At 45.2% G+C, this 540,708-nt stretch overlaps 3 protein-coding genes across 7 annotated transcripts; all 3 read right to left on the bottom strand.

The window, feature by feature from the left end:
- Positions 1–32,840: 32,840 nt before the first annotated feature.
- On the bottom strand, positions 32,841–62,161 carry FAM107A (family with sequence similarity 107 member A). Its single transcript, XM_075550747.1, has 4 exons — positions 62,083–62,161; positions 38,996–39,170; positions 35,522–35,678; positions 32,841–35,071 (listed from the first exon to the last, which is right to left on the bottom strand). Exons 1-4 carry the CDS (start codon positions 62,159–62,161, stop codon positions 34,964–34,966), a joined length of 519 nt encoding a protein of 172 aa, XP_075406862.1. The 3' UTR covers positions 32,841–34,963.
- Positions 62,162–108,153: 45,992 nt separating this feature from the next.
- FAM3D (FAM3 metabolism regulating signaling molecule D) lies at positions 108,154–145,899 on the bottom strand. The gene is made up of 10 exons (XM_075550746.1): positions 145,549–145,899; positions 125,521–125,614; positions 125,058–125,165; positions 123,010–123,033; positions 118,279–118,396; positions 116,823–116,881; positions 114,267–114,317; positions 112,299–112,383; positions 111,093–111,219; positions 108,154–108,545 (listed from the first exon to the last, which is right to left on the bottom strand). Exons 2-10 carry the CDS (start codon positions 125,531–125,533, stop codon positions 108,456–108,458), a joined length of 675 nt encoding a protein of 224 aa, XP_075406861.1. The 5' UTR covers positions 125,534–125,614; positions 145,549–145,899; the 3' UTR covers positions 108,154–108,455.
- Positions 145,900–239,793: 93,894 nt separating this feature from the next.
- CFAP20DC (CFAP20 domain containing) lies at positions 239,794–516,733 on the bottom strand. 5 transcript variants are annotated; one of them, XM_075549963.1, is made up of 17 exons: positions 516,399–516,733; positions 512,144–512,233; positions 511,339–511,432; positions 503,170–503,242; positions 409,591–409,705; positions 390,736–390,892; positions 373,428–373,592; positions 352,602–352,738; positions 351,759–351,921; positions 350,406–350,525; positions 344,977–345,099; positions 342,392–342,723; positions 329,066–329,416; positions 308,822–309,025; positions 298,009–298,070; positions 253,994–254,088; positions 239,794–240,865 (listed from the first exon to the last, which is right to left on the bottom strand). In XM_075549963.1, the coding sequence occupies exons 1-17, from the start codon at positions 516,417–516,419 to the stop codon at positions 240,753–240,755; spliced, it is 2,415 nt and encodes an 804-aa protein (XP_075406078.1). In that variant the 5' UTR covers positions 516,420–516,733; the 3' UTR covers positions 239,794–240,752. The 5 variants fall into 5 exon arrangements, with proteins under 5 accessions (XP_075406078.1, XP_075406079.1, XP_075406080.1 ...); XM_075549964.1 differs by having other exon boundaries at positions 350,406–350,522; XM_075549965.1 differs by having other exon boundaries at positions 350,406–350,486.
- Between the last annotated feature and the right edge of the window lie 23,975 nt (positions 516,734–540,708).

Here is a 540,708-nt window from a genome sequence, read left to right as displayed (position 1 = left end):
AGTCTTTGCCCTATTCATTTTTTTCTCTTTTCTTCTTTTACATTTTATTAGGGACTCATACAACTCTTACCACAATCCATACATATACATACATCAATTGTATAAAGCACATCCATACATTCCCTGCCCCAATCATTCTCAAGGCATTTGCTCTCCACTTAAGCCCCTTGCATCAGGTCCTCTTTTTTTCCCCCTCCTCCCTCCCCCTTCCCCCCTCCCTCATATGCCCTTGGTAATTTATACATCGTTGTTTTGTCATATCTTGCCCTATCCGGAGTCTCCCTTCCCCCCTTCTCTGCTGTCCCTCTCCCAGGGAAGAGGTCACATGTGGATCCTTGTAATCAGTTCCCCCTTTCCAACCCACTCACCCTCCACTCTCCCAGCATCGTCCCTCACACCCTTGGTCCTGAAGGTATCATCCACCATGGATTCCCTGTACCTCCAACCCTCATATGCACCAGTGTACAGCCTCTGTCCTATCCAGCCCTGTAAGGTAGAATTCGGATCATGGTAGTTGGGGGGAGGAAGCATCCAGGATCCGGGAGAAAGCTGTGTTCTTCATCGATACTACCTCACACCCTAATTAACCCATCTCCTCTCCTAAACCCCTCTATGAGGGGATCTCCATTGGTCGACACTTGGGCCTTGGGTCTCCACTCTGCACTTCCCCCTTCATTTAATATGATATATATATACATATATATACATACATATATACATACACATATATACACATACATACACACACTTATATCTTTTTTTTTTTGCATGATGCCTTATACCTGGTCCCTTGGGCACCTCGTGATCGCACTGGCCGGTGTGCTTCTTCCATGTGGGCTTATTTGCTTCTGAGCTAGATGGCCGCTTGTTCACCTTCAAGCCATTAAGACCCCAGACACTATCTCTTTTGATAGCCGGGCACCATCAGCTTTCTTCACCACATTTGCTTATGCACCCATTTGTCTTCAGCGATCCTATCATGGAGGTGTGCAGTCAATGATATGATTTTTTGTTCTTTGATGCCTGGTAACTGATCCCTTTGGGACCACTCGCTCACTCAGGCTGGTGTGTTCTTCCATGTGGACTTTGTTGCTTCTGAGCTAGATGGCCACTTGTTTATCTTCAAGCCTTTAAGACCCCAGTCACTATCTCTTTTGATAGCCGGGCACCATCAGCTTTCTTCACCACATTTACTTGTTCACCCACTTTGGCTCCAGCCGTTGTGTCGGGAGAGTGAGCATCATAGAGTTCCAATTTAATAAAAGAAGGTATTCATGCATTGAGGGAGTGTTTGAGTAGAGGCCCAAGGTCCTTCCGCCACCTTAATACTTGACCTATAAATATAGACACATAGATCTATTTCCCCATCCTCCTATATATATTTGCATGTACATGTCTTTGTCTAGACCTCCATGAATGCCGTTTGACTGCTAGCTCTTTCCTCCATCTCCCTTGACTTTCCTCCTGCCCTACTACCATGCTTCATCGCCACCTGGGCTAGAGTATACCTCTTCTCTAAGCAACCTTACCCTTGATCATTTCCCACCAGGCCTGCCACTCCCACTTCTCTACCATTTGGGGTCCCATGTTTTTCCCTTGTCCCTGGGTTTGTTAACACCACTTCCTTACCCCCCCTACCCCCCCACCCCAAGTCCCCCCAAAACTGTCGGTCCCGTTGTTTTTCCTCCAGATAGTTCATCCAGCCTGTCCTATTCAGACAGACCTGTGGAGTCACTAACATGCACGAAAACTAGACAGAGGAAAACAAAGCAACAGTATACAACCAGACAACAAAACAACAAAAACAAACCACTGACAAAGAACAGAATAAAACAGTTCACAAGAGAAAAGCTTGTAGTTAGTTCAGGGATCGTTTGCTGGCCCTTAGGAGCGTTTTCCAGTCCAGTCTGTTGGGGCACCACGCCCTGGCCCCGAAGTCCACTTTCAGCATTTCCTGGGGACCTTGCCACTCCATTCCCTTGCTGTTCCGCTGCACTCCCCCCAGTGATTTGCCTCGGTGTGGTGGGATCAGGTCAGGTGCAATTCCCACACTATGTCTCCGGTGCTGTCCCCTGTATCGCCCTTAGTCACTGAGGGGCATCATGTCTCATAGTGGGGCCAGCCATGTTGTTCTCTCTGTGGACTGGCTGCTCTACTCAGGAACATCATCATCACAGCCTGGTGGGCCAGGCTGTGCTCCACTCTCTCCTCCTGCCCCTTCATCTGCTCCCGTGTGCTCTGATCAAATATGTCCATCTCCCAGAGCTGCAGAGTCAATGTCGTCCTTTGGAAAAAATTCTTTTCGGGGGAGGGGCAGGAATCCACTTAATTTATGGTGCTGGGGCCAGCCTCCCAGACCTCTCCACCGGTTCCCTCCTCCACACCGGGATATTGCGTTCACACCTTGCGACACTGGGTTGAAGTCTGGTCCCACTTGCCGCAGTGCATTTTCACTGGTCTCTAAGCATGCCAAGGTTCAGATGTAAATTGAGACATACTCAGATCTCTTCCAGTCATCTTCAGGGGATGTGCAGAAGTTAAGAGAAGATTTTGAAAACAACAAAATAAGTACCACAAATTCCAAACGACTGCTGATCAGCAGGTTCACCTACCATGGTAGAAGCATTCCCAAGAAGGCAAGCACGTGATAGAAGTTCCATCCAGAGCTGTCCTTGGGTGCAGAGTGATTCTTTCTGCACAACGCCCCAAGGCAGCATCATTGGCACTTCTGAATCTAGCACACAGTTCCTCATGTGGTGCTGATCCCCAACCACACAATTCTTTTCGTTGTTACTTTATCACTGTTATTTTGCTACTGTAATGAATCACAATGTAAATATGTGATAAATAGGATGTATTTTCATTGTTATAAATTCAATAATGAAAGCATAAAGCATAGTGATTAATCACAAAAACAATATATCATTATATATTGTGACATATTTATTTCTAATTACAAATCAATGAAATTTTGTCTTGAAGCATGGTGCAGCATGGGTAACAGTCTTAATATAACAACAGTAAACTACATTGCTACATTTTGCAACAGTGCGTGTAAAATGCCAACTTCTGTGTGAAGGTTGAGATGACTTCTTTCTCACCAGATCAGAAATTCTTGGGGCAATATTTGCAAGAGCACAACAAAGATCATCTTCCACAGCAAGTCTACTTCTGTATTTAGACTTGATAACCACAAACTGGAAAATACTGTTTCACAAAGATATGGTATTGGTCTCAGACAGAACAGGATGTGACTACAAACACTTGATCCAGAATTTTGTAATTGGCCTTGTGGAAAAATCAGTTCTGACTGCATTGCTGTTAATAAGCTCAATGAACTCCTCAGTGCTGGCTCAGGAACATCTTCAACTTTGACTGTGAATGGGCTTCTGGCAAGTGCAAATGGGGTGTCAGGTAGATTTGGAAAGTACGATGAAATTTGGTCTGCAAGCATGTGCAAGTGTTCTTTCACAGAAATTATCATCGTAATCCTTTTGTCTGGTTCAATGTCATGTTCCTCAAAGAAAGCAGATAAGGTAGGCAACATGTAAATTTTATTTTCATCCTTTTTTTTGTTTTGTTTTTTGCCAAAGCTGAAGTTTCATTTGGAATGATCGAATCTTTTCAGACAAATCGAGGCATGTTGCATTTGGTCCTTGCAGTGATAAATTTTAACTCATTCCAGATGGTAAAGATGTCAACCAAGTAAGCTTTTTTTGGCAGTTCACTTTTATTGCTGAGAAGTGCTTCGAACTGCGGTCTTGCTTTCTGATTAAAAAATGTTTTGAGTTCATCAAGAAGTTCAAAATTACATTTTAAAACTTTTCCTCTCGCCAGCCATCTCACTTCAGTGTGAAATAGCAGAGCATTGCTAGGCAAACCCAACTCATTGCACAGTTGCCAAAACAGTCAGCTGTTTAAAGTGCTCGCCTTTACAAAATTGACAGAACTTAGGATGCTTTTCATTGCTTCTTGTAACTCTTGTGGCAGCGTCTTTGTTGCTAAGTATTTGCCAAAGAATCATACAGTGAGTTCTGAGGACATTTGGTGACTCATTCAGTACTAAATGTTGAAATCCAGATTGACACCCGAGCATGGCCGGAGCACCATCTGTGCAAACACCACAAATCTTTTCCCAAGAGATCTGATGCTCTTTCAGAAATGAACCAACTGTGTCAAATGCATCACATGCAGTAGTTGTCATTTCAAGAGGTTTGCAAAAAAGAAACTCACCTTTAAAGTTGCCATCATTAATATACCTCATGTAAACCAGTCACTGTGAACAGTTTGCAACGCCTGTAGATTCATCAAGCTGGATGCTAAATATTGGAAGTGGAGCAGATTTAATTTCCTGGATTACCTGATCAAGAATATCAGCAGACATGTCCTCTATTCTGTGGACAGTGTCATTAGATAAGGAAATGTCACTCAATTTTGTAACAAATTTGTCTCTGATCATAACTCCAACAATATCTTTGGCCACTGGCAACAGTAAATTCTCAGCAATGGTGTGAAGTTTCATAGCTCTGGCGATTCTGAGTGCCACCCAATATGAAGCTTCAATGGCTGCTATGTTTTGTTTGTGGTGTGCCAGGGGAAGCCAGCCCCTAACACATCATTACGGGTCCAGTAGGCGCAATTGTACAGTGATAATAAGCAAGGATTATAGTAAAGTTATAGAGAGCATGAGAGATATAAGAGAAGTATTGAAATAAATAGTCAGACCCAATTCATGGTAGCATGCTCACCTCAGCCCCGCTTGGTGGTCCACATGGAGGGAGAGAGATTAGATACCGCGGCGGGAAGAAATAGAGCCAAGTAGGAATGTCTGCTTCTATAGGGAGAATGAATCAACCATATTCTCACTTTGCAGCACACCTTAAGAGGGTGAAACTGGACTCTCTCACTCACGTACTCTCTCACTCACTCACTGTCTTACTCTCACTCTCACTCACTCTCTCACTCACTTTCTCACTCTCTCACTCACTGTCTTTCTCACTCACTTACTCTCTCACTCACTCAGTCTCTCACTCACACTCACTCACTGTCTTACTCTCTCACTCACTCTCACTCACTCACTCACTCACTCACTGACTCACTCTCATTCACTCACTCACTCTCATTCACTCAAAAAAAAAAAAGAAAGAAAAGAGGGTGAAACTGTGGAAATGATAGACTACCGCAGGAACATGAACTTGGACTATATCCCCAACTACCAGAGTGGCGGTCTTCCAGCCATGGAATACTAGTCTTCCAGATTTCCTCCATACCAGTCAGGGAATAAGTCCCAGTATTATTTCCCTTGGTGCTAGCACCTAGTATCCCACAGTGGTGCTTGCCACCAGTGTCAAGTCTGGCTTTCTTGAGTCCGTCAGCTTTGCTTCTGAAATAGTTGGTATCCTTGCGGGCAAAGCTCGGATGCTTGCTATCAAAATGGCATTTTAGTTTGTTCGGCTTCATTGATTTGGCTAATAGAACTTCACAACAAATAACATATTGCGTCTTCTCAATTCCTGCTGTAATTATTGAGGTAAAATCATATTGTAAAAATTCCTCACTATATTTTATTTTCTTAACATTCTTCTCAACACGATCCATTGTCATGGGATGGTTTGCTAATGAAAATAATAAATAACAATAGCTTTAATAATACAAAAATGATACGTGATCTAGTTCAGTCAATATAGTCCATTAAAGTTTCCTATGATTTACCATTCTGTGTTGTTGTTTTTACATACCTGTTACTATTCCAAGGGGGCAGTATGCACATCAACCACAGCTGACTATAAAAAGACTGAGCAGCATCCAGATTAAGTTCCCATGGTACAGATTTTTTTTTGCAGTAGTTGATGATTTTACAGTACATGATTTCACATTTACCCAGTAATTATAATTCATGAAGTGTCGTTTTACCTCCAATACTGCTGCTTTCAACACAGCAGCTGCTTTCTACACATGTGTGACTGGTCTGCATAAGTACATTATGGTGCCAACCCTGTCACATACACCTGTATTTGTACGGGCTGTATGTGATGGGGTTGACGCGATGATGTCATCACGCTGGGTACTCGTATGTGGGCGTATCTGCATGTGGGCGGACTCACCTGGAGACGGATAGAGGAGCAGTGTCTCGGTTCCTGAGCCCATCAGAAATATATTTTTCAGATGGTTTTAGGGGACCCCTGTGAAAGGGTCATTCGAGCCCCAAAAGTGTTGTGACCCACAGGTTGGGAACCGCTGCTCTAGCAGGAAAAGAAAAGTGAAAGTATCTGAATTCCTTCAAATAGGCTTTCCTTTGAAACAACGTGGTGACATGGCTACACCTGGTGAAGAACACATGACAGCACCAAGGAAAGTTGTTGTTAGCGGCCATTGAGCCAGCTCTTACCCCTTAGCAACCCTGTGCACAACGTAAGGAAACACTGCACAGTCCTGCGCTGTCAGGGGAAGCCAGCCCCTAACACATCATTACGAGTCCAGTAGGTGCAATTGTACAGTGATAATAAGTAAAGATCATAGTAAAGTTATAGAGAGCATGAGAGATAGAACAGAAGTATTGAAATAAATGGAGTCAGACACAATTCATGGTAGCATGCTCACCTCAGCCCCGCTTGGTGGTCCACGTGGAGGCTTTTTATATAATCTCAGGACATGCAAGCCCTCTCATTACATGTGAGGATATACATCACAGAAAGGGGTTGTGCTATAGGTAATACAGTAATGAGAGGGGGTGGTCTACGGAAATACACGCAATAGGAAGAGGAGGGATTGGGGGTATACATGTGACAAGATGGGTGGATCCTAGATTTAGCATGGCGGCCTAACCTTGGTCATCCTTGGACGGGTTTGACCTCCCTGGGGTCTCCTACAAGGAACCAGACAACTACTATCCTTACCAGAAGGGAGTGGGCCCTATTTGCTGTGAGATAAACAGTGGCGACTGTTTGCTCTAGATGGCTGATAGCTCTTAGGGAGAATGACCCCTGACCTACTCCTGATGACCTTCAAGTGTATATCATTTGCAAGCAGCTAAGTTTGGCATATCTTTGGAGAAGACAGGTTGGGAGAAATCCTTGTTCCCCACACTGGGCCATCTTCACCATTGTTCCCATGCCGGAGCCCATCGATGCAGGTACTGTGTCAGTCCATCTCATCGAGGGACTTTATCTTTTTTGCTGCGCCCTTTCGCTTTACCAAACATGAAGTCCTTCTCCAGGAACTGGTTTCTCCTGACGATATGTCCAAAGTTTGTAAGATGAAGTCTTCCCAAGGAGCATTCTTCCAATACGGATTGGTTTGTTCTGCTACCAGCCGTCAATGGTACTTTCAATATTCTTCTCCAGCCCCCAAATTCAGATGCATCGATTCATCTGTGGTCTTCCTTAGTCAATGTCCAATCTTCACACGCTTATGATGCCATGGAGAATGCCATGGCATGGCTCAGGAGCACCTTAGTCCCCAAAGTGACATCCTTGTTTTCAATACTCCAAGGAGGTCATGTGTAACACCTTGACCTAATGCAATATGTCGTTTGGTCTCTTGACTGCTGCTTCCATGAGCATTGATTGTGGATCCAAGGAAGACAAAATCCTTGACATTTTCAACCTTTTCTCCATGTGTCATGATGCTACTGATTGGTCCAGTTGTGAGAATGCTGGTCTTCCTTACAGTGAGTTGTAATCCACACTGAAGGCTACAATCCTTGATCTTCATCAGCAAATACTTCAATTCCTTCTCGAGCAAGGTAGTGTCCTCTGCACACCACAATCCTGACGTCACACTTTTCTTTAGGTAAGCCAGCTTCTCCGATGATCTGCTCAACTTACAGATTGAACAAAGTCGGTGAGAGGATACAACCCCGATGCACACCTTTCCTGAGTGTATTTGTCTATTTTTAAAAATCATTTTGTTGGGGGCTCATACAACTCCTTTCCTGATTTTGAATAATGCATGGTTGCCTTGTTTGGTTCGCACAACTGCCTCTTGGTCCACATACAAGTTCTGAATGGAGTATTCTGGAATTCCATTCTCCTCATGATTATCCTCACTTTATTATGACCCACACCGTTGAACACCTTGGCAAAGTCAATGAAACACAAGTAAATACCTTTCTGCTTTGAGCCATGGTCCATCTGATATCAGCAATCATAGCCTGGTTCTACTTCCTCTTCTGAATTTGGCCCAAACGTTTGGCAGATCCCTGCCATTGTACTGCTACAACTGCTATTGAACGATCTTAAGCAAAAACTTACCTGTGTGCAATATCAATGATACAGTTTGAGAATTCTGGTTCACCTTTCTTTGTGATGGGCATAGCTCCGGAGTTCAGAGATGCTGGTAAGACTGGCCTGCTGGTCTTTTTTGTTTTGGGACTGCTGATCTTGCAGTTAGCAATCTAATACTTATTCCACAAAGGAACAACAACAAAGGTGGAGGCAATGCTAAAACAGAGCTGGAATTCGAACCTAGTCATCTGTTGACAAAGACTGGCTTTCAACCTGCTTGTGCAAGAGTAACCTGTTAGGAGATGTAAGCATGTGCCCTTGACTCCTTACCCTCATCTGTGTTTGCTCAGTAAACTCTCGATTATACCCCTCCCCCAGCCAGCCCATTCTCCCCCCCCCCCCGCAGTTTGTGTATCCAGGTAGAGAAGGGCCTGTGACTCCTCTCCTGGCAGGCTCCTTGCTGTTTGTTGCTGGTGCCTCCATACTGGGGGAAGTGGTGACGGCCCCTGCTGTCTGTGTCTGGGTTCCACTAGGACTTCTGCCTAGGACTTGCGTTATCGTTGGCCTGGACAATTGTTAAATTCTCCTTTGCCACAGCTTCCACGTGTTTCCTGGTTTAACGTTTGTCGATGGGTTGCGTCATCAACCTGGAGCTGCCTGCTCTAGAAGTTTTGGATGTAGTGAGCGTGACGAGTCAGGTCGTTTATGTCATTTTTCTTCATGTCAAAAAACAGAAGAAAGGAAGACAAACGAAGGCCCTGACTGCGTATTGTAAGTCTGGTTGCTCCGGTTTGTCGCATCAGACACCTGATTTCTTCAGCTTAAAAGACAAGCACAAACGAACAAAACCACTCTCTTACAAAAAATTCCAAACCTCCAAGTGGAAAGAGCAAGGTAATGAACCCAGAGCTTGGTCCATGGTTGCAACCGCGGTGTCCATCCATCTGTTGAGGTCTTTGTAATCCTCACTGTCCCTCCCTCCACTTGACGGAGCATGATGTCTTTCTTCAGAGACTGAGCCCTCCTAACAAAATATCCGAAGTTTGAAAGACAAAGTCTCACCATCTTTGCCTCTAAGGAGTGTTCTGGCTGTACTTCTTCCCAAACAGATTGGTCTGTCCTTGTAGCAGTGTGGTGGTTACATAATCTCCTGTCAACTTCAGAAGGGGTGGAGTCTGATGCCCTCATTTGGAGGCATGAAGGAGATAAATAGATCACTGGAATCCAGATACATTTTCTGCTTTGTCTTTCTGCTGACAAGGCACTAGAAGCCAAGCTGATGGAGCCAGAGGCTTGGAGTTGGAGGAGCCACGTGGAGACCCACGGCAGGGCTGCGATGCTTCAACAGTCACTGGATCCACAAGACATTCCACCCACTGACCTGTGATCTTCCAGCATTTGGTGTCAATTGCATGTGTTTTGTGAGTCTGAAGAGGCATTTATAGACCTATCAGATATATGGGCTAATATCAGACTTATGGACTTGATCTGGGCTGGGCTGGGATGTTTTCTTAATATACAATTACTCTTTTATATAAGGCTCTCTCTTACACACATTTAAGGGTCTATGAATTTGTTTCTCTAGTCTACCCAGGCTAGCACAAGCAGTCCATGGTATTATCATGACTCTGTACCAGCACACAATTCAAATGCACTGTTCCTTCTTAGGTCTCCCTCTTGCAATGTCCACCTTTCACATGCATATGAGGTCATTGAAAAGACCATGGCGTGGGTCAGGCTCACTGTAGGCCTCAAAGTAACATCTTTGTTTTCCAGTATTCTAAAGAGGTCTTGAGCAACAGATGTACCTAATGCAACATGTTTTGGATCTCTTGATGGCTGCTTTCATGAGCATTGATTGTGAAACCAAGCAATTTTCAAACGTTGGAAACTTCAACCTTTCCTCCATTGATCATGATGTTAACTATTGGTCCAGTTGTGAGAATGTGGGTCTTCTTTACACCGAGTTGTAATCCATTGAAGGCTGCAGTCCTGATCTTCGTCAGCATGTGCTTCAAGTCCTCCTCACTTTCGGTAAGCGAGACTGTCCTCTGCATAGTACAGGTTGTTAGTAAGCCTTCTTCCAGTCCTCTCTCTCCAAACCAAACTCACTGCCATCGAGTAGAGCCTGACTCATGTGGGATCCAGCCCCACATAGGGATGGCAGCTGTGTAAATTATGTTGAATTGGCACTCATGCCATTTATTTACTTTTTGAAAACTCTGTTGGCTCTTATCTTTTTTTTGTTTGTTTAGCAGTAGCTCCTGTATTGGGCAGGACGGGGTAGGTTGTGCTCCTGTAATAAACCACCCCTCAAACCTCAGTGGCTAACACAAAAGTGCATTTCTCCCTCCTGATCTCCGGCTAGTCCCTTGAGGTGCCACACTGCTTTGAGTTTTAACTCCCTGCAAGGCACTGTCCACAAGGGTTGGGGGTGGGCTTCTCGTTGTCTCAGCCCAGATGGGACCCACATTACACTTCTGCTCCCAGTTCACTGGCCAGAAGCAACCTCAGGAGCCTGGGACTTTGAAGTGGAGTCTTCCACCAGCACCAGGGGGAGAGGAGAATCATCTAGTGGCAAGAAGAGGTAATGCCTGCCATTCACAATGCCTGCCTGACACCTTCTTCCTGTGTCAGGACATTGTTAGTAGATTAAAACAGAAGGATATTTTTCTTCTTTTGAAAAGTGTCGTCAACCCACTGTGTTACGCTAGATTGACTAGAGAAACAAACCCAGCCACACTCATATATGTATGAGAAAGAGCTTTTATATCAAGACGTAATTGTATATCAGGAAAGTACCCCCTCCCAGTCCAACTCAAGTCCATAAGTCCAATACTCCTCCACAGGGCCCTCTTCAGTCTCACACAACCACAGGCAATGCTGCAGAATGCAGGAAGATCACAGGCCAGTGGGTGCAGGGTCGTGTGGATCCCAGGGGTAGCATGGCGGGGCTCTGGCAGCGATCAGCCACCAGGCAGGTGAGGGCAGAGAGAGAGGGAGGGGTTCCCAGAGCCTGCCTTAGGAGAAGGCCCATACATCAGGAGGCACCATCAGACTGGGACCTGATTGACAGTCTAACCTCCACTCATACTTTTTTTAAAAGATAATTTTATTAGGGGTTCTTATAGCTCTTATAATAATCCATACATAGATTGTATCAAGCATGTTTTGCCATCATCATTTTCTAATCATTTACTTTCCATTTGAGCCCTTGTATCAGATACTCTTTTTCCCCTCCCACCCCTGTGACCCCTTGATAAATGATAAACTATTATTTTCATATCTTACACCAGCGGTTCTCAACCTGTGGACCAAGACCCCTTTGGGGTCAAATGACCCTTTCACAGGGGTTGCCTGATTCATAACAGTAGTAAAATTACAGTGATGAAGTAACAACGATAATAATTTTATGTTTGGGGGTCACCACAACATGAGGAGCTGTATGAAAGGGTCGCAGCATTAGGAAGCTTGAGAACCACTGTCTTACACCCACTGTGTGGTTGGCCCCACTGTGTGTGGGGGGGTGGGCCTGGGTGGGTGGTGGTGTCGGACTGGGCTTACTCCCTGCCATGTGTCCTCAGTATTGTCCTCTGTCACAGTATGCTCCAGCAAGGGGACATCATGTCTCGAGGTGTTGTCGGCCCTACAACCCTCTCTGTGCCTTAGCACCTCCGTGCAGGGACATTGTCCTCAGGGCTTGGTGTGCCAGTATGGGGTCTAGTCCCTCACTCCCTCTGTTTCCTTCTTGGTTTGCTTCTGTGTGCACGTGTCAGGCTGACCCCTCTGCCCCCCTGCAGGTTTTGTTTTCTCTTCTGTATCACATACTTCTAGGGAGGGGGTCAGTTGGGTCCTGATTGGGGCTGGCCCTGTAGCCCTCTCTATTCATGAGTTGCTCCATATGATTATGTCGCCCTCAGCTTTGGTGCACCGTGGTGGGGTCTGTGTGCACACTCCCACTTGGTGGAGACATAAGCAACACCCTCTCCCTGGTGGACTAGTACCCTGTTCCTCCGGTGCTACCGTCTCCCTCTTTCTTTTTCTCCCCCCTTTCTCCCTCCCCCCACCCCCACCCCTTTCCCCTTCTTTGTGTTGGAACGACATGTACATCCTTGGGTTTGGTCTAAGTATTTGTCCATGTCTTCCACGTTGTTGAATTCATTAGCATACAGACTTTCATAGTAATTTGTGATTGTCCTTTTAATCTCGTTGGGGTACATTGTGATTTCCCCGGTTTCATCCCTCATCCTGGCTCTTGATGTTTGCTCCTTCCTTTCCTTGGTTAGGCTTGCCAGTGGTCTGTTGATTCTTTCAAAGAACCAGCTTTCTGCTGCATTGATTTATTTCATTGTTCTCTTGTCTTCCCACTCGTTTAATTCTGCCCTGATTTGTATTATTTCTTTTGCTGCGGAAGGGGTTGTTCTGTTGACTCTGTTCTAGTGATCTCATCTAATGGTATCTGTTTTGTGATATCAGACCTAAGTCTCTCTTCCTTTTTTCACATATGCATTAATCGCTATCAAACTTTCTCTGATAACTGCCTTTGCTGTGTCCCATAGGTATGGGTTCATGGTATTCTCATTTTCATTTTTTTTCTTTTTTTACATTTTATTAGGGACTCATACAACTCTTATCACAATCCATACATACATCAATTTTGTAAAGCACATCTGTACATTCTTTGCCCTCATTATCATTTTCATTAGTTTCTAGACACTTCCTAATTTACTCTCTAATCAGGGCCAGTACCCTTTCCTGTCACAGAAGATCATTATTCACCCACCAATTGTCCTTGCGTTTCTGGTCGTCATTTTGTTGATCTCCAGCTCTATGGTGTCATGGTTCTAGAGGGATGTCTGATTATCTCTATTTGTCTTAATTTACTCAGGCTTGACTTGTGTTGCAGCCTTTTGTGTTGGATGTTTTCATGTCTCCCTTCAGATCAGTGTGCAGTGCTTATGTGGGGGCTTCATTCTTTTCCCTCGGAGGCAATGCTACGTTGGTAGTATTTTTGGGGCTTCATTGATTTCTGGATGTAGTTGCACTGTATAGTGTTCTCCTGCTTGTGCTTAGTGGATATTGATTTTCTGACCACAGTAAGCTGGCAAGTATTTTCTGCAAGGTGGGGTGTCTTGTGGCACATTCTTTGAGTTTTTCCTTGTCCAGGAAGACACTTACCTCACCGTCTATCTTAATAGAATAGTTTGGCATGGTAGAGGATTCCTGGGTTAACGGCTTTTTGGAAGATGTTACTCCACTCTCTCCTCCTCTTTATGGTATCTGCTGACAGATCTGAGCATATTCTCATGGTATGTGACAGCCTTTTTTTTTCTTGCTGCTTTAAATATATTCTTTTTTTCTTCAAAGTTGGATAATTTAAGTATTATGTGCCTTTGTGAGTTCTTCCTGGGGTTTAGTCTAATTGGTGTCCTCTCTGCTTCCTATATGAAGGTCTGATTCCCATCTGTTAAGGTGGGGAAGTTTGCTTCCAGGAATCCCCTCACTAATTCAACTGTTGGCTTCTTTGTTGTGTCTTGTTCTGGAGGACTAATTGTTCAAATATTATACCTCTTCATAGCATCTGTCATTGTTCTCAGGATTTTTTTTTCCTGTCTCACAGATTGACAGTCTTTCCTGTTTGTTGACGTCTGCTTGATTGTCCGCAAGATTGCTGGAACTATTCTCCACCTCTTCTAGTCTATTTGTGAGGTCTGTTATCTTGTGTTTTGCTTCTGTTCCGTCTCCCATTACTTCTTGTATTTCCTATTGGTGCGTGGACTTCATTCCTCCATTGTGGACTTCATCTCCTCTATAATTTTGTTCTTATTCTGTGTTGCTTCCCTCATAACTTGTATTACTCCAAGCAGCATTCTGAAGATTTCTTTTTGTGACAGATCAATGTCTGATTCTTCTATGAGTGTAGTTAGGTTTAGGACTTCCTCTGCTGTAGTGTTTTTGTTGAGGGTGTTGAGATATGTTGCTGTCTGCATGTTGTTTTGGAAGAACTATGTGCCACGTTCCTGGGAGACCGAGGGGCCCTGAGCTCTTGCTCTGTGTGACTCGTAAGAGTGGTTTTGAGGACTCTCTGTGGCCTATGATGGTGGTGGATCAGACTGCTGTGTAGGCCAGGTACCTCGGTGCCTCAGCAGTCAGCAGTGGTGGGGCACCTCAGAGGGTGTGCTGTGGTCGATGACTGTAGGTATGCCACTGGGCTGGGTTGGGGTGGGCCTGCAGTGTCAGCACTGGCCTCTTCTGGACAGTCTGCATACAACTTGAAGTCTTTTAAAGACTCTCTGTGGAGCCCAAAACAGGTACAGCCCATTTTTGGCTTTGTGGTTATCACAACCTGTTGGCTTTTTCTGTTTTGTTATGTTGAAATTATAGCTTGTGCCCTGGGGATTAGACTTCTGCCTGTATTGTTATGTTAATTCTATGCTAATGGACAGATTTCTGACAACTTTCATTCAAAATTACAGAAAGCAACACAACCTGGAACTGAAAGTGTTTTGTTTTTTTTAAACCAGACTTTAACCCAGTGCTCCAAAACATGAATTCAACATAACGGCATGAAGCAGGGAACCAGTGGAGAGGTCTGAGGGGCCAGCCCCAATGCCAACTACATGGAAAGCTGCTCCCCTCCCCACAGAAGAATTAACTTCAGAGGACAGCACTGAAGCTACAGCTCAGGGAGAGGGACATGTCTGATCAGAGCACACGGGAGCAAATGAAGGGGGAGGAAGAGAGGGTAGAGCACATCCTGGCCCACCAAACCCTGAGCACAATATTCCCACTCAGAGCAGGTCAAAGCACAGAGAGGACCATAGGGCCGGACCCACTATGAGACACAGCATCCCTCACTGACCCATAGCGCTACAGGGAAAAACACTGGAAACACAGTATGGGAATTGCGTCTGATCTGACCCCACCACACCGAGGCAAAACACTAAGGGGGTGCAACAGACCAGCAAGGCGAACAGAGCAACGAAGTCCCTAGGGAATACCAACACCAGACTTTGGGGCCAGGACATGTCACCCCATCAGACTCGACCTGAAAACACTCCTAAAGGTCAACAAACAGACCTTGAACTACTGACAGGCTTTTCTTATTTTTGTCAGTTTTTTTTTGTGGTTGTTTTGTTTTGTTACTTTGTTTTTCTCTGTCTTGTTTTTTGTGTGTGTGGGAAATGGGAGAGCAGGAGGCGGGGAAAAGGAAGTGGGTGCTAACAACCCCAGGGACAAGAGATCAACAAATAATCCAAAATTGATGGCGAGGAGGGTGTAGGAAGCCTTGTAGGGCTTGATCAAGGGCAATGTAACCGAGAGGAATTACTGAAACCCAAATGAAGGCTGAGCATGAGAATGGGACAAGAGGAAAGTAGAAGGAAATCAAGGAAAGCACTAGGAGGCAAAGGACATTTATAGAGGTCTAAATACAGGCAGGTACATATGTAAATATATTTATATATGACAATGGGGAACTGGATCTTTGTGCATATATTTACAGCTTTAGTGTTAAGGTAGCAGATGGACATTGGGCCTCTACTCAAGTACTCCCTCAATGCAAGAACACTTTGTTCTATTAAACTAGCATTCTATGATGCTCACCTTCCTGACAGGATCGCTGAAGACAAAGCAAGTACATAAGCAAGTGTGGTGAAGAAAGCTGATGGTGCCCAGCTATCAAAAGATATAGCATCTCAGGTCTTTAAGGCTTGAAGATAAGCAAGTGGCCATCTAGCTGAGAAACAACAATGCCCACATGGAAGAAGCACTCCAGCCTGTGTAATCATGAGGTGTCGATAGGATCAGGTATCAGGCATCAAAGAATAAAAAATCATATCATTGTGAATGAGGGGGAGTGTGGAGTGGAGACCCAAAGTCCATCTGTAGGCAACTGAACATCACATTACAGAACAGTCTCAGGGAGAAGACAAGCCAGTCAGGGTGCAGTATAGCACCGATTAAACATACAACTTTCCCCTAGTTCTTTAATGTTTCTTCCCCCCCACCATTATGATCCCAATTCTACCTTTCAAATCTGGCTAGACCAGAGGATGTACACTGATAAAGATAGGAACTGGAAACAGCGAATCCAGGACAGATAAACCCCTCAGGACCAATAACGAGAGTAGAGATACCAGGAGGGGAAGGGGAAGGTGGGGGATAAAGTGGGGAACCGATCACAATGATCTACATATAACCCCCTCCCAGGGCGATGGAAAATAGAAAAGTGGGTGAAGGGAGATGTCAGACAGTGTAAGACATGACAAAATAATAATAACAAATTATCAAGGGTTTGTGAGGGAGGGAGGGTGGGGAAAATGAGGAGCTTATACCAAGGGCTTGAGTAGATAAAAAATGTTTTGAGAATAATCATGGCAACAATTGTACAAATGTGCTTGACACAGTGGATGGATGAATGGATTGTGATAAGAGGTGTACAAGCCCCCAATACAATGATTCATTAAAAAATTTTTTTCTTTTCATAATGGGCTTGTGGGGTGCCCTGGTATTGGGTCTGTGCCATGCTGTCCCCCAGAGAATGGGGAACCGGATTAGCAGAGTAGGTTTGGGGATGACTGGAACTGGATTCTCCCTTGACTGCACTTTAAAAAAAACAAAAAACATTTTATTAGGGGCTCATACAACTCTTATCACAATCCATACATATACATACATCAATTATATAAAGCACATCTGTACATTCTTTGCCCTTATCATTTTCAAAGCATTTGCTCTCCACTTAAGCACTTTGCATCAAGTCCTCTTTTTCCCCCCTCCCTCCCAGCTCCCCCCTCCCTCATGAGCCCTTGATAATTTATAATTATTATTTTGTCATATCTTGTCCTATCCACCGTCTCCCTTCACCCCCTTCTCTGTTGTCCGTCCCCCAGGGAGGAGGTCACATGTAGATCCTTGTAATTGGTTCCCCCTTTCCAACCCACTCACCCTCTACTCTCCCAGTATCACCCCTCACACCCCTGGTCCTGAAGGTATCATCCAGCCTGGATTCCCTGTGCCTCCAGCTCCTATATGCACCAGTGTACAACCTCTGCCCTATCTAGTCCTGCAAGGTAGAATTCGGATCATGGTAGTTGATGGGGAGGGACCATCCAGGATCTGGGGGAAAGCTGTATTCTTCATCGGTGCTACATTGCACCCTGACTGACTCATCTCCTGCCCTGGACCCCTCTGTGAGGGGATCTCCAGTGACCCTGGCTGCACTCTTGAGCCACTCTGGGCCCTCTCCTGCACAGCTCGGCTGGTTTTGCCCTGGGGCTCTGCATTGTGTCACAGGTAAATATCCCAAGGACTCTTCAGTTGCTGCAAATTTATGTCTAGTCATCTATTTTTACTCACGCTGGCAGGTGCAAAGCTGGGGAGAGGGGGAGAGGGGATGGCCTATGCAGTCACTTTATTTCTGGCTGGGGAGGTTAAGAGACTGTAGGAGCAGGGAGGATAGCAGGGAGGGGAATTCTGGTATGAAGTCTTAGGGCTAATTCTCGGAGTACACCTGAGAGCCTGGGATTATGAGTACCTTTACACAACAGCCCGGGGAAATTACTGCACAGGAAGCGATGGTGGATGCCATCTTGGTGGACCTGGTGAGGGATTAGCAGAGCCTGAGGGCAGACCAAGTGAACTTGGAATTGCTCATTTATCGAAAATTGCAGGAGGAGGTCTGAACCAGAGCCTATTATGCCGAATCTATTTTCAGCGCCCAGCCTACCAACATTGGCCTCCTTACCTCTTAATTTTCTGGTGTAACAACTGGAGCACCGGTGGGTGATTCTGCCTGGAATCCATCTTGAGTCCTCCTCCCTCCTCAATTCTTTGTTTTCACCCCTACACTTTTATATATTTTCAGGTTGACTTGAAATTATGTAAGCCCTACATCAACCTACTGCCAAAGAATAGATTCTGACTCTTAGCAACTCCATAGGACAGGGTAGAACTGCCCTGGTGGGATTCCAAGACCAGGACCCTTTACAGGAGTAGAAAGCCTTGTTTTTCTCCCAAGGAGCAGCGGGCGATTTCAAGTTACCGACCTTACAGTTAGCAGTCCAATGTGTAAACACGATGCCCCCAGGGTTCAGAGGACTAGAGAATCTAGATACACAGAGCTCTAAAGATGAGGTGACATTGGCCCCAGAAAAATGAGGACCGGCAGACAGACGGGAACACTGTAGCAGGAGGGCCAAGGGAAAGGATGGATGCTGGACAAACCTAGGGACTAAGAGAAAGAAATGAGCAGAGTTTGGATGGGAAGTCGGGGATTGAGGAGGGGGGCCAACGAGAAGGAGAATCTGCCACGGGAAGAGGCAGCCCCCGCCCCGCCCCGTGTTCACGTTCATGGAGCAAACGACCAACGCTGTACTCCTGCCAACTCATTCCTTGCATGGGTCTGGTGCTACAGGGACCCCTTTAACCGGCGAAGGCCCACAGTTTTGATGAAGTTTGTCCAAGGCCACCAAGCTGGGGAGTGGCAGAGCTGCTTCAACCCCAACCCCACTCACCAAAGTCCGAAGTCCATCTGGGCTCTTGACAACATGCTGTGCTAGGCACAGTGTGTGAGTGGGAGACGAAACAGCCACCTTGGGGAAAGGTGTGTCCTGTCCTTCCCCTCACACCCATCAGGCTCACAGGTCTCTCCTTCCTGCCTGAGTCCTGAGCTCTCTGGGCACAGGGCAGGGATATGGAGCCGTGGGCCACTGTCTGGACGCTACCCGGACAGGCCAGCGTGGAGCAGGGAGGAGGACGGAAGGAGGTGTTTGCTTGGCTTCAGCATGAGTACATTTTGTCCCTGGCTGGGAGCTGGCTGTGGTGCAGGGCAGCCACCTCCAGAAGTCTCGCCCAGCCAGTGCTGCCAGCACAATGTCAGCTCTCGCCTCTGCCACCGCCTGTACATGAGATGTGCCCTTGGATAGTGACTCGCCTCTGAACTTGGGACTCTTCCTTGTTGGTTTGTTTTTTACTTATTTTATTGGGGGGCTCTTATAACATTCCATACATCCAGTGTATCAAGCATATTTCCACATATGTTGCCATCATCATTTTCTAAACGATTACTTTCTGTTTGTGCCCTTGGGACAAGCTCTTCTTTCTCCCAACCCCTCCCTCCCACTTGCACCCTCACTTTGACCTCTTGATAAATTACAAATTATTATTGTTTTTATATCTTACATCAACTGCTGTCACCCTTCACCCACGTTTCTGTTGTTCAGCCCCCTGGGGGTGGGGTGGTGCAGTTGGTATCGATCATTGCAATCAGTTCCCCCTTCATCCCCCCCATCTTCCTCCTACCCTTCTGATGTCGATACTGCTACTCCCATTTCTATTCCTGAGGGGTTTCTCTGACCTCAATTCCATGTGACATGAGCTCTTATCTGTACCAGTGTACATGCTCCGGTCTAGCCAGAACTGAAAGTCAGGACTGGGTCAGGCTAGTGAGGGTGGTGGTGAGGAAACATCAAAGAACCAGAGGAATATTGTGTATTTCATCAGTGCTTACTGTGCCCTGTTGATTCATCCCTTCCTAGTGACCCTTCTGTGAAAGGATGTCCTATGGTCTACAGATGGGTTTTAGGTCTCTGCTGTGACCCCTCTCATTCTCAACAATATGTTTTTTTTTTCATTTGTTTGTTTTGGGTCATCTGAAGCCTGTTACCTGATCCTGTGGACACCTTATTATCTCACAGGCTGGTGTGCTTCTTCCATGTGGGTTTTATTGCTTCTCTGCTAGATGGCCACTTGTTTAACTTCAAGCCTCTAAGGCCCCAGACCCTATATCTTTTGATACCTGGACACCATCAGCTTTCTTTACCACATTGGCTGATGCACCCATTTTGTCTTCAGAGTTTGTGCTGGGAGGGTGAACATCGCAGAACGCCAGGTTGTTAGAACATAGTGTTCTTGCATTGAGGGATGACTTGAGCAGAGGCCCAAAGTCCACCCACTTCCTCAATGTATTGCCATATAAATATATGTAGATAGGCCAATACCTCTATTTTTGTGAATTAATATATTTACATAAGTGTACACCTATGTTTATACCTCTATCCATAACTTTGTTTTTTAAGATCTTTCCTCCGTTTCCTTTTACCTTCCTCCTGCCCCATCACACTTCTTCTACTTCTGCCTCTTAGTAATTCCTTTCAGCTAGATTGCTGTTGCTCCAACCCCAGTGAGGCCACTACATTCTTCTTGTTGTAGCTTTTAATTCCCTAGTTCAGTGGTTCTCAACCTTCCTAATGGTGCGACCCCAAACCACAAAATTATTTTCGTTGCTACTTCATCACTATAATTTTGCTGCTGTTATGAATTGGGAGACTCCTGTGAAAGGCTCGTTGGACCCCCAAAGGGGTGGCAACCCACAAGGTGAGAACCGCTGCCCTAGTTGTTCCCCTGTCTGTGATGTCTGCTCACTGACCCCCACCCAAGTCCCTCTGTTGCTTTCTCTTCTGGCTTGCTTCCCATGCCTATCTCATATACGTAGGCAAAACAACAATAATGGAGACAAAACAAAAAGAAAACAAAAGACTGAATAAAAAGAGACTGAACAAAAAACAACAAACAAAAACAAAAAAACATACACATTTCCAGATCTGTCTGCTGACCTTTATGACTATGTCCTCACTGGTCCTGGGGGCTTCTTGGAACTGCCCCTCCCAGCCTGAAGTCTATTTCTGGGGCTCCTCACGGGGGGTTGTATTTTTGCAGCTTTGGTTTTTCTCCCATTGCTGATCTGTTATGTTCCCTTCTGGGTTCGCCCCACTATGTGTGTGTGTGAAGGGGGGAGTGTGGTGTCAGACCAGAATCCCTCCCAGCGTCCCCAGTGTTGTCCACTGCTGCTGTATGCTCCAGCGAAAGGGACATCAGGCCTTGACCTGTTGGCCCTACAGTCCTCTCTGTGCCTTAGCAGCTCTGCACAGGGACGTCATCCCCAGCGCTTGGTGTGCCAGTGTGGGGTTGAATCCCTCCATCTCTCTTTTTCCTTCTTGGTTTGCTTCTGTATGGGCGTGGCCAGCTGGCCCCACCCCCCACGCCCCAACCTGTAGGTTTAGTTGTATCTGCTGCAGCACATACTTCAAGGAGGGAGAGTGGGGGAAGGTGCTGTGCAGGAGTGTCAGTTTGACTCTGATTTGGGCCGGCCCTGTTGACCTCTCTGTTCACTAGCTGCTCCCTGCAGTTATTTTGTCCTCAAGGTTTGGCGGGCCGTGGTAAGGTCTGCACTTACACTCCCATATTGGTGAAGACATAAACAGTACCCTCCCCCTGGGTGGAGTAATGCCCTACTCCCCAGTGCCATTATCTCCTTAATATGAAATTGGTGATAAATTTTTCCAACCTTGAAGAAGGTTGTTGGTATTTGAATTAGGATAGTGTTAAAGTTATAGTACCTTGGAATATCTTTACTATATTGAGTCTTCTGAGCCACGAGCATGGGACAGTCTTCCATCTGTGGAGGTTGCTTTTGATTTCCTGTAGTATGGTCCTGTAGTTTTCCTTGTATAAGTCTTTTTTGTTTTGTTTTTGTTAAATGTATCCCTAAATATTCCAATTTGTCCTTGGTTACTGGGAAGGGTACTGCCTTGTAGATCTCCTCTTCTGTGGTCTTGTCCAATGTATATAGCAAACCAATAGACTTCTGTTTGTTGATCTTGTATCCTGGTGACACTCTTTATTTGTTTTCTTTAAAAAAAATCATTTTATTAGAGGCTCATACAAGCCTTATCACAATCCATGCATACATCAATTGTGTAAAGCACATTTGTACATTCATTGCCCTAATCATTCTCAAAGCATTTGCTCTCCACTTAAGCCCTCTGCATCAGGTCCTCTTTTTTTCCCCCTCCCTCCCTGCTTCCCCCTCCCTCATGAGCCCTTGATAATTTATAGATTGTTATTTTGTCATATCTTGCCCTATCCGGAGTCTCCCCTCCCCACCTTCCCTGCTGTACATCTCCCAGGGAGGAAGTCACATGCGGATCCCTGCAATCAGATCCCCCTTTCCAACCCACTCACCCTCCACTCTCCCAGCACCGCCCCTCACACTCCTAGTCCTGAAGGTATCATCCACCCTGGATTCCCTGTGCCTCCAGCTCCCACATGCACCTGGTGACACTCTTCTGTATTCTTCTGTCACTGCCAGTACTCTGTTGTGGAGCTTTTGGCGCTTTCAATGTATAGAATTATGTCGTTTGCAAATAGTGATAGTTTCACCGCCTCCTCTCCCAGTTAGATATCTTTAATGTCCTTCTGCTGCCTTATGTTATTATCTAGGACCACCAGTACTATATTGAATAGAAGTGGGGACAAGGGGTATCTTTGTCTGGTCCCCTCTTGCAGTGGGATTGTTTTCTTCTTTTATCTGTTGACTATGATGTTGGCTACTGGCTTTTCGTAAATAACTTGTATTAACTTGAGGAATTTCCCTTCCATTCCTATCTTCTTGACTGTCTTAATTAGGAATGGGTGTTGGGTATTGTCAAATGCTTTTTCAGACACGTCTATCAATATTATCATGTGATTCTTATCCCTATTCTTATCAATGTGGTGGATAATATTGATGGACTTTAGGATGTTAAACCATCCCTGCATCCCTGGAATGAAAGCCCCCTGATCATGGTGGGTGATATAGTTTATATACTTTTGTATTCTGTTGGCCAATATTTTGTTAAGGATTTATGCATCTACGTTCATTAGAGATATCAGTTTGTAGTTCTCTATTCCTGTGGGAACCTTACCCTATTAGCGTATCAAAGTTATAATGGCTTCGTAGAATGAGTTTGGGAACTTGCCGTCTTTCTCTATGCTCTGGAATAATTTGTGGAGGATCAGTGTCAGCTCTTCTCTGAATGCTTGGGAGAATTCTCCTGTGAAGCTGTCTGGTCAGGGAGCTTTTTTTGTTGGTAGTTTCTTGATAACCATATCTATTTCCTCTTTTGCAATGGGTCTGTTGAGGTTTTTGACTTCTATTTGGGATAAACTAGGGAGGGGCTGTTTTTCTAAATATTTATCCTAGGCTCCCATGTTGAATTCACTAGAATACAGACTTTCGTAGTATTTTGTGATTATCCTTTTAATCTTGTTGGGGTACATTGTGATTTCCCCGGTTTCATCCCTCATCCTGGCTGTTGATGTTTGCTCCTTCCTTTGCTTGGTTAGATTTGCCAGTGGTCTGTTGATTCTCTCAAAGAACCAGGTTTCTGCTGCATTGATTTATTTCATTATTCTCTTGTCTTCCCACTCGTGTAATTCTTCCCTGATTTGTATTATTTCTTTTCTTTTGCTGCTGAAGGGGTTGTTCTGTTGACTCTGTTCTAGTTGTTGGAGGTTTTGTGACAGTGGATCAGTCATAAGTCTCTTCATTTTCCACATATGCATTAATCACTATCAAACTTTCTCTGATAACTGCTTTTGCTGTGTCCCATAGGTTTTGGTACGTCATAGTCTCATTCTCATTAGTTTCTGGAAACTTTCTAATTTCCTCTCTACTCTGGGCCAGTCCTATTTGTGTCCTAGAAAATCGTTATTCATCCTCCAATTGTTTGCCCTTGTTTTTCTGGTTGTCCTTTTGTTGACCTCCAGCTTCATGGCCTGGTGTTCTGAGAGGAATGCCTGCGTGATCTCTAAGTGTTTGAATTTACTCAAGCTAGACTTGTGTCCCAGCATGAGGTCTATTTTCAAAAATGAGCCATGTGCTCTTGAAAATAATTTTATTTTTTTAAATGTTTGCAATCAGATGGATAGCTTAAAAATGTCTATCGGGTCCTGTTGCCCAGTTGTAGTGTTTAGCTCTGTAGCCTTCTTGCTGAGCTTCTTTCCCAGGGATCTTGCTTTCTCTAATGCAGTGTATTAAAGTAGCTGCTATGATTGTTGAGTCTGAGATTTCTTTTTCCCCTTTTGAATAATTTGTTTGATAAATGCCATGGGTCTCCCGTTAAGCATGTATATGTTTATTATGCTCGTTGGTTACTGGGCTAATGATCCTTTGAGCTTTATTTAGTGCCTCTCTTTGTCTCTTTGGTATGGTTTGCCCTTTGAGGTCAATTTTGTTGGAGATTAGGATCATGATCCCCGCTTTTTTTAAAGATACATTTGCCTGGTATGTTTTCCACCAGTCTTTTATTCTTAGTTTATTTTGGTCTGTGAGCGTAAGTTGTGCTTCTTTCAGGCAAGTGATTGATAGATTATGTTTTCTGAGCCAGTCTGCTAAACTTTGTCTAGAAGGAGTGAGTTCAGGCCATTGACATTCAGAGTTATTACCACCATCTGTGGGTTCATTGCTGTCATCTCCTACCTTTTATGGTGTGTGCTTACCTACTTATCTCCCTTCATGTGGTAGTTACATAATCTGGTGTCAATTTGGGACTTGAGAGGATTAAGAGTGAAGGGGTGGAGTCTAGTCTGTCAATTGGGTCATAGCCAGTGATACCTCTGTGTGGGCATGGCCTTCTCCTGAGAATTTTTGGAATTCTAGTATTTCCTCCATGGAGGTTGAAGACACACTCTCTCTCTGCTCCCTCCCTGAGAGACGCTCTACTGACAAGACACATGGTGCTACATTGATAGACCCCATGACCTTCGAGCTGAAGGAACCACATGGAGAACCCTGCCAACACGGAGATGCTTAACACATCACTGGATTCACAAGACTTCCCACACACTGGCCTGTTTTTGGCATCATTGCATGTGCTTTGTGAGTCTGAAGAGAACTTTACACATTGCTTTTGACATGTGGGCTAATATTGGACTTAGGGATTTGATCTGGACTCAGCTTGGACATTTCCTCAATATTCAATTGTTCTTGCATATAAACATCTTTCTTACACACATATGAGTCTCCCTGGATTTGTTTCTCTAGTTTACCCAGACTAACACACTTCATATCAGTGTGCTGTGTTTAAAGGGGGAATGGGGGATGGGGGAGGAGCTTCATTCTTGTCTTCTTTTCCTTCTGAGGTCATGTTATTTTGGTAGTTGTTTTCGGCTTCATTGACTTCTGGATGGAGTTGTGCTATATAGTGTTCTCCTACTTGTAGTTGGTGGATGTTGGTCTGACAACAGTGAGTTTGCAAGTATTTTCTGCAGGGTTAGGTGTCTTATGAAACATTCTTTGAGCTTTTCCTTGTCTGGGAAGATTCTTACCTCACCGTCTATCTTAATAGAATAGTTTGGCATGGTAGAGGATTCCTGGGTTGATGTTTTTTTTCTTTCACCTTTCGGAAGATGTTACTCCACTCTCTCCTCCTCTTTATGCTATCTGCTGATAGGTCTGAGCATATTCTTATGGTATGTGACAGCCTTTTTTTTCCTCTTGCTGCCCTTAAAATTTTCTCTTTTTCCTCAAAGTTGGGTAATTTAACCTCCCTGGCAGTAATCCCGAGTGTGGCTCAGGGTAAATGTTAACTGTGTATTAAAGTTTATCATACCTGGAATGTCTACTAGAGAGATTAAAATGAGTAATTTATTAAGAATTACAGGCCTTCAATATAAAACAACAAATTCTATGCAAAACAATATGCCACTTTGGATACAAAATTACTGATATAATTAGACCACCTGGGAGGGTAAGTATTATGTGCCTTTGTGAGTTCTTCCTGGGGTTTAGTCTAATTGGTATCCTCTCTGATTCCTGTATGAAGGTCTGATTCCTATCTGTTAAGGTGGGGAAATTTGCTTCCAGGAATTCCCTCACTAATTCAACGGTTGGCTTCTTTGTTGCATCTTGTTCTGGAAGACCAATTATTTGAATATTATACCTCTTCATAGCATCTGTCATTGTTCTCAGGATTTTTTCTGCCTCATAGATCGACAGTCTTTGCTGTTGGTTGGAGTCTGCCTGATTGTCTTCGAGATCGCTGGAACTATCCTCCGCCTCTTCTAGTCTGTTGGAAAGGTCCATTATCTTGTATTTTGCTTTTGTTACCTGATCCATTAGTTCTTGTATTTCCTTTTGCTGCATGGACTTCATCCCCTCTATTGTGACTGCATCTCCTCTATCATTATATCCTATTCTGCATTGCTTCCCTCATATCCTGTATTACTTCAAGCAAGGAAAATTCTGAAGATTTCTTTTTGTGGCAGATCAACATCTGTTTCTTCTATGAATGTCATTAGATTTAGGGCTTCTTCCACTGGTTTGTTATGCTTTAAGATGGTTGGTAAGTAGGTACATTGTCATGGTGGCAAAACCAGTCCCCCTGTCTGCCACAAATCAGGCCTTTTTTGTCACACACTGTTTCTCAATCTTTTCAGAACCTCTAAATAGAAAGCTTGGTTAACAGTCTGACTTGGTGGAACGAACTCCAGATGTACTACAGTCAATATTTTCATCCATTCTGGGAGTTGATGCATGTCCAGAACAACGTCATCAATTGACATCTTACCTTTTTTATACGAGAAAACCACTCAAACTGTAGCGCTGTCCTTGTAAGCTGTGTTCAGCATCACAACAGCTTCTGTGGGATTTTTCCTGAGCAGGAAACAAAATTTCACAGCCATATGCTGCTCTCTTAAATTGGCCATTACAAAAAAACAAGGTTCAAATGAAACTGTTTTTATGAAAAAATTCACTGCGACCACAGAGAACCTTCACAGGTGATGCCACTGGGTGCACTAACTCAGAGCGAGTTGCTTAATACTCACCCAGTGGGGAAAAATGTGTAGTATGAAAGCAATACCCAGTGCAATGGTTTTTGTTATGTATCTCCTTGTTTATCAGACCAAGTGCAAATCACTTTACAACAACAACAACAACAATAATAATACATACTCTGACACCTATTTTACAGGTTGGGAAACTGAGGCAGAGTTCTCTTCAAATTATAACGAGGAGGTGGTGGTAGCAGGATTTGAAACCAGATTTTCAATTAAAAAGAAAACCTTTTGTGTTCCATCTAAAGTGAAGCTAATGTAGAGATATAAAACTTGTGCAGCTGTGGGGAAAGCTGGGGATTGGAGACAGGGCCCAAGAGACTAGACACCCTTTGTCTCACCCTTGGTCCCATGAGGCACAGCTCGGAAGTCAATGAATCATTCCAGTTGGCTTTCCAAGATTTCTGTCTTCAGATACTCAAACCCAAATCACTGCCATCAAGTTGATTTTGACTTATAGCCACTCTAGGGTGGGGTGACATGGACCCTGTAGGCTTCAAAAACTGTTAACTGTTGGTTTATGGGATTTGAAAGCCTCATCTTTCACCCTCAGAGCAGCAAGAGGTTTCAAACTGCTTACCTTGTGGTTGGCCACCCAACTCGTAATCCCTATGCCAACAAGGCTCCTATTTCCAGTTAAGGATTGGCTTTTCCTTTGTGCCTCAGCTTTTGGGAGGTCCTAAACTTCCTTAGTAAGCTCGATTGTGGTGATTCTCTAGCTCTGGGCTCTGGAGTAATTCTCTCTTTCCCCTCTTCCCAATCACTAGTTGTGCTCCATGGGGGTCTTTAAAAAATAAAAATTCACTGTATTTAAGTTTGTTGTTAAAAATAAACACACCAACTCAACACTATTTCCATGTACAGTTCAGTGACATTAATCACATCCTTCAAGGGGGCAGCCATCCCTACCCTCCTTTTCCGACCGTTCCTTCTTTAGTAACAGAACCGCACTGGCCCTGAAGCGAGTATTCTTTTGCTGTTGCCAGCTTCATCCCATATGGACATTGTTTTTAAAGAGAGCAAAGCTCCATTGTTTGCTTTTTTGAAAATCAGATTACATGATTTATTCTATTCATTTTTAAACTATGAATTTGGGTCCATAGGTTTTCCACTGTTTCTTTCTTTCTTTCTTTCTTTCTTTCTTTCTTTCTTTCTTTCTTTTTCTTAAATGGACAACAATTCCAGAGACATGTCATCTGAATGAGGGAGGCCATTAGTACGAGGTGATAATGGTGTGTCCAGGGGTTTGCTGAAATACATAGCTTCAAAAAGGACATGGGAGATCAAAGAAGACTGTCCGATAAACATGGCAGGCAGTAGATCAGTCAGTGGGACTTCTGGAGAAGGACCAGGGTACCATGTGCTTTATATAAGATAGAGGAGCTTACACTATTCATCCAGGGGCCGCCCTGAGGTCATGATTCATGATCATGGGACTCCTAGTATCGTGATCTTCACCAAGGACCTAACACAGGTAAGTCTCTGAGGGACACTGGCCTTCCCTGCGTTGGCCGGGGGGTGGAAGTAATCCACTTTCCAATGCACTCTGTCGGAGGGCAAGACTACGCTCATTCTTGGTCTACAACCACTGGGAATTCAACAAAGATTTAATCCATGTGGGGACCATGCAAATGGATTTGGGGACTTCACTGTCATCCATAGCCTTCTGCGAACTGGGTACTCAGAATTTAATGTGTAATACAATTTCCCTCCTCTGATCCTGGATTTTCTTATTAGCCATCCTTAGATCACACGGTGTGTTCCTCCCATGTGGACTTAGCTGACACCTCACTTGGATGGCTGCTTGCCTTAAGTCTTTACAACCCCACATGCTATTCTTTTGATAGCTGGCACCATCTGATTTCTTCACGCTTTGGTATAGCACCCATGTCATAGTCAAATTTTATGTCAACTGGAACTTCCTGGCTAGGGGTGGAGTCAAACCTGCCAATCAGGTCACAGTTTGATGCAGTGTCATCAGGGGTGTGGCCTTCTCATAAGGAGGAACTGGGACCCTCCCTGACACCCCTCCTCCCTCACCCCCTTTCTCTGCTGCCGGAGCCTTACTATGTTCCTACCAACCTTGGATCCACAGTACTCTGCACCCACCAGCCAGCGATCTGCCTGCATCCTGCATCATTGCACGTGGCTACGTGCGTCTGAAGAGGGACTAATGGACTTAGGAACTTGTGTCGGACTGGGCTGGAGTGCTTTTTTGATTTAAAGCTCTTTCTTACACATATGGGTGTGTTACTACATTTGTTTCTCTCCTCAAGCTGGCCTAACACAACTTGTGTCTCCAGTGATCACGTCATGACGGCAAGTATCAAGCAGGGTCGCATCATAAGAATGGATTGTTCTTAGAGCAAGGCTGATGATTAAGAGTGAGCTCGGCATCCATTCATTTATCTAAGGCTTGTACATGTTCCTGGTTAACTTTAGAGGCAGCATATAAATAATGTGAATAAACTACCGGGGACATTTGGTAATTCTAATAAGAGCATCAATCTAGCCAATGGTATGAAACTTGAGATCCCAATGGGAAAAGGAAACTACACATATGTGGGGAAATCAGGTGCTGGGGGGTTGGGTGGTTGCATGTTCAGCGGCAGATCAGCAGGCTTTTGTCCTGAGACATCTCTGGATGAACTAGCGCACCCAACTTTTCAGTTGCCTGTTCCACCCAGGGTGTCCCTTCCCACTACCCAGCTCACCGCCCGGAGTCCAGTCTGACTCATACTGACCTTCGAGACCAGCGGTTCTCAACCTGTGGGTCGCGACTCCTTTGGGGATTGAACAGCCCTTTCACGGGGCCACCCGATTCATAACAGTAGTAAAATGACAGTGATGAAGTAGCAACGAAAATCATTTTCTGGTTGGGGGATCACCACCACATGAGGAACTGTATGAAAGGGACGCGGCATGAGGAAGGTTGGGAATCACTGCTGTAGATCATAGACCTTCCCCGTGGGATGGGCAAAGCGCTCATCTTTCTGGAAGCAGGTGGCCACATCAGTTTCCTTTGGAGCACCTGGTGGATTCAGACAGTTGATCTTTCACTGGCGGGGCATGTTCTCTCAGCAAGGATGTGCGGGGTGAGCTGAGCCCCAGGATGGCTCTGAGGTTTACCCAATAGGCTAGGTAAGCCCAGACTTCTGCATGTGTAACGTGTAGCAGGAATCTGTCGTGAACACTCATATTTGGCCCACCATATCAAAAAGTCTGCTTTAAGTCTGTCTGGCATTGGTCTGTCTCAACCCCACACCACCATTCGATGGAATCCAAGCCTCTTTTCAAGTTGACAATCCCTGGCAAAGATAAGTACCCAGGAAGCAAGATAAGCACAGGTCTGCTTGTGCTTGCTTACTAGTCTGTCGTGAGCAGCTTCCTGTGGCTGTGCTCACCTAGCTCATTGGCAGTCTGCTGGGGATTGCTAGAAGAGGCGTAGGGCAGCCTTGTGTAGACACATGAACATTTCAGGTCACGCACCAAGACGGGTGAGCACATCGTGGGGTCCTAGCCTCAAGCCTCACTGCGTGAGGAGGGCCCAGTCACCTAACTGTTGCCAAGCGATGAACTTGAAGGATTTGCCGGGTTCCCTGTGGGCAAAAACAGTCTTTTTTGGAGAAGTAAACTTGCACATTGACTAGAGGGGAAACTTTGCAAAACAAGCCAAGCTCCCTGCCCAGGGTGGTGGGCATCTGTTCAGCGTGAGGTCCTTGAGAGGCCTTGCATGAGTGGACGCTGAGGGGCGATGGCACCCTGGTGAGCGTGAGGTGCTGGTGTGTCAGTGGATCTTTGGGGCAGTGAAAAAATCAACTCCTACAAACCCGTGTTGTAGGTCAGGTGCTGTCAAGGGAGAGATCTGATTTTGATGGCTGACTCGGATCTGATCTCTGAGACGGGTAGCATTGGGGACAGCGATGTGGCATCCAGGGCAGTGCTACCTCGGGGTGTGAACTGTCCTCATCCCAGGACTCATGGATGTCTCCTGATACCCAACTCTGTTTTTATTGATGGCAACCCAGCTCCCCAACTTCAGAAGGGCAAGTAGATGGCCAGGTCCCCACGGAAGGGCATGAAGGTGTAGGGGCCTCCTGGGCCCTCCCCCTGAGCAAAGCCTGCTCAGCAGCAAGAACACGCTCTTTGCAGACAGACAGCTCTGGATGGTGGGCATGAAGCTCATCTCTTTGCGGGCTTTGTGACATTCGACAAACATCTTAACCTACCTGAGCTTCGCCTTCTTCATCTGCATGATGCAGAGAATGACACTGGATTGCCATGGTGAGTGACATTGTTGGTATTCCACAAGTACAGCAACTTTATCATCAGTGACATTGGTTTCTGAACACCCACTATGCGCAGGACCCTGGGCTGGGGCTGGAGGGAGTGCTGAGCAGAATAAGAATGGTGTTTGCCCTCCCAGTTCAGAGTCAGCATCATCTGGAGCAATGGGAGGTGGGGACTGGGGGGGTTTCCTTGAACCTGCACGGGGTCTTTAGAGCCCCCCTGGAGCCCACACCGCAGCACCAGGGAGGAGAGGCCCTGGACCTCTTCTAGGCTGCCCTCCCTCCCTGGCTTTGTGTTTAGCACTGGGTCCGCCAGCAAAGAAAGCGTTCTCCAAACCCAGACCAGGAGGTTTGGCCAGGTGGGTGTGAAAGTGTGGCCTCAGCCAGACCACGTGGGGCCGGGTCTGAGCTGAGGCAGAGACTTTTCAGAGGGGGGGCAGGACCACGCTGCTCCACTGTGGGTCCTGCAGGCACAAGTGCATTGTTGAGTACCACCAGGCCAGAGGAGACCTTCTAACGGGCTTCCCTGGGTCTATACCAAGTTGCAGAGGCAGGTGAGTACCTTAATTGCTATGGGAATGGGAGGGGGCTGGCTGCACTGCCATTGAATAAGGGGGAGCAAGAAGGTTTCTCATTTATTCATTCAACAGATATCAAACACCAGCTAAAAAATGACTGAGACCTAGCCCAGTGCCAGAATACCTGGTGGCATAGTGGTTGTGCATTGGGCTGCTAACTTCAAGGTCAGCAGTTCGAAACCCCAGCTGCTCCATGGGAGAAAGATGAGGCTTTCTATTCTCATAGGACTTACAGTCTCGGAAACGATAGGGGGCAGTTCTACCCTGTCCTTTTAGGGTGACTGAGTCAGAATCGACTCATGGCAGGGAGTTTGAACTTTTTGTAGACAGCGCCTGGCGTGGTTGTTGATGCTTAATCAGTATTTGTTGAGTGTATTTTACTTTATAGCTCTTTTTATCTCTGCCCTCATGTGGTTGCAATTCAAGCTGAGCGAGAGAGATGGGAAGCGTATCAGCTTTTGCCTGTTGCTTTGTGCGCTGCTGTGAGACAGCCCTCAGCTTGGAACCACTCCAGGCCCCACCCCTGTGATCCAGAGGATTTTCCTTGGCTGAACTCTGGAAGCAGAGAGCCAGGCTTTCCCTCCTGATGGCGCTCTGGAACTCAGCTGTGAGCTGACGCATCCTCTGCTCGGTCCCTCTTGTTCTGGTCTTGCGATTTTGTTAGCGTGTGTACAGAACAACCAAACTATGCGTGGTTCCCTTTAGAAGTGAAGGTGCCCACCAGCAAGGCGTCCACCAGCAAGGCGTCCACCAGCAAGGCGTCCACCAGCAAGGCAGGTCTCAGAGGACCATACCTGCAGCTGGAATTTGAGCTCCACCCTCCAAGCAAAGAACGATCTGACAACCAGGTTCACAGCCTCAGCTGAGTGCAAATCTCTGGGGAATGATGAATTCGTGATGTCCAAATACAACTCGGCACCACTGCTGGAGGTCCTGATCCAGCAGCTGGGGAAGAAGAAAGTGGGCCTTTGGCACAGGCCTCAGCTCATTCTGATGGGCAGGCAGGGCTGGCCACCTGTGTCAGGAATACGTTTGGTTGCAAGTAACAGAGACCTAACCAACAATGACTTAAACAAAGGAGGGTTTATTCTTGTTTATCAGAACGTGGAGGGTAATTGCTGGCACTGGTTTGGCAGCTCCTGGGACTCTCTAGGCCTTTTTCTCCTGGTTGCCGTGGCTGCTGTGCATCCAGGCATCATCTCAAGGCAGCAAGGAGGGATGGGCAGAAAGGTGTTGGCTTTCCAGGTCCATTTGATCAGAAAAGCATCAGCTTTCCCGGAAGCCTGTACAGACGTCCTCTTACATTTCATTGGCCCCATGTGCTCACATGGTCCTCCTTGGTGCAAAGACTGCTGGGAAGTAATCTCCATTCCCAGGCTCTATGGAAGGTGATTAGAGGGGAGCAGTTGGGATTGACTGGGACTGAACGAAGGCTGTCTACCACTGCTTCCCTGAATGACCCGGAGCTCAAGGTCCTTTCTACTCGAGGGGTTCATCTCCATCAGTGCCTCTTGGGACCCTGGTGAGATTCCACGAAATGTCTGGAGGGTCCTGTCCCATCCTCTCTCTCCTCCCCATCACCACCCCCGCTCGGGGCTGACTTTGTTAGGGCAGTGGTGCTCTTTATTTAGGGTATTGCACCTCTAGCCTTACCTCACCCGGGCAACATTTAAAAGTTACCACATTCTCACCAAGATAGTCACATGCAGGTGCCCTTTGGAGCGCCCCTCCCCACCCCACCCCCACTATGCTGGCACCGTCCATAGTCAGAGGATGACTCCTTATATCAGCCTCAGCTGGGAATCAGGTCAGGGTGTACCCTTTCCACCCTCCTGCCCACTGCTGGTTCCCAGGAGTGAGGCAGCAGTCTAGGGCTCCTTCAGGCAGTTTCAGGAGTTGAAACAAAATGCTTTTCCAGCACAGGCCCTCCCCGTCTTAGGGACGGCATTACAAAGCCAGGAGCAGGGATTTGGTTCTTTGGGGGGTGGGGGGGAGGGCAAAAACAGGCCCGGTTTATTCTCCAAGGCTTTTAAAAAGGTTAAGATAGCCAGTTTCCCAAAGGTACTGAACTAGGGCCCCCTATCAGACATGAAACAAGGCTCAGCCCTTTCCTTGCAACTCCAACTGTTTGTGCTGCAACTCACCATCCAGGCTAAAGTGGAGGCATCTGCGTTTGCAGCCCCTGTGGTTGTGCCAGCGCCCTCACCCCAAGGGGCAGTACAGTCCTCCTTGGCAAACACTATCTCACCAGAGAGGGAATTTTGAGGGAGAAGACTAGGTGAATTCACTGGAGCTGGTCTAGGAGCGAGGAACCAATGGGAAAGTGGGTCTTGTTTTTTGGCTAGAGTTGCATCCTAACTGTGGTCACTCCAATAGGAAAGACAGGTTGGCAACCATGCACACACGTGTGGGGAAAGCATAATCACAGGACAGCCCCCTGCCCCCAACTTGTGGGGCCAAGTCTACTCAAGCCTGGAGTCCCTGGGGCTACGGAGGCAGGGCCGAGGCTGGGTGTATGAACTCCAGGGCAGAGGCGATTGGGTTTTGTGGGGACAGAGTTGGCTTCAGGGGTGCTATTTCTAACAGTCATCTCTGGGGGCTCCTGGGGCAGTCTACCAGCCAGCAGTCACCCTGCCACCTGGGAGCTGCTTAGACAAGCAGGAGCTGGTCCTCCTGCCCCCACCAGAGCCACTGAGTCAGAGCTGCAGGATCCTCAGGAGGTTTGCACAGTGCAGTCTGAGATGTGCTGGCCCAGACTTGTGGAACGTGCAGGCCTGACCAGGTTGGGACAGGAGGCAACGGAGCAACCCTAGCCAGCGCCTGTGTAAGTGCCCATGGCCGGCCACCACCCCACGGGGCCCACTTCCAGGCCCTCCCTCTCTGTGTGGCTCTCAAGCACAGGGAGCTGCCCTGCACCTGGCTGCGGGGGTGGGGATATGGGGGTGGGGTAGGGAACCCTCCATGACCTCAGGGGAGCAGAGCCCCGCTTCCACCCGGAAGGCCCCGGTAGCGGGACTACTTGGCCAGAAAGCAAACTGCAGGGCTCAGAAGTCCTTTCAGGGGAGAGGGCCTTGGTCAACCTTCACCTGGCAGGCACTTCCTGTAGGGGCAGGAGGGGTGGGCTGTCTGGGGTGACACACTTCTACGGGTGGGCGGAGGCAGGAGCATCACGGGCTGCCCAGGCCGGGGCCGGGGGACCCTGCAGCCGGCTCTACAGCACCCTCTCCTCGCTGGCCAGCGTGGCGATCCTCCGCAGGTTCTCCCGCACTTTCATGAACTCGGGGGCGTGGTCCTCTTCTTTTTCCGGGGGCTTTTCCAGCTGAAGGAGAGCGAACCGAGGGTGAGGGTGGGCGGGACCAGGGGGCTTCCTATTCTCAAGAGCCACCGGGTTTGGGGAAAAGCTTCTTGGAGACAGAACCAAGGGCTGGCTTTGCTCCCAGCTGGGCAGTTGACCGCCAGTGGGCGACCAAGCCCTTCTTAAGAGTCTTGGTCCAATCGCTCACCTCACCAAGGCCCAGCATTGCTGCCTCTGGAAAAGGAATCCCGTGGGGTTCTCAGGAAGGATGGAATCGGAATCAGTGTACACTCCACTGGGCCAGAGAGATTCAGGGATTCAGAGAGGGAGAGGCCCTTGCCCAAAGCCACAGAGCAAAGGGAGGGGGCGAGGGAAGATTCAGGGCTCTTTTTGTTCGACCTCTTCCCTCTCTCCAGCAGGAGCCAGCCAACTGGGCGCAGCTGGGGGCTGGGTGGGGGCAGGGGCTGCACCCACCTGGCTCAGCCTCTGCTGCCGTCTGAGCAGCTCCTGCTCGAAGGGGCACTGCAGCCGCTTGGCCTCCAGCTCCTCCTTCTTCTTCTTGACCAGCTGGTTCCGCCGGCGGTGCTCCAGGACGCGCTGCAGCTCCGGCTTGCTGTCCACACCGAGGCCCCTGGGGTGGGGGCAGCCGTCAGGAGAGCCCTGCACCTCTCCCTCCACCCCCTACCCTCAGGGCTGCCTGCGGTGACACCAGCCCACACCAGAATCTCCCGCTGCCCTGCCGCTGACAGCAGGGCAAAGAGGCTTTGAAGGGTCTAAGATACTGGTCCAAGTCATAGCTGCTGAAGGTGCTGAAGGAGGATTTGAACCCTGGCCAGACTACCTGCAGAGACCGGGTTTTAGGTTATTTCTGCCCTGGTGGTGTAACAGTTACGAGTTGGGCTGCTAACTGCAAGGTCAGCAGTTTGAAACCACCAGCTGCTCCTGGGAGAAAGAAGGGGCTTTCCGGCAGTCTGACCCTCTTCTGCAGGGCTGCTACGAGTCAGAAAAACTCGATGGCAGTGAGTCTGGTTGTGGTTTTGGACCTTGCAGGCAGAGGTGGAATTGCTCCGTTGGGCTCTTTAAAGATGTTGGCTGCATATTTCCACCTGCTCCTACAGAGTACTTCTGCCCCAGGGCACAAGAGCAATCCTTTGTCCTTATGCCTAGCAGCCTTCTTTGTCTCTGAGGATCTGGTAGGTAAGGGATCAGATCTGATTTCATTTGATTCTTAGATTGTCAGCCTCAGACATAGTATTTACCAGCCATGTGAGTTTCTTCCTTTGTACTCTGCTTATCTTCCCCTGTGGGGTGAGGCCACATGTTGACAGATATCCCTGAAGGCAATCACTGCCAGACTTCTAGCTCACCCCACCACAGGCCTGAACCTGCTTCCTGCTGCTGGAGACAATGGATTAATGGTCTCTATCAGTTGAGCCAGGGAACAGCCCAAAGTGGCTCTGTGACATCCAAAGTTAGGCTGCCATCCTCTATCTAGGATCCGCCCATCTTACCACATGTATACCCCCAATCTCTCCTCTTCTATTATGTGGATACCCCTAGATCACCCGCTCCCATTACTGTATTAACTATAGCACAACACCTTCCTGTGATGTATGTCTTCACCTGCGATTAGGGGACTTGCATGTCCCCAGAGAATATAAAAGCCTGGGCTAGCATTAAACTCTCTCTCCCTCCACGTGGACCACCAAGCGGGGCTAAGGTGAGCATGCTACCATGACTTGTATCTGACTCCATTTATTTCTATATCTCTTCTATCTCTCATGCTCTCTGTAACTTTAATCTTTACTTATTATCGCTGTACAATAGTGCCTACCGGACCCATGATGATGTATTAGGGGCTGGCTTCCCCCTCTCCCATAATTTTCCTTATGGATTGGTGAGGGAGCTGTGGATAGTAATTTCTATCTGTTTTTGACAATGCGAGTATTTTTCCTGGTGTGTCTTGATTTTCTTTGATGGTGGTGATATGTTTGGAGGGAAGTGACTAAAGTGTAGGCAGAGAAAATGCTCAGGATACAAGGGAGTAGCCCCCAAACCCCGATGCTCTTTTTTTTTTTAATGTGAGGGGGTAGTGTATTTGGAGTTTGTGCCACCAGGTCAGACTGTTAATCAAACTTTCTATTTAAAGGTTCTGAGAAGATTGCGTAACCGTGTGCGGCAAACGAGGCCTTATTTGTGGTAGACGGGGACTAGTTTTGCCAGCATGACAATGCACCTGCTCACGCAGCCATCTCAGTGCACCAGTTTTTGGCAAATAGCAGCATGCCTCTCTTGCCCCACCTGACCTCACTCCCTGCGACTCCTTTTAGTTCCAGGGATGCAGAGGGACATGAAAGGACAGCTATTTGACGACTTAGGAGAGGAAACAGATGACAGAGGTGCTGTCGGCCATTCACACAAATGAGTTTGAAACGCGTTTTCCAAGAATGGAATCGCAGATTTGACAAGTGTATTAAGTGTCCTGGAGAGTCCTTTGAAGGTGATAAGGTTGTTTGGTAAAAATAATTTAGATACATAGCTTGGAAAAAAAATTCCATTTTGGGGGGGAATTTATATATAATGCTATATATAATGCTAAGTGGAAAGAAAAATCAAAGACAGAAACAGCGCGCAAGAACATATCTGCTGGGGAGAGAGGGGCATACTCATGCCCTGTGGGTGGTCTGTAGCTATGGACATGCAGGGCTCCCCTAGACACACAGCAAGAAGTTGGAAATGGCCCAGATGTCCCCAGCCACGAATGGGTGAAGAAAGTATGGTTCACACACACACACTGGAATATCAAAAGCCGACGATGAAACCACTAAGCGTCTCATCGTGACACGGATGGGTTTGGAGTCCTTTATATAAGCTGAGTGACCTGAGTCCATCACCAAAGGAGAAATATCGCTAGAAGGATAGCCACCCAGACAAGGACATGCGTGTCAGGAAACAGACTGGAGTTCCCAAGGTGAAGATGAAGCCACAGTACCGACTGGTACCAAAAGGAGCCTGGAGTCGGGTAAAGAGACAGAGAAATTGGGGGTGTGGGAAGAGGGGGATCGAATACAGATGAGGTGGGTGTTGATGAGTGCTGCTGAGCGCAGAGCTGGTGGTCTGAAATGTAACACCTCCCACACCTAACTCACAATACAAAATGATGGCTTTTTAAAAGTCCTGTTGGAAGGTCCCTCAGAGACGTTATAACCAGTGCTGATACCGGAACTGGCCAGCAGAGAGAGGCATTGAGGCACCAGTGTCTGGCTAGCACTGGGGACCCAAGCAGGGCCTGGATCCTCAAGCAGTACCATGCACTTGCCCCCGCGGGTCCAATCTCAGTGCACCCCCGGCATTGCGCTGCAGGTCCCGCCACTGTCTCGAGTACTTCTCTGCTCCACTCATACCCTCCAGCACGGCATCAGAAGGGCCTTTCTGCAGCCCTGGCCAGACCAGCTGCCCTCTGGGCCCACACCTGGCTGCCCTGCACTACCTGTGTGTCCTCTCGCTTCTTCTGGAGCCTGCTTTCCTCTGCCATCCCCGCCCACCCCCACCTGGCTGACTCCTGCCCACCCTGTGGGCATTATCTCCGACCTCACCTAGGGGCTTCTGCCGAGGCCATGGGCCTCTATCAAACAGACATCTATCAAAGCTCTAGCCATAGTATGCATCTGCTTGCCCCCCCGACTCCCCAATGGAGGCAGAAGCTGTGTCTCATTCTTTTTTGCACGGTCAGGTCTGAGCACAGTGTCCAGCACATAGTAGGTGCTCAGGAAATGCATGTGGAGGGCTGGTACAAGGTAGGTGGCTGTGTGGGAGAGTGGGGCTTTAGGGACCTTCCAGTTCCAAGGGCTCTGGGGACTGATGGGACCATCAGTCTGCTGGTGACAGCCAGGCCTGCCTTCCAGGAAGGGTGCTCTGCAGGCCTAGGCAGTTGTATCTGTCCCCCACCTCCTGTGGTTCATGAGTAGCTCCCGGTGCAGCTCCTGGTGGCTCCGAGAGGCCTTCACGGGGTTCAGCAGCTTCTTGGGTTTGATGAGCTCCGGGTTCCACTCCCGGTACTCCGGCCGTGCCATCAGGCCACCGATGTCTGCACGTTCCCTCTGGATCTCTGAGTACATGGAGGCTGTGGAGAGGCAGAGGAGCTGGTCAGGGCTGGGCCCCACCTCCCACCCCACCCCCCATGCCTGTGGGGCTCTGGGAAAGCGACCTGACTTTCCTCATCTGTAAAATGGGAATGATGATTGAATGTGTACACTGGGTAGTTGTAATGATTACAGATCAACTGTAAGATGCCTCAGGTCCAGAGGCAAAGAGATACTGGCTACATGGGTGGACACATGGATACGTTTTGAGTCTGACTTTGCAAGTCACCCCCCAACCCCGCCCCTGTAGAAAGAATCAGGAGGCCTGCTGGAACAGCGACTCAGCACTGGGTGGCTCAGCACTGGGTGGCTAACGGGAAGGTCAGCCGTTTGAACCCACCAGCCGTTTTGTGGGGGAAAGATGAGATACTCTACTTCTGTGAAGGTACCCGAACCCCTCTGGGGCGGTTCCACTCTGCCCCCGAAGACCGCCAGGTGCCAGAATGGGCTCAACAGCAGGGAGCCTGGTTTGGTTTTGGATCAAAGGAATCACACGTGAGGTGCTGCCCTCCCCTCCACCATTGGGTTTGTACAGAAAGGGAAGACCTCTTAGAAAGAGGAAGACGGACTTGTGCAGGCAAACTTGGACACGTGCAGGGGTGAAAGGAAGGCTTCCCGTTGATTGTTACAATTCCTTCTCAAGATTGCCCAGTGGTTCTTGGAAGGGGTTGCTCCCTGCCCCCTTTCTCTGGACTCAAGAGGACAGTAAGCCACCCTGGAACGGCTGTGGTCTTAGTGACAAAGGGTGGTTGTCATCTTTCGCGCAGATGGCCTGCTCCTTCTCAGCAAGCTCACTTGCACCATGGCAGCTTGGATCTGCCAGTTTTCTAGAAATGCCGGCCGCAGGACTCCTTCCATTGCAAGCTCTCTCTGTATAGTCTTGAAGTGCCCCAAGAACAAATATGTGGTGTGTTTGTGTGTGTGTGTGAGAGAGAGAGAGAGAGAGATAGAGAGAGAGAGAGAGAGAGAGAGAGAGAGAGAGAGAGAGAGAGAGAGAGAGAGAGAGAGAGAGAGAAGGGGGGGGAGAGAAACAGAAACACTGACTTAGTAACGTGAAAATGTCTTCAGGGGTGGACACACTGGCTGTGTCTAGGAGGTGCAGTGAGATGGAGGCGTGGCTTGGCCCTGTCCAGCGTTTCTAGGGTTGAGTCTCCATGCTGAGCCAGCAACATAATTCAAATGCATCGGTTCCTTTTCTGTTTTCCTTATTTAATACGTAATTTTCACATGCATATGATGCAATGGAGAATACCACGGCTTGGGTCGCCTGCACCTTAGTGCTCACAGTGACATCTTTGCTCTTCAACACTTTAAAGAGGTCTGTGAGGCAGATTTACCCAGTGCCACGCATCATTTGATCTCTTGGCTGCTGCTTCCGTAAGCGCCGAGTGTGGATCACAGCAAGATGAAATCCTTGACAACTTCAGCCTTTTCTCCCCTTATCCTGATGTCACCTATCGGTCCACTTGTAAGGATGTGGTCTTCTTTACATTGAATTGTCAGGCATATTGAAAACTTCAATCCTTGATTGTTATCGGCAAATGCTTCAAGTACTCTTCACTCTGAGCAAGGTTGCGTCACCTGCACGCCGCACATTGTGTATAAGCCTTCCTCCCATCCCGATGCCACACTCTTCTTCAGATAATGCAGCTTCTCCGATGACTTGCGCAGCACAGAGATTGAACACATATGGTGAAAGGCTACAGCCCCGACACACACCTTTCCCGACTTTACACCCCGCTCTGTTCTCTTGTTCCGTTAGCACAACTAACTGCCTCTGGACCCGTGGACTAATTCCTCAGGAGCACAATGAAGTATTCTGGAACTCCCATTCTCCTCCAGGTTATCCACAGTGTATTATGGTCCTCAAAGTTGACTGCCTTTGTGTAGTCAGTAAAACACAGGTAAACATATACAGATGGCAGATAAGCATATGGGAAACATTCAACATCATGTCATCATCACTTGTTGCTGGTACCACTGAGTCAGTTCTGACTCACTGTGGCTCTATGTTCAACGAAGTCCTGTCGAGAATTTCGAGTCACACCAATATTGAGCTTGCACTGTCCTCTATTAGAGTGGCTGAAATCCAGACCACTGCACGACCAAATGCTGTTGAGACTGTGCAGCCACAGGAATGCCCCTTCCCTGCCAGGGGGGATGCCAAGCACATCGTCACTCTTCAGACAATCAGACAGAGGATTCCCATTCAACCCAGCACCCAGGCTCCTAGGTATTTCCCCGAGTGAGCCAAAAATGTATGCCCACATGCCCACCAACATTTACAGCAATTTTTGTCATGCCCTTCAATCGATGGATGGATGGAAAAACTGTGGTACATCCATGCACTGGAGTATTATTTAGGGATGAAATGAGTTACACAAAGATGTGGGGGAACCTTATGTGCACACTGCTAAGTGAAAGAAACCAGTCAGTTTGATTCCAACCCTGTGACATTCTGGAAAAAGTAAAACCAGAGAGTGACAAGAGGTGGTTGCCAGGTGACCAGGAAGGTCATTTGATGGGGCTTCAAAAGTTCATGGAAAAACGGAAAGAGAAGATGATGGAAATTTTCCATGAACGTCTTAAAGGCTTCACATAGGAGAAGCACAGCACATTTTTAGGGCCAGGAAATGATTTTGTGTGCTATGATAATGATAAACACATGGCTTTATGCATTTGTCAAAACCCATAGGACTGAACAACACAAACAGTGAGCCTGAGTAGAAACGGTGGCCCTCGGTTAATAGTAACGCATCCATATAGGTTCATCAATGATAATAAATACACCACAGACATGCTAGATGCTAGTAGAAGAAACGCTATAATATCGTGGTTATGTGTTGAGCTGCTAACCCCAAGGTCAGCAGTTCAAAGCCACCAGCTGTGCCTTGGGAAAAAGATGGGGCTTTCTACTCCCCTAAGGAGTTACAGTCTTAGAGACTCACAGGGGCAGTTCTACCCTGTCCTATATGGTCATACTAGATTAGAACTGACTAGATGGCAGTGAGTTTTGGTTTTTGTTTAATCTACATATAGTAAAAAAAAAAAAAAAAACCAACATCACTCATTCTATAAATGGCTGTGCTATAATTTACCAGGTTCTTGGTTAGTGTGGTGGATACTACATCCTTGGTGAAGTAGCGGGCTGCTAGCCACAAGGTCAGTGGTTTGAACCCCCTAGTTCATTCAGAGGAGTAGGACGTGGCCATCATCTTCCGTAGAGACTTACAGTCCCAGAAATCCTAGGGTGCCATTCTACTTTGCCCTCTAGGGTCGCTAAAAGTTAGAACTGCCTCAGTGGCAGTGAGTTTGGTTTGGTGATAGATATCCTGGTGACAGACAAATAGTTAAACACTTGGCTGTAAAGCAAAAGGTCAGTAGTTCGAACCCACCCACCAGCTATTCTTGGCAGAAAGACAATTCCACCCTACATGAGTCGGAACTCCGCTATGAATCAGAACTGACTTGTAGCAAAGGGTTCAGGGTTGGCTTAGATTGATTACATTGAGCACACCTGGATAAGCCAGGGGACTCTGCTTATTTGAAGGTCAGCCATGGAGCCTTGGTGGCGAAGTAGGTCAAGCAATGAGCTGCCAGCTGAAGGGCCAGTAGTTCAAACCCATCAGCTGCTCCAAGGAGGAAGGAGGAGGCAGTGTGCTTCCAGAGATGGCAGCTCGGAAACCTTGTGGGGCAGCTGCGCTCCATCCCAGAGTGTGACTGAGACTGCTCCAGGGCAGCGGGCAGTCGACAAGACACCTTGGTGGTGCGGTGGTTAAGTGCTTGGCCACTGAGTTAGTCTAGGTAGACTATTTCATAACCACTCATATTATATAAGAGTTTTATATAAACACTAATTGTACATTTAAGCATCCCAACTCAGTCTAGTCCAAGCCCATTAGCCTGACATCGATCTATAAAGTCCTTCTCCATATCACAAAACACACGCAATGATGCTGACTGCAGGAGGAAAGCCGAATTAGTGAGCGTGTAAGCATCTCTGCACTGACAGGCATCTCCACACGGCTGCTCCAGCACCCAGGGCTGCGTCAGGGTAGGTCCATGCGACTTCTCCTTCGGAATGTCTTGCAGGAAGTGAATTTTGCCAGCTGAGGCAGAGAACTAGCTAAGGCAGCCATACCCTGGTCTGACCATCAGAGAACAAGAGACAAGAAAGGTGAGGCTGGCTTAGCCCTTTATCTCTCCGCCCTTCAATGAATCCCACTTGTGTTCATCAGCCAGGTTGGCACAATAAACCTTAACTATCACAGCTACTAACTAAAACACCAGTGGTTTCAGCCGACTAGCTGCTCCGGGGGAGAAAGGCGAGGCTGTCTGCTCTGTAAAGATTCAGTGTCGGAAACCTTGCAGGTGCTTCTACTCTATTGGCCACGGGGGCTAAGTGAGAACCGACTGAGTGGGAACTGGTTGTGAGGCTGGTGTCGACCCGGGGAACGCAGAGGTGAGCGGAATGGGCTGGATCCGGCTCTCCAGAGCTGGTATTCTGCCAGAGAGGTGGACGGGGAAGAAGTGCACCAACTACAGAGGGGACGTATCACGTAAGGCCTGATGGCTGGGCATGAGCCGGAGGGGGGCTGCTTGGGGCCGAGGAGCAGCGGGTGTGACGCATGTACCTTGAACAAGCTTGGTCTCTTGGGGAACACAAAAGCTCCGTGCGGCTGGGGTAGTGGGAGCTGTCCCCGGAAGGGTGTTTGGAGCAGGAGGGGGAGGCGCGGGTCCACGGCCAGTAGAGATGTGCCGTGATTGGGTTTTAAAAAGGTCACTTTAGCAGTAGGGTGGAGAAAACTGTCAGCAACAGGTTTCTAAACCAAACTCATTGCCAACGAGTCGATTGCAGCTCACAGCGACCCTTTAGGACAGGGCTTCTGAAATTAATTATTCAAGGACGTAGACAAAATCAAAACACCAAACTCATTGCCACCGAGCTGATTCCTATACATGGTGACCCGCCAGGACAGGGTAGAGCAATGATTCTCAACCTGTAGGTCTCGACCCTTTTGGGGGTGGAACGACTCTTTCATAGGGGTCACCTGATTCATAACAGTAGCGAAATGACAGTGATGGAGTAGCAACAAAAATAATGTTATGGTTGGGGGTCACCACCACATGAGGAACTGTATGAAAGGGTCATGGCATGAGGAAGGTGGAGAACCACTGGGGTAGAGGGTTTCTGACACTAGTTCTTTAGCCTCCTCTCTCTCCCACAGAGCCCCTGGTGGCTTTGAACTGCAAACCTCTCAGTTAGCAGCCCCACCCATCACCACTATGCCACCAGGGCTCCTTTGCAGCATGTTTGGGGACTTGTTTGCGTGACTTTGGTCTCCTTGACTTCCAGTGGTGCTTGTTGGTCTCTTCTCCATAAAAACCCCGGGGAAAAATATCAGTCTGGCCTGGCAGAAAACTTGCACCCCTGCTGCCAGCCAACAGATTGGCTCCCCTGACCAGGCCCCAAGGTATCAGGGCCACTCACAGGGTAAAGCAGGTTGCGGCTAACTGCGATGTCGGTGCTTGGAACCCAGCACCTGCTTGGTGGGGGAAAGATGTGGCGGCCGCCTAGTGAAGACAGCAGCCTTAGAAGTGCCGAGGGGCAGATCTACCCTGCCCTGACACATCACTGCGAGCCCCAGTCCACTGGGTTTGGTTCTTGGTTCCATGCTCTTCTGTCAAAGGCTTGACATTCTTAACACGTTTTGAATGCGTTATGTTCATATTTTGCACTCAGCCCTGCAGATTATGGTGGGCCAGGTACTTAAAAAAAGTTACTAGGTAGCTATGGGTGATGTGTTTTTAAGGTCTTGGTGGTGGAGTGGGTAAGGCAGACAAGGTAAGGGACCTGGCGATTTCTTGGTCCCTGGGCTACCGTCTGGAACCCCCTAACTTGACCCGGTCAAGATGCTTAACTCTGGCAAGCAACAGGTCTGTGAGCCACGTGACCCCGTTGGGGTGGGGCACCGTGGGGAGGGCTGTAGGACCCCAGCCTTCCAGCTGATTCAACGCATGGGGTTCTGAGAGTTGGAATCAACCCATAGCAACTGCTTAACCAAAGGCTGCGCCGCAAAGCATGGGTCCCAAACCAAGAAAGCTCGGGGTCTCCCGGGGTCAGCTGGGTCTCTGGGGCAGAGGTCAGGGGTTGCTTGCCATTGATGTTCCTTCCTGCTAGGGCTCTGGGGTTTCCTGAGAGCTCTGTGCTTGGAGATAAAGATGTGACAAAGACAGGGCATCTTAACACCCATAGGAAGAGCTGAGGGACAAGGGGGAAAGGAGGAGCGCAAAAAAGTTCCCTGGTCTTTACTGGTTGCCATGGAAGCGCAACCAGTGCCAATCCGATCTGGATTTAATACCACCAACACACACCTCTCTCTCTCTCTCCTCTCTCCTCTCTCTCTCTCTCTCTCTCTGTCTCTGTCTCTGTCTCTGTCTCTGTCTCTGTCTCACCACTGCAAGCGGGAGTCCGCCAATTACAGCCCTCGGTTGGGAATAGGGCCACTCCCAGCATCACTGATTGGCTGAGGGTTGGGCGAGCCCTCGGGCCCGAGACAAAGTTGGCAGAGCGCTGCGCCTGAGCGGTCTCCCTTCTGCACAAGGCGGTGACAGCAGCAGCCTGCCTCATAAGGTTGTGGTAAAGATGACGACTAGGGGACACTTGCAAGGTGCTTGGCGGAGGACCGGGCACGGGGCACGGGGCAAAGGGCACAGTCAGCGCTGCCCCATTCAGCGCGGCCAGTGGTGGGCTGCGCAAACCCCAGCCTCCACTTCAGCAGCTGTCCTGGAACCGCCCCGCGGGCCACCCGCTGGCTGTTATTCTGAGTTCTACAGAGAAACCATTCCTACTCCTCAACTTGGCCTTCGCTTCTTCCTCCTTGGAAAATGCATCGGTCACACCGGAGCACCTTGGCGTTGGTTGCGCAATGAAATCAATGGAGGAAGCTTCACGAATGCTGGTGCTTGGCCGTCCCCGGGGGACTCCCCAGGGGTGGGCAGTCTGGCCTACAGGTGTCCGTTTCTCTGTGTTTTAAATCAAGATTCCCTTCTCCGAATGCACCCTGGTGGCACAGTGGGTTATTCAGCCTTGGGCTGCTAACCACAAGGTCATCGGCGCAAACCCAGGCTAAACCACTGGAGGAGGATTGCGCCTCGGAAACCCACAGGGCAATTCTAGACCGTCTTAGGCAGAGTCCTTATGAGTCGGAATTGATTTAACCGCAATGGGTTTGGCTATTTTTGGTCTTTGTTGGGCCTGAGTGATTTCAGCTGAGGGTGGGGGTGGGATGGTTATTGCAGAGGGCGAGGCTCGACAAATGATATCCGAGACAGCAAAGCAATCAAAGCAGAGGCTTGGGAGGAGACTGGTTGGAATCATGGCGGAACCTCCTCCCAGCTGGGTGACCTAGGGCATGTAGCACAGCCTCTCTGAGCCTTGTACCCATGAAACCCTTCTGAAGGGGGGAATGAGAGAATGGCATGGCGTGCATTGCCCAGTGCCATTCAGAGTGATGGGACCTCACATTGAGCACTCCGCGTTGACAGAGGGCTTGTGCTCCCCCTGACCCAAGCTCACAGTGACCCTGGAAGGCAGCCGCAGGACTATTTTACTATCGATCCCATTTGGTAGATAAGAAGACTGAGGCGGAGAGGTAAAGCTATTGTCTCAAGACACACAGACATGAACAGCAAAGCCAGGACCCAGATTCAGTGCTCTTTGGACCACGCCGCTGGCTGCCAGGTGCAGCGGTTCTTCCAGTTAACAAAGCAGGTTCACAGAGAACGTGTCCTCTCCCTGGACACTGCAGGAAGCGTAATAAGCACATGGGAGTTGTAAGCAGGGGCCAGTAAGACAGCCAGCTCCGATGGGCAGTCCCAGCCTGACCCAGCGGCTTTGGGTTTAAGGCAGTACCCACGGGCTGCCTGTCTGTCCATCCACGGCTCCCCTCCTCGGGGGTAGTGACTAGTGTCCCCACCATCCTAGCCCTTGCTCTCTCTGTTTCTTTTGCCTGTCAGGCTGATGAGTTCTATATCCAGAGGGTCCCCAGTACAGTAAGTCATGGGGTGGAGGGTCAGAGAAGAAGACAGACATCTAGAAACCACCATTCTCAAAGGAAAATGAGGCCCTTTGCTACAGTGACAAGCATGACCTTGATTTCCTGGCCCGCCTGGCCTTTCCTTCCAGCGAGGAGCATGTCTATTTGTATTTCACTGGCCAGAGACCAGAATGCTGCCTCCCAGCAGCCTTTGGCCCACCCATACCCGGAAGGGCCCCCTCAGAGCTGCTCTTTCCTTGGGGTGAAACCTCCCTGCTTTCCGTGAGAAACAGAGCTCAAGAGAAATGTCCTGAAAGTTCTGTTTTGGGTCCACAGTGACCACCTGCTTTGTAACCCCTAAGTGGAGTCCAGGGTTGGCAGTGGGGCCTGACCTGGGAGATTTCTCTGTCAGGTTAATGGAAGGCATTGTGCAGTTGTGCAGGGAACAAGGGACAGCAGCCCAGACATTCCTGCTGCGCCCCAGCATCATGATGTCCACCATTTCACGTGGCAGATGCCTTCACAGGGAAGGTCCAGGCAGGCCCTTACCCCGGACAGACCTAACAGAGTCACTGGAGTCCACAGCACCTGCAGACATGGGTGCTAGGGCTGGTCTGGGGCCAGGACAAGAACACTCTCACTCACCCCTTGCTTGGGGCCCATCCCTAAAGACATACACACATACATACACATCCAATGCTATAACCCCCAATGTCCTGTCTAGTCCCAGACTGACCCTGTCCTGCAAAGCACTGAAGTCAGATTCTCTAAGAAGGCTGGCAGCTGGCAGGTGCTGGGCACGCACTGTGTGCCCCACACCGTGTCTCGCCCCTGCAGCCACATCGTAGGGAGTCCTGACAGCAGACGAAGGAGAGGGCTCCTAGCCAGGAGACAGAGACCAGCCAGGAAGCAAGGGTGGGCTGTGGATGCTCCCTGCTTCATCGCTTACCCGTTTCCCAAACCTAGGGTGCCAAGAGGCACCCCCATGCCATTTCACAGCTGTTGAGACAAAGCCCAAGTGCCTAAAACTCAAAGGGCCAGGTACTCAAAGACTGTCTCCCGCACCCCTCCCTCCACCACCTCCTTCCAGCTCCCGAAAGTGTGCCCAGCCCAGCGGTGAAGCAGAATGGATAAGGTCTTACTTCTCTGGCAGCTGAGTCGCGGTGAGGGCAGAGAGCTTGGGACTGGTACTGCCGGGTAGGCACCTCCGGAGGCAAGTCTGAGACAGGCTGGCAAAAGGGCTGCCTCCGAAGGGTGGGCTTTAAACCCCCCGGAGATCGGCGGCAGCTGCCAGGTACCCACCAGAGAGGCAGCTTTGAATTCCTGGTTACTCTGGCATCCAGAAAAAGGAACTGTTACTATAGTAACCAGCATTTCACTTGGTGCGTGGCCACTTCCACTCTGCAGAACTCTGTGTCCAAGCCACACGCTCGAAAGACACAAGTAACCAACCCCCCCATGTTGTTAGGCTGTTGAGGAGGTGGAGACCCTGGTCTGCTTTGGCTTCCCTAGGGGAATTTCCCCGCGCAACACCAGTCCCAGGGGATCCTGACCTTTCTGGAGGGAAGGGGAAGCCCAGGCTCCTGGGTAGTGCTGACTTAGCCAGGAGGAGAAGGCTCTTGGGATACAAGGTGGCGGCAGCTGGATAGGCAGTGGGGAAGTTCTCAGAACTAGATGGCTTCTTAAGAAAACAAAACAAAAACAAACACAGTTGCTGTCGAGTTGATTCTGACTCATGAGACCCAAGTGTGTCAGAGAACTGTACTCTGTGTATGTCAGTGGCTGGTCTTTGGAAAGTGGGTCACCAGGCCTTTCTTCTGAGGTGCTTCTGGGTGGGTCCAAACCACCGATTCTTTAGTCAGCAGGGGAGTGTCTACACCACCCAGGAGCTCCAGCTTGGTCCTCAGCCATCCACTAATGGGCGGGAAATCCCACTGCATTTTACTCAGCATCCTTCCCTTCCCTTGAACTTCACAGGGGTGCCCCTAGGGTCCTGTCCATAGGACAGGGTGGAAGGTGACCTTGTGAGGGGTCGGGCAGCCAGTGTGTCGGCCATGGCCTTGCCACTGACTCCCCAGATGACTTCTCTCAGGTACTGGGGGCCCATGATCAGTGGTTTCTGTGTCCATGGAGTGCGGAGAATTGCAGGGTGTCTGGGAGATGATACTGGTGAAAACAGGTGACAAATGTGCTGGGTTTGCCCTGTGGTAGTTCCATAATCTCGTGGTCACTTGAGGGTATTAAGAGGGAAGGGTGGAGTCTGGCCTGTCAATCAGGCCATACGAGGTGTCTCCTTGCGGCGTGACCTTCTGGTAAGGATTCTGGGAACGTCCTCTCTCTTGATTCTGCCATCAGAAGAGGTGGGTCTCCCTCCCTTGTCTTCCTGTGGAGCAGCCATGTGGAGCTAAGCTGAGACCTGAGCAAGCCAGGCAGAGGAGACCTGCGGAGGGAGCCCTGAGATGCTTCCACTGCCATTGGACCCACCAGAGTTTTCACCCGCCGGCCTGTGATCTTCCTGCATTCAGCATCATTGCGAGTGGCACTGTGAGTCTGAAGAGGAACGTATGGACTAGCATCAGACATATGGGCTAATATTGGACTTATGGACATGACCTGGGATGTTTTCTTAATATACAATTACTCTTTGATATAAAGACATTTCTTACACATAAATGCGTGCCCTCAGATTTGTTTCTCTAGTCAACCTGGATTAACATACCCTCCCAGAGAGCACCAGACTCTGCATGAGGTGGGCAGCTAAATCTTGTCTTGGCAGAACTTATCTTCCATTGATGCGGCTCCAGGACTGGCCTTCGGTCTAGAAATCCATGGCTTACAGGATGCATGTAGATGCCTCAGGCTGTCCGGGTGCTTGCAGATAATGGGGGCGTTCTCCTGATCTCGGGGCCCAGCTTGTGCTTGAAAACATGGACGTGTTTTCTAGCTATTTTTTTTTAATTCTCCTTACAACCCTGGCAGGGAAGCTGGCATCTGCCAGACGACCCCCCCCCCCCCATCCCCTTAGGTTCTGAAGAACAGTCTTGGTTGGCTGGAAGGCAGTAAGGCTCAGGACACACGTCAGATGTGGCCGGAGCCAATGGCTTACCTCAGGCCCAGCTCCTCTCAGTCCCCTTCTCAGCCCCGGCCAAGACTCCCACCCCCACCTCTCTCAGCCTGAGGCTGGGCGGTGAGCTGTCCTACAGCCACTGCCTCAGTTTACACGGCAGTGAGGGAAGTTTCACCAAGGCACGTCCTGTCGACTCTGTCGAACGCAGTGAGAACCAAAAACCCATGTTGACTGGGCATGCCGACGGCCAAGGCCAAGGCCAAGGCCAAACCAAAACTAGGAGCAGAAGCAGAAGTAAAACTAGCAGGAGTAGAAGACGAAGCAGTACTGGCACTTGTAGTTCCAGTGGCAGTCGGGCCACCACCAGAAGCAGCACCAGTGGCAGTCGGGCCACCACCAGCAGCAGCACCAGTGGCAGTCGGGCCACCACCAGCAGCAGCACCAGTGGCAGTCGGGCCACCACCAGCAGCAGCACCAGTGGCAGTCGGGCCACCACCAGCAGCAGCGGGCGCAGTTCTGGGAGTGGAGGCAGCAGCTGCATGGCTACCCAGTGAGAGTCGAAGTCGGAGGAGGGGCAGGGACAGACGACATAGAAAGCACAGGAGGAGCGTGGTTTGGAAGCGAAGGGACACTTGGGGACTAGAAAGAAGTGACTAATCTTCCAAAGGTGGGAGTCGTAGCTACACGAGGCTCAGAGGACAAAGGTTCTCTGTCTGGAAGACATCAGGCAAAAGCTCTTCAAGAAGTGCTCCCCACGGGGATCCGGAAGCCTCTGGAGAACCCCCTCTGACCATAGGCCGGCATGTGACCAGCCTTGCTGTCGCGTGGACAGCATTATAAAGTCGATTGTGGCAGCGGTCCACGACAACTGTGACCTTCCAGGACAGGGGAGCATGACCCGGGAGAGTTTCTGAGACTGTAACAATGGGAGTAGAAAGCCAGGTCTCTCTCCCGCATGGGGGATGTGGTTAGGTTAAAATGTAACACCTTTCCAAGGACTCCAGTAAATAGCAACTGTTTTGAGAATTCTGATGGCAACAAATGTGCGAAGGAATATATTCTCTCTGCCTGCCGGGACCTGGCTGCCCCCAGAAAGGAAAAAAGTAACACCTTAGTATTTCATCTCCCCTTTGACTCCTTTTAAATTAGTTCCAGTTTTTAATTTCTGCTTTCTTCTCTCTTGAGTTTTTTCTGTTTTGGTTTGTTTTCATCCCTGTGGTTTGTTTCTTTGTTTATGAAATCCAGGACAAACAGTCCCTGGATTAAGACAGACAGTTGCTGGATTAAGAATTACCTACGGGCAAACTAATAATTTATAAACTATCAGGGGTTCCTGAGGGAGGGAGGGTGGAAGGGGAGGAAATATGAGGAGCTGATACCAAGGGCTCAAGTAGAAAGCAGATGTTTTGAGAATGATGATGGCAGCAAATGTACAAATGTGCCTGACACGATGGATGGATGGATTGTGATAAGAGTTGTATGAGACCCCAATAAAATGATTGAAAAAAACAACAGAAGAACTACTTAGGGGCATGGCAGGGGAAATGGGTTGGAGGGAAATGGGGAGTGAACAACAGTGACTAAGAAAGAAGAAAGGGGTTTACAATGGATGATTGTGGTGATCGTACAACTCTGCTCAGTATGATCCTACCCTTGAACTGTGTGATATGAGACTTATATGCCAACAAAACGATTTAAAAAAAAAATCGAGACTGGAAATCAGGCGTGAATGGAAGAAGCCAGGCTCCACAGCGAACCCTTCCCTGCTGCAGTTTTCTTCATAAGCAAAAAGATTGCCTTTCCTTCCAAGAAGGGTGCTGCCTTAAGAATTGCAGGCTATAGAAAAAAAAAAAACTTGGGGGAAAATACAGACTTCATTTATCATACTTTTGAAAGTTATTTAGTCACATTACATGAGGTTCCAAAATATGTAAAAGATCATGACAATCAACAAGACTAACACCCTTTGCCATCTTGTAAAAATATCTTACACTCATAAGTGAGGATATTTTATTGTGCGTATTTTAATAGGTGAATCTTTGAAGTCTGTTCTAATTCTGTAGCAGACAACCCTGTTGTGGAAATAAACGTGCATCTCTTTCACTATTTTGGGGATGTTCTCCCTGACGGGTGTAGTAGCCTCTTGATGTGAAAAATTCAGACGGAGCATTCGAAGCAATTGTTGTAACTTGGGCCTATCTTATCTAGTTATTCATTCAATATTTACTGAATACGTACTGTTTTCTTGCATTGTTCTAAGTACCGAGGCTACAGCGCAAGTTCCCTTTTCAGTTCGAATAATTTCTCAGCACCCGTCCACCCAGCAGTGAGAAACTCTGGTACAACAACCCAGCATCATCCAAAGTGGCCAGGTGTCATAGTGGTTATGCAGTGGGCTTCTCAGTGCAAGACCAGCAGTTTGAAACCACTCACCGCTCCCTCCGAGGGAGAGAGAGCAGCTTTCTACTCCCACCCAGAGACACAGTCTTGGAGAAACAGGAACACTCCGAGGGGCAGTTCTACCCTGTCCGAAGGGGTCGCTTTGACCGGTGCGGACTCGATGGCAGTGGAGTTGCATGTGTGGGATTGTTCTAGTGGCCAGTGGTCGTGGGCAGTATGACCCACTGCGGACAGCCCTGGGCTACAGTACGGATGAGATCGATACTGTCCCTGCCTTCAAGAAACCTATATTCTAGGGAGAATCAGGCAGGTAACTCGGGGACAGGCCAGGGCAGGTCAACGTGTGGTGACCGCTAGGCTGCGTGAGCACGGTGGAAGGGAGTGAGTAGTGCTTTGGAAGGTGGACACTGAGGAGATGGTGTTTTGGGCTGGGAGACCTCATGCACATGGGCAGCGTCCTAAGGAGAGGGAGCAGCAAGCAGGGAGGACCCGGGATGGGAATGTGCTTCCCAGCAGCCAAACCCCAGATGCCAGTGCAGTGTGTCTGAGTAATTACAGGGGGGGGGGGCGGTGAGGGATAGTATAAGGGCTGAGTTGGTGAGCAGGGGGCAGGTCATGAGTGGTCTTGGGAGGCTGGACTAAGCAGACGACTGTGGAGGTAAGCTGTGGATGGTAGCTTGCCCCAGCTTCCCACATTCCCAAGGTTTCACCTACCTCACCGAGTTCTGCTGGTAGAAGACTCCAGTTAAGCTCATGCCAACCATCTCCCTGCGGCCCCCGGTCCTGCCCATGTTTCCCTGCTCCTCAGACCCATATTCTGGCAACTGTCTGGCCCTAGGAGTCCTAAAAAGCTGGAGATTCAAATTTACACTGAGGTGCCTGGTGATCTACTTCAGGAGGATCACAGTCATCAAACTCCCACCTGACACACTGGGGTCACCTTGAGTTGGAATAGACCCAACTACCCACCCACCCCACCCCCAATGGCTTATCTGATCCACATCCTATTGCCCTCTGGCCATTGGAATACAAAAAGGAAATGGGCAGGGGAACTTCCAAAGACCTCTATTCACTGTGTGGAGAAGACAGACTCCCACAGTCCAACCTGCTTCAGAGGAGTTCCTGGATATTGCAGAGGGTCAAGTGTTCAATTAGCCAAAAAAGGCTGTCAGGCCAATTTCCTCCCCTTGTACTCCCCCACCCCACAAAGGGACCTCCGAAGACAGGCCTGGCAATCTGCTCCCCCAAGGAGACCCGCGGAACAGCTGTGTTCTGCACATGTGTCATGAGTCTGGGTCTATGCAATACCAACCACCATTACCACCACCCTGCCGCCCACAGCCACAGCCACAGCCACCACCACAGCCACCACCACCACCACCACCACCTCCACCACCACCACCACCTCCACCCACAGCCACTACTACCATCACTCAAAGCCACAACCACAACCAAAGGGGAAGAGACTTTGAGAGTCCTCCCGAGCGTTATTGGAGGACTCTGATGACAGCCAAGGAGAGCCAGGCAGGAATCCCTCAAGGCTGGGCACCCTTCCCCTCAGGCTGCTGGGACTTTCTGAACTTGTTCCACTCAAGTTCTTCTCACCCTGCACGGGCTCACGTAACGGACTGCCAGGCCAAGGGCAGGACTTCCTGGTACAGTCCTCTCCTCAGTAGGCCCTGTCCCCAGATGGAGTGGTCAGTAGGAGTGGTGACTTGAAGACACTGACACACAGATGTCCCTCAGTGTGCCTCCCGCCTGATGCCTGTCACAGTCAGTGGGTGTGTGATCCAGCCATGCCCCATCAGTAAGAGATGATGCTACACCCTGTAATGGAATTGAGTCAGTTAACACATCTATTGAGCTGAACGTTGTCTACTGCATCTTTAGGGGAAAAGCAAACTGTACAATCATATGTTCTGTGATCTGTTCTCAAAGTACATGCATACAGAATGGATATAGAGCCACACACATGAAATTATTCCCAGATGTCAGCTTGAGATCAATGTGTCCTGAATATCATTCCTAGACAGTATGTGGAATACGTAGTAAATGCCATTAGGCATTTAATGCATATTGCATGTAGATAAAAACCCACTTAAGGGGCCATGTCTTGGACTGTCATATCAGAACTTTTTAGGGAGAGCATGGGAATCTGGAAGTTTAAAAAAGATTCATTTATCTTTCAGGAATTTGAGAAGCACCATTGACGGGGTGAGCCCTGGGGGTGCTGTGGTTCTGCGTTGGACTGTGATCTGCATGGTTGGCAGTTCGAAACCACTAGCAGCTTGGAGGGAGAAAGATTGAGCTTTTGACTCCTGTCACCAGTTACCATCTCAGAAGCCCACGGGGATCGCTGTGAGTCAGCGCTGACTCAGTGGCGGTGAGTGCAAGAGCGAGCGGGAAGTAAGGGTGTCCAGGAGAGGTGCCCTTAGCCTGAGCAGGGCTTCAGCTTTTCCGGTGCTTTTAGTGCGCCCGCCCGCCGCCCGGTGGTGAAGTGGTTATGATCAGCAGTTTGAATTCACCAGCCTGGGGGGCTGGGTAGTCTGCTGCCCTGGAGCTCCAGCCATGGGGTCCTGTGGGCAGTTCTCCTCGGTCCTGCGGAGTCTGAGTCGCTGTCGCTGTCCATCAGAAGCCATCTAATGACTATGAACTGGGGCTTTTGCTTTGGGGGCTGCATACAAAACCAACAACAACAACACCCCCACACCACAGGACCTTTGTCCTTTCTTCCTGCCTCCTTTTCTTCCAGCCACAGGGGCCTTGGGCATCTTATCTGGGCCCACAAACAGCAGACAAGAAGTTTCCATGGCAACTCAAAACTTCCTCCTTGGCTCTGGAGGCAGGCCAACCTCCAAGGTCCCCTTTCAAAGCCTCAGTGAGGTTTCTGAGAAGCCGCCCACAAAACAGCCCCGGGGTCACCCCCTCCACAAGCCACCCTGGGCTGCCAGAAAACAGGGTGGGGGAGCTGCCCTGGCAGAGACACTTGTCATGGGATCTGGAAGGGGATTATGAAAGGAATGCGAGTCGCCTTTACAGCGAGTTTCAGTTACTCAGTGGAGGGATCTCAAGGGTGAAAGCAGGGAAGTGTGAGGGGCAAGAAGAAGGGAGAGTCTTATTTCAGAGAGCTGGCTCTCAACCCAGCTGCAATGAGGAATGGTTGATTTTCCTCCTAGCTGCAGAAGGACCTGTTGGGCTTGCATCGCACCCCATCCCCAATATATATATGTATTTATATATAAATCCTTTTACTGGGGGGGGGGGCTGTTACAGCTCTTACAACAATCCATACATCCATGTGTCTAGCACATCTGTACATACATTGCCATCATCATTTCCCAAACATTTTCTTTCTACTTGAGCCCTTGGTATCAGCTCCTCTTTCTTCCCTCCCTCCCCCAATCCTCCCACTCTTGTGAACCCCTTGATAATTTATAAATTACTTTTATTTCCTTATTTTACACCGTCCACTGTCTCTCTTCACCCACATTTCTGTTGTTTGTTCCCCTGGGGGTGGGGGAGAGGGAGATGTACATCAATCATTGTGATCGGTTCCCCCTTTCTCCCCTCACCTTCCATTTCCCCTCCTGGTATTACTACTCTCATTATTGGTCCTGAGGGGTTTATCCATCCTGGATTCCGTGTGTCGAGACCTCTTGTCGGTACCAGTGTACATGCTCTGGTTCAGCCAGAACTGAAATGCAGGGCCGGAGTCATCATAGTGGGAGTGAGGAAGCATTAAAAAAACTAGAGGAGTGTTGTGTGTTTTGTCAGTGCTATTCTGCACCCTGGCTGTCTTGTCCCTTTCCCTGTGACCCTGCTGTGTGGGGATGTCTGGTTGTCTACAGATGGGTTTTGGGTTTCCATTCCGACTCCCCTCATTCACATAAAAATGGTTGTTTGTTTTGGGTCTTCTGATGCCTGTTACCCGGTCCTGAGAACACCTCATGATCACACTGGTCTCAATGACAACTCATGATCGCCCTGGCCGGTGTGCTTCCTCCATGTGGGCTTGTTGCTTCCCTGCTAGATGGCCGCTGGTTTAACGTCAAGCCTTTAAGACCCCAGACACTATATCTTATAATAGCCGGGCACCATCAGCTTTCTTCACCACATTAGCTTATGCCCACATTGTCTTCAGCGATCGTGTCGGGAAAGTGAGTATCACCAATGCCTGGGTATTAGAACAAAGTGTTCTTTCGGTGAGGGAGAACTTGAGTAGAGGCCCGAAGTCCATCTGCTACCTTAATATTTAACCTATAAATATATGTACATAGACCTATATCCCTATTGTTATATATTAATATATTTACATATGTGCATGCCTATATTTATACCTGTCTAAATGTCTTTTGCTTCCTAGTTCTTTCCTCTACTCCCTTTTACTTTCTCCCTGTTCCACTATCATGTTTGACCTTCATCCAGCTCTCTGTAGTTCCTCTCAGCTACATTGCACTTGATCAAACCCCACCAGGCATTCTATGTCCTCTTGGACATAGATTTTAGATCACTTGTGACCTTGCCCCTGCATTTCCAGAATATTCCAACCCCTCCATGACCCATGGAACACATATCACCCACCAACTTCTTCATAGCTCATAGTTTTCTTGGGAACGTGTGTAACTGTGAATCTGAAGAATGAGTCTCCCTGCGCAATCCTACCACTTGAGCCCACTTGATCGTATCACAAGCCATACTACACTAAAAAAAAAAATACTGCTCCTTCCCTGCCTGCCATCCCTTCCACCCCTCGAACCCCATGATTGCAGCATGCCTTATGAATCAGAATCTTCTTGACGGCAGTGGGCTTGGTTTTGGGGTTTCCATTACTAAAAGCACAGGGTGTCAACAAAAAAATTTCCAAGCAGAAAACAATATGGTCATGAAAGTATAACAGCTAAACATGAGCTGGCCAATAGATCTAGGGATGGGAAGGGGAATGTACAGGGGAACCTGGTAGGCTTCAGTTTGTCAAGCCAAGTAAACATCCATGATTCCTGGCAGAGCCATTGACTGATAGAGCCAATAAAAATGGAGCATGCCCAGTAAAATGTGAATTTCAGATTAACAATAGGAAATGTTTCAGGAGTTCTACGTTCCATGCACTACTTAGAGTTTAAGAAACAAAACAAAGCCAATCCCAACTTAGAGTGACCCTACAGGACAGGGGAGAACAGCTTCCCAAGGGTTTCCCAAACTCTTTATTGGAGGAGAAAGCCCTGTCTTTCTCCCTTGGAGTGGCTGGTGGTTTTGAACTGCTGACCTTGCAGTTAACAGCCCAGTGCATAGCCACTATGCCACCAGGGCTCCTGGGGATTTAGGGTATACTTATACTAAAAAAACAAGCAAAATTTGATCTATTATCTGAAATTCATACTTCACTGGATGCCCTGTGTTTCATCTGGAAACCCTAAAAATCACCCAGCATACCCAAGAGGCTTTGCTTCACGGACTGACTAATCTGTAGTGGACACTGGCACATGGGACAAAACCCACGGGATATTGCTCACTACAGATTTGCAGGTAAACTTTGCAAACGAAGCCCATGTGTACCTTGCCTGCTGTGAGCTGGTGCGTGCTGTGCTTCCTGGTTCCTCTGCCCCTGGACAGAGGCTCTGGCCCTTCCTTCCTTGGCTGATGCCCAGAGAAAACGAAGGGAGCCTTTCAGGCAGGAACCTGGCTGTGCAGCGCATCCCCTGGGTCTTTACTACAGCCCCGCGCAGTCAGGCACGGCTGAGCAGTCACACACAATGTTACCTTCCAGGCCAGTGGTTAGGGGCATGCCTCTGATGCCAGTCCTGGCTCCACCGCTGGATGGCTAGGTGGTTTGAAACTCCTCATTTAATCAATCTCATTTCTCTCCAATGCTGCAGTGGGCACACCTACCACAGGCTTTCTTTTGAGAATAACTGGGAAACAGTATGAAAAACCCTTGGCCGAGTACGTGCCACCGGGTGGTGGCTGTTGTCTTGCCAGTCCATTTATGAGCATGGAAGAGATTTCATCCAAGTGAAAAGATGTAGGGTGAAAGACTAGATTCAGGACAATCTCTACAACATAAAGCGAATAGTCAACTTTACACACACTCTGGGCATAGCAGAACCTGGAAGGAGAAATTCTGAAATGGTACCAGCGGCTGCTTGTGGTTAGTGCAAGGCTGCCCCTGCTATATGTTTCTAAAAAGCTAGAGGATTACAAGTTGAGTTGCTATCCACAAGGTCATCCACCAGCCACTCCTTGGGAGAAAGATGAGGCTTTCTACTCCTGTACAGATTTATAGTCTTAGAAACCCAAAAGGACAGTTCTACTCTCTCCTAGAGGGTTGCTATGAGTTGGCATTGGCTCGATGGACTTGAGTTTGGTTTTAAGTATTACTTTAACATGAAGAATCTATTTTACATAATTTAGGGTGACATTTTTCTAAACACCTTTTAGTACGTGGTGCATAACTGGAGGCTTTTGTGAATAAAGAGATGACCAACACGCTGGGCTAGGCTCTAGAATGCCCTCCTGGGGGCAGCAGAGGGAGGAGCTGCTCACCCATTCACCAAATGGCCTCCCAAGCCCCACATCTCCCCTCTTGCCCTTCCTTGACTCCCAGGAATGGCGTGCTGGGTTTGAAGCTCAGCTCCACCCCTGGTGAGCTGCTTGAGCTTACTAAAGGCACGTTACCTTTCAGCCTCAGTTTTCCTGTGCTTAAAACAAACAAACAAACAAACAAACAAAAAACCTCCCTGCCATTGAGTTGATTCGGACTCATAGTAACCTCATAGGACAACTTAGAACTGCCCCTGTGGGTTTCTGAGACGGCAACTCTTTATGGGAGTAGAAAGTCTCATCTTTTCCCTGAGGAGCAGCCGGTGGTTTTGAACTGTTAACTGACAAGTAAGAGGAGGGACATGTCTGTGATCACTACATTCCCATGCCTCACAGAAGGCCTAAGTCATATTAAAAAACAAAACAACAATTGCTATTGATCCTGACTCCTGGTGACCCCGTGCATGGCAGAGTGGAAGGGTACTCCATAATACGTCAATAGTGGTGGTCATTCGGAAGAAGTAGTGTCAGGCCCTTCTTCTGAGACACCCAAGAGGCCTTGAACAACCATTCAGTTCGTAGTCCCCGGCCTCACCATCTGCTCCAGCCAGGGACTCGTAGGGCATAACTAAACCAACACCTGCTGCTGACTCAGAGAGACCTAGAGGGGTCTCTGAAGCTGTAAGTCCTTCAGACAGCCTTAGAGTTCATCCTCAGGGCAGCTGTTGGATTCGAACCACTGACTCATAGCCCAACACTTGCTACCAGGGCTCCTTCCAGAGCTCTCTGGGCCTGTTCTCTCCTCTGGTAAATGGGGATGGCCACTAGAAGTGACCTGGTAGGGCTGTGAGGGCTGCCCCAGAGCATGTGCTGGGCCAGTGGAGCACCCTGTCTGAGGCCCTCTCCCTCCCTGGCTTGTACTGCGAAGGAAGCAGCTGCCAGAGGATCTGGTGGGAGACTGGGGTGTGGCGTTCTGAACAGGCTGGAAGCAGGACTTTGAAGAGGTTCTCTCTGGTGCTACCCTCTGCTGGTGCACAGCTCTGCATTTCCACCCCAGGTGGGCTGAGCCGCAGTCTCTACATTCTGTGCCCCGCCCCCCACAGCATTTATATGTATGCATGTGTCCTTGTTGGCAGTATACTTGGAAGCTCACAAGGCCCCCATCTGAGTGAAGCTCAAATCTGCGACCTCCACACCAGGGGCTTCCTTCGGGTCCCTCCACAGCTGTGTGACAAACAAGCCCTGCACAGCGACCCACAACCCTCCTACAGAGGGCTTTCGGGGGGGTGGGGGGCGGGCATTTCTGGAGTTGGATTGTGGAACAAGATCCAGCTGATTATGCAACTCCACGTGCCCTTTTCCGCCTGCGTCATCTCTGCCAGACTTAAGACTCTCCCCCAGGGAGGCTCCTCCACTCCCCAAGTCTTGGCCAGTTCTCATTTTCACACTTAGAGAACCCCATTCCAGAAGTTCCCCACCAGTAACTCAGAGGGCATCAGAGCTCCACTGGGCAGGGCTCCCCTAAGAATGTTGCGCCACGAGTCTGGGCGCCCACAGCGGCGGGCGTGCAGGGGACTGCACAGCTGACAGCGACGGCAGACAGGCGCAGACAGGCGTTTGGCTGGTCCTGCGCTCTGGGTCCCACCACGGGCCCAGGTGACCTGGTGGGTGGGCTCCTGCTCCCAGCAGAAGGGCAGCTGGTCCAGGATCCAAGGCTGTGAACACTTTCTAATTACCCCCCTCAACGTCACCAACTAGCAGGGACTCAGGCACCAACTCGATTGTCACCTACCCGAAACCTTCACGGGGGGCGGGGGGCATTCTTCCTAATCATTTCCAATTCATTTTCTAAACGGACTGCACATGGCTTCTGTTTTAGTTCCCTAAATGAAAATCTCTTCCTGTGCCCTGCTGTGGAGAATAGTATTTGTTCTCTGCAAATGAGAGATTATCCAGTCCTACCCTCAAAAATAGCCAGTGTGTTTTCTTTTTACCCTACACATACAGAAAACGGCGGCCCATCTTCCGGTAACTTGCCCCCCTCCCCCCATACAAGAATTTGATATATCTCCTCGCCCCAGGTTAGTGCTCCGTGGACTTCAGAAAGTCCGTCATAAGATTTCTGCCACAGGCTTTCTCCTTTCCCACTGCTTGCTACTCGTGGCGTGCCAGTTTTCAATCTCCTGCCCCAAACCCACAGCCAGCAGTGCCGTGGTGCCATTGTAAGCCTCTGCTTAGGAGACCTGCCCGGGGGAGAGACTTGCATAACTTTTTATCTCTCTCTCTCTCTCTCTCTCCCCTCTCCGCCCCTACCAGATCCACGCCCCCGTCAGTCGATTCTGAGTCATAACGACCGCATACAGGATTCTTGAGAGACAGTAGATCTTTACCAGTGCAGACAGCCTCCTCTTTCTCCCTGAGGATCGCTGGTGGGTGTGAACCCCTGACTTTTAGGTTAGCAGCCAAAGGCTTACCCGGCAGCGCCACTAGGGTTTCTTTCTTTCCTTTTCATAGAGTCTAACCGCTCTGTGGGTTTCGGTGACTAACACTTTTAAAAGAGCGGAGACTTGTCTTTCTCCAGCGGAGTGGTTTCGATGTGCAGCCCAACGCGTAACCACTAGCCCACCCGCAACCTCCTCCAAGAGCTAGGGACCTATGAAAGAAAGATGTCAGGGCGGGAAGAGAGGAAAGAGGGAAGGACCGAAGGGAGGAAAGAGGGATAGGAGGAACGAAGAAGCGCAGAGAAGGGACCAAGGCTCCAGCAGCCCACTAGCCAAGGTGTGCGCCCTCTGCGCGCTCCTGGCGCTCTCCCTGAAGTCGGGGAGGCGGGGGCCCGGTCGCCGCACTTACCTGACCGGAGCAGCACCGCCCTGTAGAGCCCGGTGGCCTCGGCGGGCCCCCGAGCCCGCTCGCTCAGTCTCTGCGCCATGGACCGCGCGTCTGCGGAGCAGGCACTGCGGGAGCGGAGCACACGGCCGAGCGTAGCCTGAGCCCCAGCGCCTCCGCGGCCGTGACGCGCCCCGCGGCCCAAATCCCGCCGGGGATCGGGTTACCGCGGCGGCCGGAGGGGAGGGCACCGAGGCGCCGCAGCAGGAAGAAGAGGGCCAGGGGAAGCGGCAGGTATTCCCGCCCAGGCTGCAGACTTGGCTCTTGTGGCTCTCAAGACAACCCAAAGCCCGGGGCGGGGCCCCAGGGCAAGACTAGGACCCTGGGGTCTCGATGGTTTCCCACGCATTCTCCGTTCCCCTGGTCCCGGGTCTCCTTGAACGCTACAAGCAGGCGTGGGGTTCTGTGCCAGACCAGGAGGCAGAGCCCAGCGCCACTGCACGCTACTGTGCGACCCCACCGACGGGTTTAGCTAACCTCGCAGACTCCCGTGTGTAAGATGGGGAGAAGGAGAGAACTCACAGCAATGTGACGCGGATGGGTTCCGCAAATATAGGACGGGCTGGCAGAGAACACCAGAAAATGGTACTTAAAAAACGGTCCCAGAACGTCCTGGGGTGGGTGGCACTGAGAGGCAACCTGCTTTCCTGAGGGAAAGAGGCGGTGGTGACCTGTTGGGCTCCACACGATTGGTTTTCTGGTTTTGTGGGGTCCCTTGAGCAGCCAGTTAGCAGGGAACCCACCCAAAGAGTCTAAAGGCAGAAAGGACAAAGTCTCTTTGGGCCTGATGCTATGCTGGCTTCCTTCTCAAACAGCAGCGAATGTTTGCGGCACACTCCCTGTCCTAAGAATTCTAAGAAGCAGGGACTGTTAGCATTGCCCCCAGGCTAGGAGGGGCTAAGGGCAACTTCTTTCTCTGAGGGCACACACTCCTGTGGCCTGGTGCCAGGCAGATTAGAGCCACTCCGCTCCGCTGCCCTTCGGGTTAGCTCCTGCACGCTCTCCAACAGCCCTGAGCAGGGTCAGCTCTAGCACCAGCTCAGAAGCTATAGTTCACATACTTGAGACTCCAGGAGGCGAGGGGACTTGTCCATACTTACCCAGCTCGTTGGAGGAGCCAAAGCCCACCCTCATTTCCCTCCCACAAAGTTTGTGCCCCTAAAAGCAGCAGGCCCCTAGAGAGCTGCCCACAGTCTTGGTGGCGTCTGCTCAAGGCAGTGGGCCAGTGAACCAGAGACTGCTGTTCCGATTCTCTGGGGCCCTGGTCTCCGCAGAAACAAGCCCTTTGCTTTGAAACTGTTTATGGTGACTGACGACCCTCTTAGCCTCAGCCTGCTCTCCAGCCTCAGCACCTCTTGTTTGTGGGACAGGCCCTCTCTGACTGCCCCTGGACCACTGGGCAGGACCAGCTTCTGCGCCAACTCAGAGGCCTCTCTCTTTTCCTGCTTCTCAGACGTCATCCCAGGTCCCGAGGACCCATCATTGCTTCCATCTTCAGGGACCTCACTGGTTGGCCAGACTGATCTCCACTCTCTTTCAAGGCCTCAGGCCTCGCTGGCACTTCATCTCGTTTAACCCCCGGCAGCTATTTGAGCGAACTCTGGGTATACCCTGTTTTTCGAAGACAAGGAAAGGAAGGCTCCAGTGACTTGGCCCACGACCACAGAAGCAGTTGGGCTGGAATTTGAACCAGGTGGTGTCAAGACTTTTGCTGCCCGGGGAAACCCAGCCAGCTGCCAAGGTAGGTGGGCGTCAGGAACATCGTGGCTCGGGCTGTGCGGTGTTGGTGGCGCATGCTCCAGGGACCGCCCCTGGCTGCGCCCCTGGGGTCTGACTTACCGGAGCCGGTCAGCCTCTGCTTCTCATTTTCTCTGTGGAATCTGGCCGGAGGGGAGCACTCTTTCTGTGGACAGAGAGGAGGAGGAGGAGGTCAGTGGCAGCAGGCAGTCCCTTGGCAGTGGGATGAGGACGAGCTATTCTCTCGGGCTCGGAAGGAATGACTCAGGGCCAGAGTCTTCTCCAGAGAAAGGAATTATAACTGTCCTTGGAACTTGTGTGTGTGTGCGCACGCGCACGTGCAATCGAGATGATGAGACCCATGATCTTTTTATTTTAAAATAGGTTTATTTTTAGGAGGAGCCCTGGTGGTGCCGTAGGGACAGTTTTAGATTTACAGAAAATGAGCAGACAGTCTAGAGGGGCCCCGTATATTCTACACACTCACTCACGGCCATCCAGTCATTGCTGACTCTCAGGACCCTGCCGAGCAGAGGAGAACTGCCCCGGTGCAGTTCCAAGACTGTAACTGTTTATGGGAGTCGAAAGCCTCTTTCCCCCATGGAGCTGCTGGTGGTTTCAAACTGCTGGCCTTGTGGTTAGCAGCCCACTGCAGAGCCCAGTATGTCAGCAGGACTCTGTCTTGCACAGCTTCCCTTACTGTTATCGTTGGGCACAGTTTGGTACGCTTGTTGTAAATAACGGGCCCACATCAATGCACCTTATTAACCACAGCTCGTACTTTACTCAGTTTCCTTTCTTTTTACCTTTAGTCCCTCTCTTATTCTGGAACCAACTGAGGCTGGCACGCTGCATGTGGTTGTCCTGTCTCCTCGACTCCTCTGGGCGGTGACAGTTTCTCAGATGGGCTTTGTCTTAATGACCTTGTGCCTTTGGATGATTAGGTGCTGGACCAGATGCTGTTGAGCTCTTGACTCCTTCGTCGCCTTCTCCCCACCCTCTGGGCAAACTCCTCGCTCTCCAGGGCTTGATCCTCAGGGCCAGTCCTTGGCCATCTTGTCTTATTATTTCCATGTGGCTTTAACAACTCTAACCCAGACCCTCCCCACTGAACATCAGCTTTGCCCAACTGGTGACCTGAGCCCCTGCTTGAGAGTCTGATGGTGGCTGTGGTTGTTCGCTGCCGTCGAATTGATTCCGACTCACGATGGCCCCACATGGTACAAGTAGAACTGCCCCGTCGGGTTTTCTCTGCTGTAAACTGCACAGTCAGAGACCGCCAGACCTTTTCTTCTGTGATATCATTGGGTGGGTTTGAACTGCCCACCCTTAGCTTACTCAAAAACTCACTGCCATTGAGTCAGTGCCAAGTTATAGTGATTCTTTAGGACAAGGGAGAACTGTCCTTGTGTGCTTCTGAGATGGTAACTCTTTATGGGAGTAGAAAGCCCTGTCTGTCTACCATGGGTAGCTGGTAGTTTTGAACTGATGACCTTGTGGATTGCAGTCCAACTCGTAACCTCTATGCCACCAGGGCTCCACCCTTAGGTTACTGTGGAGTATAAGCCGTCTGTACCACTTGTCAGCATTGCTAAGTCTAATAAAATAAAACAAACAAAAAAACCCCAGAAAAACCTAGCCCCATTGCCATCAAATCAATTTCAACTCATAGTCATCCTTTATAGGGTTTCTGAGTCTGCCAACATTTACGGTAGCCAATAGCCTCTTCTTTTTTCCCTCAGAAAGGCTGGTGGGTTTGAAACATGGACCTTGAGGCTAGAAGTCCAATGCGTAGCCCACAGTATCACCTCAAACTCAGCATGGCTTCAAGAGAGCTCTTGACTACCCCAGCCCCTGGCCTGCTCTTCTCTTGCTGTCTCTGGCTGTGGCTCCGCTTTCCCCGTGGCTCAGACAGAGCCTGGAGTCAGCCTGGTTCTGCAGTCCCTCATTCCCCGCCCCCCCCCCCAGACCTCGGCTCCCACCTCCTCCCCCATGCCACCACCCTGGTCCAGACCCAGGCACTGTAGAACCCCTCCCAGCCACTGTCCACCCAGCACCCAGAGTAGTTTTTAAAGATGTAGCCCAACCCTGCCCTACCCTACTCCCGACCCGTCCAGGTCTTGCTTTGTACTTGAAATGAAACCCACACACCTTCTCCTGGTCTACAACAATACCAACAACAGCAGTGAACAATAACAATAACCACCGAGCAGCAGCATCAGGATCAAATTGGTTCAGGGGAGTTTTTTCTGACTCAGAGCAACTGAAGGACAGAGTAGAGTGGCCTCAGTTTCCCAAACCATCACTCTTTACAGAAGCCAACGGCCATGTCTTCCTCTCCCTCTGCCAGCTCCCCCACCCACCGAGTGATCGGTGGGTTCTAAACACTCCTTTTGGTCACAAACTGAGTGCTTAAGCATGGTGCCACCTGGACTGCTGTTCCTGGCCCACAGGGCTCTGCTGCCTGGTCCCTGTCTGCCACCTTCTCATCTATTTGTTCCTTCCAGTTCTCAGTGATCCGAACCAGACCAAGGTCCTTGGCATCCTAGCAGGAAGGATAGGCAGTACTGGCATGGTGGGTGAGTGACGAACAGTAGGGACTGTGGCAGGCAGGAAGGAAGGAAGGGCAGTGGGGGAGGGCGGCATGCAGCAAACAGGCTGCCTCCCGGGTGTCACGGACCAGGGGAGGTGACAGCACAAGCCGGAAGGAAGTGGGAGCATTGGCCCCACAGAGCTCTTGCGTTAGCGGTGTCCCTGGGGAGAGGGAACAGTTCGAGGCAAAGGTCCTGAGGCTGGTGCATGCCTGGCCTGGCATGTCCAGGGCACAGCAAGGAGGCTGCGTGGCCTAAGGGGAGGTCCCCAGGGGGCAGCCACGGGAAGGAAGGTCAACACAAAAAGGGGACCACTTTCTGTCCCCCCCCATGGTGAACGGAAGCCAGGCTTTCTCTTACTTCCTGGGTGTTTGCACATGGTGTGCCCTCTGTCTAGGATGTCCTCCACACGCTGCCTGACCCCTCATCCTCAGGTGTCGGTCAGTGCCCCTTCCCCAGGGCCTGTGTGTGTGTGCATGCGTGCGGGTGTGTGTGACTTGATGACATGCTCCCACAGTGCCCCAGGCTCCTCCATTTAACACCCACCTCCCAAGCAGGGCTCATTTAGACCTTGTGCACGACTGGACTCACCCTGAGAGGGCTGCGTCCTGTTCTGAGGTGTCTCCCCAGGACCTAGTCCAGGGCAGGGCATGGAGTGGGTGGGTATCCCACAAAGATGGGTGAAGGAAAGAGTGGATGCACCCACCGGGGAGCGTGGGCCCATGTGGGAAGCTGGAGGCTCCTCAGGGAGGAAGCCAGGTCGGAACCAGTGGCAGCCCAGCGCAGGGTGGGCAGAAGCCTCTCCTTCAGTGTCCTGCCACCAAGAAGGGCACCGAAGAGGCACAGTGTCTGGGGCTTGGCCAAGTCTCCTGTGTTTCTCACAAAGGGACTCGGACGAGTGACCTCGTCTGTGGAAGCACATTCTGGGTCAGAGAGCAAGGACTTGCCCCAGAGGTTCTGAAGGGCTTTGAGCTTCTTCCCTCCTCTCTCCACCCAAACCGGGGAGTGAGACCAGGTCTCCAGGGTGGACATGACAACTCCACAAACGAGCATGGCAGAGTACTAAGGGCAGAGACCTTTCCCTTGCATCCCTGCCAACCCTCCTTGTGCGAAAGACTTGTTGAAAACTATGGTCCGTGCTGTGTCCAATCAAACCTCAATGACCACGTTAGAGGCCCCCCTCCCTCCAACAGCAGGGGCTTGGTGAGAGAAGGCTCCCTGTACCCAACCGCTGGTGAAGGTGAAGCCGATTCGGAAGGCCGTCAGTATCTTTGCTGACGTCATGTTGGTAACTGATAGCATTTTTGTTTTTCTTTTCTCTCTCCCAAAGGCTGCTTCCAAACACAGCCAGGTCTTATTTATTCTCACCCCGGGGATTGGGGATTGCTTGGTTATAATTTTACTGGTGAAAGTTAGCACATGTAATATCCAAAGGAAATGCCATTGTATGTTGATCCACACCGGGGGTCTTCCAAAAGCTCGTGGGGGGAAAATAGAATAGAGAGATGATAGACTATTCCCACAAACCTCGTGTACCTCAGTACGCCTGACTACAACGGAGCCTTTCCCGAAACCAAAGATCATTGTGCGCCTTCTGTGCCGGCAATGGCCATTACCTGCTTCTTCACTGTTGAGATAAATCTCTCCGTGTCGGGTCTCAATGACCCTTCGTGAGCCCACCCCCAAAGTCTCTACTTCTCCGCTTTGTTCCACTGCTTCCTCTGGAGGCAGATGCCCCTGTTTGAAAATCGCCGTGGGGGCCCCGGGCATAACACACACCTGTCACACTCCTCCCCACAGGATGCGGGATGCACCACCAGGTAACAGGAAGGGTCGTCCGAGTTTGCCTACGAACATTTGTTAGTCAAGGATAGCATATGTCCATGAAGTACCCTAATCTGGAGTGTGTAGCTCAATCCTATGTGTCCACCCACAGAACAAATCGCAAGATCTAGGTATGAAACATTCCATATACCATATAAACTTGTGTATAAGCTGAGTTTTTCCAGCATGTTTTTAATGCAGTTTTTATGGTAAAATTAGGTGCCTCGGCGGATATTCGGGTTGACTTATAGAAGGTCTCCTTGTGGTACTTTCTAGTCAAGACCCACTTTTGCCCAGAATTAGCATTTTTCTCTGTCCCCGTAGATTCTTTTGTTCTAGAAACTTGTGTAGGTGAACTCATATTTGGCTTCTGTCACTCAGCAGTGAACGTGTGCTTCATCAGCACCGCCCCCTGTGTCCTGAGTTATGGTATGTGTCCCTGTCCCCTGGGGGATCAGCGGGAGTTATGTTCCTGGGTCTTTAGTCCAGACACTCCCTGCATACAGGGCCTGTGATCTATTCAGAAAGCATCTTCAACGCCTGCCATAGACCTTAGTACGCGGGGGCTTGTTGTGGTTAGGGGCCATTGACTTCGTTCCGACGCCTCGCGACCTGATGCTCAACAGACAAAGCACTGCCTGGTCCTACACTGGGACCCAGTGCGGCAGCCACTGGGTCAGCCCGTCCCCTGAGGACCTTCCTCTGTTGTTGCTACTCCTCTTCGTTCCCAAGCACGATGTCCTCCTCCAGGCACGGGTCTCTCCGGACAGCAAAGTATGTGAGACAGTGTCGCCATCCTTTCCTCTCAGGAGCACTCTGGCTGTACTCCTGCCAAGAGAGATTTGTTTGTCCTTTTGGCTGTCCACAGTACTTCCAATGCTCCTCACTAGCGCCGCTGTTCAACGGCAGCTGCTCTTTATTCGATAGATGCTTAGTAAACAGAGGGAACTCCATTATTGAAGCATACAGTTGCCCTTACCCTGTGCTTTCCTGTGAAGTCTCACTGACTCAGCTGCTTGAGGGAAGGCTGGCCACCCACCAGCTCCCCCTCGAGAGATGGGTGTGGAGGTGCCAGTTTGCAGGTGTTTCACTCTGTCCTGTGATGCATCGGAATCGACTTGATGGCAGCGGTTTGGTTTCCAGGCTGCTAGGAGTTGGGGTGACTCCACAGCCCCCACAACAACAGTGCCTGCCGGCTAGGGACTCACGGGGCTTGTGTTTTACTGAAGAGGAAGCCCAGGGAATGAGATCAAAGGTGCCCAGGTTCCTGGGCCCCACTGTCTCGATCACAATAACAAATTGGAGTGTGCACCTCTGAATGTGGTTGAAAGAGCCTGGACCCATTTAGCAGAGGCGAAGAACCCTTTTCCATTGAGGCAGCTAGGCTGGCCTCCCTGCCAAGCTAATTCTTAAAGGCTGAACATGTTGAAGGTGAGTCTTGTTGGTTGCCGCTCCTAAACCCCACCCCCACCCCCTGCTCACCGGGAAGTCACCAGGCCCACCTGAGCTCTGCTCCAGCACCTCACTCTGACAATGCCAGTCTGACGTGCAAGGTGACACCTGCCATCTCTTGCTTGGTTGTCCCCAAGGATGGAGAGAAGCAAGCTCGCAAGCCTTCCTTCAAAGCCCTGGGCACGGTATGGAGCAAGTGGGCCGCTCTGGGAATAATTCCTTTCTAGGGGTCCCCTTACAGCACCGGTGCTGGGTTTTCAGCTGAGAGACAGTACCGAGGGCACCTCTCGCATCACAGGAGGCGCCACAATTGCCGTCTCCAGGGCCTTGCCACTACTCCATTCACTTCTGCTCGGGCGCCTCAGAGGCCTAGAAAACGACTCTCCCGGAACCAGACTGCAGCACGGGGCCAGGGACCTCCACCCCACCACTCTGCCCTGCCCGCCCTGCCGTTAGGCTGTTCACGCTCCCTAAACCTTGCAAAATAGTGGACACATGCGGTTCTTTGGAACCTGTTGAACAACTCAGGGGTATATAGATTAAAAAAGCAAAATTGCTCCCTAATGGCCCCTCTTAACGGAGCCCTGGGGGCGTAGTGGATTACGAGTTGGGCTGCTAATGTAAGGTCAGTAGTTTAAACCCACCAGCTGCTCTGCAGGAGAAAGACGAGGCTTTCAGGTCCTGTAAAGAGGGGCCGGTCTACTCAGTCCTCGAGGCTTGCTGTGAGCTGGAACTGACTGGGATGGGGTGGGGTTGGGTTGGAGGAGGGGTTTGTTTTGGTTTGGCTTGCTCACCTTCTGCTCCTCATCCGGGTCCTCCCCCAACCCCACTCCCAGCCATCCCTGTGGGCGGTGCTGATGTGGTGTGTGCATTCTAGCACTGTCCTGCAACTTGCTTTGCTTTTTAAGCCTGCCTTTGGAACTGTTTTTATGTCAGTATCAAACTCAAACCCCAACCAAAATCCATGCCATCGAATCAGTGCCGACTCACAGTGACCCTACAGAACAGGGTAGAACTGCCCCTGTGGGTTTCCGAGACGGCAACTCTTCACATGAGTAGCAAGGCTCGCCTTTCTCCCAATGTGTCCGTGCACAGAGGCCTACTTCACTCTTCTGATCTGATGCAGTCGATGTAACACAGGGAGCCTATGCGTTGGGCTGCTAACTGCAAAGCCAGCAGTTCGAAATCAGTAGCTGCTCCCTGGGAGGGCGATGAAGCGTTTCAGAAACCCACAGGGGCAGTTCTGCTCTGTCCAACAGGGTCACTGTGAGTCAGAATGGACTCATTGGAAGTTAGTTTGCAGACTATATATAACACAGTGCCATAGCACATAGAGTTCATTTTTTTTGGGGGGGGTAACTAATTCCCTTTTGTTGGATATTTAGATTGCTTCCTATTTTTCACTATCAGAAATAATTCTGTTAAAATATTCTTGTGTTTGCCTCTCTCGCACATGGGTGGACAGGAATTCCTGGACTGAGGGATACATTGTGCATATCTTAAGATTGAACAGATCCGGCCAAGTTACCTTCCCGAATGGCTTTACCTGTTCCCACACCCACCATCAGGGCCTGAGGTCACTGCGTCACCCACGCTTGCATTAACTCTGGGTGCTGTCAGTCCTTTCCTTTGTCTGTTGAGGCTGGTCCACAGACCCTGTAGACTGAAAGCCAGGAGAGTGGTTGCTCTGGGGGGCGGGGGGCAGAGTAGATAGGGGAGGCACAGTGGATCTGGGTGGTGGTTACCCCAGTATTTTTAGTTTCTTAAAATTCTTGGAGCAAGAGGCAGTTGAAATAAATATATATGCTATTCTTCAACCAAATGGTCTACCTTGTCACACCCCACGCCTCACACCTGCTGTGGGGGGAAATGGAATCTCAGGATCATTTTGTTTCGGAGGTTGAGCCTTCTTACATTTGGTCACTGGGTCTCTGAAGCCCTTCTGGAATGTTTTATTTCTGGGTCTTGGGAGACCATGTCTGAGAAACACCCTTTCTGGAAGGGAAAGCCGGGCTTAGCCTCTCCTGAGCATATGCTATGGACTCTCGCCCGCACAAGAGCCGTGTAATGGTTGGCACTACCCATCCAATGTGTTAGACAAGGCAGTGGGGGACTCAGAGCAGAGAGGTGACCTGGAGACGGTCACAAGATGGTCTGATGGCCAAGACCTCCCCTCCTCCTTTCCCTTGGCGTGAGAGCATCTCTTGTGATGGGCACTGGGCTCAGCAGGCCTGATCCCAGTGAATCCCTGCACCCGCAGTGAGGTAGCTTCTATTGTCCCGTTTTTCAGATGAGACCGCCGAGGCTCGGAAAGGTTAAATAACTCCCTCAGATCACCTGACTAGTAAGTGGTGCTGCGGGGCTTGAGCGCTACCTAGTTCCAAAGCTGTGAAAAGGTCATGCTGGCCAAGAGACTGTTCTTTGAGCATGGGCACACTGTACCTTGTGCAGACAGGATGGTGGCCACAAGCCCCAACGTGGCTATTAGTTGTCGAAGTGTGCCTCGTCACTCACATCATGTAACTCAAGTAGACCGTATCAGAGAGCCCAACTCTAAGGAGTCAGGTCACCAGAAGGAAAAAGGCCACAGGGCACAGGCACAGATGACGGAGCAGCCACGCAGGTGAGAAGTCACCCAGCCTTTCCAGGAGGGATCCAGTTGTCAAGGTCCCAACAAGGTACGAATCATACCCCTAGAAAGATCCAGGACTGAAATCGCATGCGCCTTAACCAGTCTCAACCGAAAACTCAGTTTCCGCCTGTTAAAATGGAGATTCCCTGAAGGTCTAGTTGCTTTGTTTTTGTCTTTTATAAATCGTTTTATTGGGGGGCTCTGACCCAAAGGTCTAGTCTTAAGTTTCAATGAGAAGCTGCATGGCACTTAATTGGCACTCAATAATCGATGTAATGAAAATGCCATTACCCCTTTGTTTCCTTTTTTGTTGTCATCGCTGTGTTCTCACTCATCGCCTATCTTGCTATGGCTTGATTTTTGGTGCATATTATTATCTCTACAGATCTATTTAGATAAGATAGACTGGATGAATAGTCTGGAGGAGAAAACAATGGGACTAATGATTCCGGGGGGGGGGGCACGGGAGATAGGAGGCGGGAGTAAGGAGGTGGTGCTGACCAACCCAGGGACAGGGGAGCAACAAGTGATCCAAAATCAGTGGCAAGAGGGTGTGAGAGGCCTGGTAAGGATTCAGCAAGGGCAATGTAACCAAGAGAAATTACTGAAACCCAAATGAAGGCTGAGCATGATAGTGGGACAAGAGGAAAGTAAAAGGAAATAGAGGAAAGAACTAGGTGACAAAGGGTATTTATAGAGGTCTAAAGACCGGAGTGTACATATGTAAATATATTTATATAAGACTGTGGGGAAACAGATCTATGTGCATATATTTATAGGTTTAGTATTAAGGCAACAGATGGACATTGGGCCTCCACTCAAGCACTTACTCAATGCAAGAACACATTGTTCTATTAAATTGGCATTCCAGGATGCACACCTTCCTGCCATGATTGCTGAAGAAAAATGTGTGCATAAGCAAATGTGGTGAAGAAAGCTGATGGTGCCTGGCTATCAAAAGATATAGTGTCTGGGGGTCTTAAAGGCTTGAAGATAAATAAGCAACCATCTAGCTGAGAAGCATCAAAGCCCACATGGAAGAATCACACCAGCCTGTCTGACCATGAGGTGTAGAAGGGACCAGTTATCAGACATCAAAGAATTAAAAATCATATCAGTGAGTGCCTACTTTCCTGATACGATCACTGGAGACAAATGTGTGCATAAACAAATGTGGTGAAGAAATGATGGTGCTCAGCTATCAAAAGATATAGTGTCTGGGGTCTTAAAGGATTGAAGATAAACAAGTGGCCATCTAGTTCAGAAACAACAAAGTCCACATGGAAAAAGCACACCAACCTGTGCAACCACGAGGTGTCGAAGGGATCAGGTATCAAGCATCAAAGAACAAAAAATCATATCATTGAAAATGTGGGTGAGTGCAGAGTGGAGACTCAAAGCCCTTCAGTAGGCAGCTGGACACCCCTTACTGAAGGGTTGTGGGGAGGAGATGAGCCAGTCAGGGTGCAGGGTAGCAACGATGAAACATATAACTTTTCCTCTAGTTCTTAAATACTTTCTCTCCACCACTATCATGATCCCAATTCTACCATACAAATTTGGCTAGACCAGAGGATGTACACTGGTACAGATAGGTACTGGAAAAACAGGGAATCCAGGACAGATGACTCCTTCAGGACCAGTGGTGAGAGTGGCGATGCCTGGAGGGTAGAGGGAATGTGGGGTAGAAAGGGAGAACCGATTACAAGAATCTACGTATAGCCTCCTCCTTGGGGGATGGACAGCAGAGAAGAGAGCGGGGGGGGGGGACGTTAGACAGCGTAAAATATGACAAAATAAAAATTATTTTTGAATTATGAAGGGTTCATGAGGTAGGGGGTAGTAGGAAGGGAGGGGGGAAATGAGCAGCCCATATTAAGGGCTCAAGTAGAAGGCAAATGTTTTGAGAATGATGATGGCGGCAACAAATGTACATATGTGCTTGACACAATGGATGTATGTGTGGATAGTGATAAGAATTGTACGAGCCCCCGATAAAATGATTTTTTTAAAAAAGAAAATGCTATTACCCTAAGAATTATTAACCATGGTCAACTTTGAAACTTTTAATTAAGCCCCGTCCCCCTCATTACATGCAGTGGTAATGCACACTCATGGCAGTGGTTTAAACGCGGTGGACTGATGCCACGGACAAACGAAACGCCAAGTGCTTCAGCCCCAAGCGTCCGCCCAGGAGAAGTCATGGTGAGTCTTTCTCATGTGTGCGCCCAGGATGCCCTCTGCCCTCATAAACATGCAGAACATTTCCGGTTCTTCTTCGGGAAGACTGTAGACAGATGACCTTGTGGTGTTGTCACTTGACGAGCTACATGTCCATCCGGACACCTTCAGATTCGTTAAATGATTCTAGTGTTTGCACAATGTTCCCTGGGATGGGGACTTTATCTGGTCTGTCCTCGCTGATGACTACTAGGTGACTACCATTTACTTGACTGCTGTGAACATGGTTGGGTGAGCATCTTACACGTGTCCTTCCGTACATATGCATGTACACCTACACGCGAGGGGGTGGGGGTGGTGGATGGCTAGGCGTGCAACCAAATGAGATAGCCCTCCTGGCATGGCGGCAATCTTCTGCTAAGCCTCTCAGAAGCACTGGACTTTAAAAGAATGTTCTGGTGGTTTGGGTTTTACAAGACTCCTGGAGTCATGCCAGTAATCCCCCTGGAATGTATTAGCTGGGTGGGATTGGAAGTCTGGAGAAAGCAGATGTCTTTTTTATGCAGATCTGGTTTCTAAAGTCCCCTCCATGTCATGGTTGGTGGAGAAGGTCAAGAGTGGGGTGGTGTGTGTGTGTGTGTGTGTGTGTGTGAGAGAGAGAGAGAGAGAGAGAGAGAGAGAGAGAGAGAGATGACAGGATTCCCAGAAGGCGATGTGCTGACTCTCCCCGAATCCACGCTCAGGCTGATTGCTGTTGACTGAGGGTGGAAGCTTGGCTTCTGGGAGGCTGAGGCTGTAGGAAGCAGGGTTTGGGAAATTATGCAATGACACACCAGGGAGCCACTGGAGCTGCAGTGCAGGCGGGATGGGCGCTGGTGGGGAGCGGAGACACCCGGAGGGCCTTGCCAAGACCAGACAAGAGCAGCTCTCAGCGGGTGAAATCCAAACGGCCCACAAACGTAAGAAAAGATGTGCGGCCTCCCCTGAAACCTAAGAATGCACTCTCAAGCAACAATGGGGCATTCTTTCCCACCTATCAGTGGATGCAACAAAGGAAACAGAACGATGGTCCCCAGGGGTGGAGAGGCCTGGGGGAAATGGACACTGTGGCAGGAGGGAGTGGGGACAGGACAGCTTCTCTTGGAGGGTCTCATGTGGCCAGCCGAGAGTCCTGCACGCTGGGCATGTTGCTCTGCACGCTAGTCTATTTCTAGGCCGGCGTTGAAGGAAAGAGTGGAACACCTGCCCATAGGCATGGGGCCCAGGATGCGCATGCCAGCCCTGCTCACAGCAGTGGAAGAAAGGGGACCCACAGGTGAACCGAGAAGCAGGTCCAGCGGCAGGGCAGGACTGGTTCAGAAGCTGAGCTGTGGCAGTACGCCCTACAGTGCAGGCTGGAGTTCTGGTGGCTGACAAAGTGAGGCTGGCTCTCTGTGTCCCACAACCAGTAGGGAAAACAGCGCATGTTATACACAGCTGCCTGGGCATGATTTTTGCTCGATCACAAAATTGGTTATATGTCTTATTGTGCATATAAACCCCTAACCAAACTCACCACCACAAAGTCAAGTTCAACGCCTAGTAGGACAGTGGTTACACATTGGGCTGCTAACCACAAGTTCGAACCCCCTAGCTGCTCCTCCAGAAAAAGACAAGGCTTTCTACTCCCATAAAGAATTACAGTTTCTGAAACTATAAAGTCTCTATGATTGTGTACATGAATTATACCATATATGCAGTGTCATATATGCATACGCACTCTACTGTGGGAGGAGCCGTGGTGGGATAGTGGTTATGCATTGGGCTGTGATCTCCATGCTTGGCAGTTTGAAACCACCTGCAGCTCCAAGGGAGAATGACAGAACTTTCTACTCCCTTAAACAGTTAGAGTCTAGGGAACCCACAGGGGGTTTCTGTGAGTCAGCATTGACTCAGTGGCAGTGAGTTTGGTTTTTGGACTCTGCTCTGGTGTCATAAACACACACACACACACACACACACACAAACATGCACACACTATTGGGAGCCCTGGTAATGCTGTTGGGTGAGCATTGGACTACTAGACACAAGGTCCACTGTTCAAACCTACCAGCTGCTCCTCAGAAACAAGACCAGGCTATCTGTTCCCCTAAAAGGTATATTGCCCCATAAAGGTCCTTATGAATTGGAATTCAGCATGTGGCAGTGGTTTGGGGTCCTATACAAGTTGACTTCAAAAGGTTTGTGGAAGAATACAATAAAAATAATAATCTGATTTCCCCACAAATATTTTGAAGCCCTCTGATGTGTATAACATGTGAACTTACGTGGGAAATGTTTGGGAGGATCTGAATGGAAAAGTCCTCAGGGATGACAGAGTCCAGAGGGATGAAGGGTCAAACCAGGAAGGATTGGGCAACGAGGCTAAGCAAAGCTGTGGGTTCACCTCTGCACTGCTGGTGGGATTGCAAAACCGCGCGAGCACTGGGGAAAGCCACCTGGCTCTTCTTCAGACAAAATATGACGTCCCTCACTGACCCATGGCCCTGCAGGGGACAGCACCGGAGACACAGGGTGGGAATTGCACCTGACCTGATCCCACCACACCGAGGCAAAGCACTGGGGGAGTGCAGTGGAACAGCAAGGGAATGGAGCGGCAAGGTCCCCAGGGAATCCTGAAAGTGGACTTTGGGGCCAGGGCGTGGGGCCCCAACAGACTGAACTGGAAAACACTCCTAAAGGGCAACAAATGATCCTTGAACTAAAAAAAAGTAAAAGAAAGACCACGTGATCCAGCAGCCCCCTCTCTACTACCAACCGATACCCGCACACCCACGCTGATCACAGCACTACTGACAATAGCAAAGCGACAGAAAGCGCCCAGCTGCCAGTTGAGAGGGCCTGGAGAAATAACCTTTGGTACAGATACGCACTTGAATACACTTCATCCCTAAAGAATGATGTCAAACACCTCAGCCAAGGAGGCTGGATTTTGATTCCTTCATATCAGTTGGCCACTGGCTACAGGACAATGGGAAGGGGGTAACCTGAGAGATAGGGTGCCCCTCCAAGTATCTCTGGGGTGAGGCACCTTCTGGCAGTTGAGAGCGATTGTTCTGAGAAGGGTGTAGGGAAGGGTGGAGCTGCACACAGCCAGCACTCACAGTGGAGTGGGAGTGGGTGCTGTGGGCTAGTAAAGTTACTCACCTCTTACACATGAATACGGCCACGTAACAGAGGGGGAAACTGGCTCAGGCAGGGTAAGTAAGTAACCTTTCCTAAATTAGCTAGCTCGAATGGAAGGAGGCTGGGGCGAGGGGGCAAGACCTTCCCCCACCACTTCTGCTCCACCAACAGCCCCCCTCCACCTGCTCTCGGTGCTTCTCCTGAGCGTCTTGGTGGAGGAATAGTTTCAAGTGGAACTTTGAAGGTCAAGGGAGCCACAAAAAAGCCTTTGTGTTTCTGCAGAGGTCCCAGAAGGTTGTGCAGTGGGTGGGGCTAGTTGCTAGGAGACATTTCTCCAGAAAGGTTTCTCTGGACAATGAATGCAGGCTGTGCCCACAGTCCACTCTTCTTACTCCTGGGGGAGGGATGGCCCAGCACGTTTCCCCCCCTCTACACCCCACCCCCAGGTGTTAGAGGGAGATCCATTCCTTCTCCAACTGGTTCTTCCAGACTCCAGCTTTGAGCACACTCTGGGCTGAAAACAGTTTCTGGCCAGACAGACGCAGAATCCTGGAGAGAAAGGGCCCTTTGAGATGGCCGTCTCCCTTACCCAGATGGGGAAACCAAAAGATGGGGAGCCAGGGATGCGCACAGTGAGGCAGCGACAGGTGGTCATTTGTCTTTCCCATCACGGCTCAGCCAGCCTCCCCAGTCTCATTCCTGGGTCAGAGAGCCGGAATCCTTCGACTAATCACGAGCTCACTCCAAGGGAGACCAGCGCCTGCCATTTACTGAGCAGCTACTATGTGCTTCCTGGGTTAGGTGGTTTCCTGGTTAAAACTTTCACTGTCCAGTTGGCTCCTGGAGACCCCACATGTGTCAGAGGAGAACGGTGCTCCCCGTTTTTGTTTGTTTTACTTCTCCAGAATTTTATTTATTTTGTTGTTGTCGGAAGTGGACACCACAAAGCACCCACGGGTTCACAGGTTCGACATGCCCCGGGCAGGGGCTCTGGCGCCATTCTTTGACCTGCGTGACCAGTCTCGCCCTCCTCTGAGAGGTTCTTCCGCAGAAACTCACTGTCCCCCCAGCTTCCAATCTAAGTCCCGGAGTTGCTGCTGTCAGTTTGAGCCCAGGTAGCGCGCTCTTAGAAGAGCACCGTTTTTCAGGTAGGCCTTTTTTATTTTTTAAACTAGGTAAGTGAAACTTTATTGGTTTTGAAACGACTTCAGTGGATCTGTTTGGTTCAAGGTGAAGGACAGCCTCCAGTCGATGGTTAGATGCTTTCAGGTCTTCGCCAAATCAGACGTCTGGCCCGTGTGCCGTGCCGTTGGCTTCGACTGAATTTTTCCTGATGAGGCCTCTCATTTTCCTGTTTCTCTACACTTGTAGTAATTTTTGATTGTGTCCCGGATGTTGTGCGTCTAGTGTTACCTTTCTCTAACTGGTCTGCAGCAAGGAGCACAGCGCCTGGCTGGCCTCTTAGAAACCCAGGGTGTTAGTTTCATGCTAGTTAACGGAGGGTCCGTGCAAGCTCTAAGCCGGTTCACAAACCTCTCTAATGTCGCGAAACTTTACCTCCAAGCTCTTTCCTTTGAGGATCTTGGAGGGCTTGGTTGTAGGCATCCTTAGGGCACATATAGAGGAGCCCAGAGGAGCCTGGTGGCATAGTGGTTATGTCTTGGGCTGCTAATCACAAGGTCAGTAGTTTGAAACCCACCAGCCAGTTCTGTGGGAGAAAGACAGGGCTTTCTACTCCTGTAAAGAGTTAAAGGGAGATATCGGTCAGTGTAAGACATGAAAAAACAATAATTTTTAAATTATCCAGGGTTCATGAAGGAGGGAGAGAGGGGGAAAAATGAGGAGCTGATACCAAGGGCTCAAGTAGAAAGAAAATGATGATGGCAACAAATGTACAAATGTGCTTGACACAATGGATGGATGGATTGTGATAAGAGTTGTGTGAGTCCGCAATAAAGTGATTTAAAAAACCAACCAACCAAACAAACTGAAAAAGAATTATAGCCTTGGACTTTCAGCAGGGCATTTCTACTTTGGCTACAGGGTCACTTTGCACTTTGAATCGGAACTGACTGATGGCAGAGACTTTGGTTTGGGGCTTGGAAAGCAGTCCTTGCTCTGGGGTGTGGTCCTCACGCCCTAAGGGTGGGCTTTCTGGCGTCTCACCCTGACGCCAGGACTGGACGTCTGTTCAGTGTTCCCAGCACTCAATCTAGAGCTGCTCAGCTCACTCTGAGCCTCCTATCAGCTGCTGTCTGGCCCGCCTTTGGCGGCCAGGTTCACTCGGTGCGTGCACCGTCCAGCTTAGTCCTTGGCGAAGGGTACGAGTCATGGGGGACCCCTACCCAGATTCTAGGGGTCTCAATCTATACAAGGGGGCTTTCCATGTCAGTGCTAGATCTGACCAATTCTTTATCTCTATTTTCCCCAAACCTGGTCCCTGCCCTCTCCGCTCAGAGAGACTGATGCTCTGGTTGCACTCTGTCACTGGGCCGGGCTCAGGAAATGGTCACAGGACGAGGGGCCAGGCAACGAGGGACTCAGCTTACGAGTCCCCTGCTCTCAGGGATCACAATCCTGGACCACCTCTGGCACAATGCTCTTCACAGTTGCCTTTTATTTTGTTAAGTGAAATATGGCTTTGCTGGGAGGGCAAGTGTCCTCCATCAAAGCAGGACCACGAAGCCCAGCTCACAGTCAGCCACTCTCTCTTTATTATCCCCGAATGCCCATAGGATCCCGGGAAATAGGGCTTGATAACCTTGCTCAGCCAATGAGGAAACTGAGGTTAGTGACGCAGTGATGGAGTACCGAGCCCAGGGTTGCTGGGCTCCAGAGTCATGCTTCCCCCTCATACTGCCCTGCTTTCAGTGGACAAGGGAAATTCAAGCCAAACTTCAGTCACCATCCCCCAAAGAGCAGCATTTGCGTAGTCAATTCATCTTCGTCCTTGCATCCAATCCCATCATGTCTCTAAAGAGGTCTTGTGCAGCAGATTTACCCAAATGCATCACACCTTGTGATCTCTTGACTGCTGCTTCCATGAGCCTTGATTGTGCATCCAAGTAAGACAAAATCTTTGACGACTCTAACCTTCATGATGTTACCTACTGGTCCAGTTGTGAGGATTTGGGTCTTGACACGGAGTCATAATCCACAGTGAAGGCTGCACTCCTTCGTCTTCATGAGCAAGTGCTCCAGGTCCTCCCCCCCTTTCTGCAAGCATGATGTGTTGAAGGTTGTTAAGACGCCTTTGCACTCTCTTCACCATATGAGCCAGATTCTCTGACGATTTGCTCAACATACAGATCGAATAAGTATGGTGAGAGGATACAACTCTGCCACACACTTTTTCTGATTTTAAACCATGCCGAATACTTTTTTGCATGACTGCCTCTTGATCCATGTAAAAGTTCTTCATGAGCACAAGGAAATATTCTGGAATTCCCATATTGAAAAGCAAGGATGTTACTCTGAGGTCTAAGGTGCATCTGACCCAAACCATGTATTCTCCATTGCCTCATAAGCATGTGGAAGTTGGACATTGAATAAAGAAGATCGAAGAAGAACCGGTGCATTTGCATTGTGGTGCTGGAGAAGAATATGGGAAGTGGCTAAAAGGAGACACTGGGAGGGTGGGGTGGATAGGGGGGAACTGATTACAAGGATCTACATATAACTCCTCCCTGGGGGATGGACAACAGAAAAATGGGTGAAGGGAGTGGGTAAGATATGACAAAATAATAATAAGTTATAATTTATCAAGGGTTCATGAGGGAGGGAAGTACAGGGAGGGAGGGGAAAATGAGCTGATACCAAGGGCTCAAGTAGAAAGTGAATATTTTGAGAATGATGAGGGCAACAAATGTACAAATGCCCTTGACACAATGGATGTATGTATGGATTGTGATAAGAGTTATAGGAGCCCCTAATAAGATGATTAAAAAAAAAAGTACCAAAAGAACAAACAAATCCGTCTTGGCAGAAGTACAGCCCGAGTGCTCCTTAGCAGCATGATGACAAGACTTCATCTCACACACTTTGGACGTGTTGTCAGGAGAGACCAGTGCCTGGAGAAGGACATCTTGTTTGGTGAAGTAGAGAGGCTGCAAAAAGGAGGAAGACCTTGAAGGAGATGGATCGACAGCAGGCTGCAACCATGGACTCAAGCATAGGACCACTTGTGAGGGTGGTGCAGGACCAGGTAGTGTTCTGTTCTGTGGTGCATAAGGTTGCGATGGGTCAGAACCGACCCGGTGGCACCTCACAACAGCATCCTGTCTCACCATGGACCTTTATTTAGGTCTCTGCCATGGTCGCGCTTCAGAGGGAGCCGGTCCCCTCCCATTCCACTCTTCCTGGATCACTTTCTTCATCTTCCTCTCTTGCTCCACCACATCCGGTGCCACTGTGGCACTTCCCAGGGTGCAAAGCGGAGAGCTGCACCTCAGGGAAGCCTACTCTCCTCTTGGAGCTGCCCAGCTGGAAGTGCGAGCGCGTTGTTGAAGTTCTTCATGAAGACGCCAGTGGGACCGAGCTTCATCTAGCTGGCTGGTCCTGGTCTCTATGGCTTATCCAGCCGATTAAAGCCCCGCGGGAGACACCGGGCAAGGATGGGCCACAGAGCAGGGAGCGGAACTCCTCTCTCTCTCTTCTAGCACTTCACATTGCAACATCCTTTTAAACTTTTGTTTCCTGGGATGTCTTATTACAAGCACCGCCCATCCTTTTCTTCCCGCCAGACTCCATCCTCCCTAACTGTAAGAATGATATTTGAGAGGGCTGCAGGATGTTTGTGGAAAAATGAGAAGAAAAGGTAATGGAATCTTCCGTTTCTGGAAGCCCCTCTGTAAGACCAACTCGAGCAGCCCCCAGGGACTTCTATGAAGAGGGGCTGGGCCAGAAATGGGGCCGTCAAGAGACAGGAGAGCCATGAAGAGTGGGATTAGAAGACATCATTTGAGACCCTGGATCTAACCTTGCCTGAAGCCGTTCCTCCTAGACTTTTTGCTACACATGCCAATAAATCGACCTCTCTCCCCACTTCCCATCCCTTCAATCCTGAACCCTTGCAACCAACATCATCCTGATGGCATATCCAGATATACGAGAGGGGACCCCCATGTGAGTCTAGGTAGACTAGAGAAACAAAATTCACAAACACTCAGATTTTATAAGGGAGAGTTTTATATTATACATTGTTTATATTATAATTGTACAGTAAGCACCCGAACCCAGCCCAGTCCAAACCCATAAGTCTGACGCTTACCCAACATCGATCTACAAAGTCTTCCTCAAACTCACAAAACACATGCAATGACGCCGAATGCAGCAGGAAAGTCAAATTATTGAGTGTATAGGCATCTCAACATTGGCAGGGGCCTCACGTGGCTTCTCCAGCACCCAGGGCTGTGTCAGGGTAGGTCCATGTAGCTTCTCCTCAGGGATGTCTCGTAGGAAGTGAACCTGGACAGCTGAGGCAGAGAACTAGCTAAGGCAGCCATGCACTGGTCTGACCATCAGAGAGCAAGAGACAAGAAAGGCGAGGCTTGCTGAGCCATTTATTTCCCAGTCCCTTCAATTAATCCCACATATGTTCATTGGCCAGGTTGGCGCAACAATACCCCTTAACTATCACACCCCCCAAAACAGAATCTCACTGGGTGGAGTGGAGCTTTCATAGGTTACCTTTTTCCTGAGAGCATGAGCAACTTGTTCTGAGTCAGTGCACCTAGTGGCATCCCCTGGGAAGTTTCTTTCAGGTCACAGTGAATTTTTCATAAAAGCATTTTTTCTTGAACTTTGTTGTTTTGAGATGGCTGGTTTAAGAGGACAGTGTGTGGCTGTGGAATTTTGTTTCCTGCTTGGGAAAAATGTCACAGAAACTGTTGAGATGCTGAACACAGCTTACAAAGACAGTGCAATGGGAAAACTGAAGTGTACGAGTGGTTTTCTTGTTTCAAAAAGGTGAAATGTCGACAAACCTTGTTCTGAGATTTGTCAATGAAATTGCTGACTCGTGGTGCACTTGGAGTTTGTTCCACTAGGTTACACTGTTAATCAAGCTTTCTGTTTATGTTCTGAAAAGATTGTGTCACAATGTGGGACAAAAAAGGCCTGATTTGGGGCAGACGGGACTGGTTTTGCCACATGACAACGCACCTGCGCACACAGCCAGCTCAGCGCACCAGATTTGGGCAACAAATAACATGCCTCGCTTGCCCCACCCACCTGACTCACCTGACCTCAGTGAATACTCACAGTGAGGCATTATCATGATTTTTTTATTTGCTTCCTTCATATTTCAAAATGTTCACTGAAGATCATGGGTAACTTGGGATGAACAGAAAAAATATATCTTTTTTTTCCCTCTAATTGAAATAATACAGAGGGGAATTGACTTGTCTAAGGTCAGAGTTCATCTTACTTACTCTGGACATGTCAGGAGAGACCAGCCGCTGGAGGTCATCGCGGCTGGTAAAGTAGAGGGGCAGCTAAAGAGAGGAGGCCCCAGGAGATGGGCTGATATAGTGGTTGGGACAATAGGCTCAGGTACAGGAGGGATGGTACAGGACTGGGCAGTGTTTCGTCCTGTTGTGTGTAGGGTGGCTATGGGTCAGAACTAACTTGGGGGCACCTAACAACAACACCAACAACAAGGCCACCCAGCTAGTCAGCAGCAGGGCCAGGAAGAGCCTGTGAGGGTCCTAGGTCCGGTTCATCCCAGATCCTTTTACGTTTACTCAGCATCACAATTACGGCAGCCTGGTACCTCACCTGTACCAACCTGCAGGGTGGTGTGATGATCCCCATTTCACAAATGAAGAGACTGGCCTTCAGAGAGGTGGAGCCACCTCCTCAAGGTCCCACAGCTGGCCCGTGGGAGAAGCTAGGATTTGCCCCCAGCACCTGCAAGGCTGCAGCTCCTCCCAACATCCCAGCCTGGCCTGGCGTCTCAGACGGCCTTGGGGATGGCCTAGGGGACACCGAGGGACCTTTCTGGAATGGGGCAAAGGCAAGGAACCAGCAGTGAGGCCCGGCCCAGATCCATTACTCCAGGGAAGATCGTGTTTCCCCCATTCTGGCGCCATGGGCTGGGCAGAGGAGCGGGCAGGCAGCCACTTCCTTGGTTATTCAAGTAGAAAATTACAGGTGCCCGAAATAGCCTGGGTGCTCTTTTATTAATGAACATGCGCCCGTCTGAGGACCTGGAGCAGGGGGTTGCATACATCTCTTTCCATTGGCCACGCACTTCCCCAAACCTGCACGACTGTGGCTCGAAGGGGGGACCCTCTCAAAGTGGGGGAGCTGGCAAGATTGGGTGGTGTTTTTAGGGCTTGGTGGTGGGAAAAGGGGATCAGGGCCACACCATGCAGGAGCTTGAAATGTCCCCAGTTCTTGGAGAAGTCCAAGAGATGGGATGGCATATGTGGGTCCCTCCCATCTATCCTCTTCTAGCTGTGTGACCTTGGACAAATGGCTTAACCTCTCTGGTCCTTCCCTTTGTCTTCTGTGAAACAGGATAAGTCCTAACTCACAGCAAAATTTATGTGCTCCTGACCTTGGAAGTGATATTGCTCTCTGTAGACAATGTCAAAAAAAGCCAAACAAACACAGCTGTCGAGTCAATGCTGATTCATAGCGACCCTATAGGACAGGTTAGAACAGTCCCTATGGGTCCTTTCTCCTATGGAGTGGGTGGTGGGGTTTGAACCGCTGATCTATGGTTAGCAGCCCAACACGTAGCCACTACCCCACCAGGGCTTCTAGCAAGTACAAAAAAAGAATAAAAAATGATCATTAAGTTCTCCCTTTCCCTCGTTGCCTTCTCCCCTGTCAAGCTAATCAGTGTGAATGTTTTGAACTTCCATGACGATTTATTTGAATTTTAAGTAGGTCACTTTCTTCTACTCAGAGATTGTTCTAGAGCAGCAGTTTTCAACCTGTGGGCTGCGACTCCTTTGGGGGTCGAATGACTCTCTCACAGGGGTCACTTGATTCAACACAGTAGCAAAATTACAGCTATGAAGTAGCCACGAAAATTTCATGATGGGGGTCACCACCATATGAGGAACTGTATTAAAGGGTCTCGGCATGAGGAAGGTGGGGACCCACTGCTCTAGAGCATCTCCCGAGAAATGTCTCACGTCCATCAGGGGACCCAGCTCTCCTTGTTATTAGGGGAGGAGTCAAAAGATACAAAACACAGAGGGAGAGTCTCAACAAGAGGAGGATTGCAATGTCAAGGTGAAGAGGTAAAAAAAGTCCCCTTTAGGAAACAGCAACAACACTTTCCCCTCCCTTTCCCCTCATTTTTCTCTGTGCCTCTAAAGAGATGGCTGACACAGCCTGATGCCCGAGCTGCCTGCGCCGAGCACAGAGGCATCGCTTAGAGTGGCAAATATGAGTCGGTCTGCACCTCCTTGCTGAGCAGTGATGTAGTGCCCAGCAGCCCTGGAGGCTCGGTGGTAAGCACACAGCTGTGAATCTAATGGTTGGCGGTTTGAACCCGCCAGCTGCTTGCTGGGAGGATGACTCAAAGATCTCCTCCTTAGATTACCCCCCCCCCCCCCAGGGCAGTACTACTCCGGCCCTCTGTAGGGTGGCTGAGAGTCAGAATGGGCCTGAAGGCTGGCCCTGGGAAGGCCCACATCACCCCTCCCCTGGATCTTCTTGCTGTTTCTTGAACTCTGGCAATAACCCTGAGGCTGAGTTCTCACTCTGGGGCTGAAGAGGGGATGAAAGGTCAGAATCAGGTGGAGAACTTCCTAGTGAGGACAGCTGTGGCCTTACCCTCCAGTGGACATAGTCTGGCGGGGCCAGCCCCGCTCTGCTTGTTAAACTTTCCCCTCCATCCCCCACTGTCCCCAGCTCTTCCTCCTAGAGGGTCAGGCCAGGAAACAGCTACTACCTCTGAAGCTGTTATTTCTCAACTGGGTAATGTGTGAGGTGCTTAAGAACCCAGTCTGGCACGCAGGCTGCCATCCAGACACATTTACTGCCCAAGGACTGTCCCGGTCCTGCCATTATTACTTGATGGGGCAGACAGACAGACAGTGAGGCCCGTCCTTTTGGGAGCTGATCTGCAATGAAGCAGAAGAGAGAGGCGATCACTTGTGGGGTAGAAAGCACAAGCAGTCAGAGTGACAGCCACTCCCATCATCTCGTTTGCTGTCAGTGGCTATCATTAATCTGTCTCACAGGGAGGACGCAGAAGCTCAGAGATGCTAAGTCACGCTCCCACGGTCACGCGGCAGCAGTTGGCAAGTAGGGATTTCATCCCAGGATCCCCCAGGCCCATCCACAAGGCCCTGCCTGATGGGATGAGGAAACCTTGGTCCTCCTCCCACATCTGAACCCCTACTCTGAACCCTGATTTCCCTAGGTATCCTCAGAGCCAGAGGGAGCTCGCTCTCTCTCTCTCTCTCTCTCTCTCTCTCTCTCTCTCTCTCTCTCTCTCTCTCTCTCTCTCTCTCTCTCTCTCTCTCGTTGGGAGGATAACAAGCAGAGAGGGTGTTGAGCTCCTGGCCAGCATGAGGCTGCTATTGGTGGAGTTGTAGAACTAATACACCCAGAGGAAGCATGTGTCTAAGGCTCCCACTGGAGAGGGTGGGCAGAGATAAGGCTGGCTCACTGCAAGGACGCTGGCACCCGGAGCTCTGAAGATGCCTCCAGTCTGGGCTGTTGTAGAACGAGCCCAGTGGGAATAAAGGTGGCAGGACAAAGGGCGCCTTGTCCCGGGGCTTCGCCATCTGCTATCTCCCCTCTGCTCCCAGTCTGGGGTCAGCTGGAGTTTGCACTTCCAGAGAGGAGTCCTTTCTGGGCTGGGGGTGGGGTGGGGGCATGCCTGGACATACAACCGGTATTGCCACCCCAGGCAGCTCCCTGTTCACTCAGGCCTTTCCGCACCATCTGAGCATAGACAGGTCCCGGATGAAAACTCAGCCCAGAGAGCCTTGAGAGTCGGGGTGGGAGGCATGTGGGAGGAAGAAGGCATGAGGGGGGTGTAGGGGCAGCCACCTGGGCCTGATTGCTGGATTCACCACCAACCAAGACACCTGGAGTCTGTGGTTGTGGCCTCCCCATGTGTAAAGCAGGGTGGCAGTCGTGCCAGGGTCCTGGCTGTCCGGTGGCGCAGGTGAGGTCCACGGACGGTGCTGGCACAGAGTGATTACCCATTAGGCGGTAAACCCTGTGCACTTATTGTGCTTCGAGGAGCGGAGGGCCTCCTCTCTGGAACCGCCGACAAAGCCGAGTTTCCACTCCACACACAGGGCGTCCCGCACCCGGCTGCACAGAAACCCACCCCTTTGGCTGAAAGTGGAATTTCCCCAGGGAAATCATGATGGATGTGCGCCAACATAAACCCACCCTGCCTTCAGTTGTTGCCTTTCTGGAAGGCACCCTCCGCTCACGGTTATAAATCCGTATGGCCAGTGTGACTCCCCCCGGAAACACCAGCCCCTGGAGCCGGCTGCCACGGCCACTGATAAAAATCACAGACACAGGGCGCTCTCGCTTTGTGGAGCTCTGTGCTCAGTCGGGTCTGTTGTGAGCCCATTTTGTAGACGAGGAAGCTGGGGCTAAGTGGGGCCAAGGAAGTGGCCAAAATGAGTAAGGGGAGCCAGGGCCTGGCTTCCCCAGGCAGGTTCTTAATGCTATACCAGGACTGCCTCCCACCAGCCGACCACAGAGCTCCCAAAGCCCAGTGACCAAGCCAATCCCCTTGGCCTGGGTCCCAAGCCACCTCTACCCAGAAGTACCCGGCATTGCTTCCTCCCCATTCCGGCCTTTGCCTCCTACCCAGGCCTGGCCCGGCTTGGCATCAGTCAGAGTAGAGGGAGCCTGGGGCCAGTCAAAGCACAAGCCCTTTGGCTGTGCTGGCCCAGCCCAGCCCCACCGAGGCTGTGTCTAGTACAAACCAATAGCACAAACGTCCGAAGGAAGGGACTCCTATTGACCCTATAGGACAGAGAACTGCCCCAGAGGGTTTCCAAGTGGCTGGTGGGTTGGAACCGCCAACCTTTTGGTCAGCAGGCAAGAGCTTTAACCACTGCACTACCCGGTCTCTGGTCTCCAGCACCCACCCTCTGCCATAAGGTGAATTCTGACTCATAGTGACCTACAGGACAGGGTAGAACTGCCCCTGTGGGTTTCCCAGAGGGTCACTCTTTATGGGAGCAGAAAGCCTCATCTTTCTCCAACGGAGTGGCTGGTGGTTTCCCACTGCTGACCTTGCGGTTAGCACCCCCACTCATAATCCACAGCATCATCAGTTAACATGGTTAAAATGATTCTAGCTCCACTATGAGTCCTGCTTAAGATTTTAATTATTATTTTTTAAAATCTGTGTTCATGAAGCGAGGGTGCAGTTTTCTGATGGCTGGTGATGAAGCCTCTGAGAAAGTGTTTTTCCCCTAATCCCCATGCAGTCAGTCAGTCAGTGTGACCTGTTCCCTGTCCCCTGAGCTGCTCGTGACCACCCAGGGACCCGGGGCTGGGCCCTTCCTGCACCCTGGTGGGCAGAGGCAGTGCTGGCTCACAGTGGATGCTCAGGGGCCACCTGTGCCCCCTGGGCTTAAGCTCCGTGGGCAGTAGGTGTGGATGCTCTTGCTCACTCACTCACTCACTCACTCACCCACCCACCCACTCACTCACTCACCCCCCTCACCCCCTCACCCCCTCACCCCCTCACCCCCTCACCCCCTCACCCCTCTTACGAGTCAGACCAGCGAGTGCTGTCTGCAGGAGCTGCCCACTGGTTGGGATAAGCCAATATGAAGCCATCAAATGCACAGAGAAGTCCCTTTCAGACTGGGAAGGAGCTTCAGGACTAGGGGCCATGGTGGGACCCTCTCGCTGGCTGGAGGGACCAGGGCAGGCTTACTTTGGACTGGGGGCTGGGTAGCAGAAGGAGTCCTCACATAAGCAGATGGGATGGAGTGCAGGGGAAGGGGGCTGGGGGTGCTGTTCACAGGAGGTGAGGCTGGGAGCTAGTTCCCACTGGCCTGTGGTCACATAGATTTTGCTGGAATTGCTGTTGGAGATTTTTGCCCCCTCAGGAAAATAGGGGATCCGATTCCATATCAAAATAGCTCTTTCTGGCTCAGCCATGTGGGGACCACCCACAGGCTGATAGTAGCTAAATGATCTCCAGGCCTAGGGGGTGTGGGGATAGGTTTCTGCCAGCAGCATCACTTGGAGGTGCCACAGAAGAGAGTCCAGGGGTCCAGTGGGGGCAGAGTCACCCCACCCCCAGCACCTGCTGGTGAACACAGTCCCTTGGTTTATCCCATCCTGGTGACAGACTCTCCACAAGCCCCTGCCACCTGTACAAACAGGTACCATGCCGGTAGGTTGAAGGTTAATCCCAAGGTGCCATGGAAGAAAGGCTTGGCTGTTGTGCTTTGGAAACCCTCTGGATCGCAGCCTTCTGTGGGGTTGGAGCAGGGGAGCAGTTCTGTGCTTACCGGTGGCTTTCAGTCAGGGGCTGGGGTGACCACAGTGGAGGGCAACACCCCCAAAGCACCCCAGAGCTCGAGCCCAAGCAAAACAGCCAGCCCTGGATAGCCTCTCACAGCAGCAAAGGCCGGTTTCTGGCCGGCTCTGGGTTGACATCCCCCGGGGACACCCCAGGCCCCATCGTGAGCTTCCTCGGGATCAAGATGCCACCAAGAGCAGGCCAGGCTTCTCCGGCGGCGTCAGTGGCAGGGCTGGGTGTTTGTCTTGGCTTTCTCTTAGATTTCAGATGACAAAGGACCGCTCCAGTGCCCAGTCCTCTTCCCTCCTCCCAGAGCCTGTTCTGAAAGCAGATCTGGGCCCCTGGGAGGGGGTGGGGGTTGGGGTTTCCGCCTGCAAGAAAGCAGCCTTTTGATTCGGTCCTCCCTGCCCCACCTCTAAACCCTTTCAAGATGGAAATTAAATTCTTCTGAACTTCAGGTCTTGGTCCCAGCGGGACTGAAACCATCAGGGGCACAGATGGAGATGGACTGGGCTGGGAGGCACAGTTTCAACCCTGACACTCAAAAAGCAAGTCAAGGAGCACTGGGATGGTGAGGCCAGATGTGCACAGGTTCAAGCCCCGGCCCTGGCACTCCTGGCTGCCTGCGTGCTCATGAGCAGCTCACTCAGCTTCTCTGAGGGTGGGTGACACGGGCATACATATCTCCTTGGTAGGGCTTATGGGGAGGATTTGAGGGCAAAGAGTGGGAGTTCAGATTTTAAAAGTTTTTTTTCTCCTAGGAGAAGCCCTTTTATGGAGCCCTGGGGAGTAGGAGGTGGTGGGAGTGGGAGGGGAGTCTTGGCTCCCGAGCCTTCTGCAGCAATGTGGGCAGATGCAGTCCTGCTCAATGGTGCAGGGCCAAGGCTGTGCTGGGCCAGGTGTCTGTAAGACCAGGGCTTCCTGTGCACATGGCAGGGATTGAAAACGCCTCCTTGCATTCCATTGTGACCTCCGCTGGCCCCTTGGCAGCTCTGAAGTGGGACCAGGCACCTGGCGGGTTGTGGGTGCCCGGCCTGGCTCTGCACCTGGGTAGGGAGCCCCGCAGGGGATGGTTGCTCCCAGCCGGCCTTCCTCTCCGTGGCTGCATTTTACCCTGCTTTGCCCGAGGAGGAACCTAGACCCAGAGAGGAAACCGGTCTTGTCCAAGGTCACTTGGGACCTCTGAGACAGAGATATTTTGTTTTTTCATATTAGTGAACAGGAAAGACTGGCCTGAGAGGAGGCGATGAAATCAAGAAAAGGATTTAGAATACTTTGAAAGGAGGTTTGTCCCCACAGTGGCTGGGGGAAGGATAAGGGCGACCATCTTCCTCCTTCTCCTCCTCCTCCTCCTCCTTTCTGGAGGCATTGAAATATCAAGGGATGAGGGGTGGGGGTGTCGCAAAAAGAGGCCCAACGGGGACTGGGGAATGGTAAGGGTTCTAAAATCGATGGCGAGGAGGGTGTAGTTTTTCTGGTCATTGTTTCATCAATCGAATTGTATCTGAGAGGAATTACTGAGAGGGGAACAATGGGTAAATATGATAGTTGGAGCAGGAGGAAAGAAAAGAAAGAAAAACTGTATCTATAGATATGTATATAGGTCACTATATAAATATAGGTGTATTTGTTTATATATGTATACATATGTAAATACAATAAGGAAGCAGATAGACTTTAGGCCTCTACTTAGATCTTACCTCAGCACAATACCTTTTGTTCTAATAGTGTGGCATTGTATGAGACTTACCTTCCCGACACTATTGCTGAAGACAAAATGGGTGGGTAAGTAAATGTGGTGAAGAAAGGTGATGGTGCCATGAGGTAGGTAGTTGATTGTGCCAACCTGGCCGATAAACACATGTGGGGTTAATTGAAGGGCGGAGTGATAAATAGCTCGGTGAGCCTTGCTTTTCAAGTTCTCGGGTCTCTTGTTTTGTGATGGTCAGACCAGGGTGCAGCTGCCTTAGCCAATTCCCTGCTTCAGCTTGCAAGGCTCACTTCCTGAAAGACATCCCCAAGGAGAAGCCACATGGTCCTACCCCAATGCAGCTCTGGGTGCTGGAGTAGCCGTGTGGAGACCTCTGCCAGTGCTGAGATGCTTACACGTCCACTAATTCGGCTTTCCTCCTGCAGTCAGCATCATTGCATTTGTTTTGTGAGATGGAGGAGGACTTTGTGGATTGGTGTCAGATATATGGGTTAATGTTGGACTTGTGGGCTTGGGCAGTGCTGGGTGGGGATGTTTTCTTGATGCGCACTTAACCTTTATATAAAACTCTGTCTTATTCATGATTTTCTGTGGATTTTTTTTCTCTAAAGTACCCAGATTATCACATGCCTGCTATTAAAAGATAGCATATCCTGAGTACTGAAAAAAAAAAAAAGAAAGAAAGATAGCATCTGGGGTCTTAAAGACTAGTAGCTAAACAAGCTGCCATCTAACTGAGAAGCAACAAAGTGCACATGGAAGAAGCACACCAGCCTGTGCGATCATGAGGGGTTGATGGGAGTAGGTATCAGACGTTCAAATACAAGCAACCAAATCAATGGAGTGGAGACCCCAAACCTACCTGTAGGATAATCGGACAGTCCCTCTCAGAAGGGCCACACGGAAGGGATGATAAATCCAAGGTACGGTATAGCACTGATGAAACACATAACTATCCTCTAGTTCTTTAATATTTCCTCCCCTTACTATTATGGTTTTTATTTGTATTACCTCATTAATATTGTTAGACTTACTTGTGTTCATTTGTATATTTAAGATCATTTGCTACATGAAAGCCAAGATAAATAACCCTTCAGGCACAGTAACAGGTGTAATGATTCCCTGGGAGTACGGGAAGGGGGCGTGGGGTGAGGGAGCTGATAGCATTGATGCCCATATAACCCTACTCAAGGGGATGGAACAATAGAATTGTATGTGAATGGATATATTGGATGGTATAAGATATGGCCAAAAACAAAAACAAAAACCCGGGAAAAAAAAGGCTCCTGGTGGGTAGGGTGGGGGAGGGAGGGGATAAAGGGGAGCTGATATCAAGGAGTTCAAGAAGAAAGAAAATGAAACATTGTGGTAGCAATTGTACAATACTGCTTGATGTGATTTAACTAGGGAGTGTTATGATATCTGTAAGCGCTCCCCATAAAATGATTTAAATAATTAAAAAGAGGCCCAGGTGGGCCCTGTGGGTCAGGAGGGAGGGAGGGAGGCCCCAGGTTGGGGGAGGATGGCCTGGGAGTTGACCAGCCTGCTTCCAGGGAGTTTTCTTCCATCTGCAGTGTCTGTCTGTCTCCCTCTTGGTCTCTTCCTGAGCCATGGTTTGAATGATGGAGCAAAGACAAGGGGAATAAAGAATGCTCCCTTGGCTGAAGAATCTGAAGCAGACACGGATTTGGGGGGAAGCAAGGCATGGGGTCGGTAGGTAGCAGGGCAGGGGGAGCTAAGGTGGCACTGGAACCAAATCCCATGGCAGCCCCAGACCCCAGAACTGGGAGCTGGGAGGCCCACCTAAGCTATTGAGAAAGATCTGGAAAACCAAGTGATTCATTCATTTCTGGACACTGGGCACCCCTCTCATGCCTCCAGGCTTTTGTTAGATGCTGGTGGTCTGTGTGGAGCCCCTCCTCTCCTGCTCAACCCTAGCATGCTTCAGTCCCAGCTCCAGCTTTCTGGTGAGCTAGCATGCTTCAGTCCTGGGCGCAGGCATCTGGGGAGCCCGACACGCTTGTTCTAGGTGCTGGCCCCTTCAGCACAGTACTCAGTGCCTGCCCTGCCCTGTGCTTTTTGGTGACTCATGTCTTTCCCTCTGGGCTGGGCATCCAAGCACAGGGCCCAAGTCCTATTCACCAGTCTGTCTCCAGTGCCCCGGACCCCAGGCCCCTAAGGGGGTGCAGTCAGCATTAGACTGGATACTGAGCAAGCAGCAAGGAGGGTTATGTTCTGCTAGGAAGGTGTGCAGGTGGGAGTGTGTGTGTGTGTGTGTGTGTGTGTGTGAGAGAGAGAGAGAGAGAGACAGAATGAATTAGGGCATCAGAGGCTTAGAGCCACTGGAAGAAGTGGGGGGCCATGTGTGGGCTCCTAGCTGATGGGGGTGGGCCTCTGGGTGATGGCAGCCCCTCCCAAACCTGGAAAGCTCTCTAGATCCTACATGGCAGTAAACCTACACCTCAGCCATGAGCTTGGCCTTCAAACCCTACCCTTCAGTCAGTTCAATGGGAAATCAGCCTCCCCCCTCTCCTTCCACTGCATCCTCTCTCGATTTACTGAGCACCCGCTATGCGCCAAACATAGTGAGCAAAATCTAATTTCTCCTATCCCTCCTGGATGAATTGGAAGAACAAATATGAGAAAGAGCAGTGGGCGGTGCTGTGGAGAGATGGAGGGCTTTGGGAACACAGTGGGGTCTGCCCCAGGCTGGGGCAGTCAGGAGAGTGGTACGCTATGGGGGTCCTTGGGGAGATTTTGTGTTCTTCCTAATTGCCAGTGGGTTGGACCCTGACTCATGGGGACCGCATGCACAATGGAACCAACACTACCCCTCCCTTCACCATCCTATGACCCGGGGCAGATCAGCCTGTGGTTTTCATGGCTGTTTCAGATCACCAGGCCTTTCTTCCTAGCCCGTCTGTGAGTCTGGAAGCGCTGTCCGGCCCCCTCTCTTTCCCACCCCTCCCCAGTTACTCCCGATAATCCTACAGGTGTGTGGGACCTGTGAGCCCAGTTACACAAATGCAGCTCTGAGATAAGCTGGCTGAATGGGGGTGGGGTGATAAGGGTCCACCCCATATTTCAGGCATTGACCCTGGATAGACATCTGGGGTCTACTCCGGGAAGGCTTATGGAAGACATGTCCGCTGAGCTAAGTTGGGTTTTCCTTCCTTCCTCCTCCTCCTCTTCCTCCTCCCCCCTTCCCTCCCTCCCCCCTTCCCTCCCTCCCCCCTTCCCTCCCTCCGCTTCTCCTCCTCAGCCCCTGTCCTCCACCTGCCCTCCTTGTCCTGAGCTAGGCTGTGAGCCACAGGGTGGCAGGGGGGGGGGTTCCTGCAGGGTTGTGAGGGACAACACTGAGCGCACACAGTAGCCTTCCTTCCTCAGGCAGTTCTTGCCAGCAGCTGCACCTGAGATCCACTGCCAGGGCCAGGCTGGGTCTCCAGCTGCCTCACCCATCTCCTGGGGAGCCCCGGTGATGCTCTCAGGTAAACTGGATTGCTGACCACAGGGTGGGCACTTCAAACCCACTGGCCCCCCTGAAGGAGGAAGATGAGGCCATCCCATATAGATTTACAGCCTCTGAAAGCCTACCCAGAGGGGCGCAGTGGGCAGCACAGGCTCTGTGGCAGTGGGTGGTTTCCATCCATCTATGGATGGCCTTTGTGCAGTGCCCAAACTGCACATCTTCCTGTGAGCGAGCGAGGGTCTCCTTCTGAGCCAGCGTAGAGAAGGCCCAGGGCAGCGGAGAGTGAAAGCCCCACCGGGAGACTCCGAAAGACAGACAAATTGTCCACCAAATGCCCCTTCAGCTGTCACCAGCCCCTCCTCACTTCTCACCCTTCTATCCCTGGGCCTTCCCAAGGAAGAAATTTGGCCTCTAGCCTTTCCAAGCATGTTAGACCAGGCTATTCTGAGGGTAGTGGGGGTGGGTGGGTGGGGGCACTGGGGCAGGGAGGACGGTTCACAATGAACCTGTTTACCACTCTGTCCAGGCTGAGAGGACCCCCTTTCTGGGGTTTTCTATCCAGGGGTGAACAGACAGAAAGAAACGGGCACTGGCATGGAACGACCATGTCCAGGGCTTGAAACACTGAGCTCACCATCCCAGCGTGTGCCCTGCAGGCAAACCGGGGCCCTTCGAGACCCAAATGTCTCTTTGGTTGGCACAAGGGGCAGGGCTGGCATCCCAGCCGCACAGGACTTGGCTCCATGCTCTCTTGTTACCACCTTGAGCTTCTGTGTCTTTGGGCAAGGGGCCTGTCTTTTCTTTCTGCAGGCAGTGGATCTTCAAAGGACAAAGTGCCTGAACTTCACTGCTGGGCGTAAGCAGAAAGGAGTAGGAAGCTCCCTCCCCAATTTGAGAATTGGAGTGTGTCTTTTTTTAACTGTAGTTGGAGGGAATCAGGGGTCCCTGAATGGTGCAAAGGACTAAGAAGGTCGCCCACCAACTGAAAGAAAGATCGCCAGTTCAAATCCACGGAGACTCGAAAGTAAGACCTGGTGACCTAGGCCTGAACAGTCCGCCACTGAGAAGCCTCCGTGGTCTAGTTTGACTTCAACTCACGGGGTAGCCTGGGGTCAGGATCCACTTAACGGTGACATTTTGGGGAGGGGCAGAGAAAGAGTGAATGAATGACAGCCTTTTTCTTTCTAGGCACTCTCCAAGAAACCCCCATGTGACAGAATGGCCCTCGATTTCTTTAGCTGCATAATGGGAAGGCAGGCGATTTGAAATAAGGAGACAGTGGGCCTGACCCATGACTGGGCAGGTTTCAGTGTGACCCCTGACCCTGTCCTTCCTTGCCAATGGGGCTGTAAAGCCCTGCCCACGGGGCACTGGTGAGGATTATAGAGAAAGGTGGAATGTTGAATTCAACCTCAGGCAGGTCTGTAGGCATTTGTGGGTGGGACAGACCGGGAAGACAGATCGCTGGGGGGTTGTCAGTCGCTCTGTGTGAGTGTGTGAGTATGTGGGTGTGGTGATGGCAGCCTCTTCCCTGCAGGGCTGAGATAGAGGCAGAAGGACCTAGCCCAGTGGGGGGATGAGGACACTGCTCTATACTGGACCTTGCTCCCGGCCCCCTTCTTCTCCGGCATGCCTGGTGGGGCACCATGTGCCCAGGTCAGAGGACACTTAAAAGGTCAGTGGCTGCAACTGTGTGTGGAATTCAAAGACACCTGGTGTAGAGAGGGGTCGGGTCAGCTGACTCCCCTTCTATGGCCTCCTCTGCTCAGTGAGGTTGAGAGTGGGGTGGGGGTCTCTCCCGTCCTTCCCTTGAGTGCCCCACAAACTTCGCTTACCCTCCTGGGAGCCTTGAGCCCTGAGGAATGGGTGCTGGGCCCCAGAACCCGCCCCCGGCCCAGCCCTGGGATGGCAGACAGTGAGGGGTGCTGGCGGGTGGGTGGCAGGGAGAGCCTCCTGACATGATGCCCACGTGCACACTGTGAGCTGGGCCCTGGTGAGGTAGCACCCTCCACATGCAGGCTTAGAGCTCGGGGTTCCTGGGAGCCTCCTCCATCACGGGGGGTGGGGGTGGGGTGGGGGGATACTTGTTCCGAAGCCACAGGGCCCAGCCAGATGCATGCCTTTTCAGCGTCAACGCCTCCTCTCAGGCCATTTATCAAACTTAGCTCCAGCTACGTTTTGCCGTAGTTTGCCCCCCTTTAATTTCACTCAAGGACACTTTCTTCTAATGAAGATGAACGCAAATCTCCGAGTGCCTTGGCAAACACCAGCAGGGGTAGCCTTCAGGACCCCTTCCGGAGTGAAAAGAGTTGGGTGCCCAGGGCCATCGAGTTTTCGTGTGGATGACTGTCCCCCTAAAATTCGCTTACTGCCCCTCCCCCACAGTTGTACACTCTGTTTCTAGCTGCCATTCTTTGCCTTGCCTGTCACTCTCTGCAAGCCTGGGGGACCTCCATGAGGGCGGGGACCATGTCTCCCAGGCCCCAGGGTACCCAGCACAGGCCTGGCACGGGGCAGAAGACACACAGTTTGTGTTTGCTCAGGGAACAGGAGTGGAGGCAGACCTTGCCTTAGCCAAGAGGCATGCCCTTGGCGGTTCTGTGCCCTTGAATACTTTGAGGGGTGGGTTTGGCCCCACCCTTCACGAGGTTGTGGAAGGGGACCCACAGCTGTCCTCGGAGCTTCTGGCTCCCTCTGTGGGAGTCACCAGGCTTTGTGGAACTGCCCCTGGGAAATTTCCTTCCTCTCAGTGCCTCAGCCTCTCCAGCTGTCGAGTGGGGAGAAGGCTGGATCACATCCTGGAAGGCGTTCCAGTTAACATCTTGTGGTGGTTAGGTGCCATTGAGTTGGTTCCGGCCCATAGCAACCCTGTGCACACAGAACAAAACCCTGCCTGGCCCTGCGCCTCCTTCACAAGTGTTCCCATGCCCGAGCCCATTGATGAGGCCACCGGTCATGCCATCTATTGAGGGCCTTCCTGTTTTCCACCGCCACCCACCCCCTTCAGCAAACACGATGTCCTCTAGGCACCAGTTTCTCCTGACAATGTGGCCAAAGCATCTACGTCAGGGGTTCTCCACCTGCCTCATGCCACAAACCTTTCATACAGTTCCTCATGTGGTGGTGACCCCCCCCAACCATAAAATGATTTTCGTTGCTACTTCATCACTGTCATTTTGCTACTGTTATGAATCAGGCAACCCCTGTGAAAGGGTCGTTAGATCCCCAGAGGGGTCGCGATCCACAGGTTGAGAACCACTGATCTAAGTTAATATTTTAGAGTTGTGATGAACCCGATACTGGGAAGCTCCAGAGGGCAGCGGAGGAGGCCTGGTGGTGTCCTGGCTATTCATTGGGCGGCTAACTGCAAGATCAGCAGTTCAAAACCACCAGCTGCTCTCTGGAGAAAGAGGTGGCTTTCTATCCCTGTAAAGAGCTACAGTCTCCGAAGCCCGCGGGGCTAGTTCTACCCTGTCCTATCGGGTCCCTCTGAATCAGCATCGACTTGGTGGCAGTGAGTTGGTTTTGGTTTTTTTGAGAGAGCAGTAGGGCGAACTTCATAGGATGTGCTAGTGGGAGATTCAGTGCTGGGCCCTGGTATTATGTTCCCCAAAGCCTGGCCTCTCATGGACATTGCACAGGGGACACCCGGACCCTGGCCTCAGGAGAGAGGGAGGCCATGCCGCTGGGCGTCCAAGGGTCAGTCTGGGTTGCTCACAGCCCTTGTTCCAAGCTCCGCCACTGATTGGCCAGTGGAAGTCACACGCACTGGACCTCAGTCTTCTTACCTGCCCCCCGAGTTGCCAATGATGCCCTCGCTGTCACCAGGCTGCCCTACTGGTGAGGCGCAGAGGGGTTGCAGATGCACGAGAGGATAAAACCCAGGGAGAAGGGACACGGAGAGACCACTGTGCCTACTGAGGGGCGTCCATGGCTTCAGGTAAGCTTTGCACCGACAGCCCGAGGAGCATCCTGTCTTCAGTTTCTGGAAGCACACTGCCTTGTCCAAGGCCACAGGCAGTATGTGGAGATGCTGCACAGACTAGTAGGCATCTAAAGTCCACAGTTCCAACCCTTATGGACTTCCACAAAGGCGGGAGAAGGGATGGCACGCGACTTCCATCCTAAGCGCTAATCTGGTGGATGGGGAAGGGGCTTGGATTGCTGTGTTGAGGATTCTACAGTGGTGTCTGGGTTTAGTGGGGACAAGTGCGGGAATTGATTTATAATGTCTGTCATGGGCGAGGGAACAGGACAGGTAGCACATGTGCCACTTAAGGGAGCTGCCATTCCTGGCAGATATGAGTTAGTGTTTTCCAGGCCTGGGAAATCCGTTTCCAAGGTGGCCCTCCTCCCATGGCCACATGCAATATATACGAGGGAGTTTCAAAACGCTTGTGGAAGAAAGGAAAGTAAAAGAGAATGGGAAACTTTCCACAACGTTTATGAAGCTCCCTCATATAGCATCTAAAGGCTAGGCTCATTCTCTCCAGAAGTAGGAGGAACAGGGAGAATGTCTAAAAGTCGGGGCTATGGGTGGTGGGGGTGCCAGAGCTCAAGGATTGGCTGGGGAAGGCGGCAGCTCTGGGTCTCCTGGGTCTGGGTCTGATCCTCCACCTGTCCTGGCTGCTGATCCTAGAGCCCAGTGACCCACACTGACTCCTGCAGGAAGGAGTGAGAATTGCGGGGAAAACAATAGCTCTGGAATACCAAGCTTGGGATAATGCTGTGGAAGACACTGAGGGGAGGCAGATGCTACAGGAACTGACTGTGAGCCTATAACTAAGCTGGAGTGGGAAGCAGAGGCCAGCACTGGAAGACCCTTAGGGATTACCTAGGCGACACCTTCATTTCACAGACGACCAGAGAATGTCCCTTTTAAGGGTCCACAATCCATTTTACTTTACATTTGAAAAATATGGGGTGACTGGGTTGGTAGAAAGTTTGGAACAAAAATCCCACCCTTTCCTCCACTAGCTATATTATCATGGTGATGAAATCACATTTTGCCTCAGAGCCTTATTCGCTCATCTTTAAAATGGGCTCAGAGGATTACCGTCTCCTGGTGGTGGAGAGTGCGTGGGGGGTGGGAGGGCAGGCATCAGGCTGAGTCCTTTGTGAGCATCGTCTCACTGAGCCTCCTATGAGGTGGGTACCAGCTCCAGGCTATGGGTGAGCATATGAGCTCCAGAAGAGGTAGGGCGTCTAGCCAAGACGCAGGCCGCCCAACAACCCCTCTGGTGGGTTCACTGAGCCCTGAGTGGGAGTGGGGAAGGGGTGGGTTGGGGTGGATAAATGCAGATTCCAAGGCATTGCCTGGAGTCTCCGATCCAGGAAGTCTGGAATGTTTCACAAGGCCCCCTCCCATCATTCCCCATGGTATAAAGTTGAGGTCGGGGCCCACAGTTATCTTCTGGCTTGGTGGGACTGTCTACTGAGAGCTTGGCTTACAAGGTGACGGATGATCATTTGGATGCCAGACTAGTAATAAGAGGGCAAGCTCTCTATGTGCTTGGCATGGCTTTAAACACACGGGTGACAAGTCAGGCTGCTGCCCACCATGAGGATGGCAGTCTGAACCCACCAGCTGTCTCTCAGGAGAAAGAGGCAGCTTTCTACTCCTATAAAGAGTTACAGTCTCAGAAGCTCACAGAGGAATGTCCTACCCTGTCCCGTAGGGTCCCCTTGAGTCATTCTTGACTAATCAGCAGTCAGCTTGAGCTTAAGCAATGCAAAAGATGTTGCCCTTGGTATTTTAACGTGTCAGTCCTCACACTAATCTGAGGTTGGTACCTCACTGTCCCCATTTTACAGATGCGGACAATGAGTTACATAACTTGTAAACAACTTCCCTGAGGTGTGGGATGTGTGTGTGTGTGTGTGTGTGTGTGTGCTGTGTGTGGGTGCCTAGGGAACCATACACTGGATGTAGGGAAGTAGGGAGTGCGTGTGTGTGTGTGTGTGTGTGTGTGTGTGTGTGTGAGAGAGAGAGAGAGAGAGAGAGAGAGAGAGAGGAGCTTGCCATTGGGCAGGCCCAGATCTGTTCCACACATCAGCAGATCCACATCCGACTTTGCCCTGATTTCTGACCCAATTTCCAGGTGCAAGTCTTGGCTGTGAGCTGGGGAGAGATGTAGGTAGGGAGTGCCTGGCTGATGGTCCATGAAGCTAGTAGGTGAGTGGGTGCTCCCAGCTGGCAAACCCAGTCCCAGTTCCCCCCACCCCATGTCTAAAATCTCCAGTTGGGCCCCAGGGGCTCCTACCTTCTTCCCTTGGGCTGCTCCCATGGCACGAGGTGGGCACCAGGCCTGGGCAGAGGCCCAGATGGGATCCTCCCTCGGGGTGGATCTCAGGCTCCAAGGCCTGAGGGGTCCCCCGAGCCAGGGCCCCCGGTCTTCTTGCAGCTCATTCTCCCCGGCACAAAGGCGGCTTTCACAGCTGCTCCTAAGCCCGGACGCCTCGCCTCACGCAGGCTTAGGGTGATTGATCCCGATAGAGGAACCCAGTTCCCCAGGTGGCTTGTAAGCAAGCTTCCCCAGGGTCCTGAGTCTACTCACTTCTCAGCACCCTGCCACATTCAGGAAGGGAAGCTGAGGCAGGGATGGGGGACGAGGGCAGCAGAGCGCCCTTTCCCTGAGCAGCTGGCAGCTCGGGTGCGGCTGTGACCTCCGACTGTCCTGAAGGCAGGACTTGGCGCAGGGCTGGCTGCTCAGCCAACAGCCCAGACAACAGTGGCTGCGGGCAGGGCGGCCGGGGTGTGCGCTCGGGTGGGCTGGCTTGGAGATGTATGCCTCAATCCGGATAGCCTCGTTCATAGCAGAGTCATGAAGGCCCTCAGGGTCTGCGACACTCCCGGGCAGAGTCGGAGAGCAGAGCCTTCGCTCACTGGGGCAGCAGTGGTGCAGTGGGAGGAGGGGGAATTGGAGGGAGGCTGGCCTGGTGGCAGGCCAGGAAAATATCTGGAGGCCGGATTCCAGGCCCCAGACCAAGTTCTCAAAGTCCCCCCGCGCCCCTCCCCCCAGGCGTCCATCCTCCCCCTCACTGGGCACCTCCTTCCTGTGACTGATGCCAGGCAGCGTTGGGACAGAGATTGGGGCTGGAGTCCCTCACGGGCTTGAATTGTGGCTCTGCCTCTGACAACGGTGTGACCTTGGGGACAGGACGAGACCTTTCTGAGCCCCACTTCCGTCATCTGTGTGTAGTCAGGCAGCCATGTATATGACACAGGGTTGCTCCCAGTGGGGCTGCAAACAAGGGGTTGGCGGTGTGTCGCCAGAGCCATTGCCGGTCAAGGCTGCAATCGGACCAGACCACTCGCTGTCTAAGTCTTTCTGCCGCTTCCTTTCATCCAAGGGAAGAAAGTCCTGGTTTCCTTCGCAGGGCCTCACCTTGTGGGCCTCTTGCATCTCCACTCCCTGTCTGCTCCCAGACCATACCACTCTCCCCCACCCCAGGGCCTTTGCCCTTGCTCGTCGCAGGGTCAGGGATGCTTCCTCTGCTTTGATTTTTTTGAGGGATTCCTTCCCTTCCATCCTCCAGGATGCTTTGACACGTCCTCGGAGAAGCCCGGCTCCTGCAGGCGCTGGATGATGATTTCCCCCAGCACTGATCTGCAATGGAAATGGCACTGCTTCTGTGTTGGTGGTCTGCCGCCTCTGCTCCGATGCCGGGCTCATGGAGGCTCGGGCCTGATCTGTCTTTGCTCATCAGTCTACCTGCTGGGTCCAGAACAAGGCTTAGCACGTTGCAGGTGCTCAGTCAGTACCTGCGGGCTGACTAAGTGAACGATGGAAGGCTAGATGAAACAGGCTGAGCCCGGCATCGGAGCCTGTACGTGGGCATGTACCCTAAGTTCTCCATGCACGGGCACTGCCAAGACTGCGGTTACTCTCTCTGGTGCCTTTCCTCAATGTCTGCGGCCATGCCAGCCAAGCAACTGTGTGACCCCCAGTCCCAGCCCCTGTCTGGGATGTCCCCACGCTCCTTTTGTTCTGTCTTAATGCCGCCACCAGTCAGCCCTGAAGACTCAGCCTTTTTGGCAGCTCTCCCATGACTTTCCCACCGCCTTGACTCTGGAAGGAGGAAGAAGAATTTTACACATTTGTTCATTTCCCTCCATCTGCTCAGAGTCCTGCTAACGCGTGACTCATGAGCTGCACTGGTGTCTCGTCGGTGGATCCCGGATGGGACGAATGTCAGAGGCCGGCTCCCAGCAGGTGTGGGTCCGCTGCGTGGGGTTCGGGGTTCATGGGCCGGAAGAAGGGGTGGGGCAGTAGCTGAGCCTCGTGCAGTCCCCAGCAGCACGAAGTGCCTGAAATACCTGTAGTGATGGTTTGAGCAAAGGCAGTTATGCTGAAGGGCCAGAGGAAGCAAGGCTTACAAAACTTGGGAGGGTTTTACCATGAGGAATTCCCACCCCTTCCACCCCCAGGCTGGTTCTTCCTCGTTCCTCCAGCGATGGCAGTGGTTGTGAGAACAGTGGTTCAGGGGCTCTGAGAAGCCCGGGGAGAAGAACGCTAAGAACCCAGCCTCCCTGCCATCGAGTCCGGCCCATTCCTGGCGACCCTACAGGACAGGGTGGCACTGCCCCTGTGGGTTTCTGAGACTAACTCTTCACGGGACTAGAAAGCCTCGTCTTTCTCCTTCGGAGCGAGGGGTGGCTTCTAACTGCTGACCTTGTAGTTAGCAGCCCAGCGTGTAACTACCACGCCACCAGGGAGGAAGTGGAACCAGGGCTCAGCTCAGTGCCGTCTTTTGGGTGACAAACACCTGAAGAGTTTCTTTCGCTGTAATGGACAGAGAATTGCTATGGTAACATTTGTCAATGGGGTTTACTTCCAGATTATCCACTTTGCACTCCATAGTCCAAAGCCGAGACTCGAACCTCCAGAAGCCCCTCACCGATCCCCACTTCTCAGACGGTCCCCTTTGCACACTCACTTGACCTCCTACAGTATCATTTTCCTGACGTGTAAGAGGGATTCACAATGGCGGTTCTACTGGGCGGTGAAGGAAATTCATGGATCGCTCCGGGCAGAGGGTCTGCAAAACGTCAATTCTCCCGGAAGGTCAAGCCAACATTCCTGCCACGCAGACCCTGCTGACTCTCAGCAACCCTGCAGGACGAAGTCGCACCGCGCAAGTGTCCGAGGCTTACGAAAACCTGCTCTTTCTCCCAAGGAGCTGCTGGTGGTTTTGAACAGCTGCCCTGTCACATTGCAGCCTGAGCTCACAAGAGCTCCTCTCCGCAGAAGTTAGGCACTCTTACTGTGTTATAATTTCGATGACAAGCACACTGCCAGAAGGCAGCCCCGGGACACCAGCTCAGTGAAGCACATCATTTCTCAAGAGGTAGGTGAGGGGAAATGTTGGCGTCCTGGGTGTGTGTGGGGCTGCTCACCCCCAGGTCAGTAGTTAGAAACCACTAACCGCTACACAGGGGAAAGAAGAGACCATCTTCTCCAATACAGAGTTATAGCAGTGGTTTTCAACCTGTGGATCGTGATCCCTTTGGGGGTCGAATGGTCCTTTCACAGGGTCACCCAATTCCTAACAGTAGTAAAATTACAGTGATGAAGTAGCAATGAAAATAATCTTATGGTTGAGAGCTCACCACAACATGAGGGGCTGTGTTAAAGGGTGACGGCTTGAGGACGGTTGAGGACCACTGAATTATAGGCTCAGAAACCCACTGGGCCGTCCTACCCTGTCCTCTGGGGTCCCATCAGTCGGCTGGGTCCCACCGGGCGCGAGTTTAGGTTTGGTTTCCCCTTTCAATATTAGGCTGCCACCTACTGTTGAGAATGGGAATTGCAGCCGCTGACAAGCTCAGGTGTGATTCAACTGCTGCGGATAGATCTCTCCTCTCTTCACTGCCGGACCTTCACTGGGGGTAAGAGGCGGGAGTGGCATATTGCAGGGGAAATGAAGGGGGGAAGGGAGAGAAATGCAAGCCCCAATTCTGGGGCCAGGACTACCTTGCAGAGATCTCCGAAGGCCTGTCCACTTCAATGAGGGGAAAAGCAGCCCCTGAGTTGTGCTCAGTTTACTTCCTGAATATCCATGGGATACATGCCCCTTCCCGCCCATGTCACCTTCTGGACTGGGCCACATGCTCTCTCCTTTGGAGGATGCAGCTGCCTCCTCATTGGCCCCCGGCTCCCTGCCCTTCATCCTTGTCACTCCCCAGCTTAACACCCCCCCACTGCCGCTCGGTCAAAGCCCAGGCCCCACTGACCAGCTCACCAGGACAGTCAGGTGTTGCCCCCAGCCCCCACACGCCCACCACCTGCCTGCCAGGCACCTGCAGCTTCCCTGCCAGGCACTCTGCCCTCTCCTCTCCTTGGACCAAATCCAGGTCTCAGAGTGGACACTGCTTCCCCCAGGCGCCGTCCCTGATGTCCCCAGGCTGAAGTAGGAGCCCTGGATATACCCTCTTGGCACCCCACCCCCCAGACCCCAGCTGGGGGCAGGTCATATGAAGGGGCGTCAAACCTGATGAACTGAAAAGATAAAGGGTATTTCCCAGAGATGTTTTAAAGCACCTGCTATTGCCTTTATGCATGTCCCCTTCCTGCCCTCCTCCCCCAGGTGACAAGCAGGGACAGTGTCTAGGTTTCTTCACCACAGTGCCCCCGGACTACCCATTTCCCCGAACACAGCTGGTAACCAGCTGCGTGGAGTGGAGCCCAAGGGCATTGGGGTTGGCACTGAGCTCCCCACAGGGTGCTCGGGCTGGGTTTCTGGATTTGATTGCCAGGACATTTCCCTCCCCAGGACTCAAACCTGGGGACTCAAACCTCCAGCCTGTGAGCTGGCAGCCCAGTCTGCTGACTGTGAGAACCACCCAGCAAGACACCCGTAACGGTGTCGAGAGGTGCGGGGCCCAGACGTGGGATTCAGACTCCTCAGGCCTCTTCTTGGACCTGCCCTGATCTGAGGTGACCTGGGCTCCCGAGTGGCCGCCGGCAAGGCCCTGTGTGGCTGGCTCAAGAATGGCATCTTTGGGACGGGATCTGGAGGTTCCAGTGGAGGCAAAGTTGGGCTGACCTTGGTAGCTACACTGCTGGAGGATGTACCAGGTGAGCTCTGTTACCTTGTCAGAGGTGGAGGGGAAGCGGGTGGGGTATGATGGGCTGTCTGTGTGGCTCTTGGGAGCAGCTCTGTCAGACCTGCAGACCCTTCATCCTCATGGGGGACTGACCCAATCGCCGCTGACCAGCAGGCTCTGCCCTGGGAATGGGCCCCAAGAAGCCCACTTTGAGGCGAGGATCCTCATACTACTAGTTTATTACGGCCTGAGAGGTTGGTGGTTCAAACCCACTAGCTGCTTTGTGGGAAGAAGGCGAGGCTCTCTGATCCTGGAAAGACGTGCAGCCTTGGAAACCTGGACATCTAGGCTTGTGGTGAGTCAGGATCCATTCGATGGCGTTGTTATTTTTGATTTGGGGTCCTGCGGGCAGCAGGCTGCCAAGCAAAGGGGCAACTTCAGGTGGAAGTCCCAGCCTCAGCTTCATCCACAGGGACCCTGGGGTGGGAGGCATGCCTCACAGTTGTCCCCCCCTCACATTGGAGGGGCTGGGTCATTTTCTCCATCACCAATCAGCCAGTCACTCGGCACTATTCTAGGGTGACGTACGCCCCCTGCATTTCAGGGTCTCTCTTCTTTCCCATAGGCCTCCCAGGGCTGTTCTCTGAAGAAGGGTGCGGGCCTGACCAGCAGAAGCAGGAGCTAGGTGAAGGCCCCCCACAGAGGCCTTTTTGAGCTCCCCGGCCTCCAGGTGAGCCTCCCCCCAGCTCACTGACTCATCCTGTCAGTGTTGAGAGCATAGTACAATGCAGCTTCTAGAAGCGTCATCTGCCAGGTCGCCCCTCTATGTCCTTGAAGATAGTGGCCACCGCCCAGAGTCCTCTGCCTAGCCCAGCCTCAGAGGGCCCCAGTTCACGCTGAACGGCTGCTTTGTTCAATGATTGTTGGTCTGGTCAGTTCCTGAGCGGGTCTCTGAATGCAGCCAGGAGCTACGGAGGCTGTACTTTGACGCGTGGGGACTTCTTTTGTTGTTGTTTGCAGCTTCAACGTCAGCTTACACACGAGCAAGCAGAGCGGATGCCTGTGGATGGCAGTGTTGGCGAAGGCCATCGAGTGGGCCACGGACCGAGGGAGGCAGAACGAGGAAGCCAAACCTGATGCTCCTTAGCAGTGCCGACAGCAAGACTTTGTCTCACTCACTCTGACCAGGTCATCAGGGGGACCCGTCCCTGGAGTGGGACTGCATGCTTAATAGAGGGACAGGTATTAAAAAACAAGAACAGAAACACCCGCCACGAATGGATCCACACGTGGTTGCTGCGATGGCCTCCAACAACGCTACCAACGGGCCGGACAACAATGGTCCTCACCCACCGGCTCCCCACCTGCCCTTGAAGCCCATCTCAGGGTCTGTTCCTGGGGAGTCCACCCTTCGCTGCCCACCATGCTTCCCCGAAAAGCTGCCTCCTGGACTGGTTTGTACCAGCTCTCTGACTCCCCTCCCGCTGTGATCAGTTTTCTCTCTTTGCCAACTTGTCTTTACTACAGTGTTCTCCACACCTGCCCCTGACTCTGCTCCTGGACGGCTGACACCAAATGATGGCCTCACCCGTGAACTGAATTTCCCTGCCACCATGTGTCCTGCAGGCTGCCGGACCAGAACCACAGCCCGGAGCTGCTGGGAGCTCGTCCAGTTCAGCCCCAGGGAGACACATTGCGCCTCGAGGTGGCAGAACAAGTTCCTCCAGAAATCAGCAACAATAACATTTAATTTTGCTTCCGTGGGGCCAGTCTTTTCCCTGATGGAAAGCCCACCTCTTCTCACAGCTGCAGGCGGTCCCGAAGGACCCTGGGAGGCTGGTATCCCTCCAGGCAGGATGTCCCAGGCCAGTGTGTGTGTGTTAGGGCTTAGCTTCGGAAACGGTGCGATGCTTTGTCAGAGCGAGCACGGACATCAACAGCCACGCTCACCTCCTCTCCCCAGGTCTGCTTGGCTTGTCCAGCCGGCCACCCTCTGGGCCTTGGCTCCTCGGTCAGGCAGGAGCTTCTTCCATAAGACCCGGCCCTAAAGCACCTTCTTGGGCACGCAGCCCTGCAGTTCTAGCAGCTCAGGCCACCCTTCGTACTTGTTTTGCTGTGGGACGTTCTTTAACCACTGGAGAGAAAGGAGAGAGAGAGAGAGAGATGAGGGAGCCAAACAGAGAGGGGGAGAGATTACTCGGCTTGGTACTGTGCTTTGAGATGCAAATGCCGCCGCCCACTGCATTTTCACCAAAACTCTATTTGGGAAGAAGGTGTTGGATGTTATATCCGGTTCCACAAGTGGGGGACTGGGCTCAGATCCAGAGGCAACTTGTCCAGTGTCTCAGAGGTGAGATGGCGGCCCATGCGTGGAGACTGCGGATTGGAGAGATTTAGGACTGTTTTCCCCCCCCCGCCACCAATCTCCACCAGCCCCTCTGGGGCACCTCAAATACCAACAGTCGAGAGAAGAACCCAGCCATCTTCACAGATGTGCCGGACACCGTTCTAAATGACTCATCAATGTCATCTTCGCAGTGGCCCTGGAAAGTGCACACAGTGATCATTCCGTCCCGTAACGGGGAAACCGAGGCACAGTCACCGCCGCCAGCCATCCAGTCAGGGTGCAGTGCCAGTTCACAACAGCAGGAGGGGGCAGGTCACATCCCCAAGGTGGTAAATGTGGCGTGCGCGGTGCTTAGACTGACGGCAGCACAATCTCGTCAGTAGGAGCAGAAAGTAAATACATCGACCACTGGCACCAGAGCGGCTGATTCTCAGGAAGACGAAGAAGATGGTTCTCTGAGCCCCAGCTTCCGTGTGTGGGACACGGCACACACTGGCTTTCCCAGTCCGGTGGTCATCAGCACCAGGTCGGAGGTGGTGCCAAGTGTCCTTAGTGATTTACTTACAGTCTTGGCCCAGGCTTTTTGGGTCTGGTACCATCACTTCCAGGAAGGGCAGGGCTCGGCTCGCTGTCCCAGCATGGCCTTGAGCTTCGCTTCCCACGAGGGTCTCACCTGCTGACCGGCCCCTCCAGATCGCCTGGAGGCCACCAGTCCTGCATCCTCCCCAGACCGTGCCGCCGAGTCCACCCACTTTCTCGTCTAGCCAGGCCATGCTGTAGCATGTTACTGTCATTTCCTATGAACATAGGTTTTTATTTCTCTGGGGTAAAATATCGGGAGAAAGACGAGGCTTTCTGCTCCCGTAAACGGCCAGTCTCAGAAAGCCATAGGCACAGTTCTACCCGGCCCAGCTGGAATCGGCTCAATGGCCGTGAGTGAGAGGGCAGGACATCCAGGAGGGGGATGGTGGGAGCACACGGTATGTGCGTGTTAAGCTTTTTCTTAGAAAAAAAAATTTTAAGCATTAGTTTTTTGCAGGGGTAGGGCTAGAAAATTGGCTGAAGGTTTACCAAGCAGACCATCAAGTTTACGTCCAACAATTCTTACACATTTTGTTTCCTGAGGAGTCTGGGGAAGCCAGGTCGGTGGCAGATGTTGCTAGGATCGGAGGATTCTGTCGTGAGGGATTGTGAGCAGGACCACTCTGGTGTTTCAGAAGACTTGGTAAGAGGGAGGGGAGGACTCAGAGGCTGGGGGTGGGGCGGGGCTAGCTAACGGGAGATTTGAGAAGCCGTTAAGGTTGTTGGTTACAAAATACATGATCAGAAGTGTAAGCCCCCACCTAGCTCACCATAGAAAGTTAAACCAACAACAACCAACCAAGAAGTCATTGTAGACGATGTCATTATGAAAGGGGAGGGACTGGGGGAGGGTACTCGAGTGAGCTGTAGAGGATTCTGGGGTGGGGATTGCTCGGCTTCACCATTGCTCTGGGTATAAAGTGAGCCATCTCAGAAACAGGAAGAAGAGGAATCCCACCAACAGCACGAAGGAGGCACCAAGGCCGATATAGGTCCCAGAGCCTACCTGGGAGAGGCAGTGCCGAGCCCCTGAGACAGAGTGGTGAGCTTTGGGGCCCCCGAAGCAAGGAAAACGGAGTGCCTTGGGGAGTGGGGGAGGCTGCCTTGGAGCCTCATCAGCACTGAAGGAGCTTAGTGACATCCATCAGAACACAGACTGGGGGCTGAGGGGCTAAGGACAGAGAGAGACAGGCCTGGTGGCACGGCAGAGAAGAGGTGCCGAGGACAGGACTGTGTGTCCTTAGCATTTTGTAGCCTGTGAGCCTCCCCAGTAGACCCCAGAACCGTACCTCCTGCCCGTGAGTTTTGTATGGCTGCAGCCAGGGAGGATGGAGCCAGCAGAGAAGCCGATTATGTGGGAGGGAGTGTCAGAATGAGGAGAGGAGGTCAGAGGTCAGAGGGCGGAGGGCGGAGGCGTGTCTGTCCACTCTGCCTCACCGGACTCATCCTTGGGCAGTATGCAGTGGGAGCCCCCTTCTCCCTTGCATAGCCCGAGGAGGCCAGGCATGGCTTTGACCCCATTTGCACTCAGCTGCTAACCGAAAGGTTGGTGATTAGAACCCACCCCAGGCACTGCGGGAGAAAGACCTGGCAACCTGCTTCCCAAAGATCACAGGATCCCCCAGGGGGCAGCTCTGCTCTGAGTCACCTGCCGTCACCATCCAGCCCACAGCTCCAGGTTGACTCTGAGTGTCCCCCACGCCCCGGTCCATACCTCGTCCTTCTCCAGCTGGGAAGAGGCCAGGAACCCACCTGCTCGAAGGGGCTTTTATTCTTGAGGTTTTTGGCGCCGAGGAAGACCCAGCTGTCCCGGAACCCAAGCTCCTTTGCATGGGTACTCCCCAAGTCGGAGAAGAGCTTCCTGATGGCATCATTCAGCCTGCAGGGGGCAGAGAGGGTGGTGAGGGTGCAGCGGCAGGTCCGAAGGGCACCAGGAATGGGGGCTTAGATGAAAGCACCAGGGTGGGAAGTTTGCAAACTTTTTTTCTCCAAAAGGGGGTCCCGGGTGAGGGTGGGGAGGTGTGGGGACATTGGATCTTCCGGTAACAAGCATGTGCTGGTTGGGAGGATGACAAAGAAGTAACAAGATGATAGCTTGTTTCCCTGTGTCTCCTTGTGCCCCTGGATGGGGGGTGGGGGGAGGGGAGGGGAGACGAGACCTGGTGGCGATTTGTGACTGCCTTGTTTTCACCAGGCACTCAAGGAGGAGCATTTTCCCCCATGCCCTTCCGGGCGGTCTACACCATCACTTCGCTGCAGCAGACCGTAACTCATGTCCGGGTCATAGGTGTATGATAACACAGCAGGCCAATTCTGACCCACAGGGACCACCTGAAACCTCTTTAGGGAAGGAGCCCTAGTGGCGCAGTGATGAAGCACTTGGCTGCTAACGAAAGGTCAGGGGTGCCGGTGCACCTGCTGCTCTGAGATGTGGCAGATGACACCCCGGAAACCCGTGGGGGCAGTTCTACTCTGTCCTGTGTGGTTGCTGTGAGTCGGAATTGCCTCGATGCCGGAACACCCCTGACAGGAGTGGATCACCTGATCCTTCTCCCACGGAGCTGCCGGCGGATTCCAACCAGTGACCTTTAGGTTTGTGGCCGAGTGCTTAATCCCCGCAACACCAGGGCTCCCAACATACCCTCGCATTGTCATGAGTTAAGTCCCACTCAGACATTCTATAGGAGGGCTCCCAGGGAGCAGCGAGTGGGTTCGAACGGCTGGCTTTTTGGTTAGCAGCCAAGTGCTTACCCACTGTGCCGTTAGGGCTCGTCACAGATCACAGCATCTGCATAGGGCAGTGGGCCATCATCTATATAAGCAGCGGGCTGTCCCTGGACGGGGAGGCGGTTTCTAGTTGCCCATGTGGCAACCAGGCTGTGAGGGACACAGGGTAGTGTCCGGTCACTTCCTGAGGACAAAGGGCCAGAGGGTGCCGGGCCAGAGCCCTCCTCTTACTTGGTCCCCGGGTCATCGTAGGAGGCCACCAGCACCAGCGTGTCCTCGGGAATCTCCTTCAGGAACTTCACCAGGTGGTTGGGATCTGGCAGAGGGAGGAGAGAGGTCTTGGCCATTTTGCAGAAGCCACTGCTGCCCGGTCTCTCCCACTCCCCTGGGGGGAGGGCCCGATGGCCCAGGTGACCTACTGTAATATTCACTGGTTTTGAACCACTGGTCTAGGGGTTACCAGCCAGGCAGCTCTTGGGAGGCCATGGCTGTCTGTGCCCCCCCCCCCCCCCCACCATTCGTCCTCACTGCTCAGGGCCCACACCCACATGCCCTCCTCAGCCGGCTGATCTCACCGCAAACACAGGGCCGCTTGTTGGTGGTGCCAAGTCAATTCCAACTAAGGGGACCCTGCGTGATGGGGTCGCACAGCCCTGTAGGGCTTCCTGGGCTATGGGACTAGACGGCTGAGTCTCTCTCTGGGAGTCACTGGGCTGATCTGAACAGCCGAGTGAGCACGTCCCTTCACTGTGTTGTCACCAGACTCCTCCAGCAGCTCTTTGGATGACACGGCTCCGGAGCTTTTAAAGGCAGAGCCGCAGGAGCAGCCTGTTAAAGTCTCGGTTCTTTTTGGGGTGGGCTGTGTGCATATTTGGTAAGCACAGAGCACCCCTTCCCGCAGTGGCCATCCCCTGAGAGGGCACCTTGTCCTCACAGCTCTTCTGTGACTTGCTGCCCAGCGCTGAGACCTGCAGCTTCTTCACCTTTTTCATTTCTGACATTTCCCACCCCCTGGAGAGCAGAGCACCTAGCTTTGGAAACACCCCCATGGGAGAGGGAGACGCCCCCGCCAGTGGCCAAGAGGGGCGCCCTTGCACCATGCACAGGTGGCTTGCTCCTCACGTCATCTCGTCAATCCGACTTGAGGACACCATCCTTCCCTCTGTTTTGCAGACTCAGTCTGCAGATTTCACCGAAACCCCCTCCAGGCAGGCCCCTCTAAACCCCACCCCCCACTGCCTTAGCCCTGTCCTGCCCCAGGCTGCCTGTGCACCACCTCGCTGCGGGAGGAGAGAGAGAGAGAGAGAGAGAGAGAGAGAGAGAGAGAAAGTAAAAGCTCCACCCACAGCCCCCATTCTGCACCAGCACCCATCCTGGCGGGGATTTCAGAAGGCAACCTGGTGGGGGATGTGTGGGTCCTGGATGTGGGCTCCCTTGGGCACATCCCTCAGCCTTGTAGACCTCTCCCCCACCAGGTAGCCTAGGCAGGAGCCCAGCTGCCTGCCTGTAGGGTGGTGGGCAGCCCCCCTTGGGAAACCATCCCCAGGTGTGTCTTCTGGGCAGTAGACCCCGTTTCCCACTGGCCTGCTGCTTCCCTTCCCCTTCACAGGGTAAGGAGCTCTCTGGGGTCAGAGGTCACATGTGCTCTGCACTCTCCAGGCCGAGCTCAGAGATGGGAAGGAACACAGGTCATCTGTCCTGAGGGCAATCAATCCTCAGTCCGCTCACTGCCTGCTAGCAAAGAGCATGGAGCCCCCAGGGCCCCGATTCTTGTTGAGGCCTCTGGGGCCGGAAGTGGGGTGACATCTGGGCTGGATCCCACCACCTTTAGAAGATGTCAAGAGTGTTGGGTGAGAGTCCCTCTCTTGTCCACAGCCTTGCCTGGCAGATGGATGCCCAGGATCCATGCCGCTCAGGCTGCAGTGATGTCTAGGGCCTGCGGCTGGGCTGCCAGAGAGACGCTCCAGTATGTCTGTGCTGAGAATGAAGGAAGGAGGTCTGCCGATGCACAGAGTGCAGAGCTGACCCCCTGGCCTGGGGAAGCCTTGTGCTGGCCCTGGGATCTTAAGATAAGCACCTAGTGCCAGTCTGCGTGAGCCTGAGCAGATGGCGTCCCTGCCATCGGCACTTCAGTGCCCCACTCCTGACCTGCGATGGCCTCAGCCAGCCTGGGACTTCAGGGCCCCAAGGAGCACCTACCTCCAGAATACATGTCAAAGGAGCTGTATTTCAGCGTCACCCCAGAAGTGCCTAAGGGTTTAAGCAAACAGAAACATCACTTCCTGTAACATAGTCATCCCACTGAGCACGGCTGCTCCTGGGCTTGCACGGCTAAGGACGAAAGCTGTAATGTAAGGATGTAATAAGGATAAACACTAATAACAGCACCATCAAGCAAGGCTCTGTGGCAGGTGTGCAGCTGCCCAGGGGCCTCGGTTGGGCTCCTGGGCCCAGCTGAGAGGCACAAGCATATGAGAGCGGGATTCCGGGCTCAAACAAGACCTAACCAGTCTGGGCCTCTGCTCTGCCTTGCATTTCCCAACACATAGCACCTCCATTTTTGAATCTGCACAGATTCAATGAGAAGCATGCAAAATAGACACCAAGCAGGCAAGATAAAAATTAGCTGTGAAATAATAATAATCATGTCATCATTTCAAAAGTCACCTGCTGCTGCAGATTCTGAACCACAGTGGCCCCGTGAGCAACAGGGCAGAGCTAGCTGCTCCAGAGGTTTTCCTCAGCTGTGATCTTTGGAAAAGCACACCGCCAGGCCTTTCTTCCATGGCTATGCCAGATGGGCTCAAACTGCCAACCTGTTGATCAAGTGCACGCCTTTTGCCCCACCCAGAGGCTTCTAATTGACCATCATTAAGCCAAAACCCCAATGTCATTGGGTCAATTCCGGCTCCTAGCTGCCCTTCACAGGGTTTCCAAGGCAGTAAATCTTTACAGGAGCAGACAGCCTCATCTTTCTTTTGTAGTGTGCATAGTGCGTTTGAACCGCCAACCTTGCGGCTAGCACCCCAACCCTTACCCGAGACAGTGCATGAGACATCAGTAAAAAACCTCACTGCCATTGCATACACTTCAACTCTAATCGACCCTACAGGATAGAGACCTGCCCCAAGATTGCAAATCTTTCCCCAAGATTTGGTAGTTTCAAACTGAGGTTAGCAGTATTACTTGGCCAGACATTACACTCACTGCTATCAAGTCGATTCCGACTCACAGAAACCCTACAGGATAGGTTCAAACATTCCCTGTGTGTTCTAGACACTATAATTCTTTATGGAAGTGGAAAAGCCTCTTCTAGCTTCTGTGGAACAGCTGGTTTTGAACCAACGACCTTACAGCCTGAAGTGTAACCCACTATGCTACCAGGGCTCCTGCGCCAGGACACCAGATATTAATCCCATCTAAATTGAAAGTCTGGGATTTCTCAAACTTTTGAGGACAAAGTATTTTTGGGGGGCTGAACCTTATTCAGGGTCTCCAAGCTCAGTAATCTTAAATTGCATTCGCAGGCGTTACCAAGGGAGGAGTCAAGAGGTGTTCGGTAGGAAAGTGGCAGTTCTCAATTATGACCACTAGATGGGAGTATTGCAGAGGCGATCGCCGCCCTACACCGCCCCTAAGGTTTGCAGAATCCAGAGAAGGGGTTGGGGACTGCGAGGGGGTGGGGGAGGAGAACAGGTCCCTCCAGGGCCTCTCTGTTTCCCAGCTTGGTCTAGGACGGGGTGGGGAAGCGGGGTGGGGGGCTCACTTTGCAGCCTGTCCAAGATACTCGCTCTCACTGGTGTTCAAGTTCTAAGTTCTGGTCACGTAAAGGTTAAGAACTTCAGATCTGGTTAATCATTCCCAGACGAAGGTCCTGAGGGGGAGAAAGTATTCTCCCCCCCTCCTTACCCCCAGCCTCCGGTTATTATCAGGCTGCTTGTAACACCGCAGGGCACACACACGACCATCTCTCCTCTTTGCAATCCCGTGTGCTCCCAACTCACACGTGGGACTCGTCCCGGAGAGGGCGTGGCCGGACTTCCCACAGCTGGCGAGTGTGGGTGGATACTGTAAACACTTGGCGTCACCCATCTGAACTCCAGCCTAAGTCATTCCGTGCACTGGCTGTGTGACCTTGGGCAAGTGGCTTGACTTCTCTGAGCGTCCCTTCCCCAGCTGGAAAATGGGGACACGGAGCACAGCTTAGCATCGTGCTGAGCTTTGAAATAAAAAGCCACACTACGGAGTCAATTCTGACCCGAAGCCAGCTGGACCGGAATCAAAGTTCGCGCTTGCTGATGGTTATTTTACCTGGGGGCTGGGCAAAGGGATGACCACTTGCCCTCAGTACCGGCCCCACGTTTGTGGGTGGCTTGGGCTGGGTTCAGGGGTGAGCACGAGGGCCGCCATGCTCCCTAGGAGATGTGGTTCCTCCCGGGACAGGGAGAGGCCTCGCTAGGGTTGTGGGTCCCCAATAGGAGGTGACGAGTCGCTTCTGACTTGTGACCTCATGTCAGGGCAGACCTGTGCTCCACGGGGTTTCCCAGGGCTGATTTCTCCAGAAAGACCGCCAGGCCTTTCTTCCAAGGAGCTTTTGGGTCTTTTAGCACCTCCACCGTTTGTCTAGCAGCCGAGCACATGGGGTGGACTAGTGTCCTGTATCCTTTGCTCCTGGCCCAGGCATGGTGGCGCTAGGCTTCGATCCACAAGGTCAGCACTTCAAAACCACCAGCAAGCCCAGCCACTTTGACTCACCATTGATTAGAGCGATATTCAGGCCTCGGTCCACGTTGTTTTTCACAGGGCTCATGATCCTGAAGGAGAACAAGTAAAAACAAAACACACCAGTTGGTCCCCGAGCGGGGAAGACGCTCTCCACTCTCACCCAGAGCGCCCACATGGCGCGGTGCGGGGAGCATCCGGAAACACACGGAATAATTGGGGCCATCTGCTTTCTCCTGACTCGGCAGCCTGGCGCTGCTGGAGAGGAGGGATGGTCCCCGCCTGGCGTTCCGTGGGCTGCACGTGGTGCCACCCCCTCACCCACGCTGAGAGGCAGAACTCAGAGTGCTGTCTGGGTCTGGTCACCAGCGGGGAGCCTGGCAGCCGCACCCCAACTTCGGGAAGTTCCCGGGAGACGCTGGTAGTGGTCTTCAGTCTCAGCTTGGGCGGTTCTCTGAACTGACTCCTCCCTCCTCCGCCGTGACGTATCCCTGTGATTGGGCCGGGCATGGTCATGTGACCCTGGCCAGCCAGTAAGATCCCGTCTTGGGACTTTAGCAGGGATAATTCTGAAGCCAAGCGCTCAGTTTCCAGTGGGGGTGCTATGCCAATCCAGCTGGGGGAGGTCTCCCTTTTGGTCCCGTGCAGAAGCCCGTTTGCTGCAGGATAAACCAAAGAAAGCTCAGCGACAGGGTGCAGCAGAGCTGAGGCTGGTGAGAGCGGACCCGCCGAAGATATGGGTTGACTCCCTGGATCAAGCTAGACCTGAAGCCCGCTGCGTCTGTTTTGTGGACACAGGAACCAATGAAATGCTCCCCCTCCCCACTTTTTAAAAAAACCCCTTAAAAAAAAAGTTGAAGTTCATTTCAGAATTCTAACAAAAACGTCCGTTCTCCGGCTTCTTTTGCAGGGAAAACTTGTTGCCCCGGGGCTTTTCTTATATGGGCTGTATTCTAGGTCCATTCCTGTGGCCTCCAGGCTGGGGTGCCCTTCGTGAGCCCTCCCTCTAGCGGTTCTCCTTCTGAGGAGCCTAGGCGTTTGGCTGCCACACAGTCTCGAGTTCAAATCACTGGCCAGCTTTACAGTTGGGACCAAACAGCGTGATGGAGTGTACGGGACAATGCTGTGAAGCGCAGATGCTGTTAGGCTCATTGCCTATTATTCGTGACTCATTCAATCCAAACTCAAACAAAACACTCAGCGTTTCCGAGTCAGTTCTGACTCACGTGACTCTATAGGACAGGGAAGAACTGCCCCTGTGAATTTCTGAGGCGGTAACTCTTCAGGGGAGCAGGCAGCCTCATCCTTCTCCTGCTGAGAGGCTGGTGTTCATCCTGCTGGCCTGGCAGTTAGTGGCCCATAGCCCCACCTGGGTTCCTCGGCGATCACAGGTCTGACCAAGGTGTGGGCCTGCCAATTTGCCCCCTCAGAGACTGCCCAACAAATGAATGGGTGAGTGGACGAATGAAAGGACTTCTCAAGCACTTACATTTGGTTTTCAAAACACATGGAAGGTCCCACGACGTTGGCTGCTCCGCTGTTGATTTTAAATGCAAAGTAGTCGGAGGGGCAGGACTTTCTGAGGCCGCACTTGAACTTTGGGACTCCTGGGGAGGAAACAGACCAGCCTGGGTGGGCAGCCACTGGTAAAGGGGACTGAGGATAGCAGGAGAGGGCCAGAGAGCAGGCTCAGGCTTCACTGACGATCTGACTTGGGATCCCTGCTCTTCTGTGTCCCTGCAGTGTCTTTAGCCACCCCAGGAAAGCACCCAGGGTGCTGGGTCCCACTGCCTGGCTGCTGGCCTCATCACCCAGTACAGAGCTGGGTGGGCTTCCCATCTGGGCACAGTCCCGGTTCCACTTGGGGCCTCAGTGCATGTGCTTGGTTAGTGACAGAGTGAGTAAAGGGTTCTCCTGGGAGCCTTGCTCTGGGGTCACCTTTTGAACTTTCCAAGGGCCCCCACTAAAAAACACCCTGGGGCCCTGGCATGGTGGTTAGGGGCATCTCTAGCCATCCCGTGACCCTAGGCTAGTCCTTTGCCCTCTTTGTCCCTCTTCTTGCGTATCTATCAAGTGGGGCAATCGCAGGTCTCCCGTGCTGGGCTCTCGTGAGGGAGAGAGAGACCCCGGCAATTCCCAGATGCACTGGTGCCCATTCTTCATTCGCACATGGAGGAGCACGTGCCATGTGCTGTGCCTAGCAGGCATTGGTACCCAGCTCCTCTGTTTTGTCTGGGGGCTGCCTGAAGGACCCACCAGGGTGCCTTGCAGGGGCACACGGTCTGCATGGAGCCCAGAGGCCTCAAAGACAGCCTGGAGGCACTGAGCTCTCTGCAGGCTTTGTGAGCTGGGATGTCACCTGTGCTTCTGCCTGGCAGCTTATAATTTATATTAATGCGTGTTTTTCACACCACCTGACAGCTCAGAAGGCACCATTAGGGAAGGTTGGATAAACGTGGAATTAGGGAATGTTCACCTGCAAAAGGGAAACAGACACTGACAGCTTTTCTCTCTCTCAGCCCCTGCTGTGACCCCGGGGGGCTGAGGCCCTGCCAGGCTGGCATGGAAGCAAACCAATCGGCTTCTCAACAGAGCTCACACAGCCACATTTGTGCCGGGTGCTGGGCACTTGCTGTTACCTTGTTAAACCATCCCACATGGCAGGCACATGCAAAACCACTTGGCATCCAGTCGGTTTTGACTCACCAGGCCTTCCTTTCTTCTGTGGGACCTCTGGGTGAGCTCAGACATGGGCATCAGGGGGTGTCTTAACTGTTGGCACACCCAGGGACTCAGCCATCGGTAGGGGGCACCCAATCAACATGCACGGAACGACTTGGGACCAGGCTGAGTCTGAGGCCGGGGATGCACAGGGCAAGTTTAGTGACACAGGAAGCACGCCTCTCTAGGTGGGCACAGTCCACTGGGCAAGATTTGCGGAGCCCAGGAGTTAGGGCCACCTGGACACCCCACTGGGCTTTTGCTCCCTTGGTTGAGTGGACAGTCCTGGTGGTCTGTGGGGAACTGTCCAATTCCTCCCCCAACTCATTAGCTACCCATGTGATGGGGGTAAGGAGAAGTCAGAGCAGGCCCTCTCACAGAAAGGGGGGCAGAGTGTGGAGACAGCCCCGAGGGAGGGTGGGGAGAGAGTGGGCCTCAGGTCAGCAGTTCAGAACACATCTTGGGTTGGAGTCATGGCTCTGGTTCCCCTCCCTGGCCCTTTGTGGCAAAGGGTGAGCTGAACCAAGGCAGGGTCTTGTTGTGGATTGAATTTTGTGTCAAATTGGCCAGGCTATGCTGCTTCGTGTAACGCAGTTACGCGCCCTTTTGTGAGCTGATGGAATTGTCCCGTGAGTTGTCAACCTTCACCTTCACGAGGCTAGTGAGGCAGGATTAGAAGCAGTTAGATGAATGGATTAGGTTGTACCCTAAGTCATTCACATTTGAGATGTAAAAGATATTAAACAAGGAGCAGAGAGGAAAGGGACCTACGATCACCAAGAGAGAAGAGCCGGGAGCAGAGCACTTCCTTGCACCATAGATTGCCGAACTTATTTGGTATATCGCCCCTTTAAAAACAAACAAACAAGCAAACAAACAAATAAACCAACCTCAGCACCCCCTGGCCAAAAAAACAACAAAACCCCCCACTTTAGTACTGTAACCCATCGCCTAGGACAATGTATAGGCATCTGCCTTTACAGCCTTGCTGGCTCATACCTGTACCCGCCCCCAGAGGGTGTATTGTCCACTTTAGGAAACAGTTTTGGATCCAGGGACTTTGCACTGAGAACCTCCTAAACCCAGGGGAGACTGATGCCAAGATACAGGGCAATCTCCAAGGAATGCTGGGCTCACCAACTCTGAAAGGAGACAAGGACCTTTCCTAGAGCCTGCCCATAGAGAAAGCCTTCCCTGAGTGTGGGTGCCCCCAAGTCAGACTTCTAGTCTCCTGTCCGTGAAAGCCATCCGCTGTGGTGTTCCTGTAACACCTAGCAACACTAGGGAACGGGGACAACTCTCACGGCTTCTCTTCTCCTAGAAGCGCAGGCCCCACACCCTGCCCTGGCCCCTTCGTGGAGAGGCTTGCTTCCTTTGGAGGCCAAAGGCTCTCTCACCTATGTGGGAGGCTATTGCAAGCCTCAGGGAGCACACCTGGGTTTGTCTGGAGTATAATCAACTGCACTAAGCCTGGTAAACCCTGTGTCAACAGGCTGGCTTATGCAGGCTTTCCTGGAATTGATTTTCTGACCATCCAGCTTTCCCGGCTAGCTGCTGGCGGAAGGGGGAGATGCCCCGGGGTCTCAGCCACTGGGAGGCAGGGTGTTTATTTGCTGGGCTCTGGTTTAGGGCTCGCTCCACCTGCAGCCTTAAATCCAGAGGTCCGGCCTCTCAGAATCCCTTAACTCTGCTGCACAGAGCATGGGGCTGGTATGCTAGGAAGAACATGACACTTGGGGGTTCGCATTGGGGATGCTAACAGTTAACTCCTTGACTGCTGACTCAAAGGTTGGAGCTTCAGGTTGACCTCAGAAGAAAGGCCAGGTGATCTACTCTAGAGAAACCAGGCATTGGACCGTCCCCTGACACGCATGGGGTCTCCATGAATGAAGTCAACTTGACATCAGTGAGTCTGGTTTGGGAGTGGGCCATGGGAGAAGTGTCAGGAAACCTGGGCTCTCGTCCCAGCTCATCCACTGGCCTGTTGGGTGACATGCCAGAAACATCTCTCTTTACTTTGGCCAATGACAAAATGCAGGAACTGATTTGTATCAAGATGACCAAACCGGTTTCTTTTTAAATGTTCATCCGTCTCTACTGTTAGGAGCTTAAAGAAAAGCTCCTGAGACTGCCCATAGGCTTGGAGGGATGCATTCTGGAATTGATTGGTGATGCCTACCCTGGAAACTGGAAAGGGGGGAAAGCAGCGTTCTGTTTGGATTTGCCATCTCCTCAGCAGATGATGTCTATGTGTTTGTTCTGCACCAGGCTGCTGTGGATTCTGTGTCTGTGAGAATACGACTTAGGGGGCATCAAGAAGATGAAGTTGAGGGCTTGGGGTAACTCATGTGGCTTCTGCTCTCTGTAATCCCACAGTGCACTGGGGCTCCATCAGGTGCAAGCCTAGTCTTTGAACTTCTTCCCTATTTACAGTCACCACCCCGTGGAGAGGAGAAAGAGGGCACTCAGGTGCTGAGAGGGTTGACGCTGGAGCAGCCGGCAAGGCTGACCACCACCACTCAGAGCTGCTCTACCGTCTGAGCCTCAGTTTCTCCCCTATAAAGTAGGAATGATTATAGCACCCACAGGGGGTTGTTGAGGCCAACATGAGAGGCCTGGAAGTTCTGCACAGTGGCTGGCACATAGAGGAACGATCACTTCATCCTCCTTCTCATCACTGATATCCTTCCTTCTAGCTCCTCAGCGCTATGCGCTCCTCACTAAAGTCTTGCTCAGGCATCCATGAGGCTCCAGGGTGCTCGGCATTCCTGCCCCTCTGGGGTTCTGGTCTACTCCCCACCACTAACCATGTCTGGCTCCCAGCCGTTCCTGCCTCCTGGCTTTGCACAGGCTGTTCCCTCTTCCACGAGCTTCTAACTGCCTCATTCTCTAAGACACAGTGGACCCCCACCTCCTGAAGCCATCCCTGACCCAGCCCAGTCCAGAGGGTGCCCTCTCTGGAGCGTGATTCCCCACCCCTCTTGGGGCACTCGGCACTTCTACTCCAACTGAGAACCAACATCCTCTCTGTGTGTCTTGGGCTTCCTGTGGTTGCAGGCATGGGGGGCTCCTAGCCAGGTGGGGGGCCTCAGAGAGAGGAGGGGCAGGGGCTGTGAGGGATGGGGGAAGCAGGGGTTGGGGCCAGTACGGACAGTAGGGGTAGGGAACGGGTGGACTGGTAAAGGGGCTGGAAGACCTGGGTGGATCCTGGAGAAGAGATGGTACGATATCTCACCCTAGAGCAGCGGTTCACAACCTGTGAATAGCGACCCCTTTGGGGGTGGAATGACCCTTTCACAGGGGTGGCCCGATTCATAACAGTAGCAAAATGACAGTGATGAAGTAGCAACAAAAATAATTTTATGGTCGGGGGGGTCACCACAACATGAAGAACTGTATTAAAGGGTCACGGCATGAGGAAGGTTGAGAACCACTGATCTAGAGCAATTGGGGTGTGTGTGGGGAGAGTAGTGGCGGTGGGTAGGGAGTGTATACTCACTGGTCTCCTCCTTGGGGGCCAATCCTGGAAGAGAAGACAGACCTAGTTAGCAAGCAAGGTATTGGGCTTTCCTGTGGGAGGACGGTTGTGGGCTGGGGACCTATGTCAGGTCTCTAGAGGACAGGTTCCTAGTGGGAACAGAAATAGCAGGACCACAGGGAGATTATAAGAGAGGAATAATGAAAAATAAGGGAATTGGCTCACTATACCAACTATTTCTTGTTCCTGGAGAGTTTCCTTTCCTGGCATTTCCCTGTGGTCTTCAGGGGGCTGTGCACGCGTGATCCCTCCCTCCATCGGTGTCCTTCGTGGCATAAGACCTCATCCGGGCCAATGATAATATTTCGTTCCTCTGGCAGCAGTGATTGGCCCAGAGTTGGGCATGTGAAACTAACAGAGCCAATTAGAGCTTTTCCATGGGTTGTTTTCGGGTCCTCCCCATTCACTGGCATCTAGGGCAGCGGTTTTCAACCTGTGGGTCACGACCCCTTTGGGGGTCGAACGACCCTTTCACAGAGGTTGTCCACTTATTAACAGTAGCAAAATTACAGTGATGAAATAGCAACAAAAATAATTTTATGGTTGGGGGTCAGCATAACATGTGGAACTGTATGAAAGGGTTGCAGCACTAGGAAGGTTAAGAACCACTGACCTAGGGGATTCTGACTCACAGTGAAGCTATAGGGCAGAGAAGAACTTCCCCTGTGGGATTCCAAAACTGTTACTCTATATGGGAGTAGAAAGTCTCACCTGTCTCCTGAGGAGTGGTGGGTGGTTTCAAACTACTGACCTTGCAGTTAGCAGTCAACCACATTATCCTTTACACCACCAGAGCTCCTATGATAGGTGGCCCTAGGAGAGGGAAGTACCTCTTTCAGGTAAGCTGCGAGAGGAGCCTCTGGAGATCTGGTCCCTGTCATACTCAACTTGGAGAGGAAGCTGTTCACGGCATGAGGTTCGTAACAGCAAGCAGAACCCAAAGATGCGGAGAGAATGGCTTTCTGGGCCTCTGGACCCAGTCAGGCCAAATGCCAGATGGTCACGCACTCTCTCATTATGTGACTCAAGATATCTTGTTTTGTTCAAAGCAGTTCGAATTGGGTTAGGTGGCCCCTCCTACCTGAACAAATCCTGCTGAACATACCAGGTAAGTATGATCTCTGATTTTGGTACCCAGGGCCCTAATTAGTGGTTTATTTCTTACATTTTATCTATCTATCTATCTATCTATCTATCTATCTATCTATCTATCTATCTATCTATCTAAATATATATAACATCATAAGTGTCCTGATTTTTTCTCTCTAGAGAACCCTTTCTAACATGATCATCTCCCTGAGCCCTGTTTTACAAAATCACCCATAAAACTATAGAGTGAGATCACACATAATCCATTCCACAACCTTGCCTGGACCACTCCATAGGACAACTATGCAGATTCAATGGGACCGGGCATGTAAAATCGCATCTATCCATTCCACCCTCCCTCTCTTCATTTTCATCCTTAAATCACACTTTGCCCAGCACCTGTTCTGGAGGGGTGGCAAAATCCCTGCCCGCAGGAAGTTCACATTCTAGGGGTGGAGGCAGGTGACAACGAAGTCAACAGAGAAGTCAGCATCAAGATGGCAGATGATGATGCTCTGAGGGACACTGGCTGACCAGGGAGGGGCGCGTTGGAGGGGGTGGGTGTGGAGTTGCAGCGGGTGGTCAGTGAGACCTGCCTGGGGGTGGGGGTGAGGGGTGGGACCACGGGGAGCTCTGCGGCCCAGAAGGTGCTGTGTGAAGAGGGCTGCAGGCAGAGGAATGGCCGACAAAGGGGAGGCCGCTTTACCCACGGACAGGGTTTCTCGCCTGCCTTTGCTGGGGGGGGGCCCTGTCCAACAGGTCCCAACACAGACACACTCGGGGCTCCGGAGCACTTTTCTGTGCTAACAGGCTCCAGCCTTCCCCACAGGCCTCAATAGGCACTTCGTTCCCGGCCGGGGTGGAAGGAGGGCTCTCTCCTGTGTCTCGGTTCTAGTCCCAGGCCCTGTGGGCCCACTCACCCAGCCACCGGGGCACGCGGATGGTTCTCATGCTGAAGCCGACATAGGTGCTGATGAACACGCAGGTGGCCACCAGGGCGAAGGCGAGAGGCACCAAGCGAAGCAAAACTGCAGAGCAAGGGGCGGTGATGAGACCCGACTGCATTGGAGACCGCCTTTTCCAGAAACAAACGTTTTATGGACTGGAAGGATTTGGGGACGTAACCGACAGTGCTCCCGGTTCCGCACCTGCGGATGGCGTCTCTTAAGTGGTGCCCCCCGCCTCTCCCGCCTGATCCTTTAGGCTGGAGGCAGCTGGCCGCTTCTCCTGTTCGCCCCGGGCCCCGGGCGAGGCCTCTGCCTGCGATTCTGGCCGGGAGATTCGAGAGCAGTGAAAGGATGCAGTGGGACCACCTCTGAGCCCAGGGATGACAGAAAAGAACTCCCAGAACAAAGCCTCAAGCTCCGCGGAGCCGGGCCCTACCTGACGCTCTCATCCCCTCCACGTGCAGAGCAAGTTGGGGTTCGCAGCTTGCTTGTGGAGAAGAACCTTGACAGTGGGAGTTGGAATCCGGGGTCTGTAAAGGAACACAGTGTAAGGTTAGGGACAGGTGTCCCGGTCCTGTTCCTCACTGTAGGCCACCTGAAATGGGCTACTTCCCTCTGCCCCTCCCTGCCCCGACAGGCTCTGCATTCCTGCCCCTGACATTTCATAGTCACTTCAAGGTGTCTTTCATGAATGCAGACATGGGAAAGCAGAGGAATGTGTAGTCCAGGAATCAATATCTTCTGGAGGATTTGATCGATTCACTCACATCCCTCCCTCCCACCATCCATCCATCCATCCATCCATCCATCCATCCATCCATCCATCCATCCATCCATCCATCCGTATACCCTTCCTCTCCCCCTGCTTCCGTTCATCTATTCTCTGCATCCAAGTATCCATTTCCTCCTGCCTCCCTCTCATCTACCGTCTTCCTTCATTTCTTTCCACTTTCCTTCCATGCATCCTTTTAACCTCCCTTCCTCCTTCCTCTCCATAATTATGGACACACTTCTCTGGTGAGCACATCTTTGGAGTCTTCAGAAACAGAGAACAGGGCTCATGATCACTGACTGAGCCTGGACCTCATGTGGCCAGCCACAAATGACTCCTTCCAGCCCCCAGAACCCCCTTTATCCACACAATCCATTTCAACAGACATGGACTCCAGAGATCATCCTGCAAGGATGCAGACCCAACAGGAGACCCCGGCAGCTTTCCTGACACGCTCTCTGGTCTGGACAAGTCCCAAGGGCAACGTGGGCCTTACCACCTGGGCTGTGCTGATCTGCCACACTGCACAGCTGGGAGGAACAGCAGCAGCAACATAAAGCCATGTCTCCTTCGGAGACTATAAAACTTCCTCTCCCTGCCCTGTCCCTGCGGCTTCAGGGCCTTATGGGTTAGATATCTGAGCTGTTGTCCAAATCCACCCACAGAGACTTTGTAGAAGTGTAATTTCCTGAAATTTAACTTGCCAGCTCCCCCACCCTAATGCCAAAGTGTATTATGACCAGGAATGTTCTCAGAATGGGACCAACCATCCAAGAGCTGAGGCCCTTGGATGAGACTTGAAGGACACTCGGTAGGGCCATCCACATGTGGAGTAACAGAAAAGCGGGCCGCTGGACAGGAGGCAAGGAGGAGGCTAGGATCCAACACGCAGGGTGGACGGCCAAACAGACCGATGCGGACATTGACAGAGCATGCACAGAGGTGGGTGGGAGACTGGGCAGAGACCGACAAGGAGCGGGTAGTGGCAGTGACACAGGCAGAGTGAGAGGGGTGGCCCAAGCTGGACGTGGAGAGAGGGCTCGTGGGGGATAAGGATAGGGACATGGAGGGAAGCCGACCATGGCAAGACAGAGGCAGACCCTGGAAGCCTGCTGCCACAGCCAACCCAAGCCTTGGGCCACCAGACACTGGAAGACTCCAGGAAGCCTTCTCTTTGCACCCCCCTCCGCCTCCCCACCCCCCAAAGCCTTCAGCTTTGTAGACTCAGCTCTGCAGACATGTTGATGTCAGGCGGCTAGCCTTCAGAATGGAGAGAGGATGGATTCTGTTGTTTTAAGTCATCCCACTGGTGGTACTTAGTCACAGTAAGCAGGTTCAGAGGTGGCGGGGTGCCAGGGCAGGGCAGGTATGGCATGTGCCCTGGGCACAGCTCGAGGTGGGGGCCTGAAGAGCAGTTTCTAGTCACCACTGCAGTAGCGCTTGCCAGCTGAGAGAGATTCTTTGGCAATTTCAAATCAGTCACTGCAGGGACTCTTATCCATGGATACACCTCTGACTGGGGGCCCTGGTGGCACAGTGGACGACGGACTGGGCAGCTAAATCCATGCTGGCAGTTCAGACATGTCAGCCACCCTGTGGGAGCAAGATGAGACTTCCTCTCCCATCAAGGCTTACAGTCTCAGAAACCCACAAGGCAGTTCTACTGGGTCCTGGAGGGATGTGGGAGTAAGATTTGACTCAATGGCAGTGAGTTGTGCTTTGGTTTATACCCCTGAACAGAAGACAGAACCAAGTCAGAGGAGGAGGGTGGAGACATAATCACATGCCCAGAGATTCTGGCTTCAGGGCAGGGCTTGGGCCAGGCAGGCTCTCCCAGCCGGATAGCCCTTCCTGAGTGCCACTACCCACTGAGCATGTGCAGACTCCCGAGTCTCTGGAGTCCCAGCCCACTTACTGGCCCCTGAACCCAAGGGCTCGCTCGAGCTGGAGCCCAGGACGGGCCCACTGTGGGAGGAGCTGTGGACTGCCTCTTGGGGCACGACCCAGCATTCCCTCTGTAGCCACTCCAACCCCAAACAGGAGTCTGTTTAATTTTTCCTTCCTGGTTCCAAGTGGAGATTGCCATAACGTTTTCTTCAGCTAGGGAAGTCTCAGGGTAACGTTCCCTGGACAAAGGTCCTACCAGTCAAGATATGGCATAGTGGTCACACATTGGGCTGTAATTCACAAGGTCGGCAGTTTGAAACCACGAGCCAGTCCGAGGCGAGAAAGATGAGGCTTTCACTCCTGTAAAGAGTTACAGTCTCATGAACTCAAAAGAAGCAGTTCTACCTTGTCCTATAGAGTCATTATGAACCAGCATTGACTCAGCAATGAGTTCCCCACCCCTATCCCCACCCCCACTCCCAACCCCATGGTCTAGATGTTGACTCAGACACAGATAAAGTGACCCAGGTTTTGCGTTTCTTGCCTGCTGTTTCCATGGGTCTTGATTGTGGATCCAAGTAAACTGAAGTCCTTGTCAAGTTCGACCTTTTCTACTTGTTGTGATGTTGCTTGTTGGCCCGGTTGTGTGGGTATTTGTTGGCCCGGTTGTGTGGGTGTTTGTTGGCCCGGTTGTGTGGGTATTTGTTGGCCCGGTTGTGTGGGTGTTTGTTGGCCCGGTTGTGTGGGTGTTTGTTGGCCCGGTTGTGTGGGTGTTTGTTGGCCCGGTTGTGTGGGTGTTTGTTGGCCCGGTTGTGTGGGTGGTTGTTGGCCCGGTTGTGTGGGTATTTGTTGGCCCGGTTGTGTGGGTGTTTGTTGGCCCGGTTGTGTGGGTGTTTGTTGGCCCGGTTGTGTGGGTGTTTGTTGGCCCGGTTGTGTGGGTGGTTGTTGGCCCGGTTGTGTGGGTATTTGTTGGCCCGGTTGTGTGGGTGTTTGTTGGCCCGGTTGTGTGGGTGTTTGTTGGCCCGGTTGTGTGGGTGTTTGTTGGCCCGGTTGTGTGGGCGTTTGTTGGCCCGGTTGTGTGGGTGTTTGTTGGCCTGGTTGTGTGGGTGTTTGTTGGCCCGGTTGTGTGGGTGTTTGTTGGCCCGGTTGTGTGGGTGTTTGTTGGCCCGGTTGTGTGGGTGTTTGTTGGCCCGGTTGTGTGGGCGTTTGTTGGCCCGGTTGTGTGGGTGGTTGTTGGCCCGGTTGTGTGGGCGTTTGTTGGCCCGGTTGTGTGGGTGTTTGTTGGCCTGGTTGTGTGGGTGGTTGTTTTCTGTCCGCTGAGCTGTAGTCCACACTGAAGGCTGTGGTCTTTCATCTCTATCGGTTATGACTTCCGGTCCTTTTCACGCTGAGCAAGCATAATGCAGACTGTAAACGAGTCCTCCTCCAATCCTGCTGTTTGCCTCTTCTTCATACCGCCAGCTTCTGGAATGATTGCTCAGCCTACAGCTCGGACCAGCATGGTGGAAGGATCCTACCCTCCCTGATTTACACCGGGCAGGGCGCCTTCATTCTGTTTGACTGCCTCTGCCTCTTGGTCCATGTAAAGCATCCGTGGAAGAGGGACAGTTAAGAAACCAAATGGCCTATCTTGTTGGGCAAATCTGCTGCCAAAGACATCTTTATACTGTTCAAAAGCCTCAAGTTTGCCTAACCCAAGCTTTGCCCAGGTCAGTCACCTCATATACATGGGAGAGCTGGCAATGAATGCTGAACAAAGAAGAATGGATGCCTTCGAATGAGTGTGCTAGCAAAGCATATTGAATAGACCACGGGCTGCCAGAAGAACGAGCAAGTCTGTCTTGGGAGAAAAACAGCTGGAATACTCCTTAGAAGCAAGAATGGAAAGGCTGACTCATGTACTTTGGACATGCTTTTAGGGAGGACCAGCCCCTGGAGAAGGACCTCATGCATGGTGTGGTAGTGACATAATCTGTTGTCAATTTGAGACTTAAGAGTGAAGGGGTGGAGGTTAGCCTGTCAATCAGGTCGCAACTTGATGAACTCCTTTGGCGCCACTAAGGAGTTAAATAGCTCGCTGGAGGTGGGACAGACACTCACTCCCTGGGAGGCATTACTGACAAGCCACATGGAGTTGTACCGATGCAGCCAGAGCCCTGGAAGCTGGAGGAGCCACATGGAGTCCCCTGCCAGCACTGAGATGCTTCCACCACTACTGGATCTGAGACTTTCCACTCACAGGCCTGTGATCTTCCTTCAGGTAGTGTCATTGCATGTGCTGCGTGAATTCCTGAGAGGACTTTATAGCTTGGTATCGGACATATGAGCTAATATCAGACTTAGGAACTTTGAACTGGACTGGGCTGGGATGTTTTTTCAATATTCAATTGCTCTTGTATATAAAGCTCTTTCTTATACACATGGGTGTCTATGAATTTGTTCCTCTAGTCTACCCAGATTAACACACTCGGTAAAGTATAAGGTCGGCACAAACGAGGAAGATCCAGAACGAGATGGATTGACAGAGTGGCTACAAAAATGGGCGCAAACGCAGCAATGATTGTGAGGATGGAACAGGGCCAGGTACTGTTTGTTTCTGCTGTACCTAGGGTTGCTGCCAGTATGAACAGACTCAACAACAGGGGCAGTGCGTGGTCATGTTGGGGAGGGGCAGAGTGAGTAGGTGGGTATGGTTATTCATGACTGTCCTTGGTCTCTTTGTCTGTCTTGCTCTCACCCAGACTCTGGATTTCTGGCTGAAGCTCCTCCATTTCCTTAAGTCTTGTCTTCCCATAGTCGGGGGCTCCTGCAGACCGAGTAAGAAGTTGAGCACGGAGGAAGTGCTCACGGAATATTTGGAGATGGAATGAATTAGATTCTTGTGCAACCTTGGACGGGGCAGACGCTTGAACCACCAGGTGGAGAAGGAGGCTGGGATCCTGAGAGGGCAAGCAAATTGGCTAAGGCTACACAGACAAATGCAGATTCCCTCCCCAAGTTCTCTCTGAGGGCTTCTGGGAAAGCAGGCTGTAGCCTAGGCTTAGGGCTGTGACTCTGAGATGGATGTGCTCTGGAGCATCCCTGGGCTTTGTGTCTGCTTAAACTGTAAGCCATGCCGACATGTCTTTGTCGGTCTAGGCCCACATGTATTGATGTAGGATATCATCCCTGACCCTCCAGCTCAAGACGAAACCACTGGATGTGGTGGAAGGGAGAAATCCATCATGATACCCCACTCCTGTCATAAGGGGCTGGCCAATCAGCACTGTGATTCTCTTGGGATTGGTTCAAGAGTGAGCATGTGACTCAAGCAAAGCCAATCGAAATTTTTCTTGGGGATGCCTAGGGGAGAGAGAAGCTCTCCTTCTCCTGGGTGTTGTTAGGCTGGAAGTCTGTGGGTCTGGACCTCTTGGGGCTCCTTTCGCTACCACTGCAAACAGCACCTCCGGCCGTGGACCTATGCTTCCAGTAGATGCAAGCACCAGGCTTGGAAGTTGCATGTATGGTCTTGGCCTTGAAAGAACCAGGCTGAGAAATGCCCTGGATGCTGGAGAAAGAAGTCAGACTTTGGCATCAGGTTGACCAGACATTTACTACTTGTTTGGGGGGGGGGGGGAGAGGGCAAGTTCTGCCACCCCTCTGGGCTGGTGCTCTCTGCCTGTCTGGAAAAGTATGTCAGAGAGTGAGGGACCTTGTCCAGGAGGGGTTGGCTGGCTTGACCCTTCCCCGTTGGTGGGCCCCAGGAGTCCTTGTGTGGGTGTCTGCTCTTTCTGCAGGGCCCAGCAAGCACAGCGCCCCTCAGCCTGTCTGCTAACAGCACTTCTTAGTGGCCCTACTGGAGCGGAGTCAGCTCGTTCATGGATACGGGCTTCTTTTGGCTCCACCATGGTCTGTTGCCCAGCCAAGCTGGGAGGAGAAAGAGTTACTCTTTTCCTTGAGGCTGTGGTGGTTAAGAGAGCACTTTGATGGTGAAGGAAGTGGCATTTCCCAGACTTGAACTTGGTTCTGGCTTCCCCAGAAATTTCAGGATAAGGTACCAGGTCTTTAATGTGACTTAGAAGGCCTTGCATGATGCTCCCAAATGAAGCTGGCCACACTGACCTCATCATATGCCCATCCTGACTTTACTTCCTGTTCTAGGTGCTCAGAACGTCACTGAATGCACCCAGCTTTGCATGGAGTGGTGCTCCCTCTCCTGGATTGCCCATCCCTGCTGCCTTCACTCGGCTAACTTGGCTTTGTCCTCCATGTTTTTACTACCACTTGCCTCCTTTGTGGTTGGAAAGACAGACCCCAGGAGCTGTGTCTTAGCTTATCACTGGGACCCAGGATCAGCCACAATCACATCTGCATCAGTCCTAAGTCAAGTAAGATGTGAGCTGAACCCTGACCTTTGTGGACACCCTCTGCCTCTCCCTTGACTGACATGCATGCCAGGCAGAGGTTGAACTTTGCTGTCTGTTGACGTCTAAGGTGTGTGTGTGTGTGTGTCTTGACCTCGGGGTCAGATATGGAGAGATAACCTTATACCAGGTTATAATTAGAACCAGTTGCAGCTTTTCCAGTGGGAAGGGCTGAACAAACTTTTATTAGTTTCAGTGCTTTAGCTTTTCTAGAACCTGCTGGCTGGAAATCAGGAGCCCTGTTGGCATAGTGGGTTGGCATTAGACTGGTAAACACAAGGTCAACAGTTCCAACCCACCAGCCGCTCAGAGGGAGAAAGTTGAGGCTTTGTACTCTCCTAAAGAGTTAGTCTCAGAAACCCACAGGCGTAGTTCTATTCTGTGCATAGGGTTGATATGAGTCAGAATTGAGGGGAGGGAAATGAGTTTGGTTTTTGGTTCTCTTTCTGCAAAGATACCCCACTAACTGCTCCCTAAATTCTGGAAATGGAGAGTCCACAGAGTGGAAAACCTTGCCCAGACACACCTGGAGAAGACCCAGCGAACACACGGCAGATTCCTGATCCTGTGCCATGGCAGATACCAACCATGTCCAAATGACTCTCTTCCCCCCTCACTGAACCTGGAGTTGACCTCAGACACCTCTTCATTCTAGGCAAACAGAAAACTCGGAGGGTTTCCAAGGCTGTCAAACTCACAAGGGCAGCCTGCCCTGTCTCTCTCCCCCAGAGTAGCTGGTGCGTGTGACCTGCTGACCTTCAGGTCAGCAGCCCAGTGCTTCACCAGGGCTCCTTCCCTGTAGGCAGACAGAATGCATGTCCGTGGCTACCTCAGACATCTATTGAGCAAGCTTACATTCCGAGCACTAGGATTGCGGAAGGCTGCAGTTTACAGTGGGAGCCCTAAATCCATATTAGGGTGTGTGCTTCTGACTCCCCTGGCCAGCCCTGGGAGTGAGGTGAGAATGCTGGATTCTGTTTTCCAGGGCTTCCTTTGGGGGAACCCCCACAAGAAAGCTACAGGGGTCCCCTCCTACCCCCGAGGTCCGAGTCCCCAGGTCTTCCCGTATCTGCTCTCAGAGCACCAGCCTTCTGATCGCCTCTGGCTCAGAGTGCTCCCACTCCCTAACTGGCCCCTCCTCTCTGCTTTACTCTACCTGGAACACCCACAACCAACCACTCCACCGGAGGAGCGCTGTCCTGCCTGAGCACCCTTCCCTGGTTTCTCATTAATTCACCCCAGTCCCTGGGACCCCCCCATCCCCCTTGTCTGGAGAGAGGGACCAGGCCATTGTGATTTGCTGTCAGTTGCCTTGAGGGTGTTTTTCAATGCCATGTGACCCTGAACCCAACAGATCCAAACACTGCCCAGGCCGGCGCCATCCCCACCTTTGGTTGCTGACCAGGCCATTGGGAGCCACGGGATTTGCAGAGGAAAATTTTGGGAGAGAGAATACTGAGGCTTCCTCTCTCCTCCAGTCTATCTCAGTCTGGGAACTCTGCCAAAATCAGTTTCCCATCATAGCAACAGGCGCAGGAGCTGCCCAGGGGCCAGGAATCCAAGGCTGGTCTTCGCCATGGAAGGCGAGGATTCAACCCCTGAGCCCCGCTGCCCCTTCCAGGAGAAAGTAGTTCCTGTTGGGCCAGAAAGGGTGCACACACATGCCACCAAATCGCTAGAGCAACCCTACGATGTGGAGACTATTGTTACCTGCTTTTCTCTGGAAAGAAAGCAAGGCGGAGGCTCCCAGAGGGTGAGTGACATGTCCAGGGTCTCCATTGTCGGTGCAGAGTTCTCTTTGACGAGATCAGGGCACAAGGACCAGAGGCTGAGAACGAGGGGCACTAAGCTGGCTGCCCTGAGCCTGGCCCAAGCTGGCCACGTGCCCGCAGCGCCAGGGAATGGGTGTGGGAGGTCCTGTCCAGCTGGCCCTTAAGGCCTCAGAGAAGATGGTTAAATTGCACAGCGGGCTCATCCAGTTTTCCTTTGTTTGAGGAGGGATGACATATATGAGTGCCCCCCCCCCTGCCTTAACATTCCCCCCCCTCCAGGCCTCACTAATCAATCACCACGCTTATTCTGGCTGAGAAAGATTGGGTCTCAGACTTTGTGACAGGGGCCAGTGGCCTCTGGGGGTTAGAAGAGACCCATTGTTCTCAGAGTGGGGACTCCTCAGCATGGAGTGGCTCCTTGGCCAGGTGGAGGTGGGCCCTCCTCACAGCACCCCCTTCAGCGGCTCACATCCCTCTTCTAACCGAAACGAGGAACCATCACTGGCCAGGGCCATGAGCTGAGCAGATTGGAATTCTGCCAGGCAGCCTACTCAGCAGCTAGGTGGGGACCTCAGTGACGTCTTTCTCAGCCAATCCATCATGCACCTGACATTTCCTGGGTGCCAGCACTGGGGGCAGAGGACAGCAGCAAAGGGTGTCTCATCTTCTAGACGTGCACCGTGTGAAGGGGGAGCGGTGACATGCAGGCAGGTGAAGACGTCCTGGGAGCCTGCCGCATGCACGAAGACTCCGAAGAGAGATGGACCCTGGCGCGTGTTGGGGACTCGATGCTTCCAAGGAGAAGACTTGGTTGATGTCCAGCCCTTTCAGGAGGGTCCCTGTGATCCAGACCTGATGGTGCTGACGTTTCCCCCGAGAATGGAAGCACTCACTCCTCTAGGCCAAGACATTGCAATGACAGCCCCCTTCCCACCCCGCCTTACTGACCGAAAGAGATCCGTATTTGTGTCCACTCCAAGCAACATAAGGCCATCTAACAGAGTGCGCGAATTGCCCAATAACACCATGAATGTCACACTAGCAAAACGAGCTGGACTAGTTGAAGGACGTGGCACCAGGGTCGAGGGAGCCTGGTAACCACCTGCAATCCACAAATGACGCGTCACCTTTGCGGCAGGTGAAGAGGACTTACTAATCAAGGACGCCAGCAGGGCTCATACCTCAACACAAAAGCCAACAAAATCCTCACGTCTGACCCCCAAGCAGCATGGTGACCCACAAGGAGCAGAGTGAAGCTGCGAAGCATTGCGTTGTCCTGGGCCCACAACCAAAGCCATTGGGGAGTTCATCCTATTTGGATCCACCATCAATGCCCGGAAGCAGCGGTCAAAACACTCATCTGACAAATCACACTGGGCACCCTGGCTGCCCAAGAGCTCTTTAAAGTGTTCCAAAACCCAGAGGTCGCGTCCAGAGCTCTGGTACAGCCTGCTTTTCCCGAGTCCTCGCCTGCAGCTGTGAGCTGGACAAAGAATAGGGAAGCTGCAGGAATTGGCGTCCTGGGATGCCAGTGTTGGCAGAAGATAGGGAATACATCCTGGACTGCCCGGAGAACACACAACTCTGTCCTGGAGGGGGACAGCTAGAGTTCTTCTCAGAAGTGAGCACGGAGAGACTTATCTTACACGTCAGGAGGGACTGCCATCGAGTCTAGTCTCATAGTGACCCTCTAGGACAGAGTAGAATTTCCCCATGGGGGTTTCTGAGACTGTAACTCCTTTTCATTTAAAAATTTTAAATCATTTTATTGGGGAGACTAGATTAGAAGCCCTCATCTTTCTCTCAAGGAGCAGATGATGGTTTTGAACTGCTGACCTTGTGATTAGTGGACCAACAAGCATCCTACTATCCCAAAGGGTTTGCTATGCATCAAAATTGACTCTTTGGCAGCAAGCCATCTTTTATTAACCAGGGGGGGACTATGCCTTATATAGGGACATCGCTCTTGGTAAAGTCGGTGGTTAGTCAGAGTCAGGTTGTCCACGAGCTGGATTAATCCAGGGGCTGCTCCCCACTAACTCACACAGGAGTGATTGCCATTCTGACCCAGGACTGGGCAGTGTTTCATTCTGCCCTGCATGGGGTTGCCTAGAGTTGGCACAAACTCCTGAAAACAACAACAGTACACATGCACAGTGTAAAGGGAGAGATGGTTCTCTGCAGGGGGCCAGGGGCACAGGCAAAGGTGAATCCAGCTGCTCTCCTTGTCTGGGAGGCTTTCTGGAGAAGTGACATGTAGGCAGGTGAAGCAAGTCTCCTGGGGAGTGTTCCAGGCAGAGGGAACAGCATGTGCTAAAGCTTGGAGGAGAGTCGGAACCCAATACATTTTGAGGACTCATAGGGTAGAGACCAAGTAATGGCCCGAATCATGAGACCCTTAAGAATGGAACAAATGACCTTGAGTTTTGCTTTGAACGTGAGAGGAGAGGAGAAGACCGAGTAGAAATGAAAGGGATTAATGATGAAGCCTCAGCTCAGGCCTTACTTACTCCGGGAAGCCTTCCCTGACCCCTGGCTCACGGTAACTTCCTGGCCCCCTCCGATTATTTCCATGAAGGCTCCTTCGAGTCTCTAGGTAGAACAAACAGTTCATAGGATTCACTGCTAGCCAAAAGGTTAGCGGTTCGAACCACTCAGAGGGGCCTTGGCAGAAAGGTCTGCTGATCTACTTCTGAATCTGTTCTGACCCACACAGGGCTGCTGTGGGCTGGAGTCATCTCACAGCCAACTCTTCTCTTGGTTGTGCTTCACAATCAGCCCGTACTTGGAGCTGGCACCTCCCTGGGTAGTGACTCTTAAAGGCCAGCTTCATCCCTGTGTCCCTGGCACACAGCATAGGGTACTTCAAAGAATCAACAGCTTTCTGTCTTTGAAACAAAACAAGAGGCAAACCCCAGCAGCTGCCCCTCCCCCCACATGGTTGCTTCCTCTTTGTCCCCCAGCCAATAGTGTTTTCTCCACTGCTTAGAGGACATGATCTGACCTTAGAATCCCACCAGCCTCCTCCTCTGGGAATTACCATTTGGGTCAACTCCCTGGGAATTCTTCAAACTGAATTCCACCACCTAAGGCAGGGAGCCCCTCATTGCCTGCTCTCCCGAGGCTTCTTTCTGTCCACCCCTACCTCCCCACAACATGTCATGGGCAGGTGTTTTATTTCAAGGGGCAGATTTCTCTCTCTCTCTCTCTCTCTGATAGAAGTGTCACAGAGGTCTCAGCAGTGTTCAAGGGAGACAGCCTTAGGAAGAAAGAGACGAGACTGAGACAGACACCAGACCCACAGCCATTAAGTCTATTCCAACTTATAGTCACACTGTCAGACAGAACAGAACTGCCTCTGTGGGTTTCTGAGACTATCAGTTTTTATGGGACAGCTTCACCTCCTGAGGAGGGCTGGTGGATTTGAACTGCTGACCTTGAGATTAGCAGCCCAACTCTTAACCACTATACCACCAGAGAGACTTCAAGAAAATAAGGGACAGACAGATGTACATATTGACAAACACAATGCGCACTCATACACAATTCTTTATATCAGCAGGGACACCCCACCCCATACACATGTTGGGGGACTCCAGGAGTCCTTCTTGGATGGTAGAGGTGGTGTAATCCTGCTCAGATGTGTTGCCCCTTGTCACCAGTTTCCCATCACCCCTGAATCCAGCATTTGTGGCCCAGGCCTGTGTGAGGTAATCAAAGTAACCAGAGGCCACCTTTCATGTTCTAAATGGCCTTCCTTGTAAACCCTAGGTATTTATGGCCAATTATTGATCATGTCACCAATACAGAGGGAGATAAACAGAATAAATCCATAAGCAATAAGGCTGGTGGTGGAAACAATTTGTTCCCATGGCATTTATTTCAGAAGGAAATAAGCCCATTATTTCCATTATGCCCTGTTTTAATTTTATTTATTGGTTTTAATGGTTTGCTCCAGCTCTGGCCAATGGGAGAATTATTGGGCCATGCAGAGCGGCACAGTAAGTGGTGTGTAAGAAGACAGGAGAAAGATGCACGACTTGGGGGGTTTTCTCTCAAGTTTTTTGGATAGCTTCCAGAATAAGACAATGAACCTGGAGCATGTACCACATACAAGACCCTGCTCTGGAAGTGTTCCTTATTTTAATGATTTCAATCATGCAACTACTCATTGAGGAAGGTGGGGAAACTGAGGCAATCAGAGGTCAAATCACAGAGCTGCTGTGTTAAGCAGGGTTATCTAGAGAAACAAAACCAGGACATGTCTGAATATATTCAGACATGTCCTGGTTTTATTTATATAGATATTATACAGCAAGAAGAATTATATATATATTTTACACAGCAAGAAGGAGTATAACAGCTAATTACTCCACACAGCAGTACAGAGGGCTCAGTTCAACTCACTTTTGTGGCACAGTTAATGTTCTAGAAGTCCTTCCACTCATTTAAACTGCTGGGTCCAAGGTCAAGGAAGCAGACAGCAGAATCTTCCCTCAGGCAAGGCAGGCAGAGTCTGCCCACAGGCAGCAGGTAGTAGGGTGGGTCAGCAACAGTCAGAAGCACAGGAGCTTAGTGAGGCAGGCACTGACGGATCTGGAACTCAAGCAAGGCCAGGATCTACCAGCCTCAAGTTCAAGCAATGTACAACCCAGCAGTGTAAAGCAGGTGTGGAAGGAGCCTCAAGCTCTAGCAACACAATACATGTGTTGGCTTGGTCCACAGGTACTATAGCACACAGAGAGGCAGAGAACTAGCTAAAGTAGCAGCACGCTGATCTGATCACCAGGGAGCAAGAGAGAGATGGGATGCCAGCTGTCTTATGTATTTCAGTCATCCTCCAATCAAGCTGCAACCTGACCAAACTTCACTCACATGTTCCCATTGGCCTCGTTGGCACCATAAAGCCAACTGTCACAGCTGCTAAGAGTCAGATTCCACACCCAAGGCAGTCAGTCTCTGGCCACTTCATTGTCCCATAACAGGGATCAGCAAACGTTTCTGTCAAGGACCAGATAGTAAATATTTTAGGTGTTGCAGGCCGTGTGCTTTGGGTCACTACCCAACTCTATGGTGGTAACAGGAAGATGCTGCAGACAAGAGAAAAATTAATGGATGCGGCCATGTTCCAATAAAACTTTGTTTACAAAACCAGGAGGCAGGCTGGATTTGGCTTGGGGGCTATAATTTGCTGTTCCCTGCTCAAGAGACAACCCCTCTTCTTTCAAGGTGGCCCTGAACTCTGGGCACTCCCTTCGGCCTGTTGGAGTTTGGCTCAGGAAGGCAGCTCTGCACCAAGACAGAGTGGCCAAGAGACCGTTCTTCCCCAAGGCAGCTTCCTCTTCAGGGGCAGATCCGTGAGTTCCTGCTTGGTTTGCGGAGGTCAGCTGTGGAGGGGACTTCCTCCAGGCACACCTGACTGGCCCATCACCTGCAATGTCCCCCTCAGTGCCTAAGTGCCAGGAGGCCCTCAGTGATGGCAGCTCCAAGCATCGTCACACCTGCAGGCTGGCAGGTGCCTCACCTGGCCAGGGAACTGAATCTGTGTTGCAGGGGCTTTGGACACCCACCTGGGTTTTCCCATAACCCTGTGGGATGCAGCCCTCTCTCCCTGTCTGAACCTGTCCAGCCCCATCCCTAATTGGGCGAAGAAGAACTGCAAGATTACACCTGAAGCACCGTGCCCGGGAGCTGTGGGGGCCTTGGTTCCAGACACCCTTGATAGAGCGGGTGTCTGCATTTAAGTCCTGTGTCCACCGCACTGTCATCCACGAGGTGTGCAATAGGGGTGGTCTATTGGGAGAATCGTTCTGACGTGATAGAGAGACATGAAGAGAGCACATACTGTTGGTAAAAGGACACCGACAGGCTTGGTCAAGGAAAGGTTGCTCTCAAAGTTCGGTGTGGAAACAACATAGTTCTCTCCACAGCGCCATAAAGTGAGTGTGCCCGCGCTGCGGCAGTCCACTTCGGGCATTGTGTTAAGCACTTCACGTGGATTAGCTTGTGTCAATGTCACAACTTGGTGTGGCAGGTCTGGTTGCTGTTAGCTGCCGTGAAGCCGACCCCAGACTGACCCCCTAACCAGTAGAGGTAACACTGCCCAACCCCGTACCACCCTGTGATTGCTTTAAACCAGACCATTTCCATTCACAGTTTTCTTTGCCTGGTTTTCAGAAGCCGATCTCCTGGCCTTTTCTCCCTAGTCCCTCTGAGTCTGGAAGCCCCTCGGAGATTTGTTCAGCACCCTCGTTGTTGGTGTGAGATGCCATCGAGTCCGTTCTGACCCATTGCAACCCTGTGCACAACAGAACCAAACACCGCCCTGTCCTGCTCCATGCTCACAATCACTGCTATGGTTGAACCCATTGTTGCAGCCACGGTGCTAATCCACCTCCCTGGGGGGCTTCCTATCTTTCGTTGCCCTTCTACTTTACCAAGGACTCATGTCCCAGGCAACAGGCAAGCCTGCACGGACAGATGGATGGAGGCACATTGGCCAGGGGTTAAACCCAAGACTGAGTTTCCAATGGGGCTGTGATCTGAAAGGTCAGCCGTTGGGAGACACGGCTTGCTCCTCCTTCAGAGAGTCACCGTTTGGGGAGACCCAAAGGGGCCGTTCTGCCCTGGGAAGTGGCGATGCATCAGAACAGACTTGATGGCAGTGAGCTGGCTTTGAGTTTTGTGGATTCCACGTGGGAGCCATCTTGGTGGAGCAGTGAGGGACAAATTGGTGGCAAACCATGGAGCCAACACTTCATGTTGACTTCCCCAGAGAGAGCTGGCGTTGTCTGCTCTGGTGAATAGTTACCGCCTCAGAAACCTAACGAGCAGTCACGCTCTGTCATGGAGGGTCGCTATGAGTCCGAATCCACTCTCATATGGAAGATGCAACTTCTCCTTCAGTTGGCTGCTTTCAAGAAGGACTCTGGAGGCCCCTCTCTCCCTCTAGGAGCCCCCCATCTCTCATCCAGGTAGGATTTCTGTCTCCTTGTGGGACAAGGTGGGGAGTAGAAGGAGCTGTTTGATCAACAACTCTCACCAAGCTGAACACGATGCTCAAATTGTGGGTCACCGAATATTCTGACTGCTGTTTGGATCACAGGGGACTTGCCAGGAGCTCTCTCCGATGAACCTTCGTCCTCTGCAGCCACGAGCTTGCAGATATGGCCCCAAGCTGTGCTGGTGGCTCTAACGTGCAATCCTGGTTGTGCACAGTAGGTTCTCATCTTTTGTTTTGTACAAGAGCTTTATATAAAAAAGTAATTGTTTAATTAAGAGAACATCCAGCCCAGTCCAGATCAAGTCCATAAGACTGATATTAGCCCCTAAGACTGATGCCAGTTTATAAATTCCTCTTCAGACTCATGCAGCACATGCAATGGGAGATCACAGGCCAGTGGGTGGAAAGTCCTGTGGATCCAGTGGCGGTGGAAACATCTCAGCCCTGGCAGGGTCTCTACATGGCTCCTCAGTTCCAGGGCTCTGGCTCCATCAACATAGCTCCATGAGGCTTGTCAACAGGAATGTCTTGCAGGCAGAGGGTGTCTCTTCCAGCTGAGCTATTTATCCAGGTCATCAGGCTGTGACCTGATTGACAGGCTAGACTCCGCCCCTTCCACTTAATAGTCTCAAGTTGACACCAGATTATATAACTACCTCAGTATTTATTTCAGCACTGTTCACAATAAAGAGAACTGTGACTGTACTTCTTGCCACACAGGTGGCTTCTTCTTCTGGAAATCTATAGAACTCAATATTCCTCATTCAATCATAATCCAAAGGCACCAGTTTTTCTTGTGTCTTCCTTATTCATTATCCTGCTTTTACACACATAGGAAGTGATTTAAAATGTCACGGTGTGGGTCAGGTTGACATTCTTCCGCAAAGGACCATTCTTGCTTTTTTCACACTTGAAAGCGACCTTTGGCAGCAGATATGCTTAATGAAATATATTGTTTGGGTTCTTGACCGCTGCTTTCATGGCAGTCGATTGTGGATCCAAGGAAAACACAATTCTTGACAACTTACATTTTCTCTCTACTTATCTGGATGCTGCTATTGAGCTAGTTATGAAGTTGTTTATTTTATTTATCTTGAGTAAACCTTACTGAAGGCTGTAGGCTTCATTTTTGTCAGTAAGTGCTTGAAGCCCCTTGGCTTTCAGCATGCATGTTCTCTTACTTGTTGATCTGCACATCATAGGCTGTCAGTGATGTAGCATTCCTCCAATCCTGATGTCCCTTTCTTCTTTACGGAATCCAGTTTCTCAGATTACTTGCACAGCATATAGATTCAATCAGTATTGTGAAAGGATATAACCCAGACACACACCTCTCTTGATTTTCTAAAGACTGTCTCTTGGTCTACGTACAGGTCCTGCATGAGCACAATGGAACTGTTACAGAACTTCTATTCTTTAAACTGTTATCTGTAGTTTTGTTTTTTTAATGATCTACATAAAAATGCCTTTGTCAAATGCCTTTGTATAGTCAATAAAGTACAAGTAAACATCTTTCTGATATTCTTTGCTTGCAGTGGGTGCTCATCTTTGACAAGTGAGCTGTCCTGCGTTCTGCCCCTACCGGGTGCCGGACACCGTGGTGGGTGCTCTACACACACCCTCTTTTTAAAAATGCACACCAGTCAGACCCCAACGAAATGATTGTCATTCCAATTTTCCAGAGAGGAGGAAACTCTGAGGCCCCCATACCCAAGGGCTCGCTGCTGGAAAAGGCAGAGGTGTGATTCTAAATGTGAAGTGCTCCCTGACTTCTGTATATTTGCCTCCTCGGGGAGCAGACCCTGGGGTCCCCATTCCTGCTTCACAGAACATCTCAAATTAAGGGATCAGGACCAACTGCAGTGAGTATCCCCACTCCCGGGTATCCTAAAGTTCCCAGTGGGATTCAAGCTGGACTGGCTTACTGATGCGGCACCAACCCAGACCAAATCACCAAGCCTATGGCCACAATTGGTTTGGACTCACAGGGACCCCATAGAGGGTGTCCAAGCCTATCAGTCTTGATGAGAGCAGGCTGCCTCACCTTTCTCCCTGGGCATGGTCGGTGGGCTTGAACCGTCAACCCAGTGCCAGTCTAACACTTACCAAAGAGCACCACAGGGGCTCCTTAGAAGCTGCACCCAGCCTGCCAGCACGTGACAGGCTGGGCTCTCCCACAGAGGCAACTGCCCCTGGGCAGGGAAGAAAACTATGGCCCTGAGCAACCCCCCGGGCCAGGGGCATGCCAATGAGAAAGTCAGGCCCCTCCACGCCATGGCCTTCTGTTGTAGGGGTGTTGCCGGGTATGTAACATGGACTAGGGACATGGAGGTCAGCCCAGAACCAGGACCAGCTGCCACACAGTCAACACCCATTCCTAGGCCCCTGTTATGTGCTGGGTCCCGTGCCCCGCAGGCTTTTCCGAGATTGAATTCTCAGAAGTAGATCGCCAGGCCTTTCTTCCAAGGCACCTCTGGGTGGAGTTGAACCTTCAGCCTTTTGATTAGCAGCCGAGTACATTATTCCAGCAGACCGAAGTCCCTAAGCCTCTAGGCAGACAGACAGACAGACTGGGGCAAACCCTGAGCAAAGCCAAACTCTGAGCCTGGGAACCGTCTCCTCTCTGTCTTCACCAACTAGGAGCCACGCAGCCCCTTCTGTCTCTCTGTCTGAACTTCAGACTCCTCCCTCCTCCACTTCCCAACCTCCTGGATTCTTCACTGGGGCCAAACACTTACTCACCACAGCACTGCCCCCATCCCGTCCCTGCACCACCACCCCCCACCCAGCATTCCTGGGCAAATACCATCTCCTCAGAGGACCTGCCCTGGTGCTCAGGCTAGCTTCTTCACAGAACCTGCCGAAAGTGGTGTTTAAAGATGACAATGACGTGGCAAGGTTTCTCTCCCTTTCTGACCCTCTGTCTGGTTAATCATCATGTCACTGTTTACCGGAGTCCAGGAACCATCTGGTAGGACCGTCCTGCACAAAGTCCACTCTGTTCAATCACAAACGTTGCACAGTGTGGGCAGGGGTGGGGGGCAAATGGAGCAACCAGGCTGCCAAGGCCAGTCATTTAATCTCTCAGCGCCTCAGGCCTCCAGCTCTTCCCCAGACGCACTGCCATCGAGTCGACGGCGGCTCCTCGCCGCCCTGCAGGACAGAAGAGAGCTGTCCCTGTGGGAGTGTGTCTGAGGCTGCACCTCTTCATGGCAGCAGAAAGCCTCAGCTTTGTCCCTGACGACAGCACTGGCCTCGTGGTGAGCCACCCCACACACAACCCAGCCCACCATCTCATCGTGGGACTCACGGTGCTACCCTCCTTGTAGAGGTTCATAGAAAGCCTATTCAAGATAATACATATACTGTATATGCAAGGGAGCTTCAAAAAGTTCATGGAAAAATTCCATCATTAGCACCATGATGACCTTTAATCATCTATTGGGGGCTTGTACAACTCTTACCACGATCCAGACATCCACCCATTGTATCAGGCACATTTGTACGTTTGTTGCCCTCATTGTTCTCAAAACATTTGCTTTCTACTTGAGCCCTTGGTATCAGCGGCTCATTTCCCCCCTCCCTACCCCACTCCTTTACAAACCCTTGATAATTTATAAATTACTATTATTTGGTCATGTCTTCCACTGTCTGACGTCTCCCTTCACCCACTTTTCTGTTGTCCGTCCCCCAGGGAGGGGGTCACATGTAGATCCTTGTACTCGGTTCCCCCGATCCCATTTGTCTATGAACTTTGAGTGGCCTCCTCCTCTCTCAAGGGACCGGTTTGCGAGGCTTAGTCCCTGTTAGCGCAGATGCCTGGGCAGCGCGAGGAGGACAGGGACTCACAGGGGCCACTCAGGCGATCACTCCGATTTTACAGAGGAGCAAACCCAGGCTTTTCAAATACTGATTTTTTTTCCGAGAAAAATGAGACTCCAGGACCAGAGAGCAACACCTGTGTCTTTTCACCCGTTCTTCCAACCCCTTGTTCACCGCCGGTGCTCAGCACGTGTGCATGGACTAGACAGAGATAAATGCATAACTGAGTGCATGTCAAGGGGTCTCTGTGGTCGAGGAAGGAAAAGAGCTACACATGTAGGTTGGACAACTCCTGGCTCTTTCACCTGCACCTTTCCCTTGAGCTGGAGCTCAGTAAAACTCTCCAAACCCCGCTACCATTGAGTCCATTCGGGCTCAGAGTGAGGCGTTAGGACAGGGTAGACCTGCCCTTGTGGGTTTCTGAGATTATAATTCTTTAAGGGAGTAAAGAGCCTTCTTTATCTTCTCCTGTGGAAGAGGCTGTTGGTTTCAAACTGCTGACCTTGTGGTTAGCAGCCAAAGCCTAATGCCTGCATCACCAGAGCCTGTGGCACACACTACTCATTAACCATCACCCTAAACCCACGCTCACAGTCCTTCCCATTACAGTCCCCTGTCAATCCATGGGCCTGGCCTGCAGAGGAGCGGTTTGCCTTCTGCCCTAGGGTCTCAGAACCCTCTGTGGTTTCCTTCCTCCTTCCCCTTTCTCCTTTTCTCCAGGATCTTTTGTTCCTATCTTCAATCCACGGTCCTATCTCCCAGTAATCTGAGCCACAGGTCCCTTTGCTTTCCGGTGGAGACATACCTGTGGGGTCCAGGCGTCCAAGTCTTGTCTCAGTAGAGAAGGCGAGGCAGCCCAGCTGGAGTCCTGGGTCCCGGATACAGCCAATCCGCCCCTCAAACCAGCTGTGGGGCGCCCACCTCCTTGTTCCGCAGGGACTGGGACCTCACGCCGGCCTCTCTTCTGGATCCAGTAAAAACAGATTGAGAGGCAGGAACACACACAGGTGGCGCCCAGCCCCGCCCTCTTTCAAAGATGCCTGTCATAAAATTCCCCTGCCCAGTTCGACAATCTTATGAGGAAGAAGGAAGTTTAATCTAACACTCACTTGGGAGGACATGCGTCTGAACTTAGGCCAGAAGAATAGGGTTGTGTGTGTTCTTTCCAGGCTTGGCAGGGAAGGTTCTGGGTGGGGATTCCAGCAACAAATAATTGCCTTAGAAAAGAAAACAAAATAGCCCCTAACTGGCCAATCTCCTCTAGTGCAAGGGAATGAGGCAGGGCTGGTAGAGAAAGCTGGTGAAGATCCTGAGCAGCAGCTCCAGAAGCTTCAGAGGGGGTGAACCTGGGGGAAGAAACAGGTGGACTGAGGCTGAGGTGAGGAGCAGCTGCAAGCAAAACCCAGCAAAACAACACAACTCAACTCAACTCAACTCAACTCAGCTCCCTGCCGTTGAGTCAATTCTGACTCATGGCAACCTTATAGGGCAGGGTAGGACTGCCCTGTGGGCCTCTGAGACACTACCTCTTGACAGGAGTAGAAAGCCCCATCTTTCTCCCGAAGGACAACCAAGACAGCACAATAGGCTAGAGACCAAGGCTGACAGCAGAAAAACAAGAGTGAGGCAACTGGGGAGAGGATGTGGTTGAAGCGTCTCTGGAGGACATTGTCCTGCCCACGTCGGTGCTTCCTGCTCTTTATGCTACTGACAGCAGCCTGGCGGACGTTCCTGTCTCTTGGCTTATGTGCTGCCCGACTCCAAGAACAGGGAAGTGAGCCCCACGAAGGCAGGGTCCCCTCTGCCTACTCCTGTCCCAGAGTGAAGACTCACACGTGGGTAAAGTACAAGTGACAGATTTATTCGACGCCCGGGGACCGTCGGGACCAGGGAGATATGCAAATTCTCTGAGATGATGGCGGCTCCCATGGTCCGTACAAAAGACGGCACTTGATTGACAGGAGAGTTGAAAGTGGGGGTTGGTGAATGGCATACATACATGTGCATGATCAGTTACATCTGAAAACCAAACCTGCTGCTATTGCATAGCTTTTTTTTAACCTTCTTATTAGGACATAATCCAGATCGCATACAATTCAATATCAGTCATATATCAAGAAGTGTTGTACAACCGCTAACATAACCAGGTTTAAAACATGTTCTTCCTTCTTGTATTCCTTGTTAATAGCTCCCCAACCTTCCCTGCCCCCGAAGGAACCCTTAATCTAGTTATTGTCTCAATAGATTCACCCACTCTGGGTTTCAATATACCTAAAAACATGGGAAAGCAGGTGCAGAGAGTGGAGCAGGCCACCAACAAAAACGAAACAGCAGAGATCCAAAGCGCCAGTTTGAAAGAAAACGGAAAAGACTAAAAACCGGAACAAATTCAAAAAGTGTCAAAAGGAAGACGGAATGACAAAGTTTTAGCCATTCAAGCCTGCCTCTTCATTTCATCTGTTAGAATGGCTTCTATAATGCTCTGTCTGATACTCAGGTTATCCCCATCCCTGGATTATGCCAGAGGGAAACCACCAGAGACTGGAGATCCTGCAACTGTATTTTGGGCTTCCACTGTTGTCCATTGCCTTCTCAAATGAGAATGTCACAATTTAAGCTCTGATATCATTCCCCTCCCCCCAGATTTAGATTATATTATTTGAAATCATTGAATCACGCAGGCTGGTGTGCTTCTTTCATGTGGGCTTAGTTGACATCTCACTTAGATGACTGCTTGTTTTTAAACCAGCCTTTAAGACCCCAGATGTTATTCTTTCGGATAGCCAGGCACCATCTAGTTTCCTCATCACACCTTGCGGGAGCATCCATATCTTCCATGTTTCCTTCATGAGGGCGAGCATAGAACAGAGCTGTGTTGTAAGAACTAATTGCTCTTAGATTGGAGCTAGGATTAAGTGTGAACCCCAAATCTATTCCCATATCTATGTTTGATATATGCCTATGGTTCACCTTAGAGACATCCCTGTTAATTTAATTTGAGAACACTATCAGCCAACTCCCTGGAGCATAAAGTCCGTCTTTTCAGGCTGTCATTGATTTAGCTCAAGATAATGGAGTTCAAATACAACTGAGAAAAGGAGATTCAACAAGTCAAGTGTAGACTGGCTACCAATGCTAATACACAGATTACTGATGTATACAGATTAAATCCTTACATGACTGGATACTATTTACACAAACAATGGGAGTTGGTGGTCAGGTGAATCTGCAGTAATGTTCAGTGACAATGGCGGACCCAGGTCTGCCAGATTAAACATATCTTAATAAAGAAAGTGGGACAGTGAAGTAGTAAGTAGATGATAATCCACCTAACGATAGTTCAGTCCTCTTGGTATAGCTGCCTGCTGCTGCTTCACACACCACTTAGTCACCCCCGTAAGCCCTTGAGTTACAGGTGCGTTAGAGGTAGAGTCCAGTTCACCTAGTGGGGTTCTCACATCACATCCCTCTGGAATGGCTTTTGGAGTATGTAATGTGCCTTGGAAACCTCGGCCCAATGTCCTAGTATTCTATGGGCCCTGGCCTGGGTCCCCAGGGGCTATACAGACACGCAGTCTAATGTGCCCCATTAGAACATCACGCCAGGTATACTCTCCCCTTGTATTGTTCATCATTTTCCCCACTGGGAGGTCGGTCCTCCCCATTTTTCTACCAAAAGAAATGCGCTTGTCTTCTCTTGACTTCATTTTCCCAACAGTATGTGTGGTTTATCACTCTGGTAGGAGTGCCTGTGGGCGTGAGGGGACCTTAGCGCGGTTCGTATGCTATTGAGTAGATTCTGACTTCTCTCTCCCGCCCTGCCAGGAATCCTCTCTGACTCTTAACCCTAAGAGTTTTGGAGGCTGTAAATCGTCACACGAGAAGACTGCACCAACATTCTCCTGAGGAGTGACTGGGGGTTTGAACTGCCAGCTTTGAGGTTGCTTACCCAACAGAATGATTAGCTAAGGGTGCACAACAAGCCCGAGAGCTCTTCTGCTAATCAGAGGATGGTCACGGAATGGTGGCAGGACAGCTTTTTCTGGACATCTGCTATTAAAATTCCCTTCTCAAGCAGGCCTGTTCCCGGGGGTTCATTGTAAAGATTTAGGGATTATGCTGTGCATCAAGGTCCTTTGGGCATTGGTTATTGCATTCTGCATGTTTGGCCACAGAGAAAAGATTCCCTGGGAATAGGCTGTGAATCCAGCGTCTGCCAGGCCGCTGAGAGAAAGTGTTTCCTTCGGGGTCTAGGGCTTGGTCAGCACGCTGCGAGATGGCTGGTTCTAAGCACTTGGTTTGTGGAGGGCTACCAGTTTGTCCTGTTGTCCGCACAGTCATTATGAGCTAGAGCTGACTCGAAGGCACCTAACAATCACAGTGGTTTGCAGTGGGAGGCCTAACTCCATTTGAGTCTTGGCATCAATTCACTCTCCATTTAAATTCTTTCTGACCATGAACCACCAATGCCAAAAGCTATACTCCCAGGCAGAGTGTGTTTGCAAGTAGATGACAACTCCCTGACCAGCCCAGAGAGAGCAGCCTTACCCTCAGGGCACTTGCCCAGGGTGCCCTTACTGGAAATTGGAGTACCAGGGCCTTCATGGTCAAGAGTCATACTACACCACCCTTCACTCGTCAAGTAGCCAGGGAACCCAACATCTCTAACACTGAGGTAGTTTATTGTGCCAACCTGGCCGATAAACACATGTGGGATTAATTGAAGGGCGGAGACATAAATGGCTTGATGAGCCTTGCCTTTCTAGTTCTTGGGTCTCTTGCTTTCTGATGGTCAGACCAAGGTGCAGCTGCCTTAGCCAGTTCCCTGCTTCAGCTGACAAGGCTCACGTTCTGCAAGGTACCCCTGAGGAGAAGCCACATGGACCTACCCCGATGCAGCCCTGGGTGCTGGAGCAGCCTTGTGGAGACCCCTGCCAGTGCTGAGATGCTTACATGTTCACTGACTCGGCTTTCCTCCTGAAGTCGGCATCATTGTGTCTGTTTTGTGAGAAGGAGGAGGACTTTGTGGACTGGTGTTGGACATGTGGGTTAATGGGTTAATGTTGGACTTGTGGGCTTGGGCAGCACTGGGTTGGGATGTTTTCTTGATGTGCACTTAACCTTTATATAAAATTCTCTCTTATACATGAGTTTCTGTGGATTTGTTTCTCCAACGTACCCAGACTAGCAAATTATGGTACCAGGAGTGGGGCAGATCTTTTCAAAGCTTTGTTTGCAGGCGTGTCCTAAACCCATCTAAAGATCAAATTTTAATGGCGGAAATCAAGTGGGCTTACAAACTCTATTTTCATACTTCCCATATTTCCCCCAGAAAACAACTGAGTAAACAGTGTGGCTTTATCTGACCTCTGGCTAGACAAAGAAAAACCACCCTGAGGGAGAGGGCAAGCAAACATCAACTCTCCATCTTATGATTTGTTTCTCCAGTACCCCACCCCTTCCTCAGCGTCTATAGTCCTGCCTTGACAGTGCTGAGTAGATGTGCCTATTATGATTTTCTTTGTTTTCTAAGGTCGAAAATTAACCAAGTGGCTTTGACTCTTTTGGACACCATATAGCCTCATGCTGATGGTCTCGCTCCTCTGGTGGTTCTGTGGACTAGGCATTAGACTGCTAGCTACAAGGTAGGTTGTTCAAATCCACTAGCCACTCAGAAGGAGAAAGAGGAGGCCCGCTGCCCCTGTAGAGATTTATGAAATGTTATGTAGGGTCACGAGGAGCCCTGGTGGTATAGGAGGTTCTACGTTGGACAGTTAACTGAGAAGTCAGCAGTTCGAATCTACTGGCTACTCCCCAGGAAAAAGACGAAGCTTTCTACTCCTATAAAGGTTTACAGCCTCAGAAACCCACAGGGGGCATTCTACTCTGTCCTATAAACCAAGAAACAAACAAACAAAAAAACCCCAAACTCACTGACTCATAGTGACCCTCTGGGTAGGACTGTTCCCTTTGGGTTTCTGAGATTTTGAATCGTTACAGTAGCAGACAGCCTCATCTTTCTCCCTTGTAGTGGCTAGTGGGTTTGAACCCCTGACCTGGTTAGCAGCTCTGTGATAATATACCATGCTACCAGTAGAATTTGGAATTAACTCAAAAGCAGTGAATTGGTCTTGTTTTTGGATCTAGGGTCACTTCTTGAGTTTTGAGAGGTCACTGTGATTGAAATTCACTGAAGGGCTGTGAATTTTAGTCCGTGTTTAAAGACTTAATAATTATATAATGATATTTCCAAAACATATATTTGAATTTGGTGTCTTTTTTTTGGGGGCGGGGGGGGGGGGGCGGGCGGGCGGACTAGAACAGCACAAAGGCCAGAGGAGCTGTTGTTAGAATAGTGCATTCAAAAATTCAACGTGCATCCAAAGTCACTCTGGACGCATGCCAAGACTTTGAGATGGAGCTAAGAGTCCATTTTCAGTCTGCTCAATTCCCCCACAGTGAGTGAGTGCCTCAGAATTAGGCGCTCACACAGTGGCCAGCCGTGCTCAGCGAAGGCTTGCTGAATGAATGAGTGAATGGGGGCTGGCTCGCTCCTGCTCTGTTGTTGATACAAGTGGGTGCTAGAGGTGTGGTCCTGTGAGCTTAGCCTGACCCTCCATTGCAGTTATTCTTCCTAACAGGCCTGGCCATCCCGCGGGGGCCTTTCCCCTACTCCCTTCCCCGCTCCAGAAGGCTTGGACTGTGGATCTGACATTTTCTGGTGAAGGGACAGGATCTTGTTCCTCCTCCCAGATGACAACATAGAAAGAGTGGCATCTATGTCAAGTTTGGGTAAAGGGCTTGGCAGGTAGTCTTGAAAGCAAGATGGCGAGGGCTGTAGGCTGACTTCTCATTTCCCTGGGCAGTGTGTGGTGCCAAAGGCTGACCCTGAGTGAGGAGAGAGGTGGGGAAGGGGGAGGGCCTTCCGTTGCTGGGAGGACTTGAGGCCATCAGCCAGTAGACTAATTGTAATGTAAACACCTAGTTCCCTAATTTAATTCTAAAAATGAAATAGCCCCATCATAGAAAATTTGCAAAACACCAAATTGTTTGAAGGGGAAAAAATAGCAAAACCAAATCAGGCAAGGATAATCTCCCTTGAGGATGACTTTTGGTCTATTTCCTTGTCCTGGTTTTGATGCCAGTCTTGTATCCTTTGCTCTGCGCTCGCCATCACAGCCGAGGTGATTTCCTCATGCCATTACCATTTGTGAGTGTGATTTTGTAACACCTGCACCTCCCCTGGTGGCTCTGCTGGGTAAGCCCTGGATTTCTAAGCGTAAGGCCGGCAGTTCAAACTCACCAGCTACACACAGGGAGAAAGAGGGGGCTGTCTGCTTTTGGAAAGACTTACAGCCTTGAGAATCCTATATAAGGTTGCCACGAGTCAAAACTGACTCGAAGGAGCCCTGATGGGGCAATGGGTAAAGTGCTTGGCCGTAGATCCAACTCACCAGGAGAAAGGTGTGATCGGAGACTTCTGTGAAGATTTATTCGTCGCAGAAATCTCAGGCCTTTGGAGGAAGAGCCCTCAGTGCAGCTTGTTCAGGATCTCTGTCTGAAGTGGTGGAGGCTGAGACCAGAGACACCAGTGGCCGAGCCAGGAGACTGTGGGACACAGCAGAGGGGCCACACGGAGATGATGGGACGGTGTGGCAGAGCAGCAGGTTGACTCCCTGGCCCACAGAAGCAGAGGCCGAGGAGCCAGTGGGCCGAGAGGCTGAGGACCAGAGAGACAGTTGGCTGCTGGCTGAGGAGAGGTGGTGCTGCAAACCAGTAACCGTATCCTTCATCTTTACTAATCCTGGCTATGGTAACCTGTTAACTCCCTAGTATGTTCACTTAGTCATGGGGGGAAAGAAAAAGCAAAACACACAAAAAAGATTTATGCCTGGTGGGCAAAATTCTATCTGTTCCACATGGTTGCCGAGAGTCGGAACTGATTCCACGAAAATGGATCTGACGGGTTTGGGTTGCACAGATCTGTGTTAGAACGCTCTGTATTATTTACTCCTCCCCACTGCGGGGTGTTCGCGTGGAAACCTGTGTGCGCGCGCGTGCGCGCGCGCGCGTGCGCGCGTGCGTGCGTGTGTGTGTGTGTTTATACACAACCTGGGATGAGTCTTCGCCAGCGTGTCTGCGAACTTCTCTGGGCCCTAATTTCTTCCTTCATTGACATCAGCTCGTCTTCCCACTCCACAAGTTTGTACGAGGCTCCACGGAGCAAGGATTAAGGTCCTCTGAGAATCATGGAGAAAAGAGCTGTTGAGATGCGTGGCTGGGTTTTGAGCAGTTCTCCTTTGAGGGCCCCATGTGTTTGTGCCTAAACGGTTGGGAGGTGCATGAACGTGAGAAGCAGGAATAGCGGTAATAACATCGGCACGAGGGAGCACCCCCTTGGGAGAAAGAGGAGGCTTAACACTCCCATACGGAGTCACAGTCTTGGAAATCCATGGGCAGTTCTCCTCTGTCCTCTCGTTTTGCTGCCAGTGAGAATCAACACAATGACTGTTGGGTTCTCTGGATGGCACACAGGTTCAAGCATCGGCTACTAACCGAGAGGTTTGGGTTTGAGTCTACCCAGAGGAGCCTTTGAAGAGAGGTCTGCGGATCTTCCGCAAAACAACCATCCACTGGAACATCGTGCTGTACAGTTTGACTCTGGCACACAGGGTCGCCACGAGAAGGGTGAAACACAAGTCATTGTGAGCCATCTAGAGAGACTGAGGGGAAGCTTAATTTAATATTTGATTTGAAAATTGGGCAATACTTCTGAGGAGAAAGTCAAAGTAATCAGAGGATGGAAAAAACTCCCAGGGAGTCTTATACTCTGCAGTATGCACACTGCAGGAACGCTGGTGGTGTAGTGAATTTCAACGTGGGCTGCTACCTGCTATGTCAGCAGTCCCCAACCACAAGCCATCGTATGGGAAAACATGCAGCTTTTCACTCCTGTAAAGATTTACATCCTTGGGAACCCACTGGTGCAGCTCTGCTCTGTCTTATCAAGTCCGATGGTCACACTGAGTTTGTGCGTTTGTGTTTGGGATAGACATTCATTTTAAGCAAATCCCATGAAATATTCGGAGACATCGAATTATCCTTGCAATCTTCAGGTTTTAGTCACTGGAATTCGCAGTTATACATGCGTGTATATGGGGATGAAAGTTATAACACCAACCTTTCATTCCTCCCAAAGCAAACATCACAGCTTCAAATCTCATAAGCAGTAAAACAAATATTAAGCAAAAGACTCAATGTTAGCAGTCTGGAATAGACGCAGTGCCAGCTTCTTGCAAGGACGATCAGTTGTAAGGGCAGTTGTTGGTTCTGGCTGCTGTGGCCAGTGGCACTTCCTTCAGCAAGGGGATACTGCTATTATGCGGTCCTCTTGGTCCTGGAAACTCAACAGCCACCAAGTTCAGGGAGAAGCAAATGTTGACCCCCCACCTTCACTGTCCCCATGCCCATGCCATACACCTCCTCTGAGAGTCAGGAGTCAGCGGGGTGGGGTAGAGTGGTGTTGGTGTTTGAGTAGGATACTGCGGTGGGAAATTCCCTAAGCCTTCACAATGCATAGGGACCCCAGCATTTCCAGAAGTGGGATAGGCGCCCTTTGTATTAGTTTAAATACTAAGCACCAGGTTTGCAGAAAGCTGAGGTTGACAGTGAAAGCCCAAAATCTGTTTGGGGAGTCCTCACCTGGATTAAGCCTCCACTGAGTTCCTTCTGACCGTTCATCAGGGATGTGAGCAATCGTGCCCTCAGGTAGAGTACAATTGGACCTCTATTCAAGTCCTCCCTCAAAGCAAGAACATTCTGTTCTAAAAACCTGACATTCTGTAATGCTCACTTCCCCTGTATGATCCGATCGCTGAAGACAAAATGTGTGCATAAGCAAATGTGGTGAAGAAAGCTTAAGGTGCCAGGTTATTAAACGATATAGCATCTGGGGTCTTAAAGGCTTGAAGGTAAACAAGTGGCCATCTAGCTGGGAAGCAACAAAGCCCACATGGAAGAAGCACAGCAGCCTGTGTGATCACAGGTACGGACGGGATCAGGTATCAGGTATCAGGCATCAGAAGACCCAAAACAAACAATCATTTTGGTGGGCGGGGAGGGCAGAGTGGAGATGCAAAACCCATCTGTAGACAATTGGACATCCCCCCAAAGAGGGGTCACAAGGAAGGGACAAGTCAACAGGGTGCAGGATAGCACTGACAAAACATATACCAATCTTCAGTTCTTTAATGATTCCTCTTCCCCACTATCATGAGCCCAGTTCTACTTTACAAATCCAGCTAGACCAGAGCATGTACACTGGTACAGGTAAGAGCTCTGAACACACGGAATTGAGGACAGATAACTGCCCCGCTCACCCCGGAACAATATTGAGAGTAGTGATACCATGAGGGTAGAGGGAAGGTGGGGGGGAGGGAACTCATAGCAATGATTGACATAGAACCCCCCTCCCCCCAGGGTGACGAACAGCAGAAGCATGGGTGAAGGGAGACAGTGGATGGCGTAAGATATGAAAATAATTATAATTTTTCAAGGGTTCATGAGGGTGGGAGAGGGGAGGGGAAATGAGGAGCTGATACCAAGGGCAGCTCAAGTAGAAGGAATATGTTTTGAAAGGATGATGGTAGCATATGTACAAATGTGCTTGACACAATGTATATATGTATTGCTATAAGGGCTATAAGCCCCCAATAAAATGATTTATTAAAAATTTGTAAGGGGATTAACCCCATCACCCTCCAGTTAGCACAAGGGAATTCCGTCTCCCTGAGGGGCTTGTCTCGGTGTCCTTATGGAGATTAGAGACCTGGGGTCACAGTCATGAGCCATGCTCTATCCATATTGTCCCAGTTGTCTTGGTGGAAGGCCCTGGACCAGTCTCGCAAGCTCTTCTGTCTAACACAATGTACAAATCCTAATCCCAGTCCCGTTTCCACGTCTGTTCCCCACCCGTAACTGTCACGCATCACTTTGCTTCCAGTCATGCTTCTGTGAGAGTGTCCTTTCCCCTCCCATGTCCTTTTAAAAGCTCTGTAGCTCAGCAAACCTTTGGACACCTCATGACCTCATGCTAATGGTCTTCCTCCTCAGGATGTTGAGTCTGTTTTGCCTTTTCCTGTTTAAGGCTTAATAAATGCCCCCCTTAAACTATATTTGATATTTGGGGTTTCCTTTGTACTCTCAAATATTTTTTCTTTAAAATTGAGCTGAGTCCTTTGTTCCTGGCCTTCAGACCAGCTCATCTGAAGATACTTCCCCAGAGTGGCAGTGGTAGGGCAGTTTATGAATGCTCTGTTCAAAGGGAAACCCAGAGGGACAGAACCCACTCCTGGTATCTCTGAAGCAGAAGGACAGAGCAGAGTCTGTGTATAGCTGATGTGGGTCTCCAGGAGCATGTGTTTCTAACTGTCGGTGCCTGCTGTTCCAGGGGACCAAAGTGACCCCAAATCTCAAGGAGAACTTTTAAGAAGTCTTAAACAGGACAAAGACAATGACACATCATCCAGATGAGGGAGACCATTAGCCTGAGGTCATTGTTTATCGAACGGTTGACCGAGCTGCAGAGCTTTGAAAAGGACACGAGAAAGCAAAGGAGACTTGCCCCCCACCCCCAAGCATGGTTGGCAGCAGATCAAGACACCATAGTTACAAGTGTGGCCATAGAAATGGGACTAGGACCCACGGACTTGGGACGCACAAATTATGCTAGACAGGAGAGCTTACAAGGTTGCCCCAGGACCTCCTGACCAATGCCATCAGAACTCTACTGACAGGGGACAAGTCTTGGCGATTCAACCCCCAGAACTGGTCAAGAACACACTCAGGCAAGGCCCTAATGTTCCTCCTGAACCAGCTGGAGAGGAGGAACGGAGGCGGTCCACTTTCCAATGTGTCTCCTTGAGGTGGTCCACGACTATTCGCATCCCTGGTCCATCGGTCAGAGGGAGTTCAAAGGAGGCTTAATCCATGTGGGGACCCGGCAAGGGGACTTTGGGCTTTCGCCATTATCCACAGCCTTCTGCAAACAGGGTGCTCAGAATCGAAGCTCTAATATGCTGCGAGTCTGTGAAGGAATCTGAATGCGGACGGACACCTGTGAGTGGGTGTGCACACACAGGGGGGCACCGAGATGCACATTTGCACAGGCCGAATTTCACGGGAGCAGAAAGCCTCATCTTTCTCTCGAGGAGCAGCTGGTGGTTTTGAACTAGCAGCCCACCAGGGCTCCTTGCAGACACCAGACGTGTTGATAATAAAAGGAGGTTGGGTGCACTCGGAGACCGAGGGAGAAGGGCATCAAGGCCTTACTATGTTAGGTGACACCAACCATAAACTACTAACAATTTACAGTTCTTCTCAAACCCAGAGTGTCTGTGTGCGTGTCGTGCCGATTTGTTCTGACAGGACACTAGCAGAGTTTGGAATTTCTCTTGCAAGCATTACTAACTGAGTCCTCCATTTAGTTCATTGAGTCCCACTGCTGTTCCTTAGGACAACCAACAGTAGGAACCAGGGCCCCCTCATCGGTCAGGACTGAACCTGGCCACTGCTCAGAAGTCCTGGATGCAGAGGGCTGTCCCCAGCGGTTGTCTCCTGCCCTTAGCCTGGGCAGAATAGAGGGGCACACTGCTCTGTGGGGGATACATATTCTTTTGTTTGGGAAAAATCACTTCAAATAGGCTATGGATGATAAAAGTCATATACTTGTTCATGGTAAAATATCCAGAACAGGGCTGAGCGATGCAAAACAAGCATTTAAATACCCATCTTTAGCCACTCCCTAAGACCGAACCATGATTTACCCCATTTCTAAGTGCCCTTCTAGAATGTTCTCTCCACATACACGCAAGTGCGAGTTAAGTCAAAAAGTATTGCTGCTGGAGGTCCAGTTAATGCATCCAAACCAACAACTTCAAATTCACCGCCATTGAATCAATTTTGACTCAGTGAATCTATGGGGCAGACTAGAACTGCCCTTGTGGGTTTCTGAGGCTGCAAATCTTTATAGATACAGAAAGCTTCATATTTGTTCCACAAACAGCTGGTGGCTTTTAATTGCCGGCCTCGTACATAATCCACTATGCATAACCCACTATGCCACGTGGGTTTATTCCAAACAAAACATGTTAAACCAAGTCTCAGATCAATGGATGACAGCAGGAAAGTTCTCTCAGTAATATACTTGTCTTAGCTTCTTTAAGGTGCATTCAAAATACATACATACATACATACATACATACATACATACATACATATATACATACATAAGCCAAAACCATTGCATGAAGATCAGTTAGTTCAAAGAGATTCTTTCCACCAGTCTTTTAAGCAAGATTGAGGCTGATAGAGACACTTTATGCAGCAGATTATAACTGTGGACACATCTTGAATTTATCAAGATGGTCTAGAGACCCAGGTCCAATGAAAATTATGACTTCCGAGCCAGTCAGGGTGCAGTGTAGCAACAATGAAACATACAACTTTCCTCTAGTTCCTAAATTCTCCCTTCCCCCACTATCATGATCTCAATTCTACCTTACAAATCTGGCTAGACCAGAGGAGGTACACTGGTACAGATAGGAACTGGAAACACAGGAAATCCAGGACAGATAATCCCTTCAGGACCAGTGGTGTGAGTGGCGATACCTGGAGGGTGGAGGGAAGGTGGGGTAGAAAGGGGGAACCGATTATAAGGACCAACATATAACTTCCTCCCTGGGGGATGGACAACAGAAAAGTGGGTGAAGGGAGACATCGGGCAATGTAAGATATGACTAAATAATAATAATTTATCAATTATCAAGGGTTCACAGGGGAAGGGGAGGGGAAGGGGAGAAATAAAACTCTGATACCAAGGGCTCAAGTAGAAAGCAAATGTTTTGAGAATGATGATGACAACAGATGTACAAATGTGCTTGAAACTATGGATGTATGTATGGATTGTGGTAAGAATTGTGCAAGCCCCCAATAAAATGATATAAAAAATGGAAACCAATGGCTTCCCAGGGAGGTCTGCCGGGCCAGTTGCATTTAAAGCAGAGACGTCAGCTCAGGACGTTATGATGACTGTTTTTTAGGCTTTCAAAGGGGGGTCATCTTGATAGGTTTCTCAAAGGACACAGACACCCATGAAGGCTAATTAAGAAATAGCTCTAAGAAAACATCCTCACAATCATCGCATGTTGGAGGCCATTGCCACAGCCGTTGTGTGATGTCACTTTAGATGCTGCTGCTCAAGGACTTTCTCTGGTCGAGGGTCTTCCTCTGCCTGCCTCCCCGGGCCTCCGTTTTACTAACCATGCTGTTCTTTTCCGGCACTAGTCTCTCCTGATGACATGTCTAAAACTCGTGACATGAAGTCTGGAGAGGAGGGGGCAGTGGTCTGGGGAGTCATAGCACGGGGCCCTGTCAAAGCCAGGACCTGGGTGGGTGGGTCAGTAGGGAGTGGGCTGGTGGGGTGTCCCCAGGCTGCCTGAGGGGTTGGAGGAGGTCATCCAGGGAAGGCCAGCACTGAGCATATGCAGAGTGTGGGGAGCCATGGGGGACTGTTGTTCTGGTTCTCTCCATGCCCCGCCAGAGCACAGCTCTGGGCGGCCTGTAACCAGATGGGAGAGGACGATGTGGGGAGATGATGTCTTAGCTGGGCCCGAAGCATCACAAACTCTCATGCTAGATTCGAGAGCTGTGTCCTGGGACTCTTTCTTCTCTTTCGTAAGTGCCCAGAGCAGAAAACACCCTCACAGATCCCTTCAGCTGGAGACAGACACACGACTTCCTGCCTGCTTCTGAAGGACGTTAGACATACTTGTGAGCATGCTCTTTTCTTAGATGATCGATGTTCTTCATCCACAGCTTCAGAGATGTGTGAGCATGTGCATGTAACATACATGTAACACACCTGTGGCAGGGGACACACAGATGACACATGATGTATGTGTTTATAGATAGAGCATGTTGAGCTGTTAGTTGTCACTGAGTCGATCTTGACTCAAGCTGTGTGTGTGTGTGTGTGTGTGTGTGTGTGTGTGTGTATAGTGGAACTGCCCCATAGGGTTTTCAAGGACATAATCTTCTGGAAGCAGATCGCCTGGCAAGCAGACCTCAGAGGTATCTCTGGGTGAGTTTGAACTACTACATTTTGGCTAGTCCTTGGCATAACCATATGCCCCCCACAAAGTTTGTATCATTACCCGGTTGGTGTGGTGGTTCAGTGTTCGGTGGTTCAGTGTTAACAGCAAGGTCAGCAATTTGAAACAACCAGCAGCTTCTGAGGAGAAGGCTGGGGCTCTCCGCTCCCATAAAGAATTCCAGTCTTGGAAACCCACAGGGAGCTCCACCCTGTCCTATAGGCTCACTATGCATCGGTGTTGACTCGATGGCCGGGAAGTTTTTGTTAGTGTATATATAGATATGGCTATATACATACACATATATGAATGCACATATATTTAAGATATACTGATACATTCAATATATAATTTATTTATATTTCTCACTTAGAAATTTTAAATATAAATAAATTATATTTATTTCAAACAGAAATTATGCTATACAAGTCATATGTATTTAGTGTAATACATGTATGCATATATTTTAGAGTATATATGCATACATCTATGCATACATATATACAGACATACAGGTATTTATTATGCATATACACATACATTGATTATATTTTATTGGTATAAAGAATGTATTACAAACAACTTATAACTGATAATAAAATATCTATTCGTTATTGTAATTTTTAAATAGCTAATTGACTCTCACAAAATGCTTTTACTTGTTCTTACCGAATTTTTACCAGGTAACTTATGGATGCAACTCAGCCATGAGTTGGCGGATTTTGACTGCCAATCCTCACGGAGTGCTTCCTGACTCAGCAAAGGTTTGGCTCCGGCCATTCAACGAGGCAGCGTTGCTCTCACCTCAAGGTTGGTCGATGTTTGCAGTTACGCTAGTGAGGAAGAGGAGAGTGGGACGATGAAGGTGGACACTAAAACATGCACGGCTTCTTTGTGGACTCAGATGACAGTTTCTGGGTTTGGGAGAATGGTTCCTTTGTGGAATCAGATGACAGTTTCCCGGTTTGGGAGAATGGTTCCTTAGCATTTTGCTATATTCACAATATCATGGCCCCAGACGTGAACTCTTAAATTTAATCTGCGTGACTAACGTTTCCTCATCACGTTTCAAAGTCAAGTCTAGAGTTTTCCTCGGTCCCTCTCCGCCTTTGCTTCCCTTGTTTCCCTGCAGCCGCCTCAGGGGGCCACCGCAAAGGGGTCCCCACCATCTCCGCCCACTGCCCCTCTCCGAGAACTGCTTCAGAGCTTTAAGGACACTTCCCTAATCTTGCCTTCAAAGCACATTCCATAGAAAGCTGAGCAACTAGTGCAATTAATTGGTCTTTAAAAACCATTTAGGAAAGGCCAGTTTGTCGGCAGAAGCCCTGTCCTAGAAAGCTTGTTTAATTGAGCCCTTCATGAATGGAGAGAAGCAGGAGGAAAGGGCAGCGGACAGAAAGAAGCAGACGAGTGCTCACTCGAATCGCACGATGATGCTCCTGTAGACTTTCAGGCTAACGTGTCCCAAGTAAATCCTGTCAGCATCCCGCCCGAGCCACGTTCTCCTGGCTTTGCCCACTTCTGTGAAGACGTGCTTATTATCTAAGTTCTAAACTTGGATGGAGTCTTCTCTCTGGCTTTCCACATTCAAATGAGGCTAGTTCTATTGAGTCCACATTGCAATGTTTCTCCGATGGACTATTTTCACGGTCACTGCCACTCTCCAGCATCTATTATCTGGTCCTGTTTCCCTTCTCATCTGTTCTCCAAGGTAGAGCGGCTTGAACTCCCCACTCAACCTCTGAGGCCTTCCCAGCCACCCTCCAGCCTCATCCACGTCACTGGATCCGGCGCGTCTTCTCCAAGCACAGCAAGCACTTGGTCTCTCCACGTGGCCGTGTTCTCGCTTGCCTTTGTGGATTTTATTTTGTTTCCTGCCCTACCCCGACTTCTTTTTTTAACCCGTGTGGAAGACTCTTTCCTCGTGAATGTTTGCTGCCCAGTTACATTGCACGATGCATCTGTGGTCTCCATGGGAACCATTGCAGACGAAGAAAGGATAGAAGAGGGGGTCTGGCTCTTAACGGACTCAACCTGGAAGTAACTTATCCTATCATTTCCTCTCACCATACATTGGCCAGTGCTGGTCACATGGCTTCTGACCTAGCAACAAGGGAGGCTGGGTAATGTAGAGGAGCATGCGGGATGCTTGGTGCTTCTCCGATGCATTCTTGAGAAGTCGCTTCCTCTGGAAAGCCCTCCCTGCTTCCCCTCTGTATGGGCCCTCCACCATGGCGTTTCACACACAACCACATTCTAGAGGGCAGGAGGCCTCAGGATAGATGGTCTGGGTAGCTGCTGATCTCACTCTTGGCTTTGAGGTCTGCTCTCTCGTCTCAGGGTCAGCAGAGCACCTGCCACCCAGCGGAGCTCAGGACACGTTTCTGGAATGGACGGCCATCTCTGAACTCTGGACCTGGCCTACAGTTCTTCTCACCCTTCTTCACCCAACTGCTCTGGGGCTTAAGCATTTTGGTCACAATTCCTTGGAACTTTTCATCAGGTAGTTCTGGATCTGACTGCCTGCTGCCATATTTACTTGCTGTAGGAGCCTACGTAAGTGATTTATAGCTTTGTGCTTCAGTTTCCTCATCTGTCAAATGAACGTCATCATATCTATTTAATTATGGGAATTCGATAAAGTATTTTAAAGTATATTATCATTACAGATCATGATGAATGCTGTAGTTTCTTTATTCTCAGTTGTACACCGCCCCCCCCACTCACATTTTAAGGCCTCTGAAATGGAGAGGCAGCTTACATATGGCTGTTGAGAAATCACCAATTAGCGGTGTTTATTCTTTCTTAGACGTTGGTCTTTATTACTATCATTTTCGACCCCACCTCTCATAAAGTTTCACCTGTTGACATTTCATTCATACTTGCATGCTTGTTGAGTAAAGCAGATATGAAGAGGCCGTGCCTTGTAATGGAACTGATGTCGTAAATCTTGTCTTGGTCTTTCTTCTCTGCTCCTCTCTGCACAGCCAAACCAAGCCCGGAGCACAACAGCATGAGCACGGTCCAGTCCCGAGGGTGGGGGCTGTTTCGTGCTGTTGTGGAGGGGGCTGCTTTGGGTCCGAAGCAAATCCACGGCACCGAACAACCACCTTTTGCTGCACTCTCTTTTTTTTTTTTTTTTGTAGTGTTGATACAATTTCTTTTTTTTTTCTCGCTTCATCGGGAGCTCTTGCAGATTTTATAACACTCCATAGTCCAGTTAGAATATTAGATCAAGCGTGATTGTACAATTGCTGCCGCCATTATTTTCAAAACGCTTTTGTTCTTCTTGCACTCCTTGATAGCAGATTCCCTTTATCCCCACCTCCCCCCACCTGATGCCCCAGGAACCCTTGTTGTTATAGGAAATATTCTCTTCTCTTTTTTCCCCATGTCTTCCACCATCCAACGTTTCCATTCACCTACCAGTCTGTTATTCGTTCCCCTGGAGTGGGGTTATCATCATCATTACTATCAGGTCCCTCTTCCTCCCCTCACCCCCACTCTTTCTGTACCTGCAGGGAATCATTACCCCTGTTACTATTTCTGAAAGGTTTAATCTATTTTGGGTTTCATGCTTCGAAAGATCAAAATCATCCACAGGAACGTCTGCAGGTTTAACAGGATTAATGAATTAAAACGAAGACCATAATAGTTGGGGGAGGAAATATTAAAGAGCTAGAGGAGAGTTTCGTGTTTCATCCGTGCTGTACTACACAGAGGATGTACCCTCCCTCCCATGTGGCCCTTCTGTGAGGACTGCACCATCCTCACAGGTGGTTTTGGGGACTCCACTTTGTCTATGCTCCTTCACGTCAATTTGGTTGCTTGTTTTTGAACTAATACCTATGCCTATCGACACCTCATGATCACATAGGCTAGTGTGATTCTTCCTTGTAGACTTTGTTGTTTCCCTGATAGATAGCCAATTGTTTAACTTCAAGCCTTTAAGACCAGATGCTATATTTTTTAACATTTGCTTGTGCACCCATTTTGTCTTAAGTGATCCTGTCAGGAAGGTGAGTATCATGCATTGGCACATTATCAGAACAAACCATTCTTGTACTGAGGTAAGATTAAAGTGGAGACCCAAAGTCCACCTGCTTCCATATTTCTATATATAGACAAATACACCTATCTTTATATATATATAAATATATGCATCTTTATATACCTATATGTATAATTTTTATTTTTGTTCTTTCCTCTATTTCTTTTTTACTTTTCCCCCACCCAACTATGTTTACCCATAATTCCCCTCTCAGTAATTCCTCCCACAGACATTTCTCTTGATCAAACACAACCAGGAATGCTACACACCCCCTCACCATCACGTTTAGATCCCTTGCTGTCTTCCCCTTGTTCCTGTCATTATTGGCTCATCACTCCCCTCCGCTTGCACTCTCTTTTTGAGTCCTCCCCATTAGAAGCACGAACCAGTCTACTTTGGGTTTATTTATTAAAATTTATCTTACTAAAAATTAATAGTATCTCCTTTGGAGATTATTTTGACAGTTATGGTAAAGTCCACGGGGTCCTGCTGTTTCAATGATTAAGTGCATGGCAGAAACCAGAAGACCTGTGGTTGAAACCCACTAGCCACTCCACATGAGAGCGACAGCAGTCGGCTTCCATAAGGAGGTCAGCCTTGTAAACCCCTTGGGCAGTTCTCTGTCCTGTAGAGGTGCTGTCAGTCAGAATGAACAGCAAGAGGCTTTTTATTTATGTAAAGCCTGTTAGATGCCATATCTCATGGAATTCTTTATGCTACCTATAAGGACGTGATGATCTCTAATATGAGGAAACAGCAGCACAAAGAGGTTTGGTAACATAGAGAGCAACACAGCCAGTGAGTGGAGTAACTGGGGCTTACCCAGGCTCTGTCTGATGGGAAATTGCACCAAACAGCCTAAATATTTGCCTGGCATATCTCTTATTTGCCTATGGCGCTTAACACAATGGCCATGACATAGCAGGGGGTAAAGCATTTGATTTGCTGGTGAAGGGAAAGGAGCCCTGGTGGCCTAGTGGGTTACGTGTTGGGCTGTTAATCAATCATGAGATCAGCAGTTTGAAACCACCAGCTGCTCCATGGGAGCAGTGAGGTAGGTAGTTGATTGTGTCAACCTGGCTGATAAACACGTGGGGTTAATTGAAGGGCGGAGGGTTTAACTGAAGGGCGGAGGGTTTAATTGAAGGGCGGAGGGATAAATGGCTGGGTGAACCTTGCTTTTGAGTTCTCGGCTCTCTTGTTTTTTGATGGTCGCACCAGGGTGCAGCTTAGCAGCTCCCTGCTTCTCCTTGCAATGGTTAATGTTGGACTTGTGGGTTTGGGCAGCACTGGGTTGAGATGTTTTCTTGATGCACACTTAACCTTTATATAAACTTTCTTATACATGAGTTTCTGTGGGTTTGTTTCTTTAAAGTACCCAGACTAAAATGAGGCTTTCTACACCCGTCAAGATTCAGTCTCAGAAACCCACAGAGGCGGTTCCCCTCGGTCCTATAGGGTGGCCGTGAGTTGGGATAAACTAAAAGGCAGTACACGAGTGAAGGACAGATGTCAGACTGGATGGGCACTGAGCACCTAGAGCAGTAGTTCTTATCCTCATATCAAATGCCATGTTAGAGCTTTCTAACCTTTGCTCCAAAGGAAAGAAAGTCCCTATTGTTTCATTCACAGCACCTGCCCTTCCCTAATCCATCGTGTCTGCAAGGTCTCCCCACTGATACCTTTTGAATAAATCCCCACACGTGGCTCAGGGACAGTGCATCACATCAGAGCCCAAGTGCTCCCATTCCGGCAGCCCCTCCAGCTGTTCCACATGTCTCCAAGACAGCCGCGCGGGCTCTTGGACGGCTGCCCAATGGCACCGCAAGGAAGAGAACCGCGGAAACCCATAAACGCACCATCCGTCCTCTCCCCCCACAGCTGCCAGGTGCTGCCTCTCAAGGCTGCGGGGAAGGAGCGTGTTCTTTCTTTTAAAGTTCCTAATGATTTTTAAATAGTTTTATTGGCATGTGATTCACACGTCGGTCATTCCAACAGTTCAGTCATATTGAGAAGAGTTGTACAGTCATCACCACAGTCAATTTCAGAGCATTTCCTTCTTTTTGGTGCTCACTGTTATTCGCTCCCGGTTTCCCGTCCTTCCTTTACGAAATGATTAATCCAGTTAATGTCTCTATGGATTTCTCTATCCTGATTTCATATACAATCATGCCAAACAAAAACAAGAAGCAACAACATACACTAACAACAACGTCAAAATAGACAATCAAAAAGCAGAGAACATTAAACACTGAAACAATTAAAACATAGGTCAAAAGACAGATGAGATAAGATGTTACACTTTGACCTAACTGCATCTTCCCTATTAGACAGAACAATACTCTCTGCCTGATATAGCAAGGCTATGGACACTCCTGGTCAATGGCCAGAGGGAACTGGGTGGCGCTTAATCCACATGGGGAGCCGACAAATGGATTTGGGGCTTTCGTTGTTCTTCATATCTTCCTGCAAACCAGGAGCTCAGCTCAGATTTTAAGCTCTGATACTGTTCCCTCCTTTGGATTTGGATTTCACTTTTCACTATTTTGGGGTGACACATGTTGGTGCGCTTCTTTCTTTCCTCAGTTTTATTGGCATATAATTTGCATACATTAATTCAATAGTCCAATCGTATTAAGAAGAGATGTACAATCATCACTACAATAAGGTTTAGAACATCTTCTTTCTTGGACTCATTGCTATTAGCTCCCCATTTTCCCCCAACCTCCCCTGCCACACCACCAAGAAACCATTATCTAATGACTGTCTCTATAGATTTACTTATCTTGGATCTCATAGACAGAAAAGCATACAAAACAAAATAAAAACAAACCCTAACAATAATAACAAGATAAAACAGGGAAAAACCTGAGTTCAAAAGAAACCAGAAAATATTACAAACTAGAACAAATTTAAAATGGGTCAAAAGGGAGATTGTGTATTACTACCTTTTATCCTAGTTACGTCTGCCATAATCGACCCACGATGCTTTCTGTCTGATAGTCTACTCATACCCATTGACCATGGTCAGAGGGGAGTCAGTCAAGGGTTAATCCATGTGTGGACCCAAAAGTGGATTTTGGGTTTCCAGTGTCATCCATAGCTTTCTGCAAACAGGTGCTCACAATTTAAGCTCTGATACCATTCCCCTCTTCAGATTTGGATTTATCCTCTACAACCCTTGGGTCCCACAGGCTGGTGTGCTTTTTCCATGTGGATGCAGGCGATGCCTCACTTGGATGGCTACCTGTTTGAAGACAAGACCGGAAGGCCCCAGATGCTACTCTTTCTGGGGGCGGGGCACTACCATTTGTTGTTGTTTGTTTGCCACACTTTGCTATCGCACCTGTATATTCAGTGATCTCTTCATGAGGGCAAATGTCAAGCAGGGCCCTGTCATAAGAATGAATTGTTTTTAGATTGTGGCTAGAATTAGGTGCATGTCTCCAATCTGTTTAGATATCTATGGTTTATATTTTACTTAGAGACATCATTGTCATTTTATGTTAGAGAACATTTATCCATAATTCCTTTGGAGCAGAAGATAATTCTATTGATAGTGTCATTAATTTAGCCAATGATTTGGGTTTAAAACACTGTTGTGAAAAATACATTATTTTAATGCCCTTCTTGCTTTATTAAGACATGTACTAATCTGGCAGGTGTGGTTCTGCTGTTGTGAATGAACATTATTTAAAGTTTTACTCCATCATTACACCCCACTGTTTGTGTAAATAGTGTCCAGTCACTTAAGAGTTTCATCTGTACATATCAACAGTTTATGCAATGGAGTGCTTCTTTCATGTAGACTTAGCCGGCACCTCACTTGGATGGCTGCTTGTTTTGAGGGAAACTTAAAGCACCCCAGTCATTATTCTTTCTAATAATTGGGGTATCATCTGATTTATTCACCACACTTTTCTAGAGCACCTTCAGTAATCTCCTCATGTGGACTAGTATGGAGTAGGGCCATGTCATAAGAACTGTTTGTTCTGAGATTACAGCTACAATTGAGCGTAAGCCCTAAATCTAGTCAGATATCTTTTACGTGTGTTGGATAGTTTATATGTGTCTCTGTTTCACTTTAGAAACATCATTATAATTTTATTGGAGAGTATGCCCCTGAGGCATAAAGTAATTCTATTGATAATATCATTAATTTAGCCAAAGGAGTAGAGCTTAAAGCATTGTTGAGAGAAGGAATTATGTATGTAGAGCCTGGCTTTTCAGGACAAAATACAAAAATTGTGGACTTATACAGATTAGAAGCTTAAGTGACCGGACACTATTTGCATGAACAATGAGGGTTGGCAGAACCATGTCTCTTATATTAATACATGTCAGAAAAAAGAAAATGGAGCATGAAAATATGAATTATATGTAACCCTCAAAGTAAGCGTTTCAAACTAAAGTTCAGTGATCACCAGTTCAATAACCTTGTGACAATGGTCATCTATTTGTTTTCACTCTAAGGTTTTTCAGCCCTAAGTCCAAGGGACTATGAGGGGGTACCCCCCAAAGAACTGGAGAAAAGCTCCACTGGGCAGAGCTTTTGTAATACACATTTTCCATGCATCCAGCAACTTGCTCTGAGTTAGCACCCAGTGGTGTCACCTGGGAAGGTTCTCTCTGGTCACAGTGAATTTTTTTCATAAAAGCTGTTTTGTGTGAAACTCAGTGTGTGTGTGTGTGTGTGTGTGTGTGTGATGAATAATTTAAGAGAATCACATGTGGCTGTGAAGTTTTGTTTCCTGTTCAGAAAAAATGCTGCCGAAACTGTTGTGATGCTGAACACAGCTTATCAGGACAGTGATACGGGAAAACTCATGTGTACGAGTGGTTTACTCATTTTAAAAAAGGTGACACGTCAATTGATGGCATACCTCGTTCTGGACATCCTTCAACTTCCCAAACAGATAAAAATGTCAACGTGGAGTGCATTTGGAGTTCATTCTACCAGGTCAGACTGTTAATCAAGCTTTTTATTTAGAGGTTCTGAAAAGATGGTGCAATAGTGTGCAACACCAATGGCCTGGTTTGTGGCAGATGGGGGGCTGGTTTTGCCACCCCGACAATGCACCTGTTCATGCAGCCGTCTGTGTGCCAGTTTTTGGCATAAAACAGCATGCCTCTCTTGGCCCACACACCAGGCTCACCTGGCCTCACCCTGTCTGACTTCTTTTTGTTTCCAAGAATGAAGAGGGACATGAAAGGACAGTGGTTTAACGACTTAGAAAAGGTGAAGGAAAAAAATGAGGGAGGTTCTGTCAATTATCCAAACAGATGAGTTTGAAAAATGTTTCCAAGAATGGAATTGCAGATTTGACAACTATATTAAGTGTAATGGAGAGTCCTTTGCCCTATTTGCCTGTCTGCTGAGGTTGCAGCCACTTTTGCTGGTCCCTAGGTAGCACAGTGGGTTTCACATTGGGCTGCTCACCTCCAGGTCAGTAGTTATACTCTATCAGTGGCTCCAAGGGAGAAAGATGAGGCTCTCTGCTCCTGTAAATACTTACTGCCTCAGAAACCCAAAAGGGCAGTTCTACTCTGTCCTATAGACTCGATATAAGTTGGAATTGACTCAACATTTTAAAGACATAAACAAGCGGCCATCTAGCTGAGAAGCATCAAAGCCCACATGGAAGAAGCAAACCAGCCTGTCTGGCCACAAGGTGCAGAAGGGACCAGTTTTCTGACATCAAAGAGCTAAACACCATATCAGTGGGTGCCCACCTTCTTGATACGATCAATGAAGACAAACGTGTGCATAGAAAATGTGGTGAAGAAAGCTGATGGTGCCCAGCTATCAAAAGATATAGCGTCCAGGGTCTTAAAGGTTCGAAGATAAACACGTGGCTATCTAGCTCAGAAGAAACAAAGCCCACATGGAAGAAACACTTCAGCCTGTGTGACCACAAGCTGTCGAAGGGATCAGGTATCAAGCATCATGGAACAAAAAAGCATATCATTGAAAATGTGGGTGAGTGCAGAGTAGAGACTCAAAGCCCAATGGTAGCCAACCGGACACCCCTTACTGAAGGGTTGTGGGGAGGAGATGAAGAAGGCAGGGTGCAGGGTAGCAACGATGAAACGTATAACTTTCCTCTAGTTCTTAAATATTTCCTGCCCACCCCCAGCCACACTATCATGATCCCAATTCTACCTTACAAATCTGGCTAGACCAGAGGATGTACATTGGTACAGATAGCAACTGGAAACACAGGGAATCCAGGACAGATGACTCCTCCAGGACCATGGCGAAAGTGGCGATGCCTGGAAGGTGGAGAGAATGTGGGGTAGAAAGGGGGAACTGATTACAAGATTCTATATATTGCCTCCTCCCTGGGGGAGGGACAGCAGAGAAGAAGGCGGGGGGGGGGCATCGGACAGTGTAATATATGACAAAATAATAATTTATGAATGATGAAGGGTTCATGAGGTAGGGGGAGTGGGGAGGGAGGGGGAAAATGAGCAGCAGATATTAAGGGCTCAAGTAGAAGGCAAATGTTTTGAGAATGATGATGGCAACAAATGTACATATGTTCTTGACACAATGGATGTATATATGGATTGTGATAAGAATTGTATGAGCCCCCAATAAAATGATTTTTAAAAAAGACTCATAAGTGAGTATGAGCAAATTCCATACATAGAAACCTTTTCATAGGAACAGGACCTCAATCAATATTTTCTCTGAATATTCTTTATCAAGATTCTGGGCCTTTGTTAAACTAGCAAGCAATCATCCTTCAACAGAGACTCTAACAGATCTTAGTCCACAAATTGACTTAGCTTTCTCCAAGGATTTAGACCAAGGTTGGCCACCATAACAGTCTTCAGTATTATTTCAGTGGCCGAGTGCAGATGGAGAGAAGGCTGCTCTGGGGGAGGCTAGAGCTGGAACAGTGACCAGAGATGGTAGATTAATTGCTCTACCAGAGTGAGGTTTTTGTTCTGGAAGATATTATCCTCTCGGCAAATAGGGATATTCCCAGAGGCAAATAAGACCCAATATTTGGTTAATATTAACTCTACTTCTCTTTAACTTTCATTCATCTGTCAGCATTTTGTCCTCTGCTGTATGTATTACAAACATGTGCATCCCAAATTGATTTGCTTTGGACTATAATCAGCTAAATGTTTTGGCTTTTAGCACACACCCCCCCCCCCGCCCCCTTCACCCTCATTAAAAACTCAGATAGGGGCAATGAATGTATAGATGTGCTTTACACAGTTGATGTATGTATGGATTGTGATAAGAGTTGTATGAGCCCCAATAAAAAGATTTATTAAATTAACAAAAAGAGTTGTATGAGCCCCTAATAAAATGTTTTAAAAAACTCAGATAGAATGTACTGCCACCAAACCAAGCTGACTCATAGGGACCCTATAGGACAGTTAGAACTAACCCCATAGATTTCTAAGGCTGTAAATCTTTATGAGCATACGAGAGCTTCATCTTTCTCCCTGGAAGTGGCTGGTGGTTTCAAACTGCTGACCTTGAGGTTAGCATCCCAATACATAATCCACTATATCACTAGGGCTCCCCCCAGGAAATGTAATGAATAACAACGGCCACCCCTCGTATTGGGTTAGCATTTTATGATTGTGGTAGTGGTTTCACTTGCATTAATTACTTAACTTGATTCCTGTGAGGCGGGAGGTGGTTGGGAGCCTAAGTTTTGGCAGGCAACGACCTGGGAACACATCCTGGTTCAACCATTTGCTGGCGGTGGGATTCAGGGCGAGTTGTTCAACTTCCTTATCAACTTCTAGTGGTAAGGGATTAAATAGACTATGTTTATTCTGCTTCATGGTACATGGTTGATGCCCAGTAAACAGGAACTTAATAGGATCACTATTCCCATGATAAGGTATGTAAAGGGAGGTTAAAAGCACTTGCCTGGAGTCATATAATCCCAGTCCTGATTTCTGTCCTCTACTTGAGGCTGCCTGACATTTGTCCGTGAGAAATCAAGCTTGATACTGGAAATCTATCTCAAATGATCAAGTCAGTGCTCACTCACTCATTGGGGATCATCTTCTCATATTTCTCCCTGCCCCACCCTCCAAATGGAATGAGATCCAATATTCTGTGATGTCTAGACGTTGCCTCTCCAAACTCCTGGTCATCTTCAACTACCCCAGCTGACCAAGGCTCTCCAGTTCTTGGTGGGGATCCTGGCCTTTCTACCACAACGACGATCAAGTTCCCTGACTCCCACTCTGCTCCTCCCATGTCTGCACACACCCACAAATCATAAACATTACAAGCCTGTTCATAGGGCTGGAGGGTTTCAGGTTATGGGAATAATCATCATCAAACTACTTGACCGGACATGCTTTATTGCTGGGTGTGTTTTCTGCCCATGCGAGCTACCTTTCTATGGCGTTAGCCAGGTTCTCACAAGGGCTTAGCTTTCCACCCTGGACGGCAAAGCACGCATTTGTTCATGAGACTACTGTAGCAGAACTGGCACCAGGGAAGTTTGGGCAAGAGCAGGGTTTCAGTGTAGCTATATAGATATTTAAGATCGGGCTGTTATTGAGAGACAGGCTCTCAAATGTAGTTGTGGTAAAAAATTGTTGATTAGGGCTATAATTTTCTGATTTGATTGTTCTAGATCAGCAGTTTCTCAACCTGTGGGTCATGACCCCTTTGGGGCTAGCACCACCCTTTTACAGGGGTTACCTAAGACCATCAGAAAACACATTACAATTCATAGCAGTAGCAAAATTGCAGTTATGAAGTAGCAACAAAAATAACTTTATGGTTGGGGTCACCCCAACATGAGGAGCTGTATGAAAGGGTCGCGGCATTAGGAAGGTTGAGACCCACTGTTCTAGATGGTTCTGTTCTAAGATAGTTCAACACAGGCCTGGCAAATTCATACCATGAATGATCTTGTGAAGAAGATGAAAAGACCAGCTAAAGACTGCTAGGGGCTGGGGAGGAGGGTGTAGGGGGATTTTATTAAGTCACAAACATGACAAAACACTGTCACCCAGAATGTTAATAGAGAATTACTTGAGACTTCTCTTTAGCAATGTGTTAGTCTGGGTACTTTAGAGAAACAAATCTCCAGAAACTCATGTATGAGAGAGAGTTAGTGCTGCCCAAGCCCACAAGTCCAACATTAACCCATATGTCTGACACCAATCCACAAAGTCCTCCTCCCTCCCACAAAACACACACAATGATGCCTACTGCAGAAGGAAAGCCAAATCAGTGAGTGTGTCAGCATCTCGGCATTGGCAGGGGTCTCCACACGGCTGCTCCAGCACCCAGGGCTGCATCGAGGTGGGTCCATGCGGCTTCTCCTTGGGGATGTTTTGCCGGAAGTGAGCCTTGCCAGCTGAAACAGGGTACTGGCTAAGGCAGCTGCATCCTGGTCTGACCATCACAGGCAAGAGGCCCAAGAACTAGAAAGGCGAGGCTCACTGAGCTATTTATCTCTCCTTCCTTCAATTAACCCCACATGTGTTTATCCACCAGGTTGACACAATAAACTGACTACCTCGAGCAATAATAAGGAAAGAAACAATCCCGCTGGAAAATGGGCAAAAGACTTGAATAGATAAGGCACCAAGGGGCTATAGACACATAAGTACATGATATATTCAACCCCTTTAGCCATTAGTCTCAAGCAAATGAAAGCCACAATGAGATAACTATGACACGCCTATCAGACTGGCTTAAAACAGAAACTGACAACTGCAAGTGTTGTTGAGGGCTCGGAAGTTGGATCTCGTCTACATTCCTAGTGGAAGGAAACATGGTACAGCCCCTCTGAAAGATGGTTTGGCAGTTTCTGATAAAGTTTGACATACAAAAACCATATAACTCAGAAACTGCTCTTCTGGGCATTTATTCCAGAGAAATATTTACACAAAACCCTGTTCATGAATATTTGTAGCAACTAAATTTATAATTTCCCCAAACAGGAAACAAAGCAAATGTTCTTCAACAGGTGAATGATTAAATGAATTGGTAAATCCGCATTGCCGAATGCTTCTCAGAAATACAACATAATGAGCTATTAATACAGAAAACAAGTTGGATGAATTTCAAGGGTATTGTGCTGAGTAGAAAAGAAAAAAAAAAAGAAGCTATTCTCCATCTTCAGGTGACCAAATCATAGTAATGGAGAACCAGTCTGCCGTGCAGGGAAGGTGGGGCTCTCAGGGTTTACCGAAACCAGTTGCTATGGAGACTGCACACACTCTGGATGACCCCATGTGTGCCAGGGGAGAATCGTGCTCAGTAGGATGTTCAATGGCTGGAATTTGGAAGCAGATCCCAGGCCAGCTGGTTTGTTTTGTTTTTTGAGGCACCTTTGGGTGAACTCAAATCTTGACGCCACTGAGGTGTGAACTACGTGCATCTTGCCGGGACTTGTAAAGGGGCAGCTTGAGGACATTTATAGCGATGTTGAAACAGTTCTGAACATGTGATAATGTTTCATAAACTCACACACACAGACGCATGTAAAACGGGTAGAATCTAAACAGCCTAAATGCCCATCAGTAAAGTATAAAGTACTCCAGTACATAGGTACATACATGCGAGGGGCTACTTAACGCATTGCTGAGAAACAAAGAAGAGACTGTGAAGCTCCTCATGACATGGGTGGGCCTGGAGAGCATCAATAAAGCATGGTGGACGAGGTTTTCTACGCCCGTAAAGAGTTGCACACTCAGAAACCCACAGGGGCCATTCCACCCTGTCCTATAGACTCAGAAACCCACAGGGGCCGTTCCACCCTGTCCTATAGACTCGGAAACCCACAGGGGCCGTTCCACCCTGTCCTATAGACTCAGAAACCCACAGGGGCCATTCCACCCTGTCCTATAGACTCAGAAACCCACAGGGGCCGTTCTACCCTGTCCCATAGACTCGGAAACCCACAGGGGCCGTTCCACCCTGTCCTATAGACTCGGAAACTCACAGGGGCCGTTCCCCGCTGTCCTATAGACTCAGAAACCCACAGGGGCCGTTCTACCCTGTCCCATAGACTCAGAAACCCACAGGGGCCGTTCCACCCTGTCCTATAGACTCGGAAACTCACAGGGGCCGTTCCCCGCTGTCCCATAGACTCAGAAACCCACAGGGGCCGTTCCACCCTGTCCTATAGACTCGGAAACCCACAGGGGCCGTTCCACCCTGTCCTATAGACTCAGAAACCCACAGGGGCCGTTCCACCCTGTCCTATAGACTCAGAAATCCACAGGGGCCATTCCACCCTGTCCTATAGACTCAGAAACCCACAGGGGCCGTTCCACCCTGTCCTATAGACTCGGAAACCCACAGGGGCCGTTCCACCCTGTCCTATAGACTCGGAAACTCACAGGGGCCGTTCCCCGCTGTCCCATAGACTCAGAAACCCACAGGGGCCGTTCCACCCTGTCCTATAGACTCGGAAACCCACAGGGGCCGTTCCACCCTGTCCTATAGAGTCAGAAACCCACAGGGGCCGTTCCACCCTGTCCCATAGGTTTCCAGGAGTCAGAATCGTTGTGCCCATGTCAAGTCTGGCTCTGTTCTATGTTAGACGTGGAGACACCTGGGACCCACTCTGTAGTCACATTTGTGTTCACTGACTTCAAACTAGAAAGTAAAAACCAGACAGAGAAACCTCGGGCCCGAACTCCAAACACTACGGGTGTGTCAGCGCTTCACGCCTGAGCACCAGGTCTGGGGACGGCGCTGGTGTACAGCGGGGCCCTCCGTCCATTTGAGTCTCTGCCGTGAGTCAGCCCCCCTTAATTTCTTCCTGACTATTCAGCCCGTGCCAACAGTGTGCCCCCCCCCCCCAGTCACCGTCCCTTTCTTGTCCACTAGTCCCGCCCCAGGCTGTGAGGAAGTGATCCCCGCCTGCCGTGGTTTGGGGACATTTCCTGTGTTTACACATCCTGTTTAAATAACTCTGTGCCCGAGAATCCTTTGGGCACCATTACGCCCGCATGCTAGCGGTCTCCCTCACCCAGGGGTTTTTATTGTCTCTTGTCTTGGCTTTGCCCTGTTGAAGACTTGAAAAGGGCGTCTCTGTAAAATGGATTTGAATTTGAGGTCTTTTTCTTTCCTGACCTGAGTTCCGCTTTGCCTTGACACACCCCACACGATGCTTCAGTCATTGTCTTTGCCACGAAACCGAAATGGACAAGCAGAGCAAGCCAACATTTGACTAAAAGAGTAAACCGAAAGGATGGCTACGGACCCCAATTATGCCACACCCAACCCACTGCTGTGAAGGTAAGCCTTAGTCATAACCACCCAATCGGGCTGGATGCAACTGCGCCGAGATTTCCCACCCGGTAAACCTTTACCGAAGCCAACCGCCTCAGTTTTCTCCCAAGGAGTGACTAGGATGGTTGAACCTCTGACCTTTAGGATAGATGTCAAGCCCTAAGGCTTGCTATGAAACCTATTAGACAGGCTAGCGTGTTGTCATTGTTGTTGGACGCTGTTGGCTCATTTCCCTGATGGCCAACAGAACGAAGCACGGCCCAGCCTTGCACCTTCCTCTCAGTTCTTCCTTCGTGTGAGCCCAGGTTGTAGTCACCAGCATCCATTCAGGTCGTTGGGGTCTTCCTTTTTTATATTGCCTCTCTGTTTTAGCGAGCAAGGTGCCCTTTTACAGGAACTAGACTCTCCGGATCACATGCCCTTCGTTTCACGCCCTTTGTTTCTAAGGAACATTCTGGCTGTACTTTTGTGTTTAGGCCCATTTGGGAAATTCTGGGACAATCAGGTTTCCTCACTGAAAGACTGTGTGTGTGTGTGTGTGTGTGTGTGTGTGTGTGTGTACAATATGAATGAAAGGTATGAGTATCTGAGAGAGAACTAAGAAATAAACTATTTCCCCATCTTCCTCCTTTTTACCTCTCAGGACAATAGAGATCCCTGTACTTAAGAAACAACTGAACTAAATGCATCGAACAGGAGAAAAGCAAGTGCCAGGGGATCTTTTCCACGTTGGATCCAGGTGTTTGGCTTTACAAACTGTATCCTCCCAGCCTTCCTTAATGCAGTTCACGGTTGGAGGACACAGACACTGCTGTAGGTTAGCGACGAAAGAGGCATGCTGGAAAGAAAGGGTCAATGAATGGAAGTTCTGTTTCTTATTTTATTATTTGGATTCTGCCCTTTGCACGGAAACCTTGGAGAGTGTTCTTTGCCCTCCATCTGCCCCTCCTCATCATTGGAAAGTCCCCACTCCTCGTTGGACTGTGCAACCGGATAGAGTAGAGCAGAGAAGAGCTGACAATACACCGGGGAAGCTGAAGGAGAGGAGAGTGGCCACTGGGGCGATGGAGGGAGGGGCATGAGGAGGAGGCACCTCCAGGAGGGATATCCTCTGATGACGTCAAGGCTGGTCATGTGGGGACCCCTGCATTTCCACAGACCCCCACTAATCAAGAGTGAAACTTGGGATGGAGGAGATCATTTCAGAAGATGGAAGAAGCCATATGATAAGCCTGGAAATATCACCCCCAATCCTTACTTTTCTGTGGACATTTTAATGGATTATACCCTACCTGTGTGATAGGGCACAGTGATGAAGTGCTTGGCTATTAATGGAAAGGTGGGCAGTTCTTTCTGTTGGAAAACAGTTTCTTTTGTAAATATTTCAGCTTTGGAAACCCTTTGAGATGTTCTGCTCTGTGTTTGCTACAATTCTGAGTCAACTCAGTGAACTTTTTTTTTTGCATGTGTGGTATTTATACCATATTTGTAGTGCATTCGTTATCTATTACTGTCGTGTGCTGTTGAGTAGATTCTGACTAATCACTACTGTCTTAGTTATCTAGTGCCGCTGTAACAGAAGCCTAACAAATAGAATTTATTTTCTCACAGTTTAGAAAGATAGAAGTTCAAATTCAGGGTCTCATGTCTAGGGGAGGGTTTTCTCTCTCTCTGTAGGCTCTGGAAGATGATCCTTGTCTCCTTTGACCATCTCTGGGCATGGTGTCCCTTGGTGGTCTCTTGGCATCAATCTCCTGGGTCTAGGATGTTTTCTGAGCAGGGACCTGGTGGTCCAAAAGACAGGCTTCACTCCCAGATTTTCTCTCTTTGAGGCAGGAAGTTCCTTTGATCTCTTCTTGCTTGTTTAATCTCTTTTATACCTCAGAAGAGATTGACTCAAATTACAACATAATCCTGCAAATTTAACCCTGCCTCATTCACATACATGCCTCTAGGCTTGCCTAATTAATCACAGAGATTAAGATAACTACATCACATCACAAATGGAAGGGACTACCTAATACTGAGAATCATGGTCTGACCAAGTGGACACATGTTTTGGAGAGCACAGTTCAATCCACAACAGTAGCCCCATGTGATAGAATAGAACTGTGTCATAGGATTTCTGAGGCTATAATTTAAAAAAAATCATTTTACTGGGGACTCATACAATTTTTGTCTTTCTTTTCTTTTTAAATCATTTTATTGGGGGCTTGTACAGTTCTTATCACAATCCATACATACAGTCATTGTGTCAAGCACATTTATGCATTTGTTGCCATCATCATTTTTGAGACAGTTAAAGTTTATTGTGCCAACCTGGCCGATAAATCTATGTGGAGTTAATTGAAAGGTGGTGAGACAAATGGTTCCGTGAGCCTCGCCTCTCTAGTTCTTGGGTCTCTTGTTTTGTGATGGTCAGACCAGGGTGCAGCTGCCTTAGCCAGTACTCTGCTTCAGCTGGCAAGGCTCACTTCCTACAAGACATCCTCAAGGAGAAGCCACATGGACCTACCCCGATGCAGCCCTGGGTGCTGGAGCAGCTGTGTGGACACCCCTGCCAGTGCTGAGATGCTTACATGTTCACTGATCCAGCTTTCCTCCTGCAGTCAGCGTCATTGCATGTGTTTTGTGAGATTGAGGAGGACTTAATAGATTGGTGTCGGACATATGGGCTAATGTTGGACTTGTGGGCTTGGGCAGCACTGGGTTGGGATGCTTTCTTAATGTACACTTACTTTTTATATAAAACTCTCTCTAATACATTTGAGTTTCTGTGGATTTTTTTTCAGTTATGTACCCAGACTAACACAATTTTCAAATAATTTTCTTTCATTTTTTTTCTCCTTCCTCCTCTATCTTCCCTCCCTCATGAACCCTTGATAATTTATAAATTATTATTATTTCATGTCTTACACTGACCAATGTTTCCCTTTACCTCCTTTTCTGTTGGCATCTCCCTGGGAGGGGGCTATATGTAGATCATTGTGATCGGTTCCCTCTTTTTCCCCCCACCTTCCCCTTACCCTCCTGGTATGGTTACTCTCAATATTGGTCCTGAGGGGTTTATCTGTCCTGGATTCCCTGTGTTACCAGCTCTTATCTGTACCCATGTATATACTCTGGTCTAGCCAGATTTATAAGGTAGAATTGGGGTCATGGTAGTGGGTGGGGGTAGGAAGCATTAAAGAACTAGAGGAAAGTTGCATGTTTCATCAGTGCTATACTGTAGCCTGACTGATTAGTCATCTCCCTGTGACCCTTCTGTAAGGGGATGTTCAATTGTCTACAGATGGGCTTTGGGTCTCCACTCCTCACTCCCCCTCATTCACAATGATATGATTTTTGTTCTGGATCTTTGATGCCTGATACCTGATCCTTTCGACAACTCATGATCACACAGGCTGGTGTGCTTCTTCCACGTGGGCTTTGTTGCTTGTCAACTAGATGGCTGCTTGCTTATCTTTAAGTCTTTAAGACCCCAGATGCTATATCTTTTGATAGCCTGGCACCATCAGCTTTCTTCACCACATTTGCTTATGTTCCCACGTTGTCTTTAGCAATCATGCCAGGAAGGTGAGCATCATGGAATGCCAGGTTAATAGAACAAAGTGTTCTTGCATTGAGGGAGTACTTGCGTAGAGGCCCAATGTCCATCTGCTACCTTAATAGTAAACCTATAAATATATGCACACGATCTATTTCCCCATCCTCATATATAAATATATTTACATATGTACATGCCTGTATTTAGACCTCTATAAATGCCCTATGTTTCCTAGTTCTTTCCTCTATTTTATTTTACTTTTCTCTTGTCCCACTATCATGTTCAGTCTTCATTTGGGTTTCAGTAATTCCTCTTGGTTACATTGCCCTTAATCAGCCCTACCAGGCCTCCTACACCCTCCTCACCATCAATTTTGGATCACTTGTTGTTTCCTTTTCCCTGGGTTGGTTAACACCCACTTCCTTTCACCCACCCACCCCTCTCTCATGTCCCCCTCTGGAACTGTTGGTCTGCTGTTACCTCCTCTAGATTGTTGTCCTCAAGGCTTGGTGGGCCAGGATGTGCTCCACTCTCTCTTCCTCCCCTTTCATTTGCTCCCATGTGCTCTGATCAGACATGTCCCTCTCCCTGAGCTATAGCTTCAGTGTTGTCCTTTGAAGTGAATTCTTCTGCAGGGAGGGGTGCTGTCCTCATAGTTGGGATTGGGGCTAGCCACTCAGACCTCTCTATTGGTTTCCAGCTTCATGCTGGTATGGTGCATTCACGTCTTGGAGCACCGGGTTGAAGTCTGGTCCCTCTTTCCCTGTGGAGATATACACAACACCCTCCCTTGGGTGGGTTAGTGCCCTGTGCCCCACTACCCATGAGGCTGTAATCTTTAAAGAAGCAGATCACCAGATCTGCCTGCGGAGAAGCTTGAGATCTCTTCTGTTAGTAGCTGAGCATCCAACCACTGCCCTACCAGCACTCCTTTCATTGCCTACCATTGCATGACAGATGTTATTGGCTTAAAACCACCATAACACGTATCAACCCCCATGGTCTCTGGATGAGGAGCTCAGGAGCGACTCAGCTGCGTGGCGCTGGCACTCTCCTGCGAGTACTGTCTTTGAAGGTTTGTTTGGGGCTGAAAGAGCTGATCCTGTGGTGGCTCAATCAGATGACTGGAGGTAGTTGTTGGTAAGAAGCCTAGTTTCTGGTTACGTGGATGGATGGATTTCTCATAAGTTTGCTTGAATGTCTTCACAGCATGGCAGCTGTTTTCTTTCTGAGTGCATCCTCCAAGAGAGGGCAAGCGTCTTTTATGATGTAACTTTACGAGCCACTGTTTATTATTTCTGCAATATTCTACTGGTTACTTGGTAGCATTTTTTTCACCTTGTTCCTTGTGGTAGGAGACTACACAGTGGCATGGGCTCCAGGATGAAAGAATCACTGGGGTCATCTTGGAGACTGGTTACTGTAATTAACGTATAAAGGAAAGAAATGACTCAACTAGCAACCTGACTCGGTTGGTAGATGTTCTTAAACGGCTAAGAGAATGACCATGTTCTAGAGCCTGTATCACTTGCCTTTTCCATAAGAAGGTGCAGGATATTGAGGTCGCACATTGGTTAATTCTTTCAACAAATGTTTCTTGAGCACCTACTGTGTGCCATCCCTTTGCTTAGGATCTGTGCAATGGGAGCCCTCACAGAGAACTATATTTCAGAACCACAGTCAGGGAGCATACAGCTAAGAGCAGGAGAAATGACTGCCTTGATTCATCACCAGACCCACATGTTGTCATTCACCTGAATCCTTCGTCTAAGTGGGGCCTAGGGTAATTGCACCCTCCTCGAGAGTACCTCTGCTGTTTGTGTGCTTGCTTGTTGGATAATGGCTTCATTTCACGTGCTCTGGTTCAAGGGATCGCCTCCCTCTTGTCCTGCCCCTCACTGGCCTTAGGGCTTTCCCTTCTCATTTCAGTCAGAGACAGGTGCCCTTCAAACCACCCTGCCTACAATTATCAACACTAAATAGCATTCTGCAGCCTTTCTTCATATTTCTGAAAGCAAGCTCCTCTGACCTTACCCAGAGCCCAGCCTGAACAGCAAACTTGATTAATGCACAATTTACCTCTTCCCTTAGGTTATTTATGTCTCAGGCAAAATTCTTGGTGGCTAGCAAGAAACCAGCCCTGGCCATCTTAAGCATAAGGGGATTTATTGGAAGGACATTGCATTCTCAGAATTGATAAATGACTTGAAAGCCAAGCTAAAGAAATGGGTGAGGACCCAGGGCTTTCTGGAGGTCTTTGTGCCCCTGCAGTCACTGTGGTAATTACAGCCTTCAACTGCTTCTCCGGTCCCTACTTCAAATCCTAAAGAGTCAATGTCCTGGGAAATCATAGGCATTTGGCTTGGCCAAGGTCAACAGTGGCCCTAGCTTCCAGGAGTGAGAAAAAGCAAGACCTGCTATATCTATTCAAAAACATAATTGTAAATATTACTAATCCCCTAAATGTCTCCAAAAGGAGTCCCGTTGGTGTGATAGTTCAAGCACTCAGCTGTCAACTGAAAGGTTGTTGATTCAAAGCCCCTTGGTTCACAGGCAGAGAAAGAAATGGCAGCCCACATTCCTAAACATTACAGCTTCAGAACCTTAGAGGACAGTTCTCCGTGGTTCTATAGAGTGTCTGTGAGCCCGAATCAACTTGATGGCAGCGGGTTTAAACGTCGCTGGTTGGATTGCCACCATGCCATTCAAACCAGACCTTTCCATTACTCAACAATTTCATGGGTCAACTATTTCATCATCCTCAAGATCCAGCCCGACCACAGGTTTTCCATAAACAAGTCCCTCAAAGTGGCAGACACTCACAAGAAGTGCTTCAATCAGATCTTTGGCTAATGTACCAGTAATCATCATCTAATGCCATTTATTACAGAAAATTAGATGAATTTAGTATGAGCAGAAAAATATTGATTGCTACCCTCTGAATTTTTAATATGAACATTTGATTTATAAATGAATCCTTTTCATTAATTCGAGTTGTGAGACAATCTTCTTCTTTTTAAAATCATTTTATTAGGGGCTCATACAACTCTTTATACCATCCGTACATACATCATTTGTGTCCAGCACATTCGTACATATGTTGCCATCATCATTCTCAAAACACCTGCTTTCTACTTGAGCCCTTGGCATCAGCTCCTCATTTTTCCTCTCCCTCCCTGTCCCCCCTCCCCCTGAACCCTGGATAATTTATACACCATCGACGTCTCCTTCACCCAGTTTTCCACTGGCCGTCCTCCAGGGAGGAGGTTACATGTAGACCTTGTAATCGGTTGCCCCTTTCTCCCTCACCCTCCCTCCACCCTCCCGATATCGCCACTCTCACCACTGTTCCTGAGGGGTTCATCTATCCTGGATTCCCTGTATTTCCAGTTCCTATCTGCACCAGTGTATATCCTCTGGTCCAGCAAGATATGTAAGGTAGAATTGGGATCATGATAGTGGGGGCGGGGGGGGGGAGAGGAGGAAGCATTTAAGAACTAGAGGAAAATTGTATGTTTCATCATTGGTACACTACACTCTGACTGGTTCGTCACCTCCCCACAGCCCTTCTGCAAGGGGATGTCCAATTTCCCCCAGATGGACCCTGGGTCCCCACTCTGCACTCCCCCTCATTCACAATGCTATGATATATATATTTTTTGTCTTTGATGCCTGATACCTGATCCCTTCGATGCCTTGTCATCTCATAGGCTGGTGTGCATTTTCCATGTGGTCTTTGTTGTTTCTCAGTTAGATGGCCCCTTGTTTATCTTCCAGCCTTTCAGACCCCAGATTCTCTATATTTTGACCATTGGGCACCATCAGCTTTCTTTACCACATTTGCCTATGCACCCGCTTTGTCTTCAGCGTTCGCTTCAGGGTAGGCTGGTGTGCTTCTTCCGTGTGGGCTTTGTTGTTTCTTAGCTAGATGGCCGTCTTATTGTCTTCAAGCCTTGAAGACCCCAGATGCTATATCATTTGATAGCCGGGCACCATCAGCTTTCTTCACAACTTTTGCTTATGCATCCACTTTGTCCTCAGAGATCGAGTCAGGACAGGCTGGTGTGCTTCTTCCATGTGGGTTTTGTTGTCTCTCAGCTAGATGGCTGCTTGTTTATCTTCAGGTCTTTAAGACTTCAGGTACTACACCTTTTGGTAGCTGGACACCATCAGCTTTCTTCACCACATTTGCCTGTGCACCCATTGTCATCAGCGGTCGTGCAGGGCAGGTGAGCATCTCAGACTGCTGAATTGTTAGAACAAAGTGTTCTTGTGTGGAGGGAGTACTTGAGCAGGGGCCCACTGTCCATCTGTTTCCTTAATACTAAACCTATAAATATATGTACATAGATATATTTCCCCCTCATCATATATAAATATATTTGCATTTTTTATATGCCTGTATTTAAATCTCTATTACTATCCTTTGCCTCCTAGTTCTTTCCTCTGTTTCTTTGTACTTTCCTCTTGTCCCACTATCATGTTGTGCCTTCATTTGGGTTTTAGGAATTCCTCTCAGTTACATTACCCTTGATCTAGCCCTGCCAGCCCTCCCACAGCCTCCTTGATACTGATTTTGGATCACTTGTTATTAACTTGTCCCTGGGCTTGTTAACACTCTCTTCCTTTCCCCCACTACCCCTACCCCCATGTCCCCCTGGAACTGTCATCCCCTTGTTCTCTCTTCTGGCTTGTTTATCCCACCTATCCCTTCCAGGTAGACATACTATGTACTATCACAAGACTGAGTATCACAAAGCAACAACAGAAAGTAAAACAATAGCAACAACAACAACACACACATAAACATATGAATAGTTCAGGGCCTGTTTGTTTTCCTTCATGGGTGCTTTCCAGTCAAGTCTGATGGGGTGCCATGCCCTGGCACCACCTCTATCACTGGGAACTTCATTGCTCTGCTTCCCCTGCTGCTCTCTGCATGCCCCAGAGGCTGGCTTAGGCATGGTGAGCTCATGGCGGGCACAATTCCCACTGTATAGTGACATAATCTTCTAATGCAAGCTCTGGTGCTGAGTTTTATTGTAACTTTCTTGTCAGTGATTTTAGGTAATAATACTTCATGAAAGTAATTTTTCCCCTGGTGTAGGTTTTGTCTTCTGTAGCAAACAGTTGCATGCTTGCTGGGGTTCTGGCTGTCTATCTGATGATCCATCTTTTGTTCCCAATCAACCTACCCATTTTGGCCATCTTCTTTCTGGAACTTTTTCTCAAGGCTTTGGCTTCGTTGACCTCTACTTTGCCCCACGAGTCTATAACTTCTTTCAGAACAACAATTGCTTCTAGTTGACGCCAGTGGCCTCTGATGGCTTAAATGTCTGTCCTTACGTCCCAGCATGGTATGTAGCAGGAGCTCAACTTACCATTTGAGGAAGGAATGAAAGAATCATTAAGTAAATACAGACTTTCAGTCTTTCAAGCACCTCCTTCCATTAGTATCCCAGCTCCTCTTTAAAACATTCTCAGGATGTAAAAGTCACCTGAAAGATAATATAACTCGCGTGCGCAGAGCTCAGATCCTGAGATAACCCTATCCTGGTCACTTACTTGTTGAGTGATGGGGAACAAGTTACTCTGCCTTCCTGGTCTTCCATTTCTTCATCAATAAAACGGAGGTGGCCAGAGCTCTGATCACATAGCATTTACGTTGTGGTTGCCTTGCACAGAAGGCAGGCTCAGCCTCAGATCGGGTCAGCGGTGGAGCCTGATGCTGCTGCAGATGCACACAAGGGAACAAGATTGATTGCTCACATCCTCAGACTTTCTGAGGAGGACAGGACTGGCATCCCGGTTGGTCTGGAAGTGGCTTGAGTGAAGGTCGTGGCTTTGGTTTTTATCTTGGTTCCGGGGATAGGTCCTGGTGAGTGCTTCCAAGTACAGGCAGAAGGTTTGCAGTTTTGAATTTCCCTGCTGGTGCCAAGGAAAGGAGTGTGTGGGATTTCTTATCAGCTTTTATAGATGTGGGGCAAGGGGAAGTGGAAATGTCAGGGAGTGACAACAGCCACTAATCAAACACAAAAAACAGGGCCCTGTTCTTTATTGCAGAATTACTGTGAGACAATATTTGCTTCCCGCACTTTTCACAGTATCAGGCTATTACTAAAATCAAAACCAAACACACCACAATCGCGTCAATTCTGACTTACAGTGACCCCACTGGACTGAGTAGAGTTGCCTCTTTGGGTTTCTGGGTCTATAAATCTTTATGGGATCATAAAGCCTCATTTCTCTCCCGTGGAGCAGCTGGTGGGTTCACACTGCTGACCTCACAGTGATCACCCCAACATGTAACCCACCTAGCTCCCAGGGCCCCTATGTAAGGGCTCTCATAAATATTTAACAAGTAGATTATTAACACAATGATTGATTTCATCCTTTTATGAAAAAAGGGAAAGATTCAAACCCAATAACAGTTCAAACCCACAGAAAAAGATGTGACCATTTTATTTCAGTAAAGATTACATCCTTGGAAATCCCATGAGCTCTATCCTATACAGGCTCTATGAGTCAGAATAGACTAAGCAGCAGTGGATACAGGTAAGAGACAGATTTGGAAGCATTCAAAAATAAAAATAAAAAAGATTGGTACTGACATCACTATCACCCTTACCATCTTTATCGGTTTCATCAACTTGGCCGTCACGGACACCACCATCAGCACTATTACCGGTATCACAATCAACATCATCACCGCTGCTAGTGGGTTCGAGCCTTTGGTTGTTTGACGAGCAGCCAAGCTCCTGCTGTATCACCAGGGCTTCTCCACATGTCTCAATGTCTTGGGTTAATCTAAAGAGGAAATGAAATACCAGATTGGGGGGAAAAAGCTTCTTAAAAGGATTAAACTGATCATTGCATTAATAATCTACACACACTTCCGCATGTCAACCCTCCGAGATCCAGAGGGCAGCATTTACCCAAGGACCACATTTGGAAGGGTTAGGAAAGACGCAGGGATGGAAACACCAGGGGGAAGTGGTATAAGTGATGTTACATTGGGGGGATTTAAATGAATGACATTAAGCAAGATGGGTACACATTTTAAAATGTAAAACCGATGATCTGGTCTGTTAACCCCCACCCAATGCACAATAAAAAGTTAAAAAATTTAATGAGACCCATCCTCTGCACCCCCTTCCAAAAGACAGTGGCCGATGAAAACCTTATGAATAGCAGCTGAACATTGTCTAATGAGCTCATCACGGCAGAAGGCACTCAAAATATGACTGAGGAAAAGCTGTCTTCTCAAAGTCGTGCTGACTTCCATGACGTGGATGGTGTAAAGCTTGCATTTGCTGGTGTGGCACGGCTCAAAACGAGGAGAAACAGCCACACAGATCCATTAGCAATTGGAACTGGGAAAGTACAAAGTATGAATGAAGGAAAACTAGAAGTTGTCAAAAATGTAATCATATACTTGGAGATTGATATCCTGGGCATTAATGAGCCGGAATGCACTGGTATTGGCCATTTGACACCAGATGACCATATGGTTTATGGCACATGGAGCTGCACATCAAGGAGGGATGATCTTTCATTTATATCCAAAAGGACAATCCAAGATCTGTCCTGAAGTACAATATTATGGGTGATAGGGTAGTAGTTCACACACGTAGAAGGCAGGCCACTTAGTATGGCTGGATTCAAATTTATGCACCAATGCCAAATATAAAGAAATGCAAGATTTTGACTTCTGCAGTCTGAACTTGGTCAAACATTCAATCAAGAATGTGCTGATAGTTACTATGAATGGAATGCAAAAGTTGGAAACAAGAAAGGCTTGCAGCTGGAAACTATGGCCTTGGTGCTGTAGAATTTTGCTAGACCAATGCCTAACTCAGCGGAAATACATCCTTTTCAACAACATAAGTGTTCTTTCCAGCAACATGGATGGAATACAGCAAACAAACCCCGGCTCTATTGCTGTGGGGTTGATTCCGACTCAGCGACCCCCAGGAAGCAAATTGACTACATTTGTGGAAAGAGACACTAGATTAGCTCTCTGCCATCCTTTCGAACAAAGAACCAGGGCCAACTGTGGAATAGATCATCATCACGAATGTGAAAATTCAAGTCAAAGCTGAAGAAAATTAAAGCAAGTCCATGAGCCCTGGTAGTGTAGTGTTGGTTTGCTAGCCCTGGGTCAGCAGTTTGAAGCTACCAGACACTTTGTGGGAGAAAGGGGATGCTTTCTGCTCCTGTAAAGAGTGTAACTCTTGGAACCCCACAGGGGCGGTTCTATCCTGTCCTATAGGGTCGCTACGAATCAGAATGGACTAACAAAATCCTCACAACTGGACAAGATAACATCATGATAAATGGAGAAAAAAAATCAAAGTTGTCAAGGATTTTGTCTTACTTTGCTCCACAATCAATGTTCATGGAAGCAGCAGTCAAGAAATCAAACAAAGCAAGATATTGCCGCACAAGATCTCTCTAAAATATCAAAAAAGGAGAGCAGTTATGTTGAGGGCTAAGGTGGGCCTGGCCATGCCATGATATTTCCAGTTGACTCATATGCATGGGAAAGTTGGATGTCAAATAAGGAAGACCTAGGGGGGAAAAATCAATGCACTTGAACGGTGATGTTGGCAAAGAATATTGAAAAAAAACCATGGACTGCTAAAAGAACAAACAAATCTGTCTTGGAAGAAGTACAACCAGAATGTTCCTCGGAGGATGATAAGGTAGATAAGACTTCATCTCACATGTTTTGGACATATTATCAGAAGAGACCAGTTCCTGGAGAAGGACCTCATGCTTAGTAAAGTAGAAGGACAGCAAAACAGAAGAAAGTCCTCAACTAGATGGATTGACACAGTCGTTGCAACAATGAGCTCAGGCAGAGGAACAGTTGTGAGGGGCGTACAGGACAGGTAGAGATGCTAGGAGTCGGAACTGAAGGCATGGCATCTAACTACAACAAAAAGCATTCATCAAGTGCATTGCGGTTGTTTCTTCCTGTTGCTCTTGTTAGGTGCTGTTGACGCATGGCAACCCCATGCACAATCTAATTGGATTGTTATGATCCGCAGTATTTTCTTTAGTTGCGGGTTAGTCTGCGTAGACTAACAGGGGTCCTCAAACTTTTTAAGCAGGGGGCCAGTTCACTGTCCCTCAGACCCGTTGGAGGACTGAACTGTAGTTAAAAAAAAAACCAAAAACAACAACTATGACATACTGCACATATCTTATTTTAAAGTAAAAAAACAAATGGGGAAAAAACACCTAGAGGACTGGATAAATGTCCTTGTGGGCCATAGTTTGAGGACACCTGGACTGGAGAAACAAATCCAGAGACACTCATATGTGCATAAGAAAGAACTTTATATATAAGAGCAATTGCATATTGAGAAAACATCCCATCCCTGTCCATATCAAGTTCATAAGTCTGAGATTAGTCCATATGTCCAATACCAATCTGCAAACTCCTCTTCAGACTCATGCAACACATGCAATGATGCCGAATGCAGGGAGATCACAGGCCAGTGGGTGGAAAGTCTTGAGGATCCAGTGGCAGTGGCAGCATTTTAGCATTGGTGTGGGTCTCCACACAGTTCCTTCAGCTCCAGGGCTCCAGCATAGTTCCATGTGTCTTCTCTACAGGAAGGGAGCTATTTATCTCCTTAGTGGCTCCAAATGAGGTCATCAAGCTGCGACCTGATTGACAGGCTAAACTCCACCCCTTCACTCTTAAGTCTCAAATTGGCAACAGATTATGTAACTACCACAGGTTGAGTTTAGGAAGTAGCTCTCTGGGCTTTTATTCCTAGTCCTTCTTAGTCTGGGAGCTCCACTGAAACCTGTTCAGCATGCCAGCAACATGCTCACCTCCACTGACTGACCCGTGGTGGCTGTCCCTCCTTTGTTTCTTTCCAATAATTTATTGTCGGACCCTGATTACTCAACCAAAGACTCCAGTGATTATGCTTAAGACAGAAGAGGCAGGAGGAAAAAGTGGGTGAGTGGAGAGAAGTCATGATAAAGGTTGTGTTTCTTCAATCCCATGTAGAAAACTTTGAGCTGCTACCCAAATGCTGATGCTAATATGATCGATCTGTCCAGGGCTAGTTGTCTTTCTGTACTCCCCGCCACCATTGTTAAAAGCAATCCGTGGATTAATGATGGTTTATATTGGTGACCAAATTGGTTTCAGTCCATCAGCCTGGACTTGAGAATTTTGTGAAAGTAGCTCCTTTCCCCCGCCCCACCCCCCCGGGGCCTCGCCCCCAACGCCCTGCTTTGCCCAAGGGGGTAAGAATGCATAGTAGCTCCTTTTTTATACATAGCAGCCCCACAGAGATAAGTTTCTTCAGAGCTCATCACACTTCTATTGAAGAAGCTACAGAATAAACCCCTCCCCCCACCAAACCTAATAATTAACACAGACTATTTGGAAGAGAGAGAGACAGTAACGGAAGCAGCCATTTTTGTCAGCCCATTTACCTTGAACCTGCACATCATTGAAGAAAACACCGAGCAGGTGGTAAAGAGAGAATGTCCGAAAGAATGAAATCCAACATTTATTGGAAAACAATAGGACCCACAGCCCCAGAACAAACCCAAAGTCCGTGGTTCCTAACAGTATGCAGCAATGTCTCACATTTCCTGACACAAACAAAGCCATCATGAAACATTTCTTTTCATTTTTGGCAAAAACAGAAAAGGAAAGGCCCAGGGGTGTGCTTCAGCTCAGGGCCTGGGTGGCACCACGCACCTATCTTTACAGGAAAAGAGCTGAGAGACTGCCTGAAGATTTTGTGTGGAATAGGGCATTGGGAAAGGACCTTGTCAGACTGTATTCTGTGTGTTTTACAAGGCACCATATAGTATGCGTTTAAATCTCAAAGGGACTTTATGCGGGGGCACAGAGGCCCGGGCCTGTGAACACTGGAATGTTGAGGACAGAGATACAGAGAATAATAAAATAAAATGCTGTCTCTTCTGTTTCTGTCATAATTCTCTCTGCTTATAAAGGGAAGCTGGGAAAAGAGACCGAGAGAAATCATTTCTACGAAGGGAGGCTTGAACAGAAGACCTGTTTATGTTAATTAGCTAGACCTTCCCTACCTTGGCCTCTGGACAGTTTGGGCCAGATACATTTTTGTTGGGGGGTGAAGTTGGAGGATTCTGTGTATCACAGGATGTCCAGCAGCAGCCCTGACCTCCACCACCAGATGCCAGTAACCCTGTCCCCATTCCCAGTCGTGATGGTCACAAATGGGTCCAGGCATTGCCACATGCTTCCCTTGTTGAGATCCACTGAGCCAGGGCTGGAGTCCGACTCTGGGGAATTATCACAAAGCGTCGAAAGACCAGTGTGTCTCCGGTGTCCTGTGCAGCCAGCTGAGCACAGTGTCTGGGCAGACAGAAATCTATTCGGTTAGGAAGTCTGACAAGCCACTACAGAAACAAGATGGCGGTTTCCAGAATCTTCCACATGTGACGCCATTAAAATTAACTGTATTCACAGCCTCCTCTTGACCCTGGCCCACAGAAGAGTCTTCTGGCTTGGCCCATGTCCCAACCTCGCCATCCAAGAAGGGCACTGTTCGGCCAGGCAGGATCTTCTGGAAGTTTCTGCGAGAGAACGTGAGGAAAGGGAGTGAAGTGGAGTCACATGAAACAGGCAGGGCACGACTTGAAGGAGGCGTTTGGCTTTGTGAGTGTGGAAGGCAAGCTGGTCTAAGGAACAATGGTGGCCTAAGTGGGGCTAGGTGACAGAAGTGTGTACCATATGACCTCAAGTTGAGTATTCAAAAATAATTCAACTAGCAGAACTAGGCTATTTTTAAAGCATCCTCAATGGGTTTGACTGTTCTTTTCATTGCACTACTTGGGGAGTGATTCACAAGGTCCTGTTTTAGAAGCGGTGTGTAGACAGGGAACCATCACAGTGCCAACAGGTTCCCGAGGTGAGTCTAGAGTCTAGTGCATTTCTAGAGCCATGGATAACAATCATCAAACAAACAAGCACACAAAACAGACCAGTGCTACCCAGCCGGCTGCACCTTACAGAAACCCCGTTTGTTACGGAGTGCAACTACCCTGCAGGGTTTTCACGACTAGAATCTTGTTTTTCTTTTAAAAATCATTTTATTGGGGGCTCATACAACTCTTATCACAATCCATCCATCCATCCATCCATCCATCCATCCATCCATCCATCCATCCATCCACCCATCCATTGTGTCAAGCACATTTGTACCTTTGTTGCCATCATCATTCTCAAACATTTGCTTTCTACTTGAGCCCTTGGTATCAGCTCCTCATTTTCCTCCTCCCTCCCCGCTCCCCCTTTCCTCACGAACTCTTGTGAGATATTTAGTTTATTGTTCCAGCCTGGCCAATAAACATAAGTGGGATTAATTGAAGGGTGGAGACGAGACATAAATGGCTCGGTGAGCCTCGCCTTTCTTGCCTCTCACTCTTTGATCATCAGACCAGTGTGCTGCTGCCTTGCTTGTCTGTGCCTCAATTTACAGGGCACACTACCTGTGAGACGCCTAGCCTGTGGACTGTGTCACTGTAAGTTGAGGTCCCTTTAAGACTACACGATTGGAATTTACATCTCTGGAGCTGGGGACTGACAGTTGGTGACTTGGCTGACAGTTGGTGACCTGCCTTGCTGTTTGCTGCCTGTGCTGGCATAGCCTAGCTCTCTCTCTACAGTGGACTATCTGACGGCCCTCAAGACTTGAAGGACTTCCAGTGTCTCACAACTCTCTCACAGGAGTGAGTTGCACTGAGCCATTTGTACTGTTTCATAATTTAACTGTTCATTTCTTGTATTATCTATCTATCTATCTATCTATCTATCTATCTATCTATCTATCTATCTATCTATCTATCTATCTATCTATCTTTATAGATAAATATATAAAATTATCAGCCATCTGGTTTTATCTCTCTAGAGAACCCTGTCTAACATACTTTGATAATTTATAAATTATTATTTTGTCATGTCTTATACACTGTCCGACCTCTCTCTTCACCCACTTTTCTGTTGTGGGTGGGGGGGTTATATGTAGATCCTTGTAATTGATTTCCCCTTTCTACCCCACCTTCCCCTTACCGTCCTGCTATCGCTACTCTCATTATCGGTCCTGAGGGGTTCATCTGTCCTGGGTTCCCTGTGTTTCCAGTTCTTAGCTGTACCAGTGTACATCCTCTGGTCTAGCCGGCTTTGTAGGGTGTAATTGGGATCATGATAGAAGGGGGAGGAAACATTAAAGAACTAGAGGAAAGTTGTATGTTTTATTGTTGCGATACTGCACCCTGACTGGTTCGTCTTTTCCCTGAGACCCTTCTGAAAGGGGATGTCCAGTTGTCTACAGATGGGCTTTGGGTTTCCACTCTGCACTCCCCCTAATTCACAATTTTATGATTTTTGTTCTTCGATGCCTGATATCTGAACCCATCGGCAGCTCGTGATCACAAAGGCTGGTGTATTTCTTCCACATGTCATCTTTGTTGCTTCTCAGTTAGATGGCTGCTTGCTTATCTTCAAGCCTTTAAGACCTCAGATGCTATATCTTTTGATAACCAGATGCCATCAACTTTCTTCACCACATTTGCTTATGCACCTGCTTTGTCTTCATCGATTGTGTTGGGAAGGTGAGCATCATGGAATGCTGTGGCTATAATCTTTATGAAAAACAGATGACCAAGACTTCCATGTGAGGCTGTGAAGGTTTGAACTGCCAACTTTTAGGTTAATTCTGGAGCACAATCTGGTTGTGTCACAGGGGCCTTTTGGCAATTGTTGCTGACGGTGGGTTCAGTCTAGTCATTATGACTCATAGCCATCCTATGTCCAACAGAGTGAAGCACTGCCCAGTCCTGTACCATCCTCCTAAAAATGCTTAAGTACATTTCAGCACCACGGAGTTTGATAACCCTTTTGACTGGTTCTTCCCAATGTACATGAAACAAAGTCTCACAATCTTCACTCTAAGCAGCGTTCTGGCTGTACGTCTCTCAAGCAGATTTGTTTGTTCAACTGGTAGTCTGTGCTTCTTTCCGTATTCTTCACCAACCCCATAATTCAAAGTTCTATTTTCCACCTTTTATTTGAAATCTATTTTATTTTTTTTATCATTTTAGCACAAACACACATATATTAAAGGTAAAATACAGTGAAAAGCATTAGAATCTAGTTGTTAGTAAAAGCATTAGTTCTTCTTCGGTCCCCTTTATCCATCGTCCAGCTTTTGCATGCCTGTCAGGTCAGAGAATGCCATGACTTGGGTTAGGCACACGTTCATCCTCAACGCGAAGTCATTGCTTCCGAACACTCTGCAGAGGTTCTTGCAGCAGATTTTTGCCCATCGCTGATCTTTTGACTACTGCTTCCATGGCTTGGATTGTGGATCCAAATAAAACGCAGCCCTGGACAACTTCAACATTTTCTCCCTTTACAATAACGGTGCCTGTTGATGCGGTTGTGAGGGGTGCTGTTCTTTTAGGTTGAGACGTAATCCATCCTGAAGGACAAAGTCTTTGATCTTCAGCAGTGCTTCCAGTTCTCCTCACTTGCAGCAAGCAAGGTGTTGATGGGTCCAGCAACAGGAGGCTGTTGATGGGTCTTCCTGCAGAGTTCCCCTTCATGTAGTCCAGCTCCTCGTATCATTTGCTCCGCACGCAGACTGAGTAAGTGCAGTGAAAAGATACAATCTCGACACACACCTTTCCTAATTTTCAATCGTGCAGCATTATGTTGTTTGGTTCAAACAACTGCCTCTTGGTGTGTGTGCGCCCAGGCTCTGCTTGAGCATAATGAGATGTTCTGCAACTCCCATTCTTCATCATTTTAGCCATGATGTATGATGTACACAGTCAATGCCTTTGCATAGGCAATAACATAGAGGTCAGTATCTTTTTGGTAGTCTCTACTTTCAGCCAAGAGCCATCTGACTTCAGCAGTGATATCTCTCATTCCATGTCCTCTTGTGAATCTGGTTTGAATTTCTGGCAGTTCTCTGTTAAATGTGCTACTGCAACGGGTTTTAAATTGTCTTCAGAAACATTTTACTTTTGTTGACCCCCCTCCCCAGAAGACGGCAATACAGAGGACAGCACTGAAGATATAGCCTGGGGAGAGAGGCGGGTCTGTCCAGACCACATGGGAGCAAACTAAGAGGGAGAGAGAGAGAGTGGGCTTCATCATGGCCCATCAAGCCCCCTGGACAACAGCCCTGCTCAGAGCAGCCAATGCACGGAGAGGACCATAGGGCTGGCCCTACCATGAGATACAACATTCCCTCACTGACCCATAGCACTACAGGGGACAGTACTGGAGAGACTGTGCGGAAAGTGGGCCTGGTCTGCCCCATGCACAGTGGGGTGAAACACATAGGGAGTGAAACAGGGCAACAAGGGGAGTAAAGTAACCAAGTCCCCAAGAAATCCTGAAAATAGATTTCTGACTTGGGGGACAGGGCTTGTCACCTCATCAGACTTGATCAGAAAACATACATAAGGGTCAGCAGATAGACCTGGAACTATCTGTTGTTTTTTTGTTTTGGTTGTTTTATTTGCCCTATGTCTACCTATATAAGATAGGCAGGACGAACAAGGGAGAAAACAATGGGACTAGTGGTTTTGGGGGGACATGGAAAAGGAGGGTACAGGGAGGGACAGTGGGGAGTCAACAAACTCAGGGATAAGGGAACAACAAGAGATCTAAAACTGATGGTGAGGAGGGTGTATAATGCTTGGGGGCGTTAATTAGGTGCATTGTATCTGAGAAGAATTACTGAGAGCCAAATGGAGGGTGAGCATGATAGTGGGACAGGAGGAAGGTGAAAAGAAATAGAGGAAAGAAATAGTAGGCAAAAACTATTTACAGAGGTATAGCTACAGGCATGTATACATGTAAATATACTAATTTATAATGAAAGGGATAAAGACCAATGTATTTATATTTATATGTTAAGTATTAAGATAGCAGACAAACCTTGGGCCTCTACTCAAGGCATCCCTTAACACAATGATACTTTGTTCTAATAACCTGGCACTCTTTGATACTCACTTTCCTGACACGATCAATGAAGACAAAATGGGTGCATAAGCAAATGTAAAGGGAATGGATGGTGCCTGGCTATCAAAAGATATAGTATCTGGGGTCTTAAAGGCTTGAAGTTAAACAAGCAGCCATCCATCAGGGAAGCAAATAAGCCCATATTGAAGAAGCACACCAGTCTATGTGATCATGAGGTACTGACAGGATCAGGTATCAAAAGATACAAAACAAACAACTATATTGATGCGAATGAGGAGGTTTGGAGTGGAGACCCAAAGCCCATCTGTAGACAATTGGACATACCTCCACAGGAGGGTTATAAGGAAGGGATGATTTAACCAAGGTGCAGTATAGGATTGGTGAATCACACATAATTTCTCTAGTTTCTGAATGCTCCCCTCTCCCTGCTCCCCGCCCACTACCATGACCCAGTTCTACCTTACAAATCTCGCTAGACCAGAGAACACACACTGGTACAGATAAGAGCTCTCAACACATGGAATTCAGGACAGCTAAACCCCTCAGGAACAGTACTGAGAGTAGCAATACCATAGGCGGAGGGGAATGGTCGGGGAGGGGAAAGGGGGAGGAAGGGGGAACCCATCACATGGTTGGATATATATCCCGCCACTCCCCAAAGGGGACGAATAGCAGAAATGTGGGTGAAGGGAGACAACAGTGTAAGATTCGAAATAATATAATGTATTGTTGATCAAAGATTCATGTGTGAGGGGGAGATTACGGGAGAGAGGGGCAAAAAGAGGAGCTTATATCAAGGGGTCAAGTAGAAAATGTTTTGGAAATGATGGCAACATATGCACAATATGCTTGATACAATTGATGTATGGAATGTTCTAAGAGCCTGAATAAAATGATTTAAATAAAATTGCTTTATTAATATGTCATAGTAAAATGTTGTTCAATAATTTCTGTATTCTGGTAAATCAATTCTGAGATCAAAGCTGAGGTTCTTACTAAACATTGTTCTAATCCTAATATAGCATCTTTTTCACATTAGTTTCTCTACTTATTTGCTTAGCATACAGATTGAATAAGTATGAAGAGAGGACACAACCCTGACGCACACCTTTCCTGATTTTGAACCATGCAGTGTTCCCTTGTTCCGTTCCCACAAACAGAACATGTACAGGTTCCTCGCGAGCACAATGAAGCGTTCTGAAATTCCAATCCTTCTCAAGATTATCTACAGTTTATTATGGTCCACACAACTGAATGCCCTTTCAGAGCCAATGAAACATAAATAAACATCTTTCTGGTTTTCTCCGATTTCAGCCAAGATCCACTTCACATCGGTAAGATCCACTTCATGTCCTCTACTGAATCCAGCTTGAACCTATGGAAGCTCATTGTTACTGCACTGCTGCAACTGTTGTTGGACGATCTTCAGCAGAGTTTTACTACCATGGGGTCCTCGTGATATTGTTTTATAATGTGAGCATTCTGTTGGGCACAGAATTACCTTTCTTTGTAATGGATACAAATACAGTCAGTGGGACAGATCGCTCTTTTCCAAACATCCTGGCATAGGTAAGTTAGTGCATCCAGTGCTTGTTGAAACATTCAATTGGTATTCCATCAATTCCTAGAATCGTGCTTTTGGTTAATGCTTTCAGCGCAGCTTGACTGTCTTTCTTCAGTACCGTTGGTACTGCTTGCTCGTATGCTACCTCTTGAAATGATTGAATGTCAACAATTCTATTTTAAATTTTTTGTTACAGAGATTTTTTTGCATTCTGTTTTCTTTAGAATACAAAGAAAATTGCATTTTCAGTATTTTGCCCATAGAATCTTTCAATAATGAAACTCAAGGCTTGATTTTTTTTTCTTGAATTCTTTCCATTTAATATATATGTGTTCTTCAGTTTTTCATTTCTAACTTTAGAAATAGAAATTTAAATTATATTTTGCATATTTAATGATATTTTATTTTGTCTTCTGGAGCTTCCCTTTGAAATTATCTATTCAACATTTTTAGTTCATGCTTTTTTTCTGTACTCTATGATTAAGAGCAAATTTCAGAGTCTCTTCTGACATCCACTTAGATCTTCTCTGTCTTGTTAATGACCTTGTGCTCTCTTCATGTGTGATGTTCTTGATGTTCTCCCACAGCTCAGCAGGTCTTCTGTCATTAATGTTCAACTTATCAAATCTGTTCTTGAGATGTTATCGAAATGCAGGTGGGCTATAATCAAGGTGGTCTTTTGGCTCCTATGGACTTATTTTCATTTTCGTCAACTTCAGAAGAGCAATTGATGATCTGTTGTATTGTCAGCGCCTGGCCTGATTTATTGAGCTTAGCTGCTGATATTGAGCTTCTCATTGGTCTCTTCCCATAGATGTACGTAATATGATTTCTTTGTATTCCATCTTGGAAGCCCACAAGTATAGTCAACTTTTGTGTTTGTGATGAACAAAGTTGGTCTTGCAAACTCCGTCATGAGATCCCCAGCTTCATCTGTGTCACTAAGACTGTATTTTCCAACTACTCTTCCTTTCTCTCTGTTCTCAACTTTTGCATTCCAATTGTCAGCGACTGAATTTCCCTACGTGGGAGTAGACTTTATCTTATCACCGACAGTGCTGCACTTCAGGCTACCTCTCCAACTGTCCTTTCTGATGAGGAATGCAACGCCATTCCTCTTGATTGTGTCCTTCCTGGGAGAGAAAGCCACACTGTTTGTGATTCAAAATGCCAATACCAATTCCTCTCAGCTCACTGACACCTAGAATATCGATCTTTATGTGTTCCATTTGTTTAAAGAACCATTTCCAATTTCCTAGACTTATACTTCATATATTCCAAGTGCTAATGATTAGTTCATGTTTGCGACTGTTTCTTCTCATTTTGAGTCATGCCTACCAACAAACGAAGGTTCCCATAGGCTTCCCTGCTGCAGGCTTTCCTCCATCCACGCCTTTACGGCCAACTTTATTTGAGAAGCAGCTCTTCCTCAGTTATATTTTGAGTGCCTTCTGACCGGAGGGGCTTTTCTCTTGGCGCTATGTCTGATAAGGGTCTCCTCCGACTCATGAGGTTTTCAGTAATTGCCAATGGTTTGATGCTCTCCATAGGGTTTTCAGGGACTAATCCTACTGAAGCAGACAGCCTATTCCTTCATAGGCTGTTCTTAGTCTGGAAGCTCTGCTGAAACCTGTTCACTTTGGGTGACTCGGCTGGCATTCGAAAGACCAGCGGCACAGCTGTCAGCATCATAGCAACACACAAGCCACCGCCGTAGAACAGACTGAAAGGCTAGTGAAGGCAATGGATGCGCATGAGACAACTATTACGGGTCAGGTTCAGTGTGTGGAGCTATGGTTCCAGAAATAAGACATGGGGCCTGATCCCCAGAAGGTCACCATTTTTATTCTCACAGGGGCTTTAGAGCTCACACTTGCTTTGGCTGTATGAGCCAAGATAACACAAGGGATGGATTACCAGACAAGACTTGTAACAATCAGAACTCTTACCAGTGCCAAACTTTTCTAATAATTTGAGAGAGAGAGAGAGAGATGTAATTAAGAGGCATAGAATCAGGGAGCGATCAGACTACACATGAAGCTTCCCAGGATGCTCTTGTCACATTAGAACCATATTTAACACATGAGATGTGCAAGCAGTGCCTATGGGAACAATCACCAGCATTAAAAGAGTGATTTTAATTATAAAATGATACTCCAGGGATTATAAGAATTACAGGACCTCTTCCAAGGAATCATACACCATAAATTCATGTATTTTAGGTTTCTTTACCGTAACTCTAGCATCCTGAACCTACGTGGATAAAGATTCTCTTCCATACCTACAATCAGTGTGCCTGCCAGAAGATCCTGTGAGGGTTGGATTGGGCCACTTCTCCTTCCCCAAAGCATTGCCTTGTAGGGGGAGTGAACAGATTGCAGGCCAGCCATCCGTGCTCCTTTCCAGGACAGGGACTGACTAGCATTATCTGCCACAGTGGGGGGTGGGGGGGCAGGAAATGTGTGGTCCTGAGCATCTCTGAGCAAACCTGACCTCCCCGTTGAGGTCTTGAGGCAAGACTAGAGGTTGAGGTGAGTTGCTGAAGTCCCATCGTACTGTGATTAAAGAAGAGACCCAAACCAGGCCTGCAGAGTCCAAGGCTTGTCACGGATCCTCCTGAATATCCGAGTGATGGGAAGCTCAGACTCTGGAGTGAGAAGGAAAACAAACACACAACACCCCTCCTGGGCTCTCAAATCTTCTGTGCACTTGCTTTGGTTCCTTTTCCTGGAGAAATTCCAAGATGGAAAGGACACTACCATCCTGTTTTCCCAGACTTACTCTATGCCAGGTGCTGGGTGAGTGCTTCAGACACAGTCTTTACTATTTCCTGCAACCCTGGGGAGTGGGGCGGGGCCTACTCTTATTCCCGTTTTACAGATGGAGAGACTGAAAACCAAAGAGGTGGAGGGGCCCACCAAGGTTGGTTGGGCGAAGGAGTGGGGAGTCAAAGCGAGGTTACTTTCACTGAAGACACATTGGGCATTTTGAGCATGCACTTGGCTTGGCTGAGTGCCTGCCTTTACAGTGGCCTCGCTGAGGGCATCAATAAACAGTATGTATTTCCCAAGTGGCTGCTGGCCACTTCTTGCCCTATGGTCAGAGAGCGCTTGTTGTAAGTAGAAAAATCAGGCTTTCCAAGAACGCTGAAGGAAAAAAAATATGAAAGGTGACAGCCAGCAGCTAAGCATTGATTTTTATGTGTCAAAACACTGGGCTGAAGAAGCACAGATATTGATTTGGGAGCCAAGATCCATATAGGTGGGATGGCCATGCAAACACACACTGTCGCGCACTCTTGTTGAGATTCCCTAGTGAATGAAAGGAGCAAGGTGGAAAGAAGACCAGCCGCCAACCCTGTCAGGACAGTGGGGCCCCTGGGGCATTCTCTGCAGCCTGCTGCTTCTCTAGCTGTTGGATGAAATGGACAACGAATCATGCTAGTTTTGACTTGCCAGGTGGTTGGCATTTCCTGAGTAAATTTTCTAGCCCCTGATCGAATCTGATAGGCTGCTAATTGCAAAATCAGCCATTCAACACCACCAGCCAATCTTCAGGCGAAAGATGAGGCTTTCTAATCCTGTAAGGATGGGCAGACTTGGAAACCCACAGGGGCAGTTCTACCATGCCCGACAGGGTTGCTATTGGTTGGAAACAAGTTCACAGCAGTGAGATTGGAATATGGATAGAACCGGACCGTTTTCTAGGAACACAAGTATTTTCCAAACATGATGGACAACCAAACAGCACAGAGCAGGGGGTGGGGGGCTTAAACTTTTTGAGTTCTAGGCCTACTTGGGAATCTAATTAAATACAGACTCCCTACCTTGAGATTTATGCCTATGCAATATCTGACCCACACCTGTAGGCGACCCGAGAGCCATACTTCACTGCCCAGAGATTCCAGATCGAGAACAATTAGTGCCGTGCAATGATAGCCATGGAATTTGGAGACACTGGATTCAGAAATGTGATTCGTGAACAGAATTTCAAAAACACGACTTGTGGTAGGACGTCCAGGATGTCTCTCAGCGATCCCTGCAACCTGCTCTTCATACTCAGGGGCAATGGCTCCCTGTGAGTATGAGCTGGAGTCAGTGGCTTGCTTCTTCCACAGAGATCATGCCAACAGTGCTGGGAGGTCACGTCTGAGCCTAGGTTACTAAAAGATCACCTTCCGTCTTGCTTGAGTCTCTTGCTACCTCTCTGCCTCAGTCTGTGGGAAGTCAGCTGCCATGTTGGGGCTGCCTTATGATGAGAAGCCTCTGGTCCAGAACTAGGGGAAGCTTCTGGCCAATAGCGAGCAATGAACGGAGGCCCTCAGTCTGAGGCTTCCCTCCCTCCAGCCCAAACAAAACCCAAACAAGTCTAATTCTTTGCCGTTGTCATAAAGCAATATCCCGGAGTCTGCTTAAAGTAAAAGCAACAGAGGTCGTTGAAGGATGGAGAAGGTCCGTATTGGGGAGACATCTAAATTCACAGAGCAAAAAGGGCCACTCTGTCAGACACAGAGGACAAATACATTTTTGTATCAGTCAGGGCAGAACCTAAAAGTTACTAGATTGGCTCAAAATTGATCAACAGGTAAGGGCGGGATATCTAGAAGCCGGGATTTGGCAGGGATAGGTGGAGAATCACTAAGTGGGGTTCCGTGATTGGTCAAGGGTAGTGCCCTTTGGCTTATTACAGTCATTAGATGGTGGCTCTCTCACTCCCACTGCCTTCAAGTGGGTTCTGACTCAGAGTGCCCCTGTAGGACAGAGTAGAACAGCATCTGTGCATTGCCAAGACAGCAGCTCTTTCCTCGAGAGAAAGCCTCGTCTGTCTCCTGTAAAGCAGCTGGTGGTTTTGAACTGCTGACCTTGCAGTTAGCTGCCCAACTTGTAACCCATTATGCCACCAAGGTTCCTTCCAGACGGTGGCAGAAGAGATTTTTCTGGCAACCTGTTAGTCAAATTGCCTTCCCATTATGTCTCTTTCTGGGGGTCAATTATGATGATCAATGGATAAGACCCATTGAGTATAAGCGTGCATTTATTTTCCAGTGGAAAGACCCTCTGGAAATAGATGGTGATATCCTGTACCTGCCAGACTTCAGATAAAAGAAATCTCTCCATTAGAGCATATAAACAGGTCAGCATCAAGCTTAGAAAAGTGCTCTGAGAAAAGGAAACTTAAAAAACTTTTAAAACTCACATCTAGACTTTGAAAAGGAGTTAAGACTCTGTTTACAGACTGCTCTATTCACACGTACCAAGTACCTCTGGTTTTAAGTTGCGCACACGGCTGAGTCAATTCGGACTCACTGACACTACAGGACAGGGTAGAGCTACCCCAGAAGATTTCCAATCTTATCATCTTTAACGAGGGAGCCCTGGGAGTGGAGGGTTATGCTTGCCTACTAACCACAAGGCAAGCAGTTGGCAATCACCAGCCACTCTGTGGGATAAAGAACGTGATTTCCACTCCTGTAAAGAGTTAGTCTTGGAAGCTAGGGAGGCAGTGCTGCCTTGGCCCTACAGAGTCGCTGTAAGCCGGCATTGACTCGGTGGCAGTGAGTTTGGAATGATGGAGTGGCCGTCGATCGTCTCCCAGGGGCAGAGGCTCTGTGGCCACAGAGGATGGTGACCTTCGCTCACCCTGTGGATGAAACATAAGCTTTCTTTCAGCTCCCCAGTGGGGCTGTGGGAGTTGTGTCACAAAGGGCCAAGAGGCAGAGGTCTGGACAAGCGGCTCTGGGCACACTGATGCCGTGGCGAGGGGCACGCCGCACTGGGCCACTGTCAGAGTGCAGATCATCCTGGCAGGGAGCCATCATGTCAGCGCCATAGAGCACGTGCTGGGAAGCTGCCCACAGGGCTCGCTCCGGAGGCTTGTCGCAGGATGCCAGCTCCATGGATTTTCCAGTCCTCCTGTCCCTGGCACTGTGCCAGGGTGAGAATGGAGCCGTTTTCTACCTCCGTGGCTGAGCGCTGTCCTGTGAGCGGCAGGCAGGCAGGCCCAGCCCGATGGAGAACTGTAAACATGTCAGAGACACTTCTTATTATTATTAAATAAATCATTTTATTGGGGGCTTTTACAGTTCTTATCACAATCCATGCACCCATTGTATCCAGCACATTTGTACATATGTTGCCATCATCATTTCCCAAACGTTTTCTATCTACTTGTGACTAACACACTTCAATCATGCCTCCAAGGGTTTTTCTTCATGGTTCTTAGAGCCAGGAAGGATCGCTGTCCTCTCAGAGTGGCCCATGCACCAGCTGGGAAAGTTGGGAAGATCAGCTGGGAATTCCATTCTGCCTGTTAAGAAAACAGTAATACATGCACTTGACTCGTAGTGGGTCTAAAATCCAATGACAAGAATTTCAAAATAATGATAAACATAGGCGATGATTTGAAACCTGGCAACAATGTAACGCTGAATGAGCACATCTGTGGCTTCCATTGACAAAGCCCCAGGCTTTGCCGACACCACTCTGGCTTGTTGTGCACATTCGTCATTAAAGGGAATGAGAACCCCAGCTATCAAAACACCCAAACACTTGGGGGCTGGGGGAGCAAACAATGCATGAGGGTGGGGGCAGGGAGCACAAGAACTGCCGGCAATTACACACTCATTTGAAAAGCAATTTAGCCATGAGAAAACAGAAAGAAAATATATAACTTTTTGATATGATTGAACTATTGAATCGTGTGATATGTGGATGAAATGCCAATAAAATTGTTTAAAAAGAAAGCGAAAAACCCCAAACACTTAGCCCTGGAGTTGCATCAATTCATAGCTAGTAGCTACCTTATAGGACAAAGTAGAACTACCCGAGGGCTTTCTTTCTTTTTAAAACCAGCTTTATTGGCATGCAGCTCACACGTCATACAATTGACCAGTTGAACCGCACCAAGAAGAGTTGTACAATCATCACCACAATGGGGCTTAGGACATTACTTTCTCCGTCGTGTACTCATCGTGATTAGCTCTCTGTGTCCCCTGCCCTCCGCTGCCATGTCCCCAAGGAACTGTTAATCCAGTGACGGTCTCTATAGCTTGATTTACCCTGGACTTCACATACAGAAAAACACTAAAACAACCACAATAAGACAGAAAAATCTTAACCAAAAAGAAAGCAGAAAATACTAACAACTAGCATATATTTAAAATGGGTAAAAAGATCAAACGATAAGGTGTTCATGTTTTTCATTTTATTTTATTCTTTTCAATCATTTTATCGGAGACTTGTACAACTCTTGCTACAATCCTTACATTGATTGCATCAGGCATGTATGTATGTATGTTGTCTTCATTCATTTCTAGATATTTACTTTCTATTGAGCCCTGGATATCAGTTCCTCATTCTCCCCCCTCCCACCGCCACATATCCCCTTGGTAGATTGTAAATTATTATTATTTTCATATCTTACACCAACTGCTGTCTCTTTTCCCCCATGTTTTCTGCTGTTCTCCCCCCCCTGGAGAAGGGTGTACGGTTATTTGGTGATCATTGGGATTGGTTTCCCCTTTCTCCCTTCCTCTCTCCCCTTTCGCCCTATCCTGTTCTTGGATTCCATGTGTCATGGCCCCCATCTCTTTTGTACACCTGTGCATATGTTCCAGTCTAGTCTAAATAGGGAAGCAGTACTGGGTCATGATATCGTGGGGTTGAGGAAGCCTCAAGGAACCAGAGGAACATTGTGTGTTTCATAGATGCTTTACTGTACCCTAGTTGATTCATCCCTTCTCTGTGGCCCCTCTGTGAGGGGATTGTTCCAGATGGGCTTTGGGTCTCTGCTCCGCCCCCCTCACGTTCTCAATATGTTTTTGCTTGTGTGTTTGTTTGTTGTGTGTCTTCTGATGCCCATTTCCCGGTTGTGAAGAACCCTCATAATCGTACTGACAGTGTGCTTCTTCCACGTGGGCTTGTTGCTTCTCTGCTGAATGACCACTTATTTAACTTCAAGCCTTCAAGACTCCAGATGCTATATCTTTTAATAGCAGGGCACCATCCCCATTCTTCACCACATTTGCTTATGCACCTGTTTTGTCCAGCGATTGTGTTGGGAGGTGAGCATCTTAGAATGCTGATTTGTTAGAACAAAGTATTCTTGTATTGAGAGAGGGTGTGAGCAGAGGCCCAAAGTCCATCCACTACCACAGTGTATTGCCATATAAATATATGTGCATAGGCCAATACCTCTCTTTTTGCGTATTAATGTATTTACATATGTACACATGTATGCTTATAAGGTGTTAATTTTTAACCTAACTGCATCTGCAATAATCTATTTTCCAATGCACTCTGCACAATAGAATGCTTTGCATACCCCCAGGTGATGTTTTTCAAGACTATATATCTTTATGGAAGGAGACTGCTACCCCTTCCTCCCTGGGTGTGTTCAACCTGGCATCTGTTGATTAACAGCTGAGCATTTAACAGTTTTGTCACCAGGGCTAAAAATATGAAGATGTAACCATTTCTAGCTCAAGTTCACCAACCCCTAACTTCTTCTCAAGGGTGTTTTGGGTCTGTACATGGGTTGAGAATCCCTGAATAAGAAGCCCTTTCTTCTCATGTAGAATGTGGTCCTGTAGTGGGTCAAGGAACTAGCAGGAACCGGACCCCTAGTGTCCCTGCTCTGATGGCCTTATGTGTGGATGCCGTCCGTATGGTGACAAGATGGCTGCAGCACCCGCTAGGCATTGCGTCTGGATTCTAGGCCGGAAAACGAGGTCAGGGAAGAGAAAAACGGTGTGTGCCAGCCGCGCCTGCCCATTTTCATCAGGACGACCCCAGTTTTCCTGGCATTACCACCCTGTACATGTAGGCTGACATTTCCTTAGCCATCCTGGTGACGTGGTCATCTCTAACTGCATGGGAATCTGGGAAAGGAATCGTCTAACTGGATACATTGCCGTTCCAAGCCAGAGTTGAGTTAGCAAGAAGAAGAGGAGGTGAATATTGGGTAGATCAGCCAATAAGGTGGATCAGGACTGGTGGCTGACTTTTGGATGTACTCCTGTCTTATGTTCCCGAATCCTACCATTCTCATTGGATTGGCTGTAGAGGAACCCGCATTCCTCACTGAAGCAAAGTTGAATTACTCGACACAATTCTTTCTAGCCATTGTCTGGTGGGAGCATGCAAATAAACTGTGTGGGACTCTAACGTGGAGATGGGTCAGGTTTCCCATTCCGACGAGTATAAGATGAGCCAACTCAGAAGCAGGCATGGGCAACCTCACAGCCATTAAGGAAGAAGAGCACAACACAAGTGGAGCACATCTTTTGGACCCGGTGAAGCCTGTGCAGAGATGTAGGGGTGGCAGAGCGAGAGCGGGCAGCCTGATTAGTGGCCCTCACAGGATGAGACAGAGCTGCTGGCTTCCCAGTCCACAGAACAAGGAATGCCTTCAGGGAGGAGGCAGGTGTGTGGAATGGGGTGTCCAGTGCTCAAGCAGCAGGACAGAGGCATTTCTCAGTGTCCAAGCAGGGCAGAGACTAGGAGGCCGTCTGCCCGAGAGGCCAAGGACCAGAGAAGAGCTGTGTGAGAGCACAGCTGAGAAGAGGCACGCAACAACTGTTGTTTCTGATCCTGACACACCCCCTGCTGCTGCTGCTGCTGTTGCTGCTGTTAGGTGCCACCATGTCAGTTGGGACCCATCGTGACCCTCTGCCCAATGGAACGAAACACTGCCCTCCTCACAATTGTTCTTAGGTTTGAACCCATCGTTGCAGGCACCATTTCAGCCCCTCTTTTTCACCCTCCATTTTACCAACGATGATGTCCTCCTCCAGGGACTGGTCTCTCCTGACAACATGTCCAAAGTATGTTAGCTTCGGGGGGGGGGGGGCGGAAATCCCAGGATCAGGAAGAGTATGCGCTAGGATTTCGGTGCAGCCACTGCAAATGGTCACCCAACTCAGCAGAGACGTGGAGCGCAGGCGAGGGACGGTTGGTGCCACAGAGGGCGAAGTCGGTTGGAGGGCAGAGGCGTGCTGACCCCTGCCTCATAGCAGCCATCTTTGGCCTGCTGATTCTCCTCCTTGTGAAGTCCCAGTTGGCCCCCGTGGTCCCATGTGGCAGTTTGCACCCGCCCAATCTTATTCATTCACATGCGCACCCCTTCTCCATTGAAGGCCTGGCTAGGCACTGCGCCAACAGTGTTGAACAAAACAGCCGTTATCCCATGTTCTTTGGATTTCATAGTCTAGCAGGGGCGAAAGATGACTTAAAAATGTAGTGGGATTACAGATATCCCTCCTGCTACTTCCCCCAGATGGTGAAGAAAATGCCACTTCTTTATTTCCTTGAAGGATCTGATCTTCCCGGTAACACCCTCCTGCTGGGGAGGGAAGGAGTTTACCTAAGCCAATTAGCAGTATCTCAGGCTCTCATGGTCTCAGCAATCTCCTCCAGCTTGAATGCCCAGGGTATGTAAAGGTTACCCACCTCTGACAAGACCCCCTGGAGGCTCCCAGCTCATTTGCTCTCCTCACCTCAGAGTTCGTGGACCAAGAACGGAGGGAGCTTTGGAAAGCCTGACTGCTGGCCCTGGGCAACCTTCCCATGTGTGGTACAGGTCAAACATAGGCGCCCACGTGTCCTCTCCGAGGTGAGCAAAGCCTTCTGGCCTGGGAGCAACCTCTCTCATCGACAGCACCTCCGAGTTCTGGCCTCTTCTATCTTTTCTTTGCTTTCCCTCACTTGCTTGGGCCTGAAAGTGTGGCACCCCCCCCCCCTTTCTTTCTGTCCTGGCAATGGGGGGAAGCTCTAGTAGGGTCCGCTAGCCTTCCCTTGTTAAAGGCAGACCTTACTAATTAAAAACACCTCTTTCTCTGCAACTTTCAAGGAGTCCTGGTGCTGCAGTGGTTAAGTGCTAGGCCGCTAACCTCGGAGGTTGGTGGTTCAAACCCATTAGCTGCTCCTAGCAGGACAAGACTTGTCACTTGGTTCCCCTCAAGATGACCCCCTAGGGCAGTTCGACTCTGTCCTACAAGGTCACCACGAGTCAGCATGGCCTCAGCAGCACTGACCACGATAACAACAGCTGCCACCTGTCTATAGCCTTAGAGATGGAGGGCCGCCGACAGCATTCTTTGCAAGACGATGGCGTTGAAAGGCGGGGTCTCAGGAACAGGATCTGCATGTGGCAGGAGGAGCTGCAGGAGGGGATTAAAAGTCATTGCTCTGCCAGCTATAGAAGGACATTCCTATGATTCAAGGAAGTGATGTTTGGCAACCCCGAGTTGTTGTTTTTAATGGATAAGCTGAGCTGTCCCACCAGAGTGCATCAGAGACAAGCAACGAGGTCATAAGTGAGGAAGGGCACTGTACCGCAGAACCCTCTGGTTACCTGAGCGTACCTTGGGTTCCTTCTTTGCTCCACAACTGTAATGAGAAATCTAACACCAAGCAAGGCTTCACCAGCTGAGAAGCAACAAAGCCCACACGGAGGAAGCACACCAGCCTGTGTGATCACAAGGTGATGAAAGGATCAGGGATCAGGCATCAAAGACCCAGAACAAAAAATCAATTCATTGTGAATGAGGGGGAGTGCGGAGTGGAGACCCAAAGCCCATCTGTTGGTAATTGGACATCCCCTTACAGAAGTGTGGTGGGAAGGAGACGAGCCAGTCAGGGTGCAGGTGTAGCACTGATGAAACATACAACATTCCTCTAGTTTTTCAATGCTTCCTCTCCCCACCCCACCCCCACTATCATGACCCCAATTCTACCTTACAAATATGGCTAGACCAGAGCATGTACATGGTTACAGATAAGAGCTGGAAACACAGGGAATCCAGGACAGATCAACCCCTCAGGACCAATATTGAGAGTAGTGATGCCAGTAGAATAAGGTGGGGGAAAGAGGGAACTGATCACAATGATCGACATATAACCCCTTCCCACGGGGACAGATAACAGAAAAGTGGGTGAAGGGAATCATCGGTCAGTGTAAGACATGAAATAATAATAATTTATAAATCATCAAGGGTTCATGAGGGATGGAAGGTGGGGGAGGAAGGGGGAAATGAGAAGCTGATACCTAGGGCTCAAGTAGAAAGAAAATGTTTTGAAAAAGAAGATAGCAAAAAATGTACTGAGGGGTAGTTAGTTTATTGCGCCAACCTGACTGATAAACACATGTGGGGTTACTTGAAGGGCAGAGAGATAAATGGCTCAGTGAGCCTTGCCTTTCTAGTTCTCGGGTCTCTTGCTTTCTGATAGTCAGATCAGGGTGCAGCTACCTTAGCCAGTTCCCTGCTTCAGCAGGCAAGGCTCACTTCCTGCAAGACACCCCTGAGGAGAAGCCACATGGACCGACCCTGATGCAGCCCTGGGTGCTGGAGCAACCGCGTGGAAACCCCTGCCAGTGCTGAGATGCTTACACATTTACTGACTTGACTTTCCTCCTGAAGTTGGCATCATTGCGACTGTTTTGTGAGATGGAGGAGGACTTTGTGGACTGGTGTTGGGCATATAGCTTAATGGGTTAATGTTTGACTTGTGGGCTTGGGCAGCACTGGGAATGTTTTCTTGATGAGCAGTTAACCTTTATATAAAACTGTCTCTTATACATGAGCGTCTGTGGATTTGTTTCTCTAAAGTACCCAGACTAACAGGTGGATTGTGATAAGAGTTGTATGAGCCCCCAATAAAATGATTAAAAAAAAAGCCAGAAGTCAGTGTCCTCTTCCCCCTTCTCCCTCTGGGGGCAGTTGCATTGAGGACTCCAGGCCGCTGTTCTGTGGACAGAGGAAGCTTCTTTCTCCTGGAAGCAGCTTTTCTGACTGTCTTTTTTTTTTTTAATTATCTTATTGGGAGTTTTTTTTTTACAGATATCATAACACTCCATAGTTCAACCACATCAAGCAACATCGTATAATTTCTACCACAATCATTTTCAAAACATTTTCTTTCTTCTTAAAGTCCTTAATATCAGCTCCCATTATCCCTTCCTTCCTTCAACCTACTCTTAATTTTTCTCCTATAATAGTTTTATTTTTGCCATAGCTTATATGAGCCAATATATCCATTCACAAAAAAATTCTGTTGTTTGATCCCGTCGAGTGGGGGTATACAGTTATGAATGCTACCCGCTTGCTATTCCCCATTTCCCCCACTCTCTTCCTGTATCCCCAGGGATTCATTACTCCTGTTTCTGTTTCTGAAGAGTTGTCTATCTTGGCTTTCCTATACCGAAAGATCTTAAATATACAAGGGAACATACGCAAATTGAATATGATTAATGGGGTAAAACAAATAAAAACCATAATAGTAAGGGGAGAAAATCTTAAAGTACTAGAGGAGAGTTATGTGTTGTACCTTGGAGTTTTCATCACTTCTGTGTGGCCCTTCTGAGAGGGACTGTCCAATTATCTTACAGGTGGGTTTTGGGTCTCCACTACATCCATACCCCTTCACATGGGTTTGGTTGCTTGTTTTTGAACTTCTTATACCTCTTGCCGCCTGACTCTGTCTTAATGCAAGCTTGCTTCCGAGTGAGGAAAAGAGCACCACATTAACAGCCGGGAAGGCTCTAGTGAACCTGAGCTGAATGAACCTGTTCCCAGTGAGCTTGCTATCCTCCGTTTCACTCCTAGTTTAGCAGCCCGTGCCTCTCCAGAAGAAGAGCAACCGTTGCTTGGTTTCTCTCTCACCAAAGAACGTGCCCAGCCTTCTCTGTATTACTGCTTCTGGGCATAAGGCTGTGAAGTACAGTGGTTACAATCAAGGGCTCTGCAGACAGGGCTGACTGGATCTGCCTCTCAGTATAGAGGCCATCACGGTCCCCCCACAACCCCCCGACACACACACACACACACACACACACACACACACACACACACACTGTGCTCCAGCTGCTCTGGTCTTCCCACTGTTCTTGGACTTGCCAAGCATGGCCCTGCCTCGACGCCTTTGCATCAGCTACTTCTTCTTTATGGGAAACTTTGAGGGACACCTTTGCCTCAGCATTCATGTTTCCAGTCAACACTCCTCAGAGGGGACCTTCTTGGTCATGTGACTTTGAGTAGCATTCCCTCCCCATCCTCTCGCCAGTTCCCTGCTTCTTTCCCCCTTCAAGCTCTCGTCTGTCCAAGTGCTTGGGTGAATTCCCCACTGGAATGGAAGCTTCACAAAGACAGACGCTTGGATTGCCCTGTTGGAGGTTGAGTCCTCAGTGCTCAGAACAAGGGCCTGGTACAACAGTGTCTTCAGAAACTATCTGTTCCACAAATGGAGGAATACATGAAGTTACAAAATCTCCCAGCCTCAGTTTCCCCACTTATACACGGCCACAGAAATACACCGTGGGTTGCTCTGATGGACACAGTCCGTTGGAAGGTGAAGGCCTTCACACCAGCTCTGGATGGCACGTGTCGGTTGGAAGACTTCCCTAGCCATGTGGGATTTTCAGCCAGGTGACTCCGGGGCCCTATTCACTGCTCCAACAGTTTCTTCTGCTGGCTGATAGATGAGGGTGGACAGAAATATCCCCGCAAACAGTTAAATTGCTTCGAGGACAGCACTTCTACACACACACACTATTCTTATTTCCAAGCTGGTGCTTCGAAGCATTTGGAAACAATCTCTGGGGAGGTGTTTCTCTGGCTTGGCGTTATAGGGCAGGCTATAATTTCACTGTAAATGTGGCTTTCTGCTTTCAGAAGAGGGTCATTAAGTTTACGGTGTCAGAGTGCTCTCTGTGTTACATACAACTTAATTAGTGCGCACGGTCGCATTGAGCAGCCCGCTCACACCGAGCAATCGGTTTATACTTCTCTTTGAAGCTTATACTGGTTTACTTGGCCACACCTGTGAAGGTAAATTACAAAGAAGTCATTAATATGTGCTCCTAAAAGGAAGGCAGACACCTAGACCCGGCTGTCCAGTGCTTGGCTGGGCCGGAGGGCTTGGCGTGAGAGGCAGCGAGGGAGAAGCATCTCATTTCTTTAAGAAAGACTCCCCTGTCTCTAGGATTAGATGCTCTGCTTTCCTCTCCCACTGCCCATCTTTCCACACATGCTTCCCACAGGTGTGTCTGTCCGTCCTCTGTCCACCCCTGTAAATGTGGATCCCAAGATGGCAGAAGCAGGATTGTCTTAGTCATTTACTGTCACCCATACGCTCCCAAACGTCTTTGGCTTCTGCCCCGTTTTCAGAAAAAACAATGACCCCCCCCCGTCAGTGAAAGACTTTCGCACGGTAGACTATGCTCCAGGATAAAGCGTAGGGCTCTCCTTTGGCCGCCTCCCTGCATGGCCCCAGTGTCCCCTTGGGGTCGTGTCATCCATTCAGGAAATCACTGCTGTAGTTCTGTGCTCAACCCAGCATCTGGGAGGGCGAAAGCATTCCACAACATGTCAAGAGATTACAATAACTGTTCACGAAACACCTTCTCCGTGTCACAGCTTCGCAACTGGGTGTCCCAAAGGTGGCGTAGTGATCACGCATTTGGTTGCTAACCACCAAGTCAGCAGTTTGAAACTACCAGTTGCTGTGTGGAAGAAAGAGGAGGCTTTCCACTCCTGTAGAGTTAAGTCTCAGAAACTCCTGGGGCTCCTCCTGTCCTTTCTAATAAGATTGCTATGAGTCGGAACCAACTTAATGGCAGGTAGGGCTCTGTTTTGGTTTCAGTGGGCTATGATCGTGCGTCTAATTCAGTGCTGCAGTCGTTGTCAGAGGCACGGCTACTGAATGTAGTGTACAGTCAGGACGAGGGGACAGGCATTGAAACTAGCAGAGCTTTACCACCCTAAGAAACTAGTTCTCAGAATGTCTCTACTGGGGTCTTGAGCAAATCAGGGACATCAGGAGGACACCAATTGTCTTTGTGCCAGGGAAGGGATATTCCAAACACGCCTTCCCTGGGGACTTCTGTCCTTCCCTTGGCACTTGCCTTTCAGGGAAGGAACCCAGGGGAGTCTGCAATGCTTTGGGAATTGTCATGGCTGACTGTACTTCCCTAATATTGATAAAACATCAGTTCCCACCCCTCCTGCTGGTCTGTCCCTGACATCATTGATCTTCCTTGGGTTTAGGTTGGCTGAATCATACCCAAAGGAACACGTTGAAAAAGAAAACAGAGCACCGTGGAGGAGAAGCTGTGTGACGCCGGACTTCTCCCTTCATCGTGTTGGAGCATTTTCTTTCTGAATGTTTCCACTCGGGACACAGCTGCATGGAAGCCGGCCTCCCCATTGTGAGAAGCACAAGCCATGTGGCGTCACCTGTACATGCTCCAGCTAACGCTTAGCTTTCAGTCATCCAAGCTCAGACATCGGACATGTTCGGATGGAAGACTCCAGCGGAGTCCAGCCCAGCTGTTCAGCTCTGCCTGCCCATCTGAGCCTTTCCAGTGTGGCTTCACACACCATGGGGCTGAGTGTAGTCACTTCTCTGTGCTCTATCTGAAACCCTAACCCACAGGTTTCGTGAGAATAACGAATGGCCTGTGCTTTTACACCACAGTATGCGTTGGAAGCGTAAGGATGGTTGTACATCAGTGTTGGGGAAGTTTGGGGAGAAGAACTCTGCTAAGGTCATGGTTAACTGGTCGTGATGGTTGTGATGTCTGGCTGCTAACTGAAAGGTTAGTGGTTCAAACGCACCAACTGCTCAACTGGAAAGAGAGGAGCAGTCTATTTCTGTAAAGAGCCCAGCCTTGGGATGGCCACTGCAGAAGTTCCACTCTGACCTCCAGGGTCTCTATGACTTGGGATTGACAGGGGGGTAATGCTTTTTGTTTGTTTGAAGGTTGAGACGGCGATATAAAGAATGAACATATTCAGTTGCTCTCCCCAAAGTTAGAGGTTTGAAGTCACAGAGAGTTGTTTGGGAGGAAAGGCTGCTGATCTCCTTCCCAAAGCATCAGCTATTGAAAACCCTTTGGGGCCCAGGAGAGGGTGTAGTGGGCGATAGAGGAAGACCCCTCACTCCCTGCTCACAGGAGCCCCTGTACCTTTCCTCAGGCGTGAAAGTCACTCAATGCCTGTGGTTTTCAGCCCAAGTCTTTATATAATTATTATTAGGGGATCCGTTATTTTTGAAAGATCCCCAAGTGGATACACACTGCTGGTGTTTTGCCAAGAGAGATAAACAATCTCAGCTTGTAGTACAATTTGGGTCCAGTGTTAGCTAAACAGCACAGCTGCCTCCCAGCAGAGCCGCTACCTTGGAAATACCTGGGTGGTTGGATTCAGTGACATCTTTCAAATCTGTCCCTTTTCTGCTGTGATCATATGCCGCTGCCACATCTGCGACTGTATAATCAGCTTTCAAAAATCAAGAAGCAGTTGAAATTTCCTGGAAAATGTCCTAGGAAACACCCCCATCTTGATCTCCCCAAATCTGAGCCACTGTCCCTCTCAGCCCCAGTATGGAGACAAGACCCCATGCTAAGCAAATGTTCCCGTTCGCGGTCTTCACAAAACGTCACGAACTCAGTCGAGAATTGGAATTACTCAGCACAATCATACACGCGTACACGGGGTGGCGTTATTTTTGCACATCAGGTGGTAGAGTGCTAACTGTGAATCCACTGCTTGGAGTAAGATTTCCCCTCCCCCTTCAATGCTGTCGTCGCAGATGGGCTAATAAATATGCAGCACTTTGTACCAACATTCCCAGCATCTGAGGGGAAAAGGTCCACCCTGTCTCCTTTCCACACAAACAGAATGCGCAATCATCCGATATCATACTTTTAATGGAAACACGACAGTCCCCTCATGCGAACAGCACTCTACTTTCAGCAGTCTCACTAGTTCAGCAGCAGTTAGCATGATAAAGAGCACGGATACTCATGAACACGAGCACGGAGCAAGAACATGAGTACGGCGCTCATGTTCTTCCTTTGCGGGAGCAAGTGCTTATGTGGAACGGAACATTTTCTCACTGTGAATGTAGGGAGCGCGCCCCCCCCCCACTCCACCTTTATGGCAACTAAGGGGTCATGGATAAGTAGTGATGCAGGAGAGGATTTCAAAAAGTTCATGGGAAAACGGGATTAAAGATAAAAATCACAAGCTACAAATGGTCAAGAAACTTGATACTAGTCAAGTAAATACTCACGACCATGGAACTAATTCTGACTCATCACGACCCTATAGGGCAGGGTAGAACTGTCCCTGTGAGTTGCTGAGATGGTAACTCTTTAAAGGAGTAGAAAGCCTCCTCTTTCTCCCGAGGAGTGGCTGGTGGTTTTGAACTGCTGACCTTGAGGTTATCAACTCAACTCATAACCTCTACATGATAGGGCTCTTGTACTAGTCATGTGTGGGATATAAAAAGACTGTTCTCCGGCTCATCTCCCCTAAATATATAGGTCCGACCTAGGATCCTGCTTGGAACAACTGGTAACTGATTGTCAAGTTATCTCCTTTGAGGCATCAGCCACCCAGAGCAAGCAGATCCTACTGTCTGTCTCACCGTAGATGGGCCTCATTCCCTGCTGTTAGGGACAGTGGATTGCTTCCCCTAAAACTTAGACTAACTAAGTCTCTAGCTTAAGGGCAATCAAGGTTAGGCTGCCATCATGAATCTAGGATCCGTCCAACTTGTTACATGTATACCCTTAATTCCTCCTCTTTCTATTGCATGTATACTTCTAGATTGTCCCCCTCCCATTACTCTATTACCTATAGTACAACCCCTTCCTGTGACGTATATCTTTACCTGTAATCAGGGGGCTTTCACACCCCCAAAAGATAATATATAAGCCTTGGTTAGTAATAAATCTCTCTCTCCCCTGCCCTCTCGTCTCCCATCTCCATGTGTACCACCAACAGGAGCTGAGGTGAGTATGCTGTCATTGTTTCAATTGTGCTTTGTCTTCAGGACAGTCCTGGTAAAGCCATATTTCATTTCCTGCGACAGTTTCTAAGACATGCTTCAGGATCTTAACCTTACCTGTTTAACATCATCTGTTTTTCTCTGCAGCTGAACAGAGTCAGTTTTGCCTTTCTTCAAATGGGAAGTTTGATCATCTTTCATTTTTTAGTCAAATTTGTGTCAGCTGAACCACCTGGGATGTTTGTGGTGGTGTTTATTGTTCCTGCTATGAATTTCCAATTCTCTTCAATTAGAGTACAAAGAAGATGAACTTTTCCCTTGAAAATGGATGTGGATGGTCTGCTGCCTTCTTAAAACCTGTGGCCTGTTTGTAAAGTGCAGCTTGCTTTGGGGGCACTGTCCCCATCACGGTTTTACACGCCATCAATGATTTTCCCATTCTCTCATCCAAGCACCACTGTGACGTGCATGCTTGCTCTTGCTTCAGTTTTAGCAGCTTCCTGTTGCTTTCACAGGGGCTTCCCATCTCCCCCAACTGAGGTCTTACTCTCCTTAGGGCCTCGAATGAGAGCTTCTCAGACATGTTATAACAAGTTAGTTCAAGTTTATTTTGGTGCGAAATAATTTTGAAATCCATGAAAAAAAATTTCATAAGATCTATGTGTCACAGGCTTTTAAAAGACCCCTTGTAGTATTCAGTTCTGCCTTCTTCTAGTTGCGAGTGAGTCAGTGTCACTCGATGGCTAGGGGCGGGTGTGAAGACAGGCATGGGCCTCTCTTCTTGTTGGCTGTCTGACCTTGGGAAGAGCCCAACGCTTTCTGGCCCTTAGGTGTTGCTCTGCACAGTGGGGTGTCAGTACTCTCTTCCCCCTCTGGGTTATTCCGAGGATAATGCAAATAGAGCTTGGTACAAGCATTGCTTTCTTTATGATGAAGGTGGCCGAGTGGGGAAATGGTAATAACAATCGATGTGTGTATATTTACTTGGAAAAGATGATTGTCGTGACACATATGCTGGTGACTTCCAGAGGGAAAGACAGCCTAGTTCCTGTTGCTCATGTTTTCCATTGAGTTAGCGTGACTCATGGTGACCTCACACCCAATAGCCAAATTCGGCCCACTCCTGTGCCAGCTCCATCTTCTGCTGAAGGTCACACCTTTGTTGTCCATAATGTTTTTGTCGAATAATCTCCAGAAGTAGATGGCCAGGTCTTTTGGCTTAGTTTGTCTCAGTCCGGAAACTCCACTGAAGTCAGTTCAGCATCACAGTGATGTGCAGGCCTCCAAAGAGAGGCGGGTGGTGGCTGCACTTGAGCTTTAGGAATACAGGTCAGGAGTTAGACCTGGCTCTCCTGCATGGGAGGTGAGAAGCCTATGATATGAGACATAACACCTTCAGAGAAATAATTATGTAGGATAAATAATTGGAATTCCTCCAAAGGTGAGGTTTTGGGCCCCAAGAGTGTCTCGGTGAGAACTAGGTTAAGCTGTGGAAACACAGTCCCCTCCCCAGCCCCCCGCCTTGAAGAATTGGAAGAAAGTATGCTAAGCAAAGTAAGCCAAGCACAAAAGGACAAGTATAACATGAGTCGGATGAAGTGAGCTTAAAAATGCGAAAGAAGCATAGGGAAAAAGCTACTGTATACATATATTCCTGAGGTGAGGTCCAGGTACTATGGCAGGGACCAGACCCAATTCAGGAATACATATGGCAGCCAACTAAAAAGGAGGGTAAAAGAAAGAAAGAATGAAAGAAAAGTGGGGGAACAGGACACTAATCCACGCAAGGGAAGGGTATTGTTTATACCTTCACAGGAGAGAGGGACCAGACTTGAATCTGGTGGACCAAGATGTGAATGCACCATACCTGCATGAAGCAAGGAACCGATAGAGAGGTCTACAAGGCTGGCCTCAATCCAACTACATGGACCCCATCCCCAGAAGAATGCACTTCAGAGGACAGCACTGAAGTTACAGCTCAGGGAGAGGGTCGTGTCTGATCAGAGCACACAGGAAGGAAGGAGAGAGAGTGGAACACATCCTGGCCACCAAGCCCAGAGGACAATATTCCTGCTCAAAAGAGCCAATGCACAGAGAAGATCATAGGGTCAGAACCACCATGAGACATGACATCCCTCACTGACCTATAGAGATATGAGGGACAACACTGGAGGCCCAGTTCAGGAATTGTGCCTGATCTGACTCCACCATGCCTGGGTGAAACACTAAGGGCGTGCAACAGAGCACCAAGGGGAGCAAAACAATGGAGTCCTCGAGGAATACCAAAAATAGACTTTGGGCCCAGGGCATGGCACCTCATCAGACTGGACCAGAAAACACTCATAAAGGTCAACAAACAGACCTGGAACTATTTATAGGATTTTTTTTTGTTATTGGGTTTTTGTTTTGCTTTGCTTTGTCTTGTTTTTGTGCTTATTATTGTCTCTGCGTGTCTACCTAGATAAGATAGTTGGGATAAACAATCTGGAGGAGAAAACAATGGGACTCATGGTTCCAGGGGGACACTGGAGAGGGAGAGGTGGGGTAAAGGAAGGGGGGGGTAAAAAAACCCCCAAGGACAAGGGAACAACAAGTGATCTAAAATTGATGGCAAGGAGGATATAGGATGCCTAGTGGGGCTTGATCAAGGGCAATGTAACCGAGAGGAATTATTGAAACCCAAATGAAAACCGAACATGATAGTGGGATGAGAGGAAAGTAAAAGGAAACAGAGGAGGTACCTGCAAAAAAATTAATTAATTGAAAAAAGGAAATAGAGGAAAGAACTAGGAGGCAAAGGATATTTATAGAGGTCTAAATACTGGCAGGGTTCTATAGAGAAACAAAATCAGGGCACTTATGAATATATATATATGAATATATACTTATGAATATATATATATGTTTATACAGCGAGAAGGAGTATAACAGCTAATTAGTTCACACAGCAGTACAGAGGGTTCAGTTCAACTCACTTTTGTGGAACAGTTAATACACTGGAAGTCCTTCAACTCAGGTGTGCTGCTGGTTCCAAGGTCAGGGAAACAGACAGCTGAGTCTTCCCTTAGGCAAGATGAGCAAAGTTTGCCTGAAGGCAGCTGACTGCAGAATGCATCAGCCACAGTCAGTAGCACTGGAGCTTAGCGAAGCAGCCCTCTGATGCAATCTCAAACTCAAGTGCTGCTCGGGGACAGGATCCAAAAGCCTCAAGCTCAAGCGATGGACACACCACCAGTGAGGTGAAGCAGGTCTCGAAGGAGCCTCAAGCTCTAGCAACAGGATTCTCAGGTTGGCTTGGCCCACAGGTAGTGTAGGACACAGGCTGAGGCAGAGAACTAGCTAAGGCAGCAGCATGCTGGTCCAATCACCAGGGATCAAGAGAGATATGGGATGATGGCCATCTTCATTTATCTCACTCGCCCTCCAATCAAACTGCAACCTGATCAAACACCTCCCACATATTTCCGTTGGCCTAGTTGGCACAATAAACCTAACTATCACAGCCAGGTTGACTAGAGAAGCAAATCCAGTGACATTCATATACGGATAAGAAGGAGCTTAGTTCAAAGAGTATTTATATATCAAGGATTTATATATCAAAGTATCCCAGGTCAGTCTAACTCAAGTCCATAAGTCCCTCTCCAGACTCACACAGCCACATGCAAAGATGCACCATGCAGGGAGATCGCGGGCCAGTGGGGCCAGAGTCGTGTGGATGTAAAGTCAGTGGACACATGACAGGGCTCAAGGAGCTCTCTGGTTGTGTGGCAGAGTCCTGGCAAGCAGGAAGGCAAAGGGGGAGAGTGAAAGAGGGTGGCTCCCCTTTCTCCCAGCCAAAAGGAGGCACCATCAAACTGTGACCTGACTGATAAGTTGGATTCCACCCCAGTACTTTCATACATCTTCAAGTTGACATAAAATCATCTATTTCACGTCTGCAGTACCGTTCTGTTCCTATTATCTCCTGCCTCCCTCAGACACACCCACCTGGGTTATGTTGGGATGTTTCCTGGCATGACTTAATGCTGGGCATTGGAGTTGCAAAAACTGAGGACACTAATTTGGAGCTCTGGACCAGGGGACAACAAACTGCAGTTTGAGAGTCATGTGGGACTCCCTTGGCATGTACAGGTGACTCTGAAGTAAAATTAGAAAATCTTAACAGATATAATTCAGATAACCTATATTGAGGGTGTCACCTTTTCAGGAGTCTCCTGCAAGCTGGCCGAGATTAACAAAGTCCTTTAGCCTCTCTGGGTGGCACAAGTGGTAAGTGCCTCACTACTAACTGAAAGGTTGGCTGTTCAAATCCATCCCCAGAAAACAGCACAGCCATTTGAAACCCCTTGGAGAGCAGCTCAGCTCCAGATCCCATCCAGTTGTCATGATTGGGAGTGACTCGGTGGCTACTAGGCTTTCTTTGTTTTGTCTACTCCTGTTTTTATCCTCACTGTGCCTTTGTCTCCCCAGGTGGGAAGACTTCAAGACCCCCCGCTCATTGACTCAGACTGTCAGCCACTGCCATGATTCAGCCAGGTACAGAGTAGTATGAGCGCCTGCTTACCCCGGCTTGTCCATTCCTCTCGCACCTTGGCTGATGCCACATTCAATTCTCTGCTGCCTTCCAGGGGATGGTTTATTTGTGCTTTTTAGCTGTCCACAGACTGGGTCTGTCCCAAATGATTCCGTCATTGGAAGTGGAAATCCCCTGGAAGGCTTTGAGCAGGCATGTGGTGTGCTGTAGTGATCGAGGCTCGCTGGGGCTGCCACATTGGAAATAGATTGAGGTGGCGGGAGGCGTTGGGACAATTATAGCAGCAGGCTACTGTAACCAGATTATAAAAGAGGGCACTGCTATTATTCCGGGTTAAAATAATGACAGTAGCGAGAAGCATTTCAGATTTATTTTAAGAGCAAAACGAATAGGATGTCTTGATTGCCGGAATGAGGGGCGCAGCGAGGAAGGCAGGTGTCAAAGCTACCTCCGCGTCTTCTGGCCTGAGCAAGCGGAAGAATGGCTTTTCCATCTGTGGAAACGCGGGAAGGCGCGACTTAAAGAATGATTGTGACTGGAACATGTTTGGTTAATACTGACGGTATGTAAGTTGACTCGTATGTGCTTGACAAATGAACTCTTTTCATCTTCCTAAGTAACAAACGCTGCCACTGGGCTAGTCATAAAGTAATTACAGGAACGATCGCACAACAGGCAATTCATCGTACAGTACAAGTGACGTGGTTCAGGAGCATGGGGGGGGGGTGTCCAGAAGTGAAGGGCCACCCGTGGTCCTAGTGTCCCTGGGAGTGTGTCTGACCCACTCGGAGCGGACACCAGCGCGAAGCCGGCATGAGCAGGAGGCGGCTCAAAGGGCTCTTCTGCCTCTGCCCCAACAAGTCTGAGCCCGGGGCTTGCTCGAGTATCCGATGTGAACAAAAGGCCGTGGTATATCATGTTCTGGAGAGGACAGTGCTAGAGGCTTAAAAAAATAAAAAATAACAGCCAGCTCAGAAAAGGTCTCTGAACGTTGCCTTTCGGTCTGTGACGGTATCTCTCCTTCCCGGGTAAGCAGCAGGAGGAGGTTAACGGGAGCGAAGGGCCTTAGGTTGAGTCTAAAGACTCCAGAGTCCAGCTGGGCTCTTTTTCATTCACTGTGAATATTTCTTGAGAGTTGTGCTCTCTCCAGCATGCGAGTTTGATTCAAGATAAGAAAGGCGTCGGGTCCTGGTACCCTGCCCCGCGGTCTGTTGTGTTATGCATTGACGGGTGCGTTTCAGAACAAGTCGGAGGACTGGTGATGAAGGATCTTTTGGTGCCAGCAAAAAGGAGGTGGCTGAGGATGCCAGGTTACCATGGAAACGGCAGGGGAAAGGAAAGAGTAACGGACCGAGGAGGCTTTGTGGTGAAGAAATGGATGTTTGAAATAACACCTGCATATCATGTCTAATGGTTCCTCTTGACAAAATTTGTAGACAATGGGCAGAAGTGCTTCTAATCTGCAAAAATTCCAGCATTTAAAAATGCATTTAAAAGGCTTGTGAACGTTTTTCTTTTTTTAAATATAGACTCTAGAATTATATGCAACAGGAAAACAGGAAAATTTTTAAAACTCATTTTATTAGGGGCTCTCACAGCTCTTATAACATTCCACACATTGATTGTGTAAAGCATATTTGTACCTATGTTGCCATCATCAGTTTCTAAAAATTTACTTTGTATTTGAGACCTTGGTATCAAATTTGAGACCTTGGTATCTTTTCTCCCTCCCTCCCCCTCCATCCTCATGACCCCTTGATAAATTATCATTATTTTCACATCTAACACCGGCCGTTGTGTCCCTTCACCCGTTTCTGCTGTTCGTCCCCCTTGGGGGGTGGGGAGGAAACTTTTAAGCTGCCACTGTGGAATATCACCTCAGCAGTGAGCAAGGCATCGTGACAAATCAGCTCCTTCTTAGTAAGCAGTATGGATTGAGCCGTGACACGACCAGCTGCTGGCCAGGGGTGCAGCCAACAGCTACCGGTGAGGTCCGGAGTCAGCCAGGTCTGGGTAGGTCTCTCTGCACGGGTCCTCAGGAAAGTTCCGGAACCTGTTTGTGTGCACATTTCAGAACTTGTAAGTGGGCTAATGTTTACTTCCAAGAGCTACGATAAAGCTCAAATGAGAAAATGTCTGCACACAGTTGACCTCAGTGGTCAGAAAGACTCTGACACCGTAATAAATGATGTCTGTGGTGAGGACCACAAAGGTGAGGACGGCCTCTGTCACCTTGTCATTTCCCCCCAGAGGGGATGGGAGAATGCCTGGGGCAGGTAACGCACTGAGCACAGCCACCTTTTCTACCCTAAGGACCCACCAGGGACCACTCCTCCTTCGATAGGCAATATGCCGATATTTGTCAGAATCAGCTCCTCAGAAATGCTGCAGGAGAACCAGCGGAATGCATTTTCGAACTCTCTGGGGTTTGCGTACAAACCTGCACTGATTATGAGGGCAAAGATGTATGAATGGCAGGTGGGCCCCTGACAGATGCAGGGGAACCAGAGTCTCAGGTGGCCAGGATTCATCAATAGAGTCCAAACGCCCTCCATCACCTCCGCAAGTCGGGAAGATAACACCTGCAGGGAGCATCATGAGAAATCCGCCGTGCGCACGATTTTGGACGTTGATGTGAGCTTTCCATGCTTTTCCTCTCAGCGTGGTAGTAGAGATGGAAGTACAGCGCGATGGCGCTCGACTTAGTAGAGTGTGCACAGGGTGAAGCAGAGAGAGAGAAGGCGCTTCTCACCTGAACGTGGCATGGCACCCCACATGGCACGGACCTGTGGCAACAGCTACCGAGGTGACTTGTGAATCTCCCTCCTCCGCACCCTTGCAGAAGGCAGACACCTCTGAAAAGGGATGGAAAGCCACGGGATCTGAAGTAATCATATGATTCTGATGGCTACAGCTGTGATTTCGCCACCTGCCTAGTGCTGCGACCCTCAAATACAGGTCCTCGTGTGGTGGTGACCCCAACCATACAATTATTTTCATGGCTACTTCTATTACTGTCATTTTGCTGCTCTTATGATTTGGGCGACCCCTGGGAAAGGGTCGTTCAGCCCCAAAAGGGGTCTCGAGCCACAGGTTGAGAACTGCTGGTCTATAAGCTGTGATTAAGTTCTAGGTTGAAATCCTGGGGGACGTATTGCTAAAGGACTACTGGCCTTTAGAATGACAAATGGAGGCAAAGCAGGCAGTGGAAATATAAACACAAGCATATCTAAAAGGGACTTCAAAAAGTTTGCGGGGAAATCCCATTATCTTTGAAATCCATATTTCCCCATGAACTTTTTGAAGCTCCCTCATATAGCTGCTTAACATAATGTTGGCCAATCATTAGAAAGACCTCATAGGTTTAGTGTTCAGGGAAGACAGTCTAAAATGGTGTCAAACCTGGATGATAAAATCTATTTAAACAAACATTGTATTGTGTGTTGTTGTTAGGTGCCATCGAGTCGGCTCTGAACCATAGCAGCCGTGTGCATAACAGAATGAAACACTGCCCAGTCCTACGGCCTCCTCACAATCGCTCCTGTGCCCAAGTCCATTGATGGGTGGTGTCTCTTTTTCACCTCCCCTACACATTACAAAGCATGATACCCTTCTCTGGGGACTGGTCTCTCCTGACAATCTGTCCAAAGTACGTGAGATGATGTCTCATCATTCTTGCCTCTACTGGCCTTACTGCTTTTGTAGGATTTGGGGCTATTAGTCTGTTTTCCAACTACATAGCCCCGACCGTGAAATTTGTAATCAACTTCTCTCAATCTTAGGAAGTTTCTGGGTTTTTAAAACAAATCATTTACTGCAAGAACTCCATGTTCCCATTCATCGCTGAGTCGCGATAAAACACTTTCTAGGTTAGCAGAATGTAAAACTTCCTACACACGTTCATGAGGGGGGGTCTTCAAAAAGTTTGTGGAAAATGTGTACTATTAAAAATTATGCATAGATTTAAAATTATATTTGCACATAAGTAAACTCATATCATGTTTTACAACATGACTACACAGCATCTAGTGGAGGCACTAAGCAGCAGTTTGAAAATGACACCTTTTACAACAAGATGGATTCTGCTCAAATCGAAGCAACAAGACATATAAAATGTACAGAGAAGCTTGGGTGGAAGAATGGTGAAATCATTGATATTTCACCAAAAGTTTATGAGGACAATGTACCCTCCAAATGCATCAACTTACAAATGGACAGCTCATTTTAAGAAGGCAGGGTGTTGATGATGAAACCCACAGCTTCTGCTCCTTCACATCAATCTTTGCGGAACAATTTTGGTCATGTCCTAATTAAAGAGGACTGATGACTAACCATGGAAACAATAGACGACACCACAGGCATCTGAACTGGTTCAGCTTATACCATTCTGACTGAAAAATTAAAGTTGAGCAAGCTGTCTGCCTGATAGGTGCTCTGTTGCACCCAAACCATTCTACCATAGAATCATGTGTTGACATGGTTAAATTAAATTCCCAGTTAAATTACTCTCAATGAAATTCCCAGTTAAACTAGTAGTTAGACAACTCAAATTAAAGTCCCAGTTCCTTAGGGATGGACTAAATGGCTGAAGTCACCACTTACAAACGTGTCTTGACCTTGGTGGAACTTATATTGAGAAAGAAAGTTTTTATTTTTAATTATACTTTTCTATGAACTTTTTGAATTTTGCTTATGATGCTATGAGGAGTCGGGTTGGTTCTGGCTCATAGCAACCTAAGGAAGCACCTCATCCTCAGAATCGTTGCTACGTTTGGGTCCATTGTGCAGTCACAGTGCCAACACAGCTCATCAAGGATCTTCTTCTTCCCCCTACCCTCCACTTGACCAAGCATGATGTCTTTCTCCAGGGGCTCAGCCCTCCTGATGACATGTCCCACACAGGAAACAGTTTCGCCATCCTTATATTTAAGGAGCATTCTGGCTGCATGTTTTCCATGGCACATGTATTTGTTCTCCTGGAAGTCTATGTATGTCTAATATTCTTACCCAACATCATAATTCAAAGGCATTACTTTTTTGGTCTTCCTTGTCCATTGTCCAGCTCTCACATGCACTGGAGGTGACAGAAAATACTCTGGTTGGGGTCAGGTGTACCTTAATTTTAAAAGTATTACCTTTGCTTTTTAACACTTTAAGGATATATATGTGCACACATACACACACATATATATGTATATAATTTTATTGGGGCTCTTACAGCTCTTATCACCATCCATCCATCCATCCATCCATCCATCCATCCATCCATCCATCCATCCATCCATCCATCGTGTCAAGCACATTTGTACATATGTTACAGTCATCATTTATATCATTTTCAAAACATCTTCTTTTTACTTGAGCCCTTGGTGTCAGCTCATTTCCCCCCTCCCCCCTCCCTCCCTCATGATCCTTTGATAATTTCTAATTATTTTTCATGTCTTACATCAACCGCTGTCTCCCTTCACCCACTCTTCTGTTGTTCGTCCCCCAGGGAGGGAGTTATATGTTGATCATTATAATCGGTTTCTCCTTTTTCCCCACCACTTTCCCCTCCCCCTCCTGATACCGCTACTCTCATTATTGGTCCTGAGGGGTTTATCTGTCCTGAATTCTCTGTGTTTCCAGCTCTTATCTGCACCAGTGGACAGGCTCTGGTCTAGCGGGATTTGAAAGGTAGACTCAGGGTCATGATAATGGGGTGGGGGGGGAGAAAGCATTAAAGAAGTAGAGAAAAGTTGTATGTTATGTAAGTGCTACACTGCATATAACTGGGTCATCTCTTCCTTGTGTCCCTTTTGTGAGAGGATGTCCAACTGTCTACAGATGGACTTTGGGTCTCCACTCTGCCCTCCTCCTCATTCACATCCATATGATTTTTTGCTCCGGGTCTTTGATGCCTGATACCTTATCCCTTCAATACCTCATGATCACACAGACTGATGTGCTTCTTCCACGTGGGCTTTGTTGCTTCTCTGGTAGATGGCTGCCTGTTTATCTTCAAGTCTGTAAGACCCCAGACGCTATATCGTTTGATAGCCAGGCACCATCAGCTTTCTTCACCACATTTGTTTATGCCCCCACTTTGACTTCAATGATCATGTCAGGGAAGGTGAATATCATGGAATGTCAGGCTATTAGAACAAAGTGTTCCTGCATTGAGGGAGTACTTGAGCAGGAGTCCAATGTCTGTCTGCCAGCTTAATACTCAACATATGTACATAGATCTATTTCCTTATCATTACATATGAATATATTTACATAAGCATATGCCTATATTTAGACCTCTACAAAAGTCCTTTGCCTCCTAGTTCTTTCTTCTGTTTAATTTTACTGTCCTCTTGTTTCCCTATCACGTTCAACTTTCATTCAGGTTTCGGTAATTCCTTTCGGCTACATTGGCTTTGATCAAGCCCCACCAGGCATCCTACATCCTCCTCACCATTGATTTTAGATCACTTGGTGTGCCCCTGTCCCTTAGATTTGCTGGCACCCCTCTTCCTTTCTTCGCCTCTCACTCTCCAGTGTCCCCCACCAGAACCATTGCTCACATTGATTTCTCGTGAAGATTGTTTTACCCTGCCTATCTTATCTAAATAGACATACAGAATCAATAATAAGCACAAAAACAAGACAAAGCAAAAACAAAACAACAAATGAAAACAAAACAACAAGGAGATATTTTGCAGTAAATTTGCCCAATGTAATACATCATTTCATTTCCTGACACTTGCTTCCAGAGATGTGGGTTATGGATCCAAGTAAAATGAAATCCTTAACAATATCAATCTCTTCTCTGTTTATTATGACATTGCTGATTGGTTCAGTTGGGAATTTTTGTTTCCTTTTTGCTGAGGTATAATCCACATCAAAGGCTGTAGTCCTTGATCTTTAATAAGCACTTTACGTGTTCTTTACCGTCAACAAGAAAAGTTGTATTACATTAATATTGCAGGTTTTAATGCATCTTCCTCCAATCCTGATGCTGCATACTTCTTCCTGTAGTCCAGTTTCTCAGGTTATTTGCTCATCATATAGATCGAATTAGCATGGGATAGGGCACACACACACGTTAGTCCTGTTACTCTTTTACTTCTGAGTCTTTTCCTACTCTATGTCATATAGTAAATATAAAACTAACTTCACAGATATTTAAAAATGGTGTAACACCTGAGAACCAACTCTAAAAGCTTCCTTGCAGTATTTACCTCAATGACACCAGGCCATAAATAGTCTTGTAGCCTGATGGCATCGCGCTCACCCACCTGCCTGCGTGCCCTAGTATAAACAGTCCTAGGCAGTGTCAGGTTCCCCTCACTTTGGGCAGGCACTCGATAATTTCTTAATTTCAATGGCAAATTAAAACACAATTTTGGAAATCTGTTCATCTTTGTTCATTTAGATGCTGGAACCATGGTATGCTCATTAGTTTAGAATATACTCCGAGAGACAAGAGAAGTATCCAGAAAAAGAATGGATCATTTAGTTTGACCCAAGCAGAGTGAGGAAAGCAAGAAGCCAAGCAGAAGTGAACAAAAGTCTTGCTTCCTATCCTTCCGCCTCATCAACTGCAACTGGTCTGAACATTATTGGATTGTTCAAGATGAAACCTATCAAGTGATGGTCAGTGTGTGGATGAAACGGTTTCAGTGTCACTGAGACCATGTGCCCTTGGGCGTGTCCAAACGGTTCCTTCAGACCCTGGAGGAGTGAAGACGAGAGTGAGAGCAGGTTAGGCCCGGGGGCTCTCAGGCCTGGCTGCACACTAGCATTCCTTGGGGAGCTCTGAAACATCTCGATGCCCAGGTCAGGGCCCAGGCCAAGGGGTAATGTTCTCTGAGGGTGGGCACAGGCAGAGTTCCCAGATCATGCAATGTGCAGCCAGGATAGCCAGGATGGCGGATTAGACCGAGAGCCACCACTGGCTGCACAGAGAAAGGCTGTCAAGAATTACCAGAGAAATAGTGCAAACGGAGACCCCTTTAGAAATCAGCGGGGTATAGACCTCACCAGCGACAATGCTTTGTTGGTCAGACTGGAATACAGGAAGAATCTCTAGAATTCTTCTTCTGTCCATCTGGGCGTTGAAGTAGCCATAGATTCTTCTGTTTAGCTAATGCATAGAGGCACTGTCCACCCCCAACCCCCAGGCAATATCAAATCTCTCTGGGTCATGGCATATGTTCTTGAGATGTGTCTGATGTTAGAAGATTACACTTTTTCTAAATTGGTTCTAGATGTTGTTGTCCCGTGGAGTTTGGCGAATCGGCTGTTAAAATAACACTTGTTTCTCTAAGGTGGGCAGCTGGGTGGCCGCCCAATGTGGAAATCACAAATTTCCATATCTTACTTTTTAAAATGCTCATCTGCATAACAGCATATTCTAAGCACCCATAAAATGTTCATTCATTCCATAGGTATAAAATATTAGAACTATGTTTGTAGTATTTGTTTATTAATTCCATTAAACCTGCTATACATCTAAAAAGTTTTATTGATATAATACTCACATATACACTTCCAGAGTTAAGTCGCTTGGAAAAAGTTGTATCTATATCATTACAATCAGCTCTAGTGCTCCCTTCCCCTTTCATATTTATTATTTGCTCCTCAATCCTTCCTCCCCAACACCCCCAGTGTCCCTGTTAAACCATTGCATCGGTTATTGTCTCTGTGCGCCCACTCTTTCTGTGCTTCACAAACTGAGAAACCTGATGGAAACAATAATAAAAAAAGAAAACAACAACAGCACAATAATATAAAGATAAAAATAAAGAGTATAAAAGAAAAGACCAGCAGCAAAAAACCTTGTTATACTTTTTGATAAAATACTACATTTTTATCCCTCTGCATTTTTTTCAGTACACAAATATTTTACATAAAGATAAAAAGTGTCAACCAACCAGAGGGTGACTGACACCCTGTCATTTGTTTCAGCTTCGGGTTATGCCCCAAATCCCCATGAGATAGTATAAATGCAATTCCTAAAGATGTCCAAAGAGCTGAAAGTATGGTCAGAACAATTGCTGTAAGTTCAGGAGAAGTGGAATGGGGCTTTTCACAGATGAAAATAACGTGTTCAGAGAAGAGTAGAGGCCTGTGTCTAATATATCAAACACAGCAGTCATTGTCTGCTTGGCCTACTTCTAAAGGAATGGACTAGACTCCTACAGTGGAAAGAAAGTTAAGGAGAAATCACACAGTCGATGATGCTTGTATAAAATAATTTAAAAGTATTGTAAGTGAGGATGTCAATCAAGAAGCAATATGGAAATATCTTAAATAACAGTTCTATGATTTTTGTCAGGTATTAATTCTTTTTCACTGATATTTTACAACTCTTTCTTATAACAAAATCTAGTTTTACGCTCTTGTTTTATTGCTCTTATTTAAGTATTAACTGAATGAAATAATAAGCTATCTTTTGGTGTATTTTTTAATTCTTAAAACAGCCAGGGAACTTGTTATTAAATTATATGAATCCCAGCACTGAATTCACTCATAATATTTTATGGAATCTGGGATGTAACTCAAAGCCAAAATGAATGCCAGCATGGCACCCTCTGGTGGTTTGCCCCATAGAGAGAATCCTGGCTATAGGGCCATTTAATAGCTGGTTCACCAACTCAACAAGAAACTAGTCTTGGTTCTGCGGAACCAGTGGGCACCAGATGAATTCCACAGCTGCATAGCATATAATTCAATCATATTTAAAAGTGCTGTGCAGTCATCCCAACAATCACATGTAGTAATATTTTCTTTTCCTTGTACTCATTGCTCTTAGGTCATTTCCCCCCAACCTCCCCTAAGAAATTATTAATCCAGTTACTGTCTCGAGAGATTTACCTATCCTGGAATCTATATACAAAGAATAAACAAAAACAAACCCAAGCACAATGACAAAATAAAACAGACAGAAAACTCAATGAAAAAGAACAAAAAAATTAAAAAGTAGAACACATTTAAAATTGGTCAAAAGGGAGAGCAAGTGATAAGGGTTTAAAATGGCAACCTAACTACGTCTGTAGGATCCTTCCCTTTGGATGGATGAGTGCCCTGTTCCCCCAATACCATCTTTTTTCTTCTTCCCCGACCCCTCTGTGGGCCATAAAGGCACACGGGGCAAGGGGAGGGATGGGAGGATGTCTCTCTGAGCAGCTGCTATCTGCAACATCTTATTTATTTTTATCTTTTGATGATGTATATGTCATTGTGTTTAATGTGACTCCTGCCAGAGTGTGTGGTCCTTAGCCTGGGCACTGGGTGATAAGTACTTCTCCCCTTATGCCCCTTCTGTTGTGTGAACTTCCTCTGTGTAAGGGTACCACACCGTTTTGACACCTGCGGCTGTATGATGTTTTAAAGACAGGTAGTGTGTGCCCCCCACTTTGTTCTTCTTGAGGAGTTATTTGTCAAGTATGTGTTTCTTGCCTTTTCATATGAGGCTTGCAGTCAATTTTTCCATTTCTTTGAAAAACAATGCTGGCATTTGTATCGAAATTGCATTGCACCTGGATATTGCCTTAGTTAGGATTGGCATCTTGACAACATCGAGTTTAGCTTTTGATGAACATTGGATATTTTTCCATTTGTGGTGGTCCCTTCTGGTTTCTTGTAGTAATATTCTATAGTTTGCCTGTTTGGATCTTTTTGGGTTTTTTTGGTTAGGTATAGCCCTAGTTATGCTTGGCTATTCGGAAGGGTACTATCTTCTTGATCTCTTTTTTTGTAATCCCATCAGTTTATATAGCAATCCAATTGATGTCTGCTTGTTGATCTTACATCCCGCCACTCTACCACATACCTCTATCACTTCCAGCACTCCTATTGTGGTGTCATTGAGATCTCAATGTATAAAATCATATCATCTGCTAATAACATTAACTTCACTTCTTCTTTCCCCAGACACATGCCTTTGTTGATTAAAAGTGGGGACAAGGGGCATCCTTGTTTGATTCCCTTTGTCAGTGGGAATGTTTTCATTCTTTCTCCGTTGATTGCAACACTGGCTGTTGGATTTTCATGTTTAGCTTTAATGAAATCGAGGTAAGTTCCTTCCAGTCCTATCTTCTTGAGTGTCTTAATTAGGAATGAGTGTTTAAAGTTGTTTGTGTTTATTAATATTTTCATGCGGTTCTTATCTTTTGTTTTTTCCATGTAGTGGATAATGCTGATGGATTTTTGAATATTGAACCATCCCTACATCTCTGGTATGAATCCCACTTGATGAATTTTTTTTTTACATACTTTTTGTATTCTTTTGGTCAAGATTTTGGTCAAGATTTTTGCATCGATGTTAATTTACAGATACAGCCTGTAACCCTCTAGTCTTGTCGGATCCTCACCCAGTTTTGGGATCAGTGTTACACTAATTTAATAGAATTTGTTTGGGAGTTTATCATCCTTTCCTGTGTGCTGGAAGAGCTTGTGAAGAATTGGTGCTAGCTCTTCCCTGGGTTCTTGGTAGGATTCTCCTGTGGAGTCATCTAGGTCAGGGTGTTTTTTAGGTGGCAGTTCCTTGATAACCTTATCTACTTCTTCTTTTACTGTGGGTCTGTTCAAATTCTTGGCATCTATATGGGATAATCTGGGAAGGGTTTGTTTTTCAAGGTGCTTGTCCATGTCATTCAAGTTGTTTATTCCTTGGAGTACAGTCCTTGTAATTTCCCATTTCAGCCCTCAACCTGGATATTAATGTCTTCCTATCTTTTTTTAGGTTTGCCAATGGTTTGTCGATTCTGGTTATCCTTTAGAAGAAGCAACTTTTTACTGAATTTTCTCCAATTTTTTTGTTTTTCCACTCATTTATCTCTGCCCTAATTTTGTAATGTCTTTTCTTTTGTTATTAGGATTATTCTGTTGGCTCTGTTCCAGTTGCTGAAGGTTTTGTGAGAAGGTATGCACCATAAGTCTCTCTTCACTAGGTTCAGGTCCTCCTCAGACATTGTGTTTTGTTTTTCTTGCTTTCTTGTAGTGGTTGCTGATGTGGGTTGTTGTCTGTGTTGTTTTGGTGGCACTCGGTGCCATTTTACTGAGAGTCCAGGAGCCCTGTGGATTCTTTCTCAGAGTCTAGTAGGAATGATTCTAAGGACCACCCACAGACAGCTGCGCTGAGGGGTTGAGCAGTGTCTCTATCTCACTGAGGTTGATTTCGTCCCTACGGGGATGTGGGTGGCTCTCTCAGGCAGGGTGATCATGGGCAGTAAGGGTGGTGCTGGGCGGGCCTATTGCACACAGTGTGGGCTAGTGCTCATGATGATAGTAGGAGAGGGAGTTACTCAAGGGACCTGTGCAGGCTCTGATCACTAGCAGCAGTGCCAGGTCTTCTGTGTAGCGAGGTGGCTCTGGGCAGGCTGATCTGGCACAGGTGAACTGGTGTCCATGGGCTCCCTGGGCACAGAGGGTTATGGGAATATGTATTTAGTTGGTAAGTTGGTGGAGAATAGGGGTTTTCAAGGTGTAGGAACTAGGTTCAAGATGTGGTGGTTGAGGTGCATGGTGGGTATGTTAAATCTACCAGAATTTCATACATACCCTGTAAATTGTGAAAGGGGGAGTACAAACCTTTAAATATTTGTGTTTATAACAGAAGGCCCCTTTACAGTATGTTGTAACACAACTCCAAGTTCTCCTCTCCTTATTTACTATCCCAAGGTAGATACAGGCTGTTATTGTGGGGCCTTTGTGAGGCAGGGCTTCTGTTCAGGTGGTTGGGGGTGTCAGGGGGTCCCTTTTTGCTGGCTAACCTGCCAGGTACGGGGAAGGTCGCTGAGTAGCCCTGACTTCATGAGTCCCAATTCCCGCGGCTGTGAAAGGTGCCCTCTATCTTCTTTCTCAGATGCTAACACAAATAGGTCTAACAACTATCTGGAGCTAGTTGTGTCATGAGTTCAAGTTCTGTCTATGTCTCCCTGGGGCTTGCTCTCTCCATAGAAAGCTGCAATTTTCTTAGTGAGTTTAAAGAAGTTTTGTGTTGTGGGTGTGAATGGGACAGGTTCCAGGGATACCGTGGTTGGGGTGACGGAGGAGTACAGTGACTTTTCCAGGCTCACTTGTAAATCCTGTGTATTATGTAGGAACAGTGTTTGGTGATATGTTTTACTGCCTTGTGGTATTAGAGAGGGGGTGAGATTTAGGCTAGAGGATGTTTTGGTGTCTGGTATGACTGAGAGGGCTGTATTCTTTTGATTGAGTTAATTATATTGAGAGAATATGACTCTGGTGAATCAGGTTAGAGGGGATGGTGGAGGTGGCCAAGTGGGGGTGCGGGGATGTGGTCTATTCCAGTTGCCTATATTAGTAGCCTGGCGAGGGGGTGGAGTATAGCAATGGTACTGTTCAGCAGGCTGGTGTCCTATGTAGAAGGCTGTCTTACTGCTGTGTGAACTTTCAACCATCTTTCAAAGAGTGTTTGTCAAGCCTCAAACTGGTAAAACCTGACTTTTGCTCTGGTGGCTTTTCCTGTTTTGTTATGTTAAAGCTTTGCTAATGAGCCAGGCTTCTGGCAGCTTAGATTCAAAATTACAAAAAATACAGCCTTGGAGTAAACTCGGTTTTAAGCATTTTTTAAGGGGCTTGTAGGGTGTTCTGGTATTTGGCTGTGCTGCACTACCCCCCAGTAAAGGGGTATTAGATTGGCAAGTGGGTTTGGGACTCACAGGGCCTGCTGTCTCCCAACTGCCCTCCTGGGCCACTCCCGGCTCACTTCTGCACAGCTCCGTGGGCTGTGCTTGGAGCTGGGGAGAAAGGGAAAGGGGGTTGCTGATGTGGTCACTCTGTTCCTGGATGGGGAAGGGAGATGAAAAACCTGCAAAGGCACCAGGGGAGAGAGGGAGGCGCCCTCCTGGCTCTCCCAGATCTCTCCTGCATGGCTCTGTAGGCTGTGCTCTTGGGATCAGTGCTCTACTGAGGGTAAATGGCCCAAGAGCCCCCGATTGCAGCAATGTAGTGTCTAATTAGGTATCATTACCCACACTTGGCGGGCCATGCATGAAAAGAACTGAGGAGAAGGAAAAAGGGTGGCCGATGTGATCGCTCTGTTCCTGGAAGGGAAGGGAGGTGCAAAGCCTACAAATGCAGGAGTCGAGAGGGGAGCAGAGAGTGGAGCTCTGGAGTGAGTTCTTGTAGCTAGTTTTTGGAGGCTCTCCATGGGTCTGGGATTACAACCACCCTTAGCAGCAGTCTGGGGAAAGTAGTGCACTCTGGCAGGTCTTGGATCTTGGGTAGATGCCAGTCCACTGGGCCCGGTGAGGGATCAGGAGAGCCTGTGGTCAGACTCGAGGAACTCAGAGCACTGCGGCGAGCCTTGAATCACTACGTGGGTGAAAGTCCCAAGGGGAGGTCTGACCCACAGGCTGTCATTCACTAGGATTCTACTTCTAGCACCCAGCTTTCCAATGTGGGCCTCCTTACTCCTTAATTTTCCTGATCTAACAACTAGAGCAATAGGCTGATGTGTTTCTTCCATGTGGATTTAGCTGACTTCTCACTTATATGGCTGCTTATTTTAAGACAAGCCTTTAAGACCCTAGATACCAGGCAACTAGGTACCATCTGATTTCTTTACCACGCTTGCTATAGCACAAAGGGTTACAATTTTATTGATTTTAACTAAGATAACCTTGGGTTTGGTAAGCCATAAAGGAAAAAAATCTGGTGATTTTAGCTTCATTCACGATTTATTTATGGGTTATTAAAACTGTATCATAAGTAAAAATTATACTTTCGAATGGCATGCTATGAGAAATAAACAGTGTCACCACCACCTTCTGGATTACTTAAGCTAACAACACTCCAGTTTTGATGACTGCGCTTGCCTCAGTTCCCATGAGCCTGCTTCCTATGCCTTTGGAAGTATCCATGAAAGGAAATTAGAGATTAACTGGTTAAGATATCGGCAATACTTATTACAATTAGGAGCAAGTTTATGTGCTTAAATCTTGCCAGGTTCAGCATAAACACTGACAATGATAAGTTGGCTGATGAAAGCCAATCAATACCATTTCCCACCCTTCACTTCTGTAATGCTTCACAGGATTACAGATGATTAACTACAGAAGAATATGTCAGCAGTAAAAATTAGTGTTATCTGTGGCCCGTGTTCATTGGTCATTTAATTCGTATAAGTCAAATTATTTTTGACTTAATGTGATTCTAAGTGACACTAAAGCCATGTAAACCAGAAACGAAGTATTCATTAAGATGTAGTGCTCTGTAATCCATGATGAATGACTTTTAATTTAGATTTGTCCTTTGTTATACATAAACTGTTATTACTTCAGAGTTGTGAATTTATAGAATTTAAAACATGAGAAAGAACATTTCTGCATCTTGGGTGACCCACACTCTCCTAAGGTTCAGGTGTTAGCATATGTTGCTTTGGAGTAAAAGTGAATCTGAAGAACAATCTTGTTATGAGATGGTCAGAGGTCCATGAATTAGTTGGGCAGCCCCTGAAGCTCCTATCCAATCCACGCACAGACATAAAACCAAACCAACCAGCCAGCAAACTACCCATTGCCATTGAGTCTAATGGTGACTCTATAGAACACAATGGGTTTCTGAGATAGTAACTCTTTCTCTTTCGGACCTGCCACTCCTTGCTAGTGGGTCAATTCCAACTCATAGTGACCCTACAGGACAGCAGAGACCTGCCCCTGTGGGTTTCCAAGACTGCAAATCCTTATGGGAACAGAATAGAATAATATAATCTACGCAGAGTCATGAAGTTCCACTCTCCCCTTTTAACTTTATTTGAAGATTAACTTCCTAGTCATATCTGCACTTTTTTCAATTGCGAAACCTGAGAGTCTAGTAGAACGATCTTGATTGTCCTCTCTAGGCCCAATCAGAAGATTGTATCTCAGCTACTGTAATAGGAAACGGGAAAGGGAATAGGATTTGCAACAAAAAGATTCTATGACTTAACTTCTCAGTAGTGCACAATGAATGACATTTGAAATGTAAATCCTAGCACACAACCATAAGGGGATATGCATGCCTTGATCCTCATACTTTAGGTCGCTTTGATTGAAGACTGGGAGTTATAGGACGTGGTCTGCTGTCATCCTGATTTGGGTTCTGTTCTTGTTGGCATTCCAGCTTTCTTCTTATACTTTTTAAAATAAGAACAGTCCAGAAACCTTTAGCAGCTAGATCTTTAATTAAAGCCAAAGGGCAGCTTTAAAATTAGTTATCTACTTTAATTAATTGTCATTCAGGTTGTATATTCTGTCTCTATACTATTCTTGGTTATTAAACAGTGAAAACTTAAAAATCAAGACATGCTTGAAATGACTGGTTTAGAGAAATCTAATATAAAAATATGGATAAATACAACAGGACATATTATTTTGCAAAGTGTCTCTGTATTTTGCAAATGTCAGTCCAGTATCTTCCTTAAATAGAAAGTAAATTTCCATTAATTGGAGAGAGAGAACCTTTAGTTTTCAGGGAAACAATCATTGATCTGATGCCACGTGTCAGTTCACAGTTGTTTTTCCATAATTGCCATGAACTGGGCTGCAAATAAAACAATACTTTAGAGATTCATGACTTAGAGTCACTTGCAAGTTGTATCCTGAACCATATGGAACAAGAAACTGTTCTGAGTCTCACTTAAAATTGATACCAAATTATTTTAGATTGTATTTCCATATTGAATTCAAGCAATTTTCCCAGCAGTCATTTGCAATAGTTCCAGATGTGAATGCTTGGTGTATCAGACCGGTTTACTGGAGAAACAAGTCCAGAGACACTCATATATATGAAAGAGCTTCATATCAAAGAGCAATTGTGCATTGAGGAAACACCCCAGCTCAGTCCAGAGCATGTCCTTAAGTATAATTTAAGCCCACGTCTGATGCTAGTCCATAAATTCCTCTTCAGACGCATACAGCACATGCAATGAGGCTAAATGCAGGAAGATTACAGGCCAGTGGGTGAAAAGTCTTGTGGGTCCAATGCCAGTGGAAGCATCTCAGCATTGGCGCAGGTCTGTGTGTAACTCCTTCAGCTCTGAGTGTCTGAATGGTAGGAAAGGTGAAGCAGAGAGAGTGTGGCCCACCTTCAGGGAAAAAGAGAGGAAGTTCCCAGAATCCTTATGAGAAGGCCACACCCACAAGGAGGCATCATCAAACGATGACCTGATTGACAGGCTAGACTCCACCCCTTCACTCATAATACCCTCAAGTTGACACGAGATTATGTAACTCCCACACTTGGTATACACTTCATAAGAAATCCATAGGGGAAAAAAAAAGAAATCCATAGGGTAGATGCTTCTTCTATGGTACCTATGCCATAAGGTAAAATGACTTCCCTCTCATCATGTTGGATCTATTCTATATCTGTGGTTCTCAATTTTGATTAGGCAACAAATTACCAGTGAAGGTTTTAAAAATCTCTATGCACAGGCAGGAGCACTGGTAGTGTGGTGGATTATGAATTGAACTAACCCCAAGGTGAGTGATTCAAACCCACCAGCTGCTCTGCTGTAGAAAGATGAGACTCCCATGAAGTTTTACTATCTCGGAAACTCACATGGGCAGTTCTACAATATCCTGTCCGGTCATCACACGTCAATAACCGCTCAATGGCAGTGAGGCTTTCTTTATGTAATCAGGCTGCACTCAAGACCAATAAGATCCCATTCTTTGATTGGAACCCGGGCATGATTAATTTCATCAACTGACCAAGAGATCTGACCATGTGGCAAAATTTGTGAACAATGAACAAGCACAGCTGGTCAATGAGTAAACTGGCTGCATCATTTTGGTTTAAAATTGGCCATGTCAAACTTCTATTTCGCTTTTCAGTTCTTCTGGAAAAAAAATCACAACAAAAGTGAAGCTACCTCTTTTAAAAAAAGACAAATCAAATGTACATGGTGGATGACGATACCTTTGATGTGTCTGCTCAACTCACAAGAAACTCTAAAACTGCCTTCCTTCCTTGCCTACAGGGGAGGGTCCTGGGGGTCCTTGGATCAAAGTAGGCCACTGGAATTCCAACTCTGGTTATAATTTGAAGTTGAGTTTAAAATCAAAACTGAGAAGTTACATTTCTATGCAGTTGGATGTATGGACTTGGGGGTGGCTAAGAGTTCGGGGAGATGGACTTAGTACCTAAGGATGCTGGGGGTGGGGGTCAGTGTGGGGAGAAGAGGACACACAGCCACAGGAAGCAGGGGTGGGTGGCACAGACCCTGTTTCTAGGTTTGTTTTTGCCCGCCTGGCCGCTCTCTGTGGTGCCAGCACCTTCTTCTCCTCAGGAACTTTCTCAGCCTTATTCTATGTCCTCCTGGCATGACGGGCAAGTGAAGCCAACCAGCCTCTGGCTGCTTGGGCAGCGAACCAAGGACAGAAAAAAGGTGAAACTGAGTTATTTTGGTGATCCGTATCATGAGAAACTGTGAGTTACTACCGTAGGGAGATAAAGAATTTTCCTGATTCATTTGCTTCCTGGGGTTATTGTTCAAGAGGCCTTTGAATTTGGGGATCAAGGGTGTCTACTGCTTATAATTCCAGCACAGTTCTTCATAGCTTTCAAGGTTCCAACTCAAATCTATTTTGAGAGTTTGTAGCCTTCTACTTTGGGGTGATATCCATAAGGTACGTCCCCCCCAGCCCCGGCCCCACTTAAGATAGGTCATTATGTTCTTGATGCTTCTAACCACAGTTTTAACTAATACAAACTGATTCTAATCAACTCCCCTATTTGTGTGGGCAGCAGTGAGTTACTATTTTATTACTATTTCATTACAAGCCCGAGCCTTCCTCCAATCTTCAAGGTCATGATCAAGGTCATCCAACTCTTTCGTTATTCTGTGTGCCTGTGAAGGCCTGCTTCCTCATTTTCATTTTATAAGTATGAAGATCTTGGGAGTAAAATTCATAACAAAGGTATACTTTGTGAACAATAGGATTAAAAGCTTATCAAACACAAACAGGGTGGTAAATAATGTATGATCCTTGCCACAGGAGCCCCACTCTACCTTCATAAAAAGAACTCTTACTTCTTCTATCAAACAACAGTAAATGAAATGACCGTACTCCCATTAAATCCAACTGCACTCCAATAATTTTTCATTTCCAATGGTACTCTTCTTTATTAAAAAATCTTTATTAAATAACAAAATATGCCAGCTAATATCGTAAGTTCTTCCTCAAACTCAATATTAATGCACTTGGCACACCAGCCAAGGCCGCCTGGGTGAATGCGGGAAACACACAATTTCTTTTCTGCTCTGTGTAACAAGCAGAGTTATACTTACCAAACTTTAGAGATCAAAAAAGAAGCCTCCCAGATTTCTCTGGGCTCACGTTACAGAAAGGTCAGATGGGTGAGGTGACCTCCAAATGGATGACTTATTGTTAAATCCCCCGACCCTGCCAAACCTGCACAGTGGTAAGCATCTTAAATGATTAACAGTGTGTGATCTTTGGCAAACTCTGCATCAACTATGATGAAGTGGAATATTGGGAGCCGTGCCAATACTCTGTGGTCATGAACTAGCCCGCTCACACTGTGTCTTCTTCTGGAGCCTAAGGAAATGTAAACGGCATCCAGGGATATGCTGGCAGAGAAAGTGAGGTGAATCAAAAGAAGCTGTTTAGGAGGTAGTCTTTTGGCCACCAGGCTTTATTTTTAATACAAATATGTAATAAAATAAAAGGTTCCCAAATATCTTTTAAACAAGAATACATTCTTTTTTCTTGTATATCAAGCCATCATTTACAGATTAACACTGCCAAAAATTGAATTAATAACTCTTAATTTGTTTACATACAATTATGTGAAAGAAAAAAAATTTATACCCAGGAAAAGAACCAACACATAAGAACCAATTCAAAGTCTTAAAATCTTCTGTTTGTTATTGCATTTCATCGCAGGTTCAAGATCGCACACATCTACAAAAGGAACATAGCTATTCTTAACATGGAACATTATTTACAAAATAATGCACGTTAATTTCTCTCGGTGACTTCTGATTCCACGCTCTGCCCAGCACACACACGGTGGTGCCTCCTGTGGCGGGAGCAGAAGTGTCAGAATGCTCCAGGTGAGGGGTTGGCAGCAAGCCTTCTGTATCCTGAAAGGACGGATTATACCAACTCATAGTATTTCCCAGTCTGGGGATCAAAGTAGCAGTTCAGACACGGGTCATACAACAGAGTCAGCACTTCTTCGTCCTCGTCCACATTCAGCTCGTCTTCACCTGTGAGGAAGGGGCGCCACAGACACGTTAGCTGCCAGCCTGGCCTGGAATCCCTACAGCTGCGCCATGAGAAGGGTGAGGGAGGGGGTCACGCCCGCTCCTAGGAGAGTGTCTGTATTCGTGGACAATGCTTACATTGGCATGGAGGACAGTGGTGGTAGCGACGAGACCCCATGCCATCGGTATGAGATGGAGAAGAAGCGCGCCAGTGACCACAGGGCCAGCTTTAGTGGATGGACAAGAGAAATGAGCTGTGCAGGACGGGCACGGGGAGAAACAAGAAAGCAGAGGTCCGAGGGAGAAAGAGTTCTGTTAAATAAGATTCACAGAAACCTCGGGCATGTTTGAAAACTTAGTCATCAGACAACTCCATACTTCTTTTGAGACCCAGGGCTACACAGAATGCAAAGTAATTAAACGATCTAAGAAAGAATCCATCCTCCCCCCCCCACCATAGATCCTAAAATTAAAATAACAGTATCATCTAGGAATAGAAAATAATTAAGCAGAGAACATATCTAGAAAACACAGTGTCACAAGGTCTGTACTTTTATTTATGGAGAGAAGACCTGACAAGTGTGCTGGGAATAAAAGCCTGGCTTAGTGCTTTCCCTTGAGACAGTCGATGGGTGGCTCAGATCCCACGGTCGATGCATCAAGGTTTGATTGGTTCCCAACACATGGGCATCAGCTGAAAAGGGAGCCCCATCTGCATCCTTCTCAAAGTCCCAGTAAGGGAGGAGAGTAGAGTAGGCTCAGGGAGAAGGGAAATGGCTACAACACGCTTCTCCATTTGTTGCCCTCAAGCCATTTCCAACTCAGGGTGCCTCCATGTAGGCGGAGTAGAACTGTCCCACTGGCCTTTGGAGGCTGCGGACTTTCAGGAGCAGATTGCCAGGCCTGTTTGCCAAGGCTCCTGTGGGTGGGTTCGAACCACCAATTAGTTCAGTGCTCAATTGTTTGCCCCACCCAGGGACTCCTGCTCTCCTCATTATGACAGGTTACCAAGGACCATGGACACCGTGCCCCTGGGCGGTAAGACCACCAACAATCAGTGCCAGAGGGTCTCTGATGGTGACCGGGGAACAGGGCTTGGGGCACAATAAAAGGTACAATGATATATATGGAATGTTTGTGGAAAGAGTGAATAAAGGATAATAAATGAAGCTCATGCTCCCAGTGTCATGGCCCAGTGATGGGAGGTGATGATGGTGGTGGGATTCCATTTAACCCAGTCAAAATCAGACCAAGCTGCCACAAGGCACTATCAGGACACTGACCACCTGGAGTAAGTCTAGGGGAGAGGGTCTGTAGTGTAATGTTTCACAAATGCTCCTTGACATCGTTTTGAGGCTCTGGCCAAAGGCTGGTTCAGTTCCCTTTCTTAAGCATCAGATTCCACCCACTTTCCCACTGCTCCCTTTGTCCGGCTCTCGCATTCCTGGGCCTCTATACATTCACCCTAAGCACCTGGGGCCAGGTGCCCTACAACTTGGGACAGAGTCTGCAGAATTATTCAAAATACCCACTGCCCAGGAACTGTTGAGACCTACCTAACCCACCCTTCTCTCACTGCATGTAAGTCCTCTCTTACAGTTCCTGTCTCTACGTACAGCCCCAAGTGGCCCAGCCTCATAGCATCCTGAGAGCACCCAGGACAGCAAGTGTGACCCATCTTTAACTACTAGCAGGTACTCATGCTTGATTCCCATTCAACAATACCATGCTCCAGGCGATGCCATTTTATCAAATTAAAACAGGGTCCAGGTGGGAGAGGTGTGGAATTGAAACTGTACCACACAAAGAGTTTACTCTAGTCAGTAGTATGGGATATACTGCATATGCCTATAAACACTTCTCTCCATGGAAAATAGAGGGGGGGTCTTTTCCTATATTCTCATGTATTTGTACCAATAATTCTCTTTATAACTGGGAAATGCCTGCAGCAATAAATATATTTAATAAAAATAAAGACTAAAAGAAAGAAACTGTACCATAGCCCTTCTTCTGCCCACCCTTCTTCTACGCACCCAGCAAACACTTCACACAACCTTCCTCTGTGCCAGGCACTGAGCTAGGTGACAGGGACAGGAATGATGATAGCAATCAGGCCTTGTTTTCAAAGACTGGGCAGTGTGGTGAGGGAAGCGGACAAGGATTTCCCAAGACTCTTGTGAGAGTAGGGCTAGCAGCCTTTAAAGCAGGCGCCCTCAAACTACGGCCCGCGGGCCACATGTGGCCTGTCGAGGACATTGATCCGGCCTGCTGGGTGTTTTTGCCCAGCTTGGTTTTTTTTTTTTTACTTCAAAATAAGGTATGTGCAGTGTACATAGGAATTTATTCACAGTTTTTTTTTTTGGAAAACTATAGTCTGGCCCTCCAAAGGGTCTGAGGGACAGTGAACTGGCCCCCTGTTTAAAAAGTTTGAGGACCCCTTCTTTAAAGAGTGGGGCATCACAGAGGATCCATTGTTTTGCCTTGCTTACTAATATCTCAATGGACGGAGCCCCCGATGGCTAGAAAGTACTTTCTCACTGTTCCAGCTTTGTGAAACAGCCAGGAACGACATGCCCATCTGAAGGCACTTAGGGAGTGAGGGGCAGTGTTGGGGAGCTTGGGTTTCCAGACTCTCGTTCAGTGTTCTTTCTACCATGCTTAATGATTTTGTTAAGAAGGTGGCAGGATGCGTTCGATTAGAATCTATTACATAAAAGGGGCTTACACACTGGAAATGGTAGCAACATTTAAAATGATCTCATATTGTAAAAAGTCACACTTGGAAGCAAAGCAAATGTGATTTTAAAAAAATATAAATGCCCCAAACTACTGACAAAAATAAGTGAGTGTGTGGGCGTTATGGGGCTTCCGATTTGGGCTCAGCACAGGAGAATTTTTGAAGCTTTCCAGTGGGTCAGCAAATGGAACGAGTACTCGGGGAAGGTGCAGCCGGGGCTGGGACGATCATCTGTGTGGGATTTTGTAGATGGCTCCTGTGGTGTCTGTGATGACTTTCTGTGACTCTTGGCCAGGAGTGGGCTAGATCTTTACAGCACGGCACAACCTTCCTAACGGCCACATTAATTGTGGGCGCTGACCCGAGCACCCTGCACAGTGTCTAATTAAGAACAAGAACTCAGAGACGGCAGGCTGCCTTTCCTTTTTTCTCTCCTCTAGGGCCTGCTGCCACCCCGCAGCCACTGCCAGCATCTTCCTCGAAGTGGGAGCAGCCGAGCTTTCCCTGTGGTCGCTCCCTCTCAAAGGCCCCTCTCTTCTTTAGGGCGAGTCTCTCTGCACATCAGACAGACATGCAGGCCTTTCGTGAGCGGATGTTTAATTTATCTTCCCTTTAATCTTCAGAGAACTGGACACAACCAGTTTGTCAATAAGCATGCAGTCTGTGGCTGCTGGGTGACTGAGCTGTGCACAGCACATGGGGATGTGACACACACCCACGCAAGCAGCGGAAGCTGAAGACCAAGGAGTCGCGACTGCAGGGTGGTGAAGAAAATCCATGGGCTCTAGCACCCACCAGGCCTGCTCTTTACTACCTGAACGACTGACTGGGGAGGGGTGGGGGTTTGGCTAGTTCACTTCAGGGATCTCTGCTTCCTCATCCCACAAACTGGAGAAATAATGCCTATTTCATAGGAATTTTTGGTAGAAGGCAGAGTTGGATACTGGTGAAATGCATCAATCACAGTAGAGATGGTCATTGCTGAAAAGCTTGTGACTAATACGGATAATGTTAATAATAAAATAAGCCATGAGATATAGGTTTATAACCTTTTCCTTGGGAACTCAGAACAGGTGACAGATAAAGCTTGAAGAATAAAGAATCAGGCAGTTAAGACAAAAAGTAGTTAAAGAGTCACACGACAGAGGCACAGAGCCCTGGGTCCAAATCTCAAATATATCACTTTGCAGTCGCGAGACACTGGGAAAGTTCCCCTCTCTGAGATTTAGTCTCCTTACGGGTAGAGGAAGGATACTAATCGTGTATGTGCTAAGGCACCTATGGAGACCAATAGAGGGACCGCTCAGTCACACGCAGTGAGCACTCAGCAAGTGCTGTTGCTATCATAACCATCATCACAGAAATGGAGACTAGAAGGGTAGAACTAGGAGAAACCGGAGGAGAGAGGGACCTTGCAGGCACAAGACCCGATGGGAGAAGTCAGCAGTGAGAAGGCGACCGGGGGTGATGGGAGAATGAGGTGTCGACTCTGGTCAGTGGGTGAAGAGGGCTGGCGAGCTTAGGAAATGAGGAGGAGGGTATTACAGCACCAGGAATGGAGTTCAGACGTAATATATGAAGCAATAGGGAGCCAGGGAAGAGCCCTGAGCAAGAATTCAAGGAAGAACTGTTTAACAGGCAGACATAAAAGTGTAGCCAAGGAGAATTTTGTTATACTTTAGGCGAAGCTTCAGGACAGTCTGGACGTTCAACGAGTCTATGTTCGACGCTCCGTTGGAATGCCTAGAAAGAGACGAGGCAGAAGTGCAGTTGCAGATTATCAGGCGTGGCCTGGGTGAGCAAGGAGAATGGTGGTGGCATGGTCAGAGATGGGAGGCTGGCAAGGGGAGCTTCATCTTCCAGGTGGGCAGTGTGGTGGAAATGAGTCCATTGTGACCAGTGCTGGTCTGTCAGATGGGGACAGACCATTGGACTTTGGATGGGAAAATAGGGCTGAAGACAACAATGTCGAGGCCAGATGTTGGAAACCAGGAGAATGGCTGGCCTTTAAGTATGAGCATGGAAAACGTGGATGCTCAGGGAAGCACCTCCTGGGGAGAGGAAAAGGAGCCATCCAAGGAAACATTGTGGAATCACAGAAATGATTCTATCAGTCTCCTGCAGTGGTTCCTGATTCAAGTTACACATTAGAGTCACGCGGGGGAACCAGGAGCTTCAAGCATGCCATGCCCAGACCCTGTTCTGGACCAGCTGAAGCCTCATCTCCAGCGGGTGACAGATACCTCCAGATGACTCTGCTGGACAGTCAGGCTGGGGGCCACTGGCCCAAAAGGTCAGTTAGTATGATGCAAGAGTGAATCATAAAATGCACTGATCTCAATCAGCATCTGAAGACTCATGCTGTACACCATCTATTCATTTATACCTTATTCTGTATCTCGAAATGATAGTTGATCTGCTACCAAAAGAAAAAGTGGATTAGCAGCCAGCTAGTCTTATGTAGGACACCATGATGAATTCATTTTTAAATAAAAACACTTCTATCTAAATCGTGCATTTCCCCCACCCCAAAGTGAAACTAATATTTTTCATCAGCTAAACTGTACTTGATTTTAGTCAAAAGGCTGAGAAGTGATTTTTTTCACCAGTTATAATGTTAAAACATCGTGCAGAGGTAAATGATGACAATTCCTAACGAAGGCAGCAGTTCTCAAGCTGTGGGTTGCAACCCCTTGGTGGGGTGGTGGTGGTGTCGAATGACCCTTTTACAGGGTTCGCCCGATTCACAACAGTAGCAAAATTACAGTTATGAAGTAGCAACGGAAATAATTTTTGGTTGGGGGGGGGGTCACCACCACATGAGGAACAGTATGAAAGGGTCGCGGCACGAGGAAGGTGGAGAACCAGCGGTCTAAGGTGTCTGCCACTACCAGTTCTTGTTTTGCCACATGTAGATGCGGCAGGGAACTCAGACACCGAGAGTTGTCCTGCAGAGAGCTGTGTAGTTCCTCCTGTGCCTCTGCTTCCCCAAAGATATTCTTAAAGATATTTTGAAAGTGGCTTCTAATAAGTTAGAAAACTCAATGCATTTTATAAGTAGTTGGGAATCGTTCAAGATGAAAACAGCCGTTGTAATGGGTCATAGGTCTTTATTACCAGCCGGCACAGGGATCGAGGTGGATCCAATTCATTATTGGTACAGGTTTTGCTATTCAATGCATACAAACTGGAGCCGTACTGGTCTATAAATGCATTCATTCCAATGGGTGTCATTACAGAGCTGGAACCTAACGCTTCATAACTAATGGGGACTAAGACAGGTTTGGTGGCTTTTGGTACTGAAGCCTGAAATGGATGGATTAGAATCCCCCACCCCCACCCCAACAGTGACATTTGTACAAAAATTGGGTGGGATTATGTGTAATTTTACATCGAAATAAGTACTTTAAACTTGTATAAAAGGTTTTATTTTCATTGTAACGTAATTTCCAAAGCCTCCGACTTACATCACTGTGCCACTGTGATCTCCACACAGTGAGATGATGACGTCTCGAAGCAGCTGCCACTACGACGTCAGGCCGTGGGGCAGGTTCTGACAGGTAGTTCTTGTGCATAGGGATGGGGTAATTTTCAATTATATTCTTGGATAGTGGCAAGTTTGTTTTCCCTCAAAATGCTAACTGGCTCTATGTAAAGGCTGGCTCCAGAAACCCTAAAGGGGCAAATTAACAAGTGAAATCATTTTCTGCGATCAGACAAAGAGAAGCCGGACAAGGGTCCAGATTACATTTTCACTCTTCTCCACAGAATAAGGCCATTTCCAGCGAAACGAAGTTACCTCTCAGATAACAATCTACCACAAACTTTCCGCCTCATCCACGTAGAAGCAGTCTAACAGCAAGGGCGGGAACAGAAGGAAAAACAATGGTGCCAACGAAACGTGGCAATAGTGAGGGCCCTCCCCCGCTAGATCAGCTCTGGTACAGAAGCCTCCCAGGTCACCTTTTGAAAGTCAGTTAAAACAAATGCTTAATTACCTATATTTAACACACACTAACTCTAGAGAATGGAAAACCTGCAAGCTTGAACATCACTGGTGTGGGACCGGCCAGTTTATCTGATTTAAAAATCTCTGAATCAAGACACTTGCCTGGATTTTCAATTTCCCGACGCTGTCATGGAGATGTTTTTTTAAAAGCGGCGAATGCATTTTCTCCTTTATAGATCCTAAGATCTCATGGACGGCATTTTTATGTGCATACCAATATCCTATTGTTTAAACAGTCAATCGTGAGGGATCACTGTGCGGAGCAGCCAGTGCTGGCGTCGATCAATAAAGAGGTCATTGGAGATAAGATTCTGCCGAGCACCTGGTGCTTGCCGGCTCTCCCTCCAACATAACGCCCCTCGCCCTCCCTAACATCTGGGCGAGCCCACCGGGAGCTGCTGAAATTTGAGTCTCAGCAAATAGGTGCTCTCCAGGGGGAGAAAGATAAATGGCCAACAATAAAATAAAGATGAGGAGATATTTTCTTCTATTAGAGAGCTAGGCTTTGGAAGGCAAATAACATTTGCCGATTATAGTTCAGGTGTCTTTTGGGAAATAAGTTCCCCCCTCACTTTGAATAGCTGGCGGCTATATATCACATCCGCTGCTCCCCTGCCAGTTCACCTTACTGCGGTGGCCTGCATGTTGCTGCGATGCGGATGGAAGCTATGCCATCAGTAGCTCCATGAGCCTGCTGGACGGGCTTCAATGGAGCTTGCAGACAAAGCAGGCTAGCAGGAAGGGGCAGGTGGTCCACCTCTGAGGGATTAGCCACGGAACACTTTCTGAGCAGCAGTGGAACAGTTTCCGGTACATTTTCTGGAAGATGAGCTCCTCAGGTTGAGAGGTTACTGGAAACACACAGCTGCTGCAGCAATGGGCTCAAACACAATTGTGAGGCTGGGGCAGGAGCAGGCAGCACGTCCCTCTGTTGTCCACAGGGTGGCTGTGAGTCAGAGGAGACTCCCACGCACCTAACAACAGGCCACCTCGAGCACTTACAGTCCCTTGGTGGTGCCAGTGGTGAAGCTGCTTGAGTGCTAACGAACAGGTTGGAGGTTCAAGAGAGGGCTGGAGGTCTCCTTCTGAAGCATCAGCCAGTGGAGCCCCTGAGATGCACTGAAAACCGCAGGCACAGCAGCATCCACTCGATGCTCATTGGTTTCTGATCCTTTACTTGGACAGTCCATTTAAAGTAGCATGTTGGAGGACTTGGCTGTTTAATCAGGCACGATTGCACTTCCATCCTCTCCAGGTGGTGATCCACATGCGTGCTTGGACACGAAGGAAGGGTCTTGACCAGGCTGTGAGTCTGAGGCCCGCAGGACACAGCATCTGCAGGGCCTAATTTCAACACACCGCTGTGGGGAATACATCTCAAATCCCACGTCCTGGGCCAGGCCCCTCCTGGGATGCGTGCGGGGATACGTGTGGAGAGTGGTACTAGGACGAGAGCCGTAGGAGACTCCACCACAAGCTCACTCCCTGTATCCCTTAGAGTGAATGCGTCTCCTCATACTATGAAGGGAGAAGTCTTTGCCCTCCGCATTCTGCTGTGCCACTTCTCTGCACAACAGGAAACAGCCCCCACTGGGCCCTGGCAGCTGTACGAGAAGCTGTGATCACCGTCCTCCCTCAAAGCTTCGCGAGAGACCACGGGCAATCCTCACAGGGGGACTGGCAGGGGCTCCGGATCCAAGGGTGCTGAAGATCCCATGGATCATTTCATAAACTCAAGAGTTGAGATGAGGGCTCTGTGGATTTCGTAGGTACTAAGAAGATGTTCTTATCCAGAAAGTTTTAAGAACGAGAACTGCCTATGTTTTAAAAAACTGCAGCAGGCATTTCAGCTGGGGACTTTTTTTTTATCACCAGGTTAGGCTCTGGGATGGTACCATACTTGCTCTGAGAAGCCTACAATCTGTCGGGGTCGGTACCAACACTGCTTTAGAAGCAGTGTAAGTGAATGTCTCATCGCGCTGTGGCAGGGGGACCAGGGGCGGACGGAATCCTCTGTGGAGTCCCAGCAGGCCAAGTTGCCCTCCCTCTACTTAGCTGTGAGGAGCCACGGGCGCTCTGTAAATTTTTGACGCACAGTTTAGACATTACATCTCTGACACTGCCTGCCTATGTCTCATGGGAGATTAATCACTGCTCATAAGGAATATCTTATGTGGCTTTGCTGTCAAAAGGGTACAAGCATGCTATTGTTCTAAGACCCCTCTGAATGCCTTTCTTACTCCATGTCTATGTAAACTGCAGGAGAGACCTACAGGCTGAGAGAGAAGGCCCCTGTTGTTCCACTTTGGTGCCAGGAAGCATGAATAATTTAAGGGTCCTATCTGCAAAGGCACAATGTCAAAAACAGACTGACAACTGCTCTTCGAGCACACTACGGTTCATTTTCCAAAGGTCACTGCGGTAAGCTTTCTGAAAGTAAGTTCTGAAACTCTTTAACTTCCAGTTTTTACATTTCCCACCAGCTCCAGGAGAACACAGTTCTAGCGACTGTGAAGGGCACCCCCGCTCGCGGTAATTGGCATTCCCCAAGTACACTGTGCTCAGGAGGGGACTGGGGTGGAGGGTGGCCCGTTTCCCCAGCAGTCAGCCGGCGTGCAGTGCAAGGCTGTACACTTTCAGGTGGCAGAGACAGTTTAGCTGATCAGAAAATGTGACAAACCCCTTCTCCTAAAGGAGGGACAGCAATCTCTGACTCATGGGTCATTGTGCGCTTACTTTAGGAGAGCCTGGAGCAACTTTCCCACACTTAAATGTTTTGGCCAGGCTGCCTCCCTGCTTTTCAACTGCAGACCTGCCTCCAACTGCACAAATGCGACTTGGTCTCGGCATCTCTGGTGGGGGCATGATGATCTGAGCACACGGGCTCACCCCTCTCAGGCCCGTGCATTCAACTCTATAGGTGGTATGAGAGTCCAACTGAAATATGCATAGGTTGGCTTGGAACAAAAGAGTCTTGGAGGTGCTGCTGGTTATGAAGTGCTCATCTGCTAACGGAAAGTCAGAGGTTTGAACCCACTGGCCTCTCCCTGGGAGTAGAGGAGGCAGGCTGCCCCTGTAAGGTTATGAACTGGGAAACTCTATGGGCCCTTCTCAGTCCTGTACAATTGTGTGAGACAGAATCCACTCGAAGGCAAGGTGTTTTTTGAGATACAGGAAGATTCAACGGGCATTAGCGATTACTATGGTTATCCTAGAAGTCTGAAGACAGGGAAGCCACAATATGGAAGGAGACACCATTTCCTGGGTCCCAGCCCTGGACATTCAAGTTCTTGACCCAGTGAGATGGTTCTGTGGAAAAGCACAGATAGGGCAGAAACCTAGGTCATCACCCCAGCACCAACGGCTCTGCTTGGACATTTGTCACCTCAAGTAGAGGTGGTCTTCTCCTCCTCCTCAGAACTGAATGGATGGTAATGGATACTTTTTGAGTAGGTAATCAAATCACTTATTTTCCAAATAAAAAATGGCTAAGAACACAGTGGTTGGGCTCTGGAGAGAGGTTGCTTGGGTTTAAGTCCAGCTTTGCCACTGGTTAGTGGTGTGACTTTAGGCCAGTCACTACGCACACTCATTCCCGTGGAGGAGCTTTGGTGGAAACGTGGCTACACATTGGGCTGTGATCCAGAGTCCAGCGTTGGAAACCCCCAGCTGCTCCATGGGAGAAAGGCAGGGCTTGCTACTCCTGGAAACAGTTGCGGTTCTAGAAACTCACAGGGGGCAGTTCTACCCTGTCCTTCTAGGATTGCTGTGAGCGGTATTGACTCGATGGCAGTGAGCTGTGAGTTTTGACCTCTCTGCTGTGCTGAGACATTGGAGAGTAAATGTAGCAGATGAAAAACAGTGCCTGGTCCATAAACCCCAAACCCAAGCCAGGTGCCCTGGAGTAAACTCTGACTTGCAAAACCCAAAGAAGTCCTTTTCCACTGGGTGGATTCCGGTTCATCACCACCCTCTATCGCAGTGGCTCCCAACCTTCCTCATGCTGCGACCCTTGAGTACAGCTCCTCATGTGGTGGTGACCCCCCAATCAGAACATTATTTTCGTTGCTACTCCATCACTGTGATTTTGCTACTGTGATGAATCTGGCGAGCCCTGGGAAAGGGCCGTTGGACCCCCAGATTGAGAGCGCCGCTCTCTCTGGGCTCTAAGCTATCCAGCCCTATGCAGCAGGCAGCTCCATCCCCTCCAGTGGCGCAGCAGAGCCGCTGAATGAATGGTATTCCCATGCCAGATCAGGTCAGCAGATGCCTTTTACAGACCCGCTGCGAACCCACGGATGGCCATCCGAATTGCTCCGAGGGGATGACGTGACAGTGGGCTTCGGGGAAAACGGAAACGTCCGGGCAGTTCTACTCTGTCCCAAAGGATTGCTCACGGCGGGAACTGACCTGGCGGCACTGCGTTTGGGGGTTTTGCTTGTTTTTATAAACAGACACCCAGCAGGAGTGCCAGAGTGCCCGTGTCATGCCTCCCTTCCACTGTGATGATAGAACTGAACGGACGAGCTCTTGAGTTTTCTTTGCCACTTTATAGGAACAGATGGCAACATTATCTTATGATAATACCAGGCTTCACTATGCTATCTGATTAAAACCGCGCCCTTAACATGTAAATTCACTGCCATGGAGTCGATGCCAACTCACGCTGTTCTACAGAACGCAGTGGAATGGCTGCTGTGAGTTTCCAAGACTGTAACCCTTTATGGGAGCCGAGAACCCCACCTTTTTCCCATGAAGCAGCTGGTGGGTTTGAATGGCCGGCCTGTGGTCACTAGTCTAATGACACCAGAGTTCCTTATTCCCACGTAAAGATTAGCCAGATAGGAAAAACTAGGCTTATTTTTTAATGGCATTAATTGGCTCCAAGCCACCCGGGCATTCCGAAAAGGGGAAAGTGAGTAAATCCTATCTGACCAGAGCGCTGGGTGTCAGGCAGGGGACTGCCCTCTGAAGTTCATCCGGAACTCTGTCCTTGCTGAGAGCTCTCTACCTTCAGCACACCCAAACTCCCCGCACCACAGCTAGGACTGACAGGGGTGACTTTAAGACATCGTCTGAGCCCGCTTCACTAAATGGATCCTGGGTGACTGACTGCTCAAGGACCGCACACCTGCTTCTCCTGGCTTATTCTGGACACTTCACATTACCTACTATCTGCTTCCCCGCGCCAATGTCTCCTCCTGACAGCTAGGGTCCTATCCTTCTGTCATCAGTAATTATAAATGCACACCTCTAAAAAGACCCCCACTTTGAGCGGCATCATCTGGTTCGACGGTGAATCACAGCGACATTGCCATCCCTTGGGTGGCCAGAAGGCACAGCTCAGGAGCCTGAGCTCTCACTTGGAATCCTCCAGCCCTGAAGACAAATGGGAGGCTCTCCTTTCGCCCCGGGGCAGTTTGGGAAAATAACTGGCACCTCCATTAGAGCAATTCATATTGGTTTCTCGTCCATTTTTTATTTAAACTTTCGACAGTGCTTCCGTCTTCAAATTCACCCCAGACCATGGTCTCACGGAGTCCCCTCTGAGGCTGTTTTCTCTCCAATTATGTACTTTAGATTGCCCTGCCCTTGCCCCAGCCCCTCTGGTTTTCACCACAGACTTTTTTCTGTACCCCCCCATCTCAGCACGCCTGGTTATCATGCTCTCCGCTTACAACCAGAAATGAATGGCTTGACTTGATGGCTTCCACCAACAAAAGAACCCAGGTAAAGGTTCGTGTGCGTTTTACTTTTCCTTCACATTAACACTGGCTATCATCATTACGTGCCAGCCTTTGTCTGCATGAAGACATGGATCTTGTGATGTCAGAAGACCAGTAATAATAGTGTGGTTGGGCATTGTTCTCAGGAATTCATGTGTGCCACCTCACTGGGTCTTCAGGAAAAACTCTTGAGTGCAGATGATCTATTACTCCTCTTCTGCTAGAGCCGTGGTGGCCCAAATGCCCCACGGGGACCCAACTCGAAACAGAGAGAGTAGAACACAGAAGGAGGTCTATGGAACACCAAAGCACGCTCTTACATGCTAAACTGCCAGGGCGCATCGTGCCAGATTCCAGTACCTTTTATTCCATTACACCCACCCACCCTCTCCCCCAACAAAGTGTTTGATGCCTCCTTGCATCTTACTCTGGAATTGAGTTTCAGAAGAACAGGGACAATTTCTCTATCACATTCTTGTTAGTAGCCAAGGACTCGTGGTTCGAGAACAATGACACACAGGTTGCCTCATCTCAGGTGTGCAAGCACAAGGGCTGAGCATTTAATGGACACAATGGCATCGCAAAGGGACTGGATTTCTCTATTCGGAAGAGCCAGTTCTTTGCATCTTTTTAAGACAGCGCGTTTTTCAATGTCCCACCTTGAGTACTGGAACTTCCCGAGGAATCCGGATGCTGCTCGGTTGGCTGCTGACTGGGAGGCACGATGGGCGGGCTGAACATGTTTAACCAGTCCCTGAAAAGGAAAGAGCAGGGATGAGCAATAGGTTGGGAATTCCACAGAAAGGGTTGTCTTTTGTCTTGGATGGTTCATTCCCTGGGCATTCCCCAAACACACATTTCTCCTCCTTCATATTTTAGAACGGCAAGCTGTCTGCCTGCTCATGCTGGTGGGCCCTTGTCTGACGGCCTTGCTATACCTGGGTGCCTTCTGCAGTTCACTTGCGTACTTAAAATTTTTCCTTTTAGTTTTCATTTTATTGCCTTGTATTCTCCATGTGTTAATAAATCCAATGTCTAATTGTCTTTGGGAATTGGGAACACTGCGTATAAACTTACAGATATGATGACATTTATAAATTGAGCTGCAATGTTGTACTCAGTACATATCACTAATGATAACGTGTACCCCCCACTGCCCAAAAAAGGCAGTTGTAAGTAAGTGCAGTTCATGGTGATGAGTTTGGGTCATAAGTCAGGAAACAGCTGTATTCAGTTTTGCAGATTGGTTACTATGGAGTCAATCACTTAACTCACTTGTTCAATACATCGATTACTTAATGAAGAAGACAACTCTTCAGTTTCCTATTGTTTCCCTCACAGAGGGGAGAAAATTGTTTCAGTACCTGAGAAGAAACACAGTGCCGCTCCTTAGGACCTTTGGGTAAGAAAGCTTGAGAAAGCCACACGGGTCTTTTTACGGACGACAACTTCCACACGATGGATGACTCACAAGGGAGGTTAGTCTTTGAGCTATCCTGAGTTAGTGCAGAGCCAAGCGTCAGTGTGCCTACTTCTGGGCTGAGAGTAGCGGAGGGCAAAGGAGGGGAGAGTGGGGGGGGTCCGGCCCTTGAGTGATTTATAACTATGAGTGGTGGTAAACCCACTCCAGAAAGCACCTCCTACTTTCTCTGTCCCTCTGTCTTAACTGTCCAACCTCAGTTCCCATTTCTCCTCTCTTCTGCATGCCTTCAATCGCCCTCCTCCCTCCGGTAGACACCTGGGTGAGTGCAATTCAAGTGGGTGGCCGTCAGAAGGCATGAATCACGGAGCCTTTGCCTTCAAGCTGTTCTCATCTCCAACTTTGCCACTGGACTTTAGTGGAAAGGAGCTGGCAGGGGAAGGGGAAGGGCTTTTCATCATGAATTCTAGTTCTTAGAGGATCATCCTGCATCATCGACTTTATTCCTCTCAACAGGAGTGGAAGAGAGGCGAGAGGGTCTTCGCAGGTAAAGACTCCCAGTCTTGGAGAACCTAAGGAGAGTTCTACTCTGTCCTCTAGGGTGGCTATGAGTTGATGTCAACTTGATGGCAGTGGAGTTGGTTGGGGTTGCAGCAGAAGCATGTCTTCTTGGTTAAAGAATTTCTAATTTTTTTCTTCTATTTACTTCTGGTTTTACCTATAATGGAAGCAGTCCCAACCAGCAATGAAGAGCACTGGCTCGCCGGGCCAGCTGTGGCTCCATGTTTACTGCCATGAGATCCTGGCCAAGTCATTTAACATCACTGAACCTCATCTACCATAGGGAGAGGGTAATAATATTTCAGAATTTTGTTGTCAGAAATAAAGTCAAACAAAGACGGATTAAAAATCCCATCTGGCATGGATCTGGATATAATTAGTGTTCAATAAATGTCAGTTCAAACCATCATCGCATTCATTAGCATGGTGTGGCCTTTCCTACAATGATAAAACAAGGCAGTGTTTAAAGGGTGGCATAATGATTACAAATCTACACAGATTTCCTGGAAGTCATTCACTCTTCCAGTTAAAAAAGTACTTTCATGTAAAAACCACCACTCCATTATGACTGGTGAGCAAAAGCAAGGTGAACATGCTGGGTAATTGAATTTCATAACACCACATTATGAAAGGATTTGTCATAGACTTCTAAGCTAATGGGCACTGATAAGCACCTTTTATTTAGTCTATTTCATTATGGCAAGTCCCCAAATTCTGACATTACAGAAAATGACAAGGTTACATACAAATTAGCATTCCAGTGACCTCATTACTCATGTCAAGTGATGGACAGCAAAGAATGAACAGGAGAAATATAATGTTATCATATGATGCCACTCCCAAGTACAACTACAAAACTCTTCACAATGGCAGCAGTTGCTCCTACTCATGGCCATGGATGGGGCAAAACTTTGGTGGGGGTTGCTGTGTGACTGTGCAAGGCATTTATGTCTTAAATGCTGACTCATGTTTTTCTTTCTTAGCAGCAGCTATGCAAAGTACAGAGCTCTTCTTTTTGTAGTTTAAAAATATTTTTTAGATTTATAGGAAAGTTTATTAAAGAGTACAATGAGTTTCTGTATTTCCTTTACTCAGATGGCCCAATTTTAGCATTTTATCTCTCTCTCTATCTGCCTACCTACCTATCATCTGTCTATCATATTCTATCCATTTATCTGTGGGCCACTTTTGGTCTGCTGCCGCAGATTGTGTTAAGGCAGGTGGACTGGAGAGACAAATCCAGTGACACTCATATATGTGTAAGAAAGAGCTTTACATCAAGAAGTAATTGTATAGCAAGGAAACCTCCCAGCCCAGTCCAACTCAAGTCCACAAGTCTGATACTAGTCCAGAAGTCCCTCTTCAGAGTCAAACAGCCACATGCAATGATGCGAAATGCAGGAAGATCACAGCTGGTGGGTGCAAAGTCTTGTGGATCCAGTGGCAGTGGCTCTAGCAGCTTCAGGGTCAGCAAGAAAGAAGGTGAAGGCAGAGGGAGAAAGGTGAGGTTCCCAGGACCCTCCTTAAGAGAAGGCATGCCTACAAGGAGGCACCATCAGGCTGTGACCTGATTGGCAGGCTAGACTCCACCCCCTACACTTTTCTATATCATCAAGTTGACATGAAATTATGTAACTACCACACTGGTCGACCAGCTCATCTGTTTGTATTCTTGAAGGGATTCCCTGGTTTTGAAGCAATCTAAAATCTCGCAGACATTTAACTATTTGTCTGGAGGAATAATTATCTGAGAAATCCAAAACCTGACAGTAGTTACCACACGGCTGTCATTTACATTTACTTACTGAGGAACCAACCCAGTAGAAAGAACACTTTGCACAGGATGCCTTATATGAGGAAATAAGCATTTCACCCCAGCCCATGTCCAGCACTTAGTGATATTTATCATTCGCCTTGCGGGTACTACCTTATTTTCTGGAAGAAATTTAGGGTGAAAAAAATCTTCTGTAGTCTAGAGAACAGACTCGGGAGGGAATATATCTGTCTTTTCAAGATCACAGAGCCCTTAAAAAGTTGACAGAAACTACAGGCTGTGTTCCCAAAAAAATGTCCATAAGTAGAGGGCATTTTTCAGGGGCTCGGCGGTCCTCTAATGCCCAGTTCTGGGTTTCTGGCTCTTAAATGAAGAACTTCTATGTTACGGAATGTCATGGCAATGCTATCTCAAGGCGAATAAAATCTTTCACACCATCCTTTTCTGCAAAGGACCAGACAGTAAGTAGGGAGGTTTGTGACCCATACGACACACTGCAACAGCGCTGCTATCTAGCGCAAAACCAGCCACAGAGATTACGTTCATGAATGGGCACGGCTGTGCTCCACTAAAACCGTATTTACAAACAGGCAGTAGGCGAGGGTATCATAAATTGTTTTCCCCCACCCTATTTGTGGATGTAATTATGTTTGGGAACAGGGTTTCTTTTTCCTATGTTAACTTGATCAGATCTGAGCAAGGTGGATTCTAAATATAACAATTGTGAGACAGAAGAAGAGCAGAGTGGACACAAAGGTCTGATCATACTGGGGAGGCGATGAGGACAAACAAAGACGACTCTGTGCAAGGCCTGTCTAGAAACCAAGGAGCAAGAAACATCGGGGTCTACCTGCAAGGATGAAACCAACATGGCCAAGAGCTTGACTTTGACTTTTAGGCCCCCGAACTGTTAGCGAAGACATGTCTGCATGTAAAGTCATCTCCCTGTGCTATTTCTGTTTCCGCAGCCCCAGGAACCGAGGAACGGGAGATTGGGCCCATGGGCTGCAGTTAGGGCATTGGGCTTGAAGAAGAAAAACGTAACAGAAATTTTTATGTTATACTTTGATATTCTGGTTTGTTTTTTAAAAAAGGTTTTTTCTGTATAAGAAATTTAGGATAGGTAAATCTAAAGAGGCAGTAACTAGTTCCTTGGGGCCTCATAGGGGAAGTTGGGGCAAAATGGCTAGCTAGTAACAATGAGAACAAGAGTAAAGCAAATGTTCCAAACCTGATTGTCGTGATGACTGTGTAACTCGACTTGATGTGACTGAACGAGTGAAATGTATCTTACGTCAATTATATACCAATAAAAGTCAGGGGAAAAAAAGAAAAACTACAACCAGACTCACTGGCCGTGAGACACAGTGACCCTAAATGACAGAGTAGGGCTGTCTGTTGGGTTTCTGAGATTGTGATTGTTGTTATACACCACTGGGTGGGCTCCACCCCATCGTGACGGTGCACAACAGAATGAAACACTGCCCAGTCGTGCGCCGTCCTCACAATTGTCCTCAGGCCTGAGCCCATGGCGGCAGTCACTGGGTCAGTCCATCCATCCATCCAGGGCCTTCCTCTGTCACCACCCTTTCATTTTACCAAACATGATGTCCTTCTCCAGGGACCGGACTCTCCCTGACAATCTGTCCAAAGTATGTAAGATGCAATATTGCCATCCTTGCCTCTAAGGAGCACCCTGTTCTTATTTCTTCCAATACATATCAGTTTGTACTTTTAGCACTCCATGGTATTTTCAATATCTTCCCCAACACAATTCAAATGCATTGCTTTTTCTTCAGTTTTCATTACTGAATGTCCAAGTTTCACATGCATGTGATGCAAAGAGGAAGACCCCGGCTTGGTTCAGGCTCACCTTGGTTGTCACACTGACACCTTGCTCTTCAGTCCTCTAAGAGGTCTGTGCAGCACATTGACCTAATGCAACACATGCCTTGATGCCGCTTCCAGGAGCATAGACTGCGGATCCAAGCAAGACCAAATCCTCGACAACTTCAACCTTTTCTCCATTTATCATGATGTGACCTCTTGGTCCATGTGGTCATTATACAATCTGTTGTCAATTTGAGAGGATTAAGACTGAAGGGGTGGAGTTTAGCCTGTCAATTAGGTTGCAGCTTGCGCTCATTTGGAGGCACCACAGAGATAAATAGTTCGCTGGAGGCAGGACACTCACAGACTCCCTGTGAGACATACTTGCTGACATGACACATGGAGCTACTTTGGAGTCCTGGAACAGAAGGAGCCATGTGGAGACCCCTGCCAGTGCTGAGATGCTCACACTGCCACTGGATCTACAAGACCTTCTACCCACTGGCCTGTGATCTTCCTGAATTCGACATCATTGCATGTGTTTTGTGAGTCTGAGAGGACTTTATAGATTAGTATTGGATAGATGGGTTAATAGCTGACTTATAAACTTGATCACAACTAGGCTGGGATGTTTTCTCAATATTCAACTTCTCTTGTATATAAAGTACTTTCTTACACACTCTTTCTTAGACATTTGAGTGTCTATGAATTTGTTTCTCTAGTCAACCCAGACTAACACAGTCCAGTTGTGAAGATGTGGTCTTCCTCACATTGAGTTGTAATCCAGACTGAAGGCTACAATCCTCGATCTTCATCAGCAAGGGTTTTAATTCTTATTCACTTTCAGCAAGCAACGTGTGTCACCCGCATATCTCAGGATGTTAATAAGTCTTCTTCCAATCCTGATGCCACACCCTACAGCTTCTCTGAAGATCTGCTTAGCCTATAGCTTCTCTGAAGATTTGCCTAGCATACAAATTGAATACAGTGAGCGGATACAACCCTGATGCACACCGTTTATGCGTTCAAACCAGTCAGTATTCCCCTGTTCTGTTTGCACAACTGCTCTTGATCCATATACAAGGTCACATGAGCACAATGAAATTTTCTGGTATTCCCATTCTTCTCCATGTTATCCACAGTTTATTATGGTCCACATAGTTGAATTCTTGCATAGTCCATGAAACACAAACATATATCTCTCTGGTATTCTCTGCTATGAGCCAAGACCCATCTGACATCAACAATTATATCCCTTGTTCCACCATCCTCTTCTGAATCCAGCCTGAACCTCTACCTTGTCAATGCACTGCTGCAACTATTGTCGGATGATCTTCAGCAAAATGTTACTTCTGTGCAGGTGATGTCAAAGATACTGCTCTTTAGTGTGAGCATTCCGTGGGTCACCTTTCTTTAGAATGGGTATAAATATGGATCTCTTCTAGTCAGTTGCCCACGTAGTTGTCTTCCTAATGTCCTGGCATAGTGAGTGCTTCCAGGGTGCTTCAGCTTTCTGAAACCCAATGAGTCCATCAATGAACAGTCAATTCCTGGAGCCTTGTTTTTGGCTAGTGCATTCAGTGCGGTTTGAGCTTCTTCCCTCAGCACCATGGTTCTTTCTCACACGCCCCCTCCTGAAATGGAGGGATGTCGACGAGCAGGGCCTGCGTATTCTTTCCATCTTCTCTTGAAGCTTCCTGCATCATTCAACATTTTGCCTACAGAATCTTTCAAAGTCTTTCAGAGACTATAACTATTTAAGAGAGCAGACGACTTTATTTTTCTTCCATGGAGTATCTACTGAATGGTTAGTAGCCCAATTTGTAACCCACTATACTACCAGGGTTCCTAGATAAAGGAGGAAATCATGAGATAAAAAATTCTCAAGGATTTCAGTCAATCTTCTTTGTAAATACTCTTTGAATCAACTTCCTGTTCAAAAGTCCAAGCAACTTTCTTGCCCCTTGTTTTCTGTAACAAGAGCTCCTATTTGATCCTCCCCCAGTTGCTCATTCTGGCTACATTTTCCCTGTGCTACCCACAGTACAGTCAAAATACTACCATGACTTTGTTAATCTCTCACCCGAAACACTTCCTTGTCACTGGGAAGTCATTGTACTTAGGAGAAAGACCAAAATCTTTACCATGGTCACGGAGACTTTGCACAGACTAATCAATCGCTCAACCTTCACTGTTTTTTCCCATTCCTCACAGTCCAGCATACTCCCTAACATCATGGGGTCTTTTCACACGTTTACCCCCCTTGTGTAGACCACTTTTTCCTCCCCAATCTTGGCTCGATTGACTCATAGCCAACTGTTGGATTTCTGCGGAAGCACCACACTTTTAGGGGCCTTCTGATCTTTTTCTCCCCAGTCAAGCTTCTTGTCACTTCTTTTCACAGGAGCGACTGTGATCTTATCCTTAGGAACCCTTGGTTCTCTCCTAATTACATTCTGATTAATGAAAGCACTTCCCCTCCCTCTATTTTTTTCTTTTAACCAGCACCTAGCTGAGTGCCTGGCTGCTTAATGCACAGACTAGGCACCACCAACATTTATCCAATGCATGGCTATTGCAGGGGTTCCGTTGTCGGCCTCGTTTCTATAACAGTAAATAATGCTGCTACTGTAACCTGCTGTGTGTTTCCCCTCCATCTTGCCTTTTCTTCACAGGCTAGGAATGTGCTATTGTTTCTTCATCACGCATTTGGTAAATACATAATTTGGGGTGAATCCGAGGACACACACCTGCTTCTTTATAGCCAACATGGAAAAATCTAATTTTCTGCCTCAGGAAACAGAAAGTTAGTCCAGAAATGTACTTACTAGACTAAAGACTAAGAAAATAAATGTTATTTATTTTCTTTTTCAAATTTAAATTTACCAAAAGAGCTCTCAATAGCATTTCTTCATGGGATTCTCCACATTCGAAACTAGAAGCTCAATTCGAAATTGCAGGGTTTTCTGTATATGTTTAAGGAGGGTTAGAATACGTACAGAGATATTCTTGTTGTTTTATTGGGGTCTGTTTTCCTCAGGAGACCTCTAACCAGATAAGTTTTGGAAGAAACCTTAAAATCTATATAATCCAATCTCCATTGAATTATTAAATCTCATCTAAACGATGCTCCCACAAGACTATAAGCTCCATTAGGCTGGTGATCATCTCATTTATAGCAGTCTTCTTCATCTTGGGCTTGGCACATAGTAGATGCTCAATAAATGCCTGTTGAATGAATGAATGCTTGCTAGAAGGCTGGGACTACAGCTTTCTGAAAGAAAGACATACAGTTGAAACTAGGAAGTTTGGGAAATGGATGCGGTCTCTGAGGAAGACCTTTTAGAGAGAGAAGGTCAGAAGAACACACTCTGTGAGTGGTGGGAGGAACAGCAGGAATCCGAACAGGCAGCGAGCTGATCATAGGAGGATGATCATCCCTCACAGGCACTTCTCTCCTCCAACAAGGGCTTCTCAGAGATATCTGCATTACGGCGATGCCTTCAGTGTTCACGGTCTCCTCCAGAGCAAAAGCTGGGAAACACACTGCGCAACAAGTATGACATTTTCATCTCAAACCAATCCGAGTTTATCTGGAGACATGCAACAAACATTCACATAAATGGAAGATCATGTTCTTTCTTCTTTCAGACTCTACAAAATCACTCCCACTGCCATATATTAATCAGAAAACTCATAAGACAGAGATGATTCAATTCTCTTCAAGTGCACGGTGCCCTAAGAAATCACAAAACACAACAATTGCTCTATGTGGAAGTAGGTGGGAACTGCAGATCTTCTCTGGAAACCTGGCTCTCTCCTGTTTGGTAGTTTTTCCCTTAGGCTAAGAACATATCAATGACAGAGTTTTGGGGTCATTTCCTATACATCGCCTCACTGGAAGTGGTCGGTTATTCAACTCTGGAGGCACAAGTCAAAGCACCAGCCATTCAATTCAACTACAACATGTAGACAGTAATAGCTCATTCATTTGGGAGAGCCTGAAAAAAAAGAGACATCTTCTTGTTTCCCCCTGTATTTTGTTGTATGTATAGCTGCATTGGCTTTTTTCATCTAATAGATACATGAGTCCCTGCAAGGTTTCAGACTTTATTATGGGACCTGAAGCATAAGGCAGCGTTTCTATTCTTGAGGAATTCAGCTTCTGAGAGACCTACCATAGATTAGCGTTTATAAGAAATCCGGGTAGGTGTTGTTAGATAGAAGTCAGCCCAAGGAACGTCTTCTCATAGGGGAAGCAGTCAGGTAGCACTTTCTAACAAAAGCGATGAAAGGAGCTAGCCCTGAAAGATGAGAATGCGGCAGCAAAACACACTCATGAGTGGATATTCTGGAATGGACAGCAGCCTTGTAGCAGAAACGCCAGAGCGCGAGGTTCCCGTAGGAGTGTGGCCTGATGGGCACTGGGCGTGTGCGTGTGGCAGAGTGTAGGCAGTTGCTGAAGAAGGCAGAAGCCTCGGATGGCAAACTACAGAATTCATCTTTTATTCTAAAGGCCTTGGTGACCTATGGAAGATTTTTTAAGCTACAAGAATTTTGGGTTAGCAGTTAGGGCCTTGCTTTTATAAATTTTAGGCAAGACATAATGGTGTTACTTTTGAAACTTGGTCCATATGTATATGAAACATGAGGAAGACAGAGCCTTCCTAGTTCTCACTGCATCAAAATAAAGACTCACGAGAAGCTATCTTATTTTTGTCAGCCTGGAAGAGAGACCCCTGTCGGAGCTCTGGTGGCATAATGATTATGCACTGGGCTGCTAACCACTACTCGGTCAGCAGTTCAAAACCCCCAGCCACTCAGAAGGAGAAAGACGGCGCTTTCTGCTCCTGTGAGGAGTTACAGTCTCAGGAACCACACAGGCTGCTGCATGCTGTCCTGTAGTCACTAAGCGTTGGGATTGATTGGATGACAGTGTTTGGGTTTCTGAGAAAAAAAAAAAAAGACCTTTAGAGATGGTTGTTTGCCTTACCAACACTATACTCTAGTAAGGGTTACTTTAGGTTTGTATGGGGTGCCCCAGGCAGGAACTATCTGCATTTAAGTAAATAGTTATTGAGTAGCCTCATTTCCAACATTGCACTGGATACAAAGGAACGGACACTCAGCAAGCACAAGGGATAGTCTCAGAAAACAAGGCAAAGATATGTGACTGGATCAGAAGAAAACACATAGAAACATCCCTCAACTATGTGGGAAGATTTAAAAAATAGACTATCTAAAGAAATGTAAGTTTAATTGCGGTACCGCTGAAACACATCAGTGTGGTAAGATTTTAAAGTTTGCTAAGACTCGGCATGGGTGAGACTAGGTAGGTTAGCACTCTCATACACTGCTATTAAGAATAGAAATTGGTGAATGACTTGATAATATCTATCAAAATTACCCTTTGAACAAACAATTCCACAGTTATGAATTGCAAACACATGCTTGCCCATGCTCACATAGGTGTGCACATAGGATGTTTATTACAGCCGTGTTTCCCATTAACAGAAGGCTGGAAACCACCTAAAAGTCCACCAGCAGTGAGGGCTGGCTGGCTCACGATGGGAGACTAACAATAGCTTCTTTCCAGCACCTAGAGGAATGGGCTCAGTGTACGCGTGCATTAAAAAAGATGTCCAAGAGGCACTGAGTAAACATTTAAAATGCAAGCCTTAGAACGCTGCAGACACTTGTCCAATTTTGACCAAAGATACAAATACAATGTTTTCTTGTAGATACACAGAGAAATTGGGAGAAATCTGAAGAAACTGTTGGCCATTATCACATCAAGGGATGGGAGTGCAGAACGGGGAGAGGGAAGAATCAGAATTTTCTCTTCACTGTCTTTCTCTGCTCTATTGTAAGGTAGGAGCTTTTTCTTCAGGAACTCTGATTTGATAAGAGATCTACAAGAAAACTTCTGAAAATCAGATTCAGAATCTCTAAAAAGTGCTTTAGTGATAAGTGCTTTTTGGAAATGGGTGTCTGATGGGGCCCTCCGAATGGGCTGCCTTCTTGTACCCCTGGAGTGGGTGCTGGAAGCCCTCCCGCTGGAAGCAGGAAGCTCCAGGGTGGGAGAAGAGTCTTTGGAGTCTTCCAACAGAAGTCACTCACGTTCCCCCCTATGGCCAAGCTTTCACCTGCAGAAACAATTTGTGTTATTTAACACTATGGGTGGTCATCCTTTAAAACAAAAACCAAAAATCATCCTTCACTAGCCTGGTTATTCCAATGAAATGGTTTGGGGTGTGAAGTTTGCAATGTGAGCTCTGACAGTTCACTGGTACAATTTAACAAAGACCGGCTCTAATGGGAAAGCGGGGAGACACTCAAAATAGAAGGGAAGCCAGGGGACCGCAGGCATTTTTCATTCTAGGAGATGTGTTCATGGGAATCTGTGCAAAGGAGCGGAACATTATGCTTCAATGTGCCAATCCAGAGATCCTGAGTGGCTGGGGGATAACAGGTCCCGGGCGCATGGAAAGAGAGACAATGGCGCACTTACCCTCCACCTTTCTCTGGAGGGTAATCATTTTGGGGTGAAATTCTCAAGGAAGTCAGTTTATCTCCTTAAAACAGAAAAAACTAATCAAGCATTGTCTGATTAATTAGAGACACTTGGAAAAAATGTTATCAAGGCCTACAGCTGTAATCAATTTAATCAACATGCAAGGAGCCAATCTCTGGTTTTCCTAATTAACAAAGCTGAGTGTTAAAGAGAGAAGTGTGACATTGCGGTGCCATTAGCTAAAGCTACAGATCGGGCATTTCCCTGAAATATTCAGAGTCAGGTCAGGATAAAGTACAAATTACTTTTCATAGTCTGTTTCTCATAATGCGACTCATGCACATTTTAGTTTGTCTCCTGGATATTCCCGTGGTGAAGCTGTTATGGTGAGGTGCCAGACTTGGTTCTGAATGTGCACGTCGTGACTCAAGTGCAGCAGAATGAAACACTGCCTAGCCCTGAGCTGTCCTCACATCCTGGCTTTGTTTGAGCCCACTGGAGCAGCCACGGTGTCAATCCACCTCGCTGAGGGTCTTTCTTTTGTGCTGCCCCCTGCCTTACCGAACACCCTGGCATTCTTCAAGGGCTGGTCTCTCCCGAGTATATGTTCAGCGTCCATGAGATAGTGCCGCAAGTCTTACTTCGAGGGATCATCCTGGCTGTACTTAAGACGGATTTGTTTGTTCTTTTGGCTCACCGTCCCCCCACCCCCACCCCAAACTCACTTGCCATTGGGTCAATTCTGGCTAATAGCAACCTTTTTAGACAGAGTAAAACCATCCTCATGGATTTCTGTAAAGCCTCATCTTTCTCTTGGGGAGCGGCTGGTGGATTTGAACTGCTGAACTTGTGGTTTGCCACCCAATGCATATATAAACCATGATACCACTTTTTTTTTCATAATTGAGCTTTCACATGCATATGAGGCCTGAAAATACCAGGACTTGGCCCAGGCACATTTCCAACTGACATCGTTGCTTTTTAGCACTTGAGATTATTTACAGCACTTTTGCCCAAAGCAATACATTCTTTGAGTTCCTGACGGCTGCTTCCATGAGTGTTGATTGTGGAGCCAAGCAAAATGAAATCTTTAAAGATTTCAATCTTTTTCTCTGTTATTATGATGTTGCTTATTGGTCCAGTTGTAAGGACTTTGTTTCCTTCATGTTGAGCCGCCCTGGTAGTATAGTGGTAACATGTTGGGCTGACAACCTCAAAATCAACAGTTCAAAACCACCAGTTGCTCCTCAGGAGAGATGAGGCTTTGTACTCCTGTACAGAATGAAAGTCTTGGAGATGACATACATGCAATCCATGTTTCTCTTCATCAGCGATTGTTTCAAGTTCTCTTGGCCTTGGCTAAGCAAGGCTGGCCCATCTGCATATTGCTGTTAGTGAGTCTTCCTCCAGTCCTGTTCTCGCCATATTCTTCTTCCTATAGTTCAGTTTCTTCATTATTTGCTCAGCATCCACATTCATCCTGATGCATACCTTACCTGACTTTAAACTCTACTTCTGTTTGAATGGCTGCCTCTTGGTCCAAGTACAGGTTCTGCACAAGCACAAAGCAAGTGGTCTGGAATTCCCCTTCTTTGCAATGTTATCTGTAATTTGTTACGATCCACACAGTTGAGTTTTTTTGTGCAGTCAAGAAAGCACAAGTGGACATCTTTCAAGAGTCATCTGACAACAGCAACGATCTCCCTCCTTCCATGTCCTCTTCTGAACCTTGCTTGAATTTCTGGGTAGTTCCCTGTTGATGTATTGCTATAATTGCTTTTGAATTATTGTCAGTAAACTTTTACTGTGTTTGATACTTGCTGCATTCCGTTGGATCACATTTCCTTGGAGTGAGTGCAGATGTGGATCATTTCCAGTCAGTTGGCCAGGTACTCGTCTTCCAAATTTTTTGGCATCGACCAGTGAGTGTATTTTCAATGTTTCCTTCATTTGTTGAAACATCTCAGTTGGTATTCTGCCAGTTCTATATATATGGCCGCATCTTCGCTGCAGCTTGAAGTGAAAGGTTTCATCTTTCACTACCATTGCTTCTTCACTATGCTACCTCCTGGAAAGACTGAATTTCAACCAATCTTTCTGCTACAGAAAATCTCTGTACGCCCTCAGCTAAGCAGTACAAATTAATAGTGACTTTGGAATGTTTCAAGGAAGACCACACTGTACAAAGTATATACCGAATGCACAGTACAGAGCTACAAAAAAATATGTGAGATTTATCTCGGATTAATGGCATCCAAGTTAGTTACAGAATTTTGGCATGAACAGGCATGCTAGACAAAAAGATGAAATGTTTCATTTTACATTTTTTAAAGATGGGACTATAAAATGCAAAATGCATCCATACAGTGCCTAAGGAGTAAATCCGATAATTCAATTTGCTTGTTCTATTTTCGTAAAGTCAATCTAAATGTTAAGATGTCTAATGCAAGACTGGTTTATTAATGTTTTTTTCTTGCTTTTAAAAGTCACGTTTCACCAAAGTGACGATCATATTCTGTGTAGTCATTGTTTACAATTCTCATCTAAAATTTTCCTGTCAAGACAGCAGTTCTCAATCTTTTTTTTGTTCCTGGAATTTAGTATGAACATGAATATTTACTAACTAGATTATTAGGTACTTTGCTTATAGTATTATAAAAATAGATTAATTATAAGAATATGTAAATAATTTCCAAAAAACTGAAAAAAAATCAAGGAAACCTCAATAAGATCTTTTCTCATTCACATATTTTTTCTTAAATGAAAGGGAAAGAGATCGTGTATATAGTAATAAGCACTCAATAAATACTATGGAGTGAGCTATTAAAGAGGTAATGCCTATCCATAAGCAAAGCATATGGTAGTTGTGTTTTTGGTTGGTCTATTATGCTATTCTTCCCCTCCTTATCTGGAGAACTGAGTTCCTCTTTTCCATGGAAAACCTACTTCATGAGGTTTGGGAAGGATTAGCCTTCCCTAAGCCATCAGGATAGATAATTGCTAGCGACGAACACTATGCTTCACAAGCAAGAGCCTCAGTGAAAACAAGTCCCGTGTGGGCTCAATCATATCAAAGGTCATCTAGATAATGCAGGACCCAGCAACATTTCATTCTGTGTTGAAAGTGGTGGCCATGGGTTGGAGCCGACTGGAGAGAAACTAACAAGCCTTCCTTTTACTTCTAGTAGGTGAGCAGGCACAAGACACAAACTGGGTCAGAATCCATTCTTGGACTTTTTCTTGGTATATGAGCCTTGAGAACTATAGGCTTGGATTAAATAGCAAGACCAGAGAGGGAGAGAAGCAGCAAAGTGATGGAGGGGCGTCTTCCCTGTTCCATGGTTTGACATCTTGCATCCAGTCTTGCCAGCAGACCAAGCTTTGGACATTTTCTTATAACCACTGATAAATGCCATGTTGCTTATTTGAGCGTGAACTGGGTTTGCATGTCTTTCAATTAACAGAATCCCAATTCATGTTGACCGAGCATGTATACGTGAATGACATCTCTATGCTCACAGCAGAAAGATAAAGACTGCAAGAAACAATATGAGGTTATGATAGTTCTCAAGAGACTCTTAGAAGCTCTAGTTTTCTATCGGACAGGCTTAAAAGTTATGTTTTTGTCCAATGGAAGATGCACAAGCACACACAATGAAGACTTTCATCCCCATTAAACATGGCTTTGTTGAGGATACAGGGGAAGGCAGTATTCCCCCAATATCTCTAAGGAAAAGACCTGAATGATATTTGGCTGTTTGTTCTATGCTACTGTTTAGAGATTGACAACAGGGTGGTAACCAAGGCTCGGTCCCCATGGCTTGGGACTTACAGTAGCGACAGGCAACAGACAAGAACACAAAGCAGAGCATGATTTCTGATAGGAAAAAGTGCTATGAAAATAATTTTTAAAAAGCTTAACCAGAGGATTTAATGAGTATTTCAAATGAATAGGTCTAGCACACAACACAGGCAACGCCCTCTCACAAAAACTCGAAGCCATCAATAGACTGATTCGGAACGCAAGGCAAGAAAGGGAAGGCTTCCAGAAGGGTTGATCAGGGACCATCTCAAAGAGATTCGTATTTCTAACACAATGGGTCTCTCGGATTAACAAATTCAATTCACATTTCAAACCTACTTACCAGGGAAATTCTATTACTGAGAATCTGCAGGCCCTTTCGAGCTCTTAATGTTCAGAATATTGAATATACCACAGACTGCCAAACAAAACAAAAAAGAACCAAACACGTCTGTCTTGGAGGGAGTGCAGCTAGAATGTTCCTTGGCGGGAAGTGAGATGGCAAGCCTTTGTCCACATACTATAGACATGTCATCAGGAGGGCCCAGTCCTGGAGAAGGACATCATGCTTAGCGGGGCAGTAAGAAAGACCTTTCAGAAGCTGGATTGACACAGTGGTTACAACACTGGACTCCAACGTAGCGATGGTGGTAAGGACGGCACAGGAGCAGGCGGCATTTTGTTCTGTTGACCCAGGGATTGGATGGATCAGAATCGGCCCGATGGCACCTTACAACCAGAACAAATGTGTAGGGCAATACCTTGGGTGGTGCAAATGATTAACAAGCTGAGCTGTTAGCTTAATAGGTTGAGGTTTTAGCCTACCCAGAGGAGCCTTGGCAGAAAGGCTTGACAATGACACCGGCCACTTGGAACCCTATAAAGCAATGATGACACACATGAAGTCATCAGGAGTAAAAGCTGATTCCACAGCAACCGGTGGTGGTGTGGAAATGCATAGAGCGCCGTGCAGGAAGTGATGGGGAAGAAACAGGGAATCAAAGAGCAAGTGTACTTTGAGAAGCAATTTCTTGAGACATAGCAAGTATGACTAGTCACCAACAACGAGACCATCCTCTCGCTGCCTAGCTACATGAACAAGCAGCTGAGGCCACAGCAACCGGTGGTGGTGTGGAAATGCACAGAGCGCCGTGCAGGAAGTGATGGGGAAGAAACAGGGAATCAAAGAGCAAGTGTCACGACTTTAGATTGACACCCCCCACCCCTAACTTTGAGAAGCAATTTCTTGAGACACAGCAAGTATGACTGGTCACCAACAACGAGACCATCCTCTCGCTGCCTAGCTACATGAACAAGCAGCTGAGGCCACAGCAACACTCCCCACTTGGCTGTTGGTCTTGTTGCTTGCTGCCACCCATTTGATCATGACTTTCCAGCATAGTCGAAAACACACCAACGAGCATATAGAAGGGACAGAACCACCACTCTAGGTCATGATAGACATTGCACATGGCAATGCTCTTCATGGTATACATATGCATGGCAATACAGTGACTGGTATAGAGATGGAGTCAATAAATCATACATGCAGTATTGGTCACAGTGGTAGTTCTCGTTGTCGTAATTACTAAGAATAACAGAAAGATTCACTCCAAAGCAGCTTTCTACATTATCTTTTTAAAAAAATTTTTTTTTGAGGGCTCATACAACTCTTATCACAATCCATCCATCCATTGTATGTCAAGCACATTTGTACATTTGTTGCCCTCATCATTCTCAAAACATTTTCTTTCTACATGAGCCCTTGGTATCAGCTCCTCATTTTCCCCCTCCATCCCTGCTCTCTTCCCTCAGGAACCCTTGATAATTTATAAATTATTATTATTTTGTCATATCTTACACTGTCCGATGTCTCCCTTTACCCACACTTCCCTGTTGTCCATCCCCCAGGGAGGAGGTTACATACAACCTCCTCTATATTATCTTTTGAAGAGCTATAAGTTGTTGCATTTAAAAGGCTTTGCAGCTAAGTCATTAGCAAACCAAGAGCAGAAAACTTTGCAGTCTTTTCTAACTTTAACTAGAGAATAATTGCCTTAAAATTAGAACACAAAAATAAAATCACCTAACCCTTTGTAAGGAATGATGGGACTTAATGGTGCAGAGAGGGTGGGCGAGGTTTAATTTGGTGCTTCAATTGAGCTCTCTGGGCTTTTGTAAAGAATAACTACAGGGTATCATTTTCATCATCAAGTGTGTCAGACTCTCGGGTACCGTATTTATGCTCCGACTTCCAATTTCTTGTCAAACTTTGGCTATACCTTTATCTCTGCTCAGTAGTCAAATAAAACAATGATGTGCTAAAAAGAAGGCTCTGTGAGGTGGATGACAATTTAATTTTCCTCCAGTGTTGGTTGGATGCACAAGAAAATAAAGACATGGGGAAAGATGACAGGATCTTTAGTTGACTAGATTTATTTCCCAACCGTAGTAGGGTGTGTTAGTTGCAACATTTCAGTTAATGAAAAATATTGTGATAGAATGAGGATGTGGTTATAAATGGCCTTTTGAACACACACGATGGTAAATGCTATCTTTTAAACGTTGGTAGGAAGTAACTCAGAATTATTTTGTGGGTTGGACCATGTTGGAGAGTAAACTGGAGGCTTGCTAGGGAGGGCAGTAATTCTTCACGTCAGCAAGTGACCGCCAGCATCACAATTGTTCACGGAGCTCCTCTCCGATTGCTATGCAACCTGACATCAAGTCTTTACGTGCTCAATTTTCAGAAAGGTAGATGATTAGAAAACACATTAAACTACCAGCAAGAGCAAATTGATGAATGGTATACTAAAAAGTACACCATTAATTCTTATTAATAAACTTTTGTCGAAATTTAACACAGAAAACCAAGGACTCAACAAGCTCAACGAATGACCCCAAAGTGGACATAGCTCTGTAACCAAAATGGAGGTAAGAGACAGAAGTGCCTCTTACTCCAGCTCCTAGCGAGTATTCTTCCTCCTTCCCAAGGGGTCCTGGTTATGCCGCTGGGCAACCACCTTCAAGGTCAGCAGTTCAAAACCAGCAGCTGCTCTGTGGGGAAAGATGAGACTTTCTACTCCTGCAAAGAGTTACAGTATTGGAAACCCGTAGGGACAGTTCAACGCTGCCCTGTAGGGTCATTAGGAATTGTCATGGGCTCCCTAGCAGGGAAGCTTTTTTCCCCTCCCTCCTTCCCAAAGCTCGCCCAGATAGTGACTTCTAATAGTGTATATTCATTGGTCTGTTTTTGAACTTTATGTGAATGGAATCATACAGTATCTTTCTTCAGTTGGCTAGCATCTTTCACCAGACGTTAGTCTTAAGAGTATTCCATTTTAAAAAATGTAAATGCAAATGTTGTTGTCGCTAGGTGCCAAAGAGTTGGTAGTACTTGGTGTACACGGGAACAAAACCCGGCCCATCCTGTACCACTCACCTCCTACGTTACCAACCTTTTTTCCCTAGCAACTGGTCCCTCCTGATAATGTGTCCAATGTACATGAAAGGAAGTCTCACCATCTTTACTTCCAAACCAGGAACATTCCGGCTACACCTTCTCCAAGACGAATTTGTTCGTTCTTTTGGCAGTCCATCGTATTTTCAATATTCTTCACCAACATCACAATTTAAGTACATCAATTCCCTTGTCTTCCTTATCCATTGTCCAGCTTTCATATGCACAGGAGGCAATTGAAAATACCCTGCCATGGGCGAGGCGCCCCTGAGCCCTCACAGCGACATCCTTTCTCTTTCACACTTTAAACTGTTCGTCTGCAGCAGATTTTCTCAATGGAATACATTACTTAACTGCTGCTTCCATGAGCACGGATTATAGGTTCAAATAAAATGAAATTCTTGATGATGTCAATCTTTTCTCCACTGATCAAGACATTGTCTATTGGTCTAGTTGTGCGGGCTTTCATTTGCTTTGCATTTACTTGCAAACTATACCAATGCTGTATGTAGTCTTTGCTCTTCTGCAGCCAGGCCTCATGCTTCCAGGAAGCAAAGTGGTGCCAGCTGCACACTGAAGGTTTGTTACTGATCTTTCCTCCGATCCTGATGCCACATTGTTATCTTACAGTCCAGCTTGGCGGATTATTTTCTCAGCACATAGATTGAACAAGTACAGTGAAAGGACACCATCCTGATGCACAATATCATGTTGTGCCCTTTTGTTGTTGGAAAGACTGTCTCTTGGTTATGCACGAGCACAATGAAATACCCTGGAATCCCCAATCTTCACAATGCTCGTGTGTTAGTCTGGGTTGACTAGAGAAACAAATTCATAGACACTTATGTGTGTGTCTTTACATCACAGAAGAATTATATATTAAGAAAATATCCCATCCCAGTCCAGAGCAAGTCCATATGTCTGATATTAGCCCCTATATCCGATACCAGTTTGTAAATTCCTCTTGAGACTCATGCAACACATGCAATGACACAGATTGCATGAAGATCACAGGTCAGTGGGTGGAAAGTCTTGTGGAACCAGTGGTGGTGGAAGTATCTCAGTGCTGACTTGGATCTCCACGTGCCTCCTCCAGCTCCAGGGCTCTGGCTCCATCAGTGTAGTTCCATCTGGTTTGTCAGCAGGAAGATGGCACAGAGAGTGTGAGTCTGGCCTCTAGTGAGCTATTTATCTCCCTAGTGCCCCCAAGTGTGGTCAACAGCTGCAACCTGATCGACTGGTTAGACTCCACCCCTTCACAAGTTGACATTATTCAATCGCCACAGTGTGTATATTACCCACACAGTTGAATGCTTTTGCATAGTCAATAAAACATAATTTTCTCACTTCAGCCAAGATATATCTAAGGTTAGCAATGATATCTATCAGCCCACTTCCTCTTCTTAATATGACTCAAATTTCTGGCCACTTTCCATGGATATACAGCTGCAATCGTTATTGAAAGATCGTCAGTAAAATTTTATTTTCCCGGGATATTATTTATATTGTTTAATATTTTCTACATTCTGCTGGATCACTTTTCTTTGGGATGGGGACAAATACGAATATCTTCCATCAATTGGCCAGGTAGCTATCTTCCAAATTTCTTGGCATCGACTAGCGAGTGTTCCCAGCACTGCATCAGCTTGTTGAGACGTTTTAATTGGTATTCCATCAATTCCTACACCCTTGCTTCTCACTAATGCCTTCAGTGTACCTGGCACTTCTTGATTATATACTACTTCTGGTCTTCTGGAAATGGCTGAATGCTGACCAAGTCTTTTTGGCACAGCGAGTCTGTACATGCCTTTTGTCTTTCTTGATGCTTCCCACACGCGAGATTGACACAGTGCTCGCAATAACAGGCTCAAGACCAGACAGAGTCTTGTTTACGAGTGGTGCATGCTTGCTGTGAGTCAGAACGGACTCGATGGAACCCAATACACCACCACATCCTTAATGATCTGCCCATAGAATACTTTAATATGCCAACTCGAGACTTGCATTTTTCTTCGGTTCTTTCAGCTTGAGATATGATGAGCGTGCTCTTCTCCCTTGGTGTCCTCACTCCGGCTCTGGCACAGTCCGCTATCATGCTGTACTCTTTTCCTGAGCTGCTCTTGGAAATGCTCAGTTCTTTCATTTCATCATTTCCTGATGTGTTTTAGCTACTCCAGGCTCAAGAACAAGTTTAGAGTCTCTTCTGATGCCTACTTTGTTCTTTTCTTTCTTCCCTGTCTTTTTAACAACCTTTCGCTTTCTTCATATATGATGCTCTTGATGTCATCCCACACTCGTTGGGTCTTTGGCCATTCGTATCAATGTATCAAATCTAAATTCAGGTGGGCTATACTCAAGGTTGTATCGGGGCTCTCAGGACTTGTTCTGTCTTCAGCTTCCACCTAAACTTGCATATGAGCAATTGATGGTCTATTTCACAGCTGGCCCCTGGCCTGGTTTTGTCTGATGATGTTGAGCTTCTTCATTGTCAGATGTAGTTAATTCTACTTGTATGCACTCCATCTGGAGAAGTCCACCTGTACAGTCAATGTTTATGCTGTTGAAAAAGGTATCTGCAATGAAGAAATTGTTGGTCTTGCAAAATTCTAACATGTGATCTTCAGCTTTGTTTCTATCATCGTGGCCATATCTTCCCTCCACTGAGCCTTCTTCTTTGTCTCCAACTTTAACATCCCAATCAACAGTAATTATCCATGGATCATGGTTGCTTGTTTGACCACTTCAGACTGAATAAATGGATAGAAAATTTCAGTTTCATTTGCTTTAGTGGTTGGTGCATAAACCTGAATGACAGTTGTATTAACTGGTCTTCATTTTTAGCTATATAGGTATTTTACCGTAACAAACAACACTGCCCTGCAAAACAGATCTTGAAATGCTCTATTTAATAATGGATGCAACGCAGTCCTCATTCCCGGCATAGTAAGCCACATGATTGGCTAATTCTAAACAGCCAGGACCAGCTCATTTCAGTTCACTAGTGATTAGGATCTTGAGGTATTCTACTTCACAGCTGACGACTTCGAACTTTTCGAGATTCATGCTTGGTACATTTCATGTTACCATTATTAATGAATACTTGTTGATGTTCCTTCTCATTCTGAGTTGTGTCCAATCAGCTTTTGGGTCCTGAAAGGTCCACTCCATCTGTCATTAATGTCAGCTCTGCCTGGAAAAGGTGGCTCTGCCTGTCTTTCGTTGGGTGCCTTCCCAACCGAGGGGCTCATCGTCCACCTCTTCCGGAAGTGTTATGCTGCTGTTCATAAGGTTTTTAATGGCGAATAACTCAGAAGTGCTTCATCTTTTCCTTCTTCCTAATCTGCTCTTGGTCCGGAATGAAAGTTGTTCACCAGGAGTGACCCTGAAATACTGGTGGCATAGCTTTAACCAGTGGTTCTCAGCCTTCCTAATGTCATGACCACTTAATACAGTTCCTCATGTTGTGGTGACCCCCCAACCATAAAATTATTTTTGTTGCTACTTTATAACTGTAATTTTGCTACTTTTATGCATCGGGCAACCCCTGTGAAAGGGTCATTTGACCCCCAAAGGGGTCACGACCCACAGGTTGAGAATCACTGCTATAGGAGAAGGGCAGAACTGCTCTGAGGGTTTCCAAGACTCTTTGTGGGAGCAGAAAGCCTCGTTTTTCTCCCAAATCCTCAATAAAGTTGTCTTTAGTCCCTAAGAAAGCTGTTCTATTTCTGGTCCACTCTTTAACCTAGCATTTTGGGGTTTCCTATGGCTCCTTTCTTTGGTAGGTCCCGAATGCCCAATTTTTGTCCGGAAGTCCATGCAAAGTTCCTTGGCCCCTTGGTTGGTGCTTTGGGGGAGCATTTTTTTCTTGAGAAAAGTGACAAAAGGGAGAGGTTGCAACTCTTGCTTTCCTTTCCTCTGGATCAAGGCCTTGCAGGTGTTCACTGGCTTGGGAGCTCTCCGGTGGTTTCAGTCCCACGATTTGGGGTTTTGTTTGGCTTTCCTGGTTGTCCTAACAGGGAAGATGTGTGTGCAGCAACATTGTCAACCATTGCCAGAAGCAGAACTCATATTCATGAGTTTAAACTATATATCATGTCCACCATCTACTTTTGTAGGGTGTGAGTGACAGCTGATGTCAAGAACAGAGACGGGTTTTGGAGAAGGGACAAGTCATGCCAGTGAATGATGGTTTTACAGAAGTAGTAGGATGACTTTCAGACTAGAAGGTATTAGCGAGGTGATAATTCTAGGGTCAGGGATTTTCATGTAGAACTAGGAATAGATTCCATTTGATATTCCAGTTGATTAAATGAAGAATGGAAAGTCTATCTTAAAGAAGACAAATAGGCTATAAAGCACATGCTAATTCTGATTGGTAGTACTGTCTGGAGTGCATTATTGGGAAGGAGTCTGAATTTCCATCCATGATCAGTGGGCCAGAGGGTTGTGATTCACTAGTAATGTCTGCCATGGACAAAGAACAGGGAGCTGATGAGTATGAACATGTATCATAACATTCCAGAATAATACTCTAATAATGGAATTGTCCTATGCCAAATGTACACTATCTTGGATTAAAATTAAAATAATTCAAAGCCATCATACATCTTTCTAATAGTTATTGATCAATATTAACATGGTACAAGGTTGTTACTAGGGCCAAAGGGCTTTGTATTTAATTATAATCTTTTAAATTCTTTAATAAATGACCTGCAGGCACAGTGAGAACAATTTTTAAATTTGTGGAAGCTATTGGTCTGAGAGAGAATGGGTTGATTGACAGAATCAAGATTATGATGGAGAACACAACTGATTCAGAATCCAATATTTATCCCTCATGTGTTTAACAAAATTGTGCTTTGTGTCAGGTCTAGGCAAGAAATGCAAGGTGAACAAAAACTGCTACGTTCTATCCTCACGAAGCTTATAGTGTGGAGGGCGAGACAAATATTGATCAGAAAAATCACACACACAAACGCTATGAAGTTAAAAAGTGCGTGAGAACACGTGAGGTGAGGTCTGTCCTTGGGGAGCGGTGTCTGGGAGGAAGCCTGGAGGAAGCACAGGTACTAACCAGGCAGAGTGGGAGTCAGGCCGTGGAAGAGCAATCTAAGGAGAGAGAAAGATGGCGAAGGCCCGAAGCATGCAGCTTTGAGAACGGGAAAGGAAGAGAGTGTGATTAGAGGTCTATCTTTAGAAAATGTCCAGCCACATTGTTGGACAGCCTCGCAGGAGTCAAACCACTAAAACCTTGTAGTCTACATTCAAAGAGGTTGGACTTCCCGTATGAGCAATGGGAATCCATTAAATATGGGGGCATCTTCTCTTACTCCATGCACAAGAATGAACTCAAGGTGGATCACAGACCTCAAGGTAAAACCCCAAACTATTAGGGTCATCAATGAGGGAAGTGGGATCAACCTGAGAAATTTGGCACAGGGAATACGTAGGCTATTAGAAATAGGGAAGGACACAAATATAGAGAGTCACAAAATGACAAGTGGGATATACAGCAGATAAAGCACCTGTGTACATTTAAAGAATTCACCAAGAGAGTAATAAAAGAGTCCATGGACCAGGGAAACATCTTTACCAATGACACATCTGACAGAAGCCTTATTACTAAAATCTCCAATACTCTGCTAGCTTCCAAAAAGAAAAAAAAAAAATTGCCCACTGAGGAGGTGGGAAAAGGACCTGAACAGAAGTTTCACAAGGGCACAAATCCAAATGGCCAATAAACATATGAGAAAATGTCCCCAATCATTAGCCATAAGAGAAATGAAAATTAAAACAGCAACAAGATACTACCTGACACCCTCAAAGACAGCCCAATTAAAAAAAATCAGAAAGCAACAAGTGTTGGAGGGGCTGTGGTGAGATAGGAACTCTCATCCACTGTTGGTGGAACTGTAGGTATGTACAGCTACTATGGAAATCAATTTGGCGATATCTAAAATGGAAGGAAATTGAGCTACCATACAACAAAGCAACCCCCCTATTGGGCATATACCCAAGAAGAGGCAAGAAACAAACCACAGCCACACATCTGTGCTCCAAAGTTCATCGTGGCACAGTTCACAATTGCAAGGAGTTGGAAACAACCCAAATTTCCATCAACAGATGAATGGATTAAAAAACTGTGGTACACACATACAATGGAGTACTATGCATTGCTAAAAAGCAGTGATGAACACATGAAGCATATCGCTGTGTGGAAGAACTGGAAGAAATTATGCTAAGCGAAGTAAGCCAAACACAAAAGGACAAGTACAACATGAGCCCACTGAGGAAAGGTTAAAAAAAAAAGGCAAATGGGGCACAGGGAAAAAGCTACTGTATACAAACATTCCTGGGGTGAGGTCCAGGTAGTATGGTAAGGATCAGACCAAATCCAGGGATACATATGGTAGCCAACTAAAAAGGTGGGAGGAGAAAAAAAGGTATCAGGGGAACAGAGTACTAACCCACCCAGGGGGAGGGTATTGTCTATATCTCCACAGGTAAAGAGGGCCCAGATATCAACCCGGTGCTTCAAGATGTGAATGCAACACACCAGCATGAAGTAGGGAACCAGTAGAGAAGTCTGAGGGGTGGCTCCAATCCCAAAGACGTGGATAGCTGCCCCTCCCCCAGAAGAATTTACTTCAGAGGACAGCACTGAAGCTACAGCTCAGGGAGAGGGAAATGTCTGATCAGAGCACATGGAAACAAATGAAGGGAGAGGAAGAAAGAGTGGAGCACAACCTGGCCCACCAAGCCTTGAGGACGATATCCCTGCTCAGAGCAGTCCATACACAGAGAGGACCATATGGCTGGCCCCACTATGAGACACGACATCCCTCACTGACCCATATCCCTACAGAGGACAACACTGGAGACACAGTGTAGGAACTGCGTCCAATTTGACCCCACCACACTGAGGAAAACACTAAAGGTGTGGAACAGAACAGCAAGGGAACAGAGCAAGGAAGTCCCCAGGGAATACCAAAAATACACTTTGGGACCAGGGCGTGACACTCCATCAGACTGTACCAGAAAACACTCTTAAAGGTCAACCAACAGATCTTGAACTATTTACAAGTTTTTCATTTTTTTGTAATTGTTTATTTTTTTGCTTTGCTCTGATTTGTTTTTGTGCATATTATTATCTCTGCAGGTCTGTCTAGATAAGATAGACTAGATAAACAATCTGGAGGCAAAAACAACGGACTGACGGTTTGAGGAGGGTATGGGGGGGTAGGTGAGGGAAAGGAAGTGGTGTTGGGGACATGGGAGAGGGGGAGGTGGGGAAAAGGAAGCGGTGTTAACAAACTCAGGGACAAGGGAAGAACAATGTGATCCAAATCAGTGGTGTGGAAGATGTAAGAGGCCAGATAGGGTGTGATCAAGGGTAATATAACCAAGAGGAATTACTGAAACCCAAATGAAAGCTGAGCATGATAGTGGGACAAGAGGAAAGTAAAAGGAAATAGAGGAAAGAACTAGGAGGCAAAGGGCATTTATAAAGGTCTAAATACAGGCATGTACATATGTAAATATATTTATATATGATGAGGGGAAAATAGATCTATGTCCATATATTTATAGATTCAGTATTAAGGTAGCAGATGGACACTAGGCCTCTACTCAAGTACTCCCTCAATGCAAGAACACTTTGTTCTATTAAACTGGCATTCCATGATGCTCACCTTCTGACACGATTGCTGAAGACAAAGTGAGTTTATAATCAAATGTGGTGAACAAAGCTGATGGTGCCTGGCTTTCAAAAAAATATATAGTGTCTGGGGTCTTAAAGGCTTGAAGGTAAACAAGTGGCTATCTATCTCAGAAGCGACAAAGTCCACATGGAAGAAGCACACCAGTCAGTATGATCATGAAGTATCAATGGGATCAGTTATCAGGCATCAAAGTACAAAAAATCATGTCATTGTGAATGAGAGGGAGTGTGGAGTAGGGATCCAAAGCCCATCTGTAGGCATTTAGACATCCCCTTACAGAAAGGTTGAGGGGAGGAGAGGAGCCAGTCAGGGTACAGTGTAGCAGTCATGAAACATACAAATTTCCTCTAGTTGTTTACTGCTTCCTCCCAACTATCATGATCCTGAATCTACCTTACAAATCCGGCTAGACCAGAGGATGTACACTGGTACAGATAGGAACTTGAAATACAGCGATTCCAGGACAGCTGAACCTTTCGGAACCAGTGGTGAGAGTGGTGATATCGGAGGGTGGAGGGAAGGTGGGGTAGAAAGGATCTACATATAACCCCCTCCCTGGGGGATGAACAATAGAAAAGTGGGTGAAGAGAGACGTCGGCCAGTATAAGACATGACAAAATAATAATAATTTATAAATTATCAAGGTGAGGGAGGGGTAAAAATGAGGAGCTGATACCAAGGACTCAAATAGAAAGCAAATGTTTTGAGAATGATGAGGGCAACAAATGTACAAATGTGCTTGACACAATGGATGTATGTATGGATTGTGATAGGAATTGTATGAGCCCCCAATAAAATGATTAAGAGTATGAAACAATCTCAGCCTCACATTAGATTTTTAATATTAAGACATTAGAACAGTATTTATCACAGTGGTGGATACTATCCCCCACCCTGGGGGGGGGCGGGGGCAGCACTGGAATGATCCAGAGGGCGCTACAGAAGCAGATGCCTATACTTTATCCTGAATTATGGGTTATAATACAAAAGCTTGTCGTGGCCAGGGGCACTCTGAGATTTTTTTTTTTCCTGAAACAGAGTTGGTCAGCCAAATAAGTTTGTGAACCTCTATGTTAGAATACAAATCATTTAAAAGAAGTCTAGAAATTTTATTCTGAAAAATGTTGGCAATGTCAGCAGTTTATCATTCATTGTCAATTTAACTATGAGTGTGCTATTCAAATTCTAATTTCCTTTGTATAAAAATACAAGCTTCCTAAAATTTTTGCTTTCTGATACATTTTGTAATATTGCAAAGTAAAAATAAGTAATTCATCTTATTTCTTGGCATGGACTCTGGGACAGAGTACTCAATTCAATTCAAAACTACTTTTATCCACTCTTGGTGGGAGAATACAGGCGTTTTATTCATAAATAGGCCATGATCTCAACTACAAAACTAAAAGGGGGCAATAAAAAATCTGAAGACCAATCAGCAGGATCTATGGAAGCATTGCAATGAATGGAGGTTAGAAATAACAACTTCTTGTAGTTGCTGTGTGCTATTTGAACGCCCACAGAAGAAGTGCATGTGGTATGAGTATGCTCAACACACAATTCAAGTGTGTACTCCAAATGCCAGCTTAGGCAAGCACTGATTTGAAAAGCCAAGGTCGTCCCAGTGAGGTCACTGCCGAGAGACTTAAGATGCCACCTTTCCTAAGGTAAAAGCCTCACATTTTTAATAGAGAAAAGCCCAAATGTTTTTAAGGTCAAACTGGAAATATGTTGATGATTTAAAAATGCAAGCCAAGTGTTTGATTTTATTATACTACCAGAATGTTATTGTAGCTTAAAAATATCATTAAATCAGCACAAACCCGCACTTATCATTTCCTGCACATTTTTCACACCGAGCCGCCTTCTGACTATGAGTAATCTGTTAATCTGCTCTTCGCCTCACCATCCATCAAAGTGACAGATTCATTCCTTCCCTGATACATAATATCTTCATTTACTGTATGCTTTGCCACAACATTCTTCTTCGCTCGCACGAAAATTTGGAAAATCACAAGCAAATGCTGAGGCTGTTCCAGGGGTGGCTGTTCTTGCCTGTTTCCCATTTCTCCCACTGTGCCAGCGACAGGGGCTAGAACTTCTGAGGACCCCTAAGATAAGCTCATAGTGTTCCCAAAACCAAGGCAGTCTCGAAGTGCTGACGAACATGCTGTACAAGAGACCAGAAGAGAGACGATGGTGAAACACCCAGCAGGTGCCTCGTGCATTAGCTCCTGCCTACACTGACCAGAGTCAAATGGCCTTTCAATGATGGTGGCTGGTACTCAGGTCCACTCCAACCCTCCCACTTCCTGCACTCACTACATGGCGTCAATTTTGACTCAGGGCAACTCTGTAGGAGAGTAGAACTGCCCCTTTGTCTTTCTGTGCCGCACAATCTTTATAGCAGTAGACAGTCTCATCTTTCTTCTTTGCAGCAGCTGGTGGGTTGGAACCACTGACCTTGTGGTTAGTAGCTCATCAGGCAGCTCTTTACAGCACCAGAGCTCCTCACTCCTAGTCTTGAGGTGTAAAGAAAATGATATTCTCAATTTGGCACTTAGGAAAGAACTGCATCTCAGCCCCTCCGAACCACTGCTGCTTCACTGAAAGCCACATTGTGATTTTATTGAAGGGAAGACTCAATTGCTCATAATGTTGACTAACTTCAAGCCAGGTCATGCCTAAGGTTTGTTGTTCAGGGCTATTTTGATGCTACAAATGATTTGAATGCTTCAAAAATACTTCTTGATTTAACAGAAACTACTGTGCTCTTCCTTTCTATTAGTTAATTAGTTCTGCACTTAAAAAGAATTAAGAACTGAAAAGAAAGCATGTGGAACTGCCAGGAGTTGGAAACAACCCAAATTTCCATCAACCGACAAGTGGATTAAAAAGCTGTGGTACATACTTAAGATAGAGTACTACGCATCACTAAAAAGCAGTGATGAACGTATGAAGCTCATTGCAGCATGGGAAGAACTGGAGGACATCATGCTAAGCCAAGTAAACCAAGTACAAAAGGACAAGTACAACATGAGTCTGCTGAGGTAAGCTTTAAAAAATGTAAAAGGAGTATAGGGGAAAAGCTACTGCATACAAACATTCCTGGGGTGAGGACCAGGTAGTATGGCAGGGACCAGACCAAATCCAGGGATATATATGGTAGCCCACTAAAAAGGAGGGGGGGAAAGGAAAAAAATAATAAAAAAGAAATGGGTAGTGGGGGCACAGGGCACTAACCCACCCACAGGGAGGGTATTGTTTATATCTCCACAGGGAAAGAGAGACCAGATTTCAACCCAGCGCTCCAAGATGTGAATGCAACATGGCCAGCCCCACTATGAGACATGACGTCCCTCACTGACCCATAGCCCTACAGGGGCAACACCAGAGACATAGTGTGGAATTGCACATGGTCTTATCCCATAACACCGAGGCAAAACCAGTGGAGAGAGTGGCTGGCCCCAATCCCAACTGCTAAGTGGACACCTGTCCCCACCCCCAAAAGGATTTATTTTGAAGGACGGCACTGAATCTGCAGCTCTGCGAGAGGGACATACCTGATTGGACCACATGGGAGCAGATGAAGGGGGAGGAGGAGAGAGTGGAGCACATCCTGGCCCACCAGGCCGTGAGGATAATATTCCCAATTAGAGCAGCCAGTCTAGAGAGTGGACCACATGGCCAGGCCCAGTAGGAGACATGACATCCCTCACTGACCCATAGCCCTACAGGGGACAACACCGGAGACAGTGTGGGAATTGCACCCGATCTGATCCCGCGGCAAAACACTAAGGGGGTGTAAGAGAACAGCAAGGAAATGGAGTGGCGAGGTCCCCAGTGAATGCTGAAGGTGGACTTTGGGGGCAGGGCGTGGTGCCCCAACAGACTGGACTGGTAAACACTCCTAAAGACCAACAAACAATCCTTGAACTAACTGTAAGCTTTTATTTCTTGTTGTGCTTTTTTATGGTCATTGGTTTGTTGTTGTTGTTTTGTTGTATACTGTTGCTTGGTTTTGCTCTGTCTTGTTTTTGTGCATGTTATTATCTCTGCAGGTCTGTCTAAATAAGACAGGCTAGATGGACAATCTGGAGGAGAAAACAATGGGACTGACAGTTCCAGGGGGACATGGGAGAGGGTAGAAAGGTAGTGGTGTTAACAAACCCAGGGACAAGGGAAGAACAAGTGACCCAAATCGGTGGTGAGGAGGGTGTAGGAGGCCTGGTAGGGCATGATCAAGGGTAATGTAACCAAGAGGAATTGCTGAAACCCTGGTGGGGTCTGAGCATGATCATGGGACAGGAGGAAAGTCAAAGGAAATAGATGAAAGAGCTAGGAGGCAAAGGGCATTTATAGAGGTCTTGATAAAGACATGTACATATGTAAGTATATTTATATATTAGGATGGGCAAATAGATCTACGTGCACATATTTATAGGTTTAGTATTAAGGCCTCCAAGTAGTCCCTCAATGCAAGAATACTTTCTTCTATTAAATTGGCATTCTGTGATGCTCACCTTCCTGACACACCTCTGAAGACAAAGCGGGTGAATAAGCAAATGTGGTGAAGAAAGCTGATGGTGCCCAGTTATCAAAAGAGATAGCATCTGGTGTCTTAGAGGCTTGTACGTAAACAAGCAGTCATCTAGCTCAGAAACAACAAAGCCCACATGGAAGAAGCACACCAGCCTGTGTGATCACGAGGTGCAGAAGGGATCAGTTAGCAGGCATCAAAGAACAAAAAATCATATCATTGTGTGCTCACCTCCACAATACGATCGCTGAAGACAAATGGGTGCATAAGCAAATGTGGTGAAGAAAGCTGATGGTGCCTGGCTATCAAAAGAGATAACACCTAGGGTCTTAAAGGCTTGAAGGTAAAAGAGCGACCATCTAGCTCAGAAGCAACAAAGCCCACATGGAAGAAGCACACCAACCTGTGTGATCACAAGGTGCAGAAGGGATCAGGTATCAGGCGTCAAAGAACAAAACATCACATAGTGAATGGGGGGAGGGGGTAGTGTGGAGTAGAGACCCAAAGCCCCTTTGTAGGCTACTGGATTTCCCCTTACAGAAGGGTCTCAGGAGGAGATAAGCCAGTCAGGGTGCGATGTAGCAACAATGAAAAATACAACTTTCCTCTAGCTCCTAAATGCTTCCTCCTTACCCACCATTATCATGATCCCAATTCTACCTTGCAAGTCTGGCTAGACCAGAAGATGAACACTGGTACAGATAGGAGCTGGAAACACAGGGAATGTAGGGTGGATGATCCCTTCAGGGCCAGTGGTGTGAATGGCGATACTGGGAGAGTAGAGGGAGGGTGGGTTGGAAAGGGGGAATCGATTACAAGGATCTGCATGTGACCTCTTCACTGGGAACATAGAACAGAAAAGCGGGCGAAGGGGGATGTCAGACAGGGTAAGATATGACAAAATAATAATTTATAAATTATCAAGGGTTCACGAGGGAGGGAAGAATGGGGAGGGAGGGGAAAAAATGAGGAGCTGATGCCAGGGGCTTAAGTGGAGGGCAAATGTTTTGAGAATGAGGAGGACAGTGAATGTACAGATGTGCTCTACACAATGGATGTGTGTATGGACTTTTATAAGAGTTGGCTGAGCCCCCAGTAAAAAATGTACAATTACCCTTTCTCTAAAACTCTCTCTTATACACATATGGGTTTCTATGGATCTATTTCTCTGGTCCACCCGGAACAACACAGGCAGTATCTATGCCTTTGTCTAACAGAGGTTGAGGCCGAGTGACAAAAATCAAAAGGTATGCCTACAGTTCTACAAGTAAATCATGTCTGCACTCAAGAACCCAGATCATGGAGAAGCGACACACACTGGGTGCAGAGAAACCGCGTGCCTACTGAACTAATAAGGAGAGGCAGTGTCTTGCCTTGCCCGGAAGGAGAGATAGCTGTGATGTCTCCCTGAGGAGCTGACTTATTTATTTTAGAATGATCCCAAATTGAGGATGATCTGAATCATTCAAAGCAGAACCTGACACTTAAGTTCTGTGTCGAATTTTATTTATGTATATATCTTATATTTGTGATGTCGAGGGGGAATAAAAAAGGTTAGGCAATAGAGGCGCAAGCTGCTGGGTTGGGTGCTCCCGGGGGCCTGACAACGGAGGGAAGAAGAAAAACGATGGCACCGTGATCAGTCCATGTGGAGCACGTGGGTGGTGATGACAGGCCAGCTGGCTTCACTCAGCCTGCCTGAGCCAGCGTGCACCGGGGTCAGTGGTTATTAATCATTTGTCAAAGTTTGCCAGGCTTTATCAGATAATTATAGCCATCAGTGCGTTCATATCGCACAAACATGTGCAAAGCAGCAAAGGACACAAGCCCTAACACAATCTGCAATGACATGAAAACAAAACGAATGACAACAAAATACAACACACACACACAGCAACCCAGAGAAGCAATAAATCAGAAGCAAGTGCTTTGATAAAATTACGCCGTTCATTACAGCTTGGGCATCTTGGAATTATTTCCTATATTGTTTGTCTCCAGGAACACTTTGAACCTGACAGAGCCTCTGACTAGATTCCTCCCACCCCTAAATTCCCAATGCGTTTCCAACATAGCAAGCATAATTATCCCTTTGAAAGAAAAAACTGGTTATCGACTCCATCCATATGAACAGACAACCAGCGAGTAATCACAGCTTATTTCATAAAACCCATATTCCTGGGCAAAAAATATCTCGCGCTGTTCTGAAGACTCCAAATAAACATATTAACAGCAGCGCCTGAGGGATAGCTCTAACGCCTGCAAGCCAATAGATGGCATCTGTAAACGAACGGCTCCAGGCTGCAAATGGCATCCATTTTGCTCTGTTTGGCAGCATGCACGTTTACATGCTAGGAAACATTTCTCAACAGGAATGAACTGTGAAATAGTTTCCTCCCGCCCCACACTCCTCTAAATTGTATTCGATTATGTCAGCCATTTCTGCACCTACTTGTAGAGGCTGTCAGTGCCCCGAGAGGTGGTGTCTCGGGAGATACGGGAAGCAAGGGCCCCAGCGTCTGGGAGGGGGCTAAAACAGCAGTCAGCGTGTTATAAGGAGTAATGGGAATGATCACATTCACGCCCAACAATGCACGAGCACAGGGCTTTGTTGCAAATCTAGACACATCAAGGAATGTGATGAGGCGAGCCCTGTCTATTTTAATCCCCAGATTGTAAACTTCTTGGGAAAATGATTACTGCTCTATCCCACCTCCATCCAATGCCAACCATCACCCTGTCGGTATAAGTGAATTATTTTGCTGTGAGGAAAGAAATATGAATCTATTCAGTGTTTTAGCTATTTCCAACCTAGAGTCAACACTTCAAAACCCAAATTTACCGGTTCAGTGGATTGTATACTATCTCTAAGTGTGAAATCACATAAAACTAAGAAATCAAAATTTTCCCAGAATCAAATGTCAATGAAAGACTTTGGGGATGTTGGTTGTTGTGTTACACTCACCCCAAACCAAAGTCACTGCCATCGAGTCGATGCCAACTCAGAGCAACCCTACAGGACCGGGTAGAACTGTCCCTGTGAGTTTCTCGGACTGGAACTATGTAGGGGAGTAAACAGCTCCATTGTCCTCCCTCAGCAGCTGGTAGTTTTGAACAGCTGACCTTGCAGTTTGCAGCCCAACTCCGCCACCAGGGCTCAATTAGCGAAGCTAATTGAAAGTAGACACTCTAAATATGTGCATCTGTATGTGCTCATGAGAATGTGTCATTCACAAATCGTAAGTCTCTAGAGTCCTTGGCCATATCTCCTGAAGCTAGATGTGGCCATCTCACTTCCAAAACGGACCCATCATGCTGCCTTGTCAGTGAAGTGTTCACACAACTTGCCCATGGTTTGAGCCCGTGGATCACCCTGATTACAATGCACTGCATTCAGGAAATCGAGAGACCACCTGATTTTCACATATTCTTTTCAGATGCTTCATATGCTGAACTTTCTATCCAGAATTCATGGTACAGACTGGTTTTTAAACTCGTACAAGAGAGCAGACTTCAAGAACTTTTCTTTTTTACTCCTCATGTCATTGAAATTTTCATATAAATAAGTACTATCTCTTAATTTTGAAGTTTAATGTTAAGAGTTCTGTCTTTTGGAGAATAAAACAAGGGGAATTATTTGTAAGATACACATACATATAACACATATAAGAAATACATATCTTAAGAAGAATCAAAGCTTCCAATTTTAAGTTATTATGTATATTAAGTGATTTCATTCATCCTATTTTTATATTACACATGCTAAGCTCATAATTTTACCATCTTCCTTATTTATGATCCAATAAGTGCCTGCCAATTTGTCACATGGCTGAATTTATGAGCCAAGGTTTGCTGAGGAACTGGTAGATAAGCTCCTGGCAAGTGGGGCTTATGGGATTTTATTTTTGGCTGGCTTTTTACTTCAAATATGTGAAAATGTTGATTAATATTTTCTAAGTTTATAAACATTTAATGGGTTGTATAAAATATATACTGTCTATTTAAAAGCCGCTGTCATTGAATTGATTCTGCTTCATAGCGCCCCTATAGGACAGAGTAGAATTCCTCCACAGGGTTTCTGAGACAAAATCTTTACAAGGGGAGCAGACAGCCTTATTGTTGTCTCATGAAGCAACTCCTGGGTTTGAGTCTCTGACCTTGCGGCTAGCAGCCCAGCACTTAACCCAAGGAGACACTGTTTAGTTGATGAAAAAGCTTATATTCTTTCTGATATTCTGTCTTTGAAGATTAGAAATTAAGACTATTTAATGTCTCATATAATCACTTCTAAATATTTATTTATTCACTCATTCATCTAATGTTTTTGAAGTACGTTTTCTACAGAGGGAAATGAGATAGAAGAAAATAGTGATCCTTAGATGGTGTGTCTGGTTTTGTATGTAAAGTCTATAAGGAATCTTCATCAAGGTTGTGGACCCATAAACCTGAAATCGACCTCAGAGAGCATCTGATTCAGGCTGTTTATTTTCCAGAGAAAGGTGCTCATAGAGGATTTTGAGATGTGCTAAGGGCTAAGGGTGGTGGAATTGGGAAGGAAATTAGGTAGGCTCCCCTTCTCCCTTCATTGAAACAGGAGATTCCATTTTCTAACATATCTCATCGTTCTCATTGGTTCAGATGTCAAAAATCAGAATTTACTAATAATTTGGGCCAAAGTTCACTTTCCAGCTGCTTTAAAGTTTACTGATTCATAGAAAGAAGAGTTTGTTAACTAAATCTAGTTGAACAGCAAGATGGCAGAAAGAAATCGTCAAACAACCAAGAGATAACTCATTTGAAGAATATTAAAACACCTTCTACCAACACTGAAATGACAGTCTCAGCTTTGGACTCCTTCTTAAGGATGCCGGGTTACCAAAAGGTTGGTGGTTTGAATCCACCAGCTGTTTCATGGGGAAAAGATGTGGCGGGCTGCTTCCTTAAAGTTTACAGCCTTGGCAACCCAATGGGGCAGTCACTATGACTTAGAATTGACTTGAAAGCAGCTGGCTTATTACATTTCTTTATGACAGATACAGTTTAGGAGAGAGTGCTAGAGAGAGAGCCACGACTCCGCATTTGTCATGAGGATTCTGGATACCATCTCACAAGCCATGCAGACGGCTTTCTGGCTGCCACATTCGTTTTTTAAGGCACAGTATTCTGTTCATGGCTAAGTGGATCAGAAGGAAATATTTGACCAGAACTAGACCAGACGTTATTTGTTCCCTCCTGGAAATTAGAATTTGGACTTCAGACACAGCCTGTCAGTCAGTGTATAGTTGGAGCTCAAGAACAGCTGGGCAGCTATGTCCTGCCGTATGCAAAGTGGGAAGCAGAGAAAGCTGGTGCTTAGAGAGCAGAACGAAACAGTCAGGAGAACACAGCAGAGACATAAGATGGGGTGAGGATACTGGCTGGATGCTCTTGGGTCCCACAATCTCTCTTTCTCACCCCCCGCTCTCCTATGAGCTAAGTTGTCTTTCCACCACTTGTTGGTCTGTTTGTCCGAGTGTGGTGGTTTGGGTGTTGCTGTGATGCTGGAAGCAATATCACTGGAATTTCAAATGCTAGCAGGGTCACTCAAAGTGACTAGGTTTCAGCAAAGCTTCCAGACTAAGAACAGACAGGGAAGAAGGAAGAGCCTGTCTACTTCAGAGGAATTAGCTAGTGAAAATATTCTGAGCAGCAGCAGAACATTGTCCGGAATAGTGCCCGAGGATGAAACCCTCAGGTGGGAAGGCACTCAAAATATGACGAAGGAAGAGTTGCTTTCTCAAAGCAGAGTCAACCATAATGACATGGATGGAGTAAAGCTTTGGGACCTTCATTTATTGATGGGGCATGACCCTAAATGAGAAGAAAACAGCTGCAAACATCTGTTAATAATCAGAACTTGAAATGTATGAGGTCCGAATCTAGGGAAATTGAAGTAGTCAAAGTGAACCGGAATGCATAGAGAACCACATTCTAGGTGCTTGGGAGCTGAAGAGGGTTTGCACTGGGCAATTGGAATCAAGAAGTCACATGGTTTTATTATGACGTGAAGGAAAAATTCAAGAGGTTCAGTGTCACAATCATGGTAAAAAATGACATTTCAAGAACTCTCTTGAAGGACAATGCTGTCTATGATAGGATAATATCTATCCAAACACAAGGGAATCGAGTCAATGCAACTATTGTTCAAATTTATGCACTAACCACTAAAGCTATGACAAGGATACAGAAAAGATCAAAGTGCATGTCAAAAGAGACTCTGAAGCTTGCTCTTAATTGTAGAATAGCTAAAGCAAATTGAAGAAATGATGGAATCAACTTGCTACACAGAAAATTTCAAAGGGCAGCTCAAGAAGACAAAGTAAAATATTAAAATGAAATGTGCAAAGACCTAGAGTTAAAAAAGCATAAAGGAAGAGCATGCTCAGCTCGTCTTAAACTGGAAGAACTCAAAAGAAAGTTCAAGCCTCAAACTGTATTATTGAAAGATTCTATGGGCAAAATATTGAATGATGCAGGAAGCATCAAAAGAGGCAAATGGGCATTTACAGAGGTCTAAATACAGGCATGTACTTATATAAATATATTTATATATAATGATAGGGAAATAGATCTACGTGCATATATTTATAGGTTTAGTATTAAGGTAGCAGATGGACATTGGGCCTCCACTCAAGTACCCCCTCAGTTCAAGAATACTTTGTTCTATTAATCTGGCATTCCATGATGCTCACCTTCCTGACATGATCGCTGAAGACAAAGTAGGTGCATAAGCAAATCGGGTGAAGAAAGCTGATGGTGCCTGGCTGTCAAAAGATTTAGCTTCTGGGGTCTTAAAGGCTTGAAGATAAGCAAGCAGCCATCTAGCTGAGAAGCAACAAAGCCCACCATATGGAAGAAGCACACCAGCCTGTGTGATCATGAGGTGTCGATGGGATCAGATGGCATAAAAAAACTCATAACAAAAAAAATCATATCTATTGGAATGAGGGGAAGGGTGGAGTGGTGACCCAAAAGCCATCTGCAGACAATTGGACATTTCCTTACAGAAGTGTCACAAGGAAGAGAACCCAATCAGGGTGCAGTATAGCACAGATGAAACATACAACTTTTCTCTAGTTCTTTAATGCTTCCTGCCCCCAACTATCACGACCCCAATTCAACCTTACAAATCCGGCTATACCAGAGTATGTACCCAGAAACAGAGCAGAGCTGGAAACACAGGGAATCCAGGACAGATAAACCCCTCAGGACCAATAATGAGAGTAGTGATACCAGGAGGGGAAGGGGAAAGTGTGGGGAGACAGAGGGAACCGTTCACAATGATCTATATGTAATCCCCTCCCAGGGGGATGGCCAACAGAAAAGTGGGTGAAGGTAGACACTGGTCAGTGTGAGATATGAAAAATAATAATTTGTAAACTATCAAGGGTTCATGAGGGAGGGGAGGGTGGAAGAGGGACGGGAAAAAAAAACTTGAGCCGATTCCAAGGGCTCAAGTAGAAAGAAAATGTTTTGAAAGTGATGATGGCAACAAATATACAAATGTGCTTGACACAATGGATGGAGGTATGAATTGTGATAAGAGCTGTATGAGCCCCCAATAAAATTATTAAAAGCAAGCAAACAAAAGAAGATGGAAAGAATACACAGAGTCACTGTACCTAAAAGAACAAGTGAACATTCAACTATTTCAAGAGGCAGCATGATCATGAACCTATGATCGTGAAGGGAGAATTCCAAGCTACACTGAAGGCATTAGCCAAAAATAAGGCTCCAGGAATTGGAATAACAACTGACATGTTTTGACAAGTTGATGAAGCACTGGAAGCACTCACTCATCTATGCCAGGAAATTGGGAAGATAGTTACCTGGCCAACTAACTGCAAGATAACAATATTTGTACCCATTTCCAAGAAAGGTGAACCAACAGAATGCTCAAATTGTAGAACAATATCACTGATATCATATGCAAATAAAATTTTGCTTAAGACCATCCAGCAATGGTTGCCGCCGTACATTAACAAGCAGTTTCCAGGAATCCTGGCCAGATTCATAAGAGGACGTGCAACAAGGGGCATCATTGCGAGTGCCACGTGAACCTTGGCTGAAAGCAGAGAGTATCAAGAAGACGTTTCCTTGACGGTGCAAAAGCATTGGACTATGTGTACCAGGACAAACTGTGGATAGTTTTGATAAGAACCAGAATTTCAGAATATTTCATTGTGCTTGCGAGGAAGCTGGACATGGGTCAAGAGGTGGTGTGCATGGAGAACAAGGGAATACTGCGTGGCTCAAAACCAGGAAAGGTGTGCTTCAGGGTTGTATCCTCTCACCACACTTATTCAATCTACGCACTGAGAAAATCATCAGAGAAGCTGGGTTATGTGAAGAATAATGTGGCATCAGGATAGGAGGAAGGCTTATTAACAACCTGTGACACACAGACGACACAACTCTGAGAGTGAGGAGCACTTGAAGCACTCGCTGATGTGGAGCAAGCATTGCAGCCTTCAGTAGGGGTTACAACTCAATGTAAAAATAAAATAAAAATCCTCACAGCCGGGCCAGTAGTTAATATCATGATAAATTAGGAAACCATTGAAGTTTTTGTAGAGTTGGTCTTGCTTAAATCCATAACCAATTTCAGGGACGCAGTAGTCAATAGATCAAGCGATGCATTGCATTGGGTAAATCTGCTGTACAAGACCCCATTAAAGTGTGGAAAAACAAGAATGTTACTTTAAGGACTAAGGTGCACCTGATCCAAGCCAGGGTATTTTCAATGCCTCATATGCATGTGAAAGTTGGATACTAAGCATGAAAGACAGAAGAAGAATTGATGCATTTTAATTATGGTGCTAGCAAATAATATAGAAAGTACCATGTATTTCCTAAAGAACAAACAGATCTATTTTGGAAGAAGTACAGCCAGAATGCTCCTTAGAAGCAAGGATGGTGAGACATCCTCTCATGTACTTGGGACATGCTATCAGGAGAGACCAGTCCCTGGGAAAGGACATCGTTTGGTAGAGAGTCAAGAAAAAGGAGGAAGATCCTTGACAGAATGGATTGACACCGTGGCTGCCGACAATGGGCTTAAATAGAACAATAATTGTGAGGATCACCCAGGTCTGGGCAGTGTTTCATTTTGTTATACATGTCTCTGTGCGATGGAACTGAACTTGATGGCACCCAAGAACAAGAACAAGTTGTCCTTGCTCTATGCAACCGGAGAGTCTCAACTCAAGATACTGCATAAGAGTCACTACATCCTAGGGTCAGAGCTACAATTGAGTTTCTTGGGTTTAGTCCACTTCATTGGGCAATTCACAGTATAGGAAATTCACAGTCTATGCAATGAGATGCATTTGGTAATTAATTTAAGAAATAAGTAAATAGTGATAATTAATAAATAGTGCTAAAATGATATTAATTGTGACTGATAAGTCAATTTACATAAATGTCTTTATGTGTAAGCCTTGAAAATCTCTAGAACCCTAACCCACTCTCCCTGTGTTGATTCAGACTCAAAGTGACTACAGGCCAGAGCAGAACTGTTCCATAAGGTTTCCAAGGCTGGAATCTGTATGGAAGCAGATGACCTCATTTTCCTCACTAGGACCACTAGGTAGTGGATTTGAACTGCTGACCTTTTGGTTAGCAGCTTCACTCTTTAACCATTGTACCACCAGGACTGCTTTATATATTTATTTAATAATTGTAGTCAGATTTGTTCTTATTACAAAAACCTAAAACCACAAAGTTTTTTTCTATTGGTGAATGACTCAAGACATTTTTGAAATAATTTTGAAATGATACATTTTTGACAATTAAAATGATAATGTTATTTGAACATGTATAAGCAGTTCTATGAAATTTAAAGACAAATTATGTAAAATGATTGACACAGAAACTGTAGTGAACATCAGAATCAACAGAATACTAATGAACATAACTAACGTGCAGACAGCTCACTTGTGGATGGGAAATGTCTACGAACTTTTCATCCTTAACTTATTTGAGCATCACAAAAACACTAGGAGGTAATTATTATCTCCACCTAAAGAAAAATGTAAAGAAGATGGAATTACTTCGAGTGAGGTGACTTGCTCATGTCCCACAGCTCGTTAGAGGTAGAGGTGCTATTAAAACCCAGGTAGCCAGAAGCAACAAAGCCCACATGGAAGAAGCACACCAGCCTGCATGATCATGAGGTGGGGAAGGGATCAGTTATCAGGCATCAAAGAACAAAAAATCATATCATTGTGTGCTCACCTCCCCGATATGAGCACTGAAGACAAAGTGACTGAAAATAAGCAACTGTGGTAAAGAAAGCTGATGGTGCCAGGTTATCAAAAGATATAGTGTCTGGGGTCTTAAAGGCTTGAAGGTAAACAAGCGGCCATCTAGCTCAGAGGCAACAAAGCCCACATGGAAGAAGCACACCAGCCTGTGTGACCACCAGGTATTGAAGGGATCAGGCATCAGGCATCATCAGAACAAAAAATCATATCACTGTGAATGAGAGGGGGAGTGTGGAGTGGAGATCCAAAGCCCATCTGTAGGCAATTGGACATCCCCTTATAGAAGGGTTGCGGGGAGGAGATGAGCCAGTCAGATTGCAGTATAGAAACATACAACTTTCCTCTAGTTCTTAAATGTCCCCCCCCCACTATTATGATCCCAATTCTACCATATAAATCTGGCTAGACCAGAGGATGTACACTGGTACAAACAGGAACTGGAAACACAGGGAATCCAGGGCGGATGATCCCTTCAGGACCAGTGATGAGAGTGGCGATACCAGAGGATGGAGGGAAGGTGGGGTGGAAAGGGGAAACCAATTACAAGGATCTACATATAACCTCCTCCCTGGGGGATGGACAACAGAAAAATCGGTGAAGGGAGGCGTCAGATAGTGTAATATATGACAAAATAATAATAATTTATAAATTATCAAGGGTTCATGAGGGAGGGAGAACAAGGAGGGAGGGGGGAAAATGAGGAGCTGATACCAAGGGTTCAAGTGGAAAGTGAATGTTTTGAGAATGATAATGGCAACAAATTTACAAATGTAATTGACACAACGGATGTATGTATGGATTGTGATAAGAATTGTACAAGCCCCCCATAAAATGATTAGAAAACACAAAAACAATAACAAAAAAGAATGAATGAAGCCTTTATGAAGAGGTTAAGCTAAATAATTAGAGCAATTAGTTTCATTGCTGATGACTTACTAATGGAGAAAAATCAATGAATTATGTTTATATGGAGAGAATATTAAAAAAAAAGGTTACGCTAAAAAAAAACCCAGGTAGTTTGTTAATGAAGGAGCTCTTTTTAAGTGCTTAGAATTCACCAAAGGTTGGTGCTTCTAACCTACTGGACGTTACACAGAAGCAGCATGTGGGAGTCTGTTTCTGTGAAGATCTAGTTTTGGAAGTGGGGTGGAGCCGTTCTGTTCTGTCTTATAGGTTCTCTATGATTCAGAATCTCCGTTAAACAAGATTAGCCTGTTAATTAGGAGTTTTTGGGTTGGGCAAAGGATTAGGTGCTCGATTGCTAGACTAAAGAATGACCTTTCAAACCCATCCAAAGACTCTGGGTAAGACAGGCCTGGTGATCCGCTTCTGAATGGTCACAGTCTTGCAAAGGCGATGTAACACAGTTCTATTCCACACACACAGTGCCCTCACCTACTGGAACTGACTAGACAGCAAGTAAAAGCAGGTCTGCGACAACATCTGACCAGCAGACTGAAGTAAGATTTCAAAGGAAAAACAAAAACTTTTGGTAGCACTTGAGAAGTTTTGGGACACAAGCTCATGCAATTAGGAAAAAGTACATTCAGTCTCCTAAGAAACGTTGATGGAAGGGGAGCAGAAGTTCTGGCAGTGGGAGAGCAGCTATCATCTAGCTGGAGGAAGTGATGAGAAGCAAATGAGGGGCGAACATGATAGTTGCACAAGCAGAAGGTAAAAGGTAACAGAAAAGAACCAGGAATAAAAACTATTTATACAGATATAAACATAGAGGTGTACATAAATATATTAATGCATAACAATAGGGGTATTGGTCTATGCACATATATTTAGATGGAAATACATGAGGCAGTGGATGGACTCTGGGCCTCTGCTTAACTCAAGAACACTTTGTTATAATAATGTGGCATTGGGTGATGCCCACCGCCCCAACACAATCGCTGAAGACAAACTGGGTGCCTAAAGAAATGTGGTGAAGAAAGTGGATGGTGCCCGGCTATTAAAAGACATAGTATCTGGGGTCTTAAAAGCTTGAAGCCAAAAAAGCAGCCATATAGCAGGTCAGCAACAAAGCCCGTATGGGAAGAAGCACACCAGTCTGTGTGATCAAGAGATGTCTATGGGAATAGGCGTCAGTAGTTAAAAAATAAACAATCTCATTGAGGTGATGGAGAGGGTTCAAGCTAAAGACCCAGAGCCCATCCGTGGATAATTGGATGTCCCTGCACAGAGGAAAAAATGCATCCAGGGGCAGTTTAGCACCGAGAAATATATAACACTCTAGATCTTTAATCCTTCCTCCCCCACTATTATGATCTCAGTCCAATCTCACAATTCCCGCTAGTCTGGGGTGTACAGACAGTGGTATAGAGGAGAGCTTCCGATATACAGAATTCTGGAAAGACAAATCCCCTCAGAAACAGTAATGGGAGCAATGATTCCAGGAGGGTAGGGGAAGGGAAAGGGGAGAAGGGGGGAATGGATAGCAATGATGGCAGAACAACCCCAGGATAGCAGGTGAAGGGATATAAGATATGGATAGATAATAATAATAATACATACTATAGTAAGGGTTTCACAGGGGTGGCAGGGTGGGGGAGGGAGGGGTAAAGAGGAGCTGATCTCAAAGGGCTCAAGAAGATTCTTTAGAAATTGTTGACGCCCATAATTGCACATGTCCACTTGAGAAGACAGAGGCACGTTTTTATAAGATATGTAAGAACCCCCAATAAAATGATGCATTAAAAATAAACCTATAATTTAGAAACCATTTAGATTATTGATGGTTCTTACCGGGGGTTAGAAGGTGAAGGCGGGTTCATTTCTTTCTGATAGTGATGGCCTTGGTTGACAGGCTGTAGAAGACAATGAAAACATTTGTGAGGTACAAATGCAGCACACAAGGCGCCCTGGTGGTGTTAACACCAAGGTCAGCAGTTCAAACCCACCAGCGGCCACAGGGAAGAGAGATGAGGCTATATGCTCCCGCCAATATTTACACCCTCAGAAACCCTATGTAAAATTGCTATGATTTGGAATCAACTTGATGACAAAGGGTTTGGTCGCATGCAGCACAAAAGGAGTCCCGGCGGCATAGTAGTTAAAGTGCTTGGCTGTTAACTTAAGGGTAGGTGGTTCAAGCCTACCAACTGCTCTATGGGAGAAAGATGAGGCAGTCTGCTTCTGTAAAATATTATTGTCTTGGAAGCCTTGTAGGCCAGTTCTACTCTGTCTTAAAGGGTTGTTGTAAACCAACTCCCTTGCAGAGAGTTTATCATAGCACAGTACTCTGAGATATCCTATCACACAGACTGGGGCTTCAAGCCACTTCAGAATCACGAGCAACGAAGCGAAATCAGAACAGATGCAAATGTGAGTGAAGTAGAAAGATAGTCTGAACAGGAAAAATGGCAAGGCACAGCTCTGGCCTGGGTGACTTGGAAGAGAGGTGGCGACCCCCTTCAGAAGCCTCATGTGGGAGACTTATTATTAGCAGGACCAATGAGAGCAAGACACATTCAAAGAGGCCAAGCCCTGTTATTTTGGAGTCTTCTTGTCAAGAGAACTGGTTGCTATGTAATGTGCACACTGCTTTTGTTTTCTGAGAGGGAGATTGAGATTTTCAGGTAAGGCAAAATGAAACATGACACGTTTTTACCAGATCATCCACCTGTAATTTTTTCATTTCACCTCCATTTTTCAAACTTGGGTCCATTCTGGCTGACCTTCACTGGCCAGAACCAGGAAGAACTGGGTTGAATCCCTGATACAATTTCTCATTACTCCAACATTTTCCTGTGAAACAGTTCACAAGAATTGTTACTAGATCTGGGTTTAGATGACAGAACAAAGGCTCTTGGGAAGACCCAGCAAATAAGGCGGGGCACGTGAGAACAGGAATTCCGTTAGTGGCCAGTCACTGGACTGGCAACAGCAGCAGGGGTGGAATTGAAGCTCATATGCTGGACTCCTTTTCCCTGTGGGACTTTTATGCTGTTAACATTGGCGGAGATTCTCGGACAAGGAAAACAAAACACGGCATTTCATGGAGCTAGTGCTGCATAGAAAGCATCAAAAATATTCAGGAGGCCCAGAGATATCAGAAAACAGATTCATGTATCAATGATAGTAAATGCGTAACTTCTCTTCTTACTGAGAATTACACATATAAATCTTAGGTCGGGATGGTCATTCCCCCCAATTATAAAATGAAAGATCAAGCATTAATCAATAAACTGAAAATGGTGATATCAATACTTAATAAAAAGCTAAGATCTCAATTTTACTCCCCAACAAGAAACCTTGACACATCTGCCTATGTCAAAGCATAGATCACAAAACAACTACAACCCGTCGCCTGAACCACTTGTCTCCAATGGAAAGGTTTCCTTTGCTCTATGAAGGGAGATCATTTCGTTATAGGCGACACAAATTCATTTCCAGAATAATAACTCGTTTTTGTGTGTAGTTAACAACCATATAACCCTAATACAAAAGTCATTTCTAAGATTCTCATCTTGAATTCTATTTCGTACAAGCTGGAATTTGATATCGATTTTGGAATTGTATTCCAAGGAGTTCAGCTACTTTCTTGCCCCGTGAGGTTGGTGTCTAGGCATTCTTCCACATTATGTGGCCCCATGGTAGAGACCCTAGCCGAGGGAAGCAGCATAGCATTCCTGCCTGTGTTATATCAGACGTATATATTCATTTCTCCCATATTCCTTATTTAATGAGATCTAAAATATTAATGACGTGAGTGATGGGAATTCTTCAGAGTAAACTGTCTTCCTCTATAAATAATCTCTTGGAAGTGTTCCTTTAATTTAAATCAAACACCCCGTCTGATAATCACAGTCACTTAGCTTGACTACCTGTGATGCACCATGAATTTCAATGCACTCAGATACTTCGGTAATTGAACCAATATCAATGCATCACCATTTCAGTAATAAGAAACAACAGCTGGGAGAACAGTGGCAGGAAAAACATGTCATAAGACATATTTGATCTCACTGGAGAAATAAGACTTTCAGCAATTTGCAAGTGAAATTTAGTTCTATGATTTAGGCTTTATTATTTCATGGCAAAGAAGAAATTAGCAAGCAAAAGGCCTCATGGGTTCTCTCGACCAACTCACACTGATGCAAAATACTCCTGATAAGAAATTCATTGGCATTCCTCTAGTATTCCGGCTGTGCTCAGGCCTCCGGTGAATGGACCTCTGCCTCTTTACTTTCAGAGGCACTCTCATAACTCTCAGAGCTTCCCAGTCCTGCTGTTGGGCTAAATTTCCATTTTGTTAATATTACACCATTAATACTATTTATACCCATGTAGGGCTATTTATCCCAAATGACTTTCTGCATCCCTTGGACAATTGAAAGGCTGTAAAAGCAAGCAAACAAACAAACAACTCACTCTCACTGAATCGATAGCAGTCCGATAGGACAGGGTAGAACTGCCCCGGAGGGTTTCCGAGACTGAAACTCTTTACAAGCCCAGAAAGCCTCATCTTTCTCACCCAGAGCAGCTGGTGGTTTCAAACTGCTGTCCTCACAGTTGGCATGCATAATCATGATACAACCACGCCCCCAAGAAAGGCTACAGACTTCTCCTATTTCGTTTGTGTCTTATGTCCAGATGTCCCCAAGCACAGGCAGATAGGCTTCTAGAGAAACGCGGCAGCAAACCTATTTCTAGGCAGGTAACACTCTGAGAACACACAAGCAAACAAACAAACAAACAAAATATGCCCCCAGATTTGAGGTTTCCAGTGCATCTAGAGAATTCCCTAAGGAGAGGTAGGAAGGGATGGTCTTTTGATCTACAAGTAACTCTGACAATGATGGCAACAGCAGGAGCTCATATGTATTGAGCACTTACTCTGTGCTAAGTCCTTTACAGATATCATCTCATTTGATCCTATGAACTACACAGGATTAACAATTGCATTGACAAAAGGGAGAATTCAGGCTGCAGGTGTGAGCCCAAGGTCATGTCAGACAGGAAAAACCAGACCAGCTTTTGAACCCAGGCCAGCTGATTCCACAGTTCACCCTCTAATCTAACCACTGGCATAGAGTGGAGAATACCTATGTGTTGGATAACAAATGTAACAAAGTCAGTTCCGTTTTATGGCAATCATTAACAATAATAATCCTGAAATGCACCAATTTGATAAAAAGAAGGAGTCTTGTCACGTTTCTAAATTAGGGAAAACGTGGGAATCCTAGTTGGTGCTCCGAGAACAAGGGGCGACTTTCAGAGCCACCAGACACAGGGCAACTGGAACGTTGCGGTCTTTTCTCCTGGCCTCCTGGATAGGACACCGCTGCCTCAGTGTTTGCATGTCAGTTCTACGGTTGTATGGGAGCATCTGCTCACATGATTTAGCTGCAGCTTTGTGCAATCAGCTTTGTGCAATTACCTTTCCCGTTCCAGAGAAAACAATAAAGCAAAACAAAGAAATCCCTCAGGACGCCGAAACAGAACTGAGAAGTTAATGAATTGGTGGATCAGGGTAAAAAAGAAAAAGAAAAACACCTATGAACGAACCATAAAGAGCCTAAGATGGCAACCCATCACCTATTGAACCACAGCTGCCAGGAACTGTGGGCCCTTAGAGCCCGAAGGCTGTTGAGCAAAAACGGAGAGGGCGCTGAAAGAGGGAACTTGGCCTTTTGGTGGCGCTGTTGTTATACTTTCCTGCTGGGAAAAAGAACACGGGAAAAATCAACCAACAAGGAGCAGAGGCAGCTTTGCTTTTCAGGCTGCAAGAAATCTGCGGGTGAGGGAGAGAAGCGAAGGCTAAATAAAAGAACGGGGGGGTTAAGAAAATCCTCCCATGTTAAAAGGTAAAGACAATATTTTTATGTTGTTGTATAAAACCTATGAAAATGGCAATAATGTTGCAAGGTTAATGGAGACCATAAATAGCTTGTCTGGGAATCTCACCATATGCTTATAATTTGTATTAAGTGCATTTGCATCGGGCCCCATTTTTTCCCTCCAAATATTATGCTCTGCAACAGGCTACGCTGATGGATGCATGGGACGGGCTCTGCTTTCCTGTCTTCGCCCTTTGCAAGCGGAGAGCCTTAGGCGAGGGAGACTAAGCTATGGGCGTTCCGAACGGAAAGGAACGATGCTCTGGCGTTTTTGCGCACTGGGCAGCTCACACATTACAATCTAGGTGAGAGGTGGGCAGAGGTATAATGAAATGCTAAGTGTTTTTCTAAAGCTCGCTCTCTCTCTGTGTGTGTGTGTACTCCGATAGTGAAGCACACAGCAAAACCAGCAGCACGGTACCCCTGCCCATCCTTATAGCCCTCAGTAGCCATCAAACGTGAAAAAAAAAAATCTTCTCTGATCAGTTCAAGCAATCCTTTGAGGAGCGTGACCGCAGAGGAACGGCGTTGGAGTGAGTGTGGGCGCATTCTGCCGCCCGGCGGGCGCAGGCAGTCCACACACTGCACTTACTGAATGCCGCAATGCCAGGCTAAAGAAGGCCTTCGGGCTGATCTCCAGGGTGGGGGTGATCTTGCCGCGAACCACAGAGCGGGTCGAGCCCAGGCTGAAGCTAGGGCTCCGTAGGTGCCCATGAAATAGTTCTTTTCTTTAGAAAACACGCGCGTGCATCCCCACACACGACATGCTTTCATGCGGTTGTCTCTCAAAATCCCTCACCCAAAAGGAAACCCACTTAAAAATGCCTTATAACGCACTCCAAAAGCGCTGCTTGGTGGGACAGCCTGGAGCTCCGTTCGGCACAGATCTCAGGAGGGCTACTCCGCAGGCGCGGAAATCCTCCAACAACGATTACTTGTAGCCTGCTTCCCACAGAAGTTATATTGTTTTAATTGCATTTGGTTCTAAGTTAGAAACTTTGAAAAATGTGTCTGTCAAAGGCCAATGGATTTCTCAGTGGGCCTGATTTATTTAGCAAGAGATGCCTACAAAAGCCAATTTGCTATGGGAAATATGGTTACATTTAATTACACTTCTAAATGACTAATTTATTATATCTAAACAGTACATATTACTCTGAACTGTGCAGGCGCAGAGGAAAGCCGAGGACTCCAAGCTTGTGGTCAACACAATAGATGTTGCTAAAGACTTGCGTTGCACTGGTATGAGCTTGTTGGTTTCAGACTCTAAAGAGGCTAAACCGAATGGGACCCGCATAGATCTCCTTTTCTGACCATGGCCTTGGGCGCTGCCCAGGGAAAGATCTTTACCTTTGTGTGTCTAATACCCAGGGCTGGGAGGTGTTTGGTTCTGTTGGTACACGGGGTCAAAATGGGGTGGAACAGATGCAATGGCACAGAACCACCACCATGAAATATGGCATATAAACTACTACCTGCCTCATTCACATGGACTTTAGCAAAGTACCGTTGATGTTTCTTCTGGAATTTTGACTAAAAATACCTTATTTTATGCTAAAAAGGAATGTAAAATTATTATCGATTGATTCAGTGGCGAACAGCTGACCATGGTTGGGTGCTGACCCCCGGGCAGGTTCTGGGCCCAGCCTGGGAAGGACTAGAGAAGGCAAGGTCCTGCTTCCAAACAGCTCCCCATCAAGTTGGGGTGAGAGTAATCGAACTCGTGGTTTGATGTGGTCGGCCGAGGCTACAGGAAGGCTCACTGACCATCAGGGGACCCAGAGAAGAACTAATTCTGTTCTGTGGGTAGGTCGAGGGTTGGGGAGGGTTTCATGAAAACTGTGATATTTGAGTAGGCCTGTTCTAGGTACAGAAGAGAGATGGAAGACCATTCCAGGGAGGAATTTCTGGAGCATGGGCATGATCTAGGATGAAAGGGATGGCTCATCCTGAGATAGGCACATTATCAAGTGCAGCTCTGGGGTACAGTTGTTGACTGTACAACTGGAATGCTCCTTAGCAGTAAGGAGGTGAGAATTTGCTTGCGTACTTTGGATGCATCCTCAGGAAAGACCAACTATTAGAAAAGTCCGCAGGTCAGCGAAAATGAGGAAACCATGAAGGAGATGAGCCCACCCAGCAGGGATCACGGCTAGGGCTCAGACTTGGCAGCGTTCTCCTCTACGTAAGGTTGCTGTGGGGTGTGGGGTGTAGGCGATCTGATGGCAATTAACACCTGTGCGTCTCTTGGGTGGAGGGTGCAGGGGGCAGGTAGTGATGTCAGACAGAAGCAGGCATTCATTGAGAGGAGCGGTTCTCAACCCATGGGATGCAACCCTTTCACAGGGGTTGCCCAATTCATAACAGTAGCAAACTTACAGTTATGAAGTAGCAATGAAAATAATGTTATGGTTGGGGGTCACCACAACATAAGGAACTGTATTAAAGGATTGTGGCATTGGGAAGGTTGAGAACCACTGATTTAGAGTCTTGTTCAAGCTGATGGATAAACAGAAGCACGGTGGGAAGTTATCTCCACTCCCAAATCCCCTTGTCTCCCCAACTTATTTCTTCTCTCTTTCAAAACTTGGAATTCCTTTCTCCTTCTTGTCTACTTGGTAAACTTGCACTCAGTCTTAAAATTCTCGATTAACTGCTGACTTCTCTGTAAAACATCCTGGAAAACAACTGCAATGCAGTTGCATGATGGTGCGTCAACTCCAATTCACAGTGAACCTATGGAAGTTCTGAGTAGAACTTCTCCCCGGGCTCTCTAACCTGTGCTTTTTACAGAAATGGATCACTAGTGTTTGCTTGTTTTTCCTCCAGTGGAGTGGGTGGCTGGTGGAAAACAGTAGGAAGAATGACTTTCTGGTGTCCTCAAACTCTTTATTTTATAATCCCTTACTACCCCGAGTCAGAAGGAGTGCTTATGTCCTGCTTCCCTCTGAAACTGGAGCATCTCAAGACTGGGCAGTTCCTTATCTGTATCCTTACCACCCAGCAAGTCCACAGCATAGTGCACAACTCAAACAAAATATATGTGGAATGAAATAACGGGAGAGAGGCAAGCAAACTGGGTCACTCATGTGATGCGAGTTAGGGAGACTCTCCTAGCTCTAGTGGCCAAAAGCAAAGCATGACCTTCACAATGAGTCCTAGCGAGGTGGCTAGACAGATGTCAGAAGCAGGTCTGGAGGGACCATTCAGTACAAGGATATGTGCACAGTGAACTAAAGCACAGAGTGAATGGCGGTGGGTGGGGCGGGAGTGAGCAATAAGGGTAGACAGAGGTCAGGTTTCACATCATAAAGGGACTTGTAGACTAAATTTGCAAGACGGTGGTGCTCCACCGAAGGGCTTAAATCAGGAAAGAGACAAAATAGGACCTGGGCTTTAGAAAGACTGCTAATATAAATAATTATAATAGTAATTATTAGATGCTTATGATGTCTCAGACACAGTGCTAAGTACTTTTTTAAGGTCAGGGTTTCAACTTGAACCTTGGCAATTGGGCTTTGGAGCGGATGCTCCTAACCATCAGGTGCTCCGATGGGAGGCACAGAGGTGTTAAGCAGTGTCGGTGGTGGTTCCAGCCCGACTCCAGGGTGGAGGGTGGTCAGGAAGGAGGAAGGACATGCTCGGCTATGCTGCATTTGAAGGGGCTGTGAGATGATGCCCATTAGAATCCAAAATTCAGGAGAGTCCTTGAGCTCTTGATTGGAATAGCGTCACTATGGAATGAACAATGAATGGTCTAACAAGAAAAGTATGGAGAGTGAAAAGAGAACTGGCTGTGTGGAAGGAGAGGTTGGAGGTGATGCTGCTGCTGAATTCACTTGCCTGTTGTATTCTTGGAATACGGAACGACTGATAATGCTAGACGCTTCTTAATTATTCTGAATGTCCTAGAAAATCTCAGGTCTATGTCCTCCTTTCTTGTCACCATTGTGTTAAACAAGGCTTCCTTTCCATTCCTGTGCTGGGGGGTGGGAGGGAGGGGTATTGATATTAAAATAATGATCTACAAACAGCCTTCCGTTCTCAGAGGATGGTGAATGCATGAAGACAGTATTTAATTGATTTTCAAAATAGCATCGTGATAAACAAAATGATGAGCTCTCTTATTTCTTCTTTTTCTGTCCCTTGTACAATGTCTAATGAGAAAGTCACGAGCTCTCAGAGCCATCTCCACGGTGCTTGCCAATAGCTCCATTTAAACTCTACGAGCCACACAATGCAGAGTTCATTAATGAATGCAATTTTCCATTTGGCGATAGTTCCAATTTTGGAATAGATAGAATTTGATGCAATACTAAACATATGAATACAAAGGTAACTTCTTCAATGTTTTCTCTGTCTAAATAACAGGCTGTTTTCAATCTCTCATTTGGCCAAATAGAGGTGTCATTCAGCTCACAACCAGCAGTGTTATTTTTGGCCGTAGACGTTGAGGGGAATTGTTGGCATGCAGGAGATTCAGTCCTTGCCAGAGCAGGACAGTGAGGAGTACCCGGTATCCAGGGCAACAAAGAGTTCAGCCTTTTCAGTCTATAAATAATCATTCCTCAGCTTGCCCTTTGTAATGTTGGTCTCCGAGCTACTTCATGACAGAATGAGCTCGATCAGGAGGCCGCTGTCCTCTTCCTTACTTAAGGTTTAAACGATGGCTGAGAAATAGGAAAGGCACCGTCTTGATTTGGTAGCAAATTGCATGGGCAAAAAATCTGCACTGGCTCTTGTGTTCTTAGGTCTGGGTACAAGGACGCCTAGAGTGACTAGAACCATGCGCGGTTTTTGACTGCGTAGATGGATAGTTGCTGGCACCTATCAGGTCACAGGCACGCTTGATAGTTTTGTGAAAAAAGAGCTCAGTGAATGCGAGAGAAGACTGGGGGGTGAGTAAAAGGTGGTGAGGAGGCGAAGAGGAAGATTAAGAAGACAAATGAAGAGTTAACTTTTTTTGTCCCATCTTCTCATCTCCTGAGAGCTAATTTGAATGTCTCCTTTTCCCTGAAGTCCTATAAGCCGTCTACGGAGCACAGAACTGCCGTTTTCCATCAGCTACACGGAGCACGCATGCAACAATGGCTGGTTGTCAGGAAGCCACGTGTGGCGCTGGCGAGGAGCTCAGGCTGGTGCTACAAAGGAGTCTGGGGTTTGTTCCCTGGGGGCGGGGCTCTCATACTGCTTACCACATAGGATACTGGTGGGAAGTAATTAGATAGCCCCTGGGAAGCACGAGATGCCAGGGCCCGAGAGGTTGCCAAGACCTACAAAGATGTTAAAGGCTTGGGACAAAATGGGCTGGAAGATACAAAGCGAGAATTGCAAAAGCAAAATTCATATATGTTTCAATACCTAAAATATAACATGGCTATTGTCATGTGCACATTAATTCAGCCTTCATATGGGTAGATATAAGCGTGAGTCAAAGAAGTACAACTGTAGGAAACTTTCCTGTTTCGTACACTGTATCGTAAAAAAGCGTTAGTTACTATTGGATGAAAGTGCATTTTAATTTCTATGTGCTCTGACACGGCATGTGGTCTTTTGAGGAAACATTCCCTAAGCCTATGGCCGTCTTGAAATGACTCTAATCCTTAAGCAATGAGAGTTCTAAGCACCATTACTATAAGGATGGTTCTTCATTATGAAACTCCCTGGGCTCTACTGGACTGTTTGTGCTTTGCTTATCCAATGCAATGATAGGATTCTGGAGGACAGTCTTATGGAGAAGTGCTTGAGCTAAGAATCTGGGTTCAGATTTGATCGGGTCCCACATTCCCATTTCTTCCCCTGAAACACGAGAAGACGACCAGCTGCTCTACCTTCTCTGACAGGTCCTCAAGGTGCTCTCACTGTGCAAACGTGGGGAACACCCATCGCTGAAGCGCCCACAGCACCGATCACGGCCTGCACACCCAGAGTGGTGCCGATTAGCCCCCGCTGACTTCCAGGGAAGACTGACTCCTCCCTGTCCTGGGCTCTGGGCCTTGCTTATTATACCTATAGCTGTTCCCCTTCTGCTTGTTCCCCGAGCCCCTTCTTTGTGTTGAGGAGATCCCAGACACCCAGGGTCGATGGGATCGCTCATCGTTTTTCCCACAGGTGGTTTCATTAATCACCACACCACAGACAACAAGGCCATTGAAGAGAGGGCAGTGCCACCTCCTATCTGCTGTCCGCACTTCCGAAACAGGGTATTTCCAGACGGGCTCTATTTCTGGCGCATGTTCTCATCCCACTGGCTGCGAATAGGCTCAAGGATAGGAACAATTGTGAGGAGGGTGCCGGACTGAGAAGTGTTTCCTTCTGCTGTGCACAGGCTGGCTTTGGGTTATAACGGATGCAGTGACAGCTAACAACAACAACAACAACGAGCTCCCATTCTAGGGAGCCTTGGTGGCACAGCTGGTTAGCATTGCTGCTAATTGTTGGGCTGCTAATCTCAAGGTCAGCACTTCAAAACCACCAGCTGCTCCACGGAGATAGACGCTCTCTGCTCCCTTTAAGATTTCCAGCCTCTGAAGCCCACACGTGGTTCTACTCTGTCCCCTAGGGTGGCTATGCATTGGAACGGGCTGGATGGCAGCATGTTTTAGAGTTTGGTTCTCTTTCTGGCCCTGGTTTTCCCAGCGCAGGCTGGGCTTCATTAGCAAGGCACTTCCTCCCCACTAGGGTCATAAGAGGAAAATGCAAAGGCTGGCACTCACAGGTGGCAGGCAGGAGTTCCAGGTGGTTGTGTCGTCACTACTGGTGCTTATGCTGACGTTACAGTTGTCCACCTGGGATGCACTCAGGCCATGGGGGACCCCAGCCTCCTCCAGGTCTTCGTCCTGCTGCCGCCGCAAGCTGGCCAGCATCTGCAGCTCGGAGTCACTCATGTGGTTGGGCTGGTAGTTCCTACAGTCGTATTCCTGACCAAGGGGGGAAGCCAGGGACAGTGAGTTACCAACAGATGCCATGCCTCCACCAGAAATACCCCCTTCCCCCCGCTCCCCCCGACCATGCCTCCCGCTGAGAGACCCACGGATTCTTAAGATGCCTCTGAGTGCAGCCCACCCCAATGTGTTGAGCTTTCTCCCCAGACCCCAGCCACTCTGCCCTGTATTAAACCAAAAGGGGGAAAAAACCAAACCAACTCACTACCAACAAGTCATTGCTGACTCATAGGCACCCCGCCCCGCTGTGGGTTTCTGAGACTGTAACTGTTTACAGGAGTAGAAAGCCCCGTCTTTCTCCCACAGAGGTGCTGGGGATTTCAAACTGCTGACCAGGTGGATTGCAGCCCAATGTGCAACCAGTACATTGCAGCCCACTCCTTGCCCTTCATTAAAGTCCTCAAAAACATGCCACTCGTGTCTGTTTTAGTCCCCGTGTTCCAGCAAAGTCCTAGGCAATCCTTCGTGTTCCACAGCGTGCACCATTTCCTCAGGGATGCCTTTCCTGACAACCTCAGGCTGGGTCCCCGCTCTCACAGCACCCTCAAGGGTTCACTGTCAGCACAGAACGGTGGCCCTGCCAGGCAATCCGTGCTCACAGGCAGACTGTGAGTTCTATGCTAGCAGCTCTCAGGCCTGTCTAGATCCACTGTATTTCCCATGGCTGGTGTCTAGGAGGCGGTCCACCAACACGTGTGCACTCACTGCATAACTAAGAAGGTGAAGCAGCTTACAAAACACTTCCCATAAAAAATTCCAGCTTACTTAGGGAATTGATGGATTTCATTATGAGTATCATGACCAAATACATTCAATTTACCAGAAGAGTGGAGAACTGGAAGTGTGGAAGGCAGAAGGCCCCCCAGCTACAGTAACACCTAGACCCATGTGAACTGTGCTATGGATGTAATAATATGTCAGGTATATACTTCTCTCAAGATCACCACTACAAATCATCATCTTTACAGGCTAATACAAATATGCTTTCAATGCACAGAGCACAAATTGGCACAGGGAATTCCCAATACCACCCCTTGGCTTTCTTACTGGCCCAAAACAAACATGAGAGAAACACTCATTTCTACATGGTTAAAATGTTCTCACATCGGAGCTCTGTGATTAATATCTGGGACTGGCATAGCACGGGGCTTCACAAAGTTCATGGGGAAGAGAATCCATGATCTTTCAGTTGCATTTCCCCCAAGAACTGCGTTAAGGCCCCTGGTACAACGGGGAGCCACCCGGCATTTCTGTGGCGCCTGCAAACACTGGGGCACAATGGCTCTCCGAACCTCGCAGCTGTGTTCTTGGAGGAGCCTTTGAAACAGGGAATGCGTTTTCTTTTCTACCTCACAGGGGTGTAACAAGTTAAGGAAATGTAATTTTGACATGAAAAGCTTTAATACAATCATTCTTATCACCATGTGGGAGTTAGGAAAGGAGGTCATCCCCTGCGAGTGGAGATTTTCTGGAAAGTTGCTGTGGAAGCTCACGTACACATTTATGGCTGATGGCGCCGCCATGCCTAGCCAGGAGATCGCAGGAGTTCTGCAAATCATGTGCATGGAGGCAGACGGAGGCTGGGCCACACTGAATATGTAAGGAAAAAATTGAAAATCCAGAAAATGAAGGACCTAGGTCTCACTTAAATTCAAACTAAACGGTAGGGAAGGGGATGAGCACATGAAAAGACACTCAACATCATCAGTCATTAGAGAAACGCAAATCAAAATCACAACGAGATACGACCTCACACAGGGCTACAGATATATAAAGACGCCCCCCTTGGAAAAACAAAAACAACAACGAAGAAAAAGAAACCAAAAGGCAAACTTCCTGCCCCGGAATCACCGCTGACTTACAGTGACCCCCGTGGGTTTCCGAGATTATAACTCTTTACGAGAGTAGCAAACTCAGAGCAGCTAGTGGTTTCGAACTGCTGACCATGAGGACTGCAGCCCTACAGGTGACTGCTACACCACCAGGATATAAGGATAGCAACAAATATGAGCTAGTTTGTGGAGAAGGTGGGACTTTCACACGTTTGTTGGTGAGATCAGAAGATGGTAGAGTTGCTTCAGGAAACAGTTTGGCAATTCCCCCAAAACTATGCACAGATTACCATATGACTCAATTATTCCACCCCAAGTCTAAACTCCAGAGAACTGAAAATACGTGCCTACACACACAACAATACATGCCACACATGTCCACAATGTTCATAGCAGCACTGTTTACACCATCCCAAACTGAGAGCTGGTGAATGATAGGTGGCTTCAAGCATCTTGGGGGAGGTTTCATGACCTTAATTCTGCTTTTCCTAGACCTCTCTGAGGCCTCTATACGCGTAGTGGAATCTTGTGCAGCCTCACACAGCAATGGCTACAACGTGCAGAAACCTTGAGAACATTAAGCAAAGTCAGGGGTTGGGGGATGTCCAGCCCTCAGGTCGTGTCACACTCAAGACCAAACACACTGCCATCGAGTAGATTTTGACCCTGTGAGGACCAGGTGAGACTGCCCACAAAACACGAACACCACCTGGCAGTACACACTTCACCAGAGAGGCAGTTCCAGGGGCGAGTTAATGACTGTTTGACCAGTACGGCCCACCAATGATGCTATAAATACCCAAAGGCCCATGGCAGGAAAAAGGCTTCCCACCCCGGTGCTAAGTGAAAGAAAGCCAGATGCAAAAGGCCATGTGCTTTATGATTCCATTTATATGAAAATTCCAGAATAGGCCAATCCAGAGATGGGGAGCAGATTGGTGCAGAGCAGCTGCGAATGAGTTCAGGGTCTCCTTTTGGGGTAATGGGAATGCAGAAACCGTAAATTCGATGGTGGTGGTGGTTGTACAAGCTTGTGGATACACTGAAGCCGATCAACTTATATACTTTGAAAGGGTGAACTTTGTGGTGTGTGGGTTCTTCCTCCATTTAAAATAAATGTCCTTTGGTAATTAGATGTGAAAGTGAGAACTCCAGCCCCTTGGCTTTGAGCCATCTGTCTGTAAACAAGAGACTGGCTGTCCTTGACTTCAGTTTCGCTGTCAAGAGATGAGACTACACATTCTTCTTCTTCTTTTTCTAATGGGTCATAACCCCAAAATCAAACACACTGCTATCGAGTCGAAGCCAACTCATAGCAACGCTCTAGGACAGGGTGGGACAGTCCCTGTAGTTGAATAGAGGGTTTCTGAGACTGTAACTCTTCATAAGAGTAGAAAGCCTCATAGCTTCGAACTGCTGACTTGGCAGCAGCCCAAGACTTAATCTGCTATGCCGTTTGTCTTGTCATCATCTTTGTATACTCTTAACATGGAAAAAGTACATTTCATTTGCACATTCATAACTTTTCTGACATTACCTTGACTGAATTGCCACAGCCTCTACGCTGCACTGGTGCCACACACTTAGGTGTTACAATAGGAAGAAGTAACTAGGGCAGGAGTTAGGCCAGACAGACGGAAGTTCACGCCCTAGTCCCACCATTGACCACTGTACGCAATAGGCAGAGGCACAGAGAGGTTAAAGTAATTTCCCCATTGCGTACAATTGGTAAAATGGAGATTATAGAATATAATATCTTGTAGGATTTTCAGTGGACTAAATTAAATAAGCAGCAGTCAAGAGACCAAATGACAGATTGCACTGGGTAAATCTACTTCATGCCCAAGACCTCTCTCAAGTCTGGAAAGCAAGGCTGTTACTTTGAGGAGTAAGGTGTGCCCGAATTGCCATATATGCCCGTGAAAGCTCAGCACTGAACAAGGAAAAGTGGAAGAAAAATTGATGCAGCTGAATTAAAAACATTGACAAAGAATGGAAAATACCATGATTTCCAAAAGAACAAACAGACCTGTCTTGGAAGAAGTATAGTCAGAACGCCCCTTAGAGGCAAGGATGGGAGACCTGTCTCGTGTTACCAGGCCAGAAGGTCCCTGGAGAAGGACGTCATCCTTGGTCAAGTGGAGGCACAGTGAAAAGGAGGAGGACCCTCGATGAGAGGGATAGAGCAGGGGCTGCAACCAGGCGCTCCGACATGAGGACAGTCGTGAGGACGGCGCAGGACCTGACAGTGGTCTATTCTGTTGCACGCACAGTTGTGAGTCAGAACCAACCCAGCGGCACAGCCACAACAAATAAAATCATGTGCATTTTTATGTGCTTAGCATGCTGTTGAGTTAATGCCAGATCATAGCAACCCACTTGACAGAGTAGAAGTGGCCCACGGGGTTTCCTGGGTGGAAATGTTTGTGGGATCAGATTGCCAGGCCTTTTCTCCTGTGGGTTTATACCACCGTTTCAGCGAGTGGCTGAGTGCGTTCCCATTGTGCCACCATGGCCGCCGTGCTAAGAGCGTGTACACTTTTGATGGGTACCTTTGTCAGGAAATGTTTGAGTATTTGCCTTCCGACATGCGCTTATTTTAAGCTCAACACAAGTACAACTATGTTAATATGGTATGTTTTAGTATACAACCAACACAAAAAAATGCAATGACGATAGTCAAGATAAAAACAAACAAAATGGAACTGTAAGCTTCAACAATTTCTTCCTGAATCCAATAGATTTCTGGCATCCACTCTCTAGGGGGAATCTCTCCACTTAGGAGACTACGGTGTTGGTAACCCGGACATGTACCACCTGCTCCATATTCTTTCCTTCCTTATTCTGTCCATTCTGCACGGCGCGCGGAAGGGGCAACACAAAGAAAGTAAGACACAGCTCTGTGCTCCTGGGTCAGTGTAGGAGGGGAAATGCCTCAGATCCCACGTGTCACACAACAGGACCGGATGATGTCCAGAGAGGTGACGGAGACGCCTGGACAGAGTAGTGCAGCAAACTGCCCAGAAGAACCAGAGAAGGCCTCCGAGAAGTCCAAGGCAGCATTTGATGGTGATTGTACTTGGTGACAATGTTAACGAATGCATCCGCTCTACCTCTCAAGTGGAAGCTGGGGGAGAGGTCTGGCTAACAGGCTGGACTAACCAGAAGGAGGACATGGTTTGACGGATGTTGACTTATTGCATGACTACCAAGACCCAATTATGTCCCAAGCACTCTTGGTGCAGTTTGTTTAAAACCTGAGATTTCTGTAGTTCTATATCATACAGAGGTAAACCACATTCTGATAAAAGCCAGAAACGATGTAAGAGAAGGTAGTGACGTTCCCCAAGGTCATGAAAGGAACAACTTGGTAGAGAGAGGTAATTGACTTAGCTGCCAGGTACATTGTTGATTTATGATTTCTACGACGATTCCAGAATCACCAGGAAGGCAAAATCATTTACTTATCTATTTATTTTACAGAAAACTTGCAATAAAGTCTTCCCATTAAAAAGTGGGCTCTAGCACAAGATGCCATTTAACTAAATTACGCAATTCTATCTCTGAAAGGCTCAGAATGTTAGGTATAGCCCAGTTTCACCTCAAAATCTCCTTGTTGGAGAAAGGGGAGACATTATCAATCAGATTTATTTTCCGAATGAGGTAATGGGCTCAAGGCTATACAATACAGCTGCCCTCATAATCCTGGGTAAAATATTTCGCTCACTAAGCCATTCAAACCACTTCTTTCATGTGTTTTTCAACAGACATTCTTGAGATGCTAAGCCAGTGAGGTCACAAAGACAAGTGAGATGTGGCCCCTTTTGTTCATGGGACTTACAATCTAGCAGGGCAATTAGGATCTATAAATAAAGTACTCTAAAATAAGTACCATATGTTGAGGCATAATATGAATAATCATAAAGAGGTTTGGATAGTAATTAAAGAAAGAGAATTGGTAACGCTAGCTACAAGAGAGAACAAACAAAAAACACCATTTCAACTTCACGTTCTGTATGCACTCTTTCTTCTTGGGCGTTTAAGATTGGGTGATGTAATCGCTCCAACATTTGCCTGTAGAATCTTGTGGATCTCTGCTAAGAACCAGGCCCACGGAACTGTAGGTAGCAAAGCTAAATTTACAGTGTAGAGTAAGACTGAGTCAAGACTGTTGGATTGGGTCAGACTAAGAACCTCTTTTCTATACTAACAGCTGGGAATTGAACTGGGAGAAAACTAGGAGGCAATTTTCATTCTGAAGCCTGTAACATTTCTGAGCAACACTTTCAGAATTAGGCTTAGATCAGGACAGGGCCCGGCACCGAGCCAAAAGAAAGACTCTGTTACCCAAACTCTTAACACAGGGTTTACCAAATACTCCATGCCATTTTATATTCCTTTAAGCTACCCTAAGACTCAAAAACAGCTACAATAAAGCGACTGAGTGGTGGCTGTCATAACAGATTATAACATCAAAGCCAACATGTCAGAAGGGATAGTTACAAAATGGTCTGGTATTTCAGAAAATCAAGAAGATTCTCGTGTAGTCAAAGCTTCCTGCAGGAGAGGGCCACCTTCTAGTGGAGGAAAGTTATCCAGAAAAACACACTCACTGCCGGTTGTCAGTTCTGACTTGGGTAGCATATTCCATCAGGCAGGAAAATAAGGAGCAAGCTGGAAATACGACATCTGTCTATAGAAAACCATCAAAGAACTGGAAAGTCATAACATGCATGACTTTATTTCCCCTTAGTGGTGTTATTAGGTCAATCTGCTGCACAAGAGTGCTGAAAAGCAAGGGCGCTACCTTGAGGACGAAGGTGCGCCTGACCCAACGCATGGTATTTTCCTTCGCCTCGTATGCCTGTGAAAGCGGGACCCTGAATACGGAAGACTGCAGAATCGAAGCGTTTGAATTATGATGCTGGAGAAGAATCCTGCAAGCACCGCGGGCTGCTAACATGACAAATCTGTCTGTCTGGGAAGAAGTGCATCCAGAGTGCTCCTTGGAGGCAAGGGTGGCCAGACTTCATCTTACGTACTTTGGGCATGCTGTGGGAAAGACCAGACCCTGGAGAAGGACGTCATACTTGGTGAAGGGGAGGGGCAGGAAAAAGGGGAGGAAGGCCCTCAGGGAGAAGAATTAACACAGAGGCTGCAGCAATGGGCTCAGCCAGAAGACCAGTTGTGAAGATGCTGTGCAGCGTTTCCTTCTGTTGTGCACAGGGCCGCTACGGGTTATAGCCGACCAGATGGCACCCAGCAATAACAACGGCGTTGTCACAGTAGAGATTCCACCAGTGAGTGGCGTTAACAAACAGAAATGTATGTCCTCGCAGTTGAGGTGGCTGGAAGTCCACATTTGGGGGGCCGCTCTCAGGGAAGGTGTGCCCTGTCGAGCCCTTGTCTCTTGCAGTTGCCCTTCTTTCAGGATCCCCTCACAAAGCTGATCTTGGTCCTTCCTTGTTTGCTTTCTTCTGTCCCCATCTGCTCCTCTATGTCTCCAGAGTGACTGGTTTAAAACCACGCCTCCCAACACGATCTCATGAGCGTAACAAAGAAAACTTGTTTCCCCGTGGGATGCACCCACATAACTAGAGGACGAGAGTGCCAGGTGCCTAGTTGGGGGACATGCAATTGAATCCACAGGGTGTTTCAGGAATGCGATCCGTAATCCTATTCCCAACAGGAGGAGGAAAGTCCCTACACTGAAAAACTTCCCCTTTTCAGGCCTCGTTGGAGGGAACATCTAAGATTCTACCACGGCAGCCTTTAGAAGACCCGTGGAAACCCGGTGAATGGGTCCGTACATGGTGGGCACTCACACAGGGGACCCACCGCGACGACAGCAGAGGAATAGGGCTGCAGGGAGCCGGGGCCCCTTCGGAGCAGAGGGACAGGAAGAGCCACAAAGGGCCTTCTGCTCTTCTCTCCCGGGATCTAAACATGCTCAAGTCACCACGCTCAATGCCCATGATGCGGTTCTCTGATAAATAGTAACCACCACCACCACCACCACCACCTCCACCACCACCACCACCACCTCCACCACCACCACCACTACCTCCACCACCACCACCTCCACCACCACCACCACCACCACCACCACCACCACCTCCACCACCACCACCACCACCACCTCCACCACCACCACCACCACCACCTCCTCCACCACCACCACCTCCACCACCACCTCCACCACCACCACCACCTCCACCACCACCACCACCACTACCTCCACCACCACCACCACCACCACCACCACCACCACCTCTACCACCACCTCCACCACCACCACCACCACCACCTCTACCACCACCACCACCACCACCACCACCTCTACCACCACCTCCACCACCACCACCACCACCACCTCTACCACCACCACCACCACCACCTCTACCACCACCACCACCACCACCTCTACCACCACCTCCACCACCACCTCCACCACCACCACCACCACCACCACCACCACCACCACCACCACCTCCACCACCACCACCACCTCCACCACCACCACCACCACCGGACAGGGGTTCCTGAGTTCACTCTGGACGTCTCAGGGAAAGGAAACATTTTGTAAATGTAGTCGGGCAGTCAGGATCACTGTAGTTGCACATTTGTGTTTGTTATTGGGTTTGGAAAGCGAGATTAGAAAGTTTGCTTTTTTGGATCCCAACTTTGCAGCAAAATAAATCCTTTTGGTCCATGTTCCCATGCTAAATTTATTTTTAATTGCTATTTGAATTTGAAGATTCGTCTCATCTCCACTGCTGCTGGCAGTGTTGAATCTCTACAATGACATTTTAAATATGAGTTGTGGGACGTTAGCTTCTCTTCATTAACTAGCACTCACACAAACTTGTCACAATTTCAGAGTTGTCATAGTGTGTGGCCTGATGCCTCTGGGGCTCCGAGCCACTAGCCGTAAGAATTAAGAGGAGTTAGCAGCCACAGATCTGAGTTGTAGGTGACACAGGCTTGCACCTGGTAGCTTCCAGCCTGTCTTCAACAATCTCCGCGTGCACTCTGGAGACCCTCCATAACCCGTGACTGAGTGCGAACTTCATTATCTACACACACTGGCCCCTTAAAATTGTCCCGGGCAGAGGCCTTCGTGGGTAATTAAATCCAGTCGTGGCACACTCGTTGTAAAGAACTAACTTTCCACATCACTTGTTTCGGGGACACAAAATAATTTTGTAAAACGATCTCTATGTTGATGGGCTATTTTGTATTCAATATATTTTTAATCGATGCTCTAAGTAGAAATATATTTCCATATAGTCTGTCTTTCCAGTCCACTTAATTTTCAGGAACAGTTTCTCTGACAAACACAGCCAAGCTCTTCTTGTTCACTTTCAAGTGCACCAAAAGCCCTTTATGATTTTCCAGCCCCCGTCTTTCAAGTTGGAAGGACGGGCTGAGTATAACAATAAACTGTGGACCAGGAGGAATGAGTCAATCTAATCCAACAGATCTGTGCTCTTTTCAAGGCTATGTCGCCTGTCAGGTCCTGTGGCCTTGCACAGGCACAAGGCCTCTTTGTTGTTGTTGCTGCCGATGGATGCCTGCGAGCTGATTTGGATGCACAGTGAACTCATGCGAAAGAGCAGATGGGTCCCCGCAGGACTTTCTTGGCGGTGAACTTCAGAGTCGGACTGCTAGGCCTTTCCCCAGTAGAGCCGCAGCGTGGGTTCAAGCCACCACTTTGGGTGAGAGCTGAGAACATAACCTCCGTGCCACCAGGACAGCCACTACGAAGTGGTCGTCTGAAATAGTCTTTAAATTACTGAGACTTGTTGCTTGTAAGTGAAACAAGCAGCAGGAGACCAAGGAACCTTTCTAGAGCAGGAAAATGGTACCCTTGCAAGTTTACACTATTTAAAAATGTCAGTTTGGCTTTAATACCGTGATGGCCACACAACCTTGACTTTGTCCACACTGTGAATATTCTTCAAAGTGGTAATCAAAGGCAGGCTGCTGGATGAAGGTTTTTTCTCTCCCCCCAACAGTCTCTAATGGATGGTGGCAACACGAATGGTGCCAGGTGGAAGGTCCACTAACTTTTCTGCCCCAAACTCCTGTGTTTGATACTCTGCTTTGTCACTTGAGACCAGTTGCCGGCTGTTATAAGCTGGCTGTGACTCATGGTAACCCTTAGAAGGGAATGGCGCTCCATAGAGTTGCCCAGGGCTGCTTTTTCCTCAGAACTAGATAACCTTTCTTCTGAGAGGCCCCTGGATGAAATAGAACCTCCAGCCTTTTTGCTTGACAGTCGGACGCAGTAACCACTTGCAGCACCCAAACCTGAAAAATTACAGCCTCCCCGATTCTTCACCTGCCACACAGGGATACTAAGCTCTCTCTCGGCAGGAAGGGGGGTTTGAAATGGGGACTGGGAGTAGAGTGGGGCGATAAAGTGTGGCGAAGCTTGCCAAGATGCACATGGTGCTTGCACAGGAAATAATCCAACCACAAATGGACAGTAATGAACACAGAGCCATATAGCTCTTGTTTATGGAACAGCATCATCTGTGATTAATTGTGGGATTTTCCTGGGCCTGAAAAGTGTTTGGTATTTGTTTCGGCTTTATAATACCAGACATATGGGTTTATGTTCCTTACCATTTCTACATGGGGGTGACTGAGACCAGAAGAACAAGAGGACACCAGGGGACCAGTCAAGTGCTCTGAAAGACGTCACATTCAAAGGTGCTGAGTAGCCTGGAAGAAAAATGTGGAACACAACCCGAATCTTGAAAGAGAGCAGGCTTCCTGGCCAGAAAGCCTGGGGGAACTCCTGAGATGATAATGTTTGAAACTGAACTCCCCCCATGGCTCAATTTTTAGTCAAATAATAGACAGGTCTATCACCTTAAACAGAAAGAAGGTCTATCACCTTAAACACTCAAGCCTTGAGTTGCAATCTTGATAGACTCAATGAGCAAAAGAAGCATCAAGATGGAAAAAATCGAGTCACTGTAGCAGAAAGAACTAGTTTACATCCCACCATTTCAGGCAGGAGCATATGAACAAAAACCAATGGTGCTGAAGGAAGAAGTTCAAGCAGCACTGCAGAGTGGTCACACACGTGCGCACACACACACGTGCATGCGCACACACACATGCTCCAGGAATGGATGGAATGCCAATGGAAATGTTTCAAAAACCTGATGAAGCACTGGAAGTATTCACTTGTTTACGCCAAGAAATTGGGAAGACAGTGACCTGCCAACTGACTGGAAGAGATCCACACTGATGCCCATTCCAAAGAAAAGGGACCCAACAGAGTGCTCGAGCTATAAGACCGTATCAATGATACCACATGCAAGTACACCTGTGCAACAACTGCAGCAGTACTGACAGGGAAATATCAGAGGTTCAGGCTGGATTCAGAAGAGGACATGGAGCAAGGGATTTCATTGCTGATGTCACATAAATCTTGGCTCAAAGCAGAGAATACTTGAATTATGTTAACTTGTGTTTTATTCACTATTTATTTGACTGTGTGGACCATAAAAATCTAAGAGTAGCCTTAAGAAGAATGGGAATCCCAGAACATTTCATTTTGCTCATGGGGAATTTGTACATGGATCAAGATGAAGTTTTACCCGAATGGAACAAGGGACTACTGCATGGCTTAAAATCAGGAAAGATGTATGTCAAGGTCTTGGCCTCTCACCACACTTATTCCATCTGTATGTTCAGCTAATCACCAGAGAAGCTGAGTTATATGAAGAAGGATGCGGCACAATAGCCTGCGATACACAGATGACAAAGTCTTGCTTGCCGAAAGAGAAGAGGATTTGAAGCGCTTGCTGATGAAATCAAGGATTCCAGCTTTCAATATGGATCACAAATTAATGTGAAGAAGACCAACATTCTCACAACTGGACCAATAGGTAACATCATGACAAATGGAGAAAAGGCCGACGTTGTCAAGGATTTTATTTTGCTTGGATCCATAATCAATGCTCATGCATGCAGCAGTCAAGAGCATAAGAAATGAGGCACAGGTAAATCTTCTGCACAATGCCTCTTTAGCAGTTGGTACTTTTGAGCCATGGCACTGACTGCTCTTGATGTCTGAGCTGTGTAGAAAATGTGAGTCACTTGACACGGGCCCTTTGCTGGGGGAGGCTCTGAGGGTGGCAAAGGGAGTGCTGGCTATTGGGTGGCCCAGGACAGCTTGAGGCCAGTGACCTCTTGCGGGAGACACTTTGAAAGGGGCGTAGTCACCACTCTTAAGTCAACCTGCAGAGCTGGGCTGGCACTGTGCATATACCTGTTCAACACACAGGGACACCTGGTTCCAAAACAGGTATTTTGCAACCATGTCACATTGCTCTGGCTCAGTGGCTCTCAACCTTCCTCATGCCGCGACCCTTTCATACAGTTCCTTGTGCTTTCATACAGTTCATCATGTGGTGGTGACCCCCCCACCCATAAAATTATTTTTGTTGCTACTTCATCACTGTTACTTTTGCGACTGTTATGAATTGGGTGACTCCTTGAAAGGGTCATTGACCCCCAAAGGGGTCGTAACCCACAGGTTGAGAACCGCTGCTCTAGCTGAAGCATGTGAGGTGGTCAAAGAGCCAATTGGGGCTTCTTCAAACAAAGGGTACTGTTGGGGGAAAAGACGCTGCACAGGGCTGATGTGTGCGGCAAATGCCGAGTGACTAAGGGCCGCTAAGATGTGACTAAGGGCCGCTGTCTGAACCAGGAGTATTTGGAAACAGAACTTTATGAGGGAGAGAATATGCTGTGTGATTCCAAGATAATGTTAAAATTCATATGAAGGAATACAACTGTATGTGATAGTAAACTGTCATCATTGTTTTTAAAATATGATTTGACAGTATTTTTCAGTACTGGGCTCACGTGTATCAAGAGGCAATGGGACCTATAACATTATCCAAGGAAATAGCCGGACAAGTAAGGGAAAGCTTTTGCTCATAAGTACATGACCTAAAATCTTTAAATGTATCCTTTCCTTCTATAATTAAGTTCTGATTTTCTAAAATGTAGATGTAGAAATTAAACTGAAATATTAAATATCATTTCTTACCATTTTCTTTCATTCCCCTTAAACAGGACACTTGGATTTGTAATGGGTAACCAATTTTGTCTTTCTTATGAAAATAACTATTCTTCAATAAGCTCAAACTTTTTCCTAGAGAAACAAGGCCCATTATATAAGCCATTTTTGTTTGTTTGTTTAAAGATGCACTTAATAACATTTGCTGATTTAAAATGCTTCATTCAAAATTGTTTGAATGCAATTGTACGTGCGGAAAAGTTTAATTACCAACTATCTACATGGTTGCAATATTACCCAGAGGGCTGTACTTCTTTCTTAATTAAAAATATTTGAACTTAATAATAGAGAACTCTATTAAATATGAATAAAACATTGCAAGGTAGAAGTTTACCGAGTAGTTAGCAAATCAATTTCAGCACGCGTTCCTTAAGAATGACTAGCGCAGTGCTGCTCCCTATCAGGGGATTAGAAAGATAGTTCTCCCATACCTTCTTTCTAAGAGGTTTTAATTTTCCTTTGTCATAAAGTTACTTTAGGTTGGCACTTGTGAGAGGACAGCTTTTCAATGGGATGCCCACTCACGCTCCAAGACGGCAGTGCCTTGACGGCGTAAGCTGATAGCTGAGTCCCTCCTGCAACCTTCTGTAGCCCAGAAAATGACACTGCCATCTGGTCAGTTGTTCACGTTCCAGGCCCAGAAGCCATCCTTGATTCTGCCGGTTTCCTCGTCGCCATAACATGTCAGTCCTCTCCGCTAATGTTTCAGTCATCTGACACGTGTAGTCATCTCTACTCTGAACGATCACAGTCGTATTCCAACTGCAGTCCGGGCCTCCATTCCCACCCCGCCGCAATCCATTCTTGACACAGCAGATGAAACTTTCGGAATGTAAATTAAATCACGTTACTGCCTTGTTGGAAACTCTTCAAAGATATGCCACTGATCTTGGGATAAAGTCTGCCTTCCTTGCCACGGCCCTCTAGATCCTACACACTTTGAGCTCTGACTTCACCTTCTACTTTCCTCTTGCCCTTATTTACCGGCCACACGGCCCCCTTTAGTCGTCAGAGATGGTCATTTCAGATACTATATACCTACTGTTTCTGATGCCTAAAAACATGATGGCCAGGCTCTTTGCCAGGCTGGCTTCTTAAACTTTTTAATCTCAGCTCAAATGTTACCTACTCAGATACTACCCACCACTGTGTCTCTGTCATGTCACCCTGCTCTTCGTCTTTCCATTCCCTAGCAGAGTCTGTAATGACTTCATGCAGTTACTTGTTTATGGGAGAAAGACGAGGCTTTCTCCCCCGTACAGAACTAGTCTCAGGAACCCACATGGGCAGCGCTGCTCTGTCCTGGAGGCTTGATCTGAGTTGGAATCAACTCGATGGCAGTGAGAGTGAGAATTACTTATTTATTGTCTGTGTCTCCCAATAGACAGCTCTTCTTTGGGGAGGTACTATCTATGTCTTTGCCAGGGTTGGATGCCTAGCGCCAGAGACTATGCCTGGCATGGGAGATGCCCAGCAGAAGAGGAGATACTCTGACCAATCCAGAAGCAGAATCAGAAGAGCAGTAGCCCTTTACTCGGAGGCCCAAACCAAACTCATAGCCATCAAGTCGATTTGAGTCACAGTGACCCTACAAGGCGGCATAGAACTGCCTGTATGTGTTTATGAGACTGTTTATATAGCATAGCAGAAAGCCTTGGCTAGTGGACTCAAGCTGCTGACCTTGCAGTTGGCAACCCAACGTGTAACCAAATGTGCGCCACATGGACTACAGTGCTAGCATGCATAGGCAATTTCATAACTGCATCCATATTAACCTTAAAAGGATTTCTAGACACAAGATAATTCTCAAAATTTCCTTTTGGCATCAAGTACATTTTCTACGACCAATGGACTCTGAGTCCTGTTTGAAGTCATCATGTGTATTTTAGAGTTTAGTATTAAGGCCACAACAGTCTAGGCATTAAATCTTAAGTATTTTGAAGTGAAAAAATTTCTTTCAAGTACAAAGAAATCTAGGAAAGAAACAAGAGGCAAAAGGAAGTTATAGAGATCTAAATACAGGCATATACAGATGTAAATATATTTATATATGATGAGGGGAAATAGATCTATGTACATATATTTATAGGTTTAGTATTAAGGAAACAGATGGACAGTGGGCCCTTACTCAAGTAATCCCTCAACACAAGAACACTTTGTTCTAATAATTCGGCAGTCTGAGATGCTCACCTTCCTGGCATGATCGCTGAAGACAATGGGTGCACAAGAAAATGTGATGAAGAAAGCTAATGGTGCCTGGCTATCAAAAGATATAGCATCTGAGGTCTTAAAGGCCTGACGATAAACTAGAAGCCATCTAGCTGAGAAACAACAAAACCCACATGGAAGAAGCACACTAGCCTGTCCCGACTCCATCGCTGAAGACAAAGCAGGTGCATACGCAAATGTGGTGAAGAAAGCTGATGGTGCCCGGCTATCAAAAGATATAGACTCTGGGGTCCTATAGGCTGGAAGATAAACAAGGGCCATCTGAGAAACAACAAAGCCCACATGGAAGAAGCACACCAGCTTGTGAGATTACAAGTCATCGAAGGGATCAGGTATCAGGCATCAAAGAACCCCCCCAAAAATCATATCATTGTGAATGAGGGGGAGTGTGGAGTGGGGACCAGGGTCCAACTGTGGGAAATTGGACGTTCCTTTGCAGAAGGGTTGTGGGGAGGAGATGAGCCAGTCAGGATGCAGAGAAGTAATGATGAAACATACAATTTTCCTCTAGTTTTTGAATGATTCCCCCCACCCCCAACTATCATGATCCCAATTTCTACCTTACAAATCCGGCTGGACCTGAGTATATACATTGGTACAGATAGGAACTGGAAACACAAGGAATCCAGGACAGATGAACCCCTTAGGACCACTGGTGAGAGTGGCGATAGCGGAAGGGTAGAGGGAAGGTGAGGGAGAAAGAGGGAACAGACTGCAAGGATCTACATATAACCTCCTCTCTGGGGGATGGACAGTGGAGAACTGGATAAAGGGCGACGTTGGACAATGTAGGATATGACAAAATAATAGTAATTTATATATTATCAAGGGTTCATGGGGGATGGGGGAGCATGGAGGGTGGGGGGAAATGAGGAGCTGATACCAAAGGCTCAAGTAGAAAGCAAATGTTTTGAGAATGATGAGGGAAACAAATGTACAAAAGTGCTTGACACAATGGATGTATTTATGGATTGTGGTAAGAGTTGTATGAGCCCCCAATAAAATAATTTTAAAAAATCTTTCAAATTAAAGCTCTTTGTGGAAGCAAGTAGGCAAAAAAAAAATAGATAAATAAACAAATGGCATGCAGACTAGAAAGGAAGAAATAAAACCAATTCTATTGACAATCACATACTGTACATAAAAATCCCAAGGAAACTACAAACAAAAACAAAAAGTAGCTCTAATAAAGCTCAGCAACATTGCAGGCTATAAGATCATAGACAAAAATCCACTGTATTTCTATACGTTAGTAATGAAAATCCTCACCTGCAAACAATTCCATTCATACTAGCATCAAAAAAGAGTGAAATACTTAGGGATTAACTTAACAAAAACTGTGCAAGAATTTATACACTGAGAACTACAAAACATGTTGAAAAGTTAGAGAAGACCTAAACAAATGGAGGAATCTCAGGGGTTGCAAGCAGTTAATGCACTTAGCTGCTAACCACAAGGCTGATGGTTCAAGTCCACCAAGGAGGCTTTGGAAGAAAGGTCTGGTGAAGTACTTTCAGAAATCCAGTCACTGGAAATGCTCTAGAGGACAGCTCTACCCTGACACACATGGGGTTGTCATGGTCAGAATTGACTCACTGGCAATGTTTGGTTTTGTTGTTAAGTAAATGGGAAGATAGCCCATAGATTGGAAGGTTTAGTCTTGTTAAAATGGTAATATTTCTCAAATCGATCTACAGAGTCAACACAATCTTTATCAAAATCTCAACTGCGTTTGACACAGAAATTGACAAGCTGAGCTTCAAATTCACAGCACAGTGCAAGGAACCCAGTATAGCAAAGACAACCTTGAGAAACTAAGTGGGAGGATTCATACTTGTGATTTCAAAACTTCCTACAAAGCAACAGTCGTCAAAGCAGTGTGGTGCTGGTATAAGGACCGACGCACAGAGCAATGGTGCAGAACCAAGAAGCCACAAATAAAACCTTCACTTGTTTGTATACGTGTTTTACACTAAGGGCCTGAGACCATTCAGCGGAGGAAGAATAATCTTTTAAGCAAATGGTACTGGGAAGACTGGATATACAAATGGAAAAGGATGAAGTTGGATTGCTGCCTTGTACCTATAAGAAAATTAACTCAAAATGAAACAACCATATTTAAAAAAATTTATTTTGTTTTCTTTAATGTATAGCAGCCTTTTTCTTTAATGTATAGCAGCCTTTTCCCCCCTGTATGTTTTCTGCAAGAACTATGAATCAACACTCTTATTACACACGCTAAAACTATAAAACTCTTGGCAAGGAGCAGGAGTAAGCTTTTGTGACTTTGGGTTGGGGAAGAGAACCTCTTTATGGGGTTGGTAAGCATGCAGCACTCTTTAGGGGAAGCTTGCTTTCACAGATTCTTAGCTGTGAAGAGAATGACAATTGTTAGACCCCTTTTGCATGAGCCTGATCTTCCTTTCTCTTAAGTGTCCCTGGACACCTTTAAAATTCCCTTCGAAATAAAGCAGACTTATGCCTTCAATAATTTTACAGCCTATTAAGCTGCAACTATCAGTAAGCACATGCTCACAAAGGTAAGTCCCAAGACTGTAGTGATCATGTTTGTTAGAAATAAAGTTTTATTAGGCCAAATGTTGACACTGTAACCAAATGTCTCTGCAGGAATGGGAAGCAATGCCTTTGTGATTCGATTTACCAAAGATAAAGCTCCTTTGTCCTTTTCATCCCTTTGAAGTGTTTATTCTGAGTCCCGTTCTGTTGCTGTACACTGCAACAGTAAGACCTCACCGGGCGCCTTAAGGAACAGGAGACATGGGAGGTAGGCTTGTGTTTTGGTGTCTCCAGTGAGCAGCCACCTGAAGGAGCTCCTGAGATAAGCAAATGCCTTCTTATCACCAAGCAATTCCACTGCCCAGTACAGACCCAGGAGAATTGAAAACACAGAGCCACACAAAAAGGTGTACCTGGATGTTCTTATACTCTAAGTATCTTATCCTATAAGCCTTCTAAATGAAGAGGTTGGGCAAGAGCTAGCATTCCTCCCGTCACCCATCCGAACTCTGCTCTCTCATTCCTTTTGTTATGCCCTGGTGTTATGAGAGGACGTTATTTTTCAGACTGTGCCCTTTGCTGAGTGGATGGATACAAGTTCATTTGTGGATGACGTTCCCACGCTTATGTTCATGCTCTGGTTTTATTTCTACAGAAAGAACAACAACAACAAAGCTAGTTTGTGTATGTACAGTAGAAAAGACTCGATACTATCGAAGTCAGTGGCCAAATGATGGGGAAAGCTGAGTGGAATGCTGGTTTCTGAACGCACTGCTGTCGCCGGGCGGCAGTTCAGTACTGGCTGCAGTCAGGTGGAACGGAGCTGCCCAATGAATCGGCGGGTCTGTTTAGTAGTTGTGCTCAGATCCACTAGCACTACCAAAGAAAATGAAATTATAGTTTGAAAGACAAAATCTGATTGTTTAAAGGATATTTAAAAAAAGGAAAACCATGAAAATATTAGTAACAGCCCTCATGGGAAATCAACATAAAACAAATCCATCCTCACTGGATTCCATGATTTGCTATGTTCTTACATGGACACACGCGGGATAAAAAGGGGAAAGCACATTTTAGTTTTTCCTTGGATGCTTCTTGAGGAGAAGCCATCCCTTTTGAAAGACTGAACTAATGTTGACACGGCATCGGTCGGCGGATGCGAACAGCAGTTCTAGGGTCAGATGGCCAGGCTCAAGTGCGCCTCTGCTATCAAAATAGCTGTCGTCCTTCGGCAAACCTTTCCTCAACCTCAACCTTCCTTCCTCTGAAAAATAGGGATGATCACAGTCCCTGCTTCCCTGGGAGTTCAATGACATGCTACCCAGAAGGGCTTGGCAGTGTCTGACCTATGTTAACTGTGCAGGTAATATTAGCGAGTTGGCACAAATGGCTAAGTGTTCAACAAATTGAAGAGGTTAGAGGTTCCCAGACACCCAGGGGTCTCTCCGAAGACAGACCTGGTGATCTGCTCTCAGTCAAGGACCAGCTGTGGAAACTTTATGCCGCAGTTCTGTTCTGCACACGGGGTTTGCCAGGGGCTAGAATTGACTTGGTGACTGCCACCAACAACACTGATGTCCGGGAATAGGTTGATTACCTGTGCTAGGTGACCGCTAACCCACTTCTTAGAACAGAACTGAAATGGAAGTTTTACACTGTAACACATACAGGACAGTACGGACATGGCATGCGAGGAAAGATTTAATCCATTTTGAACACAAAGTGCCATTTGTTCCGCATAGTCTCATGGCTCTCCAGTTTGTAAGTGGCGCAATGAGGGAGCTGCAGGAAGAAAAGGTCCTACCACAGGAAGGACCAAAATCAACCCCACGGACAGGCAGACAGCCACCAAACTAGCCTAGGGAGGGATTCGACGACACCATTTTCCCGTTAACCTTCACTCTGCAGAGAGACCAGACAGTGACTAGGACAATGATGTTTTTACGACTCCTGATGTAGGCTGTTATTGAAAATCTGTCAATTTTACTGGCAAGCTTTTGGCTCAAAAAGTAAGATCTTCATTTATAATTTGTAGGCAGACATAACTAAAACCATGGGAAGTCGCTGGGAAATGAAAAATAACTATTATGATGAAAACGACATCATTATCTTTCTCATTAGGAACATGGAGCATGCTATTATCATTAGGCTGTGCCACCTCCGCTGTTGAACAGCTGCTGTTAGTGCACGAAGACACACTGGAGTGGGAGAGAAAATACATTATGGATCCCCCAAATGGTGAAAACGGAAACGGCGGGAAATGGGTGTGAACTGGAGCAGAACCCAGTAGGATGCACGGCCGGGGATGGAAGCCGTCTCGGGGCCACTTACGGATGCGTCAGGAGTCAGCCTCAGCTTTCCCCCTGAGACTTCTTTTAGGAAGGTTTTGTTTATTGAAGCCGGCACTTGATGGACTGGACGATCCTTCACTTTGATTATGGGATCTGGCGTTTTCTGAGCAGATCCACACCTTTTCCCAGGGGGAGAAAGGCACGGTGTAGGCACCAAACGTGACTGGACGTCGGAATTCTGGCGTTCGGAGGCTCCCGCTCCTGGGGCAGTGCTTCTGGGGTGTACTTGAGTCCGAGCGCTGGGCTTCCCCAGTGCACTCTCCACTGCCAGCCGAGGAAGCCACGAAGGACTGGTGCCTGGGCCGGGAGAGCCCTGGGCACTGTGGCCGGCCTAGGGTGGAGAACAAAGTCAAGAATCCTTTTGAGCAGAAATGTGTGGATAAGTTATTGCAAACATATAACTTTACCATATGCTCATATATTCCATGAATAAAAGTCGATATTTTAATTTGCAATGAAAATGACCATCCAAGTAACTAAAAAGAGCAAGGAAGGTAGGTAGAAACCATTTGCTACTAAAAGTCCCTGGTAATTATTGTAGGGTAGAGTTATTGTTCAAGAGCAATTCATAACAGAACAGGTTGTTTTAAACTAATTCTTTTACCCTTAAGAACATTTTAGAATCACTCATCCATATATGTCCTAGAAGATATTCTGGAACACAGGAACTTAGCTCAAACATCTAAGAATTATCTTTTGACATACTGATAAGCTAGGTGTATGGACCAACCAAAAATAGCATCTAGTCGACTTAAGGAGGAACTGTGGATTTACCAAAGTATGTTTGCATTATCTTAGAGCAGGTTTTGTTCAAAAGCAATAAAGAACAGCACATGTTTTGTGAAATACTTTTATGACATGAAAATTTCAATTATACAAAATATTTTTACCCATAAAATATGAAATTTATTGAATATAATTGGAAAGCTAAAAGTGAACATTTTCTGAATTTTCTAAGTGTGTATAGCTTTGTCATTATCCCCAGGAAAGCAAAAGTTTAAAAAAATTTACACCTGGGAAAGAAGAATTACATGAAAGTTACATAAAAATCAGAAACAAAACAAAAAAAAACATAAAAATCAAGGACCATGAAAGTAAATAATGTAAACACAATATATAGTGCTATTTCAGTTGGTAGAGTTTTATGTTATAAAAGAATAAATTTAATGAAATAATGAATGTGACCACTGCTTGTATGTGTCATTGCAGATTTAAAAAATTTTCATCTGTTTAACTATGTAATCAATAAATGGATGTTAAACTGATACTTTGAATGGGGAAAAAGTCAAGAAAGGCCGAGCACATCTGAAAGACATCCTTTGGGATCTGACAGAATGTGGACATTCCGCTTCAGTCAGCAAGCCCACCACCTCTCCATTTACAGCTTTACAGCGTCAAGCAACCATCCAGTTATTTCTAAACTTTGGCATCTTAAAAATAAAAAGTTTGGGTGGCTGATTAGACTGTTCATTTTATTTTTGAATGTTTGGCCATCAACGCACTCAACAGAAGGTGGCATTTCCCCCGCAGAGTGAGCAAAAGGGGGAGAATTAGCGTCAGGTTGGGTCTAGGGCAAAGGAGGAATTTATCAGAGGCGCTCTGGTGGTGTAGTGGCTATGAGTTGGGCTGCAATCCTCAAGGTCAGCAGTTCAAAACCACCAGCCATTCCTTGGGAGAAAGCCAGGGCTTTCTACTCCCATAAGCAGTTACAACCTTGGACACTGCCAAGGACAGTTCTTCCCTGTCCTACATGGTTGCTATGAGTCGGCATCGAGTTGACGGCAGTGAGTTTGATCTGGTTTGGTTTAATTAGAAGAGGTACCAGGGTGGTGTAGTGAGTTCCGAGTTGAGCTAAACACAAAGTCAGCAGTTTGAAACCACCAGCAGCTCCATGGAAGATGAGGTTTTCAACTCCCTTGCAGATTTAGGCTTGGTGGAAGTCCAAAATCCATTTGCAGGGTCCCCACAAGGATTAAGTCAGTTTCCAGTGCATCTCCTCTAACCATAGTCCAAGGATGTGAGTAACTTGGCTGTCATACAGAGAGCATTGTAAAATTGATTCTGGCAGATGTTATTAAGTTAAAGAGTAACGCCTTATCAATCCATGTCCCTTTGGATCCATTTTAAAGTTGTTTGAGTTTTCAGTATTTTCTGTTTTCTTTTTTAGTGTTTAATCAACAATTTATACACAGTTTGTGATTATGATGCCCCAAATGTAAGATATCATCACAATCAATTTAGGACATTTTCTTCTGTCTTGTACTCATTGTTATTAGCTCCTCGTTTCTCCCCAACCTCCCCTGACAACCCGCTTCAAGTGCCAATCCCCTCCAAGAAACCATTAATCCAGTTACTGTCCCAATAGATTTACCTATCCTGGATTTCATACACAGGAAAACATACCAAATAAATAAAATAAAACAAAACAGAAAAACCTCAATCAACCAGAAAGCCGAAAATATTAAACACTAGAACAAATTTAAAATGGGAACACAGAAGGTAGGGATGGTATGGAAATGAGATGGTGCCCAGCTCTCAGCTAAAATCGTGTCTGGGGTCTTAAAGGCTTGTCTCCAAGCCAGCAGCCAGCTAAGTGAGCTGTCCACTAAGATGTGGAGGAAGCACACCACCATCAGTCACTTTAGGATTGCAAACCATGTAATCCGACACTGACGGAGGGATGAGTGTCAGAGCCCAAACTGTGTGAATCCTGTTTGCAGAAGCCTATGGATGCCAGCGGAGCCCAAGATTCATTTGTGGCAACTACATAGCTGAGGGATGGGAGGCACACAGTAACTAAACAGAGTGCATTGGAGAGATGAACACAGCAGATCAAAGGCTTGAGCGGGACCATTTCTGCTCTGGGAGCAGTCACTGTATTGTCTCAATCGCAGGTATTGGGCAAATCCGTGCTGCCCACCACGCGGTGAGGGAGCTTGTCCTTCCCTACCCCTTTGGGGACCCCGAGGATATCCATATAGCTGAAGAACCTTGCCTTTGGGCAGAAAACAGGAGACCAGGCCCAAAGTACCTGTGAAATGCCTGGTATTCTAAATTACCATGCTGATCTGGCAAGCTTCGTTTCATAGAGCTAGAGTCAAAGCTTTGTCAACTCTAGCAAAGATGGTAAACAGAGCATGTAGTAAACATCTACCCAGGCCTGAAGTTCAAGAAGGTACTGAGAGAAGTACACTGGTTTGTTTTGATTCAGTTCTCTCTGCTTCTGCAAGGTGCCATTGAGGACAAGTCAATCTTTTCCTTTTGTAAGGAATGATTTTGAATGTTGTTCCATTCAAGAGGTCTTCCGTAGATTTCCCCATGTGGTTCAGTCATTTGATAGTCAAGTAAAAAGGAATCCTTGGCAATTTCAATTATTTTCGGTCTATCATGATGTCGGGTACTGGTCTACTTGTGAGGATTTTTGTTTCCCTGTGCTGCGATGAAATCTGTCCTGAAGGCCAGGGTCTTTGATCTTCATCGGGTAAGTCCTCTTGTCTTCAGACAGCAAGGCTGCCTGCCTCCGCGGCGGCGCCCTGCCATCCCCGGGTTATTTGTGCCCAACTTCCTGTAAGTCTTACGTACACTTGATAATGGTATCTCTGCAACCAAAGTCCTTCTATTCACAAGTTTCCACGACACTTTCACAATGAATCATTTACAGAAACATGAACCGTGGATTTAAAAGTGTCCCGAAAGGAGGCTTGTTTAGTAGGAAGGTTATGATTATAATTCTTTAGCTCAGTATCTCGAGCACTTCTGGAATTAAATGTCATACATGACATGGGTAGAAATTAGGATTTTTTTTTGCAATAAATATAAATTCAAGAAACATTTATTAAGCTCTTGCTATATATAAGACACTGCCCAGGCACCATAACAGATACAGAGATCTCTGAGTGAGACAAATGGTTGGTGCTCAACTACTACAACTGGCCATTTAAACCTTGCCAGTGGCACTGCAGAGCAAAGGCCTGGCCAATCTGACATTGTAAAGACTGGATGGAGGGCAGGTCTATTCTGTAACATCGGGAATCACTACTAGTCAAAACCAACTTCATATGAGTTTGTGGTTTGGGTTATAGAAGAAATTTTAATAAAAGTACCACAAAGAAGGCTTAAAATGCCTTCTTGTTTCATTTGTACCATATGTGATTTCAGAGAATACACCAAAAACCAGGTGCTTGCCACATCACTTAGAAAACTCCATACAAATAGATCCAATTGATGAGAACAGATTTCTTTTCCTTCCATACGTGGGCTGGTCAGGGCACAGCTACTTCTTCCAATAGTTCTCACAGGTGAAAAACATTTCTTTTTGCTTGGCATGAGCAGTGATTATATACAGAGGAATATTCACGAGCCTGTATATGGAAAGTCATCTTACATTTTTCCTAAATAATGTCTGGGTTTGGAGATGGGCTCAGAAGATGCTTATGTATCTGTAAGCTTCGTATGGGGATCTAAAAGAATCACCTAGGGATCATGCTAAATTGTAGATTCTGATTCTGTGCATCTGCTGTGGGTAGGAGCCTTCTCAGCAAGGGCTTGAACTGAAATGAACCAGTTCCTGACCCTAAGTCTCCAAGCTAAGGAACCAAATCCCATGAGGATTTTAGTTCTACATACACAGCCTTAGGCTATCATCATTGAACATTTTGATCAAAGATTCTATGGAGTGGTACTGATCAAAACGGGGAAGAATACAGAGACGAATTGCAAATGCTCAAGGACTCGACACTTCCTGAAACCAAAGGGCTGGACCAATCCTGGAGAGGACTGTCCTAAACTAATTGTTAACCTTAAACTGAAAGTGTCCCCTGAGGTCGTAAAGTCAAACAATAGTACAACTTGACTAGTGAGAAACACCTGCTTTTAGATCAAGGGCACAACAGCAACTCAAAAGATTAGACAGGAACTGTAGGGGCCAGTGGGCTTATGTTGGCGAAGGGCCACCTCGGCCATGGGGCGAGACTGGTTGACTATGTATGTATGCCATGGAATGTCATCTATGTCACATGGAGAAATGTATGAATGAGTGTATATTTTGTTGTACACATTTTTCACAACAACAAAATAAACACTAATCCACTGCCACCCAGCGGATTCCGATAGACAATGACCCTGTAAAAGAGAGGAGAGCTGCCCCTTTGGGTTTCTGCGAGTGTGACTCTTCATGCGGCAGAGAGCCTCATCCTTCTCCAATGGAACTACTGGTGCCTTTGAGCCACGAAGCCTGGAGTGAGCAGCCCAATGGTCAGATTCACTGAAGAGTCTGGAAGGGTACACAAAGCTGGCTTACCTTAGCTGCCCTGTTGATGTCATGTCCTATTAAGGTGGCTCTGACTCCTAGGGACCTGATAGGACACAGCAGGCCTTCCTGTAGGATTTCGAAGCTATAATCTGCACAAATGCAGGAGAGCAGACCTTTTTACCCAAAGAATGGTGGGTGGGTTCAAACTACAGACCTTTCAGTTAGCAGCCAAGAGCTTAAGCAGTGGGCCACCAGCCTTTCTTTGTGCTGCCCCAAAACCACGGACTCTGGTTTGATGTAGAGTTACGAAAGGGGAATTGGGATGAATGAGAAAGACAAGATAACACCTAAGAATAAAATAAAACAACTTATTTATTTAGTTGGGTCAGCTTCTCTTTGAGCATGGAAATAAGTGACAAATAAAAAAATCACTTTAATTTTAACACATCTATTAGGAGGCCCAAAAATATTACTTCTAGTTTTAGCAACTATTTTCTAAGAATGATGCACTGGCAAAATCCCATCCCTCTCTTTAGTAATGTCCCTGCCTCTTTTGTGAGGTATGGATGATGCTCATTGATTTCACACAAGTAGCTCTTTTGATTCCAACGTGCTTTGGGGTTAATTTTTTACCTATAAAACTGATATGCACTTATCAAAAGCATAAGAAGTTCACATATTATGATCTGATTAGAAAACAACCCTTTGGCTTCTCACTTAGCTACTGAAAACGTGTGGAGTGATTGAAGACAATTTGTCAGAGTGGTAAAGAAATTATCCTGCCATCTTTGCATTCCAATCATCTGTTCGTCTGTGTTTCTCAGAAGAACAAATACAAAATGCTTTTGATTCAACTTAAAAATATATATGTATATATATTTAAGCCCCCAATCTCTTGCATCATTTGTCTTCTGGGCTCGGAAACATTTGTTTGTTAAATATGCAATCACGCCCCAGTGCCAGGAGTATCAATGGAGCCTGCCTGATTAACGGTAGCACAGCATATGTACGCGGAAGATGTGACTGATTTCCCCAAGGAGGCAGCGCTTCCTCTGCTGAGCTCCGTTTCTTAAAAGGACATGCAGATGGGCATTTGGACAGTGATTCCTGGATGCGTACAATGGATTGCTCTTGCTAGGTTGCAATTTTGAAAAGATCATTTTAATGACTCTTGAGGGCCACCTACTTGGAGCAGATGGGACCCACACTCTTTGAATGGTAACTTTTAATGTTGAGTGAGTCGGGATAGAATTCACTTTTAGCCTTTGTAAAAGTAAATGATCATGTGTGTCTATATTTCCATTGATTTTAACTCAGTCCACCCTGGAACGAGCCTTCTCTGACATTCCTGCGGGTGTGTAATGCCATACTCACACACCTGGCACTGCTGCAGGCACAGTGTGGGGACTAGGCTAAACTGGCAATCGAAACGGAGCCAGCCGGAGTTTTTACCTTGCCCAAGGTTTTCATGACTAAATGTGTCAACAGAGAGTGCCAGGGAGTTTGCCGAAGGAACTGGTAAGCATTAGCTATAATTTTGTTAACGCTTTCGTTGTTAACAAAAGAGCACCGTTATTTGCCCAAATATAGCTGAAAACGGTAGGTATTCTGTCATAATGGAATGAAAAAAAGCCATTGCCCATTTGATGATAAAAAGGTTGATTATTTCAAGCATCTTCACTAGCAGCTATCCCTAAGAATGATTTCTACTTCTGTCTCTCGAATGCTATAGGAAACAATCTAGTAATGCAGTTCCTTCTGGTTGGGAAAGGGACTCGACGATGATGTGCTAGCATGCGTGGTACTAGTTTGGAGGCTAATCTAAACGAGGAGAGCTCTCGCTGGCCAGCAGTGGCCAGCCTGAAGCAGCCCTGCTGTGGAAAATGTAAATGATTTTTGCAACTAGCTCCACTTGCAGACAAGTTACAGAGACTGCATGGGAACAGCAAATGTCATCAAAGAAATTTTTGGGAAGGGGGCAAATAAAGAGATTCTTCTGTTTCAAGACAAATGCATACTTTTCTGCATGTTACTTTTTATGCTCTTATAAATTATTATGCTTTAAAGATTTCCTGTAAAAGTTATTTAGATTTATGTTTATCTACAAAATGCCTACTTTAAAAGTAAAAGTACAAATGTCAGATTTTAAACAGACAGTTTTAGAGTCATTATTTTTTTAAACCTGCCATAGCAATGCAAAGCCAAGACCCAGGAACCAAGGGACCTGTGACTTTTCCTGAGAAGAACAGAGCTGCAGAAGACAAACATAAAAGCTTGTAGATGTGAGCATTCACATAGAATAACTATTAAATATTCTTGGGAGGTTTACATCGTATGTTACATGCCAAAAATTCATATAGTGCAGTCATAAAAATACCAGGCTAAAACTCAAGGAAACTCACTCCCATGGAATGAATCCCAGACATGGTGCTGAGTCAGGCTGCTGACCGCAAGGCCAGCAGTTGGAAACCACCAGTCGCTCCACTAAAGAAAGGTAAGGTTTCTCCTTCCGTAAAGAGTAGAGTCTCCAAGCACTCCCTCAATGCATGCATACTTTCATTTATTAAATTGGAACTCTACGATGCTCACCCTCCCGACACAACTGCTGAAGCCAAAGAGGGTGAACAAGTAAATGTGGTGAAGAAAGCTGATGGTGCCCAGCTATCAAAAGAGATAGTGACTGGGGTCTTAAAGGTTTGAAGATAAACAAGCGGCCATCTAGCGCAGAAGCAACAGAGCCCACATGGAAGAACACACCAGCCTGTATGATCACGTGGTCCCGAAGGGATCAGTTATCAGGCATCAAAGAACAAAAAAATCATATCATTGGCTGCACACCTCCATGATACGATTGCCGAAGACAAACAGGTGCATAAGCAAATGCGGCGAAGAAAGCTGATGGTGCCCGGCTATCAAAAGAGATAGTGTCTGGGGTCTTAAAGGCTTGAGGGGAACACGTGGCCATCTTGCTCAGAAGCAACAGAGCCCACATGGAAAAAACACACCAGCCTGTGCAATCACGAGGTGCCAAAGGGACCAGTTAAAGGCATCATCAGAAAAAAAAAAATCTTACCATAGTGAATGAAGGGGGAAGTGCAGAGTGGAGACACAAAGCCCATTTGTTGGCCACTGGAGATCCCCTCACAGAGTGGTTTAGGACAGGAGAAGAGTCAGTCAAGGTGCGATGTAGTACCGATGAAGAACACAGTTTTCCCCCAGATCCTGGATGCTTCCTCCCCCCAACTACCATGATCCGAATTCTACCTTGCAGGACTGGATAGGGCAGAGATTGTACACTGGTGCATATAGGAGCTGGAGGCACAGGGAATCCAGGGTGGATGATACCTTCAGGACCTGGGGTGTGAGGGGCAATACTGGGAGAGTAGAGGGTGAGTGGGTTGGAAAGGGGGAACTGATTATAAGGATCCACATGTGACCTCCTCCCTGGGAGATGGACAGCAGAGAAGGGGGGGAAGGGAGACTCCGGATAGGGCAAGATATGACAAAATAACAATCTATAAATTATCAAGGGCTCATGAGGGAGGGGGGAGCGGGGAGGGAGGGGGAAAAAAAAGAGGACCTGATGCAAAGGGCTTAAGTGGAGAGCAAATGCTTTGAAAATGATTAGGGCAAAGAATGTACGGATGTGCTTTATACAATTGATGTACGTATATGTATGGATTGTGATAAGAGTTGTATGAGCCCCTAATAAAATGTAAAAAAAAAAAGACTAGAGTCTCGGGCACCCACAGGGGCAGTGCCAGTCTGTCCTCTAGGGTCTCTATGAACATGCCAGGCAGCATATTCAAAAGAGTTCTTCTTCTGTTCTTTCCGGTGCATAATCTGACAATAAAAAGTGTTAAGGCTGCACAGAAACAGAAGCAGCCCATGTGGAGTAAATGCCTTTCCTATTGTGTGCATGTAAGTATGTGTGAGAAAGCAATTAGATATCTGTGGTAGCGGTGAATGGTTAATGCAATATTCAGGTAGGGATGCCGTCAGAAAAAAACACGCAAAAACACCCCAACTATTAAAATGAAACAGCTTAGCCACCGAGTGTTGAAATTACCTAGAACAACAAAATCTGGAACGGTGGGAGGGGAGACTAAAAGGTCTATTAATCTACTTTCTGTGGCGAACCTGTCCTTCCCAGGCCCCCAGAGTGAGAACACAGAGAACTGGAAGCTTAGAAGCTAATTGGAGCACCACAGGCAGTCAGTCCGCAGAGCTCACATGCAAATAGGGATCATGTTGTTAGCTCAAATGTTCCAGTTTGGACTGTTGGGCAAGACAAATGACCTGACCTTGCACGTACCTAAGTCAGTATGCAAAGCATGGCCATGAAGTGGGAAGTGCGGTGGGGAATGGCAGTTATTTCTAGATGAAAACTGAATGAGAGAAGTGATAAAATACTAATTTAAAGCTCACTACTTCAAGTGACAAACCAGGCCTACATGCTAAATGCCATAGTGGGAATAATGACCTCAAAATACAAAATAGAGGTGGTAAGAGTGATGTGGAACCCCCCCTCCCCTTCAGCCCCGCCATGGCGTGGGAGGCACTCTGCTGAAATAGCGTCGCTGAGAGAGTTTGTCTTACATGGTCGTCTGGATGTGACAGCCCACCACACTGTGCTTTTTAAATGGTAAGAACAACTTCAAAATTAATTGGGGACCAGGAATGTGTGGCGACCTGGGAGTAAAGCGAGCACTAGGATACAGGTATATGCAACATCATAATTTCGAGGTTCTCTGATTTTTCCACTGTACTAATGAAGACACCAGATGTGACTTCGTCTTTAGCAATCTAAAGGGCAAAGACAACATATCACTGAGAGCTTATGCTAATTAGCCTTTAGTATGCCAAATGTGTAGTTTTCTCCTATCATAGTGACAGGATTTGAAGTTGCTTAGTATATAAGAAACAGAATACATCTATTTTTCCTTTAAAAATATTTAGTGATCTAACATCAATAAAAGTCTTTTAATTACAAGTTATAAACTTCAAATCAAATAAAGTAGGGTCACCTGATTATAACTATTTGCCCACCATCGTTTGTAACATGATGTTATGTTTTCCCTCAGTATGTTACTCTAAGGACCAGAACCAAACCAAACCAAGCTCACGCTGTTGAGTTGATGCTGACTCATAGCACCCTGAGCGGACACAGTAGAACTACCTCTGTGAGTTTCTGAGACCATAACTCTTTAAAAAAAATCATTTTGTTGTGGGCTCATACAACTCATCACAATCCATACATCCATCCATTTGTCAAGCCCATTTGTACATTTGTTGCTTTCATCATTCTCAAAATATTTGCTCTCTACTTAAGCCCTTGGTATCAGCTCCTCATTTCCCACCTCCCTCCCCGCTCTACCCTCCATCATGAACCCTTGATTATTTATAAATTATTATTATTTTGTCATGTCTTATACTGTCTAATGTCTCCCTTCACTCACTTTTCTGTTGTCCGTCTCTCAGGGAGGAGCTTATACATAGATTCTTATAATCGATTCCCTCTTTCTACCCCACCTTCCCTCCACCCTCTGGTATGGCCAGTCTCACCACTGGCCCTGAATGGATCATGCGTCCTGGATTCCCTGTGTTTCCGGTTCCTATCTGTACCAGTGTCCATCTGTGTGTCTAGCCTTTAACTCTTTATGGGAGTAGAAAGACCTGTCTCTCTCCATCGGAGTGGCTGGTGGTTTCAAACTGCTGACCCAGCTTGTAACCACTACCCCATCGGGGCTCCTCCACGTTAAGGACATAATGTTCTAAAATACTGCAACCTAGGGAAGCATGCCGCAATTGATCACAGTTTATTTTCCTCCATAAAATATATGTAAGTAAACACTTTAAATATGTAACATAATTTCCCATTGACTTAAAATGAATATATGAAAATGTAATTTACAGGGGAAAATACATAATCACTACAAATCCTAGAATTTGTTTACATAAAGCCTGGCATTGTGTTGGTCTCACTTTTGTATCTCTGTAGTTTCTCTAACAGCAACCCCCGAAGCCTGGCTACTATGGAAAAGGCTCTGTCCTTCTGTCCAGATGTTCTCAGTGGGCTCTGACTAGAGACAGGCCAGGGCAGGTATGAGCAACGTGCTGGTCTCGCCAGACTTCAGCCATCTCCCAAAAGACAGCACAGGGAAGACTATGTGACAGCTGTGCCAGTGAACGGTCGGGCCATGCATTTGTTTTCAAGTTCAGGGAGTTGGTAACACACGTTGACGGCTGTCACAAGTGGAGATCAGTTATTAGCAGGGCAAAGCACACGGAGTGGTGCTAACATGAACATCTTCAGAATCAGTAGTCTCCTTTTCCTATAAAGCCTTATTGCTACTTCTCAACGCTTACCTTTCAACTAGGTGATAAAGGTAAGCTCCTCACACGGTGGTAATTCAAGGGCAGTTTCCCTTTAATACAGGGCTCTCTTTGTATCCCCATAAACTACTGTTTTCCACTTGTCCTGGCGCTTCCACCATTAGCGTATTCACTGCGGCCAGGTGAGCACGATGGTGCTGGGCAGCACGTGGGAAGAAGACAGGACTACGCGGTTCTTCAACTCAAAAACCCAGACCCATTGCCATCGAGTCGGCTCTGTCACCGGTTATGTCCTAAGTGAATTGACATCTGATTCCTCTCGGGCTGTGGCTGCTGAAAGATGGGGCACACTTCGTGGGCAGAAGACAAATGTCTAGTTCACAGCTTGGCTGGCTGCTAACCGAAAGGTGTTTTGAACCCACCCAGCAGCTCCAGCAGAAAGAACCTGGTAGCTGCCTCCAGGAAGGCTCTGCGGGGTAGTCCGACTTTGTCACATGGAGTCACTGTGTGTCAGAAATCGAATAGACAGCAACTAACAACAGTGAGAGGGACAAAGGCATTCAGCAGCCCTTAATTTGCTGGCATCAAATGTACAATTTTTATTGAAAAAGTTGATAGGAGGCTTGTGTTTGGGATGCTTCCATTTATTTCATTGCACTCAGAAATAAGGATATTGTGAAAAAGGATTCTCCATGCACTTTGCTCAGGAAACTAATTAAAAGATGCAAAAATCACAGTTATTGCTTGAACAAACCTGTGATATTCTCAACTGGCTTTGAAGAATGGGCTTAAGCTCTTGGATGCCCTATTTCCCACTTACCAGAGGATTGATCAGTTAAAGTTGTTTTTTTAGAAAAAAGTTTTATAATCATACATAAAAACAGCTTTCCATCTTCCATATTTTTAATACAGAAATAATTTGTATGATTTTACTAAATCATGTAACATGACTACACTTTGCATATTTAAACCATTTTTCCTGGGAAGTATGTATGTCATTATTAAGCAAAGCTCATAAAAGTTCATACAAAAATTCAAATGAGAGTTACCATCATGTCTAAGGTACTAAAGAAATGTTTCAGAACTATATTTGATTTTATTTTAACAAGCTTTAAAAAACGTTACGACTTTAATTTATAAGATATACTTATATTCTAAATAATTCCCAAACAGATGACCTTCTGGTAAGGTCCTAACAATACTCCATGATCCATGGTCTACACTTTCATGGCACAACTCCTGGAATTCTGAGGCCTTATGGAGGGTGATGAGTCCTACTGGGTCGAAGGTGAGAAGATGGCAAGGGAGTGCGGAAGCCGGAAAGCCGTCACTCAAAATGCTTAGCACCTGCCACACCATTTCCCTAGAGAGCCAGAGCAGTGTGTTCTCACGGACTGGACTGGTCTTGGAGCTGAACTGCGTATTATTTCTCATTCTATAAGACAAAGACTAAAATGAGAACAACAAACACAACCTCAAAACTGGCTTCCATAATGAAAAGTGCAACTGGCTGGCTGGTTAATCAAGGGGCAACAATTTAGAGTTACCATAACAACCTGATGCAACCGTTGACTGACATTGCAATCTGCCACCCGATTATAAATAGCAGTAGGTTCCTACCCCCACGCCCCTTCATTTCAACAGGTTTGTGGGCACGTTGGCGCTAAAGAAGCTAAACAGCGTGCGCTTTAAAACGGCCTTGCTCATCCAGCAACGTACCTCTTCAATGCTGTCATCCCCTTCGAAACCATCCAGTTGGGCCCCTCTACTTCTCCCACTGCGCTCCTCTGGTAGATCCACAGGAAATGGGCACCCCTCCGGGGACCAGCTCTGAGTCTTTCCACGAGGAGCTGAGCGCGGTCTTGAGGAAAAAGTGAAGATGCCCTTGGGGACGACCTGGCTTGCCTCTGTTTGGTGGTCAGGCTCAATTTCCTTGCTGACCTCTGGCCACAGGTGGGACGCGTCATAGCAGTGATCCTCCAGAAGTAAAGACTGTCTACTAGATTCCAATTGGGGTATGGGGTCATAATTGTGAGGAAATATCCACTCATCTGACGTTTAGAAAAGATGACAATAATTAGAGTAGCATTCCAGGAAAGCGTTATGATATAGGCGGTTAAGTGAGACTTTCTTGTTGAAATACAGATTTATCAAATAACGCAGAAGCCAAGGAAGGGCATTTACCCACCATCTTGTACCTTCCTCACCATTTAACCCATAGGCAATGACTACAGCTCTGGGGGTTCATTTGCACTTCTTTCCCATCTGAGTGGAAATACTGGACAGGAATTTATAAGACGGAAATAATTATCACCTGTCTCTACAGCAAGTTCTTTGTAGCACAGCCTAATGAATCAGACATTCCAAAGGGGGAAATCTTCCAAATTTAAAAGGGGTTGAGTGGCTAATATCTCTTTTTAACTGGACAAGGGCACGATATGCAACATGTTTCTTTAAACAAAATATCTGGTCACTGTGTGGATTGCAAATCATGGAGGGCAAGAAATCATAAAAAGGGTGACAATCTTTTATAGAAGCAGAACAATTTATAGACTAAACAGCATAGACTGTTCAATTAATTGTTAAGCCCACATCACTAATTGTTAATCTATGAATTCATAGGGGTGAAAGAGACCTTTATGTTTAATTATAGGAGAGAATATTTTGACATTATTATTATTTGGCATAGCATTTGTTATCATTAAAACCAATGAACATTACTCTGAGGATAGATTTTTATTAAGATTCTATACAATACTTAGATTTTATAATCCTGTGATCCACACAAAATGGAAAGAATAAATCTTTATCATTAATATGAAAGGCATACTTATGTTCTTTTTCAGAATAACAAGAGAAAGTTGGCAATTTCTTAATTAAGTCTTATATATATATTTACTTTTTTTGCTGCCAAATTTCAGTGGTGAAAATCTTGCAAGAATCTGCATTCTGTGGCACTATAATCTAGACATGACTATTTTGTGCTTTAAATCCTGTTATAGTTATACTTATAATATAAGTAACCAAGGAAGAACTAAGATCTGCTAACTTGAAAGTATACATTGAGAAGGCTAAAAAACGTCCTTTACTAAATATAACCCTAATTGCACAAATAAAAACTATATTACTCTGTTATTTTAACCTAAGTCTGTTGTTATATTACATAATTTGACTATTAAAGATATACATGTGTACTCCTTAGAGAAAGTCTATAGGTTCCAGGTCCTGTCTTTGTTGTTGTTCTTTTAGGGACTGAGGCTGCAGGGTGAATTGTTGGGTCCTCTTTGCAAGGATGTGACTGAGCTAGACTCAGTGTGGCTGTGGGCCAGCGACAGGAAGAGTTTACTATCTGGGACCTTATGCCAGCTGGTAGACACATAGTAAGCTGTGCTGACATGATAGGTACTCTAAATGTTCAGGGCAAAACATTGGAAAAGAACAGACTCAATGTGTTACATGATATACACTGATATGTGTAGAAACTGGACAACAAGATACTGGGGATCTTCATTATGCATTCAAACAACTTGTATGACCTATTACCAAACACACTATTAACTTAAAAAGCCACAGCAACGGAGTGTTTGATACTAAACCAACTCTAATTACTATCTCACTACCACATGCTTTTTTTGAAATTGGTAGTTTTACCTTAAGTATTTCCATATCAATTGTAATGAATAATTTGGTGTGATTTCTTATGGAAATATGTAAATTACTGTGTAATCACAATATTGCAGCAAACAAGATAAATGCAAGAATGATCACCTAACCAGCTAATTAGTTTTCCACAGTCAGGTTTATGCAGAGACACTCACTGCGCCTAACATGTTAATGAAGGTTTCAACAGTGCATAAATAAGACTGACAAACTACCAACAATTTTCATTTATTTTCCTTTTTCCTTTGCTCAAAAACAATTTGCCTTTGTAAAAGTCTCACACACCTGCTAGGCAAGATATGTTGATTGGCTCCCTGCTCCACACTCCAGCCGTTTCCATTACAAAGAGGGCTGGGCAAAGAGTGTCTCAATGGCTGAGCTTTGGGGAGGGTGACAGTGTCATGCGAAAGTTGAAAAATTTCATCTTCAACAGGACAACTGGTGCACGAGAACTTAAAAATGAAAATACTCTTTGGTCCACTAAAATTTTGAAATAAAATTCAAATTTAAAGGAGATTTACAAAAGAAATGATGCATTTTAGCAAATCACTGTATTCCAAATTTTCATAATGACAGGGATAGAAATATTTAGTGCCTCTATGTCTTACTAATCACTAACAAGCTGTTACCCTAATGATGCCAACCTGCTTGATCAGGAGACAGGGGTTCAGGAGTGCTGGGGTTCAGTGCCTCTTCTCGTGGTGGTGACAGAGAGGTGAGGATGGCTGTGGCTTTGTCTTCGTTCCTGTTATTTCCAGAAGAGCTGCCTTTATTGGAATAAATATTTCCCATTATGTATGTCCTTTGATATTTAGAAAAACTATTTATTTTTGAAGGATCAAATTAATTTGGCCTTTTTTCCTATTTGATCATTTAAAAGCAAATTAAAGTCAATAATGTGGATTACAGGCTTTCCCCTCCTCCTTTTCGATTGCATGCTTTAAAGATGAACTCAATTGCAGCCTTGTAGAAGTTCGGCTTATAATTCTTTGATATTTGCATAGAAACATTTAAAATTTTAAGTTTTATAACATGTAATAAAAGGAATTCCAATACCCATAGAAGTTTTAAAGGGTCTATATTTTTCTCCTTTGGTTCCACATAAAATGGTATGTATTTTCTTTAAATTATACTTCTTCCTAAACTTAGACTCTTTTTAAAAAAAAACATTTTATTAGGGGCTCATACAACTCTTATCACAATCCATACATATACATACATCAATTGTATAAAGCACATCTGTACATTCTTTGCCCTAATCATTTTATTTTTTTTCCTCTTTTCTTCAGTACCTATAAGAAAATGAATGCATGTTAACCTAACTATATCTGCCCTGTGAGGCTCTCTGTCTGATAAGAAGGCTATTCATTTCCCTCCACTGTGGTCAGAGGCGAGTCACAGGAAGTTTAATACATGTGGCAAACCTGCAAATGGATTTTGGGCTTCTACTGTCATCCATAACTGTCTGCGAAGCAGGCGTTCATAATTGAAGCTCTGATGCCATTCTCTCCTTCAGATTTGGATTTTATTACGTGCAGTCCTTGGAGTCCACAGGCTGGTGTGTTTCTTCCATGTGGATTTAGTTGAAGCCTCATTCAGAAGTCTGCTTGTTTGAAAACAAGTCTTTAAGACTTTAGTACTGTTCTTTCTGAAAACCTGGCACCATCGGGTTTCTGCACCACACTGCTATAGCATCTCTATCTTCCATAATCTCTTCCTAGGGCGAGCATCAAACGGGGGCATGCCATAAGAACTAATTGTGCATAGATTAGGGTTAGGATTACCTGCGAGTCTAAAATCCATTCACATCTATATGGTTTATTTATGTCTCTGTTTCACCTAAGAGACAGCATAATCATTTTATGACAGAGAACATAAAATTCTTTCAGATTTTAATATTCTCTGCTTTCCCCCCCCCCCTGGGTTTTTCTTTGTTTTGCTTAGCCATTGTTTGTTTTCTTTTTCCTGGTTTTTAATTTGTACGATTTTCTATATGTGAAACTTAGGACACGTAGATCTATAGAGGTAGAAAGTAGACTGACACTTGCCTGGGAGCGTTGGCAGGGACGGACAAGAGGAAAGGGGGAGCTAACAACAATGAGCACCAGAAGTAAAAGTTCTGAAATCGATTGTGGCAAAGACTGCATAGATCTTAATATGACTGAACAGTTGAATTGTATGAAAGGTTAAAAACTGAATGCAGGCATTATTGCAGAATTAGTATTTCTATTTGCTGTCTTATAAAAACCACCGCAAGCCTAGTCGGGAAATCCTACACTGCTGTGCTAACAGATAGGTGTACGTGTATTCAAAACTATCCACACAGGGTTTAAATCCACTATTTAAAGGAATCATTACAATAGGCACCTACATTTGTTTAATGCTTTACTGGTTACAGTGAGTTTGAAGTTGAACCTACATTCAATCAGATGACAGAGTCCAGAGAAGAGCCCATGAATAAACAATCTAAAAAATGCCTAATTTACAAAGAGGGGGCAGAATGAAAAATTCTAATAGTCAAGTTCAATTTTAATAAAATCTGAATGCAGGGACTTCCTTGATTCCATTTGGGCCATAAAGTTTGTTTTTCAATTGTGATTTGGGTAGAAATGTAGAGAGCAAATCAGGCTCCATTCAGTAGTCCACACCCATTATGTCTGGTGCCGTTGATTGCAACTGCTTCCCTTTGCCTCTTTCCTGCTCCTTCCTGCTGTCTGAGCTTAGCCCAGTCCAACGCCGCCCTTTGGATAGTGGATGGTGGGTTGTACCAAGGAGTGAGGACCTCCCTAATGGGCTGTTCACCCCATAGATGCTTCTACCATTTGACTGACATGAAGCCAAGGTGGTGACTTCAGTTCCAGACTTGAGGGGTGTGTAAGGACTATAGTCTCAGGGGGTACCTCTAGTCTCTAGGTACCTTAGTATCATACCACTAAGCCTGGCCTTTTTGTTTTTTAAGTGATTCTGAATTTTGTTCCACATTCTCCCCATCTATCCGAGACCCCATATTGTGATTCCTTTCAAAGAAGGGCAGCTGTGGTAGCTTGGGTCCCTCTCTTTCTTCTGATCTTGAGCTGGTGCTCACATGGTCTAGTACTCATTTGAACTGGTTACTTCTTCGAACCTTTGAGTTTCTTTGCTCTTGACAGGGAGTACTTTAAATGGGCCCTCAGGATCTTTTAAAACCCCAGTCAGTAGGAGTGGCGACACCGGGAGGGAAGGGGTTGTAGAAAGGGAGAACTGATCTTGGAGATCTATGTGTGACCTCCTCTCTGGGAGATGGGCAATGGGAGGGTGGGTGAGGGAAGATGCCGGGCAGTGTAAGATAAGATATAATAATTATTTATAAACTATTAAGGGACCGGGGGAAGGGGGGAGGAGGGAGGGAGGGGGAGGGTAAAAAAAGGGAAACCGAGCTGATTCCAGGAACCCAAGTGGAAGGTGAATTTTGAGAATGACGAGTGCAACGAACGTATAAGGGTGCTTTGCTCTGTTAGTGACTCCACAGGTCTGTCTGAATAGGACAGGCTGGATGAACTATCTGGAGGAAAAACAACGGGACCGACAGTTCTGGGGGGACTTGGGGTGGGGGGGTAGGGGGGGTAAGGAAGTGGTGTTAACAAACCCAGGGACAAGGGAAAAACATGGGACCCCAAATGGTAGAGAAGGGGGAGTGGCAGGCCTGGTGGGAAACGATCAAGGGTAAGGTTGCTTAGAGAAGAGGTATACTCTAGCCCAGGTGGCAATGAAGCATGGTAGTAGGGCAGGAGGAAAGTCAAGGGAGATGGAGGAAAGAGCTAGGAGTCAAAGGGCATTCATGGAGGTCTAGACAAAGACATGTACATGCAAATATATATAGGAGGATGGGGAAATAGATCTATGTGTCTATATTTATAGGTCAAGTATTAAGGTGGCGGAAGGACCTTGGGCCTCTACTCAAACACTCCCTCAATGCAGGAATACCTTCTTTTATTAAATTGGAACTCTATGATGCTCACTCTCCCGACACAACAGCTGGAGCCAAAGTGGGTGAACAAGTAAATGTGGTGAAGAAAGCTGATGGTGCCCGGCTATCAAAAGAGATAGTGACTGGGGTCTTAAAGGCTTGAAGATAAACAAGCGGCCATATAGCTCAGAAGCAACAAAGTCCACATGGAAGAACACACCAGCCTGTGTGATCGAGTGGTCCCAAAGGGATCAGTTACCAGGCATCAAAGAACAAAAAATCATATCATTGACTGCACACCTCCATGATAGGATCGCTGAAGACAAATGGGTGCATAAGCAAATGTGGTGAAGAAAGCTGATGGTGCCCGGCTATCAAAAGAGATAGTGTCTGGGGTCTTAAAGGCTTGAAGGTGAACAAGGAGCCATCTAGCTCAGAAGCAAATAAGCCCACATGGAAGAAGCACACCGGCCAGTGCGATCACGAGGTGCCCAAGGGACCAGGTATAAGGCATCATGCAAAAAAAAAAAAAAGATATAAGTGTGTGTATGCATGTGTATATATGTGTATATGTATATATGTATGTATATATATGTGTATATATATATATATCATATTAAATGAAGGGGGAAGTGCAGAGTGGAGACCCAAGGCCCAAGTGTCGGCCAATGGAGAACCCCTCATAGAGGGGTTTAGGAGAGGAGATGGGTTAATTAGGGTGTGAGGTAGTATCGATGAAGAACACAGCTTTCCCCCAGATCCTGGATGCTTCCTCCCCCCAACTACCATGATCCGAAATCTACCTTACAGGGCTAGATAGGACAGAGGCTGTACACTGGTACATATGAGGGTTGGAGGTACAGGGAATCCAGGGTGGATGATACCTTCAGGACCAAGGGTGTGAGGGACGATGCTGGGAGAGTGGAGGGTGAGTGGGTTGGAAAGGGGGAACTGATAACAAGGATCCACATGTGACCTCTTCCCTGGGGGAGGGACAGCAGAGGGGGGGCGAAGGGAGACTCCGGATAGGGCAAGATATGACAAAACAACGATGTATAAATTACCAGGGGCATATGAGGGGGGGAATGGGGAGGGAGGGGGAAAAAAAAGAGGACCTGATGCAAGGGGCTTAAGTGGAGAGCAAATGCCTTGAGAATGACTGGGGCAGGGAATGTATGGATGTGCTTTATACAATTGATGTATGTATATGTATGGATTGTGGTAGGAGTTGTATGAGTCCCTAATAAAATGTAAAAGAAGAAAAGAGAAAAAAATGATTAGGGCAAAGACTGTACAGATGTGCTTTATACAATTGATGTATGTATATGCATGAACTGTGAGGAGAATTGTATGAGCCCCAATAAATTGTTAAAATTAAAAAAAAAAAAAGGGTGCCTTGCTCAATTGATGTATGTATGGATTGTGATAAGAGTTGTATGAGCCCCGATAAAAAGATTTATTAATTAAAAGTACAAAACAAAAAACCCCAGTCAGTACACAGCAAAGTAGGATCGAGAACACTGTCTTTGTGCATTATGTTCTGCCAATTGACCTTGGTGTCCCAGAGACTAGAAAGTATGATCCTGAGCCTCCATGAATTTGGGCCATTAAACAAACAAACAAACAAACAAACAAACATTAAATTAAGCTTACTAAGCCTTTGAGAGTTCAAGGAAAAGTCAGCTATTTTTATGGTAAAAAGGAAACAAAACCCAGCACTCACTGCCCTCAGTCAGTTCAGACCATCAGTGACCCTATAGGTCAGAGAAGAAATGACTCATGGGGTCTCTCAAGCTGCCAAGCTTTATGGAAACCAATTACCACTTGCTTCTCCTGAGGAACAGCCGGTGGGTTTGAACCACCAACCTTTTGGTTCACGGCCAGGACTTTTACCACGGAGCCACCAGATCATTTCAAATTCACTGTCTATTTAATCTGGCAAATCTCTGCTAGGCTTGCTGAGCTATCCTTTTCCAGAAAATTTTATTTCCATAATCCCTGTAGGACAGACATATATATTTTAAATGAATTGGTCCATCATCCTTTGAAATTGACAATGTGCGGAATGAGAGATTCGTTGCCCTGAATAACGTACAGCTATTAGACAGTACTGAATTAGTGCCATACCGCTGGGTGTCTCTGTTCTTTCCCTGCTGGAGTTTTTGAATCGCAATCTTCTTCTGCTGTTATTCTTATCTGCCGACGGTTCTTGAGGGGGATGAGGATGCATAATATGTAGACTGGCTGCTAAGTTTTCATATCAAAGAACAAAAAGCCAAAACAAAAGTACAGATCGCTTTGAAATAACTAAGTAAATATAATTATGGCTATCGAGACACCACTTGGGTCTCACTGACTAAGCAATATAAGACTTAACAAAACCACGAGTTATTCCTCCGTGGGAAACAGGCAGTTATTCTTATTTCACTATTAGGATCATGTCAGGCTTTCAAAGTTGCTGGTACAATTTCCTCACGTAATAGAACCCTACAGAGATGGACACCTCCTTTGATTCATAGTAGAGAAGGTGCTATGCTAAACAGCACAGAAAATAGACAGTCAATAAGGGGACATTCCTCCTTTCTTGTAAGAGAAAGTATGTGGTACAGCAAGGGCTTCGGGAGTGCTTTCCCAAAGAGCCCTGGAGGATTGAGTCAAACCTGGAGAAGCATTGAGAAGTAAGATGCAAGCCCACCACAAGACTTACAGTCGTGGTATTTACCAAGTGCTTAATCACTTGGCACAGTATCATGCACTTCCCTGGCTTTCGCCACTGCACCCTCCCAGTGACTCCTTGCGGCAGTTGCTATAAACAGCTCGTGCTAGTAGTGATGGAATTCCCATTTCATAGTTGAGGAAACTGAGGCTCATAGAATTTAAGAAACTTGATCAAAGCCTCCCAAACATGTAGAGCTGGGGCTGGATGTCTGTGTTATTCATTTCCTCTCTTATGTCAATTTTACACTCCGGAGGGGATCTTACCTGCAACAATGGTCACAGATTTCTAAATAGTAAAAAAAAAAAGAACTCAGATGCTCCTGTTTCTTGAGCCTGACAGCAGAAAAATGGCAGGGCTCTTATTTTGAATCTTTCCAATGATTATTGACCACAAATCTCTGTTTCAACCTTGAACTTTATATCTGTAAAATGGGCCCAATAGTTTGCTCCTAATTCAGAGTTGGTTTGCATATCAAATAAGAAAATGAAGAACAGTTTACAAATGCAAGGGCTTAATTAAAAAATAAAATTAAGAAGGCATAAAATGCACAGTTTCCAAAACATCGTGACAATGGAATGCTATTCTATTTTCTCACCACACATCTCAAAGTGAAAAGACTGGCAATTTGAAGTAACTGAGTAAATGAAATGATAAACTTATAAAGTGATTATTCTTTTAATCTAATTTCTGATCTATCCCAACAAGAACATTTCTCACAGTTTGCGCCAGCCATGCACTCTGTATGCGTTATTCTTTCTCACCACGAGCAGGCGCAGTTGGCTGCATCTGGTGAATGTTTTCTTTGTCCCCTTGCTCCTCGGACTCAGCGGTCGGTACGGCTGACGTGTCCACACCGCGGACACACTTCTCCATGCTGGGCTGCAGGCAGGACCTGCTGCTTTGGGATCCGATGGAGCGTATTGACTATAAGGAAGAAGATGTAATATTTTAAAATATAAAAATTATCTTTATTTTATGTAGAATTGACACAGCAAAAATAATCTTTGGAGAAATAAAGAATGAAGGGAAGCATTAAAAAATCTAAAGGAAGTGAGAAGGTTAAGACGTGAGAGAAAAGAACATTATGGTAGAAAATGAGAAAAAATGGAAGAAAACAATGTGCGATAACATAGAAGACAAGTCTCCTAAACATAAAGTAAAATGTGCTCCTGTGCTATACTCGACCATTGGTAGGTGGGAGGTGAATTAAAAATCACGGTGTGTGTCACACATTCAGAAGGAAAAAGAAGTAAAACACACAGCATTTGAGGAGCCGTTTCTCTGTGAGGTGTCTGGCGGCGCAGATCCAATTCCTTTTAGAAGGAGGAGGCAGGAGCACATACGCTTGCCGATGATCTCTGTGAACATATTTAATGAAAGGAATACTCTAGAATGTTAATCGTGTTGACATGACAAAAAGGAAACCACTTCAAGGCCCTTTAAAATCCAGATTTTCTGTCCCAAGTTTATTCAAGCCTTCTGCTTTTGACATGTAGGTTTCTCTCCTTTGTTTCTCTACAATGGGAAAAATGAAAACCCCAAACTGAAACGTGCCCTCACGATGCCACTCAAGTTCAGCTAACGTCTCCGAGCCTTGCTCCTACCTCACTGGATATCCTCATGTTGTTCCTTCTGCCAGAGAGTGGAGGTGGTCCGAGAACTTTGGATCCAAAGGCGATATGACAAACATCTTGGTTTTTATTGTTGCGCCCACTGCCCACTCCTCGGTTAATGAACTGGTCTGCTCGGTAAACAGAAGCAAAAACAATCCACTAATACAATGACCATAAGACACTATGCATTTCTGAAAACATTCATGTGGTATGAATCACCCCAGACACATTAAACACGTAGGTGCTGGGATCCACACCAAATTTATCATGAGGAGGGAAGACAAAAATCGAAACCAGCATTGCCCAACGTAGATGACACAGTGCGCTGGGAGAGGCTGGCGTAAGAACCTCTCCTAAGCTTGACTTGGGTGACCCCGTTTTAAAATTCAATAGGCTGTCCAGGCCTTTCTCATCCCTAAAGGATGTAACTTCCTTCTCCCCCATGCCCGGCTTTACACCAAGATGTGCTTCGCAGCGATTACCAAAATGTTAATTAACCTCCTCCTGTCCTCTGAATGTGCCTTAGGTCCCTTACCCCATTCCCTTCCTGCCAGGTCATGACTGACAGCCTATCTCGGCTTCTGTCAACCACTTGCTAAAAGGAATGCAAAGCCCTCAACCCTCCCTGCTCACCCCCCCCCCCCAAAGGAATATAAAATCCCCAGAACCCTGAAGCCCCCTGAACAAATGGGCTTCGGTTTTTCCCTTATAAATCCCATCTGAGTATCGCTCATGGCCAGGGGAAATTTTTGAGAGACTTGAGATGGCGGCGGGCTAGAATAGGGACTCCCAATCTGGTTATAAACGACATCATCGTGGTTATTAATTTCCCTCAGCAGATTCAAATTAGCTGTGATTGAGTCAATTCTGACTCATGGGGCCCTTATAGGGCAGTAGAACTGGCCCTGTGGGTTTCCAAGACTTTTAATCTTCCTGGGATTCGAAAACCTTACCTTCCTCCTGTGAAGCAGCTGGTGGATTCAAACCATTGGCCTGAGACTAGCAGCTCAGGGCCCAGCCCACTACGCCATCCCGCTCCTCAAAAGCAGATTCCTACACTTCATTCTGATTAGGGGCCGTAGTACAAGTTTTTCATTGTTAGAAAAGTTTTCAAAGGGGTATTCGGGCCATTTTTTTCCTGCAAAGGGGGCAGTGGGCCAAGTAAGTTTAGGAACTTATGATCTAGACTTTCAACCAGTTGACCCAAGTGATTCTCATCCTCCATGTCATTTGCCAACTACTGCCACAAATGTTTTTCCTTAGGAGAGAGAATTCAGAGAGTGTGAGGAAGCATCTTAGTTTCTCTTGAATACAGCGATTAAAGGGAAACTGAGGGATGTACTTGATACCAGTCTTTATCGAAGGCCTTCACCAAATGACCATGCTCAGAACTCAAAAGTTCCTGCTTTCCAGCTAATTCAGAGTCACAGTGACCCTGTGGGGGGATCTTTCCTCTTTACTGGGTGGGTCTGCTAAGAGAAGGTGGGCGACATGCTGATGATGCCATTATGAGTGATTGCTGACAGGGTTGATTGTGACCATAAAAACTTGGAATGCTAATGTGGGGATTGGCCATCCTGCTGCATATCAAATGAGCCAGAAGGGCTCTCGCTGTCAAGAAGAGTCAAACCAGGAGCAGAGTGCATCCTTTGGCCCGCTAGACTAGACCCTTGAGTGCTAAACGCTCTCATCCAGGGATCAGGCAGCTGTGGCACCACCCGAGGGGCAGCATCAGCATCAAGGGCCAGAGCACTGGGCACAGCATCGAACAAGTGGGGTTGAGTGCCTCTGGGCAGAAGGCTCACTTGTGAAGTGGCATGCCTTTTCATTGGGGAAGGTTTGTTTGCTGACCCCTGGGGCAAGAGCTGAGCACCTTTGAGCCAAGGTTTATGGTAAAAGAGCTTTGTAACTTTGCCCAAGCAGGGCAGAGGCTAAGAGGCCACATGATGTGCGCCTGTGGGCATGGCTGAGAAACTGTTATCTTAAGTGACAACTGTATCCTGAGCCTTTCTGATCCTGAATTGTAACCTGTTAACTTCCTTAATAATTGTGAGTATTATCCATTGTCATGAATTATCAAACACAGCAGAGAAGTAGCTGTAGGAGGGATGGTTGGTGTCAGAATTGGTGAAGAAGGTTGGAGGGTGACCTCCACCTCATCATAGACCCTAGGGCTGATAAATGTGATACTCCTTCCCCCTTGTGAAAGGGGCCCTGGCAATGTAGTGGTTATGTAGTGGGCTACTAATCGCAAAGTCTGCATTTCAAAACCACCAGCTGCTCCAGGGGAGACGAGGCTTTCTACTCCTGTAAAAAAGACACAATCTCTGCAACTCACAGGGGCAATTCTACCCTGACCTATAGTGTTTCCATGAATTGGAATTAATTCAATGAATTTGGTTTGGTCCCCCTTGTGATGTCAATGGAAGTCAGATACCATCACCACATCGTTTTTATAACAATTCCCTCAGTTACTCATAGCGGTGACCCTATAGGACAGAATAGAAATGTCTGCTGGGTACCTGATGCTGTAACTCTTTGTGAAGCAGAAAGCCTCATCTATCTCTCCTGGAGTGACAGGTGAGTTCAAACTCCTGACCTTGTGGTTAGCAGTCCAGTGAGTAACCCAGTGTGCCACCAGAGCCCCCTTCTAGAGAAGCTCCATTCAACAAATACTTGGGGGAGCATTTCCTTTCTCAGGCAGCTCCTAGAGGTTCTCAGGGACACAAAATGGAGAAGACACATTGCTTGTCTTCAGGGAGTCTGATGAAAGGTAATAAGACAAACAAATAAGCAACTATAATATAAGGCAGACCAGTGGGAATCAGTAGGCTTCTGAAAGGACCTTGAATGACGGGTAAGGTTTCAAGGAGAGATGTAGGGTGCCAAAGGCAGAAGAAAAGCATGGAAGAGGAACGAGTAAGTATGCTTGGGGAATACGGAAGTGATAGGATCAGCCGATGGGAAGACTTGGGAATAATGAAAAGCGCAATATCATGCTAAGAACTTGTTCTAAATTTTGTGGGCAACACATTGTTGAAGATTTGGTGGAGGAAAAGATACTGGTATCACTTCTAGGATAAGGAAAGGTTGCTCATCCAATTTCTGCTGCCTTTTCCTATGGGGCACACAACTAAATTCTATTTTCTAGATTTCCCTGCAGTTATATGGGCCACATGTCTGACTGTGGTTAAGGAAAACTGTGATGTGGATGTTGGTAGTTCCAATTATTTCCTGGCTACTGAAACCTTCTGCATTATCCAGTAACCCATAACTGCCAATATCTCCCAATAAGAGGGGAGCCCTTGGGTGAGTTTGGTTTCTGAATAAATTTAAGGAAGGGATTAGGGCCTGGGGCTGTCACTGCAGTTGGCCTCTCTGGACTAATAAAGCTGTAATGGTGAAGGCTCTTAAACGCTAAGAGCAGTCCCCACTACCTCGAAATCTTCTGCTGGGTAGGATTTTCAAGACAGGACTACTTAAAGAAGTCCACCTTGGATCCAAATTGGTGGTAAGGTGGGTGTGGCAGGCCTGGTAGGGAATAATCAAGGGTAGGGTAACGAAGAGGTATAGCTGAAACCCAGGTGGGGACGGAGCATGATAGTGGGGCAGGAGGAAAGTCAAGGGAAACAGAGCAAAGAGCTGGGAGGCAAAGGGCATTTATAGAGGTCTAGACAAAGACATGTACATATGCAAATATATATATGAGGATGGGGAAATAGATCTATGTGCCTATATTTATAGGTTTAGTATAAAGGTGGCAGAAGGACCTTGGGCCTCTACTCAAGCACCCCCTCAATGCATGAATAGTTTCTTCTATTAAATTGGCATTCTATGATGCTCACCCTTCCGACACAACTGCTGAAGCCAAAGCGGGTGAACAAGGAAATGTGGTGAAGAAAGCTGATGGTGCCCGGCTATCAAAAGAGATAGTGTAGTAAAGGCTTGAAGATAAACAAGCGGTCATCTAGCTCAGAAGCAACAAAGCCAACATGGAAGAACACACCAGCCTGTGTGATCACGTGATTCTGAAGGGATCAGTTATCAGGCATCAAAGAACAAAAAAAATCATATCATTGGGTGCACACCTCCATGATACAATCACTGAGGACAAACGAATGCATAAGTAAATGTGGCGAAGAAAGCTGATGGTGTCCGACTATCAAAAGAGATAGTGTCTGGGGTCTTAAAGGCTTGAAGGTAAACAAGCGGCCATCTAGCTCAGAAGCAACAAAGCCCACATGGATGAAGCACACCAGCCTGTGCGATCACAAGGTGTCGAAAGGATCAGGTATAAGGCATCATCAGAAAAAAAATCTTACCATAGTGAATGAAGGGGGAAGTGCAGAGTGGAGACACAAAGCCCATTTGTCGGCCACTGGAGATCCCTTCACAGAGGGATCTAGTGGACGAGATGAGTCAGACAGGGTTCGATGTAGTACCGATGAAGAATACAGCTTTCCTCCAGTTCCTAAATGCTTCCTCCCCCCAACTATCATGAACCAAATTCTACCTTGCAAGTCTGGATAGACCAGAGGATGTACACTGGTGCAGATAGGAGCTGGAGACACAGGGAATCCAGGGCGGATGATACCTTCAGGACCAGGGGTGTGAGAGGCGATACTGGGAGGGTAGAGGGTGAGTGGGTTGGAAAGGGGGAACTGATTACAAGGATCTACATGTGACCTCCTCCCTGGGGGACGGACAACAGAAAAGGGGGTGAAGGGAGACATCGGACAGGGCAAGATATGACAAAATAGTAATTTATAAATTATCAAGGGCTCATGAGGGAGAGGGGAGCGGGGAGGGAGGGGGAAAAAAAGAGGACCTGATGCAAAGTGCTTAAGTGGAGAGCAAATGCTTTGGGAATGATGAGGGCAACGAATGTACAGATGTGCTTTATACAATTGATGTATGTATATGTATGGACTGTGGTAAGAGTTGTATGAGCCCCTAATAAAATGTAAAAAAAGAAAAGAGGAGGAAAAAAAAGAAAATGATTAGGGCAACGAATGTACAGATGTGCTTTATACAATTGATGTATGTATATGTATGGATTGTGATAAGAGTTGTATGAGCCCCTAATAAAATGCTTAAAAAAAGAAGAAAAGAACAACAAAAGAAAATGATGATGGCAACATAAGTAAAAATGTGCTTGAGACAACAGATGCATGTATGGATTGTTATAAGCGTTGTATGTGCCCCCAATAAAATTTTTAAAATTGCTAACCAAAAAAAAAAAACCAAAAAAAAAAAAAGAATTCCACCTTGATACCACAGTCATGGGAGTATTAGGAGCTATTGGCTACTTTCTGTCTGATCCACACCCCTGAAAGAAAAAATTCCTATCTAGTTCATCCCATTACTCTCTGGTGAAGAGTTGTGATTTTACATATGTGATAGAACTCAAAACTACTCCTTAGGCAACAGTATGAGAAACGGCACACACTTTCGGACCAGTATGTAAGAGGAGGCTTCAAAAGGTTCATTGAAAAATGAATTAAAAGATGAGGGAGAGGGTCCTGGTGACGTAGTGGTTACACGTTGGGCTGCTAATCATAGGGTCAGCAGTTTGGAAGCACCAGCCAGCTCTGAGGGAGAAAGATGGCATTTCTACTGCCCTAAAGAGTAGTCTTGGGAACCCCCTGGGGCAGTTCCAGCTCTCCCCTGTCCTAAAGGGTCGCTGTGAGTAGGCACTGAGACACTGGTACTCAGCTTTGTGTCAGTTATGTGTGGGGTGTGTGGATCTTTTCTCTTTATAATAAATGAAGTCGAACTGATGGGAGAGGCTACATTATTGAACTGAACTGAACTGAAAGCATTTTTGCTGGACAAAGGACCTGAGGTGGGAAGCCCAGTGGGGAGGGGCTACTCCATGCTGGGTTTCTTCACATTTCTGAAGTCCCATTAAGCAGCAAAACATTTGTCCAAAGGGCAGAACCAGAAACTAATAAGCACTTGTACGTGAAGGCAAGTTTTAGCCAAGTACACAGACTGTTTCTTCTGAGAATGTTCGGTTGTTGAGATGGCAGCTTTTCTGGCATTTTCGTGTCCAAGCAGAGGTCTGGACAGCTGTCCTCAATATTAAAAAAGAAGAAGATTCAGACATCAGGTGATTCCCTGTCCTATCTCTAGCCTGGTCCTCTCTTCTCAGTTCTGTCACTGCACCAAGTAGCCTTGACCAGCTCCTCTTAGATGTCTCAAACACGCTTCAAACTCAACTCTGCCAAGCTAAGAACTTGATCTAATGAATGGCATTGTGGTTCATCCATTCTTGACACATCCCTCTCCATATGTAATCCATGTCCTCCCTCTAGCTTGTCCATCACCACTGCCATCAAAGTAAGCAATACCCTCTTCTGGATGACCACAAATTCTCTCAAGTGTTTTACTGTGCTCACTCTGGCCCCTCAATCCTTTCCATCCTCAAATGCTGCCAGAGTGGTATTACAGAAACGTAACTCTGATTGAGTCATTTCCTTTACTTCACCAACACCCTCGATGGCTTCCTTGTGTTCTTCGGATTAAGAAGAAAGCGCTTAACATGGCCTGCAGAAAACTGCAGGTTCTGGATTGACTTCATATCCTATGCCTCTTGTTTTCTGTGTTCTCAAGAGATAGGCCTTCTCAGAGCTTCCAGGGTGCTATCCCCCATGGCTAGAAAGCTCTGCTCTTCTACCTGTCAATTTAAGTTGTTTTGAGTAGGAAAAAGCAGTTACTCAGTACCATTTTATCCCCAGCTGGTGAACATGGTAGACAATGAACAAAGATCATCAAAATTGTGGCTTATATCCAAGAGTAAAGATTGTTGGGGAGGAGAAGGGAGTACTTTAAAAAAAAAACACTGGCACAATCTAATTTCAATGACATAAACATACTAAATTAAACATAGTTATAAATAAAATACCTTGAATTTCTTATGCTTCCACTTCTTTAGCAGACACAGGACACCAGTGAGTTTAAAGATATACTTATATTTGATATGCTTTAATCTAAATATATGAAATTGGGTGCTATTCTGTATTTTATAAAATAATTCATAATAAAATTTCTCTCTAGAGTAATCTGCTATACTGCATTTATATTTAAATCTATTTTTAAAATTTACACATATTAGTTTGCATTATGTTGTCGGAGCCAGTATCCCAATACTCCACTGTTAACTCTATCTGTAATTACACAGATCACTTTAATCCTGTTAGTACAAACAACTCACACCACTTCTAAAAGCTCGTTTCACTTTCATAATTCTGTTTATAATCATATTGTCACTAATTATCTCCATAAACATGTATTAAACATGTATAAACTGTGTATATATTATAATAACAGCCTAATTAAAACCCACAAGATAAAGCGATTTAGACCTTTGGTTTCTAAAATAAAAAGCAGAAAGGACCAAGTTTCAATAATGAGAAAAATCTTAATAAAAGAGAACTAGCAGCAGAAATGCATGACTTTTGAATTTCAAAAGTTCTTTTAAGAGCTGCTATCAATGTGCATAATAGAAGGTTAAAAATCAAGATTAGATTAAAGCCATGCTCTAGGCATTTCATTTTCTCGAATTTGCAGAAAATGAACTTGGTGTGGGTCAGAGATGTTACCATTAATTATTTTGCTATTTTACTGCGGGGTATCTACCTTTGTAGTTAGACTGCAAAACCTGAGGGCCTACTCTCTAATTGTCTTATTGAAAAATAAACATTCATTTCTGTCTCAAGATACAATGTTCTAATTATTATAGTCATTTGACTGCAGGATCTTCAAAGCTTAACCAGAAAATGCTGCTGAAATTTCAACTCTAATCACTGAGGGGAGATGCTTGAGACTTACATCCATTACCTAACAATCAAATGAGAATTAAATTTGGTGCCATATTCTAGAAGGTGAATTGGATTAATTTTTACTTTATGTTAGAAAGAATACCCCCCAAAACCAGATCTAATATAGGAATGTGAAAATATGGTACTTAACCTTTCAAAGCCTCACCTTTCATCCATAAGACTGAATAGCAAGAGCACTTAAACCATGGCATTGCTGTTAGGTTAGATGAATCAATGCATACAACATGCGCCACACTGTGCTCAAACCAAACCAAACTCATCCCCGCTGAGTTAATTCGGACTCAAAGGCGCCCTACAGGACCGAGCAGAACAGCCCTGTGGGTTCTCAGACTGTAATTGTTTACAGAAGACAAGTTAGAAGCCTCATCTTCCTCCTTTGGGACAGCTCGTTATTTTGGATTTCTAACCTTGTGGTTAGCAGTCCAATGTGTAACTCACTGCGCTAGTACACCAATATTTAGTACAAAGAGTTAATAGAGTCCATTATCTTGAGTTAAAACCCAAACTCACTGCCTGCCAATGAGTCAATGTTGACTCATATCGACCCCCTGTGGGTTTCTGAGACTCTTTATGGTAGTAGAAAGCCCAGTCTTTCTCTTGTGGAGGTGCTGGTGATTTCTAACTGCACACTCTTAGGCAACTAGCTTAGGAACAACGGGTAGCTTGTCCCTCCCATTCCCGCATAGAGGACTCCCGAGAAATCAGGCATCCATTAGATACCTGTAGAAATCTCCAGACGGAGCATGCTCTGACACAAGCCCCCCTAGGCCCAGGTGGGAGGTACACCTGGGTGCACAGACTAGTCCCAGCCACATGACATTACCCAACTCAGGCAAATGAGGTCGGCCAATACCTTCACACATGTCTTCCCAACTGGAGGAGAGAAGAGGCTGCAACAGGGAGGCCAAGCCTCTTTGACTCCTCTTTTGTTGGGGTGTGCTCATAGAGGTCAGTGGGTGGGGACACACAGGAGCTGCCTGAGCCCAGAGCTCCCTCTCAGGGTGCCCTTTTGGGATTCCTGCTCTTGGCCACTGGGATTTCTGGTGAGTACCTGAAACTTCCCTCTTCCTCATAAAAGTTGCTTATATAACAAACGTGCTTCTCCCGCTGGAATTCTTTCAGCATTTCAAACAAGAACCAAGGTACACCACTCCAGAAACCTAACAAGACCATGCGATTGCAGCTAACTGTGTAACCACTACCCCTCCAGGGCTCCTACCATCTTGAGAAGCAGTTGGGAATTCACAAATTGTTTTCCCAGTCTTTTATGCCTTCGCTCACCCTTTCTTACCAGCAGTGACAGGGTACCTAGTCTGTGCAGGCCCCGCTCTAGAGACTAAGAAAAGCCGTAAGACGGACCAAGTCACCTCCTTCATGGAGCTCACAGCCTCACGACGGGAGATAGAGGTTGGAGCAAGTAATTCCATAAATAACTCGATGTTTACATCTGTGATAAGGGCTCAAAAATCAAAGGATTACAAGTATTATTCCGAGGGGGATGTGGTCACTAGTGTTTGAGTTCAGGGAAACGACAATCAACATGAGATCTGAACCAAACCCAAACCAACTCACCGCCATTAGAGTAGAGCGATTAATAGCAACCCTCTATGACAGAGTAGAATTTCTGAGACTCTAACGGTGGGACTACAAAGCCTCATCCTTCTCCTGTGGAGTGGTTGGTGGGTTTGAATTGCTGACCTTGCAGCAGCCCGCAATGGATATCATGATGTACCCATGAGAGTTCCGTGTAAACATCCTGTGTGACACTACTAACTTATCTCACAGAGGAAGAAACAAGGCTTGCTGGTTTAGAGATTGGCTTACACTCTGAGCAAGGGCTCAGAACACAAGTGTCCCAAAGTCCCTTTGTGATTTGTTTTTTACCACATGTGGTAGTATTCTTTAGTGTGCCATGAGGGAATCGCACAGGACTCTTCTCATATTAACCATCTGTGTCCAGTGCTTGTGGTAGTTACATAATCTGTTGTCAACTTGAGACTTGGGAGTGAAGGGGTGGGATTTAGCCTATTAATCAGGTCACAGATTGATGACCTCATTTGGAGGCGCTAAGGAGATAATAGCTCGTTGGAGGCAGGGCACACACTCACTCCCTGAGTGACATTTCCATTGACATGGCGCTACGCTAGAGTTCTGGTGCCAGAGGAGCCACCTCTGCCAGCGCTGAGATGCTTACACCACCACTGGATCCACAAGACTTTCCACCCACTGGCCTGTGAGCTTCCTGCATTTGGCGTCATTGCATGTGTTGTGTGAGTCTGAAGAGGACTTTATAGATTGGTAATGGGCTGCATATGGGCTAATATTGGGCTTATGGACTTGATCTGGACTGGGCTGGGATGTTTTCTCAATATTCAACTGGTCTGTATATAAAGCTGTTTCTTATACATATATGCATGTCTATATGAGTTTGTTTCTCTAGTCCACCAAGACTAACAAGTGCAATTTTGTGGAGCCATCTAAACCAAAACTTGTTTTGCTCTCTGGAAAATGGGTCTATCAATGATTGTACTAAGTACAAGAATTCTACAAATGAGAAATGGATTCTTCAAGGGTAGCAAGCCCAGGAGGCTTTAACAGCAGATAACATATAGATGACAAGCAGATATATATAGGGATGTGGGGAACCATGGCTAATTGTGTAAAGAATTTTAATAATACATTTTTTTAGACCTGCTGGGAGGACTGTCAGTTGGTACAGCCTAGAGCCTGATGAAAAGAATAGTGGATAGGCAGATGACTAAAGCAGTAGTGGCTCTAGGTGGTTAAAATATTTTTGTTTATAATTAAAACAAATACTAGTTATGTCATTAATTAAAAGTTTAAGACATTTTAAAACATAATAAAATAATATTAGAAATGAAAATGAGAATGCCGTTTTCTCCTCTGCAGAGAAGTAGGACCTTATACAATGCAAACACAGTATCTTCGTCTTGTGTGTAAAGTTGGGATGTGTCAACAACATAAAAAGTAATAAAGCACAGGATGTTACTTTTCTCGACAAACTCTTAATGTATTAAAGGTTAGAATTAGCCTACTTTGGGTTCATCTTAATTAACTAGAGGCCTGATAATGTTTTGTTTTTAAGTGTATGCTTCCAATGTTTCATCAGCTTCCTGAAACATTTCAATTAGTAGTTTGTCAATTCTTGGAGCGTCGTTTTTCACCATTACTTTTATTAGCGCTTGGACTTTCTCCTCCAGAACTATCAAGTTGTCATATGTAAGTTCATACTTAAGTTGAAGAAAGTTAAGACAAGTCAGTGAGAGCCAGGATATGACCTTGAGTATATCTGACTTGAAGTTCAAGAACATTTCAGTAACTCTGACTATTCAACACTAATGACCTGATGAAGGGTGGGATGACATCAAGAACATCACACATGAAGAAATCGAAAGGTCATTTAAAAGGCAGGAAAGAAAGAAAAGATCAAAGTGGATGTCAGAAAAGACTCCGAAACTTTCTTTTGATAATAGAGGAGCTAAAACAAATGGCACACCTGATGAAGTAACAGAAATGATGGAAGTAAAGTTGAACCACTTCAAAAGGCAGTTCGAGAAGACTAACGTACTATACTGAAATGTGCAAAGACTTGGAGATAGAAAAGCAAAAAGGATGAGCGCACTCAGCATATCTTAATCTGAACAAACGGAAGAAAAAAGAAAGCCTCCTGTTATATTAAGAGTCTATGGGCAAAACATTGAATTAATAGTATAGATAATCATATACGTTTCCCTCTTATACTGGTGGTAAACTGAAATCGCATAAATCTGGCTCTTCTATCCACTTGTCCATAACTCCCACCCCATGATTGGGTGGAACCATGCACACAAAGTGTGGAGGGCTCTACCTTGGGGACTGTGTCAGTCAGGGTCAACTAGAGCAACAAATCCAGAGACACTCATATGTATGTGGGAGAGAGTTGTATACCCAAGAGTAATTGAATATGAAGAAAACACCCCAGCCCTGTCCAGATCAAATCCGTAAGTCTGAGATTATCCCTATGTCCGATACTACTCTATAAATTCCTCTTCAGCCTCATGCAACACATGCAATGATACTGAATGCAGGAAAATCACAGGCCACTGGGTGCAGTGTCTAGTGGATCCAGTGGCTTTAGATGCATCTCCAGGGCTCTGACTGCCATCAGCGTGGCTCTATGGGGCTTGTCAACAAGTGGATTGAGCAGGGAGTATGTGTGTCCAGCCTCTTGGGAGGAAGAAGTTGTTCCCAGAATACTCAGAAGGCAATGCCCACAAGGAGGGAGTCCATCAGGTTGTGACAAGATTAACAGGCTAGACTCCACCCCTTCACTCAGATTGCCAGGAGATTATGTAACTGCCACAGGGACTATTCAATTTTGCCATTCCTCAGAAAGAAGAGAGAACCCGGGACCATCAGGAATGAAGAGTAACCAGTGGTGCATGCGCAAGACCCCAGGCTAAAGCAAGTAGGGCCGCAGGAGGCACCAGAGGCTGCAGTGCTGAGACAGAGACCATGAGGGAGAGCAGCGGGTGGGCTTTCTGGGTCAACAAACTAGGGTCCATGAGTCTGAGTCAAGCTTGTCAGCAAACGAAGTTTCCGAAAGCTTTACTCCCTCCACATTATGGCTGACTCTTATTTGAGAAGATAGCTCTTCCTCAGTTGTGTTTTGAGTGGCTTCCGGCCTGAGGCGCTCATCTGCTGACACTATATCCAATAATGTTCTGCAGTTATTGTTATGGTTTTCAGTGGCTGCTCCCTCAAAATCTAGTCCTTCTTTGTAGCCTGTTCTTAACCTGGAAGCAACACTGAAACCTGTTCACCTTGGGTTTCTGAAATAGCAGTGACATAGCTTCAGGGTCCCAGCAGCGCGAAAGCCACCACAAATCGACAAGTGGCGGAACCTTCCTCATAAATCCTCATACTTGTATTGTTTGTGAATTCTGTGTCTACTGCAGCAAATTTTCCATACCAGCAAAGAAGTGACTTCTGCCTTGTCACAATTGGCCTTGGGTTGATGGGGAGTTGGATTCTCTTTCTTCCTATTGAAGCAGAAGGAGGTCGTATGTGGGTCCCACACCATTTTCTCAAGACCCCACACATATTGACCTATATGTTCATAGATTTTAACTTGGTCAATAATTTGGGATTTACTTCCCATTATGCAATTTAAATGAAAATATTGGTATTGGAGAAATATAAATTTTAGATTTGAATTTTACAGCAATCCTTAGCATTTCCCACCAGTGCTTGGTGTTGACCAAAAGGTTGATTGTGTTAGCCTGGTGCTAACCAAAAGGTTGCGCACGTTGAGAAAATATCCCAGCTCAGTCCAGATCAAATCCATAAGTTAGATATTAGCCCATATGTAGCCCATACTATTCTATAAATTCCTCTTCAGATTCATGCAACACATGCAATGACGCTGAGTGCAGGAAGATCACAGGCCAGTGGATGGAAAGTCGTGTGGATCCAGTGGTGGTGTAAGCATCTCAGCACTGGCAGGGGTCTCCACGTTGCTCTTTCAGCTCCAGGACACTAGTGTAGCTTGTACGCAGGAATGTCTCGCAGGGAGTAAGTGTCCCCCCTCCAGTGAGCTATTTATCTCTTTAGAGTCTCCGAATGAGATGATGAAGTTGCAACCTGATTGACAGACTAAACTCCACCCTGAAACTATTCTTAAAGTCTCAAGTTGACAACAGATTTTCTAACTGCTACCTTGGCAGTTGCAACCTCCCCAGCGGTTATACCAGAGAAAGACCTGGTGATGTGCTGCCATAAAGATTCCAGCCTAGGAACCACTATGGGGAGCTCTAGTCTGTCACATAGGCTCTCCTGGGGCTCCAAACTACATGACAGGGCCTAACATCACCACGACAGGGTTTAAAAAATATGGAAAATGATAGAGAAAAAATTTGACGTATTTCATAATTTATCACTGTATTACAATATATCTGTTGACATAATAAATCGTGATGATAATTAGAAAACTAAAATAAAGAAAGATCTGACAAGCAAAATCCTTCTGTTGGTCACTGCTTGCAGTAGTCCTTCTTCTCCAAGGCTAATTATTTGGTTTCTCTATTTCCTTAAGAATCTATGAATTTACCAGCCTACCTTTTAATTCCCGTCAATGGGATCATCCTGGAACAGCATTGCAGGTTTTTGTTTTTCACTGACTGACACAGCTGTGAGACTTTTGCAGACCACTCCAGGAAAATCTACCTCATTCTGTGTGCAGCATAATATTTCACTGTGTGGCTATTTAACTAGTTCGATTTTACACACATGTAATTGGTCTCCATGTTTCTATTATCAAACATAATGTAATAAACATGCAAAGGAAAAATATAAAGGTTGGCATGAGTTAATCCTGCAGTTTGACACTTGTCAAACTAATAGAGTAAATGCGTTTCTCATATATAATATTTTGTGTTATAGCCTCAATATTTTCCCCAAAGTACCTCAATACTTGGCAGAAAATTTACAGAGAAGCCAAAATCACCCTGTAAACGGTTCGGAAAGGATTCCATAGTTAGTAATCAACGGCCATACTGAATATTTTTGAATTTAAAAGAATCATAGTAAAGAAATGTGACTAATTATGTATCATTCTTAGTGAAGATAGAGACAGAGGAAATGTAATCCAAAAACAAGAGATGAATGAGTGAATGTGAATTATCAACAGGCTTTGGAACGATGAATTATCAACAGGCACTGACATCTCTTGAACCAGCAAGCCTAGAACAATGCTAAACAAACGCACAGCTTTAGAAGAGATTCAAGAGTGCCCTGGTGGTGTGTTTTGTGTTCTTCTTTCTGAAGTTAACATTGATTCCTTTTTTGTTTAGGTTTGCCTTTACAGTCGAGTGTATTGCTTTAATTGTACTTTGCTTTCTTCATGTGGAACTCAAAGAGGAAATTCTAATGAGGATCTTGCCAATGCCAGCTATAGCTGGATCATGGTCCCATGGTTTTTGGTGGATATATTAATTAATTTTTTTGCAATTACACTAGGAATAGGGATGCAAGCATCTTCTTTTTTAAAAGGGAATAAAAACTCATTAAGACTGTTGCTGAGGAAAGGAGGGAACTTGGAAAAACTGTCTCCTAATTTTTAAGTAAATGACTAGTTTTGATTTGTGCTTAGTGGACCAGCACATCTTATTTTTTAGTAGCTGAATGTTCAACTCCAATAACTGAGCCCGATTCTCTGGTTCAATTAAGCCGGGATCCCATTACTGAAAATAAGATAATCAGACCCCACAGCGCTGCAGACTCACTCACAGCTATTAACTAATGTGCAAAGTGAAGAGTGCGAGGGTGGACACAAATTACGGCTTTTTGAAAACACAATTATTTTATTAATTTCATTAAATGAATTTGGCATAAACATGAACTTGATTAAGTCGTATGACATGAAATGGAGACACTTCCCCTGTGGCCCAGAAAGAGTCAGAAGGTCAAGGTTTCCATTTTTGCTTGGATGAAAATGCTAGAAAGCATCCGGGGGAACAACTGCTTCCGTTTGTGGTGCGCGCCAGTGGGATCTTTCAATATGGGCCTCTGTAATAAACTATCACCATTTATACGAGTTTCGCAGAGTCAATTATTAGAGCACACAGGCATTTCCTCATGCAATTCAAATCTCATAAATTTTTAGACAGAAAAGAAAACAAGTAGTTCAAATCAAGAGAAATCTCCTGGTTCGTCTATGATTAACAAGCCTGTCCCTGGGCAATATGATCCATTAGCTACACCTTTTAAACAAAGTATCTTACACAGAGAGAATGATTATTATTTTATTCATCTATAATATGTTTTGGAGCCTACAAATGTCAAAATTAACAATTAAAACATATTTGTGGAAAGGGAACCACAAAGTATAATGTATGATCACGTAATCTTAGCTGCTATAGATGTTCAGTAAGAGTTACTTGGGAGGAACCATCATAAAACTTGTAGTTAGAAATGAATATAAATATTGGGATTCACGAGGCAGGAGAAATATGCTATTAGATGGTGATTATTAATTTTCTGTATATATGGCTCAAGCCAACCATGATTATGCTTTGAGAGTCCATGTATGGGACTTACAAAATGTATACTAATATCTTCCACTACAACTCGAGGTTACGTAGAGACAGTGAAAAAGTGTTGTTTTTTAAAACTATAATATATACACCGTACACATTTGTATATAAGCCAAGTTTTTCAGCACAATTTTTTTAATGCAGTTTTTGTGGTAAAATTAGGTGTCTTGGCTGATATGTGGGTTAGCTTACACTCGAACATATACAGTAGTCCTTGATACCTGTTGGTTCTGCATTTGGGGAGTCAATGAACTGGGGATAGATGTTAATGGGGGAGGGAGAGCCATGAGGTGGTCTAGGCAATTGCTCAAAGATTATGAGGAAGCATTAATTGTGGGCTACATAGTGTCACAATGCATTAGGAATTACAAGTAATCTAAAGGTGAGGTAAAGTATACAGGAGGACGTGTGTAGGTAATGTAGGCAAAAATGCCATTTTCTATAAGGGACTTGAGAATCCTTGGAGTTTGAGATCCATGGGGTTTTGGAACCAAGTCTCCATGAATCCAAGGGCCAACTGTAATTATAAAATTCTATGTAATATTGATTATATAAAACCCAAAGCATATTCACTGCCACTGAGCTAATTCTGACTCATAATGACCCTATAGAACAGAGTATAACCTCTCTTGTTGTTTTCCAAGACTGTAACTCTTTACGGGAGTAGAAAACCCTTCTCCCAAGGAGCAGCTGGTGGTTTCAAACTATTGATCTTACATTTAGCAGCCTAATATGTATAACCCACTACACCACCAGGGCTCCTTATTCATCATATAAATATAAATACCAAATATTTCTTACTATTTAAAATCAACATAATTATAACTAATACAATTATATATCTAATATATTTATAGTAGAATATATAATTATATAATATTATAATATTTATAATATAATATATAATTATATTGTATGCTTTCCTTGCTACCAAAAAGTTTTACCTAAAATTCACAATTGTGGAAGTAAGGTGGTAGGTTCATTGCATGCTCACTTTACTTTTCTATAAATTTAGAAGTTTCATTAAAAAAGGTTAAAATATAGTGCTAATGAAACATAGGCCTCTGCCAGAGTTTACACTGGAAACTTTAGAAAACAGCTCCTGATTTTCTAGGAATATACACTTTTTCACCAGTAATACTGATGAGGACTGATCGAAATGAGAGTAACCTAAAAGAAATGAATGTGTGACCAGTACCCGGATGGGCAGCAGTACTGAGTTCACTTTCGCCACCCATTTAATCTTATCCTGCCTTTTCTCCACGGTCTTGTTTCAACTTTGACCTTTCTCATGCTTGGGCCACACTCTCTCCCTTTGTTATATGAGCATCAGCAAGTTCTGTCAAATTTAGCTCCCAAGGATGCGCTCGGGGACACCACCTTCCACTTCCACAGCCACGGCGCCTCTGGGTCCTTATCCTCTTCTGTCTAGGGGGCTGCAAAGAGATCCTAGTTGTTTCTTTGGATCTTGGTGTCACTTGACTTCAAGATTCATCTTGAATCCTATTAAATTCAACTTCCTAAAAAAGAATTTGTCATTACTCTAGAGGGTTCTTCCAATAGCCAATTCTGCCTGATTAGTCTATTCTTTTTATTAAATTTTCAGGAAACACATCCAGGAATTTTTCTGTGTCTTTGTTTTCTGCCCCAATGTTCCCTCTTTATCTAAATCTTAGATTATCATATATTTCATACATTCAAAATCTACTTCTTGCATAAATGACTTTTTATAATTTCTAGTTTACCTTATCCAAGTGAACTTTTAAATCCTTGTGGTGTAACAGGCTATGCACTAAACTGCTAACCACAAGGTCAACGGTTCAAACGCATCAGCAGCTATGCAGGATAGAGATGAGGCTGTCTATTCCTATTAAGACTTTAAATCTCAGAAACTCAAAGGGGAAGTTGCCTTCTGTCCTACAGTCGGAATCAACTTGATGGCAGGGAGTTTACATTACTGTGGTGTTTCTGAGTGTCATTTAAACAAAATCATCTTCATGGGACTTGTAATTCTATGGTTCAATCTTGGCTGTACATTAGAATCACTAAAACTCCAAAATTCAAACTCAGTAGCATTGTGTTGACTCTCACTAATCAGGACCCACATGTTTATGAGAGAACTGTACGCAGTATTTTCAATGGCTGGACCAATTTGGAAACAGATCGCCAGGCCTTTCTTCTTGCGTTTTGTTTTTTGGTAATTTATTGTCAAGTGGTTGAAGTTCACAGAGCAAACTGCCTTTCCATCCAACAATTCACACTCCTTTTGTTTCATCTGATTGATTGCAATTCTCCCAATGGACTACTTGTCTGTCATCAACCACTCAAACTCCATTGAGGAAACGCGGACATCATGCTGCTTTCTTTATTTTAGGGCTGTTTAAAGTGTGCTAGATGATTCTAAGGTGCAGAAGGCTAAGAAACACCCATCACTACACCAAATTTCTCAGTGTGTAAGTTCTATTCAATAGTGTTGACTATTGATGAGAGAGGAAGAAAAACTAGCTACCTTGGAATATTTTGTTTGACTCACAGAATAGTGAGTCAAAATTTTTTCAGATCCTATCTTAAAATTGAGATACTTCTAAGGATTCAGATACTTCATTTATCTCAAAAAAGTGGAAGTTCTGGTGATACTGGATTCACGCTCTTGCAAGGCTAGAACTTAGCTACACCTGGAGCGCAGCTCTCCACATGCTCTGGGCTGCAATGCCCTCTCCAGTTTGCTGTAGTCCCCACCACTTCCCGGACGTGCCTCACTGCTGCTGAGTACTAACTGCCATTTCTAACAGTATTTACAGAGTGGTTTAGATCATTGTTTTCACAGCAGTAAGTTATTTCCCTGCCCCACCTGGGCAATGGGAGTCGCTGTTAAAGTAGAGTGGTTATAAAGTAAATATTCCATCATTTGGTCCATTCTATTCAGGAATGTTATCTTCTTGGCTTCTGTAGTAATCTGAGTTTTTAGCCCCTGGACTAGAATATGGCAAATACTGCCTTCTGCATTGGGGATACAGAAGAATGAGGTTCAGTGCTCTCTTCGAAAGTGTCACCCTTTGTTGGGAGATACATATATGATCCCAATTCTACCTTACAAATCTGGCTAGACCAGAGGATGAACATTGATACAGATAGCAACTGGAAACACAGCGAATCCAGGATAGATGACTGCTCCAGGACCAGTGGTAAGAGTGGCAAAGTCTGAAGGGTGGAGGGAACATGGGATAGAAAGGAGGACCTGATTACAAGAATCTACATATAGCCTCCTCCCTGGGGGACTGACAGCACAGAAGAGGGCAGGGGAAGACGTCAGACAGTGTAGCATATGACAAAATAATAACAATTTATGGATTATGAAGGGTTCATGAGGTAGGGGGGAGTGGGGAGGGAGGGGGAAAACGAGCAGCTGATATTAAGGGCTCAAGTGGAAGGCAAATGTTTTGAGAGTGATGGTGGCAACAAATGTACATATGTCCTTGACACAATGGATGTATATATGGATAGTGATAAGAACTGTACGAGCCCCAATAAAATGATTTTTTTAAAAGTATGATGAGAAAGAGGAAAAGAAAGGAGGCACAATGCACTTGGAACTGAGGATGGCTGCCAAGAAGGGGCATTTAAGTAGAATGTTGGATGATGAGATGGGAGTGGTCCCGGACAGCATATTTAAAGAAGGACATTTTAGACCAACAGATCATCGTTCTCAAGACATGACCACGTGAAAGCATGTGGGACATTGAAAGGTGAGCAGATCACACACAGGTTATGCAGGGGAAAGCGTCTGGAGAGGAAGCTATACTACACAAATGTTTAGGTTAGGGGAGGATGGCTTTCAATGTCTTCCCAAAGGCATTTCATCTTGTCATCTAGATCAGTGGTTCTCAACCTTCCTAATGCCTCGACCCTTTCATACAGTTCCTCACGTTGTGATGACTCCCCAACCAAAAATTTATTTTCGTTGCTACTTCATAACTAATTTTGCTACTGCTATGAATCGTAATGTAAATATCTGATATTCAGGATGTATTTTCATTGTTACAAATTGAACATAATTAAAGCATAGTGATTAATCATGAAAACAATATGTAATTATATATTGTGAAATATTTATTTCTAATTACAAATGAAATTTTGTCTTGAAGCTTGGTGTAGCATGGTAACAGTCTTAAATAACAATAGTAAACTACAGTGCTACATTTGGGGACAGTATGTATAAAAAGCAAACATCAGTGCGAAGGTTGAGATAGCTTCTTTCTCACCAGATCAGCATATCTGCATGTGGGTAGACCTGCCTGGAGATGGATAGAGGAGCGATGTCTCTGTTCCTAAGACCATCTGAAAGAGGTGTTTTCTGATGGTCTTAGGTGACCCCTGTGAAAGGGTCGTTTGACACCCACAGGGGTCATGACCCACAGGTTGAGAACCGCTGATCTAGATTGTGGCTACGGCATTAAAGGTTAAGTCTTAATCAAAGAGCAATGTAATCACATTACTATTACAAAAGGATAACTCTGACAGAAATGTGGGAAATTAAGTGGAAGCTAATGCCTTATGGGAGGAGTGATGTTGGGACGAGAACAAGGGAAGCAGCGTCAGTGGGATGTCTGAGATTTGGTTCAGGAGGGATAATTGGAGGGGCTTGGAAAGAGGTGGAAAGGGAGAGGGACTGTCAAAGATTTGTTGATTTTCCGTGTTCAAAAATATTTTAAACAAAACTTAAAATCTAGAAGGCAATTTTAAATAAGGATCTGTCACTTACATGAGTTGACATTTCTTAACTCATACTTAACCTCAAACTTGAAAGCACTATGGCTAGCACGTGTTTTCTGTCTTTGGTCTTACACATCTACTTGCACATTAGGTGTCCATGTGCATACCTGACTCTGCTGAACGTAGGAGATGACCTCCAAATCGGATTTCAGCGTGGCGCAGTTTGGTCATATTGAGCAGCTGTGTGACTTGTGGGACATCTGTGGTTAGTTGGCAGCTCCGTGGAATAATGTCTGTGGGCTCATCTGCTGGGAAAGGGGTGCCGTATACAGCTGGAAATAAAGACAAATAGTCAGTCCCAAGTGGAAGGGCTTTCTCCAAACGGGCGCATCCTGTAAATAAAACCCATTCAAGTAAAACCATTCAGAGTGTGACCATGGGCAAATGATTTAATCTCCCATTCTCGGTTTTCTAATCCGTAACATAAAAATATTCTACTATTTACTTCCCAAGTTTGTAGTAAGGATTGAATGTGCATGTAATAAATGAGAATATTCATGGGAAATGCTTTCTATTTGTTTTTAAGAAAGACTATATGTGTGAAGATCTCCCTAAGCATCATCCAATCAACAGTCTTGGAGAATAGCCTATCAGTACAGTAGTACATTGACATTTCTGAAGGAGCTAAGCATCCACAGCAAGTAGATGAGTCTTTTAAATTTTTTTAACTTGAATTTTAAAATGATTTTAGACTTAGGGGAAAGTTATAAAAATAATACAGGGTTCCCACATACCCCTTATATTATTTTCCCTAATCTTAAAAACTTACCTTTGAATACATTTAAATTCAAACACTTGAAATATTACTAAAAGTAGTAACCTATTATTATAATTTGTATTTCTAGTGATACTTAACATAATTAATAATACAGACAGATACTTTTATTTTTAGGAAACTTTCTGTTCATATTTTAACTAATTTTTAGTTGCATGACTTTTCATATTTTTTACTCAGAAATTTCACTTGAAGAATCGAATCTAAGATTAATACAAAAGGAAACATAAGCAAGTAAGCCAAACATCTAAATTAAGAAAAGTTTATAATTCTGTGAAAATAAACAACTTTAATCTCCAGCATATGAGAAGCACTGAACACATGATAGTGTATTGTAGGCTATGACAGTCAAGAGTCATAAGCAACTAGTTATGACAGTGTCTTGGTTATATGAGAAGATTTCAAGATAAGAAGTTGAAGATAATACATATGTAAATGTATGGATGGCAATCAATCAACCAATAAATAAATAGAAGAAAAGATACCAAAATGTAGCATAACTTTAGGTGGTTAGACTAGGCATAGCTTTTATTGTCTGCTTCATAATAAATTTTATATATGCTTGGTTTTTACATGTAAAATTTTCAATTTTAGAGTCTAATGGAAATAAAATTTCTATAAGCCGATGTGCATCTCAGTAATAAAAATTCAACCAATTATCCACCAAAAGACGCCTTCATGTAAATATAAACTCACCAATTTTATAAAGGCAAATGATATTGGGTTTATGAGCCTATAAACCAGGATGATTTGCAAATTAGATCATAATTTCTTGATCTTCAAAATGAAAATTAATCATTTAATTAAAAAATTAATGACCCAACAGCGATATCATGGTTTCTAAATGTCCTAGTGCTCACAAAACCACACTGAACAAAATAAATAGTCGAACCAAACCCAGGGTTATGGTGTCCATTCTGACTCACAGTGACCCTACAGTAAGAGAGAGTAGACCTGCCACCAAGGCGGACTCTTTGTGGGAGCAGACTGCTTTCCAGTCACCAGCAAAGTACGTAACCAGTGCCACTAATAGGGCTTCTTCTAAGGCTCCAGTCATGAAAACCTCACTAGGCTTCCAGATGTTCATTTGCAAGTGTCCCTTGTTCATCCATTCCTTGTCATAAGCATTTAGAAAATCAATATTGCAGTAACTGAGTAAACAAACTCTATCAAAATAAAATGTGAATAAGCAAAAAAACAAAACAAAACAAAAAAACAACAACCCAAAAAGCAAACTCTAGCGAAACAAAGTTTTGGTAAATAACAAAAGTAACCTCAGGTCATTATTGGCCATATCATCTCAAATTCCTCTGGGGTAGAAAATGATTTTTCAGGTCAATACCAATATTGATAAACTAAGATTTTATAATGATGGACAAAGAGAATTGTGGAGGCCAATGAGAATGTATTTTGATCTTACACGGTTTAGTCACTGGTTCATTAGCCTGTAGAGTTTGTGTGGATTGTATGGAATAAAATATCATAAAATATTTAATAGACCTCAAAGTAAAGCCTGGATTTACAGTCCACAGGGATAGACATGAAAACAGTGGTAACAATAAGATTTTATGGGAGACAGCAAAAGTTAGAGTCAAAGGGGACGCACAGTAAATTGTCATGGACAAAAGTCTCTTAATGATGTCCAACCACGAGTGAACGCAGCTCCCATGTCTCCCAGCTTTCTGCTGCAGGTTGTTCTTTGTCCAGCCATATCCTGAAAAGCACTCCATCTGGTAATGCTTATCAAGAAAGGATCAAAAGAAGGAGCTGTGTATGGCAACATGCAGACCGCCGGATTATGGGTCAGATAATGGCAACATGCGAGCTCACCTGGTTTTGCTAACAAATCTCAAAAACATACTGTTGGCCAGAATGGTCCGTTCGGATGGCAAAATGACACTGACAGAGAGCTCCAAGGAAGTGGACGGCTTTGCTCGTGTGGCATCCAAACACAGCCAGATGGTGGGTCTGTTTGTAATGTCATCGTTGCTTCTATGAGAATGTCTGAAGACTGCGTAACCCCAATTTGCCTTTCTTTGGCTATAATGCCACCACGAAGCAAATCGCTTTGCTGGTGTTTAATTCCTTTAATCATCTCACTAGGAAAAATCAAGCCATCAATTTTAACACCTATCTAAAGCATTTTATCCAATAGCAATCATGACCTCCATTTCACTGTAGACGATGTCTTGTGAGTAGGCAGATTTACAGATGTGCTGCAGTTTATGGCTTCTCCACATTCTTGTAGTTTAATTAAGGACTAATGTTATCATTGCTCACTAGTTTAGACTCATCTACAGTAATCTTATTTCTCTGATATCAGGAAGATCTTACAGTGCCTAGTACTGTCCTTTTTATATCAAACCTCATCTCTCCAAAACAGCAGAGAACCAGGTAGAAAACACCAATGTCTCTGCCACCCAGACTCTGGAGCAAGGCAACTTATTAGCTGTGTAACCTTGTCACATTATTGTCTCCATCCTACTTAACTGTAAACAAAACAAGAACACCCTTGCTACTGAGTTGGTGCTAACTCATAGCAACCCTATAAAGCAGAATGAAGACAAGGGTGCCAAGGCCGTAATCTTCACGGAAGCAGGCTGCCAGATCTTTCTCTAGCCACTGGTGGGCTTGAACGACTCCCCTTTCAGTTAGCCACCAAAGGCACAGCCACTGGGCCACCGGGGCTCCTCTTCTTTTCACACAGCACTTACCTTGTAGGACAACGGTGGCAACTAAATGAGTCATATATGTCAGGGGCAATAATGCCTGTTACAGAGCAAGTGGTATGTTCGTGTCTGCTAGTTATAACACACAATTACTTCAGTGTATGATTTAATTATAATGTTGACAAAACCACCACAGCTCAGTTATGTATATTTTATAATGGCAGGTTTTGATGTTTAAAAGGATACATTGGCCTCAACTACACCAAAAAGTAGCCAATTCTGATGCAATCATGACCTAAGGGTTTTTGAGTGATAGTGTTCTATTATGAATAATATTTTACATTACTTAATTATTATAAAGCATTATAATACTTAATCATACTTAATAATACAGTATTTTATTGAGTATAATGCTTATAAATTATAAACATTATTATATTTTAATAAGAATAAGTCTGGGTGTTTATAAACAGACATTCATGATCCATTTCTTGTAGGAGCTCTTCTTAGCTGCTTGCCACTCACATTCCCTGAGCTCTTCATCGTTTTCTTGATCGGCAAGAGCACATTAAGTCCAGCTCCAGAAGGAGTGGAACCACATCCTTAAATGGACAGAATCTCGTACAATGTGCGCTCACATGACCTTGGGATGCGGAGAGAAGTAGGAAACTCAGTAAGGTGAAATATTAAAAATATCAAGCCATTCTGGTTGTTGAGGAAGGTAGACTTGATTGTGCTCAAGACTTGGCCTCAAGTAGCCGTGGTAAGGCTTCAGCACAAGATACCTCATTTCTTGGGGCCTTGTTTTCCTCGTCTATATAATTAAGCCACTGGATTGTAGGTCTTCTAAGGCCCTTCTCTGCTCAAGGAATCTATTAAGGCAAGACACCAGGATTTCTAGCTTCCTCTGTGGCCTTTGAAAGGATCATTTTCCTCACAGTGCTTAACACTCAATGAAGATCTATTGACTAACGGTGATGAAAATATGAATAATTGAACACATCATCAGTCAACCCTTAATTTATCAATTCAGCAAACATTCACGACAGGTTACTGGTGCCGGGTCCTGTGCCAGAGAAATAAACGGAGGTGACCTAGTCTAGGTGCTCAGGGAGCTCAGTCTGAAATCATGCCTTTAGTTCTTCACTTCTTGCCTTATGCATACAAAACACACAACTCAGTACTGGTGTTTTAGAAAGAACACTGACCTTGGAGTTAGACCTGTAAAATCATCGTTGGCATAAAATACCAGAGCACAATTTATTCGTCTATCCTTCCTCATCTCTTTTCTTTCCTGTCTCTCTCTTATCATCCATCTAGCTACCGATTATGCATCTGTTTGTCTAAACATCAAATTCAGTCATTCAGCTACCTCTAAATGCCAGTTCACTTTCCCAAAGGAGCCATAAAAATAATCAACTAAATTGAATCAGCCTGCTTAACTACTTGTCCTGCATTAGTCATCCACTGGACAAGTGAAAAACTGGTTAACTGCTTGGTGCAAGTTTCCAATAGAATTCACTTTTTATTTGATTCCCCTGTATAAACAGAGCCCAGCGCAGGAATTACATAAGATTTCCTAGTTTTCCTTAGTTTCTTGGTGGTTCCAGTGGTTAACACTCTTGGTTACTAACCAAACGTCAGAGTCCCCGAAGAAGGGTCTGGAAATCTACTCCTAAAACATCAGCAGTTGCAAGTTGGAGTTGACGAAATGAAAAGTGGGGTTTTGATTTCTGGTAGAAACATTTGTTAACAGTTGAAGCCGGGGACAACAGAATACTGAGCTCAAGTACTACTTTTGAATGAAACCCCAGCGTGGTTTGTAGGAAATGGGACAGAAAGGTCTCTATGACATAGGTCTCAATACTTTGGTGGCCAGTCTAGCTACACAGAAGAAAATATTCTTCCATCAGAAGGAAAGACAAAGGGAGAGTCATGATTTATTGTGAAACAGGCATTTCCAAGACCACACTAGTCACCAAATCCTGGTGCTCTTATTCAATGACAATGATGCCCCCCCTCAGCCCCTTGCTTTTCTACCCTTCCGTGAGTGGTATCACACTGAGATAACGAAGAGTGCAGATTCGGGCTCCCTACGGCGAGGGCACGGCAACCAGCAGCTGTGCGGCACTGGGAACATCACTTGATGTCTGGGTGCCTCAGTTGCCCTCGTGAGGAGGCTATGATCCTTAAAGTGCTGGAATAGTGTCGACATCTCGGACATTTCATGTTCTCATCATCACGGGCTCCACCAGCACCATCACTTCTGTGGCCTCCTTTCTGGGCCCGGCACACTCATGCATTGGCCTTATGCGATGCTGGACAGACTTACTGGCAGTGGGTTTGGCATGTGGTGTGCTGTCCTTTGCCATCTTTTCAGAGTGGTCTTCATAATGAATCCTTGTAGTATTAATATTTCTAGTGTGTACAATTACACAAGTGAACTCTAAGTATAGCAACATGGATCTAGAGCTCTGTGGCACCCAAAGAACGTAGCATAGCAGTGTCATATGACACCATATTACACGATAGCTTCCACCCTCCTTGGTCCTTTTCAGGATGCCATGCCATTATATTTACATCTGCTTCTTACGTATCGCCTATCTGATTATTTGAGATGTCACACAGACAAAAGTGAAAAAAGCTCCTCTCTGACTATTTTGTGCACTCATGACTCACATCTGGCAGTGGGGGCTGATAGCATCCCTGGTTGTGGTGGATAGGGTTGTGTCAGCTTGGCTGGATCATGATAATGGTTTGACACGTAGGTAATGATTTAAATATCCTCCATTTAGTGACCTGATGTGGTCGTCCTTCATTTCTCATAATGCTGACTTTCACGTAATGGTCTGGTCTTTGGAACCCAACACTACTGATCAGTAAGAAGTGACAGTACTTGTTTTCCCCTTTGCCTGAAATGTATTCTCTGTTTGCATTCATTGCTTGAAAAATTAATATTTTGCCTTCGAGAAGCAGTTTGAAAGTTAATGTCTCTAAATTAGTCTGATATAGTGAATTATATAACCTGGTGGCATAATGGTTATCTGTCAGGCTGCTAACTGCAAGGTTAGCAGTTTGAACCCACCTGCTGTTCTGAGAGAGAAAGATGAGGCTTTATACTTGTGGTAGCACCTAATCTGGTGTCAATTTAAGGATTAAGCGTGTAGGGGTGGAGTCTAGGCTGTCAATCTGCCAATGAGACTTCCGTGTGGGCATGGCCTTCTTAGAATTCTGGGAAATCTGGCAATTCCTTCTTGGAGGTGAGAGACACTATCTCTCTCAGTTCACTCCCTTGGACACTCTCTACTGACAAGGTGGACTTCCTGCGCGGCATCCCTGAGAAGATGCCACATGGACCTACCAATGCAGCTCTGGGAACTGGAATGGCCACGTGGAGACCCTTGCCAGCACTGAGATACTTCTATCACCATTGATTTTGTAGCCACCAGCCTGTGAGTGTCCTCCTGCATTTGGCATCATTGCATGTGTTTCGTGAGTCTGAAGAGGACTTTATGGATTGGTGTCGGACATATGGGCTAATACAGGACTCAGGACTTTAGACTGGACTGGGTTGGAATGTTTTGTCAATGTTGAATTGCTTTTATATATAAATGTCTTTCTTTTTTAAAAATTAGCAATAATAATGCCTCGGAAATTGCCTCGATATTGCCTCGATAATGCCTCGATATTGCCACTGTGCAAAGGTAAGTCTCTTTCTTATACACATATGTGTGTCCAAGGATTTGTTTCTCTAATCTACCCAGACTAACATACAACTCCTGTAAAAATGAAGAGTTTTGGAACCTCCTGGGGAAGTTCTATTTGGTCCTAAAGGGTCACCATGAATCAAAATCGATGCCTCAGCAGTGAATTTATTATTCTTTTTAGTTTAGCTGCAGACTTTGAACTCTCATCAAATGACTCGGTCAGATGACACAAACATGCAGTGCTTGTGGCACAAAGGGGATGGAGCAGCTTGCTAATAATGTAAATAAGGTACATCACACCCTTGTGGATTGAGACCATGCCCACAGCAAACCCTAATGAGGGAATTGATTAGTTTCGCAATCTCTCTAGGTTTAAAACGAGCCATCCTAGAGGAAGAAATGAGGATCTCACTACCATCAAGAAAGAAGAATTAGAAGTAAGTGTGCCCTTTGGACCAGAGGTCCATGTGCTGAATGTCTTTGATCTAGGAAGCAGAGCTGTGACTCTGGAGAAGGCTAGAGGCAGCAGCAGAAAAAGGCAGCAGCGGGAGCAGCAGAAGTGGCAGACTCAGGAGACTGGAGGAGGCAGAGTGTAAATGCCCTCATGCAGGAGATTTGCTGGTGGAAGGAGATGTCCTTGAGCAGTCCTTGGCAGCAATAAGTGTTCTGCAATGCTAGGTTGAGGGCCACAGGGAAAGTGTGCCTGCAGGCACAGGTGAGAGGATTCTGTCTTGATAGACCCGCATCCTGAGTATTCTTCTTACTTCTCCTTCTCCTACAGTTTTAATGTGAGTTGGGTGCAGGTTTACACATTAGATCCATTTTCTATTCAACGTTTTCAAACACAGTTTTTCTGTTTCATGTCATTGATTGCAATCCCTATAATGTAACATCATTTATCCCACTTCCTTCCCATGTTTCCTATTTCCATCCTTCCTTCTTGCCTAACCCTTCTGAACGCAGTCCTTGGGTAAATGCTGCCATTGTGATCTGACATGGATGATTACTAAAGATCTGTCGTGGCTGTTCAGAGTGTGTTGTTGTGGTTAGGTGCAGTCACGTCAGTTCTGACTCACAGTGACAGCAGAATGAAACACTGCCTGGCCCCGAGCCATCCTCCTACCCCTCATAATGGCCTGAGCCCATTGTCGCAACCACTGTGTCAATCTGTCTCATTACGAGCCTTCCTGTGTCTTACTGTGCCTTCTTATCAAGTATGGTGTCTTTTCTCTAGGGACTGGTCTTTTCCTTAGAGACATGGTTATTATTTGGTAGAAGAGTTAAGGGGGTGAATTCAGTTTCAGACCCAGTGGGTGACTAAAGGCTGTAGTCTCAGAAATTCCTGAGCATGTCCGAGCATTATTGCCCAAATTAACCCCATGTGGTAGATATACAATCGTTTGTCAATTTGAGGATTAAGAGTGTAGGGGTGGAGTCTAGCTTGTCCATCAGATCATAGCCACTGAGGCCTCTGTGTGGGCATGGCCTTCTCCTGAGAATTCTGGGAAATCCGATACTTCCTCCTTGGAGACGGGAGACACCTTTCTCTCTGCCACTCCCCGGGAGGCATTGCAGCTGGCAAGACACATGGAACTACGCTAGTGCCCCAAGTTGGAGAAGTCACATGGACCTACCCTGACAGCAACCAGACCTCTGAAGCCGGAGAAGCCACGTAGAGACCCCTGCCAGTGCTGGATGCTTACAATGCCACTGGATCCAAAGACTTTCTACCCACTGGTCTGTGATCGTCCTGCATTTGGCATCATTGCATGTGTTTCGTGAGTCTGAAGAGGACTTTATAGATAGGTATCAGACATATGGGCTAATATCAGACTTATGGAATTGGACAGGACTGGGTTGGGATGCTTTCTCAATGTTCAATTGCTCTTGTATATACATGTATGTCCATGGACTTGTTTCTCTAGTCTACCCAGACTAATACACCCCATAACTATGAATACTGTCTGTGAGTTCTGCAATGAATTATTGAACCCAACAGAGAAATAGAATAGAAAGCCGTAAAAACCAGAACAAAGTTAAAATGAATCAAAATGGAGACCAAATGATAAGGTGTTCAATTGTAACCTACTCACATCTGTACTCGTCAGCTTTCCAATGCGCTCTGTCTGATAGCAAGGTTATGCACATGTCTTCTCAATGGTCGGAGGGGATTCTCAGGTTTAATTTAAGAGGGGACCCTGCTCATGGATTTTTGGCTTTCATTGTCATCCACAGTCTTCTTCCAGACTTGGATTTTACTTACAGTCTTTGGATCACATAAGGCTAGTGCGCATGCATCTTCCATGTGGTCTTGACTGTCACCTCACTTAGTTGGGCTTGTTCTAAGATAAGTCTTTATGACCCCAGATACTATTATTTCTGATAGCTGGGCACCATCTGAGTTCTTCACCACACTTTGGTATAGCACTCATATGTCCAGTGATCTCGTCATGAGGGCAAATATAGAGTAGCCCATGCCCTTTTTAAAAGTAAGTATAATTCTAACACTAGTCTATAGGCAGATATTGATGTAACAAGTAATGTTTTTTTTTTTAACAATTTATTAGGGGCTCATACAACTCTTATCACAGTCCATACATATACATACATCAATTGTATAAAGCACATCTGTAAGTAATTTTTTTTTCTGTGATAAAATTGGTAGCCTTTATTTTGAGATTAAGATCTTCCATGTGACATTGGACCGCTACTCAAGTACTCCCTCAATGCAAGAACACTTTGTTCTAAAAACCTGGCATTATGTGATGCTCACCTTCCCTACATGGCCACTGAAGACAAAATGGGTACATAAACAAATGTGGTGAAGAAAGCTGATGGTGCCTGACTACCAAAAGATAAAGCATCTGGGGTTTTAAAGGCTTGAAAATAAATTAGCGGCCATCTAGCTGAGAAACAACAAGGTCCACATGGAAGAAGCACACCAGCCTGTATGATCATGGGGTGTTGATGGGATCAGGTATCACGCATCAAAGGCCTAGGGCAAAAAATCATATCAATGTGAATGAGGGGGAGTGCGGAGTGGAGACCCAAAGCCCCTCTGTAAAAAACTGGACATCCCCTTATAGAAGGGTCACAAGGAAGAGATGAGCCAGTCAGAATGCAGTATAGCACCGATGAAACGTACAACTTTCCTCTAGGTCTTTAATGCTTCCACCACTCCCCCACTATCATGACCCCAATTCTACTTTACAAATCTGGCTAGACCAGAAGATGTGCACAGGTATGGATAAAAGCTTGAAACACAGGGAATCCAAGACAAATAAAACCCCTCACGACTGGAAATGAGAGTAGTGATATCAGGAGGGTAAGGGGAAGGTGGGGGGCAGAAAGAGGAACTGATCCCAATGATCTACATATAACCCCCTTCCGGGGGACAGACAACAGAAAAGTGGGTGAAGGAAGACATCGGTCAGTGGAAGACATGAAAGAAAATGATAAATTATCAAGCGTTGATGAGGGAGGGAGGGTGGAAGAGGGAGGGAGAAACTGAGGAGCTGATACCAAGGGCTCAAGTAGAAAGTAAATGTTTTGAAAATGATGATGGCAACATATGCACAAATGTGCTTGACACAATGTATGTATGTATGTATGTATGGTGATAAGAGCTGTACGAGCCCCCAATAAAATTATAGAAAAATATAAGATCTTCGTGTATGAGTGCATGTACGTTTAAATGTCTTTTCATACAAGCAGACTATAGTTTTTCTTGTTTGTCCGTTCTAGGGCTTTGTTTTGACAAATTCAACAGTTGACAGTCCAGAGTAACCATCAAAAGTTTTCTTTTGAGAACTTGGCCAGTCTGGGAAAACCCAATGTCTGGCCAAATGGCTGTTTCCAATAAGTAGTGAGCACCCCAGACGCTTTCCACCTACTATTCTCTGAGCACATGATGGCTGTTCCCACCAGGTGTTAATGTCTAGTCCCCTGCTGAACCATGGGCTCCTTAAAGCAGGGACTCTGAGCATCCTGGACTGAACAGAGTTTCGTGTGGGAGGCACTTCACAAATGCTTCATGTTTGCATGGTACTCCGCACGTTACATCTTTCCCATATATGTTTGTATTGGACTGGATCTTCACGACGATCCTGCATTAACTAATGAGGAAACAATGTTCACAGCTATTCAGGACTCACACGAAACCACTGAGTTGGTAAATGATCGTGGCAATGGACCATGGGAACATTGACCTAGGTCTTTAGGCGCTGCAATGCCAATTTAAATTCTCTTAGATGCACTTAGCTTACAGACAGTATGCTTTCATTGGGGATATAATACGAATACTTTACTTAATGAAGGAACAATTAGTATCTTCACTTTACTGACGAGGAAACTGAAGCATAGAGATAGGGCTAAGTACTTGTTTGTACAAAATCAAGTATTGGAAACCAAGGGAGGACTACCCCGTGATCCTCCGCAGTAACCCGAGTCACTGCTACCTCTCCACCTGTGCCGAACAGCTGGGGTCATCTGCGCGGTTGCACGGAGAAGGATTCTGCAATCTGAACCAAAGTAGCCCACTGGCTTGTTCTTGGAATCTCTGATAGGTTACAATACCTTTTTGAAAATTAAGTTGTAAACAGAATAATGTATGTGTTTTGCTCAAACTTTTAATATAATAAGAAAAAATAATAATTCCCCTACTGTTGGCCTCCTGTCCTACCTATCTCCAAACCCCATAACTCAGAAGCAGTTATTTTCAAATGTGCCACCTACATCTTCTAGTCTTTACATCTCTCTATGTAGATATAGAGAAATATAGTGATATAATTTTATCCTATTGTTGGAAAAAGAAGATTCCGTCCCGTACACACCCTCAACCTCCCTACACACAGTTTTTCCCCCTTCCCTGCCTCTTCTCAATATGAGTTTTCATAATTTTAGGTAATTTTTCAGTATTTACATTACTATATATGAGTCATGTATTGCATCTATAAACTCATTACATATATGAACTATGAATACATTTCTTTTCTGCATAGCTTTTGCTTTTCTTGGAGTTGATCCTTACTATTGCTTTTCTTTGACATGGGCTTTCGACATGTGGAACATAATTCCTCCTAATTCCCATAGCAGTACTCTAACATCCCGGTGCTTTTACTTTCCATGGTCAGACCCATCATACTCTTTCCAGTGGTTCCCTTTCTGACAACGCCCACCTGATTTTTATTTCCTGCTAAAATCTAGACTAATTGCTCAAATTCCACTCTGTAGATTCTTTCTACTGCAATCCTAAAAATTACCTTTGCTTTTCTTCTGGATAAAAGCCCGTGTTTACTGGATCTCATATATTCCTTTTTCTTGATCTATTCCTTCATTTTTGTGGAGAACATCGTCTAGATCAGCGGTTCTCAACCTGTGGGTTGTGACCTCTTTGGGGGTCGAACGACCCTTTCACAAGGGCTGCCTGATTCATAACAGTAGCAAAATTACAGTTATGAAGTAGCAACGAAAATAAGCTTATCATTGAGGGTCACCACCGCATGAGGAACTGTATGAAAGGGTCGTGGCATTAGGAAGCTTTAGAACCACTGTCCTAGATGTTTCAAGGGAGAGGATGTAAATAAATTAAAATTTTGATATCATGCATCTCTTCAGACATCTTTATATTCTGTATTCATTCAATTGATTGGATGAATGCAGAACTCTAGGTTGAAAATTTGTTTTGCTTAGAATTTTTCTGGTCTTCTAGCACTATCTAATGTTTGTTATGAAGTAAAATGTCATTCTTATTCCTAATCCTTTGTGTGTGACCTCTGGGATTGTCTTTTGTTTATTTTAATTCTGGAAGCTTAAAGAATCTTTTCTTTATCTCTCCTGCATTGACATTTCATGATCTTAAACCTTTTACATTAATTTTTCTGGGTATATGAGGCATCATTTCAATCTGAAAACATCGTCTTTCAATTTTGAGAAATATCACATCTCTTTATTTTCTGTTTTCTCTAGTGTATCATTTTGGACTTCCTTTACTCTGATCGCCAACATTTTAAACAACCTTTAATACTCTTCATACCCCTCCTATTTTCAATCCCTTGGGTTTCTTCTTTTTAAGCTTTGTTTTCGTATCTCTGGAGGAAGACAATATAATATAGTTTCAAAATAACTCTATATTTAGTTATGCTAACAGTGGGCATTCACTCAAAACTTACCAGGTGGATCAGTTACAAGACCAATGGGGGGTGTGGGGAGGTAAGGCAGGTGGGGGGGACTCAGACAATAAGAAACAGACTAATATCAAACCAGATACTGGAGTTATGAGCCATATATTTAAAATAATTTTTGATTAATATATTTGATAAATTAGATAAAAACAGAAGATTTCAGCGGAAGCATGAAAAGTCTGAAAAATACATGTGGAAATTCTGGAATAAAAATATATCTGAAATTAAACGTGCCAAAGTATATTGTTGTCAAAATGTTGTACCCTATGAAGTTGAATTCGCAGCAGATTTCTGACAGATTTTCACAACAACTAAAGAGCTCCTGCTGTGATTGCTTATATACAAACAAACACCTCATGGGATTTGATTTCCTACTTTGGAGGTTTCAGCTTATAGTAAGTAGTATGAGTTATCCCAGTTAATTGTTCCGAAATAATGTTTAGTGCTTTTGTTTTATCTTCTAGTTTGTTGCATAGGGGCCTGGAGTCTTAATAGCTTGGAAGAGACTATAAAAGGCATACAAATTGGTCTCTATTTACCTGGAACAACAAAGAAAGAAGGAGACAGGAATCCACCACATCACTCACCCAATTCCGACTCAGAGTGACCCCATAGAGGGTCTTTGAGACTGCAAATCTTTGTGGGACAGATAATTTCACCTTCCTCCCATGGAGGAGTTGGTGGATTTAAACCACTGACCTTGTGGTTAAGAGTCCAGTGCTCCCCTCACAGTGCCACCAGGCTTCTTAGAGCCTGGAATTGCAGGAAGAATATAGAATGTGAGGCTAACACATGAGACCTGAAGAACTGGATAGTGTTTAGCTATCATTGCTGAGAAGTTTTCATCAAAGATTCTAAAGAAGAATCCTGATCTCAAAGAAAATTGAAGAACCTAATTTCAAATTCTCAGACTACAGAATTTCTGGAGTTACTGACACTGGATAAGATCCTTAAACTATTTTTCAGAAATAATCTTTAAACCTTAAGCCCCAAATTTCAGATGTTTTCTTAAAACCAAACAATAATTTGGTTTAACTAGTAAAGAATGTCTACCACAAGCATTGCTCTCTTTTAAGAACCAGCTATATGGGATGGAATTGACAAAAGCAACTAGAAAGATCGGATGGGACAATGCAGGGGCAACATGTTCATGTAATGGAGGAGGAGCACTGTTGAAAAGAGGGTGAGGACGGTGGCAGATGGGAGAATGTCATCAGTGTCACTGGATTGTTCCTGGGCACATTGATGAATTGGTGTACGTGCGGCTGTGCAGTCTCTCCACAACAACGATCATAAACACCAAGGACAAATTCCACAGAAGAATGAATGAATATTACAGTATAAAGTCAGGCACCTAGATAAATGCTCAGAGGACCATCTGTATAGATTCTCCAAGACACCGGCTGGAGAATGTTCAAGTCTCATTATTCATAATAGCCTACACTGGATAAACTGTGGTAAATATAGTTATCCAATGACCCACTGTATCAAAGTGAAAATAAGCACATTGTAGCTATGGACAGGCCAGAGATGAATCTTACAAACAGATAGTTGTGAAAGAATGCGTACATGGTATAATATGTACTATATGATCCTGCTGCTAAAACAGTTCAATAACAGATGGTATTAGAAGTCAGGAGAGAGACTACATCTCAGGAGAAGAGAGAGGGTGGTGATGTGAGTGGGGCTTCGAGGAGGCTCGTAATGTTTGAAATGTTCTGTCACCGGAGTGTGTTCATTTTATGGCAATGCCTCAGTTTGCACACTTAATTATTTGTGAATGTTTCTGTCATAAAAATTTCATAATAGAGTAACATCTAAGTAAATATAACATATTTCAATAAATGTTTATTGAATTCAAGAACAAACAGCCTTTTCTATTCTCATTTTACAGATAATCTTTTCTCAACTCTGAAATAAATGACATATGAAGGTGCTTCAAAAAGTTCATGGAAAAATTAGACTATCCTTTCATGCCATTCTTCCTGAACTCTCGGAAGGCCCCTTGAGTTCCCTCTACCGTACGTTTCCCCTGGGCTCCTTCTTCCTTTTGTTGTGGTGTCTATTATATACCCAATGGGCCAGCTTTCAGAAGCTCCCTGACTTGCTTCTCCAAGAATCGATACAATCTGCTGCCTACATGTACGGGTTTGAACAGGAGGATGTGCTGCCCTATAGCAACCCATACAGAAATTTAATCTGTTTAGCCTTGCCCTTTTATGCTTACATTCAGGGAGTGCCTAGGACTGCCAGTTCTTGGGGTTCAGTGGGGTTTTATTGTGAATCTCATTTGACAAGCACAAAGGGTTCAGCCTTCTCTGTTCTTCTAAGTCAGCTGTCACTCTCCAGTCCTGCGGAAATGTGGGCACATCTATCTGTTCGTGTCTCTCTCCTATACTCTGTATCCTGATGGGTTTACGTTCTTTTTATCATTAGATTATCATTTCAGTGAGGTTTGCAGAGGGAGCAGAGATAAAGAGATGTATTTTAACTGCCATGTGTGATCCCAAATTTTCTTACATTTATTTAAAAACTATTAATTAGGTTACGATTCACCTCCAGCATTCTGATATAGAATGCACATATATTTTTAGGATTTTTGAAGTTTCTCATTAGTTGGGGACTATTTTTATTTTTAATGAAGTCTTTTACTTTCTTGTAGAGCCTTTAAGTGGTACAAAAGACGAGGAGCCATCAGGCTCACGATCCCTTTGGTGAGTTCATAATGCACTACTGTGTTTGATTATCACATGAAACTCACAGTGAGTCATGCAATGGTTTTTCTAACACTCCTCTGGAGGGAGCATAGGTGTACAGTTTGGAATCAGTGTTTCTCAAGGTGGGCACTACCACCTCTGGGGTGGTGCTGGAATGATCAGGTTGGGGGAGGTTGCAAAAGCAGATGCTTACACTTTATCCTGGATTGTGGACGAGAGTACAAAAGGTTTTCATTGCCAGGGGATACTGAATATTTATTTATTTCTGAAAAGGCGGTGGTAGGCCACATCAGTTTGGGAACCTATCATCTATCTCCAACTTCTAAGAAGTCACCTTTGCCATCTTATGTGTAGATCTGCTTTCTAGGCTTCTAGAAAAACCCATTTGGTTAAAAACAATCCAAGGCAGAAATCAAAGATAAGCATCCGGATTCTTTCAATCCTGTCAGTTGTTTCAACTCTCATTAGCAAGGGAGTTTTTGATGTCTTTTGGATTCCTGATAGCTGAGTATATTCATTAATTATAGGATAACTAACCTCTTTCCAGTTTCTCAAGAAATAAATAGGCACGATTCAACTTTTCCCCCTATTTTAACATGACCACTAGAAAAGTAAAATGATGTCTTCCAAGAGACCTTATGAAATATATACAAAATGAAAAGAAAGTACAGAGCCTTGCCTTGCTACTCAGGATTCAGCCAAGTGTTTACCCAATCTCCCTTGATCACGTCGCCTGGGCCCCATGTATCAGATGCTACCATGCCAGACTTTGCTCAGGAGAGGGAAAACACGAAGGAGCCTGCACTGTGATGAGGGCGGCAGGAAAGACATCCAGCTTTCAGGAGCAGCAGCAATAAAAATGCTACAGTCTCGAACCAAGCACTACGGTGTGATTTCTAGAGTCTCTGCCCAGTAGCCATTGCTGTGGGGGGTGGGGAGCATCTTCCCTGCAGTGGTCCTGTAGTGAGGCTAGATCTGTCCTGGGCTGTAACCTCCAGACCTGTTTCTCTGGGTCGCCTTGAGATTCTATATTTCCTTAAATAAATTCTGTTTCTCTTTCAACAACCTGGAGAGGATTCTGTCATTTGCAACTAGGAATCCTGAGAAGTTCAGATGGCAAGTTGTGCTTTTATAATCAAATGGAAAAAAAACTGCAAAAAGGAAACCTTAAGACATTTTTGTGACATTCAGCATAAGTAAAAATAAACATATGACCCATGGGGGGAAATTAGCATGATTATAGACAAATTTAACTCAGTAGACATGAAATCAGACTGCTTACACCAGGCACTCCTACTCTCCAAAGGCAGGGCTAATTTTAAAGCACATCAGAAACTGAACATCGTGACAGCAACGTGAACATACCATCTTTGTCAGCAGTGTCTTGAGGCTTTGATTTTAAAGTGAAGATCTTTCGTAGCTTACAGTTAGCTGAGACAATAATCCCATCCAGTGACTGGAAAACTGCTCCCTTGAATATTTCACTGGTGAAGGCTACCAAGTCAACGCATAGATTGCACCACTGAAATAGAGTAGCAAAAAAGAGTAATTATCTTCCACAATCACATACATAAACAAGTCACTTATACAAGAGGGTACCCTCACAAAAACCTCGGGGAAAAAAGCCTTGCTGGGTGGAGCTTTCCTAGTGTGCATTTTTTCCCGCTAGGAGTTGAGTCACCTGGGAAGGTTCTCTCTGCTCACAGTGAATTTTTTTGTGGAAGCAGTTTCGCTTAAACCTATTTTTGTGGTGGCTGATTTAAGAGAACAGTGTGTGGCTGTGATATTTTGTCTCCTGCTCTGGAAAATGCTGCAGAAACTGTTGTGATGTGGAACGCAGCTTACAGGGCAGCACAGTGGGAGAAACTCAAGTGTATGCGTGGTTTTCTGCCTTCAAAAAAGGTGAAATGATTTTTTGCTCTTTGATGCCTGATAACTAATCACTTCGGAACCTCGTGATCCCACAGACTGGTGTGCTTCTTCCATGTGGGCTTTGTTGCTTCTGAGCTAGATGGCCACTTGTTTATCTTCAAGCCTTTAAGACCCCAAATGCTATTATCTTTTGATAGATGGGCACCATCAGCTTTCTTCACCACGTTTGCTTATTCACCCGCTTTGGCTTCCGTGGTTGTGTCGGAGGGTGAGCATCAGAGTGCCAATTTAATAGAAGAAAGTATTCTTGCATTGAGGGGGTACTTGAGTGGAGGCCCAATGTCCTTCTGTTACCTTATTGAGTGCACACCTCCATGATACGATCGCTGAGGACAAATGGGAGCATAAGCAAATGGGGCGAAGAAAGCTGATGGTGCCCGGCTATCAAAAGGTATAGCGTCTGGGGTCTTAAAGGCTTGAAGGTAAACAAGTGACCATCTAGCTCAGAAGCAACAATGTCCACATGGAAGAAGCTCACTAGCCTGTGCGATCACGAGGTGTCGAAGGAATCACGTATAAGATATCATCAGAACAAAAATTCTTACCATAGTGTGTGAAGGGGGAAGTGCAGAGTGGAGACCCAAAGCCCATTTGTCGGCCACTGGAGATCCCCTTGCAGAGGGGCCTAGGGGAGGAGATGAGCCAGTCAAAGTGCGATATAGCACTGATGAAAAATACAACTGTCCTCTAGTTCCTAAATCATTCTTCCCCCATCCCCGCCCCCACTATCATGATCTGAATTCTACCTTGCAAGTCTGGCTAGACCAGAGGATGTACACTGGTACAGATAGGAACTGGAAACATAGGGGATCCAGGGTGGATGATCCCTTCAAGACCAGGTGTGTGAGTGGCAATACTTGGAGGGTGGAGGGAGAGTGGGTTGGAAAGAGGGAACCATTTACAAGGATCTACATGTGACTACCTCCCTGGGGGATGGACAACAGAAAAGTGGGTGAAGAGAGATGTTGGACAGGGCGAGATATGACAAAATAATAATTTATAAATTATCAAGGGTTCATGAGGGAGGGAGGTGCGGGGAGGGCGGGGAAAAAAGAGGACCTGATACCAAGGGCTTAAGTGGAGAGCAAATGTTTTGAAAATGATGAGGGCAATGAATGTACAGATGTGCTTTACACAATTGATGTATGTATAGATTGTGATAAGAGTAGTATGAGCTCCTAATAAAACATTTAAAAAAACAACAAAAAAAGGTGAAATGTTGATTGATGCTAACCTTGTTCAGAATACCTGTCAACTTCCCAAATGGATGAAAACATCAACAAAATTCATGCACTTGTGCTTGAAGACTAATGACTGACTATTGAAGATACAGGAAAGTTATCTGGACTCCCTTGAGCTAGTTCAGCGAATTTTAACAGAAGATTTGGGAATGAGAAGGGTGGATGCGAAATTTGTGCCTTAGATTCTGACTGACGAGCTAAATGAGAGTCGAGTGGAAACATGCCAAGCTTTGAAAGAACAACTCTGAAGTGCCCTGACTTTTTCCCCAAGGTCATTATTGGTGACCAGATGTGGTACTATTCTTCCAACCTCGAAAGCAAACATCAATCAAGCCAGTGGAAGCCGCCATCATCACCTTGCCCTCCCAAAAGCTCATCAAGTGAAATCAAAGATCAAGATGATGCTCATCTGTTTGTTTTGTGTTTTTATTTTGATGTGAAGGAGATAGTGCATTTGGAGTTTGGTCCACCAGGTCGGACTGTTAATCAAACTTTCTATTTAGAGGTTCTGAAGAGATTGCTTAACAGTTTGCAACCAAAAAGACCGATTTGTGGCAGACAGGGGTCTGGTTTTGCCACCACAACAATGTACCTGCTTGCACAGCTATGTCAGTATGCTAGTTTTTGGCAAAAAACAGCATGCCTCTTTTTCCCCACGCACCTTATTCACCTGACCTTGCTCTGTGTGACTTTTTTTTGTAACCGCAAATGCAGAGGGATGTGAAAGGACAGCAATTTGACGAAGTAGAAAAGGTGAAGAAATGAGGAGGTGCTGTCAGTCATCCCTGCATTTCAAACAGATGAGTTTGAAAAATGTCCCCAAGATTGGAATTGCAGTATTAAGTATAAAGGAGAGTACTTTAAGATGAGGTTGTTTTGTATAAACAAATAACTAGCTAAATGAATAAATAAATAAATGGCTTTGGGGAAAAATTCTGGGTTTGGGGGGCACCCCTTCATATATAGCAAGTTCAGAGTTGAGACAATTATCTGGCTCAAGCAGCCCAAACCTCATTTTCCTGTTTCCATAAATCTTTCTTGGTTTTGGCTTCAAGTTTCTTAGAAATTGCTTATGATTCATCATAACCTGCGCTACACACATGGGTCATCTCACCATGGTGTTTCCATCATGCGGCACGGCTGGTGATGACAGTCTGCAGGCAGTGTGCTAGCAGGGAGCTAATTGCAGGTGCGTTAGACCACTTAAATCTTGAAAATCAGGGATAAGAAGCCAATCGTTCCATCAAGGGTCTAATTTAATCACAATTAGCCACTTATATTTGTTAGATGTAAGGGGGAAAAAGCATGGATGAAATTAGAAGCTGTGTTTAAATTGTGGCCAGTCCTGTCTACTTATAACCAATTATCCTTTTGTACAGAAATAGATTCTTCTAAAGAATTTGTAAAATTCCTGGTATTTGCCAGTTTTAAAAGTACACTTGTTGGGACTAATTTCTGCCCATTAAACAATTAGATTCCTCAATACTTCATCAAAGGAGTTCTCTAAATGGTCTGAGTTAAAGAAAAAGGAGAAAATAATTATTTAGTAAGAAATTAAGATATGTTTAAGACTGTAGGACAAAAGTAGGAAAAATAATTTTTGAAATGAAAAGCCGTATTTAAAACAGTCTAGGATTCTTTTAAAATTCCAAGCTCTTCAATAATTTGTTTAGAAACACAGTTTACCCAAAGATCATTCTATAAATCTAGCAAAATTCAAAGCTATTTTCACTTGATAAAGAACATTATAGTTTTTTTTAAGGCAAACATTTTCTATTTAGAAATGTTCCTTTTAATATGTAAGAGAACCTAAGGTTCTTTTTATGGTAGAAAAGTAAGAGAGGTGACAGTAAATTATTGATACATACAGAAAAATTGTTTTCTTTGTAGATGCCTCAAGAGTAACACTACATTCCCAAGACACAAGGATACGTTGGTCTTTGGAGAGGAAAGGAGTCTGAGCAAAGCAAAAGCAGGAGAGCAAATTGCGTGGTATGTGATAATGAACTTGGCTTGACTAGACGGGATGGTGGATGAATGAAGGGTGGCTAGTCAGCGGCATCAGTAATGGGTTGGTGTCACCCACTGTGGTAACTCCAGCTGTCACCTCCCTGCTGGCCAGCGGATCACCACCTCACCCAGACCATGTCCCCTCTTCTGCAAAGAGCCCAGTACACTGTGGTCCTCCCTGGCTCCACCTCCTCCTATCTCCTATTAGCCCAGGCAGAGACTCTCCTCCCTGCCGTGGGCACTGCAGCCTGTGCCCCCCCACCCCACCGACCCCTGATTGGTGGGTGAGAGAGGGGTGCTGAGTTATCATACTGGGTGAGAGGGGAAAGTGAGGGGTGGTAGTGATGAGTTAGTTCACGGGTAATTGTTGATGTTGTTGGACACAGTGACTCAGAATGAAACACCACCTGGTTCTGTGTCCTGCTCACAACTGTTCCTACGCCTGAACCCACTGTTGCAGCAACTGTGTCGATCCAGCTTGTTGCAGGCCTTCTTCTTGTGCTCTGCCCCTCCACGTGACCTCAGATGATGTCCTTCACGGGCTGATCTCTCCTGAGAGCATGTCTGAGTATGTGAGACGAATTCTCGTTGTCTTTGCCTCTAAGGAACCTGCTGGCTGTAATTTTTCCACGGTATATGGCAGTCCAGGGTACTTCCAATATTCTTTGCTCCACCACTGTTTCAATGTATTGGTTTTTATTTAGTCTTCCTCACTCAATATCCAACTTTCACATGCATCTGAAGCAACTGAAAATACCCTAACTTCGGTCAGGCACACCTTCGTCCTCAAAGCAACACTTTAAAGAGGTCATGTGCAGCGGATTTACTGAAGGCAACATGCCTTTTGATCTCTCGACTGCTGCTTCCATGAACACTGATTGTTGTGACAGTTTGTGTGTGTGCCAACATGGCAAATATAAGACAATACCGTGGAGGTTAGCCTACCAATCAGGTTGCAGAATGATGACCTTCTGTGGAGGTGCAATGCAGATAAATGGCTCTCTGGAGGCTGGCCCCTCCTCTCTCTGCCTTCACTTTCTTGCTGGCAAGCCATTCTGAGACCTGCCAGAGCCCTGTGATGAACTGTGTCATTAGATCTACGCGACCTTGCACCCACTAGGCTGTGATCTTCCTGCATTTTGTATCACTGCGTGTGGCTACGTGAGTCTGAAGAGGATGTATGGACTCATATCGGGCTTACAGACTTGATCTGACTGGGCTGGGGTGTTTTCCTGATATAGAAAGGTTCTTGACAGAAAGCTCTTTCTTACTCATATATGAGTGTCCCTGGATTTGTTTCACTAGTTAAACCAGCCTAACACAATTGTGAATCCAAGCAAGAAAAAAAACTTGACAACTTCATCCTTTTCTCCTCTCATCATGATGTGACTTACTGGTCCAGTTGTGATTGTAGTCTTCTAGACATTAAGTTGCAGTCCACAGTGAAGGCTGCAATCCTTGATCTTCCTCAATATGTTCCTCGAGTCCTCCTCAGCAAGCAAGGCTATGTCATCTGCCTATCTCAGGTTGCTAAAAAGCCTTCCTCAGTCCTGATGCCAGAGTCATTTCCATATAGTTCAGCTTCTCAAATTTTTTGTTCACCACGTTGACTGGATAATATGGATATCTTTTCTGATTTTAAACCATGTAGTGTTTCCTTGTTCTTGAACCACAGCCATGTGTCAGGCCTATGTCTCAGTTCCACGTTCCACGAGAGCACAACGATGTGTTCTGGGATTCGCATTCTTCTCAATGTTACCCATAGTTTATTATGCTCCACACAGTCATATGCCTTGGCATAATCAATAAAATGAAAGTAAACATCTTTCTGGTATTATATGCGGTCAAGATCCATCTGACATCAGCAATGACAGCCCTTGTTCCATATTCTCTTTGAATCAGGTTTGAATTTCTGGTAGCTCCCTGACAATATACTGCTGCAGCCATTGTTGAATGGCCTTCAGCAAAAGTTTCCGTGCATGTGATATCAATGATATTGTTCTGTAACTTCTGCATTCTGGCAGGTCCCTTTTTTCTTTTACAATGGGTACAAATATGGATCACTGTGGATCCAGACAGCTCTCTCTCTTTCGATTTGTTGGCATAGGTGAGTGAGAACTTCCAATGCTTGATGAGCTGGTTGAAACAGTTCAGCTGACATTCCTTAACATCCTGGTTCCCTGTTTTCACTAATGACCTTACAGCAGCTTAGACTTTTTCTTCAGTAACATTGGTTCTCAATCATATGCTGTCTCTTGAAATGGTTGAATATGGTTAGTACAGTGACTCTGTGTATTCCTTCCATTTTCTTTAGATGCTTCCTGCATCATTCAATACTGTGACCACAGAATTTTTGAATACTGAAATTCCAGGCTTCAGTTATTTAAGTTTGAATTATGCTAAGCATGTTATTCCATTTTGTTTTTCTCACTCCAACTCTGCACATTTCATTTTAATACTTTATTTTCTTGAGCTCCCTTTTGAAATTTTCTGTTTACCTTTTTTATCATTCCATTTGCTTTATCTACTCTAGATAAAAATCAAATTTCAGAATCTCTTTTGACATCCACTTTCATCTTTTCATTTGCTTTCTTCACGTATGGGGTTCTTGAAGTCACCTCACACTTGTCAGGTCTTCTGTCATTAGTACTCAAATCTTTTCTTGAGATGCCCACATGAGATAGTCAAAATTCAGGTGGGATTTACTCCGGGTAAATTGGCTCTCTCAAATTAGTTCTCATTTTGTTCAAATTCAACTTAAACTTAACATATGAGCAATTAATGGGCTATTCCCCAGTTAGCTCCTGGCCTGGCTTTGCCTACTAATAAGGAGTCTCCTTCACCATCTGGCGAAGTCCGTGTGCATAGTTGCCATGTATGCTGTTTAACAAGGTATTTGCAATGAAGAAATCATTGGTCTTGTGAAATTCTTTCATGTAATCTCCAAATTCCTTTCTATTGGCAAGGTCATATTGCCCAAGTATTTACTGTTCTTATTCTTTGGTTGCAACTTTCCATTCCAGTTGCCAATAATTACCAATGCATCTTGAGGGCATGTTTGATTGATTTCAGATTCAAGAAGTTGGTAGAACTCTTGAATTTCATCATCATTAGCTTTAGTGATTGGTGCATAAATTTTAACTATAGTGATATTAACTGGATTTTCTTGTATGTGCATAAATATTATCCTATCACAGACAGCACTGTACTTCAAGATAGATGTTAAAATGAGCTTTTTAATAAGGAATGCCAATATCTTTCTTCTAGAATTTGCCATTCCCGGTATAATTAAGCATGTGATTGTTGGATTCAAAATGACCAATACCAGTCCATCCCAGCACACTAATTTCTAGGAAATCAACTTTTATGCATTCTATTTAATTTTAATGACTTCTTATTTTTCTAGGCATACTTCATACATTTCACATTCCAATTATTAATAGATGTTTGCAACTGTTTGTTCTCCTTTTGAGTCATGTGCCATCACCAAATGAAGGCCCAGAAGGCCTACTCCATCCAAATCATTATGACTAACCCAACTTCCTCAGTCATAATTTGAGTGCCTTCTGAACAGTGGGGCTCATCTTCTGGTAATATCATTGACAATGTTCTGTGGCTATTTATAAGGGTGTCATTGGCTGATCCCTCAGAACTTGACAGCTTTGTAATCTATTCTTAGTCTGGAAATTCCGGGGACACGTGTTCATCTTGGGTGACCCTGCTGGTATTTGAAACACAGATAATACAGCCTTCATCATCTTGGCAACATACAAGCAACCACATGGACAGAGAAGTCTTCATTACATGTGTTTGTGTGCATGTGCGCACGTGTATGGCAACAACATTCCACGGGAAAGCAAGTCTTGCAAAGTCAGGGAAAGGTAAGGTTGCTAGAGCTTCTAGAGTCAGCTCAGTTCTGTCTCTTGCTTGAACTAAGGAAGGGAATGTTCCTTATAGAAGCAGTTACTACCTGTTCAGTAATCCATGTCTCCCTTCCAGTTCCTGCCCCTCCATGCAAGCCGTCTCTTCATAAAACAGCAGGCTCATCTTTCAATTGCTCATCTCCAGGTGAGTGCTCTCCCTGAGTCCTCTGAAACTCTGTAGTATTACAAAGTACCTCTCAAAATAACTCAGTGCCATCAAGTCAACCTTTCAGGACAGAGGCGAAGTGCCCTTTTTGGTTTCAGAACGTCTCATCTTTCCCCCTGAGGCTGCTGTTGGGTTCGAGTTTCTGACCTTGTAGTTAGCAGGCCAATATGTAATCTGCATCCTCGATATTTCTCTAAAGGTCATAACACCTTACTCTAACTGGCCACATCATGAAACCTAATAGTAACCTTGAAATAGTTCAAGAATTTTGAACAGGAAATTACAATATTCCTTTCTTTAATCTATTTAGCAAGTCACTTTAGATAAGCCCTGCTGACAACTTCTTTTTTTAATAGCTCATCTGAGTTTGCGTTGTTTTTGCAAATATACACAGCAGACATACACTAAGTCAACATTTTTCTATCTATCAGTGAAATGACATTCTTCGAGTTGTGAAACCATTTACTGTCCATTTTAAAACCGTTCCTCCCCTCTTAACATAAACTCAATAGCCCCCCAATTTCCTATCTAATCTTCTGAGTGGCTGTTCTTCATTTGGTCCCAGAGAGAGAGAGAGAGAGAGTTCTTTGCACACAGGCTCAAAGCACACATTCTTACTACTTAAGATAACCTATTTGGTTTTGAGCAGACTTCAGGGGGATGTTTCTGCTTCAGGTTTAAAGATTATTCTAGGAAAATAGTTTCTTGGGTTTAGCCAGCTATCAAAACTATGAACAAATACCTCGTTGATTTTGGTTCCTAGGTTTGGGGGTTTAAAGTCATAGTTCTGAGGGGACATCCCAGTTAATTGGTTCAATGACATGCGCAGTGCTTCTGGTCCATCTCTTAGCTGGTGTTTGGGCCGCTCCAGCAGTTCTGCAGAAATAGCCATTTGCCGTGTGGCTCCACCAGGAGGACAGCCCGGGAAATCCCATAGAGCAGCTCTGTCCTGCCTACTGGGTCGCTGGGAGTTCAAATTCTAGGTGGACAGGGTTTTTGTCGGTTTTACCATTCCAACCCTCTAAAGATGATTCTTAAGATCTTTTTCTGTTGTTTTCCATTCAAGTTGGCATTATTTTCCCCTTTCATCATTGTTCCCTTGTATATAATGCCTTTTTTGCTTTGGTTGTGCTTAATATTTTAATTTTATCATTGCCTTAAAACAATTTGATGATGATACACAGTGGTTAAGTACTTGGCTGCTGAGACATTGGTAGTTCAAACCCACAAGCCGCTCTGTGGAAGAAAGGTGTGGAGGCCCGCTTCCATACAGATCTGCAGCCCTGGGAACCCTGCACAGCAGATCTACTGTGCCCTGCAGCGTTACTCTGAGTCGGAATCAAGTTGATGGCAACAGCTTTACTGTATGGTGTAATTTCTGTGGTGTGCGCAGCGTATGTGTGCTCATTCAATTGAAAGTTTGGTGAGATGATTACATCTGTGGGTGTCTTTTAAGTTAAAAAAATGTTAAGCTCACGTCTCTAAATTTTTGCTCTTCCCAATCTGCTTGTTTTCCTTCTGATATCCCACTTCAACACCAACTAGACCAGTGGGCACTGTTTCCACAGGTCACTCAGATGCTGTCTATACCTCATCTTCTTCCATTTCCCCCTCTCTGTGATTCAGTGTGGATAGGTTCTGTATTCCTGCCTTTAACTGTACTGGTTTGCCCCATTGGTTAACCTAACAGTAAGCCACTCAGTAAATTTTAGATGTTATAATTTTTCAGTTCTGCAGTACCCATTTATTTTCCTACTTTGCATCAATCTATTGAGGTTCCATATTTGTTTCTTCATTGTGTTCCTACTGTCTTTTAAATGAGTCAACATACTTATAACAGCAGTTTTCAAGTTAGTGCATGTTCACTCCATCAATTTTGTACTGGCTAGGGTCATGTTGTCCCACTTGACATATCTAACAAGTTTTCACTATATGCTAGACAGTGTAGCTATTATATTGGTGAGCTTCTGCTTTTATTGTCCTTTCAAAAGGGTTTAAATGTTGCCCCTGAAGGAAATTTATTTGCAGGTCCCCTTTATCTTTTTGATACAGGCTTTTATAAGTCTTAGGTCACATCAACAGTGGCTTATCTACAGAATGAAATGAACCCATTTCTTAGTTATTGTGGCTTTCTAGAATTTCTTCTAAATCTCTTCAACAATGTCTATTCCCTGTGGCCAGACCTTGAATGCGGCCCCAGCCCTGTGTGAGCCTCTATGTGCCTATCCTGCCTATTGTGTGCATGCACAGATGGCCAACGATCAAAGATCCTAGAGCAGTGGTTCTTACCTTCCTCGTGCCGCAACCCTTTCATACAGTTCCTCATGTGGTCGTGATGCCCCATCCATAAAATTATTTTCATTGCTACTTCATAACTGTCATTTTGCTACTGTTATGACCCCGATGAAAGGGCCGTTCAACCCCCAACCAGGTTGCAACCCACAGGTTGAGAAGTGCTTCTTTAGAGGAACCTGGTGCAAAGTTTTAGAGTTCCTTTTCTCAGGTTCTCTGATCTATAAATTCTGGTTCTTCAGTATTCCTAACATCAGTCCCGGTCTCAATTTAGCAAGCCTATCACGCTGTGTTTGGGTTCCTGTCCCTGTCACCAGAATGTGTCTTCAGAAAGCTTGGGACAATGGAGCTCAGCGCTTTTGTTCTCTTCTTAGGGAGGCTTCCCATTGCCTAATGGTTGAAAACTGTTATTTCAGAGACACCCACCCCCCAGCTTTAAATTCAGTTCTAGTAGGAAGGACCATTTGGTGCTATAGCTACTCTGTCATGGTCACAAACAGAAGTCTGAGCATTCATATAAAAGTTTAAAATCCTACTGGACATCCCCTGTTGGTGACACACCTACCGTGCCACTTCTCAGCTCTCGATGAACTCAGTGCCATGTTCTTCATTGGGTTTTCAATGGCTCTTCTACTGCATTTCCTCTTAAATCTGTTTCCCACTTCTACCTCCTTGAAATTATCCTATTCCAGATTCATATGGAGCTCCTGGAGTTTAGTCTCTCCATCTTCATCTCACACTTTCTTAGCTGGGGTAAGCAGCACATCATAAAATTTGTTGACGTTTAAATTTAAAAGAAAAAAACAATATTTAGAAGACTATAAGGCTCCAGTCAACTGATGGCTTTCCAAGTCTTTCTTGGTTGTATGCGGCCTTCCAGTCCAGCCTGGCCATTCTGTATATCCCAACCATGTATCCAATTAAGAGACCAAATGTGATACAAACTTTCACACTTTTGTGTTATTATCAATGACTATAATGCCCTCCCCAAAATATTATTAAAAAGGCCACTGATGTTTGACAATTTAGCACAAGTATCTCCACTGTGACATTCCCCGACTCATCAGCCACGTCTGCTTTCTTTCTGGCAGCCCTTGCTTCATAAGAGTGTTTGGTGTGTATCACAGCTCACGCTCACTAGTGCCTTGTATGCCTGCCCTGCTCTGTCAGATTGTACGCTCCCTATGGAGAGAAACCACGTGTCATTCACCTTTGGATTCATATGATTTAGCACAAACCATGGCCTGTTCAGAAGCCCAATAAATATTTGAAATGAACTGTAATTTCAGAAGTTTATTATGATATCACATTCACAAGTCATTTAACAGAGTCATGTCTAGAGAAAGTAAACAGTATAATAATGACAATATCAACTAATATTTATGAGCTTGACACTGGCCTAAGTAATAACTCATTTGATCCTACCAGTTGCCCTCTGAAGCAGGTTCTGTGGTTCATGACATTTGATAGAGTCTGAAGCACAGGGAGATTAACTGACTTTCCCCAAAGCCCTTAGGTTGAAAGTGATAGAACCAGACTTTGAACCTTTCACAGGGGTTGCCTGATTCATAACAGTCACAAAATTACAGTTATTAAATAGCAACGAAAATAATTTTATGGTTCCACCATCTGAGGAACTGTATGAAAGGGTCATAGCATGAGGAAGGTTGAGAACCACTGCCCGATAGTCTAGTTCCAAAGAACCCCTGGTGGTGGGGTTGGGTACATACTAAGAAGGCAAGGTTGGCAGTTCAAACCCCACAGGCTCTCTCCTGATTAAAGCAGATACTCTCAGCTCCTGCAAAGATGTACAGCCTCAGAAACTGTATACAGTGTCACCGTGAGTACAAATCAACTTGATGTCAGTGGGCTTGGGTTTGATTTATTGTCCAGTTCTTGTACCCACATTGTAATCCTAACAGTATCCTGTCTGTTCCTGTCATTTGATAATGGAGTGATTCTCAAGTTCAGCAATCATCTGTTTCCCAGGACACGCTTCTCTTGAACGAGCTGTCTCTACTTCCCATTCATTCAGGACAACCTAGGAAGGTGTGTAATGCTCTTTCCCCACATCTCTTCAACTCTCACATTAGATTGGCAGGCAAGTAGACGGAGAAAATCAGGTATTTCAGAGAGACCATCAGATACATTAGATAAAAACACATGCACACTTTCCAATAAACCAAACCAAACCCAAACAAATCATGCACTGCCCCAGACCAGCCAATCCCGACTCCTGGCAGCCCTGGTGGCATAGTGACTATGTGCTGGGCTGCTGACTGTACAGCTGGAAGCTTTCCATTCCCATCAAAAGGCACAGTCTCAGAAACCCAGAGGACCGGCGCTGGAATGACTGGGCGGCAGGGAGAGAACCCTACACGTTGTATAGCTAGTTCCTTACTTACCTTCGGACAAGCTTCCTAATACGAACATTAAAATTTGCAATGGGTTCTAGGCTATAAATATTTCATCAAGAGACATTCTCTAATTGTTTCTTATGTGTATTTGTTAATGGCTTTGTATCTAAGTAAATCTGCCTCTTCCATGGTTTAATTTTCACACAATAACATTTAAGTAACTAAATACTGGTGAAAAGCAAAACCTTCTAAATCACTGGATCTCTGGGAAAAATTATCTTTGAGGGCAGTTCATAAAAATATAATACCAGAGGCTCAGTTTGTAATAAGAGCTATAACATATTCCATCAGAGTTATGGTTCAAGAAGGTACACTTCTAAAGAATAATTTTATCCATTTAAATGACAAATACTGGGTATTTGAGTAGGGAAGCGTCCTAAAGAGTTCGGCGTTGTAATTTATCATGCCATTCTGTTATATCTGCACAGAATGATTGATTCTGAACGATAGCTCATAACTGAACTTCCTATTCAAACGGAATTACATTCACTGTACATTAATACATACTTCAGTGGCAAGACATTAGTGCTCATCTGACACTATCACCAACTAATTGAAGTTATAGTAAAGGGAAGTAAGATTGATTTCAGTGAGTCTTCACTAAGTGGGTACCTCCATTGTTTAACTTGGCAGTTATTAATTTCTGAAACGGTTCTTGCCATTGAAAGTCTAAGTTAAAAGTATAAATTGTTATAACTTAAGTTATTTTTTCATAATAAAGAGTAACACACGCAATATATTTTTTATGTGAAAGATTAATGGCAACTGGAAGAGTAGTGGCCTACATCTGGAAACTCATATTGGTGTGGTTATGAGAATATTAACTTTATTTGATACCTCTGGCTTAACAAACAAGGCAAGGTGGACCATAATTGATTTCTGGTCTCAATTTTAACACTTAGAAACCATCTAACAAAAAAAAAAAAGAAAGAAACCATCTAACACTGCACTCTAAACAATCTTAGATGGATAAGGAATTCAACACCTGAACAAAGAGGATGAATGAAGCTTTATTTGTAAGGCCTTTTCTCTCATGTCTCAATGACTTACTCCAATCACTGGTTACTTGGATCTAATTTCAAAGGAACCCTCATGACACAGTGGGTTCCGAATTTGGCAGCTACCCGTGTCAAGCGCACCAGCTGCTCCTCTAGAGAAAAATCAAGCTTTCTACTCTCTTAGAGACTCTGAGACCCACAGGCTAGTTTCACTCCATCCTGCAGACTTTCTATGAGTTGGAATTGATTCAATGCCAGTGAGTTTGGTTTTGGTTGAGTCTAATTTTGAAGATTTATGAATGTTTGGTACTATACTGGTTTTCAAAAATTGTACCCCAAATAGAAAGGAGCCCTGGTCGTGGGTTACAAATTGGTTTGTTCATCACACAGTTAGTAGTTCAAACTCATCAGCTGCTTCACAAGAGAACGATGAGGCTCTCTGCTCCTGTAAAGATTTAAGGCCTCAGAAACACACAAGGGCAGTGCTACTCTAGCTTACAGGGCCAGAGTCAAAATCGACCTGATGGCAGTCAGTTTGGTGTTGAGTTTTTTGGTGTGTTTTTTAAAAACTCCTAACAGAAACCATTCATTTCTCCCACAATTCAGCCCCTATTTGTTACGGGGCCACCCATCTCCAAGTTCCTCACACTGGAAACTTGAAGTTATCTTTGATTCCGTTCCTTCACCTCCACTGACACCAACAGCAAGCTCAGTGGACTTGAAAGACACGGTCAGCATGCACAGCAGTCTCTCCCTCGTCCCCTGCTCCGCCTCCTTGTGCACCCACCACAGCTATGCGAACTGAAGGGGCCCATGGCCTCCCGGCTACCAGGTCCCTCACATACTTGCCAATGTTGACTATTCTCCCCCTGGCTTCTGTGGGGTTACACTCTGCTTTGCATCACTTTCTCATTGTCATCTTGTCTTCTGCACGGACTCTTCTGCCTCTCCAATGCTTTTAATTGCATTCTCTCCTTTAGCAAATATGCTTTTGATATCTGTCCTCTCGAGCAAGCATACACAGCTGGGTCACACTGCCTTTAGGTCTCCATATCTGTGCACCTTAAAAAATCTCGACCACAGGGTCTCGCAGAGCCCTTGGTCAGCATGCTCAGCATCCCTGTCTGCGTCTGTACTCCAGTTCCATTCTCCAGCTTTAGGAGCGCACCACTGCTACTCACTTCATGCATCCATCCATTTACTTAACCCATCCTTGCAGTGAGGACCCCAAAAGGAGCCCGGAAACTGTGATAAGCACTAGGGATGTAACAGTGCTTAAAGAGAGACAAAGGTCCTGATCTCATGGAGTTTACTTTCTTGGGACTACGGCAGCGGCTTTACAATGGGTCCGCTTGGTCTCTAGTCTTGCCCCTCTCACCAATCTTCCACTGAAGGGTCTGTGTAAAATGCAAGTCTGAGCACGCCACGTTCTGCAGTAAACCCTCCAGCGGCTTCCCCTGTGGGATGACATCCACGCGCCTTGGCTAGAATACAAGACTGCCCCTGCTTGCCTTTCTAGCCTCGTTCTTGTCCACTATTCTCACCTCATCTTCAGTTACACCAGATTACTAGACTTAACGGCACCCGCCCAAAAATTACATTTAATATCACTCTAGGAATATTAATATCACTTGAACATGCTTCTGTCGTAGGAATATTCATCTCTACTTCTTTTAAAAAAATTGTAAGAGTTTTGTTGACATATAGTTAACATAGCATACAATTTAATGGTTTTGACATTAGAAAGAATTGTGCAATCGTCACCACTACAAAAGGGAGAAAAAATGATAAGGTGTTAATGTTTAACTAACCTAAATTTGCATTAATCCACTTTCCAGTGCATTCTGTCTGACAGCAAAGCATTTATATCCCTGGCCAATGGTCAGAGGGGTCTCTCTGGAGACATAGCCCATGTGGGGACCCTGCAAATATATTTTTGGCTTTTCATTGTTATCTATGGCCTTCTGCATACCAGGTGCTCAGAATCTAAGCTTCTAATACCATTCCCTCCTCCAGTCTTGGATTTTATTATTTACCAGCCTTGGTCACACTAGCTGGTGTGTTTCTTCCATGTGGACTTAGCTGATATCTCACTTAGATGGCTGCTGTTTTACAACAAACCTTTAAGATTTAAGGCTCCAGATGCTATTCTTTCTGATAGCTGGGCACCATCTGAACTCTTTACCATAGTTTGTTATAATACCCATATCCTCATTAATCTCTCCATGACAGCAAGTGTTGAAGCATGAGGTCGAAGTCTATTCATATATCTATGGCTTATATATGCCCCCAGGTGACTTGAGACATCATTTTCACTTTATTGGGGAACTCTCCTATGGGGCATATGGCAAATCTATTGACAGTATCATTCATTTAGTAGCGATACAGAATTTCAAATACTGTTGAGAAAAGTAAAGTATGCATGTGTAGGACAGCTTTTTTGGATTAAAATACCTGGATTGTTAACTTGTACGGATTAAGTGATTAGGCACTTTTATGCAACCAGGATTGGAGACAAGGCAAAACTTTCAATAAGGCTCATTCACAGAAGCAGAATAATGCCTGCTGGCCTGACATGTCATAAGAAAGCAGAGTATGAACATAGGAAATATATGGTAGTCTTAAATCGCCATTTATTGGGAGCCTTCAACCAAAGTCCAATTACTTCCAATTACTTACCTTGGGATAGTAGTCATCTGCTTCTTCTCACACTAAGATGTTTACATTTTAAGTCCAAGGAAGTATTTCAGTTCCTTTAATCTGCTACAGGTATGTTTAAGAGTCCAATTTATTTAGTTGGGTTTTCAAATGGGATCCTTCTGGTGTGGGCTATGAAGGATCTTATGTTAAGTGTTTTTCCCTGTGGCAGGTTGTCCACCTAGTCTGCCCACCAACAGAAGTGAAAATCACCTTCTTGACACATACATGTCTCCCCAGCCCCTACTTCTGGACTTGAATTTCCAGGAAGGTTCACTGAGCACCATTGTAAGAGTGACTATTGATGTGGGGTAGCTGTGGAATAATGCTACAGAGCAGGAACTGAGGTAAGGCCTCCTCTCTTGAGGTTATGTTTTAAGATATACAGATAAGGAGGTGATATATGGATCAAGTGCAATAGGCAGACACACTACCTCATTGCTTGTTAGATGAGATTACATTACACGACCTGAGAACAGATCCTGCTTTTGTGTTTATCCATCTAGTAGTTGTCTCGTACAACACTTGTCCTTTTGTGATTGACTAGCTTCCCTCAGGGTGGCAGCAATCGAAGACGAGAGGTGAAGTAACATTCGTAGCTTACACTCAGCAGGGCTAAGATACAAACAGAGAGGCCCTGTTTCATTACGTAGTGCACGTTGGCAGAGCAGGAACTGCAGGGAGCTGTGGGACACAAGGGCAGCGGCCTTGGAAGGTCCCCTGAAGTTAGACATGCCTACGGCGGGGCCTCAAAGGTGAAGGAAACTCAATGAGACTCCCTGCCATCGAGTTCATGTTACCTCAAAAGGACCCTGAGGAACAGGGTAGAACTGTTCCTGCGAGTGTCTGAGACTGTAGATCTCTACAGGACTAGAAAGCTCCATCTTTCTTCTGTGGAGCAGCTGGCGGTTTCGGATTCTGACTGTGGGTGGCAGCCCAATGCCCCGGGGGCCACCGGGACGCGAGGCCTCCTTACAAGAACCTCGCTGGACTTTAACAACACTGCTTTATGTTCAGCTTCTTTATTTCTATGGCGAGATTTTAGTTTGGGGATATTAGACTGGTTTTCTCTGTATAGGAGTGAGACAACGTTTTCTGCAAGACAAACGCAGCCGAGCTCAGTGAGTTCCTTTCCAGGAAAGCACTGAGTTTCTATGAGCACAGGTAGTACGCCACATGGTCAAGTCATTACCAACCTACCCACCCACCCTCAAACCCACTGCCATAGAGTCCATCCCAGCCCATAGCAGCCCTCTAGCACAGAGTGGAACTGCTCCTTAGTGTTTCTGAGCCGTAAATCTTAGAACAAATAAACTCCTTTCTCTCCAGCCTAACAATGGCTGGGCTTAAACTACCAACCTTTTGTGTAGCAGCCCAGTACCTAACCCAGGACACCCCCAGGAATTCTTAAAGTCATGTCATTAGTACTGACATGGCCAGCTGATTCTGGTTCAAACTTCTCAGCCTTGTTACCTGCTTGTCCATGCATCCTCCAAGTCTCAGAGGTTATTCCCTAACTTATCTTGAGCTGAAGACTCCCAACAAGATGACTGACACAACGGCTGCACAAGGGGCTCAAATCTAACAATTGCGAGGACTGTGCATGGCTAGGGGAGGCTGTGCTCTGTTGTACACAGTCGGGTTACTACGAATCAGAACTACAACTACCATAACAACATATCAACTGGTATAAAACTGATGTTTCCTTAAGGATGTCTTTTTATCTGAGAACAACCATGCTCTCCAAAGATGAACCACTTTCTAGACACTGTACATTTGCCCTGGTGGCACTGTGGGCTATGTGTTTGGCTGTTAACTACAAGGTGAGCAGTTTGAACCCATCAGCTGCTCTGCGAGAGAAAGACAAGGTTTCCTACTCCTGTAAAGAGTTAGTCCCAGAAAGCCACAGGGGCAGTTCTATCCAGTTCTGACAGGCTCTCTATGAGTAGAAACTGACTTGATGGCAGGGAATTTTTTTTTCAGTTTTGTGATTTTACTCATGCCACTCCTTTGGCCTAGAATTCTCTTTTTTTCTCACTGTACCTATTGAAATCCCATAATCTTTCAATGGCCATGCTAAGTGCTATCTCTTTCATGAAGCCTTTCCTTAATCCCACAGTCAGACACCTTTCTTTCTTTTTCATGGTACCAACAGCACTCTCTATCTCCATGGTGGTTCCTATCACAGTTAGGGTCATACTTGTTGTTAGTTGCCAACTACCCTCTACCGAATGTTGCCCAGTACTGAGCCAGCTCCTAATCATTGGTGTGCTCAATGGAACCCACTGTTTTGGCCACTGTGTGTTTTGAATGCTTACTGACATTGTCCTAGCATTCTAACAGACAATATTCCCCTTGTCGTTGTTCAAATGATAATATGAGTATTCTCATACAGCATTTTCAAGGGAGAAATGCAAAGGGAGTGGATTTTATCAGAGTACTGAAGAAAGTGCCACAGATTCAGAGTAGGCCTATAATTAATTCATTAATCAATGTTTGCCAAATTGGATTTAATATCTCAAACAACATTCATTTGATACTTACAATCTTGCGCTGGATCATAAAGAGTGGGATCTTTGCATGAAGAGGGGTGGAAGACAGTTCCTTGTGGACCGTTGATAAATACAATCTTCTTTTGATGTTTCTTAAATCAGTAATCCTGGGAGAAAAAATGAGAAAGATTCTCATCAATTTAATAGCCACTTCTTTAGATAATCATCAAAATGATAACAATTTATCAGAGACCCTTCCCAAAAGGGAGATCAAAGAGAGAATCTAAGAATTGCCGTTTTCTTTCAAGAAGTAATAAAATTTCTCCCTGAAATTCAAAGCACTCACAAGCCTGAATGTATAAATTCACTTAATATGCTAATTTATTTCAGTACTCTATACTAGATTTCCACAGTACTAAGGAAAAAAAATTCAATTTGTATGAGCTGCGAAAATGGCTCGCTTTTAATAACCATGCTTGTTCCAGCCCCTTAAGCTTGTGTTATCTTGGGACATACTGTCACCTACTAAATAGGAAAACATTATGGGTTTCTTTCCCTAAAAATGCACCTGTCATTTTATATAGGCTTTTTGTCTGCTTAGAGACAGGCACACAGCACTGACTGTCGGTTTCACTTCCTAAGCACATATCTTGGAACCAGAATTATAATACACAAGTTTATTGCTCACTATTCAGGTCAAGCCAGCCTGATACCAAGGACACTGAATCTGAACATCTTTAATAGATTTAGACCACAGCCATGATCACAAAGATTAGGTCTGCTTCAAATCAATAGGGCTCATTTTTATGTTCTGCTTCCTTTAGTCTCAGAGGTAACACAACAGGCATAACATCTCCAGGCTTGTCTCAGGCTGTAAGCCACTAAAATGCAAAGTGGATGGTTCCTTAAAGACAGCTTTTGTGTTTGTGGACAATAATTAATTTCTCATCTATTTTTAGCAACTTGGTCTAAATGTACTATACTGCGAATGGACTACAATTAGCAATTCCCCGAGGAGCCAACATCCCATTCACATATAAAGCTGTCAATATTTATAGTGTAGTTAACTATTTTCAGAACAACATAGCCTATTCTATGGCGCTCCCTTGCCTCCTTCTACCCACATCCCTATTTTATTATTTCCTTCCTCAAACACACACACACACACACACACACACACACACACACACACACACACACACACACCCTTCTGGGAAAACTACCATTGAACAATCTTAAGAATAAATATAGTAAAAAAATAAACTCACTGCTGTCAAGGCAATTCCAACTCATAGAGACCCTATAGGACAAAGTAGAACTCTTCCTGTGCATTTCCAAGGTGGTTGTGTTGCTCTTTACAGGAGTAGAAAACCTCATCTTTTTCTCAAGGAGCTGCTGCTGGTTTCAAACTGCTGACCTTGTGGTTACCAGCCGAACACATAACCATTTTGCCACACTGGGTTTCTTGTTAAAAACCTCCCAAAACATACATACATACATACATATATATAAATATAAAATATATACTATACATAGTCTATAATACTAGATATATACTAGTACATTACAGACTATATGCAATATATTATATATAATATATATATTATAGTAAAATTCAGAGTAGGTCCCAGACCTAAAAAGTCAACCCTACCTGTACTATACAATGTCATGAATGCATTTAGAAAGTGATAATATCTTTCAACCCAAAGTAAGAGAGATCATTTAACTGTAGAAGACTGACATGAACAAGTCAACGTCTCATCACATTTACTCTCAAGCCGTGATCATCAACGTGGGATGAGCACAAGGGGGTGAAGGTGAAGAGGGGCAGGAAGGTGGTATATAACAACCCACTGAAATGCAGCAAGGCAGATCTTTCTTTCACTGATCCTTTCAAATGTCTCAAATGATTTTGTATACATTGTATTATGTAAAAGTACAGCAATATATCAGTAAATACCCCAAATAAAATAAAGTGCCCCAAATAATGTACCTCTGTAGTAGATATGTTCAAATATTTTAGTGGGGTGTGTAATAAAAAATATTCAGAAAGCATTGCCTTAGGGATGCTCTTAGGTCTCTTCTATAAGCGGCTCTGTTTAGGGTGTAAGAGGAGAGAATGGTAACATCCTGGAGTGGAAAAAGATAACAGAAAGGGGTTTTATCACCCAAAACTCACCTGTGGTCCAGTTTTTCCTTGGTTATAGGAATTGCAACATAATTTCTATTTGAAACAGGTAAGAGTAACTCCAAGCTGAGGGACATTTGAGTCTACAAGGCCTTTATTGGCACATGGAGCTATATAGGAAATTCATTCATTCACATTCTATAGATAGTCCCTGAGCCAGGCAATCTTTGTATGGCAATACAATGTTGAAAAAGACAAGGTCCTTACTCTGATTCTAGTGGAAAGGGTAGATGAAAGTATATGAAACAAAATAAATGTGAGCCATCCTAAATATCACTGACATCACATACACAGCTAAAATTTTGCTGAAGATCATCCAACATTAGTTGCAGCAGTACAGTGACAGGGAGAGAGTCAGGCTGGACTGAGAAGAGGATGTGGAATAAGGGATATCACTGCTGATGTCAAATGAATCTTAAGTGAAAGCAAAGAATACCTGAAAGATGCTTACTTTTGTTTTATTGACTATGCCAAGGCATTAGACTATGTGGGTCATAATAAACTATGGATAACTTTGAGAAGAATGGGAATTCTAGAACACTTCATTGTGCTCATGTAGAACTTGTACACGTATCAAGAGGCAATTGTGCAAGTGGAACAAAGGAATACTTTAAGTTCAGGAAAGGTGTGTGAGAGATTTATCCTCCTCTCACCATACTTATTCACTCTGTATACTGAGCAAGCCAGCTACCTGTATACAGCTACTCTGTATACTGAGCAAGCTGCTTACATGAAGCAGAGTGGCACCAGGATTGGAGGAAGGCTTATTAAAAACCCGGAGTACACAGATGACACAACCTTGCTTGCTGAAAGTGAGGAGCACTCGAAGCACTTGCTGATGGAAGTCAAGGATTGCAGCCTTCAGTGTGGATGACAACTAAGTGGAAAGAAGACCCAAATCCTCACAACTGGACCACTAGGTAGCAGCTTGATAAATGGAGAACAAGTTGAAATTGTTAAGAATTTTTATTTGCTTGGATCCACAATCAATGTTTGTGGCAACAGCAGTCAGGAGCTCAAAGGCATGTTGCATTGGATAAATCCGGTACACAAGACTTCTTCAGAGGTAAGGTGTGCCTGACCCCATCATCAAATTTTCAATTGCCTCAAATGCATGTGGAAGTTAGACACTGAGTATAGAAGAACTAAGAAGAATGGATGCATTTAACTTGTGGTGCTGGAGAAGAATATTCCAAGTACCTTGGATTTCTGACAGGACAAACCTATCTGTCTTGGAAGAAGTTCAGCCAGAGTGCTCCTTAGAGGTGAGGGTGGCAAGACTTCATCTCACATCCTTTGGACACGTTGTTAGGAGAGACCAGTTCCTGGAGAAGGACATCATGTTTCTTAAAGTAGAGTGACAGCCAAGGAGAGGCAGGCCTCCTAGAACATGGATTGGCACCGTGGTTACCACCATGCGCTTAAGCACAGCAACAATTGTGAGGCTAGCGCAGGACCAGGTAGTGTTTCAGTCTGCTGTACAGAGGGTTGTTATGGGTCAGAACCGACTCTATGGCACCTACTAACAATAATAATCCTACACACAATGAAGAACCAAGTAAGAGACCGGGCTAGAGAAAACCCAGGAACAGTCAACTCTGGACAGGAAAGCCAGCATGGGCAGGAGCTAGTAGACTAGGGGGCAGAAGAGGTAGAAAGAGTAGTTAAAAGTTGAGACATGCAGAGCTTCTAGGCTAAGGTAAAGAGTCTACAAATTTATTCTTTAGTTTCAGACACATTGTCATCAGGTCAATTCTGACTCATAGAGAGCCTATAAGACAGGGAAGAACTGCCCCTGCTGGTTTCCAAGACTATTTATAGGAATAGAGAGTCTTTCTCCTGAGACATAGCTGGTGTTTTTGAACTGCTGACATTGCAGTTAGCAGCCCAACTCATAATATACTATACCACTAGGAGTCTTAGAGGGCCCATATTCAACTCTATGTGATAAATGGATATCATAAAAATAAATAGTTATGGTCCCCTTTCTTTCACTGTTAGGCTCAATTTTATGTAAGAGCAAGGCACAGGTTTTAATGTACAATGCCATGTGTTTGGATCAAAGGTGTACATCCATCTAGACATCATCCTAATTTAGAGAACCTTTCCATCGTCTTCTGAGAAAGTTCTAGCCCTTCTAGTGGAGCCTCATACTCACATCCCTTGATTTCTATCATCACAGAAACGTGAAAGAACCTTAAATCTTTCTGCCTGTTCTTGAAATTCTTAGACGTCGGATGGTATAGAATATATTCTTTGTGACAGGCTTATGTCACTTAATGTAATGCTTTCGAGATTCTTCCATGCTCTACTGTGTACCCAAGAGGTTTTTTTAAAGTTGTTTTTTCTGTCTAAAGTTGACTGTTCCTGGGTTTTCTCTAGCCCGGTCTCTTACTTGGTTCTTCATTGTGTGTAGGATTATTATTGTTAGTAGGTGCCATAGAGTCGGTTCTGAACCATAACAACCCTCTGTACAGCAGACTGAAACACTATCTGGTCCTGCACTAGCCTCACAATTGTTGCTGTATTTAAGCTTATGGTTGTAGCTACTTCCACGCTCCAGTGCACCAATAGGTTTTTTTAAATTGTTGGATATTTTACAGATGTACCAATGTTGGTTTACTTGTATTTCAGTCTTTTGGTAGGCCTTTGGGGTGTTGGTTTGGGATTCTTACAAATAAAACCACCATGAATATTTTTGCACACATTTTCATTCTCTGGATAAATGACTAGGAATGGGATTTCTAGGTTGTTGAGGCATGCATAACTCTATATAAAGTTATTCAACGTGGATGAACCATTTTACGCACCTACCAGCAATTCATAAAAGTTGAAAGAGGCTCACAGTCTCACCAGTATTGGGTGCTATTAGTCTTTTTTATTTTTAGCCAAATCTAGTGAAAATGAAGTGGATACAGTGCTAACTATCAGTTGTCAGATGGGAAATGCAAACGCAACCTCTGTGACAGACATTTCATCCTCAGTATCCTTCCACCTGTGCTACGGGTACATTTTTGTGTGAAGTGTCTGTCAAATCTCTTCCTCAATTCCATAGGGGATTGTTTTATTAGTATCCAACTACAATGACTTTTTATGTATTTTGGAAGCATATTGTCAGATACATCTATTATAAATATTTTATTGCCTATTTTCTTAATGGTGTCTTTAAAAATATTTGAAAATAATTTCCATTTGAACATTTTCAATATGCCAGCACTATAGTAAGCATTTTATGTGGTGGCATGGTGATGGAGTAGTTATGTGTTGCGTTGTGATCTGCACGGTCAGCAGTTCGAAATCACCAGCAGCTCTGTGAGAGAAAGATGGGACTTTCTATGCCTGTGCACAATTACAGTCATGGAAACCCACAAGTCGCTAGAGTCAGCATTGTCTCAATAGCAGTGAGTCTGGTTTTTGGCTTGATGTATAATCTCATTTAATCTTTCCATAACCCTGACACAAGAGATCCTCTCCAATTTATGGATATGGAAACTGAAGTTTAGAAAAGTTAGGTGACTTGTTCAAAGTAAGATATCAAGCAGACCCTGGATTTGAACCCACATGGCTAACTTCCAGTGTCTACATTCTTAATCATATGCTTGCTTGTTTGCTTAGGGGCTTGGTGGTGCCGTGGTAGGACGATCTTTGCTCCTGGGAAAACTGTAAAGGAGATATTCCTAATGCCTTTTAGGTAAAAAAAACTGCATAATGATTTAACTGTTTTATGCTGAATTAGAATCCCCAAAAGCAAACCAAAAAAACCCCACTGTCATCAGCAACCCTATAGGACAGAGTGGAACTGCCTTTTTGGGTTTTCAAGGCTGTAAATCTTTCAGGAGCAGAAAGCCTCATCTTTCTCCAGAGGAGCAGACTGGTTAAAACAAAGCAAACAAAAAAAGGTATAGTCAAAATCAGAGTTGGCCCCAGATCTAAAAAACATCTCTCTTACCTGTACTATACAATGCCTAAATGCATTTAAAAATCAATCAAGTCATTCCACCCACAATAAGAGAGCACTCAAAATACAGATGTGAGACTGCAGCATTACACTAACATGTACGTGTAAATGTGACATTGCATGTACCCTAAGGCAGTGATTTTGAAGTGGGATGAGCACATGGGGGTAGACTTGCGTGGGAGGGGGGTATACAACAACCCACTGAAATGCAGTACAATTTTACTTGCATGTGGTATTGTTCCATAATTTGCACATTCTGTTGAATCATTTTTTTATTTTGAATGGGTACAAATAATGATCTTTTGCAGGCAGTGAGCCAAGTTACTGTCTTCTAAATTTCCTGGCATAGACTAGTAAGTGCTTCCAGTGCTTCATCAGCTTGTTGAAACATTTCAATTGATATTCCATCAATACCCGGAGCCTTATTTTTTTGGCTAAAACTTTCAGCGCAGTTTGAACTTCTTCCTTCAGAGTCATTGGCTCTGGTTCATATGCTTCCTCCTGACATGGCTGAATGTCAACCGGTTCTTTTTGGTACAGTGACTCGGTGTGCTTTCTCCATCTTCCTTTGATAGAATGATGCCTTTCGCATCATTCGATATTTTGCCCACAGAATCTTTTAATATTGCAACTGCAGGCTTGCATTTTTCCTGTTGCTCTTTCAGTTTAAGATGTGGTGAGCATGTTCTTCCCTTTGGGGTTTTCTCGTCGAATGACTTTGAATATTTCATTATAATAGCTGACTTTGTCTTCTTGGACTACCCCTTGAAATGCTCCATTCAGCTCGTGGACTTCATTCAGCAATGTTTTTGATGTCCTCCACCAGCTCTTCAGGTGTTCTGTCATTTGTATTCAATGCATCAAATGAGTTCTAGAGATGCTCTCAAACTTCCATCAAGGTCAACTCAAGGTCAAACATATTTTGACTCTTATTCACTTGTTTTTGGTCAGCTTCAACCTGAACATACATTTGACCAATTGATGGTCTGTTCTACAGTGAGTCCCTGGCTTGTCTCAGCTGCTGGTACTGAGCTTCTCCACTGTCTTTTCCCACAGATGTAGTCCATTTGATTTCTGTGTATTTCATCTGGAGAAGTCCATGTGTATAGTCACTGTCTGGGTTATTGCCATGAACAAGTCGTTGGTCTTGCAAAATTCTATCATGGAATCTAGAGCTTCATTTCTATCACCAAGACCATATTTTCCAACTACTTTTCACTCATCTGTTTCCAACTTTTGTATCCAATTGCCAATAATAATCAATGAACCTTGATAGCATGTTTGATCAATTTCCAACTGAAGGTGTTGGTAGAATTCTTTAATTTGCTCCTCATTAGCTTTTGTGATGGTGCATAAATTTGAGTCATAGTTGTATTGACTGAATTTCCTAGAAGGTGGATAGCTACAATCTTATCACAGACAGCACTGTCCTTCAAGACAGACCTTGAAGTGTCCTTTCTGATAATGAATGTAATGCCATTCCTCTCGATTGTGTCAGTCCTGGCATAATAAACCATGTGATTTTCTGATTCAATATGGCCAATCCATTTCATTTCAGCTCACTATGTCTACTGATCTTGATCTTCTTACCTACCATTTTATTTTTGATGACTTCCAATTTTCCTAGATTCTTATTTTGTTTCTTCCAAGTTCCAATTAGTAGATTTTTTGGGGTAGCTATTTCTTTTCACCTTGAGTTGTGCCCCACCAGAAAATGAAGATCCCAAAGGCTCCACTCCCACAGGCTTTACTCCCCTCACATTACCACAGTTGACTCTACTTTGAAAAAGCAGCTCCTCCTCAGTCACATTTCAAGTGCCTTCCGACTCCAGGGCCCCATCCTCGGCACCGTCATTGACAATGTTCGCTTCTGTTCAACTTCCATCCAAGGCCTACTTGGGACAAAATGCTTGTTCTCCAGACAAACTCTTGTTGTGTGAGTATGTTAATTGCTAGGAGCCACTCACCTGAGAAGATAATTTCCCTCTCTGGTTAAGTTAAGATATGAAGGAAATACAGCAGAGTTTGGAGTCTAAACATGAGGGACTCAGACACTTTAAGTGGGAGAGGACATCAAAGCTACAGCAACAGTTAGAAGGGATGGGAAATAAAAAGAGATAGCAACATCTAAATCCCTACCATGTTCCAAACAGACATGATTTCATCAGTTATTTATTCCTCGCAATAATTTTTTGAAAAATAATTAATATTCACATCTTACCAATTCAGTGCGTAGCTTAGAGACTTTAAGCAATTTATTCAAAGTCTCATAGCTAGTAAGGGGTCTAAAAGATACAGAGGTGGAATAATGATAAATTACTGGTAAGCCTATTGACAATTAAAGAGGATGGCAGTTGCCTGACTGCTTTTGACAGGTTGCTTGCTTACTAAACCTACAATCCCTTCTCTCTTTGTACTGAAGAATATTACAGAAAAGTAAGGTAACCAGCTAAAGCTCCTTGTAAACATGTGAATGACTGACATCCTAGGAAATAAAATAATGGTATTCACTAGAGGAGAGTCCTTTTGGAATGCTTCTTTAATAGGATGTAGCTGTTCTGCCTAGTATTGTTTATGGCAAGCAAACCTAGATTCCATGGATTTATGGGCCACAGCTCCTGGAAAATAGATCATAAAGTCCCAATGCATCAAATGACTGGAACAGCTTCCTGTGGGTCAGGGATATTCCCACAGGGACTGCTAAGGGAGCTCATCTGTTAAATTTGGGTCAAAGTGACTTTGGAAAGGGACGGAGAGCAGACATGGCAGCCCTGGACCCATTTATGCTTCATCTGGCCTCCCAACATGTATCCTTGGAATTTTTAATGCAGGTCAGTGCTGGCTTAGGCCTCTGACTCTTCAGAGTCTGTTGACACGCTGATCCTTTGTGCTATCTCATACTTACTTCACTGTGTTGTGCAGTCTTTAAGAAGCACACCCACAAAAGCAATAGCTAAGATAAGGATCCGGGTGAAAGTAGTTTTCTTGGGAAAGAACACCATGGTGTGAAAGGGAGATGGAGAGAGAAAACAGCAAAGGGGCTAAGGCAATCTAAGGATGCACTCCTGAGAGCGCTGCTCTCAGCTACATGGACTCGGTTCTACTTGCATCTCTGGAGAAATAGAAAAGAACACCTCACAGAACTGTTCTGGCATAGTGGGAAGAAGGGGCATGTAGCCTTGGGCTCCCAGGTCCTACAGTGAAAGGTTAAAGATGACCTCTGGGGCGCCAAGTCGGCCCCTGACTCACGGTGACCTCATGCACCATGGGATGATAACCTGCCTGGTCCTGCGATGTCTCCATGATGGGTTGTGGATTAAACGTTGGTGATCCATAGAGTTTCTATTGGCTGGATTTTAGAAGGCAAAACCAGGACTGCCTTCCTAGAATGTCTTCATTGGAAAATTAAACCTTCTCATCCTGGTAATAACATGCCAGCCCCACTGACAGGTGGGTAGTGACTGCATTTGAGGTGCAGTGGTAGGGACCTCAAACCAGTTCACCCACATGGAAGATGAGAATTCTACCATTATTTCCAGTCTGGCCATGCCTGTGGGTGAAATGGGTTCCTACAGAATCAAAGATGGTCCTAGGATGCACCGGATGTGGAACGGAATGCCAAGCAAGTCTGCAATGAGAAGGGCCCATCGCAGCTGCAGCTGCAATCAGAAGGGGACCGAGGGGATGTGGAAGTGGGCTGTGGAAGTTGGTATACATGATGATACCAACATACATGCCGCTTAAACATATCCTCTCCTTGCATCTTTTCATGGCTTTGCTCATGTATTTCCCTTGGAAAACCCCTCCTCTTCTTAGAATGCCGACGGAAATTATATTCATCCATCACAGTTTGGGATGAAATGGCACCTCCCCCTTGAAAACGTCTCAGATCTCCAATTAAAAATAATGACATCTTTCTTTGCTTTGCCACAGCGTGCTTTTTGACCTCTATTGCTAAGAGTTTTTTCATTTCACCGTGGTGTTCGAGGTCAGTGGCTAGAGTCCAATTTATGGGCTATAAACTGATGCAAATAAGCAAATAACTTTTGTTTTTTTCCATGGATAAGTTACACACAATCCCATAGACTCTCAGTTCCACCACTTGTTAGTAAGGCTCTAAATGAGTTTAAAAGGGTTACTAGGACTTGGTGTTCAAATGCACATAACTAGATTTAAAAGCAATCTCTCATTCTCAATCCCACAAAATAAGATCGACTGTGCGCAAATGCTTAGCAATTTATCAAGTTCCAACTGCGTACATGCAGAGGCAGACGAAGGGAGACATTTGGCGATTTTGAAAAAGACAACTACAAATTCACCATCAATTGCTTCATAAGTTGCTTTAACTGTTCAAATACTGATCCTGCTGCTGCTTTAGAATGATATATTACTGATTTATACTGATCATTATCTGTCAACAGGAACAACAAAGAACCAAAGAACAACAAAGAACCAAGAGTTGTTGAAGCAATGCTGGCAGAGAACAACCATAAAGTACAGAGAAGAACTGCTCCACAGAGTCCCCGAGACTGTAGGTCTTTACAGGAGCAGCCAGCCTCATTTTTCTCCCAAGGAGCAGCTGATGGGTTAGCAGACAAACACCGTGCGCTAAGCCAACTGAGCTCCTTGTCATTACCAATTGGAGAAGAAATATGCCAAAAGATTAATAATAAAAAAAGCCCAAACCTAAACACACTGCCAAGTCAATGCTGATCCACAGTGACCATATAGGATAAGGCAGAACTGCCCCCAAGACTTTGATTGTCAATGAGAGCTGAAAGCCCCATGGTTTCAAACTGCTGATTTTGTGGATTGCAGTCCAACACATAATCACTAAAAGCAATAATTTTGAAGCCAAAATTTCTGGGTTTGAATCTTGGTTTCACTCCTTATTACCTATGTGACACTGGGCAAGTTATTTGTCTTGTGTTTCAGTTTCTTCATTTGTGAGATGTAGAAAGTAGAACATCAATAGATTGTTGTAATGACTGTATAAATGAATATGTAGAAAGGGCTTAGGACAGTGCCTGGCACTCTGGGAGTTCTACAGAGCTCCTGACCATCATCAGCTTGGAAAGCTTTGGACTATTTTAGTGAATTCTTCATATTTTGGAATTTTAATATTCAAAAGACTGAAAGATGAACTTATCTCCTCCCTTAAAGGTTTACAATCCCAGAAACCCTATAAAGCATCACTATGAGCTGAAATCAACTAGGCGACAGTGGATTTGGTTTATACATGGTAATGGAGCAGTTGCGGCAGAGTGCACTGCTAAGTGCCAAGTCAGCACTTCAAACCCCACCGGCCACTCTTTAGGATAAAGATGAGCCTGTTTCATAGTCTCAGAAATCCCATGGAACAGTTCTACTCTGTTGTAGAGTCTCCACAAGTCAGAATCAATTAGACAGCAGTGGTTTTTACATGCTTACATAATCTTCTACTCCCTCCATCCTGAAAAGTAGACCTCAGTAGGGTTATGAATCATGGCATCTTTCATCCTCTCGCAGCTGTATTCTGGGTGCTCATCTTGTAAGCTGTCGTGTACAGTTCTGTGGACTGTGAGCTCTCTGAGGGCTAAGACTACATCGTGGTTATCACAGTTCATTGGGAAACATTTGTGGAAGTTCTACTGGAATCATGCATTAGCTCATTCATTTACTGAGGGCCTACTCCTGCCAACCATGTGAAGAGATTCTGGGGATCCCATAGAGAATATAGCAAAGGCCTTTCCCCTCACCCAACCTGTGTCCGGGGAGGCAGTGAGAGCAGTACTATCCCAATAAGCCAGCACATGTACAACAGGACAGCTCTCAATAAGATCTACGAAGCAAAATAGAGTAGGACATGGTGATGGTGTTAGGAAGTGTTCTTTTAGAAAATATATTTAGAAAATTTCCGAGATAAAGGGCCATTTGAGCAAAGAGTTGAGGAAGAGAAGGTAGGAACCATGCAGACATGTGATAAAAGAACATTCTAGGCAGGATGCTAGAGGACCACGTGAAATCCAAAAGAAAAGCCAATTCTGTCACTATTACACGTTCTGTATAATCCACTTATGAAGAAGAGTGGTACTGCGTTTGTCGCCACAGCTCAACAGGAGCCACACCATGGAGCCAGTAGAGGTTTTGTCCTTGCAGAGGTCAGGCTTCAATTTCCACAAAAGTATTCTCAGTTCGACTAACAACTGTCATGGCTGTGAGCTGTGGAAGACTTTCTAAATGATCTGTCCAGCTGAGGACAAAAGTGTTAGGGATGAGCCATCCATATGGTAATAAGAACTTACTCTACTGTTTCTGCAAAAATAAATATGCAAACCTTCCCTATTCCATAATCAAGAATAGTTGGTTTTTTTGAGGGCAGGGGAAGCATGTGATAAGCTTAAAAGGTTTTGAAAGCAAGCTGAATTGCTACTTTAAAAAAATTAAAATTAGTCATTCATGAGAGAGAATATAAATGCATATGTGTGACTACTTAAAAGCTTCATTATGCTTATGCGCTTTTTTGGGGACAATTTAGTTGCTGTAAAGACGGCTGCATGTCAAACAGCTCCTCGCTTGTAATGTAGGCTTGGTTTTCCCCATCTAAAACCTCCTGTGACCTAGCAAAGCAGAAAAAGACGAGCAACACTGGCATTGCTCCCCGTGCACTTAAACCATATAGGAGTTCATATATTCTTCTGTCCGTAAGTGAGCATTCCTAGCTAAGGGTCAGCCATGTGATAGAAAAAATAATGAGACCATGTTGAGAAAAAATGGGGTAGTCAACAGGAAAATCAACCTCATTTATAATAATATTCTAGTGATCAGCAGGTGTGTAACTCTCCCAGCTATGGTCATTAACAACATTCATTTCGAACTTCACATCGACATTTGCAAATCATTTGAAAGTAAAATTACTTTGCAACTCAATTTTCAATTCGCTTTTATATCTTCCTTTTTGATTGACAATTTTTCCCTCTACAATGGCAATCTAAGTGAGAATTTGAGTAAATGGTAGCAACTATCCAAGACTGTAGATAAACTCATCTGTTCAGATTACCCACTACCGTTCGCTGGAATGTACAGTCATTTGCATCCAATTGTGAGTGTTCACTTCAGGTTAGAATGAACTCACAGAAACCGAGGTCAGATTTCTGACAATTTGGTTCATTTATTAGAATCATTTGTTCTTTCAGCCAAAATGAGCTTTATTATTATTATTATTGCTTCTCAAGGCCTAAAAATGACCAAATTTAAAGGTATATTTTCAGTGATATGTAATGCTATCTAATTGCAAGGGAACAGTGAGAATGTAAAATAAATACTTTGAGCAGGTGCAATAGGTGTAGACTGAAATGGGAAGTCCATTGTAGGGGGTGCCGTGAACTTCTGCATACATTCATCCCAGGGCTTTCACAGTCACCCAGGGGAATCTTATGCATGCCACTGCTTGTTCTGAGAGCCCTTCTGCTGAAATTGAAATTCACTGAGGATCTTTTTTATCTCATGATAATAGGGAAGAGTAGTAATTCTAATACCTAAGACTTTTAGATACTTATTAAAACACAAGTAACAATTATTTTACCCTTAATAGTCATTTTATACATATGATTTTATGTTAATATCAAGATTCATGTTCTTGAAACCTCCTTGCTAGAGGCTTGTCATTCTTTGACCTGAGGTGATTCCTCAGGAAATCCCACTTGAAAGGAGCCCTGGCAGCGTAGTGGTTAAACATTGGGCTGCTTAGGGCTTATGTGTTGGACTGCTAACTACAAGGTCAACAGTTCTAAATCACCAGCTGTTTCAATGGGAAATGACAAAGTTTTCTACTCCCATCTCAGAAACCTAAAAGGTGGTAGTTGTACCCTGTCCTATGAGTTGGAACTGACTCTAAGACAGTGAGTTTTGGTTGGAAAGTGTGAAAAGTCTTTTTCCTATAGCATTCTCCAAAAACAATTCGAGGTCATTGTATAACCTTGAAGGTCTTGCAAAGAATGCATACCACTCAATAGTAAAAGGACTCCAGTGTAACAATGGAAAAAAGAATGGAGCAGCTATTTCTCCAAAGATAATGTCCAAATAGACAACAAGCACATAAAAAGGTGCTCAAGACCACAAGCCAGCAAGAAAATACAAACCAACACAACGAAATAGCATTCCACACACATTAGCCTGGGTGAAATGAAAACAAACACAGTAAAGCTGCAAGTGCCAGCTAGTAAGTGGAGAAACCAAGACCCTTGGCCATCACTGGTGAGATTGTAAAATGGGATGACAGTCACTGGGGAAAATCCTTTGACTGTTTCTCAGAGTTTGACTTTAGAGGTCACTGTTTCAGGTATCTATCTGAGGACTGACAACATATGTCTGTACAAAAATGTGCACATGAATGTGCACCGCAACATTATTTATATAGAATACGCAAAAAGTGGAAACAACCCAAGTGTCCATCAAATGAAAAATGAATAAAGTAAATGTAATCTGTCCATAAAATGAATGCTTGTCCAGGCATGACAAGAAACGAACCACTGAGCGATGCTGTAACATGGGTGAACTGTGAAAACTTTATTTTCGACTGAGAGGAAGGGAGATGGGGAGGGAGATATGTGATTTACATTTTGGGATATGAAACTACTCCAAGATTGCACAGTAGTAATTGCTGTGCAGCTCTAGCCATTCTACTAAACCTCGCCAGATTACATGCTTTCAGAGGTGACTGTTATGGCTTCTGAATGATCTCTTTCTCTCTTTTACAGAAGAGTGATTACTAATTCAGGTAATAATTATTGATTACTTTGGGTAAGATTGGAAATTTAGGAGAATCATAGAGGAAGGAATAAGAATTCTGTTTTCTATTCTATTACTATAAAACACCCAAGTTTCACAGTAGTATTCTCATTCATGGAATGCTAATCATTTTCACATCTTTATTAAACACAAGTGTCAACCTCTCCAGTCTCAATTCCCTCACCCATAAATTGGCGACAATAACATCTGCCCTTCCATTGTGCTAGGAAGTAATCATGAAAACATTTTAGAAACCGTGAAGTGCTTTACAAAGATCAGATGATGCTCTTTCAGATGTATACTACTAATTGATTCGTCAGCTATAACACACTAAGCTTTCTCTTTCCCTCTCTTCAAAATCATCTGTTTTCAGGAAACATTCCGTTTCCTTAGAGCAGCGACAGTCATGTGGTTGGGTTAGGCTGACTACTTAAAGAAATCACTACATCTAGCATCAAGATGAGAATTCAAATTACGGAGCTCTCGCACCACCCCCTCTCATACCTCACCAAGCAATGCAATTAGTCATAGATTGTGGAGGAATTCACCCTTTTAGAAAATAAGGCATCAGGTACTTTCATACTTAGGTTTAAAACAATGCTTTTCTCTTTTTCTCCCACTTAATTGACTATTCTGTTGAACTGAATATTACCATTACAGCTAATCACTTTCCAATAAAGAAGATATCTGGCACATTTTCTTACAACTCAGATCAAGTGCAGTGTTTTCAGTCATCACTAGAAAACACCACACAAATTCCTATCGTTATCACTGTAAGTGCAGTAGGCTCTAACTCAAGGCAGCCACATTACAGCAGAGGGCTACACCGCCTAGTCCTCGGCCAGCCTCACAATTGTTATGTTCGGGCTCCTTGTTACAGCCGTTGTGTCCGTCTACATTGGTGAGGGGCTTCCTGCTTTCCACTGACCTTCCACTTTACCAATCATGCTTCCCTTTTCCAGAGACCAGTCTCTCTTGTTACCATGTCCTAAGTACATGCGAGGAAATCTCATCACCCTCCATCCTAAGGAGCATGTTGGGTATACTCCGTCTCGGACAGATTTGTTTGTTCTAGTAATCCAGAGTACTTTCGGTACTCTCTGTCAGCACCATAATCCAAATGCATATTCTCTAGTCTTCCTTATTTATGTCTTAACCTTTACATGAATATGAGACAATTAAAAATACTGTGATTTGGGTAAGGCCCTCAAAGTGATATCCTGTAAAGACCATTTTACAGAGGTTTTTGCAGATTTGCCCAAGGTAATAATATATGTATCGCTTGATTTCTTGAGTGCTGGTTCCATCAACACTGATTGAGGATCCAAGTAAAATGAAATCTGTGACAACTTCAATATTTTCTCTTCCTCATGATTTTGTCTATTTGTCCAATTATGAAGATTTAATTTTCTTTACATGAAGTTATGATCCATATGGAAGGTTGTAGCCTTCAGTCTTCATCATTCAATGCTTCAAGTCCTCACTTTCAGTAAGCAAGGCTGTGCTATCTGAATATCACTGGCTGTTCAAGAGCCTTCTTCTCACCCTGATGCCACGTTCAGACTTCATACGGTACAACGTTCCAGATTATTTGCCCAGTACGCAGACTGAATAGATGCAGTGGAAGGATACAACCTAGAGGCACACCCTTCCTGAGTTTAAACTGTGCAGTATCCCCTTGTTTAGTTTGAAAGACTACCTCTTGGTCTATGTGTAGATTCTGCAAAAACACAACGAAGTGCTCTGAGTTTCCATTGTTTGCTACGTTACCCAGGTTTTCTTGTGGTCAACAAAGTCAAATGCCTTTGCACAGTTAATCAAACACAAGTAAAGTTCTTTCTGGTATTCTCTGCTTTCAGCTGAGACCCATCTGATGCCATGCCTCTTCTGAATTCATTTGAATTTTTGGCAGTTCCCTGTTAATGTACTGCTGCAATATTTGAAAAAAAGTCTTTAGCTAAATTGTACCTAGATGTGATATTAATAATTGTTCGATAACTTCCACATGCTGTGTGTCACCTTTCTTTGGAATGGGCACAGATAATGGATCTCGTCCAGTTAGTTGGCCAGGTATCTATCTTCCAGTGTCCTTGGCACATCTTAACTAGTAAGTGCTTTCACTGGTACGTAGATTTTTTAGAAGCATTTCAACTGGCCATCCATCAATCCCCAGAGCACTGTTTTTCATTACTGCCTCCAGTGCAGCTCAGACCTCTTCTTTCAGTCCCATTGGTTCTAGGTCATCTGCTAACTCGTGAAATGTTCGAATGCCTACACTTTCTTTTTGGGACAGTGACCTCTGCTCATTTCCACCTCCTTTGGATGCTTCCTGAAACTTGCACTTTGCTCACAGATTCCTTCAATATGGCAACTTAAGTCTTGAATTTTTCCTTCAGTTCTTTCAGCTTCAGATATGATCTTTGCATATGTCATTGTAATGCTTTGTCTTCTCAAGCTGTCCTTTGAAATGTTCTGTTCAGCTCTTTTATTTCCTGATTGATTCCATTTATTTTAACTACTCTACAGTCAAGTGTGGGCTTCCAAAGGGCTTTTGACATACATTGATTTTTTTCTTTATTTCTTATTTGCTTAATGACATTTTTTTTCTTCAAGTATGATTTTTTAAGTTTTATTGGAACATAATCTACATATCATTCAACAGTTCAGTAATATCAAGAAGAGCTGTATAATCATTACTACAATCAATTTGAAAACACTTCCCTCTTTCTTGTACTCTTTGCTATCAGCTCCCCATTTTCTTCCAACCTCCCCTATCATTTTGTGAAGAAATCATTAATCCTGTTACTGTCTCAATAGATATCCTTATCCTGGAATTCATATACAGAAAAACATTTAAATCGTCAATCAAAAATAAAGTAGAAAATATCAAAAACTAGAACACATGTAAACTATGTTATAAGAGTGAGAAATGATGAAGTGTTACATGTTAACCTAACTACATCTGCAATATTCCACTTCCCAATGCCCTCTTCGTGATGGCAAGGCTAGTCAGATCTGTGACCGTCCAGGCAGACTAGAGGAACAAACCCAGCGACACTCATATATTTAAGAGGGAACTTTGTACCAAAGAGTAATTGGACATTAAGAAAACATCCCAGCCCAACCCAATCAAGTCTGTAAGTCCAATATTATCCCATATGTCAATACTAGTCTGTAAATTCCTCTTTAGACTCATGCAGCCATGCAATGATGCTGAATGCAGGAAGATCACAGGCCAGCAGGTGTGAAGTCTCATGGATCTAGTGGCAGCATCTCAGCACTGGCGTGGGTTTCCACGTGGCTCCCTCAGTTGCAGCACTCTGGCTGTATCAGTGTAGTTCCACGTGGCTTTTCAGCAGAAGACAAAGCAGAGTCTACCGCCTCCAGGAAGGAATACCAGAGTTCCCAGAATCCTCAGGAGAAGGCCATGCCCACACAGAGGCATTACTGGCTATGGCCTGATTGACAGGCTAGACTCCATCCCTTTGCAAGTTGACAGGAAATTATGTAACTGTGACAACATCCTTTATCTGATCCTGTCAACTTGCAAAGGGGTGGAGCCTAGCCTGTCAATCAGGTCATAGCTAATAGTGCCTCTGTGTGGGCATGGCCTTCTCCTGAGGATTCTGGGAACTCCTGTCTTCCTCCCTGGAGGTAAGACACACACTTTCTCTACTTCACCTTCCTGTTGACAAGTCACATGGAGCTATGCTAATGGAGCCAGACCCCTGGAGCTGGAGGAGCGCCATATGGAGACCCATGCCAGTGCTGAGATGCTTCCACTGCCACTGGATCCACAAGACTTTCTACCTACTGGCCTGTGATCTTCCTTCATACAGCATCATTGAATGTGCTTGGTGAGTCTAAAGAGGAATGTATGGGCTAGTATTGGACATAAGGGCTAATATTGGACTTATGCACTTGATCCAGACTGGGATGTTTTCTTATACAGTTACTCTTTCTTTTATATAAAGCTCTTTCTTATACATATATGAGTGTCTGGATTTGTTTCTCTAGTCAACCCAGTCTAACACACTTTGCTAATCCATGTGGGGACCCTACAAATAGAGTTTGGGCTTCCACTGTCATCCAGTGCCTCCTGCAAACCAGATGTTCACAATTTAAGCTCTGATACCCGTCCCTCCTTCTAATTTGGATGCTATTATTTACAATCCATGGAACATACACTCTAGTGTGCTTCTTCCTTGCGAAATTAGTTGATGTCTCTCTTAGATGGCTGCTTGTTTGAAAACAAGTCTTTAAGACCGCAGATGCTATTCTTTCTGATAGCTAAACACCATTGAGTTTTTTAGCCACACTTTGATATAGCACCCTGTGTTAGTCTGGGTAGATTAAAGAAACAAATCCATGGACACACATAATATGTATAAGAAAGAGATTTATATGTAAGAGCAATTGAACATTGAGAAAACATCCCAGCCCAGTCAGATCAAGTCCATAAGTACTATATTAGCCCACATGTCCAATACAAATCTATAAAGTCCTCTTCAGACTCACAAAACACATGCAATGATGATGAATGTAGAAGATCACAGGCCAGTGGGTAGAAAGTCTTTGGATCCAGTGGCATTGGAAACATCTCAGCGCTGGCAGGGGTCTCTGCATCAGGGTGGGTCCATGTGTCTTGTCAGCTGCTATGTCTCCCAGGGTGTGTGCAGAGAGAGAGAAGTGTCTCCCGCCTCCAAGGAGGAAGTACTAGATTTCCCAGAATTCTCAGAAGGCCACACTCGTACAGAGGCCTCATTGGCTATGATCTGATTGACAAGCTAGACTCCACCCTTACACTCTTAATCCTCAAATTGACAAACGATTATATATCTACCACACACCCATATTTTTAGTGATCTCTTCATGAGGGTGAGCATTTAACAGGGCTAAGTCATAAGAAGTAACTGTTCTTAGAATGGGGCTAAAATTAAGTGTAAACCCCAAATCTATTTATATATCTTTGATTCCCCTTAGTGATATCATTGAGATTTTATGTTAGAGAACATTACCAATCATCACCCTGGGGCATAGGCAATTCTATTGATAGTGTCTTTAATATAGCCAATGATACAGAACTGAAAACACAGGTAAGGAAATTTTATGTCTGATGCTTTTGATATTTTCCCACAATTAATCTAGTCTTCCATCATTATTGTTTACTATATCAGATCTATTCTTGAGATGATTTCTAAATTCAGGTGGGATATATTCAATGTCCTATTTTGGCTCTCATGGGTTTAATTTTCTTCAGCTTCAACCTGTACTTTAAATTGCCCAATTGAAAATCTGTTCCACAGTAAACCCATGGCCTTGTTTTAGCTGATGATAGGGACCTTCTTCAGGTCTCTTCCCACAGATATTGTCATTTTGTGTATTCCAACTGGCAACGTCCACCTGTAAAGCCATCATTTATGTGGTGGCAAAAAGATATTTGCATTGAAAATTGCAAATTGGTCTTGAAAATTCTATCATGCAATTCATTGTTATCACTAAGGTCATCTTTTCCCAACTACTGATCCTTTTTCTTTACTTCTATCTTTCAATTTCCAATCATTAGCAATTTTCAATGACGATCTTGATTGCATGTTTGATTGGTTTCAGAATGAAAAAGTTGATGGAATTCTTCAATTTCCTCATCAAGGGCTTTTGTGGTTAGTTTGTAAATTTAAGTAATAGTTGGATTAGCTGCTTCCTTGTAGGTGTGTATAAATATCAACTGATCTCAGACAGCACTGCACTTCATATGGTTTACTATACTGAGCATGAAGAAAGAAGAATGGAGTCAAATTGATCATTAAGAATTATATTTCAATATCTATCATGAAGTACAGATTCAAAACGGCCAATTCTGCTCAATAATTCCTTGGATATTGGTGTTTGTGCACTGCATTGTAATTGTGATATCACATTTTCCTACATCCATCCATACTTCATGGGTTCTAACTATTAATGGGTGTTTGCAGTTGTTTCTTCTTATTTTTAGTCATGTTCCATCACCAAATGAAGGTACCAACAGCTGTGTCGCATCCATGGCATGAAGGTCTACTTTACTGTGAAGAGAAAGGCCTTCTCAGTCATATTTTGAGCGCCTTCCACCTAAGGAGCTCATCCTCTGGCACGATATTAATGTTGTGCTCTTATTCATAAGGCTTTTAGTGGCAAATCCCTTGGGAAGTAGACATCTTCTTCCTTCTCCCTAGTGTGTTCTTAGTCTGGAAGCTGCTCAGAAACCTGTTCACCATGAGTGATCCTATTACCATTTGAAATACTGTTGGCATCGCTTCCAACTTCATTGTAGCACACACATCCCCGCAGATGACCCACTGGCAGAGCATTGGGGTTGGTAATTGGAAAATTTTTTAGATTTCACAATGAAAACAATTGTTGTAAATTACTCTTTAGTGAAAATTTGACAGTATCCTTTATTGGGAGGAATTGTGTCAAATGTCTTCGAATACTTCCAACATTCACTCTTAACAGGACCAACGGTGAGAGTGGCGATACCGGGAGGGAAGGGGGAGTAGAAAGGGGGAACCGATCTCAGGGATCTACGTATAACCTCCTCTCTGGAGGATGGGCAACAGGAAAGTGGGTGAAGGGACACACCGGGCAGTGTAAGATAAGATAAAATAATAATTTATAAATTATTAAGGGTTCATGAGGGAAGGGGGAGCGGGGAGGAAGGGCGAGGGAAAAAAGGAAAATGAGCTGCTTCTAGGAACCCAAGTGGAAGGCGAATTTTGAGAATGATTAAGGCAACAAATGTATAAGGGTGCTTTACTCAATTGATGTATGTATGGATTGTGATAAGAGTTGTATTAGCCCCAATAAAATGATTTAAAAAAATCTTTTCCTCCCTCTTCCCCCCTGTAACACAGTAGCAGCTGATTGTAAAAGATTTGAGTCCTTAGATATATAACTGCTCTGACTCTTAGGTCACATGAAAATCTCATACATTTTTAAATACAGAGATTTAGAGCATCTCACAAATACATAAAGAAACACTTAACATGGATGATCATTTAACACTGTAATAGCAAAAGTAACAAACAAATGGGGAGAGACACTGAGTCCAATCCAAGGGTCTTGAGAAGTATGCCATATTTATATAACAGTACATATGGCAGTTTCTAAAAAGAATGAGAAAGGTTAATAAGTAGAATTATGGAAATGTTTCATGTAGCAGAAAGTCCCGGGCATATTTGGATGAATTTGACTAGGGTCACTGAATAGCTTCTGTGGAAATTGTCAAATGGGAACTTGCACCAAAAACGCAATAAAAACGTTATTTTTTAAAAAGTAGAAAATTCTACTGATATCACCAAACCAATTATCAGAGTATGAATGGCATGATCCTAGCTGTGGCAAAAAAGATGACAATGTCATTCTCAATGTCATACTCACTCACTCACTCACTCACTCACTCACTCACTCACTCACTCAATCTCTAGAGCTCTCCAGAGAACAACCACACGCAGTTCACTGCAGAGACTGGTTTCTAATGCAGGGTCGGGAGATTTTTACTTTGGGTCCTTTAGTACCATTCAAGTTGCATATTTTGGGCAGGAGCTACTTTTATTATGTCATGTAAATTAAAGATGGAAATGTTTTAGCCTCATAAAGACAAAACAATGATTACACCTCTCAGGTTTTGCATTTGAGATAAAATTACAAGGTTTAACAAAGAACTCTCAAAAAAGATTCTCTGCTCTCTGGAGACCTCAAATAGAGACATTACACAATGTTATCCAGATCCTGCTGTAGCCAGTTAGGGTCATTCTGCTAAGCTCATACTCATGCATGGAATCAATAGTCTATCCTTCGAGGTAAGAGCACAACAATTTACTTATAGTGGTTTATTGAGTGTTTAGTTCAATACAGGTGGACATTTTGTCAATACATTCTAATGGATGCTATAGATGACAGTTCAATACAATAATATACAAGCTAGAAGGCCATATAATAAAATCTATAGGTCGCTGGAGTCAGAGGATGATCATTTGTAGATGATCCAAAGAAAAACACCAAGAAATATCTGATTGCAAGCCTGGCAATTGTTTTGAAGTAAAAAAACAAACTAATTTGATCACTGTGCATTAGAGAAACACGTTATTGTCTTTAAAATACACTCTTCTATCTTTTATCTTATAAAATTCTTGTAAATGAAAGGTGTACTTTGACAGCTTTCCTTCATTTGAATTAGGCTGCAGGCGTATGAATGTAAATATATTTTCCAATTAAGATAGGCAATATGCATAATCTGGGCGTAATCCTGCTTGTTAGAGCAAAATCGTGAGCTGAGGAAGTAAATGAACTGGCTCTGTTCTATAACTCCTTCACATGATTCCAGTATATGGCTGTAAAGGGTCCCATAAAGTCCATTCATATCTGTGTTCAAAGCATATGTAAGGCACTGTTTCCAGACTACTGCTCTTTCAAAGGAGTCTAGTTATATATCTGGTTTATTTTATTAGAAAGAGAAAGTTTCACATTTAACAATCAGCCATTATTTTCATTTCCGTGTCATCTAAAGCTGTATATACTTTATTTTAATAATAGAGTATAATAATAATATACTTTATTTCAACATAACATACTTCATTTCAATAATTAGTACTTTATTCCTCCAATATGTTGGAAGCAACTAAAATGTGCATTCACATGAACCCTTTGCTGTTGTAAGTTGATTCCAACTCATAGTTCTTAAACAAATAAACAATAAACAAAAACCCAACGCATTGCCACTGAGTCAATTCCGGCTCACAACAACCCTACAGGACAGAGTGGAACTGCTCCACAGGATTGCCCAAGCTTCCATCTTCACAGAAGCCACAGCTTTCTTCTGCAGAGCAGTTGGCGGGTTCAAATTGGGCCCCTTTTCCATTCACAGCAGAGGCTTAGCCTCGGTGCTACCTGGGCTCCTTCTCCTTGTTCCTGCGGCCTGCCCGTCAGACACTCTGACTGAGCAATCCCAAAGGACAGAGGTGAGCTTCTCAGTAGGGTTTCCAAGACGGTAAATCTTAGGGGGAGCATACATTCTGGGAACTCTTGCCTGTTCTTTTTTGCTTTTTAAACATTCTTTTCCTTGGGGACTGTGTCTACTCCCAGCTATTAATACTATGTTGACAATCCAGTACAGATCTTTAGATCGGACTCATTCTCTAAGCTATTGCTTCCTTGAGTCTTTCTTGAATCTTTTCTCTGGGAATTTCATAGACATTTCAAACCAAAGCTGTCAAACACAAACGCACAACTCTTCACTCCCCATCCCGAGCGGTTTCACCAGTAGTTGAAGCCAAAAACTTCAGTTGTTGTCGTCCTTTTTTAAGCTTCGTATTGTGAACTGAGGGAAAACTTACAAGGCAGAGCAGCTTCCCATTCAACAATGGGAACACGTTGGGTCTCCTCTATTGGCTGCAATCGCCTCCGGTGCAGTGTCACTTATCCTGAGTCATTTGGGATTCCTATGCCCCCTCTTCAAGTCTATCAGTTCGGGGTTGAATCCACTCATTTCTTTCTCTCCTACACTGGGCCAGGCACTCCGCTCCATTACCTTTCTCAGCCTTGCAGTTACTTTTCTTGTTTCCACGCGTATCCCTCCAAACAGTACCTCCACAGCAGCCAGGAGTGGCCATCAGAAATGGTGTTAAGGTTATCCCATCACATTTCAGTGACTGCACGTTGCCCCGATGCAAGACTATCTACGCCCTAGCTTCCAAAGCCTCTGAACTGCCAATCTTTCTCCCGGCCCCCTAGGCCTCATTCTTTGTAATCGTGGACTTTTACAAGAAGAGAATTCAGCCCACATGGATTAAATGATTTTCATGAAGTACTGTAACTCCTCACAGAGGTGGGGGCAGAGGTGAGGAAACCAACATGGGACAGGCAAGCACCTAGAAACTAACAACAGTGGGCATCCATAGGGAGCACTAACAGGGACGAGCAACTGTATCTTCAGGAGAAGGGCTCCTGGCGAGCACTCCGATGCAGAGCAGAGGGGAGAAGTACCCTGACTTCTCCCAACGAAACCTCCTGCTGGTCCTCCTTCCTAACTGGCTGGAATATCTGACAGCTAGGCATTCTGGTGGCATAGTGGTTATGTGTTGGGCTGCTAACCACAAGATCTGAAGTTCAAAAACACCCACTGTTCCCCAGGAGAAAGACCAGGCTTTCTATCCACATAGAGAGTTACAACCTCAGAAATCCAAAGGGGAAGCTCTACTCTGTCCTATAGAATCACTACGAGCTGGCATCAACTCAATGGCAGTGAGTACGAGAAACCTAAAATCAAAGATACCCAGATAGCTCATATGAGAGTGCCTCAGTAAAGTTGAAGAAACGTGCCACTAGCTTTTAATTCCATATTTCCATGAACTTCTTGAAGCCTCTTCACCTAGCATGAGATGGGAGGGCAGGAGAGCCTATTTTCCATGACACAAACAAGTGAAGGAATAGCAGAGACTAGATCTTGGGCCGAGAGGGTGGTCAAGGGAGAATAATCAGTATGCTTGAGGCACTTCTCCTGTTTTATTGACCGCTAGCCTGGTACTTGGTGTGTTCTAGTAACAAGACTAGGCTGGAGCCTCTTCTTTCTGTGGGTACTCTTTCTTCCACTCTTCATAGTGATGGTTGTCCATCCCCCTTCAAGTTTCATCTATGATATCCTTCTCTCTATCCAAATAGGCATCACTTCCCCTAGTCCTCAGTCTCTTTCCTTCAGAGTACTTAGCACAATCTGCAAGTATTTTTTTGTTTACTTGCTCCTCTGTCTTCTCGGTTAGAACATGACAGCAGAGACAACCGGTCTAGCAAATGCCTGCCACAGAGCAAGTGCTCAATAAACAGTACCAGAACAAACGCTGGCCAAATGAGCTAGCAAAATCATACAAGATGTCCAAAGACAACAGATTTCTAGAAACATTGGCATGAATTCTAAACTGAGGCAGCATTTAAGAAAATCTGTTTAAGTTGTGTGTGCCTACATGGCACGTTTTTAGCAGGGGACAAAAATAACATGAAGTCTTCCTGGAAAGTAAAACTCTGCACTGGTATATGCTCCATGGCTTGTTTACTTAAAAGGAGAATGCTTGTTATGCCACTGATGGTCTGAAAGAGGATAACTGAGCCATTTAAAAGAAAGGCGTATGCTCATTTCTTGTGCTGCTGTTTCTATAGCAAGAGCATAGAAATCACCTGCTTGAGTCTGTGATGCTCTTGATACTAGAATAGTAGGCATTTTGATACCTCTCTCCTTCTCCCTCGCTCACCTTTCATGGGACAAAGGGAACAAAGGACGGGGAGTAGGCTGACATGGGGGAACATTGGCTGAAGGCAATAGTTCTTCACTGCGATAACACGGCAGCTGCAAACACAATCCACAATGGCAACAACTCCTGCACACAACTGCATCTTTAATCCTCCAAGTGCTTCTTTGGCCTCCTCTGGAAGAGGAGCAGTGACTGATCCTAAATTGCAGAACATTTTAACTTCCATTATAAATGACGAGAGCCTATTTTCTTTTGCAAAAAAAAAAAATCGACAAAAAGCAACTTTGGGCTTTGTTTCTACATTGCTTTCTCTTTCACGGCAGCTGCATTTATAATAGGTGATCTCCATTGAAGATTCAGTCAACAAGCTGCACCTCATGGTCTGAGTAGTTAACAGTAAGTAAGACTGAGTCTTGACAGGGGATGGAATGACGAGGAATACCCTAATTCTGGAGGGAGGCAAAAGTGGAAGCAATGGTAGGCAAGCAAGTTGCAGAGAAGGATCCAGTAACAAATGGAGAACAAAACAGTGGATGCAAAAAGCTGCCGTCAGGGCACTAGGTCACTGTTAGCAGGACTGATGGCGTCTCGTTCTTGTTGAAGCAAAGGAGCAACAGGACTAGATGAAGAAATCTGGACATGGCATGGGGACCACTGGAGAAGGCATAGGGCATGGAGGCGCGTGTTCAGGACTTCCGATCCTGGCTCTGAACTGAAGCAGCAAGTAATTCAATTTAAAACCTCGGTTGTTTCATCTGTAAAATGGGGCTAATGTCTAACTTGCAAAGCTGTTGTGAAAACAAGCTGGTTTCTTTAGTACTATTTGCTCCGAAGGGGCCCTGGTGGCAGGGTTGGGTAAGCGGGGAGACTGCTAAGTGTAAGCTCGGAGGGTCAAACCCATCAGCAGCTCTGTAGAATAAGGATGAGGATGTCTGCTCCTAAAGCTTTACAGCCTTAGAAATCCTATTTTGGGTCACTAAGCATCAGTATCAACTAGATGGCCATGGGATTTTATACCCAACCCAATCTCCTGGTGCTCTTCATTCCTTTGACACTGTAATTGCACCCAAGTGCCTGAAAGAGAAGTCTTTGTCAGCTAGGACCTCCCTGTGGATGTGTGAATTGAGGGAGACCGGACAGTTGAAGCAATTGTTTCCTACTTCGTGGTGACATTCAGAATGAACTCTGAAAGAGGACACTGGCCATCGGCGCAAACATCAAGGAAGCCTCGAGTGAAGCCTGCAAACTAGCTGGATGGGGAGCAGCATATTTGAGAGGCAAAGTTTGTCCTTTGTGGGAATCTTGTCTCACAACAGTGCTCCCTGAACACCAACTCTTATTTACTGTTTACCATGTGGACAGACTCTGGGGATGTGAAAATTATGGGCATCCTCTACTCCCTGGGAGAAAGATGGGGTGTCCTACCCTTGCAGAATTTCAGTCTCAGAAGTCTTAGGGCCATGGTGAGTTGGAAGTGACTCCATGGCAGTGAGTTTTCTTTATTCCACTCTGGTTCCCAAAGCAGCTAGAACTGGGTAGAAGGACATCCCAACTCAAATCTCACTCAAAACTCAACCCACAGAGATGAGTGGTTTTGACCCGTGTGTAACAGTGTACTACGCCACCAAGGCTTCTGCCCATGCAAGCCAGTCCCATCCACACCTCTGACCATTACACTTACCTTCTCATCACCTTGCAAGTGCCAAAAGCCAGCTCTTTCCCCCTGTTCCTATTTTCTCAGGCTGCAGGGCTCAACTAAAGCGATCTAATAGACTGACAGTTTCCCAAAATCTGGGCACTGATTCTCATTTTGTTGACTGAAACAAAACAAAATATGGGGGAAGTATTTCTGGAATGCTTCCAAGGAATATCCTGAAGCAGATGTCAAAATTTAGTGGGTATATGAAATATCCAGGAGTTTATGAGAAATTCAGATTTCTAGACCCTAACCCCAGAGATTGTGGGTTTTGTATTGGAAAAGTATTGTGGTAAAACTTAAACACACCTTCTCCTCACTTACCAATGATCTTGTACAACCATCCACACTTATGATAATAAAAACCTACTATCCGACTATTTTGTGCATTTATGACATATGTCTGGGAGTGATCAATGTCAAGGCATAAGGTGAGAACAACACTGGCTGTGAGGATTATGGTGATGAGTCAACTTGACTGGACCACGATCCTCAGCAGTTGGGCAGATATGAAATGATGTAATTTGGTAGTCAGGTAGTGATATAGTCAGCTTCCATTTTGTGATGTGATGATCCTCCGTTTTTACATAATACTAGTTTTTACGTGTAACCAAGTCAGTAACTGAGGAGTGGGTACATTATAGAAAATGTGTCATTTTAAGTATATAATTAATGAAATTTTATAACATCCTGGTATGCAACTATCACTGCCATTTCCAAAAACTTTCCATCACCTTAAAAAGAAACTCAGTGTCCGATAGGCAGTAATTACCCACAGCCCCCTCCCCAGCCACTGTTAATCAATAATGAACAAGTGTCTCTATGCATATGACTAGATATTTATATCAACTCCAAACTCACTGCCATTGATTGAATCCCTGTGGCTTTCTAAGGCTGTAACTCTTTATGGTAATAGAAAGCCTGATCTTGTTCCCACAGAGAAGCTGATGGTTTCAAACTGTTAACTCTGCAGTTAGCAACTCAATGTGTAATGTACGATGTGTAAATCCACCTATAGATATTCATATAGGTGGGATTACACAATATTTGTCCTTTTGGGTTTAAATTCTTTTACTTGGCTGAGTTCTCTTAAGGCTTATCTATGCGGTAGCATGCATCCGAATTTCGATTCTCTTTGTGGCTGAATAAAATCCCTTTGTATGGATATACCACAATTGTTTCATCCATTCATTTGTCAATGGACACTTGGAATGTTTCCAACTTTTGACTAGTGGGAAGAATGTCACATGGAACACTGGTGTGGAAACGTCTGCTTCAGTTCCAATTTTCTAGTTTATTGAGTTTATACCTAGGTGCAGAATTGCTAGGGTTATATAATTTTCTGTTTAGCTTTTTGAGAAACCATTAAACATTTTTTCCATAAGATTTGCTGCTTTCAAAAAGCAGCTGGATTTATTATAAGGTAGTTGGTCACTGGGCACATTTTGAGAAACATAGTGGACTTCACATGAAAAACAATCTGGCTTTTTGTCCCTATGGATCCAGCTTTTTCTTGGCTAAACATAGAAACAGCCACGCTGATCCCAGGTTCCTGAGTCATTCTTGCCCCACTCTTCAAGCCTAACCTTAACCTGGTTTCTTTGTTATTACGATGGCGAGGTTTCTTTACCTTGGAAACTTTAAGCTCGGCACTGAGATGTCAGGAAAGACTGCATGTGATTTGTCACACAAGGGGAATGGCGAACGTTGTCTTTCAAGTTTAGACGGGGGCACAGCGAGGCGGTCTAGGGAACTGTCTGGAGAAGATCATAGTCCACCTGGTGCTGAGGAGTGAATCCTGGGAAGCCTTCATGTGGTAATTCACGTTAGTACTGTGAGTGCTGTGGGGTCTGTGCTGATGCATAAAGACCCTAGTACAACAAATGAAACACTGCCCAGTCCTGTGCCAACCTCACAGTTGTTGCCACATTTGAACCCCTTGTTGCAGCCAGTGCCAATCCAGCTCCTTCAGGGCCTTCCTCTTCTTTGCTGCCCCTCCACTTCACCAAGTGGCTACCCTTCTCCAGAGACTGGTCTCTTCTGATGATGTGTCCAAAGTACATGAGACAAAGTCTTGCCACCCTTGCCTCTAAGGTAATGTACAGAACGTATAATATACAGTATGAATAAGGTTTCATGTGTTAACTCAAATTATTGACTGAATTTTGTTCATATTCTATGACTGAGCCCATCACAAAGTATTTCTCCAGGTGCATGAGCAATTTTCACAATTCCTGACAATGAGTCATTTCTGTTAATCCACCTTTACACAAAATGGTAAGAATGACATTCAGGTTACTAAACTTCTATAACAGTATGTTATCTCTTCTTCCAGCCTGGTATCTAAAGTATATTGACCCCACCTTAAGCAATAACAGGGTTTCTCTACTTTAGGCTCTTGTCAAAAAATTCAGTTATGAACTGACCGACTGTAGCCCCTGCCAAAGGTTTGCTTGAGATGGCTAATATTCTAAACCATATTACATTTGCTTTCTAAAGAAATTCCTTCAAAAGTTCAGACTTAATGTTTTTTCCTCAGTTATTATTTTTCTCTCTTTTTCTTTTTCATGGAGAAACAATATAAGAAAAACTATTTGAAGAAAACTTTGTCTTTTGCAAAATTCATATCCTGGATAGAAAATAGATCTTATCTTAAGATCCAACATCAAATGATTGGTAGTGACTATCTGGAGTCTCTGTTAGAATGGACTACAAGGTTGCCATGATCGATTAGCAATGTCTGCCACAGACACGACAGGGAAGTGTGAGGCATTCGTAATCTATTTATCCATGGTCTTAGTTATCTAGTGCTGCTGTAACATAACTACCACAGGCAGATGGCCCGAACAAACAGAAATGCATGCTCTCATGGGTTAGAAGGAGAGAATTACAAACCCAGGGCTCCAGCGACAGAGGAAGGCTTTCTCTCTCATGTCAGCCCAGGGGGAAAAATCTTCCCCGGGATCTGTTCCTAGCGCAGGATTCTGGGTCCACAGAACACATTCCAGGCCCAGCTCTTCTGTCCTGCTCATAGGAGTCCCCCTCATCTTTGCTTGCTTGTTCAGTCTCTTTCATATGCCAAAAGAGATTGACCCCAGACATCCTGTAGATCGTACCCTGCCAAGCTAACAAAACTGCCACTCATCCTGCCTCATTAGCAACATACTCATAGATGCTGGGCTTTACAACAGGCAGCAAAATTACAGCAGACCACAAAGTGAAGGGTAATGACATAACAAGGAACCTCATGACTTAGTCAGGTGGACACATATTTTGAGTTGCCCTCCTCCTCTCAGAGTAAAGAAGCCAGCCCAGCTAAAGACAAAATTACTCCAAAATGTAGTGGAAATCAACTCACAATGGCTGAGATGAGAAGGCAGGATGTTCCTTAAATCAAGCCAAAAAGACTTAAGGGAAGACAATCCAGTGAAGGCTAGATAACATGAAGGAAATGTAAGGTTGGCTTGTGGAATTATGAATATGTAGATTAAAAAGATCTGAAAATAAAGAAGGGGAGAAGGCAAAGTTTGAAGAAAGATGTTCTGACAAGAGACGATGAGGACAATCAGGGTACTTCAGGAAGTTCAGAATGAGAAATCATTACAGTTTGTTTTGTGGGATTCTTCATCAAAACTATTTTAACGACACTACGTCATATAAATGGCCATCTGTGAACTATACAGCACCTGGGTGGTTGTTATGGACCAGACTGGTACAGCCATGAAAATAGCTACATGGAAGCTGCTCAGCAGTTCTTGGTCAATCATAAATCTGGTTAATCCCAACTTTATTCGTCATTTTAATTCTATCAATGACAAACCAGAAGGAATGTGGGTGTATTAAATTATTTGTCTCGTTTAACACAAAAAATACATAGTTTTTAAAAGCACCAAAAACTGTACTCAATTTATATTGCCACTTTAAAATTGTTTAATCATTACCACTTGAAAGATTTACACAACAAAATCAGAGCAAACCACCATCAGGGGTAAGCATACAAGTGGTGTTTATTCTCATCCTTCTGGAAATGTTACTCATTGGAAAGAAACAAGCACCTCCTTATAGAAAAAAAATCAAAGCCCCTTTTCAATTTTTTATCATATTATTAGGGGTTCATACAACTCTTATCACAATCCATACATTTGTGCACTCATTGCCTTCATCATTCTCAAACATTTGCTCTCCACTTAAGCCCCTGGCATAAGCTCATTTTCCCCCTTCCCTCCCCACTCCCTGTGCCCTCATAAACCCACGATAACTTATACATTATTATTTTGTTCTAACTTACACTGCCCGACATCTCCCTTCACCCACTTTTCTGTTGTCCGTCCCCTAGGGAGGAGGTTATATGTAGATCCCTCCACCTTCCAGGATCACCACTCTCACCACTGGTCCTGAAGAGATCATCCGCCCTGGATTCCCTGTGTTTCCAGTTCCTATCTGTACCAGTGTACATCCTCTGGTCTAGCCAGATTTATAAGGTAGAATTCGGATCATGATAGTGAGGGGAGGGGGGGACGGAGGAAGCATTTAGGGACTACAGGAAAGTTGGATGCTTCATCATTGCTATATCGCACTCTGACTGGCTCGGCTCCTCTCCAAGACCCTTCTGTAAGGGGATGTCCGCTTGCCTGCACATGGGCTTTGGGTCTCCACTCCGCATCCCCCCTTTACAAATGTACCATCCCTGGCAGGTACTGAGTACCCAGTCAACAAGATAAGCTGTGCTTCCCTCCCTTATGGAGCAGTCTGCCCTTGCTGTCAAGTCGTACTCTGACACTAACAGACTGAAAATGCAGGCACAAAATCATCCCACTGCAAAGACAGATGAAGTCGAACGGCACAGAAGAGATGCCAAATCGTTTTCAACTTTAAAGAGGACGGCCTTGCAAGATTTAATTAGCTTACAGTTGAGAAGTAATTTGAAGCTTCAAATTATAGTTATTTAGAGACTCTTGAATTGCTCATCATTTCACTTTATAAAACTACAATATGGGGTAGACTTTCATGGGAAAAATGGTTAGAGATGAAAGGAAACAATCCTAAGAAAGGCAAGAAAAGCAGTAGAATGCAAACTAACTTGGAGTCCGAGGCCCCTGCGTTCTGACTCCACAGGTGAGAGAGGGGGCTTATTCCTTACCTTCTCTGAGCCAGATTTCTCATCAGTAAATGATCGCTCATCCTGTGGAGTTGCTGTGAGAGGTACGTGAATTGGGAAAGTGACTGGTGTCACTTGTCAATAAGCTTCAGCATTATTTTCCTGTTCTCCAGTCTCGACACCCCATTTCTATGAACTCTGAACATTTCTAAGAATCCCCACGTCTGAAATCTCCTCCTCCTTCCCCCTCCCCTGCCCTCTACAATTTCCTTTTAAAACCCACCCTCAGTGGCCTGGGCGACTGCAGCAGCTACTACAGGAACAACGGATTCTAGTTCTCTCTCTCTCTCTCTCTCTCTCTCTCTCTCTCTCTCTCTCTCTCTCTCTCTCTCTCTCTCTCTCTCTCTCTCTCTCTCTCTCTCTCAAACTTAGCACATTTGGGGGCAGTGGCTTCATTTTCTAGGTCATAATAAAAAATCACCTCAAACCGGGTGGCTGAAGACAAGAGGAATGTATTCTCTCCAGTCCGGAGGCGGAGGCTGGGGCTGTCAGGAGGGCCATGCTTCCTCTGCAATCTCTAGAAGATCCTCCCGTCCCTCGCCTTTTCGGGCAGACCTGACCTTCCTCGCAGCATCATAACCCCATCCATGCTTCTGTCTTCAGTGCTTCCCCCCCCCTCTAAATCTCGTCTCTTGTCTCTTTAGGACACTGATCATATTGAGTTGGGGCCTACCCTACTTCAGTATGACCACATGGTAACTACCTCTGCAAAGTTGCTATTTACAAATAAGGTCATATTCACAACTACATGGAAGTTAGGACTCAAAGATGATTCTTTGGGTGGTGGGGCGGGGGGCGGGGGACAGGGAGCAGAGAAACCAACCTATAACAGAAAGATACCCACAGGGTATCTTCCTAATTTACAAAGATGATGAATTCCTTCCTTACAGAATAAAGCCTGAAAATCTCTGCTACTCTCTAGATCTATCTGGCAGTCCTTATCTCCGGCCAAACTAACAGTCAATGTCAGTGGTATGACCTTCGCATGTTTCTTCTCTCATCCTAAAATGCCTTTTTACCTTTTGTACTTCTGGTATGCCCTGGTGGTGTAAATAATTACTTACTGGGCTGCTAACCACAAGGTCAAGTGGTTCCAACCCATCAGCCATTCCAAGGGATCAAGCTTTCTGGTTCTGTAAATATAATACGGTCCAGGGGCAGTTCTATACTGTCCTATAGGGTCACCATGAGTCAGAATCAACTGGATAGCAGGGAATGAACTTTGTTTTCCTTGTTCTTTAGAAACATTACATATTCTATCAACACATCTATAATTCCCAAAGGGAAAACTGGAACCTGCATTTAACCGGACGGCTCCACAACAATTACGGATGGCTCTATTAGCATGTCTCTCATGCACTCCATTTTCAACAGAGCCTGCTCTTTGACAGATTATAAAATCCCCGAGGAAAGGAACTGCATTTTATTCATCTTTGTATCCTCAGGGTCTAGAGCAGTTGCAGACACCTTGTATAGTACATACTCAATAGATATTAAATCAAAGAATGTGCTGTTTTCCCCAACAAGCCTCCTCTTATCCCTGATTTAATCTATCAGCCTTTGTTATGTCACCATATTTGGGTTCACCGTTAGTTTCCTTAATTAGAAAGTAAGAAATTCTGTCAACACGGTGGCTGAATAAACGAGCAGTGCCTGCCTGCTGCAAACACACAGAAGGACTGGGTGAGACATAAGAAAACTGAGGTTAACAACATGGATGCGTGCGAATGATAACACAGCAAGTTCATCAGAGTCAGAAAACACCAGCTCAGTCTGCTCAGCTGTGTGCTGACTCCAAGGGAGGGGGGTGGAGTGGATGGTGATGTAAATGCATAGATTGGTGTCAGTTGCTAATATTTGCGTGTGTGAAATTATAGCTAGCAGTCCTAGGAGTTTGATAGCTACGACGGGCCAAGAGATGTAGCTTTGGGCTTACACAAGATGGGGAGTTGTGATTGAGACTCCCGTATGAAGCCAGATCCTGAGGCAACTGCCCCAATTACCAATGACCTTTATAAATGATCTACATATAACCCCCTCCCTGGGGGATGGACAACAGAAAAGTGGTGAAGAGAGACGTCAGACACTGTAAGACATGACAAAATAATAATAATTTATCAATTATCAAGGGTTTGTGAATGAATGGGGGGTGGGAAGGCGGGGAAAAAATGAGGAGTGGATACCAAGGGCTCAAGTAGAAAGCAAATATTTTGAGAATGATGATGGAAACAAATGTAAAAATGTGCTTGACACAATGGATGGATGTACAGATTGTGATAAGAGTTGTACGAGCCCCCAATAAAATGATTTTTAAAAACCCAAATGTTCTGTATTAGCAAATGCCTCAGGTGTCCAGCAGAAGAAATGGCAACACAGGGCAGCACAGCAACTAGTGTCACTGGTAACGAGGTTTCCCACGGGGAGGAGAATAAGGGGGAGACCCTCTCTTTCCAAAATTAAAACTACGCCAGCATGTAATAACATCATGAAGAAGAGTTACCAATATAACATGTAGGAATATTCGCTTCTTTATTGTTTGAGATAATAGAACAATTTCAAATGTTTTTAAACTCTTATACAAGTAACATGAAAAGGAGCCATAAAAGAATAGGCTATTAGAAACAATTGTCTTAAAAAACAACTCAACAGCATTCTTTAAGTAAAAGAAAATAAATACAGAATTTTTAACTTAAAAAATTTCGTTAAGAAGACCAACCAGCCGCTACAGCAAAGTATGGTGAAGAAATTAGATGGTGCCCTGCTATCTGATTGAATAGTGTCTGGAGTCTTAATAGTTTGCTTCCAAACAAGCAGCCATCTAAGTGAGAGGTGAACTAGGGCACATGGAAGAAGCACACCAAAATTCGTGACCCACGGATTGTAAAACCAAAGAGGGGATAGTATCAGCGCCTAAATTGTGAGATTCTGGTTGGCAGAAGGCTATGGATAACAGTGGAAGCCCAAGGTACATTTGCAAGATCTACACAGGAAATAAGCCCCCAGGGATTTCCCGCTATCAGTAATTGAGGGGTGGAAATAAACTGGTTACCAAACAGAGAGTATTGTTTGGAGTATTGTTAGGAGATCATAAGGATAAACCTGACTTGAAGACTTAAAACTTTGTCAGTTGATACACATTAGACCTGATTTGGTGTTTGGATTTCAACATTTTCTGTGGGTTCTTTTTTTTTTTTTTTTCATATTGGGCTTTATCTCTGATGTATTTTGTCATTGTGGGTAGCCCTCTGGAATGTTGGTGTTATGTTTTTCTATGGTTTGGTATACAAAACCCACGACTGATGAACCCGTAGAGACAACAAGTAGAACAAGGGTTCCTGGGGTGCAGTGGGGGAGAGGGAGAAGGGGAGCTGACATCAAGGAGTTCAAGAAGGAAAAGGATGTTTCGAAATTCATTGTGGTAGCAAGTGTGCAATACTGCTTGATGTGCCTGAACTACGGAATGGTATGATGTCTGTATTAGCTCCCCATAAAATGCTTTGGGGAGGGGGGTTAAAGACACCAACCAACCAAACAAACAAAAGGATAATATGGATCAGGAAACAGTCTACTACAGCGGTTCTCAATCTGTGGGTCTCGACTCCTTTGGGGGTCGAACAACGCTTTCACAGGGGACGCCTAAGACTATCGGAAAATAGATATTTCCAATGGTCTTAAGAACCGAGACACCACTCCTCTATCCGTCTCCAGGCAGGTACGCCCACATGCAGATACACCCACATACAAGTACCCGGCGTGAAGACTGTTACCCATGCTACACCATGCTTCACAACAAAATTTCATTTATTTATAATTAGAAATAAATATTTCATAATGTAGAATGACAGATTGTTTTGTGATCAATCACTATGCTTTAATTATGTTCAACTTGTACCAATGAAAATATATACTGCATATATCAGATATTTATATTACGATTCATCACAGTAGCAAAATGACAGTTATTAAGTAGCAACAAAAATAATTCTATGGTTGGGGAGGGGGTTCCCCACAACATGAGGAACTGTATTAAAGGGTCGAGGCATTAGGAAGGTTGAGAACCACTGCTCTATTAGATTCAACAAAAGAGCTAGTGATCTCAGGAGAAACACAGGGAGAAAAGAGGAGAAACAAACATAAGGTGCTGGGCACAGGCAGATAAACATTGAAAGGCGCTTGCTGGGGAGGCAGTGCGGGACCAGGCAGTGTCCTGTCCTGTCACACACTGTGTGGCTGTGAGTCAGAACCTGCTGATGGCACCTAACAACAAAAACAACAAGGGGCTTGTTTTACAAAGGAATAAATGCTTACTTCTCAACTTTGTCGAGTGAAATATGAATGCTATAAATTTAAGGGCAATCTCTGAAAGTACAGAAGTGGGACATACAACTTGTAAAGCAGTCAAGGTTAAAAATAAAATTAAATATTACATATAGAACTTTTGATGGACCTAAATGTAGCTATTGGAAAATACGATCATGCTTCATAAGTTAAACATTCAACTTAAAAACTTAGAAAGTTGAAAGGAAAACGTTAAGATAATAATTAAAATGAAAACTTCAGAGTAACAACTAAAGCAAAAATCTGATCCTTTGAACAAGTCTTAGCATTCTAGAAAAGCAAGCTCTTAAATCGATGACTGAGTTAGAATTTCAAACCTGTATCAGTCTAAATGGATTTGGGCTACACTAATATACTCAATGCCATGGAGTTAACGAGGCCTCAGAGCGCCCCTAAAGGACCACGTAGAAGTGCCCCTCTGCGTTTCTGAGACTGTAGCTCTTCATGGCAGTAGAAAGGCCCATCTTTGTTCCCATCACAATAGCTAACCCTTACATTTCAGAAGCTTAACATGGCAGCAACAGATGATTCTCTGTTCACACTACATGTCCCAGGGAGGTCAGCAGGAGGCTCTGATTATCCGTGTAGCTCAGGGAACCCGGCGGGCACATTCTTCTACAATCACCAGAGCAGTGAGATGGTAACAGGACTTCTGGTGCACTAATCTCTAAAGCTTCCTTCTGAAACGACACACATGGCTTCTGCTCTTCTCCATGGGCTACCTACCGCAAGTCCTGTGGCACACCTACTAAAGGGATAAGAAAGTGAAATCCTACCACATATTTGGAAGAAGAATGGCAACACCTGGACACAATCCTATTAATTATCACAAAGCCCATTACTCCCCAAGAAACATTAAAAGCTAATAGATGATTATTATATGTATCAAGGTTGAGACTATTGTGTTACATTATCTATTACTGTATTTCTGTACCTTAGTTTAGTCCCACAAGGGAAATATAAATTAGTTGGCCATAGTTACTTCTACATTTTCTTCTGCCTTTAGTCATTTTTCAAATCACTCATTGTCAATTAAAAACAGTTTCCATTTTATCAAGGTACTTTTAATTATTACTTTTCAATAGAAATTGAAGGAAAAATTTTCAAGGGAATATCAATACCCACAGTTCCAAATGTTATTTAATGTTGTCTTTCCGGTGGCACTGTGGGTTAGGCACTGGGCTGCTAATGGTAAGGTTGGTGGTTCAAACCCACCAGCTGCTCCACTGGAGGAAGATGGTGCTGCCTGCTCCCATAAAAATCAATAGTGTCAGAAATCCTACACATGGGTCTCTACGAGCTGGAATTAATCATATTGGATTTGTTTGGGGGCTTTTTTAGCCAGTAGTAGTAGCAAACCTCTAGGTAAGAATACCTCTTAAAAGATTCTTTACCTTTTAGAACCATTTTTTTCTCATTTGCAATTAGATAATGAGATGAGATATGTGGATTGCATTTTAACAAGACTCAATGAAAAGTAGCAGAGGAGAGAACACAGATAAAAGGTCTGGGTACATTTAGAAGTCTTCCGTCACTCAATCAAAAATAAAAATGTACATCTCTCCCTTTTATATACAAGGGGGCTTTAAAAAGTTGATGGGAAAATGGAACTGAAAGATTTTTTACCCCCAAACTTTTGAAGTCCCGTTGCATTTATGGTTGCTAAAGTCAGTAGTTGAAAAGTGTAGTTGACGATGCATAAGACCCAGAATCCAGGTCATTCTACTAGAACTGGCTCTGGATCTGCAAAACTAATAGCATATCTATATAAGGAAAGCAAATATATAGAATTAAGATAGCAAGGAAGCCAATGTACTGAGTAAGAACATGCTGTTTTTGAAGTTCTGCTAATGATGATTGCATTTCAAATTCTTGTTAGAGTTTCACTAGCTGCAGCATTACTCACTCCCGCCTTTTAGCGGATTCAGAATATTGGATTCCATAAAGGGGACACTGTAAGTAGTTCAGAACAAAAGTGCTCACGAATCATTAATGAACATTTCTAGACATTTTCCCCTTTAACCAAAGAAGACTCAATCTTGTAATACTCACCTAAGCCTGTGTTCCACAAGAAGCCTATAAACATTAACCTAAAAATTCAAAGAAAGTTTGACTTGCATACAACTTTTGCTAAAACACAATAAGCCCAAACTTAGCTTATACTGAACAAAGAAGTATTTGATAGTATTAGAAGTGAATTAATTTCCATACTCTCTAGGAAGCTGCCACATAGAGCACTGGGATTTTCCAGCCAAGAAAAAAAAATAAGGAAAACAAACAATTCCTTGATTCAAGACTAGTCAAACACAAGAGAAGGCACGAGACTCAGAAGAAAAGAATGAGGACTCTGAGAAAGGTGATGTTCCAGAGCTTTACCACTGGAGAGTCCAGTCGATAATGGACCAGGAATGACACTAAATGAAAGTAATTTGTCTCCAGAAAAACTCACAAGATCATTACACCCAATAGAATTAAATGTCCGAGAAGTGTCTGATGGATCGTATGTAATAAAGTCAGGAACACTGGGAGTACATTTGGTGCTCTGAACATGCCTGAGGACCTCTGAGTCACAGACCTGATCAGTCCACACTGAGGTCCTGGGAGGACGCAGAAGTGGATGGGGAAATGAACAACTCCAAAGAGACTAACATTCTGGCATGGTGAATTGAAGGAGTTACTGCTAACGGTGTCTCTGCTCTCAGATAGAACAGAGATATGAAGTCCAGCAAGTATGTACTTTGGCTATGTACTTCTTAGGGTTAATCAATTCATGAACTGCAGTTGGTTTTGTATATACATAGATGTGCAGCAACAACAAAACCTCCCTGTGTTTGGTTTGTTCACCACAGGTCAAAAAAAGCTGGAGAGAAGACACTGCGTGGGTTTTCTGAAATGCGTGGTGCAAGGTGCAGCACACACAAAAAGACTGTTCCTTGCTGCTGGAACACTTTGCCAGCTCTTTACAATGCTTATTCCTTGTCATTCTTTGGATCTCAGTTCAAATGTTATGTCCTTGTTCAAATGTACATCCTGATCACTGTTACTAAAGTAGGTCTTTCTGGATCCCTTCTTATTACTCGTGCTTTCACACAACATCAGTCGTTATTATTCACCTCTCTTGCCTGCCTCCCCTACTAGAAAGCAGACTTCTTGAGTCCAGAAACTGTGTCTCTTTGATCAATGACAATATTTTCAGCACCTAGGACCATATTTGGCATATTGTCATGGCAATGTGGGTAAAGCAATGGACTACTACTAATTTCAAGGCCAGCAGTTCAAACCTCCCAGCCCCTCTGCAGGAGAAAAATGAAGCTGTCTACGCCCTTAAAAACTTACTACCTTGGAAAATCCAATATTGGGTTGCTGTGAGTCAGACTGACGCTATGCCACTGGATTTAAGTTTAATAACTATCAAATGGATGAATGGACAAACACACTAAAATACATGGTTCCAGGATAAGTAATTACAATCAATCAATCAATCAATTTACTTTCAAAGGGGGGCATTTATTTTAATCCTGTAGTTAACAATTATGTTGCTGTTAATAGGTTCCTTCAAGATAATTCCAACTTATAGCAACCTTATATTGGGTCTAGTCTTGTATCTTCCTCACAGTCATTGCTTTTTGAGCACCCTGCTGCAGCCACTGTGTCAATCTATCTCATTGAAGACCATTGTTTTGCTGACCAAGCATGATGTCCTTTTCTAGCAATTGGTCTCTCCTGATGACATGTACAAAGTAAGCAAGGCAACATCTCACCATCCTTGCTTTTAAGGAATGTTCTGGTGTACTTCCTAGAAGACCAATTTGTTAATTTTTTGAGAAGTCCATGGTTTAAGATATTCTTCCCCAATGTCCCAATTCAAAGATATCAATTCACCTTCGAGCTTCTACTTTCATTGGCTGGCTTCCACATGCATGTGTAAGGTGATTGAAAGTATCGTGGCTTTTTTCAGGCATTCTCTGGTGAAATCTTTGCTTTGGACGATTTTAAAGAGGTCTTTACCAGCAGATTTGTCCAGTTCAATACAGTATATGATTTCTTATTGAGGCCTCCATGTGTGGTGACTGTTGATCCAAGTAGAATGCAATCCTTGACAACTTCAATTTCTTCACCATTTCTCGTGGTGTGGTTGACCAGTCCAGTTGTGAGAAGTCTCATTTTCTCCAAGTTCAGGTGTAATCCATCCTGAAGGCTACAATTAAGCTGCCCTCCTTTTTGGCACATGTGTTGTGCCATCTGCGTAGCACAGGTTGCTAAAGATTCTTACTCAAATCTTAATGCTATTTTCTTCTTTATATTGGATTATTTGCTCAGCATATAGATTGAGTAAATATGTCAAAAGTATACAATCTTGTCATATACCTTTTCAATTACAAATAATGCAGTATTCCCATGTTCAGTTCAAATGACCCTTTCATTGATGTATATGAGATAATGAAATATTCTGGAATTCTATTCTTAATATTGGTTCTAATTGTGATAACCCACACAGTCAAATATCTTTGTGTCATCAATAAAGCACAGGTAGACATCTTTCTGATAGTCTCTGATTTTGGTGGGCAAGACCCACCAGCAATGATAGCCATTGTTCTACATCTTTTTCTGAATCTGGCTCAAACTTCTGGCAGCTCCTGTTTGACACATGGGTACAGCCATTTTTGTATTATCTCCAGCAAACATTTTTGCTAGCATGCTAAATCAATGATACTATTGCTTGCCTCTGTTTGGTACTGGCATGAATGTGGAGCTCTTCCAGTTAGTTTGTTAAGGCACTGTCTTCCCACCATCGCTTGATATAGACAAACATGTGCTTTCAGAGCTGCATCCACTTGTTGAAAGGTCTCACTGGCAGTCCATCAAATGCCTCTAGTGAGCTTGAGTTTCTTCCTTTCGAACTAGCGGTTCTCATTCACATATCGAGTCCAAAATGGATGAGCACTCTCAATTATTTTGATGCAGTAACTGCTATTTTTTGATATGTCATTCAACTTTTTAGCCCAAGGAATCTCTATGCTGCAAATCAAGGCTTGGATCTTCTTGTCTATTCTTTCAGCTTGAGAAACCCCATCAGGCTTCCCTCTGATTTTATAACTCCAGGTCTTCCTGTATTTAATTACATTTCATTTGTCTTCTATAACTTTGTAAAGGCTAATTTGGGCTTATATCCTCCTCAACACTTTATAACCTATTCCCTAAGAATAAAACACTTAACAGTTTCCTCAGAGGAAAAGATATCAGCTCAAGAGATTACAGGATTCCAAAGGCATAATCTTGACAGACTTTCCCAAAGGACCCAGGATAATCATGGGGGCTTATTATGAAGGTTTAAGAAAATGGAAAAGTGTATTTGGAAAAAAGTACACTCCGGAATTATTTTCATCCTCACACTGGGTCCTCTCCTCCTTGAGGGTGGCACGGACTGTCCTGCAGAATTTTGTTGGGAAACCTGACCCCTTGTAACCAATATACAGAGTTCTGCGTCACACTTAGGTCTACCCATTATATTGAATTCACTTGTTGAAAGGTGTAAAGTCTGGGTTCAGGTTCTTTTTCATGTGAATGCCCAGTTGTTCCAGCACCATTTGTTGAAGACTGTCCTTTTTTGTAAGGACCGCCTTTGTTCTTTTGTTGAAGATCCATCAGCTAGATGTATGTTGGTCTATTTCTGGTCTCTCTTTTCATTTGCACACCACCTTTCTCCAAGACCACACTGTCTTGGTCACTGTAAGGAGAGTAAGTCTTGGAGTCTGGTGGTGTCGGTCCTCCAACTCTTCTTCTTCAGTATTGTGCTCGTTAGCTTGACTCTTCTGACATGGCAGAGAGGTTAACGATGTGGCTGGGGTTTTATGGACAAGTGGCAAAGCCAGAGGGTGTACTGTTAATCATTAACTTACTCAGTGTTCTCCCAAAGTACTGCCTGCTAGCCAATTATAATCAGTCCACAACCATATAAACAGCAAAATGGAGAGTAAGGGTTTAGAAAACTATGTAAGAACTAGACCTTTCTGAAGCCTCCAAGTCTGTGATCAACGGTTACATCTAGTTGAATTGGGTATAGACCGGGGTGAGGAGTATGTAGCTCTAACTATGCACAGACATCATATAATAGTTAAAGGTCTAAGAAAAACAAGAAATCCATGGGAAGGAAGGAGGGAGGAAGGGAAAGACGGAGTAAAGCAGACAAGGGAAAACAAAATAAAGCAAAAATCTGGCTGACTTTTCAAATGGTTTGAGAAGGAGTAATGGTTGCATTGTGGTTACATGTTGGGCTGCTAACTACAATGTCAGCAGTTTGAAACCACCAGCCACTAAGTGGGAGAAAAGACGTGGCTTTCTACTCCTGTAAAATGTTCCAGTCTCTGAAGCCCCCAGGGGCAGTTCTACCCTGTTCTCTCGCATCACTGGAATTAGAATCGACTCCTTTGAGAGTCAACACTAAAGGAGCCGGGAAGCACTGTTGGATAAGCCCTGGTTTGCTAACGGGAGAAAGTGAGGCTGCCTGCGTGTGAAAAGAGGGACAGCCTCAGAAACCCTACAAAGAGGGGCTATGAGTCAGAGGGCGGTAAGCTAATGGGAATGTTCAGAAGAGAGCGAAAGAACAGAGGGTATCACTGTTGCTGTTCCCATCAGATAGTCGGCACAGAAAGAACTCTAGGATTTACTCATGTTTACATTTATAAACGCAGTACATATTGTAGTGAAGACGTTCTATAAAAGCATTACAATATAAAGTAAATAATTTGTTGTTCTTATTGTATGAATAGATAAGGATGGTACAGTGCCAACTATAGGAACATGTGGGCAGAGTTAATCAGGTCACAGCTTGATGGACGGTAACTGAGATAAATAATTTCCACAGCCAGCAATCCCCGCTCTTCCTCCCTGGTGACTGGACCAGCCTGCTGCTGCTTGAGCTAGTTCTTTGCCTCTACTGTGTGCTGCTTTACCTGTGGGCGGAGTCAACCCATGAATTGTGTTTCTAGAGCTTGAGGCTCCTTTGAGACCTGCTTCACCACACTGCTGGTGCGTCCATCATTTGAGCTTGAGACTGGTGGATCTTCATCAGTTTGAGATCCCTTCAGGGCCTGCTTAGCTAAGCTTCCACTCTACTGACTGCTGCTGCCCCACCCTGCTGTCTGCAGCCTACAGGCCCACCTGCCTGTCTTGCCTGAGGGAAGACTCGCTGTCTACTTCCCTGATCTTGGATCCGCAGCCTGCTTGAGTTGACGGACTTTCAGTATATTAACTGTTGGACCAAAGTCAGTTGAACTGAGCCCTCTGTACTGCTGTTTGGACTAATTAGCTGTTAGTTTCCTTCTCACTGTGTAAATCTATCTATCTATCTATCTATCTATCTATCTATCTATCTATCTATCTATCTATCTATCTAATCATAAGTGTACTGGTCCCATTTCTCTAGAAACAATGCCTAACACAGATGCTTCAAAAGGTTATGAAAATATTCTATTATTGTTTCATTTGATTTTCAAGCTCCCTTGTTACAAAGTTTAGAAGGCATTTTGAAAACACTACTCCTCACTTCTCAACTACCTTAGTATGCGACATTTTGCATTGGAGGGACCTCCAAGAGTCTCGGGGTGCGCATAGAGGCCTCTGTGGAACAGCAGCCAACCAGCTGCGGGCACCTTCTCCTGTTCATCTACATCCTGGCCTGGCCATGGGGCTTGGGGTGGTGGTGGGACAACACAAGGTCCTGAGAAGACCAGGGGAAAGTGAGATAGGGTTTGAAGACTCCCCAGAGGTCAGTGGGGGAAACCTGGAAAGGGGCGAGAGGTACGAGGTCCAAATAAGGCTATAGCGCTGGGGTGAACAGGGGATGAGGGGTTTCCCTCCCAAGTGGGAGGTGGTGGAAGATTGGAAACATGACCCTCTACCCCAACCCTTACATGCTCAGTCATGGTGGGAAAGGGGGACCCACTGTACTGTATGCATCCAGGCATTTTGGGGACATCTAATTGGATCAACACTCATATAAAGGGAAAGGCAGCTCAACACTCACATAAAGCCATTTTTGAATACATACTTGGTTAGGTTTATAACCTAACCACATTGATAAGTGAAGAGCGGGCATACAGAACTTTAAATTTTCAATTCTTTCACAAACAAAGATGAAAGAGTAGAATTCTTGGATACATTTACAGTCTTAGAAACCCACAGGGCCTGTTCTCTGTCCTATGGAGTCACTATGAGGGGAATGGGCTGGTGGCAGTGAGTTTTGAGATCATAGATGAAGACCTTTTTACACAAAGCTAAATGTAATGAAAAAATATTAATTAACATTTTTATTCTGTCAACTCCCAACACCCACCCCTAAAATCAATTTGACTGAATATAACTCCTTATTTTGTCTTGAAAGCGATTTAGCTCAGATCAAGAACCATGACAAAGGAAACCTGTGGAGTAATTTTCCATTTGATTGAGGAAATCAAAACATGTCGAAAATAATACAGTGATATTGAGTGTATCTACCATCACTGACGGAAAATATGAGATGTTCCATATATATTAATTTTCCACATAAGTGATGCATATCCCTTGAAAGAAACTTTTTCCTTCCCCCAAACAGGGCTCTTCCTAAAATACAGTACATACTTCTTTGTAAATGACTATTCTGGACATGATTCAGAAACCTTTTCAAGGCCTGTAAATTCGAAAGCAGGTACAGCACATGGATTAAAATACAGGAAGCTGCTGTCTCCCCCGGCTTCTGGCTTCAGAGGGCTGCTGGGACTCCGGGGCCTTTTCTCCAGTTATCTAAACTGATCATTTCCAAGGAGCCCGATTCCCCAGCTTTTGTCACCCTTTCCTCCCTGCCGCTATCTGCTCGTTTCTGAATCAGTCCTAGGCCACCAGCGAGCTCACACAGAAGGATGGTGAGGACGGCGCAGCGTCTCTTACTGCTGTACACAGGCCGCTGACAGCCTCAACAAGGTGCAGGGAAGAAGAACAGGAGGGGAAAGGGAGAAAAGAGAGAGAAAGAGCCTGGGAGAAGGGGAGAGGGAGTCGGAGGAAGAGGAGGAGGGGGAGAATAAACAAAACAAAAATCACTAAGCTTGTTTAATAGAACTCCAAGTCACAGGACTTTTTTTTTTTTTAATCTTTGCTCACAAGCCTGTGTGCTTGCTGCTGAGATTTCACAGCAGATGGCTGAGGCTGGGAGTGTGATGGCTGGAGAAGTGGGGCATTACTTGATCTTACATCATTCTGATAAGAAGTCTCTGAGGCAGAGAAAAGGTGTCTGCCATTACCCTCATTTTTAACTTCTACTAGAGAAACTGAAGCACACAAAGAGAGTTAAGTAACTTGCCCAAGGCACCACGCGAATTAGTGCCAGAGAATTCAGGTCTTGGAAACTCAGCTCTTCTTGCCGGTGTTACAACACCAGCCTCCTCCCACTCCAGTCCTCCTGGAATACATTTATCCATGTGCCGCATAGATCTAAGCGGCGCTTTATGTGTATGCGCTTACAGACACCTCAGCCAAATCACGAAATTATCAGTTCCTACTTCTTCAAAGCGTCAGCTTTTGCAATGAGACCTATCAACCTTTCACACATGAAGTTCATAGGAAGAGGAGAGAAATGAGGACTGCAAACAACCACAACACAATAACAGGAGTTTCAATGACTGCTTGACCGAAAAACAAACAACCCACCAAAACCAAGCCAAAATCACGTTGGGGTGAGGACGGTGGTTTCTCTAACACACATGTTGCCTTTGTCTTCATGCAGTAGGTGGTGCTATGGGACTGTTCTTAAGGGTGACTGGTAGGCTCTAGGTCTGAAAAAATTCATCCAATTCGTTCCTAGGATATCCATTTTCTTTTGCATTTTCAAATAGTCCTTTTCTGTTTTTGAATAATTTCTCCTCCGTGTCCTGAGACATCTCAGACGGCACCACCGACACCCTTTTTCCCTTGGAATGACAGCGGGCTGCTCCCCTGCTTGCACATCGTCAAGGTGCCACTTTGAGCAGGATCTTAGGCGACACAGTTGCCTTCCTCGGCCCCATCACTCAGAAGGCTTCCTCCATCATCCATCAAATCTATTTTTTTAAAGCCAGGAAACAGGATTCTCTTTCAATTCAAACCTTCCCAGAAAAACGACTGGCATGTCCTTAAGCTTCCAATTGAAAGGATTGCCAAAAGCCTCTCATAAAAAAAAAACACTACATGAAGAAATTAAAAAGAGGTAAAAAATTTACTGAAAAAGAATGGATCTATTTCCAAAAGTTGGCAAGTAGTTAACTTTGAGTTAGGTTGAGTTGAAATATTCATCATTGTATTGTGTGTTACTATCACTAATTTCATGGTAAATACATTTGGTGTAGGAAACCTGGTACTGTAGTGGTTATGCTTTGGGCTGTGATCCGCATGGTTGGCAGTTCAAGGCCACCAGCAGGTGTGAGGGAGAAAGACTGGGCTTTCTACTCCTGTAAACAATTATAGTCTCTAAAAACCCACGGGGTGTCACAGAGTCAGCAGAAAATTTGGTTTTGGTTTGTAAATGAAGTAAAAAAATTTCACTTAAAATATTATTTCCTTTCTAGGTTACATCACCATACTTAAGTGTTAAGGGGTGGGGAAAATAGGCATAGAACTTATTCATATAAATAAATATCATTGGTAAAAACTGTTTCCTAGTTTTTAAAAATGTTTTTATATGTAAAGAAATACTAATAGGATGGCAAATGAAAGTAAGGAACTACTTGTGTGTCTTCTATACCCTAGAAAAGTCCATTCTAGAACTCACATGAGGACCCCATAAAGCGAACTCTGTTCCCAGAAACGACTGTTCTCGAACAACAACAAAGTCTATGGTGTCCTCTTAAATCATTTTCAACCTACAGAACAATTAAAACATAATAAAAGGTAGATTTATAATGTGTGACATATACACAATTGGTCCAGTAGGAAGTTCATTTCGTTATGTTAGCAAGAAACCTTAAATAGGGAGCTTTTCCAGGGGGAGCACATAATTGTAATTCCTGAAGGCCTCTGTCAGAGGCCAGAGGCTAGGGAAACTCAAGGTGCGGCCTGTGAAGCTTACGGGTTGCTATTTTGTCTACGAGGAGACAGGCAACTTGAGCCAGAATGCAAATCAGCTTTAGCACCAAGAACACATTCCCCACCCCGCCTCCTTGCTGCAAAAATCTTTCAAGGAGGGAAGCAGAGTGATGATTTGCTTCCTGGCACAAGTGCCATAGCTCATTGAGGATGGGCACTTAGAGAGCATTGTTCCAGAGACTTCCAGGTGCTTCCAGACCTGCTATTGTGTTACTTAAAAGGAGTCAATCTTACTGAATTCTATGTGTTCAACACTTGTACTAACTCATTTAGTTCTCATGATAAGCCTGTGAAATAATACTATTATCCTTGTGCTGGAGATGAGAAAATGGAAGCCCCAAGAGGTAAATGAAGTCAGTTTAGACAGACATGAAGGTGTGAGATGGGATACAAGCCAGGCAGGCCGGTCCCCGAGTATGCTCCGGTCACCATATGGTCTTTCCTTAGGTTTGAATTCGGCAACAATCCAGTGAGGAAGACATCATTGTCTCCTTTTACAGTGAGAGATGCTGCTTCTAGAGTGAGCTTCCTGAAGACAGGAGGTCATTCTAATTCATCTTTGCATGGCTTCCCTGGCAGCTTCTAATGATGCTCAAGTTCATAGGCATTGTGGGGAAATGCATCAAGTTCAAGAGATGTGGTCTCGATCCTCAGGAAGCTCATATCCTTGTGGTGGGGTGAGGGTAGGTAGACAAACAGCCAGCGAACCTCCATCAAGGTGGCCTGGCTGCCCTGGGCTTGATAAAGTGAACATGAACGTCAGTGGAGTTTCTTTTTTTTTCTTCTATTTAATTAATTTATTTTAAAAATTATTTTATTGGGGCCTCTTAACAATCCATACATATATCCATTGTGTCAAGTCTATAATAGATTTTAATACATCACTTTTGAGATCAGCTGGAAACAAAATCCATAATGATATAAAATTAAACAATACAAGTAATCACACCTTGATCTCTTAGACAAACAGAAGACTTCACCTAATAACTATAAAATACACATTCTTTTCTAGCACTTATGAAATATAGCCCAGAACAGATCATATGTTAAGCCACAAAGCAGCCATACATTTAAAAATACTCCCCCTTACAGAAGGGTCTCGGGGAGGAGTCAGTGGAGTTTCTTAACAGTATACCCTGAACGCTGTCTTAAAATGGACAGCCTGCCTAGGTTTACGAGTACAGATGCTGATGCACCTTAATCCAGCATTTTCCACGGAGATGATACAAGAGGACATCTAGGAACGCTATCAATAGCGATGTCCATTAGACTCCCTGTGTCGTCTGACTACTTTCTTGGGATGGTGCAGTGGAGAATTACACAAGAAGGGACTCATCGATGGAAGACTGGGGATGGCAGATAATTCTGCTTTCTGAACCTGGTGTGATAGTTACATAATCTGGTGTCAGTTTGAGAGGATTATGAGTGAATGAGGTGGAGTCTGGCCTGTCAATCAAGACATAAACAATGAGGTCTCTGTGTGGGCATGGCCTTCTCCTGAAAATTCTTTTCCTTCTTGGAGGCAGGAGAGACATGCTCTCTCTGCTCACTCTACTGACAAGGCTGACTCCCTAAGGCGTCATCCCTAAGGAGAAGCCACATGGACCTACCCTGATATACCCCTGGGTGCTGGAGAAACCTCGTGGAGACCCCTGCCAGCGCTGAGATGTTTACAATGTCACTGGACTCAAAGACTTTCTATCCACAGGCCTGTGATCATCCTACATTCAGCATCACTGCATGTGTTTCATGAGTCTGAAGAGGACTTTATAGATCGGTATCAGATATATGGGTTAATATTGGACTTATGGGCTTGGACTGGACTGGGCTGGGATGCTTTCTTAGTATACTACCCTTTATATAAAACCCTCTCTTATACACCTGAGTTTCTATGGATTTGTTTCTCTAGTCTACCTGGACTAACACACCTGGGATTGAAAAGGTCAGCATCCCACACGAATAACTCAGTTGGTCTTCTCTGCTGTTGGAATAGGAACCCTGGTGGCCTAGTAGGTATTTGTTGGACTGCTAACTCCAAGGCCAGTGATTAAAAGTCAGCCGGAGAAAGACGGGACTTTCTACACCCATGAAGAGTTATAGTCTCAGAAACGGGCAGTGTCAATCCTGCCCCAGAGGGTCGCTATGAGGGGCAGCAACTCCATGGCAGCGAGTTTGACTCGGGTTTGCTTGTTTGAATAAGCATACCAATGGCACAAACCCAGCTTAAAGGTCATTGTGGCCACAAAGTCTTGAGGATTTGGCAGTTCCCAGTAACTCTAATTAATTCATTCAAGAGTCTGCATGGGTTGGGGCAGCAGCAGTGCAAAACCAGGCTCCCAAGAGAAACCTTTCCTGTACGTGTTTCCTGCAGTAGAGGAAGGTAAGGAGCAACCGTTCTTGGACCTGACAGACTGGGTTTTAAAATGCCCGTCTGTTACTTGAACGCTGGGTGAAAACATTTTCTACCTTTGGCAAGCCCCAATTTACTCATCTGGAAAACACGGTTAATCACAACCTCACGGGGTTTTCTTCAGCATTCGACAGTGGAGAGCTTAGCACAGTGCCTGACAAGACGTAATAAAAATGACAACTACAACTGACCCTTACTGAGTCCTCACTGTGAGGCAGACAGCGAGGAAGGACGTCTTCTCAACTCTCACAATGAATAACTTCCTTTTACTTCATCCTAAGAACCCAACACAAGAGCATAATAGATTGCTTTATTCACAGGCATACTCTGTCTCTCTTCCTGTTAGAGCATACATGTGCAGCCCATGCTCCAGGCATGTGATGGACAGAGCTGGGTAGATGTGACCTATGCCACCTCCCAGGAGAAAATGTAAGAGGCACCCAGAGGCCGTATCATAAAGCTGACCCTGAGAAACGAAACCCAAACCAAAGCCACTGCCATCCAGTAGGTTCCCAGCAACTCTCTGCGGGGTTTCAGAGGCTACGCAGCCAGCCTCATCTTCCTCCTGAAGCACGGCTGGTGGGATTGAAACAGAGGCTTTTCAGTTAGCAGGTCAATGCTTACCCTGCAGTGCCATGGGGCTGCTCCTTCAGTCCGCACCCCTGAATAAAGACAGGTGGAAAAGAAGTGTACCTGCCCACAGCCCACAGGTAGGACATGCAAGAAAGAAATGTGTGTGGTCCTAACCCGTGGGGATTTAAGGGTTGTTTGGTATTATTAGGATCTTCCCTTGCAGCTGAAGAAATTGAGGTCCCAAATGGCTAAGTAATTCGTCCAGAGTCACCCAACTCGTGGGTGGTGCTTCTCTTGGAGCTATTATGCTCACCCTCATCAATGAAGAGCGAGACTCTGGTGAGGGCAGACACGTTAGACCAGCTCAGCCTGAGAAGGGCACGAGCAGAAATTCGAAACCCCAGCGTTGAGGGGTGGGGACGGAGAAGAAAACAACCGGAAGACACAGGGTACCTGAGTGGTCCAGGGAGGATCACAGGAGTGAAGAGGTGGTTGCACACTCTATCCTTGAGGCAGGGATCTAGGGGTAAGGACAGTGGCAGCAGCAGCTGGGGATGGAGAGAAGACATCTAGTGACTACGATCTAGACATATAGGAGTCCTAGTGGCGTAGTGGTTGCCTGTTGGGCTGCAATCCGCAAGGTCTGCAGTTCAAAACCACCAGGAGCTCCATGGGAGGAAGATAGGGCTTTCTACTCTCATGAACAGTTACAGTCTTGGAAACCCACAAGGGGCAGTTCTACCCTAGTGGGTCACTATAAGTCAACATTGATTTGATGGTGGTGTGTTTCGTTTTGGCTTTATCTAGATATGCACAGTGATCATCACCCATGCTTGCTAACCGAGAGGAAGAAGAGTGGGACCAAGCCTGGGGTGGCTGCTAGAATGATGGTGCCCACACATGAGCTAGAACCTGCCCATTTCAATGGACCCTTCTTCCTCTCTGTGTTCCTACTGGGCAGTTCCCAGAAAAGGACGACACAGTAGTCAGTCACTGAGCTAATCCAGGAAAGGGCTTCACAGACTCCAGGCTTGGTACCTAGTGGGATTTGAAAGACCCCAACACTGAGTTCCAACTCTGGCAATCTGGTGCAGAAGCATCATAGGGGTAATTGCCTTCTCGCCACCGCAGGGCCCTGGGCTCCTTGTTGCTGTTGTACTTTCCGTCTGCATGAGTTCCCTGAAATGGCCAGGAGTGAGCGGTCGTTCTGTCTTGAAGTTAAAGCTGTGAGGACGAAGAAGAGGTGTTTCGACTTCATAACCCCAGTCCGACACTGAACAGTCACATTGAGGTGGAGTCAGAGAAATGGAGTAGTCATTGCAGAGATACAAAGGCTTGTGCGCCTGTTTTAAATACAGGAAATGACCCGATACTATCAGGAAAATACATCCTTCTCGAGGGTGGGAAGGGAGAGGTTGCTATGGCCTGAAGTGCACTGGGAACCCAGATGGATGGAGGGGCTCCAACCAGAAGTCAGGAGAAACTGGAAACATTTCAGGGCCCCTCACTTTTTGAGACCTGAGGATTATCCGAGGGATGTCTGAGGGGCTGGGAAATTCCAACTGATAGAAATGGAGGGGAAGAGCGGGTGGAAAACCGGAGAGAATCCAGGATGAAGAGTAGTGACCGAGACTCCGTAACAGGGAGCCAAGCAGAGTACTGTGAGCCTCCAGGAAGAAAAGCACACTGGGAGCCCATTCAAGCTAGAGCTCATAATGTGCCAACTATGCAGAAGCTCCGGTTAATAAGCATGTAAGGAAAATGCCATCGTTTTGAACTGAAACTGAGAACATGGACCAAAAACTCATCACTAAAAGGACATCATCTGTGGAGAGGGCTATATGGGAGGAAGAAAACACCATGGGGGAGAAAAATCAAGAAAGCTGGAGTTAAGTGAGAAGAAAAGTCTTAATTCACCCATATCCTTAATTCGGAGACTTTTAAAAAAATTCACCACAATGTTACTAAATGAGAATGCTTAAAAGGAGAGAAAAGATGTTAAAATAATTAACTTATTATTTATGTACTTAATCTCTACATTTTCTTACTCCAAGAGTCTTTCTTTGGTGGTGCTGTAAAATCATAGGGCCCAATATATCCCAATAGGGTTCCTATGCGTTGTAATTGACTGGATGGCAGTGAGTTTGGTTTTGTTTTACGCCATAGCATGGATCACCAAGTAGGCAGCATACCACTGGGGAGAAGGAGGCAGAAACCCTGAAGGTTAGAGGTTAGGCTTTGAAGGCCAACTCACTAACATCTAGTTAATTCCCACCCACTGAGTGCCTATAGGATAGAGTAGAACTGTTCTTTATGGTTTTATAGATGATAAATCTTTTTGAGAGCCTTTCACTTGTCTCCCATGGAGAGTCTGATGGGTTGGAACCACCAACCTTGTTTTAAGTAGCCCAGTGCTTAACCCACTGTACCATCCAGGACTAGGGATGGCTTCAGAGAAGAAAGGGAAGGAAGTACCTGAAGTCATTATGGAATCTTATTAGGGCCTGGTCTAGATTTCTGCCAGCCTTCTGCAAATCTGTACGGCTTGAGAGGGAAAAACAAAACTGCCCTGGTAAGGGACAGATCCCAAACCTGGTTTTGCTCTAAACAGCAGTGAATGAGAAACCACGAGCAACTCTCGGCTTGTTCAAAAGCATCTCGAGTGTACTAGAGATCCCTGGGAGGCATGATGGTTAAGAGCTAGCCGCCTAATCCAAAGGCTGCCTTTGGAACCAGCTGGAGAGACGAAGAAGGTCATGTGACTCTGCTTTCAAGACGATGCCGCCTGAAACCCCAGGGAGTGCAGTCTGCTCTGCAATAAGATGGGCACCTTGAGTCGGACTTGACTGACGACAGTTGTTTTCGTTGGGGGGTTTTACAAGAGTGCACAATGCCACGTGGTTGGTCACTATCTTACTCCTGTACTGAGGAGGCGAGATGATAAAATTAAACATGCATGGATTGGAAGACCCTGGCAGAAGGGGATTCGGGCCCCAGTTCTATTAACGGGCTGAGGTCTTGTAGTCACTGGCGGTGACCTTACGTTCAACAGAACCAAACGCTGCCCAGTCCTGCATCATCCGCACATTCATGGCAATTTTGATTCCCTCACTGCAGCTACTGAGTCAACCCATGGCACTGTCAATTTCCCTCACCCTCCTTGGCCCTTCCTCCAGAGATGGATCCCTCCTGATGACATGCCCAATGCAAGGTAGATGGGCAATGTTATCTTGTGATCTACAAGGTTTTAATTTGGGGAGCCCTGGTGGCATTATGGTTATGTGTTGGGTTTTGATCTGAAAGATCCAAAGTTTGAAAGACCAGTTGCTCCTCAGGAGACAGATGGGGCTTTCTACTCTCGTAAACAGTTACAGTCTCAGAAACTCACAAGGGCAGTTCTAATAGGGTCGCTATGAGTTGGAATAGACTGGATGGCAGTGATTTTGGTTTGGGGTTGGAGGTCACAAGTTGTTGGAGGTTGGAGCCCCCCTACAGGGACCTCAGAAGATGCGGTCTACTTCCAAAAGAGTACGCCCTTGAAAATTCAATGAAGCAATACTACTGTGCACCCGTGGGGATGTTGTAAGTCAGCATGGACTCACCAACTAACAGCAGCAATGACAACTTTTTATAAATTGATCACCAGGCCTTTCTTCCTGGTCTGTTTGAGTCTAGAAGTTCTGCTGAAACCTGTATACCATAGATGATCCTGTTGGTATTTTAAAAATTAGTGGCATCCTTCTAGGATTATAGAAACATACATGTCACCGACAGTGTGACAAACTGACAGATGAGTGGCAGTTCCTATCTAGAAACAAAATCTACATAACTAACACCTTGTACTATGAAATGGATAAGAATATGCTAACATGAGTACGTGATACAGACACACGAGTGCATTCATATCCTGAGGGATGGATACTCAAACTAACCCCTAGGGTTGTAGCTCCAATTTCAAAACAAAAGTTCATTGGGAATTTTTAATAGTTGCTTTTTTAGGAATGTATTTTACATTCAATACCACCACAATGTCTTTCAGTAAGAAACCCAAGTGGGATTTAAAAAAAATCATGTGAAATAATTCACCCATTCATCCAATACATTTTATTGCATACTCATTGGGTGCTCAAAGGAAAAAAACCATGCTGCCCTCTAGTCAGTTCTGACTCCAAGCAACTCTGTATGGCAGGGTCGAACTGCCCCTGTGCGTCTCAGAGACTGAGACGCTGGACAGGAGTAGAGAGCCCAGCCTTGTCCTTCTCAAGGAGAAGCTGTTGGCTTCCCACTGCGGGCCAGATGGTAGCGGTCCAAATAGGAAACCCCACGTGACCAGGGTCCTTCCCACCACGTGCCACACACTGCTGCTTACGACAACCCATTCAGAACGTACAACTCTAAAACACACCTATTTAGAAGCGTACGTATTAAAAACTATCCATTAGGTTCCAATTTTGATTTTAAGCAATACTTATGTGTATTAAAGGCAGCATAAGAATACATGCAATTCACAAATGAACACCATAGACAGAACTTTGAACTTTATGTTCCATAACCCTCTCACCCACAAAGTTGATATGCTTGCTGTGATCTCCAAGTGCAATGAGGGGCATGGAGGAATCAATGTGCTTGGGCTTATCCTTGTCAATTTAAGGTAGCTCTATTTCGCTTCATCTTCCTTCCCCATCCAAGCAGCTACTAGTCAAATTTTGCACGAAAAGGAGAACACTTGCAGCACCTTGTTTGAAAGGACTAGCGTTTGTTCAATGGGCTCAACAAAGGCCGCTTTCCAATCATCAGACAACCTTTACATGGAGAAGGCAGTTTCTCCTTGTACAGAGACTGAGGTGCCCCGAAAATCAAACTGCTTGCCCAGGGTCTTGATTAATGACTGAGCTGTAACACAGCTAGGATTTTACTCAAAATCCTATCCTCCTTTCTCTAGTTATATGATGAAGCAAAAGACCTATTTTATCAGCATTTCAAAACTTACCAGAAGGGAGGAAAGGCACTGATTAATCACATACAAAAATGCAGCTAAGAGGAAGGTGGGGGAAAGAAACCCTGAAAGACCTAAAGAATTATGAAACACTGTGAATACAATTTTCAGTCATTTGACGGCAGATATTCATTTCTTGCACTGTAACAACCTAGTTCCTTCTCTGCCTCTCTTTAACAAAAAAGCAGGATGGATGGAAGTAGGGCAAGCAGGTGCCACAGTTCCTTCCAGCAGAGCTTTGAATAAGGAGGGAGGAAGTGAACATTTGTTGGGCACCTCCATTAGTCAAAATTTTGTTGGTGTTCGGCCAGTGCGATCACGAGGTGCCCAAGGGACCAGGTATAAGGCATCATGCAAAAAAAAAGATATAAGTGTGTGTATGTATGTCTATATATCTATATGTGTATGTGTATGTATGTATATATATATATCATATTAAATGAAGGGGGAAGTGCAGAGTGGAGACCCAAGGCCCAAGTGTCGACCAATGGAGATCCCCTCATAGAGGGGTTTAGGAGAGGAGATGGGTTAATTAGGGTGTGAGGTAGTATCGATGAAGAACACAGCTTTCCCCCAGATCCTGGATGCTTCCTCCCCCCCAACTACCATGATCCGAATTCTACCTTGCAGGGCTGGATAGGACAGAGGCTGTACACTGGTGCATATGAGGGTTGGAGGTACAGGGAATCCAGGGTGGATGATACCTTCAGGACCAAGGGTGTGAGGGACGATGCTGGGAGAGTGGAGGGTGAGTGGGTTGGAAAGGGGGAACTGATTACAAGGATCCACATGTGACCTCTTCCCTGGGAGAGGGACAGCAGAGAAGGGGGGAAGGGAAACTCCGGATAGGGCAAGATATGACAAAATAACGAGGTATAAATTACCAAGGGCATATGAGGGAGGGGGGAATGGGGAGGGAGGGGAAAAAAAAAGAGGGCCTGATGCAAGGGGCTTAAGTGGAGAGCAAATGCCTTGAGAATGATTGGGGCAGGGAATGTATGGATGTGCTTTATACAATTGATGTATGTATATGTATGGATTGTGGTAAGAGTTGTATGAGTCCCTAATAAAATGTAAAAGAAGAAAAGAGAAAAAAATGATTAGGGCAAAGACTGTACAGATGTGCTTTATACAATTGATGTATGTATATGTATGAACTGTGAAAAGAATTGTATGAGCCCCAATAAATTGTTAAAAAAAAATTTGTTGGTGTTTATAGAGGTTATTCCACCTAATGTATATAAGAGATTCAAACAGAGTGAATATTTGGGCCAAAAAAGAACTTTTAGGATGATGTGTGAAATAAGATTAGATACAGACATTCGGTCTCTTTTACAATAGCAAGTGATATGATTGTATAGCTGGATTATAACTTCAAATAGTTCATGGAAAATGGATTACAAGATAAAAGAACATTGCCACAATCTTTTTGGAGCCACCTGCTATTGATAGGGATGGCACCGACAGTGAAGCACTCACATACTAGCCTGGTGATATACGTTCCCACAGTCCCCAGATGGAAACCCCTAAGGACCAGTGTGTTCTACACGCAGAGCATGGCTGGGCATCAGGAGAGGCTCAAAGGCAACTTAACTACAACAACAAATTGATGGCACCCTCCTTACCTGTGGTAGTTACATTATCTAGTGTCAACTTGAGACTATTAAGAGTGAAAGAGTGGAGTTTAAGACTGTCAATCAGGTTGAAGCTTGATGACCTCATTTGGGGGCACTATGGAGATAAATAACTCTTTGGGGGCCAGATTCACACTCTCCCTGCTATACCTTTCTGTTGACAAGTCACACAGAGCTACACTGAAGGAGCAGGAGCTCTGGAGCTGGAGGAGCCACATGGGGACCCACGCCAGTGCTGCGATGCTTCCATTGCCATTGGACTCAGTGGCCTGTGATTTTCCTGTATTTGGCATCATAGCATGTGTTGCTTGCATCCAAAGAGGAATTATAGACTGGTATGGGATTTATGGGCTAATATTGGACTTATGGACTTGATCTGGACTGGGCTGGGATGTTTTCTTAATATGCAATTACTCTTTCTATAAAGCTCTTTCTTATACACACGAGTGTCTCTGGATTTGTTTCTCTTCTCAACCACACTAACACGTTACCCTTTTAAACCAACAGTCAGATACATGGCACAGCAATCCACCCTTATTGCCTTAACAGGGCCAAGTTCGAAAGAGCAGAGATCGTGTTGATGATGGTCAAGCTTCTAGAGCCTGACAGGTGGAATCAGAATGTATTGGGCCAAACCCAAAGTGTAAAGACACATGATTCATTTTCCTGACATGATATGAACATGAAGCATTCAATGTGTCTGATGAAGTCAGCCACCGTGCCTGATGATGGTAAAAAGCTCCCATGACTAGTCAAAAGGTTGGCAATTAGGACATACACAGATGGCATGCTTGGTGACACGCTTCAGAGAGCTCATAGCCTTGGGAACCCTACCAGGCAGTTTGACTCTGCAACACGTGGTGTCACTTTCAGTTAGAATCAATTAACAACCACAACGGTTTCACCATTGTATGCTATTCTAGGAAAAGCGTGAACTGAACTTGCAAGATGATGGTGACAAAATTAAATCTAGCATAATACGTGATAGGGCGCTTCAAAAAGTGCTTGGGAAAAATTCCATTATCATTTAATTCTACTTTCCACAGATTTTTTAAGCCCCTTCATATAAAAGGATAAAAGTTACTAATTCCATTTTTTATGATCTTTGCAAAACTGCCTTTGCTTCATGTTTATATTTAGTCATTTCACTTTAGTCACTTCCGATAAACTTAACTGATATGAAATAATACTGATGACTTTTTAAAATCTCAACATTGTGTTATAGACAGGCAAGAACTGTCATATAACTATCACTAGTTCTTAGTGTTATAAAAGTTTCAATATATTAATTTAACCTATTGTTTTCCTTATCTGAATTTTAGTCCTCTTTGGTGGGCAATAGGGGACAACATTATTTGTGAACTAATCAAATTTAAATATTGACTATTGTAAATTTGACGAGGTAGAAAAGACAATAAGAGCTAGTAAATCTTAGTTTTTAAAATATCCTATATACACAGAAAAAAAGGTGAAATCAAATCTTGTATTTCCTTAGGAAAGCCAAAAGTACATCCCACATGTTAAGGATATAATCACAATGTGATAGTTTTGGTCATTTGAAGGTGTACAGGAGAGGACATCATCCGTTAGAGCAGTGGCTCTCAACCTTCCCAATACCCCGACCCTTTAACACAGTTCCTCCTGTGGTGGTGACCCCCAAACATGACATTATTTTCATTACTACTTCATCACTGTCATTTTGCTAGTGTTATGAATTGGGCAACCCCTGTGGAAGGGTCGTTTGACCCCCAAAGGGGTCGAGACCCACAGGTTGAGAGCTGATGCATCAGATAGTTGTTCATCAATAAGAAGTTACTTTTAAATTTTCCTACATTAAATAGATATGTATCCATATACATGCAAATGAATGGATGCATGGATTAAAGTGGGCAGGAAATAAACAAGAACCTTAAAGGAAAGGAGAGACTCGGGGCTTTTCTTATTTCTAGCAGGGCAGCAAAAGAAGAGGAATAAACAACAGCAAAAAGCCAACAGACAAACAAACAAACCCACCCCTAGGGCTTCTCTGCGTGCAGGGCAGCCTTCTCGAGAGCAGGGAGCAGCAAGGGAAAATAAGATCTCCCAAGGCAGACATTGAAGCACTGGACTGAAAGCACAGCGATCCCCACATCTGGCATCTGCACAATTAAGGAGCTCTGTCACAGTTAGAGATATGGCATGCACCTGCCAACCTGCTAGGTATTTCTTATGATCACACCCATCGCCTGCTCTTGCCCTCAAAAGAGTTTGCACCAGTCATGAAAAGAATCAAACTAAAGCTATAAACCAAGAACATCCCCATCCCAAATACCCACTGGTATTTGAAGCCTCCACCTTCAATGGCTCTTTTGTGGAGGTGACTTCAGACTTGGCTCTTTGCCCACACACTGGGTGGTATGCAATAAAAAAATACAAGGCTCTCAAAGGTTCAGGAAAACTTTGGTCAGGAGTCAATATAAGTAACTGGAAAAAATGACCTCGACAATGATACTACTGAGAGTAAAACTAAGTATAATCAAAAGGCTCCAGAATCCATTGGAAGAGGACAAGCAAGAGACACAACAGAAGAGACGGGGAACTTTAGCAGACATGTGAAGTATAAAGTATTGGGCGGGGGGGGGGGGGGGGAGAGATCCAATAATGAAAAAGCGTAGCCTAAAATATTAAGACCTCTGTCCACAGGCAAAACAATCGTATGAACACAGGACAGAAGGCAATCAGTGAACTTGAAGAATGGTCAACAGAAAATATTGAAAATGAAACAGAACAAGTAAAAAAAGTATTTAAATGTTTAGATTAAATGATAAATCAGAAAAAAATCATAAATCTGGCTGGAATGGTTAAAACATTGCTATCTGTTCTCCCTTTTGATATACTTTATGATTGATCTGGTTTTTAATATTTTCTGGGGTTTCTTTCACATTGTGCTTTATCTCTGTTGTATTTTACTATGGTTGACAGCCTTTTGGACTCTCTGTTATGTATATTCCTATATTTTTTCAGTATCTGAAACCCAGGATAGTGACTCTATAGAGATAATAACTAGAATAAGTGTTCCTGGCGGGGGACAGCAGCAGGGGAAGTTGGGGGTGGTGGTGGTAAGGGGGAGCTGATATTAAGGAGCTCAAAAATGAAGAAAATGTTTTGAAGCTGATTGTGGTGGTGAATATACAACACGGCTTGATATTATTGAACTATGGAATGGTATGATGTCTAGATTAGCTCCTAATAAAATGGTTTAGAGAAAAACAGTAAGCAAACAACAACAATTCATCCAAGAACCGCAGGACAAATTCAATTAGTCTAACGTTTGTGTAACTGACATCCCGAAAGAGAAGCAAGCAAAAATAGGGCTGAAAAAAATTCTTAACAGATAATTTCTAAGAATGCCCCAAATTAATGAAAGACAGTAACACAAATATAAGAAGCTCAGCAAAATCTCAGCTGGATACATACAATGAAAATCACAACAAAGCCCACCCCAGTTAAAGTATGAGACGCAATGACCGAGTGCTGACACGTGCCAGTGAGAAACGATGACAACATACTCAGGGAGCAATGATTTACAAAAGTGACAGCTTCTAGAACAACGGAAGGACAGATTTCAAGTACTCAACATAACAACACGAAATCTGCCAATGGAGAATTCTATATTCAGTGACAATATCCTTTACAAAGGGAGACGAAGCAAAAACATTGACAGGTAACTGAAAGAGAATCCATCTCCTACACTCTTGAACTGAAAAAAGTATGACAACTTCTTCACAGGAAGAATCCTGATCTGCATAAGGAAATGAAGAACACAAAAAGGAAAATCATGCAGGAAGAATATAATCTCATATAATATAGTCGGCTTCCAAAAAGTAGAGGCCTTAGAAACTTTATGGAGTAGTTACACTCTGGACATAAAGGGTTGACATGAGTACGCATCAATTCAATAGCAACTAACAAAGTCAACTTTTAAAAGATTGTTAGTTAAGTCAAAAATAGCAACAATGTATTGTGAGATTTATAGTACATGTGAAAATAAAACAAGACAAAACAAACCAAAGTGTGGGGGAAATGGAATTAGATGGTTTATGTATAGTATAAATAAAACGTCCTGGTGGCGTGGTGGACAACAAATTGAGCTGCTAACCACAAGGTCAGCAGTTTGAAACTACCAGTCTGTCTGCAGGAGAAAGATGAGGTCTTCCACTCCCACAATTACAGTCTCAGAAACCTACAAGGGGCAGTTCTACTTTATCCTATAGGGTCACTATGAATCTGAATCAACGCAAGGGCAGTGGGTTTGAGGTTTTTTTGATAATAGATGAAATGATATAAAAGTTAGTGATGTAATGAAACAGTAAAATATTTAAAGCCATTTTCAATTTTCTCAAGAGATGGAAATATCCTGAAATTTCTTTGGAGTACTCCTTTTCTTAGGCATCCGGTTGGTGCAGTGGTTAAGCACTTCGCTGCTAACCAAAAGCTCAGTGGTTCAAACTCCCCAGCTGGACCTACTGATCCAGTTGTGAGGATTTAGGTTTTCTTGATATTGAGTTGTACACTGAAGGCTGCACTCCTTGATCTCCAGCAGCAAGTGCTTCAAGACGTCTTCACTTTCAGCAAGCTAGGTTGTATCATCTGCCTACCGACCTGATAGCACACTCTTCATCATATGAGCCAGTTTCTCTGATGATTTGTTCAGCATAGAGAGTGAACAAGTATGGTATGAGTATACAACTGACTCACACCTTTCCTGCTTTTAAACTATGCACTATTTACTTATTCTTTTAGTACAACTGCCTCTTGATCCATGTATATGTTCCACCTGGGCACAAATGAGTGTTCTGGAATTCCCTTTCTTCTCCTGGTTATCCATAGTTTCTTGTGAACCACATGGTCAAATGACCTGGCAATGTCAATAGAACACAGATAAACATGCTTCTGGTATTTTCGGCTTTAAAACTAGATCCATCTGACATTAGCAATGATAGCCCTTGTTCCACATCCTGTTCTGAATTTCTGGAAATGCTCTGTCAATGTACTGCTGCAACTGTTGCTGGATGATATTCAGCAAAATTTTACTTGCATGTGATAATGTTCTATAATTTATGCTCACCTTTCCTGATTTTAAACCATGCAGTATTCTCTTGTTCTGTGAGCACACTGCCTCTGGATCCCTGTACACGTTCTTCAGGAGCACAGTGAAGTGTTCTGGGATTTCTGTTCCTCTCCAGGTTATTCAGGGTTTATTAGGGTCCACAGAGTCGAATGTCTACGCAGATGTAGTCCACATGATAGCTGTGTATTCCATCAGGAGATGGAAATGCATGTGTAGTGGTCTTGTGTTGAAAAGCGTATTTGCTGTGAACAAGTTGCTTGTCTTGTAAATTCTATAATGCCATCTCCAGCTTCCTCCTATCACCACAGCCACATTTTCCAGCTGCTGCTCGATCCTACTTTTTCATTCCAATTGCCAATAATTATCAATGCACCTTGACGGCATGTCATCTCAGTTTCAAACTGAAGAGGTAGAATTAAATTTCTGCATCACTGTCTTTAGTGGCAGGTCCATAAAGTTGAATACTAGTTGTACTGACTGGATTTCCTCGTATCCAGATAGATGTTATCCTATCACAGATAGTGATGTACTTCAGCACAGATCTTGGAATGTCCTTTTTGACAATCAGTGCAACATCATTCGTCCCAAATCTGTCATTCCCAACATATGATTTTCTGATTCAAAATGGCCAGTACTAGTCTACTTCAGCTCACAAATAACTAGAATATAGGTTTTTTTGTGTTCCATTTCATTTTGACAATTTTCAACTTCCTATGTTCATATAACCTACATTCCAAGTTCAATTATGAATGGATGCTGGCAGCTGTTGCTTCTCATTTTGGATCATGCCCCGTCAGCAGGGCATTCACACAGGCTTTCCGACACCCACGGCGTTATGGTCAATACCACTATAAGAAGGCAGCTCCTTCTCAGATATTTTGAGTGTCTTCCAACCTGATGGGCTTATCTTCTGGCACTGTCTCTGACAATGTTCTGCTTCTATTCATGAGGTCTTCAGTATCTGACAATGTTTTGATGCTATCAACAAGGTGGCTAATAAGTAATTACTCAGAAGCAGTAAGATCCGGATCACCTATACCTTCTTTGCAGTCTGTCCTTAGTCTGGAAGCACTAAGTTTCCTGTTCACTTTGGGTGAGCCCGCTGTCATTTGAAAAATTGGTGACATAACTTCCAACATCATAGCAACACACTAGCCACAACAGTACAACAAATTGACACACCAGTGGTGGTAATGAAACTTAGAGCCCAACAAAAACTAAGATTGTCCTTCTATCAAATAATATCCCCAAAATTTGTAGGATGAAATAAAAGTTACTCTCAACAATCACAATCTCTACAACTGAAGAATAAACTTGAACAGCAAGGATTACTTCCACGTTATTAATAATGGATCCTGCTATTGCTAAACCTTCTCCTCTGTTTTCCTTTTTAATTTTTCTGGCTCTTATTTTTGCTCTAAGAGGTGGGGTTGGGGGGAGATCTCATTACAACTGCATGTGAAGTACAAAGAAAGAGGGTCTGAGAGAGGGAGCACGGAAATATACCCTTTGAGTTGGGAATAGAAGATGGTGAAAAACATCTGTCCCAACGGGGTGTGTGTTTTACTTCTTGCCCTGTTGCTTATTGTTCCCAAGGGAATAAAGAATTCTCAGAGTTTATAAAGTTGCAAGTGAAAATGACAAAATTTCATTTTTATATTTCTTTCAAGCTATTTTCTAAGAAGTTTCATGAACACTAGGGAAAAAAAACACAAAACTTCTGTAACCCAATTAATTGATGCCTGTTAAAGGCTTAGAGGAGCCTTCATTGGTGGGTAGATTAGTATGTGATTTTACCTAGAAATTTCAAGTATACAAGAGCTATTTTATTTGTTAATTAGCTTCATTTTTTTAAGAGCCCTGGAAAAAGATTAGTCCTAGAAAGCAATTACTATGCCCCCCACCAAAAAAACCCAAAATCCTCAGATTTTTTTTTGAGACCTGGCCTAAGGAAAAATATAGAATTTGCTTAAATAAATAAATTAATTAAAAATAAGGGGACTGAGAGGTCAACACTGAGACACCGAATGGAGCTAGGATTGAGACAGAGAACATGAGGTTAAGAGTGGCTTTATTAGGATAGGGAGAGAGCTCCGAGGAGGGAAGGGAGAGCAGAGAAAGGGATGGGAGCATCTTGAGCTCCTGGGAAGTTCTGAGATGCAGCGAGTTGGGTCAGGGAAGTCACAGCTTGTTGGTGAGGCCGTGGGAGATATCTAGGGCTCATAGGGAGGTAGACGTTGACAACAAGAAGGGAGATGTTTTGCTCGCAGCTGCAGGACCTTGAGTCAGGATGCAATCCTGGGAAGTACCTTTGTTGTTTGCCAACCTGCTCCCTGGAGTGCTGGGACAGGGGCTGTACAACCTTGATCTGGAGAAATAAGCTCCTTGGAATGTTGGGGCAGAAGATGCATACTTCAATAGGTCATTTATCTTCCTGAGAGGCTGGAAATGGGGGTCTTGAAGTTCTATCATCCTGAGGAGCCGGAGAGGAGATGGGGCTGCCTAGTCTGGACACAGCCCAAACAGAGATTACTACTTCATTTTTGCCCTTCTACTTCTGGTTGTGAACCTTAAACAGATGGATAAACACTGTAGGTTTTTATTATTAGATCAGTAGATGAGGGTGGCATTATTTCTAACTCATAATGACAATTGAATTCATCTCCACTCCTATATTTGCATCTTTTTGTTCATTTTGGACAGTTTCGGGGAAAGGATGAGTTTATACAGCAGACCAGAGACTGTGTGCTTTCCTGGAAGAGTTTTTAAGGAAAACCAAGGTAAATATAGTAGTTTCTGAACATGATCAGTCAAAATATAAAACATGAAGTCAACTGAATTATCAGGTGAACTAGCAATTTTCTTATAGCTGCATTAACTGCTAGTTCTAGTTGGATTAAGCATTTTTACAAGTGAGACTTCTTTATTCTCTTTGTCTTAATGTACCTATAACTAGAATAACTAGCTACACTATTAACATCTTCTAAACCAGATGCTACTAGCTGCATAAGTATACTTACAATGAGTCCTAGTTTGAAAGTGTTACCCTACACAAACTCTTAAACCACAGAATAAATGTAGCAAAACCACAGAATAAATGTAGCAAAACAACAAAATTAAACAAAACAAAAAACACACACACAAGAGAGATTAAAACCCGGGGCTATTCAGATGATATTTTCCCCAAGGACAAAGATGGTGGTCAAAGAACATGAGATGGCCAGGTGAATCATGCAGCACATCTCTGTGTTGACTTGGTATTAGTTAGTTCAACCATTTCCGAATGAAAATACTTATCTTGTCCACATGTAAAGATTTCTAGAAACCTGTAGCTCTTAACAGACTTCACTGTTTGGTAAATTTTTCTCCTATGTAACCTAAAATGTCTGTCTTCCAAATTAAATCCATTGTTTCAGTGCTTGCCCAGGGGAAAAGCATTGGCTTATATCTTTCGGATTATTCTTTCTTATGTAATAAGATAAAAATTATTTAATCAGCAACAGCATTTCCTTCGGAGGCATAGATTTAATAAACATGTAAATAATCCTAGCACTCAATGAGAGGGGCAGGAAATTTAATTTTAAAATATTGTTTTATTATAAACACATTCCAAAATGTTCAAATATTTACATCATTCCAGATACTAACTTAGGTGCTGAGACTACAAAATAGAGCATAGCTCATTTCTTCATGGAACGTAGTCTACTGGGAAAGACAATCTGTAAATGACTAGACATCCACTTCCTAAAGGCTATCAGAGAAGCATAAAGATATTATGGAAAGCACAGAAAAAGAAGAATGCTTCAGAGAGAACAATACTTGACTGAGTTTTGAAAGAATGAGTGGGATTTCATGGATGAAGATGAAAGAAGAACACAAAAGCAACAGGACAAGTCAGGATATGGAGGAATGAGCGTATGGATTCTATCAACACTCCAATGGATTTGGACAGCACAGGGCAGAGGGCCTGGCTCTGATGGGAGAGCAGAAAGGAGAAGGACAGGAACTGTCTGATCAGACAAGGCTGAAAAATTCTTTTTTTTTTTTTTATTTTAACAATTTATTGGGGCTGATACAATTCTTTTCACAGTTCATACATATACATACATCAATTGTATAAAGCACATCTGTACAGTCTTTGCCCTAATCATTTTTTTCTCTTTTCTTCTTTTACATTTTATTAGGGACTCAAACAACTCTTACCACAATCCATACATATACATACATCAATTGTATAAAGCACATCCATACATTCTCCAATCATTCTCAAGGCATTTGCTCTCCACTTAAGCCCCTTGCATCAGGTCCTCTTTTTTTTTTCCCCTCCCTCCCCATTCCCCCCTCCCTCATATGCCCTTGGTAATTTATACCTCGTTATTTTGTCATATCTTGCCCTATCCGGAGTCTCCCTTCCCCCCTTCTCTGCTGTCCCTCTCCCAGGGAAGAGGTCACATGTGGATCCTTGTAATCAGTTCCCCCTTTCCAATCCACTCACCCTCCACTCTCCCAGCATCGTCCCTCACACCCTTGGTCCTGAAGGTATCATCCACCCTGGATTCCCCTGTACCTCCAACCCTCATATGTACCAGTGTACAGCCTCTTTCCTATCCAGCCCTGCAAGGTAGAATTCGGATCATGGTAGTTGGGGGGGAGGAAGCATCCAGGATCTGGGGGAAAGCTGTGTTCTTCATCGATACTACCTCACACCCTAATTAACCCATCTCCTCTCCTAAACCCCTCTATGAGGGGATCTCCATTGGTCGACACTTGGGCCTTGGGTCTCCACTCTGCACTTCCCCCTTCATTTAATATGATATATATATACATATATACACATACATATATACATATACACATATATACACATACATACACACACTTATATCTTTTTTTTTTTTTTGCATGATGCCTTATACCTGGTCCCTTGGGCACCTCGTGATCGCACTGGCCGGTGTGCTTCTTCCATGTGGGCTTTTTTGCTTCTGAGCTAGATGGCCGCTTGTTCACCTTCAAGCCTTTAAGACCCCAGACACTATCTCTTTTGATAGCCGGGCACCATCAACTTTCTTCACCACATTTGCTTATGCACCCATTTGTCTTCAGCGATCCTATCATGGAGGTGTGCAGTCAATGATATGATTTTTTGTTCTTTGATGCCTGGTAACTGATCCCTTTGGGACCACTCGATCACACAGGCTGGTGTGTTCTTCCATGTGGACTTTGTTGCTTCTGAGCTAGATGGCCGCTTGTTTATCTTCAAGCCTTTAAGACCCCAGTCACTATCTCTTTTGATAGCTGGGCACCATCAGCTTTCTTCACCACATTTACTTGTTCACCCACTTTGGCTCCAGCTGTTGTGTCGGGAGAGTGAGCATCATAGAGTTCCAATTTAATAAAAGAAGGTATTCATGCATTGAGGGAGTGTTTGAGTAGAGGCCCAAGGTCCTTCCGCCACCTTAATACTTGACCTATAAATATAGACACATAGCTCTATTTCCCCATCCTCCTATATATATTTGCATGTACATGTCTTTGTCTAGACCTCCATGAATGCCCTTTGACTCCTAGCTCTTTTAGTCCTAAGGATCATACCAAGCTTTGAAGGAAGGAAAGAATAAAATCAGATTTACATTTTGACAAGTATTTTTAGAACTGATATCACTGTGTCATATTGCTTGTTGAAATGTTGGCCTCCTTTCCCTGCCTGTGAATGTTTGAAGGGTAAGAAAAGAGTGTAGAGACTGAGTAAGGAAGAAAGTAGTAGAAACTGAAGATACACATAAGATTGGAGATATGATGATCTTTTTCCTACAGGTGTGATCTTTACTACTGATTATTATTATTTTTGTTTTGTTTTGATACCACTGATTATTAACCACACTACTTTTATATTGGTAAATAATGAGGGTCAGTCATGCCACAACATTGATTTGATTTATTTCTAATTAATTATGTAAGTCAAATTTATTTTTGTAATTCCAAAGTAGATGATAGTGTTTTAAAAAACCTACGGCACAATTTCACAGGCATATATTACTTCAGACAGAGATGTATATCTGTTAGTGATGTGCTAGACCACCAGTTGCCCTAAGCAATAGGGACTTAAACATGACTGAAACTTATGTATGCATGCAAGTTTATGGGCATGTCCTTCAGAGCCAGTCAGCTCAATAATGCCATCAGAAACCCGGATTTTTTTTTTCACCTTCCCACCATGCTATCCTTAGTTTTACTTTCATGATCTCAAGATGGTTGCTGCCCTTACATACATTGAAGTCACATTCCAGGCAGTAAAAGAAAAGGCAAAGAGCAAAGTGCTCAAGGCACAATGTTCTAGGAGCAAATCAGCTGAGCCTGTCCCTTTAAAAAAAACACAAAAACCTTTCCGAGGAATCCTACCCAGCAAATTCTATGTGCATTCGATTGGCCAAAACTAAGTCAGGGAAGCATCTCTGTCAGTAAGGGTGCCACGAAATGTGAGAGTACTGAGCAGGGTTCATGGCTACCTGGGCTGAAATTCTGCTAAAGGACGAAGAAGAAAAAGGTGTGAGTAAGCACTGAGCAGTGGATGCCGTGGAAAGTGCTATAAAAATGTGCTCGAGCTTTCTATTAGGTTGCAATTCAACTACCAAAAGACACAAATTGTTGAATACCTGGCAGGCCTCAAAAGGGAGTCAAACAATTGCCTTGTTGGTAAGCAGTTCATTTCTGATATGAACGTAGGCTTGGAGACTTGTCTTCTACTTGAAAGGATGCTCCCAGCATAATAGAATTTCAAGAAAAAATTTAAAATACACATTGCTCTTTTGGAAGTTTACCTAAATGCAGTGCCCACAAAAAGGTTTGTAGTCATCAGTATAAACGGCTGGCATTTTGTCTAGGACGCTATCACCGTGAGTGGAGCTATGTACACTTGTTTCAACTCCAAGAAGTACAAGTTCTAACACCTGCACACATTCAATCTTCTCCATGCTTACCAGGAAGGATAGGATAAGCCAGCTGCTGTTTTCTTTCCTGCCCAAATATTTTCCAAATATTAAGCTATTTTTGTTATTGCAAAGAGGTAACAAAATTCACAGAACTGAGCATTTAACAACTGGCTACTATATTTATGACAGATGGCTACATTTACGATTGCTAACAGTCTTTCTACTGTTTGACTATAAAACCCCCAAAAGCTACATAAATTACATGCTCAGTGGCCCTACTTCTAATTTCACTTACGGGAACAAGAATTAATTTGATCTAACTATTTTAAATACTTGCCAATCGGATGAATTCAATGATGGAAGGCAGGATAACATGGAACCCACTGTCTTCTACTTCTCGCCACTAAACAATATATCAGCTTGCTTTTCCACTGAAATTGCATTAAAACAGATAGGACAGCTAATTTAAACAGTTGTTTGCACATTCAATATTTATAACCCGAATCTTGCATGACTGACTAGAAGCAGTGAGTTAGAAGGTTTAGCTCAGCTGCTGCCTGGAGTGATGGATGGCCTCGCAGAATTTCTTGTTCACTGACCAGATCAATCACACAACAGAATGGAAAAAAGAAAAGAGGGGGATAAGCCTTAAACCAGATTCCCAGCATTTCCATCACACTACAAAAGTGTTGCAGGAAAAAATTTATCATAAAACATCATGTGAAGCAGCTTACAAATAATAAACACCTACCAGATGCTAGATAAGGCAAATTAAAAAAGAAAAGGCAAATGGATGGCAGTCTACTGTATACAGTGAATATTAACTGTAACTTTAGGAAAACTATAACCCAAAAGGTGCTGTCACCCACGGTGACATTTTGATCAAGTCCACACAAGTAAAAAGAGGGTGACAGTCTACAAGTCACCGACACAACCGCAACTGAGGAGTAGGGCCAGAATTTGCAGCTGAATTTTATTAACCATCCTAAAAGGTAGTCTTGAGACAACTACTATCTTCTGAGTGTCTTAAGGAGTGAATAGCTATCTGGCATCTCAAATTACAGTCATTCACTTCTTCATGGAAAATTCTGTACCACAAAACACCTGCACTCATGGGTGGAAGCCATGCATGCAGTGCCTCTGGAGCTCGGCCCTGAGACTCCCTCTCTCAGGGGTGTGCTGAAGCCCTGCTGTCTGAACTGCAGGCATCTCTTTGCATTCCTCACTTAGTGAGACCTGTTTGGTAGCTTGGCATTGGCCACTACTGAAGTGGACAAGTGCTATACAACTGCCCAACCACCGTGAAGAGGTTACTGTTAAACATTCACACGTGCAGGGCATGCAAACTTATTAGGTGGAGCATGAGTGGGATAGCCATCATGGTTGGGGGAACTGCCAGCTGAAGAAAGGTGGAGCTCTTGCTGAGCAGGTGCAGGCCTGCGTAGACGTGAGCAGCTCACGCTCAGAAAAATGCTGAAGATGTCTAAGGTGTCTGCAGGTAGCATCCACAGTTAAAGATATGTTATCTAGTATTTCTGATGACCCCACACATTGCCCTTCTTTGGAGGAATTTTATCCTTAATAAGAGTAGAGGGGAAAGAACAAAGAGAAAGAGGAGCAGGTGAAGAATTAAAAGAAATGAGGAAAAAAGAAAAAAATGAGAAAGAATAAAAATAAGTCAAAGGCAAAGATAAAGAAAGAAGGAGAGGAAAGAAGAGAGAAAGAGCAAGGAGGGTTGACAGAAAAATTCAACTGCTCATTCAAGGGTTGAAAGGACTGTCTTGGGAGAATTTTGCTGTTCTGGTGCCTGTTATCTGATTCCTTCGACAACTCATGATTGCACAGTCTGGTATGCTTCTTCCATGTGGGCTTGTTGCTTCTCTGCTAGATGGCTGCTTGTTTAACATCAAGCCTTCAAGACCCAAGGCGCTATATCTTTTGATAGCTGGGCACCATCTACTTTCTTCACATTTGCTTATGCACCCATTTTGTCTCCAGCGATCGTGTCACAAGGGTGAGCACCATAGAATGCCAGGTTCTCAGAACAAAGTGTTCTCGTGTAGAGGGAGGGCTTGAGCAGAGGCCACAAGTCCATCTACTACCTCAGTGTATTGCCATCTAAATATATGTACATAGGCCAAACACCTCTTTTAATGAATAAACATACTTACATAAGTTCACGCTTATGTTTATACCTGTATCCATAGCTTTGCTTTCTAAATCTTTCCTCTGTTTCCTTTTACCTTCCTCCTGCCCCACCATCACACTTTCCCTTCTTCTGCTTCTTAGCAATTCCTCTCAGCTAGATTGCTATTGCTCAAAATCCCCTGGGATCTCTACGTCCTCCTCGTTGTTGCTTTTAATTCCCTAGTAGTTCCCTTGGCTTTCTGCTCACTGCTTCTTTCCCCTGCCTCCTCTTCCTCCAATTCCCTCCACAACCATCAGTCTCATTGCTTTCTCCTCAGGCTTGCTTCCCATGCTTATATTGGTAGGCATCTTATATAGGTAGGCAAAAATAACAGAAAAAACAAAAAGAAATCAAAAGACTGAATAAAATTAAAAAACACAACAACCACCAAAGAAACTAGCAAAAAAAGAAAAACAAAATACGAAAAAGCATACATAATTCCAGGTCTGTCTGCTGACGTTTATGACTATCTCCCCACTGGTCCTGGGGGAAGGGAGGGTGCTGGTAACTGCTCCTCCTAGCCTGAAGTCTGTTTGGGGGGCTCCTCAGGGGTTCTGTGGCTTGGTTTTACTCCCTTTGCTCATGTGTTCTGTTCTTGGCTCACCCCACTGTGGGGGTGGTCAGACCAGACTCACGCCCTGCTGTTGTGGGCCCTCCAGTCCTCTCTCTGCCTCAGCAGCTCCGTGCAGGGCCACCATCCTCGGGGTTCGGTGTGTCCATATGGAGTCTAGTCCCTCCCTCTCTCTTTTTCCTTCTTGGTTTGCTTCTGTATGAGCATGGCTGGCTGGCCCCTCCCCACAACCTGTAAGTTTACTGTTGTCCTCTGTAGCACATTTCTAGGGGCAGCGGGGGTGGGGGTGTCACTTTGGATCTGATTGGGGCCGGCCCGGTAGTCCTCAAGGTTTGGTGCGCTGTGGTGGGGTCTGCACTCACACTTGCATCTCTGTGGAGACATAAACGGTACCCTCCACCTGGTGAATGAGAAGCCTCATTCTCAAGGAAGCCGAAAGCCCCCTCTTTCTCCACGAGGGCTCCTTGGTCTCGTTACAGTGCCTTAAACCCAAAAGGTTCAATGCAAACAGAGATCTGGATGTTCTTCAGTTTTTAAAATTTCAAGATGGTGATCTTGATAGATTATCTCAAAGAGCACCGAGCAATCATGACATTATGAAGAAGTTTTACGAAAATGGAAATACACTGGTCAGAGAAAAACAAACAAACAAACAAAAAAGCCATGCTGATTGTTTTCCATCACAACAATTCACCTGCTCTTTCTCTTGAGGGTTGAAAGGGTCGTCTTGGGAGAATTTTGTTGTCAAACCTTACCCCTTCCACTCTACAGCTCTGACCTTGCCCCTTCAGACTTCATTCTGCTGCCAAAGATCACACATTCAAAAGGGGCAGGGGTGACACCCTTGAGGACGCCAACAGAGCCATGTGGATATGGGGTAAATCAAGGAGCGCAGATTTCTCCTGGGACGTCTTAGAAAAATGAAAGCGCTGCCTCCAGATGTTTACTGACCTGGACGGGGGATATGTTGGAAAACGACAGCTTCACATTGTGATCTTTTTTATTTAATGAAGGATTCTATTATTTTGTAGTAATACTTTTTGACTTCCTCTTGCACATACTTCACACACACACATACACACACACACAAAGATGAGAGAGAGAGAGAGCTTAAAGACTCTAGCCTCCTTCCACATGTTTGCAATGTTACTACTAACAATTAGTTCAAGTGCTCTTTGGCACATAGAATGTAAATCTCGTACAGGCATGCAGTGCTTAATGTCTACCATGTGTTCTGTGATATAGGGCAACCTACATTTGGACATCATATTATATACAGACAGTCCATGTACAACCCTTAGTTAAATTTCCTTAGATTCTATTATCTTAAAACTTTCCAAGAGCCCACCAGACAAAGCTTTAGAACTGTATTCACTGGATATAGAAGCTGGCCATCTCTGGTTGTGACTGGGCCTGGGCAGTGTTCGTGCAGGTGGCCAGATTCAGACTTTTAAGTATGTCCAGCCGCAGGGCATGGCTGCACAGAGGGTAGACAGGGACTGGGTGAGTGGGTGCCAGGATGCCGTTTAGGCACAGCTTCCTGATAGTGTACAGCTGCCACACTGAGGCAGGGGCAGAAGAGGCAAGCAGATGCTACACTGAACTCAGGAGTGAAGGGATGGTGGTGTCCCTTTGGGGAGAGAGATGTGCTCCGGAGCCTAACTTCTCCCTCCCACTGGGTTGTCCTGTCTTGAAGACTATGAGGGGGAATAATAAGCAAAAGGTGAGCTGCTTTCCCTATAAACAGCAATGACAACAAAACCTTAGGGAACCACAGGCACAGAGATGCAGCCGGATGTTGCACAAATGGCCAGTAGAGGACACGTAATGGCACTTTATCCTTCCTTCGTGAAAAAGGTATGCGGGGGCTTCAAAACGTTGTGGGAAAATTGGAATTAAAATATAATGGATTTTCCCCACAAACTTTTGGAAGCTTCTTTATATATAGCTCTTTCGTCGTCTTTTTTTCAATGTTGGGTCAAATATCTATTACTATTTATTTAGTACTAGGAGAATCAGATAAGACTTTTGATGCCAAATATTATCAGAAACTCCAACACAAGCTACCTTATTTAATAAATGGAATTTACACACTCACAAAATTGGAAACTACAGAGTTAGCAGCCTTCAGGTTTGCTTGACTCAGAAGCTCAAGACGGTTGTTAAAGACCCAGGTTCTTTGTTTTGCCCCTTCTGCCATCTGGTGTCAGCTTTAGCCTCGTGAGCACAGGAAGGGTGCCAGCTGCAACCAGGCGCTCCTACTCCGCACCCCAAACAAAGGCCCTGAAATTACTCTAATGGAGTCAGCAGAGGCATGGTGTGATCCCCATTTTGAAAAGGACACCCATTAACCAAACACCTTGCCATCAAGTTGATTCTTACTTAGCACAGGTACCCAAAAGGATGGAAGATTAGGGATAAGGGGGTTGTCTCCACTGAGTGACTACGCTAAGCAAAAACGAGTTGGCCATGCCACAAAAAAGGGGGTCGACAAGAATCAGGTGCACATTAGACACCTATGGGGATAATCCGAAGCTAGGCACACACAGACCGAGGTCACCTAGGCACAGGTAAAGGTCAACCTGGGCACACAGACACCAGCAACATTACATCACACATGACCCTAAATTCAGCCACTAAGAATGGCCAACGCCCTCAACCACGCCCCCACCCCAAGTGAGGCATATTTATCCCCAAGTGAGGGGATACATAGCAAGGACGGAGGGCAGGCTCCTCTCTTTCAGGTCAGAGGCAAGAGCTCGCTCCTGTGCGAGGCATGTCAATGCGCGCCCTCCGAGGGCTCATACTTTCTCTCTTTTTTCTGTTCCAGGACTCCAGTTTTGTGGACTCCACTTTCCAGCAATTTCCACATGTTTTTTTCCTGCTCCATCAGAGTAGCTATTTTCAGTCGAGAACTTTCCCACAGCCCCCGCCATGTGGCTTTGCACACTGTCCAGGGATAGCGTATACTAATCTGAGACTGTACTTCCCTTTCCCTTATCAAAGCTACTTGGACTTGCAAAAGTGCTTCTGCCGCATGCATTCTTTCAGCACTGACCAGTAAGAACCATAACAGCCCTGCAGGACTGAGTAGACTTGCCCCACAGAGCTTTGAAGGCGATCATTTGCTGGAATCGGAGTGCCACACATTTCTCCGGTGGAGCAGCTAGCTGCTGGGCTTGAACCGCCAGATATTAGGTTAGCACTCAAGCATTTAACCACTGTGCTACTGGAACTTCTTCTTCAAAGATTAACTGTGGCTAACTGAATGCCTAATGGATATGACAGTGACAGCCCACTGCAGGGGCTGAGTTGTCATCAGATTCACCAGAAGCATAAGCGCTACAGAGGGTAGCGAGAGACAGACCTGCGGCCAAACATGGGGAGGACACAACTCTGTTCATGGACTCACCATGAATCAGAGCCCACTTGAAGGCAGCCAACAGCAACAACAAAAATAAAAGACATTAATGGCCAAGTATAATATGTTGATCTACGAAAGTCAGGTAAATTTAGGAAGAGAAAAATGCTAGTTACACAACTAACAATTATCTACCACACTTATGTGTGCAGTTGGAAAATAAAATTAAAAATTCTATTTACATTGCAAACATTATAATAATGATGGGTTCAAGGAAGAAACATCAGGCCAAAGTAGTGGATAAAAGTTTGATGAGGAGGAAGATTTACATAGTCTCAAAGTATATCACGATATATGTATCAATTTTAAAGAGAAAAATATGAATTATACAATAAAGAAACCTGGCAGAAACCACCCTAACCAAGTGACCACAGACAGTATACCTGTGACAGAGCAGACCCACATCTCTGATGCCAGATAAGTGCCACAGAGGACACAGGAGCACTTTCTGAGTGCCCCTGCCAGGAGTGCCCAACCCGAACCTAAGCATAAAGCAGCACCAGGCATGCTGAAAAATCACTGGCTTGCACTTTTCAGATATGACAATAACCTGAAAGAACCATTCCAAACTAACAGGAACTAGAGAGACATGACAGCTAAATTCAGTGTGTAACCCTGGACGAAAACAATTTCAATAAAGGACACTGGGCTTGTTCCATTGATAAGTTTTATAATCAAGGTTGAAAGTCACGATTTTGAAAACAGCATATGTGTAGGTGAATGTCTTCATTCTTAGTGAATACACATAAAGGGAGTATAGGAAGTATGAGTCTGGGTTCGTTTGAAGCCACAGTCTTGTACCTTCCACCAAATGTCTGGGTAGGAGGATGCAAAGACGAGGTGTTGTGGCTTGCTAATAATGTCAATGAAATGTGTGTGTGGGAGTCCTTACAAATAAAGGTCTGAGGAACTCCAACACGGGAATTGGTTAGCTTTGCCATCCCACTGGATTTAAAAGGAGCCATCCTAGAGGCCAAGGGGATAAAGAGAAGAGAGCCAGGAGTGGGGAGTATCTTTAGGAGAGGCTCAGGAGACAGAGAGCTGGGACACTTAAGATAGTGAGACGCAGTGAGAGAGAGAGAGAGAGAGAGAGAGAGAGAGAGAGAGCAGTAGCAGCAGGGACCAAAGACATGTGTATTGGGATGCTGCATGAGGCAGCAGTGGACCTCCCAACACACACAGTGCAAAGCTGAGTGCCTTTGCTGCAGGGTGAGGTGCCTCTGTGTACTTCCCTGTGAAACTAGGCTCACCAACGTGCAAAGCTAGGAGGCTGAGCATCTTTGGGCAGGTAGCTTGATGATGGAAACGTGTGCTTCTGAGCACTTACTGTCAGAGTTAAAGAACTTTGTAACACTACTTGCCCAGGCAGGACCAAGGGCCAAAGAGAGATTGCTGATTGTGAGAGGCAATGCTGAGGACTCTCTCCTGATAAAATAACTGCATCTTGACCATTTCCAATCCTGCGTTCTGTTATTTCCCCAACAAGCCCCGCCGCTGAGTTTGATCTGTGATTAAGCACAGTAGAGAAGTAAAGAATGCTATGGAAGGGGCAGCTGGCATCAGAATTGGGAAACAGTTGGAAGATGGTGGCATGCATGTCTAACCTCTGCCTCCTAGAATAGGCCTTGAGCTGCTACTGACAGTGATTCTCCTCCTCCTCCCTGGTGAACTTAGAGGAGGCTGAATGCCCTTCTCCATCACATTCTTACATTGGTAGATACGGATGGAGAATTTGGTAGTTCTTGCCGTTTTTGCTCAAGTTTGAAATTCAAAATAAAGTTAAAAAATACTTTAAACTTAGTTTTACACTACATGTCCCTATAATAACTTATGTCAAAGCACAAGACCTTGCTGTTTTGTACTGAATACTAGCTAAGTTTCATAACTGCAAAAGATTGACCACAAACACAAAGCTTTACTTTAACGTATTATTGTAGGAATTTGTTGCTTAGTTTGGTCGTATTCTACTAGGGTTGTTATGGGTTAGAATTGAATCACTGGTAGAGTTTGGCTTTGGTTTTTGATTTTATTATAAATCTTGCTGCTTCCTTCCTCCTGGACACAGCCAGACTACTACCTTCATTAGCCTTCAGAGTATTGGGGGGTGGAGGTGGGAGAATAGGGGTGTTGCTATATGAGTTCTGGCCAGGGGAATGTTGCCCTAAATATTTTCCCATGTGATTCTCCATGGTCTCTCTTCTCCTGTCCACCAGCCAGATACAGAAGGACCCTAAGACTCTAGATAAAGATGGAAGGAGAGTAGGTTTCTAAGTGGCTCGGGGTGGGAAGGCAGTAGGTAGCATCACTGTGGCGGAGATTCATTGGGCCATGATATAAATAATAAACATCTTTATTATGTTAAGCCATTGACAGAGATTATCTGTTATAGCATATGATCTGTTTAGGGATTATCTGATACAGAAGCCTCTAGAAACAACCAGACTGCCATTAAATCGATTCCAACTCAGAGCAATCCTATATTGATAAGCATCTCACAAGCGTGTAAGTGCTCATCTCAGAGCATGTAAGCATCTCACAAAACACACGCAATGATGTTGACTGCAGGAGGAAAGCTGAATCAGTGAGCATGTAAGCATCTCAGCGTTGGCAGGGGTCTCCACACGGCTGCTCCAGCACAGGGGGCTGCATCAGGGTAGGTCCATGTGGCTTTTCCTCAGGGATGTCTTGCAGGAAGTGTGCCTTCCCAGCTGAAGCAGGGAACTGGCTGAGGTAGCTGTACCTTGGTCCAATCATCAGAAAGCAAGAGACCTGAGAACCAGAAAAGCGAGGCTCACAGAGCCATTTATGTTGCCGCCCTTCAGTTAATCTCACATGTGGTTATTGGCCAGGTTGGCACAATAAGCCTTATCTATCTCAACTGCTAATAACCATCTCAATTGGGTCAGCTTATACAACTCTGATTAAAAATTAAAGTTGAGCAAGCCTTCAGCTCTGTGGATGCCAAAGCTTTTGGATCTAGATCAGCTGCAGCTAAGAGCAGAGGTTTTAAAAGAAATTTTATACAAGAGGGGATAAAGATCCTGAAACATTTCTTGTAATAGTTTAATAGGAGATGAAACATGGCTTTACCAGTATGATCCTGAAGACAAAGAAAACTCAAAACAATGGCTGCTAAAAGGGTCTAGTCAATGAAAAAGCAGACCAATTCAAAGTAAACATCATGGCCACAGTGTTTTCAGATGATCAAGACATTTAACTCGTTAGCTTTCTGGAGGGCCAAAGAGCAAGCGGCTTACTCCGAGTGTTTTCAGAAAGTTAGCCAAAACATTAATAGAAAAATGCCCATGAAAGTTTCACGAGAAAATCCTTCTCCACCGTTACAACTCTCCTGCCCAATTTTCTCATTAAACAAGGGCAGTTCTCCAGTGGTACATATGGTAGCCAACTAAAATAGGGCACTGACCCACCCAAGGGGAGGGTACTGTTTGTGTCTCCACAGGGAAAGAGGGGCCAGATTAAATCCAGTGTCCTGGGTTGCGAATGCAGCATGCCGGGATGGAGTGGTGAGCCAGTGGAGGGGCCTGTGGGCGCGGTCCCCATACCAGCTACGTGGACAACTGCCCCTCCCCCAAGAATTTACTTAAGAGGACAGCACTGAAGCTGCAACTAGGGGAGAGGGACATGTCTGATCAGAGCACGCGAGAACAAATGAATGGGGAGGAAGAGAGAGTGGAGCACATCCTGGCCCAAAAGGCCTGGAGGAACATATCCCCGCTCATAACAGCCAATGCAGAGAGTGGACCATATGGCTGATCATCCCATTAGGAGACATGACGTCCCTCGCTGATTCATGGGCCTACAGGGGACAACACTGGAGACTCAGTGTTGGGATTGGCCTGGACTGACCCGGAGACACCGAGGCAAAACACTAAAGGTATGCAGCAGAGCAATGGTGGGAGCAGAGCAGGGAGGTCCTGAGGAAGTGCAAAGGATAGACTTGGGGGCCAGAGTGTGGCACCCCATTGGACTTGACTGGAGGGCATGCCCAGAGATCAAAATACAGACCTTGACCTATTTACATCTTTTTCTTTCTTTTTAAAATGTTTTAATTTTTTTCTTTAAAAAAATTAATTTATTCACTTATGGTTCATTGGTTTTCTTTTCTGTTGTCATCGTTGTGTTCTCTTTTCTCGTTTTGTCTTGCTGTGCTTTTTTTGGGTGCATATTAGTCTCTCTACAGATCTATCTAGATAAAATAGACTGGATTGACAGTCTGGAGGAGAAAACAATGGGAACAATGGATCCTGAGGGACATGGGAGAGGAGGAGGTGGGAGTGAGGAGGTGGGGATAAGGAGGTGGTGTTGACCAACCCAGAGACAAGGGAACAACAAGTGATCCAAAATAAGTGGCAAGGAGGGTGTGAGAGGCCTTGCAGGGATTCAGCAAGGGCAATGCAACCGAGAGAAATTACTGAAACCCAAATGAAGGTTGAGCATGATAGTGGGGCAAGAAGAAAGTGAAAGGAAATAGAGGATAAAACTAGGAGACAAAGGGTATTTATAGAGGTCTAAATACAGGCAGGTACATTTATAAATATATTTATATAGGATGGTGGGGAAATAGATGTACATGCATATATTTATAGGTTTAGTATTAAGGTAGCAGATGGACATTGGACCTCCACTCAAGTACTCCGTTGATACAAGAATACGATGTTCTATTAAATTGGCATTGCATGATGCACACATTCCCGACATGATCGCTGAAGACAAATGTGTGTACAAGCAAAAGTGGTGAAGAAAGCTGATGGTGCCCAGCTATCAAAAGATAGTGTCTGGGGACTTAAAGTCTTGAAGATAAACAAGTGGCCATCTAGCTCAGAAGCAACAAAGCCAACATGGAAGAAGCATACCAGGTTGTGTGACCACGAGGTGTCGAAGGTATCAGGTATCAGGCATCAAAGAACAAAAAATCGTATCATTGTGAATGAGGGTGAATGTAGAGTGGAGACCCAAAGCCCATCTGCAGGCAACTGGACACCCCCTTACAGAAGGGTTGTGGGGAAGAGATGAGCCAGTCAGGGTGTAGGGTAGCAACCAAGAAACATAGAACTTTTCTCTAGTTCTTAAATTCTTCCTAGGAACTGGAAACACAGGGAATCCAGGGCAAAATAACTGCTTCAGGACCAGTGGTGAGAGTGGCAATACCTGGAGGGTGGAGGGAAGGTGGGGTAGAAAGGGGAAACTGATTACAAGGATCTACATATAACCTCCTCCCAGGGGGATGGACAGAAGAAAAGAGGGTGAAGGGAGACGTCGGGCAGTGTAAGTTAGGACAAAATAATGTATAAATTATCATGGGTTCATGAGGGCACAGGGAGTGGGAAGGGAAGGGGAAAAATCAGGAGCTGATATCAAGGGCTCAAGTAGAAAGCAAATGTTTTGAGAATGATGATGACAACAAATGTACAAATGTGCTTGACACAATGGATGTATATATGGATTGTGATAAGAGTTGTACGAGCCCCCAATAAAATGATTTGCTTTCAGAAAATATTTCAGAACAGAATTATAAATATGGGATTCTCACAGGTGGTCTGGGGACTCTGAAACGTCCCCAGGAGTGCCTGGGTGGTGAAAATGATTAAGCACTTGGCTCATAATTGAAAGGCTGGCAGTTCAAATCTACCCAGAGGTACCTCAAAAGGTCTGGGAAGCTACTTTGGAGAAATCACCATTGAAAACTCTATGAAGCACAGTTGTACTCTGCACGCGTCCGGCTACCAGGAGTCAGCATCTACTTGATAGCAGCTATGTCATGAGTCAGGATCACCCATACCCTGCGAGGGAACTGTGAGGTCCGGCTATTTTCATCACAATACGGAGATGCTTATTTGCCCTTGCACTCTCATTCCCTGTCACTCAGGTTTTCCTGAGGTCACAAGACCTGTCATATTGCAATAGACTGATTGCAGAAGCAGATGTGGGAATCTAGTTGTCTTCCAGCTAGCAGCCATTAAAGAAATTTTTGAAAATGTAAAACAATGCCATTTTTCACATTTTTTGCTTTGAAAACTTATACATTATTCCAAAATAATGCTATTATGTAATAGTTATGACTTCTAAACAAACATTATTTCTAAATATTTATTTGCAAATATCTTTCAAATTATTTGGGGTTTATTACTGATATGGCAGATACTGACAGATTGACACCTACATAAGCAAGAGCTCTTGAGGGTCTTACATTACCTTTTTTTTAAAGTGCTGTTTTATTTATTTTAATTTTTAAAACATTTTATTAGGGACTCATACAACTCTTATCATAATCCATACATATATCAATTGTGTAAAGCACATCTCTACATTCTTTGCCCTCATCACTTTCAAAGCATTTGCTTTCCACTTAAACCCCTTTGCATCAGGTCCTCTTTTTTCCCCCTCCCTCCCAGCTCCCCGCTTCCTCATGCACCCTTGATAATTTATAAATTATTATTTTGTCATATTTTGCCCTGTCCGATGTCTCCTTTCTGTTGTCCATCCCCCAGCGAGGAGGTCACATGTAGATCCTTGTAATTGGTTTCCTCTTTCCAACCCACTCACCCTCTACCCTCCCAGTATCACCCCTCACACCCCTGGTCCTGAAGGTATCATCTGCCCTGGATTCCCTGTGCCTCCAGCTCCTATCTGCACCAGTGTACATCCTCTGGTCTATCCAGACTTGCAAGGTAGAATTTGGTTCATGATAGTTGGGGGGAGGAAGCATTTAGGAACTGGAAGAAAGCTGTATTCTTCATCGGTACTACATCGCACCCTGACTGACTCATTTCCTCCCCTAGACCCCTCTGCAAGGGGATCTCCAGTGGCCAACAAATGGGCTTTGGGTCTCCACTCTGCACTTCCCCCTTCATTCACTATGGTAAGATTTTTTTTTTTTGTTCTGATGATGCCTCATACCTGATCCCTTCGACACCTTGTGATCACACAGGCTGGTGTGCTTCTTCCATGTGGGCTTTGTTGCTTCTGAGCTAGATGGCCGCTTGTTCACCTTCAAGCCTTTAAGACCCCAGACACTATCTCTTTTGATCGCCGGGCACCATTACTTTTAAGGGCATGAGAGAATCCTGAGACCAAAGAGGCTGAAAACAGTTGTTACCGAACAAAGAAAATGTCATTTTATCTGAGTCACAGCATTTCAAAACCCATTCTGAATATGCTGTCTCAGCTGTTGCAACAGGTTCCTTGAGATCTCGTCATCTTCTTCTAATGCATCACTTTCTTTGAGATCATTTAAATAGATTCTTCTCTACATTCACTGCCTCTGAGTCGATTTTAACTCATAGCAACTCTACAGGACCAGGCAGAATTGCCCCTCTGGGTTTCTGAGACTCATAAGCCACCACATAACCACTACAGCACCAGGCTATTTTCTTAATAACCAAGGAATCAATTTGTTGTTTTATTTATTTGTTTATCTTGCTCATCCTGACGCAAACAAAGCATTTCTTTCAGGTCACTTTTAGCAGGTGGCTCTGGGAGTGAAGGGTGTGCTGTTAACCCAAAGGTCACAACTGAATCCCACCAGTTGTTTCACGGGAGGATGAGGCTGTCTGGTCCAGAAAAAACTTGTCGTCTTGGGAACCCTATAGAAAGTTACTGTGAGGTGACACCAGCTCAGTGACAGTGGGTTTGGTTTCTAGGAGGTAGGATGGGAGAAGAGTAGACATCTAGATTACAGTATCAGAATTAGCTTTGTGCAACTGAGATCCAAAACATCATATTAGCTTTGAAAAAACATCTTATTAGCTTTTTAAAAGTGCTAGACAAGCATGATTATAAAATCAAAGGCATCTTCTCCCTTCTCCAGCTCAAGCACTAAGAGGCAGCTAAGAAACCGCCAAAAGAACAGCACTTAGCAAGTCAGGAGACCACCCAGGATTTAGTCCTGACTTCCTTTTCAGAAACTGTATGTCATTAGGACGCTTGCTTCTCTTTTCTGAGTCTCTCTTTCTTTCTTTTTTCCCCTCTAAGAAATGAGAAGTGGGATAAAGTGTGTAGATTTCCTAGGCCGATGGAGAATTAAAATGCTAAATTTTTTAAAAAGTTTTTTCCTAATACATCAATTTCCATGTTTACACCACAGGATCCCTGATGGTATAGTGGGGTGTCAGGTGGGTTGCAAACTGCAAGATGGGCAGTTGAAAACCATAGCTGCTCCGAGAGAGAAAGATGAGGCTTTCTACTCCTGTAAAGAGTTACAGTCTAGGAATCCCAACAGTCTAGGAATCCCACGGGGGAAGGTCTGCCCTGTCCTACAGAGTCGCTATGAGTCAAAATCAACTCAATGACAGTGAATTTATGTGATACTAATAATTCTAATATGCGGCATTACATAATGGTAAAAGGTATTTTATATTCCAAATTGTATATGAATGGCTTTTATCACCTTAAGGGGGGAAAAAGAGTGATGATTCTGCTGTATTGGAAGCACAAGAGCTATCCCTATTTACTGATGCTAAATGTGACCAACCCCCAACTACAAGGAACAGTCCATACCCTTGTCACTGTTTCCGTTTATTTTAATAGCTTTTAAAGTACAAAATGGCTATAAAATAAAAGTTCACTAATGCATTCCAATAAAAGGGGCAGGCGACTTGGCTTTAATTAAAGTTGTCTGTGGGGAGTTCTATCATGGGCTTATAATCAGAGTTTTCATCTAGGTGCCAAATGTAGCGAGCGAGAACTTTAGTCCAGCTTTGAAAGCACAGGGCCCAGATGATAATTTTGAACAAATTCTATAGAATTAACTTCTCCCTACCTAAAATCTACAAAGAAAATTTGCTTTTCATACATGGCATGGAACACAGTGGATAAAGTAAAGCAGCCCCAGTTTTCCAGGATTTGGGGGCTGGTTGTAAAAAGGCACAGTAACTAGTTTCCCAAACCTGCTGCTTCTTGCTCTATTTTTCCTGCTTTTTCTATTATTCTTAAAGAACCACTGACAGAGCATCAACATGTTTAAATAGGAAACAATTCAGCAAGTATTAGTGAGGACCCATCATGTAGACAAAATTCTTCAAAATGTTATTGGTATCACAAGGGTGAGTAAGCCACCAGTCACTGGCACCCACAACCCAACGATGGGGCTCAAGTCTCTGTTCACAGTGATGATGGTCCCTCCTCCGAGATGGATGACCTGCATGAGGCAAGAGCCCAGCAGGCTCTCCAGAAAAGGCTGTTCTTTCCTTTGTCTTCAAGGATAGATGTCAGGGACATTTCACCAAGAAAACAGGCCTGCCCAACTTGTCTCAAAATGTTTAAACAACAATTTAAAAATTAAATATCCCTGAATGCTTACCTGCAATTAGATACACAGAGCTTGGCATGAACACTTACTGTACACTTACTACTTAGTGTTACCTAATTTACTTTTCGTAACAACCCAATAACAGGTATAAATATCATTCCCATTTTACAGACAAGACTTTGGCACACAGATGTTCAGCTACAGGTTCAGCTACTTCCTAGGACCCTCAAGCTAGTAAGTGGCAGAGCCTGTGCTTCCCAAGCCTACGATCCTACCCATCACAACACCCTGGCGTGTGCCACGATAAACCATGTAGCACTCTTTTACAAATGCATGGCCTTTTATTGTAATTTTACAACATATGAGTACTTCCAAATATTTGCACATGTGAAATGGTTTTTTTGTTAGTATCTTAGGTTTGAGCATGCATCTAGGTTATAAAAAGGGTATTGTAAAAATAACTTTTAAAAGCAAAAATGAACCAAACTAAGAATAAGGAATGAAAGATTTTCACAGAACATATGTTTAAAAGCTGAAATATATGGCATATAATATATATATACACACACACATATATATACCACATGTGTTATCTAAAACTTCTATATAAAACCTATTTTAAGGCATGCTAATTTAACATATTATGAAAGTCAATATGCAAAGCATCTTACAGTGCTTTTTACTAATGCATGTAACAAAATATACTGATTATGCAAGTACATTTAATTGGATATAATTAAAATAATGACATTTAAATACTGATGATTTTATAAAGAAAAAATAGACACTGGAATTAGCCATGAGATGCATTCAAAATGCTAATTAAACTTGCACTGCCATTATTACTTTAGTATATAATAATCCTAGCATAAAATGAACTGGTCATTTTCTCCTTTATCTAAATACATAGTTTAGAGACTTATTCATTTAATGATATAAAAGATGTCACGGAGTTATAAAGTAACTCTTTAGATAACATCCTTTTTTTCCCTTTTTTAAAAAATGTTTTATTAGGGACTCATACAACTCTTATCACAATCCATACATATACATACATCAATTGTGTAAAGCACATCTGTACATTCATTGCCCTCTTCATTTTCAAAGCATTTGCTCTCCACTTAAGCCCTTGGCATCAGGTCCCCTTTTTTTCCCCTCCCTCCCCTCTCCCCTCTCCCTCATGAGCCCTTGATAAGTTATAAATTATGATTTTGTCATATCTTGCCCTGTCCGATGTCTCCCTTCTCCCCCTTTTCTGTTGTCCGTCCCCCAGGGAGGAGGTCACATGTAGATCCGTGTAATCGGTTCCCTCTTTCCAACCCACTTACCCTCTACTCTCCCAGTATCGCCCCTCACAGCCCTGGTCCTAAAGGCATCATCCGCCCTGGATTCCCTGTGCCTCCAGCTCCTATCTGCACCAGTGTACATCCTCTGATCTAGCCAGACTTACAAGGTAGAATTTGGATCATGATAATGGGCGGGTGGGGGGGTGGATAACATCTTTTACAACCAACTGAAAGACTAAGTGGCAACCATTATTTGCTTCAGTGAAAAGCAACGGAATGGCCCAAAGATAAAACAGCACATTGTCCACGAGACGAGTTGTACTTGGATAAGTGGATCCAATCTCAGAAGCCTTCACCAATGTCATTCTGACCTGAAAATGTCCAATGTGGGTATTGCCCCAACTATGGTGGCTGAAGAAGCCTGGTGACACATGAGAAGAACAGGCCTGCAGCTAGGAGGCCATAGTCACTTTGCTTTGCTGAAAGTTTCAAACAAGCATATTGTCACCATCATCACTGAAGAAGGGCAAGTAGTAGAAAAATGCATTAAGGAAGAAAGACCCGAGCCTTTGTTAATATTCTTTATGGTCCTTTTGTCTATCTAATGAATATACTGAAAAGTTGATATAGGAATAACTTTCATCAAATTAACTCTAAGCTAAAGCTTTGTTTTATGGGGTTAGTATTTTGCAATTTTCTACACTACAGATATGGAAAAGGAAGCTTTGAGGTATACTTGAACCTGAACTTCCTAAAAATGTTTTGGGGGAATGAAAATACTCATATTAAGTCTGATCAAAACCAAACTCACTGCCATCAAGTCAATGCCGACTCACAATGACCCTATGGGTTTCGGAGACTGTAACTGTTTACAGGATTTGAAGGCCCAGTCTTCTACAGAGGCACTGCTGGTGGTTTCAAAGTGCCAAGCATATGGATGGCAGACCAATGCTTAACCACTATAGCACCAGGTCTCCTCTAAGTCTGACAAAAGGATTAGAAAAGTGACAGCATTTGTCAGGTTCAAGATCACCTAACTAGGGAGGAATGCAACAATGGGTCCAAGCATGGGAACAGTTGTGAAGACAGTACAGGATCAGGCAGGGTTGTGCTATGGGTCGGAACCAACTTGATGGCACCCCAGAACAATGCAAGAGGACTAGACAGAAACTCAGGATGTACACTATATACCCCAGATTGAATTCTAGGTGAAAACCTTTACACCTCACTCATATAGAATTTCAAATTCCAAATACTGTAATTCAGAGATCACAAGGGATCTGTTAAAATGTTAAGTACTAGGGGCACTTTGGGGATTCCTCTATCTTATAAACACTCTACTGCTGAGTAAAAGGTCAGCAGGTTGAACCGACCACCGACCTGTGGAGGAAAGATGCGGCAGTCAGCTTCCATAAAGAGTACTGCCCTGGAAATCCTGATGGGGCCTTCTACGCTGTCCTAAGTGTTGTTAGCAGTCAGGTTCAACTCCATGGCACGTGACTGGATTCTAAACCAGAATGAAGGCACCCCGGAGGCACATGTTTAAGCATTTGGCTGCTAACCAAAAGCTCAGTGGTTCGAACTCATCAGACGACAGGGGCACTTGAAACGTCAACCCACATTTACCTTATGGTGGAAATACAAAATAGGTTAGATGACCCACAGTTAGAATCATACAGTTTGTCAAGACATAGCTTAACTGGAACTTCACCATACATGTGACCCTAAGTTGAATTCCTCTAGCCTGCCTCTCAGAATCCTGTGATTGTGTCCAGGTACAAATTATCAAGGATATTATATTAGCTAAATCAAAGACTCAATTCTTTTTTTAACGATATCTTTTTCAAATAATTTCATTGGTATATAATTTACATATAATACAATTCAATAGTTCAACCACGTCAAGAAGAGTTGTACAATCACCACTACAATCCAAGGACTCAATTCTTATCTGAGTGCCCTTACTCTTCCCCAGGCTTTCTTCTTCCCCCACCTATTACTGCTCGCCCCCAGCTCCCCCACCACACACACATTGAGATAACCCCCGCATACCCGGCCTGTCTTAAGATTTTGTCAAAACAAAACTTTCTTTTTGCAATTTGTATCTGTCATTCCAAGATTTGTGTCTGTGTGAAAAAAGCGAAAACGTTTCACTCAGCCTGTCTATGTGCTGTGAGCACAGCAACAAGAGGAAGGGTGGCCATTCGAGGCAAGATCATGGTCGCAAACCTTTACCATGCATTCGAAAATAAACTTAGAAACTTGGAATCCACCTGGTTCTTGTAATTTGGCAAAGGTGACCGGGCAATACGGGGCCATGTGTGCCCACCTTATAACACCAGCCGCTACACAAACAAATGTGGCCATCTGCTTCCACCAAGAGGGCAGCCCGGGAACGCTCGGGAAAGCTTCTACACTGTCCTACAGGGTTGGGGTTGATAGGGGCTGGCATCAACTCAAGGGCCAGGGCTTGGTTATCGTTTGTTTCTTTATTAGGGCAGATGATTCCACGGGGAAGCGGACACCACATGGCTCAGGTCCCACCATGTGAAACCCAGCATCGATATTCCCTGGGCCCGCTACGCTGTGCACTCCAACCTGTCCATCCGCTCATGATGCCCTCTGCAGATTTCCAGGGTGCTTTGCTCCCATATACTGAAATAGCACTGGCTGAGCTCAGGGAAATGAGGAAATAATGTCAATTCACTAGAGGCAAAAGAGTACAAAATGTCTCTCAGAATTCATCGAGATAATGACAAAATCAGAGAGGAAAAGAAATTAATGCAACTCAACGGTATTCAGGAAAATGAATGTGATTCCTGTCAAAAAATGTAACACTCCAAAGTCATTTAGTGTGATTGGCAGCATCAAATATAGGGAAAATGGATTTCTATTTCAAGAGGCAGTTGGTTGTTTTCCAAGAGCTTAGGTTCCTGGTGTCCCTCCTGTGCACCAGATGTCTACCCCCAGGCTTGGAAACACCTCGCAAACCCTCACAAGCGAGCTGCTGGCACCCTGCTGCTGTAGTGAGGGAGCACACAGAAGACCACAAAATGAAAGAAAACTTTAAAACCTGTTGTTTAGTAATCATTTCACTTCAAGTGAAACAATGAGACACAGGTGCCCTACCATGGAAACGGCAAAGGTGACTAAAAATAAGAAGCCGGCATGTCAAAATGGTTCATTTGCAAAAGGAAGGAGAGGGACCCTCATTTTAGTGGGCTGGCAACCAAACAGAAATTAATCATTTTAAATGCTATAAAAACAACACCAAACTAGATCATGAACCAAAATAAAAAGCACTAAAACCAGATAAACCCGTTTCTTACTTTATATTTTAAAACAAAGGTCTAATGTGCAAGTTATCATACATGACAAAAACAGAGATTAGAAAAAAATTCATTTAACATTCAAGCTTTTGTCCCTCAGAAAGGTAATAAAAGACACACAAAGATAGTAGAATAAAATCTCTTTTCTTCCTAGAATTGTTAATACTAAAAACTACATGTACAGGACATTCCTGAAGAAAAACTGTAAAGCTTAGCTCTTTCACCTTTTCCTAAGATTCACATAAAGTACTTTCTATCCATCTATGATCACATAGGTATGCAGAGTTAGATAAATAATCAGTTTTCTATGGGGGTTCAAAGCACAGAGTTAGGCTGGAACCTGACTCCTGGCTTAAGAGTTAATAGACCTGAAAGTTCTTATGCCTCTGAATTAATGTGAATTAATCATTGAGTTATATACTACATTACTTCATTGGTTCTAGTTACTGATTTCACAGGTGAAGCAGCTGAGGCCGAGGTGAACGAAGAAATCTGCTCAGAGCTTCGTCGCTAAAGCAGAATCTGACTTTAGACCGTCCAGTTCCACAGCCCAGGCTCTATCCTAGCACTCCCTGGGTCCCCACAGGTCTTCTACGTCCTAACCTTTTTCAAGCTATATTTAAATGGCCTTTTTCCGCATCTTTCACTCTCATAATAAACTATGTGAGGCCAGGGATCGGCTTCTATTCTTTTTTTTTCATTCATCAATCTATCCTTCCATCCTCCCATCTACTCGGGCATATTTCAAAGCCTATTAGATGCCAGGGTATCTCATTGAGAACAGACAGTGCCCCTGATCGTATGAAGTTAAAAGTCTAGTAAAATGACAGCTAATCAAAGAAACATGTATCTGTCAACCACTACTTATGGAGAAGGAAGAGCAGTGTGTTACAGAGGACATAAGCAGTGAGCCTCGTTCAGTTGGGAGAAATCAGAGGGCTCACTGAAGAGGGCAGTTTAGCCAGAGATGGAGACTGAGCAGGAGGAGCAACTAGACCAAAAGACAGGAATTTAAACCACTTGCACTTGAACCACAGAAGGAGCACAAGCCTGCACTTGAGGAAAGGGAAGAGTCTGCGTCGCTGACAAACTGTGAGGACAGAGTGGTGCACACTGACACAGGGAGAGCAGGGGAGAAGCAAGCACTCAAGAGTGAAAATAATTTGGGGGGTTAACCTCAGTTCAATGGGAAATGCAGCTGATTTTCAGAAAGAGCCCTCCAGCTGTGGTGTGGAGTTCTGACTGGAAACAGGCAGCAGAGGAAGCCGGGAAGCCCGGTCGAGAGTTCTCATAATAAATGAGGAGTGGTGTGTTGGTGGCTTGGACAGGAGAGCGGCAGAGGTGGTGTGGAAAAGTGTACAAAATCAAGGTATATCACATGCCCTTATCACACTGCCTGACAATAACACGAATTCCAAAGACTGTGGTTTGCCTCGATGAGTGACTCCTCAGGCAGAGCTGCGGCTGTTTGTCAGGCATCTCGCTGGCCCACAGAAGCACGGTCTCCCTCGGAGCAATGCAGCAGCCAGCAGGTGCCCCAGGAGGAGCAAGGTGTGTGTAGATGACTTAATAAATGCACAAACTAGCAGGCAAGACTTTATTTATGAAAACCTCTTGATGTGCCAATGTAGCATTGTGAAGCAAAACGCCTCTCCCATCCTGACAATGGAAGACTGCAGAAGCCAGATATCGTTCTGCTATGTGAAGTCCCAAGCTTGTTAGAGAAATGTATTATTTAAAATCGCCTAGAGCTGTGCTGCTAGAAACAGTAAAACACTAAGGGTGCCGAGAGAAAGCACTTTCCTTTAAAAGCAAAGGAAGGAAGAAAAAGCTGTACTTAGAGAATTTCTGTTCTTTACTCTGCTTTTCTGCTTTTAAAACATGGTCTCTACCAAGACTTCTTACAACAAAATATTTTTATTATCTATTAATAACAGATTCAGATGTAGAGTTAAAATATTTTCTTATACTCTAATGAAACCACAAGGTCAGAACAAGAATATCTCTTTTATGTTACTGAATAACTTATAGCTTTTGTCCATAAGACTTAATTTGCTAAAACCACGAAATGAAAACAACTGGGGAAAAAAACAGTAGGAACACCTTAAGAGAGTGTGAGAATGAGGGGATCTATGGATACATCAAATCATTAACCCCACCATGCCTCATGTTTTCCCAGCCTTTAAAAGGCCAAGAGCATTAATAACAAAGAGGTAGACAGGCTTACTTAGGTTAGCAACCCCTGTTCTCAAGCAGGACTAAATTAAACCTTGGATAATTTCACAGTAAAGAAATCTTCAAACATACGTGATTTAAAGAGTACACTGCCTAGTTCAAGTGTTTGCAGTTCAAATAAAGCTTTATATGGTTAGGTCTATATGGAAAAAGAAGGCTTTTAAGCAAGCAATTCTGTCCCTTGGTTCAGCCAAGTGTCTTGCAGAGATAGCGTTGTTCAATAGGCCAACCAACAGTCAGTATCCCCACCAATTCTTCTTAAAAGTCTCGCCGACAGGTGACAGGTCAAGAGAATAAGGGGCTGGGTTGGGCTTCTATGGCAGGAGCTTTAAAAACTAAAGGACGGAATGTAAGTCACCTTCTTCCATCTGGTAGGGAACCACTTTCCACTATACTGAAAATACAACTTTTAAGGTACTCTCTGTATCCTGAGAATGTCTTTGAAATCTTGAAAATGCTTTCTTGGTGGAACCAGAGAGAGAGAGAGAGACTCAAATAATGCACTGACATTAGACACCTTGACATTAGACACCTAATGAATTGCAATGGAGAATTACAAAATAGCATGTCTTATATGTAATTTATTTAAATTATACGCACTTTCTAATGAAATAAAATCTTAAAGCGTATTCCATTCTATGTGAATCTACAAACACACTGAGTGTTATTTTCATTCTCAGTATCATGTATCAGACAAGAGATAGCTCAACTGAGCTATATAGTCTCATTTTTGCAATACAATCTGTTCATAGGCAAGACCATTTATATGCTAAGCCTTCTATATGCAAATAGAAGTGACCAATATACTGAAATTAAAGTAAATAACATTAAAATGATATATTTCCATCCATTTTAATCCAAAGTTTTGAGTAACAATGTAAAACATAACATCACCCTTCATTTCAACCCAAATCTCAAACCTCAGGACTATTTATTTCTTCAAATTGTAGGCTATTTATTGTCAAAATTATAATCCTCTGGTATGTTCTTTAACAGATGAAATTAGTTTTCTTTCCCTAGGGAAATGTCAGACTATACTAATATCCAAGAAATACGAGTAAATTAGTTTAATTACTTCATGTCGATTTGATAAGTCACTGCTCTTTAATGTAAAAACTGCCACTTGTAATTAATGACTACTGGCACTACTCAATTGATCAAATGTCTAACACACATGAAACATTCAAAGAAGCTCTGTATATCTTACAGCAGTTCAGTGGAGAAGTCCTGTCCCAGGGGCACATAAATCTGTAGCACAAGAAACCTCTGGATCAGTCCGACTGGAACGAGAAGGGAGAAATGTACATAACTATGTATGTTCACATATAAACAAGTGCGATCACATGCCAACAAGCTGAAGCTTTTACATTTCAGTAATGTATAAAACTGCCCATGAGTTATAACCTGACTGTGAAATCAAAAGAAATTCTCACAACAGATGCTAACTTTTAAAATCCCATCTATAGCCTTGGTAAAATTTTTATGAAAATTTTAAACAATAATAATTTTTATTTACTGTTTTTATTAGGTTGCAAGAGAATGCACATTGAGAGCTGCATTCAACAAAGACATATAAAATTGAACTATAGATTGTCATCAAGGAGACTATAAAAGCATGTGGCAATTCTTTTTATTCACTGACAGTTTTAACTGTACTAAACAACTTAATAAAAAACAATAGCTCAAGCAAAACAATTCTAATTATGACAACCATAACTGAAGCCTTCATGAGCCATATTTAATTCATACAGTTTTAAATGTGTCCACATTGAGATAGATGAAGGAACATACTCTTGTTTATAATGCCACTGTTAACTGAAAGGATATTTAATTAATTTAATACTCACTAATTAAAGAACTGATAACTTTTATTTCTCATTTATCGGTTTCATCTGCTTTAAAATACTTGCAGAAAAACCCATCCCTGTAGCACTTTTGAGAGCTGAAGTCTACAATTGCTTCACAAAACAATGGACTTTATCTTGCCCATGCCAGACCCATTCACTTAGTGCCTTTCCTCCCAGGTTTTGAACTTTTTACTTGATCTCTCAGTTACGCTGCTCTTCACAGATGTTTTAGTCTCACTACCTCCTAAAAACATGCCTTTAAGGATTTTTCCCCTCCTGGAGTAGGACTTGGGTGCAAGACTCTCCTACAAATCTATTTGTGCAGGCCAGCACATGGGGAAGCAATCTTAAGGAAGCCAACTAGCCCAAAAAGCATCTCATTGTCTGTCTCTTGTGACTTTGTGGGCTGTATTTTTGGATAGACTTTGTTATATAAGGACCTTCTTCTGGCTCATAATTCCTTTGGGGGCTTGTTTCACAGCATTACTAAGCAACTTCAGTTCCTATATTTAATCATAAATTTAGTTCTAAACAATAAACTGATTTGATAAAATTTGCTTAATATTTTAATCAATGCATACAGCAATATCTTTTACTGAGGAGTAATAAGTTAATACATTGCTCCAGAGAATCTAAAAATAAGGGCCTTATGGGGCCTGACCCTAAAAAAGTCTTTAGAAATCTAATTCTACCATATTTATGGGAAAAGCGAGTGAGACATGCAATCAGAGTATGGGACTACAAAATCAAACCTGCAAGATAGCAAAATAAGGCCAATCTAAGTATAGCATCATCAATCGATCCCCCCCCCATCTTCCATCGATTGCCTCAGTTGTGTTTTTCCACTGCACAATGGCCTTTGTAAATACAGTTGAGTGAGCACCAGGAAAAATAAAATCATAATCTTTAAAAAAAAACTCCCTAATTTGTTACAAATCTCACTGAATCAGCACTGTTCTCTGCAAATATAAAGGCGACACATATAAGGCTTTTTTTGTATGAACAATTTTAGATATGAACGATCCCTGCCCTTGAGAAAAGAAAGCTTTCCACGTCTACTTTCTCAAATACAGAAGACCTAGTTTCCACAGGGCTTCATTTTTATGATTAAAAGAAGTCTGACAATACCATATGGTGATGATCTGACAAAGGAAAAAGTGCTTTAATAATGTTTGACATCCACTGGTCGTGTGGGTCAGAAATGCTAAACAGACGTATAGTAATATCTTTTCCAGTTGCTTGAAAATTTTAACTGACTTTTCATGTCTACATTGTATTTTAAATCTCCCTCTTTAAGTAATGAGGAAAGTAGAGCAGCTATTAGTCAAAAAATGTCCATCAAGTACATAAATTTCATTTAAAAAGTAGTCTTTTTACTGAAATATGAATGTTTCTGCAGTTTTATAACCTACTCTGTGCCTGAAATGCAAGAATTTTAAGGGGTCAGGACTTTTTTCTTTTGAGTATTTTAAAACACATATTCACTGGCAAATGTGCTATTTTTAGCATCAGGTTTTAAAACAATGGTTTTATGGTTGTTTCATTAGAGCAAGTTAAGAACTAAGAATATATTTAATAATAGCAATTCCCGGGACTTTGCCATCAACACTAAGAAGTAATGCAAAATGTTCCTACTTTTAAGATATAGTCTCATGACTGATTTTAATACTTGTTCATTTTAAAAGAAAGACGGACCAATGGAAACGGGGAATCTAGGAAGAAAATGGGAAAAGTGCTATTACACTGAGGGATTACAATGAATGTTATGAAATAAAATGTGTGTAAGTTGTTAGATAGAAAATTAATTTTCTCAGTACACTTTCACCCAAACCACAATAAAAAATAAGTGTCTGTGGAAGGGAGGGGGTATAAAATGAGATTTTCCATCTCATACATATTCTGTTAGTGTTATGTTGTCCAAAGAGTTAAGATGAGACTACAGGACGGCCACCTTTTACAAGTGCCCTGGTAACTGATGACTGAAGTGACCCTGTAGCTCCTGCTGCCGCCCAGGCACAAACAGTACACTCACGTGCACCACTCTCCCTTCCACATGGAAAACAGGAGGTAGTTTTGCCTTCATTATGGGTTATTCCATTTTGCTTGGATGCAGTAGAAAATCCCTCTTGGCCCCTTTATTTTGATCTATAAAATGGGGCTAATAACTTAAAGCTGTTATCTCACCAGGTTGTTTGTATGCTGTTTGTATGCACTAAATCAGGTCCTCGACAACCGTTCACTCAGCACCGACTTTGTGCGAGGCTAACATGCCAGGGGGCCTTGCAGGAAATCAGACAGACATGGTCTCTGGAACCTACGTTCTAATTCCAGGAAGTTTTCAGGGGGCTACGAACAGATACACCCTGTGTCCTTGGATTGATGGGGATGATGAATGAAGGCTTTCTTGAGGAAACAATCCTGGAATTTTGCTGGGAAGAGTAAGCAAGAATCGACTAGGCAAGGGGAGCAGAGAAACACAGGAGGAACAAATATTCAGACAGAGGGAATACTCCATTAGTAATGGAAAGAGATGTGGCAGACTGGCTGTTCTCAAGGGCCTGCAGGGCTGGAAGGACAAACAGAAGGGAAAGCAGCAGAAGGTCATTCTGGCAAAGTAGCCAGAGACACAATAGTGCAGGGTGGGTCATGTAAAGCACAAAGGTCTGATTCTAAAGTCAATGGGATGCCGCTCCTGTATTCATCCATTTAGTCTATAAACATTTATTGAATGTCTCCCATATACCAGGCACTATTCTAGGTGAACAAAATACACTACACTGTCTGGTGGTGGAACTTCCTGATGATGATGAAAAGACAATAAATACACACAATACGCCTAATAAATGTACAGCACGCTAGAAGGGGGAAAAAGCAGAGCACAGCAAAATGGATCAAGAACAACAGCAAAAGGCTCTACAAGGTGGGACAGGGCAGGATGGGCCTCCTTGAGACTGTCACACTCTCACAGGCTGGAAGGAGTGAGAGCGATCCAGTAGCCATCTAGAGGAAGAAAGCGCTAGTCAGTGAGCAAAACCAGTGCACAGGTGCAAAGGCCACGTGTGAAAATAGCAAAGCGACCTCTGTGACGGAGCAGAGTGAGCAGGAGAAGAATCAGAGGTGCTGCAGTCTGGTAGTTCACAAGGCATCAGATGCTGCAAGGGCTCACAGGCCGTTCATTTCACTGGGAAGATCAGGATCTCCTCTACAATGTAGAAGGGTCTGTCTGGCTGCCAGGTTAAAAACAGACTTAGGGAGGCAAAGGTAGAAACAGAGAGGCTAACTGGAAGACGGTTTCAGTAACTCCAGTGGATAATAATGGTGGCTTGTGCCAGCATGGAAGGGGGCAAAACTGTGGTCCAAAGATCTCCAGTGACCGACTGAAAGAGGGAGGGGCAGGGGGTGAGAGGAATCTAAAAGTTGCTGCTCTCCACAGTTGAAAAGATAAGTTGCTAACAGCTGAGACAGAGCAATGTGCAAGAGGGAAGGGACACATTTTAGGAGTAAAGACCAGGAGTTCAGTTTTAGATAGATTACATTTCAGCTGTCCAAGAAGATATGTTACCTAGGTAGCTGAATATACAAGATTAGAGTTTGACAGAGACGACTGAGCTGGAAATGTGCATCTGGGAGTTGGACAGTGGTGGTATTGAAAGCCAAGGTCCTAGAGCTGAGAACCACAGGAATAAATGTAGACAGAGGGCTAAGCACTGAGTCTAGGGACGGTGCAGCATTAGTTGGGGTGGGGAGAGGAGTAAGAATCAAGAAAGATACTAAGGAGAAAAGAAAGACACTAAGAAGGAATGCCAGTGAGTTAGGAAGAAAAGTCAGGAACGTGGAGCATCCCAGAAGAAGGAAGTGTACTAAGAGAAGGATGCCAACATTCTCAAACACTGCTACTACTTTCAGCATGATGGAATTAGGAACGGAGAACTCGCTGGTGACCTTGCTCGCCAGCACACTTCTATTACCGTGGTGGGGTCAAAGTCATCAGAGCATTTTAAAGAGGCAGTCATGATGAGATTTATTTTTAACAAGAACACTGCAGTAGGGACAGGGAGAGCCTCGGGAGAAGCTCACGAAGATGACCTGTCAGTTGAAATTGATACGTGCACAGGCCTTGGACTGAGATGTCACAGTGGTTTCAAACCTGAGCTCTGAGGTGCCAATCCTCGGGGAGGATCTTCCACATGGTTAATGTGTATAGATGACAGAGCAGTTTCCCATAATGCATCCCAGGGTGAAGGCTAGCAGGATCTACCTACTTGGTCAGTTAATGACTTACCTGCATCTCATTAGTAAGGCCAGCGGAGTTACAGTGAAAAATTATAACCCAAAGTTTAACAATGTCCTCAAGGTTCTCAGTGTAGCAAACGTAACACATTTGGTGAATATCAGAAACTAAGGCAGAGATTTCAAATTGAAAAGGTGAGACTCTGCCCCTCTAGGAGAGCACCATGTAACACTTTTCTCTTTCATAAGGTGCTAAATGAAGGAGTTTTTGTTGTTTTTTTCCATTTTTCTTTTTTACTTTTCTAGCAATTCTGAAAAATTAAGTGAATCCAGAAATATTTTAAATGTGAATGTACTTGATTTCATTGTTAAAATTTCTTCATAAGTACCTTATAGAGTTTGGGATCCCTGTGGGGTACCTTGTGTCAAGTTTGCATGAGAAAATGGATGTTTACTCTTAAAATAGGAATACATAATGGTAATTGAACTTAATTTAGAAATGCTAATTCAAAGTCAATTCTCAATTCTAGCTATGTCATTTCATTTGAAATTAACCATAACATGTTCACACAGAGAAAGTACTTCATACTAGTAAAAGGAATTAAATTTCTGTGACCAAAGATTCCAAATAATCTCAAAGGCACTGGTAGAGATTCAACCTTTAAAACAGTTTTGTTTGTTTTGATTGTTACAGTGCTCTGTAGGCTTCAGAACAGATTCATTCATGATTACCAAACACTGTATAAGAAATACATTAAGTCTTCTCTTTCCTCCAATTAAAACCATCACCCTTTCACTTCAAAGAGAAATTATAAAACATTAAAGTTGATTTATTTCTAAAACAAAAAATAAAGAAACTTAAGTAAGAAGTAAAGAGGAACTTGTCCATAATAACGACCTTTGGAGGGGAGGAATCTTTCTCAAGTTGGTCTAAGGAAGGTTACCAGAGCAATTTGATTTGTCAATAATGTAGTCAAGGCACAGACAGCATTATGTGCAAGCAAGTCCCAGTTGCTACCAAAGCTGCTCTGACTCACAGCCGCCTGCTACGTGTAAGAGCAGAACTGAGCTCCAAAGGCTTTCTCAATGTCTGAGCTATGTTTTTGAACGGAGATCACTGACCTTTTTTTCAGAAGCATCTTTGTCTGGGTGGACTTGATTAGTAGCTGAGTGAATTAAGTACCTGGGACACCCAGGGGCTCCCATACAGGCAGCTTTTATAAGCCACTGATGATAAAGCAGAGAGAACAAAAGAAGCCACACTGGTTTCTGGCTTAGAAAAGAATCATGTTGTAAATCAAAAGTCTCTCTCTCTCAAAGTCCACATCCTTAAAAAGATGGACGATGCCTCTCATACACAGAACAAATGCAGTTTCAGACATGAGTCCTTGGTTTAACGAGTTCACGTCATTTACAAGCATACATTTATGCCAACTTAAAAAACAAAACCACCGAAACCAGGAACTATGAGGAACCGAAGGAGCCTTGATAGCACTACTAAGTAAGAATTCAACTGCGGTTCAAACCGCCCATCGCTCTGAGGGGGGAAGATGAGGCTGTCTGCTCCCCAAAAGACAGGGTCACTATCTCAGACATGCTACATAGAGTGACAGTCTCAGACATGCTACAGAGAGTCACTATTAGTCCAGATTGACTTGACTATGAGGAAGCTACGCTTTTAAAATGGCAGTAAACCAATGAAAGTTCTTTTTGCAATGATTGTGACCCTCCTTGTCGTTTTAATTCTTAATTTAAAAAGAAACACTGGAGGGACACTTTAAAATAAGTCATTTTCCATCTATAACTCTGATGGTTAGTTCATGTCTTAGAAATCTAAAATATGCAGTAGCTTTAAATTATATATACAGGCATCAAGTCTAAGAATGCATGGAAAATTGAATTATACTAAAACAAGTATCGATTCTCCGTAGTACCTACGACATAGTAGGCACTCAATGAGCATTCCTAATGAATGGAAAATAAATAGATAAGTGACGGATCTAAAGGAGACCTGACTACTTTGTTTGCTAAAATTACTATTTTTAGTGAAATCTACATCTCACACACAGGAATTGTGGGAGAGTGATGAAACTTTTAAGTTCAGGTCACCTCTCAGGTTCCTTTGACTTCAAAATGCTGATCCTAGTTCCAAAGCACATCATTATGTCCTTTGAATTTTTTGCTAAATCATATTTATCTATTAGATATAAATATTAGCTTGTAATAGTCCTAAATTACATGAGTTAATTTGTCTCTAATCCCTAATGTGCTATTTTTCATAACATTTTCTTACAAATCCATATACCCTATCATTTAGAAAATCCTGAGTATTTCAAAGCTTAGCCTAACATCTGATTCCTGAGTGAAGCATCAATCTCAGTTTATTTGTAAAAGAGCTATTGTGAAGATTAACAGACTAATGAATTTAATATACCTGCTAAGTCCTTGCTATACAGCAAAAATGTTAGACTTAAACTTCCAACCTTTTAGTTAGCAGCCTCGTGTGTATTACATTTCTACCACCCAGGGCCTCCACCACACCTGAAGTTCTGAATTCAAACTCGAACTCCCTGCTCTGGAGTTGGTGCCAATTTACAGCGAGCCTATCGAGCAGAGTGGAACAGCCACTGTAGGTTTTGAGGTTATAGATATTTACAGAATCACAGTCTCCTCTTTCTGCAGCGGAGCACTTGGTGGGCTTGAATCGCCATCCTTGTGTTAGCTGTGCACCATGCACGCACTATACCATCAGAATTTCATTATTAATGATCTCCAAATTAGGCTTCAAAGTACTTCTGGATTTCTAATACACACTGAGACAGAATACATTTCAAAAACCTACCAAATGTAGAACAAAATTCTTTACAAAGGCCAGACTTAGTGGACTAGTAGAGATGAAATGAATGCCCATGACTCTGGCCCTGAGATATGCTGTACACATGGAACTAGAGCCACTCCCGGAGGCCAGTCATCTTTGGGATTAGATCAGAACATAAACAAAATTAATAGGGAGTACTGCACTTTAAAAGAAAAAAAAAGCATCTATTTGAGACTAATTGGTCAACATTAACCCTACACCCTAAACCACAGGATAGGATAAATTATCCTATCATTTATACAGAAAATGTGGCCCAAATTTGCTGTATAAACGATTACCCAAAACACAATACAATATATATTTTAAAAGCCCTGTACACAAAGAGATGCCAGTAAAAGTTATGCCTAGATGTGCCTGTTTTTGATATGTAACAATACTTGAAGGATCAAATGTTAAGTTTCAGTATTAAACTCTTACTTACGGATTTGCTTATTCTCCTTTGGTAATTGAATTTTGTTCGTTTGGCTGCTGCCTTCCAGGACAAACACAAAACTTTTAACTTCTTTATCAAACTCCTACAGAATGAAAAGAGATAACTGAAGCACATTTCATTTTACTATGTCTGTAGCTACAAACTCACAGGAAAAAGTCCCTAGAAAAGACAGATCATTTGGGTGTTTAGAAAAGATCGTGATTTGCTGAGCAGGCATGATGAATGGAGAGGGAGCAGAGTAATTCCGAGTCTTGTCTGGGAAGTGAAGGAAATGATAGACTAGAGCTTCCGGAAGTGAGAGAAAAGACAAGACAGTGAATGATCAACAGCCTCAAAGTCATAATGACTGAGACCTTTATTTAGTAGGAGTAACTGAGCAAGTAACCCGAAGAATTAAAGATTAGGATCTGAGAGGGATATTTCAATATCTGAGCAATTTGGAGGCCCCACAGTTTGAGGTCATAAGGTCCAGGGTGTGACACTAGGAATCAGTGGAGAAATAGAGTAGAAGAAGTCATTCAACATGAAGAAATAAAGAAATCCTCAAGTATAGGGAATGTAGCGATTTCCGCATGGATACCATAGTCCCCCAAACCTTCCCAGGTCTGAGAATACAGAGAAGCTTTGTGTCAAGGTCTTCCGCCACCAAGGAGGCATGTCTGGGAGGGCTGCAGCCCACGATGTTGTGAAAGGGTTTGGAAGGAAAGAACGGGGAAACGGCTCTGATAACCGATCAAGCCCTTTTTTGCTAGAATCTGCACTCAGGTTTCTTCTCCGAGTTCCTAACACTTACTTTCCAAATCACAGACGGACTGCCAAGGATCTTCCATTTTGCTCCAGGATTTTTTCCCTGAGCACTAAAGATTTCAACGAATGCACCTCCCTAGAAAAACAAAAAGAAAATTCTTAAGTGAAAGACAAAGCCGAGGAGGTAATATTATCCGCTACAGTCTATACCCAGTGTCCCAGGTGTGCATCTGGTGGAAACATGATCCCTATCATCACTCCTGCTTCTTATTTTGATTATATCAAGCTACAAGATCTAAGCTACTATTCTAATTTGGAACACCTTGGACTAAAGGCTTAAATATTTTTAAAGTACGATAAATGAATGATAATGTCATGCACAGCTTACAAATCTCTCCAAGTGTGGGTGTCATGTGGTTGGCATGCACAGGTCATGCTTACAGCACATTCTAGTCAACTCAGACCAAGCTCAGTTCTCAAGCCAAACTCAGCAATCGAGTCCATTCTGACTCCCGGTGACCCTATAGGGCAGGATACAACTGCTGCTAAGAGTTTCTGAGGTTGTAACTCATTAGGGGCGTAGAAAGCCTCGTCTTTCTCCCACATGCTTAATTCTCACGCCAGGCCAATAAGTTCTGACAGTTTTCTCTGGCTACAGACTTTCTAGTCATACTGACCTGGGCTCAGAATCCTGGTTTGGTCATTAACTAACTGCCTGATCTTGAATCATCATCTGTAATTTAGGTTGTCGGATCTCAGAAAACAATAAATGTAGATCATTAAGCACAATGCTTGGCTCTCAAACCAGGGAAGAATAATGTCAATGAATAATATTCAAAAAGAGGGCAAATTAAGTATTTTAGGAAAAGAGCTTAGGAGGATTTCCAGAGGAAAGCACTTCTTATTGTGGGTGTCTCTCTAAGATCTCGTTATGTCTTTAATACAAAATAATTTACTCATGACATCCATACAAGAAAATCAATTCTTTTATAAAAAACATTTTATTGACATATACTTCATGTACATAACAATTTGAGGGCTTAAATATATTTGAAAAAATTGTGCAATCATCACTAAAATCAATCTTTGATCATTTCTTCATGCTCCTATCCAATGCTATTAGCTCTTCAGTGCCCCGCAACCTCTGTCATAACCCTATGAAAACCAGAAAAACAAATTCTCAGCCACCGAGTCAATTCCGACTCATAGTAACTTATAAGGCAGAGTAGAATTGCCCCTGTGGGTTTCCGAGACTATAGCTCTTTACGAGACTATAACTCTTTACAGGTGAAGAAAACCTCGCCTTTCTCCCATGGAGTGGCTGGTGGTTTCAAACTATGGACCTTGTGGTTAGCGGCCCAGTGCGTTCTCATAACCCTAAGGATCTATCAATCTAGTTGCTGTCTCCAGAGGTTTATTTCTCCTAGATTTCATTAAGTCATACCAAAAAAAGTCCCTTCAACAACAAATTAAAACAGATCAAGTTCAAGCTCAAAGAAAGGACAAAATATACATACTAGAACAAAGTTTAAATTGGTAAAGAAGGAAAACCAATGGTAAGATGCTAAATTTTAAGCTAACTTTTTTCTGCAATAATCTATTTTCCTATACATTCTGCCTGAGGACAAAACTATTCCCATATCTGGTCAACAGGCTGGGGAAGTTCTGTGGAAACTCGGTCCACGTGGCGCCTCTTCAAATGGATTTGGGGCTTTCACTGCCATCCAGAGCCTTCTGCAAGCCAGGTGCTCACAATTTAAGATGGAATATAATCCCTTGCTCGGGTCTTGTATTTCATTATTTACAATCTCTGGCTCACACGGGCCAGGTGGGTTTCTTCTGTGTAGACTTAGTTGGCACATCACTTAGATAGTTTCTTATTCTAAGACCCCAGGCACTGACTATCCTTTCTGACAGCCAGACACCACCTGCTTTCCTCACATTTTGCTACAGCACTCCCATCTTCTTCAATGATCACTGCATGAGGTCAATATAGAACAGGGTCAGATCATAAGAACCAACTGTTCTTAAATTAGGGTTTATGATTAAGTGCAAACTCAAAATCCATTCACATTTCTAAGGTATATAGATATTCCTGGTCTACGTGCCAACTTGCCAACTTCTTGAGAAATACTACTACAAGTAACCTACAGGGGACACTTGACATTTCTAATAACGGTATCACTAATCTAGCCAATGGTATCGAATTTCAAATGCCCGTGAGAAAGGGAAAATATACATATACAGGAAAGCTTATTAGACTGAAGGACATGGCACGTACACATATACCGATTAAAAAGTAAAGTGATTGAACACTGAGCAAACAGAGTGTTAGACAAAAGGTAAGGGCTTTTATAACTCTTGCTCACTGAGGCCAAAGTATGCCTGCAAAACTAATACATGTCACAAAATGCAAAGGAAATACGAAAATAGCAAAGATATGTTTCTAAGACCATGATACGGGGATAGCAGACATCCGCTTCTTCTCTCATAGGGCAAGAAAATAATCAGGTCTATAGACATGCTCCCTGCTCATTGTAAACCTGCTAACATGGAGGAACATATATAAAAACACTGAACACATTATTGAACGTCCACATGTTTTCATTACAATGTGGGGGGGGGAGTAAAAGCCAACCATTATTTTTGAGGGAGAGTATCATTTTTTTGGCAAGAAAGTGGGAATGTGAAATGAAGACTAAATGCAGTTTCTTTCTGTGTCAGTGGTTCTCAACGTTCCATGCCACGACCCTTTAATACACTTCCTCATGTTGTGGTCACACCTCCAATCATAAAATTATTTTCGTTGCTACGTCATCGTCTTAACTGTCATTTTACTACTTTTATGAATCAGGTGGGCGACCCCTGTGAAAGGGTCAATTGACCCCCAAAAGGGTCGCAACCCACAGATTAAAAAAAGCTGCTCTGGGTCCTATTTGAATTAGAAGCAGCACATGAACAAACTTGCCTGAGTTTTGGATAAAATTTCCAGTTTTTAAATTTTTCAATAATATGCAGATATTATTTTATCTTGTTTTAACAAGTGATCACTTGAAGTTAGGCCCTTAATTTCATACTGCTTTGGCAGCATTATGTGCAAACTGTGTGTGAGATAGAAATACTACAACTTGCCAGATCAGGTCATAATTCACTATGAATTTTAAATTTGAAGCAATTTTCTTTTAAAGAGAAAAATCCTTACACTTGAGGAGATCACAAACTCCCTCCCCATCCCAGCCCCCTGCTTCTTTTCGCATGCTTTTGTTTTCCAAATCCAGCACAGTGGGCATGTGTGGGTTTTATAGAGACATACTACTATCAAGTGACACAAATGCTCTAAAATTGTTCTAATCCATCTGATGATATAAAATGGGGTAGAGAAGAGAGAGCCAGAGAGTGCTTTGAGGACATTCAAGGAGGCAGGTAGCCTTTGGTGAAAAGGCATAGCAACAAAGTGGTGGAAGTCAGTACAGGCCTGTTTGGGGGACAAAGCAGAATGAAAAGGTGGACAGACTGTAAATAGAGTGTCACCTCCAGTGGAGCTGAGGGAAGGGCAGGAGACAGGATGGAGGCAGGACAGAAAGGGCGATGTCCCAAATGGAGGCAAGCAGGCTAGCCACTGGGATACACCCCAGGCGACTCAAGGTGACTATCCCAGTGTTGTTTCTCCAAGTCTGATCCTTGGACCCGACATCAGAAACATCAGAACTCATCACCTGTTAAAAGGGTATATGGACTGACTCCCACCTCTAGAGAGTGAGCCCCTAGATTTGGAGTGAGGTCAGGAGATTGGCATTTTTGAGAAATGCCCTCAGGTGATCCGAATGAACCCCAGTGCAATCTGGGCCACGAACAGCCCAGTTTGAAGGAAAGCATATGGCACAAAGCCAAAGCGCATATTTTCTCTCTTTATGTTACTCACTCAACGCATCTACGTAGACAACCCATCCATACAGCTGCATGGGCACCACTGCCCAGGCATTTGTTTAAAATCTTTTTTTCTGGGTCCTCTTCTCAAAATTCAGCATCAGATGTGGATAGGGCTGCTGACTGTCTGCATTTTAACGCGAATCGCGGGTAAACTGAGGTAAACTCACAAACGTTGGAAGGGGCTGAGCAGGACTGTGAACAAAGGTGAAATCGGACACCAACTGGTGGTGGTTGTTTCCCCTCAAAGAAAACGCATCCATTCGTTCCTTCGTACCCAGAAAAGGACCCTATCGGGGTGGGTGTCGGGTTTCCACTCGCCGGCACCCTGGAGGAGAAAGTGACAGGCGGGCGGGAGAGCCATTTCCGGTTACCTGGTACTCATTTTTGAACATTCCCGCAGGGGCCCGGGGCTGGCGGGGCGCCGAGTTCACGGCTTCCCGCGAGCAGCGAGAGCCTGCCCTCCGGGCGGGCGCCCCGGGGCCCGACAGCCAGGGCCGGGCTGCGCGCCGGGCCGCGGTCGCTCAGGCTCTTCTCAGCCCTCCGGCCCCTCGTCAGCTCCGCGACCGACCCCGGCCTCGCACCATCGCGGCCCCGCCTCCGGGGTCCCCGGTCCGGGGATCTGGTGCCCACGGGGAGCTACTGCGTGCGTCACCGACGTGACGGGCGGTCCGCGCCCAGCCACACACAACCGCCCCGACCGCCGGGGAGGGCCAGCGCGCGGCCCCGCCCCTTTCTGCTCGGAGTCGGCCCCGGGGCGTGGCCGACGTTCGGGCCGCGCCCATTGGCTCCCGCCAGGTACCTGCGCGTGGCGTCCTGGGGTTCTCGCCCACCGGCACGTGACGTTACGTGATGACGTCGACGTTACCCGGACAACCTAAGGAAGCTCAGGGGAAAGATGGGCCAACCACTTGTAAGGGAAGCTCTCCTGGGTCACCTCCCAAAAGCTAGACCTCACCTAGACATGCCACCCCGGGGGCGGGGCTCATTGGGAGAAGCTGTTAAGTCTCCTGTTCTCAACTTGTGATTGGTAGGCTGCGCAAGGACGGAGTCCTGTCATCTTGGAACACTCACGTGACTTCTGGTTCGAAGGTGCCCAAATTTAGGTTTGTTGAGGCTCTTCTAGCCTTTTTCACTGGTTGAGAAAACGGAAAGAAGTAGAAGTGCTTGCTTAATGGCCACTGCACCCCTTAAAAAGCCAAGGGTTGGAGCTCAAAAGATTACTACACACATCTGTTGGGTCAGACAGTCTTTAATCAACTATTGAATTACTTCATTTACTCCCCAACTCAGACGCACTCTCACCAGGTGAGTGTTATTGCCATATGTTTTTTAAACTAAGAAGTTTGGCTCACAAATGTTAACTGGCTTGTGTAAAGTCATGTGGCTAGGATGTTGGATGGAGTTGAGGCAGAATTCTTGCCTGATGTGCACTTTGTTCCGGTCAAAGAAGTACAATTATTAATAATGAACAGATATAACTCGTGGAGTCCCTACTATAGGCCAAGTAGATCACAGGCTCACAGTCCAATGGGTTAGTCTCCTATCAGTGGAGAATTTTCAAACTCAGGAATTTACTCAAGAATGCAATGTTGAGCTTCAATTCTGACTGAGGCTAAAGCCTGATCTCATTTTATTTTGCCCTAGAGCAGTGGTCCTCAACCTTCCTAATATCGTGACCCTTTAATATAGTTCCTCATGTTGTGGTGACCCCCAACCATAAAATTATTTTCATTGCTACTTCATAGCTGTAATTTTGCTACTGTTATGACTCAGGCGACTCCTGTGAAAGGGTTGTTGGAGCCCTAAAGCAGTCGTGACCCACGGGTTGAGAATCGCTGCTAGAGTCTCAAATGTTTCTTGTCCTCAAAATATGCCAAGTGCTGTGATTCAGAACACAAGAAACTACCCAAAACACTGTTATCTAATAAGCGTGTAGATCAGCTGTTCTCAACCCCTCTGGGGGCCAAACAACCCTTTCGCAGGGGTCACCCAATTCACAACAGTAGCAAAATGACAGTTATGAAATAGCAACAAAAAATTGTTTGTTGTTTTTTTTTGAAAAAAATTTTATGGTTGGGGGGTCACCACCACATGAGCAAGGGTATTAAAGCGTCACAGCATTAGGCAGGTTGTGAATCACTGATGTAGATGATCACACAGTGGTAGGTTGCAGTACAATCGACAGTGCAGACTTCCTGATTTCTAGACATACTTCAAAGACAGCGTTTATTTGCTTGCTTGATGGTTGGTGTTGTAAGGGTATGAGCTAGGGGCTGTGGTGGTAATGGTCAGTACACGTGGCCTATGGCTTATGAGATGTGTTCTTTAATGGGGAAATGTATTCATTCTATCTTTTAGCAGATATTTCCTAAGAACAAGGATGGTTACCCCAAAGCAAGGCAAGCCAGACCTTGTAATTTAGTTAACTAATCTTCAGGGAACAACCTAACTTCTTGTTGCCGATTACTAAAAAAGTACAGCCAAGGCCTAGCTCACCTTACTTATGGAGTATTCTGTCCCTGTCGGAGATTGTATATCCCAAGAGGCATTGATGCTTTAGAAAGGTGCTGTGGGACTGGGAGATAGAAAAAGTATGTGGAATCTTCGAAGTGGTTGGTGGGAAGAAAGCATGAAATAATTCTCTACTGATTATTAAGTGAGCACAAATAAGCTTCTGCTCACCTTTCTTTTTGGGTCATCTGACATTGCCTAAGAACATAGTACATTTAGAAGTTGTGCTAAGAGCTGAGCATACAGTGAAGGGCCTGTACCTTCATGGATTTTATATATTAGTGAGACAAACAACTGGACAACCAAGTAATTACAATTTGTGATAAATGCCATGAGGAGAGTGGTGGGGAATAACACTGGAAGGATGCATTAATTCTGCTAACTGCTGCAATAAATTATCAGAAATCGAAAATCAAGGTACTGTATCCCTGGAGGCTCTAAGGAATAATTAATCCTTTGCCTTGTCCAATGTCTGGTTAGCTTACCTTGACCTTTACTCCAATCTCTGTCTCTAGAATCAGGCTGCTCCCCCTTTACCATGTGTCCTCTTCTCTGGGTTTACTGTAAGGATACACAATGGCATTTTGGTCTTACCTGGAGAGTCTAGATTCTAGAGTAATCTCATCTCAGGAGCCTTAATTTAATCCTATCTGCAAAGGCCCTTTTTGTAATTAGATAACTTTTATAGGTTCTAAGGATTAGAGATGTATATCTTTTGGGGAGGAGCACTTTAACACTACAATGCAAAACAATGTTTGAAAAATTCTCGAAGAGTCATAAATTACAAAGACCATGTAGGAGGAATCTAAAAGAAATCTTAAGACTTAACAACCTGCTTGGGAGTCAGAAAAGTGTTTCTCTACCTCTAAAAGGCATAAAACCAAACTCACTTCCATCGAGTCAATTCCAACTTAGGAAAACCCTATGGAACATGGTAGAACTGCCCCTGTGGGTTTCTAACACCAGACCTACTTATGGGAGTAGAAGGCTTCATCCTTCTCCTGAGAGCTGAAGTGGAAATCCCAATTTTGTTCTATTCTTTTTCTGACCATTTAATTATCTCAAACTATATGATTTGTATGTCTTTATTCAGCCATTAGAAGGTGAATTCTATGAAGACAAGGCCTTTTCTGTATACACAACTATATCCCCTGTTCCTAAAATAGTGCCAGACTCATAAAACAAACCCAAATGCCCTGTTATTGAGTCAGTTCTAACTCATAGCAAGCCTATCCGTCCAGTAGAACTGTGCACCACACAGGGTTTCCAAGGTTGTAAATCTTTATGGAAGCAGACTGCCTCGTGTTTCTGCTGTGGAGCAGCTGGTGAGTTCCAACTATTTACCTTCTGATTCGCAATCCAAAGCCACCAGAGTGCTTGTCTGACGCCTAATAGGTATTAGACAAATGCATAGTTGTTCATGGAATGAAAGGCACATACAACTCACCATTTCCAAAACTAGACTTAGGATCCTCTTTTGCAAAGCTAGGCCTTTTCCATCTTTCTTATACTCTATAATTGGTACCCCAATGCTTCCTGCTCTCTCCTTCTCTGTGTTAAGCAGCCACTAAAGAGCCCCGGTGGTCCCTACCACTTTGCATAATCGCCTTCTCTTATGCATGAATCAGATGTAGTGACTCACTTGTAAGGAATATAATATTTCAAGAGAGCTAAGATGTCATTTGTGACAACAGCCTACAAAAAGACTGTGACTTCCTCCGTGTTCTCCATCCTCCCTGGTCCCCACCCATTCTTCCACTTCACTCTAAACTATGATGTGAGTACTCTGTGGAGAGGTTCAAGTGCTAAGGAACCAATGTCTCTGACCAATCATCAGTGAGAACCGGAGGCTTCCCCATCCACATGGGTGGGTTTGGAAGTGAATTCTTCCTCAGTGGGGCCTTGAAGTGACTCCAACCCTGGCTAAAACTTGACAGCAGACAATCTTATGCTTGACCCAAACTCGGAGACATCCAGTTAAATCATGCCTGGATTTCCAATCCACTGAAATATTAAAGAAAATGAATGTTTATTGTTTTAAGCTACTGAGTTTTGTGGTAGAATTTTGTTTTGCTTTATACAGAATATAGATAAATAGTATACTTCCCATTTCAATCCATCCTCTAAGCCAGTTTATTTGATCTAAACTCTTTTAAAATGTACCCACCATCCTTTCAACTGCAGCAACACCAATGTAGTCTATCTTCTCATATATTTGACGGAGTACCCCCCCCAAAAAAGGAATTTATTTTTCAAAGCTATGTACTTAAATGTTTTTTTACAAAACAACCTTATTATCTCCTAGGTACTCTCCAGTACACTTAATACATTTGTCAAATCTGCAATTTTATCATTGGAAACATTTTTTCAGACTCATCTGTTTGGATGATTCACACAACTCCCTCCTTTTATTCTTCTCTTCCACCTCATCAAATCGCTGTCCTTTCATGTCCCTGTTCATTCAGCGAAACAAAAAGAAGTGAGGTAAGGTGAGTAAGGAATGCTGGTTTTTGCCCAAAACTGGTGTACTGAGATGTCTACATGAGCAGGGGCATTGTTGTGGTGGCAAAACCAGTCCCCCATCTGCCACAAATCAGGCCTTTTTTTGTTGCACACTGTTATGTAATCTTTTCAGATCCTCTAAATAGAAAGCTTGATGAACACTCTGACCTGGTGGAATGAACTCCAAATGCACTGAGTCGATATTTTTGTCCATTCAGGAAGTTTGACAGGCGTCCAGGCGAGGTTTGTTGTCAATTCAAACAAGAAAACCACTCATACACTTGAGTTTTCCCCATAGTGCTATCCTTGTAAGCTGTGTTCAACATCAGAATAGTTTTGTGGCATTTTTCTCAAGCAGGAAAAAAAATTCACAGTTGCAGTTTGTTCTCTTAAATTGGCCATCATAAAAATTGAGGTTCGAGTGAAACTGCTTTCATGAAAAAATTCACTGTGACCAGAGGGAAGCTTCCCAGGTGATAAGACTGTGTGCCCTAACTCAGAGAAAGCTGCCTGATACTTCCCTAGCAGGAACAATGAGCAGAAGACAACTCTGGCCAGCAGTCTATGTATGTATCTATTTTAAAAATCATTGTATTGGGGGCTCTTACAACTCTTATCACAGTCCATCCATGCATACATAGTGTATCAAGCACATTTGTACATTTGTTGCCATCCTCATTCTCAAAACATTTGCTTTCTGCTTGAGCCCTTGGTATCTGCTCCTCATTTTCCCCCTCCCTCCCCGCTCCCCTCTGCCTCATGAACCCTTGATAATTTATAAATTATTATTATTTTGTCATATCTTACACTCTCCGACATCTCCTTTCACCCACTTTTCTGTTGTCTGTCCCCCAGGGAGGGGGCTATAATTAGATCCTTGTAATTGGTTCCCCCTTTCTACCCCACCTTCCTTCTACCCTTCAGGTATCACCACTCTCACCACTGGTCCGGAAGGGATCTCTGTCCTGGATTCCCTGTGTTTCCAGTTCCTATCTGTAGCAGTGTACATCCTCTGCTCTAGCCAGGCAAATCCAATTAGTTAGTCTCCTGTTTATAACCCTTTTGTGATACATTGTTAGCCGACAGTCAACGATAAGACCTAGCCCATACCTTCATCTCCAGCTTCTTCTTCCAACCATATTAGTTTCCTCTTAGCTCTCTATATTAACTACGTTTTTCCCACTACAGTACCTTTGTTCTCACATTGCTGTTCTCTTGAATAGATTGCTATAGCTCCCCTTTTGCCCAGATTGTGACTTACTTATCATATAAATATAGAGCTTAGATCTTGAATTGAAAAGATCTTTTATCATATTTATTCAAAGTGTATGCTGAGCAAATAATCTGAGAAACCAAACTATATGAAGAAGAGCCCAGTATCAAGACTGGAGGTTGGCTTTTAACAACCCTCAGTTTGCAGAACACATAACCTTGAAATCAAGGAGGACTGGAAGCACTTATTGATGAAGATTAAGGACTTCATCCTTCAGTACAGAGTATAACTCAATGTAAAGAAAGCAAAAAGTCTCCACAACTGGGCTAATAGACAACATTATGCAAAATGGAGGAAAGGTTGAGTTTGTCAAGGATTTTATTTTGCTTAGATCTGTAATAAATTCACACGGAAACAGCAGTCAAGAAATGAAGCACCATATTGCATTGGGTAAATATGCTGTACAATACCTCTTTAAAGTGTTGAAGAACAAGGCTGCGAACTGAGGTGCACTTGACCCAAGTCATATACCTGGAGTCCCTAATTCACCCTTGTGTCTGGCACAGCAACTAGTAATTGAATGAATAAACGAGAGTAGAAAGAGGTGAATGAATGGCCTTTTAAAACAAATCTAGGTTCTTATTTACAACTAGGTTTTTATGAAAAGTAATGGGGAAAACAATGAAAAATGTATTAAGGTAAATGGTTAATGAATAACTTCAATTTATTTTATAAAACTAGTCTACAGACATAATGTTTCATCACAGTCTATCGATAAGCCTCCTTAGGTGATTATCTCTTTCTCTCTCTGTCTCTGTCTCTCTCTCTCCAACCTCTTTATTCATTTTCAGGCTGGATACTGTTTACATCAATTTCCTAGTTTCTTAGGGAGAAAGTGATTATTCAAGGCCGCTATCATTTCCTAGTCTCAACTTTAGGAGACTGACAGATGGACTTTCATTAGCGAGTATAATGTAGGGTCTGGGTAGCCCATGGATGATTCTCAAAGCTGTCCAAGGTGTTTTTATATGGTAGGTGCAATCTCAACACTGATGATGGTGGCTATCAAGCGAATTAAGACCATAAAATATGTAAAGTATAAGTCCAAAATCAGTGATAAGAGATTCAATTTTATAATATCAAATATCTTTGTTTGATTTCTTATTGTTAGGTGCCATCCAGTCAGTTCCAACTCATAGCAACCCTGGGCACAACAGAATGAAATATTGCCCAGTCACTCACAATCATTGTTATGGTTGAGCCTATTGTTCAGGCCACTGTGCCCATCCATCTCCTGGAGAGTCTTCTTTTGAAACAACCTTTCACGTTGCTGAGCATAAGATGTTTTTTCCAGGGACTGACTGGTCTCTCATGATAACATCTCCCAAGAATCTGAGACAAACATTCCGACTGTGCTTCTTCCAACACAGATCTGATAGTTCTTTTGGCAGTTCATGGTACTTTCAGTATTCTTTGCCATAATTCAAATACATCGATTCTTTTTTTGTCTTTCTTATTTATTGTCCAACTTTCACTTGCATATGAGGCGACTTGGGTCAAGCACACCTTAGTCCTCAAGTTGAAATAGTAAAGCATGCAGAGAGCAAAGTTCTGGCAACTTCACAGCCGTAACCAAACATGTTGAGGGAATCAATCACCAGGCTTGGGGGTTTAGGATTAGAGTGAGAGGGCACATCTAAATCTAAAAAGACAACGTTCTACATCCTACTTTTGGGAGTAGTGTCTGGGGTCTTCATGTCTTGTAAGCAGTCATCCAAGAGACACTATTGGTCTCTCTCCACCCCGTGTAAAGAAGAATGGAGAAAATCAAAGATTCAAGGAAACAATCTGTCTGAAGGACTGATGGACCCTGTAAGCCACAGCTCTCCTATCCTGAGACCAGAAGAACTAGGTGGTGTCTGACTAAGACTAGTGACAGCTCTCATCAGGATGACAATAGAAGGTCCTGAACATTACAGGAGGAAAAAAATTATAGAACTGAATTCAAAATCAGAAGAACAGGCCAGACTTACTGGTTTGATAGAGACTGGCGACATCCCCAAGCTTGTGGCCCTTAGCTGCCCTTCAAACCTGGAACTGAATTTGAGGATCAGCTTTCAGCCAAACAATAGGCCTCTAAAGTGAGTAATAGTTCCGGAGAGGAGTGTACAGTCAAACAAAAGCAAGTGGGGCCAGAGGCAGGATGGGTGGAAAAGGGACCACAGAGAGGACGGAGGAAGAGTGCTGTGATTCTGAGGGGACTGCAGCCACCTCACAATGAGTACAAACTGTCAGATGGAAAGTGAAGGTGCTATGTAAATTTTCAGCCAAACGACAACAAAAAGTTCAAAAACTACACTAAAAGAATGTCTACCAAAATTCCAGGTGAAAAAATAGCTTAGTCTACCCAAGTAGCTTAGACCAAGTTATTTATGTACATTATAAAAGACAATGAAACCGTTTCTTTAATTGCTACAATTTCTGAAGAAGTGGGTACATTCAGTAATTGTGTTAAATTGCTCAAATTAATTTGACAACATTAAGAATTAGTCACTTTACAAGCTTTAAAGTGCTTATGTCTTTGTCCTATAAAGAAAGTAATTTGGTGCTATATTAATATTATTAAAGTATATTGGATGGTATTTAAAATAGAATCGACTAGAAACAATCTTTAATAAAGTGGTGGTGGTGGAATCTTTATATGCCAGTATAATATTTCAAGTTAGATGAGTCCAATTATTAATTTGGCAAGAAATAGTATTCTTTTGAATTAAGAATGGACAGATTTACCAAAATATAATTGTAGTTATGGTTTAGTTTTTAGTCATATTTGAATCCTTTGGCTTAATGAGAGGAAAAACAAACTTTGGTTTTAATGATAAAAATGTGTTTATCATAAAATATTCTAAAATATTTAAAATTTAAAGGATGGTTTAATTTTTCTCACACTATCAATGAATGACTGTAATGCCACATACACAGAATAATGTTAAAACTGTGCCTCTTGTACAGTTACAAGTTGTTATGACACCCGCGTCATCTCTTGGACTATGGATTTGAGTGATGCCTTTGTCCAAAAAATATACTATGAAGAGGGTTTTTGAGAGTTTTGCTGTTTGTAAGAATTGTCTGGTAGTGATGGTAGGTCCCTACCACCCCCTCAATTTGGTTTATTTTTTTCCCTGATATTTAAAATTTTGCAGTAATTGTTTTCTGCCCTTAGATGCCATATACTATAACCATCATACATAAGCTTGCTATTTCCCAAACTGGCTATAATATATAAGGTTTTCCTAAGAATCATACTCTTCTGGTCTTAAATATTTAGTAATAAAGATTTCCTAAATAAAGTCATTTCAGATAGCAAGCACTTAGAGAAAAAAAGGAACCTATTTTCAAAATGCATCTTTGAAAAGATTGAACAAAGTCCATTTATATTTCATATTAATTTGTTTTTACATGGCATAAATGTTTTATTTTTGCTTTTAGTAGAAGATTCTTGTTATATAACTATCTCTAATAAAAGCCAGTTAACTTTGAGGAATAAAGAGAAGAGTGTTAATTTTAGATTAATATATGAGTCTTTGACTTTTTCATCACACTGGAAGCTTTCCTGTAGACTAGGGACTTGGCTATCGCCCGAGGAACGCATGCGGACTCGCTGTGTGTCCATTGCAATAATGCATTTATTCTCTCCAGGGAGTTTTAGAATTTATTGAGGAACTCATCTTTATTAAATGAGTCAAATGGTGTGGTTTTAAATCTTTATTTTCTTTTTCTCCCAGTTCTTTCTGATCCTCACCCCCTACCACTGATTTTAATAAGTTCCTTCATAGAACTTCGGGGTTACGTTTGAACAATTTCATTTATTTATTGCTCCAAGATTTCAAAAATGCAAAAGGCTGTACAGTAAAGTGTCTCCTTCCATCACTACTGTTTCCTAGTCCCCTCTTTCCAAAGCCCCCTAGCTCCATGCCCACAACGTTCAGCACTGTATGCTTCCTTGCAGGGTATCCACATAAATAGAAAGGTACTAAGTACTTCCTTGTTTCCTCATCCCAAAATTTTATTTTGTTAAAAAAAAATAAGCTTAAAGAAAAGTTGAAAAGTAGTAGGATGCATGCTTGTATATTTTTCACCTTGATTTTTAAGTTATTGACAAATCATCATATTTGTTTTCTGTGTATGGGTCGTCTGAGTATGTACCAGACATTTGTAATGTGGGTGTGTATATTTCCCAAGGGGCTGAAATTTGTTTTTAAAGAACAATGGAGAAAAAATGATATAACCATGGTTTGTGTCACATTGAAGCATATTTTCTCCAACTTATTTGGACTAACATCCCTTTTGTAGGAAAAAAATGCTCAATGAGTGGCAATAAAAACTTCTCTGCTATAGCCTATAATTCATCACAAAGTGTAGATTTCTGCTTTTGTAACACCCCTGGATCAGTCCAGTACCCCAGGGGGTAGTATCCCCCGCTTTGGGATCCACTGCCACAGTCATAGCTCATAAACAAATATCAATTATATCTTTGGTGTTAACATTTCATACAAAGAAGAGACCTAGTAAGGAAAAACTGTCTAACAGACTCCTTAGGAACAGCTGGATAAACGTGTTTACATGCTGATAAAACACAATTTTTCCTCATAGTTTTGTAAAACTTTCCATTTTAACTGATTTAAAGTACAGAGAAATTTACAATTCAAAGTAGAAATAAAAACTGACTGCCAAACCTTTATAGAGTCAAATTCATGCAATGATTTGACCTAAAATTCATAAGGACAAAGGATAAAATTTATTGTTATTAGTAATAAATTATTACCAATTATCTCAGGAGACATATTTTCTATCTTCTCACAAAACCTCACTTTCAAGTCTTAGAGTTGAAAAATACTAGTCAATTTTATTTTTCACAAACAAGATTATTAAACACTTTTACATAATCCAATCATTGGATTTTTTAATCAGTACCTTTTTTTGGAGATGGTTTTATCTTCTGGACAAGATTATGGTTGTAAAACCAATCAAGTAAGCAATGGTAGTAACAAAGAAAATCATGATATCCAGTTTTTGGACCTTGAAGAGATTCAGCGATTATAAAATCTTGTTATTTTCCTTCTTTGTTTTCACCCCATCTTTTCTATACTGAAAATTTTTTCTCTGTAAAGGCTATGTTACAGATTTATAGATCACAGTGGAATATTGTTCTACCTGCTTGTTTTGACATATCATCAGGAGGAATCAATCTTGATTCAGAATATTTTCCAAATCAGGAGTCATTTATGTACCTGTTGGCTCTATCAGCTTCATCGTGTTTAAAATGACTTGATACTAAACTGGAACTCAACTAAACAAACAAGGGTTGATTATATGTTTTGGTTCACATAACAACCGAGTAGATCCAGTTTCCTCCAGCTCTCACAAAGTGTTGGCAGGTTCCTTTCTCCGCGTTGCTTCCTCACATTTGACTGCAATCCTAGGCTGATTCCTGCAATAACTAACTAAATGACTAGCTCTCAATCACTTATGTCCTTTCATCCCCAAAACCTACATTTGGAGTCAAAATCCTGAAGCTCTCCTTGGTGATATTCTTAAACTAGCGATGGTGGCCGATGGATAAGATTCCAAATGGCTTAGAGAGATGGATTCATCCAGTTGGCTCTAACGCATGGCAACTTTATGTTCACCACAATGAAATGTGGCCTGATCTTGTATCTTTGTGGTTTCCAGCACGTTCATTCCCAGCCATCATTGCAATTAAGGTAGCAAGCCATCTCCCTTGCTGTCTCTCACGGCATCTTTCACCTAAAATGTTTTCTTCCTGAGATAAGTTCCTCTGGATAATGTATCAAAACAAGCAAGCAGACTAGTATTCTGCTGTGAGCCATAAAGTTTCCATTGGCTAAGTTTTGGAAGTGGTTATCCATGTCCTTCTTCTTCTGTTGTGGTTAGGCAGACCCTACTGGTAAATTGTCCTTCTTCATCTGTTGTGGTTAGGCAGACCCTACTGGTAAATTGTCACACTGGTGGCATAGCTTCCAACAATGCAACAATACAAAGGGCACCGTTGTAGGGCAAACTGACAGATTGATGATGGTCCAAATTGGCTTATGCCTGGATTAAGTGCTCACTCTTGTACCAATCTGCCACAAAGGAAATACTTAGATGGCATGGGATCCTACCCACACCACAAAACTAGGATGGAGAAGAATTCTTTCTCAAAGGAATATTAGGTCTTTTTATGAGGAAGAAGAGAGGTGGATTCAGTGCAGTCAAAAGCAGGAAGCCCACTACAGTGTCATCATATGAGTGTATATAGCGAAATTTTAGAAGCAACTGATGCCTAAATAAAACCCTCTAAAGAGAACTGACAAAATCAATGTGAGGGAAATGTTCTCTAACATTATTACTTAAATTGTTCTATGTATATAAGTAACCCATATACCATAGGCTTCACCACCGTCTTGATTATCGAAGATTATCACATTAAATATGTTTATGGTATAATTTTAACAGCTTTGTGCATACAATTCACACTCCATACAATTTATCCTTTGAAGCTTTAACATTAGATGGCTTTTGCTATATTAACAGATATGTGCAACCATCACAATGTTAAAACATCTTCATCACCTTAAAAATAAATCTGTCCCCATTAGTTTTCGCCCATCTATGCCCCACTCTACCATCAGTCCCTGGAAATCTCTGACCGACTTTCTATTTCTATGATTTTGCTTCTTCATATGAAAGTAAACCTCTCACGTGGTATTTTATGCCAAGCTTTTCCAAGGCTCACCCGTGTTCTACATGCATTAGTACTCCATTCCTTTTTATGACTGAAGAACACACCATGGTATGGATAGCACCAATTTTCTTTATCCGTTAATCAGTGATTGACTTGTGTGTTTCCACCTTTTTAGCTCTTATGAAAAATACTGCGATAAACATTCATAAGCCAGTGTCTGTACTCAAATGCTTTCTTTTCTCTTGGGAATTATATTTGAGGATGGGGTTGCTGGAAACCATTTGAGAAAGTGTCAGACTGTTTTCCATTGGGATGGTGTCAGCAGTGTCTGAGGGTTACAAAATCTCCACATCTTTGCCAATTCCTGTTGTCTGGCTGTTTACATCTAGTCATCCTGTTGAATATGAAGTGGTACCTTATGAGGTTACTTATATTTCCTTGATGACTTATGGAATTGAGCATCTTATCATGAGTTTATTGACAATTTGCTTATCTTCTATGGAGAAAGGTCTGTTTAAATCCTTTGTCAATTTTTAAGTTATTGTGTGTTTCATTGTACGTTTTCTTTATTGTCAATACAAATCCTTAAGCAGATATTTTGTTTTTGCTGACATTTTCTCCCATTCTATTTGGTTATCTGATGGATCTAGAAAAAATGTTGACTTTCAGTTTCCGCGACTTACTTCTCATTGTGAAAGTGACGGCGATGACTTGGGAGCTCCTATACATCACACTGGGAAACTGAGCCCCTGCTAATTTTTACCTCCCTCAGCCCTCATACTCAGGCTTTTTTTTTAAGTTTCAACAATTATCTACTTGTTTATCACTCTCTTAAACTCTTAATTTACTGTGTCTCCTTTGCTTGTTCTCCTCTTCTCACCCTCTAATTAGAAGTACACCTCAAAGAAAAGTCCCTTATTAGTTCAAAAGTAAGTGTTCAAGAGCTGCTGAGCACCAGGTGCTGCATTGTTATATGGGATAGACACGAGGGTACCCACCAAAAAGGGGGTGGTGGAATCTCCACTAGGCACAAGCTTCATTGTGCGCATTTTCCCCACTAGGCGAGCATGTAGCCACTACCTCTGAGATAGTGCACCCAGTGTTCTCTCTGATCACAGCGATTTTTTTTTCATAAAATCTGTTTCACTCGAGCCTCATTAAAAATCATTTTATTGGGGGCTCTTATAGATCTTATAACAATACATGCATCAATTGTAGAAAGCAACATGTTACATATGTTGCCCTCATCATTTGCTAGACATATTCTTTCTGTTTGAGCCATTGGTATTAGCTTCTCTTTTTTCCCTCCTTCCCCCACCCTTGTGAACCCTTGATAAATTATAAATTATTATTTTAATATCTTACACCGACCTTTGTCTCCCTTCACCCACATTTCTGTTGTTTTTCCCCATTTGGTGGGTGGGTGGGAGGGTTATACATCAATCATTGTGATTGGTTCCCACTTTTCTCCAATTCCCCCCCTCCCCATCTTCCCCCTATCCTTTTGGTATTGCTACTCCCATTTCTGTACCTGAAAGGTTTGTTGGTCCTGGATTCCATGTGTAGAGAGCTATTATCTGTACCAGTGTTCACGCTGGATTTGTAAAGTAGAGCTTCATTCATGATATTGGGGTGAGGAAGCCTCAAGGAACCAGAGGTACATTGTGTGTTTTGTCTGTGCTATAGTGCACCCTGACTGCCCCCTTCCTTATGATGCTTTCTGTGAGGGGAATGTCCATATGTCTACAGATGGGTTTGGGGTCTCCACTCCGATCGCCCTCATTCTCAACAATATGATTAATTGGTTTGGGTGTGCTGATGCCTGTTATCTGATTCCATGGACACCTCATGATGACACAGACTGCTGTGCTTCTTCATGTGGGCTTGTTTTTCTCTGCCAGATGGCCACTTGTTTAACTTCAAGCTTTTAAGACCCCAGATGCTATATCTTGTAATAGCTGGGTACCATTCACTTTCTTTACCACATTTGCTTATGCACCCATTTTGTCTTCAGCAGTCATTTTGGGATGGTGATTATCACAGAATGCCAGGCTAAAAGAACGAAGTATTCTTCCATAAGGGAAGGCTTGAATCGACACCCAGTCTATCCACATCCTCAATCTATTTCCATATAAATATATGTACATAGACTAATACTTCTATTTTTATGAATTAATATATTTACATATGTACACAATTATGTTTCTACCTCTATCAATAGTTTTGCTTCCTAGATTTTTCCTTTGTTTCCTTTTACCTTCCTTCTGCCCCACTATTGTGCTCACCCTTCATTTGCCTCTCAGTAATTCCTCTCTGCTAGAGTACTTTTGCTCCAACACCACCAGAGTCCCTACACTCCCCTCGCCATTGATTTTAATTCCCTAGTTGTTCTCCTGTCCTTGGCATTGTTCTCTCACTTCTCCCTTCTCCTAGCTTCCTCTTCCTCTCCTCCTGCCCCATGTTCCCCCGGAACCATTGGTCCCATTGCTTTCTCTTCGGGCTTGCTTCTCATTGCCTGTCTTACATGGCAGAGAAGACAGCAAGAATGCAGATAAAACAAAAAGAAAACAAAAGATTGAATGGGAGAAATTAAAAAAAAAGAAATAAGAAAGGGGGAAGAAAGAAGATACACATAATTCCAGATCTGTCCACTGACTTTTATGACTATATCTCCACTGGTCCTGCGGAGCTCTGGATACTGCTTCTCCTAGCCTGACACTGGGGGCTCCTCAGGGGCTTTGTGGTTTTGCTGCTCCCATTACTGATTTGTTATGCTTCCTTCTTGGTTCACCTCACCTTGGGGCGGGCGGGGGGCGGTGAGGAGGGCCAGCCAAGGTTTACTCCCCACAGTATTGTCCTCTGTATAGTCCTCTATAGCGGTGTGCTCCTGCAGGGAGCATTGTGTTTTGAGCCAGTGTGTCTTGAACTACACTCCTCTCTGTGCCTTAGCAACTCTGTGCAGGGACATGGTCCACAGGGCTAGGTGTGCCAGAATGGGGTCTAGTCCCTCCCACTCTCTTTTTCCTTTTTAGTTTGCTCCCATGTGGGCAAGTCAGGCCTGCCCTTCTCCCTACCCTGTAGGTTCAGTGTTGTCTTCTGTAGCACATACTTCTAGGGAAGGGGTCAGTATTTCTCAAATTGGAGCTGGCCCATAGGCCTCTCTGTTCACAAGTTGTTCCATGTGGTCACATTGCCCTCAAGGTCTGGTGCCCCGTGGTGAGGCCAGCACTCTCACTCCCTTCCTGTGGAGACATTAATAATACCCTTCGCCTGCGCCCGTGAGTGCCCTGCTCCCCCAGGGCCATCGTTTCTTTGTCGTCGTCTTCTTTTTCTTCTTCTTTTCTATTTTCTCTTTTCCTCCCTTTCCCATTCTTTATGTTGGAATGACATGTACGTCTTTGGGTTGGTATGTTCCCCGACCAGTTGCCTGTACCTCAACCTGCATAGTATAAAATCCGTGTCTTTTCTTCTATACCATTTTTTTTTTTTTGTGATGGATGATTTAAGAAAACAGCATTCAGCTGTGAAATTTTGTGTCCTGTTCAGGGAAAATGCTGCAGAAAGTCTTGTGATGTTGAACAGAGCTTAAAAGGACAGTGCAATGGGAAATACTCAAGTATATGAGTGGTTTTCTTGTTTCAAAAAAGGTGAAATGTCAATTGATGACAAACCTCCTTCTGGACATTCTTCAACTTCCAGAACAGACAAAGGGTCAACTCATAGTGCATCTGGAGCTCCTTCCATTAGGTCAGCCTGTTAATCAAACTTTATATTTAGAAGTTCTGAAAAGATTGCGTAACAATGTAAAACAAAAAAGGCCTGGCTTGTGGCAGATGGGCTGATTTTGTCACCAGGACAACGCACCTGCTCACACAGCCATTGAAGTGAGCCAATTGTTGCCACAAATCAGCATGCTTCTCTTGCCCCACACACCTTACTCACCTGACTTGTTGCTCTGTACGACTTCTTTTTGTTCCTCAAATGGAGAGGGACATGAAAAGACAGTGATTAGATGGCATAGAAGAGGTGAAGAAAAAAATGAGGGAGGGGCTGTCAGTCATCCAAACAGATGACTTTGAAAAGTGTTTCCAAGAATGAAATTGCAGATTTGACAAATGTATTAAGTGTAATGGAGAGTTCTTTGAAGGTGATAGGTTGTTTTGTTAAAAAAATTTAAATACATAGCTTTGAAAAACAAATTCCAAGATTTTAGAGGGTACCCCTTGCATTGCATTCTATTCTCTCTACATTTTGTCCCTTTTGCAATTTTTATTACTATGCATATAGTTGCCTTCTTTGTTATTGAAATCTGTGCATTTAACAGAGACAGGCACATGGCAATCAGTAATTTTCATTAAATACATAGTAATGGAAAGAGCTAAAATTTATTGAGAATTTCATATTTCGGGCCATGATTTAAGCCATGTGTGTCAAGTGGCTGGTGGTCATTCTTTCTCCTAATCCTTGCCACCATCCTAAGTGAGAGGTATCAATTTAATCGATATTTTCAAATAAGTAGAGCAGGGCCGAGAAAATATGAATAGCTTGTTCGAAGTCAACAGTACAAAGTAAGCCTGTGAAACTCCCTACTGATCTTGGGGGAAATGCCACAGGAGAAGTGTAAAGAACATTTTCAGAGAGGATGTGATGTCCTTCAGGATGAAGAAATTTGTAAATGTGGGTGTGAACATGAGGAGGAGACTGATGGAGGTAGCATTTGCACATAACAGCTTTCTAGCAAAGAATATTTACTGAACACAAAATCCTATCTCCTTTTGGTTAGTGTTGTCATCCACCAACCATGGTTTACTTTACATATGTCAAGTCAAAAAGGAGAATTGTTTAAAATGTTTTACACTTGCAATCGCAGGCAGTTACAGTGAGTGGTATTTTTGGTGCGTTTGCTGTGGTGTGTGGGTTGGACACAGACACCGGGGATGTCCTTCACTGGTGTCTTTGGTCTCTTCCCCGTGCTACTCTTTCTCTCTATCAGCCGGAAAGCGTTAATAGTCAAGGAAGGAGGTTATAGATAACCCTGCAAATTAATAATCATGGATGGTACACTCTGCTAAATTAAAATTAATTGTAGTTGTATTTAGATAATGAAATGGTTCTATTAGAAATAGGGCTTAAACTTCTATAGAACAAAAATTTAATCTCCGTAATATTGCTTAGGGAATCTGCTACTCTCCTGATATGGAATCAGAATTTAGTTACTTAATACTTATTAAATTGCTTTAGCTTCCCCCCCCTCCGCCCACACACACACACACACACACACACACACACACACTTTTTAGTGTCCCATGTGTTTATCTCATTGTTGGTTTGTTTGGCCTTTGTCAAATCCTTATGCTTTTTACACATTTCTGTCTAATTGCCTGAGGCAAAAATATAAAAACTAAATAGAAAAAATTATAAAAGGACTGTGGTAGCTTTGTTGATTTTCATTTATTTACTTGTTAAGCAAATTAGTCTGTAGTTTGTGAGAAAGTTCGTCTGTTTATAAATGGTAAAGTCAGTATTGACCATAATTAATATAGCAGTCTTATGTAAACCTTTCAATACAGGAGAATACATTTAGGAATTATAACAATGTTAGGGCAATAAATATAAAATTTATATATTTTAATTTTACTTTATGGTTGAATTAATTACATTGATAAATATATGGTTGCTATTCTAAAAACCACTTCTTTTTATTGCCAGACTCTAAGACTCTGCTAAAATGTAGATTGTTATAGGTAACCTGTCTCTCTCTCTCTCACTCTCTCTTATTTTACTTCAAATAGTTGCACCTGACTGCAACATGGTGAGAACTGAATGGCTTTAATTTAGAAGATTCTTTGGTGTATAAAAAATATTCAGTGTATAATGTTTTTTAAAAACCATTCCTATAAAAGAAACCCCACTGATCCATTTTGGCTTGATATCTGTAACAGATTATTTTAATTTGGGAACCCTTAGGGAATATGGATACATATAATACACAGTGCTTGTGTATTATCATGTCATTTTAAGTGTTTGAACGTATTGGGAACTACTTGGGATGGTGGCACCATTCATTCAGATGTTAGAAGCTTACTTAGATTTAAGTAGGAAAGATGATACAAATTTATGCAGATTTCGATGGACAGATAAAAGTTATTCCAGCTCTTATCTGAGAAGTCCCCCCAGCTCTTTCTAATTCAGTTTAAGGAGACAACAGGTTTCTTTGTACATCATAGCTTCCTTGGTTGCATTTGATGAATCACAAGGTCGGCAGTAGTTGCAAAGGTCACCATTTAGTCACCCGAGACTGTCAGTGTTCAGGGAAATAGCAAGGCAATCAGAAACAATCCCCAAATATCAGAAGCTTAAAATAACCAAAGTTTATTTCTTGCGCTTGTACCATGCCACAAATTGGTCAGTCACAATCCTTTGACAGTGTCTTCATATTGGGACCGAGACTGATAGAACAGCCCGACCTGCGATATTACCAGTGTCGTGATAAAGATAGATAAAGAACATGGCAGAGCAAAGCAAAGCCACTTGGAAGTGGCACATATGGCTTCTTAGATTTCGTTGCCACAGGAAATCACAGGGCAAATATGATGGCTGTGGTTGTAGGGATGTGTATATAATCTTTCCCCAGGGCAAGTGTGTTAGGCTGGGTTGACTAAAACAAACATCTAGAGACACTCATATATGGATAAGAAATAGCTTTATATCAAGAAGTAATTGTATACCAGGAAAACATCCCAGCCCAGCTCAATTCCATAAGTCTGATACTAGTCCATAAAGCCCTCTTCACATTCATGCAGCCACATGCAATGATGCAAAATGCAGGAAGATCACAGGCTGGTGGGTGCAGAGTTGTGTGGATCCAAATGTCAGTGGCTGCATCACAGGGCTCCTGCAGGTCTCCGTGTGACTCATCAACAGGAAGGTGAAGGCAGAGAGACCCGGGGAGGTGCCCAGGGCCCTCCTTATGAGAAGGTCATGCCCACAAGGAGGTACCATCAGGCTGTGACCTGATGGACAGGCTGGATTCCACCCTTATATTTTTATATATTAAGTTGACATGATATTTTGTAACTACCACAGAGAGGTAGTACATGTTTTGAATGATAATATAATATGAGCTAATATTCCTACCCTCTTTGTCACACATATTTGCTTCCTTCCTCTTAACACATGAAATCTCCTTATTATACAGAGAATAAAATTCAGTAGCATCATTCAGTCACAGCACCAAGTTCAAGATCAAGATATTGTTATAGTCTCTTTGTAAAGGTGGGTACGTCACTTCTTGACCTAGAGACTGTACCCCAAAAAAGGTAAAGTTTCTAGTATCGCTTCAGCCAATATACAAAAGTGGAATAGGGTTGAGTAATTGCAACAAGCCCCTCAATTCTTGAAAGGCAAAGAATAGGAAGCATAGTATTGTGAACAATCTGAAATGCTGGTGGGACGACCCTCTTATCCTGGGATAATTTGCTCTCTACTCCCTACAAGTAACTCCCCACACAGTTACCCATGTCTCTCTGCACACCCTCTTTTTTTTTTTAATCCTTGGCCCCCTCTGAAGAGGCCATTGGTGACTATGCAACTTACCCAGGGAAAATAGGGCCGAAGAGTTCATGCACATCTCTAGCAGTAATTTTCCTTTTTCAAGTGTAGCATAATAATTTTATGTTGGTCAAAGCATTGTTTTTGCTGTATGCTGTCCCATCCATTCTGACTCACAGCATCTCTCTACAGCACAGCATAAGCTCCCCATAGGGATGGCTAGTTGTATTCTTGACTGCAGCCCACTGTTGGGTTGCTTCTCCCCAGGAGCTGCTGTTGAGTTCTAACCACAGACATCTCAGTTAGCAGTCAGGTGCTTAGCGATTATGCCCACAGGGCTCCTATTCATCCACACACGAGACTAAAATATTTGATTATGATCAGCCATCTGTGTCAGTAATTAGGCCCACAGTGCTTTCCCTTTGCCTTCCATGTTTCTAGACATAATTGCTAATAGAAAGGTGAGAAATGGACTTTCCTGGGGACTCGCAGCGCAGAATTATCTTTTCCTAACTGCCTCCTCCTCCCTTGTCCCCATCAAGCAGCTTTACTGAGAATCACCTTCATCAATTGGTCATTGTTGAGTGAAATGTTCACGTTAAGTCTTATGCTCAAAGTTATTTTAGTTTTAGATTGAGATTGAGTTTCAGATCACATTGGTTACATTTGAGAATTGGTTGCATTTTTTCAATTCGGCAACTCCCAGTAAGTCTGATTATTCAGTTTCTGCTTGCAGACCAGATCATCCTTTTCAGAGGTTTTATTACTTGTTTGTGTACAAATGCATGTACTGGCACTCAGACATACTAAGAGTGTTTGTTATCCTAATGTTTTCCCACCGAGTCACGGGTGATTTTATGAGCATCTGCCTTTTACATTGCAGTTATCAATATCCCCCAGTGTTTCGTTGCTGCACAGAATATGTCACCGTCTTCCAACTCGCCAATAAAAGTTTCATTTTTTTCTACCCACTCCCCCCCCCCACCAAGACCAATGTCAGGTAAGGTTTTGTTCACATAGCAGCTCATTTCTGTATCAGTCAGTTTAGACTGGGACATATTTCATCTACCTATGAACACTCTACACAGGTCAGAAAGGTTTGTTTCCAACTTGATGTATCCTTCCATAGCTGTCTGTCCTCTCGTCTTCATTCCTGAAATCAGGCCCACAGTGTCAACAAGGCAATTACACCTATAACATGGTAGGTCAAAAGGTACATATTGCTACAAAATCCTGGAAGCCCTTATTAGACAGAAACATCAAGGTGTCAAGCTGTTGTTTCTCTTCATATCTTTCATCTAAGTCTATACACTTCTGAAGGTCATGTTCCCACCTCTGTAATTCTACCATGAACAAAAATGTGCTCGTCAATAAAACGGCCACTTTGGCATCCTTGATGGGCTTAAATTGTGATCTTTTAAATAGTCCTTGAGTTTGGGGGTAAACATCTGAAGAAGCAAGATCAGGGGTGGAAGATGGAGAGGGTAAGGTTTTCCAACCAAAATTTCACTGGACGGCCCAGTGTTACCTGAAAATAATAAGCAGTTGTATTGTCGTGATGGAAAAAGATATCCTTAATGCAACTTTCCTGGTGTTTTTCTCACCAATGAGGTCTTCAGTTTTAAAGAACATCTTCATAATAAGTGGCCATGATTCCATGATTATCCATGTGCTTTGTGAAAATACGTCAAGATGACATTCTGGATGTCCCCATAGCAGTTGCCATAAGCCATTGAACTGGCCTTTCGGCCTTGAATTTTTTAAAATCATTTTATTAGGGGTTCATACAACTCTTTATACCATCGTACATACATCATTTGTGTCCAGCACATTCGTATATATGTTGCCATCATCATTCTCAAAACATCTGCTTTCTACTTGAACCCTTGGTATCAGCTCCTCATTTCCCCCCTTCCTCCCCACTCCCCCCACCTTGATAATTTATAAATAATTATTATTTTATCATATCTTACAACATCTGACATCTCCCTCACCCAGTTCTCCACTATCTGTCCTCCAGGGAGGAGGTAACATGTAGACCTTGTCATCTGTTTCCCCTTTCTCCCTCACCCTCCCTCCACCCTCCCGATATCGCCACTCTCACAACTGTTCCTGCGGGTCTTATCTGTCCTGGATTCCCTGTATTTCCAGTTCCTATCTGTGCCAGTGCACAACTTCCGGTCCAGCCGGTTATGTAAGGTAGAATTGGGATCATGATAGTGGGGGGTGGGGGTGGGCAGGGGAAGAAACATTCAAGAACTAGAGGAAAATTGTATGTCTCATTGTTGCTACCCTGCACTCTGGTTCGTCACCTCCCCACAGCCCTTCTGCAAGAGGATGTGCAATTTGCCCCAGATGGTCCCTGGGTCCCCACTCTGCACTTTCCCTCATTCACAATGCTATGATATTTTTTGTCTTTGATGCCTGATACCTGATCCCTTTGATGCCTTGTTATCTCACAGGCTGGTGTGCATTTTCCATGTAGGATTTGTTGTTTTTCAGTTACATGGCCCCTTGTTTATCTTCCATCCTATGGGACCCCAGATTTTGTATATTTAGACAACTGGGCACCATCAGCTTTCTTCACCGCACTTGTCCATGCACCCGCTTTGTCTTCAGCGTTCATGGCCTTGAATTTAAGTGGCTCTTCATAGCCCCATTTGTAGTCACTGTTTTTATTAGACCTCTATTTTGAAGGCACTTTACTGAGACTCAAACAAGTGTATTGCTGAGAGAACCTGCCACCAGCCACCCGCTGATTGTAGTCACGTTAAATATACTTCATTTGGAATAAACTCATACATGCGTGAACTGGAAATCTAATAGCAGTACTTTATGAATTCTCTTATATAATCTGCCCTAGCCATGTTCTTCTCTTTAAACAGGAACAAGGCAGGCAGAGGAAAACTAGTTCTTAAATGTTGGTTTGCTTCTTCGTGTAGTTTTTCAAAGTTGAACATTCAAAGAATTAGAGTATAAGAAATACTGGGAAAGGTGGACTTTTTATTTCGGAAGTTGTTACATCTTGATGTTGGCTGAAATTTAGCAATTATTTTTACCATCTGCTGATAAAGTTAATACTGCACATGAAAGAAAGGAGAGAAAAGAGGGTAATTGCTAAGCTGCTGACTCAGCTAGCTCAGGAATATGGCCTATCTCTGTCTTTCTCTTATGTGAGATAATACATTTCCTTTTCACTTAAGCCAGCGTGATTAATGTTACTTGTCTTTCCAGCTACCACCCCCTGCCTGAGAACTCAATGTAATTTACAAAAGCCTAGGTTGTTCTTCGATACGAATAGAAGACTAACCAGGAGATTTCTTCAGGTCACACTAAACTGCATCGAGTTGATTATTAAAATATTCTAAACTTACAACTTCCTTTGAAATCTTCTCAAATAAAGTATGAAAATATTTGTAACGTTGGCCTACCAGAAACAAACATAATATATTTTAACGTCATATTTGGATATTTGTTATTTAAATCTCATGTTGTTGTTGGGTGCCATCGAGACGGCTCCAACCCATACCGAACCTGTGCACAACAGAAAGAAACACTACCCGGTGGCACTGTGCCGTCCTCACAATCCAACCTAGGCTAGAGCCCCTTGAGGCCGCCATTGTGTCACTTCCTCTCCTTGAGGGCCTTCCTCTTTTTCATTGTCCTTCCACTTTCCCCTAACACGATGTCCTTCTCCAGGGACTGGTCTCTATTGACAGCATGTCCAAAGTATCTAAGACGAAGTCTTGCATTCTTTCCTATGCGGAGCACTCTGGCCACCCTCCTTTCAACATACACCGGTTTGTTCTTTTATCAGTCCATGATGCATTCAATAGTCTTCTCCAGCACCACGACTTCAAGTTCCTCTATTTTTCTATGTTCTTCCTTATTCAGTGTCCAACTTTCACATGCATATGATGCAATGGTGAACACCAGGGTTTGGGTCAGGCCTATCTTAGTCCTCAAAATAACATCCTTGCTCTTCGATGTTTTCAAGAGGCCTTGTGCAAAACTTTCACCTAAGGCAAAGCATCTTTTGATCTCTTGACTGCTGCTTTCATGGGCATTGACTGTGGATCCTAGGAAGACAAAATCTTTGACAACCTCAATCTTTTCTTCATTTGTTATGCTGCCATCTATTCGTCCATTTGTGAGG

The sequence above is a fragment of the Tenrec ecaudatus genome, chromosome 5, assembly GCF_050624435.1.
Source record: "Tenrec ecaudatus isolate mTenEca1 chromosome 5, mTenEca1.hap1, whole genome shotgun sequence".
In the NCBI taxonomy this organism is placed as follows: Eukaryota; Metazoa; Chordata; class Mammalia; order Afrosoricida; family Tenrecidae; genus Tenrec; species Tenrec ecaudatus.
The sequence above is the reverse complement of the archived record's forward strand: the minus strand, read 5'-3'. Positions and strand labels throughout refer to the sequence as shown.

Coding starts and splice junctions, on each gene's coding strand:
- FAM107A (XM_075550747.1), bottom strand. CDS start 62,161: ATGGCGCAGAGACTGAGCGAGCGGGCTCGGGGGCCCGCCGAGGCCACC. Junction 35,679..38,995: donor CTACTCATGAACCACAGGAG/GTGGGGGACAGA, acceptor CCCCCACCCCAG/GGGCCTCGGTGTGGACAGCA. Junction 35,072..35,521: donor GGCAGCAGAGGCTGAGCCAG/GTGGGTGCAGCC, acceptor GCTCTCCTTCAG/CTGGAAAAGCCCCCGGAAAA.
- FAM3D (XM_075550746.1), bottom strand. Junction 116,882..118,278: donor ATGTGTTTTGAAAACCAAAT/GTAAGTGCTTGA, acceptor GTTCTCCTTCAG/GATCATGAGCCCTGTGAAAA. Junction 114,318..116,822: donor GAATATCGCTCTAATCAATG/GTGAGTCAAAGT, acceptor TTAAACCCTTAG/GCACTTCTGGGGTGACGCTG.
- CFAP20DC (XM_075549963.1), bottom strand. CDS start 516,419: ATGTTCAAAAATGAGTACCAG. Junction 409,706..503,169: donor GACTTCTCCACTGAACTGCT/GTAAGATATACA, acceptor TTTTTCTCCCAG/GATTACTGATTTAAGAAACA. Junction 351,922..352,601: donor ACATGAGGATATCCAGTGAG/GTAGGAGCAAGG, acceptor TCTTCCTTATAG/TCAATACGCTCCATCGGATC.